Genomic DNA, 576,716 nt, shown 5'->3' with positions numbered 1-576,716 from the left:
TGGACTCTTGCCAGTATTAAGACTTGTGCCATCAATGTGACCAACACCACTGGTATCAGCTGAGAAAGGAACTCATTTGCCACCGCTGCACCAGAAATAGTCTGCTTCCATCACACCCACCACCATAGCTACTAGTTCCAGTCCCTAGCATGCTGTGTCACTGCTCCTACCTCCACCTCTGCAGCTGCAGAGGGACCTAATTGGTTTGTGCTTTGTATCCCATTTCTGCTGTATAGAATCCTGTTTTTCCTGGACGTTTTTTCCTCATGTTAGTTTTTTCCCTGATTCTGATGGTTTCTGCCTTATTCAACTTCTGTCATAGCATCGGTTTAGTGGGAGGTATTGCTTTTCTGCTCAGGGGGAATGTCATGTCATGATTCAATCAAGTGGATGCTCATTTTGCTGTCAGAAGTTGTCTCTGCATTTATCATCAGGGAATAGTTTATCAAAACTCTAATTTCCTCCTCTGTGAGACTGATAAATCTATCATCTGTCTTACTCATTTGCCACCTTTCTGCCCACTCACACAGATTTATAAGATCTTTCCATCCTCATCAGTTTAATTCATTGCCATCTACAAGAATTTGTGTCATTTGCAAATGTAGAAATGTTTTCTTGCACTTTTAATTTATAAAGATATTACATATGGATTATGCTCATTGTGCTCTGCACAAGGATGCTGGGACAAGAGGTCTAACCTGCACTTTGCTTCCCAGAGTCTAGCTGAGTTCACCTGAACCATGCTCCTTTTTATGATTTGCATGAAGACACTGGTCCATTGCTGAGTGAAGGGCCTAGAGTGAAGCATCCACACAGGATGCATCCACACAGGATGCTATTTTTAAATTCACTCTGTTAGTCTGTTAGCCCTGATTATGCAGTTCCTATCTTTGCATTAGTCTAGGCTGGAACCTGAAAGCCTCTAGGCTGTACTTTCCTAGCTTTACCTTTCGTTATTTCTCATAACCAGCAGAAAATAGCCTCAACTCCAACAATGAGTTTTGTTGAATTATGAAAAAAACCTTGAAGCCACAGAAAATAGTTTCTGTACTTGTGTTCCAGATAACTATTGCTGCTTCACAAACTTCACTAAAACTTGGTGGATTAAACAATTATTTTATTAGCACTCATAATTTTGTTGCTTATGAATTTGAGCAAAGCTTAATAGATTCTGCTGCTATCAACAAAGATTACTCATTGATATTCAGTTGGTGGGTAAGTTTGTGTGGAGGGTTCAAAATGACTTTATCAAGGGCTGGGGTTGTAGCTCAACGGTAGAGTGCTTGCCTAGCACATGTGAGACACTGGGTTCAATCCTCAGCACCACATAAAAATAAATAAATAAAATAAAGGTACTGTGTCCATCTACAACTAAATTTTAAAAAATGACTTAATGAAGGTTAATCAAAAGGGAGAATAACCCCAGTGTACCTGACCTATTCAAGTGAGCCCTTAAAGGAGGTCAAAGCTATAGGGAGTGAAAAAAACACTCCCAATCTTTTGCCATGGAAAGGCCACATGGAAAGGAACTCTAGGAGCTGAGAGTGGTCCCTGGGCAGCACCCCGCAAGAAAAATGTCCTACACTGCAAGGAATGGAATTCTTTTAGTGAACTTGGAAGACTATGGGCATCAAATATATTGGTCTGCATCTGATTAGTCCTTTAGTAGAGGACCCAGCTAACCTGTGTTTAGACTTCTAAGTTATGAGACCTGTAAATATTAAATTTGTGTTGTTAAGCTGCTAACATCTGTGATTATTTAGTGGATAATCCTACCTCATACCATAAGTTTGTGATAATTTGGTACATAGCAATAGAAAACCAGTAAAATTACTAAATAACAAAGAAAGTTCTACCTGATACCATAAATAAAATCACATAGTTTGAAGATACATGTAGAAAACAAAAAATTTAAACTTTCAGAAGAAAATGTAAGTGAATATCTTGATGACTTTGTGATGGGATAAAGCACAAGCTTATAAAGAATATGTATGTCTACATTAAAAGATTTCAACTTACGTGAAACAAGTGACACTATAATTTGAGAGAAGGCATATACTGGGAAAAGATACGTGTGATAAAACTTACAGAAAGTTAATATACAACATATGGAAAATAATAAAGATCAATTAAAGACACTGAAGAATAATGAGTAAAGGATATAAAACAAACAGAAGAAATGAAAATGGCCAATAAACATATAAAAGATCCTTACCTTCATCTATAATTAGAGAAATACAAATTAAAACAACAATGAGATTTGCACCTACAATGCAATGAATTTTAAATCTGGCAATACCAGTGAGGTGTGGATGTCAAAAAATGGAATTGTAAATTGGTTGGGCTACTTTAGAGAGTAAATAGTATGAATTATTTTGTTTTTGTGTGTGTGGGGGGTTTCTGCTCTCCTTTGGTCAATTCTTAGTGTTTAATAAAAAAAAAGTCACCACCAATCCGGAAATTTTACCTGTAAATATAAACTCTAGAAAAACACTGCACAAAGCAATAAGGTTTAGAACACAATTGCTTTTAATGGTAAAATTGGAAATTATATACAAGTCAATCAGTAGAAGAATGGGTGAATTATTATAAGGAATTATTCTAACACCCTAAAACCATCATCCACACCAAGATATAAAAGTTTGCTGCTGCCCCAGAAGCTTCTTCTATGTTTTCAATCCAACTCATAACACACCTTCAGTCTCTCATAAGTAACCATTATCTTCACTTACACAGTAATGATTTATTTGCATTAAAAATGTGAAACCCTCTACTGTGATTTAGTCTTGTCCATTAAAAAATGATATATAGTTTTTTAAACTAAAAAGAATCAATAAAAACCAAAAACAATGGGTTTAGTGTCTATATAACAGAGTCTACAGGGAGCTGGCTTGTTTCTTCCACCATGTGAGGTCACATTAAGAAAGTACCATCTATGAATCAGGAAGAGGATCCTTACCAGACACCAAATCTGCAATGCATTGATTTTGCATTTCTCAACCTACAGAACTGTAAGAAACAAATTTTTATTGTTTATTTAAAAAATGATGTTTTCTAAGTCTCTTTTAATCTGCATTGGTGGCTGAATCTAGAGTCTCCAGAGTCAGGTTTGATTCCTCTGCAAGATTATAGAAGGCAGAAAACACGTGGTTGTCTCTCTGTGACAGTCAGACCATTGTTTTAATGGAGGTGACTCAGGAATGGAGGCCACAAAATGGTGATACTCTATTTTTAACATCTCTTTTTCATTTACTAGTTGGAATACTATTATAGTGGAAAATTGAAATTCCAACTGTTCTATCTTTAGCTCATGAGTCCTTTAAAAAATATCCTAGTAGTCATCTGTAGTTTCCTTGCTCTGTTAAGTCAAGAGTTTCCAAGAGCATTCTTGGTCCCCAATAGACTAAACCCTTTCCTTTTTTTTTTTTTTTTTTGTTTATTTATTTATTTTTAACGTTTACATAGGGTAATGATGTTTATTTTTTTCCCTTCCCCCCCACCCCTCCCACCCCTCTTTTCCCTCTATACAGTCCTTCTTTCCTTCATTCTTACCGCTCTCCTTAGCCTAACTCTAAACCTAACCCTAAACCTAATACTAACCCCTCCCAACCCCCATTATATGTCCTCATCCGCTTATCAGCGAGATCATTCGTCCTTTAGTTTTTTGAGATTGGCTTATCTCACTTAGCATGATATTCTCCAATTTCGCCCATTTGCCTACAAATGCCATAATTTTATCATTCTTCATTGCGGAGTAATATTCCATTGTATAAATATGCCACAGTTTCTTTATCCATTCATCAACTGAAGGGCATCTAGGTTGGTTCCACAATCTGGCTATGGTGAATTGAGCAGCTATGAACATTGATGTGGCTGTATCTCTGTAGTATGCTGATTTTAAGTCCTTTGTGTATAGGCCAAGGAGTGGGATAGCTGGGTCAAATGGTGGTTCCATTCCAGGCTTTCTGAGGAATCTCCACACTGCTTTCCAGAGTGGCTGCACTAATTTGCAACCCCACCAGCAATGTACAAGTGTACCTTTTTCACCACATCCTCGCCAACACCTATTGTTGCTTGTATTCTTGATAATCGCCATTCTAATTGGGGTGAGACGAAATCTTAGGGTAGTTTTGATTTGCATTTCCCTTATTACTAGGGATGTTGAACATTTTTTCATATATCTGTTGATTGCTTGTACATCTTCTTCTGTGAAGTGTCTGTTCATTTCCTTAGCCCATTTGTTGATTGGATTATTTGTATTCTTCGTGTAGAGTTTTTTGAGTTCTTTATAGATTCTGGAAATTAGCGCTCTATCTGAAGTATGGTTGGCAAAGATATTCTCCCACTCTGTAGGCTCTCTCTTCACATTTCTGATAGTTTCCTTTGCTGAGAGAAAGCTTTTTAGTTTGAATCTATCCCAGTTGTTGATTCTTGCTTTTATTTCTTGTGCTATGGGAGTCCTGTTAAGGAAGTCTGATCCTAAGCCAACAAGTTGAAGATTTGGACCTACTTTTTCTTCTATAAGATGCAGGGTCTCTGGTCTGATTCCGAGGTCCTTGATCCATTTTGAGTTGAGTTTTGTGTAGGGTGAGAGATAGGGGTTTAATTTCATTCTATTGCATATGGTTTTCCAGTTTTCCCAGCACCATTTGTTGAAGAGGCTATCTTTTCTCCATTGCATATTTTTGGAACCTTTGTCTAGTCTGAGAAAATTGTATTTCTTTGGGTTTGTGTCCATGTCCTCTATTCTGTACCATTGATCTACCTGTCTATTTTGGTACCAATACCATGCCGTTTTTGTTACTATTGCTTTGTAGTAGAGTTGAAGATCTGGTATTGCAATACCCCCTGCCTCACTCTTGCTACTGAGGATTGCTTTAGCTATTCTAGGTTTTTTATTCTTCCAGATGAATTTCATAATTGCTTGCTCTATTTCTGCAAGGTACATCATTGGGATTTTAATTGGAATTGCATTGAATCTGTATAGCACTTTAGGTAGTATAGCCATTTTGACAATATTAATTCTGCCTATCCAGGAACATGGGAGATCTTTCCATCTTCTAAGGTTTTCTTTAATTTCTTTCTTTAGTGTTCTGTAGTTCTCATTGTAGAGGTCTTTCACCTCTTTTGTGAGATTGATTCCCAAGTATTTTATTTTTTTCGATGCTATTGTGAATGGGGTAGTTTTCCTAATTTCTCTTTCTGAAGATTCATCACTTATGTATAAAAATGCATTAGATTTATGACTATTGATCTTGTAACCTGCTACTTTACTGAATTTACTTATGAGTTCTAAAAGTTTTCTGGTGGAATTTCCAGGTTCCTCTAAATATATAATCATGTCATCAGCGAACAGGGATAGTTTGAGTTCTTCTTTTCCTATTCGTATCCCTTTAATTTCTTTGGTTTGTCTGATTGCTCAGGCTAGAGTCTCAAGGATGATGTTGAATAGAAGCGGTGAAAGAGGGCATCCCTGCCTTGTTCCAGTTTTTAGGGGGAACGCTTTCAGTTTTTCACCATTTAGAATGATATTAGCCATGGGCTTAGCGTAGATTGCCTTTATAATGTTTAGGAATGTTCCCACTACCCCAATTTTTTCTAGTGTTTTGAGCATGAAGGGATGTTGTATTTTATCGAATGCTTTTTCTGCATCTATTGAAATAATCATGTGATTCTTAACTTTAAGTCTGTTGATATGGTGAATCACATTTATTGATTTCCGAATGTTGAACCAACCTTGCATCCCTGGGATAAAACCCACTTGATCGTGGTGCACTATCTTTTTAATATATATTTGTATGCGATTTGCTAAAATTTTGTTGAGAATTTTTGCGTCGATATTCATTAAGGATATTGGTCTGAAATTTTCTTTCCTCGATGTGTCTCTGTCTGATTTAGGTATCAGGGTGATATTGGCTTCATAGAACGAGTTTGGGAGGGTTCCCTCCTCTTCTATTTCATGGAATAGTTTGAGGAGTATTGGAATGAGCTCTTCTTTAAAGGTTTTGTAGAACTCGGCTGAGAACCCATCTGGTCCTGGACTTTTCTTTGTTGGTAGGCTTTTGATGACCTCTTCTATTTCATTGCTTGAAATTGGTCTATTTAAATTGTGTATGTCCTCCTCGTTCAGTTTTGGTAATTCATATGTCTCTAGAAATTTGTTGATGTCTTCGAGGTTTTCTTTTTTGTTGGAGTATAGATTTTCGAAATAGCTTCTAATTATGTTTTGTATTTCACTCGTGTCTGTTGTGATGTTTCCTTGTTCATTCCGAATTTTAGTAATTTGAGTTTTCTCCCTCTTTCTCTTTGTTAGTGTGGCTAAGGGTTTATCAATTTTATTTATTTTTTCAAAGAACCAACTATTTATTTTGTTAATTTTTCCAATTGTTTCTTTTGTTTCGATTTCGTTGATTTCGGCTCTGATTTTAACTATTTCCTGTCTTCTACTACTTTTGGTATTGGTCTGCTCTTCTTTTTCTAGCGCTTTGAACTGTAGTGTTAAGTCGTTTATTTGTTGATTTCTACTTCTTTTTTTGAATGCACCCCATGAAATAAATCTTCCTCTAAGTACTGCTTTCATAGTGTCCCAGAGATTTTGATATGATGTGTTTTTGTTCTCGTTTACTTCTAAGAATTTTTTTATTTCCCTCCTGATGTCTTCTGTTATCCATTCATCAAATAATAGTGTATTATTTAGTCTCCAGGTATTGGAGAAGTTTCTGTTTTTTATTCTGTCATTTATTTCTAATTTCAATCCATTATGATCTGATAGAGTACAAGGTAGTATCTCTATCTTCTTGTATTTGCTAACAGTAGCTTTGTGGCATAAAATATGGTCTATTTTAGAGAAGGATCCATGTGCTGCTGAGAAGAAAGTGTATTCGTTCTTTGTTGGATGATATATTCTATATATGTCTGTTAAGTCTAAATTGCTGATTGTGTTGTTGAGATCTGTAGTTTCTTTATTCAATTTTTGTTTGGACGATCTATCCAGTGGTGAGAGAGGTGTGTTAAAATCGCCTAGTATGATTGTGTTGTGGTCTATTTGATTTCTGGAATTGAGAAGGATTTGTTTGACGTACATGGATGAGCCAATGTTTGGGGCATAGATATTTATGATTGTTATGTCTTGCTGATTTATGCTTCCCTTAAGCAGCATGTAATGTCCTTCTTTATCCCTTCTGACTAGTTTTGGTTTGAAGTCCACATTATCTGAGATGAGGATGGATACTCCAGCTTTTTTGCTATGTCCGTGTGCATGGTATGTTTTTCCCCATCCTTTCACCTTTAGTCTATGGGTGTCTCTTTCTATGAGGTGAGTCTCTTGCAGGCAGCATATTGTTGGATTTTTCTTTTTAATCCAATCTGCCAGTCTGTGTCTTTTGATTGATGAATTCAGGCCATTAACATTCAGGGTTATTATTGTGATATGATTTGTATTCCCAGTCAATTGACTCATATTTATTTTTGACATGATTTGGTTTCTCCTTTATTTGGATATTCCTTTAGGCCAGCGCCTCCTGTTGCTGATTTGCATCATTGTTTTTCATCTCTTCCTCATGGAATATTTTGCTGAGAATGTTCTGTAATGCTGGCTTTCTTTTTGTAAATTCCTTTAGCTTTTGTTTATCATGGAAGGATCTTATTTCATCGTCAAATTTGAAGGTAAGTTTTGCTGGGTATAAGATTCTTGGTTGGCATCCGTTTTCTTTCAGGGCTTGGTATATGTTGTTCCAGGCCCTTCTGGCTTTTAGGGTCTGGATTGAAAAATCTGCTGATATTCTTATTGGTTTCCCTCTGAATGTAATTTGATTCTTTTCTCTCGCGGCCTTTAAAATTCTGTCTTTATTTTGTATGTTAGGTATTCTCATAATAATGTGCTTGGTGTGGGTCTGTTGTAATTTTGTATGTTGGGAGTTCTATAAGCCTCTTGTACTTGGTTTTCCATTTCATTCTTCAGATTTGGGAAATTTTCTGTTATTATTTCATTGAATAGATTGTTCATTCCTTTGGTTTGTTTCTCTAAGCCTTCCTCAATCCCAATAATTCTTAAATTTGGCCTTTTCATGATATCCCATAATTCTTGTAGATTCTGTTCATGATTTCTTACCATCTTTTCTGTTTGGCCAACTTTGCTTTCAAGATTAAATAATTTGTCTTCAATGTCTGAGGTTCTGTCTTCCAGGTGTTCTATCCTATTGGTTATGCTTTCTATGGAGTTTTTAACTTGGTTTATTGTTTCCTTCATTTCAAGTATTTCAGTTTGTTTTTTTTTTCAGTATCTCTACTCTTTATTAAAATGATCTCTTGCGTCCCGTATTTGGTCTTTTAACTGTTGATTGGTGCGATCATGTAATGCCTGCATTTGTTCTTTCATCTCCTCCTTCAATGCCTGCATTTGCTCTTTCATCTTGTCATTAGCTTCCCTGATCGTTTTAATTACGTACATTCTGAACTTCCTTTCTGACATTTCTTCTGCTGTGCTGTCATTGGGTTTTATTGATGTAGTATCTAGGTTTGTTTGGGACATTTTCTTCCCTTGTTTTCTCATATTGGTCAGTTGTCAGTGGGACCCTGAGACATTGCAGTTTTCCGCTATTGGCTTATAGTGTCCCGGTAGATTTCCAGTGTATCACCTCCCAGCCTTCAGTAGCCTGATGTCTTGGAGGAATTTGATAAAGCAGCACATCCGAAGAAAACTGCTCCTAGCCCCCTACTGGTTCCACGATTTGGAACTGGCTCTGTGCTGAAATGCTCTCACTGTGGGCCTGCACCGTGCAGCTGGCCGTGTGGGAGGAGCCCACTGCCGGAGTGTGGAAGGCTACCTTGGGAAGACTCTAGCTGCCCTGCCCGGCTCCAATAAGCCATCTCTATCTGGGCCTGCCACCCGGGCCGAGCTTTACCCAGTGGGCAGACTCACCCATGGCTCTATTTCAGTCCGAGTCTCTCAATGCCTCCCCTTCTTAACTCCTGGCCAGGTTCTGGAGCGACTGGGGGTGCAGTCTCCCTCTAGGCTGCCATCTTGGATCGCCCCGTGAAGAGAGCCTGCAGCCGGAGTGGGCAGAGCCGCCTGAAGCGGTCTCTGGCTGCCCTGCCCTGATCCCAGAGGCTGCTTGCGGATCGAGGCTCTCCGTTGGTTTGGGGGCTTGTGGCTGGTTCTATGTAGAAAGTCTCTCACTGGGCGGTCAGCTCCGAGAAACTAGCCTTGAAGGGCACCTCCCACCACAGGGGTCCAGACTACTTGGGGAAGTCTCTGGCTGCCCTATCTGGTCCCTGAATCTGCTTGCGTGCCGGAGTATGCTGCGATGCGCTGGCTCCGGGACTCGGAGCTTGTTCTGGTCAGAAAGGCTCTCACTAGCGGGTCAGTTCCGTTCCCTCCCTTTCCTTAAGAAGTCATTTTTGTTTTTGTATTTTTACAACTTTTTAAAAAAGTTTTGTTGTTGTTTAGTAAGAAATGGCATTTCAAGACTATAATTTGGGGGCTAGAAGTGCTCACTGAATTTTGGTTCACCATTGTTTATAGGCTTTTTCAGTCAATAGGAGTAAGGATATAAATAATATCTTGTGGATGCATCTTGGCATATCCAGTTCAAATTCATGTCTGTCACAGTCTATTTTTCTGGGTGTAAAGTTCTTAGACTTTTTTATTAGGGCATTTTAAATATAGATAACAGAGGCCTTTCATTGCAGATATCTTTTATTGGTTAGATTTATTCCAAAGCATTTTTTTCAGGTTATTATGAACAGAATAGTTTTCCTGATTTCTTTTACAGCACATTCACTATTGGAGTAAAATAAAACTATTGATTTCTAATTGTTGACCTTGTATTCTACTTCTTTGCTGAATTTGTTTATCAACTCTAGACTCTTCTGATGGAATCTTTTTGAGTCCTCTGATGGAATTTTTTTGAGTCTTCTAGATATAGGATCATGCCCTCAGCAATCATTAGACTGACTTTTCTTTCTGTATTTGTATCCCTTTAATTATATTCTCTTGCCTGATTGATCTGGTTAGACTTTAAGAATTATGTTAAATAGGAGTGGTGGGAGTGGGCATTCTTGTCTTGTTCCTGATTTTAGAAGAAATGGTTTCAGTTTTCTGTGTTCAGTATAATGTTGGTTTTGAGTTTGTTATAGATTTATAGATAGCGTTTATAATGCTGAGATAAGTTCCTTCTATCCCTAGTTTCTTCATTGATTTAAAACGTGAATGGGTGCTAGATTTTGTCAAAGGCTTTTTCTGCATCTGTTGAGATGATCATGTGATTGTTGTCCTTGATTCTGAATTACATTTATTGATTTATATTTGTTGAACCAACTGCATCCCTGGGAGGAAACCCACTTGATCATGGTATCTTTCCAATGTGTTTTTTAATGCAGTTTGCTAATATTAAGGATTTTTGCATCTATATTTATCAGGGATATTTGTCTATAGCTCTCTTTCCTTGATGTGTCTTTGTCTGATTTTTGTATCAAGGTTATACTGACTTCAAGAATTAATTGGAGAGTGTTCCCTCCCTTTTTATTTCATGAAATAATTTGAGAAAGACTGCCATTAGTTATTCTTTAAAGGTCTGGTAGACTCAGCCAATATTTCATCTGGTCCTGAACTTTTCTTTGTTGGAAGGCTTTTAATTGATGCTTTAATCTAATTGCTTAATATTGGTCTATTTAGATTTTCTTTACTTTTCTGGTTCAATTTGAACAGGTCTAATATGCCTAGAAATTTCTCAATGTCTTGTAGATTTTCCAATTTATTGGAGTATAACTTTTCAAAATCCTTTCTAATGATCCTCTGGATTTTAGAAGTGTCTGTGATAGCTCCTTTTTCATCTCCAATTTGGTTGATTTGGACTTCTTTCTCTCTCTTTTGGTTAGTTGGGCTAAGAGTTTATCAATCTTGTTTATTTTTTCAAAGAACGAACTCTTTGTTGCACTGATCCTTTGTAATGTTCTAAAATTTTTGATTTCATTAATTTTGGCTCTGATTGTATTTATTTCTTCTATTGACTTTGGAATTGTTTTTTCTTTCTTTTCGGGCCTTGAGGTGTACCATTAGATTATTTATTTTGCTTTCTATGGAGTTTTTAACTTGGTTTATTGTTTCCTTCATTTCAAGGATTTCTGTTTGTTTTTTTTTTTCAGTATCTCTAACTCTTTATTGAAATGATCTCTTGCTTCCCATATTTGCTCTTTTACCTGTTGATTGATGTGATCATTTAATACCTGCATTTGCTTTTTCATCTCCTCCTTCAATGCCTGCATTTGCTCTTTCATCTCCTCGTTTGCTTCCCTGATTGTTTTAATTATGTACATTCTGAACTCCCTTTCTGACATTTCTTCTGCTGTGCTGTGATTGGGTTTATTGATATACTATCTAGGTTTATTTGGGACAATTTCTTCCCTTGTTTTCTCATATTGGTCAGATGTCAGTGGGACTCTGAGATATTGCAGATTTCCTCTATTGGCTTATAGTGTCCCTGTAGATTTCCAGTGTATCACCTCCCAGCCTTCAGTAGCCTGAAGTCTTGGAGGAATTTGATAATGCAGTGCTTCCGAAGAAAGCTGCCCCTAGCCAGCTACTGGTTCCAGGGCTTGGAGCTGGCTCTGTGCGGAAAGGCTCTCACTGGGCGGTCTACTCCGAGAAGCTGGCCGTGAAAGGAGCCTGCCGCTGGAGGGAGCAGGGCTGCTTGGGGAAGTCCCTGGCTGCCCTGTCCTGGTCCCTGAAGCTGCCTGGGGGCCGGAGCTTGCCGCTGGCTGGACTTGGAGCTGGTTCTATGCAGAAAGGCTCTCACTGGGTGGCCTGCTCCGAGAAGCTGGCCGTGTGGGAGTAGCCCACCACCAGAGCGAGCAGGGCTACCTGGGGAAGACTCTGGCTGCCCTGCCCTGTTCTGATAAGCCGCCCCTATCTGGGCCTGCTGCCCAGGTTGAGCTTCACCCTCGGTGGGGGAGACTCACCTGTGGCTCTATTTTAGTCCGAATCTCAATGCCTCCCCTTCTTGAATCCTGGGTTCTGGAGCAACTGGAGATGCAGTCACCCTCTAGTCTGCCATCTTGGATCCTAGATTATTTATTTTGAATCTTTCTAATTTTTTAATATAGGCACTCAACACTGTAAACTTTCCTCTTAGAACTGCCTTCATTCTTACTGTCCCATAGATTTTGATATGTTGTATCTCTATTCACATTTATTTCTAAGAATTTTTTTGAGTTCTTCTCTCATTTGTCCTAGTATCCATTCCTCATTTAAAGAGTATTGTATTTATGTGGTTTCTATAATTTCATTCCATTATGATCTGATAAGATGCATGGGGCTATATAATTTTTTTGCATTTAATAAGACTTACCTTGTGATCTAAAATGTGGTCTATTTTTGGAAAAGGTTCTATGAGCTGCTGAGAAGAAAGTGAATTCAACTGTTTTGAGGTGAAATATTCTATAGATGTCTGTTAGATCTACTTGACTTATAGTACTATTTAGGTTGGAAGTATCTTTATCAATTTTATGTCTGACTTAGCTCTCAATTGATAAAGGATGTGTTGGAATTACCCAGCATTATTGTATGGGGATCCACCTGGGATTTAATGTCTAAAAGTATTTGTTTTATGTAATTAAGTATGCTTAAATTTGGGGCATGAGTATTTGCTATTTTAATATCGTTTCCTTTCCTTTACCTGTATGTAATGACCTTCTTTGTCTCTTCTTCACTTGAAATCGCTTTGTCAAATATGAGAATAGCTCTTCCTGCTTCTTTTCAGACTCCATTTGCATCAAATTCTTTTTTTTCCATCTCTTTACTTTTAGCCCATGGAAGTCTTTGCTTTTGAGATGAGGTTCTTGCAAATAGCATACAGTTGGATCTTGTTTTTTAATTCATTCTACAAATTCTATGTCTTTATATTGGGAAATTGAGACAATCCACGTTCAGTGTTGTTATTGATATTTGCTATTTCCTGACATTTTTCTTTGTTTGTTATATTTAATTCAGTCTTATTTTTCACTTAGTTAACTGCTTTCCTAGAGAGTTTTATTCATTTGGGAGCTTTGGGGCTTGTTTTTGTGTTATTCTATTTGTAGTATATCTCTAAGTATTTTTTGTAGTGCTGGATTTGTGTTTATAAATTATTTTATATTTCTTTTTCAATTCAAAGAGATTGCTTTGTGGAATAAAGAATTCTTAGTTTGCAATTATTTTCTTTCAGAACTTGGAATATCTCATTTCCTTGATTTTTTAGGGTCTAAGTAGAGAAGTTGGAAATGAGGTTTATTGGTTTACCCCTAAATGTGACCTGACCTTTTTCTCTTGTAGAATTTAAAGTTCTCTACTTTTTTTCTATGTTAGGCATTTTTATTATGATGTGTCTTAGAGAGGTTCCTTTTTTGATCTTGTCTATTTGGGGTTCTGTATGCATCTTGTATGTGGATGTCCATCTCATTTCTAAGATAAGGAAATTTTTCAGCTATTATATCACTGAAAATGTTCTTAATGCCATTAGTCTGTCTTCATGGTCCTTTTGATCCCAATGACTCTCAAATTTGCTCTCTTCATGTTGTCCCAGAGTTCTCATATATTATGATTATGACATTTTTTTCATTTATTGCATACTGAATATTCATATGCTTTGTCTTCAAGGGTTAATCTCTCTTTGAGGACTGAAGTTCTATTTTCTATGTAATCTAATCTGTTGGTCATACTTCCAAGTGAATTTTATTTGATTCATATGTCTTATTTCTAGAAGTGCCAATTGATTTTTTTCAGTATCTCTAGTTCTTTATTAAAATGGTCCTTCACCTCCTGTGTTTGCTTAATTCATCACTTAGATCTTTTTTTAGCTCACTGAACATTTAATAATAAGTTTTTTATAGTCTCTGTATAGAATTTCATCCAGTTCTATATCTTCAGGTTCCTTTTTTGGGAGGATTTAATTTGGGGGAGGGATTTTTTTGCCTGTTTCCTCATATTTTCAGAAGTGTTTCCTCAATATTTGTTGAGATGGATTCCTTTTCCTCTTTTACACTTATGTTCTTTGGTATGTAGTTATCTTTTTTGTTTTTCCCAGTAAGTCCTGTGTTGTTGGTATCTTTTAGCTTCACCACCTAGTTTCAAGTTTTAATTCCAACCTTCAGTTCTGCTACATTTGGTACTTCAGAACTACTGATTTAATTCGCTCTTGGATAGCAGCTACCATACTATGGGTTCCTCTAAGCTACATCTTGGGGCCTCTCTCTGTTTCTGCTTTATGAGTAGATGTCCAGGAGTGGGACCTGAGGTCCCCCTCAAGCTGTCCCTACTTGGGACCTGGTCATTGGTTTGGGATTTTTATTTCTCCTATATGTTGAAGTACTGTTAAAATTCAAGTGGAACTAATACATGTATGGAGTGAGGTTTGTTGTCACTTTGATGAGTTGTCAGAGTAGCTTGGCAGTAGAATCTCCACCCTGTGAACTTATAGTGTTCCAATTACTTCCCAGTCCCTCTGAGAAAAAGGGGAGCAAGAACAGCAATTGTGGTAGGGGCCACTATACAGCCTTAAAATAAATGTATGGTGCCTACTATGACCTCTGTAACACTAATTACCACAAAAAGAGGAATGCCAATATGAATATTTAGCATGAGCACCAATGATAAATAGCCATGAATTAGCAGAGTATGTTTTTTAAATGTATAGTTGTAAATATTTTTATTGTTCAGGAAAATTTTTTGATTGTAGCATTTGTTCTGTTTCCTAGCTTTGGCTTTCTTTTTTCTTTTAAAAATTCCACAGAGCTCCCTCTTCTGTGGTGTTCGTATTGTGTTTAACAATATGGCAGCATGTGTTGGCTATGATATATATCCCATGTTGTTTTAGGCTTCTTATCTTCATCTCTTTTGTTCCTGTCTACGTCACTTTTGTCTCCATTGTCTGAAGTATGTCCTCAGTGTGGAACCTTGTCATAGGAGGGCAATCTGGCAAGTTAGTTTTGAGAGTTCTTGATGGCTAGAAAGGTATACCCTTTCGATGCTTCTTAACCATAGACTTTTTGTACTTATGAGTATTGGAGAGAACAAACCCCACTCTGTTTCAGCAACTATTCTCAAATTGGCCCCCTTTATTTTCCACATTATTGCTGTGTGTGTGTGTGAGTGTGTGTGTGCGTGTGTGTGTGTGTGTTTGTGGTTTTCCTGTTGTTAGATCTAGAAGTTGCCCTGTTGCTTTCTTATTTCTCCTCCTTCATGGAAAATTATACCAGGTCTTTAGCTGTTGGAGGTTTGTCCTCATGCTCTCCACTTGGGAAGTGGCCTGAAAGGCACATGCCATATTGGCCTCTTTCCAGGGGACAGGACAGGGTTTTATTCCCTGAGTGGCCTGTTTGGTGTGTCCATCTCCCGACAGAATGCCATATAGGCCTCCTTCCAGGAGACAGGGCCCACAAGATATGACCTTTCATCCAGCATTATTCATTCTTTCTCTCTCTCTTTTTGTTATTTTGCTACTGGGGATTGAAGCCAGGGGCTAGCCACATCCCTAGCCCTTTATATTTTTTATTTTGGGAAAGAGTTGCACTAAGTTGCTTAGACCTCACTAGTTGCTGAGGCTGGCTTCAGTCTCCCAAGCTGCTAGGATTATAGGCGTGTGCCACCATGATCAGCAAGCCTCTACATTTATGAGCAGGTTTTTCTTAATGAATGCACATTTTCATTTTTCTAGGACAAATGCCCAAGTGAAATTTCTGGATCATATGGTAGACGTATTTTTAATTTTAGAAGAAACCGGAAAATTATTTTCCAAAGTGGCTATAACATTTTTCATTTCCTTTAACAATATGAGTGCTCTAACTTCTTATTTCCTCTTAGCATTTGATGTTAACACTTTTTAAAAAATATATCATTTTGACAGTTTTGGAAGTGATATTATACTGTGGTTTTAACTTTCTTTACCTTATAGCTAATGACTTTGAAAATCTGTTCATTTCCATATCTTCCATTTGTATATCTTTCTCAGAAAAACATCTTTCAGGTCTTTTGCTCATTTTCCAAATGAATTGTTTGTTCTTTTAATGCTGAATTTTGAGAGTTCTTTATATATTCTAGACTCTAGTCAATTGTCATATATATAGTTTGTAGATATTTTCCCAAGTCTTTATTTTGTCTTTTCATACCCTTAACAGAATATTTCACAGAGCAAAAGTTTTAAATTCAATGATACATAATTTGTTAACTTTTCCTTTTATGAATTATACTTCAGTTTCAAGCTTTAGAACTCTTGACTTAATTTTTGATCTCAAAGATTTTCTGTACTTTTTTTTCCTAAAAATTTTTTAAAGTTTTACAGTTTCATTTAAGTCTCTGGTTCATTTTTATTTAATTTTTTTATAAAGTATGGTACATAGGTCAAGATTGAGTTTTGAAATGATGAATGTCCAATTGCTCAAGCACCAATTTTCAAAATACTATCTTTCCTGTGTTGAATGTTTTGTATCTAAATTCCATTGGGCATATATATATGTAGGTCTGTTTGTGGATAGTCCATTGTTTCATTGGCCATTGTGTGTGTCTCTCCATCAGTACCAGAGTCAAAAAGGAAGCTCCCTTTTGTCCTGTTCCCCTGGCAACATCTCCTCTGAGGGTGTCCAGGGATCCTTTAGGGAAAGCAGGTGACTGGGTCCAAGTGTAGAATGGGGCCTCTTTCATTCCAGGGCTTCCAATATAGGCCAGAAAATCTTTCTCCCAGTGTTGAGACTTGACACATGGTATTGCTGCCCCTTTCATGCTTCATGATTGTTATAAAAACCCTAGCCCAGGAAAGGGGTGGGGAAATCATCTGCCTCTCATGGTTCTAATAAAATGGGCTTAACTCAGAAACAAATGAAATTGAAAGTCTTATTTTTTATCCTGCAAACAAAATCCTTTCTCTTTCTGGGGTCAATATATGTCTTGCTGCTTTGAGAAAATTATTGGTCAAAGATTTAAGGGGTTCCCCTTCCTTCCTGTTTTAGGGGTCTCTAAGACTAACCCTAGGTTTGGTGACTCACTCACTAAAAGGATTCATAGGGCCCAACTTATAATTGTACTGATGGCCAAGATTTATTATGGTGAAAGGATACAGAGCAAAACTAGTAAATATAAGATGCATGGGCAGAGTCTGGAAAAAACCTGTCCACCACCTCCAAGAGTCCCTATCCAGTCAGTCACATAGGACATACTTAATTCTTCCAATAATGAGTTCTGATAACATGTGCAAGGAAAGTTTTTGCCAGGAAGTCTCATCAGATACTCAGTAACTAAAATTTTTATTGGCTACTGGTCATGGAGGTACATTCTACCTGGCTAGCACCAAAATTCTGGACTCTTGGAAGAAAACCAGTTTTTCAACATGTTATGATTTGTATCTTAAATGTCCCCCAAAGGCCATGTGTCAAAGATTTGGTTGCAAGCCTGTGGAGCTATTCGAAAGTGGTGGAAATTTTAGGAGGCGAAGTTCAATGGAATGAAGTTATATCACTGGGGGTGGGCCCTTGAAGGGAATATTGGGATCCTCGCCCCTCCTCCTCTCCCTTTCTTTGCTTTACAAGAAGGTTTGCACTCCTTTAACTCTAACTGTGGGCTTTCACCTTTCAAACTATGGGCCCATGTAGATCTTTTCTCCATTTATCTCAGATGTTTCATCCACAGCAATGGAAATGTGACTGACATGTGGCATAAACCACGAACAGTTTAGGCCACTCTTGTAATTTGGGGAAAGTTGACTATCATTGCTGAAACGACCCTCTGAGTTCTCAGATGCCAGAAAGGGCCAACCTTATAAGCAATCCTTTCTAAAAACAGGCAGTTTGGAGCCTATTATTGAAATCCCCCCCTTTTTTTGTACAGTCCATTTTCTTGATGAGGGCATTTTATAACAAAATTATTATCAGTAGGGCCCCATGTTACAGGATGAAACCAATCTGCAGTATTAACTTCATTTGAATTCTATGAGTCCTGGATTTAGCCAATTAAAATAAGTCCCATTAACTGTAAAGGTCAATCTTAGAATGACATCTGGCTTTCTCAAGTTTTTGAATTAACCTTTTCTAACTTGATGAAGCAGCAATTCAATCCCCTCATAACTCTGTTTAGTGAGTCAAAACTGACCGGCATGCCTTCTAGGGCCAGGGCAGTCCATGATAGTTTAGGTGCATACCCAAGAACACAATCCCAGGCAGTTCACTTAGAACAGTTAAGTCATCCAGTGAGGACCTATGACAGTTCAACAAGGCAGGTTAACAGGGCCGCAGTGTGGATTCCCACTGTGCGTCCTCTTATCTGAGGGCTTCTTGTACAGTTCATGCAGTTCAGTTAGTCCTTGGTTTTAGAAGGACTGTCCAAAGGCAGTCAGTTATTATCAGTTTTGCTGGTCTATGACATCATTTTATTTGCCTCATGACTATGGACAAAATCTGTCTATAGAATTCTTGGCAAGTATATGGACCACCTCTGCTGTCTCATAGTCAGCTCTGTTAGGTGTGGTCATAGACTCAGCCATCCGTTTGGAGTCCAGACCTCACAGCATGCTGGTATTCAAGAGCAGTCAGGAAAAGCACAGCATGAATGCCCTTTTTCCCCTGCATGTCCCCAGATGCTGGTTTTTTCCCCCTGTTATTATATAATCAATGTGTTTCACTTAGAAATCGAACTTTTACATTTTTTCTTAATCATTTTTTATTCTCATCTGGATCTTTGATCAGTATGGGTTGGGTGCAAGGGGAACAAAGGAATTTACACAGAGAAATATATCAGAAAATATACAATGTATACATATCAGAAAAAGACATCATGTTCAGAAATTTGTTAGGACAAAATTCTGAATTTTCAAAAACGTTCAGAATGTGCTCATAAAACCTCTACCCTTTTTGTTCTGGTCATTTATCCAGAAAGATTAATCTCATTTTGGGGACAGCTGCATTTAATAATCAACTGCTTAACTAAAGAGAGGGTGAGCAAATTAGTCAGGCTGTCAATCTAATGTTGAAAATTTCAAATAATCTGGAAAGCTGAACACAAGTTAAAACTTGTGAGACAACCCTGAGAAGGAGTCAAGAGTCCCACCTGTCAGAAGTGGTTGGAGTGACCCCACATCCTTGGTTGTGCTCTTCCTCAACATGACAGAAACACAAATTGAGACAGAATTCTCATGAATGGATTAGTAGCTGTGATAGTTAATGTTATGTGTTAGTTTGGTCACAGTTTGGTCTAGATTAAATATCATTTCTAGGTGTGTCTCGGAAGGTGATGATAAGGTCAGCAGTTGAATTGGTGGACTCAGTAACATGGATTGCTCTCCCCAGTGTGAGTAGGCATCATCCAATCCACTAAGAACTTGAACTGAACAAAAGGTGGAGGAAGGAGTAATTTGCCTCTTTTTGTTTGCCTCATTGCTTGAACTGGGGCATTTAATCTCATTTTCTCCTGATATTGGATTTGAATTTACACCACTGGTTCCCTGACTGTCATGGATTTGGACTCAGATTGAAATATCCAACACCTGTTTTGGTCCTTCAGGTTGCAAGTGGAAGATCTTGGGATCTCTCAAATTCCATAATTGCATGAGTCAATTCCTCATATTCATATATTCCTTGTCCCTCGTGTGTGTGTGTGTGTGTGTGTGTGTGTGTGTGTGTGCTTGCACATGCTTGTGTGTTGGAACTCTCTGACTTGAGAGTTTCCTGTTCAGTTCAAACTATTCACTTGAGTGCTTGCTTTTAGAAGGATTGCCCAAAGGCAGTCAGTATATTGATTCAATTTCTTTGGAAAACTCTGACTTCTATTGATTCTGTTTTTCTGAAAGACCCTGACTAATACAATGTCCTTTTGGAGGTCAGTAGAGGAGAGATAGAAGAGAAAGGGAGAAGGAGAACAGGAGGGTGAGGGAAAGAACTGGGGAATAAAATCCAAGGGAAGTTATCTAATCTCTTTCTTTAGTAACAAAAACAACCAACAATGATAACAGACAGTTATAATTTTTCCTGGGTCATTGAGAAACAGCCTTCCTCCAATTATTATAAAACTATCACAAAACAGCAAGCATGCATCTCTCTTAAAACAAGTAAAAATTTTGCAAGACATTTTATGCTTTGGTTACTTTACTTCTTACATAAGTATAAATTGTGGCACTGTGCTCTAGGAATAGTGCATAGTTATCAAGCTTATCATTTTTTCAGCTCCAGGAAGGATTTTCATTTGACAAATCACCAAGAATCTCCTTGTTTGAAAATGCAAGCTTTCTCCAAGGTCTCTGGAATATTGGCAGAGAGACTTGCTTCAAACCTGACTGGGCTGCTTAGATGCAGTTTGACCTTGAACAAGTGATAACCTACTTGAATCTCAAATTCTTTATCTATAAAATGTGACACAAATCTCCCAGTGACGGGGTTTTGTTTTGTTTTGGTGCAAAATACTTTCACAGAATAGGGATTTTATTGTGGTATTTTTGTACATGCATATAACATAATTTGATCAGTATACTTCTCAATGCCTCCCAGAATCGTTATAATGAAAACAGCAGTTGTAAAATATTTGGCTCCATATGCAACACAAAATAGAGGCTCCATAAATGTAATATCCTCCTTGCCTTGAAAAAAATGACTGAAGACAGGGATAATAAGTGCCTAGAAGCTTTTTAAAAATAATAGCCTCTACTGGAAACAACCCACAGGAGAGCTCCACGTGACCATCACTGAGTTAAAAAAATTGTGGGATGTTCATGCAATTCATTACTATAGCACATGAAGTATTGTTACTGCAGAAGTGTGGAAAAATCTCACTGACAGAATGTTAGATGACACGCAAGTAATAATGATGTACAATAGCATTGAAAGAAAGTTTGAGTACAAGCAAAATTAATCTAAGGGGTTGGAAGTTAGAAGTGGCGACCTTTTAAAGGGTATGAGGATTGGAAATGGGACAGAGGAAACCTGATACGGACCTGCGTCATGGTTGGTAATACAGGGCATACATAGTAAAATTCATCAAGCGGTGTACTTCAGATTTGTACATTTTACGTGTGTATTATTTATAGTGGTTCACACACATATGTAATTCTTCAATACAAAATCGCTTGCTTTGACATAAGAGCTAGATTTGCTGTTAATATCTATTTGATTTATTAGGAGAATATCCAGCTCTAGAAATGGGATGCCAACAGCTGGCTACCTTGCAAGCTGCAGTCAGACTGTCCTTTGAATGTGGCCCCATTTCAGTGCTGGCCTGGTATATTATGAGAGTCATGCTTCATCATCATTGACAGCTGGAGATGCCATCACATGCCATTGGCAGCAAAGCACAGAGAAAACCAGGCAGTGGACTGTGCTTTCTACCCTTAGGCTGAGAGGCACAAACCCCAGCAATGGGAGGATTAAAAGCCTCTCAATTAAAAAAGACGAGGGGGAGGGGAGTGTGGGCTGCACAATTTATAAATAGACATTGCCCAAGGCTGCCTGATGATGAAGTGGTTGTTAGTAAACCTTTCTCCTTTAAGGATGCCATTATCAGAGACCATTTAAAAATACCAGCTTCGTTTTGTCTTTTGGGGGAGATCCTGGGTTTCAAGTCAGCCCTGTTAGGTGATATTTCTCTCTGTTGGATTTAGGGACAGGACTTCCATGTTTTGAATCATCTTTAAATGGAGCACAAAGATGATGAGGATGATGATGTGTCTTTTGCCAAATGGATGAGCAGCTTCTGGGGTCACAGCTGGAGAGAGGAGGATGACAGAGGACTCCGGGAACACCACCGACCACAAGATGCCAGCTACAGGAAAACCTCCCTGCCCTGCCCAGTGAGTCGTTATCATGGACCCAGGGGAGAGGTGGAATGGGGAGGGGATTTCTCTTAGAGAATTTTTCGAATCTTTATTCATACCCACAAAAATCCCTTTTATCATTTCATCTTGTTATTTAAGTGACCTGATTTTTATCTATTTGGTAATAGTGATCTAAGATATCTTTCACTGCTCTTCAGAGCTCCTGATAAGCCTGACAAAAACCCACTGCGTGACAGAATTCAAGGCAAAGGAAGAGAAACTTGATGTTATAATTAGTCTATGTAACACTGTCAATCAACATGTGATGTCTACTAGTCACTTTGAAAAACAAAAAGTAACTCCCCTATTTGGTGCCATGACCTCTGAGGTGCTGGGGTTCCATGTAACAAATCACTGCCATTGATATATGTGATATACTTTTTCTGGTGGTTTCCATTTGGTTTTCTCACAAGAGCAGGAGCCCAAAACCCCTGTCCTCAGCCCTGTTTTCCCAGGCCTAGGCAGAGAACCAGGTATCTGGTAAATGAGGGGTTAGCAGGGAAGCTGCTTCGAGGGGGTTGGGTGGCCTAGCCAGGTGTGGGCTCAAAACAGGTATCAGAGTGGGCAGGTGTCTCTGCCCTCTGTGGTGCTGTAAGACTCCACAGTAGACACGTACGTCCTCTGCCTCACTGTTACACAGCAATAATACAGTTTCTCTTTCCAAGTCACTTAGAATTCCAGCTCCAGAGACTGCTCCCTAACCCCTGCTTCTGCCATCCCCAGAACCATACATTTAGGGGTAAATTTACTTGATTTAATTTTAGTTTCAGGATTCCAAGATGCATGATGACTGAGTTGTATTAATATGTGCACAGGACCTCTTTTGGTGCCAGTGGTCAATAACTTGGAAATGAGACCTTTTTGAGACCTCCTACCAAACGCATATTTGAGGGCCAAAGGGCAAGTGTCAGCATGTCTTTGTGCTTCCGTTTCCTTAAGTGAAGAATATTGAATTGGGTGCTCTCTGAAAAATCTTCCAGCTTTAACTTTCCCTGATTCTGTTATAAACAATATACTTTCATTTAATGCTTTCATTTAATCTAAATATAATTAAATGTTCCACACCTAGCAAGCTGTCCATAACATGTGAGACAGGAGTATGGAGAGACTTTAGTTTCTAGATGTGAGAACAGGCATAAAGGGAAAAACTATGATTTACTCTTTATCACAACAGTGCCTTATAGCCACAGGAGAAACAAAAATAAAGGAAGAAACATGGTTTACAAAATAAAATGTCTGGAATAAACTTTAGCACCTATCAAATTTTAACTCAGATAATACACCCTATTTAGAGAATTCACTTTAGTTTGCAATATTGTTTGCCTTATGCTCTTAGGAAATAGCAGATTTTGTTTGTATAATGTTTCCAAATAGTGTCCATTAAACATCTTTGCTCATTTATCTTAATATGTTTTGAATATCTGAGTCAACAATGAATTTTATAATTATCAGCCTAACATGTATATGTTTATTTAGTGCGACAAAATATGGAAAAAAATTACAATCTGAATAGAGAAGAGAACATAGAAGCATAGAACACAAATAAGAGGAGACAGAGGTGGTATGCACAAAATCCTGGAAAACAGGGAGTCTGATTCTGCTTTTCCTATCTACAGAATGCTATGCATTTGTAAACTGAATCTGTACTTGGATATTTATCTTTTTGTATCTCTAAATGTGCTTAAATTTTTCTTGTTTTGGAGATCTGAGAAAAATTCAGTTTTCAATTTTTGTGTTTTACTTTGAGCTCAATGAAAAATAACTTGAAAAGAAACAGTTACTTTTCTTTTTTCTTCTGTGGCCATTGCTTCAATCTAAGGTCATTCCCTTTCTAAATATTAATCTATTGATATTATACCTATTAATATCACATTCATAGGAAGCAAAGAGCTTCTCCCTTCTTGCCTGTTTTAAATGTGTTTTCTAATGTGTCTTTATTAGTCTCATGATCAGCATTAATTCATTTAACATATTTATTGAGCCCTCACTATATGCCAGGCATCGTGCCAGATACAATGGGATTATAGGGTAAAAGAAGACATACACGATCCCCAAGCCTGTGTAAGTTTTAATCTAGTGAAAAATACCAATTGACAGAATGAAGTATTGTAACAAGGGGTAAAGTTTAGTCCTTCTCGAAGAACACCATTTTTGTCTGTGATTGTTGATTTAAAGTGAATAAAGAAATCTTGCTTTTTTGTCCTGTTGTCCTAGGTGGACAAAAAATTAATGTGAATTCTCTCTTGGCTATTGAATATATCTGCTTTCCCTCTCTTTCATCACACAAATACAAAACCTAAGTAAACATTTCCATATCATTTATTCATTTTGCTCATTGGAAATGCAGTTTTTTAAAAAATTTTATTGTAAATAAATGGGATACATGTTTCTCTGGTTGTACATGAAGTAAAGGCATACCATTTGTGTAATCATACATTTACATAGGGTAATGGTGTTTGATTCATTCTGTTATTTTTTCCTTTCCCCCACTCCTCCCACCCCTCTTTTCCCTCTATATAGTCCCTCCTTCCTCCACTCTTGCCCCCCTCCCACCCCCCATTATGTGTCATCATCTGCTTATCAGCGAGATCATTCGTCCTTTGGTTTTTTGAGATTGGCTTATCTCACTTAGCATAATATTCTCCAGTTTCATCCATTTGCCTGCAAATGCCATAATTTTGTTATTCTTTATGACTGAGTAATATTCCACTGTGTGTGTGTGTGTGTGTGTGTGTGTGTGTGTGTATATATATACCACAGTTTCTTTATCCATTCATCAATTGAAGGACATCTAGGTTGGTTCCACAATCTGGCTATTGTGAATTGAGCAGCTATGAACATTGATGTGGCTGCATCTCTGTAGTATGCTGATTTTAAGTCCTTTGAATATAGGCCAAGGAGTGGGATAGCTGGGTCAAATGGTCGTTCCATTCCAAGTTTTCTGAGGAATCTCCATACTGGAAATGCAGTTTTAATACCTTAGTCAATTCACCTTTCTAGTCATTGCCTCCTTCAGCTTAACCTGGTTCTTTGAACATTGCTGGTGTAAGGGAGGTTTATGCCAAAAGAAAGAGCTCTTTGAGGAGAAGCTGAGTTCATTGGCCTGGGGCTTGGCAACTTCAAACAGACCCTCTCAGTGCTGCTTTGAGCTCCAGGGTAGTTATAGCCTGTGCTTGCCCACATGGAATAATTTGAGGGGAAACAAAATAAGTCTCTACCTACATTCAAGATTGCTTCTTTTTTTTTTTTAAATTGTACTTCCCCATTTAATAATCTCTCCCTCCACAGTCTCAATTTAAAGCAGTGAAAGATATTTTTAATTTTAATTTTCATCCCTGATTGACCTGAGGTGGCTACACATTCTCATTTCTACAGTATGTCACTATAGGAGTGGTTCCTTTGCAGTTGTTTGCTATAGGGATGAGTTGGCCACTTTAAAGAATTTCTCACAAACCTGGAGAGAGAAGGCATACTATAGCATTTTATACTTGATAGTGAGTGGCTTCTTGTATTCCAGATTAGACTTGTATTTAACTTTTTGCTTTTAAGATACAGGGTCTTGCTGTGTTGCCCAGGCCAACCTTGAACTCCTAGGTTCAAGTATTCCTCCCACCTCAGCCTCCTGAGTATCTGGGACCACAGGCCTGCACCACTGCACATGGATATATTTATATTTAATTTTAACAAAGCACTACTTTAGTCCTTAAGTAACAATGGGATTTCAGCGACATTTCTCTGGGGGAGCTTTTAGATTAATGTTGTATAGACTTTTCTGTCTTTTACAAGGTGCTAATATGGAGGAGCTGGTATAGAACTCTGATAGAGTTAAGAGCAGGACTTGGTAGCCAATGTCCCACATTCTTCATGTACTGGTACCATGACTCTGATAAGCATAAGCAAATTGCTTAACCTCTCTCTGCCTCAAATTCCCCATATTTAAGTGAAATTGATGACAACAGTAGTATGACAATTGTATTGTGAAGATCCAATGAGGAATGTATAGAAAGTGCTCAGGACAGTGCCTGCTACCTCTTATTATTATTAGTCACTGATGTTTAAACTTGAAAAGTTTTTTCCAGTTGCTTTTAGTTAATTACTGCCTAAAGTTCTAGAGTTTTTCATTTTATCTTTCCCTCATTATTGTTTTTAAAATATATTCTTTTACTTTTAATTGACTTAATAATTGAATAGTCTGGGAGTACAGTTCAGTGGTAGAGCATATTCTTATTATGTATGAGGCCCTGGGTTCAATTTCTAGTACCATGAAAAAAATTGTATGAATTTATGGGGTAAGAGTGTGTTATTTTAATACATGCACACAATGTATACTGACCATATAAGATTACGTGACATAAACATTCCCTCAAATGTGTATCATTTCATTGTGTTAGGAACATTAAAGATCCTCTGTACTAGCTATTTTGAAATATAAAATTTAATTGTTGTCAAAGACAGTTATCCTACTGTGCTATTGAACACTGTAAGTTATCCCTCCTATCCGACAGCACGGCCTTCACTATCTTTAATGTTTCTCTTACATTACAATGAGAAGATAGTTGGTGATTTTATATGAAAGGTTTTCATTTGGAACATGCTTCCCAGATTAATATGTTGAAGCCCTAATCCTCAATGTCATGTTTTTAGAGGTGGGGCTTTGGGGAGATACCTAAGGTTAGATGAAATCATGAGGGTTGGGTCCTGATCTGATGGATCGGTGACATTATAAGAAGAGGCACCAGAGAGCTAGGACCAGAGAGCTGGCTGAATGGCTTGTTTACTTCCTCATTATTTCTGTCTATTAATGCACCCATGGCTTCCCATCTTCCCAAACTCATACCTGGTCACCTTTTCATTTTGTACCTCATTTGGTGTCACCCCACCCTTTCAGTGACATGGCATCCCTGGTCTTTCTTTAGTCAGCGCGTCCACCCTACTGCCCAGCACAGGCACTAACCTGGGCGACCCTCCCAGCCACAGCCTCATCCACCCCTTCGCCTCCCAAATCTCTAAGAAAATTGTTGATTCCAAGATGAAGTTCCTCTGTCACACCTGGACAAAATTTGGAGCTGGGGAAGCATGAGGGTGGGAGTTCATGCTCTGCCTGTGTGAGATAAGAACTATTTCAAGGACTTCCTCAAAAAACAAAACAAAACAACAAACAACAACCAGAGAACCTTCATACCCAACATGCTTGGCACATCTCACAGACACACATTTCTGAAACATAGTTTATCTTTAACATTCTTTAACTAAAATTCAGACAAGACACTTACCCTGCAATGGCACCTCCACCAATAAGCTACTGCCTCCCTCCTGGTCTAGAAGACCAATGATGGACTTGGTATCTAAACAACTTACATGAATTTCTCCCTTTTTGCTAATAAAATATTTTCTTACCTTTCTCTTTGGGTGTACCTTTGGCTTGCCATCCTGTGCATTCCAGATTAAAATCCCTGAATGTATAAATTTTTTATACTTGGAGAATGAAGAAGTAAACAAAAATGTTTAAATCACTCTAGCAGAAAGATCAAAGGGAAAACAAGAGGGTGCAGTGACAGAAGCAAGGAAAAAGTGTTTCTAGCAACCCCTATGGGCCACTATGTTGAACACCAGTCAATGATCAAGACAAAGACCGAAAAATGCACAGCATTTGGCAAAATGAAGACCAGTATCCTGATGCAAAAGTTACATAGGGACTTTCTATGTTCTGCTGCTTTTCCACTTGTGATTTTAACATTGTTGTCATTGTGTTATTTGATCTCTGTGTGTGAGATGTACTTATATTCAAGATATTTATTAAACAATAATATAGTCACTGTTTTTTAGTTTTTGTCTAATGCTTAATTTTATGTTGCTTTTGATACACATTAACTTTTTAATATAAATTCTATTTTTTCTTATAACTCTTCCATTTTTCTTTTACTTAGAAATTACACAAACATTCGTTATGGAGTTTTAAATATGTTTATGGCTTAACTAGAAATGTTTAAAAATCATTGGTAGAGTGGCAAGCAATTAAACTGGTCTTGGGTTATCCTATTTAATAGTTTAACCAGTTGATTCTGCTGTTTCATTCTAGGAGAAAAATCTTACTGATCAAGAAAATAAAAATTTCAGTTAAATATTAGATATGTTTATTAGTAGTTAGTTTATGGGCATCCTGTGGCTATGCTAATATTGTACATTCTCTCTTTATTATACAAATTTTAATTATATATCCCCAGTTTCCTATGCTTCCCAGAATGACATCATGTGACCACCAACCTCGAAGGCATTCTCATGAGGATCAGAAATTCCGAAACTGCACTCACATGCGGTATTACAGGAAATGCTCAGTGGATGGATCACTCAAGGAGTCACTGGAATCAAAAGGAAGTTCTCATTCCAAAATTCAGGAGTTTTCAGAGTCCTTTGAACAGCAACTGTGCATTAAAACCAAACGCTCTGTCTCTTTGGTATGTAACAGAGCTAGGGCACATTTAAGCCACCTGGGAAGGAAACCCAGAGGTTTTGTCATCCTCAAGTTGAAGGAGCACAAATTACAGCTTGGTAATCTATGAAAACAATGCCGAGTTTATCATAACTAATTTAAAATTGAGTATTTTATATCAATTTTAAGGAGTATATTATAAAATTTGTTAGTATAAAATTAAAATTTTAAAACATATTCCTTTAAAATTTTTCTGATATAACAATCCACACACTTTTCTAAAGGTAGGTAAAATAAACAATGGGGTTTGCCACTGAATTTTAAAATGTATATAATTATTCTCTAAGGTATTTTCTCTAGCACCCCATTCAAAGGATACCAAAATATAGGAATGTTAAAGTCCCTTATGCAACATGGAGTATTATTTGCATATAACCTCCATATACTTTTTATCCATATACTTTACATTCTGCCATATACTTTAAATTATCTCTAGTTTTCTTATAAAACTGAATACAATGTAAATGCTATGTAAATAGTTGTTATATTGATTAGGGAATAATAACAAGAAAAATAAGGTCTGTACTACATATTCAGTACAGACACCATTTTGTTTTCTGGTTATTTTTTATCCTCAGTTGGTTGGATCCACAGATATTAACCCCACCGATAGGGAGAATTGACCACATCATCTTTTGTTTGGGGACCAAATGAATACTAATATGTTGATTTAAATTTTCACATATCTGAGCATTGAAAAGAGCCAGAAACTGTTTTTGCAGCCTAATCATGTCCAACAATGTTAATTCTTTCACTTCCCCAGTCCAATTTTGTATTTTATTTAGAGACAGGGTCTCACTGAGTCAATTAGTGCCTCATTTTTGCTGAGGCTGGCTTTGAACTTGCGATCCTCCTGCCTCAGCCTCCAGAGCTGCTGGGATTACCTATTTGTTTTTTTTTTAATAGAAGCATACATAGATATCATGACCACATTTATCAAAGTTATTTTTGCACAGTAATTCCTTTCAAAGGAACTCCCTGACCATCAAAATTGAAGAATTTCCCTTTTTTTGGGCTGGGGATGTAGCAAGCTCAGTGTGGAGTGCTTGCAAGCACATGTGGGTCACTGGGTTCCATCCTTAGGATCACATAAAAATAAATGAATAAGGGACTGAGGGTGTGGTTCAGTGATAGAGCACTTGTCTAGCACGTGTGAGGCACTGGGTTCAATCCTCAGCACCACATAAAAATAAATGGATACAAAATAATGGTATTTTGTCCATCTACAACTAAAAAAAAAAAATATATATATATATATATATAAACATAAATGAATAAAAGGATAGAGATATTGTGTCCATCTACAACTAAAATATTTTTAAAAAATCTCCCTTCTTCATAGTTCCCTATCACATATCGCATCACCCTATTGTAGTTACAATTTCATTTATCATCTTTAGCCTTATCATATTTAGCCCGATGGTCTATCTCCCCTCACCACCTCGTTGGAATACCTAGAAGGTAGTCTCTCCATTTAGTACTGTATCTTCTAATCTTACAACAACACTGTGGTGTTCAATAAATCAGTGAAAAAATGTGGACCCCCAAAACCTATCCCATGGGCAACTTATTGGGGAATGCTAACCTGGCTGGATGTTATTTCTCAACACTTTATTTTTCACACAATCCTCATATTAAAATTTAGTGCAAACCCTAATATGAATATAATATAGGGGAATGAACACAGGGAAGTTAGAATCATTCCACGTGCACCCTTGTTTTCCTTATTAAAAAAAAAAACTCTGGGACACTATTAATTTACATTCTTTAGCTTTGGCATGTTGGAGCACAAGAGGCATGATCATGCGCAGGTTGGCATCCTTCTCAGACCAACAGTGATACTCAAGACCCTGTATTCCTTCTCTTTATGACTAAAATCTTCCACAATATGATGATTGGGGTTATGCTGATTTGTTACTAGACACTAAGAACTGCACATCCACTACAGGATCAGGGCTTTTCTCATGTCTGGCTGTTGGGAGGAATGGGAAGGGGCTCAGCATGGAGCTGCTGGTATATCTCTTCCCTTTCCTGACCCTTCTCTTTCAGGGACCTGAGAGCAGAAAGGAGAGAAATGAGAAAGAATGTCTGAGGATGGAGATAAGATCCCGCAAGAAGCTAGAGGACAGAAGGAGCTCAGCCAAGGAAGAACACCAAAAGGCATCCGTGACCCCCCTGGTTGAAAAAGGGTCCAAGTAGTCCTTTATTTCTACATCACCATGACAGATGCCACTGGTTGTTTTGAGCCCAGTTTACCATTTCAGGAGGGCAGGATGGCAGCCGTAAAAGGGCATCCCAGATGCTGAGTGACAGAGGTGGGCGGTTGGAACGGGGGCTCCTCAAGACGACTTGCGTCACCCTCCAACTGCTTGTGGCATCTTACTCAAGTGTAATCTGCTTTCTTGCCTTTTCATGGGAATAAAAGAATAAAAGGTATTTTAATAGAATAAAGTAATTTCTGAAAATGCAAAAGAAGATTTTAACAAGCTACCCACACACCTTCACCAACTCTTCTTCCATGACAACCTTGCAATTCATCTTAAATAAAAGTCATTGGTGTGACTCTTCAGGTTTACTTCCTTTTAGAAGTAATTATGTAAGTATGTCTAATGGCCATCATTTAAGGAAAACTGGTAATTAGCATGCCAAGTGTTACCATGAATGCTTTAATGTATTACCTAAAATAATCTTTTCCACTCTGAAGTGGGACCTTGTGTTAGTCAGGGTTCTCCAGAGAGACAGGATATATCGAGTGAACTATCTGAGATGAATGTATTTGGGGAATTGGCTCACATGATTACAGAGGCTGAGAAGTTCCATGATGGACTGTCTGCGAGCTGGAGAACCAGGGAAGTGAGTACTGTGGCTCAGGCCAGGTCCAAAGGCCTCAGAAACAGGGAAGCTGCTGGTGGAACTTCTCACTTTTTGTGCCAAGGCTGAAGTCATGAGAACCTGTGGACGGGGGGTTGTGCAGGTCTCTGATGCCACGAGCTGGAGAACCTGGAGTTGGTGTCAAAGGGCTTGAGAAGAAGGATGTCCCAGCTACAGAGAAATTGCTTTTCCTTTTCCTGTTTGTTTATCAGGGTCTTCAGCCAATTGGACGGTGCCCACTCACATTGGGTGAGGGCAGATCCTCCTCCCCACTCAGTCCAGTGACTCAAATGCCAATGACCTCCAGAAACACCTGCACAGGTACACCCAGAAGTAATGCTTTGCTGGGATTTGGGTATCCCTCAATCCAGTCAAGTCGACACTAAATATTAACCATCACAGATCTATTCTTCTCTTTATCTTCTGCTTGAGAAAAGTGCAGTATAGAAAAGTTGTGTAGTCTGCAGATGTGGTGGCAAGGTCAGGGCCAGAGCCAGTCTTTCACTTTGATGCCAAAGCTCATGCTCCTCATACAGGACCTCCATTTCTCCTAAGAAGTGGGTGTGACTTAATGTGTGATGTGTATGCGAATGACGAGATGGTAGTGAGAAAAGCAGGAGTGGATAGGTTAAAATTTTGAATACATGAGCGTATTGAAGACTGATTACTTGAGGTCAGTTATGTGCTCTAGGTTTTACTTTATAAGACCATATTCTGTTACCATTCTCCACACCCCCACAAAGAAGGGACAGGAACTCTCATACTTAGCCTGTTTATTCTTTGTCTCGGATCTTCAAATACCCATGGGTAACTCGATTCTCCCATTTTGTAAAGAAGAAAATCTCCCACATATACTACTCATAACTAGTACTGTCATTGATTGCTACTGCAAGACACTAACCTTTACATAGACAGTAGAAAGAAGAGGGAAAGGTAAGAGTCCTAAGAAAAAAATAGTACAAGAAAAGTAAATTACCAATTATCTTGACTGGAATCATTTTGATTTCTATACAAACTGTACCTGCATTCATTCTGGACTGATATTTCCATGTGACCTTTATGCTTTTTCATACATATAATGAAATATGAGTGCAGACTATGATATGGTGACTTTTTCCTGTCCATTGCCACCACTGACTAGGAGGATGGGAGTGGTCCTCCCTGTGCAGAATTCATGGGTAAGAAAGTTGTTTCTCTGCCCTGGCTTTGAGTACTTTGCAGACTAGATAGCCATGTTTCAAATCTGGGGACAGTTTCCTCCTCTACTTTGGTTTCTGAAGAGGTGTGGGGAGAGGTGAAAAGTTAGAGGCTTAGGTGAGTCTCTGGCCCAGTGGATGACTGAGTGAGTCAGTAACCACCTTCTACTCCAACCTGGATACCTGTGGAAAATTCCCATTCGTGAACAACTCATGATTAGGAATTTTACAAATGTTTCATCAAACTGGAATAAAGTCATTTTCAACACACATTCAAGACCATAGTATGTAGAGGCAAGGGGACACCCTGAAAATGAAATGTCTAGTTTTTTTTTTGTCATTTCTATGTCACAAAACACTGCCTTTTACAATCAAAAATTCAGATTAAGAAAAAGAATAAAATTCAAATTCTGTTAGTCTACCTACTTGGAGATAAATGTGGTTAATATCTTGGTGTAAGTTCTTCCAGAATGTCATCTGTGTGTTCACATGTACATACTTCTATATAAAACACTTTTTTACAGTTATGTCTCTTTTTAGTTAATACATGATTAACATCTTCTCAGATCAATGAAATAGTTTATTGAATAATTTCTAAGGCTCCTTTTCAATAGCCTCTGACATCATAAAAACCTTTCCTCATACCAACGAATACCATTCTTTTTATGCAATAGATACCACCTTAGCTATTTTTTTTTTTTTTTTTTTTTTTTTTTGGTGCTGGGAATTGAAAAACATTCTATCTAGGCAAACATTCTCACTGAAGTACAACCTAACCCACCCTGTCAATTTGAAGTCTGCTGCAATGTGATTTTTATCCTTACTCTGTAGAAACTGTTCTCTTCAAAGTCACTCATGACCTCCTAATGGTCAAATTTTGCAAAAACATCACTGTACTTTCCCTGCTTGACTTTCCTTGCTTGACTTTCTGGAAGCATCTGGAAGCATACTTGACTTCGTCTTGAAGTTCTTTCTTTGATTATTGAGGATTATATTCTCCTGGGTTTCCTTGTGCCTCTCTGATCCCTCTCAGTCTTTGGTGAAGGATCCTTATGTCTTAAGTAGTAGTTTTCTTCTGTTCTCTGCCTCGGCATTTGTCTTACTCTCTTCGTTCTCTTTTGTCAATCTCAAAGTTTCCCATGGGATCAGCTACATATGTACTGATGATTCCCATCAAGCCCTCTGGGGTAGATATCTCCTGAGCACTACGCTCATAAATTAACTGTCCCTGGAACATATAATCATTTGTAAGCTTCATGGCATCTCAAACTCATCTTTTAAAAGCAAACTTTTATTTCTTGCTGTGTTAGTCAGATTTCTATCACTGTGACAAAATGTCTGCAATAGACCAACAGAGAGAGGCAAGTATTATTTTAGACTCACCATTTCAGAGGTTTTAGTTCATGGTCTCTTGGCCCTGTCACTTTGGGCTTGTGGGAGGTAAAACATCAGGGTGGGGAGCATGTGGCAGAGCAAACTTCTCACTTTACAGCAGCTGCAAAGTAGAGAAAAAGGAGCAGAGTTGGGGGAGGTCCCAATACACCTTTCATGCACATGCTTCCAGTGACCTACGAAGGCCAACTTAGCCCACTGCCTACGTTTCTACCACCTTCAATAGTACCTCCAGCTGGGGAAATCAAGCCTTTCACACACAAGTTCAGATTCAAAGTATCACACTTGCCCCGACTGTTCTTTATTTTCCCCTGTGCTCCCCATTTTGATGGATGCATCACTTAATGATATCTCAAGTATGCACCTACTTGGGTTTAAAGCTACTTCCACTCCGCTTCTCTGATTCTACATCCAGTTAACCATCACTTCTGCCTATTTTGCATCTAAATGTCACTTGGATTTACCCAGTTCCATCCATTCTCATAGCTACTATGGGATATCAGATCCTTGACATCTCACTTGTTTTTGATGAAAGAAACGATAAATATTTTTATATAACTCAAAATAAATTATTAAAATTAATTTTATCTTTTTTCTTTGATAAAGGAGGCTACTATAAAATTAATAATTACATATGCACCTCACATTTTATTTCTACGAGACAGCAGTGATCTATATATACCCTGGTAACTCTTAATCCTCTTTTTTTAGGTCTCTTGAATTTACTTTTTAGGTTTTATTTACCTTTAAAATGTATTGGAATTTGATAAGTCCAAGGTGTTATTTGGGGTTAATTGGCTTATGAATTTTAAGTAAAGTTTATCCTCCTCCTGCCCTCCCTCCCACCCTTCTTTTTTCCTTCTTTTCTTCTCCAAGTACAAATGTTCTTGCATGTTCATGTCCTCTTCTGTAATGCAGTGTATCTCATGTAAGTTTTATCATATAGTATGACAGTTTCGCAACATGTCTGTCTTCCTATCTAAGCTGTGAATTCTTTTTTTTTTTTTTTTATGTCATTACCCCTGATGTTTAATGCATGGGAATGGGGCAGGTGATTGAATTATGCTGAATTGAAGATAAGGATTGAAGGGGATGATGAGTGAATGTAAGTCTAGCATCTAATTTCTTTAATATGCCACAGAAAATAATTCCCTAAGAATAAAAGTTTGTCGAAGGGCTATTTTGTATTTCACTTATGTGTCTATTCGGTTTATTTCCTCTGTTAAACCATAAGCCTCTTGAGGGCAAGAGACATATATACTCATCTTGGTTTCTTCCCTACCTCTCCAAGGGCACTAACACCAGGGATGACTAGGTATTATTGTCAGGCCTGTAGACACCTGTGAAGTCAGACTGTAGTGCAATGTCAGACAGGCTTGGTTAACTATTTTGAATATCATTCATTCCAACCCTAAAGAGTCTATTCCCTAAACTGATAGTACTTTCTGGTGCATGGTCAACACTTAATAAATACTGGTTGAATGAATAAATAAATGATTCATATGCAGAACATTACCAGGTGCTACTTAAGAATATTTTTTAAATCTCTCAAGAAGAAAAATAAATGTTAAGAACTTTCTCAGGTGGCTCTGTATACCTGGATTCAAATTCATATGGGTTCTAATTTTTTTGTCCTCCTTCTCCCTGTCATGTTTCTATACAACACTTGTTGTGTACACAACAACCAGCAAGTTACACCATCGTGTTCCAAAAGAGATAAAATGTTCAGGATCCATAGATCAATGTACAATAATTAACTTGATTCCTAGTTTTTCTTATCTTCATTTAAAAAACCTCTAAACACCTAATCAGTAAATGATCTTAAATCTACATTGTTCAATCCATTTCTCTGCAAGCAAAAAGGATGAAAAATACTTTGTCCCCCAAGGGGAAGGCATCATAAAAGTCACAGAATTTTATGAATCTACTATTTAATTTAAAACTTTTTGACATTATATACTACCCTCTGCATTTGAATTTCCCCCTTTTTTTTCTTTTTTTTTATTATTGTATACAAATGGTATACATTTTGTTTCTCTATTTGTACATGGAGTCAAGGCATACCATTTGTGTAATCATAAATTTACATAGGGCAATGATGTTTGATTCATTATTTTTTTCCCTTCCTCCCGACCCCTCCCACCACTCTTTTCCCTCTATACAGTCCTTCTTTCCTCCATTCTTACCACCCTCCTTATCCCTACCCCTAAACCTAACCCTAACCCTAACGCTAACCCCTCCCACCCCCCATTATGTGTCATCATCCGCTTATCAGCGAGATCATTCGTCCTTTAGTTTTTTGAGATTGGCTTATCTCACTTAGCATGATATTCTCCAGTTTCATCCATTTGCCTGCAAATGCCATAATTTTATCATTCTTCATTGTGGAGTAATATTCCATTGTATATATGTGCCACAGTTTCTTTATCCATTCATCAACTGAAGGGCATCTAGGTTGGTTCCACAATCTGGCTTGGTGAATTGAGCAGCTATGAACATTGATGTGGCTGTATCTCTGTAGTATGCTGATTTTAAGTCCTTTGTGTATAGGCCAAGGAGTGGGATAGCTGGGTCAAATGGTGGTTCCATTCCAGGCTTTCTGAGGAATCTCCACACTGCTTTCCAGAGTGGCTGCACTAATTTGCAACCCCACCAGCAATGTACAAGTGTACCTTTTTCCCCACATCCTCTCCAACACCTATTGTTGCTTGTGTTCTTGATATTCACCATTCTAATTGGGGTGAGATGGAATCTTAGGGTAGTTTTGATTTGCATTTCTCTTATTACTAGAGATGTTGAACATTTTTTCATATATCTGTTGATTGCTTGTACATCTTCTTCTGTGAAGTGTCTGTTCATTTCCTTAGCCCATTTGTTGATTGGATTATTTGTATTCTTCGTGTAGAGTTTTTTGAGTTCTTTATAGATTCTGGAAATTAGCGCTCTATCTGAAGTATGGTTGGCAAAGATATTCTCCCACTCTGTAGGCTCTCTCTTCACATTACTGAGAGTTTCCTTTGCTGAGAGAAAGCTTTTTAGTTTGAATCTATCCCAGTTGTTGATTCTTGCTTTTATTTCTTGTGCTATGGGAGTCCTGTTAAGGAAGTCTGATCCTAAGCCAACAAGTTGAAGATTTGGACCTACTTTTTCTTCTATAAGATGCAGGGTCTCTGGTCTGATTCCGAGGTCCTTGATCCATTTTGAGTTGAGTTTTGTGTAGGGTGAGAGATAGGAGTTTAATTTCATTCTGTTGCATGTGGTTTTCCAGTTTTCCCAGCACCATTTGTTGAAGAGGCTATCTTTTTTCCATTGCATATTTTTGGACACTTTGTCTAGTCTGAGAAAATTGTATTTCTTTGGGTTTGTGTCCATGTCCTCTATTCTGTACCATTGATCTACCTGTCTATTTTGGTACCAATACCATGCCGTTTTTGTTACTATTGCTTTGTAGTAGAGTTGAAGATCTGGTATTGCGATACCCCCTGCTTCGCTCTTTCTACTGAGGATTGCTTTAGCTATTCTGGGTTTTTTATTCTTCCAGATGAATTTTATAATTGCTTGCTCTATTTCTGTAAGGTACATCACTGGGATTTTAATTGGAATTGCATTGAATCTGTATAGCACTTTTGGTAGTATGGCCATTTTGACAATATTAATTCTTCCTATCCAAGAACATGGGAGATCTTTCCATCTTCTAAGGTTTTCTTTAATTTCTTTCTTTAGTGTTCTGTAGTTCTCATTGTAGAGGTCTTTCACCTCTTTTGTGAGATTGATTCCCAAGTATTTTATTTTTTTCGATGCTATTGTGAATGGGGTAGTTTTCCTAATTTCTCTTTCTGAAGATTCATCACTTATGTATAAAAATGCATTAGATTTATGAGTATTGATCTTGTAACCTGCTACTTTACTGAATTTACTTATGAGTTCTAAAAGTTTTCTGGTGGAATTTCCAGGTTCCTCTAAATATATAATCATGTCATCAGCGAACAGGGATAGTTTGAGTTCTTCTTTTCCTATTCATATCCCTTTAATTTCTTTGGTTTGTCTAATTGCTCTGGCTAGAGTCTTAAGGACAATGTTGAATAGAAGTGGTGAAAGAGGGCATCCCTGCCTTGTTCCAGTTTTTAGGGGGAATGCTTTCAGTTTTTCACCATTTAGAATGATATTGGCCATGGGCTTAGCATAGATGTCCTTTATAATGTTAAGGAATGTTCCCACTACCCCAATTTTTTCTAGTGTTTTGAGCATGAAGGGATGCTGTGTTTTATCGAATGCTTTTTCTGCATCTATTGAAATAATCATGTGATTCTTAACTTTAAGTCTATTGATATAGTGAATGACATTTATTGATTTCTGGATGTTGAACCAACCTTGCATCCCTGGGATAAAACCCACCTGATCGTGGTGCACTATCTTTTTAATATATTTTTGTATGCGATTTACTAAAATTTTGTTGAGAATTTTTGTGTTGATGTTCATTAAGGATATTGTTCTGAAATTTTCTTTCCTCGATGTGTCTCTGTCTGGTTTAGGTATCAGGGTGATATTGGCTTCATAGAACGAGTTTGGGAGGGTTCCCTCCTCTTCTGTTTCATGGAATACTTTGAGGAGTATTGGAATGATCTCTTCTTTAAAGGTTTTGTAGAACTCGGCTGCGAACCCATCTGGTCCCGGACTTTTCTTTGTTGGTAGGCTTTTGATGACCTCTTCTATTTCATTGCTTGAAATTGATTTATTTAAGTTGTGTATGTCCTCCTCATTCAGTTTTTGTAATTCATATGTCTCTAGAAACTTGTTGATGTCTTTGAGGTTTTCTTTTTTGTTGGAGTATAGATTTTCAAAATAGCTTCTAATTATGTTTTGTATTTCACTCGTGTCTGTTGTGATATTTCCTTGTTCATTCTGAATTTTAGTAATTTGAGTTTTCTCCCTCTTTCTCTTTGTTAGTATGGCTAAGGGTTTATCAATTTTGTTTTTTTTTTTCAAAGAACCAAGTATTTATTTTGTTAATTTTTCCGATTGTTTCTTTTGTTTCAATTTCGTTGATTTCGGCTCTGATTTTAACTATTTCCTGTCTTCTACTACTTTTGGTGTTGGTCTGCTCTTCTTTTTCTAGGGCTTTGAGCTGTAGTGTTAACTTGTTTATTTGTTGATTTCTACTTCTTTTGTTGAATGCACCCCATGAAATAAATCTTCCTCTAAGTACTGCTTTCATAGTGTCCCAGAGATTTTGATATGATGTGTTTTTGTTCTCGTTTACTTCTAAGAATTTTTTTATTTCCCTCCTGATGTCTTCTGTTATCCATTCATCATATAATAGTGTATTATTTAATCTCCAGGTATTGGAGAAGTTTCTGGTTTTTATTCTGTCATTTATTTCTAATTTCAATCCATTATGATCTGATAGAGTACAAGGTAGTATCTCTATCTTCTTGTATTTGCTAACAGTAGCTTTGTGGCATAAAATATGGTCTATTTTAGAGAAGGATCCATGTGCTGCTGAGAAGAAAGTGTATTCGTTCTTCATTGGATGGTATATTCTATATATGTCCATTAAGTCTAAATTTTTGATTGTGTTATTGAGATCTATGGTTTCTTTATTCAATTTTTGTTTGGAAGATCTATCCAGTGGTGAGAGAGGTGTGTTAAAATTGCCTAGTATTATTGTGTTGTAGTCTATTTGATTTCTGGAATTGAGAAGGATTTGTTTGATGTGCGTGGATGAGCAATGTTTGGGGCATAGATATTTATGATTGTTATGTCTTGCTGATTTATGCTTCCCTTAAGCAGCATGTAATGTCCTTCTTTATCCCTTCTGACTAGTTTTGGCTTGAAGTCCACATTATCTGAAATGAGGATGGATACTCCAGCTTTTTTGCTGTGTCCGTGTGCATGGTATGTTTTTTCCCATCTTTTCACCTTTAGTCTATGGGTATCTCTTTCTATGAGGTCAGTCTCTTGCAGGCAACATATTGTTGGATTTTTCTTTTTAATCCAATCTGCCAGTCTATGTCTTTTGATTGATGAGTTCAGGCCATTAACATTCAGGGTTATTATTGTGATATGATTTGTATTCCCAGTCATTTGACTCATTTTTGTTTTTTTACATGATTTGGTTTCTCCTTTATTTGGCTATTCCTTTAGGCTAGTTCCTCCCATTGCTGATTTGCATTGTTGTGTTTCATCTCTTCCTTATGGAATATTTTGCTGAGAATGTTCTGTAATGTTGGCTTTTTTTGTGTAAATTCCTTTAGCTTTTGTTTATCATGGAAGGATCTTATTTCGTCGTCAAATCTGAAAGTAAGTTTTGCTGGGTATAAGATTCTTGGTTGGCATCCATTTTCCTTCAGGGCTTGGTAAATGTTGTTCCAGGTTCTTCTAGCTTTTAGGGTCTGGATTGAAAAATCTGCTGATATTCTTATTGGTTTCCCCCTGAATGTAATTTGATTCTTTTCTCTTGCGGCCTTTAAAATTCTGTCTTTATTTTGTATGTTAGGTATTCTCATAATAAAGTGCTTGGTGTGGGTCTGTTGTAATTTTGTATATTTGGAGTCCTATAAGCCTCTTGTACTTGGTTTTCCATTTCGTTCTTCAGATTTGGGAAATTTTCTGATATTATTTCATTGAATAGATTGTTCATTCCTTTGGTTTGTTTCTCTAAGCCTTCCTCAATCTCAATAATTCTTAAATTTGGCCTTTTCATGATATCCCATAATTCTTGAAGATTCTGTTCATGATTTCTTACCATCTTCTCTGTTTGACCAACTTTGTTTTCAATACTAAATATTTTGTTTTCAATGTCTGAGGTTCTGTCTTCCAGGTGTTCTATCCTATTGGTTATGCTTTCTATGGAGTTTTTAACTTGGCTTATTGTTTCCTTCATTTCAAGGATTTCTGTTTGTTTTTTTTTCAGTATCTCTAACTCTTTATTGAAATGATCTCTTGCTTCCCGTATTTGCTCTTTTACCTGTTGATTGATGTGATCATTTAATGCCTGCATTTGCTCTTTCATCTCCTCCTTCAATGCCTGCATTTGCTCTTTCATTCCTCGTTTGCTTCCCTGATTGTTTTAATTATGTACATTCTGAACTCCCTTTCTGACATTTCTTCTGCTGTGCTGTGATTGGGTTTTATTGATATAGTATCTAGGTTTATTTGGGACAATTTCTTCCCTTGTTTTCTCATACTGGTCAGATGTCAGTGGGACTCTGAGATATTGCAGATTTCCTCTATTGGCTTATAGTGTCCCTGTAGATTTCCAGTGTATCACCTCCCAGCCTTCAGTAGCCTGAAGTCTTGGAGGAATTTGATAATGCAGTGCTTCCGAAGAAAGCTGCCCCTAGCCAGCTACTGGTTCCAGGGCTTGGAGCTGGCTCTGTGCGGAAAGGCTCTCACTGGGGGGCCTGTACCGCACAGCTGGCCGTGTGGGAGGAGCCCACCGCTGGAGTGTGCAAGGCTACCTGGGGAAGACTCTAGCTGCCCTGCCCTGCTCTGATAAGCCGCCCCTATCCGTGCCTGCCGCCCTGGCCAAGCTTCATCTGGTGGGGGAGACCCGCCCCGTGGCTCTATTTTAGTCCGAGTCTCTCAATGCCTCCCCTTCTTGAGTCCTGGGTTGTGGAGCGATTGGAGATGCAGTCACCCTCTAGTCCGCCATCTTGGATCACCCCATGGAAAGAGCCTGCGGCTGGAGGGGGCATGGCCGCCTGGAGAAGTCTCTGGCTGCTCTGCCCTGATCCCAGAGGCTGCTTGCGGGTCGAAGCTCTTCATTGGCTCAGGGACTTGTGACTGGCTCTGTGTAGAAAGACTCTCACTGGGCAGTCTGCTCCGAGAAGCTAGCCTTGAAAGGTGCCTCCCGCCGCAGGGGGCTGGGCTGCTTGGGGAAGTTCCTGGCTGCCCTGTCCTGGTCCCTGTAGCCGCTTGCGGCCGGAGCTGGCCGCGCTGGCTCCGGGACTTGGAGCTGGTTCTGATCAGAAAGGCTCTCACTGGGGGGCCTGCTCCGAGAAGCTGGAGAAGCTGGCGGTGTGGGAGGGGCCCACCGCCGGAGTCTAAGCTGTGAAATCTTAAGTGGCAGAGACCACATCTTAATCATGTCTGCATTCCCCAACCCAAAAGGTGTTTATTGCACAGTAGTGACTCAATAGTTTGAAGATATAACTGTAAACAAACAGAGCCCTAAAATTTGAATTCATTCTATTTCAGGCAAGACACTGTCATATATTACTTTTTTTAGAATGAAAAATTGGATCTAGTTAATATTTTATCTTAAAATGTAAGCCATTTTTACTTATAAAATAACTGTTTAATCTCCATTCAAATAATGCAGAAGCATATAAAATAAAAAATGACAGTCCCCCAGAAAAGTCAAGTGTGGGAATTAGGAACTTCAGTTCCACATTAGGGTCACAGCACTGTCGTTACTGTACCCTAGGGGGCAGTCTTAAGCTGATGTTTGGACAGGTAATGAAGTGCTTGCCCAAAGACAAAATTATTATTATTGTTTTCAAATAGAAAGGAGCATTTCATATAGAAATCGTCAGAGGTGGATTAAGCAAATGAAATGTTTGATAATTTTTATGACTTATCAAAGCATTTAATGGTACACATGAAGGAAGATGTCAAACTGGCTATCTCTGTTGGGCACGAAAAGACAAGAACTTAAACTACTGTGCAGTTAGTTGACATTTTATGATAATGGGAAATTTAAGACTGGAAAAGGGAAGGGCTATAAATTCTAATTTTCTGTTTTGGGCCTTTTTTTTTTTTTTTTTTTTCTTTTTACTTAGATGTGTAATGTGCTGACATCCTAACAATTTACAGGGAGGCACATGTCATACAATGGTATGAACACCCAATCATCAGGCTAATGAACTAAAAAGGACCTGACTTTGAACTTTTCAAGCTCCTAACTTTGGATTGTGTTTCTCTGTTTTGGCTGAATTCCTGCTGTAACTTTGGAGCCAGTGATCACGTAATTGCCTGAACACAGTTTTACCCCACCTTCAGGTGTGAATACGTTCACCAATAGTGAACTGCAAAACCTCACTATTTTCCACAGTTTGTGCATACATGTGTGTCCAGCAGCTCTTGGTTGGCTTGGATCCCAGTGACAGTCAAACCTAGCTGGAATAGAATCTGCCTTGGTTCATGATTTCTGAGTCTCTCTCCTAACTACTAATTGCCAGGATTCATTTATTCATTCTCATCAAAGATAGAGCTTTCTTGATTGCCTACAATGTGATAGGGATACAGTAATGAGCAAAATAGTCAAGAGCCCCTGTCTTCAAAAAGTATAGTAAATAAAAATTAAAGAAACATACTGCATAATGTCATGAAGAATGAAAACCATTTAGGAGGATAGAGTTGATGAGAATAGTCGTCTATATGGGGTTTCCAAAAACAAAACAAAACAAAACACTAATGAGAAGACATTTGAACTGAAGTATGAATGAAATGAGGGGGAGGAGTCCCAGGCAGAGATGCAGCAGTGCAAAGCCTGGCTTCCATTTACAAATAAAAAGGTCATGCAGGAAAGGAGTGAGGGACAGGGGTATAGTGGAAAATGAGGTTGGAAAGTGCTAAGGCCAGATCATCTGTAGTGTAGTTGGAGCTCTAAGGTGCATGGGAGCTGTAAGAAGGTGTTGAGCAGGTAAATCATGTTGTCTGACTTAATGGAAGCTTTACAGAAAGCAACATTGCCATCCACTTCAGGCACACTATCATGCTGCTTTTCCAAGTTCCATCTGTTAGCTGTAGCTCTGTGGCTTTGTGGTTAAGAAGAGTTTCTTGAAGTTGGAAGAACAAATAAGTGCCCTGATTCCAGGTTGAGAATATCTTCTTGTCAAACAGCATGGTGCATGAGTAGGGTTGTTGAATGAATGAAAGAATGGATTCACAAAGCAAGAGTTGGGAAGTGGAAAATCAGACACTTTGACTCTACCTGAAGTCCACATGCCCTCACCCTGGGTACTGATGATCAGTAAAGTCATTTCCTAGGTATTATCAGCACCCTGAAGCACAATTTCCTCTCCACTTCACTAACCCATGGATATTTACCGAGACTGGCATGTACTGCAGTGTAATAGATGCTGTGGGGGACACCAGGATAGGTGAGAAACAGTCATTGCCCTCAAGAAGCTTTAATTTTAGTTGGAAAAACAGTCATATACTCAAAAATTGTGCTTAAATTGGCATTTTGACTGAGTCACTAAGATGTAACAAGTGCTGCATACCAAAATCAGAAGTTTTGCACAATGAATGAAAGACCTAAATGACAGAGCTGAAACTATGAAACTCTTGGAAGAGAACATAGAGGAAATGCTCCTGGATGTTGGTCTTAGCAATGGTCTTTGTGGATATCGCACCAGAACAATGGGTTACAAAAGTAAAAATGAAAACAAACAAACATGACTACAATAAATCAAAGAGCTTTTGCTGAACAAAGGAACCAATTAGCAAAATAGAACTGCAGTCTGTGAGTTGAGAAAAAATTATTTGTCAATCATGTATCCAAAAGGGGTTAGCAGCCATATGGAGAGGACCGTGTGGAGGAAGTGAGGGTGTCCTCTTGCCAATAGTCATGGAGGAACCAAGGCTCTCATTCCAAAAGCCTGTGAGGAACCAAATCCTGACAACAGTCAGGTGAACCTGGAAATGAATCCTTCTCCAATTGTGTTTCACAAGCCTCTGCTGTGCCTGAAATCTTGATCGCAGCCTTGTGAGAGCAAAAGAAGACCCAGTTAAGGCAAGCCAGGTCTCCTGACCCACAAAATTGTCAACTGATATATGTATGTGGTTTCAAACTGGAAAAGGACTTAATATCCAAAATTTATTTAAAAACTAATGTAACTAGTAGACAAATGATCCAATTAAAAACATGGGTCAAGGACCCAACTAGATATTCTCCAAAGAAGACATAAAAATGGTCAATATGTGTATAAAAAGGCATTCAACATCATTAATCACTAGGTAAATGCCAATCAAAACCACTACAAGATATCACTTCACACCCTTTAGAATGGCTGTTATCAAAAAGTCAAAAGATAATAAGTGTTATCAGGGGTATGGGGAAAAGGAAACCCTTGTACACTATTGGTAGGAATGTAGATTGGTGTACTCACTGTGGAAAACATGGAGGTTTCCAAAGAAATTGAAAATGAAGTTTCTACATGACCCAGCAATCCCTGCTCTGGGTGCATATCCAAAGGAAATGAAATCAGCACCTTGTAAAGACATGTACATTCCCATGTTCACTGTAGCATTATTCACAGTTGCCCATGTGTAGAAACAATCTGTTGACAGATAAATTGTATTAAGAAATTATGGGAAATATATACAATTGAATATTATTCAGCCTTAAAAAAGATTTTACTGTTTACCACACATGGATAAAACTGGAAGACACTATATTAAGTGAAATAAAGGAGACTGGTTATGGGTTGATTTTAGGTGTCCCCCAAAAGCTCATGTGTGAGACAGTGCAAGAACATTGAGAGGTGAAATGATTGGGTCATAAAAGCCTTGACAAAATCAGTGAATTAATCCCTTGATGAGATAAACTGAGTGGTAACTGCAGGCAGGTAGGTTGTAACTGGAGGAAGTAGGCATTGAGGTCATGAATTTGGGGTATACATTTGTATCTGGCAAGTGGAGATCCCTCTCTCTCTCTGCTTCCTGATCATCATGTAAGCTACTTCCCTCTGCCATTGTCTTCCTCCAAAATGTTCAGCCTCACCTTGAGTCCTGAGGAGTGGAGCCGGCTGTCTATGGACTGACACCTCTGAATCTGTGAGTCCCCAAATAAACTTTTCATCCTCTAAAATTGTTTTCATCAGGTCTTTCAGCCACAGGGGGCAAAAAAAGTCAACTAAAACAGAGACACCATATGAAAAATATTGCAGGATCTCACACATATGTGGAATCTAAGAAAAGAAAAAGTCTAACATAAGGTGTTAGATTTTCATCTGTTTGACAAAACACCTGAGATAAACAACTTTAAAGGAGAAGAAAAATAAATAAATAAAGGAGAAGAGATTTAGTATGGCTCATAGTTTGAGAGTTTTCTTTCAGTCCATGGTCACTTGGCCCTGTGGCTTTGGACCCATGGTGAGGCAAACATCATGGCAGGGAGTGCTGTGGGGGAGCAAGGCTGTTCACCTCATGGTGGCCAGGAAACCAAAAGGAGAGGACAGAGCCAGGGATCCAACAGCTCCTTCAGGTTCACACTCCTAATGACCTCACTTCGTTTTATCAGGCCTACCTCTTAAAGTTTCTACTCCCTCCCAGTAGTGCCATAAACTGATGACTGAAGCTTTCAACACACGAACCTTGGGGGACATTTAATATCCAAACTGTAACACAGAGATAGAAAATAAGACAGTTGTTGCCAGGGGTTGGGAGTGGTGGAGGAAACGGAGAGGGGTTGGTCAGATGATATGAGGCAGATTTGTGGGATGACTGAGTTTAGACAGGTAATGTACGACTTGAGGACTACAGGTAATAAAATGATGCTGTGCTTGGGATTCTTGCTAAATGCGCAGATTTTAGCTGCTTTTGCCACAAAACAAAAAATCAGGAGTGACTGTGAGGTAATGGGTATGCTGAACATCATACTGTGTACCTTAAATACACACAATAGATTTATTTTAAGAAATTAGGAGTGTTGGTATGGAACACAGGAAGGCAGTTTTCTAGGAAGGAAACGTAAACTGACACATAAAACTAGGGAGAGAGGAAAAGGAAAGAAATGGAGCAAACAAAATTTGAAAAAATGTTTATTTTTCCATTAAGGAACAAAATCTAAGATTTCCTTAAAAGATGAGAATTTAATGAATGACATTAAATTAAATTGAGAGTAAAGGATACATAGAGGCGGAAGAAAGCTCCTAGGAACAGCTACTACATGGTTGCTGTGTTTGGGATATGGTATGTGTGAGTCCCACAAACATTCATATGTTGGAAGCCTGGTCCCTAGTGTGGTGATGTGGGAGATGGTAGGAACTTTAAGACGTGGTGATCCAAGGGTGCATGTCTTCAAGTCAGTAGGGAAGCTGCTCTCAGAGAGGACTAATTTAGTTCTCATGTGATCCTTGAGTTCTCTCTCTAACCAGTAGTTATGATTGAGCCTGCCCTGGGAATGAGTCTTTGCCTTCCTGATTGACTATGCGACGTCTCCTCCACATGTACTCTTATCATTTATCACGCAGTTCTTGTTAGAGTCAGGGTCATCCTTTTCTGACTCTCAGCTCCTGAAACTGTGAAACCTCTTTACAAAGCAGTCTGCCACTGGTGTTTCATTATAGCAATGAAAAATGGACTAAAACAATGGTCATATGTAAGTGTCAAATAAAAGATACAGACCACCACTGTTATGGACATGAAATCCCAAGGCTAGATTCACCAAGTTCTCTACCACAGTGCCATCTTTGCATCCATGCATGGAGCATCTTGCTTTCCTCATTGCTAACCTAGCTGCAGAAAGGAACATCTCTTCTACTTCCCTTGTGAACCCAAGCACTATGAATAATGAATAATGAACTTTTACTTAAGAATTTTTGGGGAAGACATAAAAGATAGTTTAGATCGCATCCCTTTAAGCAAATTACATTTTTAAAAAATCCCATTTGACGTGCCTTCTCTTCCAAGTTCATTTTTTTCTATCTAGGTTACTAGGTTCCCACTTTGCCACCACAACCCCCCTTCTCTTAAAGTCTTTCTCTATATATTAACCTAACACCTTGATTTTCTTTTCCGATATTATTTAAAGCAATTTATTTGTGCTCTTATGCTTGTCTTCTCTGTTTATCTTGGTGGTCAGCAAAATAAAATATACTGAAATCAATAGCATTGTAAGGTATAATTCATCTCAACAGGAACTTTGTATTTCTTTTAAAATAATTGTTTAAATTGATAAATAAAAGTTGTATAAATTTATCATGCTAACTTGATGTTTGAAATTATGTATCAATTTCAAACAGCTAAATTAAGCTAATTAACATATGTATTACATCACATATCTATGTTTTTGTGATGAGGACACTTAAAACCTACTCTAAGAAATTTTCAAGAATATGATACATTGCCATTAACTGTAGTCACGATAGACTAGATCTCTTGAACTTATTGTTTCAATCTAACTGCAATTTTGTATCCTTTGATCAACATCTCCCCACCCCACACCTAGTCCCTGGTAACTACCTTTCTAATCAACTTCTATTAATTCACCTTTTTTAGATTCCATATGTGAGATAACACAGAATTTGTCTTTTTTGTACCTGGTTTATTTCACTTAATGTGAAGATCTCTAATTCCATGTTGTCCAAATAATAAGACTTCATTCTTTATTATACCTGAATATGACTATGACTTCATTTTGCATAAAAAAGTATCACATTTTCTTTATCCACTCATCCATTAATGAACACAGATGGTTTCCTTTCTGTGGTTGTTGTGAACAGTGCTGCAGTGAAAACAGGGATGCAGGTATCTCTTTGACATTCTGATTTAATTTCCTTCAAATATATACCTAGTAGTGGGATTGTTGGATCATATGAGTTCTATTTTAATTTTTTAAGGAAGCTCCATACTTTTTTCCATAAGGCTCTATTAATTCTATTAATGTTAGTATAAATTAAGAATGTGAATTGGAAACTTTATATTTCTTGTTCATCTTTGTATCCCCAATATCTGAGCCCCAGCAATCAGTCAATATTTTATGGAATGAATGAACAGAAGGACTTTGGTAAATTTCTATTCTTACAATCTTTGGAATCTTACTCTCTATATCAAGTGGTTTATTAAAATATTTCCTTCAGATTCATATATTTTATCCCCCAAGGGAAGTTCTGGTAGATATAATTTATTTTACATAACCTTAAATGAGAAGAGTCTGGACCAGGGTGGAAAAGGGATTAAGGGAAGATTAGGGACTCCAGGGTAGTACATAAACAATCAAACAATCGTGAAATGATCCAAGCTTGCAGTGTCAAAGCATTCTGGCAGTTGTCATAAGTGCCACATGAGTTAATTTTATTGTCTGTCTCAACTGTTTCAAAGCCTCTTAGCGCTCCTTTTTGTCATTAGTTGTTTCCTACCTCATTGCGCTCCACACATCACATCCTCAGAGATAACTCACAGTAAAAAAGATCATGTAGCTCTCAATGTGAAGACCTTGATGTGCTTCTTATTGGTTGCAGAATTAAATAGACCCCTTCTAGTATGGCATTGAAAACCCTGTTAGGGTTAAGGAGGATGGCAAGAAATGGAGGAAGGAAGGACTGTATAGAGGGAAAAGAGGGGTGGGAGGGGTGAGGGGGAAAAAAAACAGAATGAATCAAACAACATTACCCTATGTAAATTTATGATTACACAAATGGTATGCCTTTACTCCATGTACAGAGAAATGACATGTATCCCATTTGTTTACAATAAAAAAAAAAAAAAGAAAAAAAGAAAATCTTGTCCAACTGTTTTTCGGCCCTTACTGAGAAGTACATTGCTTTTGGACACCTTACATCCTTTCCTCTCTTCTTCCTTCTCGAGTTGTCTACCTTCCTTCACACCATGTTCATTGCTACTGGATAAATTGCCCTCAAGTGTTTTGGTGGAGGGATAGGTACAACAAATGAAATCTTCAAAATTACTGTTGTGTCTCTTTGTTTAGGCTCTCCAGCTGGGATGGGCACTGGCTAGCCACTCATTACAGGGCAATAATAATGCTGTGCAGGCATGAACCTCTTTTACATGACAAAGGAGCCAACCAGGACTCTTCAGGAATCTCTCTTTCATCTCTGAGGCACTTCTGCCACCTGTGATTAGCTAATGTGTGTTTACTGCTCACTGTGTTCTCATAAACAAGTGGCTTTTCTTCTCACCCCTTGGCTCAGAAACACAGTAATATGGTAAGTCATGATTCTCAGAGAAGCACAGGAGCAAATAGAAAAATCCATGAGAAGGAAGGGGCATGAGAGAAATAAAATCAGAGGACTTTTAAAGGTCATTTGATTCAAGACTGCTCAGTCTGAATGCTATTTGAAGCAGGAGCTCCCCTGCAATGTGTCTGCCTGGTGTGTTCCAGCTTTTTCTCCATTGTCTGCGGTCACGTTTTAGTAGTTGACGTTGTTGCTCTCCTGCTACATCCCTCCTCCCTCATAATAAAGGTTCTTTCTCAGCCTTTCTCCAGTGTTCCATCCACTCATTTTCTTTCTCTCAGGTGCCCTGGAGCAGATGTCTAGCTCCTAATGATGTCACCGCAGTTCCTGGAGGAGACTGCTCATTTCTTTCTCTGTCTTGCTGGTCCCCATGGCTCTCCTTAGGTTAATGGCCCCATATCATCGGCCATTCCTCACAAAGCCTCAGTTCCTCAGTCTCATTGCCCTTAATGACTTCCTCTGCATCTCTTGTGGATTTTCTCTTTAATATATGGCATCCAGAGCAAATAAATAAAGCATATAAAAACAAGAGAGAATTTTAAATAATTATATTGGCAAATGTTTTAAAAAATTAATTCTCAGAACTTGGGAGAGTGAGGTGAAATATTAAAAGTACGTATATGTTCAACGATGTTTGAAAGTAATATTTGTATCATGAACATTAAAAATATTATTACCATTAGGATGTAAATTTTCTTAAAGGAATTGATCTAAGAAGTAATAAATATGAGATCAAAGATTTTCATGTAACAATGTTTTTATAGAATTGTTTTATTTAAAAAACCCATTTTAAACAGTTTATTAAAATATAAATGGCATATAATAAACTGCATATATTTAAAATGTCCAATTTGATCCTTTTTTTCTATTCTGGTTATTTTGTAGATATGTTTTTGGAGTACTTAATAAATCTTTCCCTAACCCAAGGTCACAAAAGATTTTCTCTTCTGTTCTACGACTTTTATAGTTCTAGGTTTTATATTTAGGTTTATGATCAATTTTGAGTTTGTTTTTTGTATATATTTCATATTATGGATAAAGGTGAGGCTAAAATTTTTTTCTCTTGTATATGGATATGCAATTGTTCCAACAATTTGTTTAAAACTGTTCTTTCTTTGTTGGACTTTCCTTTTACCTTTCTTGAAGATCATTAAGCTTGCATGTGAACCTATTTCTTGGCTTTCTATTGTGTTCTATTGATCTATTCCATTATTTTGTTTGAAAATATATTTTCCAAAAAGTATAATATGGTAAATGTTGATTGAAAAATTTGAAAGATAACCAAGAAGCAGACAAAAATCACCCAAAACACAACTACCTATACAAAAGCATGGTTAATATTTTTGCAATATTTTTATAGTATTTCTTTTCTAAGTATTTTTGTTATATTTGTTTTCAGAAGTAGCCTTAAATCCCTTGAGAAATTATATAGTAGTAATCTATCATCTTTCCTTCTTTACATATATGTATGTTTATATACATATATACACACATACATAATATAAATACATACACACATAATATATGTATATATAAAATATATAAAAATTTATATAAAATATATAAAATACAAACATAAAGTCTATCCAGGTTAATTTGAGTCACATTTCTTACTGTTAGAAAAAGGAGTTACATAAATGCAAAGAAGACAGTAGTGTGTGTGTGTGTGTGTGTGTGTGTTTATGTGTAAAAGGATTTTAAATTTGCACCTTAGTATTGGATTGAAACAGGACATTTAAAAAATTTTTTTATTTATTCTTTTTAGAATAAATAAAATGGCAGTAGAGTATATTTTGACATATTATACATACATGGAGTATAACTTCCCATTCTTGTGGTTGAACATAATGTGGAGTTACTCTGATCATGTATGAACATAGGAAAGTTAGGCCTGATTCATTCCACTATCTTTCCTATTTCCATCCCTCCTCCCTTCCCTTCAATCCCTTTTGTCTAGTCCAATGAACTTCTATTCTCTGCCCCCTACATTATTGTGTGTTAGCATCTGCATATCAGAGAGAATGTTGACCTCTGGTTTTTGGGGATTGACTTATTTTACTTAGCATGATAGTCTCCAGTTTCATCCATTTACCATCAAATGCCATAATTTCATCTTTCTTTATGGTTGAGTAATACTCCATGGTGAATATATGCCACATTTTCTTTATCCATTCATCTGTTGCAGGGCATGGAAGTTGGTTCCATAGCTTAAGCTATTGTGAATTGAACTGCTATAAACATTGATGTGGCTGCATCACTGTAGTATGCTGATTTTAAGTCCTTTGGGTCTAAACCGAGAAGTGGGATAAACAGGTCAAATGGTCCACTCCAAGTGAAACAGGACATTTTAAATATATACAAATAAATATGTATGCAAATTAATAATTAATGCAGATGCACTTATGTGCATATCTCTATGAGACTATGTGAATATATATTTAAAATTTTCCTTTAACCTATATATAATTGACACCTTGCTTTTTTTTTAGTAATTTAAGTTGTAAGTTGCAAACAAAATGCCTGATTATACCTTGATCCTTCATTGTGTAGTGAAAAACAATGATACTTTTCCTGCATAGACATAATAAAACTATCAAGATCAAGAAATTTACATTATTGAAATATTTTACACACACACACATGCACACTCTATCCATGGAGAGGGACTAGAAGCAATGAAACCTCAATAGGACTGAGCTCACGGTGCTTCCAGATCTTGTTTTCTTAATACTATTTTCCACCGAAAGGAGCCAGGGATACTTGTAGAAATGTCTGACTCCAGGGCTGAGGAAGGGAAATACCAGTTAAGCCTGGAACACCTTCTCATGCCAGCAAGTAAGACAATACTCAAAAAATGATGGGTACACCTCAAAATGACAGAGGAGTCACGTTGATGGTACTCCCACTTGCCAAGTCTGGGACAATTTGAGAATCAACATATATAATTGCAGAATGCTACCCATTATAAAGTAGGAATCCAGGAATTCATATGGACAAATTAAATAAATAAATAAATCAGCAAATAATTTAGAGAGAAGGAAAAGCTAATCTTTCAGTAGAATGCCTATTGACAAATGTAGACATAGATGCGAACTATTTTTCTTACAAGTATTTATTAATGACTTAAGTAGAAGTACATATATGTGTAATTAAAGAAATCTGTGTAATTTATTTCTCAGTAGAAAACCTGGTAGACATCATCTTATTGAGGGATATACAATGATGTTCCCACTAATGGGACGATTAATGTTGCACATCTTCTGATCTGATGCACTGAGTGAAGCGCAACATCCTTTATCTGGTACTGCTGCCCCAAAGGCATAAATCATGAGGACACATCAGGCAAACCTCAACTAAGAGACATTCTACCTGTTGCTGGTCTGAGTGCTTGAAAAATATTTAGGTCATAAAAGGAAGGGAAGGAAATAGTGGGAAACAAGGTCAGAGCAGCAATCGCAGTGCTCTGATTGGCCAGGATGTGTGGGGATGGTCAACAGACAAGTGTGAGGGTCCTGAGATTTTTCCCTACATGTAAATTAATAGGTTAGTCTGTTACAGTGTCATGGATAATAACAAAGAACACGAGTCTCTTAATGAAGATATGAAGGACCAGTTTATTATTCACAGTAATAGTAGTAGAGTATCAGATTTTGCCCGATTCTGGGAATCCCAAATCCTACAGGATGACACAATAGGGCCAGGTGATGCCTGAACTTGTTGTGGGTTCCTGAGCTTAGAAAACCCCAATATTTTATAATGGTTGCAAGAAAATGCTTCAATTTCTTCCCAGGAAGGAGGATTCATTTTTATCATTCAACAAAAAGTCTCTCTCCTATGGAAGGAGACATCATCTCTATATCCCAAAGTTGTTTGCTGTACAAACATGCCTGAGAAGGTAGTATGGAATGAAAGCCATTGGTGTCTCTAATTACAATACAGTGATACCTGCAGAGAATTGTTTCCTAACCAAATCCATGCCTTGCCTCCATACCATCTTTGCTTGGGGCAAAATTTCCCATGAATATTCCACTCCATCAGCCAATCTGATTAATATGACCACAGGGGCTGAAACCACATCTGTTTAATTAAGTCTCACATAGCACTTAATTAAGGCTACCATCAACAGGATTCCAAGCAATAGGAATCCTGCATTACTGACCTCAAAACCATTTCCCTCCCTGACCAGGTTCTGACTCAAAGTAGCTGCACAAATGCCATAAATCATCAGGATCTACCTCATAAAGTCAAGTAACTTTCTCTTTAGATTTCTGTGTTTACCTTTCCACTTGGCACATGACATTAATCTAGATTTGGCAGAATGTATTAGTGATTGTATAGACTCTGTTATGGGGTGCAACTTAAGAACAGATCGATCACCACTGAGAAGTCCAAATTTGAGTCATTTTTAAGCCGTCTGGCTGACTGTCTCACACAATGCCCCAAAAAAATGGTGATTGGGAGAACAACCCCGACCATAGGGTTGCAGGTGTTCTTATACCAAAAATCACATCAATCATAAATGTCTGTTGCTATGATTTGAAATTACAAACTAACATTATGAGATCATCAACAGAGGGGGAATTGAGTCAAAATGACCCTTATGTAGGTACAAACTAAAGAATGGTTGTTAACATCCACACAATCACCATTCACATGGTACGTTGTTCAGGAGCAATAGGAATCAAATGAGAGCAATTTTTCATTACATAAGACTTGTCATTTTGTATCGCTAAACATATCACGCTAAGTAATTGATGATGGGGACAGAGGCAGGATGTTCCCACAGGAGAAGCTTATTTCCTACATAACATGGAGTCTCAGAGCAAAATGGAGTCTGTTTAGTCATTTCTTCCATGGTCTGGCCTATAAAAGTCTCATGGAGCCAGATCTGTCAGCCCATCACAGACGACCTTGGTTTCAAAAGAGAAAGTCCTTCATCCATACAGTTCTGGCCAGTGAGCTGAATCTGACCTGAATGCTTTTGAGGACCCAGAGGTGTCATTAATGATTTTATTTAAAGTAGGGGTAAATCTTGTAACATCTTTTCTAATTGAGTGAGTGGCACTGTAGGAAAAACTACCAGCAGGTTTATGTAAGTAGTGAGTCACTTATGCCTCTGGGAAGTTTCTCCAAGTAACCAAGGACAGTTTCATTTTTAAAACGATCTCTGCCATGGTCTGAGACATACATGATCTGCTGGTTGTGTGTTGAAACAGTTGTAGGTCTTTCATGACTCCTAGGAGGCAGCTCACCATGTTTCTGGGAGAGATGGAGGTTAATGTCTGACTTACACTCAACAGGTGAGGCCTTGGGGATGCACAGAGTACCCCTAGAAAGACCAGGGTCATTGATGATTGTGGGAGTCCTCAGAAGAATCTATATCCGTGGGGGCAGGGTGGGCAACTGACAGTACTTCCAGTGTGGCCTTCTGGCTACTTGGTTCCTAATTAAGTTCAAGTAATAAAAGTTTAACCAGTTTTTGGAAAGACTGCTTGTGGGGTATCCAGTCCAACAGTTCTGTTTGTCCATGCCACTAGCTAAGTAGAATTTGTAAAGTAGTGACAAAGGAGATGAAGAAGACATCTAGAGGTGACAGCAGTAGTTTTCTGTTGGAAGGACAGGAGCAGGGCCGTCCCTCACTGTTTCCAGTGGACTTCTTGGTAAGGTTAAGGGAGATCGCTAACAAATCATGGTGAGAGCTGTAGGACAGAACTATAGTCAGATACAGATAAGATGTTTGAAGCAATTTGAAGAGTGGCATATGGGCATTTTCCTTGTGAAGGAAGGTTCCAGGTGATTATGGAGATCAAAGTATCATTAATGTGCCTCCCTCCTCTGTATATCTCAGGGTGTAAGGTGCCAGGTTGCTGCTCCCCTTTCACCTCTAGAAAACCAGTGTGTTCATAACTCACCTCTCTTCAAGTCATCCCCTCTTCATGCTAATTCTTTTTGTCCAGAGAGTCAGGTGCAAGAGGGACAGCACATCTTAATAAAGTCCACAGAGATCCCTTGTGTCCCCTACTTGAGCTGGCACAGGCTACTGTGAGTGGACTCAGTGAGCAGAGCACTCTGCCAAGTGTTCACTGTGATCTAGGACCATGTCAGTCTACCAGGTCAAGCTGCTACCTGGAAGGTGTGCCACCCCAGATGGCCACTGTTGTCATTAAGGGAATGAGTGAGACCTCATGCCTAAGAATGCTCAGGATGGAATCACAAATTTTGAAAGTACTTCTGAATAATCCTCCACCTCCTTCATCCAGAACATTATCCAGGAAGCAGCAGAGGAATGATCTCTTCCTGGGGAGGGCTCCATTTAGTGATGAAAGTTTACTAAGTTGTGTGGATTGGGAGAAGGTGAGGGAGACAGAGTCAGAATAATATTTTTAAATTGAAATTTTTATTTTGAGGTAATTTTAAATGCACATGTAGTTGGTAGAAATAAAACAAAGAGATCTCATGCTTCCATTACTCAGTTTTTCCTAATGTTAATATTATAGTATAGTATCCCAACAACATCACATGGAAATAGCCAAGCTACAGAACATTTCCTTCATCACAAAAATTCCTCATGTTGTTCTTTTGTGGACCCACACAGTTCCTTCCCACTCCACTCCTTCTAATCCCTGAGAGACACTTATCTGTTCTCCATTTCTTAATGTTTTCCTTCTAGGATCTTACATAAAGAAAATTGCAAAGTATGTATATAAAGCATCCATACTTTCATATTAAATATAATATTAGCTGTAGATATTTTATAGGTGCTGTAAGTTCAGGGGCACAGCTAGTGTGGCCAAATAAAATCGGACAGAAAGCAGCCAAAGCAAGCTTTATTGGAATTCGACTCTCGGGTGAAATTCCCAGCCCCCACAGGGTACGGGTCAGGGTAGGGAGCCAGAGAAAATCGCACATGGCCCCAGCTGCCCAGGGTCTTTATAGGTCGAATGGGCGGGGGTCCTGCAGAGTGACAGGTGAAGGTAAGGGTCAGTGGAGTTTTCCTGCCCGTTTGATTGGTTGCCATGTGGCATGCTGCCCTTTGCTTCAGTTGTTCCACTCTCCGTCATATAGTTGCCTAAATTCTGACCTAACATCCCTGACATTTTGGGTGATGTAGGGCGCCAGAGTCCATCTGGCTACTTCCTGCATGTCAGGGGGCATCATGGGGAAAGAAAGGTTTGGGTTCTAGTTTGGTGGGGAGGCAGTTATAAGAGTGTAGGAGCATCTGGTTGTATGTCAGTCACACTGGCAACCTCACTCATTCAGTTCCAGGCAAACCTGAGAAGACAGGGAGCAATCATTAGCAGAAATCCTATCACAAATAGGGGAAGTAAGGGTAGGGGTCAGCCAGGTGACAAGAGTGGAATTCAGTCATCCTGGCCAGGGGTCATTTGATTCTTCTTACTTCAACCTTTCATTTAGAAGTCTGAGAGTTTTGGCATTTTTTCCATTAGACCGGATTCGTTAATGCAGCAACAACATTCTTCTCTTAGGAAGAGGCATGTTCCCCCCTTGTCTGCCATCAGATCTACTGCTCAACTGTTCTGCAAGGAAATTTGAGCAATAAATGTTATTCATCTTTGCAGGGATGTCAGGGGGCAGCAGATGCCTCTACTGCCTTCTGGAGTTTCTGATCTAGCTTTTGGTTGGCAGTGACTGCATAACCATGTCCTCTTGTTGGTATAATCTGTGTTTAGTAGAGATCTCTATATTTCTGTGACTTAGGGCTAGATAATGATACTAGCAAGCATAGATTAAGCCTACCTATGTAGCTTAGGAGGATCTGTAGGCCTTAAACTGACTAAAAACTCCTGATTTTGGCAGTTTCTCTTGATAGTTACCAGGTACATCTGCCTAAGAATCTCTGTCTTGTAGCTTCCAGTCTTTATTTATTCTAGGGGGGTTAACACAAATGTACATCTTAGGTTGCATTTAACTATTGTTTCTTTTAAATGTCCAAGAATGGATATATTTTGGTTTTAACTGTTTTGCTAGGTGTTTAAGACCAAGCTGGTCAAATTGACCTGTTCCTGTCTGTTAAGAGTTGGCTGAGTTCCCACAGGGGTCACTCGTAGGGAACTTAAGAGCAGCTTCTTAGCTCTGTTAGTGCCATCCATTAGGCAGGGTCTCCTCAATGAGGTGGCTTCCCTTGGAAGCATCAGGGATGTCCCCATTTTCCAATGACCCTCTTCTGCAGCAGGTGCACTGATTGGCTTTTCATCCTCCAGTGGTCTCATTAATCTCCCTGATCAAGAGGTTGTGTGGCCCAGAGTTGCAAAGCTCCTTAGAGAAGTTCTTTTGTTCCCTGGATTCAGGCTGACTTTGAGGGCAAGAGCCAAATACTGGTTTTTCTTGGCCTCTGTATGTAATTCAATTTCTAAGTTTGATCTTAAACATCCTGCAAGTTAGTCTCACCAGTCATAAAGTAAGAGTACTGGGCTTTAATTTCAATGTCTATGACTTTACAGATATTCACTCCCTTTTATCTAATTAGGGTCTACATTATCTGTCCTACAGATAGTGATGCCTTACTATTTCAAGTTAATTTACAGTGTTTGCTCTTGAAGCAGTACTTCTGCAAAAAATTAATCAGACAACAGTTATAGAGTTTACAAGGAAAATACAAAATGGAATCACCAACAGTAAAACATTCAGTTTGTGCAATAGCTATCTTGAATTTTGGCTGAGTTATTCATTATCTCCCCTGTTTGAGATCACAGTAGTCTTTACAACAAACATCAAACTTTTGAACACATCTTTAAATGAGTTAAAGTCTGTCTTATTTTGGAGCCATTCTAACATGCAGCACGGTGGGAGGCAGAGCTTTATCTCAGGTAAGGCGGGGTTCTCCACAAATCTTAGATAAAGTGTTCTAATTCTGAAGCTGATTTTTGCCATTTTTGCTATGACCAGCATGACCAAATTCTCAAGCCCAGTGAAGGGCAAAGAAGGATTAGAAAATAAAGATTTATAAACACAGATTTTGAAGATTAAGCTGAGATCAGATGGAACTCTGTTCTCTGATGGAAATGCAGATCTAAAGAGTTACATCAAAAATCTTTATTTATATATGTCTTATTATTAGGTTAAAGACTATGTAAGCATTATTCTTTATTTTCAGGAAAGTTACAGAGACTAGGACATCTATGTAACTTTTTCAGAGCTGCAAAATGCAATGTTAGGAGCTCTGTGTAGCTCTAAAGAAAGTCCACTGTCCAAAGTTACTGTAAGGTGGGCAGGAATCAGAGAAGGGAGCTGATGAAGCACTGGTTATCTAGCAAAAGAATTCCTTCCTGCCCAAGAGCTGTGTGCCTGAGATCAGTGTCAGAGCTAATAAGACTCCTGCACAGAGTCTCCCCAGGGAGGGTACTGCTACAGCAGTTGGGCATCTTGTGCTCCTGCACAGGAACACTCCCAGGCACAAGGCATGCCACAGCCATGAGGTCAGAGACCCCAATTTCAGTCACTGTTGTCCCATTTTTGCTATTGCGCATTACACTCTTTTTTAAATGTCATTTTAAGAAGTTTATAAAGAATAAAACAACAGACACAATGTCAAGGGTAAATTAGTGTTTTTAAAGGAATCCTTGTCATTTTAACCTATAGATTAAACTTTGGTTTATATCAGCACATTAGTATTTGACCTTAGGAAAAACCTTAAATAGCTTTAAATGATTGTCTCACATACATATAACCAACTTAGTTACGTGCAAACTTGTTGAAATTTACCCTTTACTTACACAGACTTTCTTAGCACTTTCTTTGACCCTTGTATATTTCATCACACAAACTTTCTTACCCAGAAACATTCTTTTCCCTTCTACTGAATACATTCCCATACTTAGAACCTTCTGTTTTTCTTTCCTATCTGGTGACCCCTTTGTAGTGAAAAATCTGCTCTCCTTCCAAATAGCTGAATGTGAGTGAGCAATCAAGAAGGCATTTTTGGAATCTGTGTAAATATTAACCTGTTTGCCTTTGGATAGAATTAGAGCTCTAAATCAGAGCAAAGAGTTTGGCATTTTGGGAAGTGGTCACTTCTGGAAGGCAATTGGCTTCCAGAACTGAGATGGTGGTGACCACTCATAAGTGGCTCTAGGGCATCCATCTGTACCCAGCCCAGAATTGCCATCTACAAAAGTGGTTAGGTCAGGTGAGGGGAGTGGGTAATTGAAGAGGTCTTCATGAGGTGAACATAGGGCCTCCAGCACCTGTGGGAGTGGAAGGGATTTATGGCTTAAGAGGTCCTGTAGTCAATGGGTGGAAAACACAGTTATTGGTTGGAGTAGGGTGAGTTTTATGGCTTCCTTAGTTAATTCAGTTGCTGCAGCCAGTGCCCGGAGACATGGTAGCCACCCACGAGTGGCAGAATCAAGCTGTCTGGAGAGATTTGCCACCAGTCTGTAGGAAGGTCCAGTTGGTTGCACAAGGAGGCCAGTGGCAACACTCTGTAAATTAATTAGATGTTTCCAAGAAACATATTTGAGTAATTTTACACATGTCAAATCCTTATTTTACTGTAAAAACCAAGATATCAGATAGGTATATTGAACACTATTTGTGGTCTCTTTTCTGTTGGAGACGAGTTCTATAAACAAATGATTAATATCAATTAACATTTTTAAACTTGACCACCTGGAGACGTGTGAGGTAAGTCATGATATGTACATGATTTTTGGACACACAATAGACAAAAGGATACACACAACATAAAACAAAGGCCTTGTATTTTTTATAGGTGAGATTTCCATTGCAATGTAACAGATACTCAAAAACTCGAGTTCAATAAAAACAGGACTGATCAAAACATCAATGTTATGAACTCAAAAAATATAGAATTTAAGAAAACAAAACCAAAACCAAAAACAAAACAAGAGTCCTGGAAAAATGGCACTGCTGTTAATTATTACTTTGTTGTAGTTCTGGTAAAAGGCTTTTTTTTTTTTTTTTCTTTTTTTAACCTGTGGGGAGATTCATGTCCATTAGGTGGACTTGGTTGGCAAGATCTTGTGGTGCCTGTTGGATGCAGGGTGGTTAGTCTGGGGTGAGAGTGGAAGAAAGCCCTGTTAAGTGAGATCATAAGTTTAGGAAAGATATCTAAATGCCTTAATATAAGTAGAGAAGTCAGCAGAAAAAGACCCTAAATGTTTCTCAATCTGGGAAAGGTCCTGGAGTGAGAATGGAACTTGGATTTACACAAGGACCTCTGCACCAGCCACCTCTGGAGGAGAAAGAAGCTCTGAGTTAGGCGGTGGAGGTTCTGAGGAGGAACAGGAGGAGGAGTTGCATCCGCAGGAGGAGGGGGTGGGTTTGCAGGAGGAGGACAGGAAGAGGAGGAGGAATTCTGGTCAGAGCATGGAGGGATGGGGTTTGGGACCGCCCAGAGAGGAGAACTTGAGTGGTGGAACAGGTAGAAGAGAGGGCGGGGCAAGCACCAAATTCCAAAAGGAAAAGCTTGTAAGTGGTTGTGTGTGCTCTTTGGTGGCCATCTTGAGATCTAAAACATACTGAGGCCAGGCCACAGTCGAATAAAGAAAACTAGCCATTTACACTTAAGTTTTGGTGGAGTCCCAGTTTAGTAAAATTATGGTAGAGATAGCCCAAAGGAGTTTTGGGGTCCAATGAGCTACTGGTATTTCCCAGTAGCCGTCAAACTTTACCCAGATAGATGTACAGAAGCAAAAATAGGCATCCCAATTTTAACTTGTGTACACTGGAAAAATGGCGGATGGGCCAAAAGCCAAAACCTCTTTCGACTTTCAGGGGTCCAGAAGCGAATAAATGGGGGGTGGGGTGCTAACTGAAGGCTGGGACATTTCCACAGTGACCAGAGCCCAAACGGAAAGGACGGGGGTCTGTGGTGAGTGCAATGGACAGACACTGTGTGGATTGGATGGTAAAGATTGGAAAGGCAAATGGGAAAAACCGCAGGGAACTTACCCTGTCTGTTGCTGGATAAAGGGAAATGGTATGGAGCAGAACTGAGCAGAGCTTAGCAGAACGGAACAGAATCTCCTGGTTCTTCTGAGGGAGGATGTGGATCTCAACCCCAATGATGGGGGAAGCCCAAAAACCCTCCTGGGTCTTGGCACCAAATGTAAGCTGAGAGGCACGGCTAGTGGTCAAATAAAATCAGACAGAAAGCGGCAGAAGCAAGCTTTATTAGAATTTGGCTCTCTAGTGAAATTCCCAGTCCCGGGAGTACAGGTCAGGGTAGGGAGCCAGAGAAAATTGCACATGGCCCCAGCTGCCCAAGGTCTTTATAGGCTGGAATGAGCAGGGGTGCTGTGGAGTGACAGGTGGAGGTAAGGGTCAGTGGAGTCTTCCCACCTGTTTGATTGGTCCCCGTGTGGTGCACTGCCCTTTGCCTCAGTTGCTCCACTCTCCATCATATAGTTGCCCAAATTCCGACCTAACAGGTGCTGTTATCCAAGTTCAGAAGTTCTCTATTCTCATTTTTCTGAGCATTTTTATGGTGATTTATTTTGTCAACTGCTAGTTTTACTTTAATTAATGCATTCCAGTGATAGTTCTCTTTAAGTTGTTACTATCATAGATTGCATTATGTCCCTCCCTCCAGGTCTTGAATTTTTTTTATTTAACCCTCTATTTATTTTTAAAATTATTATTTTTTTATTTTTTAGGGTCTGCATTTTGATTTATTGTACACAAATGAGGTATATCATTTCATTTCTATGGTTGTACACGATGTAGATTCATACCATTCATGTAATCTTACATGTACCTAGGGTAATGATGTCTATTTCAATCCACCCAAAGGACTTAAAATTAGCATACTACAGTAATACAGCCACGTCAATGTTTATAGCAACTCAATTCGCAATAGCATTATGTTTTTAATAGGAAGAATTCTTGTATCACTGGGAACAACCCCATTTGGTCATCGCGGATACTTATTTTTAGGTATTGCTGAATTCTATTTATTATTGTTTTGTTAAGAACTTTGCATCTCTACCTTGTTATAGACTGGTAAGACTTGAAGATATAATTCCACTTGACTTTTTTGGGTGTGGGAGTGAGAGGCGCCACGGTTTTGACTATGGAGCATGGTTGAGGTGAAGTGGTTATTGTATAAAAATTTTGTTTTCTTGGTCTTACTAGGCTGCCTTTTCCTGGTTCTTGGCTATAAAAACAGCAGGCTCTGTTAGAACTCTGTGTGTGTGTGTGTGTGTGTGTGTGTGTGTGTGTGTATCTGTCTGTCTGTCTGTCTTTTGGCATTTCTGAGTCACTGGTTGTGGCAGTCAGCTTTTTGTCACTGTGATAAAATACCCGAGATAAACAACTCATAAGGAGGAAAAATTTATTTTGTTCACCCTTTCAGAGGTTTCTATCCATGACTGGTTTCTCCTGTTGCTTTTGGTCCTGTGGTGAGGAAGAACATTGTTATGGGAGTGCATGGCAGAGGAAACCTGTTCACCTCAGGCAAAGAGAAAGATGGGAATGGGCTTCCTGTTAAGGGTCCCAATATTCCCTCCTTTCTTTTTCTTTTCAGAAAAAGGAAAATTGCACATGGCCCTGGCTGCCCAGGGTCTTTATAGGCCGGAATGGGCAGGGGTCCTGCAGAGTGACAGGTGGAGGTAAGGGTCAGTGGAGTTTTCCTGCCTGTTTGATTGGTCGCCCTGGGTCCTACCTGACCTTAGAGGACAAGGGTCAAAAAACATCGGCTGCATTTTCCTTCATCCTTTTTACTTTCTTGACTTTGGTCTTCAAGTTCTGATTTTAAACATTCAACAAGTCAGTTCATCAGTCTTGAAGTGGGAGTAATGGGTTAAAACTTCAATGCCAATAAATTTACAGGTACCCTTTCCATTTAATTGGGATCAGTATTAGTACTGGGAAACAGCATTATATCCTATCTGTCCTGTAGGTGATGTCTTATTGTCTTAAATCAGCTCAGGTTATTCTGTTAGAAGTAATAGTTCTGCAAAACACTAACAGGCAACAGTTATAAAGTTTTACAAGGAATACAAAATGAACATTAAAGTATCTTTGGTATCTATTTAGCCTCTACAAAGACCCATGTATTTATCAGCTCAATTACATACATGTTTTACATAAAATAAAAAAGCTCTCACAAACCTAAATAAGTTTTACAATTTACCCAAACCTTTACTTAAGTTTTGTATTTATCCCCTTTTTGGGGATCATAGTAATCTTTACAACAACAACAACAAAACTATCTTTTGAATGCAACTTTAAATAAGCTTAATTCTAGCCTACTTTGGAACCATCCTATCATGGAGAAGGATGAGAGAGGCAGAGCCTGAATTCAGGTGAGGCTGGCCTCTTGAAAAATCTTAAAGTGTTTTATATCTGAATCTGATCTTTGCCTCTTTTTTTTTAAAAAAGTATCAACCCACGATGTTCTCATGTGTTGCTTCCTGAATGTATCTGAATAACAGTTAACATAATAATTACATCTAAAACATGAATTAAACAGAAATACTAAGAGGGTTTCTAACTTCCTTTTTGTGGAATAAGTGGCACAATGTTTTTATGTTCCACACTGTCAACCTTTGAACAAATTAGCCTCTCCTTCTTACCTTTCAAAAATTAATTTAAGGGGCTGGGGAGATAGCTCAGTCGATAGAGTGCTTGCCTTGCAAGAACAAGGCCCTGGGTTCGATCCCCAGCACCCCCCAAAAAAATTTAATTTAAATCCCATCCCAGTGTAAAGAGTAACACAAAATTTTATATATAACTTATAACAACAGGTTACCTTTATCTAGTTATAAAACATCAAATGACATGAGTAAATACCAATCAAATTTGTTATTTTCTATATAAATATAAAGGAGACTATTGCTACAGATGATTTTTGTTTGGGAGAACACCAACTTGGTAAAGTGCTCTTTTAAGTTTTACATTTTAAAAGGCTTGTATACTTGAAGAACAATAATGCACCTAATATATCTAAGACATCTGTGCCACAATGACACACGTCCTTATATTAATGATATTCAATCTTTAAAGTAAAATATAGAATCCATAGTGTATGGTAAAAATAATCACAGGTCTGCATGGATTAGCAGTACTAATAAAAATTGAAGGATAGTCTTGAATTTTTTATACATTTAGGAAACAGTGTTAATAACCAAAAATAGACTTAGTCAAAGTAAACAGATATAAGACAGTTCTTCAAATGATAGTGTTACCCTTCTATGTCAGATACAACGTATGAAAGAGAGCACTTATTGGATACCTTGTTGGTAAACCTACATAAACTTTCATTTTACAAACTTTTACATAACAGACAGGAACCAGACAAACATAGTTCTCAGATGTATACATATCTTAAGTCACATATATTTAAGGTGCTAACTATATTGTAATAACTTAAAATAATATTTACTTAACCAGTTATGAAATACTCATTTAAAAGACTTTAAAAATTAGGTATAAACCCTAATTCCTTTAAGACTTAGTTTCTCTAAGTAATAAAACCTACAGAAAAAAAATTATCTTGATAGGCAAGAGTAGATCAATGTTTCAGAATTTGCCTCATAATCAGTACATTAAAATTTGAATGACTTTGTACTAATTATAGCCAATTTAATCATATACAAAAACTTTTTGAGATTTACCTTCCACATACCTTCTGAAACTTACCTAGACATTCTGCAGCTTGTTTACATACTGTTTTATCCTTTCTTTAATCTTCAGTTTTAACACAAGAATATTACTTTACCATACAAAATACTTTCTCATACAGAAACATTTCATTTACATTATAATTTTCTACACTAAAATGTATTTCCATATCTATGAATTTCTTATATCTCTTTTCTAGTTTCAGACTCTTTCTTAAATGCATATTCTGAAATGATTCTTGAATGTTATCTGTGCATTTAATTTCCACAACAAATTTCATCCCAGGTTATCTGTCTTCTTTATCATTATCACAATACTATCAACTTTAAGTGAGTTCCCTATTATCAGTTTTACCCAGAGACTCCTTTTGGGTATTTTATTACACTAGGCATACTGATATTCAGTGGAGGAGGCCCTTTCCATCCTTTGCTTTAGGTGTTCTTGAATATTCTTTTGCAGAGGCTTCCAACAAAACACAGGTTGGCTTTAGTTTCTGTTTTTTTTTTTTTTTTTTTTTCTTTTTCTTTTTCTAGGTGCAGTTGTTTATCCTGCCTGTTTCCCCATGCGATTAGTTTGATGGGATACTGTCATAGCAAGAATTTCTCTGTCCCAGTAATGGATATCTCCTGGCTAAATGGGATATTCTGTCAGATTTTAAAAGGGGAGACCGTTCCTGTCACCAGGTCATAAACTAACAGTTTTGGAACCTACCACTACACCTTTGTGACCAATAGCTTCCACCCCTATGAGTAAAAGGGGCTGGAAGGCAGGAGAGAGGCCAGGTCCTTGTTGCCCATTTTTCTACAGCCCAGGAAGTTTTGAATTTTCTTTCCCCAGCCCAGGGCTGGTGTTCCTGACCCACAGTGAGATGATCTGTAGCTACCTGGGATCAGGATGAGAAACAGTGTAGGGACGGCCAACACTGGATTGAAAGTCTTTAAACTTTTTTTAACCCTTTATTCTGGTGTCCTGCTATCCTCACATACCAGAGGCATCATCAACTTAGTTCCTGAGAGTTCAGACTCCTTATCATGTACCTACATAAATACCTGTACATACAGAATCTCCTCCATATACTTTACCTCTGACAGACCAACTCCAACTACAAGATTATATTATAATCCAGAAAAACCATTCAAAGGTCAGAGTGTATTACAGTAAAACATCTTTTTCTTAGTAGGTGGCCCAGTCTGTCAAGATCTTTCTCAAGTGACTACCTACCGGATCAATGTGCATGCCCCACATCTTTAATGGCCAATAAAAGATATAAACAAGAGATATATAACCAGAGAAGATCCCTAAAACTATGGCAGACAGATTGGAACCTTTAAAACAGCCAGACCTGCACATACAGGATTTCTTCCACTTACTTTACCTTTGACAGATCAACTCCAACTGCAAGATTGTGTAAAAATTCAGAAAGTCATTCAAAGGCCAGACCATTAGAGTAAAACATCATCTTTTCCCTAGATAGGCTTATATATATGAGGTCCTTTAAGCCAAGATCTTTCCCAAGAGACTACCTATAGGATCAAACACAGCACTACCCTTGTCTAATGGGCCAGTAACAGACAGAAAAAAGAAACAGACGACAACCAGAGGAAATGCCTGAACCTAAGGCCAACAAACAGGAACCTAGAACAGACCATTAGGGAGTAAAAATCACTAGTTGTCTTTGTCAAGTCCTGCTTAACCATACCAGCAATACCACAGAGGAAACTGCATTCATTTTCCTCCTTCCCAAAGTGGACCAAGATGGAGTTACATGTACCATTTGGGGAGAGAAGGCAGGAGTTTCCCAGAGCAAAAGGAGTTTCAGCAGCTGCTGGGACAGTCGCTCAATCCCACCCTTTACTCATGGGAATAGCTCTTTAACACAAGGCAAACTCACACATCTCCTAATTCTCCTGCAGTTGGCTCTCAACAAGTTTGCCGGCCACTTGCATTCTTGGCTTGGCATGCCAGATTTGTCCAAGACAGCCAAAGTGGGAACTGCTCTCAGATCCCATCTGGGTTGCCATTTTGATACCAAAATCTCAGTCCTTGTCCATGATGCCAATCCAATAACAAGGACACAGTTTTGAGAAAAGGAAAAAAGAAGTTTTTTCTTTGCAGGAAAGGAGAAACACAGGGGACTTCCTGTCCTTGAAGCTGTGATTCTCCCGATATCCCTTTTAAGCTCACTCTCTTAATGATTGAATTTCCCTACATTAGACCCAAACTCTTAAAGGTTCCACCACATTCCATTAGAGCAAGGTGCTGGGGACCAGACCATCAACACATGGGCCTTTGGGGGATCATTCCAAAACCAAACTCCAGCACCGGCATCTTTACGTTCAAGTTTGGGATGATGACATAGAAATAGAACCCAAGAACTTTTGCCATTATGTTGTTTCTTGGATTCCAAGTTTTCCAGCTGGTCTTCCTTCTTCCAGCAACCTTTCAGAGTCTCCTTACAAGAAAAAAATTTAAAAAATGGAAAGAAAAGAAAAGCCCAGGAGTTTCAGTTGTGCACAGCAGGAGAAATGGGGTAACTTATTTCTACTCCATCTTCCTGCAAGCAGAATGAATCTGTTTTTAGCAGATATTTGAGGGAGATGTTCTAGTACTCAGTAATATCAGATGCTTATTTATGGTAATAAGTGTTGAAGGTTGATCAATAACTGGAGTATTAGGCCATTGTTGAGTAGCTTCCATGATGAAAAGGTGCACCATTGTCAGATAACAAATGATTCAGAAATCTGAGCATAGGACTGAAATTACTTCCAAGGACCTCAGTCAAAGGCTGGTCCTTTGTTGGTTTTCCTGTCACAGGGATTAAGTGCTAGGAAGCCACTTCCACAGTTTGAGCTCCCCTGATTTTGGTGGGGGAGTGGTAGCTTGTAGAGTTTTAATAACATTTTAGTTAGGTTCATAGCAGAGGAAGTGTATGAGTACTCAATCATGGCAGACCTAAGGTGGCCTTCGCATGATCTCTACCTCCTGGCTTTTAGGAACAGCCTGAGAGCAGACTCTGGGAACTAAGGGAAGCTGACATCCAAAAAGAAGGTAGGGACTTAGCCCTATAACTGCAAAAAATAAATTCTGTTCACAACCAGGGTGAGCTTAAAATCAGATTCTTCCCCAGAAGATCCTGCAGGTGAAATTGCCCTTCAGCTGACACCTTGATTACAGCTTGTGAGACCCTGAACAGAAGATCCATTTAAGCCATGCCTGGACTTCTGAACTTATGACCTTTAGAAACTGCAATAATGTGAGTGTGTGTGTGTGTGTGTGTGTGTGTGTGTGTGTATGTTTTATTTAAACTACTGTTTGTGGTACTCTGCTATAGAGCAATAGATGATGAATACAACTAACAGGGCATCATCTTTGTAGTGAAAGCTTTCAACATCAGACAGTGGAGCTGTTCTCAGTAAATTCTGAATCCCACCCTAGTGACAAATGACTAATAAGTTTATTATGTACCTAGAACATAGCAATGTTAACATCTTTGGAGACATTTGAGGCATGCTGGGATAGGTTCTGGGTTTTGATTTCCTCATCTGAAAATGAGAAGATAGCATCTGCTCCATAAGAATTAAATAAGGTATGCAAGTAAAAGCTGTTTTGTGCAAGGCCCAGTACCAACCAAGGTGTGTAGCCCGCGAAGGTGACTCTTGCCTTAACACATCAATGAGATCACGTTTCTAAAACATCCACAAACTATTATGGAAAGCGATTTGCTTTACCTTCTCTCCTTTTGCCCCAAATATTCCTTCAACCATTTCCCTAGAATCAAAGCATTCTTTGGTGCAGTCCTTTCTCAATTCTCACAGAACAAAACAAGATTTCTGGTTTTCCCACACCTACTATATATAACTCAACAACAACAACAAAAATAAACCAAGTCTCTTAAACCATTCCTGCACCTACCCCTGGGATTCACTAAAGAAACAAATTTCTGTTTAATAAGCGTTTCAGTGAAGACGTCCTTGATCCTCATCAAAAGAGTACTACCCTCAAAGAGTAACTTCTCAAACCCTACTGTTCGCTGTTTAGAGAGTGGGGAGCGTGAAGCCCTGAGGCATGGCCTCAAGGCCCTGTGGAGTTTGGGGCAGTCGGATCCCCATCCTCTAATAGAGGCCTTGGCCAGCGCCGGGCGGGCCTTTTTCATTCCTTAAACCGAGAATTTAAACGAACCAGCCTAACTGCCTAAAACGATGAGTATGATAGGGGTCAGGGCAGGGCAAGCTTTCGGGGCCTAGCGACCCTCTTTCGGCCCCTCCGGGAGTCGCCGCCGGCACTGCGGCGGCCGCCAAGTGCCACATCAGCGACCGGAGGCATTTCCAGGTTCCTCCTGAGGATGCAGCGAGCTGGGCCGGCGGGCTGGAGTGGCGGGAGTGGCGGGCCGCTCCGCCAATCGTCGGCAAGTGAGCAGCCCCGGTCACCAATCAGCAGAGGCTTTTGCCAGCCGCGGCAGCCAGGCTGGTGCCCCGCCGGGGAACCAGATGAAGCACATCTGGACAGCTGTGCTGAGAGGCTGTGCGGCCCCTTTGCGGGCCGGACGTCAGTTAGGCACGTCCCCCACGTCCTCTCCTGCTAGCCACTTCTTATTTATTCATTTTTCCTCAAGAAGCAACTAGGGCCCTGAGCTTAAAACTTTTTCTCCCCCCTAATGCGAGACCAGGCCAGATCCCATCCAATACTTAGTTTAATTTTCATGGGGCTCTGGGATCAAAGGAACAGAAACAGCAACATCAAAAGCCCAGCCGCTATCTGATTTTAAACTGGCAAAGTGGGAAAATAAAGTGTTGAGTAAACAGACCAAGTTGGGTAAGTTTTGAATATGTGCTGGTTATCATATTTCTCCTGCTATGGTCTCTATCCTGTCTTTATGCTGTTCTCACCAACCGACTCTTCATTAAGGAGAGAAAAATATCTCCTGCTGGCACAAACTGCACAGTTGTTCGCCTTACTTCTCTTCTTTTTTGCAAACATTTAAGTTTTTTGCTTTGCTCTTTATTTTTTGGGTATGCTTTTATAAAATTTCCTGGGAACAAATATTTGGCATTTTGTTATAAGCCTTTCCAAAGTCGTTGAATGTACTGATATATTAATTTTTCTATTTTATTTCTGTGTATGTTGTTAAAGACTGACTTTTTAAAAATCTATCCTACTCCCTGTTTTGATGGAAGATTAAGAAAATTACCTGGATTATTTGAAATTAATGTAACTTTTGTTCCATTAATATGTATAATATTAAATTATTTAGAACCTGAATCATATAGGCAATTGCTGGATCTTTCACTTAAATTTAAATTTAGTTGTAATTCAAATATGTATCTTTTCTATGTTCTCCTACCCATGTTGAGACACCCAGATTCCTTTATGATGGTTAAAAAAGAAAACCAAATATGTGACAAACCATTCTGTGTGTCCATAACCTTGTGTGTCCAACCTCTAATTCTATCTTAAAATATTCAGAGTGATTAATATATGTGCCTGCTTACAGATAGTTCTGGTCCAATTTTAGGATTTAGTTAGTATGATGGAAAATGTTGAACTAGGTGAGCCGCCCAAGGCCCATTCCATCTGAAACCTCTGAAATTTCCTCTGTTTGAGGAAATGTTTTGAATTTGCGACTTTCGTCATATGCTGTTTACTGTCATGGGTGTTCTGACCATAACTGATTTTTTATTTCTAGCTCAGATAGAAGTAGATGGTGTGAAATATTTAAGTTACAGAGTGTTTTTATTCAGAAAGGCAATGTTTACTAGAGGGTGGAACAACTGAAGTCCTGTTGAGACACCTGGGGTTAGCAGATACATTGTTGCAGAGAAAACTGACTGGTCTGGTTAATTCACAATCTCATAATGTGACCTTGGACAAATTACATGGCCCATCTATGCCTCAGTTTCTTTCTGTAATGTGCTAATAATAATAACACATATGTCAGGGGGTCTCTAGAGTATTGAGTGAGTTAACATATGTAAACATTTAGAATAGACTGGCACTTGGCAAATCTTTACCTTCCTTCCCAGTTTTCCCAGCTGCCATTCTGACCTCTGCATTAGAAACTAGTATTTACCTAGTGCCCACCACTTGCAAGCCAGGTACTGGGTAAGGCTGTAAAGAGGAGTCTTGATTGGGGATTGGGGTAGAATTGATCAAGGGCCTTAGATCTAGAAGGACCTGGGCATGTGGGGAATAAAAGGCTATCTTATTAAAATGGTGGCTTCATGGAAGTGTTGGCATTCCTGGAAAAGGATTTTGCTGAACCGTTTTGATTATGGGTGGGTGAATAGGAAGGTGTCATTGTGAAGCAGCATTACAGGAAGAAGGTGAAGCAGGGGCAAAGACATGATATGGTGGCTGGGAAGTGTAATGCTGACCTGGGGACAATGGGATAATTTGTGGAAGGCTAGCAGGAGGAATGTTGGGTAGTGGGAGAGGTAGCACAGGAAGGCATTAGATTGCCAGATGGCAAAGAGAGTTTTGGGAAGTAGATTAATGGGGGGCATTGAGGTTAATTAGCAGCAGTTACAGGTGTTTCTAAAACCACTCATTTTGGAGGTCCAATCTCTACTGTTTGCCCAGCATTCCCTCCTTATCTGCTGCATGACTTCTGTGACTTCCATTTAGGACCCACAATTTGGGCAGCAGGGCTGGGCAGTGATTCAGGGTCCCGTGTTTTGGACTCATTCTCTGGTGGCTGTCTTAAGCCCTGCTTAAGTGGTATGGTGCTCTGGGCCATTACCCAGGCTGCTTTTTAACAGGCCACACCCTAAATTCTTGCTCTTGCCCATCCTGCTGATGGAATCATTATAAGTATTCACATTCATACCTATAACTTTATAATTTTTAGTTATTGAAATAGATAAGACCTATAATGTGCACCTAAATGGTGGGTTTGGTGTGCTCCTGTCTTTTTTTTTCCTTGAGGGCATGTGCATAGCAGGGAGATGTGCCCTGGTGCTGCTGCTGACCACCTGACTGACCTCAGGTAAGACATTAAACCATATGACCCTTTGTGCCACCATCCATGAAATGTTCACGAAGTTCCCTTTTCTCTTGGATGACCATATCTTCTTTTCCCCACACCCCTGGAACAGTCTGTTCCTTGAGTGGCTATTTGATCCATCCATGACTATTATTTTCTGACCCCTTAATGTATGGCAGACATTGTTCTGATCTCTGGGCATCATCACAACAACCCTGTGAAGGTTAATGCCTATTTGAGGAGACAGAGTCACAGGCAGGTTAAGGTACTTGCCCAAGATTATACAGTGAACAATGACTGGTGCAGATTCAGTATAGCACCAGAGCCGGACCTTAACCATTAGGCTACACTGCCTGAGGTGTACAAGCAGCTATGACTGCTCTTCTTGTTTGTGGTGGTGATTGTTGTGAAGTTCATGGAAGGAAGATCACTGGAGGCAGGGACACATTTGGAGGGACTGAGTTGATAACTACCTGAAGAAGCTAGAATATCAACAGGAGTCTTATCATTGAGGTATGTTTACACAAGAGACAAGAGATATTTCACTTAAAACATTTTTTTTGTAGTTGTAAATGGACAGAATGCCTTTATTTTATTTGTTTATTTTAATGTGGTGCTAAGGATCGAACCCAGTGCCTTACACATACTAGGCAAGCACTCTGCCACTGAGCTTCAGCCCCAGCCCAACACTTCACTTTTTTATTATATGGATCTCATTGCAGACAAGTACTTTGTCTTTTTTATTTTGTTTGAAGAGAACCCACTGTAGTACCTGGGTTTATTATGGTAGAAATTTCAGAATAAATGTCAATTGAATGGCTATCCTCATTTGAAAAAGCATGTGTGACCACAGTATTTTATTTTTTAAAAAATAGAGAAATTGTGAAGTGTCCCAAAACTTGTAGAAAACGGGACAGTGTTTTAGTCAGTGTTTTTGTTGCTGTGACTAAAGGACCCAACCAACACAACTATAAAGGAGGAAGGGTTTATCTGGGGGCTCAGGGTTTCAGAGGTATTAGTCCATAGAAGGCTGGCTCCATTCCTCAGGAATGAGGAATGACAAGGTGAGACAGAACATCATGGCAAAAGAGTGTGGCAGAGGGAAGCAGCTCACATGATGATCAGGAAACAGAAAGAGGGGCCTCCACTTGTCAGATACAAATGTATACCCCAAAGTCAAGCCCCAATTCCCACCTCCTCCAACCATCCCTGCCACTTCAGTTACCTCTCAGTTAATCCCTATCAAGGGATTAATTCACTGATCGGGTTAAGACTCTTATAACCCAATCTTTTCTCCTCTGAACCTTCTTGCACTGTCACACATGAGCTTTTGGGGGACACCTCACATTCAAAGCATTACAGGCAGATATAATAAGAACTCTGTGCTCCCATCTTGGGCATCCTGGTTTTTCATCTTATTTCTGCAGATGCTATGGTTTGGGGATAAGAATTTCTCATGATGAAGGTCACTGTAGGGTTATTTTAAGTGTAAAATTATTAGTCATAGTCTATATTTGACATCATTTGGGGAATTCATTCCTCAAATTACTCATGTATTGGTTCAAATTTATTATTTGGAAATATTTTGACTTGCTGGTTATCTCATTACCTTAATGTAGTCACCCATTCACCATAGTGTAGGATCTAAGCAAGCCCATAGACTTTAGAGTTGAACAATGAGGGTTTGGATCCCAGATCTGATTCTTACTAGTGTGACCTTGAGCAAGTCACTTTCTATAGGAGGCTTTGTTATATGTAAAATGTAAATAACAAAAGACATTCCACAAGATAGTCTATGTAAAACATTTGACATGGTGTCTGGCTTATAGTAAAGTTCATACATGTAAGCAATTCATTTTTTATTATGGTAAAATATACATACATAATATCAAACTTACTGCTTTATCCATTTTTTAGAGGACAGGTTAATGTCATTTCTCTCATTCTTGTACAACCATCACCATCCATATCCTGAACTTTTAAAAAATCTCAAACTGAACACACCACACCCATTAAACAGTAATTCCCCATACCTTCTACTCCATCAACTTCTTGTAACCACCGTTCTACTTTCTGTCTCCATGCATTTGACAACTCTAGGTACTTCATATTTGTGGAATCTTGCAATATATTTGTCCTTTTGTGTCTGACTTACTGCATTTAGCATAATGTCTTCAAGGTTTATTCATTTAGTAGCATGTGTCATATTATTTTCCTTTTAGGGCTGAATAATATTCTATTGTTTGTATTTATCACCTTTTGTTTTTCTGTTTATCCATTGCTGAATGGATTTGGGTTGTTTCCATCTGTGATGGTTGATTTTATGTGTCAACTTGACTAGGGCACCCACTAGTTGGCCAAACATTATTCTGAATGTTTCTGTGGTATTTTTTTAGATGATATTAAGATTAAAATCAGTGGACTCTATATGTGTGGAATATGCTCTCCATAATGTGGGTGAGACTTATCCAATCAATTGAAGGTCTCGAATGAAAAAGACTGATTCCATGGAAGAAGAGATGATTCTTCCTCCGAACTGCCTTTGGACTTGTGACTACAACATCAACTTCCTGGGCCTCTGGCCTGCAGGCCTACCCTATAAGTTTCAGATTAGTCAGCCTCCAGAATTTCACAAATGAATTCCTAAAATCAGTCTCTCTTTAATACTCTAATGTATACGTATGTCTGTGTGTATGTATATATATGTTATATATATGCAATAGGGTAATATACATACACACACACACACACACACACACACACACATATATGTATAAAATTATATATGTGTGTGTTCTGTTGCTCTGGAGAACCCTGATCCTTGATGATCCTTCACTAAGAAGCCATCTTTGGCTACTGTGAAAAATAATGCCATGAACTTGTTATACAAATATTTATTCAAGTCCCCATTTTCCATTACTTTTGATATATACTCAGTGAGATTGGCAGAACATATGAAAATTCTACTTTTAATTTTTTGAGAAACTTTACTGTTTTCCACAGTGGCTACATCGCTTATTTTATGTTACACCAGCAATACACAGGGATCCAATTTTTACATAACCTTGTCGACACTTGTTATGTTCTGATTTTTTATTGATGTTTATTTTTTATATAGTAGCTGTCCTAATGAGTCAAAAGTGGTGTCTCATGGTTTTTATTTACTTTTGCCTAATGATAAGTGATGTTGAGTATCTTATCCTGTGCTTATTGGCTCTTCATATGTGTTCTTTGGATAAATGCCTATGTGTTCAAATATTTGCCCATTATAAAATCAGGTTGCTTTTCTGTTGTTGCATTGTAGAAGTTCTTGATATATTCTTGCTATTACCTTGTCAGGAATATGATGGCAACTATTTTTTTCTCATTATTTGGATTATCTTTTCACTCCTTTTTTTTTTTTTTTTTTGCGGTGCTGGGGTATCTTTTTACTCTTTTGGTAGAATCTTTTGATGTGTTAAACTTTTTCATTTTTATGTGGTTCAATTTATCTATTTTTTCTTTTGTTGCCTGTGTTTTTGATTCCATATATGACTTATTATCACCAAATCCAATGCCATGAAACTTTTCACATGTGTTTTCTTTTAAAGATTTTATAGTTTTAGCTAATTGGTTTAAGTCTTTGATTCATTTTAAGTTAGTTCTTGCATCTAGATATTTCAGCAATTCATTAATAATTTTTATGAATTAATGCTTATCTGTATAGAAATCAATAGCATAGATATAATGATAGTATAAAACATTGATTTGTTCTTGGTTAATGTTTTCTGCTTATGTCTAAATTACTGATTTTTTTTTCCCCATAAAATTACTTATAATTTCTACTCTCTGTAGCTGTTTCCAAGGAAGAAAGATTACTCCTTTAGTGAAAGGACCTGATAGCTCTCTTTTCCTTTTTAAAATATCCTCACCTTTTGGTGGCTTTTAGAGTTAAAATGTGTGTGTGTGTGTGTGTGTGTGTGTGTGTACTGAAAAAAATGAAAACAGATAGTACAGAGTCAAATTAATAGTTTCCCTTTTAAATATCTGCTTTCTTCCTGTTTTTCTGCTTTCCCTGGAGGTAGCCTGTTATAATTTGGATTTGGAATTTCCCAAGAAGACTCATGTTTGTCCTCAGCTTGGCACTATTGGGAGGTGGTGGGAACTTTAACAGGTGGGCCTACAGGGAGACCTTGGGTCACTGGGGGCTTGCCCTTGAAGGATATATTAGGACCCTGACCACTCTTCTTTTTCTCTCACTCAATCATGAGGTGAATATGTCTCCTCCTCCACATGCTCCTGCCATGATGTACTGTGCTACAACAGGCCCAAAACAATAAGGTCAAGCCATCATGGACCAGAACTTTCAGATCTGTGAGCCAAAATAAACCTTCCTCTTCTTAAGTTAGTTTATCTCAGGTATTTGTGACAGTAATGGAAAGTTGATCAATACATATCCTTGGTTCATAGCTTGATATGTGTCCTTCCAGACTTTCTCCAAAAGTTCATTCTCAGGGAGAGATCTAAACATGAATATAATTTAAAAATAAAAGTGACACCGCATTATATACACTGTCCTGACTTTGCCTTTCTTTAAAATATATATATTTTTTGTTGGTTTTTTGTTCTGGGATCCAACCCAGGGCCTTGGACATGCTAGACAGCTGCTCTACCACTGAGTCACAATCCCCAGCACTGCTCCTGTCTGTGAGCCACTGGTTCTTTCCAGTCTCCTCTGGCTCTTAGCGTTCCTGCAAAGGAGACTGACACTATCTCAGTAAAACCTTGGAAGACAGAGGTCCTTTCTCTCATTCACCCACTACCACTTCTGACCAAAGTATGTTCCTCTGGTGCCATCAATAATCCTGAAGTGAAAAAAGGCCTGGAGGCAAATACTTCTTTTCTTCCTTGCTGTCCTGAGCAGAGTTGCTGCCCTCTGTGGAGTCTTTTATTTCTCTCTCAAGAGAAAAAAGAAAATAAAGTGACCAGCAAGTACCAGGTGGCACTTTCCCTGGTGAGGAAGTGGGTAGCATGTCTGCACTACCCATTGTACCTGAAATTTCATAAGGTTCTAAAACAAACACACATTATTTTATTCAATTCCCTTTAATAGAGAGAAAATGGATATTTAGAAAAGTCATATGTGATGCCCAAGAAAACTGATGCTCAAGAGGTAAATTGTGCTACTTATTTAGTTAGAAGGAATATGAAAATGTCTGATTTTAGTTCTCTTTTTATTAAATATCCTTGCTACCTCCAAAAGACATCACAATGCCTTGGAGAAGTCTATAGACTACTACTGTCATATCAACCTCAGATATTTATTTATCACCTGTGGAACTATTTTAAAAACACACCCACCTAAGATTCTCTCATAGAAGGTATGGAGTAAGGCCAAGGCATCTGTGGAAAGCTTCCTAGTTGTCTGATGGGAGGCCTGGGCTGGGAGCCACTGGCTTAGTGGGAGGTGTTTCCCAGCCAAGGGTGATTACCTTTATGGGGTATGTTGGTGTCCTTCATTCCCAACACTTAGAACTGGCCTCAAGCAGCCATTGTCGAAGGAAAGCTCCACCCGAGGTTCTAATTAAGAGACAAATAAATTGGATGGGAACCCCTTCTTATTGGAATGTTAACAGAGATGATCTTTTCATCCTGCAGCCTCATCCCCATGAGAATTCACTTGTTTAAGCCCTAATTTATATGGTGCTCCTATTAACTGCACTGTTTTCAGAACCAAGCTTCCCTCAGTACTGTAGTTATTTCTGGATAGTAAGTTAGGCATTTAGGAAGCATCTGAATTGCCTTAATGACCTAAAATGTATCATGAGTCCATTTTCTGATTTGAGTCAACCCTGAGTTGCCAAATTGACCTTATTCCTTGTATACAGAGATTGTGTCCATCTCTGGCCCATAGTCTACCACCAATTACATTTTTAGTAAAAAGTATTAAGCTTAATTTATATCAAATTTAGTAGAAATGAAATATAAGGAATTTTTTCAACTTCAGATAAATGTCTCTTTAAAACAGTTCTTACCAGATTCCTTTAAAATTAAAACAATATATTAAAATATCAAAATATTGGTATTATAGGTTGAGCATCCCTAATTTGAAAATACAAAATCTGAAACTTTTTAAGTGTGTAAACAGTGCTAAAAATGTTTCACATTTCAGGGCATTTTGGATTTCTGGTTTTCAGATTAGGGATGCTCGATCTGCAAAGTCTATGCAAACATTCCCAAACCTGAAAAACTCAGAAAACTGAAACATTTCTAATCCCAAGCATTTCAGATAAGGGATCCTTAACCTATATTAACTACTCTTACATAATTCAGAAGATGTCCCTCATATCCTAATAGACCTACATTTTAATTTACTATCCTCATACTATACATAAAATAAGAATAAAACTCCAGACATCACTCTGATAGGTCTAAGTATGGATCTTGGGTTTTGTTTTTTAAATATCTTGTTTTCTCTTGATGTTCTTTCAGTTTGAAGACTGAAGCCTCTCTTCAGCTCAGGGAATCTTTTTTTTTTTTTTTTTTTCTGTCTCTCTTCTTATAAGTCAGATGTGTGTTTAGACTAACAATTATGGAAAATGGTTAAAGGCCGATAACAAAAGCCAAAATAGAAAGATATATGGTAGTACAAAGTACATTTAAGGCATCTTTGAAGATCCTGTGTATTTTAATAAATAATGAAAGTGTAAACATTAAAAGTGGTGGTGAGGAAGGAAAAAAATGTAGAAAATGCCAAAATCATTTAGCCAAACCTTGGGGATAAAGGACAGAGTTCAGACAGAGTGAGGAGGGGGAGATGGAATGAGGGAAGTTGGAGTTAGAGGTTGTGGGGGCATCTTACCCTGAAGCAGCTTCCAGAGAGAAGGGACCCCCGTCCAGCTTCTCCATCCTCACTGTTGTCCTCCTACTCTATCCTCGTCTTGTGTTCACTGGGCATGAGGACGAACCACTGAAGAGCAGGATGACTTTGTTTTCTCCTTCCTGCTTTGATGGATTTGGGGATGGGTTGTTTCCACTAGGGGAAAAGAGGGCTGCATCAATACTTTGTCCACCCAGGTGAGTTTAGGAAACTCCCTAGAGACATTAAGCCTGATTTTCCTTGTTGGAAAGTTGGGCCTGTCCTCCTTACTTCTGAGTATCACTGTGGGAGGATTAATGAGGTGATGTATGTAATGGGGTTTTGCCAACTACAATGCAGCCCACAGAGGTCTAGGGTAGACAAACAGAGGCAGAGGTATCACGGTGCACTGGCCTCCTTATCCTGACCTTCCAGATCCTTTTTACTGCTCTTTGTGATCCCAGGAGAATGAAACACCAGTCATTTCTGTGCTTGATCCACTCCCATTCAGCATCCATCACCCACCTGCTTTGCCTGAATTACTGCAGTGGTATCTCAAATTACCTATGGTAAAGGGTAAAGGACCAGTTTGGGTTTTTCCTTCTAGTCTCTTGCAGCCTTTAAAAAAAAAAAAATCCTGCTTAGATTTTTCCTCAATGTCAAATTACTTTAAAAAGTTCAAAATTTTCTGAGCATTTCTCTCAATTTCTGTACTCATCGTAGATGGTAATAATAGTTTGCAGAATAGCCCTGGCCCACATACTGTGGTGTAAATGGTACTGTCTTTTGCATCTCCCTACTTTCATTCTTGTCTCTAAACCAAAGACCACAAAGCAGTGAGAGGTATTCTTTAAAAAATACAAATAAAAGTCATACTATTCCCAAACTCAGCCCCTCCAATGGCTTCCCTTGGTACTTAAGACCAGACATTTACCATGGCCTAAAAGGCCCTCAGTCAGTTGGACCTGCCCATATATCCACCAATTTCCTTTGCCCACTAGCTTTACTTGGTGCTAAAGAAGTGGAGTTATGCTTTTGGTAAAAGTAGGTTCATGTAGAAAACACATAATGTCCTTTCTTCTACTAGACAAGCAAGGACAAGTGCTTCCATCATTGTCTTTCCAACAGTGAGACCTTTTACTGGTTTCAGTAGGAGCAAGATGCCTAAAACCAAGTCTCAGAAAAGATTCAATCAACTCTGTTTTTGCAGTGTAACCTAATGCTCTTCTGACAAACTCTGCCTAAAGTGGCCTGCAGAAGGGCCTCTTGAGGATTTGGCATTGTACTGATCAACACATGCATGTGAAGAAACTGCTAGAAGCTGAGAGACTGGTGTAGAGCTGTTGTGGTTTGAGTATGACTCCCAAAAGTTCATGTGTTGGAAACTTAATCCCAAATTCATGCGTTAATGGCATTCGAAGGTGGGACATATGGGAATTAATTAGGTTTAGATGTGGTCATGAGAGTGGGGCCTCCTTAAAAGCATTTGAGTTTAAGAGAGATCTGAGCTAGCCTGCTTGTACTGTCTTTCCATGGGATGCCCTCTGCAGTGTTACTATGTGGCAAGAAGGCCCTCAGCTTCTTGAGCAGATGCTGGTGCTGTGCTCTTGGACTTCCCAGCCTCTAGAACTGTAAGAAATATATTTCTTTTCTTTATAAATTACCTAGTCTCAAGTATTCAGTTAGAGTAACATAAAATGAATGGAGAGAGTGGGAGAAGAGTACAAAGCCCAGTGTTCACAGGACTGGTAATATTGCTTTTTCTTTCCAGCCAGACTGGAAAACCCATAATTCATGGGATTTGAGGTAAAACAGTCAGGAAGGTCTTGCCTCAGTAATGAGAAATAGCACTAGACTTTACACTGCTCCAAATGTGCCTAACAAATTATAAAAAAGCAGCTCACCAAAGGATCAAACTGTTTCCAAGTTAGTTTAACCTCATCCCAGAACAGAGCTCTAAAATATTAATAGAAATAAAAAAGAGCCAGTGCCCAACAAGGTATAATCCACAATGTCTGGCACTTCAAAATAGTTAAGTGTTTGTGTTTAAATTGGAAATACCCTGTCCCTGACTCTCCTGGTGGTGTTCTTTCACGCACATTTTTGTACCATTAACAAGTCAAAAAGTTTATGCCTTCAGTTTTAACATCTTGAACATAACAAGTCAGAGAATGCCAAACCATGGTCTGTGTTGTTATTTATCTTGGCTTCTGAGACACCAGTTCCCCTTTTATATCTATTATTATTGTAAAAAATACATTTTCCTGTGTTTGATACATTCCCTTTGGATTAGAGCAAGGTGAACCCAAGCTAAGATGTTTGACTAAGTCCATCATGAATCCCAGTGGAGTTCAGGGTAAGGGGTAGTGAAAGTGGTGAGTTAAGTGTGACTGATGTGCTGAGGCCAATGGCTGACTCACAGTCAAGGGTCTTAGAGGGCAGTAAGGGCCAAACCAGGGAGGCAAGGTCTTTGACAGGATTAATGGGACTGGCTAAGCCAAGATCCAGAACCAGAAGACTTTGAAAGTCAATAGAGAACATACAGAAAGTGAAGTAAGCAAAGTCCCAGGAAGACTGTGTCCAGGGAGAAGAATCAGAGTTTGTTTATTATCAGAGGCTGATGACTGGATCAGAAGAATGTCCCAGGATCATGCATGAACTGACTGTTTTGGGGGCTCGTAGCTGAAGTCCACACTTTGGACCTTGCTATCTATTTTTCCTCTGGGATTTGGGCAGTTTTTAATTTGGTTGACAAGACTGTTTCTTTGATTCACTCCCCCCCATTCTTAGATCCAGCCTGACACTGTATCTTCTGAATACTTTTAGACACTTTTATCACCATAACAAACACGTTTTCTTCAGATTGGCTGTTGCTAAGTACAACATTCTTTCCCACTCTGTTTGCACAGACAATGTAGCTTTTATTCATACTACTTATCAATCTTTTGGCAAATGCAAAAATTAGTTTTTAAAAACAATTAACCCAAAGAAAGCTTCTACTTGAAGATGATGACAAGAGATCACTATCATTAGGTGGCTGAAATTTTATTTTCTCTGGGAGATGGGATTGGGACTAAAGGATCAGTCTTTGGTAAAATTGGAATTCCATTTGTCCTTTAAAGGAGTGGTGTCTTAAAAATCACTTTTTCATCTAGGAGGGTTATTTTCTCTCACTAATCTTGGAACACATTACTTCCATTGCAAATGGTATGGAATAGATAACTCAAAATGGGATGTCAGGATGGAGGGTGGATGGTAGTCAGTATTCTCGTGGTCACCATGATGGTCTTCATGGTCAGAGTGGTTCCCTTACAGTATTAAATAATGACAACATCAACACTACACAGTAGACAGTAAGTTCACCACTTTATTATTTTTTTTTACGTCAGCATAGATTAGAGGAGGTTCTATTCTCTGTTTCCCGATGAGGAGGACATAGATACAGGAGAGATTAGAATGTGCAGACTCTCTGTGTCTATCTGATGAATTTAGGACTGCTGTCTATACTGCTGGACATACCTGTAACCATTAGCTCTGTAAGGAAGATTCAAGGAAGGACAGCTTATGCTTTGTGGAAAGGAATGCACTAACTTGATATAATCTACTTTATGTTAATTATGGTTTTAACTTTGGCTTTATATTTATATATGTTTTGTGGTGGTAATGAGTAAGAGGGTGGGGTGAGTGAATGAAACTGCTTCTGTGCCCTGATAAGGTGCTACATTCTAACTGGTTCTCAGATGGGAGTTTGGTTTGTTTGTTTTGGTGGTGGTGAGGGAGAGTTAGATTAACAATGTGAAATCAGTGAAGGCAAAATCAAGAGCGTTTTCCTTTACCTCAGGCCCAGTCTCATTTTCCACTTGACCATGTTCATCTCTTTTCTGTATTTTCATACCATTTCCCCCCAGACGTGTGATTGCCCTTCTGTCAGCAGGTCCTTAATAATAGAAATTACATAAATTCTGAAGAGATACTAATGGATTATTTCCCTTCTTCATTACTGTGGATCTTATATTTGCTTTGGAAATAGAATTTATATACCACCTTGGGGAATTCTTCTTTGGTTTTCCTGAAATTAAGACATCCCCCCCAATTTTATTTTTCATAATGTCTTGAAAGAAGTAGTTTATGAACAGCTAGTAATAGAAAGAAGTCAATTAAAGGGATATTTTGATTTTGAGTTATCCTGAGCTTGGCATGAAATTAATCCTTGGGAAAAAAAAAAAAAAGATCTAGGTACCCATTCTTGCTCCCCAGAGAGCAGCATTGACTCACACTGAGTCTAGTTAAGTCTCTAAATTTTCCTTTTAGTGTCTTATCAATCACAGATTGTGCTGTCGTGGAATACTGCCAGATTTGGGGATGGAATATCATTAATGAAGAACTTGGTTAGACCTGAAAAAGTGCGTTTTCAGGAAGAGCCACAGACTTGAAGGGTGTTATCTTGCCTAGCTGTTTGACACATCATCACCTACTTTTCTATATCTTAATTAACAAAGGACATTTGCAAATTTTCTCCCTTCTACTCTCCACAAACTGAAGTTCATCCTTTTGTATTTTTCCTCCATGGTTCAAGGTATATTTGAGCACATAAACTAATATTCTTTATTATTGGGGGTGTGACTTGAGAAGCAATTCATGGACAGTAGTTCTAAGCTAGAGTGACTAAAAAACAGAATAAGGATGAATGAATATTTTTTCTGGTGATCTATGTCCAATTGGAGAATTGATGAGTAGGTTAGCTTACATTAGCTGAGCATCTTACTGTTATAAAACAGACCATGACCCTGGTGATTGGAGAAAGCAGTTCTTATTTGGCATCCTTATAGGCAAGTCTCTGGTTTAAATGAGTTTCTCTATTGGCCTCCCATTTGAGTTTACATTTTCTAAATATCTTCTGTTTTCTGGTTCGCAACTTCACATTTCATAGGTGCACTCCACACTCACCTTAATTGGTCTCATTTCTTATTGGCTGGTAGGTCCAAATGCTGAAAGGAGCAATAATTCTGAGTCTTCATTCCTGGGATTTCTCAATCTTCATTTGTGCAGCTCAGGTCAGTGGTACCATCTGGGGTATTATCTACCCGCCTTGTGTGTTGGAATGAATGTGAGCTGGTTGACTTGGTAGGTTGGTCCAGGTAAGAGAAGCTAAGTCATTGGTGATGGTGGGGAGCCATTTTCTGTGGGAACCTTATGCTTACACCCTGGACACTGAAGTTGGATGGTTGAATGGTTTTAGGGAGGTGATTAATCAGGATGTAGACATAGTGAGAGTGGAAATAAATGAGAGTGGTTATGACAGTTATGGGGGAAACCCTGCTACTAGAGGCTCCTTAGTGTCTTCTGGTGAGCTGGAAGCTTGACAGGTGGGTTGACAGTCAGACTTGTGTGTCTGACGACATTAATTGCAGGGTGCTATGGGCCAGGTTTCTGTAGGTTGGGTGGAGGTGGAGGCCACTGGCAGTGAGTACAACACCCAAGGAGAAATGTGAGTAGGAGGAAGAGAAGGGATTTCTCTGGGCTGCTGCAAGGCTGATGCTGGTGCAATAGGCTTTTCTTGAGCACTGAGCTGCACCTGCTAGGATTGGGAGCCTCTGAGCAGTATATCTGCTCATGACTCGTGGGGGACATGGGCAAAGGTGAAAGTATGGTAAGTTTTAGTGCAGTACTGTGATTTTTTACTAGTTGCTTTTGGCACACACTCTGACGTGTGTGTGTGTGTGTGTGTGTGTGTGTGTGTGTGTTCCCATTTAAAACTTAACTTAGGGTGTCAAGTTTCAGATTATTGGTTTTTTTTCTGGAAAATATTCAACATTAACTAAGAAACAAAGACACAATTAGTTGCTTCTTTCTTAATTTTACTACCTTAATCCTAAATTTCTTGGCTTACTGAGATCAAATAAGATGAATGACTTAGAATGTAAAATTGGACTGAAACACCCCAAGGATAGTTAACTATTTCTGGAGTAACTTTTGGTAATGCAGAAAGAGAAAAACTTTTGATTCCTGTAGACTGACTTTACTGTATATTTGTAACCTTGTGCAAGCAACTTAATCTCTCTGATCTTTGGTTTCCTCTTTTATAAAATGGATGTAATATAAGCTACAACTCCATCCTCCCTGTTACTCACACCAAAAATTTGAATCATCCTTGACTCCTCTCTTTCTCTCACTTCCCACATCCGACCCATTAGAAAATTCCATTGGCTCCACCTCCCAAATATGCCCCAAATACGCCATTTCACCATTTCCCCTGCTACCACTCTGGTCCAGACCTGGACCATCATGACAGTCCCCACAGGGACTCTGCTTCTGCTCTTGCCCCTTTCAGACTTTCTCAACACAGAAGCCAGTGTTGTCCTGTTGAGGTAGGTCGTGCCCAAGTCCTCACAAGGGCCCACATGGCCTCCAGGAGTTAGCCCCATCACTTCTCCCACCTCCCCTCTCCAGGCTGTCCTCCCTACTGACGACACTGGCCTTCCTGCTTCTCCTTCAAAAGGCCAGGCTCACCTCTACCTTAGGGCCTCTGTACTTGCTGTTCCTACTGCTTGAACATAGACTCCCTCTAAGGCTATGTCTTAATGTTACTTTCTCAATGAGGCCTTCTCACATCATCTTATTTTAAACTGCCTCAATACCCATCCCCTTTTCCCACTTATTTTTCCCTATACTAAATGCCCTTTTTTCTTTACTATTTAATTCCTAGCTTTTATATCTCTTCCTGAAATATAGTGAGTGTAAGATAGATGGATGGATGGATAGGTGCATGGATGAATGAATGGATAGATAAATGGAAAATATGAATAGAAAAGTACCATAGGTGGCAGGCCTTATGCTTCAACTGCCAGGTTCTAATATGTCCCAGAGGGGAAACTGTCACAGAAATCAAGTTTTAAAAAATTCATCACTAAAGACACATAACTGCAACATCTACTCTACCTGTTGCCCATTTAAAAAGAATTTAAAAGTGCTTACAAAGATAGAGGTAGCAACATAAAATAAAGAGAAATGGGAAACTAAGGGACCTGGGTCTCCTGGAAAATGGGGACAGAGGAAAATTGGCTGTAATTTCACCTTGCCCCACCTTATTCTCTACCTTCTACACTGGTCCTACATGATCCTAGCTCTCTTGGAAAAGCCACCAAAGATCCGCCCCTCCCCATTGCTAAATCCAGTGGTCAATTCTGCCCTCATCTTACTTGAGTCACTGGTAGAATTCCACAGTGCTGACCACAGCCTCCTCTCTGAAAAGTATTCTTCCCTTGTTTTTCCCATTCACTGGCCCCTCCTTGGTTTCTGATGTCTCCAAATCTCCAAGCTCCTATGGTTGGGAGTCTGGGGACCTGTTTTAAACCCTTTTCTATCTTCGCTCAGCTCTGGGGGCTCTCATCCTGTTAACAGCTTGAAATGCTGTGCCACATGACAGCTTTCCCCAAACACTTATCTTTATCCCAACTTCTCCCCAAGCTATCGAGTCCTGCAATCAATTGTCCACTCAGCTTCTCCACCCAGGTGTCTAGTACACCTCTCAAACTACAAACTGGTCAAACAGAGCTCCCAACATCCCCAACTAGATAGGCTCTATCACAGTCCTCTCCACCCATGACAACTCCATCCTCCCTGTTACTCACACCAAAAATTTGAATCATCTTTGACTCCTCTCTTTCTCTCATTCCCACATCCGACCCATTAGAAAATTCCATTGGCCCCACCTCCCAAATATGCCCCAAATACGCCATTTCACCATTTCCCCTGCTACCACTCTGGTCCAGACCTGGACCATCATGACAGTCCCCACAGGGACTCTGTTTCTGCTCTTGCCCCTTTCAGACTTTCTCAACACAGAAGCCAGTGTTGTCCTGTTGTGGTACTCAGATGGGGTAATCAGATGGGGTTGTCCTGTTGAGATGAATTCATCTCCAGTGTCTGCTGGGTTCAGGGCCTGTGATTACTTGACTTTCTGTCTGGCAACAGAAATGTAGCCAAACCTTGGTCCGGAGGGAGGTGTTCCCAGCGCATCTCTGAATATGACCTTAGAACTGAAGTCACAGACCTTGAAGGGAAGATGCCCTCAAGTATGAGCATGGTGGGGCTTGTTCTCATCTCCTTATGAGGCCCCAGAATAACTATGTTTTAGCATTTGTCTTGGGACAGACCCAGAGTACAACAAATAGAAATCTTGAAATAAGAAAAATTAGAAGGGTTTAAAAGGAAAACAGCAGAGTGAATGTAGTGATGTGGAAAGGAAGAAAGAAATCAAGACACGCAAAGAAGCTTCCTCAGCTTCAGTACTGCCCTTCTGGGCTATGATTATCGTGGTAAGAATGCAAGGGCTGAACTACATTTTTAAAGTGATTGTGGAATTTGGCATGTATTTTAGGAAGGCTGTTCCCTGGGCTGAGGCCCATTGGTGACTCAGCTGGCTTAGACACAGCTGGCTTTTGTTGGGGCAACAGGAGAGCTCCCCTGCAGCGGTCTGGACACATTTGCAGACAGTGCCTTCTTGTTATTGCCATCCAGTGGGCCTGTTGCTTCCTTCTCATTCCTCTTGTTTGATCAGGCCTTGCCATTTTGAGCCTATGAAAACAATTATTGTTTAGGAGCTCCATATACAGACTGTAGATGTTCCTTTGGGCCGTATTAAGGTGCTAGGAGATGCCAGAGGAAGGACATCTTGGTGGGGTCCCCTCTTCCCTGCCCTTACTGGGTTCTGGAAAGTAAACCTTCTGCTCTGTTATCCATGTGTGGTGTTATGCACTGGGTATCTCTCTGCCTGCAGTGCCAACTTTTGCATAACCACCCTGTCACACCCACCACACACATCCCACAGAGTCTTATCACCAAGAAGGGTCCCTCACTTTCCCTGTTTCAATATAGGAGATGGGAAGCAAGAGGACACAAGGAAAGCAGATTGGGTTCTGAGAGCAACCTCTGCAGTACTAAGATGGTGGCCACATCAAGGTGACACCCTAGTTTTTCTTGGTCCCAGGTACAGTGTGAGTGAGTAAATTTTTCATTAGCTTCATAAATGGAGATGCCTGCTTTCCAGTCATTTTCAATACCCTAAAGAACCACTTTAGTAACTGGGGGCAAGGTTTGGTGAGTGTAGATTTGTCATGGTTGCCTTCTAATTTGGAATTTAGTAGAGTTTAAATTCTTTCTGCCATGTGCTGAGCTCCCCACTGGCAATGTGGTTGGAAGGGGTCCAAATGAAGTCTGCATCTTTGGCTGAGGCGGGATGTGCTGGGGATTAGCTTCAGTTACTCTGTGTCTGCCCTGCCTAGGTGGGACTTGTCTGGATCTCAGAGGCAGCCTCTGTGGCTGGGACAGTGGCAGTGCCAGGTCAGCTCCAGCACGTACACAGTCCCTGCAGCTGCCCACCCCATATCACTCTGTTCCAGCTGGGTCTAGCCTCCTCCTGTCCATTCAGGTTAATGGAAGAGAGCTGCTGTGACATGGGGGGCTGGCCTGGTGCCTCTTGGGGTGGCCAGAGCCTCCCTGCTATATTCAGCTCTTGGACTTTTCCTGTACCTGGTACAGCTGTAAACCTATTTACTATGATTGCAAATATATTTCTGACCAACTCAGTAGTGTGAGGAGAGGTGTTTGTATTTAAATGTTGGTTTGTTGTTTGGGGTTGAAAAGGATTTCTGAGAAAAGTCACCCTTTCCTAAGTCCTTTCTCAGGCAGTATGTGGTTCTGCAGCAATGCACCTGCCCAGCTTTGTCCAATACCAAGTTCAGATCTATGCTTGAGAAGACAAAACAGTAGTAGGAATTTAATGTCGGGGGTGATGGTATCCACCAATCCTTGTCTGACTGTTGCTAGAGCTTTTGGACACATGAGTGTACACACACAAAATTTAGAGTCTCTGACTGAAGCTTTGCACAGGCCACAGCCTCAGTGAACCAATAGTTCCATGCATAAACATCTCTCACTATGGCCCTGGAGGGTGAACGTTTATGTCCATCATACTGTGAGCTAGGGAAAACTAACTTCCTGTGGTTGTGTCTACTTCTTGGTACAGTCAGTCTCTATTTGTTCTGGGGACAAGGAGCAAAAGGGCATTAGCACTTCATGTCTTCTGTCCTCTCCACTCCAGCATAACTAGTCCTCTTGATTCTTGGGCCACATTGTAATGTTTGTCATTACTTCTTCCTATACTACAAACTTCTTATATGTTTCACATTATTTCCACATATTCTGAGCCTCCCAAATTTGTCACATTCTCTTCCATAGCTCAGGACATTTTTCTTTTATTAAAATGATTGGAGGCATCTGATGATGCTCTCTGACGTTGTGACCCACATCTGGACAACTGGCCTGAGTGGGATGCAGATATTACAAAAATATACTTTTGCTTGCTTTCAGTGCTTTGGACAGTATGGTACCTGGTAATTCTTGAATTGAAATAGGGATGTGAGCATACTCATCAGTTCATTCATTCATTCATTTAATTATTTGTGAACCCCATTTAAGAAATCCTGTTACTGGGAATGTAAACTCAAAAGGGCATTGCCCTTTCTTTCCAGGGCTCAAAGTTCAGTGAGACAGACCCTAGATGTAAATAATGACCAAATGCATGAGCAATTCCTCAATAGTTCCTTGGGATCACATAAAAAGGGAAACTTTCATAGTTGGAGTGTAGGTTTGAGGAGGTTCTCTGTCTGAGATGGTATGACCCCTGACTGAAATTTTTCTTCTTTTTTTTTCTCCAACTCATCCTTTTTCTCCTTCTCCCCCTTCTTTGGAATTGAGTTATGAGAGCTTAGCAAGCTTGGGTAATGTCCAGTGCCACTATAAAACTAGGTCCTAGCAAGAGGCAGCAGTAAATGAGAGAAGGATAACTCCAGGAGAGGGAGGAGACCCCCCCCCACCATTATTCTGCGGTGATCAGACCATGCTTTTTGAAGGAATGCGTCTGTGGGATTCAAAACAATGTCTTATAGCATTCCCTGGAATGTGTCACCTGGAGGAGAGAGAGACCTAGATTTGCAGCTGTTTTGACTTGACTTGCAATGGAGGCTTCTTGGCCTCTTGAGTGCAGGAGGCAGGAGAAGGTTGTGTTTTGAACCTTTTTCTTCACTCAAAGTACAATGAGACAAAATGCTATAACAAACCAGCATCTATTGATAAAGATTTTCTAATAATACCAACCTCATCAGAGGTGATGTGATGATTAAATGACAATTTATTAATACATGAAACAATCTAACATAGTATCTATTCAACAGATTTTAGTTTCTTTTCCTTTCTATTGTCTTTCTTTTCTCATTCTTTGCTTTTTTCTCTTCCTATCTCCCTTTTTCATCCCACTCTTTATTTGCTAAGTAATATAAGTCAGGCATCCTGCAAGATCTACATTGTCCAGTATGGTAGACACCAGCCACATGTAGCTATGGAACATTTGAAGTGTGACAAGTCCCGATTGAGATGTTCTATCAGCGTGAAACACACACAAAAGTCACATAGTGAACACTCTGCCTTGTCCCAAACCATTGTTCCCAGGGTTTGCCTTCTGAGGGCAGGAGGCCAGAGACTTCTTGAGTCCTTGGAGGTTATTCCAGTACAAAATCAGTCTTTGATGAGTTTCTGAGGTAGTCTTCAGGTGAGCTCTCTCCTGCAGTGACATTCTTATGAATGACAAAGATTTGATTTTAAATTACTAGTCTGTGTTCTTATTTTCCTCAGCAGTTTGGAAATGATGTTTTAATACTGGTGGGGGAAGCAAAAAGAGGAAATAAAAATTTTCTTTGTAACTTTTTCTATTCATCACATACTTAATTGACAATATTCGGACATATTTGATGAAATAGAATATATTATTAAGCTAGATTTCACCAGTTTCTTCTCACTTTTACAAAAGTGACTAGTAAAAATTTAAGATTATGTACATTACTTCCATTGAACAACAGAGTGCTGGCTGCTGGGAATTCACAGATGAAAAGGAAAAGAGACTTTGGGGACCTTAGAGTTTAGTGGAGACAGTCAGAAAAACAAAAATAAATTTTTAATAATAAATTTAAAAATAAATGGAAAATACAAATTGTAATTAGAAAAGTACACATTATAACACATACTGTGAAAATAAGTTTCCACGGAGAGAAAACAGGAACAGGTAATTTAGACCACCTGGCAGAGGAAGTCCTCTCTGAGGAAGAGCCTGGTGCTGAGCCTTGATGAGGATCTTCCTAAGTGGAGTTTCTAGGTGACAGTGGGGACAGAGCATTTCAGGCAGAGGAAAGAGCCTGCTGGGGATACTCATTGAGTCCATCCAACACCAGGCCTGCGGTCAGCAGTGGGAAGACCTGTGGGGTGACAGACCCAAGGAGGGCCCCTGACTCCTCAGGGCTCGTGCTCTGGTGAGAAGACGGGCAGGAGAGGCAAGCGCCCGAGGGTGTGGGGGTAAGGCTGGTACCAGCCCTGGAGCGCCCTTTCCTCTGTCTTGTCTCCATCTGAGAGCCATCATCAACCATGTGGGTCTCTAGGGTGTGTCTGTTCCTCCTTCCAGGTAGGTAGTCGGTAAGATGCACAGTTGTCCCTCCATTCCCTGTTCTCACCGCCCTCTTCTGACTCAGACTCATCATCTCAGAAATGAGCGTCTGCAATTGTCTTCTAACTGGTTTCCTTGCCTGAAGCTCCTTTCTCCCTGTCAAGTGTTCTGTGCGTGGCTGCCAAGTTAATCGTCCTGAAACACCATTTAGATCACGTAACTTCCTAGCTCCTGAGTTTTAACTAGTGCCTTGCTGTCAGAGAAGCCTTTTTCTGGGAGGTGCTGGATCCCTCTCACTTTTCAGCCTTTAGATTTCCCTTCCTCAGTTTGCAGAGAAGCATGGCCTGCAGCCAGCTTCTTTAGCTGAGATTGAGGAGCCTTTCAAGCCTAACCAGCAAACATCTTGCCATACTTCTGCTCCTGCCCTGTGTTGCCACCCAGGCGAGGCGTGCTGCAATCCCCCCTGTCCTGCAAACACTGAGGGGCACTGTCTCCCAGGGAAGGCAAGAGCACGTTGGCAAGAGCTGTATCTGGAGTTGTGTAACCAGATTTGAATCCAGGTCTGCCATTAAACTAGCTGTGGGAACTCTTTCAGTAAGTTATTTATCTTTTTTGAGCCTTAGTTTCCTTATTTGTTAATACCAGTAGGCTAATCTTAACTTGTAACCTTGAAGTTGGATGGATAAGGTGAGATACTGCACATAAGTCATTTCATAAGTGCCTAGTCCCCATAGTGAGTCCTTATTCCATATCCCTTATTTAAATTAATGGTAAGCCATGATTAAGAGTTGCCTCTGGGGACTTTGGCCCTACTTTCTTTTTGTATCCCTAGTACCAGTTAGCAATCTTCTTATAAGTGGAAATGGGCTGTTGGGCAACTTTAGTGTATCAGTGTATTGTGTTGGTGACCAGAAACACTGGTTAGGTACACTGAATGCTGTTGACTTGGACCTGGATGAAACCTGGAGAGACCATCCTGTGGTGCATCCTGAGGTACCCCAGGCTGTTCAAGCAGGTCCAAAGGAGTTAGTTAAAAAGCTTCTGCTGTTTCGTGTGGAATCTGTTATTTTTCTTGCACAGCGGTTTTCTCCTGTCCATCACACAGTCCTGTAGTTGCTGGTTTTTCACTTGCCTTCAGTTCCTCTTAATTGAATATCTCTTTTGCTTTACTTCTGTCAAGGAGGAACAGTAAAAAAGCCTGAATCTGGAGATACAAGAGATTGTTAGCCTCGTCAGGCTTCTGCTCTTTTCTGTGTACAGTTCGCCATAGGATTAAATGTGTCACATTTGAAAGTGTTAAAAGTCTCACACAGGCTTACCATGATATTATTAGCTGTTTTTTTCCTCACTTTTTTTTTTTTCTGGGACTTGGTGTCAGGATATTGTCATAGGGAGGAAACAACTTGAGTTCTTCTCCTAGGGAATATTCTTTTAAGAGAGTACAGTATTGCTGGTAGACTTATGGCAATTTAGGTATAAAGAACTTTGATATTTTAAATGGTAAAAATATTAAAACAATCTGTCCAAAAATTGATATATATGTTTTTTTAAAAGTCTATTAGTTTTCAATTGCAACAGACTGGTTACAAATTAAACTACAAAGATCAGAGTGTTTCAGAGTCTCCTAAGTGATTATGTAGTCTTTTTCAAACTGTGAAGAGTTGGGTGGAAGCTTTATTTCAAGGTTGAATTTTATAGATGCAGTCACAGGCAGAAAGTATGTTGTTGTGTATAGAATGGCATTTCTCAACATTGTAGATCAATAAATAAAATTATGTTTATGTCATCTGTTTATGTCAGTATCTTACAATAGACACTTAAAATACATGAACATAATCTTAAACTATGCTATGTATGCTTGAGAGGGGGCATCATTTCACATCAGGAATTACTGAACAAGGGCTTTCTCTCTTTGGAAGATGTAGTGCGTAGCATTCAGTTGACAAGAGTAGAATAGAATTCCTCCTGGTCCAGTGTTAGTGAATAATAAATATTTGTAAAGTGAGAATAAATGAATGTCAATTTAAAAAAAAAGTTTCAATAGCCCTGTTATGGAGATTGAAATGCAAATGAATTCCTGTGGTGTTTAGTGCCAGGAAAAGAAAAAAACACCAACAGAAATTCAGAAGTCTTACACACTCAGTACTCAATGTGTATTTTAAAAATATGTTAGATTTCCAGTTTTCCCAGCATCATTTGTTGAAGAGGCTATCTTTTCTCCAGTGAATGTTTTTTGGCACTTGTGTCTAGTATGAGAAAATTGTATTCATTTGGGTTTGTGTCCGTGTCCTCTATTCTGTACCATTGATCTACCTGTCTATTGTGGTACCATGCCATTTTTGTGAAATTAAACCCCTATCTCTCACCCTGCACAAAACTCAACTCAAAATGGATCAAGGATCTCGGAATCAGACCAGAGACCCTGCATCTTATAGAAGATCTTATCTTCAACATGTTGGCTTAGGATCAGACTTCCTCAAAAGGACTCCCGTAGCACAAGAAATAAAAACAAGAATCAACAACTGAGATAGATTCAAACTAAAAAGCTTTCTCTCAGCAAAGGAAACTATCAGCAATGTGAAGAGAGAGCCTACAGAGTGGGAGAAAATCTTTGCCACTCATACTTAAGATACAGCACTAATTTCCAGACTCTATAAAGAACTCAAAAAACTACACCAAGAATACAAATAACCCAATCAACAAATGGGCTAAGGAAATGAACAGACACTTCACAGGAGAAGATCTACAAGCAATCAACAGATAAATGAAAAAATGTTCAACATCTCTAGTAATAAGAGAAATGCAAATCAAAACTACCCTAAGCTTCTATCTCACCCCAATTAGAAAGGCAATTATCAAAATACAAGCAACAATAGGTGTTGGCGAGGATGTGGGGACAATGGTACACTCATACATTGCTGGTGGGGTTGCAAATTAGTGCAGCCACTCTGGAAATCAGTGTGGAGATTCCTCAGAAAGCTTGGAATGGACCCACCATTTGACTCAGCTATCCCACTCCTTGGCCTATACCCAAAGGACTTAAAATCAGCATAGTTCAGAGATGAAGCCACATCAATGTTCATAGCTGCTCAATTCACCATAGCCAGATTGTGGAACCAACCTGGATGCCCCTCAATTGATGAATGGATAAAGAAACTGTGGTATGTATATATATATATATATATATATATATATATATATATATATATATACACAATGGACTATTACTCAGCCATAAGGAATAATAAAATTATGGCATTTGCAGGCAAATGGATAAAATTAGAGAATATCATGCTAAGTGAGATAAGCCAATCTCAAAAAACCAAAGGACGAATGATCTCGCTGATAAGCGGATGATGACACATAATGGGGGGTGAGAGGGAGGCAAGAATGGAGGAAGGAGGGACTGTATAGAGGGAAAAGAGGGGTGGGAGGAGTGGGGGGAAGGAAAAAATAACAGAATGAATCAAACACCATTACCCTATGTAAATGTATGATTACACAAATGGTATGCCTCTACGTCATGTACAAACAGAGACACAAGATGTATCCCATTTGTTTACAATAAAAATAAATTTAAAAAAATATGTTGGAAAAAACTATAAGGTAAATACAGTGCCCATCACACTTGATCACCCTCTTGACAGTCCTCCTTACTCCTGTCACCAAGACCTGGTCCCTTTTTCTTAGTTCTGAACCACTAATGAACCAATGATTCAATTATGGTCATGGGAATCATTAAGAGGTTAGAAGAAGCTTTGGAAATCATCTTGCACCAGTGGTACCAGCTTAAATGTGAGCTAGACCCATTTTAACATCAGGTTTCTAGATACCTCTCATCCTCTCCTGAACTTTGATTGTGGCTATACATTTAGTATCTACTGATTGAGCAAAAAAGACATATCCAGACCAATTCACATGACTTCTTGCAATGGAACAGTAGTCCAGGGATCCTCAACTCACCTAATGGGACCAATGGCATTTGAGACAAAATTCCTAATTGGTTAAGAAACAGCTTGGTTATCAATCAGAAAAGCATAGGATGTTCAAGCAGAGATTTTGATCTATCCAGAAGTCACAATCAAGTCAATCAGGACACTGAGTAAGGAACACTGGGTATTGCTTGAGAAATTTCCATCCTGAGCTGTTGCAATGTTCATTACCCAATGGAAATCCTTTCATGCATTGCCAGGTAAAATACAGAATTCTTAGTGGAATTCAAATGTGAAGTAAACAGCTCATGAAACATATGGTACAGGCTTATGCTAAAAAATTACTTTTTGCTTATGTGAAACTCAAATTTCACAGGGTGTCCTGTGCATTTATTATTGTTGTTAAAGTGGCCACCCTCCCTTCAGATCGCCACAGTGGTACCAAGTGGTGGAGGGCAGGGATTGAAAACATGGATGACATTCCTGTACGATTGTCTACACATCTCACTGACGTATTTCCTGGGGATTTTTCAGATGTCTATCAAAAGCTGTAAGGCTGTTTGTTTAATCTCAGGGAACTTTGCTCTTCTTCATTGATATACAGCTCAACTTGGACAAACCCAAGAGGCAGTTACTGATGTCCTTTATTTCCTGTGTTCATTTTCATCAACTTTAAGGTTTTGTCACAAACTTATATAACTGACTCAGAGGTGGGGGTAGAGTCAAAGGTGGAGATTTCTTGGGGTTGAAGAAGTGACTTTCAGGGTCCTATCAGGAGAGGAAGTAGAAGGCAAGGAACTTTAATTTACCAAATCCCTTGTCTTCCAGTACTGTAGTCAGAGAATTTTCTATGGTGCATGGCAGATTATAAAACTCCAGTTTTTCTTGTCTGAACTTAAACTTTAAAGTGCTTGAAATTTAGGTGTCATTCTCTTTCTCTTTCTAGTTTCTCTCTACCTCTATAGGTTAGTTTCACAAGCAAAGTTCGCATTGAAATAATTTTTTTTCATTTATTTTGTAAATAAATTGGATATGGTAGAATTTTTTTTATTTTGATTAAAAATTGACAAAGTTTTTTCCAAATCAGGCAGAGTACTACAAGAAATTCAAAGAAATGTCCTATTTGAATGAATATTCACTTTGGGAGACACCTAAATGCCAATGGTCTTGACATTCAAGTGCAGGTAATTAGAGAGAGAGAGAGAGAGAGAGAGAGAGAGAGAGAGAGAGAGAGAGAGAGAGAGAGAGAGAGATAGTATTATAACCTGCCATGTTCCATGGAAAATTCTCTGACTACAGTATTGAAAAATAAGGGTTCTGATAAATTAAAGTTTCCTTGCTTCCTATTTCCTTCCCTGATTAGACCCCGAAAGTCACTACTTTAGTCCAAAAAAGCTCCATCTTTGACTGTGCCACCTCACCCATTTAAATGAATTGTTTACATTAAAGTTCTGTGTCACAAGGCAGGCCCATGTTAAAAGAATGACCTTCACAACAGGGTCAGAGATTTTCTTCACAGGAGATTGGAATAAAAGCACTGAAAAACATTTTAAAGGTAGATAATATGTTTTATTCATCTCAGTGCTAAGAGAATTTTCATTACAAATTCATTTGTTTAAAAATAAGTGAAGCTTTATTTAGGCAGATCTGTAGGCAATGGATTCTTTCGGTTTTTCCAAGTCTGAAAACATTTATATTTGTTTTCATTTTTGAAAGATAATTGGGGGAGATATGGAATTCTTGGTGAATTTCTTTGAATTTCAGTTCTTTACAGATCCTGTTATTTTGTCTTCTGATTTGCATCCTTTAAGGCAAAACGTACACTGTCATTCTCAACTTTGTTTCACTGTATGCAATGTGTATTTTCTTTTTCTTTTTTAATTTTTATTTTTACACACTGCATTTTGATTCATTGTACACAAATGGGGTACAACTTTTCATTTCTATGGTTGTGCACAATGTAGATTCACACCATTCACGTAATCATGCATGTACATAGGGTAATACTGTCTCAGTCTACGATCGTTCCTTCCCCCAACCCCTCCCGACCCATTTTTCTCTACACCATCCAAAGTTACTTCATTCTTCTCTTCCCCCCCCCCACAACACTCCCCCGCTTTATGTATCATCATCCATCATCCACTTATCAGAGAAGATATTCAGCCTTTGAATTTTGGGGTTTGGCGTATTTCACTTAGCATGATGTTCTCCAACTCCATCCATTTACCAACAAATGCCACAATTTTATTCTTCTTCTTTAAAGAAGTAATATTCCATTGTGTATATATACCACAGTTTCTTTATCCATTCATCTATTGAAGGGCATCTAGATTGGTTCCACATCAAGCTATTGTGAATTGAGCAGAAAAGCACTGAAAATTAAGCTCCTATTTTTGTGTGAATTTTCTCTCCCATCCAGAGTAGAAATTTTGAAAATTTATTTTATAAAACTCTATGGTAGTGATTGCCAGTGTTTCCACGTTTCTCCCTTTATAACCTCAAATGTTTGAATATAGTGGTGGATATTTGGACTCAGAGGATAAGGAAGGGGAGATTAAAAATGGAGCAATTAATTGTAGACTTTAACAATTAAGAGAAGAAAATAAGGGTTAGAAGGCAGTTGCATAGAAGTTTGAGAAACACTGCTTAATCCCATTCTTGCATACAGGACTCTTAGCTAGTGCCACTCAACTTTAATCAATTCACCATCAAACATTTTTGAGTGCAGGCTTGGAGCTGGACAAGTGAGGAGACCTGGAATAAAAGAGGTTATCTCAACATAGAATGTGGGGAAACACTACAGCAAAGGGATATTCAGGTGGTTTGGAAGTGGAGGGAGTACCATCTAAAGCAGATGGGGAGTTCAAGGCCAAGGGAGGAGTCACCACCATATTCAAGACCAGGCCTTTCAGCTGCAACCACTCCCTGTGAGTCTTAGGGTCACAGCCTTGGATTTCTCAGGACAGCCTCAGTCTGAAATGCTTTTCGATCATCAGATGCCATGTAGAAAGACCAAATCTCTGCTTCTTGTTTCCTCCATCTCTTTTTATCCTTCCCAGCTTTTTCAAAGACAATTTTAAGTAGTATGATGTATTCTTACCCAGTTTCAACAATTACCAACTCACCACCAATTTTGTTTTGTCTATCTTCCTATCCACTTCTCTTTTCCCCCAGATAGTTTTTGTGAGAGTCAGGGCTTTCCTGAGAAATGTAGCAGAGAGAGAAAAGAGAGAGAGAGAGAGAGAGAGAGAGAGAGAGAGAGAGAGAGAGAGAGAGAGGCTGCATATACAGTTCTCAACATGTGATAATTTGACTTGTGAATTTTTGACTTTATACTGTTGCTAACATGATATGCAATCAGTAGAAACTGTACTTCAGACTTTGAATTTTTGCCTTTTCCTGGGTTAGCAATATGCAGCATGATATTCTCTCACCGTGCTGGGCATCAACAGTGAGCCACAGTGCCAAATTTGCCCAGAGATCAAAAGGTGAACAACTGATCTTCTGCACAGTACTATGTTACTAACCTGTGATGTGCTGTAGGTTAGGTGTTGCTTTGGTTTGAATGTGGTTTATCCCCAAGCGTTCATGTGTTAGAAGCTTGGTCTTCTGTGTAGAATATTGGAAACTAGTGGAGCTTTTAAGAATTGGAGCCTGGTGCCAGGTCCTTAGATGACCGGGGATGTGGGGGTCCTCTCTGTCACATCCGCATGGACAAGGAAAGGGTTAACTGCTGGAGGAGGATGTTGGCGGTTTTTCTATTACCTCAATAACTTATCTACTCAATGAACACACAAAAGCAAAAACTCTTTATTAGAGAGGGGGCATGACGGGTCTGGCCATACCAGCTCTGGCCTCTTACAACAACAACTGAGTCTCCCAACTCTCTTATTTATAATACACAGGTAAACGGGGCAAGGACCCAGAGGAGCTTCTTCTGTGATGGAGAGGATTGGGTGGAGTTAGGGGAACCATCCTCTTAGGGGAAAATTCCAGAAGGAGACAGAACCACTCCCACGCAGCGCCACATACTTCCCAGCAGTTCCTAGAAGACAGGCCTCTGCGTCACATGGCTTAACTTAGTCTGATTCGGCTAAATAAGGACGGCTTCCCACATGGGGATGCTGCCCTTGAAATAGATTAACATAGTTTTCATAGGATCCCAATTAGTTTCTGAGAGAGGATTGTTATGAGACTGCCCCTCCCCTCTCTTTGGCTTCCTTTCTGTTCATGTGATCTCCCCATATTGCATGCACTCCCACCATGATGCTATCTCGTGTGCAGTCTTTAGCTGAGGATGAACAAATAGGGCTACCAGATCTTGAACTTTCAGACTCCAAAACTGTGGACCAAATAAACCTCTTTTTTTTATATACATTACTCAGTCTCGGGTATTTTGCCATAGCGATGGCAAACTGACTTATACAGAGAAATGGTACTGAGGAGTGGGATTGTTGCTATACCTATATCTAAAAATGTGGAAGCTGTTTAGGAACTAGGTAGTGGGTAGAGGTTGGAAGACTTTGAAGGAGCAGGCTATAAATAAGCCTGTGCTCTAAGGGGAACTTTAAAGGCAGTTCTGGTGAGGGCTCATTAGATGGTTTCTGTTAGAAATTAGGATACAGTCCACACTTGTTGCACCATACCAAAAAACTTGGCTGTACTGTGTCCATGCCCTTGAGTTTTATGGAAGGCTGAATTTAAGAATGATGGACTGGCTTATCCAGTGAAAGAAATTTCTGAACAGCAAAGCTTTCAGACTGTGACATGTGTGTTACTGGCTGCTTTTAATGAAAATTATCAGTAGACTAAGAAACAAAAGAAATAGATTGGAAAGTTTTGGAAAATTTGCGGCCTGACAAGGAAAAAACAAAGAAAAATCATGTAAAGGTATGACCAAGTAATTCCTTTTTTTTCCACATTACTTTATATTTACGATTTGCAAATTGGCATTTCATCACAGTCTGAATTCACAGATATCTTATATAGATTATATACAGAATTAAGACCAATTTTGTATAAATCAAAATGATTGCTATAATCTTTGCTTTGAGAAAATTTTCTGCACTATTTGCACTAGATTTTTTATTATTGATAAATTCTATCATACTTAAGTTCCACTGCTATTCCTCTTATTATTGATTAAATGCCTATGCATGCAATTTTAGCTAGTTTTCAGTTCTTTATAAAACTAATTTAAATGTGTAGTTTTTTGTTTTTCTATTTGTTCTTTTTAATTATGCATGACAGTAGAGTATAGTTTGACATATTTATACAAACATGGAGTACATCTCATTCTAATTAGGATCCAGTCTCTCTGGTTGTACATCTTGTAGAGATTCACTGTGGTGTATTTATATATGTACATAGGAAAGTTAAGTCAGATTCATTCCACCATCTTTCCTATTCCTGTCTCCCCTCCCTTCTCTTCATTCCCCTTTGTCTAGTACAATGAACTTCTATTCTTTCCCTCACCACCCACCCTGTGCGTGTCAGCATCCTCATATCAGAGAGAACATTTGGCCTTTGTTTTTTTGGAATTGGTTTATTTTGCTTAGCACAATAGTCTCCAAATCCATTCGTTTTATGGGAAATGTCATAAAGTCATTCTTCTTTATGGATCAGTAATATTCCACTGTGTATATGTACCACATTTTCTTTATCCATTCATCTGTTGAAGCGCACCTAGGTTGATTCCATAGCTTAGTTATTGTGAATTGAATTGCTATAAACATTGATGTGGCTGCATCACTGTAGAATGCTGATATTAAGTCCTTTGGGTATATACCATTCCAAGTTTTCTGAGGAATCTCCATACTGCTTTCCAGAGTGATTGCACCAATTTGCAGTCCCACCAGCAATGTATAAGCATACCTTTTCCTCCCATTCTCGCTAACATTTATCGTTACTTATATTCTTGATATTTGCCATTCTGATGAGTGAGATGAAATCTCAGTGTAGTTTTAAATTGCATTTTTCTAATTGCTAGAGTTGTTGAACATTTTTTTTTCATGTATTTGTTGGTCATTTGTTTTTCTTTTTCCATTCCTTTGCCCATTTATTGATTATTTGTTTTAGTAATTTCTTACTAAAGATGAACACAGATGTTAATTGTCAGGGCGGTAAGAAAGAGTCCTGAGACATCTCAGAAATATTCAAGGTCACCCCTTCCCTTCCAGGTTTTGAGGGCTAGAATAACAAGTTTGTTTCATGGACCCAAGAATTACAGCCCTGTGTACTCTTGCTGCTCAAGGCCACTCCAGGGTGCTATTCCCTGCTTTCCAGTGGTGAGACACTCTATGGCTGTAGCCATGGTTCAAGAGGGTGAAAGCATGTGAAAGGGAATGCAAAAAGAAAAGGAAATATGGAGGCAGACCTCATGGACCAGTGATGCTTTATTCAGCACTGGACGGGCACATCTTCTGGGGCAAAATGGCAGCGGGCCACCACAAGGTTCTGTGTTTTATAGCAGAACCAGATCATGGGCGGAGTTAGTGACCTTGGTGGGCCCTTTCGTCGGGGAAAGAGGCGGGGCCAGGCCATGGGAGGAGTTTTGGTGGTGGGATCATTTAGGGAGGGGTGGGAATGCTGGTAGGGGCACAGGAATGTAAGTTCCTTTTGGGCTTATTGTCCGTATCCTTCAGGTCAGACATGGTTTGTGTCAGCAGCAGACCTTGGTGGCATCCGTGTAGTGCTGATTTTGCAAAGGTGTGGAATGCAAGAGTTATGGGATCATGGCGACTTTCCTGAAATTTCAAAGGAAAGTCAGGGAGGCCAGACAGAGGTTTCTTGCAGGGGCAGAGCTGACGGAGAGAGTCCCATTGTGGCAAAGCCTACTGGAGCCATGGGAATGGAGCTGCAGCTGGACCCCAGAAAGGCAGATCAGCAGCGTGTGCAGTGCCAGCCTTGGAAAGGTGTGGACATTAGCATTTAGCCGGAGACAGCGACCACGTGGGATGCGATTAGCAGAGCTGTGGGAGGGGGCTCCCTGAGTGCTTGAGGGCTCACCTCCCGGTGCGGTATGTACAGGGTGTCAGACTTGGAGCTTTGAGATTTAATGTCTGCACTGCTGGATTTAAGTCTTTTTTGGGCTGGTTATTCTCTTCCACTTTGCTGTTTCTTCATTTTGGGATAGAAATGTTTTTCCCATCACTGTATCTTGAAAGTAGATAACTTGTTTTTTAATTTTACGGGTGCACATTTGGGTGGAGTTTCTGGATTTTGGAGTGAAGTTGGAATGAATTGAGATTTGGGAACTATTGGAAATAGAATAACCGTATTTTGCATTTTGAGGACAATGACCTTGAGGGATAGGAGCATAGTGCAATGACTTGGATGTAGTTTCTGTACCACTATTCATATGTTGGAAGCTGGTGGAACTTTTAAGAGGAGGAACCTGGTGCAAGGTCCTTAGGTCACTGGGGGTGCTGCCCTTGAAATGGATTAACATAGTTTTAATGGGATCCAGATTAGTTCCTGAGAGAGGGTTGTAATAAAAGAGTGAGACTGGTCTTTCCCCTCTCTCTGGTTTCCTTTCTCTTTATGTGTTCTCCCCCTATTGCATGTACTCCCACCAGGATGCCATCTCTTATAAAGCCTTTAGCAGAGGGTGAACAATTAGGGCTACAAGATCTTGAACTTTCAGTCCCCAAATCTAGAGGAATAGGAGAAATAACTCCTATAGATTTTTTCTTTACTTATTATTTAAATTTAAATTATTTTGCTATAGCAAAATAATATAGGTTTAAATTATTTTGCTATAGCAATGGGAAACACATTAATGTAGGTGAGTAACTTGCATTTTCGACAACTTAATGACATTTTCAATTCTGATTTTTTGAGGGGGGACGTAAACCTATTGTGATTAAAGGAGCATAGGGGTGTGTGTATGTGTGTGTGTGTGTGTGTGTGTGTGTGTGTGCAGAGCTATACATATATGTCTAGATATTTCTGCCTATCTATTGATATATATGTATTATATATATATATATATATATTCTGCCTATTTCTTGATCTATCTATCTACATATATATTTTAAAATTTATTTTAAGGAATTCTCTCATGCAGCTGTGGAGGCTGAAATATCCTACAGATTGGAATGAAGAAAAGTGTTCATGTTGCAGTCTCAAGTCTAAAGATAGTCTAGAGGGAAAGTTCATTCTCTCTAGAAATCTCAGGTTTTTCTTTTAAGACCACCAACTGATTTCATGATTCTTTCTGTTAATACCACTCTCCCCCTCAGTATGGAGGGTGTTCTGCTTTATGGTAATCCCACATAGAAAAAGTATTTTCATAGCAACATCTAGACTTGTCTTTGACTAAAAACTGAGTCATGATTTAACCAAATTGACACTTAAAATTAACTCTGAAGATTTCTGAAGCTACTTTAAGTCATCACATATTTTCCACTATGATATTTTAGTAATACATATTTCTTTCCAAAATATAAATTCTTTAAACAATGTTAAACATGATTTATACTATTATCTTGTGTAAGAAATTTAAAAATATTTTTAAAATTTTGAATTATTTTTGTTTCATGGACTGGGGATATAGCTCTATTGGTAGTGTGCTTGCCTGGCATGCACATGGCCCTGGGTTCAATCCCCAAGACCATAAAAAAAAAAAAAAAAAAAAAAAACCTGAATTATTTTTGTTTTAATTAAGATACAAATAAAGCCCACACATTGCAATCATAGCTATAACTAAAAAGGCCTCTTTTGGCTTATAGTTTCTTTTCTCTTTTTGTCTTTCTTACAATTTATCCGTTGTGGAAATCATTTTGTCTTGTAGAGATTTTCATCATCATCTGGAGTTTACTGATTGCATTCCCATGAGGTCATTTAATATATTTCTCTGCCCTTACATTTCCTGCAAATTGGTAATTATATAGATAGGTTAGGTCACACACAGATCCAATTTTCTCTGTAAGGACACTCGAGTCACATCTTTTGGATTATCTCTCTTTTGTATGTTTTTTTAAAAATTACCATGCCTGAATTTATTATCTGATTTAGGTTTGTAAAATTTCATATTATATAATTTCTTCTTGTATTTGTTAGTTGAAATAGTTCTAGAAAGAGAATTTTCCCCTCACTAGTCATTTGGGTACAGTTCAAAGTAATTCTTCCTAATTATTTACCCCAGAGTTTCCCAAACCCCTGGGAGCCTGCTGATATGTTCTTCTGTCGTAGGGGATGTCTGCAAGCTTGCTAGTGTAATATCCTATTTCTACTTTTTCATCTCAATGGTGATTAAGCAATAGTATAAGCAAATCTGTATCATCTAGATGAACATCTTGTGTTCTTGGAGTACAGCCAATTATCTCAGTGCTAAAATTTGCATTTGTATTGGGGTCATGATGGTGGCAAGTAGGACTGCTTTAATTTTCAAGATTATTGAATAAAGAAGGTGGGCTTCAGATGCCAGAAAATCTTTCAATGGGTTTTAGTTTGAATAGAGAAATTTGAGTTAATTTGGGGCACATAATAATATGCCTAGTCTGAACCAAAAAGAACATAGACTGTGTGGTCAGTGCCTGCTATGGTTTGTCTGTTCTGAAACACTGAAATTTAATTGCCTTTGTAACAGCAAGGAGAGGTCAAACCTTTAAGAGGTGATTAGGCTATGCCCTCATGAATGATTAATGTGGTTATTGTGGGAGGGGGCTAGGAACTGTGAAGGTGGGTTTGTTATAAGTCCCCCTATCCTCTTGCGAATGCCTGTTTGCCCTTCTGCCACATTATGACACAGCATGATGCCCTCACAAGATGCCACCCCTGTTCTAGGACTGCTTAGCTCAGAAGCATGAGTCATATTAGCCTCTGTTGCTTATAAACTCACCCAATCTTACATATTCTCTTATAATAGCACAAAATGAACTAAGTATCATGCTGCGAAAGGGGATTTATTTTAGCAAAATCTGTCTTCTGTTACTGTTGATTTGGATTAGTTTATTTGATTTGTGTTGGTTTTGCAGTTTTGTTTATATTTAGTCTGTAAATTTGTCTTATTTTTCTTGTTGTCCAAATAAGTACTTGTACTATTTTAAGAAGTTTATAATAAAAGCAATTTAAGTGAATACACTGGTGTGAATTTATTCTCCTTTTAAAAAGGTCTGCCCATGACCAAGTTTGAGAAATGCTGCTTCATCCCATTCCCACTGTCATAGGCTCTTAGCCCCAGTCAGCACCGTTTGTCTGGATAAGGAGTGGCCTCCTGCCCAGGGTATTTGGTGTCTAAGGGTGTCTAAGGGTGTGTACTGAGAAACACCACCCAGAACACTCAAAGGGAGAGCGCTGTGTACGTGGGCTTCCTGCCCGCCCTGACATCTCAGACCACAGGATATGAGGAGCTGCCTTCTTCTGTCTTTTTCCCTAGTGCCTTGTGAGGTATGGTAAATGAAGAATCTTAGGTCATACCTACACATTAAGAGAACAACTCTTCAGAAAGATAAAAAGCAAATTAAAAAAAAAAAAAACAAAAACAGAAAACAAAATACATAGAAAAAGCAAACAAGGGAACAGAAATTTCCTGACACCAAAACCAGAGATATTCTGTTGATTTTTTTTTTTCCTCTTCTCCAATCAATATTACACCAGGATTAGTTATCACCACCCTGGTTTCCAATTCTGCCTATGTTACTTATTGATTTTTTTAAAAGCTGTATTTGAAGGTGAATACACTTCTACACTTTGAGGGTAGACAGAGCTTGATGCCCCATCTGCTCCTGTTTTAAAAACAGGAGGGATTCTAAACCTTTACATGATGATACCTAAGGCAAATATCCAATCCTAAATCCTTGGCCTCTTGGATGTTATAGTAAACTCTAGGTCCCTTTCATTGTTAGTAGTAACATTAAACCAAAACTTGGGTGATTGTTGTGTGAGAGTTTTTGAATGAGAATTGTGCAAACATCGTTTTGAAAAAAAATGCACTTAATCTTGGCTGGACCCACTTTGATACAATAATTAACAACCAAATGTGTTACATTTTAATTTTTCCTAGGAGAAAAGAAAATGTTTGACATTAAGAATGTTTGACCAAAGAGCTCTCAAAGAAACACTTAGACCCGTGTTTCTTCATTGGGAAAGGGAGTGTGATTTTGTGCCCCCAGAGGGGATTTATTAATACCTGTCGATATTTTTGGTTGTCATAACTGGTGGGGGTTAGGAGGATTGATGCTGACAGCATCTAGTAGTCAGAGGCCAGAGGTGTTTTATACATTCTATAATGTACAGAACAGTGCTCCAGGAATTATCTGGTTTGAAATGTCAGTAGTAGTGCTGTTGAGAATTCTGTCCTAGATCAGTGTTTCTCAAACTTTAATGTGCATTTGAAACAGCTGGGAATCTGTTAACATGAGGATACTAATTTGGTAGGTCTGGATGGGGCATGAGATTCTGCATTTCCAAGGAGCTCCTAGTTGGTGCGGATACTGCTAGCACTAGGACTGCCCTTTGAGTATCAGTGTTCTAGAATTCTTGTTTGTTGTCTTTCTTCTTACTCAAAAAGATAAGGCCTATGAGAGCAGCGACTCTATCTATCTCATGTCTTTGTGGCTAGAATGGTAACCGGCACATTGTAGTTGTTTAATGAGTACTTGTTCAAAGCATAGATGGATAGATAGAGGAATGAGGAAATGAACGGAAAAGTGGCCAGGCTACAGCACATCCCACACCTCCCTCTGAAGAACCTTAAAGGCACTACTAAGGAAAATAGAATTCCTTTCAACAAAGGCAGAGATTTGCCAAAAGCCTTTCCCAGATCATGGGAGCTTGTGATCCAGAAATCACAAATGAGATTAAAATGAAAGCCGCAGGAAGCAGGGGGATGGGAGGACTGGAGGGTTGGGTGACTTTTATGTCTATGAGTTCAGAAATTCGGAGGTTGATGGCCCCAGATGGCAGAATCATTTACTTCTTACTCTGGATTCTTTGGGCTCCGTTGATTACCCTCTGTCACTCACCATGCTGCACACAACAGAAATCCAAACCAAGCCAAGTTTTGAAATCTGATCTAGGAGTGCCTTTCCTTCCCAAGGTGACCCCTGACTCTTAGGAGGAATTTGCTTAGAACCCTTACCCACTCTGCTGCCCTTCTGGAAATTCACTGTGCCAGGCAGAAGAGAAAGGGGACAGAAGAGCAGGACGGCGGGAAGGTGGGTAAAGAAGAGGCAAGGCAGGCGAGGTCATGAGAACAGGGCTACAGGACATTCTCTGCAGGTAGGGCAAGGAGAGCCAGAGGCTCATTCCTGTGTAATTGTTGATAGAGCTGTTAGAGCAGCAACTCCCTGTGAGAAGTGATGCAACTGAATGGGCCAACATTGTTGATTCAGGTGTCGTGGTTCCATTTTGGATACATTTAAGTAAGCTATTTGGAGCCACCAGGTACTTATGACTCTGCCCTGAATCAGAGTGAAATCTCTTTCCTTTCTGGGTTGAGAGTGGGTGGCATAATCCTGCATTTGGGAGTCAGGTCTCCATAGAAGAAATTCATCAAGACTGATGAATGTTCTGTGTCTCTACTGGGAACTAAAAGGAGTTAGGCCATAAGGCAAGGTTAACAGAGAATAATAATTATATGTCACTGGAATGGAATGGTTACCGGAGACCTTGGAGGAATCCGCCTTTCTGTACATCTTTAAATAGAAACTATATATTTTTTATTATAAAATGATTTAAGGGCTCTGTTACATCCCTTCTTTGCTCAGAAACATTCATCCCTTTTTTGCTCAGAAACATTCATTATTAACCTGGTATCCAAAGCCCTTTATTATCTGACTCTAAACTACCTTTATAGGTTGGTTTGTTTGTACATTTTTCAGAAAAATTTAAAGCAAAACAAATGAAATGTGAACTAGCTATAAAAGGGAACTTCCACAACTAGATGCAGGATAGCTACATAAAACCTACAGGTAACATCATACTTACTGGTCAGAAACTGCTAACTTCCCACTTAAGACTGGGAACAAGACAAAGATGTCCCTGATCATCATTCCAATTGAACATCTTACCAAAAGTCCTAACTTATGCAATAAGACAAGAAAAGGAAATAGAAAGCATACTGACCAGAAAGGAAGGAATAAAACTCACTGTAATTATAAATGATGTAATTGTCTATGTAGGAAATCCCAAAGGATCAACAACAACAAAATCCCTGGAATTAATAAGTGATTATTGCAAGGTTTTTGAATACAATATTAACATATAAAGGTTAAATGTTTTCCTATATAACAACAGTGAACAATTAAAGCTTGAAATTAAAAACTTGCCATTTATATTACATCTGAAGTGGAGAGATAGTCCATATTTATGGATAGAAAGAGTCATTATTGTTAAAAGTTCAGCTCTTCCCAACTTGATCTGTGAGTTCAATGTAATCCCAAAGTCTCAGCAAATTACCTTGTGGGTGTTGAGAAATTGATCCCAAAGTTTATATTGAAAGGCAAAAGACACAGTATAGCAAACTCAATTTTGAAGGAGAATAAACTGAGTTAGTTAAAGTCTGACACTACCAGACTTTAAAACTTAGTTTAAATGGCATGGTTCATATTCTATTGTGAATAATAACAAATAGATCAATGGAGCAGAATAGAGCCTAGAAATAATTCCATGCAACTATAGACAGTCTAAATTTGTATAAAAGTGAATCAGTAGCAAAAAGACAGTCTTTTCAACAGATGAGCTAGAATGGCTGAGCACCCACTGTGTTAGGAAACCATAGGATATTTGTAGGTATTCACAAGGAGATAGGGATTGGTATGTAATTATGGAGGTCCAGTAGTCCCCTGATATGCTGCCTGCAAGCTTGAGACTCAGGAAAGTTCGTGATATAATTCAGTCTAAGCTGAAAAGTTTGAGAACTAGGCACCTGCTGGTGTGAGCCTGAGTCCATAAACCTGAGATGCAGTCCAAAAGCATGTTATGAGGATGTCTCAAATCAGAAAGAGAATAAATTCACCTGTCCTCCATCTTTTTGTTCTATTTGGGCGCTGAGGGGATTGAATGATATACATAATCCCATCTTCTTAGTTATTAATTCAAATGCTTTTTATGGAAATACCATCACAGATAGTAAAAAAAAAATAAGTTTTACCAGCTATCTGGGCATCCTTTAGCCCAGCCATGTTGACACATAAAATTAACTATCACCCCCACATAAAAAACAAACAAACAGAAATCTAGACATAAACCTTACATATTTCATAAAAATGAACTAAAAATGAATCATAGACCTAAATGTAAAATAAGAAACTATAAAACTTCTAGAAGATAACAAAAGAAATTTAGGTGACCTTGGGTGTGACAGTAAGTTTTAAAATATAAAGGGCACAATTTATGAAAGAAACAATATATAGTATCATCTTTGTTTAAAAAGAAAAAACTTTGTGAAAAGAACAAGAAGTATTTGTGAAAGATAAATCTGATTCAGTACTTATATCTAAAATATTTTAAAAACTCTTGAAACTCAACAGTTAAGAAGATAATCCAATTAAATTAAAAACTGAACAAAAGATCTGAATGTATACTTTACCAAATTGGGTATATAGATGGTATATCAGCATATAAAAAGGTGCTTGACTATCATAAGTCATCAGGAAATTATAAATTAAAAAAACGAGATACTAGTATATACCTCTTAAAAATGCTACAAATCCAAAATACTGACAATATGAAATGGTGGTGAGGATATGAAGCAATAAGAATTATTCATTGCTGGTGGGAATGCAAAATGGTATGGCTAGTTTGGAATTCAGTTAGGCAATTTCTTCCTTTTTTTTTTAATAGACTGCATTTTGATTCATTGTACACAAATGGGGTACAACTTTTTATTTCTATGGTTGTGCACAATGTAGATTCACACCATTCATGTAATCATACATGTACATAGGGTAATGTCTGTCTCAGTCTACTATCTTTCCTTCCCCCACACCCTCCCACCCCATTTCCCTCTAAAGGATCCAAAGTTCCTCCATTCTTCTCTTGCTCCCTCTGCTCCACCACCCCCCGTTATATATCATCATCTGCTTATCAGAGAAAACATTCGACCTTTGGTTTTTTGGGATTGGCTTATTTCACTTAGCATGATATTCTCCAATTTCATCCATTTATCTGCAAATGCCATAATATTATTCTTCTTTATGGTTGAATGATATCTCATTGTGTATATATACTACATTTTCTTTATCCATTCATCAACTGAAGGGCATCTAGGTTGGTTCCACAATCTAGCAATTGTGAATTGAGCAGTTATGAATATTAATGTGGCTGTGTCACTGTATGCTGATATTAAGTCTTTGGGGTGTAAATTGAGGAGTGGAATAGCTGGGTCAAATGGTGGGTCCATTCCAGATTTTCTGAGGAATCTCCATACTGCTTTCCAGAGTGGCTGGAGCAATTTGCAACTCCACAAGCAATGTATGAGTGTGCCTTTTCCCCCACATCCATGTCAACACTTATGCTTGTGTTCTTGATAATAGCCATTCTAATTGGAGTTAGATGAAATCTTAGGGTGGCTTTAATTTGCATTTCTCTAATTACAAGAGATGATAAGCACTTTTTCATATATTTTTTGATCACCTGTATCTTCTGTGAAGTATCTGCCCCAGTTCCTTAGCTCATTTATGGGTTGGGTTTTTTGTATTTTTGGTGTAAAGTTTTTTAAGTTCTTTATAAATTCTGGAGATTAGTGTGTGTGGAAAAGATTTTCTCCCACTCTGCAGGCTCTCTTTTCACATTATTGTTTCCTTTGCTGAGAAAAAACTTTTTAGTTTGAATCTATCCCATTTACTGATTCTTGCTTTTGTTTCTTGTGCTCTGGGGGTCTTGTTAAGGAAATCTGGTCCTCAGCCAACATGATGAAGATTTGGACCTACTTTTTCTTCTCTTTGGTGAAGGGTCTCAGGTCTAATTCCTAAGTCCTTGATCCATTTTGAGTTGAGTTTTGTACAGGGTGAGAGATAGGAGTTTAATTTCATTTTACTGCATATGGATTTCCAGTTTTGCCAGCACCATTTGTTAAAGAGGCTATCTGTCGGGGTTTCGGCCGGACCCCTGGCCCTAGGTGTGGCAAGGCTAAGATGGCGCCTGGCAGTGAGCCAGAGCAGTTAACTTTTGCATAAACAACTGACATTATTTTGAGGAAGTTCCAGGGATTGGCTGAGCTCCCTGATGGACAGTGCAGGTCCACTATATGCCTGCCTTTGCTGCCTGTATATGTTAATGCTCTCCCCTCGTGCGAAAATGCTGATTGGTTACAAGTACTGTATATATTGAAGTGTAAGTTCCTCAAAGGAGGGAACAAAGGAAGAACTGAGAGGATGGGGGTGCGTGCAATAAAAGGGCTGAAAAGAACCAGGTGTCGTGTCTCTCTGCGGGCAGGGAGCGCGACAAGTGGCGCCGAAACCCGGGAGCCAAAGAGCAATAATTTTTCACAGACAAGGGTAAGTTAAGTGGTAAGTAATAAAGTAATAAAATAATAAAGCAATAAAGTAATAAAGTAAGTAAGGCTAGAAAGCCCGGTAACAGAGAAATATTAATAGGCTTTAAGCCCGGTAACAGAGAAATATTAATAGGCTTTAAGCCCGGTAACAGAGAAAAAATTTATAGGCTTTAAGCCCGGTAACAGAGAAATATTAATAGGCTTTAAGCCCGGTAACAGAGAAAAAATTTATAGGCTTTAAGCCCGGTAACAGAGAAATATTAATAGGCTTTAAGCCCGGTAACAGAGAAAAAATTTATAGGCTTTAAGCCCGGTAACAGAGAAATATTAATAGGCTTTAAGCCCGGTAACAGAGAAATATTAATAGGCTTTAAGCCCGGTAACAGAGAAATATTAATAGGCTTTAAGCCCGGTAACAGAGAAATATTAATAGGCTAGAAAGCCCGGTAACAGAGAAATATTAATAGGCTAGAAAGCCCGGTAACAGAGAAATATTAATAGGCTTTAAGCCCGGTAACAGAGAAATATTAATAGGCTAGAAAGCCCGGTAACAGAGAAATATTAATAGGCTAGAAAGCCCGGTAACAGAGAAATATTAATAGGCTTTAAGCCCGGTAACAGAGAAATATTAATAGGCTTTAAGTCCCGGTAACAGAGAAAAAATTAATAGGCTTTAAGCCCGGTAAAAGTTCACAGAAGGCAGGTTCGTTGCCCGGTAAAATTAGTTAGTTTCAATTTATGAAGTGGTACCAAACTGTGTGTGTGGTGTGTTATTTTTGTGTTTGTTGTGTGGCTTGTTTGTGTGCTTGGAGCTCTTAGTGCTGTAAGATTTAATCATAGGAACAGAACTGTCTGGGACTGGAATGTAGCAGCCTCTTAGGGAGTTGTTGGGGAATCACGGACATTGACACCGGTGAAGACTCGAGACCTGTGGGCAATAGTTAAAAAACACTCTTTTGTGGAGCCTCTGACTGAGGGCAGTCAGGTTTTGGAGAAAATATAAGAGAAAAGGTCTAAAACATCAAATAGGGCGTCAATAAGATCAGGGACAAACAAAAATAAAAATGAAAGTGGGTGTAAGGAACAACTTGTTAGAAAGAGGGAAATCAGTTTAGGGGAGGGTCCCCCTAGGCAGAGAGCTCAGCAGCTCCATTCCTTAAAAGTAGTAAAAAATAATGTTTTGTGATTTTCTGCATTCAAACCTAACCTGATTTCTCAACCAGAAAAAAAAGGGTTAAAAAGTCCTGGGTGATCCTCCCTCCCCCTGCCACATTGGAATGTAACTACAGCGTCTCAAGGAGAAAAGGGGGGTAACCTAAAGATAAGAAGAAAAGAAGAAAAAAAGTGTCCGTTTTAAATTCCTGGGCCGCTGCATAAAACTGACTTATTCTTCAGGATTCTTGTTTTGTTTTGTTTTTTCTTTAATGCTGTATTTTTGAGCTCATAATTTTGATCCTGCATACCTAGGTTAATGATTTTTTTTTCTTTTTGATCAGTTCTATTTTTTATTCAACTGAAGTTTTTGAACAGCTGTTTCATTGCAATGAACATTCACCTATAAATTACAAGGCCTTTGATTTTGTGTTATTTGTATGTCGTACTGTCTGGTGTTATGTCTTATCTGCATCAAAACTGAGAGCTCTTAATATTAAAATTTAAAAATGGATCCAAATACTTTTATTCACGTGATTTAAAAGGGTTCAATTTAAATTGGGTAAACTAATAAAAGTAAAATATTTTTAAAAATAACTTACAAGTCTCCAGGTGGTCAAACTAATGAAATGTTAATGTTAAACAATGTCTAATATCAATTGCTTCTAGGACTTTTCTTCAGCAGGAAAGAGGCAACGGATCCTGTTCAGGACACTTGTCTGATATCTTGGTTTTTATAATATAAATAAATTGGAGTTAACATGTATGGGATTACTCAAATGTGTTTGTAGAGACGTCTGGTTTATTTACAAAGTTGAAATGCTAATTGTTAAATAACATCAAGTACTTTTAACTCCTTAAATTACATGGGGTAACATACTTAAACATTATTGGTGTTTTCATAGGTTGGTAAATAAAAAGGGTTTACAATTACTTTATGTCCTCACTAAACTAGAAACAAGGTTACTAAGAGTTATGTCCTAACAAGTGAAATTCTATATACAAAGGGTCCCAAAAGTTTCAACTGTGTTTCAATTAAGAGTACTATAAACAACAAAATATTTAATCTTATTAAAATAGGGTGATTTATCTAAGTTCAGAAATTTCATTAGAGTTGTTTCAGAATGTGAACAAAAAGGGGTCAACAAATAGGGAAGAGAAAATAAAAGGTTCTGGGTTTAAAAATGTATTTAATGAAAAGGAAAAGAAAATGTTTCTGGATAAAAAAGTCTGTGTGTAACAAAGGGCAAGTTTCAACAAGTCTGTGTGTAACTAAGTTGGTGGTGTGTATGTAAAACAGCTAAAGCTATTTAAGGTTTTTCCTAAGGTGAAATACTAATGTTCTGATATAAGCCAAAGTTTAATCTATATGGTAAAATGACATGGTAAAATAACAAAGTTTTCTTAAAAACACCAATTCATTCTTAACTTTGTGTCTCTTAAGTTTTATTCTTTAAAACAATTGTCTTAAAAATAGGGGTTTATACAATTATGGTTAAACAACTGTTAAAGATTGTACTACATTATAAAGTCTAAATTTTTCTTTAAAAACTAAAATTGGTAAGAACCAATTCCTCACTAAAATTAAAATAACTCTAACCACAGATGTACCTTATAACCCACAAAAACAAGGTATTGTTGAACATACACATCTCACCCTCAAAAATGCTCTTTAAAAACAAAAAGGGGGAATAGAGGAGACCTTCAGGTCCCCTAAAGATAAACTTTCTCTTTGTCTCTTTGTTTGGGGTTTTTTAACTCTGGGTAATAAGGGTAACTCGGTGCTTTACTGGAGCTGCGGCTCAGTTTGTGTGTTTCCACGGAATAAACTAACTTACTACCTCTTTTTAGTCTCTTAGGAGGAACAGTTCAACTATGTAATAAACAACTGCTTCTTTCAATTGTACTTTAGATTTGTGCTAAAATGCTTCTAGGTTCCTGCTGGCAGACTTAATGTGTGTTCCTACCTTCCTACCAGTCCCAGTCTCTGTTACAGATGCAAAATTGCCAGTGTTACTATCAAGAAACAGGAGAGAATTTGACATCACAGCGGCTATGGTCACTGCAATAGTGGTTTCTGCAACAGCAGCACTAGCAACTGCCATACCTACAGCAACAGCAGTCAATCACTTGACCGAAAATATAGCTGCAGCCTTACAGACTAAAGAGACCCTAAACCAACATCTAACAGCAGGCATACTCCTTATGAACCAGCGAGTGGACTTACTTCAAGAACAAATGGACATTTTACAGGAACTGTTAAACGTGGAATGTATTTATCATCTGGCGGGACTGTGCGTTACACCTGTAGCTTACCATAACCTTAGCTATGCAGCAAACTTGTCTAGAATCTTGTCTGCTCAGCTACAAACAAACTGGTCTTACGAATTTGATAATCTTACTGCTATTCTTAGATCTCAAATTGTTAGTCTCAATGCTACTAGAGTTAATGTAGCCCCTTTGTCCGAAGTGCTAAGTTGGCTATCCTCCTCTTTCAGTTTTGTAAAACAATGGGCAGGTATGGGAGCCTTTTGTATGTTCATGGTTGTTGCTGTTGTCTTCCTCACCCGCTTTATCATGCACATGCGCCGAGATCAAGTTAGAGATCGTATCATCTTCCATCAGGCCATGGCTGCCCTAGAGGCCGACAGCTCCCCACAAGTGTGGCTCGCGAGGCTGGACCATTGACCAGACGGGTAAGGTAGTAGGTAACGCCGTACCAACCTAAGACAGGAGCTGTAGCATGCTCTACAGTTATCCGATGACGGGTAAGGACGGTAGTTGACCACTCCGCCTAAGACAGGCTTGGTCCCGAGCTTTTCTTTTAAAAGAAAAAAGGGGGAACTGTCGGGGTTTCGGCCGGACCCCTGGCCCTAGGTGTGGCAAGGCTAAGATGGCGCCTGGCAGTGAGCCAGAGCAGTTAACTTTTGCATAAACAACTGACATTATTTTGAGGAAGTTCCAGGGATTGGCTGAGCTCCCTGATGGACAGTGCAGGTCCACTATATGCCTGCCTTTGCTGCCTGTATATGTTAATGCTCTCCCCTCGTGCGAAAATGCTGATTGGTTACAAGTACTGTATATATTGAAGTGTAAGTTCCTCAAAGGAGGGAACAAAGGAAGAACTGAGAGGATGGGGGTGCGCGCAATAAAAGGGCTGAAAAGAACCAGGTGTCGTGTCTCTCTGCGGGCAGGGAGCGCGACAGCTATCTTTTTTCCATTGTATGTTTTTGGCACCTTTGTCTAGTATGAGATAACTGTACTTAAGTGGGTGTGTCTCTGTGTTTTCTATTCTGTACCATTGGTCTGCCTGTCTATTTTGGTGCCAAAACTATGCCGTTTTTGTTACTATTGCTCTATAGTAGAGTTTAAGTTCTGGTATTGTGGTACCTCCTGCATCACTCCTCCTGCCCAGGAATGCCTTGGCTGTTCTGGGTCTTTTGTTCTTCCAGTTGAATTTCATGATTGCTTTCTCTATTTCTGTGAGAAATGTCATTGGGATTTTAATTGGAATTGGCAATTTCTTAACATATCTAAGCATAGTCCTGCTACAGGAGCCAAGTTTGTGCTCCCAGATATTAATCAAATATTCAAGAACTTATATTTATACAAAAGTCTGCACATTAATGTTAACAGCAGCTTTATCACAATTGCCAAAACTTGGAAAGGACCAAGATATCCTTTGGTAGTTGAGTGGTTAAAGAAACTATGTCACATCCATGCAATGAAATATTACTTAGCAATAAAAAGAAATAAGATCTCAAGTCACAAGAAAACATGGAGAAGACAAATGCATATTTCTAAGTTAAAGGAGATAGTCTGAAAAGGCTACAACGTATGATTCTAAATATATACCATTTTCAAAAAGACAAAATTGTAGAGATATTTAAAAAAATCAGTGGTTGCTAGGAGTCCACAGGGAGGGAGGGATAAATAGATGGAACACAGATTTTAATGTATGATATACTTTAATTATGTTTACAAGACTTTACATATTTGCCAAAACTCACAGAATTGTAAAACACAAAGAATGAACCCTGATGTAAATCAGGGATGTTAGTTGTTAATAATGATGCATCAATATTTGTTTATCAATCATAACAAATATATGATACTAATACAACATTTTAATAATTAGGAAAGTATTTTCTAATGAGACTGAACCATTTCTGTTCTCACCTGCAGTATGTAGAGTTCCTGTTGGTCCACATCCTTGTCAATACTTGGTATAGTCATCTTTTTAAATCTAGTCATTCTAGTGAGTGTGTATTGGGATTTATTATATATATATAAATATATATTTATATATATATAATTTTGGTGTATATTATTTTAATTAGAGTTTCCCAGATGACCAGTGATGTCAAGTATCTTTTCATGTGTTTGTTTGCCATTTGTATGCCAAAATTTTGAGGGGCCGGGGCTGTAGCTCAGTGGCAAAGCACTTGCCTAGCACATGCGAGGCACTGGGTTCAATCCTTAGCACTGCATAAAAATAAACAAATAAAATAAAGGCATGCTGTCCCTCTATAGCTTCAAAAAAGATCTTTTTTAAATTGTGAATGTCAATGTTTACATGACTTTACATTTCAAATTTCTCAGTCTTTTCCTTTATTTTTATTTTGCTTTTTGTATCTTGTTTTTAAAAGTTCCTTATCCCAAAGTCATAGAATATTTAAATTTAATTTTCTTCAAAAATGGTTTAAAATTTGATTTTCACTATCAGGTCTTTAGTATGCCTGGAATTTAATTTTTAGACTGGTGTGAGTATGGATCTAGTTTAATTTTTGTCCAAGAATAGAAATGTAATTCTCACTGAGTGTGATTTGTATTGTTATTTTTGTCACATACCAATTTCTCCTGTGTGTATGGGTTCTAGTTGTACTTTCTATTGTCCTCTGCTTTTGTCGGTGCAGTATCACATGAGTTTGTTCATGCTGCTCTTTACATCTGGAATGCTCCTTTTTTAGCTCCACCTTTCAACATCCTACCTGTTACTCAAGGTTCACCTCCAAAGGCCTTTAAAGTCTTTCAGGATCCTGTCATATGCCTTCTCCCTTTGAGCTAAATGAAGGGCCTTAGCACACCTATAACATTTTATTCCTCTACTATAAATATTAGCTTCTCTCTTTGGTATCCTAGTCCCTACTGGGAATTTCTTCTTTGTCCTACCAGATTATAAAGCCCTTACATATTTCTGTGGTATGCAAAATAATGATTCTATACCTTCCCCCATGTCTCAATTCCTGGAATTCATGAATATTATTACCTTACCTGGCAAAAAGAATTTTGCAGGTGTGTGATCAAGCGATGGAGGGATTATCCTGGATTATTTGAGCAGGCTCAGAATGATCACACGGTGCCTTAAAAAGTGGAAAGAACATTCACCAGCGGAGTTCAGAGTCAGGAGAATATGTGACTAAAGAAGAATAGTCAGACACGGAACGTCATTGACTTTGGAAATGGAGGAAGGTGGACTATGAGCTAAGGAATGGAGAGGCCTCTAGAAGCTGGCAGAGGGAGGAAAATGGATTCCCCCCTTAAAGCTTCTTGAAAATAATGTAGTTATGGCTTTGATGGACCAGTACCTTGATTTTAGTGACAGGAGTGTTGAGCAGCTTTTGTGGACACCCTGAAAGCCTAGTGAGAGGAATTGTAAGATAATAAATCCATATTGTTTTAATCTACTTAATTTCTAGTAATTAGTTATAATAACAATAGAAAACTGGTGCATTTGCTTACCATGGAGTCCCCTGTTACTTGAAGCAGATCTTCAGATACATATTAAGTGCTTAATGATTGTTCGTGGACTTGAATTGAGTTATAAAGTAGCATGAATTTGGGAGTTACAGAATAAACTCTTTAAGTTCTTCTCACATTACTAATGATTAGCCTGATGCTCATTGCTAGATTGCTAGTGTGCTGACCTTTGTCAACTATAGCAAATGAAGTCATTATAGACTACTTGACTCAGCAGTACTTGTTGTCAGCCTTGTGCTCTTTGCCTTATGCTACAGTGGTGGTAAATAAATACTGGTTATATGCAAAGCATGACCTTCTTTACAAATGCTGACAGCTTAATATGCAAAACTTCACCTACTTTTCATGTACAGATAGCTCAGTGGTAAAAGGACTAGGAAGTATCTTTTTTCCTGTGGTATGTAACCTATTCGAAGGTATTTGGTTGAGATTGTTTGATGGGGTTATTGGAAAACCTTTTCCAGTCTTTGCCCTTCTTTGAGGGGGAATTGTGTGGGATTTGAAATCAAATATATGAAGATTTTGTAAACCTGGCCCTGATCTTTACAATCTCTATACCAAGAGCAAGTTATTGTCTTAGTCCATTTTTTTGCTACTATAAAAGAATACTAAGAACTGGATAATTTATAAGGAAAAGAAATTTATTTCTCATAGTTCTGGAGGTTGGGAAGCCCAATATCAAGGTGCCAGCATCTGGTGAGGGCCTTCTTGTCAGCCAACATGATGAAAAGCATCCTGTGGCCAAAGAACAGGAGAAATAGGAAGCCAAGGAAGACAAAATTTCTTTTAAATCAACCTCTTCTCTATATAAATGATCCAATCCTGTGATGATGGCCTAAATCCACCATGAGGGTGGAATCCTTATGAACTAATCACCTCTTAACCATTACAGTGACAATTAAATTTCAACATGAGTTTTGGAGGAGGCTTTAAACCATAGCAGTCATCAAATCCCTTGGGTTCTTTTGGGTTTTCTCACATGGGCGAACTCTACACATGTTTGTGGAGCTAATAACACTTCCTTGGGTTGTCTCAAAGATAAAGCAAACAGATGAATGAGAAGTTATTAGCACGTAGTGGGCGTTCATCCAATGCAAGCTTCCTTCACGCCGCAGGTGCATCGCTACTAACAGAAGTTGTCCAGGCTCCTATTTACTTTGAAGAGTTGGTTGCAGGCAGGTGATGCAACTTGACATTTGCTCTTACTTTTTATTTGTTTGTTTTGTTTGTTAAGACACAAGTCTTTAGATGGTCTCACCCTGTTTTATGTGTTCAAGTTTAGAGTTCTGTTTATCATTTTATATGTTTGGTTAAAAGTAGACTGTGCCATAAATGGTTTTGGTTATTGAAAGACAGAGAAGTTGGCAATGGGAACAAGAAGCAGAGATATAAAAGAGATCCAAATAGATACGATAAAATAAAGCCGTGGCACCTATGATGGCTAATCTTCCAACAGAGCCAGATTGTCATTCTGGTACACATTAAATTTACAGAAGACAAATGGTGTTTGGGGTGTGGTGATGGGCAGTCATAATTAAATCTATGTATTGGTGCTATTCTGCTTGTCTCCACACACCATAAGCCTAAACACTCGAGAAAATAAAAGTCAACTGACATATGCTTAGTAAAAAGGTAGACTCCTCAGTTTTCCCCTACTGATACATTCACTAGGTCTGAGGTGGGGCCCAAGAATATGCTTTTTATTAACCTTTCCAGCTATTTTTGATGTTGGTTGTCTGCTAGGCCAGTGTTCTGGGGAGATGAAGCCCTGGCAGGACCTCATCATTTCTTAGCCATTTATTGAGTGGTAAGTAGGTGCAAAGCATTATGGGTAACATAGCTCCTGCTTGCCATGGGCTTAACATTGAAAGGGGGAATAAGACTTGTATGCAGACAGAATAGCAGCTTCTAGCTCTCCAGGTTAGGGTCAGGTTCTTGCTGTTTCCTGTTCCCATTTCTCTCTGCACAAGTCTCACGCTAGTCTAGAATAATTTATGTACTTACCTTTCTAATAGATTGTGTATTCCCTGAAGGTAGTTGTTTTTATTTCTACGAATCTGTACAGTGCCTGCAAAGCAGTTGGTATTCACTACATGTTGAGTTAGTGTGTGAACAAGAGCGAATGGTACACAGTCATCTAAGAGTTCTGAGAGGGAAAAAGCAGGGTGGAGAAGGGAAGGAAATATATGTTCAGAATGTCAGGAACTGAGCATTTGAGACCCTGCCTGAGGCTATGAAATTTCCCACCAACCTTTTCAGCTATTAAATAGGATAAATATGTTTATACTTAATATGTGCATACTGCAGGTAAGTATATATTACCTTTCTCTGGAAGAATCATAGCAACGTTAAGCAGACTAGACAGAATCGCTCAATAGTATTTGGAAAGCTGAGGGTTTGATTCCAGGATGAAATGAAGTTTCTCTTAGAACTTACTGAGTGATTCTTCCTACTCTTTTTAAAAAAAATTTATTCCATAAGATTTGTTTATTTTTAAATGTTGTTTTTAACTGACAAACAATTAGACACATTGATGGGATGCAGTGTGATGTTTTGATACAGGTATACATTGTGTAATAATTAAATCATGGTATAGTATATATTCATCACCTCATACCTTTGTCATTCATTATGATGAGAACATCCAAAATTCTCTCTTCTAGCTATGTTGAAATATATGATGTTGTTAAATTTAATCTCCCTACTGTGTAGAACACCAGAATTTATTCTTCCTAACTGCAACTTTGTACTCATTGATCAATCTCTGCCTAGCCCTCTTCTCTCCCCTCTTCACCTCTGGTTACCACTATTCTACTCTTCACTTCTTTAAGATCAACTTCTTTGGACTCCACATATGTGTGAGATCATATGGTATTTTTCTTTCTGTGTCTAGCTTATTTTACTTATCATAATGTTCTCCAGGTTTATCCATGCTGCAAAAGTCAGGATTTCATCCATTTTACTGTGGAATAGTATTTAACTATGTATATGTACCACATTTTCTCTCTCCAGTCATCTGTTGATGGGTATTCAGATTGATTCCATGTCTTGGCTTTTGTGAATAATGCTATCATAAAAATGAGAGTGCAGTTCTCTCTTTGATATACTGATTTCCCTTCCTTTGGATATATGCTTAGAAGTGGGATTACTGGATTATATAGTATTTCTATTTTTAATTTTTTGAGGAATCTCCATGTGGTTTTTCTTAGTGACTGCATTAATTTACGTCCCCACCAACAGTGTGTAGGAGCTCCCCTTTTTCTATGTTCTTGCCTGCATTTGTTATTTTTAAACATCTTTTGGAAAAGCTGTTCTAATTAGGGCAAAGCAATATGTTGGATAAGAACACAACAATAGAGGGAACAAAAAGACAAAAGTAGGCAAATAGGATTATAACAAGCTAAAAAAACTTCTGCACAGCAAAAGAAACAGAGCGAAGAGACCACCTATAGAATGGGAGAAAATATTTGCAAGTGATGCAACTGAAAAGGGGTTAACATTCAAACTATGTAAGGAACCCAAACAGCTCAAAGAAAAACATGCTAAGTAATCTGATTAAAAATTAGGCAAAAGACATTTCTCAATAGAAGGCATACCAATAGCCAACGGTTATATGAAAAAATGCTCAATGTCACTGCTCATCAGGGAAATGCAAATCAAAACCTGTTCTTTTTTATTATTCAAATAAGATTACTGCATCTTGGCAGTATTATCTTACCTTTAAGGAACACTCTTACCTTTGGGGTACTGGAGTACTGGGTGGGGCTGAGCTGAGGGTAATTGAGAAACCCTCTTGCAAAACTCTCACTCCTGCATTATTTCACTCAGGCCACTCTCCATGGTGTGGTGCTGCCTGTCCATCATCCCCTGGTCACTGTGGGTTCGTCATTAAGGACACTGTTTCAGAACTACCTCATCTCCATATGCCCTTCTCGGATGGAGACTTCTACCCATGTTAGGCATGCCAGTCACCTTAACAACTCTCGTAAAACTTGTACCTTGTTAGTAAGGGACAGGTTTCTCTTTTTCTGGGCTCCTCAGTATATTGCAAGCTTTGTGTATAAGTAGGGGTCATGTCTAGTCTCTAATACAGTCTTGAGCCTGAGTCGCTACTGTGCAATGTAGGCAATGACTAGGGTAGTTTCCAAATGCTTTGAGCTCTATTGTAGAGTTGTAGCAGTTTTGTTCCATTAATTTTTCTCATTCCTATAACTTCAGTTTTGACTCTGACTCAACCTTGACACCTTTGGCAACTTCTTTCTTGAGGCGCTGCATGTTAGAAACTGGTTTATCTTCTTAGGACTTATGGAACATGATCAATTGTTATTGCTCCTGTTAACATTCCATCTGTCTTCTGTCCATCTTGGATGGCCTGAAAGAAAGATAATGTGTTCTGTTGGTTTTGGTTCTCAGAGTTGACTGAGGCTTATGGCCTGGGAGGCAGGATAACAAGGTGAGTCTCACCTGGAACTAGTCTGTGGCACAATGATTGGACAGGGAAGAAGCATGTTCAAAAGGGCGTGTTCCCTGGATTTAAATACATTGTGACATAGTTGAAGATTTATCTACTCAAAGTCACGCTGGAAAAAGGAGAACATTGGTTTAGCCTCAAATTAGGAGGAGGGCCAATCAGCATCGGATTTTCCCTTTGGAGTCTGGAACCATTGTAAATTCTTAGAAGAAGAGAATTGAGTTGGACTTGACATTGAGGAGAGTGTGAAGAAGGTAAGAACAATTTAACTAAGAAAATTCTTTCAAAACAATTCAAATTAGGGAAAGTGCTGGTGTGGAAAGATGGAGAATTAAGGAATTTTAAAGCTGCATATGCCTATATACACTTTACTGTGTCTGAAGCAAACAGTAAAATGAAGTTCAAGTTTGTTTGGAATTACAAATGTGTCTTAAAATATGTCACTGATTAAGACCTAGATATATTTGGTGGGGAGGTAGTGGCTTACTATGAAATTCTAATTTAAGCTTTTTTCTCATTATAGTGTTCATCTTATACTGAAGTATCTATTTGATTGAGATTCTACCAATAAAATTGTTGAACCTCTTTCTCTGGGTTATTTTGAGTTCGCTCCTCTTTTTGTGTATAGACCTGGTCTGTGGTTTGTGTGGCTATAACACCTGAGAATTAACACCTAACACTTAATTTAGATCTTGGAATTTCCCCAATATTATCTTTAAGTGCTAGAGTTTAAAAATATTTCTCTTTTGAGTAGGGAGTGTGTGCGTGCGTGCGTGTGTGTGTGGGGGGGGGGGGCGGGGAGACATGGGTGGTCAGCAAAGGGGCCAATGGGAATATTAGGAACTTTTTTCTTGTCTTCATTCCAGAGGATGATATTTGATATCATAGGAGGGACAGGTTTCTTTGGATGGAGGAGAAATATGATTCTTAGGATGTGCCACATCTAGAGGCCAGTGATTAGATCTTTCAGGTGGGAATCAGGCAGGGAGTCCTGAAGAAGGGTCTTTGTTTCCTACCGTTGGTGTTTCTCCCAGGGTTTCTGCTGGCTGCTTGGCAAGTATGTTCTGCTTTGTGGGTGAAGGAAGAAGTTGTGTTTTTGGTTTTGTTTTTTCAAAGAAGAATGTTCCTACACCAGATTTAGATCTTGTCAAACTCTCCTACTGTACTTAGTTTTAACAAGGACTAAGATGCACCTGTAGTTGATAGTAAATCAGGGAACAAGATTGATGGGTAATGGTAAGAGTGAAGTGATATTTGAAGGTACAGGCAATTTTGTTTCTCTCTATAGTGAAAGTGAAATAAAATGAATGCTGTTTTCATTACCATACCTGGGTCCCTTAGCCAGACAAATATAGCAAGTCTGTTGGGACTTTGACTTTGAGCCTTTTAAACATAGAAAGATTGGGACTACCGTATTGTTTCAGATTAAAAGGCCTGACACACAAAAATTCTGTACTGAAGTAGGAAGGATTCGTTTCTTTTCCCACTGATCACTTCACAGCTTTCTTTAAAAACCATCAGCCACTTCCCATGGCCTCCTCCTTGCCTTCCACTGGGCATGCTGACAGATGTTGGTCCTCCCAGTCTGTGGGGCAGCGGGTGTCTCTTACATGGTCATGGAGTAGGGTTGGGAGGACTGTTTAGTGTAGGGCTGCACATGTAGCAGAGTCCTGGATTATAAAATTGCCTGCTTTCTATGAGATAGGTGGTGTGTTTTACCTGTATATTCAAAGTACTTATTAGGTAATTCTAAACATTTAAAAGCAACAATTTTTATAATCCTGTTTGACATTTACCTTTATTTTTAAATATACTGGGGATCCTCAGGAAATAAAAAAAAAAAGTGATTCAGTTCCCTAACTTCTCAGTGTCCCTAATTACTAGCTATCTAGACTCTTACAAGATTGTCATAGAGGCTAATGAGCAGGACCCACGTTCCATAACCAATCACACAAATAATCCATTAAAGTGAGGGCTGGTTTCCTGAGAAGGTGTAAGAGGGCCCACCCTATTTCGGCGGTCAGGGAGGATTTCCTCGAGCATATGAAGCTGAAGGGACTAGAGGAAGTCAGCTCAGTTTGGCGCAAGGAAGAACTGATGTTAGACTACCAAGGCAATAAGTCTCATAATTAATTAGTTTTTAGGGAAATAGCCTGACTCTGGGAAGATTTTCATATTTTGGTTTTGGGCAGTGTTGTCAACCAAAAATAAGTAACTGACAGAAAGTTCCTGGGTAGATAAGATGATTAGTTCAATTTGGGGTATGTTGAGTATGAGATGGCCTTTGGGACATCAGAGTAGAGACATCGTGTAAATAAAGGATCTTGTATTATAAGAGCAGAATTACTCTAGTTCATTTACAACTTTATAGCATATAAAGGCCCAATGGGAACTAGAAAGAATAGATTTATAGTCTCTGCTTTCAATGAGTTTATTCTCTAATTACAGTAAAGAAGATCACACAGAAGATCTCAGTAACCCTCTAAGGCAAGAGCAGATGAAATGTTATAGGCAGCATGAATGATGGTCAAAAGAAATGCTGGGGAGCGTGTTGCTTTTCTGTATTATCCAAGAAGAGTTGTTCATTTGGTATTACCTTGGTTTTACTCTGGTAGTTTGAGGTGGACTGAGGATAGCACGAACTTATTTGTTTGTACTGTACGTTATTTGCTTTGGAGTAGCGCGTTTTATGAGGTGGGTTCAGCTATTTGTCCAATTTGACAGTAGAAGAAGCTGAGGCACTAAAAAAGTAACTTGACAAAAACTATGTAGTTAGTAAATGATAGAGTTGGTATTTGCATTTACTCAGTCCGAATCTAAAACCTCTGCCCCTCATTTTTCATACAATTCTTTTTACTAAATATATCCCCCTTCATTTATGTTATTTTAAAATGGTATTTTAGGAACTACATAATTTATTTAATTGTTATGCTAATTTTTGACATATATGTTGTTTTTAATTTGGTTATCTTATTTCCAACTATATCTTCAGGATAAATTCCTGTAGGTGTTTCCTGTACAAAGATGTTTAAGGGCCCCCAAATCATTTAAATAAATATTCTTTTCTGGAAAAGCTAAGACAATTTTCAATTCCACAGGGAAGTATTTTTTAATCTCATATGATTGCCTAGACATAAATAAAGAAGTGCATTAGGATAATGAATCAGAGACTGTTAAAGCAGGAACTCCAGATATCATTGAGATCCATCTCCTCCGTTTATTAATTAAGAACTAAGGCTCAGAGAGGTTAAGTAACAATTTTTCTTTAAAGACTCAAGGTTTCAAAAATCAAGAAACCAGTGTGTGAAAGAGACCACTAATGTTCATTAGAGAAAAATTGTAGACAGTTTGACATCATTTCAAATTTTGAACAAAAAGGCCATAGTTTCATATTACTTTCCTTTAAATTTGCTTAAAGAACAACTGTATGGGGAAGTTCATACTAAGTTTTTAAGAAATCCTTTTGAACTTTATGTTAAAAACAACAAAACAGATAAATGGATGGAATTGGAGAATATCATGCTAAGTGAAATAAGTCAATCCCAAAAAACCAAAGGCCAAATGTCTTTCCTGATAAGTGGATGATGATATATAAGGGGAGGGGTGGGTAGGGGGTGAGAGAAGAATGGAGGAACTTTGGATTACAGAGAGGGAAATGAGAGGGAGGGGGTATAAAAAATGCTGGAATGAGACAGACATCATTATCCTATGTACATGTATGATTTCACGAATGGTATGAATCTACATTGTGCACAACCATAGAAACGAAAAGATGTACCCCATTTGCGTACAATGAATCGAATGCAGCCTGTAAAAATTTTTTAAAAATAAAATTGAGAAATAAGTTCTCCCTCCCCCTTTGTGTCTCTGCATATATTCATATATACATATATATTTTTTTCTCTTTCTACATATATATTTACACACACACACATACATATATATATATATATAGTGTAGATATTAACTTTTTTGGGTCACTAAGCAAATAAAATAATACAAAAACGCATACTTATATGCTGCTTTGGGAGATGTTTGATGGAGCTGGCAGAAAATATTTTATAATTATTAGTTTGAAGGGGAAATAAAGCACAAATTAACTATCTCTGTACACAGTTACTTATATTCTTTTTATTTTATAAAAGTATGCTGTACACACTAAGAAAGAGTAGTAGAAGACAGGAAATAGTTAAAATCAGAGCTGAAATCAATGAAACTGAAACAAAAGAAACTATCAAAAAAACTGACAAAATAAAAAGTTGGTTCTTTGAAAAAATAAACAAAATTGATAAACCCTTAGCCACACTAACAAAGGGAAGGAGAGAGAAAACTCAAATTACTAAAATTCGGAATGAACAAGGAAATATCACGACAGACATGGTTGAAATACAAAACATAATTAGAAGCTATTTTGAAAATCTATACTCCAAAAAAATAGAAAATCCGAAAACATCAACAGGTTTCTAGAGACATATGAATTACCTAAACTGAACCAGGAGGACATACACAATTTAAGTAGATCAATTTCAAGCAATGAAATAGAAGTCATCAAAAGCCTACCAACAAAGAAAAGTCTGGGACCAGATGGGTTCTCAGCCAAGTTCTACAAAACCTTTAAAGAAGAGCTCATTCCAATACTCCTCAAAGTATTCCATGAAATAGAAGAGGAGGGAACCCTCCCAAACTCGACATTGTCCTTGAAACTCTAGCCAGAATAATTAGACCAAAGAAATCAAAAGGATACGAATAGGAAAAGAAGAACTCAAACTATCCCTATTTGCTGATGACATGATTATATATTTAGAGGAACTGGGAAATTCCACCAGAAACTTTTAGAACTCATAAGTGAATTCAGTAAAGTAGCAGGATATAAGATCAATGCTCTTAAATCTAATGCATTTTAATTCATAAGTGATGAATCCTCAGAAAGAGAAGTTAGGAAAACTACCCCATTCACAATAGCCTCAAAAAAATAAAATACTTGGGAATTAATCTAACAGAAGAGGTGAAAGACCTCTCCAATGAGAACTACAGAACACTAAAGAAAGAAATCAAAGAAAACCTTAGAAGATGGAAAGATCTCCCATGTTCTTGGATAAGCAGAATTAATATTGTCAAAATGGCCATATTACCAAAAGTGCTATAGATTCAAGGCAATTCCAATTAAAATCCCAATGATGTACCTCACAGAAATAGAGCAATCAATCATGAAATTCATCTGGAAGAATAAGAAACCCAGAATAGCTAAAACAATCCTTAGCAGGAAGAGTGAAGCAGGGGGTATCACAATAGCAGAACTTCAACTATACTACAAAGAAATAATAACAAAAATAGCATGGTATTGGTACCAAAACAGACAGGTAGATCAATGGTACAGAATAGAGGACACAGACACAAACCCTAATGAATACAGTTTTCTCATACTACACAAGGTGCCAAAATCATGCAATGGAGAAAGGATAGCCTCTTCAACAAATGGTGCTGGGAAAACTGGAAATCCATATGCAGCAGAATGAAACTAAACCCTTGTCTTTCACCCTGCCCAAAATTCAACTAAAAATGGATCAAGGACCTCAGAATCAGACCAGAGATCCTGCATCTTATAGAAGAAAAAGTAGGTCCAAATCTTCAACATGTCAGCTTAGGATCAGACTTCCTTAACAGGACTCCCATAGCTTAAGAAATACAAGCAAGAATCAATAACTGGGATAGATTCAAACTAAAAAACTTTCTCTCAGCAAAGGATACTATCAGCAATGTGAAGAGAGAGCCTACAGAGTGGGAGAAAATCTTTGCCACTCATACTTCAGATAGAGCACCAATTTCCAGAATATATAAAGAACTCAAATACAAATAATCCAATCAACAAATGGGCTAAGGTTATGAACAGACACTTCACAGAAGATCTACAAGCAATCAACAGATATATGAAAAAACGTTCAACATCTGTAGTAATAAGAGAAATGCAAATCAAAACTACCCTAAGCTTCTATCTCACCCCAATTAGAATGGCAATTATCAAGAATACAAGCAACAATAGGTGTTGGCGAGGATGTGGAGCAAAAGGTACACTCATACATTGCTGGTGGGGTTGCAAATTAGTGCAGCCACGCTGGAAATCAGTGTGGAGATTCCTTAGAAAACTTGGAATGGAACCACCATTTGACTCAGCTATCCCACTCCTTGGCCTATACCCAAAGGACTTAAAATCAGCATACTACAGTGATTCAGCCACATCAATGTTCATAGCTGCTCAATTCACAATAGCCAGAATGTGGAACCAACCTAGATGCCCCTCAACTGATGAATGGATAAAGAAACTGTGGTATATATATATACAATGGAATATTATTCAGCCATAAAAAATAATAAAATTATGACTTTTGCAGGCAAATGGATAAAATTGGAGAATATCATGCTAAGTCAATCTCAAAAAACCAAAGGACGAATGGTCTCACTGATAAGCGGATGATGACACATAATGGGGGATGGGAGGGAGGCAAGAATGGAGGAAGGAGGGACTGTATAGAGGGAAAAGAAGGGTGGGAGGCATGGGGGGAAGGAAAAAGATAACAGAATGAATCAAACACCATTACCCTATGTAAATGTATGATTACACAAATGCTATGCCTCTACTTCATGTACAAACAGAGAAACAAGTTGTACCCCATTTGTTTACAATTAAAAAAAAGTATGCTGTAGATATCTATAATTATAAAACATAAATTCAAACTTCTTAATCATAAAAAAAACAACAAAACATCTGCTTAATAGTTGTGAAATCTGGGCAAGTCATTTAACTTCTCTAAACCTGTATCTCAACTGAAAATAGGATAATTCCTCATGAGTGAGTATGTCTCAAAAAGTAAGTTTGAGATGGCATGTAAAACACTTGACATGGTGTCTACAATACAATGTAACTGTTCAGTGAGTGCAGGTGTTTATTTTCTCTATGGGCACTGACATCATTGTGGTGGGCTCTACTAGGCTTCCATGATCATCAAAAGTCAGTATACTCTACGGGGACAAAAAATGTTTTGGCCTGGTTCCAGAAATGAAATGTCTATCTTCTGGATGTTCTTATCTTTGTAGGACATGGGGAGTTTCAGTGGTCATGCCCTCCCTGGAACTTTCTTCCTCATCATGGGTCTTTGGTGGAGTACAAAGACTATTCTGAAGTATGTCTGCAAAAAGCACAAGCGGACCTGCTACCTTAGTTCCAAAGCTTTATTCCATCGAGTAGAAATTTTGGAGGGAGTTGTAGTAGTTGGTATGGCTTTAACTGGTGAGTGGATCATTTCTATGTTCTGTTTTCCCCTTCTGGGTATTTTCATATGCAAAGAGAAGCAAAATTAAGAAATCACCAAAATAAATTTGTATTAAAAATATCTCAATACATATTCTAATTATAGTGTCTATCTTACATAATTTGTTAGGTAGGTGATACTTCATGTTCATACAAAGTCCTATTCCTTAATGAATTAGCCAGAGTAGTTAATTTGCCTACCCAGTTAAGGTGAATTGCCCTTATACAATGGATTGGATCCTCTGAAATAATTGTTACAAATTGTTCAGATTTTGGGGAAAAAAAAAACCAAAAACTGCCAGGAACCATTTTACAAATGATACCAAAATAATCAAGTGATTTTGGGAAAGTTTTAATAATAAATTGTAGCCAATAGGCTATAGAGAGGGGTCAGGGCTGAGGAAGACCTTCTTCCCACATTCATCCTTTTTTCTGACTTCCTGAATTGGTGAATGTTAGGGCAGGTAGGTTCTAAGGACCTCCCATTGCCTAGGAAGATTCTGTGAAACATTCCACGGCAGTCTCTCCTCAGTAAAAGGTAAAGCCTCCCATTTTCCCATTAGATTTTTTTGTATGACACCAGGTATTTACTACGGTCATCAAATTAAAGTGCAACTATTTCCAAAGAGAGGAATTTCCCTGTCAAGTTCTATAGATTAACAAATACAGCAGCATCTCTGAGAAAGTTAAACTTATGCAAAACTGACTTAGATTATAAGCTCTATCTGTCTGGGCCTTCTCAGTTATCCTTAATTAAGGGAAAAACTGAATTCTTTAGCATTTTTATTGGGAATCAAAGACAACTCCCTATATTGTGGCAGCTACCCAAAGATGTAGTATCCAGGAAGAAAGTAATTACCCTTTATAAGACTGACCTTGAAAATCCAAACTCCCAAATCATTCAGGATTTACTTTGGTCATTAGACTGGAATAGGTAGTTGAACTAAAATTATCAGCATTGAAGGCCTGAAAAATGACAAATTTATTAAAATTGGTCCAAATCAGCATTCAAGCCTCTAAAATAAGAGTAAAGCACCAGTGCTCAGCTGTTAGGAAATAGCCCCCGAGAAGAATAAATGATGTAAGAAGTCAGTAGATCGGAACAGTCATTGCACATCCTCTTGCATCTTCATGCATGCTGTGGAAAATTAAGGAGAGGGTTGCTAAAACTGCCGTGTTCCTCTTCAGGTATAGCTGGGGAACAGTTTATTCCTGGAGGGCCCTACCTAACCTTATATAAAGAAGGCCAGTGGAACCAACTCCTGGCCTGGCATCACTGCACCATGTATTTCTTCTTTGGGCTGCTGGGTGTGGCCAACATCTTATGTTTCACCGTCAGTTCACTTCCAGTCTCCTTAACCAAGTTAATGTTGTCAAACGGCTTATTCGTGGAGGGTAAGTACGAGTGGTTATTTTTCTATCTTTTTCTCTATTAGTGGGCGATTGTGTGGCCCTTTATAACAATGTATATTTGCTGTCTTATTGCAGTTGCGATTGGTAGGGCCATAATGAGATATTTGGTGTCCTAGGTAGGGTGCCAAACACCTTTGCTCCAGACTTACTTAGTACAACTGGACAAGCACAGCCATTCAAGTGTGCTTTATTCACATTTCACATCTGTCTTAGAAGAATCATCTGTAGCGGTTCCTTATTACCTGGTGGTCCTGGAGATTATTGTTATTTCCACTTTTAACAATGAAAACTGAATTCAGAGTCATGGTACATGAATATCCCAAAAATGGGACAATCAAAAGGCTTCCGCTGTCTACTAATCAGCTTTTAAAATACTGATAAAGTAAATCTGTGCCATAATATAGGTAGAGTTTTAAAAATTCAGTAACATAAAAATTTGAGGTCCTAATTTTGAGAGATTCATGAAAAATAATATGTTTTGTTCAGTAGTTTTTGCAGTTTCCTGTGTGTCTGGGTGGGTGAAAGCCAGTGTTTAATGATTTATTTTCATTTATTACATATAAAAGAAATAGATGGATTATGGAACTACAAGTCCCAAATTATCAGGAGGCAGTCACTTCCTAACTGCTCCCCTTTCTTCCCACATCTGAAGATATGAACTTCTGCCTAATCCTCTGAGAACAGAGCTAAATGAAAGATGGGTGCCAACAACAAGGAGTGTGATTCTTGTTCTCTCCTGTTGTTACTACGTTTGGAGTGAACATCTTTTCCATTTTATTAAAGTAAAATTATTAGGATGAAGCTGGAATCTGTCCATGGTATGAAAAATGTGATTAGAGAAACTTGTCATACCTGGAAGGCCCACCCTGCGATCTGTGCATGTGCTTCCTTCCTCCCTGAGCTGGTTCCTCAGGGTAAGGCTTCAACCTCAGCCTGTTCTTTTCTGTAGTCACTTTAATTACAGCTCTCTGCCCTATCATGTTATTTATCATCATCTTGTGTAGACGGTGCTTTGAAATATAGTTAGTTGAGAATGTCATGGGGTGTTAGAGGAGAGAATAAAGGTTGGGGAAGGGAAAATATTAGATTATGAGGAGGCGGCGATGACTCCAAAAATGCAAGCCTGTGTTCCTGTGAGCAGCAGTGGGGACCTGCTTTTTTGGACAATTGTATGAGTATAGAAACTTCTGTGGGTAGAAAAAGGGAGTGAGACAAGCAGTGGGTGGCATTAGGTTTCATTAACAAAGACAAACTGTCCCCCTTCCTCCCCATTAGCTTTTATCTTCTACAACCACACTCATGGCCGGGAAATGCTGGACATCTTTATGCACCAGCTGCTGTTCTTGGTCAGCTTTTTGACAGGCCTGGTGGCCTTCTTGGAGTTCCTCATACGGAACAATGTGCTTCTGGAGCTCCTTCGGTCAAGCCTCATCCTGCTACAGGGAAGCTGGTTCTGGCAGGTGAGTAGGGGTCTCCAGCTAATATATCCATAGTCTCTGCCTGTAGCTTCTGTTCTTATTTGAGGGGGCAATTTGCTCTAGGCCCTAGAAACTTCCCTCCATTGTGTTGTCCGTAGTGAGAATGTGGGCCTCTGAGAGGTGATGTTCTTCAAACACTTAGTGTCTCTGGTGGGGTCATTGTCAGAGCAACTGGGTAGGAATCTGGGTGTGTGATTCTTCCTCACACACCTGAATATGTGAGAACTCTGAGCTGAAGCTGTTAGTCAGAAGCAGATCATGATGCTAAAACTACTTATAGCCTAATGGGTAGTAAGCTTGAGAAATACATGGGAGGCAGGAAAGAGGAAACTATTACTTATTAAGAAACAACTATAAGTTGGCCATGGTGCTGAATTTTTTTTTTTTTTGCTGAACTTTTATGCATACATTATTTTAGTCTATGTTTACAACAATCTGGAAGGTAGGTATCACTTCTAATTTACTTATAGGAAGATTCAGAGAGACTAAGATACTTTCTCAAGCTCACACTAAAAAGGAGTAAGGATCTGAATCTGGACTTGTCTGACCACAACAAATTCTAGGCTCTTTCTACTTTATGATGTCAACTCCCAAATCATGGTGTGTTGCTGAAAGTATAAATTCCAGTCAGTGAATATGTATTTTGTGGAGTCTCATAAATCATTATCTAATACACATATGTAGATGTAAAAAAAGTCTGGGATGGAAGAAAAATATGGCTTAATTAGAGAAAGCTTCTTAGAAGAGATATTTAGATATTTAGTTACCAGAGAGCAGGGACTTGGCATGATGAAGTTATTTCTGCATGCCATATGATAAATAATAAGAAAGCATTGGGAGGTGAAGACAAGAAATGGTCAAAACAGGGTAGGAAAGATGTGGCATTTCAATATGTTGGGAAGTAGGTAGGCTGTTTCAGCAGAGACAGATAAGGAGGGGATAGATTCAGGGGTTATTTTGAAAAAAATTATTAAAAAAAAACCCATCATGTAATGAAGGTGATAAGTGGTAACTTTAACAGCTTTTATACAGAAGCTGTGTGTTAGATTATTTACTGTCTAGCAGGAACACTCATTGAGTAAATAGAATGTTATATAAAACACTATTGTGCACTCTCTATACCTCTTGATTGAACTTTTTTACTATGTGAATGCATTACATTTTCAAAAATAAGTTTAAAAAAATTTTTAAAGAGATAACATCTGCTTAAGAAGACACAGTGAGTTTATGATCCAGTGTATCTTATCTGCTCTAGACACATAACAATGACATAAAATATTTAAAAATCCTAGAAAATAAAAAGGAAATTTTTAAAAAGAAAGAAAAATAAGAAAGTAAAAAACATTAAACTATAGGGAAGCAAAACAAACAAACACAGAGCAAAGATCCTTGTGGGCCAGATGCAGAACAGAAATGCACAGCTGGAACAGAGCCAAGCTGTAGGCATGTGGGTTCCAGGTTCAGAAAAGACAGTTATGAATTGTTGTTACAGGATGGGAACCGATTCTTGGAAATCCTAAATTGTGTCATTTTATATTCCTAATTTTTTCATCAGATTGATCTCTGTCTCAGAAGTCTGTTAAAGATTTATATGATAGTTATGATCTTGTCAAGTTCTCTTTTTCAGGTTTGCTTCCTTGTAAGGCCATCTTCTGCTTCTCTTTTTCAGTTGAATGATGATCCTCATTCATTTTCAATCTTTCTTGTTTTAAGATAAATACATTTAAGGCTATAAATTTCCCTCTCTATACTTCTATAACTGCCCATTTGCCATTTCCATTTACTTTCCTCTTAACTTATGTTCCTTATGTGTGCATTTGTGTGTGTGGTGTTGGGGATTGAGTCCAGGACCTTCATGCATAGTAAGCACATGCCCTACCACTGAATTATACCTTTAATCCTAGGAGTGTAAAGTTTCCAAACATATTCTTTTTCTTAATATTATTCATTTCTAATATGATTGCTCTGTGGTCAGAAAACATGTTTTCTTTGAGTTATGTTGAGACTTTCTTTGGGATATAGCCTGATGTCAGTGGTTGTAAAAACTCCATGTATTTAAAAAGAAAGTATATTCTTTCTTTGTTGGGTTCAGACTCTACGTTGTATTAATTAGTTTTCTATTACGGTAACAAACTGAGCTGATCAAACTAAAAAGACAAAAGGTTTATTTTGACTCATAGTTTCAGAAGTTGAAGTCCCTGATCAGTTTGGCCCATATGGGCAGGCAGCCCATTATGACGGGAACATGTGGTGGAGCAAAGCTACTCACTTCATGGTTTGAAAATGAAAGAGAAAGAAAGGAAGAGACCAGGGTGCCATAATCCCCCTTGAATATATGCCTCCAATGACATAAGGACCTCACACTACAGCTCAAATCCTAAAGGGTCCATCACCTCCCAGTAGCACTACCCTGGGAGAAAGTCTTTACCACTCAGATCTGTGGGGGACATTTAAGATCCAAATGTACACATATATTTACTAGATCAATTTTGTTAAAGAGTTTAATGTTAAAGTAGATATATTAAGAACAAAAGGGAACTCCAAAGAGAGTTGAAGAAAGGAATTATAAAGACAAGAGCATACTCAGTTAATAACTAATGATTAATTATACTTAAAATCTGATGGAGGAAGCTGTACTATATCTCAACTGAGAATAAATTGGCTTAATCTTCCCCTTTTGAGAGAGGAATGTTTTCATATTTCTTCAAAAGCATTTCTAAGGAGGAGCTATGAGAGTAAAAAAGACTAGACATAAGTCTGTGATCATTTGGAAGTTTTTTCACCCACCAATATGTCTACACCAGTTTCCTGTTAGACCTGGTGGCCAGCTTGGATAATTCTGGAGCCTTAGAGAAAAGTGAAAACACACCGTGAAAAGTGAAAAATGAGATCCCAGTGCAAATACACACACCAATAAAATTGTTGGTTTAGCCATAGAAACTCTCCCACTCTTAGATTCCTCTGAAACAAAAAAATGTCTAGGATGTTTATGGCCAAGACTGTCTTAAGCTAACAATTTTGTGTTGTGATTTGCTTTTCATCATATATTTCTTCTTGCTACTTCTCCAAATATGGCTAATACTAGGAATAAACTATTGTAGATGGATTAGAGAAAATACACACTGGACTCTTAGAACCATACATATAGAGATGTGAACTGAATAAAGCAAATAATGCCCAGATTGAAGGCTGGGGGTATTGCTGAGTGGTAGAAACTTGCCTTATGCATAAGGCCCTGGGCTTAGTCCTCAGTACTGAAAAAATTAAAAATTAAAAATATTTAAAAAATCAGCTCAGATTGTCTACTTTTATTTTTGGTGGACAATATTTTAAACTTTATTTTCTCTTTTTCATTAGCACATAACAGTTGTCCATATTTATAGGGTACAGTGTAACATTTCATTACATGTTTATAATATATACTGATCAAATCAAAGTAAATAGCATTTGCATCTCCTTATCATTTCTTTATGTTTGGAACTTTTGAGCTCCTCTCTTGTAGTTCTTCATATATGATTATATAATATGCAAAGGAGTGGAATTTCTCTCCCAATTTATGAAAACTGGTTTTCTTCCTGAACCAGTTTACATTTAAAATGTTTTTTCAAAAACTTAGACACATTGTGCAATTTCAAAAATAAAATCTTTCACGTCCCTGCATTCCGTGAGTCATGTTTTCCCCATGGCTCTGTATGGGAGAATATTTCAGTAGCTCACTTTGTAACTTGTCCCTCCCAATCTCCTCCTCATCGTCCTTAGAGCCCAGGGACAATCAGGGAATGAGGAAGCTTCCCCTGTTGCCTTCACTTCTTGTTAGTTTGGACAGTTGTTTCCTCTGCATCTTCCAGCTACAATACCACCCTCCCCCACCCCTCTAAAACCAGCCTTGTCTGGTCTTTAAGACAAAAGCTCATTCTGGAATGGCAAAAAGACCCAACTAAGCAATAGTTGTCTGGGGTCTGATACTTTAGATCAAGTACTTGCTTAGGCTTATACTGTTGAAATAAATGATTGGTTAATAAGATTTAAAAAAAATAGGAAATTCATACTCTTAACTATAAAATTTTGGCCCCTGGCATATTGCCCATTAGAGAAGATAATTATTTGTGGTTGAAATGTGATACTAATGGACTAAAACTAATCAGTAACAGGTGTTCGAGAGTGGCATACAAGATATAGCAAAAAAATTACATGTTTTTTTTTCTTAGAATTTTTATGTTAGAAAGCAAATTAGGGCAGCAGATAAAAGTGCAGTGATTGATTTTTACATTTAAAAGAGGATCTAATGAGTTGACTTTGTATTGGCAAATATTTTAAACTCACTTATTTTAATAACTTTTTGGAGTGTATTCTTAAGGATTTATCTATATATAGGATCATATCGTTTGTAAATATAAATAGTTTTACTTCTACCTTTTCAATGGGTATTTTTAATTTTCCCGGCATTATTGTTCTGGCTAGAATACCTAGTACAGTGTTGAATAAAGTGATGAAAGCAGACATCTGTGTATTGTTCCTGATCTTAGGGGGAAAACTTTCAGTTTTTCATCATGAAGTATAATGTTATCCATAGGCATTTATTTATTTTAAAACCTTTTTGTACTCTAATTCTGAAATAGCAGAGTGAAGCGCACAACATACACACCTAGGGCATTTGGGAAGACCACCTATCCCCAGAGAAGATTACTATTTATTTTGTAAATTGATCAGTAAATGTCCTTTTAATTTTTTTTTTCAAAAATATGACTTGGTGGATATGAGCTGTATGTTATTAAAACAGGCAGCTGAGCTTAATTTTTTTTTTCTGTGACAACTCAGGGAGTTATCTTAGTTATTAAGCATTTTGAAATGCACATCTTTGATAATATGGTTGGTTATTTTCATATGGCAATTCTGTTTTAAATTACAGATTGGCTTTGTCCTGTATCCCCCTGGTGGAGGTCCTGCATGGGATCTAATGGATCATGACAACAGTATGTTTCTCACCATATGCTTTTGCTGGCATTATGCATTGGCCTATATCATCATTGGAGTGAATTATGCTTTTGTCACCTGGTAAGTTAGTGAATTTTGTTCATGGAAGTTTCCATTCCTTGGTGTATTATCTGATGGTCAATACTTCACAGTGTTGAACTTAAAATTCAAAGAGGATTTTATTCCTTACCATCCTATAAGACAGGGTAGCATAGCAGGAATTATCAAACACAGAAATTGCCACTTAAAGAATACATGCGTGCTGGTTTAAAGTTGGACTAACTCAGTGGTATCTCTTCTGTGCCACTGACTCATACTCCAGCACTTTACTGTGCCCCCATATCTTTGCATATGCTGTTCCCTCTTCTGAATGGTGTGCCCCATCTGCAGCTAATCCTCCATTTAACCATGTACACACATTTCAACTTTTGTTAGTTTTTCATCTCTATGACCAAAATAGCTGATACAAACAACTTAAAAGAGGAAAGATTGATTATAGCTCATGGTTTCAGAGAATCAAGTCCACGGTTGGCCAACTCCTTTGCTCTGGCCCTGAGGTGAGACAGAACATCCTGGTGGAAAGGCACATCAGAAGAAAACTTCTCAGCTCACGGCAGCTAGAAATCAGAAAGAGAGAGGGGAAGGGGCCAGAAAGAAGGTAAAATCTTCCAGGATATGCCACAGTGATCTACTTCCTTCAGCCAGTCCTACCTTACACTAGTCCTTTCAGCCATCAATGGATCAATCCACTAATGAAGTCAGAGTTCACATGATTCAATCACTTCCAAAAAGCCCCACCTCTGAACACCTGAGATGTTGGGGGACATTCCAGATCCAAACCATAACACACTTGTTAATCTTGGAGCCGTTTTTTTTAAACCAATTTGTATGAGTCCCATTAAATTTGAGTGCTTGGTTAATTTGTCATTGACTAATATTTCTAATAGTTGAGTGATATATTTTTTTTAATAAGAATCCTGATACAACATTCCATGACTGGGGAGGAGAAATATAACAGACTGATAAGAAAACATATTCCTCTCTCTGGTGGTATTGCTTTAGGTCAATTACTTGAACAGTGGATCTCAGTTTTGTTGTTTACAAAGCAGGAATAATAAGAGTACTAAATGAGATCATGTATTTAATTGCTCAAGACATAATATGAATTCAATAATTGTTGTTGTTTTCTTGCTCTTCTTTTTCTCCCCCTTTACCTTCTCCTCCTTCTTTGGTAGTTTAAAAAAAAAAATGAATGAAGTGTAGACTCTAGACCCAGTCCTTGAGGAATTTCAGTCTTGTAGATGGCACTAAATTAGAGAGATGGACGATGAAAAGGCAGTGCAATGAATGGAAACAGTAGAAGAATAAAGCACTGTTAGAGTTCAGGGGAGGCTACTCACCTTCAAACTAAGCTGCAGCTTGGAAGATGAGCCGGAATAAGAAGTGGTAGTCATGGCTCTTCTCTCCAAGGCAGTTGGTGCCAAGCCACAACTGACTTAGCTTACGCCAATTACTAAGCATGAAAGCTCCAGCACCTAATCCTTTGGACTTGAGCACTGATTGAAATATTCTATGCCTGCAGTGTTCTAAATCTAGTGTTCAGTCTAGTAGCCACTAGCTACTAATCACATCAAATAGGGCTAATGCCACATTAATTTTAGTTAATTCAATGATCTATATAGATAGTGGCTAACACATCTCCCAGGTTCTCTGGATTCCTACCATCAGATTCCTAATAGCTGCTTGTAGGCTCGGGGGTGGGGTGGTCTCAGCCTCTGCTGGAACCAGTTTTCCACTCTTCTAGATATGGATCCTAGACAACCCCTTCTGCTGGGTGCTTCTTTGTGCTTTACTGCTGAAGCCACCCTGGCACTGTGGCTATGAAGAATCTATTTCCTTGCCCAGCTCCCAGATGTCAGACAGGCTTTTGGTCAGACCACTTTGACATGTACGTGCCTGGGTGCTGTGTATTCTTTTTTTTTTTGGCGCTGGGGATCAAACCCAGGGCCTTGTGCTTACAAGGCAAGCTCTCTACCAACTGAGCTATCTCCCCAGCCCCCTGGGTGCTGTGTAATTCTGCTTTTTCATTCACCCAAATATGTGATGAGCTCTTTATTAAGGCTGGCTCTGCCACTGAGTGAAACTTGACTTCTTCCTCTGTTGTTCTAGGCTGACATCCGGGCCTCATCTCCTTAGGGGCTGGGCAGCCTCCTGGAACAGTGCCAGAATTCAAGGAAATTCTCTACCTCATGTCAGCTCCCCTCCAGAGCCAAAAGAAGACTACTGTCTCTTCCTGTTTCAAAAACCTTCAGACGCCTACTGAACTTCTTATTCACTTACTATTCTCTGGAAGCCAGAAACTTCATTCTTATTTTTCAACTTCTCCCTTTCCTCACCACATGCCATTCTAATCTTTTTGACCAGACAGTTCCCTCTACCTGGCATATCCACATTAAATGCACATCTCTTCTATGGATGCTTCCGTGGTTCCTCTAGCCCTAGCTCATCTCCCTTTCCTGAGTTTTTACATCAATTTATTCTCCATCAGACATTTTAAAAGTTGGGATCTATCTGGGGATGTTGACTATTAGCTCGTGGATCAGTCAGCTCTCCATCACTGTGACACAATACCTGAAGAAAACAACTTAATGAAGAAAGATTTATTTCAGCTCAAGGTTTCACAGGTTTCAGTCCATGGGCAGCTGGCTTCATTGCTTTTAGGCCTGTGGTGAGATAGCACATCATGATGGAGAACGTGACGGGAGCAAAGCTGCTAATCTCAGGGCAGCTGGGAGACAAAGAGAAGGAGAGGATGGATCAATGGTCCCAATATACCCTTAAAGGGCACACTCCCCAAAACCTACTTCCTCTGACTAGACCTGCCTCCCAAATGTTCCACCACCTTCCAATAGTGCCATCGGCTGGGGGAAAATCTTTAACATGAGCTCTTGGGAGACATTTAAGATCCAAACCATAACATTCTTCCCCAGGACCCCCAAGGCTCATGTCCATCTCACAATGCAACATACCTTTACAGTATTGCAATATCCATTTGTAATATCGGTCTGCAAGAGTCCCCAAAGTCTTAACTGTTCCAGCATTGCTCAAAAGTCCAAATCCAAAGTTCCCTCTGAGAAGCAAGGCAAACTCTTAACTGTGAGCCCCTGTAAAAGTCAAAGTTATATACATCCAATATATCATAGCACAAAGTAAACATTTCCATTCCAAACAGGGGAAATAGAGGCTAGAAAGAAGGGATGAGACCAAATCAAAATGAAAACCCAGCAAGGCAAATATTAAATTCTGTAGTTCCATGTCCAGTATCTGAGGCACATGGTGCTGTGATGTGAGCTTCAAAGGACTTGGACAGTTGTACCCCTATGGCCTTGGTGACTGCAGCCAACATGCCACTGTTGTGGAGTAAATTTGCTCATAGCCTTCAGCCAGCCTTGGCAGGTGCTCCACTTTCCTGGCATCTCTAACTCCATTGCAGCTTCTGTTTCATGCTTATAGCTATATGCATCACCTTCTCAGGGGAAGCCTATATGGATTCTAACTCAACTATCTGTACTCCAGGTCTTCCTTTGAGATTTTGGTGGAAGCCTCTGTGATTCCACAACTTTTGCATTCCCATGCTGAGAAAACCAGCATCATATGGATTATGCCGAAGTGTTCTGCAAGCTCAAGGAGTAGCCAGGTCCACTTGGACCATAGCTGTAGTGGCTTCTGAGTGTCTGAGTGACTGAGCTGGACCATAGCTGTAGTGGCTTCTGAGTGTCTGAGTGACTGAGCACAGTGAAACAAATCCTTGGGAAACAATTTGCTGAATGGCCTTCTGTGCTCAAGGGACCCAGATGCTCCCATCCAGGAGCTTATACTTTAAGTGTAAAGGCTTATACTTTTAAACATTTGAACCTGCAATTGGTACAGTCTCATTGATTCCTGAGGTGCCCTCTTTCCTAGGCATCTTTCCTATTGTCTCAATGCAAAGTAACTGGCTTCTTTTTGATGGTGCTAATCTCTTTAGCAACCACTGCCTCCTTGAGCACAACTTTACACACACTACTTTTCTAGCAAACTGCAAGTTTTTCAAAACTTTCTGTTTTGCTTTATGCTCCCAATTGTCACTATTAATTTGACTAAGTGCATCCATCAGTATCTATGCCACGGTCTGAAGGCTGTGCTGACTTGAAGTTTCCTCTGCCAAATACATTTGTTTATCACCTTGAAACAGCCCCACAAAGTCTCAGCACATGGAGAAAATGTAGACAAGTCCTTTGCCACAATGTAACATGAATGGCTGGGAACCAGGTCTTTACCATATGAGCTCTTGGGGGATTTTTAAGATTCAAACCATAATAACTCATGTGTGTTTGTTTTATCTGCTAGCTAGATTATATCTTCTTGTGGCAAAGAACCTTTTAAAATTCCCATATATCTTTTACACTGGCAAATTATATAGTAGGTGCTCAATAAACATTGTTTTCTAATAGAACTCTTACTCAGAACTACTTAAATATAGGCTATATTTATTTGAAAATTATGTTGCATGTGCAATTTAGTTTGCTGTCATATTGTTGTTGGTAAGATAAAAACAAGAGTTCAATTTTTTTTTGAGCTCTTGTGATATAAACTTTAGCAATAACTTTAAATATATTATTAAGATCCAGGAGTGTCTCTCAATGAGGTCACATGAATGGTTCATTTACTCTTGAATTTCAAGGTAAGGGGCCTTGAAAATCCACTGGTCAGGATGTGATTGTGGAGGTGATTTGGAAGTCATCCACAAGTGATGAAGTGTTAAAACACATATTGGAATTTGTTTGATATAGCATAGAGATCATTATGGAAGCACAACCAGGTTACAGATCCCCAACTCTCTGGAAGATGAACCTATACTTCCCAGCTTTCTAGCCTTATCCAATTCCATGGCTTCACTCTTGATTATAATAGCTCATAAGTGAGAACTATCTGGAATTCTTATTCCATGTTTTACTGTATCTCACATGTAAACATCACTGTTTCACAGAACTATTTCAGGAGACCTTTCTATGTATAAGAGACTATTTCCCATTTACAGACTGGCTTTCCAGGCAATGATTCATTTCGAAGAACAAAATAGAGATGCCCTAATTGTGCTCATGATAGCTTCCTAGAAATGCACCCATTGTCTCAACTCTGCTGTTTCAGATATTAATTGAAGAATATATATGGAAAGATATGAAAGGAAAAGAGCATAGATACCCAGACTTTAGTTCCTGGGCTTTGCACCATTTGAGTAACTAGCAATTTTTTATACTTCCTCATTATTACCCTCTCAACATGTCCCTGGTGCATTTCTGCGTGTGCAAAACCTAGAGCTGCAGCTGGCAGAAAAAACCTGGTAAAAGTGTCTGTGCGTCTCAGCGTGGTGCAGCAAGAGCAGATAAAACCAGAGAAGAGTCAAATTATGATGATTAATTTGTGAGAAGCAGCCACGAATTGTTTTACTTTACACAGGAGTCTTCAGGAAAGAAACTACTCAATTAACTAAATAGTCCATTTCATTTCACATATATTGAAGATGTGCAATGTGGAAATAAGATGTAGTTTTCAAAAAAATGACAGAAATGCTTTCAAGCCTTTGACTTGTCACAGAGAAATGGCCTTTCATGAGAACAGTGGCTTGACGGGTTGAGGAGAGTGGGAGCAACATCAATAGTTATTTAATCAGAGCTAATGATTTCCAGCAGTTCTTCTGGTTCTGGAGTCAACAGATGTTACTAATACTGCCCAGTTATTGTTGTTTGTTGGATGAATTAATGCTGAGTTGGAAGTGACAGAGTAATTAGCCTCTATGAACAGGTGAAAGACAAGGACTCCTGGCAGATTTTCCCAAAGGTCATTGATTTGTCAACTGTGTGTGAAGCCACTATTCCAGAACAGACATTGGTTCAGACTTCCGCTGGGGTCAGGGGAGCAAACAAGATGGAGTTCTGCAATTGTGAAGCTTTAGTGGGATCCAGAGCATAGGGAAAGGCATGACATATTGATAAGATAGGACAGAACTTCATCAGAAGGAGGAAGGCAGAAAACAAGCTTCAAGATGCAAGTAGGCTGTTGGAGTTTTTCATAATAGGAGAATAATTTGGTTTATCAAATTTTCATTTTGCTATGTATTTTGGGAAGTTATGTTTTACTGATGTGGTCACAGTACAATGTTCTTATGATAATCATGCACAGGAAAAGCTCTGCACAGTTTTTAGTAATAGTCTTTTGATTACATTAGAGTAGTGAAGAGCCTGTGGGGCTTTTGCCACTAAGAAGCTTCAGATAATCCAGTGTCAAACCCTGTAATTGCTACTTCCCCCAAACCCACAGTTTAGATTCTCTTAACCTAAGAACATGGTCACAGGGTGAAGAGAACTTCTCTGAACTCAATTAACCATGGACAGGGCCATCACATGCAGTCAAGGAAACTGTGCCCTACACAAAAGCATGTCTCTGAAGGAGCAAGTGGGGGCTGAATTCCAGGCCAGATTTGGCATGGGGCTTGCCGTGGGTGCCAGCCCTAGGGAAGGAGGACGCTTCATCTTTTTTGTAATCACTGAGAGCTGTGGCTTTGATGGACAAGCTCCACTGATCTTGGTTTCATCTGGGGTTGCCACAGAGCATGGATTCTCTTGTTTGTCTTAGAAATGATTGAAATTATCTTCCGATGCCCAATTAAACAATCACTTACTACATTTGAAAGTCACATTTTATCTTTTTACTTACATCCCATTTTAATCTACAAACATGTTCATGTAACTCTGAAGCTAAATAAAAATGATTTGCCTTTTTGGGTTGCTTCCTATTCACACAAATAATCTGGTCATTGTTACGTTACAGATACATGCTGCTCTTGGTTTTTATTTTAAATGTCATCTAATAGAGATGATTTTTTGTTTCCTCAGGCTGGTGAAATCTAGACTTAGGAGGCTCTGCCCCTCAGAAGTTGGACTCCTGAAAAATGTTGAACGAGAACAAGAATCAGAAGAGGAAATGTGATTTTGATGGGCATCTAGTCTATCTAGATAAACCTATTCTCTTTTGCATTGTCTTTGCTCATGGTTTTGTTTCTTGAACTTTTTTTGGAGATCAGCAGGCAGAGAATGACTCTGTAGTTTGTATTTCTAATTTTGTTAAAGTATTTGAGTTTAAATGTTTTATTTTAGCTTTGAAAATACTTTGGGTGATACATTCATTTTGCACAGAATGCTATCCAGGGGCTAGAGTGACTTTTCTCACATGTATCCTTTGATGCCCACACTATGAAATATATTGGTTTTATGTGCCTTATAGACAGGCTCAAGGTTCCTGGTCTTGCTACCATTTCTAACTCATTGAACATGGAATTATAACTGTTTATTGCTGCAATGAGAAATAAATAAATGCATGTACCTCAAATCTTTGTTATTATTATTAAGCTACACCTCACCCTTAGGTGATGCACAAGAGGCTGAATGTCACAGAAATTCGTTTTGGTGTGACATCTCTCTCTGGAGTACTTGAGTTTTCCTGTGGAAAACAGACCAAATGTCCTGTTGAGTTGTGTGATCTTCCCAAGATAAAAGCAATGATCCTCAGTACACGTGGTCACAAAGCTATCAGAAAATGGGAAAAGAGAGTTGTGGTGTTGGCTGTAAGAGTTAAAAGTCATCAAAGAAGAATGAAATTATGGCATTTGCTGGTAAATGGATGGAGCTGGAGAATATCATGCCAACTCCAAAAAAGCCAACTCCAAAAATTCAAAGGACAATGAATGTTTTCTCTGATATGTGATGCTAATTCACAATAAGGGTCAGCGGGGTGGGGGGTGCTAGGGAAGATTAGTTACTTTAGATTAGATAGAGGGGCATGAAGGGGAAGGAGTAGGGGTATGAGAGTAGGAAGGATGGTGGAGTGAAAAGGACATTATTAGCTCATGTACATATATGACTGCATGACCCATGTGAGCCTACAATGTGTATAATCAGAAAACTGAGAAATTATACTCCATTTATGTATGATTTATTAAGATATATAAATGCATTCTATTGTCATATAAAACTAATTAGAAAAAATTTTTAAAGACTTAATCAACAACAACAAAAAAGTCATAACACCACAGAAGGACCACCATGCCACCCCCGTGTTAAAGCAGGTGAGGACTTAAAACAAGGGAAAGGTTGTATAGAATACCTGAGTCAGGAGTCAGGATCCCTTCCCAGCTGTGGACTATGTAGCCCTCAGTGCAGACACGAAGTCCTGTCCTAATTCTAACTCAACCATTAACCTGCCTCCGGGTATCCAGTAATCATCGTGTCCTCTCTAAAGTAAGGGAATTGAATTGATTGCATCACGGACCTTTTTCTGGCTGTCACATTGCACAAATCTCCAGGTGGAAGCATGTGGACAGCTAACTTAACACAGTGTCAGTCAGAAAGTCCAGTCTCTGCCATGACAGAAGAAAGGAGGACGCAGGAATCCCCAGGAGAGGATGACCCAAATGTGGAGGAAAGGAGGCAGTCTTGTGCAAAGCTGGAGCTAAACGTGGGCAATTAAATCCTGAGGCCTCCCCTGGCATTCCAGAGCACTGGCAAGTGCAGAAGCTACCCTGCCTGGCATACATCACAGTGGCCCTGAAGGTGGAGGTGATAGGATTCCTCAGGCCCAAGAACCAGACACATTCATTTTGTTACAAAAGGTTCGGAAAACACAGATGTGGTGCCTAAAGATTTATCTTTAGGAATGCAATAAATCTTAGTGCACTCTGGCATTTGGAAATGCCCACATGCCATTGTCCTCTGGGTATCATGTGCTCTGACCCATGTGTGTCCTAGATCTGAGGGCTCTCTTCCAGTCCAGCAAAATTCTATGACTGGCAAATCTGAGTTTCAAAAGAATGAGTGAGCAGTCAACCACAGTTACTTGAGGTTGGCATCACTGGAATCTACGGCTGAGCAGGTATGATTGAGATTAAGTCTCAGTCAGGCACAGTGGCACAAGACTGTAATCCCAGTGACTTGGGAGGCTGAGGCAGGAGGATCCCTAGTTCAAAACCAGCCTCAACAACTTAATGAGGCTCTAAGTAACCTAGTGAAACCCTGTCTCAGAATAAGAAATAAAAAAAAAAAAAGGCTGGGTATGTGATTCAGTGATTAAGCACCCCAGTTTTCAATCCCTGGTAGAAAAAAAATGTAAGTTTGGAATCTTGATCCTTGATAAGTGTCAATATTCTACAGCCATTATAAAAGAGCAGAAATGTTCATTTCTTAAGTATCTGCAGGCAGAGAATACAAGAAAGATACAACCCAGTGAGTTCTCAGATGAGGAACATTTGATTCAACTTTAAAACGATGGTCTGGGATTGTTTATAGACCTTGCAATAAGTCAAAAATTTTAAGACTTATTGTGTCTTTATGGTTATATTATTAAATTTCTACTTTACAACTACCGTTTTTTGGAATGACAAGAAAAATTAACATATTGAGATTGAGCCCAAATAGGAAAGTCTTCTTCACATTGTGCTTGGGAGTCTTAGATCAATAAGTAGACTCTGTAAAGGTTTTGATTTATAAAGGGTTATATTTATAAATAATTATATAGGTTTTCAAAACCATGACACTGATTTTTATTTTTGGTATCAGGGATTGAACTCAGGGGCACTTAGCCACTGAGTCACATTCCCAGCCCTTTTAAAATATATTTTATTTAGAAACAGAGTTTTACTAAGTTGCTTAGGGCCTCGGTAAGTTGCTGAGGCCGACTTTGAACTCACAATCCTCCTGCTCAGCCTCTCGAGCTGCTGGGATTACTGGCTGTGCCTCCATGCCTGGCCCATGACACATTTTACAGCAAAAATATAAAGTTTTCACATTTAGAACAGGATGAGGAAAATCATCTTCAGGCAATACTGATCAATTCTTGGGTACCGATGAGACCATTCAAAATGGTTTCCATGTACCCAGCAGTGTGCAAGAAACTAGGGACATAATGATACTCAGGCCAGAGTCTCTGTCCTCACCAAACTTACATTCCTATGGGAAAGAAACACAATAGCAAAGTCAGAAAATCTATAATTTGAGATAATAAGTGACATTTAGATCAATAAAGTCGAGGAGGATCAAGAATGGTGGAGTGGGTAATGACACTTTTCCATGGGTGGTCCTTTCCCAGAGGTATTTCTGTGACCACCCTAGGGAAAGTAGCATCCCAGCCCATTCCTCTCCATCATTACATGAAATTATAGTGTTCACATGTTTTCAAAGCCTTTGGCTCTGCTGGGGAAGCCCTCATCAGAGAGCAGGTGGGAATGGGGTGCCCTCCTTTACGTTGATTGCATTTTGTCTCAATTCTTCCGACCTCCTGGGAGCCTGATTCCAGAGGTTTTGCCATACTTCCTTCAGGGGAATCTCAAGCTTCATTGCCATAACCAGAAGAAGAAAGCCTTCCGATAAGTCAGGGCATGATGTCTAGTGTGGTTGTCAGTGCAGCAAGACTGGAGACATTTTCTAAGGCAGATGAAACCCTGCAGATGGAAAGTCACTGGGATGGAATACACACGAGAGCAGGGGGTGGGGCGACTACACAGCAATATCAGCCTTGACTGTTGTCATGATACAGCTCCCAGGGCTTTCAGTGACAACAGACTCCTCCTCTTGGCCAACTGCAATCTCTCATGACAGCTCGTGGTTGACATGGGACGCTGGGACATGACCCTAGGGGCATTCTCCTTGTCATTTCATCACCTTAAGATTCATTGATGAAGGATGTGTGCATTGTATTTTGAATGTAGATTAACAAGGTGCAGTAGGAATCATGGTGTGTTACAGGAACAATGAAAATAAAAAGCTGGGAGGTGAGGAATCCCCCCACCCATGCAGGGAAATGATCAATAAAAAGTATGAAAGAGAAGTTTTGGAGAATACATGCCTGAAATCTATATTCTGTCTAATGTGAAATCCAGATGGAAAACAGTGACAAAACAGAGGGCAAACGTGAAACAGTATGAAAGATTCCCCTTAAATAAATGTCAAAGAAGGGACAGATTTGCATTAAGGTCGGAGAGATGCTTCTGAGATATGTGTATTGAATAAAGTGATTGGGTTTCTGGAAAAAACACTAAAAATTCAAAAGTGAATCCTTCTGTAAACTTTTAAGTTCGACTTTAAAATATTATTATTCTTTATTTTATTTTATTTTTATGCTGTTTGGGATCAAACACATTAAGTTACATCCTTAGCTCTATTGTTCTATTTGCATGTTCAAAAGTTTTTAACACCCAATTTAAGGAAAATTTAATTTTGGAGACAATTTCAAACTTAGATAATTAGATTTCCCTTTAAATTTTTCAAACTGTATTTTAATTAAATGCTTTTGGTATTTTTCTTAAGTACTTAACTGGCTAATTTTCCTAAATTTTTAAGTTGTTTTTACAAATCTAACTTAAAACTTACAAGTAAGTGTGGGAAAAGTAGACTTTTCTGCACTATTTCAATAAGAATCAATTTAGTGGCATTTCATAAACCTACAAGTCTAAATTTATCACTACATCTTTATAAAATGAGCTTATAACAGGTTGTGTCCCAGACTGCCTCACACAGGTCTGTACTTTTCTAAGATGGAGTCGTAATTACCTGTCTTTTCTGCATGTCTTTTCTGTAACTCACACCAGGACATCATGTCACTTGATGGGTTTCATTATTCTTGAGTTCCTAAGAAACAAGTTTATCTCCTTTGAAGTATACAGCCTTCTGAACTTGATGTACTCATGTCTTTCTCCACATTTATTCTTAACTTGTAAGACTATTTAATTTTTACATCTAGTAAGGTGACATCCTAATGAATTTTAGGTCACTCTCTCTTACAGGTAATTCACCCAAGAGCTCTGAGACTGCTCATCGGTAGTTGGCAACCTGTACTGTCTTGAAGCAGGGACCACAGAGAGTGTATTTGAATTGTGGGAGGAAGTAATTCTATGGCTGGAGTATTGTTAACAATGAAAGTGAGAAAGTGCCTTTAGTCTGGGTCCTCATGAACTTGGGCTTTTCTACCTGTTGTCAAATGTACCTAAAGGAGGCAGGGAGCAGTTGAAGGTTTTAAGTAAGATGCTGGAGGTGGGGCCCAAATAATCCCCCATTTGCTGGTATGCAACTGGAGCCAAAATATGTACACACAGGAATGAGCTCATCCAAGTAATTGAGGAAGTCTTGGCAAATTTGAACAGAACAACCCCTCTTCTGCTCAGAAGCAGAGCTGGAGTCCCTTTGCTTCTGAGATCAAGTCTAAGTTAATTAAATTATACTCAGAACTCTGGCAAATTAAAAAAACTTCTTATTGAATGTAATTTGGGTATAGTTAAGCTTTCATATTATATTCCTAACACAACCCTTAACTTGTTCTGTTTCCCAGAATATTTTATTTCCTTTATATATGTTGTATTAACCACCGTCCTTCCCATCTATTCCTCAACTTAATTCTGAAGAATCTTTAAGATCCAGTGGAAAACATTTCTCTTCTTCTACTTCATATTGCTTCTCCTGTCAACAACTGTTACAGTAGGCAGCTTAAAGACAGCATGGATCATAAGCTCTTCAGTACTCTATTTGTAGACAGACCGTCTTCCTTCTCACTACATTATAATTCCCTAAAGAGGACCAGGATGCTTTGGTCTCTGTTGTAGCAACTTGTAGATGTTCGGAGATGGAGGTCCACCAAGGGTGAGAACGTACGATGTCTACCCCAGTGCACTCAGACATCAGAAACCGGGCTCTGAAGGCACAGATCTAATTTTACTTAGGATTGTACAGGACATATAGAGGCACATTATCCAATCAGGTTAACACACTTGTTAAAGCATAACAGAATCAGCCTATACGTCGAGGTAGTGTAAACAAACCAAGTATGCCTAAGCAATTCTGCCCAGCAACGGGTCTGAGACAAAAGACTGGGGCATGGTAAGCTCCAGCACACAGCATGAGGCAAGGCAGCAGCGCTGGCAAGCTCACATCACAGCTTGCTGGGATGCTTCATAAGCAAGGCCTCCCCTCAGGTCCTAACTCAGCCTCAGCGGCTGCAAAGACCTGCATTCCATGGCGAGTCTTTACCATTACCTCAGTTTCTCTGTTCAGACTGTTTGGCTTCCTTAGACCATGGTGTCAGTGACTGCTGTCAGATAAGCTTAAGGAATGTTCCCTACAGCAACTGAGGAAACTCTCTCAACCTGCAGCATTGGAGTTATAGCACAGAAAGAAAAGAGGAAAACCAAAGGAAAAGAGATTATTTACGGGAAAAAAAACGGGTCCTAAGAAGTTGTCTGCAGGAAAGGATCCTGAGACCACAGTTAGTGGACTGAGCAAGATTCTATGGTGAATTAGTGGTCAAACCCATGAAGGGACGTAAGTCTGAGGACACCAGCCAGATGTGAGGGCTCTTTCCACTTCAGAGGTTATTACTGTATAGTGAAAGATTCAGTTCCTTCTAGATGAACCTGCCTTTTTATAAGACTCTGCCATCCTACCCCTCTGAAACAGTGTCCATTCATTGGAAGAGACAACAGCTTCTGTGTAAAATTTTCTGGTGATTTGATTCTGGTCAGAAATCCAGAGGAGAGATTGCCAAGACAGGGATAGCTAGGACACATTAGTCTTCCCAGTCTGTGATACCTCCCCACTTCCTACAGGTCAAGAAATGTCTTTTTTGTTTTATTTCCTTTTGTTTACGGTGAAGGGATTGAACACAGGGCCTCATGTATATCAAGCATGTGTCTACCACTGACCTACATTCCCCAGTCCAAGAAATGTGTCTTAAATTTATTCCATGTCGCATCTATTTACATTGTGGATGACTGGCTGGATACTGAATATACTATAGAATAGGATTAACCACAGGGGAAAAAAAAAAAAAAAGCGAGGCTGCTACCCTCTTGTGGCAGAGCATGGAAACGCAACTCACAAGCAAACAGCTTTACATCCTACATGAGGCTTCCTTTAATCCAAATAACAAGACAAATCACAAAAATAGTTAAAGGTAGAGTACAGTTTTTTTAATCTTAGATTTTGATTTATTGGTACTTTAATCCATTATTATGGGCCCAACTGTGTTCCCCACTCTCCAGATTTGTTTAACTCCTAAATCCCAGTATCTTGTTTGGAAATAGGGTCATTTCAATGTCAGTTAAGATAAAGCCATGCTGGAGTAGGATAGCCCCCAACTCAATATCACAAGTGTCCTTATGAAAAAAAGGAAATTTAAACACACACAGAGAGAACCATGAGACCATGAAAGCCATTATCAGCATGATGTATCTACACGTTAAGGAACACCAAGTATGTCAGCAAACGACCAGAGCTGGGAAAAAGGAACAGAGCAGATCTTTCCCCAGCCTGTTCAGAGGGGACATGGCCCTGCCCATACTATGATCTTGAATTTCAAACCTTTAAAGCTGGGAGGCAATAAATCTCTGCTGTATTTAATCCACTCAGTTTGTGGTATTTTATTATAGCAGCCTTAGAAACCAATATAGTTCTATTTACTTTAACAATAATTTTGAGTTTACAGTTTTAAACTTCAAAATAAGGCATGTATTTGAGCTGGAAAATGGTATGCTGTATTCAATATGGCAAATGACATACCTCCCAACCATAAATTGTATTTGTTGGAAAACCTGCTGGCAACCTGGCTTGATTTTGCATTTATATTATTTTCTTTATCTATCAGTTTAGCAAGTTTCCTCACCCAGTCTTTTTGTCATTACGACATTTATAGGGTAAGTAAATGTTTATATTTTTGAAGTAAATCATTTCTCAACTAGTGATTTCTGTATTATCTTTGGTGTCTGTTATGGTTTAGACATTAGGTGTTCCCCCAAAACTCATGTGTGAGACAATGCAAGAACATTCAGAGGTGAAATGATTGGGTTATCAGATTCTAAACACAATCAGTGTGTCAATTCCCTGACAGGGATTAACTGTGGAGTAACTGTAGGCTGGTAGGGTGTGAGTGGAGGAGGTAGATTCCTGGGGCGTGTGCCTTTGGGGTATGTATTTGGTGACCTGAGCTTAGTTTCTCTTTTCTTTCTGATTATCATGTGAGCTGCTTCCCTTCACCATGATGTTCTGCCTCACCTTGAGCCCCGAGGAATAGAGCTGGCCTTCTATGAACTCAGAACTCTGAAACCATCAGTTGCAAATAAACCTTTCCTCCTCTAAAATTGTTCTTGTCAGGTCTTTGGTCACAGCAGCAAAAATGCTGACTAAAACAACATCAATGTTTTATACACCTGCTCTGTATCTAGATCACAGCTTCTGGAATATCCTTATCATACACCATTATTAAGCTTTCTGGGGATTATGGGCCTTCTTATCGTGGAAAATTTGCATAATGCTCTTTGAAAAATGGTCCTGGTATTACCTATATACAGAGATAGAATCATAGGGTATATCTATGTATCTCTCTATATGATAAGCATATATTCATGCATATAGTGCATATTAGTCTATTTATTATTTATATATACAATAATAGAGAGAGAGAAAGAGAGACTTTAAGGAATTCACTCACACAATTTTGGAGGCTGGCAAGTCCAAAATCTACAGGGTAGGCCAGCAGGCTGGGTAGAGTTGATGATAAAAGTCCAATGTAGTCTGCTAAGAGAATTCTCTCTCTCTTAGGAGAGGTTGTTCTTTTTCTATTGAGGCATTCAACCTATTGGATGAGGTCCATTCAATTTCAGAAATTGCTTTACTGAATGGTTACAGATTTAAATATTCAATGTTAATTTTCATCTTAAAAATACCTTCACAGAAACATCTAGAATAATGTTTGATGAAATATCTGGGTACAATGACCTAGACTAGTTAACACATAAAATTAGCCACGGCAGTCCCAAATGAATCCTGCCTCCCTGAATTTATGCCTTTTTGCAGCCTCCTCCAACACTGAATCGAGGCTGTCTTGTAACTTTCTTGGAGCAATATATTATGGTAGAAGTGACCTGAACAAGTTCTAGTCCTAGATCTTAAGAAGTCTTATTTTCTACTAGTACTTTCTTGAACCCCAGCCTCTAATCTGAATAAGCAAGTCTATTCTGTTGGGGGTCCTTCAAGGAGGAAGATACCCAGGGAAGAGAAGACCCTGAGGTAGAGAAAGACCCAGCCAACTTGGCTTTCTCAGTCATCTTAGCTGAGACTCAAGTCTTCTTGGATCCTCCAGTCTCAGTCAAGTGTCCAGATGACTCAGCTATAAAAAATGTTGAACAGTATCATCTCTAGAGTCCTGACCAAATTACATACTCATGAATCAATAAATAGTGGCTGTTTTAAGTCAGTAGGTTTTGGTGTGAAGTGTTATTCAGCAATAGGTAAGTGATACTTATGCCGAGGATTTCATTAAAACAATTATGATAAATGGAAAGGTTTAGGATCCAGAATATTGTCTCACCAAGGAGTAATGATAGTGCCGTTTTACACATTGAAAAAATCGGCTTATCTTTCCTTAGATCATCATACAACTTGTTACTTCTATTTCAGACTAGTGTTTTACATGGTTATAGTTATCTACTGAAGCTCTTGCTTACTTACTATTAATTCTGGGTTTCCTTTATGCTTGAATTGGGCTTCCTAGGAGAAAAAAAAAAAGAAAATCAAACTATTTTCTATACTACCCCTTTCAACCTAACCACGGCTGATCATTTCTTTGGTTTTTCAATCTCAACTGTACACCTGTGACAACCAGGTGAGATTTGGGCAATAGGAAGTAGAAGAAATAGAAGAGAAAAAGGAGAGAAAGAAAGATCAAAAGAACAAGTTTAGAAAGATTAAAGCAGGAATTGAGGTTCTCTGAAGCAAGATGCAAAAATTAAATTTAAAATTAAAAAAGAATTTGAAAATTTCTTTTCTTTCATTTTGTGGATCACAGACATGTTGGTTGATTCATAGGGACATATTTAGTTTCACAGAGAACAAACTTCCACTAGTGTTAAGTGAGAATTGAGTTACTTTTCATAAAGTGAGGCTGATTTTCCCTGTGAAGCAATCTGCCCTTGAGGTCTGATCTGGAACACAGGGCTGTGCGGAGAGGAGAGGACACCTGAAGAACAGAGGTCTACAGGACAAAGTGGGAAGGTTCAGAGAGGTCAGTGACCTGGTGACTTGCTTTTGGCCGAGAAGATCTTTTATGATCCCTTCCTCCTTGCTGTCCCTTGACCATCATGTAAAGATAGAGGGTAGTAGGACTGTACAGATAACACAAAAAGGCGAATTTAAGAGTTTCTCTGTTACAATAGCTCAGTTTTATCAGCAAAAGGGTAGCGAAGGTCACTGGGCCATTTCTAAAGGAGAAATCCAGGGGTGTTTGGCTAAGGTGTAACAGGAAGGGAAGTTGAGCTTGGTCTTCATCAATGCTGTGGGAAGCATAGGAGGTTTGTGTGTTCTTAACTCTCCACTGGGGTCACAGCACAGGTGGTAGGGAAATAAAGGGGACTTGAAGGATTCCTGATCCTTCTGGGTATAAGCTCATTAAAAATCTTGTTAAATGAATGAATAAGACAAGAAAAAGTGGTTTCACAGATGACTGAAAACACTTCTGATGAATTTAGCACATTTATCTGAATAACTGGTATTCCTTAAGGTGACAAAAATGAATGACAAAAAAAGGCACTTAATCTTTTGCCATTTGTTAATTTGCTACAAAGTGGATTCATTTCTTTTGGGAGAATAACCTTAATGCAGTAGTCACTAAATTTCAGTGGATATCAAATCACTTGGAGGACTTGTTTGAAAGATTGCTGGCCTCAGTCTCAGAGGTACAGATACACTATGTTTCCTATTTTATGTTCTGGTTTATAATCTGTTATGAATATTATGTATTTTTTCCATATTTTATCTGTTCATTCATTGATAGGCACCCAGTTTGGTTCCATTATCTGGCTATTGTGAATTGTGCTGATGTGAACATAGGTGTGCAGTATTACTGTAGTATGCTGACTTTAATTCTTTAGGATAAATACCAAGGAGCAATATAACTGGGTCATATGGTGTTTCCACACCTAGTCTTATGAGGAATCATCATACTGATTTCCTTAGTGGATGGACTAATTTATAATACTAGCCAACAATACCACCACATCCTCTCCAGCATGTATTACTGTTTATGTTCTTTCTTCTTTTTTTTTTTTTTTACTGTTTGTATTCTTGACAACTGCCATTCTAACTGGAGTGAGATGAAATCTTAGTGTAGTTTTGATTTTCATTTCTCTAATTGCTAAAAATGTTGAACATTTTTTTCATTTATTTTTTTTTTGACCATTTATATATCTTCTTTTGAGAAGTATCTGTTTGGTTCATTTGCCCATTTACTAATTGAAGTATTCTAGATATTAATCCTTTGTCAGAAGAGAAGCTAGCAAAGATTTCTCCCTTTCTGTAGGTTCTCTCTTTACATTCTTCTTTCTTATGCAGAGGCATTTTTAAATTGATGTTATCACAATTATTAATTCTGGGTATTATTTTCTGAGTTGTAGGAATTCTATAGAGAAAGTTGTTGTCTGTGCCTACATGTTGGGGTGTTGACCTTACATTTTCTTCTAGGAGTTACATAGTTTCAGGTTTAATTTCTAGGCTTTGATCCATTTTGAGTTGATTTTTGTGCAGAATGAGAAATAAGGATCTAGTCTTATTCTTCTACATGTAGATAATCAGTTTTCCCATTTGTTTAAAAGGCTGTCTTTTCTTCCATATATGTTTTGGGCACCTTTGTCAAGGATCAGATGACTACATCTGTGTGGATTCATCTCTGTGTCTTCTATTCTGAATTATTGGTCTTTGGGTCTATTTTTATGCATACCATTCAGTTTTTGTTACTCTATCTCTGTAGTATAATTTGAAGTCAGGTGTTGTGGTGCCTCCAGCATTGCTTTTTTGGCTGAGAATTTATTTGGCTATTTTGTCTTTTATTCTTCCAAGTGAATGTTAGAACTGTTTTTTTTTTTTGTTTTGTTTTGTTTTTTAGTTGTGTGAAGAATGTCATTTTTTCCCCATTTCCATGTGTTTATATAGTTTCTGTATGGTTTTTTGGTGTTTATTTCTAATTTCATTCCATTATGATCAGATAAGATGAAGAGAATTATACATTGATCCTTTTGTGTTTGCTAAGAGTTGTTTTGTAACCTAAAATGTGGTCTATTTTGGAGGTTCCATGAGCAACTAAGAAGAGTGAATTTGGCTGTTGTTAAATAAAATATCCTATGCCTGTTAAGTCCATTTGATTTATAATAATTTTTAGGTTTGAAGAATCTTTACTGAGTTTATGTCTAAATGACCTATCTATTGGTGAGAGAGATGTGCCAAAATCACCCAGTATTCTTGTACTTGGATCTATTTGAGTCTTTAATACTAGTAGTGTCTGTCTACATAAGCAGGTGCATCAACAGTTGGGGTACAAATACTTACTATCATTGTATCTTCTTGTTGAATTGTTCCCCTTACCAGTGTGAAGTGACTTTTTTCCACGATAGCTCTATGAATCAGCAAAGTGAGTATCTTGCAAACAACATTAGTTGGATCTTGTGTTTTAATCCATCATTCAAGCCTATGTCTTTTATTTGGAGAGTTGAGACCATTTACATTTAATAGAGAGATGTTTATTAATCACTGTCATTTTGATTTATTTCTAAGTCTTAATTTGGTCCTGTTTCTCATTATCTTAGCTACTTTTCAAATGAAATTTGTCCATTTGTGAATTCTTGGGTTTGTTTTCGATATCTTCTCTGTGGAGTATTTCTTTAAGTGCCAGTTTAGTAGTCATAAATTCTTTTAATTTCTGTTTATTTTGGAAGATTTTATGTTCTCTTTCATTCTGAAGGATAACTTTTCTGAATATAGCAATCTTGGTTGACAATTTTTTCCTTTAGGGCTTGGGACACACCATTCCAAGCTCTCCTGGCTTTTAAAGTGCTGAGAAATCAGAAGTAATTCAGATTGGCTTGCCTCTAGATGTGACCTGACATTTTTTTCTTGAGGTTTAAAAAATTCTATTCTTGTTCTGTATATTGAGCATTGTAATTACAATATGTCACAGATAGGTTCTTATTTTTTTTAATCTTATCTATCTGGAGTTTTGAATGCCTCCTGAATCTAGATGCCATCTCATTCATAATTTAGAAGTTTTTTGTTATTTCCCTGAAAAGATTATCCATGTCATTACCCTACATTTCACAACCTTCTTCAATTTCAGTGTTTCTTAAATTTGTTCTATGAATGTTGTCCCAGAGTTCTTGTACATTCTGGTCATGGTTACTTATTTTCTTTGTTTTAATACTATTTAAATGTCCAAAGCTGGCCACCCTGTATTTGAGCTCTGAGATTGTCTTCAGTGTGGTCTACTTAAGACTTTCAACTGAAAATTTAATTTAATTTATTTTGTCTTTTATTTCCAAGATTTCCATTTGGTTCTTTTTCAATATCTCTTTCCCCTAATTATTTTCTCATTTGTATCCTGCACTGATTTAATTCACTCAGTTGTTTTTCTGTGTTCTTTTGGAATTCATTGATAATTTTTATAATCAATCTTTTGAATTGTTTGACATTTCATTCACTTCAATATCTTTGGGATCAGTTGCTGGTGAATCATGAACTTTTTTTTGCTTTTGAAAAAATTACTTTTTAAAATAATGGTAAAATATTAAGGAAGATATCTTTTTATTTTTTATTTTGTTTGCATCTTTTTTATTTTTTTATTTTTTACAGACTGCATTTTGATTCATTGTATACAAATGGGGTACATTTTTTCATTTCTATGGTTGTGCACAATGTAGATTCATATCATTCGTGTAATCATACTTGTACGTAGGGTAAAGATGTCTGTCTCATTTCACCATTTTTTATACCCCTCCTCCCTCTCATTTCCCTCTACATAATCTAAAGTTCCTCCATTCTTCTTTCAGCCCCCACTCCCCTTCCACATTATATATCATCATCCACTTATCAGGGAAAACATTCGGCCTTTGGTTTTTTGGGATTGGTTTATTAACAGGTGTCAGGTTACTTAGACTTTTGTATTTCTTATATCCCTGCATTGGTTTTTAAAAATTTTCTGGATGTATTTTTTTCCACTCTTACACATGAGCCTTTTTAGGGCACAATCTTCTCTTGCCAAAGTGTTCTGAGCTATCAGGTTATAAATTTTCAAAATATTTCCAAATGGGTTTTGTAGCACAGTTTCCCTGCTGGTTCTTTGGTAATGATTAGTGTATTTTGATATAGTGTACATTGTGTCAGAGTTGAGAATTCCACTTTTCCTGTGGGTCTCAAAAGAGTAAGGTCCTCTTCATAGATCTGGCAATTGTATTGTATACAGCAGGATTCATGGGATGCACACTCTGTACCCTCTATAATTGCTCTTCTGTACTTAACAACTCTGTATATTCTAAAGGAGTATGGGTGTGATCTAGATTGTGACTCCCTCATAGCTGTGGTGTCCACAGTCTTGTGACACTTCTCTGGAGGAGTGGATTTCCATGAGTGGGACCTGAGGATCCTCCTAGCTGTTCTTATTTGGATCTTGGTTATTAGTTTTTGGGTTTTGACTCTTCTATTCTTTGTATTAAAATATTGTTGAAGTTTGAGTGTAGTTGATTTATGTGTATAGCAAAGTGCTCTGCCTCTTGCCTGAATTCAGCTAACTCACGAATTTGTAGTATCCCAGTAGATTCCCAATACCTCATAGAAAAGGGGGAAATGAGCAATAGCAACAACAGTTTCAAACAACATATAGCACCAAAACAAATGCCAAGTGTCTGCTATGACATTACAAAAGTAATTACCACAAAAACAGAAATGGTGGGGTAAGCAATTGTCAAAAGCAAGAAGAGTCTTTAGCCATAAACTACATCAAGCATTAAATAGCAATTGTCAACTATGCTATCCATCATACTAATAACTACAAGAACATGAATAATGGGGACAGGAGTTACATAAACCAAATACTTCTAAAAGATAGTAAACATACAGTTCATTAAGAGAAAATAAAATGGGATAGCAAGGTCAAAAAATGTTTAGAATGTCCAAAGTGTGAAAAGAGAGGAAGCAGAAGACATGTAGCAGTGGATGCTGTAAAGAGGGAGAAAAAATAAAACTAGAAAACAAAGTAAATAGAGAGAGAACAAGAGAATTTGACTCTAATAGGGAGAAGAAAGAAGAGAAAGAGAAACAAGGGAAACAAAAAACTCAAAATAAACAAATATTTATATATTATATGTAATTTATATACAAAATCATGTACATATAATTTTTATATATAAAAAAAGAGGGAAAAACTTAATGCCCCACTGTATTTCTTTTCATTTCTTCTTGGGCTGTGTACTGAGAAAGAGAGAGAGAGCGAGAGAGAGAGAGAGAGAGATTAACAACTGGGTTTTTTTATTAAAATATTTTTTTTATTTTTACAGACACATTTTGATTCATTTTACACAAATGGGGTACAACTTTTCATTTCTATGGTTATACACAATGTATATTCACACCATTCATGTAATCATACATATATATAGGGTAATACTGTCTGTTTCATTCTACTATTTTTCCATTCCCACCCCCTCCCACCCCTTTTTCCTCTACACCATCCAAAGTTCCTTCATTCTTCTCTTCCCCCCACTACCCCCCATCGTTATATATTGTCATGCACTTATCAGAGAAAACATTCGGCCTTTGGTTTTTTGGGCTTGGCCTATTTCACTTAGCATGATATTTTCCAGCTTCATGCATTTACCAGCAAATGCCATAATTTTAGTATTCTTTATGGCTGAGTAATAGTCCATTGTGTATATATACACCACGTTTCTTTATCCATTCATCAGTTGAAGGGCATCTAGGTTGGTTCCACAACCTACCTAATGTGAATTGAGCTGCTATGAACATTGATGTGGCTGCATCATTGTAGTATGCTGATTTTAAGTCCTTTAGGTATAAACCTAGGGGTGGGATAGCTGGGTCAAATGGTGGGTTCATTCCAAACTTTCTAAGGAATCTCTATACTGCTTTCCAGAGTGACTGTTCCAATTTGCAACTCCACCAGCAATGTATGAGTGTGCCTTTTTCCCCACATCCACACCACTTATTATTGCTTGTGTTCTTGATAACAGCCATTCTAATTGGGGTTAGATGAAATCTTAGGGTGGTTTTAATTTGCATTTCTCTAATTACTAGGGAAGACGAGCACCTGTATATCTTCTGTGAAGTGTCTGCCCATTTCCTTAGCCCATTTATTGATTGGGTTCTTTGTATTTTGGGTATAAAGTTTTTTAAGTTCTTTATAAACTTTGGAGATGAGTGCTCTGTCTGAAGTGTGTGTGGAAAAGATTTTCTCCCACTCCATAGGCTCTCTTTTCACATTATTGATTATTTCCTGTGCTGAGAAAAGACTTTTTAGTTTGAATCCATCCCAGTTATTGATTCTTGCCTTTACTTCTTGCCATCCCTTCCTTTTTGTGGTGCTTACTGAGCTGCCAGCTGGAGTGGCCTAAAACTGAAGCTGATTGAATAGCTCTCACCTTCCCTTCTCACCAGTGCAAGGTAGGACAGAATGGGAAGTCCGCAGTACTGCCAATTGGAATGTCATCTGGTCATACCAGATGGATAGTTCCCAGGGTGGGGCTGCTGCACTTCTAGTGAGGAGTTTCAATGACTGGGACTTGGCTCTAATCAGACCTTAGGGGCTTTGTTGGGTGGTGTCTGCTCCCGAGAGATTAGATCAACACACCCTCAGGGCCTGGCAGATGCCAGTCTCTGCTGGGTGTCTGGATCTTAGGAATTTCCCAAGAATTCTACTTGCACATTCCACTGCCCAGGAATGTGGTGTTACCAGGCTTAGTCCCGAGTGTATTCATTTCTGTCTGTTCAGTTTCCCGACCCTCTTCAGGTGGTCACATGAGCCATCAGAGTCAAACGGAAAGTGAGCTGTTCTCCCCTCCACATCTCGGACTTGGATCCCTTTGGGTAAAATCTTCTCAGTTTCAGTTTCATTCTACTAGGTGTACCCTAGGCCTTAGGCAGGCACTTGCCAGGACGGTGTGGCAATGTTTGCTACAATCTCCTGGGCTCCTCAGAATGGCTCCAACCTCAACTCTCTGCTTTCCAGTTGAGAAACGCAGAGCACTTTTCAAACACCAGTTCTTTGTGCAGCCTCTGGATCAGCTAAGTTCAGGTTACTTTTCTGTTATAGCAGTTTTTCTGTGCCAAATGTGTCCGTTGTGGTTTTTTCTCTGTGCTCTCCCTCCCCTCTGTAAACCAGTGCTGCTGCAACCAGTGTGGCTCCATTGTGTTCTTTCTTGTTCTTTGTTCAATACACCTGAATTTCTGAGTATCTAAGAGACTCTGACCTTCTGAAATTGAATGTCAGTGAATTCCCCCTTTTACCTACCTGGCCAAGAGGCAGAACTTCCTCTGTTGAATTCAAGCTACAGAGCAACAGGAAATGCAGCCTTTCTCTAATCTGCCATCTTGATTCTTGAATACTCATCTCCTGTTATGAGTATTATTTTTTACACTTATTTATTATGCAATAAATTAATTTATTGCTTTAAAATGTTATGTTTTAAAAATGTTATTATTTTATACTCAAATTATCCTTCATTTTGTCATGAAGAATCACTTTGAGCTAGATTCTGTGTCCATGTGTTATGTTTCCATCATATCTTACTTTCTGCATAAGATATTCCTGGCTTGCCTTGTACTTGCTCTGGCACAGTCCTGGAATTAGTCGTTTTCCCAAGGATCCATGGTCCTTTTAGTAAGATTGTTTGTATAAATCAAGCCCTGGACTCTAGAAGTGCTCGTTTTTCATCAGGTGTCACTGCTTGCCAGCCCTATGAATAGCCAGAGCTAGAGAATACATGTATGCAAATGTGTGGTATATATTACAAACCTGCACAAATATACATTTAAATGTGTAAAATGCATCTTTGAATATATTTCTATTTATATAATTTATATAAATATATATTTATTATATGGAAATACATGTATTATAAATGAAAATGTTACATATAAATATATAATATCCATGATCTGGAGTTCATGTGATACATCTAATTCCAATCCAATACCATAAGCTTTCTTAAAAAATACACAATGGAAATTATTTAGTTCCAGCATTTGAAATAAAGAGTAATACAACACTCCTTTCTTTAAAATATTTTACTTTGCTATAGAAGTCATAACTATTCCTCTTTTGGATAAGTTCTCGAATTCATGCATGTATTTATCTGACTTTCTTTTGGCCTGGAGGATATTGCTTCATTCAGAACAGCATATAGCTTTTCTTTCTCCAAGTTTTTCTTGTCCCGTATTGAAATTCTCACGGAATTCAAGTTTTTTCCCTGACTATATTTGTAACTCCTTTTTAGAGTGAGAAACTTGTCTTCCATTATTGTTACATGCTTACCTGTTTGATGTATGTCCTGTATTGGAACCCATCTCTGCTTTTCACTCCCACCCCCACCTCCACCTCTACCTGTGTGTGGACCCCCTGATCTCCTGCTTGGGCTCTGATCCCCTATTCAATGCTGCCATTCTGTTGGACACCCTTGTCACTAAACCCTAGCTCTGACTTTCCATGCTGAGCAGTTCTCCTGTGCATCTACTCTTTGTCTCTGAAGAATTCCTTCCTCTCCTTGCTCTGGCTCTGATGTATGATTGTTTCCCACCTAGATGATCTCCTGCCCTCCTTGGGCTATGATACTGCATGCCAGCTTCCCCTCCCCATCACAGAGATGCCATCTTCGTTCTAATTGGGGTCTGACATTTCATATTGCTCTTCCCTTTGTAGATGTCTTCCTTGTCCTACCTGGTCTCTGACACCCACTATGGGCTCCCACAATAGACACCTGCCTTGCTCTTCCTTAACTAATGACTTCATGACTAAAATACTCAGGAAGGGAAGATCTCAGCTAGGTTGTTTAAAATATGAAGTAATGGATCAACTGATACCTAGATTCTTAGGTGGTTTGTCTAAAGTTACAGAGCAAATTAATGACAGCATAGGCACAGGCAGCTGTGTGAGGACAGGGACCTTGTCTCTCTGGCTCACTATTTTATCCCCATGCCTATCAAAATGTTTGAGTTGAGTAGGATGAACAAGTAGATAAATTATTTCCTGTTTAGTTTTTTCATTTTTTTTCTATGTCATCTTTGTGTGTGTATAAAAGTTTGTGACCATTTACACATTTGTTTATAACCAATAGTAATTCATACTCTTTTATCAATGTCAATATCTAAGTTTCTGAGCTTAAGAATTTTTTCCATTCCATGAATTTCTAGTTGTCTTAGTCAGACGGGCAGCAGTTTTTAAAAAAATCTATTCATGTGGCTGAGGACATGGAAGCCACTGTGGCATCCCAGGAATCCAGCATTTCCACTGAATGTCTTGGAACCACCACTGCTGATTTCCCTCCAAAACATTTGGAATCCTACAAGAGAAAAATATCATATCATAATCAAACATGAGTCCCTCAAATAGTTCTTTTAGTCACTGTGTTCAGTGAAGAACATTGTTCAGATAATCATGTGGGTCAGTGTTTCCAAAGCATAATCTGAAGAATGACATCTCTGAGAGATTCTGATTGAGAAGACTCAGCAGTCAAATAGCATTAGAAGCTTTGCAATTCATAATGCATATGAGTGTCCTGAAGACTAAGGACACTGTTCTGGAGTGAAGAAATTTTGTGTAACCTAGTGCTGTCCAAATTTCCTTAACCACAGAGCTCCTGTTTAGAGTTATACCTACCTCAGACTCATTTACTTATTTATGCAATGGACAAAAAGATTAAATGTTGTATGTGGCTACCGTATGGAATAAATGAGGCAAAAAAATATATTGTTTTATTTGACTTTTTCACTGCTGTGACCAAAAGGCCTGCCAGAGCAATTAGCAGAGGAAAATTTTATTTTGGAGGCTCACAGTTTCAGAGGTCTCAGTCTATATACAGTCAACCCCATTCCTTGGGGCCTGAGGTGAAGCAGAAATCATGGCAGATGTGTGTGGCAGAGGAAAGCACCTGGAAACATGGCACCAAGAAGGAGAGAGAGAGAGAGAGAGAGAGAGAGAGAGAGAGGCCACTCAATTCTCCAGGTACAAAATGTAAACCCCAAGGCACACCCCCAATGACCCACCTCCTCCAGTTATACCCTACCTGCCTGCAGTCACCATCCAATTAATCCATATCAGGGGTTAATGCATTTATTAAGCAAAGACTTTCATAACCCAATCATTTCACCTTTAAACCTTCTTGCATTGTCTTACAAATGAGCTTTTGGGGGACGCCTCATATCTAAACATACCTAAATCTATGTAATACATACTTGGTATATGTTAGGTGTCCACTAGGTGCTTATTCCCTAAGATTTATTATTTATTGAAAATTGTAATATTTATTATTGAACAGGTAATCATATTTTATTATTATAGTTTAAAAATATGTACAAGGGAAAACTTTAAGTTTTAGAAAGGATATAACATTTTTTAAAGTTTCTCACATTTCAGATTTCCATGAAGAATTTTTTACATACCCTTCCAGACATTTTGTGTGCATAACATGCAGACATATAAGAAAAACTCAGATAATGGACTTACATTCATTTTTTTTTTTTTGTACTTTATCAGTACTTCTAAGTCCTTTCATTTTGTGCTACATTAGTGTGTTTTTCTTTGATTCTGGAGTTGGATAACATTAGAGCCTTACACTCACGTCTCCTAAGGCTGTAAAGTGAGTGTTAAAGAGAATTGGAAAAATATGTAGTTGTTTGGGAGTCAACAAAAAAATCATATTAAATGTAAAACATGTTTTGTGAAACCTTGCTAAATACTTCCTGAAGGAATTAATGGTCTATTATTTTACAGTAACTATATTTTACTATCTTTCACCTTAATAGTTACTACTTTTCAGGTGTCATATCTTGGTATCTCATCCCTAAGAGAATATGAGTTCTTTGAGGAATTGTCCTTGTCTTGTAATGATCCTGATATATTGAAGGCATTTAATAAATGTGGTTTTGATTAGTGGAGGGAGCATCCAGAGCGTCTGTTTCATCCACCATAAACAGAACTCTTAAGAGGTGAGTGCTAATTCATTCATTCATTCATTCCAGGACAGGTAAGGAGTAAGAAGAACTTGGGATCCTGGGCAGCAGAGTCAGAGCTGCCACTACAGAAAGAAATCAGTTTATGGAAACTCAGATGGAATATGAACTGGAGGATGGGCTAGGGGGGCACAATTAAGTCCAAGATAGATGGGTTGTAATTCTGGGCTTTAGTGCTTTGCAAAACTTACCCCTGAGCCAGTATGTCTTCTCACCAACCGTAGCTGTCAATGTGCTTGAAAACCTGCAAGCACTAGAATCACATGTGGCTGTTGCTGTCTGTCCTTTCCTTGACAACATACTTCATTTCCCCAACATATGTTCCCAGGGACATAACATGACTTGAAGCCCCTGCTCCTCCATCTGGGCTGAATTCTCCTAAAATGAAAGCACAGGAAGCTGAGCTGTAGCTGATTACCAGGCTCCACTGCCTTCCTGATTTCCTCTTCTTTTTTGTTCTCTTCCTTCAATCTCTTCCTTGTCTGAATATCTATCCTTTGACCCTCTTAGCTAATCCCTCCCCTTCTTTATTGCCCTGCATTATCTTCCTTTACCCGTAACTACAATCACTTTTTTCATGTTCTCCTTCGGTAAAGGTTGAGGACATTGCAAGTGGAAAAAGTGCACCTTTTATCAGGTGATTTGAACTGCATTCTGCTGGCTTGACCTCAAAATTCCTAAAATTGGAAGACATCTTCCTGATCCATCACTGAAAGGACGAATCGTTTTAATATTTTAGAACAATTTCTCATGAACGTTCTTGGCTCAAGGAGAAGAAAAGGCAGCTGCTCTTCAGCAAGGAGTAGATCTGTGCCTTTACCATGGCTTCCTGCCGTACCTGTGACCTCAGAATGCTGGTAGTCATTGCATGTGGGCTGCTGACGGCCATCATTTTGGGACTGGGCATCTGGAGGACAGTGATAAAGATCCAGAGAGGTAATGTCACCCTGTTTCATTTAACTTGAATAGAGAGGAGGCATGAGTCTCTCCCTGCCACCTGACATAACAGTGCTACAAAGTAACTTGTCCAGGTTAAGACTGCCCACTACACTGACATCATGAAATATAAGTCGAGAGTCAGTGATGGCTAGCAGGCAGGTGGATACGTACAAATACACGCTGTATGTGAATAAGCAGGGTGAAGGGTAACATGGTTGAGTTCGTTTTTATGCTCTTTTAATTCCCAGCTGAATTGATGGAGTAATAATTAAGTCATTAATAATACGTTTGGGTTTAGTTAACTAAATACAGGAAAGGTAAAGAGTTATGAGCACACACTCCTAATCAAACATAGGCAGAATAGAATTTCATTTCAACAAGGACGTTTGGAAATAAACAAGAGTTGTCAGTAAAATGATCTCATAGTTTGCACGCAGGCTTTCCTCTTTCTTCTTTCTATTGTTAGAAAGCAACTAAAAATTAAGATATTAAAAATGATTTTACTGGCTATTCAACCTATAGTTCTTAGTCTTCTGGTGTGTACAGAGCTAATGTGTGAAAGAGGCTCGGGAGGGGCAGCAGTGTGCGAGGCAATGATGTTAAGGAGAGCTCTCAGAGCTCACAGTCCAAATGCAGGTTCCCTTGGGTGGCAGAGGTTCTCCAAAGAGGGACTCAAAGTCAGATATATGGAACACTGCTTTTTAAAAAAAATTTTTTTGCAAAAAAAAAAAAAAAAAACAGAACATTTCTAATGAAACTGAGAAATTAGGGGCAAATAATGCCAGTCGGGAGAGGTAGGAAGAGAGGCCACCTGCCCTCTGAGCAGGTGACTCCTGTAGGAGCACAGTGCATGACTGCAAAGGTCCCCAATGAGGACAAAAGGGGTCAAACACATGTGCTGCAGTCCTCTGGCCCCAAGGAATAATATTAGAGAAAACTGCATTAATAACATTTAAAGAACTAGAATAAGAATTTATCAGTGAAAAAAATGGTAAGATTTAAACTTGGGGAAAAAGTATTCTTGTTTGCTTAAGGTTTGTAAAATAGTTTATTTCAGTCTTAAAAAAAATGTGAACTAGACATGTTTCTCTCTGGTAAGCTTGCTAAATTGTTAAGACATCATTTGAAAAGTAAATATTTAAGAAGACTTCTTTTCCTTTAATTTTGACATCTACTTTACAAGGGAAAATCTTGGTGATTTAAAAAGGACACTGTTAGAATAGAGCTATTAAGGCAAAGACCAAAGTGCAAAAACAATGTAAAGAAGAGTGCAGTGAGGGGGATAGAAAATATATGAAAGCCAAGACTCAGGGGAAGCTGCTTAAAATAAACACAAAATATATCTCTGAGCTTCCTGAGCACTAAGACCCCAGAGGAAGAAGAGAATAATGTTCTACTCTCAGAGTGGAAGCATACACCAGCTCCTCATAAAAGACTAAATTTTCCATTGCCTTTCATTTTCCAATCAAATCTCTATATGAGGACATACCTCAACTTTTGATTAAACCCAGTGGAAAATGGGAGGGTTGTCACTGTTGTTAGAAAAAGATCGAAAGATTGATAAATCTGCTGTTGCTGTTTATTTAGTTCATTTTATTCATTGTGTGTTTTGTTCCATTCCACTTCATTTTTTCCCACTCACTTCCTCCAGTCTACTCCTCTTCTTTCCATCCCATCCCATCCCATTCATCCCATTCTATCCATCCCATCCCATTCCATCCTATCCATCCCATCCACACCATCCTACCATCTCATCTCATATAATTATTGGATATTCTTTTGGTTCCTTTACCTGGGTATAGAAATATATTGTCTTTTGATTTTTTAGGGGGAGAAAGTTCATACATATCTCTGAGAAATTCATGAAAACTATGATTGTCTTATTCAGAAAAAATGCACACAAGTGTGCATGTAAAATTTTGAATAAAGTAATTTTATTGCAGTCAAAATTCATTTTGTTAACATAAACTGAATGTATAAATTATGTCTCATTTTTATTTTTCATTAAAAAGTGATGGCGTCTTTGCAAAAAAATATATATATTTTTAAGTCCTTTCTGCACTAGGTAAATTTCAATGAGAACTAACTCTTAAGTGGCCATAAGTGAATGCCAATATGATGATATGTATGCCATTTATGCCTTTAATCATTGAAAGACCTATAATCTCAAAATTTGTTTCTATATTCTAGGCACTGTGCTAAAAATTTCACATACTTTATCTCATTTAATCTCACAACCACCTTTGAAATTGATATTATGTTCTATGTTAAAAGTGAGGAAATTCAGGCTCAGAATATTTTCATGCTTATATAGCTGGAAAATACTAGGTCTGGATTTGAACCTAGATCATTTTAACTTTAGTATCTGTGGTCTTAAATTCCCTACAGAGAAGACAATTAGTTCATTTTTTCTTCTTGAGACAACAATGGCTGAAAATCCCAATTCACAATAGCATGCAGTAAGCAGCAGAATCAAAGCTGTCTGTTGTTTTGCTAGGCAAAGTCAGGATCTTTGGGACATCAGATTATCTTCAAGTCAAGGAGATCTATATTATTAATGCAGTGTATAGAGTATAGTTTGTAGTCACGCTTCAGTTTTAAGGTTTGCCGAGTCTTCAGTGGTGTCCATAGATTTTTGGCTGCTGAGTAACAGCATGGATTTACCACCATGTACTGGGATGTGCAAAGTGCTTCCTTGAACTTTGCAAAGTTATAGCTGTCTGCATTGATCTTCTAACCAAGAGCAGCAAAAGAGACCACATTCCTAGCAGTATTCATTCCGCTTTTAATGGAAAGATTTCTCACATTCGCATAGACCCAAACATCTATTTGCCATCAAACAAAACAGGAAGGAGCTCAACTCTAATCATTCTGGGTGTTAATTTTCCTTTTTATTTCTTAAAATGAATCATTGCTTTAAATATCAAACACTTCAAGACATAGTCTCTAGGAATATGAGAATAATACAAAAGTATTTTAAAATTCTATTCCTATTTCCTCATTGGATCTCTTGTTAAAAGTGCACAGTTTAAGGCTCTGAGGTTGATAAAGTAGACAGCATTTCATGGGAATAGGTTAAACTTCTTTCAGGATTATTGGAGTAGTCCATCATTTCTACAGGCCACTGATGGAAACATTTAAAAAATGTTTCCACCAAAGTAACATGATGAGATACATTGCCAAGTGTAATACTTTCTCCATCTATGCTCCCAAGTACAAGACTACCTATCCATTTGCAATTTCGCTTGGAAAAAAATTGTTTTTCACAACTATTGATAATGTTTGCAATTTCATCCAAGGAGCTCTAGACCTGAAGTTCTTCTCCAGTGATGTCCATTTACCCAGAACACTCCTCACCAAGAGTTTCACATGAATGGCTCCTTCTTCCATGATTTTGGTCTCAGGTTGAGTGTTACCTCCTTAAAGAGACCTTTCCTACCATGTTATCACCCTTTTGCTCTGTTTTACATACATTTTTGTCATGGATTTTATCCTGGATAACTTCTTACTTACTTGTTTACTGGTTGATTGACTCCCCATTTCTAGAATGAGCACTCCATGAGAAGGAGGGCCTACTTACTAACCTACTTTCCCTACAGCTAGAGTAGGACTTGGATGATAGCTGCCCAAACATGATCAGTGAGTGAATGAACGACTCATGCGATACCCAGAAACTGGGCTTAGTCCATTTGGGCTACTGTAACAATAGAAACTTATTTCTTGGCGCATTATAAACTAGAGAAATTTATTTCTCACAGTTCTAGAGGCTAAGAAGTCGTGAGATCAAGTTATTGGGCGATTTGGTGTATGATAGAGCCTGTTTCCTCATTCAGAGAAAGTGGCTTTTTGCTATATCTTTATGTGGTATCAAAGGAGAATTCTGGTCTGTTCAGCACCTTGATTGCATTAATTACATCCAGGCAAGTTCTACCCTCATGAATAACCATCTTTCAAAGTTTCAATTTCTAATACCTTCATACGAAAAGTTTTTTCAGATGAATTTTGAGGAACAAAAATATTCAGTCCATAGCATGAAATAAGAGTTGTCAACTAGTTAAATTGAGAAATGAAATAACATTACTACTCATTCCTTATAATTTAAAGTATTAAAAGAAATTTAAATTCTGGACTTTTTAAGAAAGGTTTCAGTTTAGTTTTCTTCCTCTACTCCAAGCCATGTGTCACATCACCATTTCTAGGTCTCTTGGTTCATTAAGATCTCTCCACTTGTGTGTGGCCTCTTTTGTTTAACCATATGAGCATCAATCTTGTAGGATGCTTTCATATTGGAGCAAATTTAAGTTTTGCCAGACCTCTGGAATTTTCAAATTGAGTGAGCATGCTCCACAGAAAAATATCCACCTTGTCAGATGTATTTTCAGAATGGACAAGCCTAAGTGATCTGTCTCTGTTGGCTTTGTGCTTCTAATAACAAGAGACTCATAACACAAAAAGCAGCATGGGTTTTGGGTCTCATTACACTTGATGATGAAAGTAAAATGAAAATATAATTAGGCTTTATTCTATTTCTTTCCTTTGACATTTTCCTATTCGAAGTAGGCCTAATGTAAACATAGACAAATGTTCACAATCATAATGGCAGGGGGTGTTTTCTTAACCTCTATTAGTAGAAAATGTCTTACCTTGAAACACACTGGCAGTGCTTTTAGACCTTATTTGACCATATTCTACACTGCTCCTGGCCCAAGAACTTCCTGTTCACTGGTGTCTCATTTCCCCACCTCTCTCCAGATAGTCTAAGCTTTATTCCTTGCCACAGAACGTACCTGTTCCTCAGCCTAACAAGAGATTTCAGTAAGTTGAAATATCCCCAAACTGCAAGGCCAGAATTTATAGCACTAATATTTCTTACACAGTGGAAAATGTGGGTTATCAGAAAAGGTCAAGGAGGTTTTATTGTTTCTTAGAGAATAATCTGTCTGTGGACTTGGCTTTCATTTCACTAGATTTCAGTGCTTCCTGCCTTGCTAAACTCAGTAATAAATCTAACTCCTGGAGGACAGTTGCATTTGGGGTTTAAAAAACACACATTTAGAGAAGTGTATTTTTTGGAAGGAGGAATTTGAGTTTTAGGTCACTGTGGTGTTTCTCAGTCTTAATTCTGCTCTCATAAATCTCACTTCTGCTCCTTTGCCATTCACTTTTCTTGCTTCCTCACATATTCACCCTCTAAATAAGAAACACAGTGGTTTCTATGAAAGGAAAGGGATTCTTGTCTGAAGGATAAATCTTGTTATGTAATTGACCAAGGGGCATGGGTTACTTTAATATCAGAACAGTGATGTCTAGTGCTGATCCCATTTTAAAATTCACTGTCTTAAACTAAAAAACTAGATTTTTGGCTTAGTGATTTCTTCCTGGATTTCCAGGTTTTAGATATTTTCACTTGAAATTCTGGATATGGTCACTATCCATGATGGTCTCTGATGCCTGTTGTTAAAGATCTTTATAGAAAATACTGGTTAAGACTGTGTACTTGAGAGTGGGGGGAAGATTTGAATCCAGACTGCCTCAGTGTAAATCTCAATACTGCCACTTACCAACTGAGTGACTTTGAGCAACTTACTCAACATTTTTGTGCCTCAGTTTTCTGACCTCTTATGGGGTTAATAGTTAAATCCTGCTGCATAGGGCTGCTATAAGGAGTAAATGGCCTGATGCATTTGAATGTTTAATAGGATGCCTAGTATAGTGTAAGCACTCAATAAGTGTTAGCTACAATTCTATAATTTTTGAATTTTTATATCATTCAATACAGAGCATAGTTTTTCCACTTCTGATTATCCCTTGAATAAACACCATTGACTTAAATCAGACCTTTGGATTGAGACTTAAATTATCAAACCAAAAGTACATAGTAGGTTTAATCATTAAGTTCAATTGACTAACTCAAAACAGAAACAGAAAGAGTTGTAAGAATGGCCTTAGCTTCCTGTATTTGCTTTTCAATATGACATTTTCCTATTCGAAGTAGGCCTAATGTAAACATAGACAAATGTTCACAATCATAATGGCAGGGGGTGTTCTCTTAACCTTAGTAGAAAATGTCTTACCTTGAAACACATTGGCAGTGCTTTTAGACCTTATTTGACCATATTCTACACTGCTATATTCTACATGCCACACTATACCAGCAGGGAAAACTTGTTAAAATATTTAACCAGTTTATTGAAATATTTAATCAGAGAGTTAACATTGAACAACTTTCATCTTAAATAAACAGTATACATATTTCATTTGTATATATCTTTCATGGTTTATTCCTTAAAAAATAACTGAATTTTCCTAATTGTTGTCCTCTCATTTAAGGGTTAATTTTATCTTCCACCTACCTATTTTAAGTTCCTGGTCTGGGACAAATGATGGATGGATACCTGGACTTTATACTCCAAAAGATTGATACAGACCCTGGAAATGGTCTCTGGTGGGAATCTCTTTGACTAAGGAAAAAATGTTTTTATTTTCCTACTATTCAAACTATTATTTCTCAAAAACAGAATCTAATTTTGTCTAGTTTAGGAGAAGAAATTCATATTTTCCCTTTTGAATCTTTAATATTATTTTATTCTAGTTTCTCAAGCCACAATAAGTGTATATGTCCCATATATGTTCTGCATTTAATCTTTCAAAATGTGTAATGAAGGTATTGAATGTAGTGTTAGCATTGCTGGAAATATTACAATTTAAAACAAAGTTAGGGGTAAATATCATTATTATCTTACTGGTGTTACAAAAGAAAAAATATAAGCTACTAAATGTGTTCTAGTGTATGAATTATCAAGTAAAATGAAGCTGCTGCTCACTTGGTGTGTAGTAGAGGCAAGAGGAAGCAGGAACAATTTGGTCAGTAGCAAGGAGATCAGTGTCCAGCCCTGCTTGACTACCAACTAATTGCCGCTTTGACACAAATCAGTGAGCTTTCATGTAGAATGAGGAGGGATTGGGCTAACAAATAACTAACATCACTTTCTTGAGTCCACAATTCTAAAAGTAGTTATGAGGTATGAAGCATCCACTTCATCATTCTGAGTCTGATTTCTTTATGTAAGATAGAATCTTAGTGATGCCAGTACTACTTTTGCTATATTTCAAGAGTGATTTAGGAATTTTAGAGGTCAGAGTCTCAAAGTGTGTATGCAAGGTGTTAAACATGCAAAACTGACAGAGGAGTAGATAATCCAGCTTGAACTAGATATTTTCAACCAGAATGCAAATGGAAAAGAAGTCAGTCAGCCAACATTTGTTAGGTGCTTTCTATTCAACTGCATTGTGGCAGGATCTGGAGATACAAGCCATGACCCTCCTTCTAATAGTTTTCAAAATACTCCTGAAGGAATGACTTTTTAGAGCAAAAAGCACAACGAATAGCTGTGGATAGGTCTTCTTCTTGCTTACAGATATTTACAGGTTATGAACAAATATATAATAATTCAAATATATAAGCAGTCTTTCTTTCTTGAATGTCAATGCCAGGTGGCAGAAACAGAAAAAAGCTGATATCGCAGTGGTGGGCAGGCCCTGGCATAAGCCCTAGAGGTCATGACTTCAGTGCATTCACAGGGACAGGAGGCACCTTCCAACTTGGGGGGACCCCAGCTGAAAAAATTATTGAAATCGTGTATTTCAGAAAGAAAGAAGTTGAATCCAGGGAAGGAGTGCAATTCAAGGTATGAGGGCAAGATGAAACTGACAGACTTTTTGGCAAATATAGTCATAGATTGTTTTCTGTTTCAAAAGGCTAATATTGCAGAAGATTTAAAAATAAAGTAATACTAATAGAAATTAAAACAGCAAAATAAAGATTGCGGGACTGGGGAGATAGCTCAGTTGGTAGAGTGCTTGCCTTGTAAGCACAAGGCCCTGGGTTCAATCCCCAGAACGGCAAAAAAAAAAAAAAAAAAAAAAATGCGAATAATACCATTGAAAAAAGTAAAGTAAGGATGAATACAAAATAACAGTAGAAATAACACTCTTAAGAAGTTTAAACCCATTTGCTTAAAGACATATTGTCATATTGGATATCATTGAAGCAAAAATAAAATGTAGTTAATACAGTTTAACAAGGAGCATTGAACATTTAATGACATTGTTGTGTGAAAAGAAAATTATGGTAAAGACAATTTGCAGGCAAATACTAACCAAAACAAAAGAAAATTGAGTTAGCAATATTAATACCAGAAAACAGACTTTATGAATGTTTTTTCTCATATGTGGATGCTAATTCACAATGGGGGGTGCTAGGGAAGAACAGAGTTACTTTAGATAGAGGGGAGTGAAAGGAGGGGAGGGGGTGTGGGGGTAGAAAATATTATTTTATCTTATGTTTTTAGGTCAACAATCCATCTCAGAGTTTTAGAAATAAACTGAGCATATCTGTTTTGTCTGCTTTTAAACACTGTATTTCATGGATGCATTTATCTTTATAGGTATTCCATTCTGTCTTGATTGTTACGACTTTTAGCAAATCATAAAATTTAGTAATGTGAGTCATTCAACTTGTTCTTTTAAAAGTTGTTTTGATTTTTCTAAGTCTTTTACATTTCTAGAAAATTTTAAAATCGGGGCTTGGGTTGTGGCTCAGTGGTAGAGTGCTTGACTAGCATGTGTGGGCACTCAGTTTGATTCTCAGCACCACATATTAATAACTAAATAAAATAAAGGTCCATCAACAACCAATAAAAATATTTTTAAAATTTTTTAAATCATCTTGTTAATTTCTACAGAAAAAAACTTGTTTTTGTACTTCAGTTTTATCAATTTGAGGATAATAGATATCAAAAGAACTAAATCTTTCATCCATACATGTCATATACCTTCATTTATTTAGACATTTAAAAGTTTCTGTCAATAATATGATCTTGTTCATGTTTTGTTAATAATTTTGTGATTTTTATGCTAATTTAAATGACAAATATCTAATAATTTTATTTTCAAATTTTTTGTTGCTAACATGTAGAAATATAATTTTGTGTCATGCATTCCTACTCAACTTATTAATTCTAGTAACTTCTTTTGAGATAACTTAGAATATTCAATGTATCTAATGATCTGTAACAAAAGATGCTTGATTTCTTCCTTTCTGAACTTTATGCCTTTCTTTCTTTCTCTCGCTTATTGAACTGGCTATCATTTTCAGTACAATATTGAATAAAAGTGATTAGCAAAATGATATTGAACTCTTTTTCTGTCAAATTTAGAAGGAAAACCTTTAATATTAAACTAATAAATAGGACGTTAGTGGTAGGTTCTTCATAGGTTATTTCTATCCATTGGAGGAAATTACCATTTATTCTTTGTTTTCTGAGAGACTTTTTAAAAAATGCCCCATCTTTTTGCCCCCTACACTTACCCAGATGATAAGATGGTTTTCCCTCCTTTATCCTGTCATATGGTGAATTAAATTAATAGATTTTCTATTGTTAAATCAACCTTGCATTCCTGAGATAAATTATACTTGGTCTTGATGTATCATCAGTTTTATACATTACTGGATTTGATTTGTTGCTATTTTAAAAAGATTTTTTGTATCTGTGTAAGTTAGGTTTATTGACCTAAAATTTTGTTTTCTCATAATGTCTTTGTCAGATTTTGATATCACATTTTACTGGCATTATGAAATAATTTGGAAAGTTTCGCCCATTCTAAAAAGAACTTAAGATGGAATTATTTCTTTCCTAATTCACTGCTAAAACTATCTGAACAAGTAGTTGGTTGCTATCAGAATTTTCTCCATATCTTTGGGTTTTAGTAGTTCGAATGCAATGTTTTTAAGTGTGGTTTTTCCTTGAATTTATTTCCGTGTATTTACTTGTGATTTGTTGAGCTTCTTGGATCTATAAGCTGAAGTTTTAACCAAATTTGATGAATTTTGGCCACCACTTCTTCAAATATTTTATCTTCCCTCTTCTTTCTCTTCCTGTTTTCTGGGACTCCAATGACATATATGTTAAACTGCTTAACATTTCCCATAAACCCTATGTTCTCTTTAATGTTTTATTTATTTATTTATTTATTTATTTATTTATTTATTTATTTATTTATTTATATTAGGGATTGAACCTAAGAGGCTCTTAACCACTTAGCCACATTCCTAGTCCTTTCTATTTATTTATTTGTTTTAATTTTTAGACAGAGTCTCACTAAGTTATTGAGGCTGACTTTGCACTTCCAATCCTCCTGCCTCAGTCTCCAACTGCTGGGATTATGGGCATGGGCCACCATGACTGTCTCTTTAATTTTTTTAATCTTTTTTTTCTCTGTCTGTGAGGGTAATTTATACACAGAACTTTGACCCTCCTTTCTTTGTCTCTGATCACTTCGATAAATATCTTTTCAATTTCCATTTGCTCTGCTACCAGTTTCCTCTCACACCTTAATATTTTAAGACTGTGATTTTCTGCACTTTCAGCCACTTCTGCCATGTAGACTGGTAATGCCCTTAGTGAAAATACTGTTATAAACTAGGGATATTCTTCCATTTCTGTTTCTTTCTCATTACTGTTCAGAACTTTCAAGCAGGTTTTGTTCTTTTGTTTTTAACTCTGGTCAAGAGTTTAAAGTTGTTATCTGTGGGTATGTCAGTATGGTACCATCTACTCCATGGTTATTGGAACTAGAACTCCACCTCCTGTATTATTAAACTTAATGTGTTCACCATTCACTGTGAAAAAATTACCCAATTAGAGACCTAGTTTCCTCAACTCAAAATAACCAATCATTAGATCCTAATAATCGTATTTCATATGTGAATCAACTTACACGAATCTTCCTCAGAACCACTGCTTTAAATTGGATCTTCGTTTAGCTCGTTTCTTGCCTTCTAGCTTCAGTCACTTCCCATACTGATTGAAGAATCACTCTAGAAAACGTTCCTCATTATGCCACTCCCTTGTGTGAAGACCTCTCTCTATTCCTCCAGGATGAAATTCCTTGTCTTGGTCTGAAGGCCCTTTACAGTTCGGTCTGTGTCCTCCTATTGTTCACACCTAGAACTAATGCTACATGCTAATCTCCTTGCTGTTTCTTTGACACATCAGAACTTTCCATGTTTTTATGATTTTGCCCTTCGTATTGTGCCTACTTGGGTCACCTGGCTTTTCTTGATTTAATCTTAAAATCCAACTCAAACACCACCTCTTCTGGAAAAAGTCCTCCTTGGCTTAGGTTACCTTTGTCCTCAATATCTTTCTTTTTTGTTCCAGTAGTAGTAAGTCTTCATGTTGACTTGTTCAGACTGTCTGTCTGTCTATCTATCTCCCATTCGTATAATTTCCTCTTTCTTAGGGGATTCTAATCTCCTTGGTCAAGGTGCTGTGTCTTGCTAATATGTCTTTTTGGGCCAGGTATAATGGTGCATATCCATAATTCCAGCAACTTGGGAGAACAAGTCTGGAAGATCAGAAGTTTGAGACCAGTTTGGGCAACTTAGTGAGACCTTCTCTCAAAATAAAAATTAAAAGAGCTGGGATTATAGCTCAGTGTACAGTGCTTGCCTAGAAGGTGAAAGGCCCTGAGTTCAGTTCCCAGTGCTATAAAAACAAAGCGTTTGTGGTATCCATAGTGTTGTTAATGTGCTATGCCATTAACATAGACACTTGTGTCTTTCTACAATGTCAAAATTTATTGAATAACAATAAAGTCACAAGCTATACCACTTTCAGCAGTGACAATTCCTCAAATACTCATGGGTCACCTGGAAGTCATAAACCAGGCAATCACAAGTTCTTTTATTCCATTCCAATCTTAATTTCTAATATCTATAACACAGAAGTCATGCATCGTACTTCAAAAATTTTAGCTATTTTATCTAAACTATTAGATATTATATATATATATATATACATATATATATATATATATATATAAATATCCCAACACACACACACACACACACACAAAACAGAAAGACTTAAGAGGCGTTAAGTCAGTTGCAGGGTTTTAGAATGCTGTGCCAAGAATAATAAGCAAAAAGAAACATCAATGCAAATAGTTGAAGAGTCCTCACAGGTGGTCAGCTAAGGGTTTTAAAGAACCAGTTCTGCAGAGTTGTCAAGACAGAGGGCCCAGATGAATGGCAGTTTCAGTTTCAGAATGTCAGCCCAAGGTGTCACCTTGGATTTAGGCTGTGTGTCATTGTTATGAACAGAAGAAACTGCTCTATGTTGAAGCCTGAAGGGGCAGAACTGGAGATTTATCCTCATGGTTATTTTCCCAGGCATGGCCCATGGTGAGGGATCAGGTGACAGGGTAAGGGTGCTGCCATGTCCAGTCTTGATGGGCTCCTCCTTTTATGGGTCTTGGGTGAAGGGATTGCGTCTGGTGAGGGTGATAAGTTTCTGTGTCTGGCATTTCTGATGTGATTTGTGACACCCACATATCCATGTGCTCCTGATTTAATTTGATAAAATGGCATGTATAAATTATTTATCAATTTGTGCCTTATGGTTGTACTGGGAAGATGGTGGTTGTTTACTTCTACAAACAAGGGGTAGAGTCATTCCTCATTGGCACTTGTACTCAAATGGGGTAGGTGATAGCAAACTGCAGCTTTACAAAATGGAGTAATTCAGAGTCAGGCACAGCCTGAATACTACTGTTATATACATCACGGAGTAACACTGAATAGATCATGGCCTACTCTTCACCTAGTTAGAATTCTACATCTTGTGTAGATTCTCAGTGTGTGTGTGTGTGTGTGTGTGTGTGTGTGTGTGTGTGTTTGTTGATGATGATATTACAAAGGATATTTCTCAGTAATGATACTCAAAGTAATGGTTTTACATCCAGAGTTAAAAATCCACAGACCTGAAAGGAGAAACTAATCTTCCTGTTCCCATATTATTCTGTTATTTATTGTTTCTTTAGCAACAGTTACTCCTGAGTCGAGCATCCCTATAGCGTTCTGCAGGAATGGTGGAACCTGGGAAAACGGCAGATGCATTTGTACAGAAGAGTGGAAGGGACTGAGATGTACAATTGGTAAGTTATTTGAGGTAATACTCGGGTGAGGTTTAGGTGATCCTTGTATTAATGAGAACATCAGCAAAACTTCTAGAAACTTCAATTAGCAATTATAATCAATGGACATAATGTCAATTAACAGGTATAATGATGATGGTTTTAAGATGTGCTTAATAACTCAAGAGTCAAAGGCAAGTTTCCCTCTAGTGCTATTTAACTATGTTATCAATACACCTTATCCATTTCTTGACTGTCAATTTACTCTATAAACTTACAGGTGTATTTCCTTCTAATCCAGGGCAACAGGCCATATGTTTCCCTCAGGTCCTTTCAATTGCAGATATACCATGTTACCCTATTTAAAATATCACATTTTTAACATATTTAACTTTTCAGAAATTGAGATGCACCTCCCTATCCACTACCTATATACTTAGATGAAGTTCTTGTCTTTTCTTCCTTTTCCTTGAAGAGTTATTAATTTAGTGGTTTGATTGCCATCAGTAGTGTCTCAGAATTCAAGTTCACAGCTGTTTCTTGATCTAAAGTGTACGTCACACTCTTCACACTTTATGCTGCCTGCTTGGGATCCAAAGCCCTACCCGCCCCCTCCTATCATTTTTTATATTCCCACCCACCTGTATATCTCACACACCTTTTTGCTTTGACCCACATCCCCATGATGGCCTTTGTCACGGTAAGCTGCATATTTTTAATTCTCAAGATTCTAACTCATTTCATATACATCTTCCTTGCCAGTGTATTAGTGCTCACCTTCTACTTCTACCTAGGTATGTATTTTGTACACTGGAACCTGTTATCTAACAGGTTAGTCACTCTAATGGCAGTCACTTAATCAGATAGAAAAGTGTGGAAGTTCCTGGCAGACCAGTGGATTCTCTAAAACATCTATTACTTTTCAAATTACATTATATAGGTTCTGAACTTTGACTTTTATCTAGGTTCAAATTTGAAAAAGAAAAGTTTAATTTCTAATGAAAAAAAATATTTTTCTTTCCATTACAGCTAATTTCTGTGAAAATAGTACCTATATGAGTTTTACTTTTGGCAGAATTCCAGTGGGCAGGTATGGAACTTCTTTGCAAACATGTGACAAGAACACTCTAAATGGTATGTTTTTTTTCCAAAAATTTCCTCTCTTTGGGTATAAGATTCTCTAGCTGAGTCTTACCTATCATCCCTCCAACTAGTATTAAAACCCCGGGAGAGGTATCAAAGAAAGGGCTAGTTCCCTTATATGATATCAATGTTCAAAGTTTGTGGTGGTTCTTCACATAATTGTAATTGTTCTAAAAACCTTAATATGGATCATTTGCTTGAAAATTCCTCTTAATGCTTACTGAATTGAATTTTCCAGCTCTCTGTCTCTTAGAGTTTGATCAGGTGAACATTTTCATTTTGAGTTAGTTTGTATCCATTTAAAAGAATTGGTCTAGATTATAGACTTGTACTATATCCACTTTCAGACTGCAACTTTCCAGGTAGAGAGGTAATAAAGTCTGTTTGTAGTCAGCAGTCCTTCATCTCCTTAATCATTTCAGTTATCCATCTTGGAATGTGATCTAGCTTTGTCATACCTTTCTTGAACATGACAAATTTATTTTAATAGTGGCATTCTGAGTAAAGGAGCAAATAATATTTTTCCCTCTCCAATATGTTCCCTTATAACATCCTGGATGTTGGTGATTGTTTTATTTCAATGTCACATGGGATAATACCTTCTTAGAGTAGCCTTTAGAAATCCATGGATCCCTTTCCCAATAGCTAGTGCCTACTTCATCATATAATTTTCCCTACATGTTTTCCTGTCCCTCGTTTGCATTGAGTTTCATCTTATCAATCTTGCAGATAATCCCACATTTCCAGCAGAACCATATATCCCAAGAATACAGTCAACTGTAGCTCATTTACAAAAATTTTTGATGGGACCACTGTCAGTAACAACCCTGAGGAGAATTTCACATTTTACTTAAACATTTGTGCCTATCAAGGAAAACTAAAAACTAAATAAAATATGTGAATTGTTCTTTCCTATTATTGCTTCTTTACCTTACTTAATCTAAGTGATTGTACAAATCTGAATTTTATTTGCAGAATCCAAATTCTTTTGCTCATATATATTACCATTACTCAAGGATTCCTGATCCTACGCTTCACATAGGTCCTTCTAGCCTCTTGATCAAGAACTCAATAAGTAAAAGGGCACTTTGGTTGCCTTGTCACTTACTACACATACTCTGTGTACCATATTATATTATGTGGTGTGCTTATGGGTACCAGTTGTCTTATTTTTACATGTCTTACATATCTTAAAAATTACATAATGAATTATAAAACAGATACGACCAACAAAGCATAATTGTGTGCTATGTATTAGGAAGAGTAAAAGTGCCAGTAATACATCCATGAATGAAGGCCATCAACATTTGTTTGATATATATCACTTTATTGAGAGAAGAGAATCACCATTTTTCATTGGGTTATTTATTTTTCTTTTCTGAGTAACTATTATGAAAATATGCTTATTATATTTCCCTTTGAATTTCAGATCAAGCTCTTAATATAATTAAAGATACACATCTTTAATTTGCTTTTAGTTTTATATTAAGAATTGCTTCTAATTACTCAATTTTATACAGCAAGTCACTGCAATACATTTCAATGATTTTGGGGTGGGGATATTCATAATTGTAGATCATACTGAAGAAAAGAGGCACTTGATATGTGGTCACTTCAAAGTTATTTACATCCTGAATATATGTTAGAAATTTTCATTATGTCATAGAGGTAGAGACATCATATAACTTAAGAGTGACTCAAACTTCTATCTTAAATGTTATTGAAGTAATCTCTAACTTCAGTGTTTATAGTCGTGCTCCAGGAAGCAGTTGCCCAAAACTGGTCCTGAGGAAAAATTCTGATCAGATGTCCCTTTAATGGTTGTAGCTATAGCAGCTACTTAAGTATGAGCTAAGGACACTGAGGTAGAGAGGCTTAGGTGACAATCCTAAGAAATAAACCAAATCGCCTAGGAAATCCTTAAGAGTTAACAAAACATCTAATAGGTGCTGTGGTACAATAGAAATATGCCTTTTACAAGTTATCCATATTTACATAAAGAAGAAGAGATCAACATATAGTTCAATATATACTGTTTCTGAGCTCTCAGCCATCATATCCAATTCAAAGCCATTTTGTCCCTGATTGTTACAAGATAAATCTTCCTTGCAAACATCAAAGGAAGTAAATAGTCAACTGGTCTTTTGAACTCCAGATTTAAAAATCAAGACAAGTGGTATTTACCTAAAATACTGTTGCAGAAACTTACTTTTTCTGTTGCTATATATTAGATCATCCCAAACTTATTAACCTGAAATAATAACAGTTTAGATTTCTCACAGTTCTGTAGATTGCCTGTGGCAGCTAGAATGTGCCAGAAAGTCTAAAACAGCTTTGCTCACATATATGAGGACATGGGTGCCGGCTCTTGGCTCAAGCACCTCAGTTCTGCTCTACAAGGTCTCTCTCCAGTAGGTCAGATCTACTTCCTTACATGGTAGTCCCAGGACATCATTCTAAGAGGATGAAGGCTGAAACGTTAAGGCTTCTGAAACCTAGGCTCTGGAACTCACACATTTCTACCACATCCTATTGGTCAAAGTAAGTTCTGGTTCAGCCAGGATTCTGGGAGTGGAGGAACAGACTCCACTTTTGGATGGGAGGAGTAGTAGAGTCAGATTGGGATGGAACACATGAACAGGAGCAGCAGTTGCTGTGCATATTTTTACAGATCCTGTCTTTTTTCTTCTTCTTTTTTATTAAAGCTGGCAGTCCAATAGCAACCCGGATGTGCAGTCAGTCTAAATACGGAGAGATAGAATTACAAAATGCCACAATAGGAAACTGCAATGAAAATCTGGAAACCCTAGAAAATCAGGTATGCCATCTGATGGGCAACTAGAAGTTCTGACACTGGGCAAAGTCTTTGTTTTTCAGATAACCCACAGTCAAATCAATGTTTCCAATACTCGTAAATTAGAAATAACAAAGCTAGAAATGAAAATCACTCTTATTTGTTTAAAGTTGACATCTATTTGTGGAAAAGAACAATTGGACTTGTTGCTTTGGCAGATTTCAGCAAATGGTAACCCAGAGCACATTTTAAAAGGACTTATCTTTGTAGACCAGTGACATTTTGACTGAAAATAGATCCCTAACGTTTGTGACCAAAGTGAGCTATTTTGGTGGTCTGCTGGATCAGAATGAATAGGAAAAAATCTATGACCAAAGACTGAGACAGTAAGCTCCAAACCCTGCTGATTGTGGGCTGTGATCATGAGCAGGTGAACGGGAAGTGCATCAGACTAGATATTTTTTTTCATGCAGATTAAATTATTTTGATGAAGGTTGTAGGCAAATGCAACACATGGAAGAGCTAACACTAAGGGCTAAGCAAGGGGAAGAAGAAGAAATGTGCCTTTATTTAGGTCCATTCATATGACAGGCATGTTACATATATCTCATTTAATCCTCATTAAACTTTTGTGAGTTGAATGTTATTTTCATATTACAGACAATTGTAGATAATAGCACTAGCTAATTGACAAGCACTTACTGCATGCCAAACACAGATACTCCTGGACTTATGATTGGGCTTTGTCCTGATATACTCATTGTAAGTTGAAAATATAAACTGCAGATACAATTAGGCCACCTAACTCACCCAACACCATTGTCGAGCACCATGGCACACTGTGGACCTTATTGGCTGTTTATCCTCATCTTGTGGCTGACTGAGAGCTGTGGTTTGCTGCTGCTGCCCAGCATCATGTGAGAATAGTGTCTCACATATCACTATCCTGGGAAAAAAATAAAAAATAAAAATTCAAAGTACAGTTTCCACTGAACATGTACTGTTTTCACACCAATGTAAAGTCAAAATATCACAAGTCAAACCATGGTGAGTTGGGAACTGTACTGTGCTGAACATTTTGCATATATTCCTAGTTTTTAAAAAGCATATTTAACATTATAACACCACAGATAAGTATTAATGTATCCATTTTGCTGAAGAGGAAAATATGGTTCTTAGAGGTGAAATGTTTTGCCCAGTAAGCACAGCCAGAAAGTGCTAGAGTTGCTCTCAATTTTAAAATCCACACTATCCTGCACTGACTCCCTAATCACAAGATTGGCAGGTGTGGGTGGGATGGGGAAGGGAGTTTGGTTGCGTAGGTATCTGTTAATCATACAGAGTATAAGAAAGACCACAGAATTTGAAGTCTGACAAGACAGTGTGTGATTCTTAACTCTGCCATTTTCAAGCTGTGCCTGTGAGCTTTGGGTGAGCTCCTTAACTTCTCTGAACCTTTAAATGGGGATGAGGATGCTCTACTTACAATGTTGTGTGTGGTCTGTTACACATGGTAACACCGCTAAAACATCTAGCAAAGTGCTGACCTCGCACATACGGGGATCTGAGTATTGAATGAGACGGTTATCTGTTTCTGTCTACTGATTGGATATTATTTCTGACTTCCCTGAATGTGAATTGCCTGTGATGTTGGTTTGATTTTTGAAATGATGCTGCCATCTAGTGGAAAATTAAGTCCCCTCCAACACTGACACCAAGCTGCACTAATGACAGTACAGATAAGCACGTTTCAGCCTCAGCACAGAGCCTGGGGCCAGTTGATACCTGGAGAGGTTGTGTAGGTCAGTGCTTTCCAAACTGTGCTGAAAAGTCAGTTTAAAAAAATTTCCAACCCATCACTGACCAATAATTTTGTAAAATACAATAGCAGAAAAATGAAATATAAATACATAAAAAACAAACCCAATTTTTAAATTATTTGTTATTTAATTATTTTATTGTCAGCAGCATAAAATTGTTACATGAATTTCTGATCACTTACTCTCAGGACTTTGTAACAGGTAGTGAACTAGCACAGGTCCTTGGAGATAACTTTGAGTAGTTCTGCTCTTGATAAAGTAGTGTGTTACAGTTAATCAATCCTTGCAAACAGTAAAGACTGAGAAAACCAATGGTCTGCATGTACTGTGTCCTTTGTACAAGGAAAGAAACAAACATGAAAATCTACATGGAGGTGGTGTTCAGGAGATTGAGGCTCAGCCAAATTTCAGCTCGTTTGCCTGCAGTTGCTTGCAAAGTGTTTAGATATAATTGTATAAAGTTAGGATTTTTTTTTTAATTTTGAAAACAGATAGACAACATCACAGTGGACTCTAAGAATATTTCCACTGAAGCCCAGATTTTAACATCTGATGCCAGTAAATTAACTGCTGAGAACATCACTTCTGCTACTAGAGTGGTTGGACAGCTCTTCAATGTATCCAGAAAGGCTGAAGCTGAGGTAAAACTCAAGGCTTTAAAAAAATAAGGGATGGGGATGAGAAAGACATACCAAATTCTACTCCTCATACCGTGATAAAATTTGGGCTTGGTTCATTTTCTTAAGATCATTTTGCAGAATACTCTCAAGGACGCTCAAAAATATTTTAAAAGGGCTCCTTGTTCAAAAATCTTCCTTTGGGATAATCACACTGATCTTTATTATGCTAAATCTTCCAGAAAATCCTGGAACAAACATGTCTCTTTTATTTGATTAATTTGTTTACAAGCTGCATTTGACCTGAACATCCCTCTCTGATTCAAAGTAACTCATGTTCCAGAGAACTCACTCTGGAACATACTCTTAAACCCTGATTTCTTTGTGATAAGCATATTTGCATTTTGGTCTAGGCTTTCTGGAAACTTGAAGCCTAGTTTACATTTGTGGTATCACAACCTGGTAAACTCTGATACCTGAAAATAAGACACATACTCAAATATTTATCAGTTGTTAGAGCTTGAGAATTGATGAGACTGTGCTATAAATCACCAATATGTACTGACCTAGTGCTTGCCCACGGGATATCAGCATAGCTCCTTTCTTCTATTCCCTTTAAGTGTCTTATTTCAAAACAGTTTTTTTTTTTTTAAGTTATACTATACTTTGGAAGGTAGGTGGAATTCAAGTCACAAATTAATAAAAACAGAAAAATATAGAATTTATAGAAAGATTAACTAGTAAAAACAAATAGTAATCAAATGACAATAGATCATCTCTCTGACATACACCTGAGTTTTTTATTGTAAGAAAAATACAAATAATTTTATTAAGTCTGATTGCTTAGATAACTAGTAAGTTATGCTGTTTTCTGGGTTGGCATGTTTTAACAATCAGAGCCCTGCACTCTTCTTATTTTGTTTCTGCTTTTGTATCCAAGCATTTGCCTTTAAGTTCTTAGGAATGGAATAGGGTTCTGTGAAGGATCATGTTAAGAGATCATATTTAGAGACCTAAGTCTCCTAATTCATTATTTAATTTGTATTTTCACATTTCCTTGTCTTGAGTCTTTCTGTCATCTTACATCAGTCAAAAACTAAAACTTTAATTTTGAAAAAAAAATCCTTTAGTATTATCATACTAAAGATGCTACTTGCTACATAATTCATCATCACCAAGGTGATGATAAGGTATGATATGTCTTCTGTGATCATCAGTGCCTTCTCCTTGGCAGGCAAAGAAAGTTGCTGTCACAACAGTGAGTCAACTTCTGGATGCCAGTGAAGATGCTTTTCAAAGAGCTGCTGCTACTGATAATAGTAAATCCTTTACAACGTAAGCACAATTTCAATTTGGAAAGAAAACTTGACAAAGTGCCATTTAGTTTTCTAGGCTGAAGCATGAATAGAGAATGCCTGTTTCTCTCATGGATGCAGCAAACGACCGATTCCTCTGAAATACAGAAAGAGTCATGGCCTAGAGATAGTGACTGGGATGATTTAGATTAGAACTTGTTTCCTTGGCCTGAGTTTATCATGGTCATGGTCAAGGGGTAACCTCCACACATAACAGGATCTCTTCAAACTCTGTTCTCTAGGCACAGAGCTGCAGAGAACAGTCAACTTACATCATTTGCAGGATACACTACCAGCCCCCATCCTATACCTCAGTGTTCTCTTCCAATACCCTGATGTATTTTGATTAAGCTTTATTTAGCTTTCTCAAGGCTATGTTAAAAAAAAGAAGGATCATCCAACTCCACTTGCTTTGTATGTTCTTGATTACTATGTGTTGTATATTTGTACTAAAACTCATGTGCTTTATTCATAAAGGCCCTCACCAGGATTTACTGTGTTTTTGAACCCTTTTTGCATTTAAGTATGCATACTTATTGTAGAAAATTTAAAAATATATTGTTGAACAAATTTTTAAAAAGTATCCTTTATTAACATGTGGCTATGTGTTAAAGATATTTCTCTCTGTGGACATGCATACAAATGTACACACATATACATATATAATTGCATACTACATTGACTTATAACCAGTTTTTGTCACTTCATACCTTATTTTTTTTTTATTGTGAACAAATGGGATACATGTTCTTTCTCTGTTTGTACATAGAGTAAAGGCATACCATTTGTGTAATCATACGTTTACATAGGGTGATGTTGGTTGATTCATTCTGTTATTTTTTCCCCTTCCCCCCACCCCTCCCATCCCTCTTTTCCCTCTATACAGTCCTTCCTTCCCCCATTCTTGCCCCCCTCCCTAACCCTCACTCTAACCCTAAAACTAACCCCTCCCACACCCCATTATGTATCATCATCCACTTATCAGCGAGATCATTCTTCCTTTGGTTTTTTGAGATTGGCTTATCTCACTTAGCATGATATTCTCCAATTTCGTCCATTTGCTTGCAAATGCCATAATTTTATCATTCTTTATGGCTGAGTAATATTCCATTGTATATATATGCCACAGTTTCTTTATCCATTCATCAACTGAAGGGCATCTAGGTTGGTTCCACAATCTGGCTATGGTGAATTGAGCAGCAATGAACATTGATGTGGCTGTATCTCTGTAGTATGCTGATTTTAAGTCCTTTGGGTATAGGCCAAGGAGTGGGATAGCTGGGTCAAATGGTAGTTCCATTCCAAGTTTTTTAAGGAATCTCCATACTGCCTTCCAGAGTGGTTGCACTAATTTGCAGCCCCACCAGCAATGTATGAGTGTACCTTTTTCCCCACATCCTCGCCAACACCTGTTGTTGCTTGTGTTCTTGATAATCGCCATTCTGATTGGGGTGAGATGGAATCTTAGGGTGGTTTTGATTTGCATTTCTTTTATTACTAGAGATGTTGAACATTTTTCCATATGTTTGTTGATTGTTTGTAGGTCTTCTTCTGTGAAGTGTCTGTTCATTTCCTTAGACCATTTGTCGATTGGATTTTTGTAGTCTTGGTGTTGAGTTTTTTGAGTTCTTTATAGATTCTGGAGATTAGTGCTCTATCTGAAGTATGATTGGCAAAGATTTTCTCCCACTCTGTAGGCTCTTTCTTCACATTGCTGATAGTTTCCTTTGCTGAGAGAAAGCTTTTTAGTTTGAATCTATCCCAGTTGTTGATTCTTACTTTTATTTCTTGTGCTATGGGAGTCCTGTTGAGAAAGTCTGGTCCTAAGCCGACATGTTGAAGATCTGGACCTACATTTTCTTCTATAAGATGCAGGGTCTCTGGTCTGATTCCGAGGTCCTTAATCCATTTGAGTTTAGTTTTGTGCACGGTGAGAGATATGGGTTTATTTTCATTTTGTTGCATATGGATTTCCAATTTTCCCAGCACCATTTATTGAAGAGGCTATCTTTTCTCCATTGCATATTTTTGGCCCCTTTGTCTAGTATGAGGAAATTATATTTGTTTGGGTTTGTGTCCGTGTCCTCTATTCTGTACCATTGATCTACCTGTCTATTTTGGTACCAATACCATGCCGTTTTTGTTACTATTGCTTTGTAGTAAAGTTGAAGTTCTGGTATTGCAATACCCCCTGCTTCATTTTTCCTGCGAAGGATTGCTTTAGCAATTCTGGGTTTCTTATTCTTCCAGATGAATTTCATAATTGCTTGCTCTATTTCTGCAAGGTACATCATTGGGATTTTAATTGGAATTGCATTGAATCTGTATAGCACTTTTGGTAGTATGGCCATTTTGACAATATTAATTCTGCCTATCCAGGAACATGGGAGATCTTTCCATCTTCTAAGGTGTTCTTTAATTTCTTTCTTTAGTGTTCTGTAGTTCTCATTGTAGAGGTCTTTCACCTCTTTTGTGAGATTGATTCCCAAGTATTTTATTTTTTTTGAGGCTATTGTGAATGGAGTAGTTTTCCTAACTTCTCTTTCTGAAGATTCATCACTTATGTATAAAAATGCATTGGATTTATGAGCATTGATCTTGTATCCTGCTACTTTACTGAATTCACTTATGAGTTCTAAGAGTTTTCTGGTGGAATTTCCTGGTTCCTCTAAGTATATAATCATATCATCAGCAAATAGGGATAGTTTGAGTTCTTCTTTTCCAATTCGTATCCCTTTAATTTCTTTGGTCTGTCTAATTGCTCTGGCTAGAGTTTTAAGGACGATATTGAATAGGAGTGGTGAGAGAGGGCATCCCTGCCTTGTTCCAGATTTTAGGGGGAATGCTTTCAGTTTTTCACCATTAAGAATAATATTAGCCATGGGCTTAGCATAGATGGCCTTTACAATGTTAAGGAACGTTCCCACTATCCCTATTTTTTCTAGTGTTTTGAGCATGAAGGGATGCTGTATTTTATCAAATGCTTTTTCTGCATCTATTGAAATAATCATGTGATTCTTGACTTTAAGTCTGTTGATATGGTGAATTACATTTATTGATTTCCTGATGTTGAACCAACCTTGCATCCCTGGGATGAAACCCACTTGATCATGATGCACTATCTTTTTAATACATTTTTGTATGCGATTTGCTAAAATTTTGTTGAGAATTTTTGCGTCGATGTTCATTAAGGAAATTGGTCTGAAATTTTCTTTCCTCGATGTGTCTCTGTCTGGTTTAGGTATCAGGGTGATATTGGCTTCGTAGAATGAGTTTGGGAGGGTTCCCTCCTCTTCTATTTCATGGAATACTTTGAAAAGTATTGGAATGAGTTCTTCTTTAAAGGTTTTGTAGAACTCGGCTGAGAAACCATCAGGTCCTGGACTTTTCTTTGTTGGTAGGCTTTTGATGACTTCTTCTATTTCATTACTTGAAATTGGTCTATTTAAATTGTGCATGTCCTCCTCGTTTAGTTTAGGCAATTCATAGGTCTCTAGAAACTTGTTGATATCTTCGAAATTTTCTATTTTGTTGGAATATAGATTTTCAAAATAGCTTCTAATTATGTTTTGTATTTCAGTCGTGTCTGTTGTGATACTTCCTTGTTCATTCCGAATTTTGGTGATTTGGGTTTTCTCTCGTCTTCTCTTTGTTAGTGTGGCTAAAGGTTTATCAATTTTGTTTATTTTTTCGAAGAACCAACTATTTATTTTGTCAATTTTTTGTATTGTTTCTTTCGTTTCAATTTCGTTGATTTCAGCTCTGAGTTTAACTATTTCCTGTCTTCTACTACTTCTGGTGTTGGTCTGTTCTTCTTTTTCTAGGGCTTTGAGCTGTAGTGTTAGTTCATTTATTTTTTGAGTTTTACTTCTTTTATTAAATGCGCTCCATGAAATAAATCTTCCTCTAAGTACGGCTTTCATAGTGTCCCAGAGATTTTGATACGATGTTTCTTTGTTCTCGTTTACCTCTAAGAATTTTTTAATTTCCTTCCTAATATCTTCTGTTATCCATTCCTCATATAATAGCATATTGTTTAATCTCCAGGTGTTGGAGTAATTTCTGTTTTTTGCTCTTTCATTTATTTCTAGTTTCAATCCATTATGGTCTGATAAAATACAAGGAAGTGTCTCTATCTTCTTGTATTTGCTAACAATAGCTTTGTGGCATAATATATGGTCTATTTTAGAGAAGGATCCATGTGCTGCTGAGAAGAAAGTGTATTCACTCTTCGTTGGATGGTATATTCTATAAATGTCTGTTAAGTCTAAATTATTGATTGTGTTATTGAGATCTAAGGTTTCTTTATTCAATTTTTGTTTGGAAGATCTGTCCAGTGGAGAGAGAGGCGTGTTAAAATCACCTAGTATTATTGTATTGTGGTCTATTTGGTTTCTGAGATTGAGAAGGATTTGTTTGACATACATGGGTGAGCCACTGTTTGGGGCATAGATATTTATGATTGTTATGTCTTGCTGATTTATGGTTCCCTTAAGCATTATGAAATGTCCTTCTTTATCCCTTCTGATTAACTTTGGCTTGAAGTCCACTTTATCTGAAATGAGGATGGATACCCCAGCTTTTTTGCTGGGTCCATGTGCATGGTAAGTTTTTTCCCATCCTTTCACCTTTAGTCTTTGGGTATCTCTTTCTAAGAGATGAGTCTCTTGCAGGCAACATATTGTTGGATCTTTCTTTTTTATCCAATCTGCCAGTCTATGTCTTTTGATTGATGAATTCAGGCCGTTAATATTCAGGGTAATTATTGAGATATGATTTGTATTCCCGGTCATTTGACTCATTTTATTCATTTATTTGCTTATTTTTGACACGACTTGGTTCCTCTTTATTTGAGAGTTCCTTTAGGATATCTCCTCCCTTTGCTGATTTGCTTCTTTGTTTTTCATATCTTCTTCATGGAATATTTTGCTGAGAATGTTCTGTAATGCTGGCTTTCTTTTTGTATATTCTTTTAGCTTTTGTTTATCATGGAAGGATTTTATTTCGTTGTCAAATCTGAAGGTAAGTTTTGCTGGGTATAAGATTCTTGGTTGGCATCCATTTTCTTTTAGGGCTTGAAAAATGTTATTCCAGGCCCTTCTAGCTTTTAGGGTCTGGATTGAAAAATCTGCTGATATCCGTATTGGCTTCCCCCTGAATGTAATTTGGTTCTTTTCTCTCACAGCCTTTAAGATTCTGTCTTTATTTTGTATGTTAGGTATTTTCATTATAATGTGCCTTGGTGTGGGTCTGTTGTAATTTTGTGTATTTGGAGTCCTGTAAGCCTCTTGAACTTGATTTTCCATTTCGTTCTTCAGATTTGGGAAATTTTCTGAAATTATCTCATTGAATAGGTTGTTCATTCCTTTGGTTTGTTTCTCTAAGCCTTCCTCAATCCCAATAATTCTCAAATTTGGCCTTTTCATGATATCCCATAGTTCTTGGAGATTCTGTTCATGATTTCTTACCATCTTCTCTGTTTGTTCGACTTTGTTTTCGAGGTTAAATATTTTGTCTTCAATATCTGAGGTTCTGTCTTCCAGGTGTTCTATCCTATTGGTTGTGCTTTCTATGGAGTTCTTAATTTGGTTTATTGTTTCCTTCATTTCAAGGATTTCTGTTTGGTTTTTTTTCAATATCTCTAACTCTTTATTGAAATGGTCTTTTGCTTCCTGTATTTGCTCTTTTAACTGTCTATTGGTACGTTCATTCAATGCCTGCATTTGCTCTTTCATTTCATCGTTTGCTTCCCTTATCATGTTGATTATGTACATTCTGAACTCCCTTTCTGACATTTCTTCTGCCATGCTATCATTGGATTTTATTGATATAACATCCAGATTTGTTTGAGGCATTTTCTTCCCTTGTTTTCTCATATTGTTCAGGTATCAGTGGACTGCAGAGATGTTGCAGATTTCCTCTATTGACTTATAATGTCCCTGAAGATTGCTAGTGTATCCCATCTTATCCTTCAGTAGCCTGAAGTCTTAGAGGAAGTTGATACTTCGGTGTTCCCCTAGGTAGCTGCCTCTCTAGGGGTGGTGGTCTTCAGGTGGGGTATATTCCCTGCTAGAGGGCAGAGGTGCCTCTACTTGTTGACCAATGGTCATCCAAAGGGGAGCTAGACTGCGGGCTAAGGCAATGCCTGTTTGGGCCTGTGTCTCTGGTTTTACTGTCTTTGTGGGAAAACCTCACTCGGCGGGGAAGACCCACCTGGTGGGGAGGTCTCACTAGTCCGTTCCCCTCCTAGAGGTTCCCCTCAGTCCACAACTACCGCCTGTGCAGGGCAGCCTTCCCAAGCAGCGTTTCCAGGGGCCTGGACCTACCTCCTGGGCTTGGGAGCCCTGCCCTTCGCAGATGAGTCTCCTTAGGTGGCCCCTCCTCAGAGAAGCTGCCCACAGTCCTGGAACCTTCGCTCCACCCCTCAGCTGGTCTCTGTGTAGCTCTTTCAAGAAAAGGTGCTTAGATCCCCGGCTTGGACCGTGCTTTGCACCTAATCACCTGGCTATGCGACCCCTCCTCTGAAGAGTCACTTGGAGCCTCGTACATATGCTCCAAGCCCCAGTGACCCGTCACTCGTCTCTTCCTCCAGGCAGGTGTTCTGTGTGGGCGCTTGGAGACCAAGCCACTCACTGCGCACCTCCACCTCCTCAGGACAGCCCCCTCCCCGTTGTTCAGGCAGTTGCTGAATCCAAATAGTTCGCCACCCAACTCTTTCTCTGGCAGCCCCCGGAGCCCTGGCAGATTGGTCCAAAAAACCAAAAAACCAAGCGGTGTGCTGCTCGGCCTCCTCTGCAAGGTTCCCCACTTTCCGAGCTCACTGTTCCAATGAGGGTAGATGTGTCTTGCTGCCTGGGCAGGGCAGCCTTCCCAGGGGCCCAGACCTACCTCCTGGGCCTGGGAGCCTCACCCTTCGTAGACGAGTCTCCTTAGGTTGTCCCTTCTCAGAGACGCTGCCTGAAGTCCTGGAACCTTCACTTCGCCCCTCAGCTTGTCTCTGTGTAGTTCATTCAAGAAAAGGTGCCTAGGTCCCTGGACCGGACCTTGCTATGCACCTAATCGCCTGGCTATGCGACCCGCCCTCTGAGCAGTCACTTGGAGCCTCGTACATATGCTCCAAGCCCCAGTGACCCGTCGCTCGTCTCTTCCTCCAGGTGTGGGCGCTTGGAGACCAAGGCACTCACTGCGTACCTCCACCTCCTCTGGGCAGCCCCCTCCCCGTTGCTCAGGTGGTTGCTGGATCCAAACAACTCGCCGCCCCACTCTTTCTCTGGCAGCCGCTGGAGCCCTGGCAGATCGCTTCAAAACCAAGCGGTGTGTCGCACAACCTCCCTTGCAAAGTTCCCCGCTTTCTGAGTTCACTGCTCCAGCAGGGGAGGTGTGTCTTGCCGCCTGGGCAGGGCAGCCTTCGCAGGCAACGTTCCCAGGGGCCCGGACCTCCCTCCTGGGCTTGAGAGCCTCACCCTTCGCAGACGAGTCTCCTTAGGTTAGAGAATCTGCCCATGGTCCTGGAAACTTCAATCCGCCATTTTTCGCTCCGCTTCGCTGTCCGTTTTTACCGCTCCGGCGGGGGAGGGGCGACCCGCCGAGTCACTCTACTTCACAAAGTTCTCTGCGTTCCAGGGCTACTGCCCCATCGGGGACGCCTCCCCTATGGGAGAAACTCCCCCGGCGGCTTTGAGTTGGTCCCAAGTCACTATCTCCTCTTTTGAATCTTGAGTCCTGGAGCAACATGAAATGCAGCCGCCCTCTAGTCCACCATCTTGAACCTCCACTTCATACCTTATAAACAATTTTTTAAATATAAATACTTCTATTTCTATATCATAATTTTAGATTACCACATTATATGAGTGAAATTTTATCTAATTAGTTCTCAGCTCTTCTGGACATTTAGATTGCTTCAAGTCTTTTAATGTGATAACCATCAACATTCTTGTACATAATCATGATTTGCATGATACATTATTTCCTTAGGTGAAATTTCTGCATGTATTTCTTAGTTTTCTAATGCTTATAACTAGCACCTATTGTTTAGCCCTCAAAGTAGAAAAAAAAAAACAAAAGCATTCAACTAGATTATAATTCTGAAACAAGTGGTAGAGGTCTTAGAAACAAGTCTACTGGTTTGTGACTTCAAATTTCAGTAGGAACCTGAGTCTTTCTTGTTTTTCTTGAAGTCGAAGGAAGTGGCCATGGGGTCAAGGTCTATGTTTACTGAAAAAGGAGGTGAATAAGTCAGAAAGAGCTCCTGCTGATCAAAGCTGAAAGCACATGATGGCAGAGTTTTCCCTAGGGGGCGAGAGGAGGACTGGATGTGGTTGGTGAGAAAACTGAGGAAATAGAAGTTGCGGAAATGACCAAGAATGTCATGATGCCACTGGAAATGCCTTCCTAGCAATAAACAATTACGAATTTTATTGGTTTAAGATATAAAGGAAAGGACTGGGTTTGTGACTTAGTGGTGGAGTGCTTGCCTAGCACGTGTGAGGCACTGGGTTTGAGCCTCAGCACCACATAAAAATAGATAAATAAAATAAAGGTATTGGGTCCATCTACAACTAGAAAAAAATTTTAAAAAGACATAAAGGAGAAAACAATTTTCTGTGATTTATGTGTAATATCCCAGTAGTTTCAAAGGCATTGCTTAGAGGATTTATAAAAACTTAAAAAATGGAACACATTGAAGTATGAAATAGTATATCCATACTTCCTCCTTTTTCTCACTGAGTTTCTATTCCATTTAATTTCTGATCATGCTCTATCAGTTAACCCTCTACTATGTAATCATTTGCATAAGCTCTTGTGGACTCTGATCCTTTTATCGTTCAGTTAGACAAGTCTTTCACTTCACTCCAGCCCTAGGTCAGGTTACCAACCCCTCAGCTTTTCCCAGAACAGAGTCTAGTTCTGTATAGATGATTCAACCAACCATGGAACAAAAATATTCAGGAAAAAAAATTGTGTCTATTTTGAACTTTATAGACTTTTTTCTTGTCATTGTTTCTTAAACAACTATTTATGTAGCACTGGCATTGCATTGTATTAGATATTATAAGTAATTAGAGATGATTTACAGTATACCAGAGGACATGTGTAAATTGCAGGCAAATATTGCACAATTTTATGCAAGGGACTTGAGAAATCTGATTTCAGTATCTGTGTGTGTGTGTGTGGCGGGGAGGGTTGCCCTGGAATGAATCTCCTCAGGAAACTGAAGAATGACTGTACTCTTGATGAGCTGCCAACAATGATCAATTTTTACTCTCCTCTCTTCAAGGGAAGGAAATGAACTGATACTCAGGGCAACCCTTGCTTTCCCAACTCTACCCTCTGGGCCTAGGTCCAGGTGCAGGGTCTGCCGACAGTCGCCAGGCCTCTATCGCCCATCTCACTCTGACTTTATTCTTCTGTCATTAACAGTTTCCTCTTTGTCCCTCAGCTATAGAATTCCCCTTCTAGTCTATTGATTTATAAGAAGAGGTGAAAATAAGAGTAAAAGGAAGACTAGGACAGGAGGTGAGACTCCAGCCCAGCTTCAACTACCTCAGGTGGTCATGGCCCCCCTTTTTCTAGCAGCTGTTCTCCTTTTCCAAATTGGAAGGAGACAGAATGGTAATGTAGGCAGAGATCTGGAGTGCTGGATAGGGTTGCTGCTGGTGGGGCATCATAGTGAAGTTAAGGGACTTAGGGCTTTGCTTCTCCATTTTGAGCTGGTTGCAAAGACTGATCTATAATCGTGGAACTGGGCTGCTGTATCGAAGGTCACACCTGCCCTGTCTGCCTAACTTGAGGGATACAAAACGGTCTCCTCACACTGACCACTTCATCCATTCACATTTCATTTTTCTGTTTGCATTTCTATTTCAGCTAATCTTCTCTGGTTACCCACTGAAGTTATCTTCACCCAAAAGATTACTGCAAAGCAGCCCATGGAATCTTGTGAAACCCCAAGTATAGGATCATAATATAGCTGGGTCTTTTGAACCCTATGAGATAGCTTTGTAGTTCTCAGAAGAAAAGTTTGTGGGTCTGCCCTTATTTTCAACAGGAAGAATCAGCTTTTAATTTTGAATTTGTTTTATTAATTATACATGATAGTAGAATGTATACATGATAGTAGAATGTATTTTGATATATTATATACATACATGGAGTATAACTTCTCATTCTTCTGGTTGTACGTACTGTAGAATTACATTGGTCATGCAGTCATATGTGCACGTAAGATAATAATGTCCAATTCATTCTACTATCTTCTCTATTTTCATTCCCCCTTTCTTCCATTCATTCCCCTTTGTCTAATCCAAAGTACTTCTGTTCTTCCCTAGTCACCCCCCTTATTGTGAATTAGCATCTGCATATCAGAATAAACATTCAGCCTTTGGTTTTGGGGATTGGCTTATTTCACGTAGCATGATATTCTCCAGTTCCATCCATTTACTGGCAAATGCCATCATTTCATTCTTCTTTATGACTGATTAATATTCCATTGTGTATATATACCACATTTTTCATTATCCATTCATCTGTTGAAAGGTATCTAGGTTGGTTCCATAGTTCAGCTATTGTGAATTAAGCTGCTATAAACATTGATGTGGCTGTGTCACTGTATTCCTTTGGGTATAGGCCAAGGAGTGGGATAGATGGATCAAATGGTGGTTCCAAGTTTACTGAGGAATCTCCATACTGCTTTCCATACTGGTTTCACCAATTTGCAGTCCCACAGCAATGTGTGAATGTACCTTTTCCCCCACATCCTCGCCAACATTTATTGTTGCTTGTATTCTTGATAATTGCCATTCTGACTAGAATGAGATGAAATCTCAGTGTAGTTTTAATTTGCATTTCTCTAATTGCTAGAAATATTGAACCTTTTTTCATATGCTTAACTGATTGCATTTCTTCTCCTGTGAAATGTCTGTTCAGTTCCTTTGCCCATTTATTGGTAAATTATTTGTTTTTTTGGTGTTAAGTTTTTTGAGTTCTTTATATATCCTGGAGATTAATGCTCTATCTGAGGTGCAGATGGTAAAGATTTTCTCACATTCCATAGATTCTCTCTTCACTTTCTTGGTCATTTCCTTTGCTGTGAAGAAGCTTTTTAGTTTGATTCCATCTCATTTATTGAGTCTTGATTTTACTTTTTGCACTTTAGGAGTCTTGTTAAGGAAGTCAGTTCCTAAGATGATGTGATATAGATTTGGGCCTACTTTTTCTTCTGTTAGGTGCAGGGTCTCTATTATAATGCTTAAGTCCTTGATCCACTTTGAGTTGATTTTTGTGCAGAGTGAGAGATAAGAATTTAATTTCATTTTGCTACGTATGGAGTTCCAGTTTTCCCAGCACCATGTGTGGGAGAGGCTATCTTTTTTTCCAATGTATGTTTTTGGCACCTTTGTGTAGTATGAGATAGCTGTATTTATGAGGCTTGTCTCTTCTGTACCATTGGTCTACATGTCTGTTTTGGTGCCAATACCATGCCATTTTGTTACTAGAGCTCTGTAGTATAATTTAAGGTCTTATATTGTGATGCCTCCTGCTTCACTTTGCTTACTAAGGATTGCTTTGGCTATTCTGGGTCTCTTATTTTTTCCAAATGAAATTCATGGATGCTTTTTCTACTTCATTTTTTTTTTTTTTTGGAGTTGAGAAAGATGAATAACAAAACAGTTTTATTGCTTATACTTGACAAAGAAAAGATAAACATGGGGAAAAAAAACAGGCAAAATATGTATTCCTTGGGAAAGAGATAAGTCTGCTAGTATGGTAGGAGGGAACGGTCAAGACACAAAGAGTCAACTTCCTGGAGATGCTTTATCCCACTGACTCATTTTCCCAAATCTGTGCTTGCAATCAGTACTTAAGAGCACAAAACAATGCTAAAACATACACACTAAAAACTCCTTCCAACAAAGATTTCACTTGCTCCAAGAAGATTAAGAAGTAGTAATTATAGACTCTTCTTCCCACCTATTAGTTTCCACTTATGCCAAGGATAAAAATATATACCTTGGAACATTGACAACTGAGTACCAAAGTATTAATATTTCAAATAAATATCCCAACCGCTCATAATCCAAGTGTAGGGCACTTCTGGCCAACCATGTGTTTTAAAACCAAGCATTTATTAGAATTCATTCCATAAAAAGAACTAATGTTAGTAGTTAGAACTATAAAGTACCACTTCATGGAATGGCATCATAGTTATATTCTGCTGTTATATCATGAAGTATTTCTCTGTTACTCATGGAAAAAAGCCAGGGAGGTTAACTGAAGCTACTCTAGAACTTATAACCAATTAATGGCAGAACCAAAAGTCTGAGTTTTTAAGTTTTTTACTTAGTTCATAAAGTGACAATAAGGAAGAAAATGACGATATACCACTTGACCTTTTCTCCAGTAAAGAAAAATTCACCTGTGTTCTGCTAGCCTTCTTTCAGTGATATTTGACTTTCTGAAGAAATAACATAGTAGGGATCACAATATGGCAAAGAGAAGTAATGTGGTTTCTCCTTGGTGCTTTAACTCAAAGGCAGACTGGGAAGAAGTAGCTATGTCCCCAAGAAGCCGGTTTCACTTTGGGACTGATTCAACTTCGTTTCAGGGAAAATCAAAAATTCATTAATAGAATTAGAAATGAACAAGAAAGATAGAGGGCTGGGAGGACAGCTCAGGGATAGAGTGCTTGCCTAGCATGTGCAAGACCTTGGGAATGATCCCCCAGACTGGGGGAAAAAAGGGAAGATTTAGACACTTAGATGGCTGTTCCTATCCTGCATCCCCTTCAGAGCATGATTAGCAAACTAATTCCTAATTCTTTCCCATTTGGTAGATCTTTTGACAACTGAAGAAATAATTTTGAACACAAGTCTGTTTAGGCAATATACAGCAATGGAACTAGAACTGGCTATCCAGTTACTGTGTGTTAGGGGTACAGTAAGCATAGCTACAGATTCTGTCCAACTGAGAAAACCCGAAGCTCTCTTTTAACAAGTCTTGTCTTTGGGTCTTAAACATGAAAGAGTTTGTTGTTAAGTCCATTTTCTCATTAAATAAACCAGACCACACTTGTGGGATCCAAAAACCCAAGGATCAAAACACCAAGGCCGAAGACAAGTCAGCTGAATAAACAGAACATAATGTTCACTTTATCAAACCATTCTACTTAATACCGCTTTCCGATCAATCCCTCTTGATCTCAGCCCTCAGTTTCCCCAACTTCAACATTCCAATTGGTATACCCAGGTCATTATTGGATTCAGCGTTCTGGGTTCCTTAATTTGCTATATATGTCCTCTATACTAAATGTGATCATTTGCCAAAAAAGTAATCTCTTCAAGAAACCTTTATAACAGAATACCCAGATTCCCTATTAGCAAGAAAAGGGGATCAAGTTTAACAGGCCAAAAGAGAAGACAGGAGTCTGTCAAAACATACAGATGGCACAAGACAGCTCTGACCTCAGACCCCCTTGCTGAAGAGTCACTGGAAAGACTCCAAGATGTAAGAGCTGTAAATAACCAGACTCAAATGGGAAATACGAATGCTTCCCATTTAACCATTGTCTGAGCTCTCAGCAGGCCTTTCATCTGTAGCCACTTTCCAATTTGTGCTTTGGTTTGTCCTCTCCTGTATTTCATTCTTAGCTACAGGGATACAGACAATTTTATGACTCTTCTTTTTGGCTTACTCAGTGTCTCTTCCTCACTCTCAGAACTGGTGGATGCTGAATCATCTGACTGGGAAGTGTCACTTTCTGCCCCTACAAATAAAGCAATTCTTTTTTAATTTTTTTATTTTTTAAATTTTAAAAAATTTTTTGATTCATTGTACACAAATGGGATACAACTTTCATTTCTCTGGTTGTACACAAAGTAGTCACACCATTTGCATAATCATACATGTGCATAGGGTAATGATATTTGTCTCATTCCATTATCTTTCCCCCCATCTACTCCCCTCCCTTCATTTCCCCTACACAATCTATCCTTCCTCCCTTCTTCCCTTACTCCACCCCTCCAGTATGTATTATCATCCACTTATCAGAGAAATCATTCGGCCTTTGGTTTTTTGGGACTGACTTTTTTCACTTAGCATGATATTCTCAAATTCCATCCATTTACCTGCAAATGCCATAATTTTATTCTTTTTATGACTGAATAATATTCCATTGTGTATATATACCACAGTTTCTTTATCCATTCATCTATTGAAGGGCATCTAGGTTGGTTTCATAATCTAGCTATTGTGAATTGAGCTGCTATAAACATTGATGTGGCTATATCACTGTAGTATGCTTATTTTAAGTCCTTTGGGTATAATCAAAGAGTGGGATAGCTGGATCAAATGGTGGGTCCATTCCAAGTTTTCTAAGGAATCTCCATACTGTTTTCCAGAGTGGCTACACCAATTTGCAACCCCACCAGCAGTGTATGAGTGTATCTTTTTCCCCACATCCTCACCAACACCTATTGTTGCTTATATGCTTGATAATCGCCATTCTAATTGGGGTGAGATGAAATCTTAGGGTAGTTTTAATTTGCATTTTTCTTATTACTAGAGATGTTGAACATTTTTCATATATCTGTTGATTGTTTATCTTCTTCTGTGAAGTGTCCTTAGCCCATTTATTGATTGGATTATTTGTATTCTTGGTGTAAAGTTATTTGAGTTCCTTATAAATTCTGGGGATTAGTACTCTATCTGAAGTATGTGTGGCAAAGATTTTCTCCCATTCACTTCACATTGTTGATTGTTTCCTTTGCTGAGATAAAGCTTTTTAGTTTGAATCTATCCCATTTATTGATTCCTGCTTTTATTTCTTGTGCTTTGGGACTCTTGTTAAGGAAGTCTGGTCCTAAGCCAACATAATGAAGATTCAGTCCTACTTTTTCTTCTATTTGGTGAAGGGTCTCAGGTCTAATTGCTAGATCCTTGATCCATTTTGAGTTGAGTTTTGTGCAGGGTGAGAGATAGGAGTTTAATTTCATTTTACTGCATATGAATTTCCAGTTTTCCCAGCACCATTTGTTGAACAGGCTATCTTTTCTCCATTGTATGTTTTTGGCACCTTTGTCTAGTATGAGATAACTGTACTTATGTGGGTTTGTCTCTGTGTCTTCTTTTCTGTACCATTGGTCTACCTGTATATTTTGGTGCCAATACCATGCCGTTTTTGTTACTATTGCTCTGTATTAGAGTTTAAGATCTGGTATTGTGATACCTTCCTGCTTCACTCTTCCTGCCCAGGTTTGCTTTGACTATTCTGGGTCTTTTATGCTTCCAGATGAATTTCGTGATTGCTTTCTCTTTTTCTATGAGGAATGTCATTGGGATTTTAATTGAAATTGCATTAAATTTGTATAGCACCTTTGGAAGTATGGCCATTTTGATAATATTAATTCTGCTTATCCAAGAATATGGGACATCTTTCCATCTTCTAAGGTCTTCTTTAATTTCTTTCTTTAGTGTTCTGTAGTTCTCATTGTAGAGGTCTTTCACCTCTTTTGTTAGATTAATTCCCAAGTTTTTTTGTTTTTTTTTTTTTGAGGCTATTGTGAATGGGATAGTTTTCCTAATTTCTCTTAAAGAGAATTTATCACTTATGAATAGAAATGCATTAGATTTACGAGTGTTGATTTTATATCCAAAGCAAATTTTTGAGAGACTTTTTCCTAGGTTTTTTTTCTTGAGCTTTTGTGGTTGTTTCCTTTTCCTGGTGCTAGAAGCCCAGGTTTCTTCTGAGAACTCACTTGAGGAATCTGCTGTATACCTGTATATCTGTGACTTCCTTCTTGCTTTTCTTCTGTTTTGTGTGTGTATGTGTGATCTTTTTTTACTGCTTCTTCTTGTGAGATTTCTTTGACATCTTATGTTTGCGGTATTAACGAGTAGATAATTTTACCTGGGGAGATGTTTTTACCCTATTCCTAATATCTTGATCAGTTTGTTTCAAACTCTGTAGGGTACAACTCTTTATAGTCACTGAGACCCAGTCTGTCTGGCATATTAGCCTCATAATCATATAGCTTCTTGTTCCAGGATTTAGCCTTCAGAAAATCATCTTCCAGTGTCCCAGCAATTTCATTCTTTGGCCTCCAGTAGTCTCTCTGACTTTCTTCACCAAAACCATCACTACATGTCTGACTTGAACTGCTGGGTAACATTTTCCTTTTGGTCCCCTGATAAGCATCCTCCATCTGTTTCTCTAGTTCTCTCATTTTCCACATATCTGATTCTTCCTGAACTTTCTTGTGAGCATCTGTATGCTGGATGACATTCCTCAGGAGGACTCTCCCCAGTGGAATCTGCGACATTCTTCAATCCTGTGCTGCAGCCTCGCTCAGCGGGCTGCTTCTTCTATTTCTAGGAAGAATGCCATTGGGCCTTTTAATAGGAATTGCATTAAATCTGTATAGTGCTTTTGGTAGTATGGTCATTCTGACAATGTTAATTTTTCCTCTCCACAAGTATGGGAGATCTTTCCATCTTCTAAGGTCTTCTCCAATTTCTTTCTTTAGTGTTCTGTAGTTCTCATTGTAGAGGTCTTTCACCTCTTTTGTTAGATTGATTCCTAACTATTTTATTTTCAATTTGTCCATGTTCTTACAATAATATAATAACCTGTCTTACGTCCTCTAAATCATGACTTGCCAGATAAAACTGCTGCTCTGACTAGAAAATTCCCATATGAAAGAATCTGATGACTTCTTTTAGTTTGTGGCCAGTCTCTGAATTGGACTGGCTACTTGGGGGCCATGTTGAACCTAATCAGTTTGACAAGAAGGGGAGGGGAAATCATGCGGTAGAAAAAAAATGGCCCAAGAAGTAGCTGTGAGTAGAGCAACTCTGTGAATGTGTTTGTGAACATAGTGAACACTCCCATATATCTAACATGTCTTTTCCTTTATCCTGTGTGTGCCAGAAGGTGCTCCTCCTGATACCCTGAATGTTTCACAGCACTTGTTAGTGGGAACTCAAAAGAAGTTTATTTGGTTGCTCAAATGATGTTCTTAACAGATTGGACTTAGAAATTCCTCCTGGTGAAAGCAGTCCTGGCGTATGATCATTCACCACCAAATGGGAAATACAGAGTGTGAATTGCTGAAAATTCATAAAATGGAGTTATGAAGGGAAAAAATTTGGAACAGGGATTAGCCAGAGTAGAAAAGAACATTGTAAAAACCACAGTGTGTAGTTCATAGTTGAAGCAGAGAGCTCAAGTCTCCAATCTTCTGTGGTTCCATTTGAAATGATCAACTATCAACAACTTAGAAGAGATATTTAGAACCCCAAGGCACTTGGGTGAGAATAGGGAAATGAATAAATGGAAATTGATTCTGACCACCACAGAAACAACTAGAAGTTCATGCTTGGGCAATGCTGGGTAATAGCCCCATTCTTCTGTGTGAAGGGTGGTATTATAATGAAAGACTGTTTCTGCTGGGGACTCGTCAATCTTAAGTTCCAGATTTCTGGATCTATGTCTAAGATACCTTAAATGCAGGCAGTTCACCAGAACATTTTTTAAAGGATATATAACAAAGCAAGACTATTGTGAAGAAAAGCAGTTATTTTTAGGTGATTGTGATCAAGTCATTGTGATCAAGTGCATTCTGTGCTTATGTTTTTTTACTATGATATGAGAGACAACACACATCTGATGTTACAACAATTCTCTAGAATATTAAGTTGCTATGTTTCATTCTGTGCAGGCTTATTGAGCAAATGGAGAGTTATTCCTTGACTTTGGGCAATGAGTCAGTTGTGGAACCTAATATAGCAATACAGACTGTTCATCTAGAAGACTCTTCAGGGTCTACAAGAGTTCGCTTCTCGGTGTTCAAAGGTGAGCTGTTTTTCTCATGTGCTTGTAACAGCAAAGATCATTCTGATGGCAGTTATGATTAATGCTCTGTTTTAAAATTCTACTTTTTTTTTCTTCATAGGATCAAGTGAATCTCTAGTTTCTGGTTCAACATCTGTAGATCCAAATGTGGACAGACTTGATCCAGATGGACGCGTTGAACTTCAGATCTTGCTCAGTTCCCAAAAGAGTAAGTCTTAAACTTTGTTACATTTTTAAAAACACACTCAAGTTTTCATAACTGATAGCTTAAAATCCATGGAGGGAGAAAATGATGTCTCCTTAGTTCCACACTTAGTATTTTGGTTTGAGTATGTTTGTATTCTGATATAGTAATCTCAATTCTAGTATTCTGAGTCACTGAGATGATATATTTTTCCTTTTCAAAAACTTTTTTTGAAGGGTAGCAAAATTGAAATGCTCAGGCCTTGCACACAAATCTGTATTACTACAAAAATCTTGCTGAATTGGTTTTGTTTGACATTTATATGTTTTAAAAATATTCAGTCATAAGCTCTGCCCATATTTACTGGTGGCATGACACTCACAGGCTCAGACTCATCCTGCAGACTTACCCTTACTCGGCATGATTTTCACTCAATAGTATCAGTTTTAGGTTATTTCCTCTACATTCTGCTCTCTATGGTCTCCCTACCATTTTGCTCGGGGCCTTTCAAGAACTAGAAAGGGTTGTAGTCTTCAAAGTCTAATAAATAAATAAAGTGAATAAAAGGCATCTCCAAAAAAAAAAAATTCTAATGCCCCGAAGCACATATTTTAGAAAGAATATATTATTAATAGAACTGAAAAGTGCAAAAGTATTTTTTGTGTATCTGACACACTGAATTACAATTTTGCTTCCATTTGCTTTGGCCGTATGTTTATGAGAGTGGGAACTAAATTTAAGTCTTCTATGCTTTTTGTATTTCTTATTCAAATTTCATGCATACATAAAAGTGAAGAAAATAATGTAAGGGGCACCTGTGTACCTATTGGCAAGGTAAACAGAGTCATCCCTCAGTATCTGTGGGAAATTGGTTCCAGGACTCCCTCAGGATACCGAGATCTGAAATGCTCAAGTTCCTTCTACAGAATGGAGTAGTATTTGCATGTATTCTACACATATCTTCCTGTATGCTTCAAATCATCTCTAGATGACCTAATGCAATGTAAATACTATATACATAGCTGTTGTACTATGGTGTTTAGGGAATGAAGACAAGGAAAAAAATCTGATGCAATTTTAAAGTAGATATTATCTTTCCTTTTTTCCTTGTTTGACAGTTCTTTTTCCATATTTGTATATAATGGTGGGATTTATTATTACATATTTGTACATGAACACAATATAACAAAATAATTTGGCCAGTATCATACCTTAATATTTCCTCTGTAAAATATATAGATTTTCAAATTCATGGTTGGTTGAATCCAAGGATATGGAAGCTTAGATATGCATGGTCAACTGTATTTGCTTCAGATCTTAAAAAAAGAAAAGAGGGTAGAAAAAAGAAAAAGAAAGTTATAATTACTCAGAAGATACAGAAAATAATGACAATAACTTAGACCCAGTTTCTTCTACTATAGTCTCACAAAATGGATCACTTCTTTTTCCTCTTTCCACTTTATTTATTTGTGCATTACAGTTGTACATAATGATGGGATTTTTTTGATACATAATCAAAATACCCACAATATAACAATATAATTTGGCCAATATTACTCCCCAGGACTTCCCCCTTCCTTCTTCTCCTCCCACCCTTGTCCCTTTCCTCTATTGATCCCCTTTTGATTTTCATGAGATCCCTGCTCCCCCAACTTTACTTTTCCTTTTTCCTCTCTAGCTTCCACATATGAGAGAAAACATATGACCCTTGACTTTCTGAGTTGGCTTATTTCACTTAACATAAGGGTCTCAAGTTCCATACATTTTCCTGTTGTGACATAATTTCATTTTTATTTATGATTGAATAAAACTTTATTGTGTATGTATATATATATATATATGTATATATATATATATATATATATATATCACTTTTTCTTTATCCATTCATTCATTTATGAACACCTAAGCTGGTTCTATAGTTTGGCTATTGTGAATTGTGCTGCTATAAACATGGATATGTATGTATCACTATAGTATCATGACTTTAATTCTTTAGTATAAATACTTAGGAGTGGTATAGCTGGGTCATATGTGGTTCCATGCCTAGTCTCTTGAGGAACCAACAATATGAATCACTTTTGACCCCAGAAGTACAGAAGTTTTCCTCCACGCAGCAAGCAAACAAGCAGTTCTGTGATGTTCCCCAATTTAATTCAATCCTGACATGTTCTACCTGAAGATGGATGACTCACAGGTTAAGGGTTCAGTCCCCTTCCCCCTTACAGTGTCAATTGTAAGCCCTGGGTTGTTTTACCAGTGCTTCTGATTAACCAGTTATAAATTGGGGTTCCCATAACCCTATTCTTGGGTTCAATTAATTTGCTTGAACAACTCACAGAACATCAGGAAATACGTTTACTGCTTTATTATAAAGAATATTATAAAGAATATAGATAAAGGGATGCATCGGATGAGGTATGAGGAAGGGATACAGAACTTCTGCTTCCTCTGAGTTGGCAACCCTCCAGGAACCTCCGCTATTTCAAAATATGAAATTTTGCAATATGTTCCACTATTTCATAGCTCTTTTAAACTCATTCTTTTGTGTTGTTATGGAGACTTAATTGCATAGGCATGATTGAAGCATGTGCAACTGTATAGAGCTGTGAATGTCCAGGAGTCTAATCGAATGCTAATAGACTGAGTGGGGAAACCTATGAAGGTCTATCCATTCAGATTCTTTTTGGCTGCTCTGCACAGCATTCTTTCCTTCTGGGTATGGATTAGGACCCTTTCTGAAATGGGGGTCTTATGATCTATCAGATCAGGTAGGTCAGAGAATTTCTTGATGGCCAGCTCCAAGATAGAAAGATGGAGGAAAATTAACATTTCTGTGACTTATCTTGGGAAGAGAAAATTCTAGTTTCTATGACTGTCTTGGGTAGGGAGTCAAGAGCCAGGAATGATGGATGACAACCAAAATGTGTATATCATAATATTACAATAACATATTGCAATTAAGTAAAAACTCAGCCAGCATACTGTGTCTCCTATACCTGACTTCCATAGTAGGTAACCATGCAGTTCAGTAATGACATGGAACTTTGTTTCTTGTTTGCCCTAGAGTTTGTTTATTGTTTTTATTGTCTCTCCCACAGGTACTAATGTGTGTGGTTTTGTAGTATATCAAAACAACAAGCTTTTTCAATCAAAGACTTTTACAGCTAAATCAGATTTTAGTCAAAAAATTATCTCAAGCAAAGTGAATGAAAGTGAGCAAGATCCAACCATTTCTGTTGAAATGGTCTTTAGCCCAAAGGTGAGTTTTCCTGGTAACAAAAATAGAAAATTCAGGCTGCTCTTAGTTACAAAAGCAGGCATAATTTGGGAAAAAAAATCCATAGAAAATCTCTTTGAAAAAATTTTCAAAGTATTAATTTAAATCTTTCTCCCATTCAATATTTTGTCAAATTTGTTAAATGCAAAGTTAAGTAACTTGAATTTTATATTATTTCCCTCCTCAATCTATAATAAAAATGCTAAGTACAGATGTGATTTCTGGTATGATTATCTCTTTTTTTTTTTTTTTTTGTATCTGTCCATTCAGATTCTTCTTGAAAGCATTCTTTCCTTCTGGGTATGAATCAGGAAACTTTCTGAAATGGGGGTCTTGTGATCTATTAGATCAGGTAGATCAGAGAATTGAACCAGGAGTGCTTAACACTGAACCACATCCCCAGTCCTTTTAATTTTTTTATTTTGAGACAGGGTCTCATTAAGTTGCTTAGGGCCTTGCTAAGTTGCTGAGGCTGGCTTTAAACTTGCAATCCTCCTGCCTCAGCCTCTTGAGTCACAGGCATATGCCACTGTGCCTGGCTGTTATGTTATGACTATCTTATCTTGTTAGTTTTTTTTCAATTGATCATTAAAATATCGGTAATTATAATTGTTCTGTCAACTCACAGTACAATCAAAAAGAATACCAACTCCATGCCTATGCCTGTGTTTACTGGAATTTTTTAACAAAGGATTGGGACACGTATGGCTGTTATAAAGACAGGATTGCTGATGGATTCCTGGGCTGCCGCTGCAACCATACCACTAACTTTGCTGTGTTGATGGTAAGGATGTCCGTAGTAATCTCCTTCTAGACAAGAATTTTCCTTATACACAATTCTAGTGTGTACTAATTGGAATTGATTTTGGGTTTTAGCTTATGTAGATTCTCGCCTTAGATTAAATAGAAAAATCAGGGAATGGAGTGATAGGACTAAAGAGAGAAGTGCTAATAAAAGCAAGTAACATATAGCAATGTGGTCTTTTTGTTTGTTTCATATTTTATTACATCAATGGCTTGAAATTTTTTATTGAACTTCAGCAAATATTGGAAATAGAAAAATGAATTCTGCAGAATTTCACAAGTAAATCTTCCAATTTCCATGAACAAATGTTATAATTCAATTATAAGGCTATGAACATTCACCACAATGAATGTGCTGAAATAGAAAACAGGCAAAACGAGACAGAGCAGTGTGGTCTTAAGATAGTCAAATTCAGCATGCAATTTTAATAATGGAAAGTGAGCCCACATGTGAAAGAGGGACTGACAGATTCCGTTCCACTAATCCCCATGTTCTAAAGTATGAAGTTGTTATGGCCAGAAGTAAAGCTGCATAGCTGTGTGTTTGGGGCGGTTTCAATGCATAGCCATATTTGTGCATTTTAAATTAGTCATCCAAAGTGCTTTTCATTGGAATTGTCCAAGTTATAAGTTTTGGCTCGAAGATATAAAAGGAACAGGTCTTGAAATCAATCCATTTGTCTTGTAGTTCTTCTATGTATTCCCCAACCCTTTTAACACCAAAGCTATCATGTGCAAGTAACTGGTAACACTTTGTTCTGGTGTACAGGTGTATATGCATTTCTGAAAATTCTTGGGTGGTTCTTTCAGGATGAAGGACTTAAGTATGTTCAGTTTCCAGAAACTGATTTTTCTGGTGAAACAAAAAATGTTAACTTACATATTTGATGGAATGTTTGGATGTGAAGTGGAATGGGGAGATATGTAGAATGTCTTCCCCTTATTAAGGAGCCACAATGCTATGAATCTCTCAAGAAGAAAGAGGTGCTTTTATCTCCCAATAGCTGTGATGAAGCCATATGTAGGATGGAGATCCAGATTAATTCAGAATCATTATCAAAGAATAGACCCTTGCTGTTTTTTGAGATAACTATAGGTTTTCCATGTTAATGATCAAACCTCTCCTACTTTAATAAATTTTGTTACTTCTTTTCTAGCAACTTATTTTATAAAGGGATCTGCTTTTTCTATCAGAGGATACTAAAGATAGAATTTTAAGTTTTCATTTTCATAAATTCATATCATCGTATCATTGGGTAGCTGAGTAAGTCCCAGGTTGCTATACATATTAAATGACACAAAATATTTCGTCATAATTATCTTTTTCCATTTTTTTGAGGTTAGACTTCAGCTATTTCTTCTCTTTAGTACCTGAGTCTGCCTTAGTGCCTACCACCCACGTTTGTAATTGGTTTTGGATTGTGGGAAAAAAAGAACTGATTAGAATTGCTATCTAATCTAAGATTAAAGTAGATAGGCCCTGAGCAAACAGAAAATTTCTAAGATCTGAAGATCTATAAAGCCTATGATTCTTTGTACATCTACTTAGTAAACTACAAATGATAACATGAAAACTTTGTTTTATTTTTTCAAATAAAGTTTATTTTCTTCCTACAATTGTAATGCATACCAATTGTACAAAGTATAAAATTTTACCTAGCAAATAGAATTTTACAAATATGGAATAATGTATAATAAATTAAAATATAAATTCAAGCATAATCCTGTAATATTAACAAATCCCTATATTTTTTACAAGAGACATAGGTAATATTTATGAGCACATAAAAAAGTTCACTGCTGAGAAGAGATAGGATTCTAAGAGAGTATCATGTGGGGTAGCTTTCAGTAAAAAGGAATATATACTTTTATTATAGTTCTATATTACTTTCATATTTTACAAACAATCATGTTGTTTTTCTAATTTTAACAATTTTAAAAAATCAACAAGTACAGATAAACAAAAAGAATTGGGGCTGGGGATATAGCTCAATTGGTAGACAGCTTACTTTGCAAGCACAAGGCCCTGGGTTCAATCCCCAGCACTGCAAAAAAAAAAAAAAAAAAGGAAATGTATTCATATATATACATATATATGAATACATATATATACATATAAACATACATATATATAAATGCATATATATACATATATATACATATATATATATGATATATATCTATCCTAGCTACCTCTCAGTTACCATTGTTACTACTCCTGCAGATTTCTAAGAGTGCTTACTCATATGGAATATACTTTTCTATGCATATTCACAAATATACTATGATAGATATATTACATGAAAATGAAACCTTTTGAAAAATTAACAGGATTTTATGAACCTCTTTCCATGTTTATGAAAATATTTCTGCAGCTTTAATGCATCAGCTTAGGTGTGTTTGGATTATAGCAATACATAAAAATAGTATAATAGATAGATAATGCAACTCTAGTCAGTTTAGATCTAATCCAAACAACTTTGACTTTAGACATCAAGGGAAAAAAAAAAAAAAATATATATATATATATATATATTTCTTCTAACTGAATTGGCTAGATGATTATTCTCAAGTCTCTACTTCATGTAAGTTATTTAGATGTAATAGGCTAATTTATTTCATTTAAAAATATATTAATATTGCATGGAAAAAGACATATCTGGCAACTCTGATTGTTTTGACCCATTTAACTCTTTGTGATTGACTTCTATTGACATTTTGGGGATGGCTATTTTAAAATATGAGTTGATTTATTTTTCAGACTTTCAAAAAGGATTACAAGTATCCTGAGTCACTAGACATATTATCCAACATTGGATGTGCCCTGTCCATTGCTGGTCTGGCTCTCACAATCATCTTTCAGATTGTCACCAGGTAAGGGGAAAGAAGGTGCGGCTTATCAGGGAAATTGCTAACCAGATGCAATTAACTCTGTGCATATTCTCATCAGAATTCAGTTTCTCTGAACTGGAAGAGAACTCAGAGTTCAACATGCTCATTTTAAGAGGACACTCATACCTGGAGAGGTTAAGGGATACACACACAAATAAATGTATAACTACAAACGTGGCAAGTGCCTTGAAAGAAAATTGCATGCCATATAATTACAAGTTTGTCAGGTAAAATTAATGTGGTACAACAACTCACACACGCCGCACTTCCTTATTGTGGAGTAGAACCATGCCTACTAATTTGCATTGTAAAGGGGAAAAAATCGCTGAACAGCAAGTTTCTTGAAAATAAGGTAATTTAAAAACATACAAAGTTTTCAAATGGTGAAACTATTTGAAGGTTTTGAATTTCATACTTCTTGTCCTTAGATCTAATTTGGAATAATTATAAACATCTCTCCCTCTACCTTAACTCCCTCACTCGGGATTCAATTTTGCATGCCCCTTGTTATTTTTACAATCTATAATGTCTTATAAGCTTATTCACTTGTTTTTTTAACCTGTTTACTGTCTGTTTTCCTCATCGGCATGGAACTGTATGACAGGGATCTCCTCTGGTTTCATCGCTGTTGTTTTTTGCTTTGCTTTGCTTATATCACGGTACCCCTGTGGACGGTACTTGGCCAGTAGTAAAACTGTATCTGAGGAATGGACCTACCGAGAGTTCCTATCTGGGTCTCCTCTCAAACTGCAGATGTCTCAAGATGAACTCATCTTTCCTTCAGAATCCCTTCTCTCCATTCAATTCATTCCCAAGTATTTTGTTAGATGTGTAAAGTCAGATTTTTTTTAAAGTATTGCTATTTTGACTTTTTCATGTTGTTTTATTTTGAAAAGTTAAAAACCTACAGAAAAGTTGAAAGGAAATGTGACCATCCATATAGACGTCGCCTAGATTCACTAATTCTTAATATTTTGCATTATCTTTAAAATTTTTTTTCCTGAATTTTGGAAGTAAGTAAGTTGTGTGCATTGTGGCTGTCATCTCTAAATTCTTCAAGCACATATTTCCTAAGAACAAGGCATTCTCCTCTATAGCATGACACTATTATTCCTACTCAGGAAACTTAACTCCAGAAATTTAATAGTAATATAATATTGGGTAGATACACAATCTGTATTCAAATATTTCTAACAGCCCCAATAATGTCCATGATATCTGACTTTTTCTCAATTTGTTTAGTTGTTGTATCTCTTTAGTCTCCTTGAGCCTAGAATGATTCCTCTGTATTTTTGGTTTGTTTTGCTCTTTCATGACATTGACATTTTTTAAATGCCCTGGTCAGTTATTTTAAAGAATGTACTACAATTTAGGATATGTGTGAAAATTTCCTCATGATTAGATGCAGGTTAAATATTTTTGGCAGGAACATCATGTTATTGGATCTTTTCAGTGTGACACAACAAAAAGTGAATAATATGCATTTGTTCCATTATTGGTTGTGTGTTTAAAGTGGTGACTGACAGATATCTACATTGGCAAGGCTCATTTTCTCCTTTATGATCCATAGGTGATCCATGAGGAGCTACTTAGAGAATGTGTGATGTTCTGTTTCCCAATAATCTTTAACTCGATGATTTTGCTATACATTGATTATCCTTAACAGAACAAATGATTGTATTAGTGGTTGAAAATCTATGATTTTTCTAGTCTGTCATTTTTTCTATGTTAATTTGCTATACTTTTTTGTAAAGCACTTGCTCACCAGAATAGCCAGCTAAGGAGCACTTCTTATGCTGTGTTGTCATATCTCAGTCGGTCTTTAATACTTCCTTATTTCAATCACAGCAAGATGATTTTCTCATCTTCCACTCTTTTGGTTTCACACTGGAACCAGCCATTCTGCCAAAGAGTACAATTGTTTTAAATTCTTATTCTTCACCTTTCTCATTGAATGAGTGTCTTGCCATTCATTTAAAAATTTTTTTAATCAACAGCTTACTGTGTGTCAAACACCATGCCAAAAGCTAAGTATAAAACTAAGAACAAGACAGATAAGCTCCCATTGCCCATGAAGCTTTGATTCTTGAGGGGCAGATAACATTGTACAAATATGTACAAAATAAAAGTTACAAATTGTGGCAAGTGCCTTGAAGGACAATGCCATATAATTATGAATTTGTCAGGTAAAATTAAATGTCTCTTCTTTTGTTTTTCTCCATCACCATAATTGTATTGACAATTATTTTGTCCCATATGGATATCTGGGTATCTGGTTTCTTTGCCTAAAATACCATTCCTTACATTTGCCATCACATTTTTTCTTTCTTAACATTTCCTTGCACAGTTCTTCAACCATAGATACCACTAAAATTCATCAGAAAACAAAAACAAAAATAAAATGACAAAATTTTGTCGATGTTTAAAACTTCAAGTCAAATCATTTTCTCTGCTCATAGACAGGTCCTCATTTATTAATTTTACATAAAATACAGTAGTATTCTATAAGAAGGTCAGACTATTTCAAAATTTCCTGTTCTTCTGTAGGTTATACTTTACTTTCAAAATTAGATAGAATTTAGGAACAAATCTTGCTTCTATATGAAAACATTTTGGGATAGCTTTTGCAGTTTTAATTATTAAACATTTCAAAAAACTTAATGACCTTATGAATCAATGAGGAAATCTCAACTAAAAAGTCAAGAGGATAGATTGGATTATGTTTGAATATAAACTTTTTATTCAGTGTAAAAATCCAAAGACTAAGAGAGGTCACAGTGGAACTTCATAAATTCATACAGGATATATAATGGACAGACATGTTTCCCAAATTCTGGGATATTGAGAATAGAAAGGTTCTTGTAGACGTTAGAAATGTAAGCACAGTAATAAACCTAGGGAAATAGCTATATGAAGGGATTTTGTAGTCTTGAAAATTCAGAAGGCTCTCAGATAGTAGTGAGCAGAGATTTTATAACTTTCACTAGAATAGAACTGCATGCCACAGTCTACTAGCATGCACAGAATTGTATACATATTGTAATATGTCCTTAGAGGGGAAATAGGGATATACTACGTTTAAACAATAAGGAAAACAATAAATGCACAGTAAAGACAATATCATACCTTGCTTTTGAGATCAACTTTATTAAGGGAAATCTTGCCTTCTCCACCAATCTGAAGATGCACACGTGGGCCAGCACAGAACACTTACTTGTCCCACACCACACACATCCCTCCCCAAAGTAGCACACACACAACACATCACTCTCATGCACATACACACACACACACACACACACACACACTGCCTTCTGAAAATTACTGGTAAACAAGGACATCCTACAGACAAAACCAGAAAAAAAAAGAAAAAAAAAAAAAGCCTTTTCTTTTAGAGCAAAGTCATTAGGTAAATATAAGGCAGGAATAAAAGCAGTTTTGAAGCGCATCTGGTTCTGCTACCAGAAATTGTATCCTCAAATGAAGGAACAGTTCTTGGGCATATTTTATAGTAACAGGATTGTTCAGAACATCTTGACCATTTGACAATGAGCAAAAATTTCTCAAAGTAGCGTCCTTGGAACATTAGTCCTTCAGAGACACTTTAGGGAAAGAGGGTTCTGAGAAGTCTTGCAGAAAAAAACATGTGGAATTTTGTTATGTATAAGCCATTCAAAGAACTAGAAATCATCAGTCTATCCAAATTATAAAGAATAGCATATACATCAATAGGCATGGAACAAATTTAAAATATTTTTGCCTAATTTAAAATATTTATGGAAGCCTCACTCTTTAAATGGAAACATAAGCTAAATGTTATATAGTTTTGTTTTAAACCTATCATGTTTATATAAACCTATTTAAAATTATATTTGACTTTATTTTAAAATGCATGAGTTTTTTAAATTAGCTACCCTTAAAAATTCAAGAGACTTTTGTCTGCATGCAAACGACAATGTGTTCATCTATTAATGTGTATTTCTATATTGTGAAGCAGAAAACTCCATTTAGAGTTTTCTATAGATAGCCTTTATGTATGCTTGCAAATCCCTAAAACTAAGTGGTTTAGAACAATAATTTATTATCACTAGTAATTCTATGGTTTGGCTAGTTGACTGGATGATTCTACTGATCTTGCTGGGTCTCCAAGGAGGATGATGGCTGGGGCCAGGTAATCTGGAGGCTCACCTAGGATTCTGGGACAGCTGGATCTTTCTCCCTCTATATGTACTCAGAGAAGTTCCGTGTGGTTTCTTCCATAGGCTGACTTGGCCTTTTCTGGGGTGGCTCAGAATTCCAAGGAGCACAATAGGGAAAGTTCTCAGGATGCTGGGTTATAACTTGTGTAGACCTGTGGCAATTTTGCCTTTGTGGAACCCTTCCTCCATTAAAAAAAAGATTAAAAGTTATATTTTATGATGGCTTTGATATAAGATGGATGTATTAAAATTTTTGGACTTACCTAAAAGTTCTTCTAGTTTGTTACTGGGAATTGAACCCATGGGTGCTTAACCACTGAGCCACATCCCTGGTTCTTTTAAATTTTTTTATTTTGAGACAGGGTCTTGCTAAGTTGCTTAGGGCATCACTAACTTGCTGAGGCTGACCTTGAACTTGTGATCCTCCTGCTTCAGACTCCCAAGTCACTGGGATTATAGATGTGCACCACTGCATCCAACTTTTTTTCTTCTTGTTTTAAAGAAAGTTAAAACTTTGTAATGGGACTTGAAACTATTGTGGATCCTAGGCATTATTGTGCCTAATGGATAAGCTGGTCCCAGCAGGCAGGCTTTCTGTTGTATTCTTGATTTTTTGATGTATTAGTTACATCAAGGTAGAGGGCAGGCCTGGGAGGAATTATACAGGGCATTAAACACTGGGAATTAGGGTTCACTGGGGACCAGTTTTGGAGATTGTTGCTTTTGTTGTAGTTTAGGGTTGAAATGTCCTGGAAAAGTTCATGTATTAAAGACTTGGTTCCTGGCTGCTGGTGCTATTGGTAGGTAGTAGAAGCTTTAGGAAGGAAGGAAGGAAGTAGGTCACAGGGGCATGACCTTGAAGGGTACACTGGGACTCCAGACTCTTCCTTTCTGCTTCCTGGCTGCCATGACGTGAGTAGCTTTACTTCCTTATGCCCTCCCTATTGTGAGGTTCTGCCTCACCACAAGCTTAAAAACAGTAGAGCCCACTGGCCATGGACTGAAATCTCTGAAACTTTGAGCCAAAATAAATCTTTCTTCCTTTTAATTGGTTCCTATCAGGTATTTTGTCACAGTGACAGACAAAAGACTGACAATTTTTTATCATAACATAATTTCAAGAAAGGATGCATTAACCTGTTCCCTATAACTCATTGCTCTATGGGAATGAGGTAAAAACAGACTATGCTTTTCTGAGGCAATTGGGAAGGTAGATTTACCAGCTGGTCTATGAGTTGGATTTACAGTGGGTAATAATATACCTTTACTTCTTCACAATTTCACTGGAGTTTATTTTGTGTAGTTGTATTACTTTCATTTATTCATTCTTATTATTTATTTTAGGAAAGTCAGAAAAACCTCAGTCACCTGGGTGTTGGTCAATCTGTGCACATCAATGTTGATTTTCAACCTGATTTTTGTGTTTGGTATTGAAAACTCCAATAAGAACTTGAAGATAAGTGAGAGCAACACAGATATTGACGTTGAAAACAATGAAATGCTCACAAAGGACACGATTGACATCCCGAATCCTTCATGCACGGTGATTGCTGCCTTACTGCACTATTTTCTGTTAGTCACATTAACCTGGAGTGGACTCAATGCTACACAGCTTTATTTCCTTCTCATCAGGACCATGAAACCTCTTCCTCAACATTTCATTATTTTCATCTCATTAATTGGATGGGGTAAGTGTTTGCATTTCCCCTTATTCAGTGGAATAAGCAATTTTGATGCAATCATTTAATTTAAATAAACACCTTTTGGAGGTCTAATATTTCAAGGCCTTGAGGTAGGGGAGTAGAAAATAGAGCAATTACTAAGAATTCTCTCTCTCCCTCTCCCTCTGTCTAGAGGTTTATGCTCCAGTGAAGAAGGTAGATATGATCAACATAGGTACATCATCAGTTAACGTAAAACAATTTTAACAATATCTATTAATGTATTTGAGATGTAGACCATGAATAATTAATTTCCCAGCTACTTTGAAAGAAATGTTTCAAGAAAGACAGAGTGATTCTTTAAGAATAATTATTTGAAAAGTTTATTGAATTTCCACAAAGAATTGTTTTAGTGATATTCAAATTTCAATTTATTCAAGTGAAAGAGGAATTAAGCCATTTAAGATGGATATTGTGGTAAAGAGCTATGAATAAATCAGAAATAGTATAGAATTGATAGGTGGAGCCAACACTAAAATAGGAAGGAAAGCTCAGAAAAATTATGAATACTGATGACTTACATTTGTGGATCAGTGTATTTTTGTCCACAGTGGAAAGAAAAATGCATCCTGAAGAGGGTCAGATGTATAATTCATTCATGATATTTTGTAATTAATCCCAATAATGGATAAATTATTAATCTTGTGCCTCTCTTTATCACACAGGAGTCCCAGCTATAATAGTAGCTGTAACAGTGGGAATTATTTATTCCCAGAGTGGGAATAATTCAAACTGGGAGTTAGACTACCGGCAAGAGGAAATGTGAGTTTATATATTTTTTAAAATGTCAGTGTTTTCAATAGATGATGACTCCAAGTGTCACTGTACAAATGTATCTCACTTTATAATTGTTATATGGTCAAGTTCTCAAAGAGTACATTATATTTTTAATGAGGCAGCATGGAAATTTTCTATGATAAATTATTTCATAAAGGAAGTAATCAAGTTCTAACCTTGTACATCTGAACTTGCTTATATGAGGTTTACCTTCCTTCATTAGGTATAAAAATCATATGGCACAATAGTTCTGATCCTTAGTAACCCTGTGTCTTAGTTTCCTCATCTAGAAAATGGAAATAATGATTGTAAGGGATCCCACGAAAACCACAGCCGGACACGGGGAATCACATAAGGGAGTTTATTAAGCAAACAAAGTGTCTCCCTGCAGGGTAAGAGAGAAAATGAGAGGAAAAGAAAGGGAACAAGAAAGGGTGTGTGCTAGAGAGAGTGGAAAAGGAGGAGAATAGAGAAAGTGAGTAGGAGAGAGAGAAGCATGAGAGAAAAAGATGGCGGGGTAGCTACCATGAAGCAGTTGAATTCCACCAGGCTAACAGGAGACCAATAACGGAGAAGGATACTTGCAAGCTGACTGATGAACCAATAGCTAGCTAGGATGATCACAGATTGACAAGTGGTTGGGAGACGGAGAAAACGGCTGCACCGGAAAGGGCGGGGAGAACAGCTTTGTACATTACAATGATAATAGTGACTGTTAGCACAAAAAGGTGGTAGGATGCGAACCTCAAAGGTCATCTCAGCTCTTTATTCTGGAGCAGTTTCACACTGGAACAGGGGATGCAGGGATGAAATGACATCTGTGGACCCACTTTTCTGGTGGAAAATGAGCCACCAGATGGGACTGAACAAAGAAAGGGACGGGATTTATATAGGTTATTTTGAGGGGTGGTCTAGTGAACATATCACTTTCTTTGGGCACTCAGGAATTTGAGTTTTGGGGGGTCAGGGATCTGTGGGCAGTGTCTGGAGAGGATTTACCTCGAAGGAGATCAACGTCTCCTAGAGACTGTTATTTTAGGGGTGATAAAATACCTCCTCCCTATCTGCAGGGAGAACATGTGTCTTGGGAGATGAAGGCTGTCAATGCATGGCCTTCTTTGTCACTCCCTTTTCTCAGGCCTCATTATCTTGGGGATTTTTCACTCTCCATATCTATTAGTGACACCTGCTCTGGAGTTACTGTGAGTGGTCAAGCAAGAGTGAAAACATTTAATAACGTGAAGAAACTATCCATATGTTGTATAAACCAATTCTGTTGAGATGCTCATAATGAATATTTTATGGTGATTTATCACACATCACATATTCTTCCCATGACTGCGGTATGAATAATTAACTGTTAAGAGTGTAAGTACCTGGCTGTATGGTGTTTGGTTTTTATGGGGCGGGGGCAGGAAGCTGAGCTGAACTGATTGTCAACTCTTCACATGCATTTCTACTACTGAATGGCAAGAACTCATTAATTTATCCTTCCTTTCCATTTTATTAATCCAACTATTATTATCCTCAGATTCCACCTTAAGTTTCATACTTAAATTCCAACTCATGTTGGAACCGGACTCTGGGAAGTGTTCAAGAACACCCAAGGGGAGGCTCCAGTGTCTGTGACTTACCTGACCACGCTAGAGCAGAGCAGAGGGCTGGTTTTGCCTGGCCCGATCTCATACTCCCAGACACGATTTTCTCTGTTTAAATGGGGTTCAATATCTTTTAGAGTTTTAAAATTTTAATTCCACAACTAGCGATAAGGGATAACATGCAGTTATCCCATAGAGGAGGTAATTCACTTTCAATTGCATTATTAATTTCTAAGACACAGGGCTATACCCACTCCTATTAAAGCTTTCAGGAGAAATCAGCCAATCAAATTAAATTTATTCACACTGGGCTGTAAATAATAAAGAGCAGATCCTTTCCTGAGTACAGTGTTAGATGTTGGGGCACTACTACGTGACTGATGATGGGAGAGGTTAGGAAGAGGAGTGTGTAACCTGTATTCACTCCATCTTCAGCGCTTGTTCCCCACCTTCTACTCTGCACACAGGCTGTCGAGGGTCATATTGCTTCAGGATATGCTGGGAAAGGGGAGGAATTGCTTTGGATTTACCTGAGTTATCCTCCCAGTAGTGACTCTTCAATATTCTGTGCTCTCCTTCCTTGCTCCCAGCTCTGCTGGTCCTGCCTGAGCGCCTGACCAGCTCCCTGACCTACAGCTCTGCACCGCACAGTGAAGGGGTGAATGCAGGGAAGGCCACACTTCCTTTTAACACTCTGCTTCCTACTTCTCTATACCACCACCATATGGGCTCTTTCAGACTTTCCTGAGGGGAAAGGTTGAGGTTAACCATGGAAAATTGTAACATATGGGGGGTAAATTTTCCAAGTGTATGCTGTAAATGTTAAATCAGTTTTTTTTCCCCATGTTCATGACAAAATTTTACACTTCATCTGAGGTTCACCTGTGATGCTGTCTAGATCTCAGGTCCTAAACTTTTTCAGATCAACCTCCATCTTGTGATTCTCCAGTCTCATTTTTAGGAACCCCACTCATAACTATAAGAGTTAGTCTCATTGTAGAATCCATACCCTTTCTTAGCCACCTATTTCTCAAAATCTGAATCATTCAATTCAGAATAACAAAGATGGGGTGCTGTGAGAACAAATTCAGCTTGACTACCTCTTGCTCCAAGTAGTGCAAAGAATAGAGAGGGTGAGGGTCCCCTCCTGATGGACATGGATATCAAAGTGTATGGCTCTTCCAGGACCCCCTTAAGCGTGAGGTTCCTGGGGAGTCTGACAGACTTGTGTACACACCTCCCACACACACACTCACTCCTTCCTCACCACCTACCCCGGCCCCAGTACAAACAGCAATTCTCAAAAACTTGAATTTTCTAAAGTCTAAATAGCTGTTTCACAATTGGCAAGTCTGCCTTTATCTAATAGAGCTGGACTGTCCATTTACTTTCTCTGTCTTTCCTTTTCTCTTAAATTCAGTTTCTCAAGCCTGCCTGGATAAGAAGTAGGTCCATCTTTCTTTTGAAAAATGTTAATGGCCACTTGCTTAGTCACCAGAGGATTCTAGAGATTTGAAAGTATTTCTCAGCAGGATTGTATTAAATTCTTAGCCAAGTGCCTTTGTATTTCTTCTGTGTGTGGGTTTGTGAGGTGGGAGGTGGTAGGATGGTTGTCCTCCAGTCACAGATGAATGAAAGGGAAGCTGGAAGTCCTGAAAAAAAAAATGTTCTCACTCTCACCATTGTATTTAAGAGTGAACCTATTCTATCTGTTAGAGACAGGCATGCCTTTTCATTTTTAAAATTCATTGGAGAGACTTGAGTTTCCTACTAGGTTATTCAGGTTTGAAATGTGATTTCTAATCATGTAAATAATAACATTTTAATACAGAAAATTATAAATCCTTTGGCATATATAATAATGGTGCTGCACTTCTAAGAGAAAGAAAATAAATGTGTGCTAGGCTTCTTCTTGTTACTACCAAACTGCCTATGTGACGCCTCTGTTTGACTCTGTAAGACATCTGCTTGTCTTCCCTCCCAGACCTGCTCATCTCCTCATATTTCCCATCTCATTTAATGGTAATTCCATTTTTCCAGGTGCTCAGGCCAAAAAGTATAGAATCATCCTTAATTCTTCAACCTCCACATCCAATCTATCAATAAAGTCTTTCTTCTTAGTTTTAAATATGCCTGAAATCAGACATTTTCTTGGCATCTGCTTCTGTGGTCCAAGCCACTCAACTTACTGCCATAATTTCCTAGTTTCCTACTTTTGCTCATGCCCTTCTAGCATCCCTATACCTAGAGAAGTAGTTTTGAATCTCAAAACAGGTCATGTGGGCTGGGGAGATAGCTCAGCTGGTAGAGTGCTTGCCTTGCAAGCACAAGGCCCTCAGTTCGATCCCCAGTACTGCAAAAAAAAAAAAAAAAAAAAAAAAAAAGTCTTACAGATCATGCCATTCCTCTCCATCTTACTCAGGGCACAAGAATTTTGCCTGTAAAGCCACATGTGATCTGAATTTTTCCACAAACCCCAATCATGAACTCTATCTCAGCCACATCAGCCTCTGTGTTTCTAAGGCTGTCACCTCAGGGCCTCTACACCTGTTATAACCTCTAGCTGGAACACCCTTCCCTCTCATCTACTTCATGAGTTTTGTTCAAGTATCACTTTTTTTTTTTCCATGCAGCTTTCCCTGACCATTGTATTTAAAATCAAACACTCTACCCTCTCTCTCTATACACACACACACACACACACACACACACACACACACGTATATATGCATATATATATATACATATATGCATCTCCATAGCAATTTCTACTCTTGTTACTCCTTTTATCTAAAGCACTTATTGCTGACATTATATTTCATTTGTTGTTTTACCTATGTCTGCGCACTACAGTATAAACTTAATTAAAGAAGAGGTTTTGTTTTGCTCACTGCAAACCCTTGGTGTCTAAAATAGTGTCTGGTGCATAGTATGTACTCTGTAAATACCTATTAATTAATTATTTCAATAATGCCTTAGCAAAACAAACCCCACAACCTGCATCACCAAAAGACAAAACAAACAACTCACAAAAAAAAAAGAGGTACAATGAAGTTAAATAAATTTCTCGAAGCCTTTCTTAATGTTAATATTTGAAATGTCCATTAATATATTGGAAACTGCTTAAGTAAGATATGGCATATCAAAATGATGGAGTAATATGCAGCTATAAAAATAATGAAGATACTTTTAATATTCAACTATAGAACATCCTCTAAAATAGTTCTTAGAAGCAGGTATTGAATGTAGCTATTTATTTAAAAAAAAAAAAAAAGTGGTCGGGTGTGGTGGCACAGGCCTATAATCCCAGTGGCTCTGGAGGCTCAGGCAGGAGGATTGTGAGTTCAAAACCAGCCTCAGCAAAAACAAGGTGCTAAGCAACTCCGTGAGACTCTGTCTCTAAATAAAACACAAAATAGGACTGGGGATGTGACTCAGTGGTAAAGTGCCCCTGAGTTCAATCTCTGGTAACCACCCCCAACAAAAAAAAAAGAAAGAAAGAAAAGAAAAGAAAAGAAGTGCATTTGTTAATGTATGTAGAGCCTAAATCCGATAGGATACACAAGAAATATTGATTGCAATTGGGTGGCTGAAAATATTGTCCATCTATGTCCATGCGTACCTTTCATATATTGAACTACCTGGATAAACTATATATTCAACAGTAAAATGAAAACAATAACTTGCCTCAAGTCAGAAAGCTCATAAGTGGCAGGGAGTAACTAGGATTGTCTGACTCAAATGTCCTTTTTCTTTCTACTAACCCTCCTTACTGACTCATAGAGAAGCATGATTAGTGAAGTCCATACTTCACTTTTCTAGGGGTTTGAATTTCAAAAGTAATCTCAAACGTATAAGATGCAAAGGGATGTAGACTTTTAGCAGGTATTTCAGTTGAGTGAAGGTCGATCATTTTAATGGAACATGGAACACGTATTTATATTTTTCAAGATTTGCTGAAATAATTTCTTTTTTCTTCTCAGTTGCTGGCTAGCAATTCCAAACAGCAATGACTTTATAAAGAGTCCATTTTTGTGGGCATTCATTATACCTACAACCATTCTCCTCATCAGCAATGTGGTTATATTTATTATAATCACAGTTAAAGTGCTGTGGAAGAATAACCAAGATCTGACAAGGTAAGATTCTCGGTGAGTGGGAGGCTGTCAGGTGAAACTCATCCGCACATAACCAACAGTACTTTACCTCCGTAGTTCCTAGGAGGATAGTTTCTAGGTGTCTCAAATTCTGAGACAAAGGCAGGGGTGTGTGGCATTCAGGAGAGATTTTCTTAAAAACTTTGACTCAGAAAGTATATCTTCTTATCTTCTAAAATCAGTACTGCAATGTGGGAATAGTGCCATTGTATAACACACCGTTGTGTTAGATAAGCCCAACTAAAAACCTAAACCCAAAGACTTCAAGAAAACTTTTTCCCCCAACTCCAAATATTCAAGAAATTTGAATTACTAAAGAAATGAGAGGGTTGTGAGGAGGTACAGCTTCCCACATTTCCATTTTACAAACCAGTACCTGTAGGCTGTAATTTACCAGTATGACTTGAATAACACAATGGCTTTATATTTTTTTAATTAGTTGCAAATATACTTTAAAAAATGGGAGATTTCACTTAAAAATTGTATTTTCTCTTGAAAAAACTGGAATACCTGGCAACACTGAGCCCATATTTCCTGCAGATGGAAACTTTGCTCTCTGGTTTACCAGTTCTGTCCTCGCTGCTCCTCTCTCTCTCTCTCTCTCTCTCTCTCTCTCTCTCTCTCTCTCTCTCTCTCTCTCTCTGTGTGTTCTATTTAGTTGTACAAGACAGCAGAATGCATTTTGATTCATTGTACACAAATGGAGTACAACTTTTCATTTCTCTGGTTGTACACGATGTAGATTTACACCATTCATTTAATCATACATGTACATAGGGGTAATAATATTTATCTCATTCCATCATCTTTCCTTCCCTCTGTGCCCTCCTCTCCCCTCATTTCCCTTTACACAATCCAAAGTTCCTCCATTCTTCCCTTACCCCCTCCAACATCCCACTGCCCAGCCCTGTTATATATCAGCATCCACCTATCAGAGAAAACATTTGACCTTTGGTTTTTGGGGATTGGCTTATCTCACTTAGTATAATATTCTCCAACTCCATCCATTTACCTGCAAATGCCATAATTTTATTCTTCTTTATGCTCTCCTCTCTTTAGCCTTTTTGGTCCTTATAAGCACATTCAGTATTATCTCAAATACGAGACAAGAGCTTTTCAGTTGAAGAGACAAAGAATAGAATATGTCAAACACATACATTCTGCCCCCCACCTCCACAACACCGATTGGCTAGAACGCAGTGCTAATGAAGCTGTGAGTTCAGATTTAATTCTGCAAGACTCCGCTCATCCCAAGTATATTTACTGTACAAACATTTGTAAACTCACAAATGAATTTACTTTGTATGAACAGATGAATGAAAACTACCATCATTTAGTGAGAATACAATCTTAAATATGTGCTTTAGAGGTTAAAGTTCTTTTCTATTTGAATGTTAGTTCATATTGAAGGGAAATGTGGGGAATATACCATCACTGTTAAACATTAAATCTATGTTTTAGTAGCAGTGCCAGAAAAACATTACTGAAGTCTTCTCAGCCTAATTGAAAATTTGATTTTATTTCCTTTATGCAAAGCAATCTTTTATTGTCCACAGACACCAACCAAATTTGTGTTTTAAAATTTTGACTCACCAATAGCTCATGGTTCTTAAATTGGCCTAGTTATATGAAAAGCATGTATAATTTAATTGTTTAACAAATTGTCTTCCTTGTTTCAGTTAACTGCCTAACAAATTCCCCAAAAGTTAATGGCATAGAATGAAAAATATTTATTATTTGTCATAAGTTTTGAGTGTTGGCTGAGTAGTTGTTACATCCTGGCTGACTCAAATGCTGATAAATGATCTAGGATGACTGACTTTCTGGTGATTGGTGGTCTGCGTGTCAGTTATTCAGTTGGAAAATCTCATCTCTGCTCCATTTTGTCTTTCCTCCTCCATTAGACCAACCCAGGATTCTTAACATAGTGGTCTCGGGTTTCCAAAGAGCAGTAGAGGGCATAGCCTAATAAGCTAAATCTTTCAAGTCTCTGCTGTGACATTTGTTGATGTTCCACTGGCCAAAGTAAGTCACATGGCCAAGAGCAGATGCCAGGTATCCAGACTTCCCATGAGAGGGAACATCATTCCACATCTAAATAACTTTTTTTTTTAAATCAATAACAACCCAAGACATAGGAGACACACACACACCCAAAAAGACATAGGAGACACACACACACCCCCAAAATAAAAGAAATCCCTCACTGACCCAATTACTCTAAATTCCATTCTAATGAAAATGTTGATTCTTAGTGAAATTTGCCTGCAGTAATAATTGAGGAACTGTTTCTGCCTGAACTTTTAAACAGGTATTAAGGTATTTTTAAATAAAGCTTGCTAAGTCAGGTTTCTCCAGAGTGACATAGGTCAGCATCATTGATTTTCCAACTAAGAAATAAAAATAGTATTGTTAAATGAAAACTGTAGATGAGTAGCTGAATATGCATGCTAAATAGGGGTAATGAGAACATTGATAAGTAAAAAACACATTTTCTTTCTTGTTATCTTTCACTCAGCACAAAGAAGTTTTCATCCGTAAAGAAGATTCTTAGCACATTGTCTATTGCAGTCATTTTTGGAATTACCTGGATTCTGGCATACTTTATGCTGATTGATGATGATAATGTCAGAATTATCTTCAGTTTCATATTCTTCTTTTTCAACACTACTCAGGTATGGTGTGGACTCATCTGAAAGTACCAGACCATGTAGTAATGGAGCAATGATCACCCTGAACCAGAGTTTCCTTCTCTTAAAACTCCTTGAAGGTCATTGCTTACTCACATTTAAGAGACTCTGATTTCAATGTACTTTGTGGTAGAAGGAAGGAAAGCTCTTTATGACTTACCGTGTCATTTCCTGGGCCAGAAATCATAGAATATAATTGCAATGGGGTCGAGTTGCATTTGTCCCTGTCCCTTTTCTCTGAGTAGAAAATATTGTGTCAAGCAACTGGCTTGGGAAACATCTTTTCTTTTCTCCCACGAAACAGGTTTATGAAGGTCCTTATCATGGTTGGTCTAGACAATGTCAGTAATTGCTGGAGCTTGAATCCCTGTGGAGTTGGCTGAATTTTTCCCTCAATTCTTTTCAATTTATTAAGACTGGTTTTATGAATTAGTGTGCTTGGGCTATCTTGATGAACAAAACATTTGCTTTTGAAAAAAAATGTTTTCTATAGTTGTTGGATGTAAAATTGAAAAACATCAGTGAAGTCAAAGAGTATTAGGAGTATTAAGGAGTTAAAATCTCCACCTATGATGGTGAACTTACCTATTTATTTCCTTGTTTGTATCCCTTTTTGCTTCACATATTTTCAGCAAAAGATTGAACAACACAATTCAAATTCATGCATATACATCTATGAATGTTACTTTTTTTTAGTTGTAGATGGACACAATATCTTTATTTTATTTATTTATTTTATGTGGTATTGAAGATCAAACCCAGTGTCTCACCAATGCTAGTCGAGCACTTTACCACTGAGCCATAACACCAACCCCAGTTGTTATGTTTTTTATGAGCTGGCTCTTTCATTATTTGGATAAAAGGTATTTTTTTCCCAATAGTACTTTTTGTCATGAAGTATACTTTGTTATCCTGCTTTCCTATGATGCATATTGCTTACATGTTATATATATTTTTCATCTACTCACTTTCAACTTCTGTACCTTGTATTTAAAGTATGTATCAGGTGGATAGCATATATCATTTTAATCCATTTTGACAATCTGTCTTTTAATTAGAGTGTTAAGTCCATTTGGCTTTAGTGTTGTCATTGATATAGATTAATTTGTATCTACCATTTCATTATTTTCTGTGACTATTCTATTTTTAATTTCCTGTTCCTCCTTTCCTGCTTACTTTTGAGTAAATTTAACATTATTAGAATTCCATTTCAATTCATATTTCAGTAAATAAGCAATACCTTTTTGCATTTTGGGGATCATTTAGGGATACATTATACATTCTTATGTTTTCATAGTCAAATTAATATTTTACTATTCTCAGTAAAATATAAGAAAGTTGTAATAATATAATTCTGCTTGTCATTCTCCCTTCCCTTTGTTAATAGTTTTCTCATGTATTCTATCTGCATACATTTTAAATGCCACAAAGCAGTGTTATTATTTTTGCTTTAATCAGATGCATATTTTAAAGAAATTGAAGAGGAAAAAGTGCTTTTATTTATATCTATCATTTCCCATGTTCTTTGTTCCTTTCTACAGATGTGAATTTCCCTCTGGTATTGTTCCCTTCTAGTATAAACAACCCTTAAAAATATATTATAATGTATGGTTCCTGGTGACAAATTCTCCATTTCTTTTATCTAGAAATGTCTGATTCTTAAGGATGTTTTCATTGGATATAGAATTTTGGGCAGTTTTTTTTTTTCTTTTAGCATTATGAACAAGTAATTTAACACGCTGCTCCATTTTCTAATGATATATTCTCAGTTATTCATATTATTGGTCTCCTACATATAACATGTTATTTTTCTCTGGTTCCTTTAGGATTATCCCTCTAGTTTTGATGCTTAGTATTTTGTTTTGCATATTTTCCTGATGACTATGATGTGCTTGATATTATTATTTTTTTGAATTTATTCTTCTTGGGATTGCTGAGCTTCTAGAATCTATTAGATTAGATCTCTCACCAGAGTCGAGAAAATGTTCACCATTATTTTTTAAAATAATTTTTCTGCCACATTTTTTTCTCTTTTGTCTTTCTGGGGATCCAATTATTTGTTAGGTCATTTTATATTGCTTTGTAGCTTCCTGAACTTTGCTTGTTTTCCTCATTCTTTCTTCTTGCTGTTCACTAGGTTGGATAATTCTAGTGGTTTATCTTTAAGGTCACTGACTTTTTGTACAGTTAGTTCCAGACTGCTGTTAAGCTTATTCAGTGATTTTTATTTCAGATATTGTACTTTTTAGTTTAAGAATTTTGATCCTTTTTATAGTTTTCTAGTGTTTAACTGTAACTTTTTACTCATGACATTTTCCTTATCATCCTTAAGCATGTTATCATAGTACCTTTAATTCTCTGTTTGTTAAACCTAACTAGGTCATTTCAGTCACTCAGTATCAATTGACTTTTTTCTTTAAAATCTTTTCTTGTTTATTCAGGTTCTAGTATTTTTTGTTTTTGTTTCCTGACCATTATAAATAACAGACTGTAACAAATCTGCATGTTATTATATTCCTACCATGAGTGGATTTAGCAGACAAATAACAGTTGGGCTAAAACTGAAAAGTCAATCTCCCCTTAGCCAGATAGTTAATTCTCTATTTACTCCTTTAGGCTTTAGCTGGATTTCTTAGGGTCTTCCTATGTATACATTGTTCAGGAATCAATAGTAGATTTAGGAAGAGATTATAAACAGACTTTGGAGCTCCCTCTCTCTGTCTACTCCTTTCTTGGATATTATTTCTTACTTTGCAGCTGCTAAAGCTGCTTTCCGGTTACCCTAAACCCTGCTCTCTGTTTCTTCATCCTAGAAAGACTGCATATTTCAACTCCAGGTTTAGTCATCCTGCATGGGGTGAAGAGGGTCTGTCTTCAGGCTAAAAGATATTAAAAACAAGTGACATAAAACAGGAAACCTGAGTGTTGGTCCCTTTTTCTAAGCATTGACTCCCTTTCCAGTTTCAGATTGCTTTGGGTTGTCCTCCAATGTATTCAGGTAGCTTTTCAAAAATATTGTATCCAGAGTTTATAGTTATTATTTGCCAGAGGGCTGACATGATAGTAGCAGAATTCCAAGAGGTTGTTTTGTGGCATAATTTTACATAGGACTGAAGATGCTTTTTTATTCCTCAAGTCTTATCTTAGGGATACGTCTAACTACAAACCTTTTTTTTTTAACATTCCATTCATAAATCCAAATTTGGATTTCTAAACAAATCCAAAAGTTTTTGTATATTTTCCCCCCTTGGAAATTATTCTACAAATAGAAGATTTAGACTAAGGTTTATGGTTGCCTTCTGATTTTCACCACCATAAAATACTTATAAAGATAAACTAAATTGGTAGATAAAAGTATTCTTGTTTGAATTCAAAGAAGTGACATTTTTTAACCTTTGTGTTTGTGTTTTATGTATGAGAAACACTAGAACTTTAAAATGAATAAGAATGTACTATTGAAAGACATCTTGAAACCTGAATTTCTCTTTATGCTCTTTACTCTATGCTTCCTCCCATAACAAATTTTTACTTTTTACTCTGATGAAAAATACTAGGAGGACTTTACTGTCTGTAGTGAAGTCTTATCTCTGAGCCAGCAGAATTCATTATGTTTCCATCTAATGAACCTACCCTGCTCTTAAAGTGGTCACACTACCACAGGGTCATTCATGTGAGCAAACTCTATCACTGAATCACTGGCATGGGGAAAAGAAAGGAGATCCGTTCTGAAATTTCACAGGTTTCCAATGCTGAAAGGAATGGTTTTAATTCCTAAAATCTACATGTTTGATATAACTTTCTGAAAATTTCCCATTTTGATATTTATTGGTGTTACTGTCTACAGTATTTTGTCACTTTTATACTTTTTAAAGGTGATTAATATTTTAGTTATCAAATTATCTTCCATAAAACGCTTACCATTAGCTTTCTCAACAAAGATTGAAATAGGCATGTAAAATTTCCTTTTATTGTTATTTTCTACTAATTTTTCTTTGAATGTTTAGCTGTTATCTATATACAATTCAATGCAGTGCTTTAATATTCCTAGGATTTTGGGATTTGTAAAACTCTAATACACTATTAAGCCAAGAAAATTGACATTAATACAATCCACATAGGTAATTTATTCTATTTGAATTCTAAAATTATCTTCTTATACATACGAGTCTCATCTTCTTGCACATAATATCTGAGTGCAAGAAACATGCATGTAGATGTGCTCAATATCAGGAAGGAGCATATGTCTTTAATATTTCATGATGAAACTGCAGGGTTTGATAATTATTCCATTAATTTCCTGAGAGCTGTAGTCATTACTCAGTAACCACTACTGTGTGAGAATGGTATCATGTTATTTGTTTCTGGCTATGATTAAATACCATTAAGGAGGGAAGTTTTTGATACAAAATGAAAATTGTTGGGAAGGGAAGTAGGTAAATTTGACTTAATCCAAATCATGATCCATCGCTATAGGGGAACCGCTTGGATGTCTGAATCACTGTACCATAATTAATGTTTCTAAGCACTTCATCCTTTTTCCTAAGTAGCCTTCTTCAGTGCCAGCTTGGACTCCTATAGATAATAGGTTTGTGCCTGCCACTGAATTTGAAAATAAAAAGCAGTTCTTTGCTGTTGTCAACACCCAATGGGAACTCCCTAGAAGAGCAATGGTGGGATAAACTTAGTCTCAGATTACCAGTTTACCATAGTCTTGTTTCCTAGAATGAGCGGGGATTAAAGGAAGAATCTGAAAGAAGGGTATTCTCCATGCATAGGGGAGGCAAATGACAGAGCTGAGTTTCATTACAAGATAATAATAACACGTGGAAAACTTGAGGGTGGCGATTTGACAAAGGCACTGGGCTGAAAATTAGGAAACTTAGACTGTCTTCTAGCTTCACCATTAATGATGTGTATGATTTTAGGAAAGCCACACAACCTCTGTGGGTAAATAAGATATAAAATGGGAGGTGGTGGCATGTGTTAAAATCAACACAATATGTCTCAGATGGTTCTGAATATTGCCTACATCAGAACCAATGGAGTGTGTTAAAACACTGATTCTAGGGCTTCACCACTGACTTATTCAATTAGAATCTACAGAGGTTAGAAGTGGGAATCTTCATTTTTAATGAGGAACCCAGGAGATTTTTATGACACTAATGTTAAGGAATGACTGAGTAGCTCACCTACAGAAGGTTCTAGGCTAGACTTATGTAGATGCTTACATTAGACACACACCAAGAGCCACATGAAGATTGTCTCACATCTAGAAGCAGATCTAGGCTCCTTCTAGATTTAGAGTGTTTTAATTCCAATAAACAGTTATGTGCCCTGGATAGTACAAAAGGCACAAATTAATATTTGTGCTAGTGGTAATTAGTTTGATCCACACATTCCGTTTTTTCAAATTGCATTTTTGGAATTTCAGAGAGTCTAACCAGAGAGAATCCCACAGGATGAGGTCTTTATGAACTCTCACAGTCTAGGGTCTTTTTCTGTTATACAACTATACATTTGATATGATCTTTTTTTTTTTTCACTTTAGAATTTAAAATTTGGAAAAAACCAGATGAAATATTATGTCCCACTCTAACAGATGTAGATTCTGAGTTTTCGTGTTAGCTTACCATGTATCAGATGACTCCTGTAAAACTCACTACTCACAGGATATAATTTCTAGAAACAAATCTTGTAAGGGTTGGGGTACTATAGATTATAGTCTGAAAGGTATCTGTGATTATTTATTTTTAATTTGTTTAGAAATAGTTTAATATGAGAATTTGGAAAAATTGTCCATATATCCTTTGCCCAGATTTCCCAAGTGATAATTTCTTGTACGACCACAGTAAATTTTCAAGATCAAGATATTGACATTGGTACAATATTATTAACTCAGCTATAGATATTATTTAATCTGTTACTTCCACAAAGGCAATTAGGAATTAACAAAGTCCTCTTAGAAACTATAATTCACTTTTTTATGGTATCTTTCCATTACAGTTAAAAGCAAGAGGCAGTATCATAAATTGGAAGGAAGAGGGATTTGGAAGCCCAGAATAGAAGAATTTAATTCTAAACTTCACTGATTACTGGTTAGGTAATCTTGGGCAATTTACTTAATTTATAGGAACTTTTTAGTTTCCTTATCTGCAACATGGGAATAGTGAGACTTATTTTATAGGGTTGAATGAGGATTAAATGATAATGTTCAAATGGTGAGAATTAAATGAGAAAAAAAATCAGATACTAATAGACTTCAATAAAGGGCAGTTTAGAAAATATGTCGAAAAGATTACTCAGTCTTTCCTGGGATATCATGTCTTTATATGTAAAGTACAGAAAAGTAACGGATAGAAAGGTTTAAAAATTTGTTTTTGTCCTTAAATGCATCAAATTTCTAGTTCTGTTGCTAAAACTCCTAGAACTTAGAATTGCACACTACTGGAACTGGAGTTAAGTATTCTATTGTTAATCTGACCCCTTCTGCAAATGGTTAGGAAAGGAGCAAAGCTGCACAGCCAGGACATGAACTCAGGTCTTCCACGTCTACCACTCTTACCTGTGTACTTCATATAGGAGAAGGTCATACATGGCAGCTGTAAACTCAATGTGGGGGGCTGCTGCAGATGATGAGAAGGATAGGTGGCTGTGTGAATAGAATCTCTGTCTTCATTTTTCTTTTTCTTTTTTTTTTTTTTTGCCTCAGCACTTACCTAATGTTAAACTTTTATTCTCTCCTTAGGGATTACAAATTTTTTTCCTCTACACCGTTAGAACAAAAATTTTCCAGAATGAAGCTTCCAAAGTGTTGAAATCATTGTCATCATCATTTGGGAGAGTGACGTCACTGCCTTCAGTGACCCCGCTGAGACTACGTGTTCGGGTGTATAACATGCTCAGGTCCCTTCCAGTTCTGCATGAGCACTTTAGGCTGCTGGAGGCCTCTGAAGAAGAAAAGACACTCTCTGAAAGTCACCAAGCGAACTCAAGCATCTAGACCCTGAAACTGTTACCTATTGTGATCTTTTTATCTAACTCATGTGAGTTATCTGTTTCCTTCATTTATTTCCTAGTCCTCCTAGAACGTCTTCGTAGGTATATTTTTTCATGGTTATGAATTATGTAAAACTTGTTTTTCATTGTCATCAGAGATAATGGATTTTGTAGTTTTTATAGCATTCAGTGGACTCTCAATTGATTGAGGCAAATAATTCCACACAGCATTCAAGATGGCCATTGTTCTTTACTTCATTATATGACAAACCTTGACAGAAATGCAGAAACTATAGCAAACTTTTTTTTTCACAAGTTACTAAAAAGAATACGATGAGAAAAATTTACCTACTACAACAAAATAACTCTCGATGAAGTGTAGGGAGTTGCTTGTATACATCATACTTTTGATCTATAAATATTTTAAAGTTGTATGTGTTTGTACTTTTACTTTTTGTACTTTTATTTTCAATGAAGAATTTGGCACCAATTTAACTTCTGGAAATTGGCATTTCTTTTTTCTGTTGAAAAAAAGCATGTTTTGTGACCAGAGAGTTAGGTTTTGTAAGAAATGGCAGTGAGACATATGAGTTGGTTGCTAAACTCTCTGATATTTCCTTCCAGTTCTTAAAATATCTGCCTTTTTATTGATGAAGTGACAAGAGTGATAAAAACCAAAAAGTTCATCACAGTCAGCCCTTATGGCTTTAGAAGATGTAACCGCTCATGGAATTTCAAACACTTGAGTGATAAATGACTTCTTAAACAGAAAGACTCCATTGAGCCTCTGAGGTGGGGAGCACTCCCACTGGGCTTAGGAGATACAGTCTCTGAATTGCTGCTTTCTGTTTTGCCATAAACTAGGCAGCTGCTGTGAGTGACTGAACTAAGGAACTAACATGTCACGTGAGTTTGGCATACCTTCTCACCACTCCCTACAGAACATGCATTTTAGTAGAAAAAATTGTAAATGTCTGTCGGATTCCTAGGTGTGCAAAGCATAAATGAAACTTTATGGAAGAATGGAAAAAAGTAAAGGGAAGAGAATAAAGAAGGAAAGCAGTTCTCAAAGACCAGTATTCTTAGTAATTGGTATAGTACTGTATCTAATTAGGGGATGGGCAGTGGGAAAATTCTAAGATGTGGTCGACTCCAATTCTGTATTCAGATGACAATCTAACTTAAGTAAGTGCTACTTTAAAATGTGACTCCTTCCCCCGCAAAGCACAAAGATCCATTTATTGCCTCAGGGTGGGGTATAATAATTTCCCTTGGTGATTATAGGTTTTTTTTTTTTTTTACATTTTTTTCAGTAACTTTGGGATATAACAACTAAAATTTCTTATATTGTTCCTAAAATAGCTGTTCTATAAATGTGCTCCACAGGCAATTGTAGAGACGAATTAGGTGAACACTGATAGTCTTTTATCCTGAAATCCTACCAACAGAAAATACTTTGGTTTGAAACTTTATCTCATGTACTAGTCAGCAATCTTTTAGTTTAGTGATAGAAATCCAAATTAGGTTAAAGGTCAAAGGGAATTTATTGGCTCAATTAATGTAAAGTCCAAGGACCAAGCTGGTTTTAAGTAGAGCAACTCTGTGTATAGTGTTTCCCTGGGTAGTCCCAATTTGTGTCTGTTGTCCTCATTTAAGTGCTGTTAGCAGCCCCTTTTACTCTCAAGTGTCCTCGTTTGAGACATAAAATATATGATAATACTAACTCTAGTGATAGTTAGATCTAAGAGTTCTGAGATGTGCTAGGCAGGATTCTTTTTCTCCCTCTATTTCCAGACTCCATGCTTTCGTTTGACATTGACATTATTCTCAAATTGGGGTTAAATGGCTAGAAATTGGCTATTGGTTTTCCTAATCCTACAGCCTGAGAGTCACAGAATCTAACAGGAAGAGAGACATATTTTCTCCTAGCACCCACAAATTAAATTTCATTGGAATGATTCTACTTCTAGTTATTACTCTGGCAGGAAAATAGGATGCGCAATATGTAAAACAGGAAATTTAAGGCAGCCACTTGATTCCATGGTGTTTAAAAGGTCAGAGACAAAATGGGAAATGCTACAAAAACCCAGAGATTAGAAAAAGAAGTTAATATTTCTCCCAACCTAGAAAGATAAAGTAAGAAGAGTTTCCAGAGCAAGGGTTGAAACCAGGGCATGTCAGTGACAGGAACTGGACCCAAGTAGAGGCAACTTACTTGTGCCAGGAATAAAACCCTGACTTCCTGCTTCCTCTTGTCCTGCAATCTCCCAGCATGTATTCCACTGGCTACAGCCAGCCAGAAACCAGCAGAGCCCAGAGTCTGTAAAGCTCAAACCCTCTGTGATATAGAGCACCAAAGGGGCAGAGAGAGGAAAGAACCAGACAACAAGTAGACCCAGAAGTGGTGTGTCCTACCTAGGCTGAGTGTCCACTGCCTGTGTTCAGGGAATATTGGTCCAGCCTGGGTCAGACATCTACTGTGAAAAGGGGAAGGGTGAAATGAATTGGTTCACCTACTGTGAAGTAGAGAATGGAAGGTATACCAAGGAAACAATACTTGAAGCAAAGTGTTACTATATCTCCTATAAAATAAAGTATTCTCTGGGAAATGAGCCCCTTTAAGGTTCATCAGTCATTTCACTTGTCTTAGCAGGGTTTTGATGACTTCAGTAGGAAGAGCAAGAAATTATTTGGTGCTTTGGAGTTAAGGCATAAGAAGAGTGGAATACAGGAGTGGAAGGGTGACTTACTTGAAGAAAGTTGCTGGAAAGGGAGACTCAGGGCACTTCAGAACTGATATTGTATATGACCAGCTCCAATTTTCCATGTTTTCTGATTTATTTTGTGTGATAACAGTGTCCTGTTGCCTTTTTGGCTTCGATAGCACATGCAGTGACAGGACAACAAACCATCCTGACCTTTGGATTTCCTTAATTCTGTGTCTTAACCCAGAGTTCAGAGTTAACTCTTCAAGTGTCAGAATCTGGGTTGCCAGACACAAAAATATTCTGCAGGATCTCACCCTCTTCCCCCTTCCCACCCCCATTATCAAAAAGGAAAATTATGCTCAAGTTCCATGTCTTTGCCACATTCCAGAAGACTTGGCATTCTTTGTAAATACTTAAGAAATTTGGGTCAAATGTACCAACTAGATTATACTGATTTGTCAACCACTGGTACTTTCTAGGTCTGTGAAACCCCACCAATGTAATTCTACACTCTTCAGTTCATGGTTCCTCAGATGACGTCCAAGAGAGACAGACATCAGGATAAAGTTCCTTGAAGGTGTGGTGGATGGGATGATTACTGAGAGAGAAAAATACTAAGAGTTTTAAAATGCATTCACATACAACTCAATAGCAAGATTTTTAAAAACCTGATTAACAAATGAGCAAAGAATCTGAATAGACATTTTCCCAAGGAAAACATAATTAACAGATGCATGAAAAGATATCCAACATCACTAATCATCAGAGGAATGCAAATCAAAATCACAATGAAATATAAACTATAAGAATGGTTATGATGAGGGTCTGGGGATATAGCTCAATTGGTAAAGTGCTTGCCTCATGTGTACAAGGCCCTGGGTTCAATCCCTAGCACCATTAAAAAAAAAAAAAAGGTTATTATGAAAAACAGAGGAGATAACAAGTATTGGCAAGGATGTAGAGAAAAGAGCACCCTTGTACATCATTGGTGGGAGTGTAAATTGGTACAGTCATTAGTGAAACAGTACTGATATCCCTCAAAACATTAAAAGAGGAACTACCATATTATCCAGCAATGCCTCTGCTGAGCATATACATAAAGGAAATGAAATCAGCACCTCATAATATATTCCCATATTTGTGTGGCATTACTCTTGATGGTGAAGATATGGAAATAACCTAAGAGTCAGAAGTTGTGGTATATACAGATGCTCCTCAACTCAGGATGCATTCACATCCTGATGAATTCATTGTAAGTACACCTGCTCTACCAAACATCATAGCTTAACCTAGCCTACCTTGAACATGTTCAGGTACATTACATTAAACTTACATTAGCTGACCATTGGGCAAAATCATCTAACACAAAGCTCATTTTATAATTATCATGTATCTCATGCAATTTGTTAATTACTGAAGAAGATGCTGGATAAAATAAGCCAGACCTAGAAATATTCTGCATGATCTCACTTACATGTAAATCTATAAAAACGTCAAACTCATGGTAACAGAGAGTAGAACAGTGTTGGCAGAGGTTGGGTGGTGGAATAAAAGGGGAGTTGTTTGACCAAAGGTATAAGATGAATAAGTTCTGAAGTCCTAATGTGCAGCATGGGGACCATAGTTATTAATGATTTATTAATTACTTGAAATTTTCTGAGAGTAGATATCAAGTGTCCTCAACACAAACACATGCAATGGGTAACTACAAGATGGACAATATGGATATATTTGCTCAATTGCAGTAATCATTTCACAATACATATTTATATAACATATTCCATTGTATACCTTAAATATATATGTAATATATATTTGACAAATACACTTTAATAAAGCTGGGGAGAAAACAATTTTCACAAAGTATATTTTTAAAAAAACCAAAATCCATAATTACTTCCCTGATCATTGTTGTCTATTTTTCTGTATTCTCTATATACTCTTTCTCTGAATATATAAGAATTTTATATAACTGTAATTATAGTAAATGAAATCTTATTCTGATTTTCACTTATTATTGCATAGTTATGCAGTTTTCATATTAATACTTCTCTAATGTGCCATAATAGTTTCCTTCTTATATATTTAGATCACTTCAATATTTAATATTTATAGTGACATTGCAATAAATAACCTGGTACATATATATATATATATATATATTTTTAATTGTTTCCTTAAGATAAATTCTCAGGGTATCAAAGGGTATGAACATTTTTTTAGGCTCCTGAGCATTATCAGTATATTTACTTGAAAACAGTGAAATAATATATAATGTCATCAACATTTGGAGTACCATAAACATTTTTGTATATGCTTTTTTATTTTGGTATGCTTGTTGATATTATTTATATCTTTGTTTATTTATCAATGGAGCAATTATTTTCCCCCATAAATTTGTGTAAGTTCCTACCTATTATAGCTCTTAGTTCTTTAATTATTACTTTTGTTGAAAATATTCACCCTAGTTTATTAATTTCCTTTCTTTTTAGTATAACATACATACTGGATTTAATTTGAAATGTTCAAAAGATTTATAAAGCATTAAACATTTTCAGAGTTTATATGTCCTCACGTAGGCTATTTTTTATTTTGTATTAAGAAATACGTTAAGAACTATGTAGAAACTACCACCCCACAACCTTAGGATTTCCATCTCTCTACTTTATTTTCTTTCTTTTTTTTAATTTTTATTTTTACAGATGCATTTTTAACCACGACACGAATGGGGTACAACTTTTCATTTCTTAGGGTTGTAGAAACTTTTAACATGTAGAATAGTGGTGTCAATATGCCAGGTAAGGCCAAATAGATCACAGAGGACACATTATATCTCTAACCCTTCATTATACCATGCAGTTGGGTGGTGGTCCTTAACAGATTTTTTTAAAAATATATATTCTGTCTCTTTGTGTCCACTCACTTTTCTTAAGAAGTAAACACTAGGGTGAGTGGGGTGCCCGGGTGGGGGGAAGGAAAAAACAACAGAATGAATCCAACACCATTACCCTATGTAAATGTATGATTACACAAATGGTATGCCTCTACTTCATGTACAAACAGAGAAACAAGATGTACCCCATTTGTTTACAATAAAAATAAATTTAAAAAAAGAAGTAAACACTACATTTTGGAGCAGCTTTATTAGCAATTATTAATTAGTAACAATTTTAAAAGGGAAGTTCAAAGTAATGCTACATATGCATAACTTCCTTTACACATGAGTAACCTTTTATAATGTATAATTAAAATTTTTAAAACGTTGCTAAAGAAGGAAAATTAAGGATAGGAGTAAAAAGTATGAAGCTAGGGTCAAGATTAGTACCTAAGAAACCTGCTCTTATAATTTTTTAAAATAAACTGACTGACACCATCTGTGGTATTGTACTTTTGTTAAGATGTGACCACAAATTAAGCTGCAAGTTTCCTAACACCCCACAGAAATATAGAAACAATTGTGAAAGTCATAAATCTCTTAATGACTAAATAAACTCCCCAAAATATCATAGCAAGTCCTTGGAGAATTCTAATTCTGTTATTCTAACACTATGTATAATTGACATAAAGTTTTAAAAAAAAAAATCCATCTGGGTATATTTCCAAATGAGAATGTCAACTATTCTGAATGATAAAAGAGGACAAGATGGGATCCTCTCACATTTGAAAACTCACCATGCTCAGAGCGCCCTTGACGGACAATTTGCTAGTACATACAAGAAAAAGCTGTGTGTAATTAATGCTATTACAAAGTTACAAAATGCTATGTATACACAAACACATACTTCATGCATTACAGGAAACTTCAGTATCACAAGAAGATCACTGAAGGTGGCTTTTGGTTTTTGTCTAATATTGGTTTATATTGGTTTTTCTAATTTGGGCTTCTTTTCTTTTTTGCTTTGGTAGGTGACTTGCCTTTTCCCTCCTTACTTTTAAAGTGAACTATATGATGTATAATTTACATAAAATTAAATGCATCCATTTTAAGGGTATAATTAGATAATTGGGGGGGGGTACTGGGGATTGAACTCAGGGGCACTCACCCATTGAGCCACATCCCCAGCCCTACTTTTTGCATTTTATTTAGAGACAGGGTCTCACTGAATTGCGTAGTATATCGCTTTTGCTGAGGCTGGCTTTGAGCTTGTGGTCCTCCTGAATTGGCCTCCCTAGCCTCTGGGATTACAGGCATGTGCCACCAGGCCCACCTAATTAGATAATTTTTAACAAGTACATATATACCTGTGAAACCCTGCCCCAAACAAGATCAAAAACATTTCTATCACCCCACACCATTCCCTCTTGCCCCCTCCCAGTTAAACCCTTCCTCCAACCCCAGCCCTGGGAATCTATTAATTTCTTTTCTATCACTAGATATTATTTCTTCCTACATTATCCCAGAATATCACATGGATGGCACCATACAGGATATCCTCTTTTGAGTCTGGTTTCTCTCGCTCAGGATTGTGTTTTGGAGATTCTTCCATATTGTTGTGTGTGTCAGTGGTTATTTTTATTGTTAAGTGGTATTCAGTTGTATAGATATATTGTAATTTGTGTAGTATATGGGCATTTGGTCGTTTCCACATTTAACTATTATCAATAAAATTTCTGCAAACATCTTGTACAAATCTTTATGCAGACATGTGTTTTCTTTTCTCTTGAAATAGCTTGTGAAATTACCAGGTCATAGAGTAATTGTATACTTAATTTTAAAAGAAATTGCAAATGGAGGATGTGGGGGAAAAAGTTACACTCATACATTGTTGGTGGGACTGCAGATTGGTGCAACCACTTTGGAAAGCAGTATGGAGATTCCTCAAACTTGGAATGGAAGGACCATTTGACCTAGCTATCCCACTCCTCAGTTTATACCTAAATGACTTAAAATCATCATACTACAGTGATTCAGCCACAACAATATTTATACCAGCTCAATTCATGATAGCAAAACTATGGAACCAACCTAGATGCCCTTCAATAGATGAATGGATAAAGAAAACGTGGTACATAAACACAATGGAATATTACTTAGCCTTAAAGAAGAATGAAATTGTGGAATTTGCAGGTAAATAATGGATGGAACCGGAAATGATCATGGTGAGTGAAAAAAGTCAATGCCAAATAGCCAAACGGTGAATATTTTTTCTGATAAGTGGATGCTGATCCATAGTGGGGGGTGGGTAGGGAAGAATGAAAGAATTTTGAATTCTATAGAGGGGAGTGAGGGAATGGTAGATTAAGACAGGCATTATTACATTATTACCCTATATACATGTATGAAAAAAATTTTTTTAATTAAAAAAAAGAAGTTGCCAAATGGTTTTCCAAAGTGGTTGAACCATTTAGTCCCATCAGAAAGATATGAAAATTTGGAGTTTCTTCCACACTTTAAAGTCCTGATTTGTGAATTACTACAGAAATTAGAAATAGGTTATAAATCCTTTTGCAATCCATTGATTATATTTCTAAAAAATTCTATTGTTTAATATGTTAGCTTTTAATTCTAACAATGAAGAAGGAAAAAAAGCAAACAGAGTGATATGATCTATACTATGCTTTACAAACTATTTCCCAGGGAACTATAGTCCAGTTCTTATCTGTATTTCTCTTCCAGGGGAGTTTTGGTACACGTGGAAGTATGACCTTTATAATTGCCAAACTTTGAGATAAGTTGCTATGAAACCATGTTATAATAATCTACACTTTCTGGACCTTTGCAATAATAGAAAATTGTTTTTATGGCCCAGTACTCTGCAGGCAATAACAAAGCAGAGAAGCACTCTGAACTAGAAGTTTTGGTTCCAGTTACAACTTATGTGATTTGGGGGAAGACATTTGCCTCCCTGGGCAAAAGAGCTGGAGGCTTTGTTTTAGTAAAGGAACAAGTTGAACTAGGTGAACTCTAAATTTCCTAGCGACTAAAATTTTGTGACTCTAAATGTAGGCTAAAATTATTTTTAATTTAAAATATTTTCTCACCTAAATAATACACAAATACTTTGTTTAATAAAACAGACAAAACAACAACATAGTGTTCCAGGTAGGGTTAAAGTACTCTTTGACCATTACCAAATGTATGCCACTCTTTTTCTGCTCCTTCCTCTTCTCCCTAGAGTTAATCCCTGAAATTATCCTTCCAGATTTTAAGAAATATGTATACTCAAAATTATATACCCACGGAAGCTCATAATCTTGTGTACTTGTTGATTTTTATATCAATGGTACAGGGAACTGTGTCAGTGATCCCTAAGACTACTCCAGGTTTGATAGCTGTGACTTATTACAAAAGGATATGAATCAAAACCAGCAAAGGAAAATGTCACATGAGGAGAAGTACAGAGGAAATCAGAGCAAGCTTCTCAGAGCTTCTTCCAGAACCCTTGATTCCTCCAGCAAAATATTGTGATAGAATATGAAATACAGTCTAGCAGAAATGTTGATCAGGAATTTGGTACTCAGGATTGTTATTGGTAGCTGGTCACAAGGACACCTACTGCTTGGCATGTACCAAGATTCCGGATTTCTAGAAAGTAAGTAAGTGTTCAGCATAAACCACATTGTTTGCACAGTTTATTCACAGTGCACTATTCTTACCAAAGAATGGTGGAGACACTCTTAAAACCCAATTTCCTATACACTAGCCACAGGTCAATCTCACAAGCAGTCCTACCGAAGGATAGCAGTTAGGCTGCTATGATAACTTTTCTGCACAGTAACATAAGTTTTGGAAATTTGCTTTTTGCACTCAACAAAATGTTTTTGAGATCTAACATACATGTATATATTTCTTATTTTTTCTACAGTTTTTCTCTTGAAAATAGAACATTGTAGGTATGTGTGTTCTTATGTGCAAGATTTTCTCTGCTATGCTAGATATGGAACTGTCAGATCACAGAACATCTTAGATATTACTGGATATGTCCAAATCACCCTTTAAATAGTTTCTATCAATTTATGTCCCCATAACAAAGTACATCTGTTTTGCCATGTCCTTTATTATTAACTGTTATGAAACTTTAAATTTTATAGAATATATGAAAATAGCTACCCCCTGTGATTTGCACATTTTGAGTGAGTCTCTTCATTAAAATGGCCTTTACTGAATGCCCTGTTGAATTATGCATCAAATGGAGAGACTAAAATTAGGATTACTCGCATAAATACAATAGAGCTACGAGTGCCTCCAAGTACCCAGTTTGATTTTGACTTGGACTCATGATTCCTAGAGTTTGGCTGCCAGATTTCTTAAAAGAGGTGAACAAAGTTACACTTGAGCAAATGAAAAGTTGTGATATCTCTTTATACATCTTGTGGCATTTGTATGTAGCTAGGGCTGCCATAAACTTGGGAGCTTAAATATCAGAAATTTATTTTCTCATCATTCTGGGGGTTGTGAGTCTGAGATCAAGTCAGTAGGTTTGGCTTCTTCTTGTGGCTCTCTCCTTGTCTTGCAGATGGCTGCCTTCTTGTTGTATCCTCACATGGTTTCTTATAAAGATACCAGTTAGATTGGGGCCCAATTCCATGGGCCTTATTTTACTTAATCACCTCTTTAAAGGCCTAATCTGCAAGTTCAGTCACATTCTGATACTAGGTATTAAGGTTTCAACATATGAATTTTGAGGGGGAATACAATTCAACCTGTAACAAGTGTTACTCTTTCAACCTAAATTTGGATAGGTAATTCAACACAGTATTTATAGTACTTATACTAATTACTGAAGGAGAATATGATGAAACACAAGTTTTATCTAACTTGCTTTACCAAGTTCCCATTTCGCATCTAGGCTCAGAAACCCTGATTTTTATTCTTAAGATGTTTTCTCTTTTCCACTTGTGGAATTCTTGGCACACACTTTGAAGGAGAAAGAGCAGATGGTAGGTGAGTTGACTTCCTCATTTACAACTACAGTTTAACTCTTGACACTGCATCAGATGTCAGTGAAAAAGGAAAAGTAACCTTTGAACTACAAAGCCTCCTATCTCTCTTTGGTACTGGCTGGGTCAAAGGTATTTTCTTATGTTCTTTCCCCTTCCTTCATATATTCCTAACTTTTATAGATTACCAATAAATAGTATTTACTGATTTGAGATTATTTTCAGTATTCACTTAAAACTAAATTCACTTGGTTATAAGACAGAAGGCTAGGTAAGTCAAAAGTTCAATTTACATTTCTAAATGTTTAGAAACTTTCTAAGCTCCAAACAAAGAGAAGGCAAGATGTCTGACTAGCAGCACTTTTAAGGTTGGTTAATTACCGAATTCCTGGAACAATATTCTTAATTATATTTTTGAGACTTAGCCCCAATAAATGTGACCATAGAGTTTAGTAAGTGATAATTAATATTAGCCTTTTGGGCTTCACTAATAAAAGACAGCACTAACTAAAATCAGTGTCAATACATACAGTGGGAGAAACCATGTTCTTATAAGGATGTAACTGATTTAATCCAGGTTATCACTTTGTGCTCATTTATCACCTGCTTTTATTAAAGTCTAAGTACAGACATCTGTGTCAGTAACTGTGGGTACATTATAGAACTAGTAACCAGAAAATTCACTCAACAGATATCTATTGACAGAACTATTTACACATAGTAATCAACACTAGATGCTGGGAGTGATACACAAAATAAAATCACTGTCCTCATGTTGGGTTAGGGTGGACAAGAAAGATACAGAACTATGGAAAAATCATATGAGACTTTGCAAGGAACTAAATGGTTTGGTACATGAAGTCAGGGTTTTACTGTAGTGTTTATGATTTTCACCAAGACCACAAATATTTTCATTCAAACCTTCCCCCAAAGGCTGATTACCATGGGTTGTCAATTTATAAGCTAAATATTTGCAAAATCTATCATTCAGCAATCTACATATTAGCATGTAACCAAGAGAAACTTGTATACTAGAGACATATAAGAATGTTGTGCACAGCAGTACATAGCAACAAACTGGAACCAACCTAAATGCAGTTTGATAAAATGGTTTTAATATTTGTAGCATACTCACCCAAAGGAGTATTACTCCTTTGAATGAAAATAAATGAACTCCAGTAACATATTATTGAGTATGAAAGTTATGTTCCAGGAATCCAGACAAATGATACTCTAGTATCTATGAGGAAGTAATACTGAATAACATATTGCTTAAGCATATAAGTCTAGATAGATATGTGATGAAACTAAAAACAAGATTTAAAAAAAAAACCCACGAGTGAATGCTATACACAAAATTCAAAAGGGGCACGTTGGGGAGGCACACATAGGAAGAAATAATTTACTGATACAGTTCTAATCCTTGGGTTGAATGGTGAGTTCCAGTTGTTCATTATGCCTTTTTTTTGTGTGTGTATGGTACTGGGGATCGAACCCAGGGGTGCTTTCCCACTGAGTCACATCCCAGTACTTTTCATTTGTTATTTTCAGACAGGGCCTCACTAAGTTTCTGAGGCTGGCCTCAAACTTACAATTGGCCTGCCTCAGCCTCCTGAGTCACTGGATTACAGGTATGCACTGCTGTGCCCAGCTATTCAATATGCTCTTAATTTTAAAAATGTGACCGTTTAGAGTCAAGAGCAGGAGAGTTATTGAGGTTTTAATGGGCAAATCAGGATGAAACAGACATGAAAATGGGTAGGATATGATTATAGTTTTGGTTATTAAGGTGTTTATAACCTAATGGTAGCAATATGATGCACTCATGATAATTTTGTGTGCTTCCCTAGACAAGCTCTTATGTAACATTTAAAGACAAGCCAAGACCTACACTTCATGCCTAGTCAGCTAGGTATCAGAAGACAAAATCTTTTATAAAATTTAATTATATATATATATACATATATAAATACATATTTATATATTTATTTATTTCTGGGGAATTCTGAGACAAAGCTTTAATGCTGCACAGATGTCCTTCTTGTCTCATGTTACTTAAGTCTCTGATGTGGCTCCCAAATGCTGTTTTTACACTCTTGCTTCTGCTTTGATCTGTGGAATCTCTGCAATTTCTCAATTTTTTGCTTGGGGATGAAGCATGAGGAAACTAAACATAAATATATACAACAAATGACAAAAAAAAAAAAAAAAAAACTTTCAATGGGGCATGGTGTTACACACCTATAATCCCAGTGATTTGGGAGGCTGAGGCAGGAGGATCACAAGTCCAAGGCCAGCCTCAGCAACTTAGCAAGACTAGTCTCAAAATGAATATAAAAAAGACCAGGGGTAAAGCTCCTGTGGGTTCAATCCCCAGGGCTAAAAACAAATAAAAGCAAGCTGCATTTGGAATCAAGGACCCCAGCTCCTCCACAAGGTCATTGTGTGATGTGTGTGCCTCCCTTTTTAGCTTGCAGTTGGTCACAATGTAACAGGGGCCATATTATTTCTTGGTGTCAGGACTTGTGAGGAAATGCCCCTTTACTAGGGATCTAAAGAGAGAAAAATTCTTTACCCTCATTTGAGGCCATGATTCATTTAATCTTTTGTCCCAAGGTCTGACTTAATTTTAGGAAGATTGACACAGTGGTATAATTCACTTTCTTCAGGGACTATTTTACCTCTGCCCACAGGAGTGTAGTTTTACTCACTCCCAAACCATCTCAAAGATAGTAGCATACTATTATGGGGCGGTGGTGCATTTCCCTGAATCTATATGATTCAGTTTTAAATAACAAGCAATGAAGAAACTTCTCTGGAGAAAATGAGGAACTCTATTCCTTCAATAGTCCTTCGTTCCCTAATCCTTGCAAGCAATTTCTCAAAGGGCAAAATACACAACTGTGGAAAACAATTTACATGTGAAAAGCATCCTAAACGCACTTATTTCATTCTCAAAAGAATTTTCAGACTTACAACTGTAAGAAGACACTGTTTACAGTTTTAAAAAGAACATAACTTCTCATTCCAAATTAGAATAACTTGTCATTCTAATTTATTTTATCCCAGTTCGTTTAGGAAAAGCTGGTGAACAACTGGAGACAGGCGGATTCACCTATTTGCTTAGTCACCGCTTTAAAAGGCTAAAGTTGTTTGCACCTTTTAAAACACCTCCCCCACCCCAGCTTTCACCACCTTTTCCCCAAATTTAGGTCAGTCTCAACCACAGCACGTCTTACAGCACACCCAAAACAAATGCTTTAGGTTTAAAAGATAAGGGGGAGGGGAGGCTCAAATGCCTTTTCCAAAAAACTTCTGGAATCCTTAGCTTTAATTTCGCAACCTTTGACTTTCACACACGTAACGACTTGTCCTGTGAACGCCGTCGTTTTCCTGGTATATTGCAAACTCTTCGCGCACCAACTGATTCATTACCCATTTCTACTAGCACAGGGCTTGGCAAAGCGTAGGCGCCCACTAATGAATGAATGAACGGATTTGTAGAAGGGCGGGAAAAGATTAGTATTTTTTTGGTGTGACTAGGAGAACTACAATGGTTACAAAGTAACAACAAAAACCACCCAAATTTGGACCAACGCCCACTTCCAGTGGGTCCCAAAACTAGACCAGAACAGCACACTACGCCCCGCCCACGGTCGACAGACGGGAAATACACGCTGTCAGGAAAACCGGAAGTTCCCAGTGACGCCCCGCGCATGCGTGCATCGGTCAGCTCGCGCTTCCTACAACAGGTCATCCAGTGAGGAAGCCGGGGCACTTGGACAGACGCTGCCGGGTCCTCGCCGGCCCCGCGCCCCTCGCCCCGCGCATGCGTTGTGGGTTGGGCCTCTCGCGCTGAGGCGGGGCGAAAGGACGGATTTTATTTTCTTGCTCCCGCCCCTCTTCTTCCCCCACCTGCCACGTACAAGGCCCGAACTCTCGCTAGGCTTGTTGGGTCTTTGCGATTGGCCGGGGCCCGCGGCAGTCTCCGAGCTAGGTGCGGCGGCCGCGGAGAGCCACCGAGCGGGCCGAGACTTACAGCCTCCCAGTGACGCCCAGAGCCGGTTTGCGGCGGTGGCCTCGCATCGGCCCGCTCACCGGAGACCCACGCAAAGCCGGCGGCCTCTCTAGCTGGTACGGCCGCAGAACCCCGGGGTGCGGCCGCTCTCTCTGAGAAGTCCGGGAGACGCCGAAGCGCTGGAGGTCTTCTCTCGAACCTACCGGCGCGGGGCGGGCGGTCCCCGGGGGCCGTGGGAGAGGGCTGGAGTGAGGGAGGAGGGCCGACGGCCGACTGGGCCGCGAGGGGGAGGGGAGGTCGCGGAGGGGGAGGGGTGGCGGGGTCTCGGTGGCTGGGAAGTGGGCGTAGGGTTCTGGGGGCATTTGGGCCAGAAGTGCCCAGTGCGATTCCGTGTGTCTCCAAGGGGTCGCATTACCGGAGATCGCTGAGAGGGGCTTTGGGAGCCCTGGAGTGGTCGGTGCCCAGCCCGAGGGTCTTGGGAGGATGAGAAGGGTGGGGAGGCACCTGTGGGAATAATTTGATTGGGGGTGACAGAAGAGGAACCTTATTCTTTGTTAGTCCTTATGCGCCGAATGGAGGCCCAGCCTAGTTTTTATAATGATGACAGCTAACTTTTAAGTTTGCTTCTCCAGGTACTTATATATTCCCATTTTGCTTATGAAAGTTCGAGAAGGACTTAAAAGTCACAAAGCTAATAGTGCAAATCTTTATCACTTGTTAACATTGCCTCTGGTCAGGCAGCATTTTAGGCCCCTTACATTCTTTTGGAAAAATCAAGGGTTTATTTGCTTTGGGATTTCTTGATGGAAATTTGTACCCTCAGGAGGTACCTAAAAAACCGCCTCTGAATCAGAGCAGTGGAGGGCTTAGTGAATCCAGTGGTTTGGCCACTGAAGCTAGATTGTAGTGCAAGAGGCAGGCCTTTTATGTGTATTTGGGCATATTAGTTCGTTCCCAGAACTCAAAAAGTGTTCTGGTGAGGTTTTGGACTTTAGTGGTTTGACTCAGTTCTGGTAGAGGGGTTGGGGCAGGAATAAGATAGAAGAAAATGCTGTAGGGATCTTACCAGCAGTTCCAGATCATATTGATCTTTACTATGCTAGAGAAAGAGCACTAGAACTATGCTGTTGTATAAACGGCTGGATGGGATTTTCCTCAGAGAAAAAAATTGCACTCTTGTTAATACTTGTGTATTTGTTCTAAGGTAACTGCAGAAATGGGAACAGCTTTAGGAAAGCAGCTTTGGTTCCTGGCTGCAGGGAATTTACAGTCAATGAGAAACACCAAAAGTGAATTTACTGGCAAACATGGCAGATACAGAGTATATGTGACTCAGTTTTTTAGGTCCTTGGAACTGAGCATTCCCCACTTCCATAAAAAAAAAAAAAAAAATACTCTCTAACATATTTGATGTTGAAATTTTCTCTTAATAGTTTGTCTGATGTGGGGAGTCACTTTTTTAGCTACATAAGGCACACTGTGAAGTTCTGACAGAATTGACCTGATATAGTTTTCTTCTCCAAACTTTCTTTATCAGAACTTTATTTTTCCCCATTCATCTTTTTGAGTAGGGAACAGAAGCAATTCTTTAATTACTTTCTACCCATCAGACATTGTTCTAGGTGCTACCAGGAGTAGATAATACTATCACACTGAAGCTAAGTACTGGTCCCTCTACATTATTACTGGTTTATACATCCTGTAGAAATACATTAATTTATTGCATGATCCTCTCAGCCTATCAATGCAAATAAAATTGAATATTTACCATCCTGCTGAAATGGTCATTTACAGAGCTTGGTACATATTAAGTATTCTGTAAATGTTTTCTTAATGCACAGGACAGGTTTTGCTACAGGTGAGGAACTGGTTTTATGGAGTTTTTCGTTCATCTTCATGAGAAGTTCATTATGATAAAAAGCTAACCATATTCTTGTTTTGTATTAGGACAAGCATGATATCCAGATGGTGGAACCCAGTCTATTTTGTTCTGCACTGACCTTGGAGTGTTATATTTAGTTTTAATGCCCCATTTCATTAAAGATTTATTAATAAAATGTGACTTGGACAGAGGATGGTAAAGGAATCTAGAGTATCCATTTAAGAAATAGATGAAAGGACCAGGAGTTTTATATAAGGGATATTGGGACATTTATATGTAATATTCATGAAACAAATTAGGATTCTTGAACATTTTTTTTTCAACTCTTTGATGGATTTATGAATGGTTTTACACATGAACAGAAAGGACAGAGTAATTGCAGAGAAACATGATAATGTTAAATAATGAATTTAAGAAGAGGGAAACAAAGCTGCCAATAGTAAAACAGGAGGTTGAAATCAAAATGTGGAGGTTGTAGGACAACTTAAACAGCCTTGAGAGATTATTTGTTTGGGGCAAGTACAGGAGTTGATGCCAAGAAAATGCTTAGTGATCTTATTTTAACATGTTCAGGAATATCTTGGCCTTGAGAAAATGAGATATTAACACATTGTTTGCTTCCAAGTATTTTCCTCATGAGTATACAGTAATCACTTATTAGACATACTGACAATATTTTAAATTTAGGGTCACAGTCATTACAGGATAATGATATTGAATAACTTGAAATAACATGAAAATAAAACCTAAGAAATGGGAAAATTATGTAGCAACTAGTGTTTAGTGACTACTTCTCTAATAATGTCTTCTTTCTTAAAGTGTGCAGTCTAATACACCCACTCTGATTAGGGGGTGGGGTGGATTGGAATGGGAACATAGTGGAATATAGTACAATAGTGGATAGTTTTGTTGGAAAACTTAGAATGGTATCGCTCATTTGTCCTTTCTCCTCAAATTCCCAAAATAGAGGGAAATTAGAATACTCATGAGACCTTATTTAAAAGAGAAAAATTTGATTTTCTTTTTCACACATGCTTTTCTCTTCAGGATTAACATTAAAAGTTAAGGCCAATATAATTTTGAAGCCAGTATTTATTTTTCCTTATTTAACATATCTTGAATAATTACTGTGTGCCTAGGTACTCTTTTAGGGTCTGGATATATGCCAAACATATAATTTAGTTCCTACTTTGTAGTGGAAAAGACAATAAAAAGATAATTTTTAATGTCTGAAAGTGGCAATGTGTTGAAAAATAAAGCAGGGAACTAAGATGGGCAGGGGAGCCATTTTTAAATTAGATGGTTAGGGAAGACTTCTGAGGAATAATATTTGATTAGAGATCTGAATCATGAGGGTTATGAAAAGAGTTCAAGGCACGAGTAGCAGGTTGTAAAGAACATAAACCATTGGTGTAGAAGGGGTGTATGAGGGAAAGAGGTACAAAATGAGATTAAAAACTTGGTCAGGGGCCTGGGTTTGTGGCTCAGTGGTAGAGTGCTTGCCTAGTAAGAGTGAGGCACTGGGTTTGATCCCCAGCACCACATAAACGAAATAAAGGTATTGTGTCCATCTACAACTAAAATTAAAAAATTAGAAAAAAAATTAAAAAAAAAAAAAAAACTTGGTCAGGGTCCAGAGGCTAGATCATGACTTTGTAGATTTTGCTTTTTAAGATGGAAATCCTTTGGAAGGTTTTGAGCACACCGATGTTAGATTTTATTTCACAGACTAACTGATCTAAAATGAATCAAAAAATAGATTCAAAATGGGCAAAATGAAAAAGGAGACAGACCGGTTAAGGAGTATTTTGCAATGATTTAGCCAAAAGATGGTGGTGTCTTAGATCAAACCGAGAGCAATGAAGATACTGAATTGGTTGGATTCCAGAGATATTTTTAAAGGTAGTAGTAGTAAGATTTGTTGGCAGTTTGGCTATAAGGTGTGAAAAAAATGAGGAACTAAGACTTTTTTTTATCTTGAATACTGGAAGGAAGGAGTTGTCACTAACAAATGGGGAAAACTAGCTCTATGAAACATGTGAAATGACCAGGAATTCATTTTTAGAATTGTTAAGTTAGAAATGTAAATGGTAATGTTAGATATGCAGTTAAAAATGTGGGTAAAACAATAGGAGACAAAATAATACAACTTATTATATATGTAAAAGTCGTTGCCAGACATTTTAACATGAACATGTTAACAGTGGGATAGGGAATCACTTTTGAAGGTCATAATGTTTTACAGTCTAATAGTATCTCTATTTTCAACTTTTCAGATATGTTCTATTATTTAATCATCAAAATCATTTTTATCAGTCTTTTTCTAGAGTTATATAAGAACATCCTGGAGTCCATCATGAATGGACAGTTGGACCTAAGTGGGAAACTAATTATCAAAGCTCAACTTGGGGAGGATATTCGAAGAATTCCCATTCATAATGAAGATATTACTTATGATGAATTAGTACTAATGATGCAACGAGTTTTCAGAGGAAAGCTTCTAAGTAATGATGAAGTTACAATAAAGTATAAAGATGAAGGTAAGAGTGTTTTTAAAGCAGTTTTTGAAAATAAGTATTATGTGTTCATTTGCTGTTTTTTTAATTGGACTATTCCCCCCCATGATATTTGGCCATTTTCTTTTTATTTGAGGGGATGTTTACATAATTAGTGTAATTCTTTTTGTAAGTTAAAAGTAGCTAAGTTATTTGTTATTAGAAGGGAGTTGAAAATGTTAGAACACTTTCATATGCAGTTCTACAAGTTTTTTTCCCCTCTTTCTGGCCAGTTTTTAAAACCAAATTTCAGCTTATATTTTCCAAAGTGAAAGATATATCAGTATATATTGAATGGAAAAGAATTTCATGGTTAATTAAGTATGGGAAAACTGGTTTCAACAAAGACAAATGTGTTTATTGCAGAAATTTTCAGGTTGTGTAATATGCTGCTGTACATTGTCATTTTGTAGGACACAGTGTTCCCCAACTGATTTAACCACAAAACTATTTTTATGGAGATGGATTTTACATGAGAAATGTTTCATCAAACATGAAGTAGAATTACAGCAGTAGACTATTTATTTATTTCCTATTCTTTAACCAGCCTTCTTGTTAAGATCACTTAAAATTTGTTTTATAGGCATTTCAGTATTTTTTTATTACTGAATTCATTTATAATCTTCATCTTGAGCTCAGCCTTTGGCTGTGCTAGCTGTATCATCCTTTTTGAAATACTCTTATCCCTTACTTTCTCTGACACTGTAATTATTCTGTATTTATCACGAATAGCTGCTGCATTGTGAAGACTGTCTTCAAGTAATGTGAACTGCTATAATAAAAATTTTAAAATCTGAGTGGTTCAACACTGAAGAAATCATGTAGGAATCCAGACTGACAGAAGCTCTGTTATCTTTTATTTTTAAAAAAGCTCTGTTATTTTTAACACACGGCTACAGGCTCACCTTGGGATTGATATCCAGCAGGCAGATGGATGAAGATAGAGTGTGAAGGGATATTACTTGATAGGCTTCAAGGTGATACATAATTTCTGCCCACATTACATTGGCCAGAACCCAGTCACGTGGCTTTGCTGAGATGCGGGTGGAAAATGTTGTCCCTAGCTGAGCAGCCACTTTGTACAACTTGCCCTGTGGAAAGGGAGTGTAAAATCAACTGGTAATCAACTAAACTGGCCTTCTAGTTACAGGTACAATTCTCCCTTCTTGTGATGTATGATCTAAGAGTACCCAAACTAATTTTTGAGAATTACTCATGTTTAGGAACAGTAAAGGAGGAATTTCTTCCTATTTTTTTTTATCTAGTAATCTCATCAACTTAAAATATATAGCTTTCTACCTGTGACTTCCAAATGTGTGCCTTAATTTGATCAGTTATTTTTTTCTTACTTGACTTCACAAATCAGAATTTTTTTCACAAATCAGAATTTTTAAAAATATTTTTTTAGTTGTAGATGAACCTTTTTATATTTATTTATTTATTTATTTTTATGTGTTGCTGAGGTTTGAACTCTGTGCCTCACATTTGCTAGGCAAGCGATCTACCACTGATCTACAGCCCCAGCCCCAACAACTCAAAATTTTAATAGTCTTTTCCTGACCTTACTGACCTTACTAATTGGCTTTCTTTTACCTCCCTATTTTCATTTAAGGTAAGGATCAGCAAGCTTTCCCTATAAAAGATCAGATAATGTAGCTTTGGGGGTCACATAAGGCCTCATCATCACCACCATCTTTTTTTTTTTTTAACTGCCTCTTAAAAAATCTAAAAACCAATCTTGGTTCACAGTCCTGTGAAAACTGGGAGGATCCATTGGGTCAGATTGTAGATTGCTCATTGTTGAAATTTGTCCTCCTTATTTCATTTGTCCTCCTTATCTCATTACCAAATTGTATTTTTTCATTGTGCTTTAAATCTAAATCATTCAGATTTGTGTTTCATAGTCTGTGTTGGGCACTATAGTGTAGGAACTGCTCAAATAAAGATTCTATTAGATATTCTGTTTCTGTTGTGTGATTCAGGAAAGGAAAAAGACAAATGTAGAAAATTTCCTTCTTTTACAGCTATCCTTTATTTTCTTAAAATGTGTTTATGAGTAGAATCACTCATCTATGTGATAGGAATTAGATCTAGTTACAAAGATAATTACAAAAAATTATTACAAAAAATAATTATAATGGTTACAAAAAATAATTATAGAGTGCTCAGTTATAGCTTTTTGCCATCTTAGTACAAAATAAAGCAGCCTAGTCCATTTTAAGGTGCAGAAGAACATCCCTGGAGTGGGCTCTTGGCCTTCACCGGACAAAACTCCTTCCCACCTAACTGTGTGAAGATGCCCTGCACAAGGCCCCTGATCAATTCCTTGTCTGTCCCTGCTTTTCTGTTCTTACTCTCTGTGGGGAACTTTTTTTTTTCTTAGTACTTTGAAAGCTTTTGAAACGTGCAGTTGATATGCTAATTATAGTATTCTTTACCTCTGAGATCTGGGGGATTTCACAGTCTTTAGTATGTGCTATTTTTTTGTATATTTAAATATTTTTGGGGGGAAAGTTGACACTTCATCTTATTATCAAAATGGTCAGTGACGTGAAAGACTACTGTCCATTCACTAACACAATTCTTCAAGAACTCTGAGTTACTGTTATATGTGACTTCTGTCCATTTGTGTCAGTATGTTTATATTTAGAATTAAGATTTGAATCTTGGGAATCCTTATTACTTTGATTTTTGAGAAATATATTTAAAGTTTTCAAAATGGAAGGATTTTGACTAAACCAATAATTCACACTATTGCTACCATAAATTGGTGACTAGTAAAATTTAATACATGTAATGCATTAACTCAGCAACATTTTTTCATGAGGCTATGGTAAATTCTTTGCTTGTAAGAATAATAAGGGAAGTTGATTTAGTATTTTTTAAACAAATACATGTTTCCCAGATGATCCTTTAATGTTTAAGGTTTTTATGAGAGATTGTAATTATGTTTTGTAATGTACATTTTGAATTTAAATTTTCACAGGCCCAACAGTTTACTCCTGTTGCAAATCTGAAATTCATGTGTTTTTTGTTTTTTTTTTTAATTCCAGATGGAGATCTTATAACAATTTTTGATAGTTCTGACCTTTCCTTTGCTATTCAGTGTAGTAGGATACTGAAACTGACATTATTTGGTGAGTGGTAAACTTTCTAATACATATAATATTATATTTTTTATTAAAGGCTTTTTGACTTGTTTTCCTTTTAAAGGGCCAGAATTAAATGACAAGGTATTGGAAAAGAGCGTATATGAATTTTCATTAAAGGAGTGGTTTTAAATTGCTTGAATTTTTCTTATGTTTTAATTCAGTAAGAACAATTTTGAAATCAAATATAACTTAGATATCTCTAACAGAATATTAGAGCTTTAATTTAGCCATGTTGGAATTTTTGAGTTGTTAGATTGTGTTTGAGGACGATTCACAGAAAGTCAGTTTATGTTTTATCTTCTACATCTATTTTGTAACTCTAAATAGTAATGTATGCTGTTTACTTAAGTGTATCAGATTAAAAATAATTGCAGGGTCAAACTTCCTGCGGGTTCTTTAAGAATTTATAATTTTCTCTGTAACAGAGTACGTTTTTACGTATTTTCAGGGCTTAACATATAATATAAGCCTGTTATTTTAGATCTAATTTTTCAAGGATTATTTAAAGACTAAAGATAGTGCTGATAATAACAAATGCAGACTAATTTTAATCTTTTTTTTCTTTTAGATCTTAATAGATTTGCAAGGGGAAATACTTAATGGACAAGATAGAAATGGTTGATTAGAGAGTTAAAGTAGGAACATTATTATTTGAAAAATAGGTGTACACTTTGTTTTTGGATGCTTTATCAGTTAATTTTTCAAATTATGTTACAGTGAACTTTAGTGTTCTATGAGAAATGGGCATGTCCTATTGAATTAAGTTTATCTGTTTCATTTCCATGTAGGAAAAATGAACATGAATCAGATTTTATAATGTTAATAACAAAAACTATTAAAAATTTTTAAAATAAAAGTTCTCTTTTTCATGTTATCAAATGTGAAATACTTAACCACTATTAGCTAAGTATAAGATAGACTAGATAACTAGAACCCCACCCTGTTAGAAGCACTCACATGGTAGATACAAACTGTACCAAGTATATTTTATTGAAATAGGCAACTTAGCTTGTCCAGGAAAGTAAGAGAAATATTCAGGGACAAAAAAATAAATGGAACTAAAAACCAGGGCCTGAATACCAAAAACTGATTCAACTTGGAATATTCTTGGTGGTAATGGTGAAAGTATTAGTTGGCATAATCTAAGACTTTGTCAGTTGGTGTCTCAATAACGTAAGCCCTGGGTCCTATACTCCTGGATCCCATATAACTCCCTCAATGGACTGTATTCTCAAAAATGAATATTATGAAAAATAAATATCTACCTTTATGTAGAAAAGATCAAGGAAGCTTAACATATGCTGGGCTGTCAGGGGTTTGGGAAGTCTCCCTTGAGGATTCATGACCAAGGTTCTTAGGTGGACTGGTTTTAAGTTTAAACTACCTGTATAGTTTGGAATCTCTCAAGCCCAGATTGAAAAAAAAAAAAAAAAAGGCAAAAACAAAGGCATAAATCTTTCTGAAGGGGCATATCAGTCTAAGTCACAGAAGTCACAGATTTCTCAGACAGACTTTAGGATTCAAAATTGTAAGGCACATGAACCAGTCCATGTAAGAAAGAAATAGTGGGCATAACATAAAGCAGAATAAGACGTCTAAACACTTTAGTTAATAGAAGTGACAGTCTATAAAATGTAATAAAACTTACTAAATACATAAAAGAAGGAATAAAAATGTAAGAGCAAGGCACTGTGATAAAAAACAAGTAGATTCCTAAGAACTTAAAGTAACTTTTTAAAAATGAAATGCATTATCTTTGTCATTGAATACTAAGTGCATAGGTTAAACAGCCAATTAGTCATGGTGAAAAAGAGAATTCGGACCAAAAGGAAGTCCAAAGAAGTTATAGAGTGAAGCACAAAAACAAATGTGGAGAATATGAAAGAAGTTGAGAATGAGAAAGTGAAGTATATTTCCATTAAGAGTTTTCAAAAGGAGAGAATGGGGAGAGGGGAGTGGAAATATATGAAGAGGTAGTGATTCTTTAGCCACTTAAAGTTTTCAGGATTACATAAAAGATATAAACATTTTAGATTAAGTAGGCAAAGTGAGTCCTGAGCAAGATAAGTAAAAATAAATCCCTACAAGACATTGTTATGAAACTGGAAAATACATAAAACACAGAAATTGATGTGACTGCATCACTGTAGTATGCTGAATTTAAGTCCTTTGGGTATAAACCACATCAATGTTCATAGCAGCTCAATTCACAATAGCTAGATTATGGAACCAACCTAGATGCCCTTCATTTGACGAATGGATAAAGAAACTGTGGTATATATGCTCAATGGAATATTACCCAGCCATAAAGAAGAATAAAATTATGGCATTTGTTGGCAAATGGATGAAGTTGGAAAATATCATGCCAAGTGAAATAAGCCGAGCCCCAAAAACCAAAGGCTGAATGTTTTCTCTGATAAGTGCATGACAATGTATAATGAGGGGCTGGGGGCGGGGAGAAGAGAAGAATGAAGGAACTTTGGATGGTGTAGAGGAAAATGGGGTGGAAAGGGATGGAGGACAGAAAGATAGTAGAATGAAACAGACAGTATTACCCTATGTATATGTATGAATACATGAATGGTGTGAATCTACATTGTGTACAACCATAGAAATGAAAAGTTGTACCCTATTTCTGTACAATGAATCAAAATGCAGTCTGTAAAAATAAAAAAGATTTTAATAAAAAAAATTAAAAAAACAAGATGATCTGTACAGACTTAAAAAAAAAAAAACAAAGAAATTATTTTAAGACTCTTCAAGAATAAGATTAATGAACTACCAAGCAATTAGACTGTTAGGAAACTTTGCTTCATAGTAATAGCAGAAATTAGAAGACTTCAAATGGTTAAGAATAACTGGAAAAGTAGCATTCCACAGTCTGCTAAACTTCAGGAATGAGGAGAAATAAAAACATTTCAAAAAAAGATAGAATCTACCATTTAGAGGCCATTGTTAGAAGAATTTTTAAAATTAGTTTTCAGTAAGAAGGACATTGAGTTTGGAAAATGGTGAAAACTGCAAGCAGCATTGATTACAAAAAACGGTAATAGTTTAAGGAATGCAAAAACAATACAAGTGTCACATATGGGCAGGGATGTGGGGGAAAAGATACACTCAAACATTGCTAGTGGGACAGCAAATTAGTACAACCACTTGTGAAAGCAGTGTGGAGATTCCTCAGAAAACTTGGAATGGAACCCCATTTTACCCTGTTATCTCACTCCTTTGTATACATCTAAAGGACTTAAAATCAGCATACTACAGTGACACAACCACATCAATGTTTAGAGCAGCTCAGTTCACAGTAGCCAAGCTATGGAATCAACCTAGGTATCCATCAACAGATGAATGGCATATAATACACAATGGAATATTACTTAGCCATAAAGAATGAAATTATGGCATTTGCCGGTAAATGGATGAAACTGAAGACTATCATGCTAAGTGAAAATAAGCCAATCCCCAAAACCAAAGGCTGAATGTTCTCTCTGCTATGTGAATGCTAACACACAATGGGGGTGGGGTTAGAGGGGAATAGTTCACTGAACAAAGAGGAATGAAGAGAACAGAGGTGGAATGGAAATAGGAAAGACAGTAGAAAGAATTGGACATAACTCTTCTATGTTCATATATGAATACAGAACCAGTGACACTCCATATCATATAGAACCACAAGAATGGGATCCTAATTAGATCCTAATACTCCGTGGATGTATAATATGTTAAAACACACTCCACCATCATGTATATCTAGAAAGAACAAATAAAAAAAAAGTGGAAAAATAAATAAATAAAAACATCCTGGCATTTAAAAAAGAAAAAGAAAAGTGGAAGGAAACTCCAAGCATGGTGTCTGCAAGCCAGGAGGAGATACCCTTCAGCTTTAACCCCAGGATGCTCCATGAAGACCCTGGCCTGATCCTTGTTGGGAATCATCATCTTATTCCCTCATCAGGAAAATGGGAATCTTCCAGCCAAATATTCCTCTTATCATGGGCTAACCAAATCCCTGACTCTGGCCAGACTACCGCAAACAGCCACAAGGACACTTTCAGCCTATGGGCTTTAGACCTTTGCCCTTCAGCTACAATGTCTCCTCTTGTTCTTCTACATTCAAACTTTCCAAAGCCAGGGCAAGTCACAGCTTGTCCTTGAGCTTTTCCCCAAAATTTCAGCCTACATTTATCCTTTGCCTTTTATAAATACCATGTTTTGATCTTTTCAGCCAATTTTGTACTTGAATTATAGTATTTAAAAACTTTTATTTGTTGCATATTATTTATTCCCCAGTAATACTAATACTACATAGTTCCTTAAGTCTTTGGTGGAATACTTGATTCAATTTTTTTAATGTTAATTGAGATAATTAGACTTTCTATTTCTTAAAACAACACGCTGAACATTAATTTTATCTGGAAATTGTCCAGGTCATCTGCGTTTTCAAATCGAAACAGTTATTCAGAGTACTCATAACAAATGTTAAATTACTTTCTTTGTAGTTATACCTCTTTTCATTTCTAATATTGCTTATGAGGTTTGCCAATTTTCTTTTCAAAGCTGCTAATCCTGACAATTCTGGTAAGATCTAGGTCAGTGTGCTCTAGACAGAGACCACTAGGAACATCTGTACAGTTGAACAAAGTTGGGTTTATTGACATATTGCAGTAAGGGAGAATGACCACCAGGGAAAACAGTAAGGTGTTCCAGAGTATGTTAGAACTGATTTTTTGGTAGGGTTTGGACTTGTGTTATGTGATCTTGGATAAGGTTCTCTAAGTAGGGCTTTGCTCTGTATTCATGGCCGTGAGGAAGTGGCAGGGATTCTGTGATTATCTTACTACATCTAAATGCAAGGAATGAAGCTTATTAAATCTTGTGTAGAAAGTGGGAGGAATGACTTGAGGCTACGGCTGCAATTGGTAAAGCAGTAGCAGTTACTCATATTGGCCAGATTATGGAGTGGTCTTTATTTATTTTTTTTCTTCTTGATCTTTCATGGTCAGGGTGGTCTTATCTAATGTTGATGTTCTTTGAAAATATTTATGTTCAACAAGGGAACACCACAGCCTACCTTTGAGTGTCATGCCAGCTTCTGGTAGCACAAGGCCTAGTTTACTGTACCAGGCCAGTTTCTGGCTCTTAGAAGCTGCTTTTTTTTTTCTTCTCAGATTGGAGAAAAATCAGTAGCCCCCAGTGAAAGCCAATAATAATTGATATAGTTAGAAGATTGTATTGAATTTCCTTGTAATAGGGAGTATGTGAATTATCTATGGATTGTATTCTGAAAACTTAGACGGGTAGTTTGATATTTGAAACATTTAACACAGAATCTCTCTGAACCTTTATTTCCATATAGGTATCCTTTTTTTTTAATGTATTTTTATTGTAAACAAATGGGATACATGTTGTTTCTGTTTGTACATGGAGTAACAGCATACCATTTGCGTAATCATACATTTACATAAGGTAATGATGTTTGATTCATTCTGTTATTTTTTCCTTCCCCCCCACCCCTCCCACCCCTCTTTTCCCTCTGTACACTCCCTCCTTCCTCCATTCTTGCCCCCCTCCTACCCCCCATTATGTGTCATCATCCGCTTATCAGTGAGATCATTCGTCCTTTGGTTTTTTGAGATTGGCTTATCTCACTTAGCATGATAGTCTCCAACTTCATCCATTTGCCTGCAAATGCCATAATTTTATTATTCATAGCTGAGTAATATTCCATTATGTGTATATCTATATATATATGTATGTGTGTATATATATATATATATATATATGTATGTATGTGTATATATATATATATATATATATCACAGTTTCTTTATCCATTCATCAGTTGAAGGACATCTAGGTTGGTTCCACAGTCTGGCTGTTGTGAATTGAGCAGCTATGAACATTGATGTGGCTGTATCTCTGTAGTATGCTGATTTTAAGTCCTTTGGGTATAGGCCGAGGAGTGGGATAGCTGGGTCAAATGGTGGTTCCATTCCAAGTTTTCTAAGGAATCTCCACACTGCTTTCCAGAGTGGCTGCACTAATTTGCATTCCCACCAGCAATGTATGAGTGTACCTTTTTCCCCACATCCTCTCCAACACGTATTGTTGCTTGTATTCTTGATAATCGCCATTCTAATTGGGGTGAGATGGAATCTTAGTGTAGTTTTGATTTGCATTTCTCATTACTAAAGGATGGGAACATTTTTTCATATGTTTGTTGATTGCTTGTAGATCTTCTGTGAAGCATCTGTTCATATCCTTAGCCCATTTGTTGATTGGGTTATTTGTATTCTTGGTGTAGAGTTTTTTGAGTTCTTTATAGATTCTGGAAATTAGTGCTCTATCTGAAGTATGAGTGGCAAAGATTTTCTCCCACTCTGTAGGCTCTCTCTTTGCATTGCTCATAGTTTCCTTTGCTGAGAGAAAGCTATTTAGTTTGAATCTATCCCAGTTATTTTTTTTTTTTTATCCCAGTTATTGATTCTTGCTTTTATTTCTTGTGCTATGGGGTCCTGTTAAGGAAGTCTGATTCTAAGCCAACAAGTTGAAGATTTGGACCTACTTTTTCTTCTATAAGATGCAGGGTCTCTGGTCTGATTTCAAGTTCCTTGATCCATTGTGACTTGATTTTTGTACAGGTTGAGAGATAGGGGTTTAGTTTCATTCTGTTGCATATGGATTTCCAGTTTTCCCAGCACCATTTGTTGAAGAGGCTATCTTTTCTCCATTGCATATTTTTGGCCCCTTTGTCTAGTATGAGAAAATTGTATTTATTTGGGTTTGTGTCCGTGTCCTCTATTCTGTACCATTGATCTTCCTGTCTATTGTGGTGCCGATACCATGCCGTTTTTGTTACTGTTGCTTTGTAGTATAGTTGAAGTTCTGGTATTGCGATACCCCCTGTTTCATTCTTCCTGCTAAGGATTGCTTTAGCTATTCTGGGTTTCTTATTCTTCCAGATGAATTTCATGATTGCTTGCTCTATTTCTGTAAGGTACATCATTGGGATTTTAATTGGAATTGCATTGAATCTGTATAGCACTTTTGGTAGTATGGCCATTTTGACAATATTAATTCTTCCTATCAAAGAACATGGGAGATCTTTCCATCTTCTAAGGTCTTCCTCAATTTCTTTCTTCAGTGTTTTGAAGTTTTCATTGTAGAGATCTTTTACCTCTTTTGTTAGATTGATTCCCAAGTATTTTATTATTTTTGAGGCTATTGCAAATGGGTTGTTTTCCTCATTTCCCTTTCAGCTGTTGCGTCGCTTGCGTATAAAAATGCTTTAGATTTATGCGTGTTGATTTTATAGCCTGCTATTTTGCTGAATTCATTGATGAGGTCTAGAAGTTTTCTGGAGGAGTTTTTTGGATCCTCTAAATATATAATCATGTCATCAGCAAATAGTGACAGCTTAAGTTCCTCATTTCCTATTCGTATCCCTTTAATTTCTTTAGTCTGCCTAATTGCTCTGGCTAGAGTTTTGAGGACAGTGTTGAATAGAAGTGGTGAAAGAGGACATCCCTGTCTTGTTCCCATTTTTAAAGGGAATAGTTTCAGTTTTTCTCCATTAAGAATGATGTTGGCCAAGGGCTTAGCATAAATAGCCTTTACAATGTTTAGGTATGTTCCTACTATCCCTATTTTTTCTGGTGTTTTGAGCATGAAGGGGTGTTGTATTAGGTATTCTTTTAAAATTAGATGCTTCGGAAGTTTGTGAACATATGTACTAGCAATGCCTAAGACATTGTAGTTAATTTCATTTTTTGAACTCTAGTCTTGATTTTGCATTCAGAGCCTCCTTAGGTATTTTTTATCTTTTTAAAAATAACCTCAGGGACTGGGGATATAACTCAGTTGGTAGAATGCTTGCCTCGCACGCACAGGGCCCAGGGTTCAATCCCTAACATCACAAAATAATAAGAACAACCTCAGTGGTGACAGTTTTTGTTACTATAATGAGGTGTTCAGTTATTTTATCTGCTGTAAATCATTTGAGCAAAATTATCAGTCATTTTGTGTATTAAAATTTATGCATAGAGTAAGATGTTTTTGTATTTCAAGAATATTAAGTAGTGTGAAATATAATTTTGGAATTACATAATTTGTTAAAAGTAGTAATATCAGTAATAACAATTTCTATTAAAATAGAGCTTTCTGTAGCTTACTTAATTTTATTATAGTTGAATTTTTGTAAACCTTTTTGCAATATAGTCATAAGCCATTGGTCTGACATCAAGAAAGGTTGATGCGTGTTTCTTTTTTCAAAAAAACTAAATTATTAACAATGACGTATTCCTTCATTAAAAAAATTTATTCAACTAATGTCAATACATGTGTTTGATTTTGTTTTACTTTTTAAAAAGTAAAAACTCTGTTAGCCATGTGGAATTGTGTTAATAGTACACACTCAATAAATATTTTGTGATGGATTAGTAATTTATAATTTACTTTTTAAAAAGTAAAACAAAATTATTTTTCCTTATTGCATGATCTGTTGATATGCTTGCTCTATAAGATCTTCTGAGTTTAAACAAAATAATGCTTTTATTTCAGTTAATGGCCAGCCAAGACCCCTTGAATCAAGTCAGGTGAAATATCTCCGTCGAGAACTGATAGAACTTCGAAATAAAGTAAATCGCTTATTGGATAGCTTGGAACCACCTGGAGAACCGGGGCCTTCCACCAGTATTCCTGAAAATGGTAAACCATGAATCCATTTTATTCTGATTTGCTGTTTTTGTATTTTTGTATCTTTTTGCACATATTATTTTAAAAATCCTTTTTTTTTTTTTTTTATTAATAGAATGGCATCCTTACTGCACTCTTTCCTGTTCTTGCCTCTGCTTTTGTATGGTATTCATGTCTGTGTTCCCAAATCTGACTGTTCATCAAGATTACCAGGAGGTTGTATTTTACTATGTAGATCACATAGAGCTATAGTGGGTGGGTGAGGGTGCTAGGGATTGGCAGGCCGGGAGTAGTGGTTATGGGTAGGACATGGAATCCCATTTTTTAAGTGCTCGCTGGATGATTCTTTTACAACTAGTCTTAGACTTATGGGTTTATGCCATTGGTCTGTTTTCAGATCCCTTTGATTCATGAACCTTTTTAGTATAGTAGATAATTAATGTTAGGAATTGAAAATCATATCATGAGTTTTATGTAGAATACGAACTAGTTTCAAGTAAAAATAATTTTAGATCAGTGTATTAAAATAATTTATTTATTTTAAGCACAGTTTTTATTTATAAGAAGAAAAAATAGTTTTTACAGATCACAGGGACTATTTATTTTATATTAAGATAAAGCAAGAGTAACCAACAAATTTGGAACTGACAAAGTTTTGGGACCAAAAATATTTTAAAATGTAAACTGAAATTCAAGCATGTTATTACTTGAAAATAGATTTTTGAAAACTACTTTCCTCAATTTCTGCTTGAGATTCTTAGGTATTGCACTTTCAGAAGACTGATTTTTTAAAATAACTTTTTGTGTGTTTGTGATTTTCTTATGTTTATATTATGAAATAGTAATTTGAATGACTGCATATAAGATGAAAAATAGAAAACCATTTCTGTGGAACAGTAGAAAGTAGTTTTGATTCTGAGATTATTCTAGTTTTGGCCTCTGAATAATTTTGGAGTTTTGGTTTTCTCTTTTCTGGGGATTAAACCTTCCTACATGCGAAGCACACACACACTACCACTGAGCTATACCCAGCCACCACCCCCCCTTTTTTTTTTCTTTCTCTCTCTCTCTTTTTTTTTTTTCTAATTAGCGATGCATTTTCTGTTCTTTCCCTCCTCTTCTCTGTTAGCCATGTGGAATTGTGTTAATAGTACACACTCAATAAATATTTTGTGATGGATTAGTAATTTATAATTCCACATCTGTTTTAGAACATATTGGAGAGAGATTTGTTGAAATACTGTTTTGAGATTCTCTTGGCCACTTTTATTGAGAAATCTTTTGTATTTCAGGCCAAAGCAGGCTGCTTATTCTGAACTCTACCTTTCCAAATAAAAAAGTTCCAATTTTGGATCAAAGAGCTAGTGAAAACTTAGACCATTTTCCGAGAATTTATAGATACTTAATATAAAAGTTGCATGTAATTTAAGGGTTTAACCACTTGTTGAATATTATAAAACATATTCAGAATTCAGTCAGTATAGCAGGTACTGCACAGAAATTTCCTACATTGGTAAAAGAATTATACACTTTTTGGTTTATACAAAAACCTTTATCTTCTCACCTGTTTATTGCTACTTTATCTAATATTTTCTTTATCATTTCTTCGTTTCATGATTTTCATGTTATTAACTGCTCACCTATGTTAATGTAAAAGATATCAAAATTGGTTTCTTCCTCTGCATCTTGGAAATTAGACTGTATATTGTTTCTTTATGTGGGCATCTTCCAGGCATTGTGTCCAGCCTGGTTTTTCTGATGATAAGATAATAGAAGAATGATATGATCTGTTTTAGTTTTAGAGATGGATATAATTATTTTTTGTTTTTCCTTTTAGAGTTAGTACTGTTAACTTACCTCTTAGCCACTTGCTTTGATGAAAGGTCATGTCAAAGCTCTGAGAAAATATCCTCAAGAGAATAGCATAAATTAAAAAAAAAAAAAAAACAAAAAAAAACCTACATCAGACACATGAAAGTATAGTACAAAAAACAAAACTGCCAGTCAGCTACCAGTACCATTCAGAGCCTTTTCACTTACCCTTGACAAGAAACATGTGCCATCTGTGGTCTTCAGTGTTCTACCTCTGCAGCGGTTTGGACTTTTGTTTTCCTCTGAGGCAAATGATGTATATAAGCTATGTGAGATACTAGATTGACTTGTTGGTGTAGTTCTTCAGCTAATGAAACAAGTAATAGGTTAGTAGGCATATTGTATGTTTCTAATGGATTTAGTTTGAAATAGGTGAAAAGAGGCATAACTAATAAAAGGTAGTAGTGATGTGAAGGAAAATATTTTAAGACTGACATGTCATGCTCTTGGGATTAGAGATGAGAAAGTGATGAGAAAGGTAGATAATTGGTAGACATTTTAAAGGAGTCCTTACAGCAGATTTCTTCTAACTCCTAGAAATTTAGGACATGTTAGAATAACCTGGAACAGCAGTTATTCTGAATGAAAGCTCTATGCCAGTGTGTGCTGGGTTTGCTTATATTAGACTTAGTAATACTAATTTTTTTCCATAAGGTTAATTTTTATTGATCATGGAATAATTGATGTTCATTTACTTGTTTAGTGACAAAAACTTGATAGTTGTCACCTGTTAAGTGGTTAGTAACATTCTCTTTGACTATTTATGTTATCTTTTTTTTTTTTTTAATGTGACTTGACCTTAGTTCCTATTTGTAAAACATAAGTATTCTTGAATGTCTTTCTTTTGTGGGGGCGTTTAGAGACAGGTTGTCACTGAGTTGCTTAGCGCCTCGATTTTGCTGAGGAGGCTGACTTTGAACTCTAGATCCTCCTGTCTCAGCCTTCCTAGCCGCTGGAATTATAGGTGTGCACTACCATGCCCGGCTACATGTCTTTTCTTTCATAAGGTAGTAGTATAGGTGCTATTGAACACCTTAATGTCCTTAGAAGGAAAGCATGGCTTTAAATTTTAACCTGCTTACAATATTTAGAATTTTATTTTTCTGATTCTTTTTTAAAAAACATTTTATTATGGGAAAAATTTAAATATGTATAAAAGTAGACAAAATTCTCTAATTAATCCCATGGGCCCATATTCACCTTGAACAATTATCAACTCAGTATTGTGTCATTTATATTCCCACTCATTTCTAATCCTGTTGTATTGCTTTGACAAAGATTCCAGACACATCATTTCATCTGTAAATATTTTAATAAGTAATTTAGTAAAAAGTAAAATATTTAAAATAAGTAGCAGAAGTGTTTTATGTGCTGTTTATAGAAGATTGAATGTGAATTCTGGTCAGCTTGTAACTTAATGAAAGAATAGATAATAGAAATAAAACATAAAAGTTGAGATCATAATTTTAGTTAGCTTTTTAATCCTTGTACTAAATAAAGCATTCATTACTATAACTGTTATTTCCTGAGTGCCCAGTATGTATTTGATTACTAAAATATAGGTCCTAGGACTCTTGTGAGAAAGTAAAATTAGTTCTCTGTTTGCTGGGGAGCTTGTATTTTTGTTGTTGTTTTTGTTTTTTGTTTTTTTCACCGAATAATCATTAGGGAAGGATGTACATAATGATTTTTTGGAAAAGTTGTTATTTATCTTGCATCTTTCTTTGCTCTTTTCCTCAGTATTTTAAAAAGAAAAATATAAGTATGAAGAAAACAGTTAAATGATATGTAATTCTGTATTCAGAGATATTTTAGCATTCCAGACAATATTTATGCACAAATATATTTACCTGTCTTATAATTTTAGGCCTTATTGAGAATAGAAAAAATAGAAATAGCTTTGTTCTTCCTTTATTCTTCCTGCAGATACTGTGGATGGTAGAGAAGAAAAGCCTGCTGCTTCTGATTCTTCTGGAAAACAGTCTACTCAGGTTATGGCAGCAAGTATGTCAGCTTTTGATCCTTTGAAAAACCAAGATGAAATCAATAAAAATGTAATGTCAGCGTTTGGTTTAACAGATGATCAGGTTTCAGGTAAGTTAGTTCTTACTTCTCTCTCAACTTCCATCTCCTTCTTTTCTACCCTCTCTTTCGTTGTTTATTGAAGAATCAGTTGGACATGGTGAAGGTATTTAAGAAATGTTTGTATATGCATATACCCCTGAAAAACACTGATTAGATCAAAAAGTAACTATTTCATGATTTTCTTTTGCCCTTTCCCAGTCAGTAGCACCTTTCACCTTAAAGAATAGCTATTGTTTTTTTCAAGTAAATGTATGATAGTTTATACATATAATATTATCAATTTCAGATTTCTTGCAAGATTTAAATTACATTTGATAGGCCTTAATATCTTTTCTGATCTTAAAGAAACTTAAATATAAATTTCTGGTTAAATTGCTTTATGTATGAATAAGTTTTTAACCTTAAAGCAGCATACTATGTTGTGATATATTTCTTGTTTTAAGCATTTTTTCCTGCTTCTTTGTTTTGAGATTCTATTTACCCAGTCACTGGAGAACTTGATGTTGTCCGATGGATCTTTGAAGTTCATTTTTCTTTAGACCTTTTTTTTTTTTATTTTCTACAGATTGGATGTTTTCTGTTTAACTCTCTTCAGGGTCACTGATTCTGTCTTTTCCAATCTGCCATTGACCCTTTCTAGTGAACTTATTTGAATTTTGCTTTCAGTTAGGGAATAGCTATTTGGTCATTTTTATGGTTTGTTTTTTCACTGAAATTCCTTGTTTTTTTAGCCATTAAAACTAAATTTACCTGTAATTCTTTGATATATTTTTAATTATTTAAAATATTAGAAGTAACTGTTTGAAATGTTTTTAACATTCAACATGTGGGTATATTAGGAGTCAGTTTCTATGGACTATTCTTCCTTCCAGTTTAGATTAGATTTTCCTATTTGCATGTCTAATAGTTTTTGGATGAAAACTGGGCATTGTAGTTGGTATATGTTTTAACTTAGAATTGATTTTTTTTTTTTTTGAGGAGCTTTGTTAGCAGAGAGTTAATATTTATGAACTTAAACTACTTGATTTTCCCCCCCATAGTATTCATAACAACTGGTATCTCTGCTGTAAGTGCTGCTTTTTTTTGTTTTTCTTTTTTCTTCTTCTTTTGGGTTATCCCCTTCCTAGCTATGGTCAACTGAGGATCAGAACAGACTTTATGCTTGGTTTAGGTCTTATCCTTTCAGTGACACTCTTGCTTCAGGGATTTCCCCCCAAAATTTCCAGCTACTTGTCCAGCCATGACATTAATAGTGTGTGTGGTTTTCTGCTGTTGGACCTGCAGGGATTAGTTGCAATTCATATCCTTGGTAATTCCATTGGAGTAATCTCTTTTATGGTTTCTACAGCATTTGGTTGATTTTCAGTTATTTCAAATAATTGTTTTCTTCTTTTTTTTTTTTTTTTTTTTTTTTTGGTGGTGCTAGGGATTGAACTCAGGGCCTTGTGCATGCGAGTCAAGCACTCTACCAACTGAGCTATGTCCCCAGCCCTGTTTTCTTCAATTTTGTTTGAGTTTTTAGTTGTTTCTTGTGGGAGGGTTTACCTGGTCAGTTAACTTTGCCATTATCAGTAATTAGAAATACACTATGTAGTCTCTTCATTTTGGGGAACTTTTATGGGATATTCACCAGAGAGAATTGTGTGAAATTCTGAAGAGATAAACGTTTGTTTATGATGCTTGTTTTTGGCAAGACAAATTTTAACTATGGAGACATTTTTAGAGTAACTAATACATGAGTTATTGTTTCAGCTGCTTATTTAAGATTTCAGGAAACTTCACATAGGGGAGTAAACAGTTACATAAGAGGTCAGTCTTGAAAATTTAGAGTTGATTATAGTTTATACTATGCCAGAATAATATGATTGTGATTCATATTATTTGAAGACCACTTTTGGACTTTGTACATTAAATTATAGTAAGAAAAACTGTATACATAGATAACAGCCAGGTGTAGTTCTCTTTTTAAATATTTTTTTTTAGTTGTAAATGGACACAGTACCTTTATTTAATTCATTTTTATGTGGCGCTAAGGCTTGAACCAAGTTCTTCACACATGCTAGGCAGGTGCTCTACCACTGAGCCACAACCCCGGCCCACTTTTGTAGCTCTTTAGGAGTGTTGTAAAAACCTTGGCTGTACCATAGTGAAGGTGTAAATGGAAAAAAGGGATGAGTTATTAAAATTCGTGTACTATAAAATTACACACAGGTGAGGAAAGAGGAGTCAAAGTAATGTATCTTTAGGGTAATAGCACCATGTCTTTTGTAGGAAAATGGTGTGTGTTTATTTATATGTATAAGTAAAATGGTAGGGGAAAAGTCATCCATTGTACTCTGGTAATCATCAGTTTTTCCTGCATTATTACTATTATATGCTAGTTTAGGTTCTCATTAGTACAGGACTGTTAGCTGCCATCTGTGTGCCTAATTATAGTGGTTAAGTTCTAGGAATACATGAATGTAAAAAGTAGAGGTTCATTCTCAGGGTAATTAGTTTGCTAATAATAGCAAGTACTCACATGGAACTTTGAAAGTGGTAATCACTTCTGTAAGCTTTAGCTATATAATCACATATAAGCATTAGCTCTGAACCCTTGTTAACTCATTCTTATAATAATCATAAATGGGAATTAGTATATCTTTTATGCAGATGGTAAAATTGAGGCATAGGAAAATATTAAGTAATAATCACCAGAATTACATAGCTAGAATTGGCCACCCTGGGATTCAAACCTAAGTAATTTGACTCCAAAACCTATGCTTTTAACCACTCTTCTGTGTTGCCAAAACATGAAGAAAAGAAGTAAAACATCATCTGTTGCATACAGAATATACTTTTTGACTGTCACAGTCTTGGTACTGTTGCAGATTCTCTCCATTCACTTCTGTGTTTATTTTTCTGGAAGAATTTGAATGGCTACCTGTGTAGGTTAGAGAGCTAGGCCTTGTAAAGTAGGCAAAAAGAATTAAGAATCAGGAACATGGCCAGAAGAGCTCACAATCTAAGAGGAAAGATGGGAACTGTTAAGAAATGCAAAGTACAAGTTTTTATGGGTCGTAATAAAAGTAAACTATATAGAAATTAATGAGTAGAATAAAGTATGGGTCAATAAGGCTTAAGAGAAGTGTGGAATTATAAGTTGATTTTAAAGAATCTCATGGTTAAGTATGTGAATGTTATTTAAATATATGGGGCACCATGGAGGTAACAGTGATAAGTGAGATAGAAGCCAAAACATTGTTAGATATAATGAGGGATTAGGGAGTGGGAGTAGGTCAGTTAAAAGGGCATGTGAGAAGAGGAATCGTGGGTCCTTGAATAACAAACTAGGGGGGCTTGAACTTAATTTGGGGAAGACCTGTTTAATCAGTGGAAACCTATTAAAGAATGAAAGAATACTTTTGGTTGATCTACAAAATAGACTGCATGGGCAGGGGATATTGGTACTGCAGACAGGAGTTTTGATTTTTTACAGGGGAATTAGATCTCAGGACTATGACATTCCACATGTTAAAGATTCTTAATGGATTGGACCAAAGGAAAAAATAAAGTGCATAGTAATTTAATATAAAAGACTGATTTGTAGTGATATACTTGTTTTATTTATTTTTTTAACAGAACCTTTTAGTTGAACCTTCTGGGGAAAGGCCCTGGATAGGGTACTAAACTGACTTTTCATGACCATCTAGGGCCACCCAGTGCTCCTGCAGAAGACCGTTCAGGAACGCCTGACAGCATTGCTTCCTCCTCTTCAGCAGCTCACCCACCAGGAGTTCAGCCACAACAGCCTCCATATACAGGAGCCCAGGCACAAGCAGGTCAGATTGAAGGTAAAATAGAGTTTAGAACACATGTGTAGGGAGGTACATGTGCAGCTGGAGTGGGCTGTCTCTTGGTTTAGCCAGCTGGAGAATTGAGGTGGGAGCCATTTTGAAGCAGCTGCCTATTGGCTTTCTGTGGGGGAGCCTGAGAGTTCACAAAAAAGCATTGTCAGACCACTGCAGCAGCAGACACCTGCTGTGGGATCCAGGCCGGGAATGCAGAGGGGAGAGAGGCTTGCTTTCCTTTGTTTCTGGAAGCTCATGGGATTAGCCAGGAGAATCCAAAAGTTGGACAGGCAGGCATGTCTAGGTGTTTGATCTTGGAAAGACCATACTCACCAGCAGTGGAATATCTAAGACCAGTGGAAGTTTAGTTTCCCCACCCTACAAATGGAGTTCTCAGGAGGCCCCTGAGACCCAGATATCTAGCAGAGTTTGGCATCTGCTCAGCAATAGGGGATATGAATAGAATCTCTCTGGATACTGCTGGACAAAGTTCCAAAGGATGGTCAGAGATAAAATGTCAACCTCTGGAACTTCGCATTTAGAACTCTGTATCAGTCCTATTCTGGGAGAGCATTGAACTAGTCACTTCAGACAAAATTCCCAGTTGTCAGTACTTCCCAGTCAGTCTTGCCTTAAATTCGTGAGAAGGGAACCTGAGAGCTATTACAACCGGGTTCTGTTCCAGCCCACTCTAGCTGGCAACTTGGTAAAGAAACAGAGATCTGGTTTAACAACCCTCAGCCTTTGTTCTCTCTTGTGGGAAGCATTGGAGAGAAGGGTGCAATAGCATAGGCAATGAACCTTTTTGTCCCTCCCCCATACTTTTCTTTCATTTTTATCATTTTTTCACCCATTTTTATTTTCACTTTGTTTTGATTTTGGAGGGTTAGGGGTTTTAATTGTATTGTTTTGTTTGTTTTTTGTTGTTGTTGTTTATTTTTTGCCTTTTTGTTCCTCTTATTACTCCTTATCTCCTTTCTTTCCTCTCTTAATTACCAGATTCTCTTGTTCCCCCTCCTCTGTCTTATTATGTAGCTATTTTTTACTCTTTCCTTTATAGCTACCACCTGCTACCTCTCTCTCTCTTTCCCTCTGTTCACTTTTTGAATATTTCACACTTTCTTTTGCCTTCCTATCCCATTTTCTTTTTTATTAAGGAACTGTAATTTTACTGTCTTTCAGAACGATTTAGTTTGTGTTTCCTACCATTCATGTTGTTTTGGTTATTAGTACTGTGGTTGGTGTAGTTGATGCCTGTTTAATGCTAGATACAGGTTGTTTCTTGTTGTTGCAGATGTTAAATGCTGACCCCACCATTCTTGTGTGTGTTATAAACATCATAATAAGCACCAGATAATATTTTAATGCTGTACATTATTTGCCACTATTGATGCTATTGCTCGCTTCCCCTTTTTCTAATAGAGGCTGGGAAGTGACTAGGATACTGTAAGCTCACAGAATAGAAACTGCTACTGAGCTATACCCATAACTCTGCCAAGTGACAGTGAAACTCACTCCACACACAAACCATTCCCATTCAAGTTCCAACGGTACTTTTAATATGTAGAATAAGGAGACAAAAACCCTAAACCAATGACCAGGCCCCAAGTCAGAATGACTGAACATCTATCTCCTTATATAACAAAATCAAAGAGGTCCTAAGACAGTGGCTCAGAGGAAACTAGTGTTGCATTTGCTCTCCAAGAGTGGATTAAATCAGCAGTTCTTCAGAAGCAAACTGAACAGTACTAGAGTTTGGAAATTAGCACTTGAATTATGCTGAACCTAGGTGCTGAAGTTATAAGATACCAATAGCACAGAACTTAATACAGAAAAGATAACTATACACCAAAGGAAAGACTCCTAAAAGAAGAAGAAGACTCTTATCTCAATAGATGCTCAGGTTCAAGACCTCTGAAAACATGAAGAAGGTGGCAAACAAGTTTCCCCTACAATTTAGGATTCCCCAATAAAGGGAATGAAAGGAAAACAGATATGGAAATGGTTGAAATTCCAGAGAAAGACTATAAAAATTGATTGTTAAAATGTTTAATGAACTAAAAAAAAAAAGATCTAAGGAATACATTAAGAGCAAATATATTTTAATAAAGAGATTTTGAAAAGAAACCAGTCAGAACTTTTGGAAATGAAAGACACAATGATTCAAATAAGTTCACTTGAAATCATCAACAGATTAGATTGTATAGAAAATAGAACTTCAGGGCTGGGGAGATAGCTCAGTTGGTAAAGTGCTTGCCTTAGAAGCACAGGGCCCTGGGTTCAATTCCCAGCACCACACAAAAAAAGAAAAGAAAATAGAACTTCATGCTTCAAAGATAAGGGTATGTGAATTTGAACACTCAGTATGCAATAAAAGGGAGGGGATAAAAGACCTTGATCAGAGTATTTAAGAACTCTGGCACAATTTCCAGAAACTAACTTAAGAGTTGTTGAAATAGAAGAGGGCATGCAGATAGAAGGCTAATAGCACTAAGAACCTCTCCAGTGAAATAATAGGCAGAAAATTTCCAAACTTTAGGAATGAAAATGAACATGAACTTACAAGAGGCATATAGAATCCCGGATAGACAAGATCAAAAAAGAACCTCTCCAAGAAACTTCATAATCATAATAAAAATGCCAAATATAGAAAATAAGGATAGAATATTAAGAGAAAAACATCACGTTTGCAGATAAAACAATAAGGCTGACTTTTGACTTCTCAACTCAGACTCTAAAATCCAGAAATGAGATAATCCAAGCAGTGAGGAGGAGGAGGAAAAAATACACACACACACACACACACACACATAAAACAGCGACAACAAAAACTGCTGTTGGCGATGTAGATTCATACCATTTGTGGAATCATACATGTACATAGGGTAATGATGTCTGTCTCATTCCATCATTTCTCACACCCGCTCCCTCTTATTTCCCTTTACGTAATCTAAAGTTCCTCCATTCTTCTTTTACCCACCACCCCCCTAACCCCCATTATATATCATCATCCACTTATCAGAGAGAACATTTGCATTCAGCCTTTGGTTTTTTGGGATTGGCTTCTTTGACTTAGCATGATATTCTCCAATTCCATCCATTTATCTGCAAATGCCATAATATTCTTTTTTATGGCTGAATAATATTCCATTGTGTATATATACCACAGTTTCTTTATCCATTCATCTGTTGAAGGGCATCTAGGTTGGTTATACAATCTAGCTATTGTGAATTGAGCTGCTATAAATATCAAAGTATTTCTACCTTTTTAATTGTCTTCTCTTTGGTCACTCGCAGTGTAAATAAGTGTGTGTGTGTGTGTGTGTGTGTGTGTGTGTGTGTGTGTATGTGTGTGTGTATGTGTTATATTAGAAATGCAACAACTGAAAAATAAACATAATCCTGTTAACTTCTTAAAAAAAAACAAAAAAACAAAAAAAAACAACTGCTGTTGGCCAAGATTGCTGTGTCCAGCAAATAGTCTTTCAGATTCAAAGGAGAAATAAAAACTTGACAGAAGGATGAACTTTAATTCATGACCACTAAGCAAGTACTACAGAAAATAAAGAATACTATGCAAAGAAGCTGTAAAATCCCAGAGCTCTCAGTTGGATGTCAGCTGTCTAGAAGAAAAATTAAGTGAATGAAAATTAAGACTGACTTAAATATATAAAACAAACCAAAATGGCAAGAAATAACTGTAATCTCTTCCTTAATAACTAAATATAAATGGTCTTAACCCTCCAATTAAGAGTTGTAGATTGGTAGAATGGATTGCAAGATCCAACTACATGCTTTTTGCAAGAAACTCACTGAATAGGCAAAGACATCCACCGACTGAAAGTAAAAGGGTGGAAAATGATATTCCATTTCTACAGAGTCCAGAAACAAGCAGGAATAGCTATTCTCATATCTTACAAGACAGATTTCATGCAAAAATCAGTCAGAAGAGACAAAGAAAGTTACTAAATCCTGGGAAAGGGAACAGTCCAAGAAGATATAGTAATATGCACGCCTCTTATATTGGTGTACCTAATTATATAAAATGACATTACACCCCAAATAGACCCCAGCACAATAATAGTGGGTGATTTCAACACACTGTAGTGAAGTTGGTTTCATCTCAGGGATGCAAAAGTTTGGCTCAACTTATACAAATCAATAGATTTCATTTATCACATAAATAAATAAAGGACATATCACATGATCATCTGTAGATGCAGAAAATGCCTTTGACAAATTCCAGCATTCACTCGTGTTGAAAACACTGAAGAAAGTAGATACAGAAGGAACTTACCTAAATAACATGAAGGCTATTTATGACAGACACAAAGCCAGTGTCATACTGAACAGAGAAACACTTATAAGCATTTTCTCTAAAATCAGGTACAAGACAAAGATGTCGATTCTCACCACTTCTGTTCAATATAGTTCTTGAATTTTCAGCCAGAGCAATGAGGCAAAAGAAGGAAATTAAAGGATTCAAATAGGAAAAGAAGTCAAACTACCTCTGTTTGCTGATGACATGTTCCTATACTTGGAAGACCCAAAAACCTCCACCAACAAGATTTCTACAGCTGATGAACAAATTCAGAAAAGTACAGGATACAAGATCAACAAACAAAAATCAGTAGCTTCCATGTACTCCAATAATGAATCTGTTGAGAAAGAAATAAAACTTACTTTGATAACAAACTGAAAAAAATTGGGAATTCCAACAAGGTGAAAACTTTTACAGTGAACACAATAGCAGATTTAAGAAAGACACTGAAGATTTCAGAAGGTGGAAGGACCTCCCACATTCATGGATAGGCAGTATTAATATTGTGCAAATAGCCATATTATTAAAAGCAGTTTACAAATTCAATAAAAGACCCTGAATAGCCAAAGCACTTCTGAACAATAAGAGTGAGGCTGGAGGTATCACAATACCTGACTTCAAATTATATTATAGTGCTATATTACCCCAAATTGTGTGGTACTGGCATAATATGAGACATTAAGATCAATGAACTAGAAGACACAGAGTCAAATCCACATAGATACAGTCATCTAATCCTTGAGAGAGGTGTCAGAAACATAATATTGGAGAAAAAGTAGCCTGTTTAACAAATGGTGGTGGGAAAACTGGATATCCATATGTAGAAGAACGAAACTAGAAACCTGTTGCACAAAAATAATCTCAAATTGTATCAAAGATCTAGGAATTGGACCAGAAACATTGAAACTACTAAAAGAAAACGGGCATCATTCCAGCATATTGACAACAGGCATATCAGCTTCCTTAATAAGATTCAAAACTCAAGAAATAAAACCCAAAATTGAATAAGTGGGATGACATCAAACCAAAAAGCTTCTCTACAGCAAAGAAAATAAGAATTTGTAGCATTCACTAGTCAGTGGTGAACCCTGGAGAGGAGAGTGAAATTGGGAAAGGTGACTTCACAATTTATTTTGCATAGTTCTGAGGTATTTTATTCACCCCCCCCAACACTGTGCATAATTTTTCTAACTTACAATATTTAAAAAATAGAGGTAAATGATAACTTTAGCTAATGAGCATAGTAGTTTTGGAGAGCCCTTTATATTTTTGTATAGTTTTCTATTTTATGCTAAAATTACATTGCTATATATTTTAAGTCAAACTTACCTCTAAATGTGTCCATAGATGAGTAATTTAGACTCTCTGACTTTTGATATTCTCTCACTGACCATAGAATGTGAAAATTGAAAAAAAAAAATGAACTAAAGCATGAAAATCAGACTAAATCAGTGGTTTCAAAAGAATGCCTTTCATCTGAAATATAACTTGAAAGCCCAGTATTTAAAACTAATGTAACGGTCATGACTGTGACTGAAAGAGGTTTGAGCTCAGGGTAACAGGTATCAAAACCCTTGGAACCCTCCTTGAAACCCCTAGAACTCTGTGGAACATGCTTAAGTACTTATTGATTGTTGTAGTTAGCTTTTGCATTGATGTGACCAAAATACCTGATAGTTACAATTTAGGGGAGGAAAAATTTTATTTGGAGCACATGGTTTCAGAGGTCTCAGTCCATAGATGGCCAGCTTCATTGCTTTGGGCCCACAGTGAGGCAGAACATCATGGGGGAATGGTGTGACAGAGGGAAGCTGCTCTCCTTTTTGTAGTCAAGAAGCACAGAGTGGGGAGGCAGGGCACAAGGAGGATGCACCCTTTCAGGATATGCCCCCAGTGTTCCATCTATTCCAGTCACACCCAAGTCTGCTTACAGTTACCACCCAGTCCCATTCAAACTAATTAGGTTACAGTTTTCACAATTTAATTATTTCACTTTGGAATATTCCTGCATTAATACAGAAACTTTAGGGGAACACCTCATATTCAAATCATTACAGTGATCTTTAGGTCACCTTCCTGAGATTGTTATTTCTGTGAATGTTAGGCTTTTTGAAACCACACATTCCACTTTAAAACATTAAACACCAGGTGGTGCTCTAACTATTTGTATAAAAGGGTCAGGTCAAGCGGTGGTATGATGTATTTTCAGCACCAGAAGCAAGTGATTGAGGTTATCAATCACATTAAAAAAAAATCATAGCCTTAAATAAACCAACCACTTTTGGAATAGAATAGTATCATTATGTGGTGATACTTTTAGAGTAGTTCACTGAATGAATATCAGTCATTAGGGGATAATAGCTGGCATTTTGCAGATGAATAAGTAGTTTGGGAAGAATTTCTTATTCTGTAAGATTTTTTTTCAAGGAGCCGTAGTTACTGCCTTCCTCTGAGCCAAGATAGAGCTTCCCAAACCAGAAAAAAACTAGAACCAAAGCAGAGGTGGGCTGAAATGGGAGGCAAAAGCAGAGTTTGGATATGATAACAGCTTAACTGCTATATCAGGTGTACTAAAAAGCAGTGTATACTACTGTGAAACAGCATTTAGAAGGATAATTATACCAAATAAGGTTTGCTGTTCACTTAAAAAGGAATGGGACTTAGGGCAGCACTAATAGTATCTCAGATTATTTTATGATGAGGGGTTTCATTGAAAATTTTCACAGGTAAAATTTTAGGAATGTAAAAGTAATATATAGTGAAAATCTCTCCCACCTCTATTCGCAATAAATGACGTTGGGAATAGAGATACCAGATTGACACCATTTGAATGCATTTAATTGCTTTAGAGTGGCATTAAATATATGCCTTGACACAACTGTTAATTTTAGCTTATGTTTAAATATACAGTATAAAAATAGTATTATTAGTATATGGTAACAGTCAAAAGATAAGTAACAGATCTGATTTCTAGATCAGTGCTGTCCCAAAGAATTACAGTAGAAACCACATGTAAGTTAAATTTTTTGTTAGCTAAATTTAAAAAAAAAAAATTTTTTAAGTAAAATTTCAGTAATACATTTTATTTAACCCATTATGTCTAGTATATCAATATGTAAGGACTCATTTAAACATTTATTTTGTATTGCATATTAGAAATCTGGGATGTGACACCAGGTATTCAAATAATATAAAGCAACCACATTTTAGTTGCTCAGCCACAGGTGGCTAGTGGCTATTGCATTGGATAGCATTACTTTAGATAAATAATGAAATGTAGACTATTATTATAATGAGTACTTTTTGATATATGATGAGTCCCTGACATTTCCAGTTATTTAGATGAGCTCCTGGTTATAATTGTGCAGAATTATAAAAGTCTTATTACTTATAATTAATTAACATAAGTCTTTTATATAATAATTTGTAATTTTGAATTTGTAATATTTTCTCCCAAGGATTGTAGTCTTAATATGTTATTTAATAAAAATGCTTAACAAAATAATAGTCATGAGTCACTTAACAATGAGATCTGAGAAATGCATCATTAGGCAATTAGTCCTTGTGTGAACTCCAAGCATGTTCACACAAACTAAGATGGCTGTAACATCACTTGGTGGTATACATGTGAGACCACTCTTTTATATGCAGTTCATCATTGACTAGTGGGTCATTTTGTAGCATGCCACTGTCTTGAATATCATTTAAAGAAAAGAAAAACAAAATGGACAGTCACCCTTCTTTAGATAAAGCCATTGGCTTTGTTACTGGAAGACTGGTATAATTTGGTAGTTGCCAAAATATAAGTGCTAATGAGAAAAGGACTAAAAATCATCAAAGACCAGGAAGTACTACTAATCCAAAATCAAAAGCTCAAAAGGAATATAACTAAAATCTGTGAAATTATATGCCAATGTAATGAAAAGTTATGACTTTAAAAATAGTTTTTTATTATGTAATTTTTGAAACATACAGAATAATTGAAAGCCCATTATGTACTTCAACACTTTACTGATATTTTTAGCACCAAAGTCAAAACTACTAATGTTAATTGTTGCTATGTAACTGTTACCCCAAATGAACATGCTGAAAATAACATCCAGTTTCAGAGTCAGGGATTTTGGAATAGTTTAGCTGAGTAGTTGGGAGTTGAGGATCTCTCATGAAGGTTGTACTCAAGATGACTGCTGGAACTGCAATCATCTGAAGCTTACCCAGAACTGAGGGTTCAGTTCCTCACCACCTTGTGAATCTTTCAGTGGGGTAGTTTGTATAACTCATTTCAGCAGAATGGTAGTAGAAGATGGCTCTTATGATTTGTCCTTGAAAATACCACTGTCTTTTCTGCAATGTTCTCTTGTACAGGTCACCTGTGTTCATTGTGGGAGAGACTACACAAGTGTTATTGCTTGTTTTTCATTTGTGTTTAGATTATGGATTTAAGCTTTCTAATTTCTAAGAATGTAAAGAATACCAAACCATTGTCAAATGCTTTTCTTGTGCAAAAGTCATCAAAGGTCCTCATTGGAGGCTGGCTACTACTTTGTGTAACAATACATTCCCAAAAGTCTCACCTTTACTCTTTCTTCCTGGGTATCATTTACTTAAATCTGTCATTGATTCCTTTTGAAAATATACTGGCTAAGCATAAAACTTAGCTTTTTTTTTTTAACTATTCAAAACATTGCTTCCTATGAACCATACCTACACCATGCTATTTTCACTTAATATATTCTGTAACTCTTTTTCTTTCAAGTATGTAAAGGTGTTTTTTTTTTCAACAGTTAAGTATAACATTCTTAAATTCAGAATGCAGTGACAGAGAAGTTCCCATTTTGTCTTGCATGAAATGGGTTTAAAAGTAATGTTTTGCAAAGATAGTAACAAACCTATGAAATACTTAACTTTACGAGAGATATTTTTCAAAATGGGTTTGTAGTATTTCAGGAGAACATACTAAAAAGAGAAGAAAAGGAAGAAAGAAAAAAGGGAAGAAGGAAAATTTCAAGAGTTATATAGTATATATTGAGAAAATGGTTAAATGCTTTTTGAGTGTGAGTTCTTTAGTGCCATTGATGAAAACAGTTTATTACATGGAGCCTTAATCTCATCTATTTTGATGATGCCTATGTTAATATTTTTATTAAATGGGATAATGTATATAAAACTTTGTAAACTAAAACTTTGGAGATAGGCCTAGATTCCAGTGATGGTTTTAGCTGTTGATAGTTCTATTTGTAGCTATTGACCTCAGGTAAGTTGCTTAATCTTTCTGAAATAGGGATTACTAATGAAGTTATTAATTGTTTTTCATGAATTTAATTCCTATTTGTTTGCATTGTGAAATTAATCATTCTCATTTCTAAGTAGTAGAATTCACTTATATATATACTCTACAAATTTCTACCCTTAAGTTATATTTCTGTTCCTGGTTACCTTCTTCTTTTAGATTCTGGTCACTTCTATTCTAAAATTTAGTTACGAAATATAATCCAGAATTAAGATGGTATCTAAATTTGGTTAACTTCTGTGCTACCTTTTATGCTTTTAGATTAATCTAAACCACTAAGAAAGCATTTAAGAAACTTGTGAAGAGTTTTTGGTGGTTGTTGTACTTCAAAAGACTATTAATAGTCTAATAAAACATACAGCTGCTTGCTAGGAAATAAGTTAGATATAGTCATATCTCATTTAGTGCCACACCCTTGGGCTGAGCAGTCAGTACAGTAATAGTAGGCTCCATTTCTTGGTCTAAGCCTTTAAGTGCTAGCTGCCTACTGAACTTGAATTTGAGTGGCACCAGTAATTTATATACTTTTTTTTTTTTAAGTACTTGTCTCATTTTATCCTTAGTCTTTTTGATTAATAGCGGTTAGTTTGAATATTTTACAAAGACTAAGCCAATGTATGATTTAATGCTGGATATTAACAATGCCAAGTTTTCTTGCTACTCTAGCATTTGATCTAGTTCAGTCCATTAAAATAACTATAAAGAAGTGGAGATGATAAAGACATAAGCAATAATCCTTTCTTGTTTGAAAGATCACAGGTTATAAGTATCTAACAGGTTTCTCTAGAATCACTGTGGTCTACTGGCCCAAATAGAACTCTGTGTCCAAGAACACATTCCCACTGTTAGAGATCTGCCATTGTTAAAAAGTGCAATGAAGAACCATTTAGACTTTATCAGATTCCACATCATTGAAAGAATAGTCAGATATTGCATAGTCATAGAAATCAAGTTGTTGGCTAATTCTAAAGATATCTGAGTTCCAGAATGAAAGTTGTTATTTATTTCCTTGCTACCAAAGGGTTGATTCATATGGTAACAGGATGAAACTAAAAGAGGATAAATATAATACTCTGAGAGAAATTTAGAAGCTTTTTTTTTCTCAGATATTTATTTTATTGATTTTTTGGCTCACTTGATAATTTACTGAATATTGACAGTGCTTATCTGATGGTATTTTGGTTTAAAAACATTTTTCTGGAGTTTGTCAAGTGGTATCCACTAGTATTACATCATGTAATATTTGCTGCCAGTAGTTCTCTGCAGTTTATCCACAGCAAAGCAATCACAAATTCTTCATTCTTCTCCCTCACAGACATTTTGAGAAACAAACACATGGTATGTTATTACTCAGTGTGTTTTATGTATTTGGATGGAGAGAAAATGTAGATGTGTCTTAAAAAATTACTCCCTGCCAAATTAAACCTGCCTCTTTTTCTTATATTTTCTTTTTTTAGGTCAGATGTACCAACAGTACCAGCAACAAGCTGGCTATGGTGCCCAACAGCCTCAGGCTCCTCCTCAGCCACCCCAGCAGTATGGTATTCAGTATTCAGGTGAGCAGGTGTTGAAAGGGAGTTGTTGGCTTATGGTTTTTGGTATATTTCTGTATTCATTTAATTTTTAAGCTCTTCCTCTGATGTACTTGATTTGTAATATTTATGTTGTTATTGTACGAATTAACTATTAGGGGAAATGTTTATTTTAAAATGTATACATAAATGTTTTGTCAGTCAACATTTCAGTTTTTCAGTGGGGCAATAAGACTTAGCAGATGATTCTATAGTTAACTTGTAGTATAAAAAAAATTTTAATACCAAATACTTCTAACATGATCAGTTTATCTCTTAGATGGTGTAGAAATGAAAAAGAAGTGAAAAATATTTCCCCTATTTATGTGTGACACATAATTCAAGTATATCTTAGTATCCACAGGAATATTAACAGTTCCCTAATACATGGAGAGGTAATGTAATTATGTAAGAAACAAATTAAACCACGTAGGTGTTTGTTTCTGTAAGGTGTGTGGGAATACCAGAAAATAGGTCATAAAAATAAAATTATTTCAAATGTAGTTCAGGTAACTTAAAAACATTGTTTAGTTTTTTTTGTTTTCTTTTTTTAAATAGACATCTTGGGTATTTTGTTTTTGTCATACCATCTGTCCACTAAAGATTATCTATTTATGATGAATCTTTTTAATGTAACTTTTGTTATAATAAGGTAATTTTTATATTTATGTCAGAGAGTTTGTAGCTAACTCCTGTTTTAATAGCCGGATTTAAGGATCAAAATTGCAATTAATTATGTAAGTTAAATCTTGTCTAAATTTAAAAAAATTTTTTTTTTAGATGTTGATGGACCTTTATTTTATTCATTTATTCATATGCAGTGCTGAGAGTCAAACACAGTGCCCCCACATGTCAGGCAAGCAATCTACCATTGAGTCACAACCCCAGTCCCAAATCTTGTTTAAATTTTATTTTATGGAGTTTTATATTACCAACTAGAGCAAGGGTCAGCAAACCGCTGTTTGCTTTTGTGAATAAAGTTTTATTAGCTCAATTCACCACCATTTCTGGATTATCATTGCTATTTTGACACTGGAAAAGCAGAGTTGAATAGTTAGAATAGAAACAGGGTGGTCCACAAAGTCTAAAATATTTGCTATCTGACCCTTTATAGGAAAGGGGGCTTTGTTTATTTTTTCTGTAAAGAAATTTGCTGACCCCTGACCTAGACAATAAAATTCTATCATTAATTGGAGCTTGGCATGTTTGATCACATATAGCAATTTTAATTGGATTTTATTTTTTGTGATAATTTAACTTGTGGCTGTGGCTGTTAGTTTTACTTGTATTAAATAGATGTAGTGAATTTATGCTTAGATCATATTAAGGGGAAGGTTATGTTTAGTTTATAGTCATTAAAATTTTAAAGAGCATTCAATTACATAATTTATATAAATAGAATAGTAGAATATCAGAGCTAAAAATATGTGCTTATCATTTAATATAGAGATTTCAACCCTCACTCTGCTTCAGAATCACCTGAAATGCTTCTTGGTGCTTGGTCCCCCTTCTCATAGATTTTGTTTAATTTGTTTGGTGGTGGGATTCAGGCTTCGGTATTTTAAAAACATCACAGGTAAGCATTATATGTCGTCAGCACTAGAGCACCACTGATTTGTCCCACTCACTCTTTTTACAAATGAGGTTTAAGGAGGTTGAGACTTGCAAAAGACATGCAGCCATTTGGTGGGGAGCTGAACCAGAACCAGCTCCCTTGACCTTGCAGTTAAGTACTTCCCTGTGGATTCTGCATTCTCCAGTCTGGACCAGGAGTTGGCAAAAAAAAATTTTTTTTTTTTTCTGTAAAAGGCTAAAGAGTAAATATCTTAGACTTGTGGACCATATGATGCTTTTCTTATTCATTAATTTAAAACAAAATATGATAATCTTCACCAAAAGCTGCTTATTTGGGGAGAGGGGTAGTGGTTAGAGACTAATACATATAGTAGAAGTATTGCCATCTTTTGATTAAAAGGCTATTAGGCTGTTAATGAAATGACATCTTTCACCCTTATGGTTAGTCCCTCTCTTAATCTATAATTAATTGGTCGTTTACTGACTGAGATTTTAGTTGTGAGGATGAAAAGGCAACTTTTCTTTTTTGGTCTCTCAATCTTACAGTAAAGCATGAAGTTCAAAAGTTTGCTGTAGAGGATAGGAGAATTTGTGTGACAAGATTTTATCACACATTTATTTAGTTCAGTATTTAGATGCTACCATGGGTAAAATGCTTTAGATATATGGCTTATTAACTACTAAACTTGTTCTTAATAATTTTAGTCAGGGTCTTAACTCCTAGTAAAACTTACTTTCAGATTATTATCTTTGCATTTCTGATCCCACTAGTCCTATTAACTTGAATTTAATTGAGAATTATGGAAATAGTCAACTTAATACTCTGCTTGGTGGTAACATTGGACCATCTTTGACACTGTTGGTTTGCCACTTTCCCTCTGACCTTTTCCAGTTTTGTTCATGGACTGTGTCTTAAAGGTTTCTTTCATGAGTAAATTTTGAACCCAGGTTCAAGGTGAGTTCAGAATATACTCAAATTGATTCAATCCTTTTTTTTTTTCTTAAATGCAGGGTTGTACATATTTTAATAATTTTCTTATGTATCTGGTATTTAATGCTGACAGGATTCCAGTCAATGGAGAGGTTTCATTGCAAGTAGCTGCAGGTGTGTTTCATGGTAGAGATAAAAGTTTTCAGTGAAGCAAGACTTTGTTTTTAAAATACATCCTAAAACATAATGAATATAGATGTTGATTTTGTGGGGCAATACGGTATGCATTTTGTGTGTTGTGTTGTACTAAGTCAAAATTTTTATTTGTGAGGGCGAAAGCATCAGATACCAAATCTAAAAGATTTTAAAGATTCTGAAAATGGTACTTAGTATTTATTCTTAAGTGGTTCAGATACTCTGGAGTGAATAAACTTTAAACATCTCATTAGCATAGCAGGTTGTATTTGTAGTATCATTTAAAAATATGTTCATTCTCTGCAGTGTATTTTTATTTGGTACTGCGTTAAATAGGCCTTCTCAGAACCTTGTTAATGATGATTTAGCTTTCACATTTTTGATCTTCCTAGAAAGTATGATTATTCCTTAATAAGTTTGAGGATCTACTCTGAACTAGGAAATATGTTAGAGCAGGAATTTGCTCTCAAGAATTATATGGCCTCAGAGCAGTTGTAATAAAAATACATATATAGTGATTTCAGTTTAAGATTAGAGAGTTTTAAAATTGTCTAGAAAAATTTCTCTTTAATAACTGGTCTTAAAAATTTTTTGATGGAATCTACCACTAATTGCATAAGTATTTGTGAACAAGGTTATTAAGCTTTTAATCATTTTGGTCCATAACAGTAAGATTAATTCTCTGGAAAACTTGCATCAAAAGAGAAATAAGATGTATATGTTATTTTACCTTTTCAGCTAGCTATAGTCAGCAGACTGGACCCCAACAACCTCAGCAGTTCCAGGCATACGGCCAGCAACCAACTTCCCAAGCACCGGCTCCTACCTTTTCTGGTCAGCCTCAGCAACTTGCTGCTCAACCACCACAGCAGTACCAGGCGAGCAGTTATCCTCCACAAACTTATACTACCCAAACGTCTCAGCCTACTAATTATACTGTGGCCCCTGCCTCTCAGCCTGGAATGGCTCCAAGCCAACCGGGGGCTTATCAGCCAAGACCAGGTTTTACTACACCTTCTGGAAGTACCATGACCCCTCCTCCAAGTGGGCCTAACCCTTATGCACGTAACCGTCCTCCCTTTGGTCAGGGTTATACCCAACCTGGACCTGGTTATCGATAAGGAGGCCCAGCTGCACTTTTGAATGTGGCTGCTAGCTATTTGCCTCCCAAAAGACTCCAGTACTATTTTATTTTAATTTGTATTGAAGTTCATAAATTTAAAAGGCAGAGCATTTTTTATGATATCATTGTTGCTGTTAATTGAAATTATAATTTGCTAGAACAAAAAAAAGACCAAAATGAAAGTTGTTTTTCTTCCTCCCCTGCTTAAAAATGTAGCAGCTTTCTAGTTATTTTGGAACACTACACTTAAATGTGTGTAAAGTGATTGGCTTTCTAGCTTCCCTTGTCCAGAGGATATTAAAATGCTAGGTTGAGGTTTAGCCATCTTACTTGGCTTTTTACTATTAACATGATGTACTAAAGTAGAGCCCTTTGAAAAAGATGACTAGATATTATGTATAAAATGTAACATTGATAGGTTAATAAAGGTGATTGAATTCATTCATGGTCTTGTATTAATTTAGTCATTAACATATACATAAGAAAAAAAATTTTTTAAACAGAAATCCTTATTGGTGTTTGGTCTTACAGTGAAGTTAAATGAAGTATGAACATTTTTTCAGATTCCCATGGAGAGAAATTGCCCTGGTTTCTTACCCTTTAACAAATATTCATTTGAAACAAACTAAAATAGATGTCACAGAAAGATTGATTAACTTAGGACATGCTCGTAATACACTGCTGTATGGGGGGTGGTTATAGACCCTAATTTACTTCAATTTTTCCTTATGAAAAGTATGTTAGCGATATCCTCTAATGAACCATTTAGAAATAAAAAACTCAGTCTTAAAAAAAACTACATCTCTTTATTGAAGAATTTATACTTGTTTGAAAAATATAGAATGTAGCACTGATAAGATTGAAGCATGTTGAAAAGTAAGCACACAGAAAGGGCATTTCAGAATGAGGGTAATGATGCAGCATTCCCATCCCCAGCATGAAAGAAAGCAATACCTTCTAATGAAAATGTGTTAGATTTTCATTGCAGCTTGAGTTAAACAGTATTACAAAAACACCCTGTGATTCATTCTAGAGGACTAGCATAAATATATAGCAGATAGTCTGTAAAATGGTAGCAATGTCATCATACATAATCTTTTCATGCTCAGACTTCACATACAGTCTCAGCATACAGTTCAAATAAAATCCTAAAAATAGACAATTGCTTAAAAGGAATAATTTGACAGTATATTCAGATACTAACAACTTTCTTTTGAAAGTGTATAATTAGATTTTTCAACTCCATTTTTAGCTGAATGAAATTTACTGATTCAGATGAAATTTTTTTCAATAATTTGCAGATAATTTATGAAAATTATATTAACAGGAAAGTATTCAGAAAATCTTTTCAACTCATAGTAAAAAATGAAGTTTAAATAAATGTGAATAGTACAACCTTTTTCCTTCAGATACAATTTTTCCCCCTAAAGATAATTTGATCCAATAAGTTAAACTAAGTAGAGTTTCATGGAAGTAACTCACCAATAGGAAGCATACACATTAATAAAAGGAAACATTTTTAAAGTATATTATAAGTTTTTTGATGTTAATTTTGTTATAAAAGTATCTCAAAACATCATTACAACAGTGTGATAAATAATATACAAATGATCTTTTAAAATACCATGCATAGGGAGCCAGCTTCCCTAAAAATGTTATTGTTAATGTCAATATCTTGCTTTCTTAAAATGACTTTGTAAAACCTGATAAATATTCTCAGCAATCTTTTCTAATAATAAACATCTAATATTGCTATTAGATTGCAGACTTTTATACATAGTAAACAAAATAGCTTTATAAATGAATGTGACAAATACCATAGTATTTCCAACGATATTTTGTTTTCTGTAATGAACCAGAAGTACTTTGGAGCATGATTGCAGCATCTACCATTTTCCAGGAATTGTAGTCCCACATTCATACCACTGGACGTAAGTGATTTGGGTGTGGCCCCCTATTTCTCCAAATTGAACAGGTTCCTGGCGAACTGCTCTGAAATAACCTAAGGAGGAAAATAGTTTTGTTTAATAGTTGCTATGTTTTATTTTTGTTCTCACTGTGCATAAATTGAAGGATAGCATTGAATGACTGAAAGTTATTTTGGGTGAAGCAAAGTAGTTTAGAAAATGAACAGCAACTGAGGCCCTGGTTTCCTGAAGTACAATGGCTACTTAATAATAGGACCTGAAAAACTGTTGACATTTGCCTTAGTAATTTAGGATGGAATGGTTGGTAGTATCTGAGAGCAGTTTCAACTGCCCATTAATATATTCATATATCTTACTGTCATCTTTTAGTATGTTGGTATTCTTAAGTACCAATTACTGAAAAGTTTAACCAAATGATTGAAAGTATTTAAAAGACCTCCTGGTGCTTTCTGAGTAATTTGGACAATTAATTTACCCACTTCTTCACTGCTTAGACAAGAATTAATTTTCAGTCTGTTTCAATCCATTACATGGCTTGGTGCTAATGTGTCTTTAGCAAGTTACAGAGGCTATTAATTTCTCAACACAATTGTTCTATTTTAATTGTATTCATAAGGCAAATCATACTGGTTTTCATGTATAGTAGCAATAAAATTTTCTTTAAAAAAAATTTGAAAGGAATAAAAAAATAAGGCAGTATGCACAGTATAACAAATGCCATAAAGTTAATCATGAATGATTTAAGTTTGGGGAACACTGATCTCATATAGCTGTTTTTGCAAATATAGGTTTTCTTGGAGTACATTTATTTATGTCTCTAATTTTACTTGGCTCTAAGTTTCTGAGCTGAGAAACAAGTTTCTTTATCTTTTTTCTAGCCAAGTAATTAGAACAGTAGTTCTGTAGAATTCTTTTTAACTTGATCACTTTCTTCAGCTTGGTTTCTTTCTGAGTTAATCTGTAAAGCCCTCTTGTTCATGAGGAGCATCAGAAAGCATACCTTCCTTTGTGGGTAACTGGTCAGAAGTGAGTTGCTGTCCTGTGCGTCCATCTAAAAACGAGTCTACAAACTGGCAGTGATCTTCTCCATGGCCCCTTTGATCACCAATGTTATAAAATTTTCCTGAAGAATCAGAAATTAAAAGAATGAAATCTTGCTTTCTTTGATATGTGACAATTCTGAAATAAATTGTTTGAAAGAATCACCTTCCTGTTCCTGTATGTTTTTCTCCCACTCCTTTATCAGCCTAGTTCAAGCTACCAGAGTCTCCTGATTGAACCAGTGTCCCTATTTTCACTCTTTTCTCCCTCTATTCTTCCTTACCTCTCTTCACAGACTGATTTTTTACAGTGCAAGTGAGATAATATTACTACCCTCCTTAAACCTCTCCAGTGGTCTCCCACTGTACTGAGAATAAAACTTAAAACTCCTTACCCAATTTCAAAGCTCCATGTGTTCAGCCTTGCTTGCCTGATGTTCCCTTTATTGTCTCAGCTACAATAGTGGAACTGACGAGGTGTGTTCTGCATCAGTCTTTGCGTTTTTTCTGTCCTCTATCTTTTGTCCCTAGGCCTTTGTGTGGTTGCTTCCTTCTCATAATACTCTTAGCACAAGTGATACCTTTTCAGAGCTTCCCTAAAACCATTCTAACTAAAGGCACTTCCAGTCCTTGTTGAACCATTCTCTCATCCTTTTAAAAATTATCTTCAAAGCACCTCTATAAAATTCTTATTTTCGTATTTTTGGTCTGTCTGTCCTTACTGAGAGGAGGAAGAAAGATATACTACATGAAAGCAGGACTATGTCTTGTGTGCTGCTTTGCCACCAGCATCTTAGAAGAGTGCCTGGCATGAAGTACATAATCACTAAAGATTTGCTAAGTGAAAAAATACCGTGTCGGTGTCATCCATGCATTATTTGTTAAAATGTTTATGAATATAGAAAATTACAACTACTGGGTATAGAGGATGGAGTTAGAGCCCTTCTGGTATCTTAAAGATGAACTACTCTTTCCATCATTATTGTTAGGCACACTCATTTTATTATCAATATGTTTTTTTATCCTTGAATGACTGTAACAAAGTTTGATGAATATGCTAGTGCCTGTACCTTCAAGTTTGCCTTGATGGCATTGTTTCAAATTGCATTTTCATTATTTACTTCTAAAAAGCATGTCTTTTAAATCCTTGTTTTCTAGTAGTGTGACAACTTCAATAATGTTTTTCTCAGAGGAAAACTAAAGATGCGGAATTACCACCTAATACCTAGAATGCTCCTTGAAAAAGCCATGTTATAGAAAACATTTCCTGAAGGCAAAGGCTCAAAACAGGGCAGGTAGCCCTACTTACCTGTGAGGGAGTCGCTCAAATAAATCTTGTATCTTAGAGAGTTGCATAGCTGCACTCCAACAAATTTTTTATACCATGTTCTTTTGACATACTGTTTGCCCTTACATTCTGAGTAAGAGTCTGAGTTAAAGGGTCTTTCAGTCCAGATGGCATCTCTTCCTGCTGCGTAAGCAAAACATGGTTTGAGTTCAGTATCTTGATTCTTTGGTGCTGAGGAGCTGTCCTAAAAACTTTACAAAAGCAGTCTACAAAGTTCGTTACCAACTTGTTGATACCTGTTTTCTTTGTACTAAATTGGAGCCCAAAATACAAAGATTTAAAAAAGTAAGTCCAAAATATGTTCCTGTCAGTATTAACAGTGAGATAAATCTCAGAACAGTGTGCTTTTGGCATTGAATAACCTCAGCACGGCTAGATGCAGACTGTCTTTGAGGAACAAATTTAGATTTCCTTTTTGCAGAATGTAAAATTTAAACAACGGCTTTAAATGTGATATGTTATTCAAAGTAGAAATGAGGCGGCTTATCATTTTTTAGGGTTTTTTTTGGTGTGTGTGTGGGGGGTAGGGTACTAGGGATTGAAGCCCTGTGCACTTTACCCCTGAGCCACATCCCCAGTCCTTTCTTATTTCTTGATACAGTTCTCACCAAATTGCTAAGGCTTGCCTCAAACTTGTGATCTTCCTGCCTCAGTCTCCCAAATTGCGGGATTTATAGGTGTGTGCCACCATACCTGGCAAGGGTAGCATATTTTGACCTGGTTATTGAACAGAAAATTACAGCTGGCCTGAAATATGCATGAAAGCAATTTTCAAAATATCTGTCTTGCCCCTAGAACATCATAGGCTCTCAAATGTTAACCAACGTATTAGGTAAACATTCACAACTGACAGATCTCCTAAGATGTGTAAGTGGTAAAATAGTGAAATTTTGCCAACCATGTTTGTCAGTTTATAAAAAGCCTGTAGTGTTCCATTGAGACACTTACCAGAAACTGGCTCACTCACTCTCGGGTCCGCTGAGGAGAAACAACAAACAAAAGTCAGCTGTTATTAATGTCAAATCCTAACATTTGAGTGACATGATGAAGATGAATGCTTACAGTTAAGTCTCTTGCTAAAGACTGAATTTGCAAATTTGTTTTGGAAATGGTTCTTGATTGAATCATCTGCGAGATCTTCAGCTGTATTTTTTATATGTGATTTCAGTAGTTGGGAGACTGTTGTTATACCAGCCTTCAATTTCAAAAGCTTCCTTTTAGTTTCACACAAAAGCTACTCATGGTAAAGTCACCAAGATGCCATGAACTACAGTTGCCATAAAGTTCATACAAATAATAATACAGTATGTGCAAATGTGTCTTGTTAAGGAACTGGGGCTCCCGTTGTCTAGGAAATTTCACTAAAAAAATCATGAATTCCCCTTTCTTGATGTACTAATATTTTGATTCTAGGCATACAGGGGAACATTCATTCAGTAGACTTTTGAATATAGATTATGCCTTTATTTTTAATTGATGTGTCTTTCCTTTTTTCTGACATCAAGATAAAAGAGGAAAAGCCTAAGGATACCTTCATCAATTAGTTTTTCTCTATGGATTGTTATTTAGGAATTCAAGAAACTCTTTGAGTATCCAGAGTTTAGCTGGGTTTCAAATGCGCCCCCTATGCAAAACATTGCCCCTTTACACTGTGCCCCTTTATATCCTTGTTGGGAACTACACTCCTTGATGGAATTACCTGATTCAGTACTGAATGCCACTGTGTTGCTGACTGGGCCTTCACCAAGCGGGTTTTTGGGTTTCACCTGGAATTCATAGCTGTGTAGGGAGAAATAAAAATAACATATTGAGGGGTAGGAAAGCAGGATTCTCTTGTTATACTGATATCCCTCCTGGCTCTTTGAAATGACGTTGACAGTGAATGGTAATGCTCTGGAAGTAAGTTGTGGGAAGAATAATGCTTTTAAAATTTACTTTCAAAGTATCTAAGGTTTTGTATAAGAAAAATATTGTTAATAAAAAGATAGTTGTCTTATAAAAATTAGAAATAAATGGGGAGGTTGAGAATAGACATAGGAAAGAAGTATGTGCTGAACCAAAGCTAATTTCAGCACTGAGGAACCTTACTTCCTCTAAAATGTGTCAGCTACTGCTTGGGACAAAGAAGTGTAAAAGTCCTTTTTTATTTCCTATTATAACCCTGGTATAACCTTGAACTTAAGACCATGTTCCTACTGTGGTGTTTGAACTACCTATGTTAGAACCACAAGAGAGGGTGGCAGTGGGGGAAGTTGTTTAAAATACAGATTTCCTATCGCACCCCTGCTACTAAATCTCAGTCGTTCCCGGAGGAATTTACAATGCATTCCTAGTCCTGTACCCACTGACATTTGAGAACTCCTAGACTAAGCTGTGGGCACAGACACCCATGAAAAAGTTTATCTGCAAGCCTGGTTGTAGCTCCTAGGACCTGGGTCTGCCATGGATCACAGGAAGTCAGTGTGCAGAGAAGGGTTGGTAGTGTTGCTCAAATGGAGCAAGCACAGATAGACTTTTTGTCCCTCAGTAAGCCAGCTTCATACTAGCCAGGTTCCTCACCCTTCATTTAAAAAAAAAAAAAAAAAAAAAAATCAAAAAACAAAACATGTCGACTTAGGATTGGACTTCCTCAACAGGACTCCCATAGCACAAGAATAAAAGCAAGAATCAACAACTGGGATAGATTCAAACTAAAATGCTTTCTCTCAGCAAAGGAAACTATCAGCAATGCAAAGAGAGAGCCTACAGAGTGGGAGAAAATCTTTGCCACTCATTGATAGAGCACTAATCTCCAGAATCTATAAAGAACTCAAAAAACTCTACACCAAGAATACAAATAACCCAATCAACAAATGGGCTAAGGAAATGAACAGACACTGCACAGAACAAGATCTACAATCAATAGATATATGAAAAAATGTTCAGCATCTCTAGTAATAAGAGAAATGCAAATCAAAACTACCTAAGATTCTATCTCCCCCAATTAGAATGGCAATTATCAAGAATACAAGCAACAACAGGTGTTGGCGAGGATGTGGGGAAAAAGGTACACTCATACATTATTGGTGGTGCTGCAAATTAGTGCAGCCACTCTGGAAAGCAGTGTGGAGATTCCTTAGAAAACTTGGAATGGAACCACCATTTGACCCAGCTATCCCACTCCTTGGCCTATATCCAAAGGACTTAAAATCAGCATATTACAGAGATACAGCCACATCAATGTTCATAGCTACTCAGTTCACAATAGCCAGATTGTGGAACCAACCTAGATGTCCTTCAATTGATGAATGAATAAACTGGTATATACATACAATGGAATATTACTCAGCCATAAAGAATAATAAAATTATGGCATTTACAGGCAAATGGATGAAATTGGAAAATATCATATTAAGTGAGATAAGCCAATCTCAAAAAACCAAAGGACGAATGATCTCCCTGATCAGTGGATGATGACACGTAGTGGGGGGTGGGAAGGGGGTAAGAATGGAGGAAGGAGGGACTGTATAGAGGGAAAAGAGGGGTAGGGGTGGGGGGGGAGGAAAAAATAACAGAATGAATCAAACACTATTATCCTATGTAAAAGTATGACTACACAAATGGTATGCCTTTACTTCATGTACAGATATATAAGATGTATCCCCTTTGTGTACAATAAAAATAAATTTAAAAAAATCAAAAACCAAAAAAAACCCAATATCCTTTAGAATTGTAAGAACTTTTCTATCCCTAAGAATTATTAAATTGTGCAGTATTTGACAAATTTTATTCATAAGATGCATAGAGAATACTTTGGAAATTTAAATAGTAAAGTGATTTGTCATTTGCCTAAAAGTGATTTCCTTTCAGCAGCAGAATTAGCAGCAGAATAAATAAAAACTAACCTGAGTTAACTGACAGTACTATGTGAGTCCCAGACATACATGATTTTTGGTACAGATGGTACCAAGATAGCAATAAAAAAAGAACTTTCTGAGACTCAAGGAGTCACTTTCTTGATCTCTGTGGTGTTTCATTAGAACAGTTACAATCTAGTGTAAGATTTTAACATTACAACAATGGCAAACACTTTTTTAAATGCTTCCTATGTGTCAGATCCATTAATCATTCTGCATATATAAAGTAATCCAACACAAAAACTCTGTGCAGCTTTATTCTAAATTTTGGCTGAGAATAATGAGGCCCATAACTATTATACAATTACTGTCTTTACTTTTTCCAACTTCAGAACTTTGTGAAATGGGAATTAAAACTTACATTTCCGTTAGGATTTTTAATACGTGAATGCAAATGAGAGCATTTTGATTTCATTTGATGTAAGATATCATTGTCGTTTACCATAAGAAATGCTGACATGAAAACATGTATGCCATTCATACATGTAGTCCATTCATACATGGACTATTTTCCAGAGATTCAAAAACACAGCAAAAGCAAAGTTCATAAAATTGGTGAATTGAAATGGAAGGGAAAGGAAATCACAGGCATCTGGAGTTTGATTCATGTGGAAATGCATTCCACGCTCATTCCAGGCCACTGCCTGCAGTGTTGTGGCTTGGCCAAATCTGATGGCTGAAATCATCCCTGTGTCTTTTTATTTCAGTTATTTACACTTACGCTTCATTTGTAGCATGCCTACAAATATTCATAAGCTACTTTTCCTGGTGTTTGCCAGCCTTTGATGATACTTGACAAGTTGTGAAGAAATAATTTTAAACTGAGTTTAATTAACAACATGAGGACATTTTTTGACTGATTAAATTTTATATAAACATTTTAAATTTAAAATTTAATTATATAAAGTTTGTGATGCCAAACTCTTTCCCCAAAACCACTTTTTGTCATGAGATGAACACATAGATCTTTAACATCTCAAAGAAAATATTGATCATACTTAGGAAATAGTAGAGGATGCTACTTAAAAGTTTTTAGCCAATGAAGTTCTTCGAAATTTAAAAAAGAAATGGAAATTTTAGAAGCTAAACTTGAAAACATTCTAAAAAGAACTAAAAGTCAAAGATACAAAATAAGAGAATATAAGAAAATTGGAGGATTATTCTAGAGAGTTTAGTACTCAACTAGTAGGAATTACTACTAATTTCTATTACTCAATAGTAATTTCTATTACTCAACTAATAGAAAATGGGGAAGGGATAGTAGAAAATTACTGCAGAAATCATATAAGAAATTTCCTAGAACTAAAAGATGTGAGTTTCCATATTGAAAAGGCTGATTCTGTGCCCAGCAAAATGAAAAAAGAAAAGAAAGGATTATTAAAGTGCGTGAGTTGCAAAATTTCAGAGTTCTGAAGGGACTTATCTTTATAAGATAAAAAGTTCTTATCTTTATAAGATCCTAACAACTGAGAACAAAACAGTGGGTTCCATTCAAAGTATTTAGAACCAAAATGATGTTCAACTTCTTAGTAGTAACAGTGGAAGTTAGAAAAAAAAATGAAATAATGCCTTCAAAAATAAATTGAACAACTGATGTAGGATGTCACTGTCATTTACCATAAGAAATGCTGACATGAAAACATGTATGCCATTCATACATGTAGTGAGAGAAGAATGGAGGAACTTTAGATTACCAAGAGGGAGATGAGAAGGAAGTGGGGTATGAAAAATGCTGGAATGAGACAGACATCATTACCCTATGTACATGTATGATTACATGAATGGTATGAATCTACATTGTGCACAAACATAGAAATGAAAAGATGTACCCCATTTGTGTACAATGAATCAAAATGCAGTCTGTAAAAATAAAAAAGAAGTCTTCATTTTATCATGATTCTATCCAACACCAATGATATCAAAGTAAAACATGGACTTTTAAAAGCATGTAAATAAAAAAAAAGTCTTAAATATATTTTCCCAAGATATGTTCCTACAGAAGCCACAAAATGAGGGAGTAAACAAAGGAGGGAGACATGGCTACAGGAATTAGGGGATTCAACATAGGCAAAAGATGATGGCAAGGGATTTGGGAAGAGGTGTTTCCTATAACAAACAACCTGAGAACAAAGAGATGGTGTGTTCGACCATTTCGAGAAATGGTTGGTCTAGAAATAGGAATTTAATTAAGAGAAGAAACAGCTAGAGGAATTTAAAAAAAACACTTGCTTCTTGGAAACAGACTTTAAGAGTAGAAAGGAACTGCCTTTCTAGAATTTGAGTTTTAATACTGTTTTAGACTTGCAGCATGGTCCAGTAGTTAAGTCTATTTTTCATTAAGTAATACAAAATACCTGGGGCAACCTACTTTAAAGAAAATAGGTATATTTTGGCTCATGGTTCTGGAGGTACAAGGTTTAGCAGTCACATCTGTTGATGGCATTTTTGCTTACAGAGTCCTGAGGTGGCACTGAGCATCACATGGTGACGGCCGGGTCATGTGTCTGAATCTCTTTATAAAGCCATGAGGATTCAATCATGGGAGCTTCACCCTGTTCTTATGTAACCCTAACCATTTCCCAAAGGCCTCTGAACACCATTGTCAAATTAAGTTTCCACCCTCTTAATACCTCACCAAGGGGATTAAACTTAAGCATGAGTTCATGGAGACAAACCAGAGTAAAGAAAAAAATGTATGTATATTTCTGGAAAAAATGAAAATTGAAAACATTTATAAAACCTACTGTACCAAAAATGAGTATTTAAATGAATATCTACAAGGAGTGCTGTACCAATGACAAGCCTTCAAGCCTCATTGAGAATAATCCAAGTACATTAACACCCCCTTGCAGGATGCCACGCTGTGCTGTACCTGGGATGGTGTAGATCCTAGCAGAAATAGTCTTTCCATTTATCCCAACCACAAGGTGTTATGGTCCAGTGGTTAAGGGCATGTGTTCTCAAGCCAGAAAGATGTGTTCAAAGCCCACTAATGTGATTTTTAAGGTAAGTTAAACTTTCTAACCTTGTTCTTCATACATAAAAATTAGGATAATACAATTTATGAGGATAATAGTTATTATAACCTCATAAGGATATAAAAATATCTGAGGTTTTTGTGAGAATTCAATGAGGTAATGAATGTAAATGCAAGGTACCTGATACATAATGATTATAATATATATTAGCTAGTGTCTCTAAAGGATTTTGTTTTTAAATAAGAGGTTCCTTTGTTATTGGGGAATTTGACAAACACTGCCACAGAACTCCCAATGTAGAATTCTTTGATGTCAACATACTTACTTTGACTATAAGGGTCCATGACCCTTAGTGAATAAATCTGCCTACATTCAAATAGCTCCATAGGCTAAGAAAGAGAAAAGTTAGATTTCATTGAAGAGTCTAGAAAGCTCTACAACATTATCCTAAATGGCAAAGAGGGTAGAGTTGGAGACCAACAATTTTGAAAGCAACGATGAAAATCAGCATAAGAATTTTAAAATATGCCAGGCGCAGTGGTGCACACCTGTAATCCCAACAACTCGGGAGGCTGAAGGCAGGAGGATCAATCATAAATTCAATGTCAGACTCGGCAATTTAGTGAGGCCCTAAGCAACTTAGCAAGACCTCATCAAAAAATAAAATATAATGTGGGCTGGCGGTATAGCTCAGTTGGTAGAGTGCTTGCCTTGCAAGCACAAGGCCCTGGGTTCAATCCCCAGTACTGCAAAATAAATAAATAAATAAAATATAAAATAAAATAAATACGTCAATTCATTGAAGAGTAAAAATCTAGGATTTTAAACAGTATGATTTGTGGTTCACAAGCTAAATTGTCAGAGATGGGACTATTTACCCTTTAGTATCTAGCCACAGACGAACTTCTCAAACAATGGAATGGAGGTAAAGCCCCAAGGATCTAGCTGGAACAGACACTTCTGTCATTTTCTCTTCCCTTTCCTTCTCTATAACCTTTTCCTTCTATTCTTGCCCAACATATAGAGCTGAACTATAGTTTTCATTGTTTGATGAACTTTTTAGTTACATACTCTCTATTTGTTTAAAAACCTAGTTTAACAAGAGCCACATAAGCCTCAAGCAAACTAATGTTTATATGGAAAGGCCACCGTGTAATAGTTTGGCAAGCTGATTTTACCCCTATTGCAGTCTCAAAATATTACTACCCCATTTAAGGGGTTTCCACCACAGTGAGAGAAATGGGAAAGTGGAATAAGGGAGGAGGGGGAAAAAAATAAAGAGTAAGGCCACTCAGAGGTAGGGAAATGCAGTTAACCAGTTGATGTGATTGTCTCCAGGGACATTGGAGGCATATAGCAAGCATTTCTGGAGACCTGCCACGTGTGAAGTCATTGTGTAGATTTGGGCATACAGGTAAGGAGCAAGGGGGCAGGGCTGCGCAGACACAACACCTGTTATAGCAGCTACTCAAGTCTGAGGCAGAGGATTGTGAATTTGAGGCCGGCCTGGGCAATGTAATGAGACACCACTTCAAAAATAAAATAAAATAAAATAAATCAGGGACAGAAGAGAGAGCAGGGAATCAGCAATCACAGGGAATCATAAAGTAGCTGCCCATTACACCCTCAGGGACATTTCTTGGGTCCTCCATTTCTGTGCGTATTAGAAATTTCAGATTTGGAAATTCCAGCACTTCTAATTCTGTAGTGCTGCCTTGATGTCCGCTCAGCCCCTCCCCAGATACCAAGGAAGTCGAAGTAAATGTAATAAAAATATATATGGTAATGTGAGAGGAAGAATTGCTGTCTTTATAGACTAGTGAAGTTCTATGCTCTGAGAGAACAGGGCTTTGGCCTGATGTAAAGTTGCTAAACTTCTTTAACGAGGAAGAAATAGCTCTTCTGCTGCCTACACCTATAATAAAACTAAATAAAACGTCTGATGTTTTGGCCACTTGTTTTATTTCTATCTACAAAGTCCTTGAGAAGAGATGTTGAAAATACAGAATTTGAAGACCAGAATTTCACAAAAACACTATGAAAAGGGTATAATGGCTATTCCTCATGTCTGTTTCATTCAGCCAGATTTACAGTTGTATAAGGAGTTGCTGCCTCTCTTCTTGCTTACCCTCAGTACCAACATTTTATTAAACCAAACAACATAAACAAGAGTCCCAAACAATCATTGCTGCCACTTTGGTAAGTTTTAGTCTCAGGGACTGTTCTCCAAAATCCTCCTTCACTGACAGAGGCCAAAAAAAAATACTTGAGCAGATGTAGTGAATTTGATTTATCCTAATTATCAGAGCATGTGTTCCATAGGTTAGGAAATTGCTGGATCACATTTATGTCTGGTACACATGCGAAAAATTCTTCAGATTTTCAATAAAGTGAGGGGAGAAGGGAACTTATTGGAACAGAAATGTAGATAAGGACCTTTTTAGGATGCAGTGATTATGTGTCTATTCATATTGGCAAACAGTTCATCAGGCCCATCAATGCATATTATCAAAATGTGTGCTAAAATCAACTCATCCGAAAAAATTGTAGACTGGAGCTAGAGTCAAAAAAAAGTGGTTTACTGAAACTATTATGTAAGAGACTGATCTAGGTTTTAGTTTCACTTTCAGTCCCAGTTCTCTCACCAACTTCTCTCATGGTTTTGGCTACCACAGGATTGTCAGATACAAGAGAATTTAGAGATCAGCCAATCCACACCTTCAGGCTCTGTAAGAATTGGTGCAAGACTTCTTGTTTAAAACATGCTTTATCAGTTCCTCTGTTCACAGAACTGAAAATAATCAGCAGTCTTGCAAAGTGGTTTGCTCTAGACAAGAGGGTCTCCTTCTAATATTTTTCTTTTAGTTCAACAAGAGCCACACATTGCCTAAAGAGAGAGGATTGGTGTTCTTGGATGACTATAAGGAAGGAGAGGAATAAATAAATGGAAAGTAAATATTGGGGAATGGGTTAGATGAATTTAGTTGGCTATCAACATCTACCTTTTATTTTAGGAATGAGAGATGGGTCCTCTAAAGAGAGAGACTGGGGTTTGTCTGTGTTAGCAGATCTCCTTTGCCTCACTTGACTGAATATTATGTGTCCCCTTCCCTGTGCACACTTGTGACCACATCCCACTGAAGCTGCCGGCAGGCATGGTGGGATGTGGTCTCCTTGGGCTGGGGAGACCCTGTGCTGCCTTTGGAGCTGCACCCATGTGTCCCAGGGTGGCCACGAGGCTCTACTCTCTACAGACAGGAACATCTAATACCAGATGTGGAGTTGAACTCTCCTATCAGCAAGACAGCTGCTGGTCCCTTACTGTGAGAAAGTTTTGGAGTTTTTTCTGAATAGATATAAACCTGTCTAAATCATTAAAAACTGGCAGGTTGACTTTCCCTGTGAGAAGGAAAAAGGGAGCATAGTCCATTGTGATTTTGTTTCCAAGACAGTGTGTGACCATTTCACATTTCTGACTACAACCAGTCTACAAATCTTTAATCTTTGCCTTACCCCTCCAGGGTTAAATGTTCTAACACCAAGCTCTACATCCATGCTGGTGTGTAACGATCAGCCAGTAACTATTCTCTGTTTTCAGATGTTACCTTTTCTTGTCAGGTCAAGTGGTGGAATATGCTGCTAAAATAAGTGAATCATATGTATCTGCTGGTAGCACAATGCAGCTATAGAAATTCTTCCAGAAGCTATTGTCTTCCAGTTATTAATTAGGGAATCCCAAAACCCTGAGGGAATTTAACAGCTGTAATTCAATTGCTCCTGTCCAGACACATGCTATTCTCTCTGACACTCTTGTCTCCTGTCACAATCATCTGGTTAGCTCAGCTCTCTTCTACTCATTCTTTAAGCCTGAGCCCAACTGTCACCTCTTCTGGGAAAAGTTTTCTAATTTTCCCAGACTTGGTGAAGTGCCATTCACTCTGGCTCCCACAGCATCTTGGGCATACTTCTCCCAGGGCTCTTGCCACTCGGTAGAGAAAACTTGGTCATTAGCTGCCTTTTGCTCACCTCGAGCCTATGGGCAGGCACCAGGTTTCTTCCTGTTTGTAGCCACAACACCAAGCACAGTGCTACGCACATCATTGGCACTTAATAAATGTTAGCTGGATAGAAAGGCAAACCTTTTACAAACAAATTGGGCATCAAATGTCACTGGAATAACTGTTCTACATTTTGGTGCACTGTGAGAAGTTCTGAGGACAGTCTGATTCAGAAAAGGAACACAATGCACATTTAGAAACTGGACGACTTTCAATGAATGCATTGTATACAGGGTCACTTTTTATTAAGTGGAATAAGAAGCAGAAAACTGAAGAGAAATACCATCCAAGTTTTGTAAGCACAAATCTACCTATTAAAAAGACCAAATTAAATGATGCTTTTTCTCTTTTACTCTTTCTTTAAAATATATTATGGTACAAATAGGCATGTACTCTGTCTCTCTCAATCTTGTCTAAGGAAATAGAACCAAGACCATCAAGTGGTTTTGTATTGAAATATGTGCTTATCTTGGCTGATTTAAATCATTCAAGAAAATTGGTAGTTAGAAAAATTTCCACAGCTCAAAATAGAAAACTTAAGAAAAAATCACATTTGTGGAAGAAATAGTATTTTTGTAATATAGGACTAAAGTTTATACACAGCAAACCATCTATAATGAATTAGATGCTTCTTTTCACAAAAAAGGTAAGATGAATTTTCCTACTACAGAGCAAAAATGGGCTGTCACTATCAATACCCAATTCAACTCAGTGAATTGATGACAGAGAGAGAAGTGAAACTTAGGGGAAAATAAGGAAACTCCTTCTTGAAACTTCCCTACTATATTCCCAGAAATATCTAAGACCCTTGTTTTTTTTTTCAATAATGAAATGAACTGATAAAATATTAGTATTTTAGATTTAAAGAAGAATCACAAAATGATATCTGGTATGAATGTGTAATAAGGGATACCTAGAAAAGTACTTTATCATACAGCAATGTTAAAAATATGCAATTCCACTGTCAAAACTCTATTCTCATTTTATCATGATAAAAGTCCCAGGATCACTGAATCTGAGACCAGTATTGTGTTAAGTTATTTGAAGTATTAACTATTAAAAGCTCTCACCTACATGTTATCACAGGGTCCCCACTTCCTTACCTTCCGTTTTCCACCATGGGAGCCAAATCCTTTCGTGCTTCAAATCTACTTTACATCATGCACAACCCAGTTCATTTCTGACCCAGAGATTTCTCCTTCTATAAACTTTGGTATTTAATACCAACATTTAATATCAATGTCCTTCTATTTTGTTATGCTGCCAAGTGCCCTGATAACTTACAACACCATCTTGTTGGCCCTTGTGCCCCCAACAATACTTGCTTATTTTCAAAACATGACTTCAAAGGTATCTATGTCTTGTTCAAAAAGCTAGAGTGAAATGTAAATTAGAACTTCCCTTATGCTGGAGAAGATGACATCATTCTATGTCATCTTGTGGTTATGATTTCTGCACTCCGAACTCACCTGCAGTAGCACTGGGGCTTACCTTGTGTCTGGTTTCAGATTTTCTACCGTAGAGAAGGTTTGATTTGTAACTTGAATGGACTTGTTCTTCCCACTGAATGACCCATTTTCTCTGGATATAACTTCATATTCTGTAAAAGTGAAAACAAAAACAAAACAAAACAAAAAAAACCTTAGACACTTGCCTTCATATCCCAAATGATTTCATTGTTCTTAAAGTTAACAGCATAATAGAGCCACACACATAAGGGTGAGCAACCAAGATTGTACTTCTAGAGACATATTGATCTTACTCATCAGCAATTTCCAGATGGAGTGGTCACCAGCTGACGAAGGTCCCAAAAGAATTTTGAGAGATGCTTACAGACTATTTCTGCTTTCCCTTTACCAGAGCAGAGGAAGGTCTGGTAACTGGTGAAGACTGATGACCTTCTTGTGGTTGCTTTGGGCATAGAGCCCATGATTCTTTAGGTAAGTCAGAAAGTTTGCCAGTGTCAGGAAGCCCAGTTTGGGGAAAGCTCCGTATCAGGGACTGTGCTTGCCTAGAAACCATGTTCCTCCTCTATGGGGCTCTACAGCAGAATTGGGTTTAGGCCACTAAGGATGTGATACTGCTGCAAAAAGAATTCTTTGAGCTTAAAGCCATATCAACATGTAACTGTTAACCAAATAATAAACTCCTTTCTTAGAGTTCATTATTTGGAACTATAGAATTAGGAGGATTTTGTACCTACTACTTACAAAAGTTATACTCCCTTGATAATTTTCTTTATATTAAAAAAAAAATCCTTAAAGCCTACACATGGATATGCATAAATTTCACTTACATGTTTCTATCAACTTATAAGGACCACCAAAAGAGAAAGACTTTCAGAATAAGAGACTTTAATTTTACAGATTTGTTAGGTGGTTTTCCCTGTTCTCAGTTGGGATTTAGCTTAATGCATGTGATAAGATGACAGAGCTACAAAACAAACTACACCTCCCCACTCAAAATCAGCCCCATGGATATGAAGAAATACGCACGAACAGGGCATCACATAAGGTAGGGAGACAGCAAAAGAGCTGCCAAGTTAGAGGGTTTCTGCTATTGTACTAAGATCAAAGGTATAAGATGAACTCTGGAAATAAAACCAAAACCAGAATAAGCTAGGAAGACCAAAAATCTCCCAATTCAAACTGGGAAGGACTATTAATAGCTTATTTTAAAAACCCAAAAAGGAGGATGACTTTTTCTGAACATTTGCTAAATGATCATCCTTCCGAAAACCCAAAGTTAAAGTTGAAGACAGTGGCCACTGTATCTGGACAACAGCAGAGCAGTTACTGAAGGACTAGTCACTGACTGACTAACACCTTACTCAGACTCCCTTCTGACCCCAATTTATTACCCCATTGGCTATTTTAGCAGAGAGTGGAAAGGGAGGGAGAAGGAGGATGTTAAATTCAAATCAGTCTGTTTTATATCTATATCTCAGAAGGGATATTTGCAGTTGTTAAAATGTAAGTTAAAAAAAAAAAAAGGGTGGGGGGAACCAAATGACTTAAGAAAAGAGACAAACCAAGCCACTTGAGTCTTCCCATCTGCATAATGTCAACAATATCTCTTCATGGTGTTGCTTATGTGGGTTATATTAAGAACAAACGGAAAGTGCCTAATAGTATTTTGCATGATTTTGTTCAACAGGTCATACTTATTATCATTGTTGCTTTTATTGATTCTTATCCCTGAGTTGTGTTTTGAAAATAGGGCCATGAAAATTTTAAAAGATTCCATTCAGAAAGATTCAAATGCTGCTTAGTCATCAAAAAACCAATTTTTAGGAAACTCTACTATTTTTATGAAGTCTAGTTAATTATGCACCAAAGTAATCACCTTCAAAAAACATCTTTGGCTTGGGACATTCCTTGTTAACTGTGTGCTCTCCTCCTTAGTGTTAACCTGGACTTTTGGTAGTTAAACTTCTGGTACACATCTTCTCTAATTTTCATTTGCTTAAAGTTATAAAAGTTTGTTTAACAATATTTTTTCCCCTGGAGATTAGTGTTTTCAAAATGGATTTAAAAGCTTACTTTATAATCAAAGAGATTTAGAATTTCTCTAAGGATTCTAACTTTTGAATTTATACTTGTCTTGTGCTTTGAAAATTTATCTTTCATTTTTGACACTTTAAAGGGATAACTTTTCATATGTCTACCAACTTTAAACTTGCTCCTTCTATTACTCTATTGACAAACATTAACAGTTACGTTTCATATTCAAATTCCATGTTTAATTTTTTCCTCAGGATAAATTGATAATAATGAACATTGTTGTTGTTGTTATTATCATTATTATTATTATTGAAACTAAGGCTCAAAGAGTTACTAGACCATAGCTGACCTGGGATTTAAATCTATATCAGTATGCTCTTGGAATATCACACTGCAGCAAATTATAACTACCCTAATTTGACACTGTACAAGGACCCAAGCTACACCAATTTCTTAATGCACCTTTTTACACTTGAGCGTAGAAGGGATATATAGAGGCAACTAAGTTTGAATATATTCAGTGAAGGGGAATGTGTGCTTGTCAGCTGAAAGATTACTGATAGAACTCAACCCTGGAAATACGGGCTACAGTTCATTTTTTGTTGTTTTATTCAATTCCTTATTGCAAAACCAGTTCTGTGGTTTTGAACTTTTTGAACTGCTGATTTGTAAACAATCATGTTTGAAATAAAGAAGTATTTGATGTAATACTAAAATAAACAAAAAATGGAAATAATAGAGCAGATCATTATGGCAAATGTTCTAATAGTTAAATATGAAGTAGGAGAATGATGGTTAAATATGGACTTATTTCTATTTAGATAATCCTATGGATAAAGAGAAGTGGTCCTTGCTCATGAAATTGTTATAATAAGTCATGTATCTTGTGAAAAAATTCCCAGCAGCCTGTTAACATCTAGAAACATTATAAAAGTAGTCAATTAGATGTATAAAATGTATTCTATTTATAATTCTTAGAAATTATAAATTTACATAATTAAAATATTATTACAGATGAATCAGAAAGGAAAATCCTACAACCTTAGAGTTAAATCAGATATTATCCAAGAAGGTATCTGTTAGATAATTAGATTAACCAATTCTAATTTCGTATTCTACATCTTTAGGGCAAATGAAATTTCAGAGACCATTTGGCTTTAAGGAAACAGCTTCAGACTTTCACAGGACCTCTTTATTATCAAAGTAAAAGGACAGAAAGTTTTAGATGTTTTAATCCATTATAGATACTCAATGCTAATGGACTGATTTTTATGTATTGGGATGGTAGTACCAGCAGGCATGGTCTCAGGTAAACAAGCAGGACTAGGCATGTGGGAGAAACCCATGCCAGGGCTGGTTCTTCCTCCAAGCAAAGGCTAACTTTGCATGAGAAAGGGAAGTGCACATGGTATGGTAGAGAGGGCCAGCTAAGCAAAGATAAGCCACTTACACTGGAAGTTGCTGAGATCACAAGGTTTGGTTAAGGAGAAATAACTGTTGTTTTCCCCTTACATTTTCAAAGCAGGAAATGTTTTCAGCAGATCCTGAATCTCCCACCCTGTGCACTGCTCCTTTCTACTGCTAACAGCTTCTTGTCCCTTCTCCTGGTACCAGGTACCTGCTATTTGCAGTGTTCTCCACTGACTTAGGGTTGGTCTTTATTCCTACTTTTCATCTCATGTTTGACTCCCTGTTCACTATGCAGAATCAAATTGCCATATAAGCAGTTCAAAGAATAGAGTCAGGGGTTTTTATTTTTCACAATCATTTTTAGAGGGATTTGATGACATAGTTGGGAGAATCACAATTTCCTGAGATGAGCACAAAATCACCCAGAAATTGATTTTTAAAATTCGATTTTTCTAAAGACAGTCCTAGGCCAGTTTAGAAGTTGGGTTGATAAAAGGAAATCTAGTTTAAATATCATAAGCAGTGGCAAACTGTGTATTTTCTTGATAGTGAAAAGACCAGCTGTGTTTGTCTTCAAATTGTGAAAGAGGGTTTTGAGAGGAGATGGAAGGAGTACAGCTTAAAGAGATCTTTTATATTAACAGGGAGCCCGCTACAAGGACAAAGGTGGTATTTCCCATCCCATGACACTTTTGACAATGTGTCTTAAGGTCAGCAGAATTCTGCTAGGACTTGCTACTCCTCAGATGGCCTTCCCATGTCAGTTTGGCCCAGGGTACCCTGCTCCAGAGAATTTGTGCTGTCAGAGCTTCCCACTGAGACAGGGGCAAAGGACAGGTAGCTGGTAATCCAAGAAAAGGAAATGGGCTGCTCACAGCTAACCTCTAGATCACCCTTCCCCCACTCACCCAGCTGTTAACATCTCCACCTCCCATGGTGGGAAGGAGTGCATTTTCCAACACAAGTGATTGCCCCCTAGGGCTGCTCTTTCCTGCTTTTGAGCATGTAGGCAGGAAAGAAAAAGAGAGTGGGGTTCTATAAAAAAGCAAGACACACTCCCTCCCAGGGCACCAGCTCTGGGTCCCAGCTTCTCTCTGGAGAAGTCTCCTAGCTCTGTTCTGTCTCTTTAATAAAACTTGCTTTCTATGCTTGCCTCCATGCTTCTCAGGGGTTTAATCTTCCAGAAAACGAGGACCCGATTCTAATTTCCTAGACAAGTATCACCACCTTAGTAACGAGTCCTCAGGCCATGATCTTACCAGTTACTGTGTCATTTAGTGGCTTTTCCCAGTCCAAGATGACAAATGAGGGGCAGCCCTCCACAGTGACCACAGTGAGGTTGGTGGGTGGGTTCTGTGGTGGGCTGGTGGCATTCCCCTCCATGGCTTCCTCCGTGGGGAACCGTTTGACGGAGTCGGTGATGGAGCAGGGCCTGTTGTCTGGCTTTTGGATGTATCGCACGTGAGGACCTAAGAGAAAACTCTGGCATTTTAGTAATTTTGAAACCCAGGAAGGAGATGGAGGTGAGTGCATAATATAATTATCTGCTTGAGGGTATTGAGTCACTTCATTATGAGTAGATGCTTGAAAGCAGTGCTATCGTTGGTTTAAACTTGCAAAAGTCTAAAATCCTGTCTCTGGAATACATGATATGGATGTTGCTGATTTACTTACTAAACAATTTTATACTGTGTTAATATTCAAAATTAATTTGATCTCTATGGGCTTGATTTATACCTCATAATTTATGGGGCATTGAATCTTACCTCAGTAGTGGGGAATAATGAACCTGATATTGAACATAGTTCTGGTCTCATCCAATAAATCTTAAAAGCTAGGCTTAAAAAGATCCAATAGGTGCAAGTAATTTATGCCTCAAAACAAAACTCAAGAATCCTTTAGGAATTATACACACACACACACACACACACACACACACACACACATGTATATATACATATGAGTGTCTATGTGTATATACTCACACACATATATACATACCTCTCTCCATATCTACATATGTATATGTAAACATATATGTAGGTATGTATATATGTGTATGTGTATATATATATGTGTGTATGTATCTATGTGTGTGTATGTATAAGTATGCATATGTATATCTAGCACCCAATAAGGTGCTATTCACTGAAAAATGTTACCCATAATGAGAAGAAAAAATCAATCATTTGAGAGCAATCCAGAACTTGCCAAGATGTTAGAATCATCAGATAAGGACAATAGACAGTTATGATTATGAACCACATGCTCAAAAAGTTAAGACATGGGAAATATAAAAAACACCCACATCAGATCTCTAGAGTTAAACAACTACAAAATATAAGATGCAAACTACATTGGATCAAAATATAAGATGCAAACTACACTGGAATCAACACAATAGGTTACAAAATAAAAGATAGTGAACTTGAAGACATAGCAATATTACTATTCAAAATAAAAAAATGGAGAGAAAGAATTTAAAACAATCAACATCAGTGACTGTGGGTGACTTCAAGTATCTAATGTACATATAATTGGAGTACCAGAGGCAGGTAGAAAGAAAAAATTTTAAGAAATAATGGCCCCAAATATTCCAAATATAGTAACTTATAAACCCATAAATCCAAAAAGCTCATAAAATAAAGCTCATTAGACAAGAAGAGAACTCTACCAATCATTAATTTCTCAAAACCAGTGAAAAGAGAAAAGTATTCAAAGGAGATAGAAAAAAAGCCATGTATAGAATGACAAAGATATAGATTGTGGTCGACTTCTCATTGGGAGGAATGCACAAAAGACAACAGCAGCATCTTCAAATACAGAAAGAAAAAATGTATCATGCAGGATTCAATAACTTGTGAAGTGATCTTGGAAAAATAAAGCAATGTACTTTTCAGAATTATAAAACCTATCAGAATTCATTACAAGCAGAGTCATATTATAAAGTATACTGAAGGAAGTTCGGGAGGAAGGAAAAATAACACCAGGTGGAAATAAGGATCCACCCAAAGGGATAAAGATCATGGAAACTGTAACTAGAGCGACAAATATATAAAACACTTTACTCATTATTTAAATCTCTCTTCAAGATAATTTATTGTTCAAAAAATAAGAATTATTTAGTATAGTGTGAAAGTATAATATATGGCAACAATAGCCTAATGGCCAGGAGGAGAGAAAAGAAGCTGGGTGAGTATAAGGTTCTTATATGTGAAGTTTCTTTTTATTTTGTGGGAAAGTAGATTATGATAAGCTAAAGATGCAGACTGTGAACCCCAAAGCAACAACTAAAATAACAAAAAATGACAGATGTCGCACATCAAAAAGATAAAACAGAGTCATAAAATGCTGAATTTAAAAGCAGGTTAAAAAAGAGGCTAGATGGGATGAAGAGAGAAAAAAAGGCAAGGTGAAGATTATTCCTAACAATATCAAAGATCATATAAGATCACTGTACAAAAATCAATTGTTTTTACATATTAGCAATAAACAATTAGAAATTGAAATTAAAACATGAATTTTATGATTTTCTTTACAATGAAAACTATAAAACATTGGTGAGAGAAATTAAAAGACCTAAGTAAATGGTAGGATATACTATGTTCACTATTTAGTTGTGAATTGTTCCCAAATGACCTATAGATCCAACCTAATTTCAATCAAAATCCAAGCAAACTGTTTTTTAGACAGTGACAAGCTGTTTCTAAAATTCATATGGAAATGAAAAGGATACAGAATCACCAAAGCAGCTTTAAAAAATAACAATGATGGATGACTAGCACAATTTGATTGCAAAATTTATTATAAAACATAGGAATCCAGAAAGTGTTGTATTGGTATAAAGGTAGATAAGTAGATCAATAGAACAGACTAGAGAGACACAGACAGATTCACATACATGTGGGCAATTGATTTTTGACAAAAGTAAAAATACAGTTCAGTAGAGAAAGATGTTATTTCAATAAATAATGCTGTAACAACTATATTCAAAATCAAAAAAATGGACATGAATTCATAGTTTGTATCATATACAAAATCAATACATCATTCACTCAATGTTCATCAGAAATCTAAATGCAAAATTGTAAAACTTCTAGAGGGAAATCATGGGGGCACGACTATTTGTGACCTTTGATTTGCCAATAATTTATTAGATGTAACACCAAAAAAATCCAGATATTAGAAAGATAGTGAAGGAATATTATGAACTTAATGTAAATAGATTTGACAACTTAGATAAAATGGACTAACGGCTTGTGAAAGACACAAGCTATCAAAGTTCACTAAAAAAGAAAAAATACTAAAGAAAATAAATAGCGAGAAGTACTATACCTATTAAAGAAAGTGAATTCCATATAAAAATTGGTAAATAGCTTCATTAATTAAAAAGAGAAGACACATACTGGGAGAAAATATTTGCAATGCACGTATCTGAAAAAGTTCTTGTACCGAAAACATAAATATACTCAAAATTCAATAGGTAGACAATTCCATTTAAAAAGTGGGCAAAAATTTAGATATACCAAAAAAATATAGATGGATGGAAAATAAATGCATAAAACGATGTTCAACATCCTTAGTCATTTAGGGAAAAACAAACCAAAATAAAAATTAGATATCACTACTCACCTATTAAAATAGCTAACACTTAAAAAGTTGATCATACAGGAAAGGATGTGGAAGAATTGGAACCCTCATCACTGCTTACAGAAAGGTAAAACAGTACAACCACTTTGGAAAACAGTTTCACAATCTTAAAATGTTAAATATAAACTCAGATATCATTTTGCTATTCCCTCCCTAAGTATTTGCCCCAAAGGAATGAAAGCACATTTCCATACAAAGACATGTACATGAGTGGTCACAGCAATTTTATCGGTAATGTAAAAAATAAATTAGGAACACTTGAATATCATGAATAGGTTTAAAGAAAAAAATATTTTATATTCATATAATACTTTTTATTATGACTATCAGTAATAAAAAGGGATGGATGACTGGTACACAGAGTAACATGGATGGATCTCCAAATAATTGTGTTCATCCAAATAAGCCAGACAAAAAAAGAGTTCATACTGTATGTTTTCATTTGTATAAAATTCTGTAATGTGCATACTAATCTACCATATATAGCACATTTGTGGTTACCTAGGGACTAGGGATTGACTAGGGACCTAAGGAGGGGGATTACAAAGGAACATGACAAAGGTCTGCAAGTCATGCTGTGTATATTATTTTGATTGTGATAATGGCTTCATGAGTGAATATATATGTTAAAAATGATCAAATTTTACACTTCAGAAAAAAATTACAAAAGAAAATACTGAGATCTATATCATATTATGTCTCTCCTACTGTGATACTTTATTATTTAAAAATACTCACTATGTCCATGGAAAAAGTAAACTTCCCCATCTTTGGTTGAGCTTGGTTATGTGACCTTTTTTGCCCAATGTTTATTGGCAGATAATACATAAAAATAAACTCTAAATATGGCTGTGTATTTGGATGCCACGTCTCTTTGCTTTGTATTGCTGCGAATGGCTTCTCCTGGTTCAATGTTGGTTCCTTATCCTGGTTACCAGAATTAGATCACTGTACCAGACTCCAGCTATACCTGCTTCAGAAAGCAGGTGCACCTTGCTAAGCACATCCTAGGTCAGCAGTCCCTCAGTTGACTTTCAGAGACTTGAAAAATAAATCTTTATTACAGTAAGCTACTAAGATTTTATGATTGTTACATAGCAAAGTCTGACTGATCCTCCCTCCTCAAATAGCCATGTCAAGCTCAAGATGCAGAGCTAAACATACCTTTGAATCTGGGCTTCCCAAGATGATCTGTTTCTCTTGTTGGGCTTGAGCTAAAGTCAGTTGTGTTGCCTAAGAATGAAAATACCAAAAAATTTTGGTGAAAAAGAAGAAAAGCTTCACAATACAATATTTCTTTATGTACAGTCAATATTTCTTCTAGTTAAATTGCTGTATGATTACACGAATGGTATGAATCTACATCGTGTACAACCATAGAAATGAAATGATGTACCCCATTTGTGTACAATGAATTGAAATGCAGTCTGTAAAAAATTAAAAGATAAATTAAAAAAAAGAAAAAAAAATTTCTGTAGCTTTCATTTCTTTTATTATTTTTATACATCTTCACCCACAATAAAAGACTTTTCATTGTGTCCTGCTGTAAAGTGTTCTGGACTATAATAAATAATGAATTAAAAATTACAATCAAGTAGTTAATACTCATTAGTAACTTAAGATATGTGTAGTTAGTAATAACATGAGGTTTAGTAGGAGGATTGTACAGTCTAGGCCATTTTAGGAAATAAACTTGGCAAATTCTATGTCCACTAAGGAAAGGAACATATTCTATAACAATGTATTAAAAGTAAGTATAATTTTAAAATTGAAAATGCCCGAATTGAGGATAAAATTGAGTAAAATAAAAGATCTAGAACTGAGATTTATTCCCTCTCAAAAGTTGAAATGTTTTAGTACCTCATAGCTAAGCATCCAGTGAAAACCGACTGACATACTAACCAAGCTCTTCTCCGGAGGCAGGAACAGTTGGCTGCTTTTTGTCTGTCTCCGGTTTCTCTGAGGGGATTCCAGTAGGTTTGAGTGTTGCTCTCGGGGGTGGAAAAGTTACTCGACCTGATGAGATGATTCCTGTAATGTAGAGCCAAAGTAGTAAGACTTTATAGAAGTATTGCCAAGTCTCCCATTTATTTATTCAATAAATATTTGTTAAGCACTTACCATGTGACTTGGCATTGTTGGCCAGGCTTGGAGAGAAACAAGACCTGGTTCTTGATGGAGGTAGACATGTGAGCCAAGGGTATTGAAATATCATAGATATTGTGAAAGAACTAGATAAGGTCACAGTGGGGGCAAGGAGTGGGAGTGGTTACAGTTATCGAAGGTGTTGGGGAGGGTTGGAATGTTTACACAGAGGATGTGCCAATAAGAGGAGTGTTCAGTAGGCAGGGAGGAGAACTATTCTAGTGAGGTTGTAGGAAGAACATCAGGAAATGACCCAACTTGAAGTTTAACTGGCAGGCATGGGAGATGGCCAGAGAAGAAGGGAAAAAAAAGATTACTAGGATAATGTCCATTATTCTGGCCTGAGTGCCAGAACAGTGATACCCTGAGTTGCTGTATTCAGCAGTGATGCCTCCACTCTAAAAATACTCCTAAATCTCTAAAACTGGACCCATCCCATGGTCCAGGCAAGTCCAAGTGTTTACAGTAGAGAGGAGTTTAGATTGGATTTTATATTTCTTCTGGATAGGAGTCCTTCTCGGGCCATAAGAGTCAAGGGATATGACTGGACCCGAGGGCTCTGGCCCAGCATGGAATCACAGGAGAGTCAGGCAGAGGGGCCTCTGATTCACCCCTAGACACTCATGCTCCTGGTCCTAGAGAGAATGCCTCAACAAGATATCGAGAAAAACCATGGGAAGTCAACTGCAGCCCTCACACACTTTTCAGAGTTAGCAGGAAATGCTGGCAGCAGTTTCACCCTGGTAATGAGAGTGGGACTCAGAGGCCTTGGTGGATCTTGAAAATGGGGACAAATGGCAGGTGCCCTGCAGCAGCCTAAGACTGTGCCTGCAGCCACGTGAGGGAGCCTCAGAGGACTCCCAGACATCTGACGGATTTCCTGGATTCAGGATATGCTTTTCTGTGGTGTTAATCGGGTCAAATCTGCACTACTGCCCTTGTTTGTTGTTTGGCTTCTCAGCGCACCAGTTCCTTTGATCGGACCTGGATGGTGGGGCATGGGAAGCAGTGACCAGAGTTAATCTCAGAAGGGGAAAGTGTTGATGGTTTTCTTTGGGCTTGATGGGCTGTCCCAAAGCTACACTCACTGAGAGGACAGAAGGATTTATGCAGCAGGAATCAAGGCCACTGATTTGCTGCTGAAGACCTGCAGCCTTGCCAGGGGACTCTGCGGGGGCGGACCCTGGGTATTCCATGGGCACACTCAGGCAACACTTTCAGTCTGTGACTCATTCAGTCTGACCTGCAGGCAACTGGCACTCATGTCTCAGCTGCCTCGAATTATAACTAATGAGGAAAACCTGGTATCCTCACGAGGCCATGTCACGAGGCTTTGACTCAGAAAAGCACAAAAAGCATGAATGAGGCCGATTCCTCCTCCAGACACGGGGGATCTAGAGTTCATCTGAACAGTTAGGGGATCTAGAGATCATCGTAGACATCACAAACCTTCCAGTCAGCATGCCCTCCTTTTATCCAGCAAAAAGAGATGTCCGCTCCCTTTCACATAAAACTCTTCTCTGTTTCACTTTCTAAGTTGCTTTCAATACTTTTATCCTAATTCTACATACCAAATATTTAGGAAACAGAGATTTGGGAGGAGAAGGAACCATGAGAAACATGCTATGATTTGCTGTCAGGTCCCAGGAGAAGAGCTCTTAATAGCAATGAGGTAAAGCATTGCTCTGAACTGAATCGATTTTTCACTGATTCTTAATTCCATTCATTTATTCATTCAGTTGTAACTCATCAAATATCCTCTATGTGCTAAGCACTGAATATGGTTTTGACAATTTGGAGAAAACATATCAAGATTTCTGTCATCACAAAGCTCACAGCCTATGCAAACAGGCATAAAACAGGTGTAAAATAATTGCTCTTTGCTGTAATGGAAGAATGTGTCAAGGACACATTGAACAGAGAAAGCAATGTTGAGAATTCTTTGGGGAACTAGAGAAGGGATGTGTGAGTATCCCAGGCCTGTGTGGGTGGGAGGACGGCATTTTCTGTGGAAGAGGAACCTGCACCTATGTGTGGAGGGGAGAAGCAGCTTGACCCCCAAGACACCTCCCTTCCTGGCTGCTTAGTGAGCCTAACTCAGTCACCTGGATGGTTTATGACCACCTCTTCCTGGGCCTGGCATGGGGTTAGTGGATAGGGGAGCTTTCGGTGAGATGTACAGGATTTCAGGAGACAGAATGATAAGTCAATGACAGGTTATCACATTTTCCATTATCTCTGGGGGCTCGGCAACATAGAGCATCTGTCCCCAATAATCCACCTGTTGAAGGGCCTGAGTCAGCTTCTGTCTAGGCTCCAGGCACGCAGACGTCTAAGAGGCAAGCTGGCTCAGACGCAGAGGGGTTGTTTCTTTCACTCCACCCACCCAGAGTCAGGAGGAGACCTCAGAGCTGCAACTTACAACATAAGCAGCCGTCTTCCACGCCAGAGGCTGGACTGGTGCCTGTGCTAGCCACCAGGAAGGGCCATGGTTGGCTAGTAAAACCGAAACCAGGGAGGAAGAAGGAAGGTACAGGATGGCCTACCTGTGCTTCCTGGTTTCCCGGTGACATTATTTGGTGGTAGAGGTTTTCTCCGTGGAGGCACAGGTCTATGTGGTAAGCCTGGGAGGCGAGTCCCTGGGATTGTGGTTGAGAGGTGGTATTACAGACAGAGCTATCACAAGGCTTCATTATACAAAATGACAGTTTTTTTTAAAAAAATAACTTTTGATAAGTAGCAGTTGATGACAAAATAGAATTTATAGAAAAGTGCATCCTCTAAATTAATGCTGGGCATGTACCCAGAGACAATGAAGCACATCAGTATATGTAAAGCACATCCCTTAACTATAGATAAAGATACATAGGTGTATCTACCTTTTGAAAGACTGACAGATATATAGAATTTAACTTCTTTATATTCCTATTTAGACTTAACAAGAAGCATTTTTGAACTTCATTATCCCCACTTACCTTTGATTTTGAGATAATTTCTTATACTATTTTAGCTTTGAATTAGACATATTCTTTCTTCCCTCCTACCCCCCGTGGGTGTTTTACCCTGTTCCCAACTCCAGTATGCAACTATAATTAGACAAATATCTTCAGAACTTCTCAAGAGTTTATACCAAAGTAGCCCTAAGGGCAGAAACAAGAATTCTGTGCCTGTGGAGAGCAAGGTCACTATTAACCACTTGTGGTGGTTGTACACGGCACAAGGACTCTTGGATAAGGCACATGAATGCGAGCTAAAGTTTAACACCCACTCTGCTCACCCACCCAACAGCTCTGGCACTAGGCTGCCAGCCCAGAGGGAGGAAACTTTTCTAACTGGTCTATCATAGGAGCAGCAGAAAGAGGTACCTTTTTGTAATTTGAATAGAGGTATCTATTCTGCACAGGGTTGACCAACTTAAAGTTTTTGGAGCAGTCCACCTGAACCCAAACTTTAATTCTTGTGTTATAGCTTAAAATTTCTTTCTTTGCATTACTTATGTTGGTTTTAAAATCTTCAAGTAAAATTGTCAGTCCAGGAAAATGCCCCATGGCTTTAAGTACTTCCCAGGATACTGGTGGGAGTGGGGTGGGGAGAGAAAAATGGAGAGAAGGAGAAAGGAAGAGAGGACAGAGGAGGAGAAGGAGAAGGAGGGAGAGTGGGATGGAGCATGTGCTTGCTCAGGGAAAGATGGTAGTAGAGACTAGTGTGCAAGACCAAGTCTCATAGAATCCTTTAAAAAAAAAAAAAAGGTAATCTGAATTGCCACCTTCATAATTTACAAAGAGCATACTTCTATATCAGGAACATACATCATTTCAGTCAAAAGAATGTAATGAATCACGCAAGAACAGAACTTTAGTGTGATAAAAACTAGAACTCACAGTGATTGCAGTATTTGTCCATCATGGCCCCAAGAACATTATAGAAAGTACTTGTTAAATTGATACACCTTTATGGTTCTTATTAATATTTAATATGTACATAGAGCACTTTTCATTCCCCCAAAGATAATATTTTGGAGTGTTTTTATAGCAATATGCCCAGGCTGTTAACCTGGCTATGACACACTGTGGGGGGATGATGCTGTTTCTGATGCAACTAATACTACTGCAGTTACTGTCACTGCACGTTTTTAGAGCTGAGCTGCGGTGAGGCAGTCGGTGAGATATTCCTTACCTGGTTTTTTTGTGGAGTGGGTGAGGTCCACTGACACATTTCTACCAGCACCTGATGGTTTGGGTGCTTGCTTGGTCCCTATGATAAGAAAAAATAAGAAGGAGTAAATACATAGCAAAAATGTGCTAAGTCTTCTTCATAGGAACTTGGTAGAGCTGTCAATAGTATTCTTGGCAGAGCAGGGGCCTTGGTGCTTTTGTGCCCATATTTTAATTGGCTTCTACTATCTGCAGAAGGATAAAGATCCCAAGCCCTACATCCATTGATTATATTTTCTCTGTAAAGTTAGCGCTGGATTGGAGATTGTGGTTTTGTCACAACTTTCCATGATATTCATCCTGCACTGCCTTCCTGGGTGGTACTGCTTCTCCAGGCAGAATTTCAGCTTGCCCGCATTTGTGAGTACATTTTGTGGTTGAAAAAAATTTTTTTCATCTAACTCCTCCATGTCCAGTACAAAACCTTTGAATTCCAATATGTTTGGGTTTATACTTAATGAATTAACTTGAAAAATATTCTTTAGTTGACCTTGGCTATTAGGCTGTTGAGGTTCCAAACTACATCTTTAACTTTGGGATTGGTAAATTAGCCCTGGATAGGCCTAGAACTCCAAATTATTATTTGGAAGAAACCAAATTGAAAATGGCTTTGTGTGACTTTTTTCTTTTCTTTTCTTTTCTTTTTTTTTTTTTTTTTTTTTTTTGGTCTCCTAAGTTCCCCAAATGCAATCTAGTAGTTATTATTTGGTCATTCACCTAAATATCCAGACTTGAATTTGGTAACTTCCCTACAACAGAGAGAACCAATGTATATTTCACCTAGTTTTTGTCATTATTATTTTAAAATGTTATAAAATAATCTTCTCTGATTGACTGACAGTTTTCATTAAGAAAGAAGAGAAACAGATATTATTTAGAATCTAAATAGTAAGTATCACTTCAGCTATAATGACTCATCCTAAAAAAGAACCCTACTCTGAGGACCTAACTATAATTTACAGATTAAAAATAAAAACGAGGTCTGGGGTTGTGGCTTAGTGGTAGAGTGCTTGCCTAGCACAAGGGAGGCACTGGGTTCATTCCCCAGCACCACATTAAAAAAAAAAAAAAAAAAAAAAAAAAAAAAAAAAAACAACCTAAATAAACAAAATAAAGATATTGTGTCCATCTATATCTAAAAATTAAAAAAACAAAACAAAACAAAACAAAACATGAAAGTAATATACTAGTTGGTACGTTAGCAATAGCCCCAGTAACAAAGGAATGACAACAGTCCTGTTTCAAGTGCTGTGTTCCAGGGACTGTGTGGGGATATTACTTACTTAATCCCATCCAATGTGCAGGCAGATCCACTGATTCAATATACAACAGAGGCTTTGCTTTCCCAAACTGAGACATTCCCACATTAACTGTGGAATTCAAGGATGAACCTAATCTTGCAATCTCACACTCTCTGCTGCTTGAATAGAGATAATATATAAAATCACAGAGAATGTTTGGATGGAACCATGAATCAAATGTTGCTTATTTGTGGTAGGAAAAAATGTTTCTGAGGGTAATGACTATTTTGTGGCTAACCCCACAGGCATGGTTAACACATGGCTGAATGGTCTTCCCATGCTCCACTGACAGGGGTAATGGGTCAGGGAACTGGCCCATTTGAGTGGTTACTCTGTAAATAGCACAGGGAAATGGAAAATACTTCCATTTGTGCCACCAGGATAACTTGGTTTGATGAGGGTGAAATGAATTTTTATGTACTCCAGAAGGCCATTAGCTTATGTGTGCCTTGAGTGGATTCTTATTCACAGCCATTTTCCAAAGCTTTCTACCCTTGAAAAACAAAGTAGTTTGATCCAATATTGTGCAAGCACCTTAAATATTCATAACCTGATTTGAACCCAAGGCAAGGAGAGATTAAGCAATCTGTGCAGGGATTCACAGGAAGTACTGGGATCCAGAACTACTTACTCCTGGGTCCAAAGCATTTTTCTCACACACTAGGTCCTCCTGTTTCCTTCCTTCTACTTCTCACTCTAAATGAGTTCTGTACTAGAGTTCTGTACTGTCTTGGGTAGGATGAGATGCCACCATACATGAGGGCTAAATGGCCGTGGCTGGCAAGCTTCTGTTATCTAGCTGTGCCCACTAGTTTGTGGGATTCAGAATATAAGTCACCGGCTTTCAACCATCCTTGACCAAGCACATGCAGATTTAACAAGCCATGGCAGTGAGTCCCCAAAGGGGCAAATGAGTTGGAGATTGAGAGTCCCTGAAGAGAATCCAAAATTCTGCTGGGCTACTTTATAAATCAGACAACTGATACAAATTCCCCCAGGTCTCTTTTCAAACCAAAAGAGAAATTGGGCTGGGGATGTAGCTCAGTGGTAGTGTTTGCCTAACATGTATAAGGACATGGTTTTGATTCTCAGCACTGAAGAAAATAGACATTAAAAATAAAAATTGGAAGAAACTAAGACATTTCTTTCTACTTTCTGTACAGGTAAAGAAAGAGGCATCTTACTGTTAGAATCCTTAGGTGTAAGTACTCAAATAAATAGCATATCAGCTGCTAGCTGGACCTTCTCCAGCCTTTGGAAATGGACAGAAGCTTAGGTAGTATGTGAAAGCATTGGAAGGGCCCTCAGGGGGGGAGGGAAGGGTAGCTGTGGGATTCAGTGGAAAGTACTTGGGACAGGAAACTAAGTTCCAGGCCTGGTTAGACCAGTGAACTTCTGTTACCCTGAGTCAGAGGAGAGCAAATGAAGGCCAAAGGCAGGGAGGAAAAGGGAGGAAGCCAGTAAAAGAGATACTGCAGAAAAAGGATCTTCAGGAATTGGCTCTCAATCAGTCTGGCCCAGGCTGTGGCTTGAATTCTTTTTCCCCCAAGCAGGATTAATTGACATGTCTTTTAAAGAGCACATTCTGCTCTGGAAGCACCAAGTCTTGAGACTCAGCATGAGCCCCCAACTGCCACATGGGAGTTCTCCAAAAATCTTGGGATTTACATAGTTCACCACTTAGCAAATTAATTTTTTTGTCCAAAATGAAGTAAGGATATGGGTATTTTTAACCATAGTAACAAAAACTTTGCAAACAAACAACAGACTGGGAATCAATTTTCATATGCATTAGTAACTTCATTCCTTGTGACTGAAAAGGGGTGATATTAATGGATGGTTGGTTTCTGCACCCTTATCCCCAATCTTAGCACCTGGCTAAAATTTCAGGGGCAATGAGCCAGTAGCCTGGAAGATTTAGTCACAGACCAGAAAAACACATTCCTCACCCCAAGGAGTCTGGGTTCTTGTTATAAAGTACACTCTATGTGGGGGCAGTAAAGTGTGGTTTCCTCATCAGGATGTAGAGAAAAGAGTCTGGGGTTCAGGTATTTAACAGTATTTGCCAAATCACATGTGCCAAGATGGCTTCAGAATTATGCTTTGCCTGGCACATAATGGGCCTTCAATAAATTTTGGTTGGAGGGAGACTAGCTAGACAATTTAGCAGCAGTCAATCTTCTGGGAGAAAGGCAGAGAGAGTCCAGCAGGGTAGTGGGTAAACTTTTTCTGCAAAAGGTCAGGCAGTAGATATTTTCACTTTTGTAGGCTATACCATCTCTGTCCCAACTCTCCAACTTAGAAGATTCTAATGTGTGGAACACACCAGCTAAATTGAGATGCCTTTGTAGAAACTTTGAAAAAGGAAAACACTGAAAAAAATGACCCACTTAAAATCTCAACCTCTGCAAGTTATTTTCTAGCCTTTAAGTAAAATCTATACATGTAGGCATGAGAGAAACATAATTCAGGGCAAATATCTGTAATGATGTTATAAAATAAGAAATAAAAATTCAGGCTCAAGAGACCTTAAAACATTCCCAAGACTAATGGAATTATTGAAAGATTTTGAGAAAGATCCCAATAGTCAATGGTCTATAGTCTTTAGGCCTGAAAATTAATCTTTCTTTCTTCCTCTGCCTCTCCTTTTTTATCTTCTCTGTCATCTTCAAAGTATACAACCTTAGGTGACTTAAGACCATGAAGTGTATGTCCTATAGACCCTGAACACATCCTTTATCAACTAACTTTTTAATGTTAAACATCTGAGTTGAAAACTTCAATAAGAAAAACTACAGTAAATGTATGTGAGATGGATAATAATGATAAAATATTCTGGGCAAGATATCATGGACTCCATTGACACAAAAATAGTCTCTCAATAAGAGTGGATTGATTGGGTATGGGGGTACATGCCAGTAATCCCAGTAACTCAGGAGACTAAGTTAGGAGGATTGCAAAGTTCAAGGCCAGCTTTAGCAATCTAGTGAGACCCTCAACAACTTAGTAAGACTCTGTCTCAAAATTAAAAGGAAGAAAGAAAGAAAGAAAGAAAGAACGAATGAACTAGGGGTATAGTTCACTGGTTCAATTCCCAGTACAAGAAAAAAAAAAAAAAAATACTCAAGAGAGGCTAGAAGAGAGTGTGGATGAGATAGTGAAAGTATGTCAGTGAAGGATATCAATACAAACAGGTTCATTTCTATAAACAAGGCAAATAAAAACTATACAGAATCAAAGGAAGGTAGAGTATGGTAAATCTATAAACTGAAGAGAATATATTTTAAAACTTTTTTTTAGATCACCAATTCCTTAACACATTTGCAAACATCTGAGAGCTGTTAAACTTTCCTTTATAATGTATTACATAGATATTCATGGTAATTATGATTTAAAACCTTGATGCCATTTACTTCTTTACTTGCCCTATTGCACTGGCTCAGCACTCCACTATGATATTCAAAAGAAGTGGCAATGTAGAAATCCATGCTGTATTCTTAATCTTAGAATAACATCCAGTCGTTCACCATTAGGTATGATGTTAGATGTTGGCTTCCCATAGATGCCCTCTGTCAGTTTAAGGAAATTAAAAAAAAAATTCTAATTACCAAATTTTCATAATGAATGAATTTTGAACTTTATCTAGTGAGGGTTTTTTTAATCCACTCAATTGATCATATGACTTTTCTCCTTTATTCTATTACTGAATACAGTAGTTTAAATGTTGAGCCAACCTTGCATTTCCAGTAGTAAATCCCATTTGGTCACTATGCATTATTGTGGTAGACATGGAGATGTGCCACTCAGATCTTTATTCAAGGATCTCTCAGCTTAGACTGACCCTGGAGGAGATAACATGTCTATGCTTTCTGCTGACTTTACTCCTTGTAGGTGATCAGCAAGTCCTTCCTTGACAGAGGAACCCAACAGATGGATAATAGAATAGACAACATGTAAAACAAATTTTGGTGGAGATGAAAGAGGAGAAAGGAATATGGAAATAATGAATTCCATTTTCTCTATCTCTGACTACCAGTCCACTTTCTATCAGTGACTAACTTGAAAAGTAATGATTTAAGATATCATCCTTTCAAAGTTATGCAGGACAAGTTCATGAAAGAGAGTTATAGATATTCATATTGTTGATAAGTTAAAATATAAAAATGTTCTGTTTCCCTTCTGAAAGACAACTAGCAGTTTCTTAGTGAGGGTCAATGTTTGATTATACTGAAGGCTAGAGGCTTTCAAGTGTGATCCTAGCAATTGTATTTGTTCTTTCATTTGCTTTCTTCTATTTTTACTTATGCAGCCTCCAAGGAATTATTTAAATAGTAAAGAATTTGTACCTATCATCCTCCCAAAAGAAACTGAGAGATGAGGCCACTTTCTAGTCAAATTGTTTATGTCAATTAAAGAAATTATGTATTGCCTAATCCTATAGTTGGGAAGAATCAAAGGTACAGCTGAGCACAAATTGATATTAGAATGCTTTCTTGCTTTTTATGTTTTATAATACTTATACTTGCCTTATTATTTGAAGAGAAGCAAATTCCTAAAATTCCAGATACCATAATTATCAAAGTACAAAAAACACATTCTAAAGCAAATCTAAATGATTTTTAGACTAAATACCTTTAGGTGTTACATCTCTTTCTCTTTAGGAATCCATCATGGATTGATGAAATACATACATACTAAATATATTATAATTTTTATGCTTTTTTATATAAGCATAAAAGTTATACTATTAAAAAAATGCTTTAAGGGGATGATGTAATCCCATGCAAGGCAGTTAATCACCATCATTTATCCATGGAGTAAGATGGATGTTTAAACTCCCATCATATCAGTATCCTAATTATCTATAATTTGATGCTTGTCCCCACAGATCTGACCAAATTAGGGCTATGTCATTTAGGTTGAATAACTTATAAAAATTAATATGTCTGTAACCAGCAATCAGTTGCTAATTGTGCTGATTAAATGTACTTCTTGTTTAAATTTCATATTCTAGATTGCTAACAGATGCAGGTCTTAAGAAAATTATGATGATAATTGTAAGAAATTATATATTATCTTCAAAACCAAGTAATGATAGTCTGAAAGACCATCCTGTGAATGGAAAGTGTTTTGAAATTAGGGTAACAGCCACTTTTATTATTCTCATTCAATAACTCCTATTTAATCAGGTTCTTTTTAAGAAGTGAGATTGTATATGGCAGCTAATTTAGTGGGCTAAATTTTGAAAAGTGAAAAATTCTTTGATATTTTTAGAGACATTTGAAGTTTTGATTTTGGAATGAATTACACCTTTCAATTCCAGTTTTACGAAGAATTTCCAAAACTAGTCAAAAAGAAATGAAGTGTAAATTCAACTAAATTATAAAAAATGAATAATAACTTTTATTGCTTTGACAGAATCAAAAGGAAATAAATTTGTGATTATTACCTGTTCCCACTCCATTCCTGCTGGGTATCCCACTGGGTTTGGGTCTAATGGGTCTTGTCCTATTCAGAACTACAATAAAGTGGGAAATAAATAGTTTAGATGTCTTTTTATTAAAAGTTTGCTGCCAAGGAAAACAAAACTTCACAGAGAATTGGAAGTCATTTAACCAGGCAATAAAAAATTATGGCTTACCAAAAAATGTTGTTCAGAATATAGAAACCACATTCTGGTATAAAAATCATAGACTTAAATTTGGAAATAGAGTCTTGAATTTGTACTGAGGTGGTTGGTCACTGGGTTTCAATACTTGACTTGAAAATAAACTGGCAAGAGATCTTATAATTCTAAGTGGGAAACACTTACTTTGTTTCACTTATCACATTTGATCCATTCCAAAATAGAACTGAAGAAAATCAGAACTACATATATCTAATGAAAACTCCAAACCTGAAGTATTATATTATTAAGAATTCAATTCATAACTCTAGTTAGTAGTCCTTTTATAGGAGTCTCTAGTACAGATGTTTCACTATAATAGTCCTTGCACATATCCTCTGTTGCACACTAAGATGAAAACATTTAAATTTCTCTCCTGCTCTATAGAAAGCCATAGCACTACAGAACCTTAAGAGGCCATCTACATAATGGTCCAACGAGGAGACTCTAAGAAAGATCACTGAGTACACTGTGCTTACATGAGCAAGCTCTGGAGCCAGATTGCTGACCTCTGAATCCCCTTTCTGGTTCCTTTTAACATCTCAGTTTCTTCGACTATACCTCAAGGGCACATGACAAGCACTTAGCCATTGTCAACCATTATCGTTACTATTTGAATATTTTGTAGTAATGTTCATACAGTTATACATCAACAGCTGTTGTGACACAAAGTCACATAGAAATGTTTACAAAAGATTTCTATGGCCAATTACTTTTAGGAGTTGGAAGATTACAGCCAAAATATGGGGGCTTTCTATACACCAAAGAATTTTTTTTAAATTATTTCTTCTTTCTCTCATATGCCTGGAGGTACACTGGCCAAGATCATTCCTTTGTGAGTTTCGTCAATTAGAACTTTAAGAAGACTCCTTAGAATAGACAAAAAAAAGGACAAAAACCACCAATCGTTGGTCCAATTTATGCTTTAGCATAGGAGCAATTTAAGTGGATCAAGTAGGCCAGTCCATTAAAATCTTCTTCAGCTTCATGGAGGAATATCTTAGAACCTTTGGAGAATTCAGTAAGTTTAAAATATTTCCCAAAATGTACCTATAACTTTATTCCTGGTGTTAAGAATCCATGAGTTTTTTATTTTCTGAAGGAATCAAGTAAAAATATTCTCCTTTTATACTGAGACTAGACCATCTTTTCTGAAGAAAGAAATAACATTTGAAATTGTTATGGAAAATTGAAGGTGTGTGTGATTTATGCACAAATATCAAAATATTTGAAAATTACTTTAATATCAATAAAGTTCCATAGTAGTCTCTAAATCCAAATATGCATGAAAAACTTTCATTAAGTCCTATCACTTCCATGGATTTGTCAGGACCTCTCTACCATTCATAAGGATTAGAATTTTTATATGACCTTTATTGCAGTTTAAGGATATAGCTTCCCTAACCTAGTGAATTTAGCTGTTTCAATCCACTTTATATTTTCCCCAGCTGATGATTCTTTAGGTCATCAGGGAAAGAGAAATAATTTACCTGGTCTGATGTGTGGTTTGTCAGGTATCCTGGGTCTCACAGGAGTAGTGTACAATCTATGTGGTGCTGAAATAGAAAAAACACTTTATATTTAATAACTTACATTTCTAAGTCCACTGGATGGGCACTTATCAGCCCTAGGGACTAACAACTTGTATATTTTTTTGTATGTAAATAGAATGGTCTGAATCTCCAAGTATGCACTATGGACTTCATGCTAAAGGAATATAAAACAAGTGAAAGTATTCATGGTTGGAAATCAACGATGCACATAGACTGAAGAAAGTCATTTGCACTGTGTGTTAAGGATTAGTCATTTTGGTCACATTTTCCTAGAGTATTAATTATACCAGGTTGTTGCTTAACACAATAAACATATAAACCCTCCATCTATCTGTCTGTCCATGTTCCCATGCGTACATCTATGCATGTCTCTCAATAAAGAGTCGCCATGGAACATGATTTTGCCAAAGAAGACAAGAAACTTTAAGGGTTAAAAAAAATTTTTTTTGAATAGGTAAGTAGAGTAGAATAGGAGAATGTGATCTTTTCAAATTGTCTTTGTTCATGAACTCTGAAATGAATAAATGCCGAATGTCATCCACAATGCTGTATGTAGGAATGAGAAAAAAATGATGTCTGGTGTCCCACCCATAAAGGAAAGGTAAGCAAGGAGGGAGAACTTGGGCAAGACTTGAGACCAACACACCACCTCCTTATTCTCTGTCCCTGTTTTGGAGGGCAGGACACCTAATAAAGCCTTACTGAATGAATAAATGGCTGATCATTGTAAGCAGGCACAATGAAGGTCTCTTCCTAAGGTTTTAAAGTGTCTATTCATCCTGTAATTGGTCCATCCCACCAGGGTTCTTCTCTGTTCGCCCCTCACCCCCGACAAGGCAAGCTGCCTCCAGCCACCAACTTCCTTGGTAATGCATTAGCTAAGACTGGAAAAAATTTCTCTTATAAACTATGTATATAGGTTACATCATTTTGATGCTTTTAGTCACATCTTGAGTGGGTATTTATATAACCATAAATCAGCAATGCTTTGCCTACTGAGCTAAAAAAAAATACACCAACAAAATAGGTTATAATATAGCTCATTCATAAGCTTCCAATGTAAAGACTGTGATGAGCAGAATTTTGCCAAACTGCAGGCCAACAACAGCAGAGACATCCTGAAATTCTCTAGCAGCTTGGCTTGGGCCTTCCCAAGGGTAGTGACCAGGATGACAACATGTTCAAAATGTTATAAAGAATTAATTCCCACAGACCTTAAAATGCCTGATGATAATTTGCTAATTATTTTTTCAGTTTTCACCGAGAGTGGTAGAAGTGCCAATATAACCTATTTCAGCTTTTCATATAAATCCCTTTGAACGTTAGATGGTTTTTGCTGAAAAGAAATCCAAGGATCATGGTTCTGTCTCATTCTTCAAAATATATGAATTTTAAAACTTTGGAGAGGAAAGAGATCAGAGCAGAGCACAAAAATAATCAGCTATGGGTCAAAGTTTTTGTTCTGGTTTGTCTATTGTCTTTAATCTAGAACTAACTTTTTAAATAAGAGCTAAATATATAAGTGTAAGTGGTGAGTTACTCCACCAAACACAACATGGCCTCCAGAAAACTGCTCTAGGATTTCAATTTTAAACTAGAAAAAGAAAAAAAAAAAAAAAAGACAGGCAAAGGAACTGTGACAACGTACCTACATAGACATTGCCACATTATTTTGGTGATCTATAATAAAAATAAATAGTGTATACAAAGATGACTTCATATCTAGATATGAAAATCCATTTAAAAAAACATTAAAAACGCTGAAGACAACATCAACATAAACAGTGATTACAGGAGAAGAGTGTGAAGGACTCATGCTGTGACCAGTTACAGGGTGCAGGGAGACAGGAGATAACCTTCCTTGGGTGGGAGAGGATCCAGGGGTGAAAGCGAAGCAATCAGAACTTTCCATAAGGCCTTGGGCTGAGTGGATCCCTACAGTGGGCTGAGGTCAGAAGAGGAAGGAAAAGGAACAGCACCCCGCAGGGAAGCTGTCTCAGTAGACACAGGAGGAGGCTGCCGCAGGAAGAAATGTCAGAGATTCTACTAGTGGGCTCACACTATGGGTACTAGCAGCACCACTGCTGAGGATTGGAGACCACAAAGTCACCTGGTCAAGGGGAATATTCCATCTCTACTGCATGTCTCCTGTTTGTAAGGTGCTCAGGCACATGTTTATGAGATGCCACAGCACACCTTGATTGAAGTTGTCCCTCAACTCCCAAACAGGGTTATTGGGATGGCCCAGGTGTGGATGTTCCTCTTAACCCTGAAGATAGGTTATTTCCAGAAAAGCATGAATCCTGGGGCAGCACAGTTGAAGCTCAAACTAAGAATCCTCAGTACATGATAAAAAAATTAAAATAGAACACCTTATATAAATGTTACAATAATCCACATAATTATATAAGAGCCTGCACAGATACAGAACAAACTGTGAAACTCATATCTAATAAAATATTTTAGAAAGAATTTTATAAAAATTCCACATATATTAGTAATGATGACACAATATTGACATTCCCAAAGTGAAAGCCAAGCACGAAAAGAGCAGGCCTATGGTCTTTTATCCTTGACCCTAAAATCTGTGAAGCTTTCGAAAGCTGAAATGTTTTTCTCATTTGGCAACACAGCCTGAGCTAAATGAGTGTCTTTATTTATCTTGCTTATTGTAAATATTTATATATTTTTGCTGCAAAAATATTGTGCTTGGTTATGAGAATGCAAACATCTATCAAGCATGACATTAAAGAGATCTGCAAAAACAGAAGGGAAAAAACCCACTAAAATCAGGGTGGGATGTGGATGTAATAGAATTGACCATCTGCTGTTAACGGTTAAAGCTGGTAATGGGGATGTGAGCGGGTTACTGTTATATTATGCTTCTGACTCCTGTGTATATTTGTATATAAATAGAAGGTTACTAAATTTAAATTTAATAAATAATGAAAATTTGAGACATAATAAAAAGTTAAACCAAGCAAACAAGTTCTAGAGAATTTAAAGGAACAACCTGCACGCTGGGCAGTCTTTCTTAGTCATATTTGTTTATGACATATTTGTCCCTTTGAAAAAGTACATAGCTTATAATTAGATTTCTTTTATTGTTATCATTTCTTCTTGTTATTTCACACTTCACTCACCAGCTTTCCCCCTCAAATTTGGATTGATAAGGGGTAAAATAAACTTGTTTCTCAACTCCTTATGTAAGTTTGCTTTTGGCTTGCTACCATTTAATAGAGATGGGTAAAAGGGTCATTAAAGCAACAACAACAACATGGTAGCACTGGAAACCCATGAGGGTTATAACCCAAGTAGAACAGAAAAAATACACAAGGGAAAAGACTTCTTAGAGCATGAAGATAAAACAGCTTTTTGTAGGTGAGTTCGTTTCCCCAAGTAGGAAGTCACAGAGAACCTTCTTGGATGTTTCAATACTGTCATCATTAAAAATAAGATTTTCCTTATTAATAGTTTCTTTCCTCACTGTAACTCCAGTGACTCAGAAGGATATGTGTAATTCTTGCTTCTTGGGAGACTGAGGAGGGAGGATTGCAAGTTCAGGGTCAGCCATGGCAACTGAGTGGGATCCTGTCTCAAAATAAAAAGGGGTGGGATGTAGCTCAGTGGCAGAACACCACTGGATTCAATCCCTAGTACTGAAACAAAAATTAAATTCAACGGGCTGACAAGCAGAGGGTACACGAGATTTGTGTATATCAAGCTAACACGATATTTCACAGAAATAAAAATGATCGAATATTTAAAATGTGATTGATTCATTGTTGCTGAACAGTATGTGGTGCACCACAGTGGGAGGGTAAACATTAATGAATTTCAGTAAGTGCTGTATCAAAACCATAAATAAATACCACAGAAAAGTTTCTTTCCTCAGGCCACAATATCGATATGTTTGGTCAAGTGGGGGAGATGGATGAGAGGGAGGAAAAGAGTGATGGGAAGGGAGGAGGGGCCAGGGGAAGATGATAAAGTTTCCTTCTTATTTATTGGCTGTGACACATGAAGGTGAAGCAAGGAAAAACGAGGCACGTGAAGGTTAGGTGAAAAACAAAACAAAACCAAGAGCTTTCATTATTTAGTAACCTGCATCAAGCAGTAAACAACATATTGGAAACAAAGCTTCTGCTAAGAACGTGTCTTCCCTGCATGCAACTGAGATTCAGCTAAGTATTCAGATTTGGTTCATGTCCTTCACCTTTCAAATGAAAAAAGTCAAGTAATTGGCTGTGTTGAGAAAATATCTTCTGAGAAGGAAATTTCATTCTTGATTAAAACACAAGGAAAAGTTACTCTCCAGAGATGGGGAAATAGAATTACCCTGAGTTGTCTTTGCCCATTCAGTTGTTCTTGGAATCTTAGTTGTGAAGAGCTCTTGGGTGGACTGGTCTGTTTCTTCTGGGGAGAAACACAGTAAGATGCCTCGTCTTAAATGGTTATCAGTGACTGTGATGACAGCAACAACAACCCATGCTCTTTTCTGCCCCATGCAATGATGGAAGGGTGAATTCTATTTAATAATATGCCTTAGAATCACAATTCAATGTTAATGGTACATTTTTAATAACTCAAATTTATTTTATTTACTGTGTTGTGTTATTATTCTCATGATTATTTCCAAAAGCTTTTAGCTCAGGATCATTGTTTTATGATCCCAAATGTGACTATTAGATGTAGTTATGTATGAAAGCCTCCACGGTGTATTTATCTTCCTGCTCCACAAATTCCACAAATTATTTAGCTGAACTGGAAAAAAATAGATCATATGAAAAGACATATATTTATACCATAAGAGAATAAACATGCTTCTGTTTTTCCTCATGTGAAAAAGGGAGTGTATGTTTACTGACAAGCAGACACAATTCTGACAAAGTGTGGCACTATTTCTACCCTGGTATTATCTTGAAATTCTTACATCAAGATGACATAACAAATTACATTGTTCACTTTGCCACATACTAGATCCAAGGAAATCCTTGGTGGAAGTAATATACTGCCATCTTTTTTCCTGACCCAGTCTATTCTCTTGAGTCTGCTCACAAGGAAGATACTCATGATAGCTGGCAGGTGATGGTTCCTCCTTCAAGAAACCAAGACACATTACAAAACTAGGGAGTATTTCCTCAGGTGGTTTTTGAAAACTACTTTTTTATGCAAGCATAAGGACAGATGAGTGTTTGATAATAACTAAGATATATTTTCTCATCCAATTTTAATATTTTCTTCAAGATAGACTTATTATAAAATGTGTCCAGTCACTTTCAACAGACACACGTGAAGGATGGATTTACTTGAAAAGGGATGAAGGTTATTGGGGGGATAAGACCACTGGCTGAAACACAGCCATGTAGGATACAGCAAGCCCAGGACAAAGGAACCCAATGCATAGGCTGGGAACTTTTTCTTTTTGGTTCATTTTCAGCCATGACTCAGCAAAAAGGGTTTCCTACACAATGAACATATTTGTTTTGAGCTCTTTGGAAGCACATCGAGCTCACACCACCTGGTTTTCCTATCTCACGCTGTTTCTGCAGGAAACCTGAATGCTTGGTAGAGCAAGTTTAGCTGCCATTCCCACCCTGAGCCTCTTTCCCATCTGTCTTCAACTTGAAAGGACATTTTGAATCTGTGCCTCTTGAACTCTTCTTTCAATTTGAGGATCCAGTGTCAATGTCACCTCCTCAGAGAAGCCTTCCTGATGTGCAGGGTAGTTTGCTCCTTCAGGACGTTGCTCATTTCTCCACCACACTCATTGTCCTGTGTGTGGTGCCAGGAGCTCTAGTGATTAAGAACATTGTTTCCAAGCCTGGCTTTGACACTGGCTGTGTGACCTTGGTCAGATTTTTAAAGGGCTCTGTGCCGCAATTTTCTGATGTGTAAAATAAGGCAAGTGTCCACTACATGTGGATTAAATTTAAAATATACTTTATGTGGGGCTGGGGGGTGTAGCTCAGTGGTAAGAGCACTTGCCTAGCCTATGTGAGGCACTGGGTTCAATTCTCAGCACCAGATATAAATAAATAAAATAAAGGTCCATCGGCAACTAGAAAATGTTTTTAAAAATATGTTACGTGGATTAAATTTTAAAATAGGCATACTGTGTTGGGTGGCACAGAGGGGTCAGTGTTGTCACGAACCCTGGCTTCATACAATAGGGTGAGCTATCTAGGGTAAGAAGTCACATTTAAAAAGTTTTTTTGGAATTTACATTGTTTGAAATTTTGCTTAGCATTCAGAGAAGACTAATTTTCTTCCCAAATAGAGTTCCAAATTTTGAAAAATAAAAAAAGTACAGAATTGCTCCGGGAACATTTTTCTTCTTAGAATATAGTTGTCCCTAGGTATCTTCAGGGGATTGGTTCTAGGACTTACCACTATGAGTGCTCAATCCTTTATATAAAATGATCTAGTATTTATATAACCTATGTACATCCTCCTATATGTTTTCAATCATCTTTAGATTACTTGTAAAACCTACTATAATGTACATGCAATGTAAATAGTTGATATAGTGAATCGTTTAGGGGATAATGACAAGAAACAATTTTTAAAGAATATTTTTGATTCAAGGTTACTTGGATGGGGACTCCATGGATATGAAGGGCTCATTGTACTTGAAATTTTGTCAAGATGCTTGAAATTTTTATATTGAAAATCAGCATGAATAAGAGAAGGACAAACATACAGTTAATGTAAAATTATCAAGTGAGGCTGGTATGTTTTATAATAATAAAAAGAGACTTTCTATTGTTTGGAAACAACCAATAAGCATAGTGTACTTGTGGCTATAAGGACAATTCCTAAAAGGTAGGTCACTCATTAGACTGAAATATCAAAACAAAATTTACCTAGGGTGGTTTGCAGTTCCTCTTGACTAGGACTTGGTGAAATCATAGGTATAAAAGGTATGCCTCGTGTCTCTAAAGGAGCTGCAAAAGAAAAGTACCAATGTCGAAAACTTTTAATTCAAAGTCAGCACCAGTCCAGAATGGCATTATGTGAGATTCCTTCATTTGAAACAGAAAAGGGGAAACATCATATAAGTGATGATGAAGAAAGTATGCACAGAACTCACTGGAACACAGATACAAAATAGTGGAATAATGGTTCTCAGCTGTTTTTCTATCAGGACACATAATAAGTAACATTCTATGCTCAAACCACTCCATGAGGATACCTGGTCAAGATGGGATATGGGTAAGACACAGTTCTGGTCTGTTAGCTGGAGCTCTATCCCTCTATCTCCCACCAAAGTGAGCAGAGTGAATTACAAAATTGTAAGGATAATCTTGTATCTTTTCTAGTTTTATAAGTAAATCACTGGCAATTTTGAATGACATTAATAATAATTTCTCTGCAGCACTTTCCAATTTGTCACAGGCTAGTGTATTGTAACACTACAGCTGAGAACCACTAACCCAGCAGGAACTGTTAACTAGATGGGCACTGTAAGGCAGAATCATGAAGGTAAATGAGGTAGATGAGGATGCACTCAGTGATCAGTCATCTTAAATTGATCTTCAGAGCAAAGTCTTTATATCAGGGAAGCCAAGGCTTCTCTATTTCAGAAAGAGTAGTAACAAAAATGAAATGATGAAATGGGTTGAGAGGAAATGATGTTTCGATTATGATCATTTGAAAGAGACCTGCACTTTTGATGGTAGTAAAGAAAACATTTAGAGTTGGCCATTATGGGAAAACCATTACCTATTGTTGTCTCTGGTGGCTCGATTCTAAAGGTAACAGGTTGTAGAACTATGCCAAAAGCAAATCAAAGAAACATATTTATGAGAGTTCCTACCTGACAAGGTCAGAATCGTCTCTATATTTTCTACATGCATCCATTTAATCATTTGAACATTCTCTAAGAACCATAATATGAGAAAATTCTACTTTCTAGATGCCATCCAGGAAACTTTAAAGATCTCATCACCATCATTTTGTAGGCAATTGTTTTTTTTTTTTTTTTTTACCTAAAAGTACATCCATTGTCATAATATAGCTACATTTAAATTTTTAAAGGAGGTAAAATCAGTTGATTCAGTTCATAATTATGTTTTATAATTTTAGTATGATCTTCTATTCAATTAAAATACTTTCAGTCAGGTGTGGTGACACACACCTGTAATCCCAGTGGCTTGGGAGGCTGAGACAGGAGGATCATGAGTTCAAAGTCAGCCTCAGCAATTTAGTGAGGCCCTAAGCAACTCAGTGAGACACTGTCTCTAAATAAAATATAAAATAGGGCTGGGGGTGTGGCTCAGTGGTTGAGTGCCCTAAAGTTCAATCTTTGGTAACAAAAACAAAACAAAACAAAACAAACAAAACCGAAAAGAAAACCAAAAATCACTTTCAGGGAATATAAACTTACTATGTACTGTTACTTCATTTAACTAGGGGAAAAACCTTTCAGATTATATGATTAAATTTTCTCCAAAGAAATACTTATGTCTGCAATTTTCTCAACTTATTCCATACAGTCATTAAAATATATTTACCACAAGAATAATTTTTGAAAAGATATGCTTTATAATTGAAAATAAAGCAATTAATTTACCAGGTTCACGCTGAGAAACCTCCGGTTCTGGTTTATGGGGAAGGAGTGCATCTTTTGCAACTGAAAGAAAAAGATGATAAAACACTATGTACTTCCTGGAGTGAAGAGAACCCACTTCCCAGAAAGCATGAAGGAAGCAAAAGTACTTTCATGGTTAAGATCAAAGCTGAGGAGATCACCTCCTTCAAAAGGCAAAAATGCCACTGTGTAGAGAAGGGTCTGATGGCAGTAAACAGAAACAAAGTTGGTCACAGTTCACCCTGGAGCCTCCCTTGAGGGAAGAAAAAAAGGAAGAAAAAAAAAAAAAAGGAAATAGCTAATGTAATTAAACAGAATACGAGAAGCTAGGTCTCCTTAGGGGGTTTTCAGAGTTCATTTTCGCCTGGAGAGTTTAGCTGCCATTTGATATTCATGCTCAAATTCCACTGACAGCAATAGAAAATACATTATCTTAGATAAAGTGCATAAATGGCCTTCATATTGAGGAAAACAGCAAGAAAGACAAAAATCTGGAATATCTCAGGGGAGTGCAAAGTTTCATTTTAAATGGCATAAACAGTTATTGTGGGGAGAGAATAAAGCGAAAGGAACTGGTCAGTCACTAGAGGCCAGCACGTGCAAGCTAGTGAACGCTAGCTGCCTCGGTTTGCCTTCCTTAGTGATGGGCTCTTCACGTGTTACGTGTCTTCACGCTTGACATGTGTGCATATGGAAAGCCGAAAAGAGCTCAACAGCAACCTACTCATATCAGTCCCTGATGCCTGGCATATTTTTTGATGCTTGTGCTTTATTTTCCCAAAATAAAATAGATGGGGAACTTGATACCTTATTTCTTATGGAGGCAAATACTAAAATTTGCCTATTGTTCATACTCCATTTCTATGCTGAAATCTTATTCCAAGAGCAAGGTAAAACACTTCTTTGGCTCAGTTTCACCATGAGGAAGCCATCCTTAAGCCCACTCTCTCACTCAGAGGTTTTCCTACTACACTGAAGGTTTCATAAATACCAGTGTCTCTTTGGTAAGCAGTGTAATTTTCTTGAATCTTTCATGATGCTGGAAAAAAAAAAAACTAATGTTCAGGCTAGACCTCTGCCTCAGAAGTAAGACTGAGAAAACTTGAATTATGAGGCAGACAAGCACCACTTTATTTTTAGTGTAGAAATAGACTGCATATTACGGACTTTCTCTTTTTATTGTTTTTGGGAGTAGTTTAACTTGCATGCCACATCTGTTCTTAGTCTAGGCCACTAAGTACCAACTACATTACAGTTGTAGAGTTTGGTAAATTGAACAGAAACTTGACTTTTAAAACTTCTATGAGTTAAAATGTAACCATGAGGAGAATTTGAAAATCTAGATTTTTTTTTGTTGTTGTTTTAAAGAAAATAGGAAACTCCAAAATGACCAGTGGTTCTTGAATTTAGAGAAAATCCACCACAATACTAGATGTTTCACCTTTGCCATGTAGTGTTTTTGGGAATTCAAACAGTAAAATATGAGGAATTTCCAATTGTAAATCAAACTAAATATTTATCTGGAGGTTGAAGGAGAAAGCACTTTGATTTGGCTCTGCAAAATTCATGAACATACAAAGAAGCCCAGAGTTTATAAACAGCCTAATTAATTACAGTACTAGACTATACAAAAAAGAGTTTGGATGAAGAAAGAAAATGCTGAGAAAAGATGTGCTACCAATAAATTCACCATACTGTAAATACATTACTTGCTGCTGCTTTAGTTTACTGAGAAATTTAGGCTAGGGTAATGTGGATTCCAGCTGCTAAAACTGGCACTTTTCTAGAAAGAAAACCATGAGGTGATGATTTAATAAACTGCCACAGCAGACTTTCTAAAGCAGGTGAAATCAGTGGAAAGGAAAGAAGTAGAAATATTTACAGGAAAGGGATATGAATCATTCTTCTACTTGATCCACTGCAGTTCTAAGAAATGCAAGTTATTATTCTTTTCTTTTTCCTATGTGACATTCATCTGCATACTAAATTGAGCAAGAACTCAATCCCCAAACCCTATGTCTTCCATGCTAGGGGACAAGTCATAAATCTAAATAATGATGATAATTTATTTGAGAGGCAGTTTTGATTTCCTTATACTTACCATTATTACATTGTAGACTTAATTATGTTAAGCAACTTACCATTTATATTAACTGGCCAATCAATTGTATTAACTCTCTTTTTAAATAAAGCATAACACTTCAAAGAAAAAGTCAACTAACAGAAGGCAATTATGAGTTCCTTTTTCTTAGCTGTGCATCCTTAGAACTGGTCTGAAAGGAACCAGGATTCCTGTTCTGGGGCCCACTTTCCAAGCATTACCTGTGCTCTTGGGTTACCCTTTCTCCCTTCTCCTCTGAGACTTATTATTTTCCATTATTTCTATTATCTCCTATTTCTCACCATCAGTCCATGTCTCCATTTCTTCCCGAGTTCCTTCCCCTCTACTGATTTAATTGCTCAAACAGTCCAACATCATAAAACCCACACCCCAGAAAACAAAAAGTCATTCGTTGGCTTCCCTTTCAAACTATCCCTCCCACTCTCATTTCTTTAATCAAAGACTTGGTATCTGCCTCTACTTCCTGGACTCTTACTGTCTTCTGTATCCACTATAGTCTGCCTGCCATTCACCAAACTACAACCATGGACCCACTATGGATATGTCTTGCTCATAGTTCTGAAGTCTAAGAAGCTCTGAAAATAGTCTTCAAAAATTTATTCAACAACAAAAAGTGGCTAGAACTGATGTAAGCGCTTACAGTTTTTATGAATCCTGCTTACTGTGACTATTCATACTTCTCACTGCAGACATATCAAAATAATTGTGATCAATGATGTTCATATACTTTCACCTTTTTAAAATCTGAAAATTGCTGAATTCTTAAGCATGCAGACCAAATGATACAAATAATGGCATCCTGGACCTGCACTGTCAGGTCAGTAGCCTCTTCTGACCCCTCAACATCTCATTGTCCTTGTCGGCTACTTTTCCCTTCTTGAGATCCTTTCCTGTCCCAACTTCTCTGGTACTTTTGGATCTTTTTTGACAGCAATATCTAGAAACTCCTCTTTGTCTGCACACTTCTTAAATGTAACTTGTGTACCCAAAGTATTTGACTTCTGACCTCATGTTTTCTCAGCCTACGTGTTCTATTGAATAATGCTAACCAAGATTTAAGACCATAGAGATATAGAAAGGTAATTCCTAAATTCTCATCCCAAATCCTGACTTCCACTTATAAATCCAGAAAAACATTTTTGATAACCAGTTAGACATTCCCACCTGAAAATTCGAATAGCCCTGCATACCTAACAGGTATAAACCCAAGCCTTTGTTCTTCCTTCCATATTCCCCATCTTAATTAATGGTATCACCATTTGCCACTTGCCCCAACTAGAAATAACAGCATCTTCCTTCTCTAATACCATACAGTCATTCCTAGGTCTTACCAATTTCATCTCCAAAAGGCCTTTCAGCATTATTCCCTTTCCTACAATTGCTAGTTCAAATATTCATAATCACCCTTCTAGGTTAGTGTGAAATTTCTTATGTGATTTCTTGTCACCAATCTTTTGCCAGCTTATAGTCCACATTTTAATCACAACTGTCTTTCTAAAACACAGACCCAATTATATCACCTCCATGACCAAAAAAAAAAAAAAAAAAACCAACAAAAGCATGCATACTTTAATGTCAAATGGCCTGTAGAAAAAAATTTAGTCCTCAGCATAGTGTTAAATACACTCAACCATTTGAATATAATTGATGATTCACATCTTTATCTACCACTAATCTCACTCACATGACCAGCAATTTAGTGCTTCTGAACTTCAATAGTTTTGCAGCTGGGCCAAGTGCTTTTGTTACCCTTCTCTTTGATTCCTTACAAATCAATAGCTACCTACCTACTTACCATTTAACAATGGTTTCAAAGCTCTTTTTTCTTGGTGATGCCTTCTCCAGTTCATACATTTAGAATTTATTATTTTATTGTAATTTGCTTCTATCACTATCTCACTAATCATTGAGATTTGCCTTATTTTATACTTATTTGTAGGTATTCCTGTTTTCTCCACTGCAATATTGTGTTGAATGGTAGAGAGCATATCTAATTGTCTTTTTTATCCCTGTTGCCCAAAGTGTAGAACTGGGCATCTAATTATTATTTACTGAATGGAACATGCATTGGTCTATTTTTTGAGTGCAAATCTGGAAAGATGAGCACTTCCCATGAACAGATACTGTACTTTATTAAAAAGCATTTAAAGACTCAAATGGCCTCTCCCCCAAATCTCTAATTCTTCTCCTGGGAGTTGTAAAATAGTAGTAAATTATGGCTTAATGCCATTATTATATGAACACACTCTGTGGAATATAAATAAATAATTTGTTAGTTACACCAGTAGCTCATTTAGTTTAAAGAGGTTTTGAAGAGGAAAAGTGCTGAGTCACTAAAACTTGGAAAAACACTGATATCTAATATGCCACCAGATCCATAGCAAACTGTTGATAACTCCTGATTTAAATTCTGATGAGAGATTATGTCTTGTCTGAAGAAAAATTGATAAAAGAACTATCAAACAAACAAAATTACATAATGCATCCTTCAGGGAACAAAATAAGCTTTAGGAAGAAATGGTAACATCTGTAGAAGATGATGGTACTGACCATGAGGCATTGCAGAATGATAACAGTGTGTGATGTTAAGGAGGTAATTCCTATTCAGCTCATCCCTACTCTTACTTATGTCAAAACAATAATGATGGGAATTATTACCTACTATTGTCTTGGTTTGATCAATTCTAAATGCATTGTTCTCTAAGATTATGTAAGGAAAAAAATTTATAAGGTGAATGTCATGGTCAGGGTTCTCCCTAATACAAATCTGACAATATTTTAAAGTAAGTAATTTAAGAAAATGATTGCTTTACTGAACGCTAACTCAATTATCACTTTAAACAACAGGGCTCAATTTTAGGAAGTATTTATAATTAAACACTCATTCTTTATTAGCTTACACACCAAAAAGGCCTAATTGAAAACATGAAGCTAACTATGAAAATGCCAAAGTTGTAACTGCAAAGAAGAAATTTCCAAAGACAACAGACACTATGAAAATTTGGCACCTTGCCCAAATCTACATTTTCTTCCTAGCTCACTCCCAATGACTGAATTCTACTCAAATTCCTGGTGGCCAGAGATTGATCACAAAGCCAAGAGAGTTCTTCAAGTAGAGGCAAACCCACAAGGAGGACAGAGCTTGGGTAAGCCAGGCATTCCAGATTTAGACTCCAAGTTAAACAGCACCTCTTACTATCAGATAGAATTCTTTGCTCTGAATTCTAAATTATTCCTCCATGGCAGACTGGAGAAAAGTCAGTTTTGTTCTGGTCTGGATATGGAATGTGCGCTGAGTTTGTTGATTACTCAGTAAATGTAGTTTATAATTCAGTTAAGTAGTCAAAAGATTTTAAGGCCTCACTAGGTTAAGCCTGTGGAATCTATAGAATGGAAGAGCTGAATCAGGCATGATGGTACATGCCTGTAATCCCAGCAGCTCAGGAAGCTGAGGAAGGAGAAGGTGGAGTTCAAAGCCAGCCTTAGCAATTTAGGGAGGCCCTAAGCAACTCAGGGAGACCCTGTCTCAAAATGAAATACAAAAAAGGGTTGGGGATGCAGCTTAGTGGTTAAGTGCTCCTGAGTTCAATCCCTGGTACCAATTAAAAAAAAAAAAAATAGAAGGAGAAGGAGGAGGAGGAGAAGAAGAAGAAGAAGAAGAAGAGGAGGAGGAGGAGGAAGGGGAAGGGGAAGGGAAGGGGAAGGGGAGGGGGAGGAGGAGGAAGAGGAGGAGGAGAGGAGGAGGAGCTGTACGGTGAATCCTAGGCTGGTTTCATATTTACTATGGGTCTACAAATTCAAGTTTGTTACTTCTGATATCTCTCAGAATATATTTTGAGATAAACATCATGATAAAGCATAACTCTCTTGATTATGGCATGTTATACATTTTTAGACTTTTATAGAAGAGTACATTTCTCTAAGATATCAATATATATTAATTACAGTTTACCCTCTGATTTTCAAGGTGTGAACTTCAGGACCTGGTAAGCAAGGTACTGGGTTCATTGGGAAGCAAACCTGAGCCTAGATACAATCCCGAAACTGTTGGAGTGCAACACAATCCAGTGCTTATACACTTCTGATTCTCGAGTTAAAAATGACTTGACTGGTTTGTGAGAGTTGTTTAGTGGTCTCCCTAAGGCCACCTTGAAAACTTCATGTAGTTAGCAGTGACGATAAGACCCATGAAATGTCTAGATTCTTGCAGTTCCCACTCTGGATATTCCCACAAGCGTCTCCTCATAAGTAGACATAAGTCCTTCTCAGATGATAGGCAAAAAATAGATTTGTAATTCTTTCTTTTTTGGAGGGCAGCTTCTGGGGCCTGAACCTAAAGGTCTTATATGTGATAAGAAGGTGTTCCCTGAGCTATCTTCCCAGTTCTTCAAATCTTTTTATGATGAGATAAATTTGTTTACCCAGTCTATTTCCCTATAAATCCATAAAGTAGAATTTGACAGAAAACAAAAACAAAAACAAAAACAAATGCTGGGTATAGAAAAATTTATGAACCCAAGTAAAAGGCTAAACATAATTACCTCTATTTATAGAATGCCATGTTATCATTCTTTGTGCAGGAAAAAACCCACAAATTATTTTATCCTTTGGTTTGGTGAAAAATGTGAGCGTAGCATGTTAGAATTGGCAGGTTCTTGGAAAGACATTCTATCCTTGGCATAATTCTCTATCTTCTGATTGCAATAACAGCTTTACTACATGAGCAACTGGACAGCTCTCACAAGATCTCTGAAATATTCAGACCACATATGATACAACACAGCATTTTAGCCTAAGTGAATCTTGACCTCACATCTATCAACTCTCATGTTTTGGGACCGCTGAATGCAGTCGAATGTGCTTGGCTTAAACAGGAAATAAAGCATTTACCAGGTGTAGTGTATGATGCTTCTGGACTTGGTGACAGTTTGGGTTTTGAAGTAGCACGCTGGGTCCCCTTAGGAACTGAAAGAGAGAATTCAGTTCATGAGTTGTTTGATTTCGGCATCTCAGTCACGCTTAACACATAAGGCCTGGCAAGGAATAAGCTGGAACACTGATAAATCAAAAGTACTGTTGACACAGTAGCTAAACAGAAAAGTAAATCGTAAGCTCAGGGAGATGAGATTAGAAATCCAAATACTTTTAGGAAGATGAAGTCTGAGTAATCACAAAATTTGACAAAACTTAAGGGAATGATGAAGAACTTTTTGAACTCTTCATTTCAGAGGAGACAGCAATTAAATAAATGCAAGAGAGCTTTCCCTTTTTGGATAGTTTGCTTGCTTGAGTTCTTAGACTTACTCTCATGTCTTTCATTGAAGGAGAAGTCAGTGAAGTCAGAGTGGAACCCTACAAGCACTGACAAGGGACAAATCACCTCGGGCAACAGCAGAAAGGCAAGTGGACAGTGTGAGGACAGGTGGATTCACTCCATGCACCTGTGTTTCTCAGGCCTTCAGGAAGCTTCAAGTAAACACGTTTGCAAACTACACTTTTCTTTCTACATCTGTTCCTTTGGAATAACAAGGTGCTAATGTAACAGGTACCAGGGAAACATGTCTAATATGTTTATAGTTCACTTTACAATTTCAGAAATGCCTTTATACAGATTATGCCTTTTGGTTCTCATCATCATGCTAGGAGAAAGGAATTAGCTACATTCAAAAGGTAAAGAAATAGACAAGGCTCATATTACTATAAAGTTTCTTCAACTTCTCAAGGATCTTTATAAGGAATTAGCTACATTGAAGAATCTGGCATTGAAGAATCTGACCATATCCTGATTTTCCTACTGTTTACCCTAAGAAAAACTAGGAGCATCCAAAATTTTGATGTTTATATTACCTATAAATATAAAATTAACAATAGTAATGTTATTACTCATGAATGTAGGAATCTAAAAATCAAACTTTATGAACCTCTAAAATATTCTTGGTGATTTGTTCCAAATTTTGAATCCTGCTTTGCCCTCAAATGCCAAATAAAATTTAAATCTCTAATTTATAAACATACTTTACATTGAAATAGCAAGAAAGGTAACATGACCAATTATAGAATTTTATTCTAAAAAAAGCTGTGGATGAATAAAATTGTGTTATACTTTGAATGGTTCACATTGTTAGATGATATTCTTTTTATGCCCAGCATAATTTACATTGGTATTATACATATAAATAGAACATTCTAGAACATTCTGTCACTCAAATGACCTCTTAAAATTTACAAGAGCTGGCCAAAGGCAAGGGAAGAGGTACTAAGATTTGAATATTTGTCTTTAAAATATTTTGTGATATGTATGCAATCATACACACATATTGTTAAAAGACTAAAAATCGAGGATACTACTAGAACCTATGAAGTAAGATTCATATTCTCACTATGGGTAGGAGAGATCTTAATTATACCCACTTTAGAAAAGAATTAATTAGAATGCATTTTTTTCATGATCAGTTTTCCAAATTGTTCCCTTACATTAAGTAACACTGGCAAAGCCAGAAGTATGAAAGTTGCAGCTACTTCCATCAGAGATGCTGATGGTCTGGAAGCTTCCCCAATTGGGACAATTACAGGATACTCTTCTTACAGTTTGGCAGCCCCTGCAGGTTTCAGAGAGTGAATGCATTGAGTCTATGAATCAATCCATTCTCAAGTTGCACATCTTGTCAAGAAAGGTTAGCTAAAGGTCTAAATCAAAATTAAACAAATTTGAAACTTAGAATATAGTATAATAATGGGAAATTAGAGCAAGCTCCTAATTTATACTACATTTTTATAAGTACAGACTTCATATCTCCTTTATTTTTTTTTACTAACCAGGAATTTTTAGCCTGAATGACTTAACTCCCAGTTTTTATTTTTCATTTTTCTCTTGTATTTCAATGTCCATTTCTCCTTTCTTTTAAAATTCTTTTCTATTCTGTATATTCAAATAAAAAGTTGAGAGCTGCTTCTCATATAATTTTAAAATTCATTTTAAAAGTGAGATTTTTAGTTTTCTATCAACAAATTTAATAGACTTGATTATTTCATAACTGTTAATTTTTAAAATTTTAATGTATTTTATCCCTATCCTATTCATTAATATTTATTAGTTCATCACCAATCATTTTAACCAGGACTTTTTATATCTTGCTATTTCAAATGTAGTTATTATTTAAAACTTCTTATTGTTTGGGGGAATGTTATCTTGGTACTTCCATATATTTATGTATCAGTGTATATTATTTTCATAGTAAAGTGTTGATAACTAATTAAAACAACTTTAAAAATGCACTAAAGAAGATAAATTTTAAAGTTATTAGTTAGTTTAAAGAATTTTTCTTTAAAGAAAAATAAATAAATAAATTTTCTCTCAGAATCAGATACCGACCTAAAACTTTACCTTTTCTCCTCCTTCAGTGGAGTATCCAAGATATGATTAAAATACTCATAGTAGAGTCAAGAATTACTACCTGGATCGAGAATAATTTTGATGCTGCTAAATATTTTTCTTTTCCAGATCACTAGGGATAGTGAGGCTTCCTCTCCTGTTATCCTGGGAAGGAGGTGCACCTCAGATATTTTTTGTAGGTAGATCATATATTAATGATAATTTAATTTAGGTGATTGCCTGAGGGAAGTCCATTCAGAGATGGTGGAAGGGTGAGAAGGACAGTCTCAAGGTGGGAGAGGAAAAGGGAATGGACAGGCTACTTTTGCTAAGAAATGCTATTCTTGGTTAGCCCCATCTTAAATAAGGGAACATGAGGGAAGCTTAGGGGATTAAGCTCCCCCAATGATAAACTCTTTGAACAAGCCTAAAAATAAATATCTTTTAGTAGACGCAGATGTGCTTTATAAGGGTTAAAAAACTCAACCTGCTATAATCAAACAGAATAACACTACTCATCTCAAAATTTTCAAGCTAAAATATAAAATATTTACCTGGTTGTGTTTGTGGGATTCTTGGGCGTGGTGATGTTTTTGGCTTGGGAGGAGCACGCGGTGTCTGCCAGGGAGCTACAAGAAAGACATGGTTTTGGAGCTCTGAGCCCTTCAAGAATCATAGTTCCTAAGCCTCTAGGAGTTTAAAGATGTTGGTTGAGCAACTGAAGACCAAAATACATGGCAAGTGCAACTAAGCTCCTAAAGGACTACAGAGTAGAAGAAGACAATATTTTTTAATACAGAAGACAAAACAAAAAGGTACACTAAATGACATCTAAGATATTCAGCTGGCAAAATGGAACTGTAGGGATTTCAGAAATATCTCCTTCAAATACCTATTAAATAGGTTGAAAATAAATGTCATAAAACAAGATTTGATTCTTATTATAAATTTACATCATTTCATCAGAATATCCAGGTGTGTTATTTTATAAGACATGTTTTCTCTAAATAAAAAAATCAAGTTACCAAATTATATTCCAAATATACAGTACATATTAATATCAAGTACTAATGGGGAAAATTATTCTTACTAAACAGAACACAATTTTGTTGGCTATATTGGGGAAGAAAAATTGAATAGCCAAGGTATTTTTGTGTGGAGTGTTATCCCTTTGCTTGATGATTCCTGAGAAGTTTTGGGACATTCAGTGTGAAACCAATTGCTGCTTCATCAAGAAAATTAAAAGTACATCCTGGCAAAGGAAGAGAATTATCACATGCACATAGCGTCTGTGGAAGCATCTTATTTGGTTGAACTAAATGGGTTTGGGATAAAGATAAGAAAAAATATGGTATGACTATCAAGCACGTTCAGGCAGCTTAAGAAAGGTTTGCTGAAAACAAGGGTTATTAGACACTAGAAGTTTCTAAATGAATCTGCAGAGGCTTCTTCTCGTACTAAATCAAAATACACAAGGTATGCAGGAATCTTCTTGCCTGTAGAGAGAAGAACACTAGGACATGTGGGAGATTACTTTGGTTTAGGAGCCTGGTGGTTTAGTTCCCTTTGCTAATCACTGATTTACAGATTCAGGTTCTTCATCAAAACTTACATGAATTTTAAGAGCTTTTCTAATGCTAAAATTCAATGATTTGTTTGTTACAACCTCCTTGCTTGCTGAGGTTTAAACTGATGGGCTATTTGTTCCCCAAAAGATTTATGAAGGATCATGTGAAGAAGGTAAAGGCACATTATGAAGCAATTCTATGAAAAATGATGCAGAATAAGAAACAGTAGTATTACAATTAGATATTTCAAAAATATAAATGATTAGGCTTATTGAGGATAAACTTTGGAAAAGTTAGGTACAGATTCCATTCATGTAGCCAATGTAGAATTCTGGGGGAAAAAATGTTTTTAGACAACATGTATTAGGATGTTACAGAGCACAATGAGTAGAATTAATATCCCTATCTCCCTTGGAAGTAGAATCACATAAAAATAGCTTAACACCAATCAAAACACAAATTTGGGCTTATTGATGATAAACTTCTCTCCATGGAAGCCTGCAGAAATTGAGATTTTTCCTTGGAGGAAGAAGCACACTTAATTTCCCATATTGGTGACTTGTTTTCATTTATCTCTAACTACAACATCAAGCAAACCTTTATGACTGCCAAAGTTAATGGTTTGATTTCAGTTTCTCTTACATGTATCCAGTGAAATGACCAGACCACTGCAGGAAGGAGCGGAAAGAAGTAAGACCCTTGCCTAATGATGAGGTCACTGGCCAGTGCTGTTTCTCTACATGCATTACACCATGAAACCTGTTTTTGGAGGTTCCTTTTAATCTCAAACACAAATTAGATATGTTAAAATACTTTTGACATGACCACAAAATTTATAAAACTAATCAAGATGATAAAATAATTATGCGTGTCATATATATACATACTTAAAAGTAGGATATAAATGTTCTTTCCCAGAAACATTCTTATTTCCTGCATTAAACACTTGAAGACTAGCTAAGAGGTGTTTTTCAGCATTTTGCTAACAAACATACACAACATTGCCATTTGAGAGATTACTGATAGATGGAGAAGTGGCACATCAGACCAGTAGGCTCACCCATCAGAGACTGTGAGTAGGGTAATGAAACCGGGGCTTCTGATGTCCAGAAGAGACGCACATTGTCATGGCAAACACTCACCTCATGCATGAAATACGAAATAGTGTATTTACCAGGTTCAGTCTGAGGCTCATCAGGGCTGGGTGGGATTATAGTTTGGGAAGGCAGAGATGACGTTTCTATGGTAATTGAAGGAAAGTATGCGGGGTTACTATAATGACACATCCTGATTATAGACAACAGATAGAAAAGTAACAGAGTTTTAAAAATAAAATTGAAGTCCGTAGGAAAACAGTATCCCGACTTCTTCATAATTCATTTAGTTTAAAAAAATACTTAGTTGGTGCCAGGTTTCAAAGCACTTTTGAAGTAAACAACATCATTACATTTAAATTCTTCACACTAGGAGCCTACCTCCTCAACAATTCTAGAAAGATATATTAAATAAGAACCATGAAAGGAAAGGTAATAAAAAAAATGTTATGGCACAAGTCAGTCAGGAAGCATAGCATTCTACTTAAACAATGAAGGAAAAAGAATCCAGGATGTAAATGAATGTGATGGAATGAGTGTTAATGGGAAGTCTGCTGCTAGGTAAGAAAGTATAAATGAATCATCATACAAAAAAGCATTGCCTGAAACATTCAACACAATTCCAAACTGGTGAATGCTTAATGCAGGAAAAAAGATGCTTTAGATTCAACCGTTTGGCTGATGTAAGCAGAGAAAGGAGACTAAGGTCTTGATGCAAAATCAAAGAGAAGAGACATTTTTGGACAATGGTTATAAGCAGGAGCACCTAGAAAGAAAATGAACGATGTGACAAAGAATGGTGGTACAACCAATGAGTGAGACTCTGAGGGTCTGGTGATGGTGTGATAAGGACAGAAAGAATATGGGTTAGGTGATTGAGGTTGTCATTACCTAATGTGGTCACAGGAGGTTCAGACACATATGTAATAGACTCCACAACTGTATCAAAACAAAGGAAAACTGTTTTAAAACCTGTAAGATGTTAAGTTATCCTCAAGTATTTCTCCCTTGAATATCAATACACCTCATTCTCAAGAATTTGCATCATAATTTGCAGATAGAACAATGGATTTATGTGGGGGGTGGGTGGGGGGCCATAGGAGGAAATTCTATTTTGTGACCTTAATTCTCTAATGTTTTAACAGTCCTAACTTTCAAATGTTGCTATGCTCCAACTTTTAGATTTTTATTTGCTTTTAGAATGAATAAATTTTAGAAACTTATTTGTTTTCAAAGTCAATTATCACTTTAAGAATCCAAGAATGTTGGAAGCTATAGCTCCTCCGATCTGTTCAGTTGTAGGTCAAGTACCATAGTTAAACATTTATGTTATATGGATGTAACACATTCTAATTAAAAATGTGTTAGACAGATGAACTGTAGCATGAAAGCCTTTACCACCTTTAGGTTTTGATTCCTCTGTCCTGAAAGGTGCTTTGGTTGTGGGATATATATAATCTGTTTCAACTGGTATTGGGAAGAAACAGAATGGCTGGTTAGTGGAGGGCAGCCCAAAGAACCTGTCATAGAACCCTGTGTTTACCTCGAAAACTTGGGTTAGTTATCTTAAGTATATACACTTATGAGGATAACTAGCATTCAAGAAGATTATGAAGATTACTACAATTTAGTAGGACTGAAATGAAGGAAGGAAATGAAGGCAGTGTGCTTTCTGAGAAAACACATATGCACACAGACACACGTGCACACACATCACACCATAACTGGCAGTGTCTCCAGCAATGATTACCTGGAACAAAACAAATAATTTCACTTCTTTACATATTTGTGCTTAAGAGTTCTTATAAGAAAAAGATATAGAATGAGTTCTTAGAAAGCATGGGTACGAATCCTAAAAATTATATGAAAATGAAAATTTGTGCACATATGTACATATTTACATATGTACATGTATTAAAAGAGTGATCAGAATATTAAAAAATTAAATTTTTCATTCAGGGAGAGGAAACCAAACAAGGAAATTGTGAAACTTGCATAGCAGCGGATACTGGCACAATATGCTGTATTTAATGGCTCTCAAGACCCATTGGATGAGCATGACAAGAAGTGAGGAGCAGGTGGCTGTGAAATGTCACAAAGCATGAGGACATCCAAAGATGAATTTTGCAATGAGATGGAAAAGCACACATGCGTGACTTCCCATTGGGGAACATTTTTACCTACGGTCTCCTTTGATGGCTCAGGGCTAAATGTAAGCGATTCCAGAACATCAGAAACTAACAGGAGACACAAAATGGTACAAGTGATCAAGGATGGGTTGTTGTGAACATTAAACAAATTAGTACAAACTAAGTATTATGAAAGGTGCCTTCTACCTGGTGAGTGCTCAGTGTTAATCCTTATGATAACAACAATAGTGATATTAGCATTAACATCAAAGGAAGCTCTAATAACTGAATTTAATTTACAACACAACTATTGTAGGTTACCATTAACAACCATATTTTCAACATGAACACCAAAATGACATTTATCTAATTAAAAGATCTTCAGAAGAGATGAAATTAAAATCCTACAATTGAAAAAATTAGAATATAATTTTTTCAAAAATAAGTGTCAGGGACAAGCAACAGCATTACTGATACAGATTTTAAATTTTTGCTGCAATTCAGAAGGGCAATATGTTTCGAAGGGCTCATATTGTTTGAGGGTAAGTTTTCATTCTTTATTAAACTGAGGACTTTCTCCTCCCTTGATGGTCACAATTGAATTAGCATTCTTTTCAGATGGCAGAACACAAATTCGCTCATGATTAAAGATAACCACAAATTTATAACAGTTGATTAAAAAAAAGATAAGTAATATAATCATTTTTCTAAATGGTTATGGTGACCACTTAATAAGATGTGATTGTTCTCTAAAATGATACAAAACAAACTCAATGAAATGAAGGTATTTTTATGTCACTGAATAATATAATTAATATGAATAAAATGTAATACTAATTTAATACCAATATGTGACCATGGAATAAGCATTGTAAAATATTTAAGGAAAGTTGTGGAATATATAATCTTTTTGCATATGTTATATTTAGAAATATAATTCTTAGAGGATAAGTGTGTACTCTGAAGCTCAATGCATCCAGATAGATAAAATGATCTATTTACCCAGTTGACTTTGTGTCATTTCTAGGCTTGGTGATGTCACTGGTTTCAAAGTAAGAGTCTGTAGTTCAGTGGGAGCTGAAAGAATTGTTGCAAAAACAATTATGAATAACTGTTTCATAGATTTTGGATAGAGGTAGCAATGAATTGAAATACATACACCCTTAGCATTTCAAGATTATGGAGAGCCAAGCAGAATGTATACTATTTAAAGCAGAGATGAGTAAATTGTGGCCCTCCCAAATTCAACCTTCTGCTTGGCCTATGAATCTAGAATGGTTTTTACATTTTTTAAGTCATGGGAAATTAAGAGTGACATTTTATGACATGTGAAAATGATATAAAATTCAAATACAGTTCTGTTGGAACACAGTCATATCATGAACTAAAATGATTCAGGGCAAATTTTGATATTGATTTTGAGTTTAAGTTCTCCAATTGCAACAGTAGAATCAAGGTGTTGTGACAGAATCTGAATGGCCTGCAATGTCTGAAATAGTTAATATCTAACCCTGCACAGAAAAAACAAATTTTTTCTGACTCCTGATTTCAAGTATCATTCTGGAAAAACCAGAGTCTATTTAGAAAAATTACGTTCGTGTGAACTATTAGTCTCATTAGGACCACTATATCTGAATCTTAGTTCCCATAAGGGATTCCTAAGAGCCTCCTATATCTGATTCCATGGTAGTAACTAAATTAACTAAACATTGAGTGTCCTCCAGGAGTGTTTGTTCCGGTTGACCATCCCCCTGACTACCTCTGACAGGTATTAACTTTATTTTTGTTGTCTCCATCCTTGTACCCACTAATCCAAATCCTATAGTTATTTCAAAGCCACAAATGGCAGCCAGCATTAATCTGATTCCCTTAAACTTTTTTCTGTTTTTACCACTCAATTAAAGAAGTTGCTCTCATATAAGCACGTTGCCTATATTTAGAAAACTACATCTAAGAAAACCTTGGGAACTTGTTTACTTCTGTTTAAGAGGTAAAATATGTCCTTACTTTACCTTGCTCCTTTCTCTACTGTACTCAACTATTAATGTGGTGCAAGGGACACAAGGATCAAGGAAATGATTGTTTTAAGCAAAAAAAAAAAAAGTAGCATCATTTAAAAAGCTATGAATGAAAAGGATAAGAGCTGAAAAAGATGCATCCTTTGTCAGAGACAATCCTTAGGCAGGACACAAGATGATGTGAGTTACCATGTTGATCTTCCTCAATCATGAACCTAATGGTCAACCCTGTAATCGCTAAACTGTTATTATTGTGCCTTTTCTCTTCCAAGGCATACAAGCAGGGAGTTTAAGCCACCTCAATATCAATCAGGGGCAAACATCTGGAGGGAATCCTGAAGCCAGAGATAATAGATTTTCCTGATTCCACTAAAAACTTCAAGACATTTGAAGTTTGGAAGGTAGAAGGGGCTTCCCCCCTTTAGACTTTTTAAATTGATGAGAGAAGATTTTAGAATATTATAGAATTTGTAGGTCTAGAATCCATCAACAACATTGTATGTGGACCTGTTTTCTAAAGCATGTTATATTTTCTTGAGTTTACTTCCTAAATTAAAAAAAAAATAAGTTAGCAATCTTTTATTATCACAGATAGTTTCATCAGAGACCAAAATCGCATACAAAGTTCATCTGTTAACTGAAGGAATAAATATTAATATGCATAGATACTTGGGAGGATTCCTACTTAGTAAAGATTAAAAGCCATTGCTAAACTATGGTGGAGCAGAAGAGTGGTCACGCTCACTGATGAGGGAGCATGAATCTGCCAGGGCATAGCTTTATTTTCATTGACAATAAAATAGGGGCACTTCATCTCTTAGAATATTGAGAACAGCACTCATATCTTATGGAAAGTAAGTTACTTAGAAGAAGTTCATGCTACTTCTATAAATCTAAACACCAAAGAGAAGAGGAGTAATTTGGACCTCAGATTTAACACTAATTGTTAAAAATTTTAGTGTTTCATGGAAGATAGATGTCTTTCAATGGATCCAAGGACATCTGCTAAAATTAAGACTCCTGACAACTTATCAAGTATGAAATGGTAGAACAATAGCAGTATCTGGAAGCAGAAGAAATTCTGGCCATGACAGTGATGGTTTTTAGCCAGCAAGAAAAAACATTTTATGAAAGTCACAAAATCATTACCTAATGTTGTTCCTGGAGCCTCAGAACTATGAATATCAGATTCAAAGCCTGGAACAGTAACTGATTAAAATCAACAATATGAATATAAGAAAACTTAAATACACAAGAAAGACTAATGTTTTCTTTCAAAACATTCCAAATGACATTTTAATTTTTAAACTTCAGAATTGATAGAAAGCAAATAGTTGCTTTTTGAAGAGTTGATTACACTGGCTAGAACAGTTCATTGAAGAAGATAGTCACAATCTTTCAATTTGAACTTCTGTCCACATATGGTATTTGGTTCTGATTATAACTTATGTGGATGATTGCTTTTGAAATTAGTTTAGGTTATATGTATGAAAATATATATGAAAGTAATTTGTTGCATTTCTTGGAAATAAAAAAAATAATTACCAGTTTATGTAATCATGCTACAACAAATAGATCATCTGCCTCAATGTAGAAATAGCAAAAATAGCCATTGGTGACTATGCCAATTGTGCTCTAAAATCAACTTTAAAGAGAGACCATTCAAACCAAAGCACTTGAGAGATAAAGCACATGAGTTTTCCAAAGCCATGTTCTTCTGGACAGTTCTGTAGGGGAAGCACCTGTAAACCGTTACCCAAGGCCTTGACAAGGATAGACAACAGTCCTTAGGGAACATGATGACTGTAACTTCCCATCTTGGGTATTGCTTTGGGTTCAATGCTTAAACCAAGGAATTGTAGATTTACCGGGCTTGGTCAGGGATTCTGCAGGACTTGATGTGGTTTTAGGTCTGGGACGTGGACGACGGGTTCGTTGTATTTTAGGAGCTGGAGGAAGAAATTCTGGATTATTCTAGGGCACATAGCTTTGGAAACAAAGTTACAGGTTTGCTAGGATTTGTTTCCTTGAGAGTTAAGGCATATATCTTCTAAGATTAAAATATTTTCTCCTATTTTATTAATTTTTTTATCACTGAAGCTTGAGAGAAAAAAACTCAGGTGTGAAATTAAGTCTAAGAAGGAAGAGACTCATAAGTCGCTAACTTCAGGAATCTAATAGCAAGACCCTGGGTGGTGGGGTCTTAGATTCACACTAAAATTTTTGAATATGCCAAAGAATCTTGCCAAAGAAACCCCTATGGTGCTATAAAAATTGTTATAGTTCAGTCTGTCTAGATAAGATATCTCACTATGTTTGAAATTCAGCTCCAGATGTGAGTGCTGTTTAGACAAAGGTACATGATACAAATTCAAGTAGGATTACAAGGTAGGAAGATATTCTAGGTTCATGCATAGTTTTCAAAAACAATAGGTAGCTTTTTAAAGGAATCTTTAATACTCTTAAGAAGAAGCAATATAGAGCTGAAAGATGGCAGATGAAATGACAATCTTGTAAAGTTGATGACAAATGTGATGACGCTGATAATGGAATGGGTTTGAAGATGAACAAGAAACTGTTGCGGAATACAGAATGTAATTACCCAACGTTGTTTCTGGAGCCTTGGTTCTAAGAGTGACAGGTTCGAGGACTGTAGCAAGAACTGGCCAAAAAATAATAAAATAAACCAAAGAACAATTAACAATTCACTTTAAGGTTAATGTCACAAATTGATTTTTAAAAATTCTTAACAAAGAGAAAAGAGACACTTGTTCCTTATAGATTTTGCCAAACATGGATAGGTGCTTGTTAATCTCATGATACAGTCTTGCAAGATAATAGTGTACACAGCTATCCATCACAATGTGGTCCACAGATGTTTGATTACCTGACCCTTGCTATTGGGTCTATTTGGCAAGCTCGTTACACATTTAAATAATATATGCTCTTCTGATGGCACTGATAAAAAGCATTCATTAGGTTTCTTGTACTTCTGTAGAAGATGAAATGACTGTCTAATGTTTTTGTTTACTATTTATTTATGAGTATAAAAAATTTGTATGTTTGAAAGCATAAAGAACAACACCGAATGTATGATTACACTACTGGTGTGACTCAGCACCATGTACAGCCACAGGAATGAGAAGTTATGCTCCACTTGTGTCAAAATGCATTCCACTGTCATGTATAACTAATTAGAATAATAAAAAAAAGAACGCCACCAAACTGATCTGATCAGAATACAAAGTGGCCCTTGATGCAATAAAAGTTAAGAAATACTATTAAACCTGTTAGAGGAGAATGAGTCAGTCTACCCTATTGTAGAAGCTATCACTTAAATATTCCAAGTTGGGCCCATTAAAAATGTTTGACAATGTACTACAGACATCATTCCTTAAAACAGCAGATCCATAGACTCTAGAATAGTAAAAAGGAATTTGGCAAAGAAATGATATTCCCACAATCGTTGAGGATAAGAAATCTAAATAAGTGATGTAGAGTTTGAAACAGAGCTTCAATCTGTGCTGTTTAAGCAAATGTACACGTTCACAAGATATAATGCTGAGCAGTTACATGGAAGTTTGAAGTCCTGAAATTAGTTCATGCACAGTTATCTTAAATTCAACTAATGATCTGATATAGAGCACAGCATAATTTCAAGAGAAAGACTAATGGGATGATATCAGAGGGTGATGAAATGGTCCTATGATGCAGAAGAACCTGCGATACAATGGTAATGGTATGATAATGGACAAGAAAAGCATAATTGCAGACACAGCATTCTCATTACCCATGATTTCTGGAGCTTCAGTTCTAAGAGTACCAGGTTCAAGATCTGTAGCAGGAACTAATTAAAAGCAAAGAAATAAATATGTATGAAAATCAACAAATTAAACATCACCAGTATAATATTGCTTCAGTAGGTATATGGCAATTAATTTCTGAAATTTAATATTTGTAACCTGGAGATTTGGTTACCTTATAGCCAGGTAAACATTCTTTCAAGAGGTGCTCAGCCACAACTTATACAATCTGCTAAGCATCTCAATAAAATCAGCACGATAATCTCCTAGGTAACTGGCATTTGATTCCAAGTATTGTAGAAATCTGCCCTAGAAACTTCAGACATTTCACCAAAGATGTTCATATTTATCTAACTATTCTGTAATTACTGGCATTTTGGGTAGAAGCTTTAAGAAAATAACATGTCTAAAATAGCATGGGTTCAATAAATAGCTTTTATGTTTGAAAGGAGAAAGTAGCAAATAATAAAGCAAAGTGAATCATAACCATCTTGTTGAGAACTTGTATTTGGAAATAGACTGCGTATTCAAGCAAAGGCACTCAACAAATCAAGATAATGAATATTCACTCAGTGTGTGGTACTCAGTAGAGAAGCTCTCTGCTCTAGTAACAAACATGCAGTACTCTAAAGTAGATGGGAAAGATCACTAATGCTCTGGGAAAAGATCCAACCTTTTGAACCATACCTTCAAGGTTTGCTTAACTGCACTTATAGACCTCTCCAAACAACTACCATCACAACCCAGAAGTAGGATTCCACTTGTTCTAGGAAGCTGTGCCCCACATTGGGCTCCCCACCTCCCTTCTGTCTCTTTTCATCTCCAACACTTTAAAAGCAACTATTTTCCAACTCTTGATTCCTGTTCCTCACAAACTTTTCTTTCTCTAAGTTCATAGGTGCTTATAGCACTCTAAAACCAAGTTAGATTGGCAACTACCATGTGCTGTGAGAAGATGGAACGCTCATTTCTTGAAATAAAAATACTTTGGTTCTATTTAAGACATTTTGGCTTTAAGAGAAGGATGGAATGAAATAAGTAGTAGTAAATGTGATGCATAATAATAGAGAAGATCCTTATGCAGAAAGCTGGAGGAGTTCAGCTGCCACTCACATCTCCTGCTCTGTTTTCTCTTGGAAACGTGACAGTGGCAGCAGCTGTAGGTCACTTTGTGCCTTCCCCAACATAGGCTGTCACTTCCACCAGAGGCACTAACTCTGGTTCCCCAAGAGCTGCTAGGAGGCACCCCCTTAATCAGAAACCCACATTTACCCGGTTTTGTTTGAGGAGCCTTAGGACTTGGTGTGGTTTTAGGTTTGGGACGTGGGCGACGGGTTCGTTTTGATGTTTTGGGAGCTGAGGAAAGAAAACCTTCAGTCATTACAGAGTCTATAGTTCAAAAGTAATAGAATAGCGTAACACATGGCTCTAAGTTTCCTAAAATTTATTTAATTTTTTTCATGTTTTAGGGAATTTGTCTTTTGCAACTATCACCTTTATTATTGCAGCCTGTTTCCTTTTATGATTCAAAGTCCATTAGAGTAAGTCATGAAGAAAATGGAATTGTTAATTCAAGAAGTGAAGAGCAGATGATAGAACTCTGACAGAATAAAAAGTTTGGGAGTCACTGCTAAAAATATCAGAGTGACAATGGTCATCAATTGCAAGGTCTTTAATAGTCGACTAAAATAAGACCACAACCAGACTGTCAAAGAACAAATATCACACAGATAACCAAAATGAACGAATGAATGAATAATTAAGCAAACACAAGAACTTTTAGATCCACAAAGAAACTTTCTGGCATGGTAATAATTGTTGGAGCCAAGAAAATTGCTTTTTAAAATTACCTTTAAACAAAACACTGGTTGAAAACACACAAGATGATGAAACAATTTCAGATGGTTATATGCCCAACAGATGACCTTAATTAGGTTCAGATGAGTCTCTTAAAAACAAGAGGTGACTTGTTTTAAGAGTCAGAGTTTAGAATATTTTGAGAATGAACAGTGTAATGGAATGACAAAAGACAACGGTATAGTCTTACAAAGCAGAAGAAACCAGGGCTGTGATTTTGATGCACCGAGTCTGACAATGAGGAAGGGCACTTACAGAGGACTACAGTGTGTTATTACCTTCTGTTGTCACCCACGTCTCAGTTTTGAGTGTCACAGGTTCAAGATCTGCAGTAGGAACTAGCCAAAATATTGAACAAAATGATTGCTTTGAATGAATGAAAACAAAATATTTTCTTCTAAATGCATCTTTCTAGTATCATATAGTTAGTAGAACTACATAGCAACTTTAAAAAACTGTTACACTAGAAAAGGATATAGTTGATTTCCTAATATTTGACCGTACCTAACTTAGGTGCTTCTTATTTTTCATTCTTTGATTATCTAATAATCCAAAGTGGAATACATAGCTATTGCTGAGAGCTCGTCTTTGGAGAGACTCAGAGGCCTCGTAATGGTGAATTGATTGAGGTATTCCTCCATTCACAGCAAAGAAAGAGCACGCTTTCATGGGGAGAGCAAATCTGCACTGCTGCACCATGCTCTAAGGATCTCCATGGGGCAGAGGCAGAAAGGTGTCCACTTGCACTTGAAGACATGCCCTGCACCAGTATTTCAGTTGCACTCTTCTGGTTGGTCTCCACTTTCGTCTCCTCTTTCTGATTTTATTCCCTCTACCCTTCTGCTTATCCATGTCCTATGGTGATTTCAAGAATCCACCCCTTAATCTTAAATCCCTGTTCACATATTTATGTACCTGCATATCTTATTGGTAGCACCACAAAATCAACCTTGTGTTTGCATAGCCACTGCCTAATGCCATTTTCTATCTTATTTATAAGGGAATGGCTTCTATTCTTAGCTCTCTTTCTGGTTTGAGGACCAAAACACATCTATTTTGGTGTACACCTCAAAATATGCATAGGATTTGGAGGATACCAAAGGCAATCGATGTTTTTTTTTTATTTGAACTGAATATGTCTAAAGATTTATTTTCAAAAGGTAAATGGAAGTATTTAAAATGCACAGAGAGGGAAGACTGCACATAGGAGGCTCAAGGCAATCGGTGGCCCCACAGCTCTCCCCCAGCTGTGGTCCTCTGAATATCTCTACAGCGGAAACTGCTGCTGCCCATGCATTGCATCCTCACTCTCAAAGGGGGTACTCTTCCTCCCAACTACTGAGCTTACTTGAGACCCTACTCAGTCAGGCGGTTGAGACTTTAAACCAGGAATACATGGTTTACCTGGTTTGGACTCAGGTGCTTCAGGAGTTGGCATGGATTTTGGTTTGGGATGTGGATGAGTTATCCATTGTGATGTTTTGGGAGCTGAAGGAAGAAATTTTGGGGTTACTACATACATTATCTATGATTGTGGGAGCTATTCAAGGAGAAAATATGACTCTAGACTTTAAAGCTGGTTAGAGTTAGATATTTGCCTTTTTAGATTTCTGCCTCAAGGGGCAAATAAATACACATGTACTTATAATAAATCTTCTGTTACAGTAAGAAATTCTTTGAAGACAAATTCATCTTTTAATTGAATGAATAAAGACTAGTAACTACAAAGTTTCATAGGGCATCTCGACTGGCACCAAAATGTTTAGGAACGATTGTTAAATTTGAATGGAAAATGAGGGACAATCCCACTAAATCTGTGATTGGATTTTTCAATCTTTGACATATTTTCTATGTAACTATTAAAATAAGAATATAGTATTGCTTAAATAGAAAAAGACAATAAAATCATATACAAATAGAAAAATAAAAGAAAGATTGCAATGTAAACTTGCAATGAATCTTCCGGGTCCTATGAGAGTTGTGAATAGGTTTATCTGTCTGGGGATGAGGGTGGGCAGGCCAAGACCTGTGGTATGTTCAAAGCAGAGCATTAACACAAACACTGCTTCAACAAAACAGAATGACATGACAATTTCAAGGAGGTTACATGGCAAATAAATGATCTAAAGCAGGTTTGTGCACAATGGTTCTCTTAAACACAACATATAATTTAAGAGCCTTCCTAATTTTTAGAAGAATATAATGAATGACCACAAAGAATGATATTGTTATTACCATGTATTCACATTACCTAATGTTGTTTGTGGGGCCTCAGGTTCAAGGGCTATGGCAGGAACTGACCAAAATAACACAATAAACAAAAAAGATTTAAAAATATATAACAGTTATAACAAATTAGAACATTCACATCCAATCTTATAAGCATATGAATTCTTCTAAGGAAAAAAAGAAAAGTAATTAACTTCTTAAGTGAGGGAAAGAATATAAACTTGTTCTTTGAAGACTTAGTCATGTTTGGTCTTAGGCTTAGTTTTTTTAATTTATTTTTTTAGTTATAGGTGGACACCTTTATTTTTACTTATTTATTTTTATGTGGTGCCGAGGATCAAACCCAGTGCCTCGCATGCGCTAGGCAAGCACTCTACCACTGAGCCATAAAATCAGCCCTGGCTTAGTTTTTTAGCCACTTTGAGAATCTTAAAGAGGTCAGCATGAAATTCTTCTAGGTATTTAATGAATTCTTATATGGAAAACTCTTCACTTGAAAATACTTTAATGCATTTACTTAATATATACTTAAATTGTTTACCGACATAATTTCTCTGTACTTCCACTGGAGCTGAACACGAGTACCTACTATATTTAAGTAAACAGAGTTGCAAAATAGAGTTCATATGTTTGAAACATAAAAAAGTTAACTGGCAAAGTGGCCTATATTAACCTTGACAAGAACTCATCTTTGGAAAGAGTCTGAAACCTCTCTCCAAACCATGACATATGAGACAGCAAAATAAGGATAGTCACCAATGTATAGTGCCCAGAAAATCTGTCTGTGTTAAGTCCACAAAAAGCAGAAATTAAAGATTGTAGATGTCTGTATCCTATATAAGTTCCCAAATCAAATCCTCTTTCAACCAGCCTGATGGATCCTTCCAAATGTAGCATCTTCAACAACCTTATTCTGGCCATCTCAAGGTAGTCCATCTGGACCAGCTGCCTTTCTGGCTGACCTCCACATATGTCTAAGCCTTTGGCTTTGGTTCTTTCTTTCCCCTACTGATCCAAATTCTGCAGTGGGTCCAAGGTACAAGTCTATCCAACCTGGATCTTTTCCTTTGCCAGATCATTGCTTTATGTTTGCATCATGCAATGACATCTATAATTCTGTCACTTTAAAAGTAAATCTACAGGTAGCGTATCACCCATAGTTGACGATGTAAGAATAGAAACATGCAAGGGACTTACACGATTTATTTACTTGAACTAAACAATAACTTGAATGCCATTTGATAGTAAGAAATATACTAAATGTGTAATTTGGAAGAATAGTGTCACATAGAAAGAACAAGGTTTTCTGGCACCAGCTGGGTCTCACCCAGTCACATTCTCCTTGCAAACTGGGCAGAGATGTTATTCTGAGGGCTCAAGACCTCACACTCAGGGAGAACAAGAGCTATTACTTCCTGGAATTGGTTGCTTTGAGTCCCCACTGGAACAGGCTGCCAGGGCTCACCCTTAACCCAAGTAATGACAGATTTACCCGGTTTTGTCTGAGGCACTTGAGAGCTTGGTGTGGTTTTGGGCCTGGGTCGTGGACGCCGGGTTCTCTGTGATATTTTGGGTGCTGAAGGAAGAAAAGCCTTATGTCACTCTAGATCTTATAATTCTGGATACTGAGGAGAGGATTTTTCCAAAACTTGTCAGATTTTCTAAATTTCTGACAAAGAAATTGACAAGTTACTTTTGACAAGTTACTCTGTAATTCTTTTTATACCTATGTGTCTTCTTTTTGTCATTGATAGTGCTTTGGAGGAAACTCATACACAGTTGAGTTTCTTACTCAAGGCGTGAAGAATAGTACTAATATTGAGAAAGTCATAGAACTTCCTCACTTGGGGTCAAATGATTGAAAAGGAGTGTTTAATGAAAGGGAAGGAGAAATCAGTGTCACATTAATGAAGAGATGAAGATTTCAAATTTGGGTAATTTCCTATGTGTCAAATTAGTAATAAAATATATCATTACTTAAAGTACCAACAAAGAAACAAACACACCATGCAAAGAATTTTTAAAAATTTTAGAAACTTAAATGTGCAAAGGAGCATTAGAGTAGTTGTTATTGCTGATCAGCCTAGAGAAGAAATAGATCTCAATTTGTTTAAAACCCAGTTTGACTACAGAACATTAGGTGAAGTGCAAGACAACATGACAATTTTAAATGTGCCACATGGAAGATAAAGGTTTGCACTAAGCTTGTGCCAGCTCTCATAAAAACAATAGGAAACTTGTTTTTAAGAGGCTTCAAACTCTTCAGAGCGTAGAAGTGGTTGAATGGCAGCAGAAGATGATGGCTGCCATCTCGAAGGTAGAAAAGCCACGTCACAGGGATGGACATTGAGTGGACTGCACAAGAGCAGCAAAAGCTTGGCAAATGCACAGGTTGTTACCTAGTGTTGTCCCAGGGGTCTCAGTTGTAAAAGTAACAGGTTCAAGGTCTGTAACGGGAACTGAAGCAACAAAATAACATTTGAAAAATGTATGAAGAGCCACAACATACGCTTCAAAATGAGCCTTTTCAGTGTAATACTGCCTCTAGAATGCATGATTTTAGAGTGTCTGGCTGAAGGGTGTTATGGACTGGATTGTGTGTGCCCCCCACATTCATATGCTGAAGCCCTAACCTCCAGTGTCACTATATTTGGAGACAGAACCTTTAAATAGGGAGCCAGAGTTAAATGGGGTTGTAAGTGTGATATTCTAATCCATTCTGACCAATATCCTTTTCAGAAGTCAAGGAGACACCAGGATTACATGCCCATAAACAAAAGGCCTTGTAAGGTCAAAGCAAGAAGGTAGCCTGCCAACAACTTGATCTTGGACTTCTATCCTCCAGAACTGTGAAAAAATTGGCTTCTGTTGTTCAAGCCACCCACTGTGCAGTACTTTGGCATGGCAGACCTACTTAGCTAACTCAAAGTATGATCATTCTGTCCAGGCTGGCCAAACTGTAGGTAGGTCTCCATCTCACAAGATAGTCATCACCTTTGGTTTTGTTTAGCACTAGAGGCAAATGACATTTTTACCCATATTCTTAAATATGTTTCTAACCAGTCTCAAGAAACATGTGAAAAACTAACTCATACTTTCTTGGATGCTAAATAGATAGAATACCTACCAGCTTTAATCAAATTATGACTGAAAAAAAAAAAAGGGTTCTGAAATATCCAAGCAGCCATTATGCAATAATTAAAAATGATTCAACTAGTCTACAGACTAAAAAGATTGACATCTTTCCTATCACTCTGAGTTAGGGGAAAGGTTTTGTGTTGTCTTTTCCAATCATAAATTCCTTGCCAAACCGCAGGGGATAACAGGTTTCTAGGATTCCCTCACTAAGGGATCTGTGAGTTTTTATTTTCAACCAGAGACTGACTCCCAGGCTCCTGAAACCCAGAACCCTTTATTTATCTGGTGACTTCCCAGGCATATGGACTTGGAGTGGTTGTAAGTTTGTGTCCTTTAGGATATTGTTGGAGGTAGAAAGAGATAACCTTTAGTTATTTTAAAACTTAGGTTCTTCAGAGTACAGAGTTTAAAAAATATCTTTGAGTATTACAAAGCTTGATGAATTTTCTCAAGTTTCAGGAAATGTATTTTTTCTAGTACAAAAGTTTTGTCCCTTACTCTATTACTGTATTGTCCTTTAATGTTGAAGATATTTTGGGGGCAAAATTCACATACATAATGAAGTTATTAATTCAGAAAGTCAAGATGGATATTTTTGTTTTTAATCACATCCTTCTAGAGTTCCTTGCCTGGATTAAAATAGTTGAGAATCATTTAAACTTTAGTGGAGAGGAAGAGGAGTCAGATTAACACTAAGGATCAAATTCATTATTTAAACTTATAAACCTTGATCATATTGTGTTATTCAATTCACTAAAACATATTACCCAAATACTAACATATAGGAAAAATAGCCAGAATCAAAGGGAGAAATACAAAGGATTTATAAACTTCTCTATCATAACTTGGTTTGCATAGACCCAGAGCCAGATACTCACTTAATCAGATATGAAATTTACCTTCATAAAGAATTCTGGTTAGCCAAAAACAAAGTGATGGGGAAATGTTTTTAAGTAAGTTACAAGGCAGGATGATATCCCAAACTAAATTCCTGCATGGTTTTCTTACAAACAAAAGGAAATTGTTTTATGCCTATTCAACTCACGTGTAAGGAAAAAGGTATCTAGAGTTACATACAATGAGTTTGACAATGAGCAAAGAAAGCACTTGGTAAAGGTCAGAGAGTGGCATTACCGAATTCTGCTCCTGGGGCCTCTTTTACAGGTGTAATTGGTTCAAAGACTGTGGTAGGAACTGGATGAAAATAACAAGAACAACAACAAAAACCCAATAAAACATTAAAATTTATAAAAATTCAGAACGCTCAATTCAGAGAGAATTCTACCAGGATAACAACATGTTGCAAGCACCAAGAAACACAGTTAACTTGAGTGGAGGGAACACTGTGTCCCTGCTGTCGACGCCAGTTTCTCTCTTAGGAGGGATTGCCATTGATTCTGTATTTAGATAATGGCTATGTAAATTGCTTTGACACTTTTCTCATTCTTTGATGATCTGAATCTAACTAATATACCAAAGCCAACTGCCATGGTTTGAAACTGGTTTGTGTTCCCCAAGGGTCCGCTGTGATTTAAAAGCTTGGTCTCCAGGGTGACACCGTTGGAGCTTAGTTTCAGGTCCTTAGGTCATTGGGGGTGCCAGAAAGTTTGCACCATTCTGTGTAGTTCTGGGACAGCCCCTTGAATTTCTCAAAAGAGGATCATTATACAGCAGAGTGCGGGTGGTACATGCCTGTAATCCCAGTGACTTGGGAGGAGGCTGCGGCAGGAGGATTGAGAGTTCAAAGTCAGCCTCAGCAAAAGAAAGGCACAAAGCAATTCAGTGAGACCCTGTCTCTAAATAAAATACAAAAAAGGGCTGGGGGTGTGACTCAGAGGTAGAGTGTCCCTGAGTTCAATCCCTGGTTACCCCCCCCCACCAAAAAAGAAGAGGATCATTATGAAAGGAACAAGCTTGGCCCCTCCTGAGACATGATCACTCACTCCTTCATAAGCACCTGCCATTGCTGTCTGTGCCAGGAGGTGATGCAGCCAAGAACCAGCCCTCGCCACAACCTAGACTCTGCTGTTTGGACCCTGAGTGCCCAAATCTGTGGGTTAGATAAACCCCTTCTTTACAAGGAGCCTATGCTGAGTATTTTGTTATGATGATGCAAAGCTGACTAATACATAGACCAACCCATCCTATTGGAAACTCATCTCCAGAAAGAACCATGAACTCTGTCCAGTTTGAGTAGTCAGGAGGGCAGGATAAGGTGCAGCCATTGTATAGTACAACGGGACATCCCTCTGTCCAACACCCAGAGAAAGTCCCATGGTGTGGGTTCTTGGATGTAATCCAAACTCAAAATTTCTCCACTGGTCCTATGGGGCCATCTAGCTATCACAATCTGAATGGAATATTTTGACCAATCCCTGGAAAACCGACGGCCTCTGCTGATAAGAAACACTCTGCCTCCCTGGCTCCCATATGTTCCTTTCTCTTCTGAACGTCTACATTATCCTTCCCCCAGGATGATTTTCCCCTAAGAATGACTTTTTTCTGTTTGTAAATGGTTGGGAAGAAAAACAGAAAAAAGAAGAGGACTATGCATCAGACAATGTAACTCCAACAATCTGAAGTATCTTCATTTGCCAATGCTGCCTAGATGATTACGATCACTCATAAGACTTTATAGTTACTAAGAAATAACCTCCCAATGGCACAAATATACATTTGTTCTTGAACTGGTTCAGTGGACTATGCACTTGATATTTACAAGATGAGCAGAATTGAGTGAGAAATTAAATAGGCAAAAGAAAGAAGATTCTAGTCCACAGAGCACAAGTAACTGGGTTCCCACACCATCTCCCCATTCTATTCCTCATCGCCTGGCCTCATCATCTCCACAAGGACAGGCTCAGGTGGTTAGCATTCCTTAACCAGGACCTACACATTTACCCAGTTCTGTCTGAGGTGCTTCAGGACTCCGTGTAGTTTTAGGTTTGGGACGAGGACGGCGTGTTCGTTGAGGTACTTTGGGAGCTGAAGGGAGAAAACCTCAGGTTAATGCAGTGTTTTGGTTTCCAAAAGCTGTGTCCAGGATTATGCTTGTTATCATATCCCGAGTTTCAGGAGATATTTTTGAGTTTGAAACATATGCCCCTATTTTGATAATCTACATCTTTATATCATTTATATTTCTCTGCAAAACAAAAATCATGCAGAAACATGAGTTGATACATCAAGGCTATTTCAAAGGGGGTTCTCATAGAGATTCCTGAATTCAAAAGAGCTCCAAAACATTGCTAAGTTATGGTTGGGGTGACATAGGTTTAGTATGATTTCATACTAATGATTATACTTATAATTTAAATTCACTAGTCTTGGACATCTTTTCTATATTACTCCTTACTGAAACAAGATGTATCATAACCTAAAGTGGTAAAACAAACACAAAATCATGCCCATAATAAAAACAAGTGAATTCAGATCTATAAAAAAACCATCACACTATAATAGCTGTGCCAATTCACTAAACCTAGATGAGACATAGATGTCAACCACCTTCCCTCCCCCTCTACTATTGATTGTATTTGCCACTCAACAGCAAAGAATGTGATTAAAATGTTACATGGGAGCAGAGACACTAATTCAAAGATGGTGCACTGCATATATATATATACCAAACTAAATTCATGCTTGGCTCTCTTAAAGACCAGATACTGTTCTAATAACCTCCAATGTGTTAGGTGATTGAATGACAGGGGATGGTGCAGAAGCCTTGTGAAGGAGGAGAAGCTGTGGTTATGATGGTGCTGAATGGGTAGGAAATGCAGATGCTGAGGAACATGACATGTCATTACCTAGTGTTGTCCCTGGAGCCTTAGTCCTAAGAATAACCGGTTCAAGGATCGTGGCAGGAACTGATCAAAAGTGACAAAAGAAACCAAAGAGACCTTGTGAATGCATGTAATGTTAAAAAAAATATTCATCTTACCAGTAAAAATAAAATTTCTAAGGCTACAAAAATATTAATTTTTAATATTCTGAACTCAAGAGAAAACAAAAGGTTTTTTCGTTAGAGTATTTCTCCAAACTTGGGCACACTCATTTGATTCAGAAGATAACCAGTCATAGCATTTGGACTCTGCTGAGCAGATCCCTGAGGTCAACTTTAAATCTTGCTCTTGGTTAAATATTTGATTTGAACTAACTTGAACACTGATATACTAGAAAATCTGATTAATTTTTAGAAAAATGTGGCAAAGACAACAAGCACTTTTGTAGAAGCTAAAACCAAAACAGCACCGACTTTCTGCTGTAACCAATAATGACAGATGTAATAAACAATTCATATATTTGAACACTGGTATAGAATAGTAGCCCAACTCTATGGTGATTCCCAATAATTCTTGTCTAGGTCTTAACACCTTTTGTGTATTTTCCTCCCCTTGGGTGTATGTTGATTCTGTGGCTTGCTTCTAACAGGAAAAGGCAAAAGTGATTAGAATATGACTCCCTGTGTGTCTACCATGCTGGCACAGGAGAGAGAAAGACAGGGAGGCAGGGTGAGGAGGAGGAGAGACTAAGAGAAGGAAGACAGAATGGATTATAAAAAGGCGTTAACTCCAGGAGAAGAGAATTATTGGGGTCAACCTAGGCTTTGTCCACCACACACACAGTAACATCCAAAGGAAGCTGAGATTACACTAAGTCCTTTGTGAATAAGATGAAGAACGATCTCAGCTTTTGTTACAAGTAGGCTGGTTATCTTCAGTTCTATGAACAGAAAAGCACAGTCCTGTGCTGAAGCAGAAATTACTGAAGCACAGTGGATCAGCTTCAGCCCCTCTGGCTTAATTCATCCCACAGGCCCATTTAACAGGAGAACATCAATAAGTTAACCTGCTGGGGAGCCAGCTTCCACACGTTACCTGTTTGTCTTCCTTTATTCTCTCATCCTTCCATTCATTCAAATTCTGTGATTCATTCCTAATTATCCTCAATATTTTCCTCTTCAAAATGTTTACTCTTCTCCTAGCACGTACCATTTATACCATTCAAAAAATTATGTTATGTTTGCATGAAAATGTTGTCTTATGTTACTTTCTGTTTACAAAGGAACAGCTTTTGTTTCCTACTATGGTGCAAATGAACTGGGAAATAAAACATACCTGTAACTTCTCTTGTATGAGCTGATATGGTTTGGGTGAATTATAAAGGACTTAATACGAGTAGTTGATTTGAACTGTTAATGCTAGCATGCAGATTAATACTATACTGAGCAAGGTTTACCTTTCAGACAAGAACAGAACCAATTCATAAGAAACAGGAACAAGATGGTAATAAAGGAGATGTCCCAAGAAGCATGCATGAAGTATTTAGCCATCTCACACTGTCCTCATTAATCAGTAGCTTCTACTCTGAAGAGATATATAGTGCATGTCCCAATATATCACATGTGCTTAGAATGCAGGGTCCTAACTGGGTAGGCTGCATAGATTCTTAAAACCACACCACATATTTACCCAATCTTTTCAGAGGTACTTCTGCATAGGGCATGATTTTAGTTTTAGGATGTGGATGACAGGTTATTAAAGCTGATGGAAGAAAATTTAGGATGAATCGGGTGCTGATGTTTCCATTAACTGTGATGAGGATGGTATAACATGGCTCTAAGTTTTCTAAAACTTGTCTTAAGAGTTTGAGTTCAGAAAACTCTGTCACTTTGTATTGAAATTTTCTCCTTTAGTATATTAACAGATTTTCTTTGATAATTGAGAATTCTCCAGAGACAGAAATTACACATATGATTATGTTCAAGAAATGAAGATTAGTAACTATCATTATTTTCTTGAAAGTATCTCCAACCCAGAACTAGTTGCAAATCACTGCTCAACTCTAATGGTATGAAGGATGTTCAAATCAACCCTATGTGTTCACTTATAACTTAAGAGGACTAGGTCTAGACAAACTTTTCACCTGCCAATTTACTAGAGTAAATGTATGAAAGTCACTGAAACATCAACAAAGCCAAAAATGAGTATATAAAACCTGAAATATAGAAAGTTGCTTAAAGAACTTTCCTGGTATCATCATCGATACTGCATTAGTGGTTCAATGAGGGGCATATGGGGAATCATATTTGGATATTGGCTCTAACAAGCTGTTAGTATTGTTCAGACTCCAACCCACATGATGCAATTTCAGGATAGGACATGCAGCTGATAACTGCCTTGAATTAAGTCCAGGCTGTTTTTCTATTAAAAAACAAGACAGCCTTCAATACTTTAGGATGAATACTGTCATAGGATGATAATAGAGGGTGGCACCATCATCTACTGAATACCACAGCAAAGTTCAACAGAGAAGAAAAAGCAGTTGCTGAAGATAAAGAAACATTACCTAAAGATGGCCCAGGAGTCACAAGTCCAAAGTCTGGTACAAGGAGTGATCCAAAGCAATTTAAAAAAGAAAATATTAAACACATGAGAAAAAAAACCATCCAATTCTCCTAAAAATGAACTTTACTGCTTGAGCTTTGGTTTTATATCCTTTTTATAAAGGAAGATTTTAAAAATTCTTAAGCGAGGGTCCATAGACATTTGTATATAACATAGTTATATCCTTAGGATCTCTACAAGGTGAAATAGCAATTTTGCTTGTTTCTATATTATCTGATAATGAAAAACCTTTTTTAGAAAACTATTTAGGGATCTATTTAATGCTTATGAGCAAAGAATGTGAACCTATAATTTATAATACTGTAGATTAGAAAACAAAATCCTAGGTCATAATAAATGCAATTGTTGATGTATTTAAACAGATGCAAGTGATGAATATCCAAAGAACCAATGCTCTTGTTTGTTAAGAGATCACTTTGGAAAAAGACCAAGACCTTTGTCAAAACAAAGGCAAGCAAAGAGCTAGATATAGAGGGTCATTAAGTCAATGGAACTTGTTAGTGCATCTCTGTTACCAGGACAGAAAAGACCTGACCCTGAAGGACAGGAGAGTATGCCAGTTGGCTCACATCCAGTCACTAAAGGGGCATTCAAGGTCCTCTTTGAGTGCCCTCTCAAAAGAGCATGGCTGTCCAGCTAAGCAGAACCTGCCTTTCTCATTGTCAGGTTGCACTTCTAACTCCTGTCCTTCTACCATCACCCGAATACAGCATCCTCTTCCCTCTGTTTATATGATTGCTGCCCATCCTGCTAACAATCTACAAATTCTACAAACTTCAAGATTCCAGTTACTCCCCATTATTCACATCAGCCCACGGATTCTTTGCTTCTCTAAGAATTAACTATGTGCTTGATAGTGGATAAAATTTAATAAATATTTGCTTTTTCTCCACATTCCTTATATCTTAACAAGAGCAGCTTCCTTTCTCAACTGGTCATTTGTTATTTCTAAACTATCCCTCACAGATGCTAATGTGAACTTTAATAAAACCTGTGGCTCCTCAAATTAAACATGCTGACTAGACTCCTAACTAGATGAGTTGTACTGAGCCAGAATTAAAAAAGGAAAATGTAACTGAATGTCAGAAAACGAAAATACTCAGGTACCAGGAGTATTAAGCAGCCAGAGCACTGTGCTGGTAGCAGCTGATTTCTGTGACTTGGGTCTTCACCCTTAAGGGTCACGGAGGTAACACTAAGTAGTACGTTCAACTGCCACCACAGTGCCACATCCAAAGGGGTTCCATAGGGACCAGGAACCATATATTATTTACCTGGTTTAGTCTGAGGTATTTTTGGACTTGGAGTGGTTTTTTGTTTGGGACGAGGACGACGAGTTCTTGCTCGCTGTGGTTTTTTTGGAGCTAAAGAAAGGAAACTGGTTATTATAGTCATGACTCCAGAAACTAAAGAAAGAATTACACAGGATTCTAGGATTTCTATAAACTTCCTAGATTTTCTTGAGTCTTGAGAAAAATTTGTCTCTTTGGTTTGGAAGTTTCTTCTGGTCATCTTTATGCAAAAACTTTTTTTTTGGTCTACTGATAATTCTTTTGAGAAACATAAACTATGTAACATTATTTTACTATTCTGAAAACTATGTTGTTAGTCATTGGTATCAGGGTTTTGGACCCAAGTTTACCTGCTTTCAGAAGATTATACTTAGAAATTACATTGTTTAGGCATATAATCCATTAAAAATTATTAGAATAAGCACATTTCTTTTCATAAAAATCATTGGTACATAATAAATATCCAGCATATTCTGAAAGAACAGAAATCCAGATACCCCCAGAATAATAATCGATGCTGAAAGGGCAGGCACTCCTAAAATTCAGCTTTAACAAAGAATACTATTTAAGCAGACACACAGATTCTATAAAGCACTGATAAGCTGGCAATATGAGAGAGAGATTCTTGGCACTTGCTGCTTACAGGCTTATAACCAAGTCATGTATTTTAAGTGCTTTCAAAATGTTGAAACTGAGGACAATAGTTGAATGACAAGAGAGGATGACAAGAAAACCTTATGAGAGAGGAAAAAAACAAAACAAACAAACAAACAAACAAAAAACCCTTGGCCCAGAGAGAGAGAGAGAGAGAGAGAGAGAGAGAGAGAGAGAGAGAGATTATGAGCAGAAAATACTTGTACTAAAGACAGAAAAGGCCATTACCTAATGTTGTCACAGGAGCCTCAGTTTTCAGAATTATAGGTTCAATATCTGTGGTAGTAGCTGAACAAAAGTAATACAATAAACAATGGAGATTAAGAAAAAGAGACAAAGAAAAAATCTTGAAAATGAATCTTCTTAACCTTATCATGTTTGAAAATCATTTCTTAACTCTGGGCAAATATATTTGCTATCTTCAATAACTGACCATACTTTATCTTAAAAACAAGCATACCTTTTGTACTCTGTATAGCTATGAGACCAATGTAAAGTATTTTTCTGGATTTGACTATCTGATTCTAATTATATTAGAAAGCTGACTCTAAGAATATCTCTCAGGTGTCTGACAAGCAATTATAAATAACTCCAGAAATTATTATAAAAGCTTCTGTTGGTATTTGAAAGGTTTGTACCATCATTATTAATTTGTTTTGAGGGATGATGGCTGTGAAAAGAATTAGAAAAATGTTAATCAGTCTATTTACTGAAGCTTTGTGACAATTGTGCAAAGAACAATTTGTGCCTTTTTTCAAAATAAGTATGAAGTTGCTCCTTACTGTTTCCTTATTCATTTATGAATAAATAGGGAACAATTAGAAATAGAGATGATTAAAACAAAAAGTCTAAAAGGTAATAACGCAATTTTTTTTTTTTTATCCAATGAACAGGCTTTTTATACTTCTATATTATTCTGAATGACATAGTTTTGAACTATGGTCCCCACTTTTTGTTAAATCCAGAAAGTTACACATAATACTCAAAACTTCTCATCACCAAAACCCTTTAAGCATTTATACAGAGACTGACTTTCCAGGTGTTTAAGACATCATAGTGCAAAGTTGGCTTAATCCACATCTGAGAGCATAGGAGAGTTGCACAACATTTATAACTGATTACCTTCAAACAAAAACAAAGAATCCCTATTTTGTTTGAAATAGTGTCACAAGATGAATTTATCAATGTAAAGGTTCAGTTTCATTTGAAGAGTATGGAATCAAGGAAGAAAGGGCTTTTACAGAGACAATGACATGTCCCTATAAACACACTGAGGACAAGCTCCAACCAGCGTTTTCCTTGCTCCCCTCCCATAACCAAAAATGGTACACACATACAAGCAGAGAGATTCAGAAATTTCCTCATCTGAAGGGAAGATGGACAGAGCACCCACAAGTGTCAAGTGCTGTAAGCAGCCTGGATAGATGCAGGGGAGTGAGGAAAGAATCGCACTCAGGTGCTACAAGCGGAGCAGGTGTAAGAATGCCTAACAGATGTTAAGGTGGCCTTTCAAAGAGTAAACAATATTGGGAAACCGAGAGGATGAATGTACATGAGGGAATACAGATAATGACAAAAGAGATGAGAGGGGCAAGCTCAGAAAAACATGGGCTGAGAAGGCACTGTTACCTATGGTTGTAGAGGGAGCTTCAGTCTCAACTGTAACAGGCTCAAAGACTGCATCACAAAAGATAAACAGAAGTAAAAAAATATAAGTAATGTTCAGGTACTTGTTGATGTTTAATTCAGAGGATACAGAACCTGGTTTGTTCTAATTTGATACAGAATACCTTCTTGATAGGCTATTTTTTTTTTTTTTTTTTTTTTTGCTAAGATACTCTCTTAGCAAATTAGAATTTTATTCTAATTGGAATCTTTTAGGAGAAAATTTCCATTACAAAACAGTTGGATTTTCAGAACCATTATATAAATATCTTCTTATTTGTTAGAAAAATACTCAGTTATTACTGTTTAAAATGCCAGTAGGGTATTTTAAAGGAAGCCAATCCCTGGCTATCAGGACATTCTTACGCTGTGCACATTAAGGAAGAAAACAGGATCAGTTTCCCATGTGTACTTCCCAAAAGTGCTTACCCAAATCACCTTCAAAAACGTTCCAGACACACAAAAGTCAACGTTCTATACATTACAAGTTCAGAGAATAAGGCCAAAAAATGTTTTAAGAAAATGGAATCCATCCAACAATCAAGTATAAAATCAACCAATTTTCCATACATTGATTTCTTCATTTAGCACTCAAAATATTAGTGTGGCTACTTTGAGAAGATAATGAACAAAGCAATGATTTGGGTTTCTGTGCTTTATGTGATATGTAAATATTTGTAGCAATATTTTCAATAACATTTCCAAAGAAAAAACCTTGTTAAGCTAAAGAATGGAAATTATGTTTACCAGATTTAGTTGGTGAGATGTCTGGTTTTGCTGAGGTTTTGGGTTTAGGAAGTAATTGCTTTGGTGGTTTTGAATCTGAAGAAAAAAGGGTGCTATAATTAGTGCCATAGCTGAGCTGTGAATGTAAAGATTAATGTTATTTACACCAGTTTTCTTATTATAGTTCAAGATGGTGATTACCAGGCTGGATTTGTGGTACATCTGGTCTGCGTGTGGTTTTAGGTCTCTTGGTTGATTTTGGTGCTGAAGAAAAAGGTATTTAAAATTAACATAATGATCATGGCTGTGACTATCAAAACTAAGGATGCATAAGCTGAGCAAAGAGAGAGTATAAATTCAATGAATACATTGAAATCAATTCCTGGGGTGCAAGAGGGGCGGGAAGACTGTCCATTTTAACAACATACTTGCATCATCAGCTTTTCCTGAAAGAAAAAAATCCTCAGGAAATGCTTCAAATGTGTCTCTGAGCAAAAGTAATGAGAATTGTCATAAGGCTTTTTTCCCTATATAAATCATTCCAAAATGGGAAAAAAGTATATTAGTTCTATTTCTTCATTGATAGGTTTATTTGGTATACAAACAGTAAGATAAAAATGAAAAGTTGCTTATTGAGTTCAGAAATACTTGATATTACACATGAGAAATTATGTTGCATGACTATTGATTTCTAGAATTTTTCAAAGTGAAGCAGTGACAAATTGATTGTGGATGCTGACAAGTTACGAACAAATAATTATAGATACCAGTATTAGTCACCAACATTAGTACTAAAAACAGTGAGACTATCTTGGGATTTTTAATGTTTTCAAGGTACAAAGACCACAACTAGTTTTACACTGGACCCTTGACCAAGAACAACCTTTGGTCATCCAAACATCCTCAAAAGCATTTTTCAAATAAACAAAAAAGCTGAAGAAGACATTACTCATGCAGCTTCTTAAGAAAGTCTTACACGTTGAATAAGCAAAGCAATAAAATTATAGCCACAGCACTAGAAAGCATTTTTGCCATTTTTTTCAGTCCAGAATGAGCCCAGAAGTCACACCAGGACACATGTGACTGAAGGAGAAGGTCAGCAGAGAACCAGGAAGTTGTGTCCAAGACCACAGACCTTCCCGAAATGAGCACACCAGATTCTTCTAGAAGAATTCTCCTATCTTCAGGTTCTTCGGACCCAGATAGGAAATGGGAAGCATGGGATGAGCTGTGAAGGGGTGATGGGGTAATGGGGGAGCAGAACTGCAGTCATGCCTGGGGTGGAAGGCAGGAAAAGCAAAAGTGACAACCCGTGACCGCAACCAGAGTGGGTAGAATTACCGATTGTGGGAACCAAGAGCTCCGGCTGTACTGTGGCTGGTTCCAGAGCTACAGAAGCAAAATACCAAGAATACCAGTTATATTAAGAAGTGGAATGGGGAGGAAGGAAACATCACGCCTCTAGTTAGGATGCTCTACCTAAACTGTGTACTTTTTCTGAATGTGATTTCCCACTTATTTTTCCCATTTACCCCTTTTTGCCTATTGCTTTCCCACACCTCATCTGCCACGAATAAGAATCAGATGTAAGATTTTTAAGGTGCCTTACTTTGATAATCCACTTAGACCAGTTTTCTACTGTGTGTGCCTGATAATTACAAATATGAATACTTTATGTAAAATACACAAATATACAAAGAATATAGATGGTTAAATATAAAAATCAATGATTATTGGTTTCTAAAGTCTAGTTACTAGGGTAGGTGGTGGCTACTGAAGCAGAGGCTACTACATGCTACTTTCTATGTTAAATTGGAACCTTAAACACCACATTTACCAGGTTTAGACTTGGGTACATCTGGACTGCGTGTGGTTTTAGGGCGGGGGCGGCGACCTGGTCTTTTGGTCTTTGGTGGAGCTAAAGAAGGAAAATAGCTAGTTAATACAGGAAAGTGACTCTATAAACTGACAATAAATATTACATATATCTTAAAAAGCATATTTAAGCCATTTGATTTATTGTGGATACTTCTGCTTTGTAACTATCATTATTTACTCAAAGTGTTGAATTTTTTTTTTTTTTTGTCAGAGTTGTAAACTCCCTCTTTTTCCATTTTGAGATGGGAAATCTCAAGAACAGTATAGTTTAGAGGAAACAGTCACATAAAAAACAATTGAAGGTATATGTAGCTCAAAAGGAACATGAGAAAGGTTGCTTTGAGAAGCCACTCGGGATAAAAACTAAAATTTATTTGACTTACAATTCAAAAGGAAGTTTTTCACTTAGCATTTTAAAAATACACATATCCGCAATATTCAAAAGACTTTATATTCAGAAATTATTTCAGGGAGGCAACTTAAAAGTGATATATATTTATAAACTACATGTACAGGATTTAAATTTTTTTTCAGGATAGCAGAATGCATAAACAGAAATGGACATTAAAATATTAACCCATGAATATGAGCCTGTCAATAAAGACACCAGCAGTTAGAAAAGAGGAAACAAAGGTCAACCCACTGAATAACTGTATAAGCTTAAGTTCCCAGTGTTCCAGGTCCTCAGACTGCATGAAAAATCATCAAGGAGGAATCAAAATCCAAGAGAAAATATGGGATATGCTTAATATTGAATTTTTAGATTGAATAAATACAAGGGTGAAATTTTGTTCACATAAGTACTTTTTATACTTAAACCAATTTGTGTTTTTAGACAAAATGAATAAAAATGTAGCCAGTCAGTAAAGTTTGGAAAGAGAAATGGAAAAAAAAAGTCAAGATTCTCATTTGAAAGATGTGAATGTAATAAAGTAACCAGCAGCTCATAATATGAAGGAAAATATGGGTAATTGACTAAGATGCTTCCAGAACACAATACACTTCTTCTTCTTCTTCTTTTTCCCCCACTTTCTTTTGAAGAAAAAGAAGCTGTAATGGTTGAGGTTGGGGTGGTTCCCCCCTCCCCCATCTGTGTGTATCTCCTAGTGACACATCAGGGCATTTGTATCTGGAAAGTTCATAATGCTTTTCAAGAAGGTCTGCAAATGCTCGAGTTCTGAAAATAAGAAAAAATGCCTCCCGAAGTGAAAATGCAAATATGCCGCAGGGTAAGAAGCCAGGAGACCTGCTGGAAATAACCAGGTTAGAACAAGCGAAGGATGAATTCCCAGATTATAGAGCCAGGCAACAGAGACTGTGTCAAATTGAAATCAGCATGGCTTCATGGGTGTCTCAGAGCCTGTGTTCAGTTAAGCACAGGCACAAAGTGGATATTCTGGCAAAATGGCTGGAATAAAGATTGAAGGACAATTAAGAAATATTTTAAAAGTAAGTCAAAGCTAAGGGTAAAGTTAAACATGGAAGATGTTAATGAAGATCATTCTTTTTCATTGATTAAAAGAAGCTTCATTACCTTTGGTTGCCTGTGATGGTGGAAGAGTCTGAGGTTCTGGTGCTGCAATAAAAGCAAATCATATCAAAAGCAAGGCTGAAGACCACATCTAAGAAATTCAATGTTCTTTACCACAAAGTGTTCCCTCCTTGGTGAATGACTAGTTTCTCCTGGCTTCTGACAGTGATGTTCACTCATCCCACCTTCTTTCCACAAGTCACAATAAAATAATTGAGAAGTCTCATTTTCATTGCTGATATTCAGTTGTGACCTCACTCCCTGATAGTCTAACAACTGCCCCTGTGACTGAAGAAATACTTATCAAATGGAGATCAGGGTAGCTTCTCAGAGGGGGTCCTGAATTTCCTGTCACCTGCCACTTTATTTCTTGCAGGTTAGCCAGGTTCATCCAATGAAGCAGGAAGAGGTGACACACCCACCAGGCCTGTTCCCATACCTGTGCTTAGTTAATGACCCAGCTTTGCTGGATGTGATATTCTTTCACAAAATATAGGAATTAAACTTATAGCCCAAAAGGGGGAAGGCATGTTCACATGGTACTCCCTATAGTTACTAGTATCGATTGCTGGTAAACAAATTGATTTACTCATGAAACAATCCATTTGGCTTAGCTATAGTTGTCCAAAGGCAGTCTTGGATTTCATGAAATGCTGAATAAATTGAATAATAATATCATTTAACGCTTTTGATAGATAACAGATGCTTGAACTAATAGTAAGTAAATTATACCACATGCTGGATGTGGTTTTGTTATATCACCATATTTGGGCTTTTGAAAAGAACCTATGTCTTCTAATAGTTTTCCTATTATTCTACAGAATAAAAAGAGTCATTTTTTTCAAGAAGGAAATAACAAAGGAATTCAATTTTTGAAATGGAAAAAAATTATTTTTCTTTCTCCTTACAGAAAAAAATTGATTACTATGGCACTCACTGACCATCTTAAAAGAATTTATATCATTCTGCTATTTATATATTTCTCGTAATACAATTATTAGGCATTATCTCTGATATTTCTGGAGAAGAGGGAGTGGCAGGTTTGGGAGAAGTAGTGAAGGAAACTAACTGTAACAATAGTTTTTATATAGCAAGTAAATGGCATTTTAGCATCTGAAATAGAAAATCTATTTATTTATTTATTTTAACAGACTGCATTTGATTCATTGTACACAAATGAGGTACATCATTTCGTTTCTATGGTTGTACATGATGTAGATTCACACCATTCGTGTAATCATACATATACATGGGGTAATGATGCAATGAAATAGAAAATTTAACCACAAGTAATGCGATAATTTTCAACGTTTCCAAAAGCAATGTATAATAGCACAAGGTGCGACTTAAAGGCATCATCATTCATTACCATGTCTGTGGCCAAAAATAATCTTTAAGTGAAAATATAGAAGAGTAAAAATTGAGTGTGAAAGAACAAAATTAAAAGGGCAGCGATTTAAAAAAACACCACCACACACACTCCAGAATTTTTATTTCGTAAGAACTTGTCCAGAAATAGATTTTAATAGATAAATGGCAAAGCTATAGTGATGCATCAGACTGAAGTACACACTAATGTAAATCCTCTGTGTGTGTGAGAAAGAGAGAGAGGAAGAAGAATGAACAAGTCTGAGTGTCTCACATGCTATAGGAAAAGGGGGAAGTCAGTATCAATACATGAAACATAATGGATACAAGAAAGAATCTACATGTGAAAATAGCAAGGGAAAAATTCTTTTTAAAGTTTTTGTTTCTACGTAACTGCCTTCTAAAAGAATAAAAAGTAAATATGATTTGCTACTGGTAGCATCTTTAAGTTCTTGACCAAGACCGATGGGGATGGAACCCAATCAGTTGAGCACCAAGTTCAACTGCATCTAACAGCAGGAAAGTTAATGTTCAGTAAGAACAAGTACATCTTGTGGGAAAAAAAGGTCTTAAGATGTTAGAGATAAAGGTGTAAGATGTTCTATAACAAAGCTGAGTGGCCTGTATATGACCGAACCACAACCTCAGCACAAAACAGAAATATATAACATATTCTTGGATGTGTGACTGGTAAGGAAAATGGTTTGCAATACTATCCACTACATGGGGGAGTTGTGTCACACACCCACCTGTGATGGGAGCTCCTTCCCCTTTTTCCACTCACTGAATGTTACTACCATCTTGAAGATAGATCTGTGAGGGAAATGATTCTTACTGTATGAGGTAGACAAGTCAGGACACGGTTTGTGGCTGTGACTTTGACACATGTACTGGACTGTGCTTAGAAAACAAGTCCAAACCAATGTGGATTTTCACTCTCTAACGTAACTGTCAAGGAAAACCAAAGAAAAGAATCCTGTGTGGAAAATAAAATGGAAAAATGGAGGAGTAGGAGGAGAGTCTGCGGAGGGCAGTGAGTTCCTTAAGTCAAAGCTTTTGGCAGTTTCTGTGCTCTTGTGAACCTTGTCCAGAAACAGAAATCTGCAGAGCTATAAAAGTGGCCTTCCCTAAAATAAAAATTAAAAAGCTAGACCCAAAGCCATGGTTTGCGGAGGTCCAGTTAGTACCCTGTATTAAGACCACACAAGGTCACCTTGAATTCTTGTGTGTAGGTGTGATTCCGAGGTAGTTATGCTTGCTGTGAGAGGAAAAGGTGAATATTCTTAGGTGATTAGAAAGTTTAGAAATCAAAGGAACATAAACATGGTAGCTTCCAAATAAAATGTTCTACTTTAATGGAAATGTCAAATTAAGACTCATCACTCAAGCACCTCAGAATGGTAAGAGCACATCCTTCTACACCCTTCTACCTTGTATTAAGAAATAAATTTCTTCTCAGAAATCTTTTTTTAGAAACCACTGAAATAAATAATGTAACCAATATTTGGAGAAAAATTGATGTTTTTAGATATATCTTATAATAACAGAAATAACATTTATTTAAATTTGGTGACCCAAACATGCAATGATAATATTTCTTGATCTGTGTGGTAGGAGTCCTCTATTCAAAATAATAGTTACTGCCTTACTCTAAAGCCCTCTAAGCATAATTTTTAAATAAAGTATATAAAGTCCTTCTCAGATATAGCTGTCAGAATTCTTTAAATGGCTAGGAGTTTGATTTTATAAGCTGTGCTTTGTTCAAATACCCTTTCCAAATGGATGTTTTTCATTCCATTTCTCTGACTCTGAGATCTCATGCAAGCTCAGTCAACTACCCTTTGCCTAATCCCTGATTTCCTTCAGTCTGACACCTACACCTGGAAATCTAACTGCTTCTTTAAGGGATTTATGAGAATTCTTTTTCTAAGCAGTTACATTTTTCTTCCTTATTGCAAAAATAAATCATGCCTACTTAAGCAGAAAATCTCTTACTTTAATAATCCTACCATGTAAACATGTCCATTAATGGAAATGCAAGCTTATAATCCATTAAACATTATAGTGAGGAATATTTCCCAGTGCTAAGGGTTTAAAATTTAGATGACAATGACAACAAAGTTTTCTATAGAAAATCTTGTAAAAAAAATACAAAAGGGCTGTATAAATTCTGTATGGATAGAAAACATGAAGATTTGATCATTCAATATGTTCTATAATCCTTAAGCAGAAAAACGCCTGCTTTTACTTAGGAGAATCCTGTTCTGCAAAAGAGCCTTCCTTTTTTTTTTTTTTTTTTTTAATTCAGCAAAACAGCCTAAAAATCTCCTGAGAGGTAAACAGAAGCCAGTGTTTAGAAATCAGAAGTCTTAGAAAATAAGAAATTAGAAATCTTTGAGAACAAGAAAAATACAACCTTTTTCTGGTCTTGCAGCTTGAGAAATGAGAAACCCCCAAACAAGGCAGAGTTCTCAGAGGACAGAAACACTCCTCCTTCCAGCTGAAAGGCTATTATTATTTAGTGCAGTCAGAACTCCAGCCAACTTTGGTACTGGAAACTATTTTGTAGTCCTAAACAAGGGGTCCTCCAACCCTCCCATGCCACATTTCTGTTTTCTCTGCACTGGTCATGAACGTAATGACTACTGCTCAGTTCAGAGCAATGCTGTGATAGCAAAGGGGTTGCTTATGAGGAGATTGTTCCACTGCAGTTTTGCACTTTCCATTAAAAAAATATATCAAGGACTAACATACTAATCAGAAGTTCTTGCTTCAAAGAGCTGCATAAAACAAAATTTCAATCCCACTTTGGGAACATATATTAAAAAGTTCAGGGTAAGTACTAGGTTTGATATGTGTCATTTATGGAATGAGAAGAATTTTAGGTTTCAAAGAAATAAACTGTTTATTGGGAATTGGAAAAATAAAATAAAAAAATAATGATCAAATCAATATTTAGGCATTAAAAACCTTAAAATAAAATATATGTTAAGTGGAATGAACCCACCATCTTGGAAGACTTTGGAAATATTCCATTAAAAGAACATTTTGTGTTTCACTCACAGAGAAACACTTAATGGGATACACTGGTAAGTTTCCATCTGGTTTGGAAAAAACGTTTCAAGAGTTAGATATAACACTGCCTCTAAATAGTCACAGTAACTACTCAAAGAAAAGACAATGATTTAACATGTGATTTTAAAAAATTAGTCCAGTTATTTTGCAATTTTAATATTTCTCAGATACATCTAAAGCATCAAACAGCAGGTAGAAAACATACGTTTTCCAAATTAATATTCAAGGAGAATCATAATGCTATGATCTGATGCATAAAGGAATCCCACTAACCCAAAAGTGAAAGGTCCTTCTTCCCATGAATTCTGAACTAGAACTTGAGGGACTTACTCAAAAAACGAAGCACTGTGTTTATGACTCAGTTTCCAAAATAATGACGGGGGGAGGGAGGGTGAACAGGAAGCAGCAGTGGCTCAGCTGCTGGCACAGGGTGATGTCTGAGTTCTGAGTTCAAATCTATCAACTATAGGGCCAGCTATTCACAAATCATAGCCCATGGTGTTGGTGAAGTCTATGAGATATTCAGTGTTCTCCAAATGAGCCATTTAGGATAACTACTGAGGCAGTTCATAAAAGCTGGATACTGGATTTTCCGTGGTGAGATGACAAAACAGATTCACTAAGCACATATCATTATCATCCAGTGTTATCTGTGTAGGTTCAGGGTCTTTAGAAATTTTAAAGGCAATTGTTCCAGGGCTTTTTTTTTTTTTTTTTTTTTTTTTAATGAAGGAAAGAAAAACAGGTTATCCTAGAGATAATGAAATAACCTCCAAGAAGAAGCAGAAAGACTCTTTCAAAATCCTGCCATATTTAGTAGTCAATCTCCAAGTATACAATGGATAAGTCTGGGGAAAGAAAATTTTAAACTTTTATAATGTATAGGTCATATAGAATTGCATTTATATTACAAATGCAAATGGAATTAAGCCAAATCCAGTTTGAGCATGATTCTTAGTATATTATTTAACAAGGAAGAGATAAGCTACTGGAACCACCTGAATTCAGTGCTGCAACATACATTGTTACTCTCCTTCTCCTCCATCCAAATTCCACATATATATTGAGGCCAGTGACTTATACTTTCTTGGAGCTTCTATATAAATAATTTAGACCCTGAAATTTTATCATCTTATGTTGTGCTCTCATTGTTGTATCTTATCAATTTAAGATTATGAGGAACTTAAAAGCTGGAATCATACTCTCCAACTCAAGTCATTTCTCTAGTGTAAAACTGAAAACTTAGTAGGCACCAAAAAATAAATAAACAAATAAATAAATTTAAAAAAAGAGAATTATCAGTCTATCAGACATTAGAATACAGTAGCATACAAAAAGAAAAAGGCACTACTACTTATCTCATTCTCTAATGCTGGTGCAACAGCACTTGTTTCTAGGTTTATTCCCAAATTCACATGTAAAAAATCATATAATTTGCAGTAAAATCTTATTAGAAACATGTGATTTTTATTTTGTATCATTATAATTCAATTATTAATTTCAAATTTATAAATAAAGTATCCTATAGAATCATGCAACTTCTTTTTTATAATAAAGAGATGAACATGATCTATTTAGAATTAAGTATCCTGAAAAATTAAAGAGACATTTATTTACCAGGCTTAGTTCTTGGTGTTTGGGGTCTAGGGCGTCGTTTAGGTGTAGAAGGGATAGATGTAGTTCGCTGGGGAGCTGAAAGAAGAAGATTGAATATAACTTTCAAAAGTGATATTTTCAGGGTCAGATTATTGTCTGTAAGCTTAACAAACTTCTTGAGTGCCAGAGCCATTTTATATTTCTTTGTATTTCTAGAATGCCCAACCTTATGCTTTATACACATTATGTACTAAGTGTTGACCAGGACATCAGGAATTAAAACTCTACAGGAGACCTGAAGATGAATTGTTTAATTAAATGTACTGGAAAGTGAGCACCCTGGAGGCATTTCAGAACACAAGGTACAATAAGAACTCAAAAGGATAACATTGGAAAGCAGGGCAGATGCAAAATAAGATATCTTAGATTTAGAAAATGGAAAGTTCAAAACTTCCATTTGTAGTTCAGTAATATCCTCACCAGGCATTTATGAACTGTATCATTTAAACAATTTCCCATGATAAAATGTGGGTTGTGCTACCTCTCTTACATTTCTTCACATGTCCAGGATGGTAGCACCTACATGGTGCTGTTTACACTTAGACTATTCTGAATGAAATACACTTACATCATATTTAAAGGTGCTCAATATGAGGGAATATACTTTAAAATAATTATCATCTAGAATTCTGCTGCTATTATCTGGTTGACCAAGCTAAAAGAAATAGAAGAAGGAAGTTTTTCTTCAAGATATATAAACATTGAGATTATGGAAATTCTTTGAAGATTATCCTAAGTCTAGCATACTGGGTCACTCATCAATTCTTTGAAGAACTTCATGGTAGAGAATGAAGTGAAATGCTTAGTACTGAAGCTATTTTGAAAAGACCAACATGATGATTGTTTTTTGTCACTTTACCTGTTCCTTCAAAGCACACACTATACAAATGTCATTAGTTACCAGGTGTTGTAGGTTGTATTTCAGGGCTGGTAAAGGTTTCCACTTTTTGAGGAAAAAATGGTGTTTCACCTGCAGCTGAAAGCACAAAAAGCCCATCCCATCAAATATCCAGTTAAAATGAGGTATCTTAAGAGTTTCAACATGCTTTTAGAATGGTACAAGGCACATGCTACACATACACGGGTAAGGATGGAACTGCATGTCATCTTAAAAGCTGATGGATGAAGTTATGATTTAAAGTGGGGGAAAAAGCTAGAATGACAGTTTTTCATAGCTCAGAGTCAGCTCATGGGACTAGGACGATGCAGATCACAAACACACATGATGAGATGACGTGGATGATGAAGACATCCATGCAGGATTCAAAGCTTTTCACAACTTTAAGGATGGGGAAAATACCATCTATCACAGTTCAATGAGAGAAGGAGGAGATGCAAAATACATATACATGTCTACTCCGAAACAAGAAAGAGACAAATGATTAGATGTGATGGGATGAAATGGTCATTCGGAAGAAAGGCATTCACGTGGATTGTGATTTTTTTTTTTTTTTTGGTGGAAAACAAAGCATAATTTTTCTGTTAAAAACGTTACCCAGTGTTGCCCTTGGCTGTTCAAGAGTTCTAGAAGTTTTAGGTGGGACAGAATCCAGAATAGAATCACTTGTTGCTGTTGGAATAAATGTCAACATTTATAAAAGCAGTAGAAGACCACAGGAATAAAATACGAATTCATGAGTAATAAATTATGCCCCGTGAGGAAAACAGCAAGAACACTTGAGGGACTAATGACCAACACTTTGAAACTAGTGATGCACTAGGAGCTGAAGATGAGCCCACTTTAAAAAACATACATACTTTGATACTGACCAAATTATATTATTATATCATGTGCATGTATGAATATGTAACAAATCCCATTATGCACAACTATAATGTATCAATAAAAATATGAAAAAACATACTTTAAATATCAGAAACCATGGAAAAGAAATGTTTTACACATTCAACTTATTTTCATTTGGTTTTTCTAGGTTTTTGCCTTCTATTTTTTAGTTAACTGAACTCACTCTGAACATTCTATTTCATTTCTTTTTGCTATTTAAAATTATTCACCTTTATTAGTCATGATACAACTAATGCTAAGACTACACTTACAGAAAATACCAGGAACACATTTGGCAGAGACCAGACTTACTTTGACTCTCCTACAGTGTCTAGTTATAGTAGGCGCATAATAAACACCTGCCATAAGGAAATTTGGACTAAGTTAAACTAGCTGTAAATGGAGCAGTGAATGCCTAGAACGTCTACAGACAAATGAGTGATGTGATTGTTCTATGGCAGGATTCTCACCTAGGCACTAAGTAAGATTAGGGCAAAATAATTCTTGGTTGTTGGGAAGATGCTCTGTGTGCTAGAGGAGTTGGGTAGCATCCCTGATCTCTGTCCACTAGATGCCAATGGCACTTCTCCCCAGCTGTGACAACCAGCTGTATCTTTAGACATTGCCAATGTCTGGGTGTAGAGGAGAGGTCCCAAATTACCCCCATTTGAGAATCTACAGAAAACTCTCTAAGCCTTTAAAACTTTTAAGGAATAATTCCAGGCAAGAGAGCACTAGGCCTTTCTATTATTTTCCCCCAGTGGCAACCCAATCTATCTACAGCTCCCTCATGTGACAGAACTGATTGACTGATGAACGTAAAGAAACACTCAACGGGAATCTTGGGTAGAGTTCACTTCCTGATATACAGGGCTATTTTCTCCTTGTGGAGCTCTAGAGTGCACTTTTTCACTCTGCAAAAACTAAAAGGGTCAGCCTGCCAAGTGTCGTCCAAACACCTGGGATCCAGAGACATAAGCGAAAGACTGGGTATACCTGTGTGGACCTCTGATCTTTCAGTCTCATCTGAAGTGGTAGGACTTGAGAAAACATCGTAAGTTGCTTTAAAAAAAAAAAAAAAAAGAAAGAAAAAATGAGGTGTTAAGGTTGATTCATTCTGAAAGATTTTGTGATTTATTTTAATGCTGGCTACAGGACAGCTCCATGTAAGTATGAGTGGGTACAGGCATTTAGCTGCTGGCCTTGTCATTACTGGGTTAGCAATTACCACCACTGTGCTACATATTGGCTGCTTTGCTCTGAGCTGCAGGATTTATATAGCAAGCCTTGGCACTGGCTCTGGGGTGATGTGAATACAGAGCTATATGTTTATAATGAAGTGATGCCAACTCTAAATCAAGTGCTGCAAAGAATATAAACATAAATAAAGTCAGATGGCAGCTTAGGGAGAGATTTCTAAACAAGGAAACTGCAGTCACACTGAGGCTATTTGCATAATGTCTACAGCTTAGTCCCTCTGCCTAGTGAAAGTTGCCACCATGATGTCTTACGTGTGGTCAGTACTTTACAGTTTCCACAGTACTTTCTCACACATTGGCTTCTTTAACCCTATTAACATCCCTGAAAAGTATGGGAGGTTGGCATTATCCTCACTTTCTGGATAATAGGGTGTCATCTTCACACTCTAGATGATAAAGAGGAGGCTCACAGAAGCAGACACATGCCAGAATTGTCACGTTCAGTGCATTTTCCACTCCATGGCAGGACCAGGAGCAGCCAGGCTAATATAGGACCAGGACTCATGCGGCACCATCCCTCCTGCCATTTTACTTAGAGGCAGCTTTTGTTTCATGTTCCTTCCTGAGTCATGAGCCCTTCTACAGTCTAGGCAGCTTTACAGATCAAGTTTATACCAAATAAAGAGAGATACATTTAAACATAAAGATTGAATTATTTAAATGCAGGGATAGTTTTCAGGTTCACATGAGTTAAACCTGTAAGTCAAAACAGCATTCGATAAGTTTTTCTTTTTTATGCACAAAGAATTGTCACTATGGAGAGGTAGAGAAAGCAGGATCTAATAAGAGATGGCATTGCTTTCCTTTTCCATTCCAACTGGCTATATAGAAATAAAACAAAAAGGAGGGAATTCATGAGATTTACTCTTTGGGGTTATTTGTAATTCAGTGATAATTTAATGATTCTGAATCACGGCTGGTAGGAACCATAAGAAAGATAACATGAGATGGTGTGATGGTCTGACAACAGAGGACAGCTTGTGCTATCAACATGCAAATGGGGCAGGAAATATATTTGTGATGATGAATCTACTCTTTACAAAGCCTTTAAAAATGGAAAAAATATTGTGAGTTAAAATATGCATATATATCAAGAATACATCTACAACATGGAAAAGTTAAACTAGTTGCAATTTTAAAGGGTCAGAAAAAAATGACTGATCTTTTAAAGGGCAAAAATGGCATAGTCTCTGGTCTTAGACTTTCTTTAATTCAGGTTCAAGTCACAGATTTAGCAACGTTAGCTCCATCTACTACTAAATAAATTGGGAAAAGTTTACCAACTTGTATTTAGCTCTCTTATCCTAGCTAAGAAATTATGGATGGCTTTTTAAATTATGTTACTGTTTTTGAAAAATGCCATTACTGTTTTTATGTTACCCTAACTCCCAAATCTTCCTTCCGTCTAGTGACGTTGGACCAATTTCCTATAGTCCATATTTTAGTTCTAAGAGATGATACTTATTCATCCCTCTATTTATTTTCCATATTTACAATTCTCTACCATTCTGGAAGTTCCAAACCAAGTTGCCAACTTTCCTCAAGTTACTCCCACAAGTCATTTGATGTGGACAGATGCCCTCTCTTCCCATCCTTCAGCAACTCTAGTTCATGTCTGCAAGTTCCCAATCATCAGGAGACTTAAATTCTTGCAGGATCCTTCAGATTCAAAAGACTTAGTGTTTGATATTTCGATTTCTGTAGTTTCTGAGAGTTTAAGAAAAGAATGCTAATGAACACACAAATACCACTCATTCCAAGGTTTATGCTATATGGACAGCTTTGAGAAGCACACCATCTCATCTTTATCGTGAGTTAGTCTTCTGACTCTAAAGTTATATATGTCCAAGGAGAAGACTGTGTTGAAATGGAATTCTCTGAAAATCAATAGCTCTTAATTTCTTTTCAAAACTCAGAAAGGAAAAGAGAGAAACGAAAAAGGAGAGGGAATTTTACCAAAATAGAGGAAAGCTCAGTAGAGTAAAGGGGACTGAGGAAGAGAAAGGAGGGATGGGAAAAGGGAAGAATAGTGGAATAAATCTAACTGAACTTTTCTGTGAACATACATGAACCCCAACATGGTGAATCCCAACATCAAGTGTATCCACAAGACACTAATTTAAAAAAACTATAAATAAATTATAGAAAGTTCAGTAGAGGAGAGGAAAGGGAAGGGAGGAGGGGGTAAGTGCTGGGAAATGCATTAGAGCAAATTTTATTCCATGCTTTTGTGATTATATCACAATGTATCTAATGTTTAGGTAACTAAAAAGAATTTTTAAAAAGGAAAAAAAAAAAAATAAAACCTTTTGTACATGCACACCTATGCCAGAGTAAAATTCACAAAACAGTTAGGCCTAGTTCCTGAAAGTCTACTCCAGCTATCAAATTGATAAACAGTCCAGAGAATGCCACTGAACATTGTTACTTATCACCTATCTGTAGGGGATAAAATGCTATAGCTATTTGAAACGAAGTAGCACCTCTGATCTTGAATTCACAGAACATACATGGGACCAAAAGTTGTTAGAGAAATCTAATGCAACAAAATAGGTAGTTCAATTTAAAGGTTATAAAAAGCAATTAATTTCCCTCAAAAAACAGTAATAACCGGGTACAGTGGTACATGCTTGTGATTCCAGTGACTGGGGACAGAGATGCTGAAGCAGGAGGATAACAAGTTCAAAGCCAGCCTCAGCAATTTAGAGAGGCCCTAAGCAATTTAGCAAGACCCTGTCTCTTAGTAAAAAAATAAAAAAAAAAAAAGAGGGGGGTGGTGCTGAGGATGTGGCTCAGTGGTTAAGTATCACTGGGTTCAATCCCTGCTACCAAAACAAACAAACAAACAAACAGGAATGACTTACCATTATAACTAAATTTTATCTTCAGAATTTTTTCAGAAAAATATGAAAGACCCTGTATCACCATCTTCTCTAGAACTTACTATATTTGTTAATCACATTTTGTTTGTTGTATATTTTTACTTTGAAAAAAACTAATAGATACAAATCCCACCATGAAAACAACCTGGAAATGCGATCACACACAGACAAAACATTTCAAATAATTGAGAATTTATCATTTCATTTAAATTCCCTGAATGTCAATAACTATGTGATATATTTTCCTTTTCAAACATAAATACTTGGGCTGGGGTTGTGGCTAAGTTTTAGAGCACTCGCCTAGCATGTATGAGGCACTGGGTTCAATTCTCAGCACTGCATGTAAGTAAATAAAAGTAAGGGTCCATCAACAACTAAAAAAATATTGAAAAAATAAATTCTTAAACAATAGACATTAAAGTAGAAATTGTCATATTCATTATGCACTCTTGGTTTATTTAATCCAGAGTCTAGTACATGGTGGATCCCCAGTAAAATTAATCTGCAAAACATCCATTGAATTAAACAAATTAATAGTGATTTTGACAGATGGGTAGTTTAAGCACTTTGAAATGAGAATTGACTTTCTGGCTTAGATTGGGGAATGATCATGTTCTTTAATTCTGATACACAATGTGTGCACACAAATCTGTTCCTCTACTACACACATACCTTCCATGGGTTTGTGTGGCCTTACTCTCCATGGAGGCAGGATTCTAAACACATACATGAAGAAGTAATGAAATAACACATAAGTAACTAGAAGAGAAAAACACACCACCACACGGAATTCTCAGTGCTATTTAAATTCACAAATACTGCTTTCTTTGGTTAATGGAAAAACAAAATACCTTTCTGCTTGGCCTTGAAATCTGTTAAAGTATTGTCTGCAAGAAAATGTTTGTGAAATAAAATCAAAGACTGAGGCTATAAATCTTGAAAAGACCACAGTGAATCTGTAAACCATCTGCTATGCTTGATTTCTATTTTCTTGCTCTTAAAGCATTAATACCACTACTCATTCCTACTTTTTCTCCTCTCTAGGGCTTAATCCAGTTGGGTGGGCCAGATCTGTGCTAAGCAACACCTTACAGGGCAGGCAGTAAGATCCAAATACAGAGTTTACTTCTTTTTAAGCGCTCTGAAAAGCAGCATCTGTGGCAAGACTTTCCAACCAGTTATCCACTCTTTGTGCATGCTGATCACTTCACCTTTAAGTCTTTAAATAATTTATAGAGCATAAGTACATGTTGCAATTTCCTTGAGTTCTACAATGTACTGAAAGAATTCAACACAGAAAATCATTAGGGATGACCTCCTAAAGGAAGCTCCCAAAGTGAATTCTAATGAAAAGACCAAGCTGACTATGCTCCCTTCTGATTCCCTGTCAAGCAAAGTCTCTAAAAGATGACTACTTAAAGTTCAAGGGGAAATAACTCAAGGAAAAAGTAGTTTCAGGAATAAGTCTCTGTAAATTTGTCAAGAAATTCAGTTTGGACACTTTTGGGGAAGAAGAGGCAGAAGGGATTTCTAAGAATGAAACACATATATGAAATTATTCTGCACTTGTGATCATTGCTTTTTCATTTGATTTGAAACCCTATTGATATCAATGATAGTCTTTTTAGGGAATGAGTAAATAAATTAAGGAGGCTTAACACAGATGTTACCAAGCCAGGGATAATAAGCTCATTTGCATCACTTCCATCCCTTTGAATCATATAAGGTCTTTGGGAAGTATATACAAGCCCCAGTTGAGAGGTGACAAATACATGGATGGCAATTAGCTGTGTCTCCCACCTCCAGTGCCCATGGAAAACATAGCAGGTTGACCTTGCCATTCTTTTACCCACTGAACCTGTGCAGGTCCTCTGAACCCGCTTTATAGTGATTCACGCTGCTGCTCTAACTGCACAGAGAGTCTCTGTGATATGATTTACCATCCCTGCCACGGGGTCCACAAGACATCAAGCTATTCCTAATGGGTCGTGGAAGCCCCTGTGAGTAATACTGAACCTTTCCTTTCTATTCTCCTTAAATATTGTTATACAAAGTGAAATGAAGTCCGATGAATCATTTGGTATGCTAATATATATTGAACCTTTGAGTCTTTTTTCCTCTTCTACCTTTTCTTTAATTAAATAATTCAATAAAGCACTTACTTTTTTATTATTACAATGATCATATGCAGCAATTCAGAAAGTTTGGGTTGGTCAATTTGGTGGAAGGGATGCAGTCAATGCAAGACTACTTCATATTAAGGAGATGACATTTGGGTACTCCTGTGTACTATGTATTCTATCAAGTGATTCATGCATTATTTCTAAAACTAAACACCTAATGAAAAATTTATTTATTATTTATATATTATTTATAATTTATATACATTATTTATATATTATATATTATTTCCTTTTATAGACAGAGAAACTGAAGTTCTGAGAGATAGTTATTAACAAAGCTCTGTCTTAATCTGCAGCTTGCAGATTAGCAATCATAATCACAGTAAGAATAAACTTCAAGTGGCCAGTCTCTCACGGGTCACTTAATGTTCCCTATCTATCTAGAAGGCATGTAGACCCAGGAAGAACATTTAATTCTCTGTTGTGAAAGCTGTTCTCAAAAATTCAAAGTAAGCCATATGGCACTGTTTTATTTTTAACTTGGAGTGTTTTTTCTGAAAAGACTAGGAAAGAAATGAATGAGTCTAACTTTTGCTCCTCTACCCAGACAGACCTAAGTCCCTCAGGCATCTCTTCAATATAACTGGCAGCTTCAGAAACTTTGGAAGGACCAGTGTGATGCTGTACCCATAACCCTTTGAATTTCTTTGGATTAAATTAATTGCAAATACTAATTATTCCAGTGGATAAATGATTCCACAGCATGTGGATCACATGCATGCAAGTGCACAATTCACCTGGGGGTGGGAGATGAGAGCTCTTCTATTTTTCTTTTTTTTAAAATTTGTTCTTTTTAGGTATACATGACAGTAGAGTACATTTTGACATATCATACATATGAGCACTGTAACTTATTCTAATTAGGATCTCATTCTTGTGGTTGTACATGATGTGGAGTTTCACTGGGGGTTCTATTCATATATGAACATAAAAAAGTCATATCTGATTCATTCTCTGTCTTTCCTGTTCTTATAGGTGAAAGCTTTTCTAAAACTCCCATGACAACACTAAGACTGTAGTGAGTTGATCAACTTCCAATAGAACATAGGACCAATTCTACCGCATCATCAGGTAGATGAACTTTTTCCTGAATAACTGTCACAAGCACTTAAATATTCTAAAATCTAGCTTTCTTTTAGTACAAAATGTATAAATAATTTTATATCCTGGTATACAGAACACATTTTATGATTTCCTTTATGTACTCTATGGAAAATTAGATTTGCCAAGGAAATCACCATCAATCAACCATACTTAAACATACTTCATAGAAGGTTTATACAAAATGCAATTCCAAATAATGAAACTGCACAACACAGATCTAGTGAATGATTGGGGCAAACTGACTGAACATGGAGAAAAGTATATTTAATGATTGCATATATCATATTTCCTGGACTATTCCAAACTTCAAACAGCCTGTTCCACTGTTGCCATAAACTGTTGAAATGACCCAGGGATTTCAATAACCACCATGAAAGTTAGAATTTTCTAAAGTCTTTAATGTCAAAAGACATTTTGAATTTTGGAACACTGACTCTCTTTTTTTGGGTACAGAATGCTAATACCAAAGTAAAATAAATGTTACAATGATAATTCATATATAGCGACTGATCAAGAGAAGAGCTGCCCTGGCATCCAGGGTGGCCTGGCAACCACAGGCAGGCTGTGGCGTCCTCCTGTTGAATGTCAACAATTTCAGAGAACACCAATATTAGATGAGATCACTCTGACTTTGATGGATCAAGGGAAAATCAAGAGTAGGCTGTAATCATGCAGAACACAGAACAGAAATGAAAACATGAACAGAATCCAACCACAAGCCACACCCTGCCTCATTCTCACCAATGTGGGCACCTTGTGCTTCTTTTCCTTTCACTGTTTTAGATCTGTTTCACTCATCTTTTCTTCTAATTAGGAATTACAAAGACACTCATGCACAGGCTTACTCCCAGTCCCGAGCAAAACTGTACTTCCTTGGACCCTTCTGCCAATCACTTAATGCAGGCAAAAATCCTGCAATAAGTCTTTCCCAACATCCTCTAAGAGGTCCTCCAGTTACTCATCAGTTATATGGTCCGTTAACATAATAATTAAATAAGTCTAAATTCAACCCACTCCATGTAGGTTCTACTGGTCGTTGGGTAAAAGGAATTGATAGTAAATATAGAGGCATGATACTGAAAAACAAAATCTATGTTGCTCTAATAATGTCAATAATATCAGCAAAAATATATTTTTTCTCCAAAGGATATACTAAAAATGGGGCCTACTGATTTTGTGAGTCACAATTCAAGCACTATCTCCATCTCTCCATTCTAAAAACAATTGCAAAAGGAAGCTACCTGAGTAACTGGAAAATAAAATAATCATATATGCTGAAACTAAATGGGAAATAGCAACTTAATACATGTACAAATGTACACAAAGTTAATTAAAAGAAACAAGAAAGGCTGAAATGAATGGAAGGACTACATGAATATATCAACTCTTGAAATCACAAATAATGTATATGTGTATTTTTAATTTTAACAGAATTTAGAAAGATGTCACAGAATACTTATACTAGAGTGCAGATGGATGCATTGCACATTAACAGAAAAACAGAAGATACTTCACACAATCATTGTTCTTTATAAGAAACCAGTCTTATGCTGATTTCATGCCTACTGCTCTATTATTGACCACTCCTGATGATTCTTAACCTGCGCCATGTGAAATATTATAGAATACAGCAATTAGGTGGTACATTTCAAAATTGAATGACATACAAGTCACCTGGGGATATTGTTAGATAGCAGATCCTTATTCAATAAACCTAGAGAGAAGCCCACTGTCTTTTAAATAAGTTTACAGGTAATAGAATTTTTGGTCCAATGACCATATTAAGTAGCAGGGATAGACAAGTTAAATGTCAAATGGGCAAGCTGGGAAATTTCTGGGGCTAAAGCACATGCCCTAAAAATGTCTTTTACTAAACTATTGTTGTAGCCAATAACAGGTCCCAACTCACTGCCCACAAGGGCTGAGAATTAATGGCTGTGAGTTCCCTGACAGCCTAAGACTACCCTGCTATGGTGAGGCAGCTGAATAATGAGGCTGCTTCCTGCTGCATTTAATGTTATCCATATTACATTAGGGTAAGTCCAGAGTATTCCTCTTCTGGGACTAAAGGTAAAAAGGGACCTTTCCTTTATTGGGATTTCCCACGTCATCTGTTTTTGTCTATATTTCTGCAATCTTCACTCACTCCCATACATGCTCTCCTTCCTCCCCAGTAGTTGGTCTGCTCAGGCTTTATATACAATTCATGTCCTAGGTTTTAAACTTTCATAAATGGTTTCCTTGAGGTTTTAGTCAGTTTGCTTTTAAAAATATCAGAGAAACCAAAACTAAGTGCTGCTTAAGGAAAACACAAGAGAATGCCATGTCACCTATGTTATAGCCCCAAAGCTAAGAGATGAAAGGGACCTGAGGGTTAGCCCAGGGGACCCAAAAGCATTTGGTTTGGGAGATCTGGCAGCCTGGTGGGATGTGGGAGGCACAGCCAGGGCTGCCATGGTGCTGCAGATAGGCCAAGAGAGATGCTCCCAGGCTAGATGCTGCTCTGTAGCTACAATGAAGTTGGGCTGGTGTAAAGGCTGGTGGAACTAGAGGCTCAAAAAGAGACTCCACTCAGAACCCCCAGATTTTACTGTCAGGTGACAACATTGCTCTTTTTGTACCCACTTAAGCTAATCACATTATAGTGATTAAAGAGTGATTTAAACCAAGGATTAAAAAGACCCAATCTCAGGCTTCTCTGGATTGGTTGGAATCCATGGACATCTTTCAAGTGTGTTGCCACTTGAAAAAACAGGGAAATCATAAAGACACACATACTTAATTTGATGTCATTCGTATCTTTTACTGAGCATTGAGCTCATTACAGTTACTACAAAAAGGATTATTTGACTAAGATCTGTATGTCTGGGGTCTCATTTTTCCATCCTTTTTCAAATCCACTCCCCCACTAGATTCTGGAGGACAACACAAAATGTCAGTGTATTTAACTTAATAAATACATGAACTTCTGACTACGTATGGTTTGCATTCAAAATAAAGTTACAACAGTTAGAAACTCACAAAAATTAAAATTTAAGCAAGTAAAACAAAAAATCATGAAGCAATCACAAAGGGTGTTTTCTTATGATTCTTTTATGCTGAATAGCCTCTTCTTTTTTTTATTTTTTATTTATTTTTATTTTTATTTATTTATTTTTTTTATCTTTTTTTTATTGTAAACAAATGGGATACATGTTTTTTCTCTGTCTGTACATGGCGTAAAGGCATACCATTTGTGTAATCATAAATTTACATAGGGTAATGCTGTTTGATTCATTCTGCCATTTTTTCCCTTCCCCCCCTCCCCTCCCACCCTTCCCCTCCATCTATACAGTCCTTCCTTCCTCCATTCCTGCCCCCCTCCCTAAACCCAACTCCAACCCCAACACTATAGCCTCTTCTTTAGTTGACTGCTAGGCATTAAAGAAAGAACAGGGAAAATTATGATTAACATGAATCTATTTTTTTGGCTGCTTGAACGCAAGAATTCCCAAGAGAAAAAAGCTAAGATCCATAAAAGTAAAGAAAGATAGCCAAGTCACATGGTTAGTAGAAAGCTGGCACAGAAGGCAAGATCTGCTATAAACTCCTACAATGTGCAAACTTTCCTCTCTATCATGGTGTGCTTACAACTTTTAGAACTTGGTATAATATCTTGCACATAGTAAGCTTTCAAATGGTTGTTGAATTATTTTACCAAAAAAGAAACAAATACCTACCTGCAAGGGAAACATTAAGCTCATGTAGTTAAATCAGACATGACTTAACATGATGCACTTACTTTGTTACTACTCTCATGTTGCTAAAGAGATCTCTAGAAAATCAGTGGGGCAATTCATAGTGTCTAGCCAGACATCTAATAAGGTATCCAGAAATTAAAACATGTATCTTTAAAACAAATACAAAACCATTTGGTTTTTATATTGGGAAAAGTGAGATTCATATAAATCTCAAGAATAGATTACAGGTTTTCCATTTGCCACAAAGTATATTGGTAAACAGTTAAGTGACCTACAAAAAATAAAAAGATTAACCATTTTTAAAAGAATGCAATTACCAGTTTGAGGTTGAACAACTTTGTAATCTTCAGATGGTTTAGCTGTAGGTACCATCAGTGGCTTTTCACTTGCAGCTATATTGGAAAGAAATAGAATTTCCTGAGTATTTGTTTTAAAAAGAAAAAGGACAGGAATAGGTTACTGGTATGGTAAAGTGGCTACCAGAAGACTGCAATAAGAAGCTCATACAGATCCCTTCAAAAGTCATTACATATTGAGGAGAAATCAATATATGCCCATCAGTATGTGATCAGTGGCTAGGGAGAGACCAGAACTTCAGATCACACTCAACATTTATAAGCACAGAAAACTAACCAACTGAGTTGCATCAAATTAACAGACTGATAAATTTTACTGAATTGGAAGAAAATCCAATCAACTACGATTTTTCTTTTCTTCTCCTTTCTTTTTTGAAAAAGCAATGAATGATTTGTTTACCTGAGTTAACCAAATTCATTAGTTCACTGAGGTTTGCAGAGATAGGACCCAGTAAATGTGTCCTACAAAATTAAGAAATCCAAGGGCCTCATGCATGCTAGGTAAGTGTTCTGCTACTCAGCTTCATTCCCAGCCCACCACCCACATTCTAAACATCAAATATAAGGTACGTTTATTACCCAAAGTACCCCATGGTTTCTCAAAAGGGAAGGGTGTTTTTGCCTCAGGAAACTCTGGAAGACTTTTTGGAGCTGTAATAAAACATATAGGACAGTTGTGACAGGAGGTGTAAATAACAGAAAGAAAAGACTCAAAATTTCAAGCTTTCAAAATCAATAAACACAAAGGGAAATTATTTCATGTCAAGTGATGAATATTTAGTAGGCTTTCTTACTTTTGTGTTTAAATGTGAGTAACATTATATTTCGTTTTCAATTTTTTTATAGTCAAGCCACTATATCTGAGGTATTTGGGCTGTTCTTTCTGTACTTCTTTCTTTAGCTATGTTTATATGTGCTCTTGGGTATATTTCATTTAATTTTAAACCAATCATCAAAAACATTTGAACTAGAAAATATCTACCTAAGAGCTTTTAAAGGTAGAATTTTGGCAACTATGTGAATATATATATATATATATATATATATATATATATATATATATATATATCCTTCCATCTTTTTAAATATTGCACTCATAAAGAAATTCTAAGCAATTCTAAGAATTACTAAGTAATTCTAAGAAATTCTAAGGCATCTGCAGAAATATCGTATCTACTCTGTTAACAGAGACAATTGAGTAAAAACAACTATACAGAAAATATCAATTTGTTCAATGACATGATTATGAGTGAAAAGAATCAAACATAAAAATATGACCACTAAAGAGGAAAAAAAGGACACCAATGCATTTGTCATAGGGAGGGCCTCCCTAGGATCCTAAATTATATAGATTTTTAGCACATTTAAGGGTTTGGGTGTTGAGGAACTCGTGGTTCTATAAACCATTTGTCTCTTTTTCTTTCCAAGGAGATGAATTTGAAAGCATTAACTTAAGGATGTATATCAAGCATGCATAAAATTTCCAAGGAAATAAATAATAAAACTGCAGTGATTAATCATTTTTACCTAGAGTGCTCAGTGGCAATTCAAACTTAGGCATTAGAATAGTGTGCAATGATTCTGGAGTCCTTTCACTGGGAACTGCAATAAAGAAGAATGCAGTTAGCAACACCTTGATTCAGGATATGATTTTGCTTAACCAGGATCATGCACAGCATGCTTCACGACTCTCATGTGCAAAGAGCAGTTGATGCCTTGCAAGGCAAGAACTGAACTTGCAAACCTGGAAAAGTTACACAGTTGTTAAAATTTAAAGGATATACTTTCAGAAGGTCAACATCACAAGTGCAAAACGAAATACATGCTGCTCCTCTTCTTCAGGGGAAGAGAACAAACAAGCAAGTTAGATTCTCTTGGGAAAAACAGCAAATATGAGTGACATGAAATTCTTATTAAACATCAGGACTCTTTGGAGGATTCTTCCTGAGTTCAGTATGCAAAAGACTTCCAAAAGCCAATTGGAGCAGAAAGCTCAGAGTTAAGACTTGTAGGTTTTTCCCACTGCTCCAAAGTTGGAGTCTGAAAGCTGGTACTTGGTGTATTCAACCCAAGAGACTGCTTTAAAAGGGCATGTGGTTAGCATCTAGCATTCAGCTCTTTTAGAAGATCAGTCACAAGATCAAGGCATACTGTTACCTCTTCGATAGAATTGGTCTAAGAAATAGGAAAGTTACTGCCAAGAAATAGGGTAAGGAGAAAGAGAAGAACAGTAGGGAGAGGGAAGGAGGGAGGGGCAGGCTAAAGCATTGGACTTACTTTTCTATGAATGCTGGGACTTTTTTGCTACAGCCTTTTTTGTTTAAGGGGGAAAAAAAAACTCTTAGAATTACCTAGTGTTGTTTCTGAAACATCTACTTCACTAGACACAGTGGGTTTAATGGGTCTTGGAACTGTTTCAGGAGTCACTGAAAGATTAAAAAAAAAAAAAAAAAAGACAAATTAAGATAAGTGATGAATCAACCAAAGGCCACACGACATCATTTGTTGGCCTTCAGAATTACCAGGCGATATTTATACAACCCATTTCTTTTCAGATCCTAATGTCAAGGACTTCCTGGCTTGCCCCAGGTGCCTGGGCACTCTTTTCCCCACCCGTCCTTTCTGGGCTTGGTCCCCTTTTTTTATGTGCTCTGCAAAAGCACACCATACTGACCTCCCTTAAAGCATTTATCACATTAATTATTATTTTTGTCTGTCTTTAGGTTTAGCGCAGTGCTAAGGATAAACAAGCAGAGACTAGTTTATTAAATAAAGGGGAAAATAAAAGAATGACCTGAGGTTAAAAGATTTGCTTAAGGCCCTTACATTATCAGATTTCTCTCAAATGGCACTCAATTTATGAAGGTTAGAACAGGGTTGAAATTATGACCAGGACTCAAATGCTCAACTGTAGGGCTATTCCAACTGCTAGGTTAAAGGCAATGCATAGCTCAGGTAAATAATTTGGGTGAAATAAGAACCATGGTTACTGAGATCTGGAATGAAATGTGAGCTAGAATTTTGGAGGGTAAGGACATGAAATAAACACAATACTGAATAATAAGTTGTGGTGGTTGCCTGAGTATTTCTAAAGTGGAAAATTCTGAGGAGGATTTGGCAGAGAATTAAGAAATCCGTAGACTCTCATCAGACACTGTGCCAAGAGAAGAAAGTACAACTTGGAAAAACGGGTAGAATCTTTGAGGCAGAGAAGGACTTGGAATAGCCCACTGGGTCATGCCTGTGCTCTTCTGGGTACTGACCAATTGCACTGAAATCAGAACCCATTTATTCCAGTAGTATAAGCAGCTTCTACCTCAGCTCTACGATGGCAGGGATGAAGGTTCACCTCTCTTCTTTAGGTAGGAAACGTACATGCTCTGTCAGAAATATTCCTAATTCAATCTGTTTCTTGATGCTATTTTACTACCACATCAATCATATCTTCTCTGGACCAGCTACAAGTCCAAAAGTTTAGTACAAAGTAACTATCGCTGCTCTTTCAAGTAATTGCAATTTGTGGATTGAAAAATCCACTTCAAACTGGAGTTACTTTGTTAGTGTGGACTGTGAGGAATCCTTGCCCAGAAGTTAGTTTGGATAAGGTGGTATTGCTCTGGCAAATACTGTACTTCAGAGATCCTTAGTGGACTCGATTAGGTAGTTGCATTCAGAGAAGTGGAATGTTTATTAGCAACAGTGATAAACTCTGGGGAATATGCTTACTACATTTACTCTTTAAAGCTTTTTTACTGAACTATTATATATTCTTTACACTAGTTGGTTCATCTCCCAGGTACATTTGTTTCTAAGTGATTCCAGGGTATTTTCCCAGCTATCAAGGTAGAGGTTTGTGAGGATATAAAGCAATTTTGCTATACAGACCACTTGTGAAAAGAAAGTAATGAAAAATGATCTCAGGTTTTCATATGAAAAGAAAGTACTAAAACCATAGTATTACATTTTAGTATAAAAATGTTTCAGTGTCAATGTAACAATTTTCATTTAAAGTGAAAAATACAGCTTATACATTATATAACATTTATATGATTCGATAGTTTATTTCCCAAACACTAGGAACCTAGGACCTCCTATTGTTTTGTGATCAAAATAAATTTCCTACTATTCTTCACTGAAAAAAAAATGGAGGCTTGTATATCATTCACTTTGAAAAACATATATTACTTCTTTTTTCAATGTCAACAGAGGGATCTCATTACCTGTTATGGGTTGTGCTGGAATTTTTTCAACTTCTGGTGTTTTTGATTCAGCAGGTAATGCCAAAGTTTCATTCTTGGCTAAAAAGTAAGAGAACAGATCATTTACCTCACTTCCTTATAGTACAGTGTCCCATAGCACCCTGTTCAAAACACAGTCAAGTAACAAACCAATTAAAAAATTAAATACATATCCCTTTTCAGCAGTCAACTTCATTGTGTATTTCTACCATGAACTAGAATGAGTAGAAGACAACTTTGAAATTGCTTATTAACCCAACTAATTCTGTAAACTCCAAGTTGGTGTTTACACCACCACAATACTTGGATAAGTCTTGTCATTCAGATTCATAGTTTCCTGTATGCATAAATTTGTACTACAAATATTCTTCAAAATTTTATATTTAGGTATGGTTGATTTTTTTTAAATCAATGAATAAAAATTTTCCATTATTATACAAGGTTAAAATGCAACAGACTGTGGCATCAATTTTTGAAAAAACACACAAATAACTGACATGGAAAAATAAGTTATTTGGAAAAAATTGTGTCAAAAAATAAATTACCAGCAGTAAAATATTATTTGAGCCACATGTTAACATAGATCTTTTCTTTTGGTCTCTGAGAATTCAGTGCAAAGAATGGAATTACTTTTCTCATTTTTTTCCCCTCTTCATGCAACTATTTGGGAAACTTCCTTCTAAAATTTGGGTGTTCTTTTTCAAAGAAAGCACATTTCTGAACTAGAATTTTCCAATGATTAAAACATTCTACAATTTTAAAATGTACTTGGGAATAACTCTATTCACTTATTTAGCACATGGAATCAGTGACCCACGTGTAGTATTTTGAACTGGAGTACTGGCATAAAAGAATTCATCCATTTTTTTTAGATAACATGACCATGCCACCTACAGCTGATTAAATAATCAGATAGGATTTTGTTGTTGCTGTGTTTAGAGTCCTAAGGCCAAACAGAACTTGGGTTTCTCAACTTGTGACATTTGAGGCTGGATAGTTTGTGTATTGGGGGGTGCTGTCCTGTTCATTGCAGGGTAGTTAGCGGCTTCTCCGGCCTCTACCCACTGGATTCCAGTAGCACTCTCACCATTGTGATAAATAGAGATGTCTTCAGACATTGCTAGATGCTCCCGAGGGGAATCACCTGTTGGTAAGAACTACCTGTCTAATTTGTTCTCTCAAAGTTTCTTGAATGTGCAAATTCTGTAACCTTCTTCTGTAGTTCACATTACTCTTATGAAGACCATTTTCTTCTTTTTAGTTAATGTGGACACAAAATTATTTACTTTGGATGAACTGAATGACAATTAGAAAGCCATCTCATTGTTTAATCAATCAATGACTTTCTAATTGTCTAATCAGTTTTCCATGTATGATGGAGGTGCTTCCTTCAGAGAGCTGATTATTTTCAGGCAGGATTTGAAGTAGATGTCAAAATGGTAACATACTTGCTCTCATTGTCAAGTGTGTTTTGTAAATTGCACAGCCTGTTTGCACAACAGAAATAGTTTAATATCAATGTTCACACTTGACTAGCAGGACATAGAGAGAAAGAACTGTCTGAAATAACTAAAAAAAATAGACCCAGTATAATTTTATAAAATCTTTTTAAAAATTTCTAAATTACTAACATTTTCCTGATATCTTTGGTAAACAATTCTTGTTTAGAACTGTTTCTGGGATGGTTAGCATATGAAGAAACATTCAGATTACAAATTTTTATTTTTCATGAGGTCTGGTTCTGGTATTTAAAATATGCACTATAGGAAGGTTCCCTTCCTTCCTTTCCTCTTTTCTTCCTTTCCTCCCTTCCTTTCTTCTTCCCTTCCTCCCTTCCCTTCCCCTTCCTTCCTTCCTTCGTTGGTAAAATAAAAATTTCCTTTTCTTTTTTCCACCATCTTCTTTCCTATCAGGATGGTTTTGGCTAATTTTCTCCCTATTTAGTAATATGTTATGTTTTCAGTGATTCTTTGCCTAAGACCTCTCACCATTTTTTTTTCACCTTCAGATCCTAGACTTATGCTCTGAACTCTGAATTGCTTTAACTCCTTATAATTAATACATGCCTTTAGTTTTCAATTACATTAATCCCAAATTAGACTTATTGAAAAAAAAAAGAAAAACTACCTTTCCAAGAGATATTTGTATTTTTTATACTTCATTAATTCCTTATAAAGGCATGTGGTATTTCTGACGTTCCAGATGTCAGAGAAATAGGGAGATAGAGAAGATGTTTACACAGGGGAATCTTTACCTCTCATGTCAACCCATGAGCGTTCATCAACACTATGCACAGTCTCAGCATTAGGAAAATAAAATGCCATCTGAATGTGACCTAAGATTCAGGAAATCCCTTTTCCTCCATTATTCTTCTGTACCTTTTCAGCACAGTTGTTTCCCTCAATATTTGGCAGGCTGTCTTGGCTTTGGCAAACCCTTTGAATATCCCTTGGAGATGAGTGTGTAATACTTGCTTTCTTGTTTATTTCTCTCATTATTCACACCATGTGTTCTTAGAACAAAAGCTATTAGATCTCTTGATGTCCCGTGATGGGCTCTGCTGGAATAGGGATATTATTTTTGGAATTTACTCTCTTAAAAAATACAACTTTTCTGAATTCTGCAGTGATAATTAACTTCAGGAAAGTTTATTTCTCCCTTGGTAGTATAAAAAACTGTTTATACCCACGCTCTTTTTGTAAAAACATTGTTTCTGCACAGCAAAGGAAATGATCCATGAAATGAAGAGGGGCCTATAGATTAGCACACCATGTATCTGATAAGGACTCAGTATCCAAAACACATGAAGAATTCATACAACTCAGTAATGTTCTGTCACACAGTGGAAAAACTATGGCTGACAACAATTTATTGAATATTTCAAAATAATTAGTAGATAGGATTTCTAATGTTCCTAAAGCAATGAAGTACATTGGGGTGATAGATACACCAGTTACCCTGATTTGATCCATGGCACATTAAATACATGAGTTGAAATGTCACACTGTTCCTCATAAATACGAATAATTGTTCTGTGTCAATTAAAAATATTTTAAGAAATAGAAAAAAAAAATCTGATGACAAAATGAGCAAAGACCTGAATAGACTTTTCTCCAAAGACGACATAAAAATGGTCAACGGGAAATGCGATCAACATCACCATTCATTAGGGAAATATAAGTTAAAACCACAAGTTATCATCTCAATCCTATTAGGATGGCTATTATCAAAAAGATAAGAGAAAAATGAGGTAGAGCTAAGGGAACATCTAAATCGTTACAGTCATGGAAAACAGTATGAAACTGATTCAAAAAATTAAAAATAAAGCTATCATTTAAACTAGTCAGCAATCCCTCTAATGGGTATATGCCCAAAGGAAATAAAGTAAACACCTCAGAGCCACATGCACCCCCATTTCTACTGAGGCATTATCCACAGCAACCAATGTTTGGAAACAATCTAAGTATCTATCACAGATGACTGGATCAAGAAACTGGTGGATACACATGGAATTTTTAAAATTCCATTTTTAAAATGGAGGAGATTCTGCTGTTTATGACAACATGAATGAACCTGGAGGACATTATGCTAAGTAAAATAAACCAGACACATAAAGAAAAACTGCATGATCTCATTCATATGGAGTATCTTTAAAAAATTCACATACAGAATAAAATGGCAGATAGCTGGGGTGGGGTTTGGGATAGGAAGTGAGGAAATATAGGATAGAGGGTAAAAGGAGGCAGAGGATGAATAAGTTCAGAAATACAAGACACAACATAAAAGTCTACAGTTATAATATTGCATTATATGCCACAAATTTGTTAAGAAAGTAGGTTTTTGGTGCTATCACATACACAAAAAGGCAACTATGTAAAGGGATGAATGTTAGTTGATGTGACTGTAGTAACTATTTCACTAAATATAGGTATTTCCAAACGTTTTATACAATAAAAGATTAAAGACAAATTTTATGTAGTTTTTTTGAAACATAATCTGTTATGATGATACATTTGATAGGATTTTTCTTGGATATACTGGACATTTTTAAACACGCTGAATATCAGTCTCTTCAGTGCAAAAGAAATTTTTCATATGCTAAGTTTAAGACAGGTATTTCCCCAGAAATCTAGTTTTAAAAGGTATTTCTTATTTTTATTTACACATATATTTGCATTTAATATTTTTATTAAAATAACACTATCCTGAATCATACCAGAAAAACAAAAACAAAAACAAATCCAACATAATTCCCGAAGTTAGAAAAAGCACCAAAGACTAAATTCATATTAAGGTAGCATGTGAAACTTGGCAAAAGAAAAAAAAAAATGAACAGGAAATATCACTGAAGACTAAGGAATAAAACATCATATCTTCTGGTTCAAAAGTGGCACCAGTCATCTAGAAAGTAACTCTTCTCACTTGACCATCCTTCACAAACCCTGGTCTTTGTAGTTTTGGTGAACATATTAGGGACCAAATAAAAATGAGATTGGCTGGGTATTTTTTCTTCTCCTTCCAAAAAGTCCGTCCCAGGCACAAGGTAAAGAATATAGTCTCTGGGCAGAAAACAGATGAATGCAAGAATCCTGGGTGTGTACTTCCAACTACATAAGGTTTTCCTCCTTCTCTTTCCAGGAATTTCTCAAAATTAACACCTGAGAGGAACTTAAAGTTTTACTTTTTAAAACTTTTATCTGGTTGCCTAGCACCGAATGAGCAAAATATGGAAAAAAACCAACTTCCATGTCCTGATAATTCTGCTTATGCAAAATTAAGGGTCTAGATTTTTAAAAACACACGGAGAGACTGAAATTGCTGTGTTTTTGTTTTCATCTAACTTAAGTTGCTTGGCTTTGTATGAACAAAACTGAACATCTCCATGTGGCACGATTCCCCAAAGAAGTATAATTAGAAGAAAATTTCTTTTAGGAAATGCTTTCAGTATTTCCCTATTCAGTATGATGTTGGCTCTGGGTTTGTTATAAATAGCCTTTATTATGTTGAGCTATGCTTCTTCTACACATAGTTTGTTCAGGGATTTTTATCATGAAGGGATGGTGAATTTTATTACATGTTTTCTGCATTTATTGAGATGATAATGTGATTTTTATCCTTGATTCTACTTATGTGATGTGTTATGTTTATCGATTTGCACATGTTCAACCATCTGTGCATCCCTGGAATGAAACCAAATTAAACAAGGTATATGATCTTTTTAATGTGCTGCTGAATTCTATTTGCAAGTATTTTATTGAGATTTTACCTCTATGTTCATCAAAAATATTGATTTATAGTTTTCTTTTTTGTTGATGTTTTTGTGTCCTTGTCAGGTTCTGGTAGCAGGGTAATGCTGGTTTCAAAGAATGAGTTGAGAAGGATTCCTTCCTTTTCTATTTTATGGAATAATTTGAGGAACATTGATGTTAATTATTCTTTAAGATTTTGGTAAAATTCAGCAGTGATACCACCTGGTCCTGGAATTTTCTTTGTTGGGAGACAATATCATTACTTTTCATTTATCTATTTAGATATTATAATTCTTTGTTCAATTTTAATAGGTATAATTATGCATTCAGAAATTTGTCCATTTCTTCTACATTTTCCAAGTGACTGACATATAGTTTTTCAAAATATTGTTTCTTATCCGACTCTGTTTTGTCAATATTGCTTGACTTGTCAAAGAACTGACTCTTGATTTCATCAATCTTTTGTACTGTTTCTTTTAGTCTCCATTTCATTTATTTATGATCTGACCTATGTTATTTCTTCCTACTACTGATTTTGGGTTTGTTCTTTTTTCACTAAGACCTTGAGATTCTTCATTAGGTTATATGAATCTCTCTTTCTTAATGCAGGTATACTCACTATAAAAACTATAAACTTCCTTCTTAGAATTGTTTTTGCTGCACTCGATAGGTTTTGGTACGCTGTACTTCCATTTTTGTTTGATTTAAGATGTTTTTTAATTTCCCCTGTGATTTCCTCAGTGACTTATAATTTATTCCAAAGTATGATGTTCACTTTCCATGTGTTTGTATAATTCATGCAGTTTCTATAGCTGTTGATTGCTAGTTTCATTCTTTACTAGTGAGTAGAGAAGATGCAAGATACTATTTCAACTTCTTTCAATTTGTTAAGACTTGGTTTGTGACCTGATACGTGGTCTATTTTAAGAAAAGTTTCATAAGCTAATGAAAAGAATGTATATTCTGCAGCTATTGAATGGAATATTCTATACGTTGTTAAACCCATTTTATCTATAGTGTAATTCAACTCTGATGTTTCTTTGTTAATTTTTTTGTATGTTCTATCCACTGATAAGCGTGGGGAATTGAAGTCACCCAGAATTATGATATTGGGGCCTATCTTTCCCTTTATGTCTAGTAGGTTTTTGTTTTTTTGGTGCATGTGTGTTTCATATTTTTATAAAAGTGGATGCTTCAACATGTCAATTCATAACCATTGTATCTTATTGATGAATTTTCCCCTATATGTGTGACCTTCTTTATCTCTCTTGCTTGCTTTTGGATTTTATTTTCTATCATTTTATTTTTAGTCTGCATATGTCTTTGCAGGTGAGGTGAGTTTCACATGTTTCACATAAGTAACATATTGTTGGGTTCTTGTTCTCTAGTTCATTTAGTGTCTTTTCATTGGAAAATTAAGATAATTCATATTCAAAGCTATTCAAATTGTGGACTCTCATCTGTCATTTTGTTGACTTTTCTTCTGATTGTTTTAAATATTCTTTATTTCCTCTTATTAATCTTTGAAATTTGATGGCTGATTCTTTCCTATTTCTAATTTGTGTATCTATCCTTCTCATGGGATTTATTCTTTCATGTGCTCTCATGATGGTGATTTTTTTTTTCTTTCTTCTGCATGTAGAATTTCCTTAAGCATCTTCTGTAATTCTGGTGGTCTTAGTTTATACTTATCACATCAGGTCTTTATTCTTCTTCAATTGTGAAGACTAGCCTTGCTGGGAATAGTTAATTTTGGTTGGTAGTTAGAAATTTCAAATTTTAGAACTTGAGACACATCATTCCATGATTTCTTGACCTTTAGATTTTCTTTTGAGTCTTTTAGGGACTAACTAAATGCTGTTAGTCTTAAGGGTTAGCCTTTAAATGTAGCTTGGTTCTTCTGTTATAGATTTAATATTATTTCTTTGTCCTGTACTTTAGGCAATTTAACTATAGCATCATAAAGCAGTTCTTCTTATTCTGATTATGTATATTTGGTATTCTACATGTCTCTTGTACCTGGATGTCCATGTATTTTCTAAGACTTGAAAAATTTTCTATTATTCCTTGAAGAGTTTTTCTACATCATCTGCCTGTAGCTTTTCTCCCCAGGTAGGTCGTTGAGCTGAACATTTGATTTTTTTAAAGGGCTTCTTAGAGACCTTGTATGTTCTTTTCCTTCCTTATTTTTTCTTTATTTTTGTTTGAGTATAACACCTCAAAATACTTGTCTTCAAGCTCTTATATTCTTTCTTCTGCCTGATGTAGCCTATTTTGAGGCTTTCATCTGAGATTTTTATCTGACTTATTGAACTTTTAATTTCTAAGATTTCTCTGTTACTCTTTGTAAAAAAACTCTCTTTCCTGAATTCACCCTCACATCCTTCATTGTCTTCCTTAACTCATTTAACCATTTATCTGTATTCCCTTGTATTTCATTGAGCTTTCTTAGGATTATTATTTTAAAATCCATATCTAGCATTTCATCCACTTAATATTTTGTGAATCTGTTTCTAGAGAGTTATGAACTTTAGGAGGTGTCATGTTAACTTGCTTTTCATATTTCTTGTGTTTTTGAGATTTGCACATCTGTTGGGATGGATATCTCTTCTACTTTTGTATGATGACTTTCTTAATAAGCAATTTTCACTTTGCATCATGTCTTAGGGTATTGGTTTGTTGTACAATATTGAGTTTATTTCCTATTAGACTCCATAATTTAATCTCTCTGTGGTTTCTTTTGGCCATGACTAGCGAGTCTGGATACAGTAAGTACAGTATCAGAATCTGAGGGAAGCCCTCTTTCATAGGTCTTATAAGAGTGAGGGCCCTCTGGCAACGCAAGCAGGTATGGTATATACAGCACAGTATTGGGTGAACCCTGTGGTTATTCCTACAATGAAAATGGAAGCCCCTTATTAAGTAGTTGGGGATTTCCATAGGTACTATTGATATTGGACCTGTTACTTGAAAGCAATTCTGATATTGGTTGCTCCAATTGTGGTGAAGGGGAGGAAGCTTTTATTCTTTGTTTAGATATTGCTACAATTACTGGTGTTTCACAGGGACAGGTATGGGCTGGGATTCCTACTCCCCCTCTCTGGCACCCACACTCAGTCTTATTAACAATGTGTGATCTGATTGGGTGTGGGGGTGATCAGTGCAGAGTACTCTCATATGTGCAGTGTCCATAATGGTTGTATTATTCCTCTCTGCTGTTATTGTGTGGGTCTCTCTCCAGGAGTAAATCTCAGAGCCCCCCTTTTCCTGTTACTGGATGGATGACTGTCAGCTCTTATCTCCCCCGTTCTTTAAGTATCTGTCAAAGTGCCCACTGGAGCTACATATAACTCCTCTCAACTGGTCTGGGAATGTACATCAGTAGCAAAGCACCCCCCAATGGATACAGGGTCCTGGGGCTCAATCCCTGGCACCACCAAAAAATAAATAAATAAATAAATAAATTGATGAAACCAAAAATATAAAAATCTAAAAAATGGAAAAGGGGAAAAATAAATAAAAAATAAAAGGCAGACTGAGAAAACAACTACAAAGGAGAAGCATTAAAACATAAAAAAGGGAAAATTTTTTAAAAATTAAAATAAAATACCCCTTGCCAAGGTGCTTGGATGAAGGTGTTAGGGTGGATGATTGGGACCTATGCTGATCAGAGCTTCTCTTCAGGTCTTCTTAGACTCTGCACCCCCCATGCAATGGCTATGGGTTTTACATGCCCCATTTTTTCAACTGTAGTTGCTGGGTGACTAGCAGGAGTGATTTGTGGCTGACGCTGGAGCACGCTGGCATGGAATACAAAATGTGCCAGGCCAAGATTATCTTCTGTGCTTTTTCACTGCACAATCCACCAGCTGGACAAATACTAGCACTGTGATGTGTCCCCAGACACAGAAGGGACAGTGTCACAGAGATCTGTGTTGGGAGGGAGCAGCAGGATTCAGAATCCATAAGCTCTGTGGCCTTTGACCCTGGACCTCAGACTTGGTTCCTGCGTGAAACCACATGAGACTGTACTCCCTGGACTCAGAAGGCATGTAATCTAAACCACTGATTTTATAGAGAAGCACCTTCTGCATAATGCTATGTGCATTTCCCACACCATAAAACTAAGCAGACCTGGGTCAGAGTTACTCCCCAAGTCAAGGCTAATTCATGAGATGGTCACTTGCTGAAGCCTCTTAATGAAATGACTGCAGGATCCTTGAAGTGGGAAATGCTGGTATTTCTGTCCCCCAGAACAGTATACTCTCAGACAGTAATACTTTTCTTAAGATGGCTCCTGATTACAGCACCCTGAGGATTTCCTGGGAAATACAGTGAACTACTAAAACCAGCTTTTTGAAGATTCTAGTTCTCTTAAGTGTTGAGGCTGCATTCTGTGCTAATGGAGCTCTCTGGGACTTCCTCTTTCACTTATGCCTTGGCTAAGGGGATACTTTCCTTCCACTAGATGTGTTGCTGTTCAGCAGGGTTCTGGTGCACTCTCTCTCTTGCTAGTCTGTTATACAAAATCTCCAGGTTTCACCAGACCTTCATCTCATCATTAAATTCTAGTGCTCTCTCCCAGTCATGTACCTCAACAAGCAGCTACACACCTGTTGTTTTTTTTCAGTCTTATGGAGAAGTAGGTGAGTACTAGATGACTCTATTCCATCATGTTGCCCCTCTTCCATAGTATTTTATTAAAATAAGAGTATTTTGTTATATCTCATTTGTCATTTCTTCACTCTCTTAACTAAAAAAGAGACGGCATTAACTTAATTTCTGCTGCACTGTTGGAAGACTGACTTTTTTCCGTAAGTGCCATGTCTGAAGTTCCAGTATGGGCAGGCACTAGGTTTGTGTAACTCACCATTATAGTTCCCAGGAACTTGCAGTTCAGGCATGGAATAATGCTTAATAAGTATTTGTTGAATGAAAGCTGCCCAAGTTGGGCTTGGACTTCAGTTTCTACATCCATACCACTTCTTAATTCAATTATATATTAAACGCTAATGTTTGCAGGTAGTGCTTAGCTCAGAGAAAACATTTTCCCTTTTATGTCTTGTTCAGTTTATACCACATCATGTTGTTTCTTCCCCATTTGCCAATCCAAGATGTTCTCTAGAAACATTAAGGGTAGTTCTCAAAGTATGGTCCCTGGAAACTTGTTAAAAATGCAAACTCTTAAGGCCTTACCCCAGAACTATTGAATAAGTAACTTAGAGGATGGGTCCTAGCAATCTATATGTTCAGAAGCCCACTAGATGCTTCTGATCCTCAATCAAGTTTGAGATCCTCTTCTATAGGGACAATTCAGAGTCTAATTTGATACTCAAAAAGAGCAACTCGGTCATCCCAGAGACCACCACAATTATTCCTTGGTTCCCCTTTTAGTGGATTTTACTGTTATTTTTTAAAATTATGTTTTGTTTTTTAACACTGAAATCACACCAGTTCTTTCTAGAAGTAGGAAGCAATATCAATCTCAAGTAAATAGTAATTCTGATATATCTGACCTTCATTATTTCTCATTGAATATATCTCGTGGCACCTTGATAACATAGTTTAATGAGTTTAAAAGCATATATAAATACATTTATACAACATCTATAGTTAAATATTTATATTTATGACAGAATGTTATTTGTACAAATATCTCTAACACTCCAACCTCCTTGCTGCTACTTTTTACTTTGCAATCAAACATCTCATTTGCAAGATTCCTTGAATATCCTAAGAATTCCAAGTCAGTACTAGTACACAGTCAATGAAAAGTCCAAATGTAGAATTTTGCTGCTTACCCAATTGTGTCTTGATTGCATCTGAAATCTCAAACATTATGGATGTAGGAAGTTTTACAGTGGTGTCATTAGGACCTGGTATAATAAGGTGAACTGGAAGGAAAATAAATATAAATATGATAGGGGAAGACAATAAATCATGACATAAAATAAAGCTCACAACATCAGGTACTAGAACATGAAGCTTAGCACTTATTTTGGTTAGTCAATTTTGACCCCAAATTTAAAATGTTGGGAGAAAATATGATCATACCTTTTAAATAGTGTTTTTCATATTTAGAACTGAACAACTGAAATCCTCTGGATTTAATCTATAAATTTGAAAATTACAAAATGTCTGCTTAAGATGTGTGGTGAACCAAGATTATTATCAATTATTTAAATATAAATATATGCCAGTATTAGTATATATAAATATATATAAATTTATATATAAATATATGCCAGGACTTCCTGCAAGCTAGGCAAGCATTTTACCATCAAGCTACGTCTCCAACCCAATGATAGTGAAATTTAAAAGAACAGTTCAATATAAGGAAGACTCCCTCATAACTTCAAACAACCCTATGGGCAGGTAGGATGAACACCATCATTTCCACTGGGCATGGGCTAAGGCTACTTCTTGAACACACCATGATAAAGGCAGCATCTCTTGGCTATTAGCCTGGAAGGGACACATGTCAGGGTGGTACACAGGGAAAGAAAATGGATGGACAATTTAACAGACCTACTTGTGGTGCAAAACTCTTTCAGGGCCCTATTATTAAAAGATACTCTAAGCTGCTGATTCTAGACACAGGTTTCAAGGTTGACTCACCTAGTATTGGTCCTCCATAGGGAGTCTTATCTGGGGATTTAGTTGAAGCCTTATGAGTAACATTCTGAATCACTGTTGAAATACAAAAGATAATAGTGCATTGGGGTTAAAAACAGGAGGCAGTAAGGAGCTAATAATGTGAAGCCATCTGTCCTGTGAAAGTCCTAATCCAAGCTTAGCAATTAATAAAAAGCAACTCAGTGAGCTGGCTACACAGGTAATTTAGGATTACCTAAATACCTCTGCCTTTAGGTAACAAAAGGTATTATTCTATCATAAAGTGTTACCTCTAATTATTGAAAAATTTCCTTCCTATCTCCACTCCCTGAAAACTGCCCTTTCCCCAAGTCAATTGAAACTAGCACAAAATGTGACCATGATGAAGAAATGAAAAAGCAGAAACATACATTCTTGAAGCAGAGACTCTAGATAATTTCAGTTCTAACTGAGCCTGTTTTGAAAGTACACATAAGATATTGTGTTTTCTTAAAATGAAGAACTATTTTAAGCCCTCATCTCTTCCATCAAGAAATTTTCTGGAAATAATGGAATCATTTTAATGATGTGAATAACAAAGTAAAAAAAAAAAAAAAAAAAAACCACAATTGGATACTGAAATAGACATAATTCTTAAAACCTGAGCATCTTTACTTTCCCTAAGTGACCACTAAATCACAGTTTTCATTTTAACATCATAATATAAATATTCTATTAATGACTTTCTTCATGCATGATATCTTAATCTTGAATGAAGTTCCACATATTTGTTTTTAAAATTAATACTTGTTAATATATTTGTTTTTAAAATTTAATACTTCTTATGGTTGCTTTGTCTGGGGTTGTCCAAACAGTGTGACTTTTGCAAGGTTTTGCATATTGGTACAAGAGCCCAAATGATCTATTCAGTGCTAATTTACTAGACCATACTAGTTACTTCAAACATTTTCTGAAAAACAGCAATCAAAGAATTTGAGAAAATATGTAATTATCTTAGTGTAAAAGTATATTAAAGCTAGTTCTTACATACCCAGAGCAGACTAATTACCTTGCTTGATGATTGTTATTGGAATCAGTTTCTTTGGGACATAAGCTGGCTGAAAAGAGAGGGAGAAAATCAACTTTCACTTCAATGCTAATAACTTAAACAGTCCTTTCTTGTCTTCAATGACTTCTCTCAGGCAGGTTTAATAGTCACTGGATAGATCTTTAGCACACATATCTGCCTCTATTTTATTGGGCTCACTTGAGTTCCCCCACAATTATCCAAAGGGATTGACAGAAGCAATTTATTTGGAACTCTCATTTAGTTAGAAACTGCAAGGGAAGGAAATGAATTCCTCAGTGTTGAATATAGGTTTATCTTCATTCAATTTGAGAAGTGACTCAGGCAAGTTCTGTCTTTACATTGCCTCTCAAAAAGATGCTAAGCTACATATTATCTTTTAAAGCCCACCAAGATCAATTGTTCAAGCATACCCTGCTGCTGCTGCTGCTGTTACTACAGACACAACAACCTCTATGAGCTGCTAGAACAAAGCCTTTATTGCCTGAGAGGGCAGAACTGTCTCAGATGGTTCTTACTTCAAAGACTGTATTCAACCATCTGCACCTACTTACACACAAGGGACTTCAGAATTAGAAAGGCATGTTACAGGGGACTATGCTTCCTCCTCTCACCCAATTGCCTCAGAGGTTCCACTGGAGGTTTTGATGCCACACAGCGGCTTGAACTAGGTTTATGCTTTAAAGCAGAGTTACTGCTGGACATCATCAGAAACCAGGAATATGACAGATGAGAGCAACATGTAGCCATGCAAAGATCAGAGGTGAGCTGAAAGGTTGTCAAAGTTTTGGATACCTGGTCTAACTTGTGTTCATGATGTAGACACACCATGTTAACAGATCTGTTGACTGTGAACAATGTGTGGATGTGAGATACTGGGCAAAGAGGGGTTTATAGTTATGAGCAAGAGACTTATTTACATGCTATCATTTTAATAAATTATATGCCCATGTTAAAGAAGGGCCATCACACCAACCTATTTTTCTTGAGTTAAGGTTCTCATATTTAAAAAACACAAATGTTTACTATCATCAGGTAATTTTTGCAAAGGGGTATCTGTAGTCATTGACCCAGCAATTTCCTCCTTACCATCTCAGCCTAAGGAATTAATCAAAGATACAATCATTTATGTACAAGAATGTTTATTACCATAATTTAAAACAATCTTATTCTCCAACAATATAGGTTTTATTAAATAAATTATGTGGTTTGATTTTTTACTTTTACTTAAAAAAGTAGAAAATATGAATAAACACAAAAAAGATTATGAATAAACACAAAAAATACAAATATGCATCCACAGTCTGATGCAATTTTATAGCAAATATACAGAAATAAAAGATCAAAAGAAAAGACATCATGGTTGTGCTATTTTTAATAGCAGTTATTTCTTATAAACTGATAGTGACTTTGTTTTGCATACTTTCATCTATTTGCCAGATTCCTTTCAAGGGGAATTACATTTCTAATCAGGCAAAGTTACCTTAATCTACAGTCTGTTCAGCTGCCATATATGCTTCTGTGTGGAAACTTAGCTTGCACACTTCTGGTGAAGAGGGAAATGATTTAAACATAATTTAGACATGATTTTTCCCAGCAAAAGGGAGGAGAATAGTAAGCACAGCCTTCAATGAGAAAGAAAAATACTCTCAGCTTAGAGGTCACACTGGTAGGAAGACCCCTTTCTGCTTCAATATAAGAAAGATTTTTTTTTCAGCATTTGCACACAGATCCTTCTCTGGAGAGGACAGACAGACCTGTGGCATGTTATATTTTTGGGTCCCCCTTAAGAGTAGTCTACCTGGCTCCCCTTTACTGCACTATCTACCTCTTACCTATGAAAACTTTAGGAAAAGTGCTGCAGGTATATGATGGTCTCTACCACATCTGAGAATTTTTTAAAATACTAAAACCATTAGCATTTATTTTTGCCACTTCTATTTTTAGATTTTTTTCATAATTGTATATATATTTAGGATACACAATGTGACATTTTGATAAAAATATACAATGCAGAGTGATTAAATCAAGCTAATAAACTTGTCTACCACTTATCCATCCTTTTTTTGGGGTGAGACATTTGATACTTATCTTAGCAATATTGAATTATATACTATTAGTAATTATGGTCACATGTACATGTTCTGCAGAAAGTGAAGTTTTTCAGAAACACCTAACACATTATAGCAGAGATGCTTACATGTGGCTGTGTTTGTTGCCTTTGAATTGTATTATACCAATTTTTCTTCCCTGTGCTGTAACAATTAATTTAAGACAAACGATTTTTTTTGACAAAGGGAAAATATTTTACTCTTCACATGAATGGAACAAATTCTGCTCTGAGTTCTTACGTGAGTACAGACCAATGTTCTATTAACTTGATGACAAGACTATAGGTACAATTTGTGCTGCCAAAAAGAAAGAAATCATTTAGCTGCAGAATGCAGTTCGTTCTAGACCTATAATTGCTGTTTTATCTAATCTGCAATCCAAAGATCCACCAACACTGGATAGTTACATCTCAATAGGTAGGTTCTTCCCCACACCCTGCCCCACTACTGAGGATTGAACCCAGTTGCACTTTATCACTGAACTGTCATTTTTAGTTTTAATTTTGAGACAGGATGTTGTAAGTTACCAAGGCAGGCCTTAAACTTGAGATTCTCCTTTTCAATCTCCTGTGCAGCAAGAAGTAATGTTTTTAAAGGGCATCAGGAAAGTCCCACTACCTCATACATCTCTGTCAAAGAATATAAAATTCTTATCCAGAAATCCACAAGGTATGAATCCTTTTTATATGTACTTGAAAAAAAAGTTTATGGAAACATCTGTTACCTGGACTCACCAGAAAATGAAATAGTATGATAACTTTTAAGACGACAGTGTTTAAACAATTACTACCCCCTTTTATCTGAGTTTGATGTACAATATTTTTTAAAAGACATCACTTTCCTTGCTGTCTTAAGCTTGTCATGAACATCTATTCATGAGCATCGGAGTCACAGGTACAGGTGGTGTGGGGTTTGGCAGGGGGAAGAGGGAGTGAAAGTTCTGCAGGCTGCCATGTAGTTGGGGCTGTTATGATGCGATAACTTGAATTTGTCCCTCAAAATTCAGGTGATAGAAATGTAATCCCAATGCAGCAGTGGGACCTTTAAGAGGATATTAGGTCACCATTATCTGGGGAGTTGGTTAGTTAATACTGGAATGGGTTCCTGAAAAAAAGAATGAGTCTGGCTCCCTCCAACCCTCAGGCATGCTCTCCTGACCCTCTGCCTTCCATCATGGGATGGAGGCCCTCCTCAGATGCCAGCTCCTTGATCTTGGACTTCACAGTCTCTGAAGTTTTATAATCAATCTCTGTTCTCTATAAATTACTCAGTCTGTAGTATTCTGTTTTGGCAGCACAAAACAGACTGAGTAAGACACATGGCATCAGCATAATACCACTCACCATGGACACCACCCTGGAAGCAATTCTTAAGCAGTTTCTCCTGTTGACTCTCTTTGCTCTGTAGCTTTATGACCCCTAGGCTTACTGTAACCCTCTGTCACTACTTCCTCCCATAGTTCTCATCCTTCCCTTCATTTAGCAAGTATTTTTCAAATGTTACCTGCCAGAAAGTTTGTGTATTTACCTGCCGCCCTATAAGAGATGTGTTGTCTGTTTCTGCTTTTCCAGACACCTTTCCCTTTACAACCTAGGTTCTTATGTTCCTAGAGCAGGATTGTTTATGAGAATTCACTTTTACTGTTTGTCTTGGATGTTGTGACCGAGTATGCAGATGGTGACACTTAATGGGGAAAGAATGCTGAAGTGGTAAAGGGAAATGCCCTTGAGACAAATCTAATGTGCTTTTTTGGTCATGGCTAGAGAAAGTCTATGCGTATTTAGAAACAAACACAATGGCTGCGACCCTCGCATAGAACAGGAAATTTCAACTGACCCTGCAGTATACTAACTTCCTCCTAATATTGTTTTGAAAATTCGGCTTAATAAAATTAATAACATAAGGATGCTATTTTTTGTAGGTGTGTCCATTTGGAGATTTTTGTGGTGTCAAAATATTCATTTTAGATGTAACTATTTTCAGGCCCTGAGAAAGAGGAGCTGTCCACTTTGGGAGGGGCTAAAGGTTGCTCAAAATCAAATATCAGTGACTCAAGAGCCAAACCACATGAGAAGAACTTGGACATGTTAGATTCTGGTTATAATTCATTTTTTAGGACGTTCTAATGAAAGTTATGAAACATACTGATTCGATATAATATCTGGCTGAAATGAATCTAACATTCTACTTCTCAGTCTTCAAATTTCTGGTCAGCAGGAAAGGTATGAGACATATACCTTTGATGATATTGTTGGTCTACATATATATTTTTCAAGTTTCTGCTTGAGACAAGGATTGTTAAGAGTAGAAGGTTACACAATCTTAAAGTGTGGGTAGGATTATAAAGGTAATTCTTTTTATTCGCATGACTCATCTGGTGATACACTTTAAACATTGGCAACACTTACTTTTATCAATAAAAGATATGGCTTTCCTAAAATATGGGTGGATTTGGAACAGAAAAAAAAAAGTAAAAATAAATGTTCTATTTTAGTAGAAAACCCAGGAGATTTTGATTTAATTAAATTTATATTTCAAAATATGCATTTTAAGTGTGCCACTCACTAAAAAATTGATTCTATTTAATGAACTAGTTAGATAACTTTTTAAAAAGAGATAATATATTAAAAATTTAGTCATTTTTTCTATTATTATTTCTTAAAATAAGAAAATCTAATAGTAAACATTTGTTTGTACTTTCATAAAAAAGAATATAATAGACTCTCAAAATGGTAAAAACAGCACAAGTATCATGGTAAGTGTATTTTTCTTTCTTAATTACATGGATCTCAAGTCATACAATTTATGTTACATACAAAAAATATAGCTATGTTTATGCACACACCCTTTCTGATTTTTCTAGAGGTGTAGGCAGGAGTGCTATGGAAAGTATTTAACAATAGATAGGACAAAGGTGGTGACCCACCAGAAGACATCCTGCTACACAACCCTGCCATAGCTCTACTGGGGCTTGCCTTCAGAACACAACTACATACATGAATTACAATGTATAACACAACCAGATGGATAAGATGGGATGTCTTAAATTTTTTTTTCAAAAATTTTAACCTAAATATCATTTATCTTTTAAAAAGGACAGCCTAAAGTTCACATGATTTTTCCCATTTTGAATAACCCTCTTAGGAAGGTTTCAGGGAGTTTTTACTGCTTATTAGGTTTAGGTGTAAGGATGTATAATGAATGAACACATTTTTCAATGTGTCTTTTGCTTGAAACCTTAAAAAGTAAAACATCTGGAATTAATTTTACATCTCTTGAAATACTGCCTTCTAAAATCAGTCTCAGAGAAGACATGGGTGAATATTTGGGCACAGACTTTATCTGGACTGAAATATACCGCTAAAGTATCAGATTGGTTTTCAAAATCAATTCTGTGTGGTCATATAGGATGGTTGAAGGCTGTCCCACATAATTTCTTTTGAACTTTTCCCTGTCTGAGAGCGTCCAAGAGCACAGATGTCAGTTTATTTTTCTGCTGTTTTGAGGATAATCATAAGGAAAGCTTCACAGAGAAACCTTAATATATCTTTTCAATGAATTTGGGTTTTCCTTTGGAAATAACCAAGAGTTTTAAAGTACAGCTCATCAGAGCTGGCTGATTGTGGGTGCTCCACCTCACAGCTTGAAGTGATAAAATGTTTGGCTGTGTGTCAGAGACACAGGAAGTTTCTCCCTAGCCCTTCCTATCATGGCTCTTTATAATGAGGAGAAAAAATTAAGTTACTCCATAGTAAAATGTCAATCAGTTTTCCTAATCTTGCTGAGTAACACACTAAATGAAATATTCTGCCAAAATAAATAAATTTTTTTTAGATATGATAACTGAAAAGAAGGAATGAAAAAAATGACATCATCAAATCACATGAAAGATTGAAAATGACAGCCAAGAAGGTCAGAGATAAGCTATTCTTCCTAGGAAACCATTCACAACAGAAAATGAAGACTGTTCTAGAAGAGGATGAAAGAGCAATTCTATTATACTAATCCACATGTGCAGTATAGCAGATTTATCTTTCCTACACAATACTGATTGGATTTAAGAGAGACAAAATCAAAGAGACCTTAGTGGTATAATTCAATACAGAGTACTAAGTCAATTGGCTATTTAGAAAAAAGACAAAGTCCAATAAATACAAAAACTTTATATACATATTTAATATATATAATAGTTAAATAAAATCCATATAGCTTAGAGTTTAATTATTACAAAATAAAACCATTTATAAAACTAAAAAATGGATGGAAATATACTTATCTGCTCTCTGGAGAGGGAAAGCCTTTCTAATATAACACAACTGAAGATATAACAATGGAAAAGTCTAATAATGTAATTGAGCAAATTTCAAGACTTGCCTTCTTCAAAAATTCCCATAAAATTAATTGATAACAAATGTGTTCTAGATGATATCACAAAGGATCAATGTTCTTTAATCCATAAAGTCTTTAAACCATTCAATAAAAAACCCCATGAAATGTCCAATGAACAAAGAACTGCAATAAAGTTCATTAAATGGAAAACACAAATGTCTAATAAACGAATGAAGAAAGTACTGACTTATCAGCAAACAGAGAAATGGAAATTAAAGTAACCATCTAAAACTATCACACTGGTTAAAGTTTTGGTGATGGAAATACATAATGTTGACAATGAGAGGATTACATGAAGATATACTCTGGTATATTCCTGGCAAGATTGTAAAGTGATACGGACTTTCTGGAAAGAAATTTGACCATATATATTAGGAAGACTTAAAAAGGCTAAAACCCTAAACTAGTAATAGATAATTCTAAGTATCTGTTTTAAGGAAACAATCAGAAATGTGAACAAGGATTCATGATGAGTTCACTATAACGTCATTTAAATCAAAAACAATAAGAAATAACTTGAATGCCTACTAACAGGAAACTAATTAAATAGATGACAATATAGTTATATTATGTAATAAACAGCAATTAAAATCATGTTTATGAAGTACATTTAATGACATGAAATATACTGAAGCCACATTTTGACTAAGTGAAAACAGTAAGATATGTAATTGCATATTTAGAATGATTTTAATTTTGTAATAAAAACATGATTAGAAAACAGAAAAATAAAACTCTGAAGTTTTAGATCCACAGATTACTGAAACAGAATTGAGTGCCCAGAAATAACTACATACATCAACAACAACTGATTCTTGAAAAAGGCATCAAAACATACTTTGGAGAAAGGACAGCCTCTTCAATGGGAAATTTTCAATGGGAAAACTGGATATCCACATGCGTAAGATTGAAACTTGACCCTTATTTCTCACCCTGCATGAAAATCAACTCAAAATGGATCAAAGACCCAGATGTAAGGCCAGAAACTTTGAAATTTCTAGGAGAAAAATATAGAAGAAACACTTTGAGACATCAGTACAGGCAAAAATTTTCTGAATAAGACCCCAAAAACACTGAGAACAAAACAAAAATAGATGGGATTATATCAAACTAAGAAGCTTTTATTCAGCAAAGGAGAAAAACAGTGAAGATACATGCTATAGAATGGAAAAATATATTGCAAATTATTCATCTGACAAAGTATTAATATCAAAAATACAAAAGAAACTTGAAAAATTAAGAGCAAAAATCAAATTATCTGAATATGAAAAAATGATACAAATAGACTTTTTTTTTAATAGAAGAAATTCAAATGGCCAGTGGATTTACCAAAAAAAAAAAAAAAAAAAAAAAAAAGTGCTCAACTTCATCAGTGGTCAGTGAAATGCAAATCAAAACCACAATGAGATATTGTCTCACCCCACTTAGGAATGGCTGTTATTAAGAAGAAAACAATAACAAATATTGGCAAGGATGTGAAGGGAAGGAGAATTATACACTTATAAACTATTAGAGGGGATGTAAATTAATATAACCACTATGGAAAACAGTATAAAGGTTCCTCAAACAACAAAAAATAAAATTACCACGTGATCCAGCTAATCCCACTTTTAGGCATATATCCAAAGAAAATGATATCAGTATGTCAAAGAGACACCTACAGGCCCATGTTTATTGTTGCACTACTCACTATAGCTACTACATAAAATTAATCTAGAGACCCATCAAAAGATGAGTGGATAAGTAAAACATGGTATACATACACAGTAAACTATTATTCAGTCATTAAAAGAATGGTGTCCTATAATTTGCAGCAAAATGGATGAAACCAGAGGACATTAGGTTAAGTGAAGTAAGTCTGACACACAAATACTGGATGGTCTCTCTGATATATAGATGCTGTAAAAAGTCAATCTGAATAAGATTATGCAAATATTAATAACTCCAATTTGATACATATTATATACTTGCCCCGAAATATCACATTGTACCTCATAATATTGTGTAATTATTATATGCTAATCAAAATTTTTTTATAAATTTTAAGGACTTAGAAATGCTAACTTTCCTGTTTGATCATAACCCACTGTACATATGTATGAAATTATCACACTGGACCCCATAAATTTGTACCAAAATAAAATTTTTAAAAACTAAAAAATAATTTAAAAGTTTTAGCATAAATAGTTTTATACTAGTTTTTATAGATTTGTTATGGGTAAATTTGTTAATGCATTTTTCACTGTTTTTACATCCTAAACCTTTAAATATTAAATAGTTAGGAAAACAGCAAAACCTTAAAAAAAAAAAAAAACAAGAAAAAAAGAAAAAAGAAAAAAAAATAGCAAAACCTAGAAGGGAAAAAAAAAAAAAAAACCAACAAAATCTCATGTTAGGCAATGCAGGAATATTCAGAGGTAAATGATTAGATTATGAGAGCTGTAAACTCATCAGTGGATTCATCCATATGAATTGACTACTGGATGGTAATTATAGGCAGGTGGGGGTATGGCTGGAAGAAGTAGGCCAATGAAGGTGTGGCCTAGACCACATACGTCCATGGACCCTTCTTTTCTGTGTCTCCTGGCTGCCATGAGCTGAGAAGTTTTCCTCTGCCATATCTTAGGCATTGCTTAAGCCCAGAGCAATGAAGTCAGCCAACCATGGTTTGAACATCTGAAATCTTGAACTCAAAATAAACTTTTTCTCCGTTAGGTTGTTCTTGTTAAGTATTTTGGTTAGAGCAACACAAAGTTGACCAACACAACATCAAAATAGTTTCCTGGCAATAATAATTTCACAATGAACATGCTTTTCTGCCAATTGAAACCATAGAAACAACTTGTCTTATCAGGATTAATTCTCAGTCCTATTTTATCCTGAACCATTTTCTGTCACTGAAAAGAATCCTCCTTCTAGGCTAGGGATGGTGATCCTGGACTTATCATAGGGGAGGCTCTGGGTTTGATCCCCAGCACCAGACACAAAACAAAATAAAACAAAACAAAACAAAAAGGAGTCCTTCTAAGTATGTACTTTTTTTTTTTCAAATTGGGCTACATGATCAGTAGGGTAGTCTGTGAACTATTTAATTAGACATGAAAAGATAAACATTCAGGCAGATCATGTATACACTGAAGAGCAAATTTTCACTCATGAAGAGAGCTTCTACATGTTCATGCAGCTTCTGCATGTTCTGTAGTTCACAGGCTGGATACTTAAGTACATAGGAAACAAAGCCAGCATCAAACTTTCATCTTCTTACCAAGTACCTCCTAATCCTGTTTGATGACATAATACTTTCACTTTACAACTGGGTATGTGATTTGAAATGAAAATATTGCTATATGGCTGTATCAATGGCTTACAGTATACTAGGTAGTACATAACTGATATGATGCTTCTCAGAGCAAACTTTGAAAAATATTTGCTAAAGTAAGACATAAAAGGATATCTAGTCTGGAGGCAGGAGAGGAAATGCCTACCTCATACACTATACAAACATTTACACCATTGAACAGAAGTTGGGCATGTGTCAAAACCAAACTGAAACTTTTTCACTTTGAAAATGTTGGCTACTTTAAGTAGGAAGTGATGGAAAGTAAAAAGGAAAGATCTCAATTTTAGCAATGTACCTAGAGTGTGGACCAACCAACTCGCTTTTGAAGTATTATATTAAAAAATAATCCATACAATAGAAGAAGCATTCCTAAAAATACCCAGAATATTCAAATAACAGAATGACTATATGGAATTTCAGAATTTTAGAGTTTCAATCAAATTAGAGATGATTTTGAATCATAGTTCTGTTTTCAAGAAAAAGAAGCTAATTCCTAAGCACTTTGCCTATTGCTAATCAGTTAATAATTTTAGTAACTTCTTATAAAACTATTTATTTATTTTAATTAAAATACAATGCAGATATAATTTTTAAACAATTCTTAAACGTGAACTGGTACATACCACTGTGTGGACTTGGTCATATGTACTCTGGATTTTCCCATTCACTTTGTTTTTACCTGACAAAAAAGGTAAAATGACATTATTTTAATTCTTCTTGTTTCTAAACCAGTTCTAGTCCATCATTATGAAGACAACTACTCTCTTGGGTTCTACTCTAACTTGGGCATATTATATTATGTACTCTCCTTTCAAATATTGATTCCAATTAAGTTTTAATGAGAGGATAACTAGAAGAAAAGTGAGGGTTCACCTCCCCCCCAAATATTTTTATAATCACTTCTACTGGTCTATCTTTCCATTCTAAACATTTATACATATTATTGATATTATTTTTTGGCTTAATTGGTGTTCACTGGTCAGCAATTTATGTAAATATACTACGAGGGCCTATGACATCAATGGAGACATCAAATATTTACCACTTATTTTAAAAATCACATTATTAAAAAAGGATTTTGAAATATAAATACTTAAATTCAATGTGTTTGCATTTTCTTAAATAGAAAATGGAACTGAGAACATGGAAATTAACTAATTTTATATTACAGAAAAAAATAATTAAAAATTAGATAATTAGGGGAAAAGGAAAAATATTACAAAAAGTTTACTGAAACAAACAATTCCAGGTACTTACTTCCAACAATAGTCTTGTGATTGAAAATCTTACTCCAAATTCCCCCTTCTACATTGTCTTTTACTCCAAATTCATAAACTGTGTTGGGCTTTAGATTTTCCACAATTGTTTCAGTGGCTGGACAGAGTTGAAAAATCCATTTCTTTTCCTTATCCTTTTCTCTATAGCGAATTGTGTAAAATCTGTTGAACCAAAATATAATACCTTAAAAATCACAGGGAGATTCACAATGTAATTTCAAGTTTCTTTTCTTTTATTTATTGATTTTTATGTGGTGCTGAGGATCAAACCCAGTGCCTCCCACACACTAGGCAAGCTCTACCACTTGCTCTACCACTGAGCAACAACCCCAGCCCAATTTCAAGTTTCTTAATGCATCTCAGACTTCAATCTATTGAGCAGACTATATTTATTATTGGACTGTTCAGGTTTTTTTAAATTTGCAGATTACATGAAAAGAATAGTTCAAGATATGCTTATATTTTTAATTTCAAATTGCAAGTTGGAAGGTGGTCCTTGTAGTAGCATAATTATGGTCTGATCGAATCCATAATTCTCAGTTCTATTATTATTTGCTACTCTACAGAATGAAAGTTGGAGAATATTATTCATTCTTTTTTGATTATACATAGAGAAGAACATAGGTATCATTTTATAAATACTTAATACCATCATTTCATAATTTTATGAGTTTAAGCCTTTTAATTCCAAGGAAAGTATTTTAAAGGTAACAACGTTGAATTTTGTAAGATGAACCTGAGAACACTAAGGTGTATCCAGGACTACATTTTAAGGATGAACTAAGCTTACTGATATAAAAGAGAATTAAGACCAATAGCTAAGTTAAGGGTACAATGAGAAAAATTAATGCAAACTCAAGATTACTGTTATTATGGGGCCTTTGCTTAGAGACTCAGATTTATATCTGTCAAATATACAATCTCCACCATTATTTTTTGCACCATCACTACATCCTGTTTTCATGTTTTCTCACTTGCCACAAACACATCTTTTTAAAAAATTTTTTTCTTAGTTATTGATGGACACAATACCTTCATTTTAATTTTTTTTTAACGTGGTACTGAGAATTGAACCCAGTGCCCCACAAACGCTTCACCATTGAGCTACAACCCCAGCCTACAAACATATCTTAAGTGGTAGAAATTATTAAGCCTCCATTATAAATGTGAAGACTGAGTCTCAGGACAATCACTTAACTTGCCCAGCGTCACCCAGCTAGTGAATTTTGCCACTGGCAGTGGCAGAATCACAACATAAAGAAAAGTTCCTCTGGCTCTACTTTACACAGTCTAAGAGAGGCAGAGCAGAAAAGGGCATTTCGTTACTACTGCACACAGTAATGAGAATGAAGGAAATAGCACGGCATATAGACAGATTACAAATAACATATTGAATGAAAACAGGGAATTGTAGAAAAAGCATATAGTTTCATAACATTCACAGAAATATTAAACCATCACATGAAATGTTACTATTATTATTCTTAGTATTATAAAGAGAGAACAAATACTGGAAGAATCCAATATTTATGATTGTGCTTTGTCTTCCAGGAAGTAGAAGGAGAGAAAAAATGGTATCAGTTAAACTTTATTTGCTTTTTAAAGTAAACATGTTAAGTAAATAAAAGAGCAGTTGGTATATGTGATGATAGAAACAGGCATTTGGTGCATTATTTTAGGTTCTTTCATCTTAATTTTTTTTCTCAAAAATGTAATATGCATGCCTCACTTTCCACCCCACCGAAATTAAATGAATGAAAATTAAGGTTAACTGCTATTATTCCAAGCTTTAGAAAGTCACTCATTTACTCATGCTAAAAAACATTTACTGTGCACCCTGGAAGGCCTAAATTTATTTTGATGTTCTTCAATTTCTCCAGGTAGAAGTTCTTTTTTTAATCTATCCAAACTGGCTTTTTATTAATAGTAAAGTCTATTGACACATACTGCTTGCAAATAGTATAGACACAAAAATTATAAAATAAATCAGCAGATATATAAAGGCAAATGCAAAAATTTACACAATTAGATCATTAAAGGTTTTACATAGCTTTTATACTGTTAATAGTTGTCAAAAACCGATATATTAAGCAAAAAAAGCAAGGTACAAACCAGTAAACATATTACCATTATGTTTTTAAAAGGAAAGACAGTCTCACATCCATAGACAGCTCTGGAAGAATGCTTAAGAAAATGCAGTCAGTGGATGCCTAAAGACTTGGGATCAGGAAATGGGAAGGAAATTCACTTTCACTGAATATCCTTTGGTACTATCAAATTTTTAAAGCTCATATTCAGGTCCGAATTTGTTCACATATTTTGGTTAGTAGTTACATTATAGACTAAAGTCTTAACAAATGGTTTCAACATAAAATTAATTATATACCACAAAGAAATTAAAAAATTTGCAAACATTTCTAGAAATATTTTCATGAAAAGGGTTTACAGGATAAGAAATGAGAAAATCTGATGCAGTACATATGCTATTACAGTATTATTTATAAGAAGAATTTTATTTCCAAGTGTGAAATATTTCCCGGGGTATGTGAAAACTATAAGCTGAGAATGGTGGTTAAACTTAGCCTTTATTTCTTTCCTAAGAAAAAAGTTATGCAAATATCTAGGAGACTTGAAATGAAAATATCTTACAGTAAATTTAATGTCTACTTACAGAGAAACCAAGATTTTTGTCAACCACCAATACACTACTCACCTGCATGTTATTCATGAAAATCTCTTCATACAAGAATAATGAAATGTTTTTATTTGGTGTTCTGAAAAAAATTTACTAAACTGTAAGTCAAGATTTAATTTCTCTAGCCTGGCTTCTCACTTACATCATAAAGATCAAGGTCATGGCACAGATAATGACAATTCCAAATATGAACTGTAGTTGATGTGCTTTCTAGATCGAATATACACCCTATATACTCTTTACACTTATCTCCCTATCCCAACTGAATACTATTACCTACCTCCCACCAAATATGCAGCCTAAATCCAAAAGTAAAAAGGCAGATCACCTGCTTCTTCTCCACCATGCCTTTTCTTAAGTTATTTCAGAAACAGCAAGAAATAAACTGCTTTCTCTATTCACCAGTTTTGAAACACAGAACACAGTTACATCATACCCATCTTTGAGCTTCTGTGCTCTGGAACAAGCACACTTGACAAAAATAGTCAGTGCTCAGAGTGTTAAAATATCCTCAAAAATTAGGTATAATATCTCTAGAAGAAAAGAATTCAAAAACATCGAGTTCCAAATAGTCCCTGAGCACACTGATCATTGCAGCAAGAAGTCTCCAGAGAGGTAATGAGTGAACTGCACATTCTCTCCAACTCAAGGACCACTGCATAGTAGTAGAGATGGTACACAAACCCAGCTAACCAAGAGATGACATCCCCCTTTCAATGTTAAATTTCATATGCTGAAAAAATAATCTAATGTTGGATGTAAATGCAACACATTTGACTAGAGGAGTGGCAGCTGGGTACAACCGCCCTTGCATGGAAGGTTCCAAGCAAAGAACAGCTTCAAGCCTCCTCGTCTGCTTTTTCCAAGAAATCAGTCAATGTTCCACTGTCAACAGGAATTAAACATTGCACTCCATCAGTTCCCTTCTTTGTTCTTATAAGTTTGTGATCCCTGAATTCAGTTAACTGGGTCAAGAGTATGAGAACACTATTGACAAGGAATGCCTCCTAACACTGCTGGTAAAAACCTTGAAACGAAATTCCTACGTATCAAGAGTTACCCTGGTTATCTGGCTGATACTTTATTAGTAGCCTGAAAATCCCCTTTGCATTAGGGGTAAGGCTTTGTGACACTTGAATCAGGGAACTAAGTGGTAGAGATCCAGATTGTTTAACCAAAAGAGAATTCTCATAGGTTTCTTTGGTATAAGAACTATTTGTAAGAATCATAGCCTCTAGGACAGGAGCCCCCTGTGTTTCTCCTTTGCTAGCAAAACAAGAGATCTTCTTTTTCCTTCTTCTCAAAACTGTCCTTGTTATTAACTTGGCATTGGGAACAAGGACTGAACTTTTGGCAACAAATTTGGCAACCCAGGTGGGATCCAAGAGCACCCCCTGCCCCAGCTTTCTTGGGTAGGCCTGGCTCTCCAAGGAACCCCACTTCCATGTTGAGGATGCAAGGTGGCTGGCAAACTTGTTGAGAGCCAACTGTTAGAGAGTTTGGAGATGGTGAGTTTGCCTCTGGGCAAACCCAGGAACTATTCCTGTGAGTAAAGGGAGGGACTGAGGGACCATCCCAGCAGCTGCCAAAACTCCTTTTGCTTTGGAGAACTCCCACCTTCTCTCTCTGAATGATACAGGTCTCCATCATTGTCCACTTTGAGAAAAAGGAAACTGAACTCAGTAAAGTCACAACACCCTGGGCCTTCTGGTAAGTTCCCCAGTGTGAACACCAAGACCCTTGACTCCACACATGTGGTTCCTATTTGTGGGAACATCTGGTCCCTCTTTCTGGGGACATCTGTGGCACCACTGGAGTCATGGTTAAGAGGGACTCAAGGACCTAGGGATGTTTACTTCCTTCTGGTCTGTTCTAGGTTCTCATCTGTTTGTCAGCACTGGGTTTTGGAATTCCCTCTGGTTGTCTCTGTTTTTGTTTTGTTTGTATCTGTTGTCACCGCTCCTTTTAAGACATGGCCAATATTACTTTGATCCTATATGAAGTCTCTTGGGAAAGATCTTGGCTGACCAATTTAAAGGTTCCCATCTGTTGATCATGGTTTTGGGGCTCCTCTCTGGTTGTCTTTGCATTTCTTTTTTGTAAATCTTGCAACTGGAGTTGGTCTGTCAGAGGTAAAGTAAGTTGAAGAAAGAGCCACCTATAGGTATAAGTCTGTCTAAGATAATGTTTTACTGTAATAATCTGGCTTTTAAATAGCTTTCTGGATTACTGTATAATCTTGCAGTTGGAGTTGGTCTGTCGAAGGTAAAGTAAGTGGAAGAAATTTGTACGCATGTCTGTCTGTTGTAAAGTATTCCATCTATCAGTCCTGCTTTTGGCGATCCTCTCTTGTCTATTTTATGTTTGTTTGTTCTGTTACTGTCCCTTTAAGACATGGGCCATGCTGCATTGATCTTACTGGTAGTCTCTTGAGCAGAGAGATCTTGGCCGCATGGGCCACCTATAGGGATAAACCTAAGAGAAAGAGGTTTACTGCAATTCAGTCTGGCCTTTGAATATTTTTTCTTGATTATTATGCAGTTCTGAAGTTGAAGGTAGCCTGTCAAGGGTAAAGAATATGAAAGAGATTCTGTATGTTCAGGCATTTATGTAGTTGAATGATAAGGGATCTGAACAGTCAGGAACTAAGTTGAAGGTGCCAAAGGCAATACCTCTGATGTGCAAGAACAGCAGGACACCAGAAGAAAGGGTTAAAAAGTCAAACCTTTTAGCCCAGTGCTGACACTCCCAGCACTGTTTCTCAGCCTGGCAGTCACAGATCATCTCACTGTGAGTCAAGGACACCAGCTCTAAACTGGGAGAGAAAAAAAAAAATCCCAGATAAGCTGCCTGGACTGTAGAAAAATGGTCAAAGAGAACCTGGCCTCTGCCCACCTTTCAGCCCCTTTTGCCCAAGGAGGGTGGAGGCTGCTGGTCACAAAGGATGTGGCAGTAGGTTCCAGCACTGTCAGTTTATGACCTGGAGACAGGAATAGTCTCCCCTTTTAAGATCTGACAGGTCGCTTCATTCGACCAGGGAATATTCATCCCTGGGGCAAAACAATTCTTGCTATAACAGTATCCCATCAGGTAGGACAAATAACTACACTCAGAAGAGAAAAAGACAGAAACTAAGGTCGACCTGTGTTTTGTCAGCAGCCTCTGCAAAGGGAAACCTAAAGAAAAGGATGGAAAGGGCCTTCTCCATCACATATCAATATGCCTAGTGTAAGAAAAGGTCCAAAAGGAGCCTTTGGATACAATTAACAGGGGGGAACTCCCTTGATGGCATTATGATAACAAAGACAGGTCAGGCTAAAAAATATCCTGTGCTCCAACCCCTTGAATGCAACCCAGGAGGAAAAAAAAATAAGGCACAGTTTTTGTATACGCTGGATTGCCCAACCCTTTCCTGAGATGAAACTTATTGTGTAAATTAAATGCACCAATAACATTCATAAGAACATTTCATAATATGAATTTAAGAAAGGGTTCAAAACTAGAAAAGATAAAAGAAAGTTACAGGTATGAAAATATATATTTAGGACTGGGGCTATGGCTCAGTGGTGGAGTGCTTGCCTCACACATGTGAGGCACTGGGTCTGAACCTCAGCACCACATGAAAATGAATAAAATGAAGATATTGTGTCCATCTACAACTAAAAAAAGTATTTAAAATTATATTTTAGTATGGAAAATTAGAAGGTAAAAGAAATGTTTCTGGATGAAAAAGTATTTTGTCTGGTAAAGTTATATTCTTGTGCTAAAGTCCAAGATGAAAGTACACAAAAAGGTGTAAAGTTGTGAATGTCTAAGTAAGTTGCAGAAGGTTTGTGGTAAGTAAATCTCAGAAAGTTTGTGTTTGTGATTAAATTGGCTATAATTAGCACAGTTAAAGCTATTTAAACCTTAATGTACTGATATAAAGCAAAGTCTGAAACATTGATCTTTTCTTATATATCAGGACAATTTTCTTGTATCTGTCAGGTTTTATTAGGAAAAATACCTGTTTTAAAGTCTTTTAAATAATTACTTTGTAACTGGTTAAACAATTTATTTTAGGTTGTAACAATATAGTTGACACCCTAAGTATACATGACTTGGCATATGTATGCATCTGAGAACTGTATCTATCAATAAGCCTTGTCCAAGTGTTACGTAAAAGTTTATAAAATGGAAGTTTATGTAAATTTATTGGCAAAATAACCAACAAATACTCTCTTTTATACATGGTATCTAACATTGAAGGGCCACACTGCCACTCGAAAACTTGTCTTATATCTGTTTGCTTTGCCTAAGTCCATTTCTGATCATTAACACTGTTTCCTACATGTATGAGATTTAAGGCTATCCTTTCATTTTTGCTAGTACTGCTAAGTTATGTAGTCATGTGATTATTGCTACCATACACTATGGGTTCTAAATTGTACTTTAAAAAAAGTTCAATTTAGAGCCAGGTGTGGTAGTTCACCCCTGTAATCCCAGCAACTCAGGAGGCTGAAGCAGGAGGATTATGAGTTCAAAGTCAGTCGCAGCAACTTAGCGAGGCCCTAAGCAACTCAGCAAGACCCTGTCTCTAAATAAAATATAAAAAAGAGCTAGGGATGTAGCTCAGTGATTAAGCGCCCCCCCATTTCAATCCCTAGTATTAAAAAAAAGTTAAATTTGGTTAAATGTAAAGCTTAGGGGAGAGCATGTTACCAAGTTCTCTAAACTAAAATTATTAGTAACAATAGTCTTGGATTTGCATAGAAATAACAAATTTGGTTGGTATTTATTCATGTCATTTGATGTTTTATAGCTGGATAAAGTAAACTGTTGTCAATAGTCAATAAGTCATATATATATAATTTTGTGTTACTTTTCACACTGGAATAGATATTAAATGAATTTTTGGAAGGTAATGAGGACAGCCTGATCTGTTTAAAGGTGACATTGTAAAACATGAAAGCATTTTGCCACTTTTTCCACAATAAGAAACTTAAAAGCTCTCTCAGCCTTTGTTTGATTCATGTTTTAGATGTAATGTTGTATTGTGTTATTTGTCAAGAGTCCTGCCTTATCTGAGATAAGGCTCTACTTCCCACCTTACTCCATGTTAGAATGGCTCTAAAATAGGCTAGACTTGAGCTCATTAAGAGTTGTGTTCAAAAGATCAAATTTTTTTGTAAAGATTACTGTGATGCCAAAATGAATAGGGGATAGAATACATAACCAAGTAAAGGTTTAAGATTATAAAATCATTTTACTTGGGTCATAGCTATTATACAAACTGAAAAAGTTTTTGCTCTGTTAATTTCATTTGTATTTTCCTTATAAACTTTTAACTGTTGGTGTTTTGCAGAGGAACTGCTTCTAAGAAAAGAACCAGAGTTAATTTGGGATAATAAGCCATCACCTACGGGACAGATAGGAAACAAAACCAACTTCTAGTACTAACACTGACCCCAATTAAATGAAAGGGGTAACTGTAAAATTATAGATATTGAAGTTATAACCTGTTACTCCCACTTTAAGACTAGTGAAACTGGCCTGTCAGATGTTTAAAACCAAAAACTTGGAGACCAAACTCTAGGAAGTAAAAGGGCCAAGGAAAAAGCAGCCAAAATTTTGACTCTTGCCTTCTAAGGTCAGCCAGGATACAGAGAACATCGGGACACTCTCCAGGGCCTGCAACTTTGGTAAGTCACCCATCTGTGATCAGAGAGATCGAGAAGAACCTAGAGAATGGGAAGCCAATCAGTGCACGTTCTGTAAAAAGGAGGGTCATTGGAAAGGGAAATGTCCCTGGTGCTTTCAAGAGAAGCCATGCAATGGTCAGCAAGACCTGACCCTTCCTGGCAGATGGCACCACGGGTAGAGGAAAGTTAAAGGGGCCAAGAGGGTTCACACCCCTCCTCAAGAGTGATCTCTAAGGAAAGTCAGCTGACTCTTAAGAGTAGATAGGAACAAAGTCAGTTTTGACCAATTTGGTCTTAAATACCTGGCAGGAGAGTACAGCCTGAGCATAGTCCTATGTGGACATTTAAAAGGAAAAACAATGTTTTTCTTATTAATGTAACTTAAAATGTGCACTTCTGTTGGTCCTACCAAAATTAAAGTAAAACTAGAGACTATAAAGGAAAGGTTCATCTGTGGGAGTGCCTAATAATAATGATCACAAAGGACTCTAGAGTTGCAAGTTTGTCCTGAGTTAATTTGAGCCTGATCTCCTAGATCTATAAATCTTCCTAACCCCCTACATTGATAAATCTGATCTGTTTTTCACTGATATTATGAGTTACTGCCTCCATGGTTTTCAGATACTGGCTGAAATACTAATTGCTTTGGTGCTAATTGTTTACTTATTTATGTTTTATCATGATCCCTGCCCTATGTATGCCCTATCCAGTCAACTGCCACCTACCATTGTGGAACTTTGGATGTTCTGATGCTGAATACCCTTAACTATCCACATCTCCTCCCCACCCCCAACCTCACATAGAAAACAAGGACTTTGGGTTACTTCCCCCAACTTCGCCCTCTTTCAGCAGGAAGCATCCAGGAGATGTCACTGTCCATTTTTTCATAGAAATGGAATGTAGAAATTGACTGTGGGGAGATGTAACAGTGGTCCATTTTATGTTTTAAACATAGCCCTTGCTACTCTGCCACTGCAACCTATTTTTAAAATGGATGTGTTTCTTTCTCTTCCTCTCTCCCTACTCCTCCCCAATCTCTCCCACTCCCTAATCTCAGGGGAAACAGGATTACCTTTCTTCCCCATTTTAGGCAGATTTATACCCACCATAGGAACGAAGTAATCCAGACTTTGGGGATGGTACCAGAAGATCTCAGAAATGACTCACAAATTAACAAGCGAATTACAACTCCAAAAGAGAACACATGAAATGTAGTCTTTAAATCACCTCTTTAAAAGCCCCCCTGTTCCTGCTGATGGGCAGAATCACAGCCTCTAGGACAGGAGTCCCCTGTGTTTCTCCTTTACTAGCAAAGGAATAAACTTTTTTCCTTTCTCTCAAAAAAATAACTATATGTAGTAGTTTTATACAAGAGCCAGTTATAAAGACACTGCTTTGCATGATCCCACATAAGAGGTGCATTGAGGTGAACAATAGATACTATAAGGTGTATGTTACATGAAGATGACAACTGTCTGATTATTAGCTGGTTCTTGTCTCCTCTTAATATCTGGCTATCCAAATTATAGATTAAGAAGGAGGAGTTTCAAAGAAGAGTCTTATTTAAATTTGTTTATTATCCAACCTACCTGGCCCGGTACACTATGGAAAGTACCCATGGTGGTTTGAAACCTTTCTTCTAAATCTCTCTTAGAACCCAAATCATAAAGCACAATGTGGAACCCAAGGTGTAACTGCAGCATCCATTTATGAAATAATTTCTCATAATTTAATTGTTTAAGTTCAGCAGAAGAGGAAGGAGAAACTTTGATGAACAAGTTATGCAGAGTTGGTTGGTCCAATTTCGCTCATCAGCTTCTGCAGTGTTCTGTCAGAGGTTAAAACTTTTGAACTGCTGTGAGCTTTGAAATATTCTCTACTAAGTTATTTGTTTTCTCCCTTTTCATTTCCTTAGACAGTGTTCCTTTCTAAATAGGAGCCGAACCTACTCTATTCTGAGGTTGAATCTTTTGACTGAAAAGGACTGTGTTAGTGGTCTCTACAAATTCCCATGCAACCCCTTCATCGCCCTCTGAGTTGGACACAGAATATTCACTTTCACTGTCAGAATGAGACCTTGGCACTATTAATCTTTTTCCTAGACTAAAGGGTAGTGTTCATAGACATTCCCTTTTATCATTGTTCTTTGGCTGGACATTGTCTGAAACAGAAAGCCCCTTGCTACTTTGAGGAATGCTCATTGTAATTGCAGGATCATTCTTCAAGCTGAATGAAACACTTTTTCTGGTTGTTTTTGCTAGTTCTGAAGCTAACTCAATCATCTTTTCAGAGTGCTTTCTCTTCTGAAAAAAGAAAAAAAAATATTTATTTCCACCATCTGTAGCAGGGTTATTTTGAACATTTCTTCCCAAAACTTCCACAGAGTTCTGATCCTTTAACACTTCTTAGTCATTTTCCACCAACTCCTATTTTGACTTCTTAATTATTTTCAAGGGGCTTGACTAAAAGCTGAGCTCACTCCTTCTTTAATTTAGTGCCCCCAGTATCTTATTTTCCTTTAATTCCAGTATACTCATCATGGTCAACCTTTTAAGCTACTACATATTCTATAGCTGGAAAATTCAGACAAGTCTCAACTTGCTAGGTCTCAATCCTGTGTGGTACCTGCTGCCTCAGGACTGACCCACACTACTCTGCTGAGTGCCTGCCACAGGAAGAAGACTCCAGGTAGAAGTTCTTAGTAATACAAAACAATTACTCAGAACCTTAGGAGATGACAGCCAGGAATAAACATAACTTGTGGGGCTCAATGTAAAATGAAAAAGTGGACCCATTGTTCAAAAGCTATTAAGGATTTTTAAGACACTGACAGTAGGGTATTAAGACAAACTTTGGCCCTTCTAAGTGAGGGGACCTTGCACCCAGCTTTTGGGCCCTTGGAGCAGCAGGGGGGTTTCAGTTTAATAAGGAGGGAGGGAGAATGCATTTGTATATTCATTCTGCTTTCTTACCAATTACAAAGCACTGAAATTCTTGGAATCCTCCATTACCTTGTTTCTTTCCATTAAAAGCTGCTTTCAGGGCTCTACTCCCCTTTTCCAAAATAGTAGACAGCAGACTGACTGAAGGAGGCTGTTCTAGCCAAAATACTAACTGCTACTGGTAATAAATGTTATAGAATACAAGTCCTTTGTGTCTAGTGAGTCAAAATATCAACAGTGATTTATGAAATGCATTTCTTGACAAGTATGTTACATGAAATTTTTGTTATTTTATCCCTGTCCTGGCTCTTATAAGACTTTAGAGAAACATTGAGAAGCTAAAATCAGACCAGATGGGCTACCACAAGTATGCATTTCTAGTATGAACACATTGCTGAAGACTTAATTGCTCGCATGATCTGGGGCCTTACTGCAAACAGAATTACCAAAGACCAGAGTCTAGGCTTTCCAATAAACTTGATTTCATATTGTCTTCCTATGAATAAGACAAGACAGAAATGTTCTGTGCTTTTTAAAAACCCTAAATTTAACCACATGTTTAAACAAAATTCAGTCTGTACATTTCTTTAATTTCCATCACAAGGCATTTAAAAGGCTCCCTGTACCAAATGGCAGGCAGCCTCACCTTCTTCAGTTGCATTCACCCTCGTCAACATTGCCTGAGTTTGTAATTGTAAAAAGTAGTCATGTTCTAAGTTTTAAAGGAGAGAGTGAATGAGACTGTTTAGTTAAATTAGAAGTAGTGAAGTAAATTTTCCTTGATTTAAAAAAATATGTAGGTCCTATGATAACAAACCATGCTTTATAACCTACTGCACAGAGAGTGCTCCATAAATATTTGTGGAACGAACAGAATGGATATTTAGTTTCTCATTGGGTCATTTAAAAATGAGAACATAAGAACTTTAACTGGCCAAAGTTTCAATCACCAAAAACAAATAACAACAACAACAACAACAACAACAAAAACCTGATTTAGTCATTAGACCTACAATTATACTTTGCGATGTGTCACTGAACAGGGTTCCATTTACCAAAATGTAGCATTCTTACGGGACCAATACAAGCTGAAGTAAAATGTAATCAATGTCTGTGGTGTACATTAGCAGAGGGCTTAATATTTTTTAATTTATTTATTTCATTTTATCCATATAATAAACCCTGAGCAGAACAAGAATTACTGTAGAGGAAGAAGAGAAGCTAAGTACCTAAAATCTGATCATCAGTGAGAGCTGGGCACATGCTGTTTTCTGACTCCTAATACCTTTTGGTCTACCATGGACTCTTTCTCCTCTCTGCTTGGCAGAAGGAAATGAAAAAAGACATAAAATGACCCTGAGTGGAAGATGGTAAAAAGGATTAACATTTAACATAATTCAAGACTCTTTATTGTTTTACCGTGTACTTAACATAACCTATACTCTCAGTCTTCTCACTGTCTGAGGACATTCGACATCAAATATTGTTAGCACCTTTATTTTTTTGTGAATGATTAAACTTGGACACGGCATGAGTCTATTAAAAATACAGACAATATCCAACGAATGTCATCAGATCAGACCTCTGGAAAACCTGTTTCCAACAATTTGGATGTTAAGGACAGAGCATCTCATATCCCATGAAGGGGTAAGAAGTTGGTGGAGATAGTGCCTGCTTCAACTGGCATTAGTCTCAATATGACATTAACTATCACAGTGTTAAAGAATCCACAGCTCCTCAAAATGTAGTAGAAAAGACAGGGAGTGACTTAATCTGGATACTAGTCAATTACATGTTAGTAGCATGACTTTAGGGAAGTATCTTTACTCACTTATACATCAATTTTTTGAGAAGGTGATTTTGACTAAGCAGTATTTGAGATCCTTTGTTTATAAAAATTTATTCCAGCAATATATTGGACATGCTATTTGAATGAAGTACCTGAGACAGAGGAAGAAAATGCAGCTAAATTTATGATGAATTACACCCAGTGGATAAATTGAAGAACATCAAGATAAATTTAGTCCTTCTACACAATACCTAACCTTACTGTATGTCACTTAACCATCTTTTGGGCTTTCTACATTTTTTTCACCAATGCTTACATTTTGATAAGATTAGCTATTACCTTTCCTAAAACATCTATTCCATACATTTTTTTCTTTCTTCATGTCAAAGGACCCTTTCTAACACATTCCATTGTCAATATTCTTGCTCCTTGCTTCACGTATCCAAACTTTTCCCTCACCCCAGGAGCATAGCTGAGATATATTTTGAGATGCATTTTTTAAGAGTCTATGCCTTCCCCCCGACCTGGCAGAAGAGCTGGTAGAGATTCCTCAGAAGATGAATAAAGCTGAACACTGAAGACAGAACCTAGTTTTACTGGCAATGGGAGAATTAGAAACCAGAGGAGAGGATATTACTCAAAGGGCAGGCAAGATATAAAATAGCAAGAAAATGAATCATGTAAAAAACAAAATGAAAAAGAAAGAAATTAAAGTTATATTTCTAAAAAGCATTGATGAGTACCAAGAAAAGGGAATATAAAAATCAAAAGTAAGTTTTCAAATGTGAGAAAAGGGTAAAGTGATGGTAAAATTATTCTTTTAATAGTATAAAAATATGAATTTAGTTTGAGTTTGATGTGCTGATCACTGTTACTTAGTCTTCTAAGGAACATATTCCATGGACAACTGAAAATATAGTCTTAGAATTTTGAAAATGGGTCCTGGTCAGAGTTCAGGTTTGGTACTCATTTACATTTACGCCACTCCTGATCTCTGTAGAACAGAAATAAGTAATTACTGGTAGCTTTTTAGAAAAGCAAACTGTCAGAATCTTCATCAAGCTCACTGAATTAGAATTCGCATTTTAACAGGGTCCACAGAAAGATTTGTGTACTCATTAAAGTTTGAGAAGCAAAGCTTTACAAAGAGCCAAGGCATAGATAAGGGGGATATGAAGATAAGAGAACCAAGGACAGAACATTATTCCATATTTAGTAGGTAATAAGAGTTTGGTGAAGGAGAGAAGGAATGGTTAGAGGAGCAAGAAGAAAAATGTCCAGCAAAGAAAGAATTCAAGATTGAGGGCATAGCCATCAATTCCACAGAAAAGTTAAGACGGGGAATAGCTTAGAAAATTCTATTGGATTTAGCAATGAATTGGTGACCACTAAGAGTTGTTTTTGTGAAATGGTAGAAAGGGAATGGAAGCCAGGAAAAAGGAATATGTGGGTGGTGTAGAAAGCAAGTATGTTAAGAGCAGATAATTTAGAGAAGCTTGAGAATTAAGAGATTGAAAAGTTGCTTGGAAGATATAATGAGATCAACAGATGGTTTTGGTTTGGGGCAGGGAAATCTTGAGTATGTTTGCAAGCAGGAGGCAAGGCACTAATGGCGGGGAAAGAGTGAAAGAGAACACTGAGGAAGCAAAGGCTTGTGGAAAGGGATGGAATCAGGAACACTTTCTGGGGTCAGAGGTGTTTTCCTTGGAAAAAAAGAGAAGTGAGGTAGAGGTAAATGTAAAGTTAGTATGAAGAGAGCATGAAGAAAGAGTAAAATGCTGGTGGATGGTTCAGATTTCCTCAGTGCTGTGGAAGCCAGTATGGACTAGGGCAGGAAAAAAGATTCAGGGAATGTAGACAGGATGCTGCTGCCACTGAAGACTGGTTGGACCAGAATTATTAGTGTGGAAATGGTGAAATGTAAGATCAGGATACAGATATAGATACTTTCAAAAGAAAAATGAATGATATGGGGCCCTTACAAACTGTACAGGATAAAATGTCAAAAGTGAATAAAATCTCAAATTAGGGTAAAGGGAAAATTATGGAACTTCCCAAAGTAACAAAATGATAAATGAGGTTATCAAGAGAAAAAGTTTGAGTTCAATTTTGTCTTGTAGAGTTTGAGGTAATAATGATATGTAAAAGTTAAAATGTTGATATTTCACTGTGTATTTTTTCAGCATGCATTTACTAGGGTCTATAATGTTCCAAACCCTGGTTGGGGACTGGGGTGACAATAGTAGGCAAGATGTACACAGTCCTGCCCTCACAGAGCTTCAATTTACACTACCCCACAAATGGGTAACAGGCATTGGGCTTGATCAAGAGAGAATTCAGACATTGAAAATACCTACTTATTAAAACTTTGGAGAAAAAAATAAAAGGCAAGAAGAGCCTGCTCTGGACCACCCAAAAAGGAAAACCCTCAGTCTACATTACGAGTAAATAAACACAATACAAAAGTGTCAGAATAATGTGAAAATGATTTCTAAACAAGTTATAAGGCTTTAATAAATTGGCAAAGGAGTGAGAACTAAAGCAATCTTGAAAACTTGTAACAAGTTGAAAACATGGGAAGGAAAAAATAAGCTATTAATGGTGACATAAATTTTTGTTAAAAACATTTTATTCTTCATCTGGACCAGTTTGGAAAGATTTCTTTTGGCCTTTGGCATTTTGGGGACCAATGTGTACATGCTTCCATTTAAAGTCCATTAAGAACAAAACCTTACATAAAGCACATCACCTCTCTCCAATGTGGACTCAGAAAAAGACCTCAAACCATGGAAGACTCATATGGAATCCATGCAAATAGGGATAGAAATGTGTCATAAAGATAAAGTGACATTTGTTAATCTCCTGAGCTTCAAACAAAACAAACAGGCATTTTTCTTACTGGAAACTTACTACTCATTTTGATATCAAAATGAACATCCAAAGTCAAAGTATAAAGGAAAAATTTTTCCAATATATCATTTGCATAGAATGAAGGAGGCTGTACAAACCAGTGAGTTGGTTTTTGTAAATCAGAGACTTTACTGAGGGTTCCAGATATTAGAGTTCAGTGGCTTAAAAATGACACTTGGTGTTCCTGTGGCAAGCCAAGAGCATTGAGATTCCAATGGTTTTGTAAGAAGATATTGCTGAAAGAACATTTCAGCTGTGTAATCTTCCAATTTTCCAGAAATAGTCATCCTGTTTAGTTATTATTGCTTATTGTAATCTACTACATTGGTCCGAACTCTAAATAAAAGAAAAATCTGTGTGAACACATGAGGGTAGATATCACCAAGTCTGTTTCTAATTATACTTCTTTACAGTTCTGGTGGATTTATTTGGGTGTTTAAATATGTACAGTATTCCCAACACTTTCAAATAAAGACTACTAATTTTTCTCAAACATGGCAAAGACTCTAAATGTCATCTCTTTATTAACTGCACTAACTTGGGAGAAAAGAGGCTCAGAAAAATGGAATCCACACACATTCCAAATGTTTCTTTAGAGTTGTGACTATTTAATGAATTTCAAAAATGTTAGTCAAAGGGGAACTATCGATCTGGAATATTGTGATTTGATGGGACTGGCTCCATCTATCTGATGAGATGGCAGGGCCACAGGTGTGTGCAGGGGTGAGGGTGAGATGTGCATGTGCTCTGTGTAGCTTGGGCTTAGAGCTGAGTGCCCGTGTCCAATGCCCCTGTCCAGTTTATCATCTGTCCTCACTTCTCTGTACTCCTTGTCTCCCTGGGCTGTCAAACTGTGGCAACCTCCATCCATCAGAACCACTCATCAGATCACTTCTTTCCTGGAAAGGTCTGTAGGACAAAGTGAAATTGAACGAAAGACTTGAATGCAGGGGAGGAAATTATATCCAAACAATGTTGTTCGAGTTTGTCAGGTTACTAAACCTGTTGGAACCGTCTCAAAGATCTATTAAGCAAATTAATGGTTAAAATCAGGTTGCATTTTGACATAAAACTATCAAATTCCCTCCTATTCTTCTTCCCTTCCTCTCTCTTTTTCTTCTTTCCTTTTTCAAAAAGAGATTTTTTTTTTTATATGAAGAGAAGGAAAAAAGCAATCCCAAAATGTTTATTTTCTCAGCACTGGCACCCTGGACTACTCCACTAGCAATTGGAATTATCAAAAGAAAACATGTGCTTTCAAGAGTACATTTTCCAAGCAAAATAAGACATGAACCTAGTGGTGGGTAAAATAAGGAATATTTCAGATTTTTAAATCATCTCAAAATTATTTTTCAAAATATTGGGTTTTGGAAATATCTTCTGTGTGCCTTTTTCCAAGTATTTATCTCTGGAGAACCATGGACATATAAAGAAATAAATTTGATTTTTTTTTTGTCTAGATTTCCTAATCAAAGTCATATGAAAGGTACTTTTGAGAACATATAAACATTTTAAAGGCCTTTCTTTTTAGTTAAGACAAAAATAAATAAAAACTACAAAAAATATACACATGAGAAAAAATAGATGAAAAAGCACTCAATGTCCTCCGTGCAAAGGAAGTACATATCAAAACCATAATGAGCTACTACTACACTGGAATAGATGCAGCAAAAATTGCCAGCAATGCCAAAGGCTGGTGATGATGTGGAGCAACAAGAACCTTGTATATTGCTTGAGGGAGGGAGATGGAAAATCAGACAAAAAATAGTTAACCTAGCAATTCCCATTCTAGGTATTTATCTCTAAAAGAAATTGAAGCATATATCTACAAAAGTCTTATACAGAAATGTTTATAAAATCTATATTCATAAAACCCAAAAGCCAACACAAATCCGGTATCTACCAGCAGGAGAATAGATAGTCTAGAAGATATTGCAGAATGGATAGTCCAGAATAGTCACATAGTACACTACTGTTCAGGAATTTAAAAATGAATGAATGACTGATACCTGCAATATCATGAATAAATCTCGAAAATAGGCTGAATGAAAGAAGATAGGCAAAACCCCCACACTCTCTGATGCCACTTATATGGAATTTTAGGTAGGCAAAACCAATCTACAGTGATTCTCTGATGCCACTTATATGGAATTTTAGGTAGGCAAAACCAATCTACAGTGATAGAATCAAATCAGTGACTGCTTCTTGGAGGGAGGTGATTTCTAGGGTGATAAAATGTACTATTTCTTGATTTTATGAAACACATGGTTTATACACTTATGATTACTCAAACACACACATAAGGTCTGTGCATTTTACTATGTTTAAATTATACCTCAATTATTTTGTTTAAAGAGAGGAATGATAAAACTGCAAATTTAAAAATCGATTTGCATTTAAAACAAAAAATCTTAAATATATTGATTGAAGCTTAAAAATTTGAATGTTGGTCCAATTTCTGAATGTTGAAACTAATGTAGTAAATAATTACAATAAGCAAATGCTGTTTCATAAGCAATTTAGCATCATGGTTCAGTGTTTAGCATTGTGCCGGGTACATGTATATACAGTGCCAAATATACATGCTGGGTGGAAAGATGAATAAATGCCAGTGTTTTTAAAATATACTTAATTTTTATTACTTGTTCTGTCAAAGATGATAGTAGCTTCATCTCTAGCTGTTTTTCCTCCACCTGTATCTCTCTCAGGTATCTCTCCTATCTTCTAAGTCAGTGATTCTAAACTTCAGTGGGCATCAGAATCATCTGAAAGGCTTGTTAAAACACAGGTGACGGAGCCCCACCCTGAGTTTCTGGTTCTGTTAAGTCTGAAAGGGAACCTGTGCTTTGCATTTGTGACAAGTTCCCAAGTGATGATAATGTTGCTTGGTTTGGGGACCATCCTTTGAGGACTACTGCTTCAGGCACTTCTTCAAATCTCAGATCATCCTTTCCCAAGTAACTTTTCAAATTTTTCCTAACTGTCTTTAGCCCCCTCCTCTGAGCTTTATTGCACATATCATTGTTACTGTCTGTTTGCTGTTTGGCTCCTTCGTCCCATGTACTTTCATCTTTGGGGTGAAACAAACATCTATGTGCTTTCTACTCAAGGAGATCATAACTCTCAAGGCTGGGGCCCCTGACTTAAGTATCTGTGTTCCCTTCATACCTACGACAATAGTACAGCTAACAGGTGAGAAGTAAGTGCTAGTTGTCCTGCTATTTATATGTTCTTCTGAAGCATTTTCAAATACCATTAAAAGCAAGTGCTAATTTTCAAATTAAAAAATCCAACATTTTCCATTATGATGAATTACCTGTCATTGGGACAGTGACTTGGCAACGTCCAGTCATGGTGTGGATTAATGAGGAAACCCCAGGACAGGAAGACTGAGCTTGGTGTCAGAGTGCCAACCACCAGCTGGAGAGGTTTGCGAGAACGACTTTTACCTATGAAGATAGTAGGCAAGTTAGTTATGGAAATATTTAGTGTATTTTACATTATGAGTAATATGCATAAAGATGACTTGGCAAGATGATTTAAAAAAGTATAAAAATATCAAATTCCTTTTCTTTTCATACAGTTCATACATATTAATTTTCTCCATGAATTTTAGCATGATCAAAAAAATACCTTTTTATCACATGTATGTGCATGTGTGTGTATATGTGTATATATATATATTTATATACGTATATACAAGCATGTATCTGTATGCATATAAATCATAACCAACTATACTTTTTATTTTCCTGTGAGTCAAAATTCTTTGGTATACTGTTGTAATAAGCATGTATCTACAATGAGTACCTAAATGGAAAAGATACACACATTTTAAATAATATTGGATGGGCAGGAGTAGTACAGGAAGCACGGTTGTCTTGATGGGGATGGGACTAATTGGATTTGGGCAGTGCCAAGAGTTATGCTGATGAACCACTATAGTCCATCCGGTAGGTAGGTATTTGAAACTGCATACTGAGGAGAGAGAGGAAGAAAGGAACTCAACCATGGGACCAATACTGGTTCAATCAGGATAAATAAAATAAAGGAAGCCTAGTAAAACTACACAGAAAGAACATAAGGTACATCTTTCCATTCCCATTTAATCCCTTCTTTTATTTCATGAGACTGTGTTTTATTTGCCATAAGAACTCATATTATCTTATTCTAATGGAGTGGGAGCCAAACAGTAAAATGACCTTATGAATTTTATTAAGGTAGGTAGGAGGGTACTCCTTATCTGAGCCTATTGGTGGTTATCTAAATAAAATGCTTTTGGAAACTGTGAAATGCGTATTGCTTTAAGTTCTGTAGTTGTTAATTTGGTAAGAAATCTTCTGAGTCCAGGATATATATAAACTACTGGTGGCAAACTGCCTTGATAAAGGATAGTTGACTATTTCTTACCAATTCACAAAAATTGTACATATTTATGGGATCCCATGTAATATTTCAGTTCTTCTATATACTGTGTAATATTCTAATAAGGATAACCCTATCTCTTTAAACATTTATCATTTCCTTATGGTGAAAACATTCAACATCTTTTCATTGAGATTTTTTACAATAAACATTATTGGTATTTGTACTTTGGGATCTAGGATGGTAAGATTTGCAGAAGCATCTCTCAACAGTCAATGTACTAAAGGCTTGGTCCTCAGCCTGCCACACTATTGGGAGTTACTAGAACCTTTAAGAGGTAGAACCTGGGGCTGGGGATCTAGCTCAGTTGGTAGAGTGCTTGCCTTGGAAGCACAAGGCCCTAGGTTCAATCCCCAGCACTGGGGAAGAAAAAAAAAAAAAAAGGAGGTAGAATCTACTGGGAGGTCTTTAGGTCCCTGAGGGTATGCTCTTGAAGGGAACTGTGGGACTCCAGTCCCTTCCTTTCTCTCTTTGTCTTCAGGACAGGAGGGTAGCAGTTTTGCTGTCATTCATTCCTGCCTAAGCAATAGGGCCAACTGATAATAGTCTAAAACTGTGAGTCAAAATGATCTCTTTATAAGTTGGTTATCTTAGGTATCTGTTATAATAACAGAAAGCTGAATAACACATATAGTCACCTGTTATGGGTTTAGATATTAGGTATCCCCCAAAGATCATGTGTAAGACAACATAAGAAGGTTTAGAGGTAAAGTGATTGGGTTATGAGAGCTTTAATCTAATCAGCACATTCATCCACTGGGTGATAACTATAAAGCAGGGAGGGTGTGGTGGGAAGAGTTGGGTCATTGGGAGCATAACTTTGTAGTATGCATTTTGTCTCTGATGAGAGGAGTCTCTCCACTTCCTGCTTGCCATGTCCTGAGCTGCTTTACTCCATCACAACCTTCTGTCCTGAGGTTCTGCCTCACTCAGACCCAGAGAAACAGAATTGGCCATCTATGGACTGAGACCTCTGAAATCATGAGCGCAAAATAAACTTTCCTCTTTTAAAATTGTTCTTGTCAGGTCTTTTTATCACAGTGGAGAAAAAGCTGACTACAAACATTGCCCTACTGTGCAACAGAACACAAGAACACTCTCAACTAGGATAGTTCATTTTTTAAAGATGTTTAAAAATAATGTACAAGGATAGTTATCATTTCCTTGGTTGCAAACATGCATTTATCCTTCTAGGTAATTTTTTTCCAGATCTACCTATAATCATACCTATGTGATGGTGATTCAAATGACCCATGTTTGACCTCCAAGGAGATCAGAGAAAATCTTGATTGAGAGTGGAGTCATATATAGGTTGAAAAAGCATATAGATGATTCTGATATTCTTTATCTTACCTCTAAAGTTGATTTTTATTAATGTAATGTAACATGTTTATTTTACACATAAAAGGGAAAGACCAGGGAAGGTTCAACAGTATCCAAAGTCACATCAAAGCAGGGTCAAAACTCAAATTTAAGTCTCCATGATCATTATCTATTTTTCTTTTTACCACACTGGCTTAGTTCACCATATATAAAGAAAATACTACCTAGAGATGGAAGATATAGTTTTCTTTCCCCAAGGTAACCTAAGGCTTGCATGACCATCAAATAGTTATTTAACTAAGTTTAGATCTTAATATAAAAATAATTAAATCATTAGAATTTATGGGGTAGATGTAAATATAAAATGAGTAAAAGTTAATCCATTAGTCATTATATCACTCCCAAATGCAGGTTACAAAAACAAAAAAAAAATGTATTCACTGCCTGAAAGGAAAGGTGGGGTATCATATCCTGAGCAAGATGAAACAATTTCCTGAGTTAGTCACAATGAAGTGAAAAATAATATCTAAGGCCAGTGTCATAGAAACCTCAAAATGAAATGAATTATAAAGTGCTCCTAAGGTGGGATCACTTTCCTGAATTTCTGTGTTTTTTATTTGTAGTATGATATTTGTACCAGGAAACAGTTCAGCGAACACTCAAATGAAAACATATTTCAAGGATATGGAAGAACAAGGAAGAACAGCCATGCTTTTTGATGTTATTGTTCACCATTTTGAAATACTGGGAGTACAATTATTTTAAAGTGTGTGGAAAGCTGCCTGCACAACTTTCAGCAACAAGTCAAAAGAAATGACTGAAATTTCCCTCTAATTTTGAGATAATATAAGAGGCCAGGAATATATTTTATATTTCTTAAAATACTTGACCATTCAATGATGCTCTTAAAAGAAGTGGAAAACAAGGTAAAGGAGGGGAGGGCATTGTGATAACTGATTTCTGGTAACCAGCCCTGGATTGACAGATCTCCTAAATACAGAGTTGCAAAGGGCCCCAGTGTTCAAAATAATTAAATAGCAGAATGCTTTCTTCTGTTTTATCCTTGTAAACAATATAGCAAGAAAACACCACCACCAACAACAAAGATCCTTTTATGGGTGTTATCCAGTGTTCCATAAAAGAAAATAATTATTTGGAAAACATCTCACATAAGAAAGAACAAAGAAAAACTGATGAATTATATAGGGATAGGAAGATGCTATATTAGATGGAAAAAGCATATTACAGCTTCTACCACTTTTTCTTGAAGCAATTCTCTACTTATTTGATCTGAGGAGTCTTAGTAGTTCAATTAGACATTGTACACTTCTAATCTTCCTTTTGTCATGTAGCAAGTGCCTACATATTTATTCATATGTCACCCACTTTCCTGTTTCCAATCCTCCCAGACTCAGGAAGTTAGCTGCTGCTGTCGCTACTGCTTTATGAAAGGAATTCTTCTTCTATGTTTGAACACAAAGAAGAGATTTAGAAGGGAGGGAGGAATAAATAAACCCAAGTTCAAGTCCATTGAACACACATACAAATGAGTTATCCTTTTGAAATGTAAGCAGTCTCCTTGAATAAAGGTTAGAGATAAAACTTTGCCCTTGAAATCTGAAAGGCACCATGGTAGACAAAAATGCTCACATGGAAGACAGAGTCAGGCTAATAGGAACTAGTCCCAGATAAGCATGGACCACAGGACAGGACCTGCCCCTAACCCATTTTATCCTCACTACCGCTCGATCACGCAGCAGAACAGAGATGTGTAGAAGGGTTCAGTATCCCTAACTCCCGACTGCTTGTAAGGGAGGTCGGCACAAGATCCCAAGCAGCTTCTACCACTAGCTGCACAACTTCTCCAACAGGGTCATCTGTGGACTAAGGGAATCCATCTACCTATTCCACACATTCCTAAGACATCTCCAAGGCATTTGGTCTCCACATAGGAAAAAAAAAAAAAAAAGAATAAAAAGTTGTGGTTTAAAGTTAACAAAAGAAAATCAATAAAAATGACTATACCTGAGCATGACTTCTTTTGACTTGGAGGGGGAGCAGGTCGTACAACTATCAGATATTTGGGTTCTGCATCTGGAAGAGAGAACATCATTTATCAGTAAAATCCTTTAAGAACCAGCATCGAGGTAACACACCCACGCCCTGATTCAGCATTCCTGGGAGTCCATGACCCTCCATAACCCCAGCACTAGTGAATGAGAGGACCCAGGAATTCAGAAAGTTGGTACTTCCCAAGACGCCCATTAAGTTTTTAAAATGAAAATTCAATCCAGAGTTTTCAAAGCCAAATGGGCAGGGGCGAGAGAGAGGTGGTTACAAAAAACACGCTTGAGATAGATATTATATCATATCAATGGTCACATTGCCTTCGCTCTGTAAGGAGATTTTAAACAACTCAGATAATGTCCATTCTGTCAGTTCACGCTTCACAGGGGGATAGTCTGATGCTTTAAAATCATAAGGAAAGTCGTACTTGCATATGACATGTGGGTCTCACATATTGAATGGTCTGAAATTTCTTGCTTCCATGGGAACTTGAATATTGATAATGCCCTAATTTGTACTCTGTTTGCAAAACTTCTCATGATATTTTCATATCTAGCCAGACATTTCTAATAAACATTCTTTAAACAAAGTCACAATTTACAGGTTGGTATAATTTCCACATGAAATATGTATCAACGAAATGTGTTAATAAAGAACCTTTTAAACAATATTTAGGTTTTAACAAAATTATGCTAAAGTCATCAGTAAATGCTATCTCAAAAGGGACAAATCATTTATCAAATAATCTTTGTTTTAAAATTGATGCTTCTAAAAAGAATGGTTGGTAAAATATGAATAAACCAAATGTATTTAGGGCACACAAAATCTACTTCATCAGTAGCTCTGTTGGATTAACTGGTTGTTGGGTATTATCTACGATATCTCTTCAGGAACTCTGGACCCTAAAATTGATTCTACACCAAATTCCATTTGGATGCTGTAGTCAACGAGGGTTCACCCCTACTTGCTTAGGCAAATCTCATTCATATCTTCATTTTGTTTTCATTCTGTATTTAAGTATTTCCCCTCTATGAATTGGGACCAGAGGCCTTCTTGCCCAAGGCTGTACAGAACTGACTTCATTTTCAGACTGAGAACCTGGCAACTCAATTGCTTTTAATGACTTGTGCCTTTGTCTTTTCCTGGACACCCTCCAAGGCACCATTTGCTGTAACCTGCTATAATGACTACCAGTGAAGAAAGCAACCCAGGCGACCTTTTGAACTCACCTTCGAACAGTGTTTGTGTATCATATAGCTGTCTCTTGACTACCACACAGATAAAGGAGTGTTCGTTCTATTCTAAAGTCTCATGTGTTTGGAAGTATTTCTTGCTTATTAATGATCAGGTATTAAGAAACTGCCTTGAACTCAGTGCTTTCTACATGCTGGAGACTGTTAAGAACTTCACCTTCATAACTGAATTACTCCTCATGACAATGGTATCACTGAGGGACTGTGGCAGGATGAGCTTCACAGGTTTGCAACACACACCGTCATGGAGCCTGTGCTCATAGAGGCTTGGCTTAATACCTCATTGCCACCATCTTAAAATTCTCAATACTTCTGTTTTTGAACTTGTCTTTTGAAAGTCTGATGAGACCATTGAGCATACACATGAGCAGAGGAGAGAGGAACATGTGTCTATGAATTTCTGCCTCTCTATCTGCACACAAAATTCCAGGTGTTTCACTAGCATAGCATTCCCAAAGACCCACAGTATACAGAATTCAGCAAAACTTGAAGCAGAACAAATAGGACAAACATGCCTTCTCTCTGCCTAAGGAGTCTGGAGGAGCTCACTGAGAGCTCTGACATGCCACACTTTATCCATTTGAGTCAAAATTTGTTTTAAATGGAAAAAGGCAGCCACTCTGGAAAGCAGAATGGAGAATCCTCAGAAAACTTGGAATGGAACCACCATTTGACCCAGCTATCCCACTCCTCGGCCTATACCCAAAGGACTTAAAATCAGCATATTACAGAGATACAGCCACATCAATGTTCATAGCTGCTCAGTTCACAATAGCCAGATTGTGGAACCAACCTAGATGTCCTTCAATTGATGAATGGATAAAGAAACTGTGGTATATATATACAATGGAATATTACTCAGCCATAAAGAATGATAAAATTATGGCATTTGCAGGCAAATGGATGAAATTGGAGAATATCATGCTAAGTGAGATAAGCCAATCTCAAAAAAACAAAGGACGAATGATATCGCTAATAAGTGGATGATGACACATAATGGGGGGTGGGAGGGGTTAGTGTTAGGGTTAGAGTTAGGGTTAGGGAGGGGGGCAAGAATGGAGGAAGGAAGGATTGTATAGAGGGAAAAGAGGGGTGGGGGAGTGGGGGGGAAGGGAAAAAATACCCTATGTAAATTTATGATTACACAAATGGTATGCCTTTATGCCATGTACAAACAGAGAAACAACATGTATCACATTTGTTTGAAACAATGTTGTCCAACAATAAACCGGAATTTTATTTAAAAAAATAAAAAATAAATGGAGAAAGAAGGCAATGGTGTCTAAAGAAACAGATAACCTAGGAATCCTCCCAAATTCCTTCTCACTCCTATTACTTCTCTGTGTTAGCCAACCACTTAGGCTGAAAATTATTAATACAAAAGGAAAGTGAAAGTTCAACTTGGAATTCCTTTTCATTTTCTCCTCATTCATAAATTAGAGAGAGAACACTGGTAGAATGCACATGTAATGAAAATCAAATCAAATGTTGAATTAGTATCGTGCAGTATTTTCACTATTCTGGTAAGAAAGAAATACATATGCATGTGGAAACTAAAAAATAAAAATTGTGCAGAACAGAAATGGAAATTTTGTTGTTTAGTTGTTTTATCTTCTCACGCCTGTATTCCTGATGGAACACAAAGACTCCAATACACATATGTTGGAAATATTTAATGAGCAGTGAGTCTACACATGCACCCAGGTCCTGACATCTGTTCCAATTTGTAATTGGCAATAACAGCCTATGCTTTATGCAAAGTGACTGTGAACATAACAATTATTTTGAAATTGCTCATATCACCATATGTCTTGGATCATAACACTATCTTTGGCTTCTGTATTTGTTTTCCTAGTATTTCAAGACTTTTAAAAATATTTAAGCACAGTTAACTAGTCTGTAACATCGCAAAGGCTTAGTTATTAGGAATGAAAATTTAAGATAAGTGTATTCTACACAAATTTTCATAAATTGACATTTTTATTACATGCCTTCTCTAAATGAAGATGCAATAGCTTTTGGCAAAATTTCTGATAAGGCCACAATGTATATATTTCCAGGCTGCTATGAATCTACAAATATACTTAATTTGCTTAATATTGAAAATGCCCTATGGGAGAGGATAAGACAACTTTCTGTTTGAGGAAATCATCCATTTTATATCCATTTTCCTCTTTGAGGTGCCTCCTCTGTGTACAGAATGTAGTTATCTCTTTCAATCAAAAGACAGATTTTCCTTTACTCTTAGAGAAGATACCAAATCAGAAAGGTATCAATTTCACACCAAGTTTGCAGCTTGGTGTGAGTGAATTTATTTTAATATAGTAGCACCTATACATAATATATTCTACTTAATTATATAACAAAAACATAAGTCCTCCAATAAATAGACACAGGGCATCCAACAATAATTGGGAATAATCTTTTCACCTTGCTCCCTTCCCAATTTCTTTCCTCAGTCCCTGAAGTCATAAGGTGTAAAGAGGCACTTTCTGGGTAAACTAAAGACAGTCGGGCTTGGCAATGTCTTGTTAGAGATCAGATCTGTGGAGACCGTAGGTTTTATTCTGGCAGGAGAGGGAAGAGATTCTCTCCTCTCAGACTATCCTGCTTGAAAGATCTAGGTCCCTTTAAACCTAACCAAGGTCAGATGCCCTTCAAAACCCAGAGAAAAGATTTAAGAGCAAAATGTATTTCACTGTGGCTCTCAGCCTTTTAGTCTGTAAACACTTTTGGGAAGTAATTAGGTTTATTTTTTATGATAAAAAATATGATTGTTCCTATTGTGATTTAGAGGTTTAAAGAGAACATTCCTGCTACATCCCCAGAGAGGGGAAGAGATAGCTCCATGTGGGTCCCAGTGGAAGAGGCTAGAATTGTCTGCAACCCTGATCTCCTTGACTGGCAGGAATGTTGGAAGCTACTGCTTTGGTGTACAGAGATGGGCTCCTTGAGCTGCCTAGCAGAAGACCAGCAAGGAGAACACTGGGCACTGAGCCAGAGGGCTGCCTGTGGGAGGGCCTCCTTTGAGATCTGTACCTGATCAGATGGTGGAGGGTTGGCACACCTGGGGCTCAGTGCAAGAGAGGGGGCTCCAAAGGGAGCCTACCCTGGGGTTCTTCTACTGCATGTGAAAGTCAGACAGACTTCCATTTGGGCTGTACTGGCTCCTTGGGATTTTGAAAAACTGGAAAGAAATGGAGTCCTAATGAAAATTTAATTTCATACTAATTTGGCAGGTGGAAGCCTATTGCTTTGAAGTCTATTCAGAGACATAAAAAGCAACAGAGTCAGGTCTAAAACCCAAATGGCAATTTAGCAATATTGAATATAAAGTCATTTTATGAGAAATGGGATATTAAAAATTCAGAATTTCATATTTCATTGAGTCTAAGACACACTTTTCTCACAGTTCTGAACTTCTCCAACGCAGTTTAAAATTGATGGTCTCTGAGGGGGGCAGTTGCTGCTATTGCCTGACATCTTCTAATAATAAGGTCAAGAAAGTGACAGCTTTAAAACTAGCAGAAGAGGATCAGTGATCTGGAAGAAACCCCAGAGAACTGTTTCTAAAAGGCTACATCATTCTTGCTGGCACAGAAAATGATACTGTATAGAAAGACGAGGAGATTGGTAACTCTATGTCTAAGGGAGCAGAGTTGGACTCTCAGGGTGAAGATAAATCAAAGGCAATTTAAACTTTCCTTTCCTTTGTTTTACTTTTAATATTTAAAAAAATATTTGTTTATAGATGTTGATGGACATTTATTTTATTCATTTGTTTATATGTGGTGCTGAGAATCGAACCCAGTGCCTCACACATGCTAGGCAAGCACTTTACCACTGAGCCACAACCCCAACCCTTAATGCATTTTTTAAGTAATAGATACCTTCTTCCCATATTTCCAAACACAGTTTAACCATGAGAAAAACATCAGATAAAACTAACTTGAAGAATATTCTGCTAAATACCTAATCAGGATCCCTCAAAACTTTCAAGGTCATCAAAAACAAGAAGAGTCTGAGAAATGGACAGTCTTCAGGAAACATGAATATTAAATGTAATGTGGTATCCTGGATGGTATCCTAGACAGAAAAGATGACCTTAGGTGACTACTAAGGAAATCAAATAGAATACAGATGTCTACTAGTGATGTATCATTAGATCATTAGTTGTGATAAATGTAACACTAACATAAGATGTTACTGATGGATGAAATGGGTATAAAGTATACAGAAATTCTCTGCATTATCTTTACAACTTTGTTATAAATCTAAAACTTTTTCTAAAATAAGAGAGATTTGCCAAAATAGAGTAATAGGGAAAAGAGGGATGGGAGGGGTGGGGGGAAGGGAAAAATAACAGAATGAATCAAACACCATTACCCTATGTAAATGTATGATTATACAAATGGTATGCCTCTACTACATGTACAAACAGAGAAACAAGTTGTACCCAATTTGTTTACAATAAAAAAAGAAATATAAGGATTAAAAAAAAGAGTAATAGGTAAGATAAAATTTATACATTGATAAGTTAAAGGATGCTTTTTCAGTAAGGATAAATAAAAGCCTCAAGGGATATGAAAACAGTGTCATTTATTAGCAGCTTTATTCATTCTTAGTTTGATATAAAATTGTGGTATAATTTACAGTTAAAAAAAAGTACTTTAGAAATTGATGAAACAAGTTTAACTATTTTAATTAGAAGTCAGCATAGTTCACCATAAGACCCATAATGTGAATAAAAATCACTCATAAAACTTGAAACAGATCATGTCTGTGAAAATCTCCATAACAGTAATATTATCACTTCTTGTTTGTTCCTGTGTGACCACATGCCATATTTAGCTGTAATACAAACTGAGTGGGTACAATCCAATTTTGAGGATTCTCTCTAGCTCTTAACACTTAGCAGACAGTTTCTATATACTGAGCAGTTTCTCACTAAGTAACTTCTGCTGCAAAACACCCTTGAAAAGTCTCTTTGTATTCTAAGCTCAGATGCAGAGTTTCTCTTGCCTACTTTTTGGGTCTGAGAAAAGGGACCTAACTGTGGCCATGGAGTAGACAAGTGGAGGGAGCTCAGCCTGGCCCCTTGGCTCTGCAGTTCTGCCTCAGCTGCCTGTCTTCCTGCAGACACATGCCCTAGCCTGCTGGTCCATGAGGGAAAGAGGGTGAGGGAAGCTTCCCTGAGAAAGAGTCTAGAAGAGGTGGGCAGGGCTGTGGGGAGTTGGAAGGTTAAAAAACAAAGAGTACAATGCTACTTGTATCTACTCATTTCTTGAAAGGTCACTTACCCAGTATTTCTAAATTTCAGGAGGGTGACCAACCTTGTTCCCCACCCACCCCACCCTTTCTTACATTCTGGTGACAGAGAACTGAGCAATAATAACAAATTGACACCATGACAGCAAATTGGTTTCAGCAATGGGGTACAAATGATTCATATCTGAACTGTAATCCATAACCATCCTAAAGCCCAGTTACTGGAACATGATAACCTCCAACTGTGTTGGTATGACAGCTGTAGCAGTCCACAGGGCAGAATCAACAATAACACAACTAAACCTACCACAAAATATATCGATAATAATTACCTGACCTTAAAGTAACTACATATGCAAAGACCAGAACAGCAGCAATTGATAGTCCCAATCCAAGAACATTGTCGATTCCTTTCTAGGAAGGCAGGTGTTCCTTTAGGAAAAAACAAAACAAAACGAAAAACGCTAATGGGGCATTTCTCTAGAAAATTGTGGAAATATCACGGTCTGCTTGGGCATATACTAAGTTGTAGTTTTGCAAAGTCTCATGGTAGCCAGATGTTCAAGTAGAATACGGAATAGTATAACATTATTGCGGCACTAATTTTACTATGTTTACTGAGTCTATGAATGAAATTTTAGTAATTTTTAATAAACAACTTAGGTTAATAGTACATTGCCCTTTGTTGTACATAAAAAAGAATATCTATAGAATTATAATCACCACAAACTAACATAGGTTCCCCACTTTTTAAAGTATTTCTAAGCTCCTGTGGAAAAAATTGGGGGGCTAAGGATCATCTGGACCTGGTCCACACACGCTCCCAGTTCATTTATTCATTTATGTACCTTTAAGCCTAGAAAAGTTGTAATTGCTTAATAAACATGTTATGAAAGAAAGAAAGAATCTACTCTTCTCTCCCTTATTACCCGGGCCTTAGAATCAAAATGCATGAAGCCTGAGGCTCTGTAGGAAGAATGAAAAAAATAAGTAGGGGTGGGAAATTGCATTATTATCAAAAGCAAATAATATTTTTGAAAGTTCATAAATTTTAATCGAAGTTAGTCTTTGATAAGACTACCAATAGAACTTTTTTGTTGTTGTTACAGTTTTCTTACAAAAAGTTGCATTTTAGTGTGGAATAACAAATCTTTTCCTTCCCTGCCTGAAAAATAGTTGGAAAGGAAATTTTAAAGCGAATCCTACAGTAATTGGTAATTATTTCCATTGAACATTACAAAATCTGCTGAATAATGAGTCCACACCCAGTTTGACAGAACATGCTGTTATGCCCCCTGGCTCAAAGAGAATTCTGACTTCTCTCAGCCTTTAAGATGTAGCCCGCAGGCCCCCGGGATGGGATAACACTGAAGTATAAATTGTCCACAGAAGTTTAGCCAACCACATCACAGCAAGTACAAAAATAAGCAGGAACACCATCACTGACAGGATTCCAGAATGTTCACAGACCTGTTCTAAAGGGAACGTAACAGCTTAGTTGGTCTGTGTGTTGTAAGTGAAGTTGTTCAGAGTCGATGGCAGCACTGAGCAGCAGTCCCTCATCTCCACATCATGGAGTCAGTGAGTGGAGCCTCTCAGTATGAAAAGGGAACTTAGTTTTGATTGGAAGAGAGGGTGTGGGGGTAGGGGCAGCAGGAAGGCAGGCTGGAGGGAAAAAGGGGGGTGTTACGGTTTAGTTATGTGCTGTACCCCAAAAGCTCATGGATTAGGTAATGGAAGAATTTTCAGAGGTGAAATGCTTGGGTTATAAGAGTCTTAACCTAACCTGTGAATTAATCCACTGATATGTATTCACTGGGTAACTGTAGGCAGGTAGGGTGTGACTGAAGAAGGTAAGTCCCTGGGAGTGTGCCTTTGGAGTTTCCATTTTGTCCTCGATGCATGGAGTTCTCTCTTCGCTCCCTGGTGCCATGTCCTGAGCTGCTTTCCTCTGTGATACCCTTCCACCATGATGTTCTGCCTCATCATGGACCCAACGCTATGGAGTTGGCTATCTATGGACTGAGATCTCTGAAACTGTAAGTCTCAAACTTTTTCTCCTTTGTGTTTTCTTCTCAGGTCTTTGAACACAGAGATGGAAGAAGATGACTAAAACGCAGGACTTTTCCTTTCAGCATGCTGCCAAAGCTCCGCTACATTCCTTCACTGCCCTCAGTCTACTAAGGTTGTCTGGAAGAGAAGATGCACGTGCTCTTTTTCCATACAGCAGATCATTTCAAAGATCCATTCCTTTGAAGAAGACATTATTGGAAATTTCTTTCATTCATTGAGTGTTTCAGAGGCAGTGCTATTGAAAACACACACTTCATTCAGGTCCAGCTATGTAATTTGTGGGTCCAATACAAAATCAAAAGATGGGACCCCTATTAAAAAACCTGGGCTTGGTAGCACATACCTGTAATCCCAGCAGTTTGGGAGGTTGAAGCAGGAGGATCACAAGTTCAAGGCCAGCCTGGGAAATTTAGCAAGATCCTGTCTCAAAATAAAAAATAAAAGGGGCTGGGAATGTGGCTCACTGATAGAATGCCACCCTGGGTTCAATCCCCAGTACCACAAAAAAGAAAAAAAAATGCAGAGAAAAAAAAGTACTATTAAAAACACAAAACTTTTTCTTTCTTCCACGGTCTGTCTTAAATTGTCATGGTGTTTATTTGCTAGTTAATACTGTGTTCTGCAGGTGAATACAGACCTTCACTCTATCTCCCCATCCCCCACCCTACTCCAACCCCCACCAGCATGGCACTGTATTAGGGTTTATGATTTGTCCCCAGCAAAACTTGCATTAAGGCTTAATTCCTCAGCATAGGAGTACTGAGAAATGGAGCTTAATGGGAAGTGAATAGGTCATGGGGACTTTATCCCACCAATGGGTTGATCCAGTCTTGTGGGAGTTCTCACTCTCTTGAGACTGGATTAGTTACCTGGAGAGTGTGTGGCTCTATGGTGAGGCTGCTGCCTCCCTCATCTCACACACGCTTGCTCTCTTTTGCATGCACCTGCTCACCATTCCCACATAGGCACCCCCCTTTGGGATCATCTACCATGTTATGATGCAGCATGAGGCTTTCACCAGATGCAGCCACTCAGTCTTAAACTGCCCAACCTTCAGAACAATGGGACAAAAATCAATCACTTTTCTTGATAAATTACCCAGTCTTTTGCAGCAACAGAAAATGGACTAAGACCATCTTCCACCATTGGCAGCCCCAAGATCAAAATGCTTTATCCCCCACCTGCACCTCCAGGGCAGGAAAGTCAATCTCCCCCTCCCACTGATCTGCTACCATGACCAATAAGCCTCAGGGATTGCAAACTCTGCCCTGGGACATGTGTGTGCTCCCTCCAAATCCCCCACTGAAAGCATAGTGGCACTGCCAACTTGTGCAAGAACTGCTGCCACCATGTCCAGCCAGGTGTCACTCCAGGGTGTGCACATTCGAACCCTTCCTGAGTCCTCTGCTGGAGGTGGAGGCTAGTCCAGATTGCCAAGCAGGATTGGGAAGTAGAAGGCTAACCAGACAACAAGGGCGCCAGTCTGGGGGATAAGACAGTTGAGAACAAAAGTAGGGGAGGAGCTGATACAAGAGACCAGACTCCATGTCCTCAGCACATGTGCCATTGTCTCATAGGATCCCCCAAGACAACATGGAAAGCTAAAAGTATTTAAAAATTCAAGATAGCAACAGTATTATATTAAACTCTGCATACAGGTCCTCTGAGGGCACTGGTCACCTGCTCACAAACCAGCACCGACCTGACCCTTTGGCTCCCAGTCTCTGCATACTGGCCACAAGTCTGCTATTCCAGGTAATCTCATTTCCTGAGGTCCTGGCACAGAGTTGGGATCATCTCATTCAGTCACTGTCCCAAATTAACCCTGCTTCACTTTTGCACTCTTGACAAATTCTCACTGACATAAAAAATATTTAATAAATGATTTATCTTACCCACTTGCCCCAACAGACAGTACACATCCTTTCCTAGTTTAGCAGACCTGGTAGATATTAAAATTGTTGGCTTTGTTGCCTTGTATTCTTTTCTTTGCCTGGATTTTATATGTGTACCCCACAGAGAAGTTTAGTGTGGGGTGTTGTCCATTAACTGGTTTAAGGTTTGGCAAGGGCTTGCTTGAAGTAGAGCCCATTCACGCGCACACACACATTTTCCAATGAACTCAGCACTTTGTTAATATTCTCTCTCCAGGAAGGACTATTGAAGACTTGGGGCTTCATTGGGATATTTTTCTTTCAAGTAATAAGCCTAAGTCACATTAGCTCTCAGATGGTATCCAAAGTCGAAATCTTCAAATCAGCAAGGGTGTTTTCTTTCTTTATAAATGTTCTAGCCAGCATACCATGTGCAGATAAGGGGCCAGGAATTATTCCACAAGATGAGTTCAATAATACCAGAATACTGACATGCCATGGGGAAAGCACCAAGTCATGGTGGCCAAAGGAACAGGAGTCAGCCTGCTGCGTGTAGATTTCTTAACCTCTTGGGGATTCTCTGTCTTCATTGGGATGAAGAGGATCATAATAGCGTTTCCTTAACAGGGTGGCGATAAGGATTTAATGACCCATTCCCATAAAGCCCTTGGCCCAGAACATTGTAGGTGCTCAAAAGTATTAAATCATCAGCTGATAGGCTGATGAGACCCTCCACCTGATATCTCTTCACTCAGCTACTATGTGCCCACCTAATGAGGTGAACTTGTGGCTAAACGCCCATGATTTTTTCTTGACAGAAAGTGTTCCCCATGGCAGAAGAAAAGGCTGGGCTATCACTTTGGGACCTGACTGTGAAAGACCTGGTGAAAATGCTAGGAATCCTAGGCTTTGCCCCACATGTAGATTAAGCATGTCGTTTTCCAAGTAAACTGGGATACTGTTGACAGAAAGGGAAGCACCGTTGACAATTACGTCATGACAATGGTGTAAAGCATGACCGTGTCAGATAAACCAGGATAGTTACTTAACCAATAGGGTGGAGTCAACTCCTAAACCCAATTGAATAATTTCTCCCTGGGGATTTCCACTACAGGCCACTAGAGACTTTTTATTTTGTTGACAGGAAAAACTTTTTCCAGAGTCCAGGGATAGCTACCGCAGCTGTAGATACATTGACTCTAATTGTAGAGTATATGGGGAGGGTGAGACTCAACTCTGACCCCAAGAAGCCTACATTCAGTTGGTGAGATGTGACAAGATGAAATCATACATGAACACACTCCAAACAGGGAACAATACAAAACAGAATCTAACTGAATGCTGACCTTCATGGCATGGCACTTGGTATGACTCACATGTGCCAAAGAGCACTGAGTGTCTTGGAAAAGTAAAACATATAAAGGGAAATAATAAAATGCACCATTAGGAAAGCCAATATGACTATGTTCCTTGGATTTAAGAAATATCCCTAAAAATAAATAAAATTCTAAAATCTAAATATTATCTTACATATTTGTTTTCTAGATAACCCTCTAATTAATCCTTTTATTGGCAGCTGTTTGTCCAATTAAGACCCCTTCTCAATAGGCAGACTCTTGCAATGAATCTGGGATAGTATATCTTTTGGGAGCCATTAGCCAATTTGGGGGATACTTTTAAATATAATCAAAAGTGAACTTTAAAAAGTTAGCTATTGCTCTCAGTACATTGTGTAATACATTTTTTAAAAGTGCTTTATATTGAAATTTTATGAATTCGTTTTATTGTATTTCCAAGAAAAGATGGACTTGGAGACAGTTTATCACTTGGTGAGTACAGGCAAACCATGAAAAAACTTGTAGTTGAATCCAGTAGAAAAAATAGAATTTTGAAATGATGTTTTCCTTACTAAAGCATAGGGAAAATGGTTACCTATTATCAACATAGGCCTTTCTGCTAGAAATTCATGGTGAATTGTTTAAGTGATGGCATGCATTTATTTAAAAATATTGATACCCACTAGGCCAATGTCTTTTTAAAAGCCCTTTTGAAGTTTACTTAAGTTCTTTGTGCTTTGGAAGAAAATCAAATGATTCTGATTCCTAATTTTTTTAATGAAAAGTTTGGATTTAACTTGAAAATTTAAATCCAAATTCTTCCCAAATTGTAAGTCCATTTCCAGAGAAATAACTAAGAATTAGATGACATTTTGAAAATAGTTTCAAATAAAAGAAGAATCCATATTAAATGGTACCCACAGATGTTTTAGACTTCCTGAGTCTCAAACTCTCCTCTTTCTCATTCATTCATTTATTTATTGTGTTTCTAAATTCAAGATAACATTGAAGGTTAAAAGCAATACAAGGCCCCTAAGGTCCTTAACTCCAATTAGAGTTTTCTATTTGGGTGGAGTGTGGGGGCAGAAATGACAAAAATAATTAGCAATTTATTGAGCGATGCTAGAACTGGATGTTACAATATACACTGTTTTTCCAGCTACTTGGAAGGCTGAGAGGCAGGGCTACGAGAACCTGGGAGTTTGCAGAGCCTGGGCAGCATAGTGAGACCCCTCTAAAAAGCAGAAAAAAGCAAAAGCATAAAAATAAAAGTAAACAGCAATTCATTAGCATTGATGCTAAAAGAAAATGCCCAGTCTCTAGGATATTCATGGAAAGGGACATAAATACTTTCTGCCTTGGTGAAGCTGGCCTTATGCAGAGCAGATGACATAGCACTTGGCAGATGGGCACCACATAATCAATAGAGATGGTGGCAGAAGGGGCAAACAAGTTTTAGGGGCCCAATAAGTACAGAACACATTTTAATTCATTTAAACTTTTGTGAATTAGGTAGCCATAATATATGACCTTAGAAAATACTTTTTATAGGATATTGTAGAAGCAAAACATCAGGAGTTTTCTATTGTAGAACAGATAAAATTCCCCATGTTTTGAGACTCAATAGAATACAATGGTTCCGAGGTGAGATTCTCAAGCCAGACTTCCTGAGTTTAAACCCCAGACCTACTATTTATGAGCTAGATAACCTTAGGAAGTTTTAACATTTGGAGCATCAGTGTCTTTCTGGGTAAGAGGGAATAAATACCACCACCCTGCATAATGACTCTATCTCATCTGCATTTGGGAATTGCTTCTTATTCCCAGTGAGCAGTTGCCTTGCTCTCCTTCACAATTCCTTGCTAATTCTATTTTTTTTTTTTTTTTTTTTTTGGTACCAGGGATTGAACCCAGGAGCACTTAATCACCAAGCCACATCCCCAATCCTTTTTATATTTTATATTGAGACAGGGTCTGGCTAAAAGTTGCTGAGGCTGGCTTTAAACTTGTAATCCTCCTGACTAGTCTTGCTAATTCTCCAAGGATTCTGCCAGAGAAGAGAGTCCTCAGCTGGTTTCAATGGCACTATATCATTTCCTCCTATTGGTTTATTCTGTTTCTTTTTTTCCTCCAGTTATTTTTTTTCAATATATTTAATTCTCTATATAGTTCCTTCAGTTATTTATCTTCAACCTCTACTTCTAGCAATTTTCTACCAGTAAACCCATGGCCACCTTTCTTATGATATTTATCCTTCAGTATAATAAGTAGCAGCAATCTCCATTATTTATACTTCATTCCACTTCTATAAATGGATAGAGCATGCTGAAACATTTTTTTGACAAAGATAAAAAAGATAGCTAAAATTCTGAGTTGTGATCATAGAAGGAAAAATGTGCATTTGTTTCTGTTTTCTATGCAAATAAAAACTAAGGGTAAAACTTGAAAAGAGTATTACTAATCCACAGGTATAACAATTGCATTAAAATTTATAAGCACATAATTTATATTTATTCATATCTGGATCAATAACTGTAAGTAAACTTTATTCAAAACTTTTTGAAAAGTTTCCCCTGTGAAATAAAAGAAAGTGATAAACTTCAGAACAAGAAACTATTAACCTTTGACCTGAACTTGCTGAAATAAATTTATCATCAGTTAAGAAAACGAAACTGTGTCATTCTCTTATTTTGATTCATGTAAGGCAGGTCCAAATTCTTGCTAGGTTCTTACTGGAAAAATTTTGCTTTGTTAGAATAAGAATAGAAAAGCAAAATCCAGAGATTGAGATTGGGGGAGTGACCATATTCTTCTTTGGAGGCCACAGCTATGGAATTCCAAGAAGTACCTGACAATTCTATTCACCAAAAGCAAATGGCAGCTTTGATACAGTAATCTCCATCTAATTATTAAAAGATAATGACTGTAGGAGAGAGGTTTTGGCCAACCAAACATATTATGTCACAATCTTAGATTTTGCTCATCTTTTGAGAGTTGTCCCTAACAAGAAAGCATACTTGGGGTATGATAGATGAGTATGACTACTTCTCTTCAGTAACCAACAACTCTGCTAAAAGAATCTACTGCTACGATTTTACTGGCAATAACTCCCCATCCCCCAATACATAAGCAAATCAAACCATAGGACACCACTCAGACCAAGATTTTTCAACCTGGCACTAAAATCTTAGAATAGACTAGAACTTCAGTGGAGATTTAGTGCAATCATCATTAGCAATTGAGACAAAGTTCAGAAATGTTTAGGTTAACTATTTCAGCTTATTATAGCAGCAACTGATAACATTTATAAAGCATGCACACTCTGTGCTAGAATCCATGTAGCTGCTTTATTGAATTCATCCACAGTCTTTACAATGGTTCTGAAAGATTATCGTCTATGTTATGTACAACAAAATGAAATTCAAAAAGTTAAATGACTTACCTCAAACTACTGCACAATAACTAATGATGTTCAATTTCAATCTAGGTCTAACTCAAAAGTACTAGATATCTTTCTCCACATCTCTCAGGTATTGGCTAATCTTTTCCAGAACACTGCTGTTCTAGCATTCTGGTCCAGGCCTCTGACAGAGGGTATACAGGGCACTAGTATTTTGTCCTCCTCTTCACTAGCCCTGGAATCAGTCAGAGAAGTCACAGGCAAGATGGTGTCTGGGGAGTGCAGCTGAGAGGCCTACTCTTTGTGCAACTGTGCTCTCAGGGAAATGAGCATGAAAATTAAAACATTTGCCCTTATTAATCCTGTTGGATTCCTAACACCAGACCGGAAGACAAACCTTCAGAATTTGTGGTAGTGGTAAATTTATGATCGAAGTCTTTCCAACTAGAAGAATAGCAAAATAAAATTCTACAACTTCCACTCACAATTGATGGTCTATAAAGTCTTTCCCATGTGATACAGATCTCAGATGTCAATTGAACATCATAAAGTATGAGTCTTAATGTTCAACATTAAAGTGTTCATTTTTTATTTTATTGGACATTTGTAAAATTATCCACAGCTAAAGCAAAAACTTAAAATGTAAACCAGAAGTGAGAACATTCAAGATGAGAGTCAAAAAAAGATTGTGGGGACCTAGAAGACATATTAAATGTGAATCCTGCTTTCTCACATCATTGCAGGACTCTCCTGGCCATTAATATTTTGTCCCAGCAACCTGGGGCAATACTATTTTTTTCTACTGCTCCAATTAGTCCTCTAAATTGTGAAGCCAATTTTTATAGAAATTTCATATGAACATGAACTTTCAAAACAGCAAACGGGAATATTTCATTTTTTATTTTGCATGTAAGACCAATAAGTGACTTGAAAATATCTGTCTACTCTTGATAGATATTAAAATATATCTACAAAGGCTTATGAATGATTATTAGAAATATTAGTCTACAAAGCACTAAATATTGGTTTGAACATTTCTAAATAACCAACAGCTTCTCATTTCCATAGCAAAATGAGATATAATAATGAATACACCCTTCAACATGTGAAAAGTGTCAGGCAATGTGACTTAATATTTGTTTTGACTATCAAAGTTATTATGTTTGGGTACAGTTCAGTGCAGCTGAAAAAAAATGCTACTAACCCATTTCAGAAGGAAGAGTAGGAAGTATAAGTGATGCTTTCTTTCCATAAAACAGAAAATCCTTTGCTCTCACACACAACCTTTAACTAAGAGATTTCAATTCATCACTTTATGATCATGAATTCACTAACTTGTCCACAGGACATCAGTGAAAAATAGAGCTGTTACAAATGAACAGATTCGAGAAGGACGTTAGAATAATCTGGTGCATAAAGACAATTGAATAGAAACACAAATTTCAAATATACAGCTTGTGGCAGACAGGATAACAGCCTCCCAAAGACTGCCCACATCCTAAGGCCCAGAACTTGTGAATGCATGAGGTTACATGACAAAGAAGAATTAAGATCACAGACAGAATTAAGGCTGTCAATCAACTGGCCTTAAATAGGGAGACTATCCTGGATTTGCCAGGTGGGCTCAAGACAATCACAAGGGCCATTAAAGGTAGAAGAGAAAGAGAAGGGGCCAGGATAATGTGATGTGTTATGAGAAGAGCTTGATTTTCAGGTAAAAGTCTTGGGTAAAAGTGGAAAGCAGGCACTTCATGGAAGCTGAAAAAGGCAAAAAGCTTCAGAGCTTCCAGAAGGGAATGCGGCCCTGCCCACACCTGGAATTTAGCTCAATGAGACTCAGATTGGCCTTCTGACCCACATTCACAAGATAATGTATTCTTAATGTTTTCAGTCACCAAGTTTGTGGTAATTTATTACAGCAGCGATAGAAAACTGATATACAGCTGCTTAATCAGTTAAGAGCAATTAAAGCAAATACAATCATGGAAAACTATAAATAATCAATTTTAGCAACCAAAAAATAACACTTAGAATACAAGTCCACTTTTGAAGTAATAAAAGTAGAAGCACAAAGATTCCTTGGCATACAAAATATGAAAGAAAAAAAGAAGTATGTAAGAGGATTGTTTTTCCACTTCCACTAGATTACCAGAATAGGAAGGGGACTAATAAAATGAACAAGGTGATATAAAGGATAGGTAAGAATTTTTAAAATGCCCCTTGGAATAGTGTCCTAAGAGTTCTGGAAACTTTGTCCCTAGAGTTCTTTAAGATACACAGAGATCTATCTGTTATATCTACTCTGCATGACTTAGGTATTTATTTACCTGACAACAGAGTTTAGATTAAACAGTTTCCCAAGACTTCCTACAGTCTAAATATTCTATGAGTCCATTCAAATCTATACCACAAATATTTATTACCTATATACTCAATGTAAATCATTCTGATATGAATAAACAGAAAACACTACATAAACTTTACCTTTAAGAAGCTCACAGTTTAATAGTTCACCAGCATAAATAAACAACCATTGTCAGGCTGGTTAAAGAGAAGAATCACAGGAGATGAATAAGTGATATATTGATATAAACCTATTGATACATAAAAATCAATACTTCTTATTGAGCCTAAACAAACTGTATTATTAGTCATCAGTGGAGGCTACTAGGTCACCAACTGATAGCAATGAGAATTATTTATGCTATTTTCCTAAAAACATACAAAGGAAATGAAAAAGTAGATGAAAGAAGAAAGAAAAATCATCATCAGCTTAAAAAGGCAGAAGGAATGCTAGAATTAGAAAATTGTCATTTAATAACCCTTATGTGAAATACTGGATCTGAGCAATGATCATTGTCAGATACTAAAACCAAAAATAATTTCAAAAATAGAGAAATCAGTCTAGAGCACCTAAACATGCACACCAAACCAACTTAGGGTCAGAAAGTGGGATGGTCAGCCATTATGTACTTTTTCTTGTGAGTCACTAGGAAATACATAGTACCACTTGTAAACTAGTATTTCTCACCCCAAAACCAAACCCAAATCTAAAACAGCCCCCAGATCCAATTATCTTTTCATAGGAAATACAGGGAGAAAGGAGCCAGTTCATAAAAACCAGAATAGGAGCTACCAACTAACAAATGTGGAATTCTATATGCTAAACCACCCAGTTTCTCTAGAAATCAAAAGGAAAGTAGGAAACTTAAGAGACATAATCAAATGAAACATATAGGCTTTGTTTAATCCTGATTCCAATAAGCCAACCCTGAAAAAGACAGTTTTAAGAGAAATTTAAATATGGACTAGGTATAAAATGATTTTATGGAATTTAAAGGCATGACATTATTAAAAATATGTCTTACCAATTAGAGATGCATAATCAAGCATTTTCAGATAAAAATGAAATATCTGATTATGCTTTAAAATACTCCAGCAAAAAAAAATTGTTCTATATATTCTTTTATACATAAAAGATTAACAAAACAGTGGCATGTATTCAAACTGCGTGATGAAACTCGAGGGCTCATCAGAGATGTTCTCTCCTATGTTTGAAATTTTCCATAATAAAAAACTGAAAGGCTGAAAACGATAGTAAATGAATAAAAGGTCCCAAGTTCATTTGATCAGTCTTCATTATTGAAAGTGTAAAAGGTTGGAATAGTCATGCTAGAAATTTTACTTTTCTGCACATACACATGTTCTTCTTAGTAATTTGACTCCTATTACTTTGATTGAATTTATTTCATCTGATCTAGAAAGGAAATTTCCAATTGGCCAAATTCTCAATTTACATATCCAAATAAGAATCTATCATCAGTGAAATGTTACTTCTAGAGCTGAGTGAAAAAAGAAGCCAGAGTTCTACTTCTGTCTGTGTGAAGGTGAGCATATATCTATAGCATGAATATAGTAGAAACATTTGCAAACATTCAAATTCCTTTATGGTTCAAGTGATAAAGATTAGGGTGTTATATTTTTCCAAGGTGCTTAATTCTCACAGGTTTTTTTTATGAAAAAACTAGCAGTTTTGCTATAAAGTGATTATCTTATATAAAATCTAGTCTACATCTTTAACTAACCATATTAACCCTCTTGCCTGTTTTTCAAATCCAACAAAAACTTCTTTGGGAGGACAAAGAGGCTGCAGGACAAAATAGATTAATCTTCAACATTCTCTGCATACATGCGTAGATGCCAGAGTTGATATAAAGTAGTTGAATTTACAGCACTGAACTTCTGAAGTTCACAGAAAGCCTCTTAAGCAATAATCCTAGTAGTGGAACAAAATATAAATCTCAACTTGAATTTTCAAAGCATTCACAACAGAGATCCTCTTTTTTTAAAAAATTATCCTTTAAAGGGATTTTATTTGCAAATAATTTACTTCTGGAGAAGTTTTGAAAGTGACTCACATGCTCAAATTGCATCTGAAGGTGATTAAAATATTTTCAAAGATATATACAATTTTATAATATAAAGAAAACCTTTCATCTTTTTGTCTGAAATACTCTAAATTTTTAAAAATGTAATTTCTTTTCTTTTTAAATGTAGCCTCTTATGAAGAAACACCCAAAAAGTTGTGGTTGTTACCTTCTACCAGAAGCTATAAGGCAAATTAGATTATGTAAATAAATCACATTGCAGAGGATTAACTCAAGTTATTTCTGCTAATTTTTTTTCGTTATGCATTAAGTTATGTGGGAGGAATTACAGGTAAAATGACAATTAAGATTATCATTATTTCTGCATGTAATAAAAATTTTTATGTAAAGTATTTGCTACGGGTTGCAACAATTATGAAGATGATTTGCAATTCTAGCATTTGGTTCAGCCAAGGATATAGAAGAAATGGTTCTTGCCCTCGAGATTTGTGTATCTATTACACCCATTATCTCCCTTCTTTCTGAGCCTGATCCCCAAACACCTTACCAACTACAGCTTCCGCATATTTCCCTTCAGTGGGAAGAGGAAAGTACTGGTTTGGAGATACGTTGCTGCCATATCCCAGGAGAAATCCTTCAAGCTTTACATTTGGGTTTGGACGTAGAAACTTCAAGAGGATGGAATCACTGGTGGTATTGATGTGGACTTTAAGGCTTGGCTTTTTACCTAATGATGGAAACAAACAAACAAAAATTATGTGGCTGTTACCCGTTTTACATTCCACAAAAATTTCTAGCAAGGGTTGGTTGCTGGAGGCATTGTTCTGGGAAAGAATGCTCTCTACTTTGTAAGGCTCAGAGTACGCATGCCTACATGTGCCCAAAATGTAGCCAATTTTGATATCAAAGAAAATGAGCCCAGAGTGGAGGCACACACCTGAAATCCCAACTAGGGAGGCTGAGGCAGGAGAATTCCAAGTTGGAGGCCACCCTGGGCAATGTATCGAGATTTGGGCTCAGAATAAAATTAACAGGGCTGGGGATGTAGCTCAGTGGCAAAGTGCCTCTGGGTTCAATCTCCAGTACCACAAAAATAAGATAATAATTTTTAAAACAGCAATGAGGAAATGGACTTAATACTATATAAAGCAGCTGAGAATAAAAAGTAGTATTGTAGTAATATTGCAGGTAAGTAGAATTTAGGCCTTCTCTTTTGCCTCATAGTGAAAGGACCCAGATTTCCTTATTGGTAAAACTGAATTACTGCCAGGCACAGTGGAGCACTCCTATAATCCCAGCAGCTTGGGAGGCTGAGGCATGAGGATCACAAGTTCAAAGTCAGACTCAGCAACTTAGCGAGACCCTGTCTCAAAATAAAAAATAAAAAGGGCTGAGGATGTGGCTCAGGGGTTGAGTGTCCCTGGGTTCAATTCCTGGTACCACCCCTCCCCTCCCCCCCACAAAAAAAAACCCTGAATTATTAAACTTTGAAAACCTTCAGCCTTCTCTGTGCTGCTTTCCAACATTACAGCCACAAGAATTGGTCATGGATAGAGTTGGAAAGGGAGAGGAGAAGAAAGGTCTCTGGCTTAGCGGTGGCTAAGGTGGTAAAACAGGGAATGCTGGAAGGAAGAGAACGACTAAGGAGAAAGAGGACTAATCCCATTGGGAGCTCACTGTAATGGTAAGACAATTATATGGAGATGTCCAACAGAGAGTTGAGTATCTAAGTGTGATGCTCAGGACTAGGGTGTATCTGGGTATCATTAACTTGTCAATGACAGTTGGACCAACTTTCCCAGAGAGACTGTGAAAAGTGCCAAGAGAGACATTACTTCAATTCTCAAGATATTTTTATTTAACCACTGATGCAACAGGAACAGATAATCACGCTAACCAAAGGTCTTCACCAAACAGTGAGGAAACCACATTGACTTTTGTCTTTGGAGCCGGAGGAACAGGGTTCAAACCCAACTCTGTTATTGTCACTGTAAGATAATGGTTAACTTATCACTCTGGCAACTCCCTGGACATGCTTGAACCTGAGCATCTTGCTCTATAAAGGATGGACAACAGCCACCTCCTTGCTGGGTTATTTACAAAGTGAGGGGAAACAGCACAACCTTAAAGCTGGCATGCAACAGTTGTTCCGTAACTGCTTAGGCATCTATTAGCCACAATTATTTAGCCATTATTCAGAAATCTAAAAAACTTTGTATGTTGTCTTTTTTTCCTAAGTTCATCTCAAACTAATTTGGCAACAAAACACACTCTGAACCATCCTGAATCCATTTTGTCCATCTCTGAGCCTGCTTAGTGTGACTACTGACATGCTTCACAGTGAAAATGTGCTTAGAGAATTGAGGCTTGCTGGGCGAGCACTTGCTACAGAGGTTATATAATATTTGGTCTAATACTTTTCTAAAATGCCTCAAATTTGTGAATTCCAAAACATGCCTGGCCCCAAGGGTTAGGATTGCAAGCTGGAATTATTTTATTATTCACAGATTTATTATTTTGAAAATATCTTGTCTATTGGGAAGTCTGGATTTACCAACTTAACAATTCATATTCTATTTCTCATTCATCAAAGTTTTATGTTGTGTAAATACCAATCACCAAGTCTGTACAACACAAGCTCCCCAAGGTTGTCATACTGAGTTTATTCTGCTTCAACCAAAATCAGTCTGAGTAGCCTTAATAAACATAGGTACATAAAAGGATTCATACTACTATCTAGAACTAAACTTTTAAAATACCCTGAAAAAAAAAAATCTCACTTCACTACAGTATCACCAACTTTATACTTTAAGATCATCATCCCAGTTCTTTATTTAGAATTAGGAAGTTATGGCCCTTGTAACTTACCATACGTTACTTCTCCCATTACAGTATCTCACCATAGCTCCTTTGGTTTTGGCTAGTATGATCTCCTTGCCTTCTGTAGTGTATACATGGTCCTAGCTCTCCACCTTGGCTCACATTGTTCACCCAGGATGAATTCCCTCTATGTTTGGTTTGCCTTCTCTACATCCCTTTACTCATCTGGTTCTTACTTCATTGCTTCTCTCAGTGGTCAGAAAAAATGATTAAGCAAGCTTTTTCCCCCTTTATTCCAAATAAGTTTGTTGGGGGTTTTTCAAATGAAAATTTGAATGAGTATTTAGTGACATTTTACAATTTTTGACAAATTCTCCAATATTTGGGGGCTATATCTATGTGCATCCTATATTAATGTTTAATCTTTAAATGATACTTTTATCTTTCTTTTGAATAATTTTGGTTTAATGGCTCATGTACTGAGCCGAGGCAGATAATGACAGTCATTTTTCAGCACTTATTAATAGTTAGATCTCTGCTGAGTGACTTTAAGTAAAGACAATAGAAAATCATACAATATATTACAAGCCTAACTAATATAACATTTGTAAGTAAAGTAGCATATATGTTACCTAGGAAAGTACAGGAGTATAAGGAAGTAAGAGCATTGGAGAAGTAAGAGTATATGGCAACAGATGTGAGAGGAAATAAAAATTAAAAATAAATGCAAGCATTGTGTAAAAGCAACACTAATTTGCCTTGGGGGAAAGAAACTGCATATTGGCAAAGTGGAATCTTGGCTCTGTGACAAGGGTTTCTAATCCTCTGTTTGCAACAAACACCCTAGGGTATCTCTAAATATTTCAAAGGGTGTTGTGAAATTCTAAAAGAAAAGTCTTTCAAAACAAAATGAGAATTAATCCGCTTTTCATTTTTAAAAGTAAATATATGCCCTGCAGCATTAAAAACAATGAGCATGGCAGAAGTGGTGGGTTTGGAAAAACAGACAAAAGAAATAGCATTGTAACTTCAAAAAACTCTCTGAATCAACCAGAGGGGGCAGGTTGCTGTTGTTGCAGAGCTGTGGTCAGTTTTAGTCAAGTTCTATAAAGAAACAGCCCAAATACATGGTACTTAGTGAAACCAGATTAACTGTCCTGGGCATTCAGTCATCGACCTGTGAGAAAGGAATCACCATTAAAGTACATTCATTAGTAGGAATTTTTTTATATTTGATCTCTCATAAGATTCTTATACTTTTCACAATATTTCAGAACATGTTCTAAATTGTTGATATCAAGTTGGTCAAGATGACAAAATAAATACAGGAGAAAATATTAAAACTCTTTTCTAAAAGTAAAGAATATTTATTAATGTACAAACAATAATTACCTTGGCTTTATATGTCTCCATGCTATTCAACATTAATGAAGAAATTAGAAATATTCTAAATAGCAAGTTTGGGCATAAAGTAAATCAGATATAGAATTAATTTCCTTAGGATACTAAGTGAAATAAAAGCAGTAATACTGATGTCAATAAAATAATGAGTCATTTCAGAATTAAAAGAAGAACCCTATTCTACCTGTAGTATGTAATGTGTTCTGCACACATTATAGTTACAGTCCCAACATGTCCTTGTTCAGTCACTTATTCTATTATACAAATATCAAAATATTCTAAGACACTTAATTAAATCAATTCCCATCAACTCTGATACAGTATATGAAGAACAGATTTAAAAAATTGACACACTGGATTTGATTTGATTTTTAAAATTTTGAAATTTCAAAGAACCAGCAAGAAAAATAAAAGGCAAACAACAGACTGGTAGAAAATATTTGCAAAAGATAAATCTACTGATGGACTTGTATCCAAAGTATATATTATTTCTATTCAATAAAAAAAAAAAACCAAGGGGCAAAAAGATTTGAATGCACTCGAATAGATTCTTCACTAAAGGAGATATGGGGTGAACAAGCAGCATATGAAGAGATTGTCAACATCACAGTCATAAGGTGATTTTCCATCAGGGATCATGTAGCAAATATTTCAGACTTTGCAGTCCAGATGTTCTCTACCACAACGAATCAACTCTGCCACTGAAGTGTAAAAGTGGCTATGGACATCATCCACATGGACATGTCTGTGTTCCAACAAACTACACTTATAAAAATAGGTATTGGTCTGGATTTGTCCCTCAAGTAATAGCTTTACCAACTCCCAATCAATATCAGGGAAACAAAAATTAAAACCACAATGATATACCACAAACACAAGAATGGCTAAAATCAAAAGGACTTACAATAATAAATCTTAGGTATGATTTGAAACTTTCACATATTTTAAGTGTGAATGTTAAATAGTATAGCCACTTACAAAAACTGTTGAGAAATTACCAAAAAGCCATTGATCTTATTTCTAGGTATTTTATCCAGGAGAAATGAAAATATGTCTATACAAAAACTTGTGGCAAATATTCAAAGTAGCATCAACCTGGAGACAAACCCAAATATCCATCAACAACTGAATGGATAAACAAATTATGGTTCATTCATAGGATGTGATATGAATCAGCAACAGAACTGAGCAAACCACTAGTTACATATGCAACAACACGATTGAATCTCTGGCATGCCATCATTCCACTGTGGAATGGACCATGACCATCTATATCTCTATAACCACATTTATATACGGCCTATGAAAAGTCATTTGGGTATCTTGCTATTATAGCTCTGGTAGAAGTAACTTTAACAGTGTCTAATATTATTAGTTATCATTCAACATATTATATATACATATACATACACATGTATCTATGTATAGCGGGGTGTGTGTGTGTGTATGTGTATCATTAAGAAAGTTCTTCTCAGGCATTGACAATGCCTGAATTGACAATACTGTTTCAAATGTATTTTAAACTTTTGGTAGACTGTGGGTTACTCCAATGCCTGTGGTCACCTCAGATATTAAGGAGTCATCAAGATATCCAGCTTAAGTTTTTGTTTTAAGCAGGGCAATCACTACCTAATGAAATATTCAAAAACTTCCAAAAGATTATAGTACATAGCACAGATTGTATATCATTAAACTGTAATGTTGAGATTTGTAAACTACAACTTTAATGTAGAACATGGCATACTTTAACATTTGCCTTAATTTTTAGGGAATCGAAAGGGGATTGCATAATATAGAGTTGGTGCTCAAATGACTCTCCCTGCTCTGGTTCCATATTCCAAGGAAGGGTGTTGAGAAAGAAGAGAAAGAAGAGAAAGAGGAAGGGAGGAAGGGAGGGAGGGAGGGAGAGAGGGAGGGAGGAAACCATATGAAGTTTCAGTAATTTTTCTGTGATATTCACAGAGTGAACTGAGTAGTCAAAGGCAATCAGCAACTATCTTTAGTTCCTGATCCTACAGAGCCTGTAGTCTAAAGCATGACTTTTTCTTATTAACAACATGAAAGTTGGTGATTATTAGTGGAAATTTTCCATAACAGAAAAAAAACATGGTAGCTTCAGTTGAACACCTTGAGGATGAAGATTAAATTTTGCTATAATATTAGATATTATTAAAACTGCTTCTGTTTAGTCCTTGAATGACCTTTGATCAGAAAGAAAGGGGGTTATAGAGATGGGGAAAGTCAGGGCCTATTCTGCAGTGACATGATGCATACCAGAACAAGGTAGGTATGTAGAAGGAATTAAATGGCTTTCATGGTTGTGGTCGTGTTGTGTGTGCCAGTGCAGAATTACAATTAAAAACACAGAGCGGGGCTGGGGAGATAGCTCAGTTGGTAGAGTGCTGGTAGAGTGCTTGCCTTGCCCGCACAAGGCCCTGGGTTCCATCCCCAGTACCACCAAAAAAAAAAAAAAAAAAAAAAAAACCAGAGCAATAGCTAGGCAAATCCTTTCTAAATTCCAAGTGAAGTGATATTGGTCATGGGATGCCCTGTGTGGGCTAGACTCGGACGTAGAACTACAAATACTTTCGATGTTATGCTCCCCAATTTAGAATGAAATTCCTTCTCCATATATTTAAAGCATGGATGTTGAATCAGGTACTTGAAGCAATAGAGGGAAAAAGATTCTGGACATTCAGGAAATAACAGCAAGAAGGCATTCTCACTCATGTTTTATTGTTTGAAAAATCTGAAAACATAAGAAAAAATCCTGATTACAGTGAATAGATACAGCAAGATTTTCACAAATCTAAAGAAAAATGACACCGAATGCAGAGAAAAACTGTAATAAAATCCCATAAAACATAAGAACAGTTGCACCGGTAATTTATTCAGACCGGATCATGTTAGCAAGAAGCACCAACAGTGTCTCAGGACTACCGTAGGCTAGCAGAACAGCACAGTCCTGCTCCAAGCTGCCTTGAACTGAGCATGCCAGTTGAAGGGCATGTTCCCACATGCAATGTGCTCTCAGAGTTCAAGAAAGGGTAATTCCCTGCCTACCTGGAGAGCTCCCCTCATAAAGCCACACCTGGGCAATTCTCATGAAGACAATTTCCAGGAGTACAGGAGTTAACTATTGATTAGGACATTATGGTTATCACATACCCAGAGGATGTTTGCTATTGAATTTAGAAATACCGTTAAGTCTAGAGGGAAAAAATCTTTTCTTCCTAATGGAGTACTTTATATCCATTTGCTCAGCTGTTGGTATAAATGAGCTCCATTTCAACCAAAATAACCCCAGTCTCCACCTTGGTCAGAATTCCCAATGCTCTTATTCCTCAGGCCAATACTTCACCGTCTGGTGACTTTGGATGCCCGAATGAGACAAATTAACTTGCCAATGTTGACATTTCAGCACCATTTGGCAAAGTTAATAGTTTTACCAAAGGAGCAAAAACTTCATTACCTACTTTATAACCCAAGCAACAGCCAAATAGGAAATTTACTTTTCAAAAACTACCTTATAAGTCAGCAGCTTCTCATTCTGAAGAAGACATCTCATCCTGAGACATATACTGTTGTCCTTAAACACAATTCCTTAATCTGATTCTCTAGAACTGCTCTCTGAAGTCTGTATTATGCTAATTTGAGAAGTAAAGAGGTGCAATGGGATGGTAGGAGAGACAATCACATGTAATCAACAACCATATATTTGAAATAAATGCATGGGGGTAGTTTTCAAATGACAAAAAATAAAGTTTAGGTAAAATTTATATTTTCTTTGAGGAATGCAATGGTTTTGAATAATTCTGTTCCCTTCAAAATGCTTCTTGAACTTATTCCCCATTGCAATACTGTAGGGAGATGCAGGGTAATGGGACATGTTTAGGTGCCTCCCATTAGGCGATTAGAATGGACTAATGTCATTACCAGAGATTGAGCTCAGCCTCCCTCTTTCTTTGTTGCCTTCTCACCTTCTTCCACCTGATAGTGTAGCAAGGCAGCCCTGGTCACATACTGGCACCTGATATTAGACTTCCCAGCCTCCAGTGCTGTGAGCCAATAAATTTCTGTTCACTATTAACTATCAATTCTCAGGTATTCTATATATATTTACCCATCTGCTTTTCATTTGATCCATTCATTAATTACTAGGTAATTTGTATTAGTGATATAAATTCAAATATGACTTGTCTGATCACAAAGACTGCATTTCAATAAATTAGGCAGATGAATAAGTCTATTTTTGTGTAATATAATTAGTACAATACAGCTACAGTAGAGAAACTCTAAATCTGATGGAAGGGGTAGAAAGGATGTACACAGAAAATGCCCTTTTAGATTTTTGTTAGTCATAAAAATGGTTTTTATTCCATGAGGATATGTCAGATACAGGCGGGAAAGTGATGGAGAAAATAATGTAGTGTCAAAGCATATTTGTAATACCTTTTCTGTGCCACTTAGAAAAACCTGTGGATTCTTAGTAATTTTTAAAATACACATAAAAGAAAAGAAAGACATCAACAAGCTAACAAAACCTATTGCCCTTGTTTTTCTGTTGATTGTCACGAAAATCCATGGAGGGGATTTGCTTCTATTCTCTTGCTATCCAAAGTAAGAAATAATGGCAACGGGCTCTCCAAATGGAAGGTGGGTGCCAGGATTCTGAAAGTGTGGTCCCCTGATTAGAGAACCAGCATCACTTGGAACTTGTGAGAAGTACAAATTCTTAAAAACCATCTCAGTCCTACTGAATCAAAAACTCTGGGGTGGAGGCAGCAATCTGTATTTAAAAAGCTACTTGAGTAATTCTGATGTACTTTCAAGTTTGAGAACCATTACTGTTTGCAAATTCAATGCATAAAAATGAAACTAAAAAAGCCCAAAGTCATTTGAATGATATATACAGATATGCAATACAATGTGAAGGAAAAAAAAAAAAGACCTCATCCACAACTGTTAAATTTCCAATCATTAGAATTATTAGAATTTTTCATATATTTTAGCCTTTGAACAAATTCTGCGAATTACGATCAACTAGAATTATAATTTCTGGAGACACTTTAGGTAAAATGTTAAAAAATATTTGGCGTTGGGCACAATGGCACACACCTGTAATCCCAACGGCTTGGGAGGCTGAGGCAGGAGGATTGAGAGTTCAAAGCCAGCCTCAGCAAAAGGGAGGCACTAAGCAACTCAGTGAGAACTGGTTTCTAAACAAAATACAAAATAGGTCTGGGGATGTGGCTCACTGGTCAAGTGTCCCTGAGTTAAATCCCTGGGAACAACAACAAAAAAAATTGGACTATTACTGTGACCTTTAAGAATCTATTACATGTCTTTAAATCCAACCAATCTAATTACAGACTTAGAAAAAAAGAAGAGTATTTTTCCAACATTGCAAAAAATTCCAAATATACAGAAAAGTTGAAAACAAATGTGCAGTGCCCATCCATAGAGCCACCACCAAAAGTCAATGATTACTATGGAACTTGCTCTATCACGTTTCTCCATCTCTCCATCCTTCTATCCATCATTAACCCATCTTATTTTTAGTGAATTTCAAAGATACCCTTTAGTACTCTTTAATCCTAAACATTTCAATATGCATATTAGCACAGTTTAATATGTATTTATATTTCTTTTGAGATAAAATTTACATGTAATAAATGTATAAATCCTAACTATATTGATTTTTGTCCAAATGCAATATGTCTATGGAACCCAAATTGATAACAATATTTAGAACATCACATCAACCCAGAAAATCTCCTTATGCACCTTGCCAGTTCACTCCTACCCATCCTCCCAGAAACTATTGTTCTTACTTTTACGACCACAGACTAGTGTTGGGTATTCTAGACTTCAATTAAATAGAATCACAGAGTAGACTGTATTTTTCATAAGACTTTTAGCATGCAAGACAATGTTTTAAAGATTTACCAAATTTATTTTATGCATTGATTGTTTTGTTGTAACTTTCACTGGTAGAGCTTTAAAATCAACATTTTCACATCTTTGAGTTGTCATTCCAGATATTTATCTGCATGTTGTTTACCAGGAAGCAAAACTAAAAACTCTTCCATTTATTATAGACACTTAATGATAACATTTAAGTAAATACAGATAAAACCACATCATGATTTTATTTTCACTGAAGAGCTAAGGAGTGGTCACTGATACTCAAGGTCTCCAACACCTTCCCAATCACCGTCCCACTCACACTGAGAAATCAAGACAGGAGCCAGTCCCTTCTGTCAACAGAGGGTAATGTTAACTTTCTTTTGTTTAAGAATGACTCTCAAAAATATGAAAGTGGGTAAATTTAAATATGTTTCATATGAAAAAAATGCTTGGCCCTACAATTCTCTGAATGATCAGGTTTCAAAAACCAAGCTTAAAAGAAAAAAAAAAGAAAGAAAACCAATTATTCTAGTTAATATCCCTCTATTTGGGTGATTTTCCAAAAGATTGGTGCTCCTTTTTCTTTCCTTCTTTCGATCACTTCAATTCAAGCACACAAGAAGTTCCACTGACCAAGAAGAAGTTGAATTTAATCAAAGTGCTTCTCTATTGGGTAAAGCAGAAAACCTACAATTTCTGCTCATACTGTAAGAAATCCTACCCAGACAAGATTAAACATTTTCATTGTGAAAACACTGCTCCTGGAGGAAACTGAAAATATTCTTGATAAAAATGAAATTTTTGTCATCTTATAAAAAACATCACAAAACTGTCTTAAATAAATCAGACATTTAAAAAAAAATCTCAAAAACATGAGCTGCAACTGAAACACACGACTTCATGTGCCATTGTTTTTCAGACATTTGGTATCTTTATGAATCGTTTGTAATTTGTTTAGTTAATGAATACCCAATGGTGATAATATATATAGCTGCTTATTTTGAGATTTCACTAGTGAGAGTCTCCCAGGAAAAAGGACAAAATGTCATGAGAGCATAACCAGGTGGCCTCTGGTACTAACCCAGAGCAGGCCAAGAGACTTAAGGAGGCTTTAGGAAAGGCTGTGAGTTGTTAACCTCCCAGCAGGGCACTCCCTCTTAATGACATGTTGTGGAAGAAACAGAAGAGGTTCTGGCATAAGCTTCGCTTCTTACTGTGTTTGACCTTATGTCACCTGTCCTTGCTAAGACTCATTTTTCTCCTCTGTAAAATGAACTGGAGATTCTCAAATCAATTCTTGATCTAATTTTCAAGGAGATCTCCTAATATCCAAATAAAATATTGTCTCCTATTAAAATGTGGGAAAATCCAAACAAATCAGAAAATGAATTTTTATGTAAACATTGTAATAATTTCTGGATAATATTTACTTCTCACAGGACTCCAAAATTGTTCTTCAAATATGAAAAAATATTTTCATAGACATATGGAAAGAATGTGTGTGACTGTTACATATAATACATATTATAAAATTTACCCATTTACAGTGTATAGTTTGATTTTTGTAAATTTACCTAACTTGGTAGATTTGTAGAATTTATTACATCTACGCTGTCCATTCTTAGAACCTTTCCATGACTCTAAAAACATTCCCTTGTACCCATTTAAAGTCAATCTCTGCTCCCAAACTTAGCTCCAGGCAACCATGGGTCTACTTTGTTTTTTGGTAATTTAATATAAACTGACTCATACAACATGTAGTCTTTTGAATCTGGCTTCTTTCACTCAGCATAATTTTTATGAGAGTTATCCATCTATATCGTATCACTAGTTCATTCCTTTTTATTGTTGGATAGCATTTCATTTTGTGGATATATAATATTTTCTTCATTCCTTAGCTGATGGATATTTGGGTCATTTCCAGTTTTGGTTATTATGAACATACTATGAAAATTCATGTACAAGTGTTTGTGTGGACATATGTTTCTAGTTTCTTGGATAAATATGTAGGTATAAAATTGCTTGGTCATATGATAGATTTATGCTTAACTTTTTAAGAAACTCTAACTTTTTTGTTTTTCTATTGTTAAGATTGTGAATTCTTCTCTTAAGGACAATTCCAAATTGTGATTATTCAAAAAATGAGTTATATTTTTATTACTGTCACTAAATATAGATTATATAATAAAATTCATCATTTTAAACACATGATGCTATGGTTTAAAGATGTCCCCAAGGTTCATGTGCTGGAAATTCAATCTTTGATGCAACAATGTTGAGAGGTGATTAGGTCATGAATGGATGATGCCATTGTCATGGGACTGAGTTAGTAATTTTAAGAGTGGGTTTGTTATAAAATCAAGTTGAGCCTTCTCTTGCCCTCTCTCCCCATGTGATGCCTTCCACCATGTTTCAAAGAAGGGAGGTGGCCCTGGGCAGGTGCCAATCCCATGCTTCTGGACTTCCCAGCCTCCAGAGCCAGGAGTCAAATAAATTTCTCTTCATTATAAATTACTCCATCTGTGGTATTCTGTTATAGTAGCACAAAGTGAAGACATCAGAACATCTGTCTTTAGTCATTAATGAAGACCACTTTGTTACAATAATTATTTTAAAATACAGTAACTCCAATTTATCCAAAATGTAAGAGAAACTTTTGCAATAGTGATCATTGACATTCTTAGCAATGACTGATGAAGGATAGACTGGTGAGTTGTTTTCTCAATCTCTAGTCATTCGAGTTTTAAGACTATTTTACCTATACTCTTTATGAATATTTATTCACCCCCCTCCCCAATTAACCAATTCTGGAGAGCTTAGCTTTATTATTATTTGTATTTAAAATTTGATAAAAAAAAAAAAGTTCATCCTCGTGAGCCAAATGCTCCAGTTCTGTTCTTCTGATTATGAAAATAAACAGCTATCATAGTGACTTGGGACTTAGTGGGACTGTGATAGTTTGTCATTGTTCCTTTTTCATAGTAAGAATTAAAACATTTTGAATGACTAAAATGTTTTTCAACATTAATAAAATCTTGAAATTTCTGATCACACACATATCTGAAGTGTGTATAGCTCATTGCTAACGTCTGTGACAGTTTGCGATTAATGTAGCATTTGGACTTTTCTAAGTGAGGGAAAGAAAGCCAAAATGACTTGGCATCATTTCCTACCATTCTGACATTATTAAAATTTCCTCATCTTACATGATGGATGTGACCCAAGCTTTAGATTAAGTGCTTAAAATAGAATTTTATAACATTTTTTAAATGTTAGCAAAATCTAACCGAATGAACCAATTTGGAAAAAAAAAAAAAGACTTGACTTTAAATTACAGAAATAAGAAGGAAGGCTGCCTTACAACTTTTTTTTTTAATGTTACAGCTTCTTTTTCTTTTTCTATTTAGAACATAGGAGCTACAATGAATTTTTCCCATTCTATTCAAAACTCCAAACTTGGAAATAAATGAGATTGTGCTTTGACTTTCCATGGGAGAATGTTTCTTAGACAATGAAAATGTGAGTCCCCATGTGGGATGAATTAATATAGATAGTGAGGAAGAGAGGTTAGGAGTCATAATAAGGAACTGAAATAAGCTGAAGTTGAGATAATCAAAACCGTTAGGAAGATGAAGCTATAATGCTATTATGGTTTGTATGTGAGGTGTCCCCCAAAACTCACATGTGAGACGATGCAAGAAGGTTCAGAGGAGAAATGATTGGGTTGTAAGAGTCTTAACCCGATCAGTGAATTAATCCCCTGATAGGGATTAACTGAGTGGTAACTGAAGTGGTAGAGTGAGGCTGGAGGAGGTGGGAATTGGGGCGTGGCTTTGGTGTATATATTTGTATCTGGCAAGTGGAGACTCTTTCTCTGCTTTCTGATCTTCATGTGATCTGCTTCCCTCTGCCACACTTCCACCATGATGTTCTGCCTCACCTTGAACCTTGAGGAATGGAGCTGGCCTTTTATGGACTAAGATCCCTGAAACTGTGAGCCCTCAAATAAACTTTTTCTCCCCTACAATTGTGCTGATGGGTCTTTTCAGTCACAGCGATAAAAAATGGCTGACTAAAACAGATGCTCAGAATAAAAATAGAGTTCAAGGCAGTTTACTGGTAGCAGAAAATAGACTTGACACACAGGAACATGAGAACAAAAATCCAAGATTACACTGTTGAGGTGCCCAGAATTTCCATAGCTCAGTAACTGCCCTGACCTGAGAGACAAGGAATTTAATGCATGGATAGGAATAAGTCAAAGCCTAAATGTGCATAGGGAGAGGGGAGGCAAGAACAGCACTCTGGGGCACAAGGAGGTACAGGAGCAAAGGCTTTGAGGCAAAAGTAGTGGGTACTTTTACAAAAGGTTAGCATGGCTGGGACATAATGGATCAGGGGTATACAATGAAGCTACCAAGGGCAGAGGAGTCAGATCATACAGCGTCCCTGCAGGTCACATTAAAAGACACACCACTGTGTTGTAAACAAACCTAAATTATTTTCCCTAAACACACACACACACCCCAAATTTCTGAGAAATTAATAATATGAAATTTAAATCTGAGGCAATTATAGTCACATGGTAAAAATGTTGCCTCTCGAGCCCTTATAAACAATTTGAATGCTCAGAGCAAGATTTGATTTAAGCAGAAAAACAAATATGCTGTTTTTAAATGAAACACACCAACAATATTTTATAAGTAGATGACAGTTTAAATGGAATTCAATCAATACAGGTCCCTCCTGCAAAGAGAACATGTTATTAAAATCAGTTGTTATTCATTTTAAGCCAAAAACTAAATGAGAATAAGGCATTTGGCATTCAATTGCTATATTGGCATGGGCCCCCTGTTTCCCCTGAGAATTTTGCTACTTAAAAATTACTGAACTCTGTCTTCACCAAGTCACATCATTTCACCATTCATCCCAGGCTAGTAGCACAATTTCCATTCCCTGTACCCTAATAATAATTTGATTTTAAAAAAGAAATATATAAATAATCCACATTTTAATAAGAAATTTAAAAGAGCTAGAAAAGAAAATAATTTAATTATTCATTATTTAAGATCAAGAGAAATATTCCATAAAGATTCTTTATATGTTCTTCCAGACATTTTTTCCTGGGTATAATATATAACAGTTACAAAAAATAGGATTATATTCTAAATGCTGTTTTATGACCTGTATTTTCTTTAACATAAATATTCCTCCCTATCCTTATTTTGAATGACTGCATTATCTTTTAATTAAGTCATAGGAATCTTTCCATAATAGTATATAACCAAATTCTGTATCATCTTGGTGAGTTAGCAAAGTTTAGCAATTATCTCAATCATTTCACAACTTTGATGAAATTTGGTATTGATTTTGGGGATGAGAAACTGTTCTTATAAGATTCAAGACCAGTTTTTCATCACATTTGAGATCTGTTATACTGAATTTACTTTGGCATTGAATAAATTATGTTATTTGTGAGATTAAAGCTAACATTTTCAGCTATGAGAATACTGTTGTTTCCTTATCCTTGAGATTCTTTGTATGATCCTAAAGAAATAGGGCTTTAGAAAGGAAGGATACATAGGGGATGTAATGGCCAAAAACCCTGTGTTCAAATCTCAGATTAAACCCCAAATTGCCTTTGTTGTATGAATGATTCATTTACTGTCTAAATGTCATTTTATCCCTTATAAAACAGGATTCACCCTTGGAATTACTGGGAAGAGTAAATGATAGTTTGTGAAAAGAAGTTTCTAAACTATCAAACTCAGGGGTAGTTATTATTGATATGACCTCAATACATTCTTTATAAGTTGAGCATACTTTAAATTAAGATTTTTTTTTTTATTTAAACCAAAATTTATTTATTTATTTATTTATTTATTTATTTATTTATTTATTTATTTTTTGGCAGTGCTGGGGATCAAACCCAGGGCTTTGTGCTTGCGAGGAGAGCACTCTACCAACTGAGCTATATCCCCAGCCCCCCAAAATTTATTTTATAAACATAAATGTGAATTGTAAAATGTGCAGATTGTAAGCAATACAAAGATACTATCCTGGCACACAGTATCTGGCATAGAAAGGCTATTCAACAAATATGTTTTGAATGAATGAGTGAACACATACAACACTTTTCTCAAGTGTAAAATACTGTGCTAATATAAACAATGTATTTCCTCAAAGAAATTATATAGTATTGGAGTATATAAACTTGTGAGAGTTATTACTCAACATACTCAAAAATTTCTACATAGAGGGATGCATCACACGCAGAGATCATTCAAACACTGACTAATCAGGAATGGGTGGGTCAGTAACAGTACCATAGAAATGGCATCAAAGATGGGTCTTAAAGTTCATGAAGGACTTGTCCAGAGAAGAGGATGGAAATGTCAGATTGAGTAACGATGAGCGTTAGGGTGTTGATATCTGTGCTAATTCATTTCATAAGACATTATATAAGGCATGATATATATATAAATCACTTGGTCAAAACACTCTTTTAATCCACTAATTTAAAATTAATATAAGATCATGAACATTTGATTCCACTTTGCATTCCCATAAAGAAGTCTCTCTTCACCAGGTGCGGTGGCACACACCTGTAATTCCAGTGACTCTGGAGGCTGAGGTAGGAAGATCGTAAACTCAAAGTCAACCTCAGCAAAAGTGAGGCGCTAAGCTACTCACTGAGACCCTGTCTTTAAATAAAATACAAAATAGGGCTGGTAATGTGGCTGCACATCAGTGGTTGAGTGCCCCTGAGTTCAATCCCTGTTACACCCCACCCCCCTAAAAAAAAGTCTCTCTTCTGTGTGAGGAATTATTTCCAGAGGTTATAACCATCAAAAAAACACTTCTCTGGTTTTCTTCCTATTCTAGGTGTCTGATACTAATCATTCAGAGTAAACGTGATGTCCATTTTCACAGACTGAGAGCATGACCAGAAGCTATGACTCTAATCCCAGCATATTAAATGCAACTGAGAATTTGAGGATGTACCCAAGTCCTCGTAAAGAGCAATGGTGAACTATTTCTTAATGTTTATCTACCATCCTGACGGTTCATAAGAGAATAGGTACAAATCTGTTATTTCCCACCCTAATATTAGAATAATTATAATGGTCTTAATAATTCTAAATATATCTGAGGCAAGTCTAATGTTGATTGGAGAAGTCCATGTTTCAGACATCTGAAGTTCTTATTCCTCATGATTTCTCAGTAGCACTGAAAACATTTGCCCGCCCTACTGCAAGAGTTCTCCATGTGCACACGTGTGCATGCATGCCCATATACACACTTAACACACCTCGATTTTACTCTGGGACACATGGCATCCTGGTTCTCACTTTTCTGTGAAATCTCCATCCCTCTCCCTTCCTCCTCTTCCTCCTCTGGGCCTCACCAATTTCTGGCTTTTGCATTTTCACAGAATTAACTTCCTTGTGCTCAAGGTTTCAGTGGTAACCTAACTGCTAACTAGTAAGTTGGAACCTGCACTTCAGTGCTTAATACTCAGCTCCAGTCCTTTGGACCTCTTTAACTAATGACACTGTCTATAATGGCTCCAAAACCCAACCATCACCATCTTCCTCAAAAATAGTGTATGTTTCTACCCTGCCTGGCCTGCCACAGGCCCAGTGCTATACTCGCCCAGCAGAACCATCTTTCAAGTGCTACAAAACCGGCATCCACATGTAAAGATGCTAGTGACTGCTTCACTGTCATCCAGGGTCTTCGAGCAGTAGTTCTTTCATGAAAAGATAAATTTCTAAGAAAATAGTGACTGTCCCTCTTCCACTTTTCCATGCTTAATCATACCCACTTCAGTACAGATCATCACAGAGTCTAATAATTTTATTGTAACAGAAGAGATTCTTAGGGAAAGCAACATATGGATGATGGTTTTATATCATTCAAATGACTTGTGATGGGTTTTAAATAAATCAGTATTTCCCTGCAATTTCCATTTTGCCTTTTTTCTTAGCCCTGTCCAATAAAATCACTGATTTTTTAAACTTATTCCATTTGTTTATATTATTATTGAATAAAATCCCAGATCATCCTATTAGCATTCTAATCGCTCATCCACAATTCATTCCTATAATTTTGACCAAAACTGTCTCTTTTCTGAATTCATTTAAAAACTTTATTTTTTTTTCCTTCCCCCGCACCCCTCTCACCCCTCTTTTCCCTCTATACACCTATTGTTGCTTGTGTTCTTGATAATCGCCATTCTAATCGGGGTGAGATGGAATCTTAGGGTAGTTTTGATTTGCATTTCTCTTATTACTAAAGATGTTGAACATTTTTTCATGTTTGTTGATTACTTGTAGATCTTCTGTGAAGTGTCTATTCATATTCTTAGCCCATTTGTTGATTGGGTTATTTATATTCTTCATGTAGAGTTTTTTGAGTTCTTTATATATAAACTTTATATAAAAACTTTATTCTTAAAATTCAAGAGATCTATTTTACAACATGGAGACTATAGTTTTTAACAATGTATTGTGTACTTGCAAATTACTGAATGGATGTTAAATGTTCTCACCACAAAAAAATGGTACATTTGTGAGGCAGTAAAAACTTGGTGAATCAGCTTGACTTAGTCATTAAATGATGTATACATATTTTAAAATATCATGCAGTATACCATAAGTACATTCAATTTTATCAATTAAAAATAATTAAACAAGAAAACATTTGCATATGTATATGAACACTGCATCATTTATACTAGAAAAAATTAAACTCCCTTTGTATCCTGTATTTTATTTTTTGTGGTGCTGGGGATTGAAACCAGGGCCTCACATGTGCCAGGTGAGTGTGCTACCACTGAGCCATAACCCCAGCCCTAAGTAGGTATTTTAAAATTTAAAAATATTTCCAAGGAGAAATCCATGAGCAAAGCTTTGATGATGTAAAGGCAAAACCATCTTAAATTTAAATTGTAGGTTTATCCTTTACAAAGTCTAAATATACCTTCTATACTATCCTTCCTTGTATTTCTATAAAATCCCTCTTAGCTTCCCTGAGCTGCTTACTTGTTCTTTCTGTATTCATTCTCTCTCTCTTCCCACTTCTAAAACCTCATCCTACATTCTCTGAATATCATGTTTGATTTTTTTCACCTTTCACATGTTTCTCTCAAACCCCCATGCAAGATGTCCTCATCCCCTTCAGGACAAAATGCATCTCTGGGCCCCAAAATTGGTTCTGAGTCTTCTGTGTTTGCACAATATCCAAAATCTATGTCTGAAAAGACCAGCCACGTCTTATCCACCTTTATAATCACCAAACTCATCACCTTTCCAATCCATCCTTCTCACTATTTCCAGGTTAACATTTACAATACTACTTTATTGTTACCTCTTCCCCCTTCCACCCTGAGACTGGACTAAAACAGTGGATGACAACCCCCTAAGGTTCCCAGCATAAAGGTCAAAATAAAGCTACACTTATGGAAAGGCTGACAAAATAATGTTGCATGCACAGGCTGAATCGTGTGTTTGCAAAGTTTAATAAGACAGTGCCACCTCACGCCTCAATGGGGAAGGAAACTAATCTCTTAAGAGCTAACACTAACACAACATAAGAGATATAAGCAAAACATATAAGCAAAAGGAAGAAAAAGATTTTTCAGAGATAGGAAGATTCTCAGAGGAATATTATTTTTGTCCTTTTATTTCCATGTAATTGAAAAGACTACATACAAAGCAGTGCTTGAGATTGATTTAATTAAGAGGAAGCTGAGATTATTCTGCAGAGAAATGTCATGGGGAGGACAGGACCTCAGTTTAGCTTTGGAAATAAGTTAAATAAAAGGCTGGTCCTGGAAAATCATTTCAGATGATAATAATAAAAACAACCACCACCACCACAACAACAACAACAAAAGCAGAAACCCATGTGAAACCGCAAATTTAGAACATGGTCACAAGCACACAGACCACTTTGAAATAGAAAGATCATGTTCATAGATACTTGGAACTTCAGAATTGGAGGAGACTTGAAAATAATTGTATCTGTTCTCTCTCCCTCTCATGATGACACTGGACAGACACACTACGGTCAGCCTGTGGATTAGCTCTCAGAATGAACTGAGTATCTTCCTCCTAAACACTACTTTAACAAAGGCCTATGTACCATGATCCTAGGCACTGTATTTCTCGTATTCATCAGAACATTTTCCTCTCAAGCATGGCATTTAGGAACACACATGTGGTCTCTGTCTTTCAGAGAGAACTCAGTGGTCATCTAAAAGACTTACTGTTATTTGCTAATGTGGCATAAGCAGCCCAAACTTGGAATCAGCAATACGAACAGGAAGCATTAACTTCAGACCAAAAAGGCAACAACTTTAATTTATTTTTTTGGCAAAATTATAAAGAGGAAATAACAGAGTTGGGAATCATGAAATCCTGGAATTGCCCTTTGGATAGAATTTCACTGACTAGCCATTAGTCACAGGGATCACTTCTAATCAATTTAAGGATTATTTTCACTTACATACTTTCCCTAAATTCCCTTCATTAGATTTATTTTTAGAATGGCTATTCCCTGGCTGTCTCTCCTTCATCCTTATCCCTTTCCTCTGTCTTTCACTGTTACAATCTATTAAATAAATGATAAACTGACTGGTTTAAGAAATTACACTTCTTTACAATATGTTTCAGCCAGTCCCTTCAAAAAACATGTGGTATAAGATAAAACAGGATCTAAATAGGTCCACAGACCTTTACATCTAGATGATCTTGGTAGATAATTTGAGCACAAAAATTGCATCTGGGTGGCAAGGGATGTTCATCCACATTAGTATTCATGGGGTGGTGAATGCTTTTCCTCCTTAATCCTATGCCCAACTGAAGTGCTAGAAAATTTGTCATATAAATCTAGAATACAAAAAAGCACATATGGAAAATGACCATTATCAGCTCTCATTATTATCAGAAACAGCACATTTCCACAAGGCCCAGGGCAAAAGTAAATGTGCTCATCAGGCCTTTCATTCTTAAAAAAATTTGTTTTATTTTTTACAGAATCAGCTGGCAAGGGATTGGACAGGGAAATCAAGACATACCCTCCCCTCATAAAATCAGAAAATCATGCCTCTCCTTTATAACCACATAGAGGGTAATCAGCATGAGTGTCATCAGGCAGAAATAATGGTTTTGGTGTTGAAAATCCCAGCTGCTGATTTCTAGCACGAGGGGCTATCTGACCAGTAAAACAACACATTTGGCCCAAGAAGAACACACAGCCCTGTTCGTGAACAGTTCAAGTGCTACACTCATTGCAAGCTAGACACTGTCTCAATAGCATCATTAGGGCAGAGACAGGGCTGGCCTTCTGAAACAATGATGATGGCCTTCACTGTCAAGAATGGCTGTGCTGATCCATATTCCCTTTGTAACAGGTTTATTGTGTAACTCTTTTCCTCCAAATGATAGTGAATTTCCATAATAGATGTTTTACTTTTGTTGTTCATCCTCTTCATAATATTTTAAGTTAGACCGTTCTCCACTTGCATCTTACATCATTCTGACAATATTTTTGTTTTTCTTATTTCAAAGATATCTTCTAAGTAGAATTATATAATAAGTTAATAGTATTAACAATACTTTACAAGTGGAATCTATTACATCTATCAGCAAATCTGTAGGGAAAGTAGGCACCTTCTTTAAAAATCCTTATAGAAAGTCAGTCACTCATTCAAAAAATATTTATTAAGCATCTATAATAAGTGAAGCTCTCATCTACAAGATGGAAAAAAGCAAATGGGAAAAACAAAAATTCACACTGTCATTGAGTTTACATTTTAGATAAAATAGATATAGAGATAATAAGTAAGCCATGGTATGTCAGATGATAGGGCAGATAACATTGCTGTTTCTTGATATCTGATTCGCTTCTTATTCTGAGCACATGAAAAGAGTATATATTTCCATCTCCTTGAAATTAGTTGTGAACCTGTAACTAATTCTTAAACCAGTAGGTTGTACACAAAAGGAACATATGCCACCACCAGGCCAATACATGTTGTTGGTACTAGACTCTTTAACTCTATTCTTTCCCTTCTAAGGAAATAAATTGACCAGATGGAGCCTGGGCCCTGAGTAACCACAACAAACAGAGCTCCCAGTCATATTTAATAAATTGAGCAAAAAGTATATTTTTGTTATTTTTAAGACACTGAGATAAGTGGGGGCTGTTCATTATTGAAGCATATTCTAGCTGACCTGACTAATGCAGATGGTGATGAATGCTGCAGATAAAAGTAAAGCAGGGCAGCACAAAGGAAAGGTCAGGTGCAGAGTCTGACTTAGGTGGAGTAGGTATATAATCTTTTTGATAGAGAAGACAAGAAGACTTCATGTTAGGATGCAGACTTGAAGAATGACAGGAGGATAATCATTCAGATATGTGGGGAAGAACATTCTAGATAGGAGGAATACTGCAAAGCCCAGAGAAAGGAACATGCCTGGCAACCACAGCTGTGGGAGGATGAGGGTGGATGAAATGGTAAGAAGTGAAACAGGAGGTAACTGGGCTAAATTGATAGAACACTGGGAGGATTTGGGCCCTTCACTATGAGGTGAAAGCCAAGAGAAGGTTTTGAGCAGAGGAATGATAATATCTGATTTATAATTTAACAGAATCACTCTGGATTCTGTGTTGAGAATCTGAAAAGCAAAAACAGGAACCAGTTAGGAAATTATGGAAACAATCTAAAATAATGGTAGTTAGACTCCAGATGGAAGAGAATGTGAGAAAAACAGAGACCCAAAAATTCTGGATAGTATTAAAAGTACAAATAGATCTGTGGATGAATCAGGTGAGAGGTAAATTAAGGAAAAGGAGCTACAGACATCTGCAGTGTGAATGGAAAGATGGACTTTTCTTTTACCGATAAGGAAAAACTATTGCCTAAGGTAGTTTGGGGCAGAATATACTTGGGAGCTTGATTCTGGACATGCAAAATCTTAGGCTTCTATTAGAAAACCAAGCAGAGACATTAAGTAGGGAGTTGATTCAATGGGTCTGAAGTTGAGGGGAGTGGTCAGGGCTGGAGACACAATTTTTCAACGTTTAGATGGTTTTTAAATCATAAGACTAGATGAGATCATCAAGGGAGCAAAAGGAGATGAAACGAAAAGATCCAAGGACTCAGCCTCAGACACTCTGGTTTAAGACTTGGTAAAATGACAATGAATAAGCAAATGACACTGAAGAGCAGCCAGTGAGCACACAAGAAAACAGACAAACCAGGAAGCTGAAGCCCAGAGAGGGGTAAGCTCCTCGCCAACAAGAACATGACTGTAACTCTGCTCCTGGACCCCACTGCTCACAACTGAGCCCACAATGCAGGAAATCGTGTGGGAACTCAGTGTCTTCGCTTATTATGATTTGTGAAATTTTTCATTAAATTAGTTCAAATTGGAAAATGTGTTGCTGGTGCTACAAAGATAAATTGATTAGGAAATGAGACAAAGAACAAAGGAGAGAGAATATGAAAGAAACAGAGCAACAGCCAGAATAAGCATTTTCTTTGTGGCCTCACTTCATTTGGAAGAATGTTCTTTGAGGATATGCTTAACCAGAGGGACAAACAATACAGTACTTTTACCCAGGAGGATTTAGTATATGTAAATATCCTCAGATACACACACATATACATTGAATATACATATTTACATATATGTACACACATGTATGTAAATGTGTATGCATAAATATATGTACATAAAATGCACACATGGAAAACTCATGAAGGAAGTACACATACCACAATTCTAAAACAGAACTATGATGTAGAAGTGTTCCCAATATTCTGCAAAACATTGAACTTCTAGTTTCCATTTATGATATAACAAATTGGGAAGACCATCATTTCTAGCTTTATAACAACCAAAAAATAACAAAAACTACCAAATAATTTTAAAATATGCAATGTTTCTAAAACTGGTTTTTAAAAAATTGATGTAGAGAAAATTGAAATCTAAGACAAACATATTCAAAGAGAGAACTCCTGGATGCCACAGAAGCTAGAAAAAGAATTCAACTAAAATTTCAGTGAACTCCTAACACCTGTGTGTATTACCAGGGGAATACAGAACTCCTGGGAGCCAAGGACACAGGAGAATTTGCACCTACTACATGGCTCTTCTCCATGAACTTCGTAGTCACTTACAAGAAAGACTGGAAGCAGCAACAAGTGAGTCCTGTAATAACCTCCCTTGGGGTACAAGCCTGGGGCAGGCAAAGTCATAAACCACCACCCAGAACCATCAGGCTTATCTTTGCTATGAGAATACAAGCCTAATCCCACAGGGAAAGGATAACAACCAGGCTGGTTTTAGAGTATAGGTGAACATGCACTGCATCTGGGAGAAGGGGATAGGAAAATATGCTCCATCACTGGAGAAGAGGCAGGAATACCTCCCAGACCAGGCCACGGGAATCTTCCACTGCGGGTGAGGCAGGATCACTGGGCAGACCCCACTCCTAAAACCCAGGAACAGTGCTCACTTAAGGCTCACTTAAGACTAAGGCTGAATCAGACAACAGAGGGGATCTTTCCATCTCCCCACCAACAGGCTAATAGGCTTTAAATGACAAGTAACAGCAGTCTATTCATTAAGAGCATGGCTGTAATCCTCCTTTGAGGTATAGACCCAAAGCGGAAAGAAAACACTGAGGATAGAAAAGATATGGAGAAATAACCTCCAGTAAATCAGTCCTGACTTTGCAAGGTAATGCTAGAGAAACTTGAAGCCTGTGGGAAGATGAGCAAGGAACCTCGAGGTGACCATGATAACAAACTACAGATCCAGCTCAAATACTAACCCACGGGTCTCAAGCCACCCCAGTGAAGGACTAACAACAAAAGGAAAGGCTAACTTCATCTATACTGTCGCCCATAAGCTGTCAATTTTAAAACAAAGTGAAAAATATATACACGATTACAAAGAAGAAAACACAACATATTGTATAGAGACAAAGTAATCAGTGGAAACAGATTTTGATATGGCACAGATATTGTATCTATCACATGGGAAATTTAAAATAATCATGATAAATATGTTTAAGGCTCTAGTGGAAACCTGGATAGTAGATGATCAAATGATACTTTCAGAAGAGAAAAGTGTAAGAAAGAACAAAATTAAATCTTGGAAATGGAAAAATAAGACATAAAGAAAAAAAATTTTTAAGTAGAGCATAAAAGAAGGATAATAGGAACTAGTTCAACATACATGTAATTGGAAACAGAAGAAAGAATTGGACAGAAGAAATATTTGAAGAGAGAATTAGTTGAAGAATTTTTGTAAATCAATGGTAGATGCCAAACCACATGTCCAAGAAGCTCAGACAACATGAAACAGAATAAATACAAACAATAGCAGCCAACACTAGACATAACATCTTAAACAGCTAAAGACAAAAGACAAAACCTAGAATGCAAAAACGAAGATACATTCACAGCAAAAAGACACTTTACTTACGGAAGAACAAAGACAGATCATGTCAAATGGCAAAAGAAACTTTGCAGATATAATTAAGGTTAGGGAATCTTAAAATAGGGAGATTCTTATGGATTATCTGTGTGGTCCCAATCCAACTGCACAACTCTTAAAAGCAGAGAACTTTCTGTCTGGAAGAAGAAGAAATGAAGCAGAACTGAAGATCAGAGACTTTGAAGCGTGCAAGGAACTCAACCAATGGTTGCTGATTTTGGAGATAAAAGGAAAAGAGTCACATGACAAGAAATGTGCATGGTCTCTAGGAGCTGAGAATGACTTTCCGTCAACAAGGAAAGTGTCTGCAAGCTTAAAAACACGTGGGACACAATTCCAAAAAGAACATGAATGAGTCGGGAAGTGGATTCTCCTTCTGAGCCTCCAGATCAGAGCCCACACCTGCTGAGACACATATTTCAGCCTCTAAGACTGGGAGCAGAGAAACCAGGCTATCCTACTCAGACTTTGACCTGCTGAGCTATAATACATTTATGTTGTTTAAAACGTCTATGTTTGTGGTCCTTTTCTGAGACAGCAACAGAAAACTAGTTCAGTGTCATGCCACTTCAGGCATGCTTTATAAATAGCAAGGCTTGGCAGAGGCAGTCCCCACAGTACCAACTAGGTGAAAGAAGAAATCATCTAGGGCCTAGGCTCAGGCACTGAAAAGTTCTATCCAACCAAACATACATCACCTCCACTGCTCGCCATCACATCTGAATTTCAATTTTGAATCAGAGTCAGTGTGAGAAGTTAATAACAAAAGGAAGATGAGCAAGACATGCTCTCTCCAGGGGCTGAGAGAGACATCACATGTGCTATGGGAAGGGATGGCTCTCTCTGGGTTGGGGTGGGGTTGGCTGCAATAAGCAGTGCTCGAGGGAGTGAGAGAAGAGAAATGGCAGCATGGGTGGGATGCTGGGATACAACAGCTGAAGGCAGAGCCGGTGAGCATGGCGTGTCACTCCAAGTGGGTCCTCATTCCTCTCAAGGGTACGCTCCTCTTTTCTTCAAGACTATGCCAAACTTTGAGCCCTGTCCTCACAGCTGTCCCCTCACTCATCAGACTGTCTCTGCTCAGGAAAACTGAAGCTGCTGGACAAGAACCTTCTCAAGTTCTCACTTCTAAACACACCAACGTGCCGACATCAGCACCATCCCCTTCCTCTCTTCTGCATAATAGCAATTATCTTTCCCCAGATCCAAAGGTACTCTCTTTATCTGTACTCCACATCTTATCCACACCAGTCCCCTTTTCCAGGAAAATTGCACATTCAATCGATTTTTTTCAACTTGTTCTATGACAGTTCAAATGCTCGACTCTCTCTCATCTCAAAAACAACAGCAACACTGTCCTCAGCTGACCTCACGTTCTCTTCCGGTTCCTGCCTCCTGTACTCTCCAGGACCAAACTTCTCAACACTGCCTTTACTCATTGTCTCTACTTCCCTCACCCCTTAGCCTGCTACAGAATTGTTTCTGTGTCAGTTACACAAATGAAGCAGCTCTATGGTCAGCGGAGATGCACTTCACTGGATTCAATAGACATGCCATTTTAACTGTTGGCCACACTTTCCTGCTCAAACATTCTCCTGCTGCTCTGACTGCTCCTTTGTAATCTCAAACTTTTCTACCTGCTCATTAAATATTGGAGGTACTCGGAGACCAATTCTGAAACCTTTTCATGGCTATATTAATTTCTATTTTTTGAACTATCAATTTGTGTATTGATGTTTCCTAAATTCATGAATCTAGTTCACAACTTGTCACTGAGTTCTACAGCCAATTCCTACCAAGACATAAAGACTGACAAAGAATTAGGGTGATTCTTATCTCATAGTAAATTTTTATATCAGTAAGGAACTCCTAATTGCATTACCTAAATTCTATCAGTATAATGCAGTGATCAGAGATAACTTGGGGGAAGAGGCTTCTTACTGGTCATATGCAACTCCCATTCCACCCTTTTCAGTAAGGGTGTAAAGCCAAACCTTGAACATTTGAACTAGCAGAATCACGAGTCTAAGTAAATGCACATTAGGGGTCCTCATTTCCATCCCTCTTTTTCTCAAGTCCTATCTGACTCAAGACGTAAGAGAACCCAAATTCTAAGGACTTTGTGGCAGAATTCTGAGCCATTCAAACCATTAATCACTCTAGTTTCTTTAAATAGCAGGGTTCATGAAAAAAAAGTTTAGTGTCACACTTTCAGCAAATGTCCTTAAAAATTGCCAATTATTGCTGGACAAAATAGAGCCTATTAGTGGGGCTACAGCAGTGATGTGAACACATGGAAAACCTTTATTGTGGATAAAACAAAACAAAACAGGAGAGGAACTATTCAACTTGGCATCAGGAGAAGGGATTTTAGTGAGGAAAGGACTAATTATCATTTGAGTTGATCTAAATATATATATATAAATATATATCATTTATATTTATATATCAAAAGGATTGATATATATCATTGAAAAAAAAGTTTATGCAGAAGCCTCTGTGTGCCAGGCATTATTCTGGGTGCTCTGGAAAACAGAATCAAGGCGTGTTAGTGGTGGAAGGACCTTGGGGACCATAACAGATGAGGTGAACAGAGGCCCAGATTGTTGAATGACTTTGCCAAGATGCCACAGTTAGGACTAAAACAAAGTCCTTGCACTCCACATGCTCAATTTAATGTTTCAGATGATCTTTACAATTGATAAATGCTACCATGACTGTAGGGGAATCTCAAATGTATGAATGCATTCATCTGTCACATCCCTGGATTAGAGAAGGACTTCACCCAAGAACGAAAAGGGGCAAAAACAAAGCTCACGAACCAGGTCCTGTTCTACAGCACGCTTAGTTTTCCTCTTAATTTAATCCTCAGAGAGCTACATGAAAGCAGGATTGGCTTCCTAATCCTGAGAATGCCTCTGTTCCCCAACCTAAAGGGATCACACTGGACTCACAACACTAATTGTTTCCATAGTGCACAGCTGTTATGTGGAAAATAGAGAAGGATGACTTCATGTGTGGACTATGAGTGCCGGCTAGAGATCTGTTATCAATAAACTCAGTCTTTCTAATTTGATCACCTAAAAAAGTGGGTAAGACCTTTATCCATCAGCTTAGCTTTTGCTGACTTCCCTCTGGTGAAATGAAGCAAGGAAGGCAGTGCTATCTCCCAACTTCATGCTCTAAAGGGCAAACAATGGTCCACGGGCCAAATCCAGGGCACCACCTGTTTTTGTAAAAACAGCAGACTTGAGAATGATACATACCATATGTCCCACAGACGTCTAATGTATTTACTGTCAGATCTTTTCAAGAAAAAATTTGCTGCCACCTACTTGAAAGTGAATTGAACAACAAACATAAGAGCACATTTTTTTGCTGTCATAAGGTTGTGTTGCAAATGAGAAGTTAAAATGATTTGCAAAATAGTTTCTTAAACCTTTGAAATTACAGCATGGATTAAATTATAGGAATTTTATGAATACAACATTTAAATATACCTCCCTGATCCATTACACATAAAAAAGATTGGTCTGAGAATGTTGTTATTCTTTTAAGACATAAGGTGTCAGGCTTGGTGGCTTTGTTTTATTGATTATGCCTCTAGAAGTTCATATACTGCATCTCTGTACCCTCAACCATGATGAGCACATTGTTGCATATGCAATGGATTTTAAAGTTCTATAAATTATAAAGCTTTAAAAAATATTGAATATTATTCAAGTATGAGGGATTAACTTTGGAAGGCCCGGTTTTGTTCTTGAATAGCAATGTGATCATAGTTAATCGACTTAATGTTCTTTAACCTCAATTTTCTCATCCTTGAAAGAGATAGCTGAGCTGTATATCTTCTCAGGTTTTGGGCTTTAAACTGACTAGTAAAGGTAAACATCATTTGATTCCCAACAGTTCCAAAGGATGGGTCAAGTTTTTACTGTATTAATATTTCACTAAATCAAATATTTGAGATTATTGATGCTTCCTAGACATGTTAGGCCTATTAACCCTTTGGGGCACCAATATCACAAAGAAAACTAACTGGTGAATATGAAAATAAGTCCAATTTTATAGTGATTTACCCATGTCTCAATGCATTTTTCTGATTTTAATTAATATAAAAATAATTCAGCAGGGCAGAATGATTTCATCCAGCTTGGTATCCAAATTTTACTAAATTAGTCTAGTAAGAGAAATGCCTTGGGCTTGGGATGTAGCTCAGTGGTAGAGTATTGTGCATTGCATGCATGAGGCTGATCCCCAGCACCATAAAATAGAATAAAAAGTTAGAAAAGGAAAAGAGTCTCAATAAACATTTTATGAGAGGTAAAATTTTAATTTACATTTGGTTAATAGCTTGATTAAATTCAGCCTAGTCTTCACAAAAATATATGTTCACACACACATTAGTAGCCCTTAGCTTTTAAAAACTGACTAAAATGAATGAGATTAGGAAGTGGCCATCAGATGATGAACTGGCATGAAAACCGGGCTCTGTGGAGTCCAGCAGGCCTAGGCTGAGCTGCCATGGATGAACTTGGAGAATTCTACTAGAACAATCTGGGCATACCTGACTCATAGTCTGTAAATGACTTGAGTTACTTCCAGCCTTTTATTCTGTTAGTATAACACACAGATATTTGAATCCCAGAATCCTATTAAGAGAAAAAAATCTGGAACAATCTATTTGAGAGATCTCAAATACAATTTGTTGTCCTAAAAGCAATTTAGGCTATCCTTTGAGCTTTTCTTGCAGATGTGGGCCCTATGGGATTTGTTAAACTTTTTCAAACCCCACAGGAGGAGTAAACTAGTCTTGTTTCACCAATGGGGTCACTATTGCCTCATCTTACGTGGATCCAGTCCTTGAAAAAGGGTGGGGAGGTACAGACATGATTTAAGTGATGCAAACGATGAGGCAGGAAAGTCACAGTCCTGGGTCAGAGCCAAGACATCCACATATGCAGCCTGTAATAGACCACAAGTCAATTCCCAAAGTAATCTTCCTTTGTAAGTAAAATACCCTGAGTTTTAGAGACAGGGAAGAGTTTAGATTTTAGAACAAGATCTTCATTTGAAAGCTGACATAACCGAAGCCAAGCAAGGTTAGAAGACTTAAATAGGGCTCTAGAGTTAACCAATGGTGTTGATTTAGAATTAGAACCCTCGGATCCTGCCCAGCAACCCAGACTCATACCAGGCACCCTCTGCTGCCCCATGCAGAGAAAGCAAGAGCCAAGGACTGAAGGGATAGGCTTACCCAATAAACATAGGCTTACAGCAAATCCTTGACTCTGGATTTTATTATAAACCTGAAAAAAATCTGCATCAAATACTAACATAAATAATAAATACCATCATCAGAACAACATTTTCTTCCAAAAGCGTGCATTTGAAAATAAAAGAAAAACACTAGAATCTTCAAATCTCAAGGCATATCTCTGAACAGATAGAAGAGCAAATCTATGTCATCAAAGGGGAAAACAATATGCTTTTTGGAAAAGAATGGATTTTGCTGGAATAGAGTCAGGGTGGAGTAGGAGGAGTCCACATCTGAGAGTGTTAACTCATTTCTGTGAATCATCTGCCAAGAGTCAGAGGAAATCCCCAATAAAATCAGGAGAGACTTTTTTTTTTAAATGTTTCTTTCAAGATTTAAAGGAAAAGATGTTCTTTACTTTTTTTTCTTGTTCATGTAAACTTAGTCTTAATCAAAAAGCTAAATCATAAGCTTTTTTCAAAGAAAATTATTGCATGGCCTTTATTTACAAACTTTATATTACATAACAGGTGACAGCATTTCTTTCAATAGAATATTCCCATGGGGGTACAGATCAAGCCGAATCTTGGCCATTCCTCTGGAGTCTTGCTGCAGCCCCAATTCTATTACAGGCTACCTGCCTGCATGGTCAACTGCCTCTGAAGCTGTTCATATCTATGTTATAAAAAAGGGACAATCTTAACTTCATCCAATTGCCTATAGGGCCTGAGTTACAGAGTAAGCATTTAATAAATATCTGTTGACTGAATTACTGACCAAAGCAAAAATCAGGCTTCTTATTTCTTAACAATGCTCAGTGGTAAAATCAGGAGCATCGCTTTGGCTTTACAAAAGCCAAAGGTTTTTATTCCTGTGAAACACAGAGTGCCCAGCTGGACACCTGGGGGAAAAGTTATAGTTTTTTCCCAAACAAACACACTAAAAAGTATGACAAAGTACATAAAACCAACTCCCAGGTAAGTAGCTACAAAGTAATGTGACAGAGATTTATGAAGCCACACTGGGATTTGGGGTCTTATTCTAGTCTTTTTCAAATATTCAGAAAAACCAAAGAACTTGGAACACAGCAGCTTCGGTTAAATTTACTTGTTCTCACCCACTCTGGAGAGATCCCCAGACTCCTTTTCAAGGCTGAGAGCCCATGAGTTCCTGGTTTATTCTCTCCCTGTTTTAGTCAGTTATTTCGCTGCTGTGAGTAAATGATCTGACCAGCACAATTACAGAGGAGGAAAGGTTTATTTGAGGGTTCACCGTTTCAGAGGTCCATAGAAGGCTAGCTCCATCCCTCTGGGCTTGAGGTGAGATAGATCATGGCGGAAGAGTGTGGCAGAGGGAAGCAGCTTGTATCATGAGGGAGGGAGGAAGGGAGGAAGGGAGGAAGGAAGAGAGAGAGAGACAGAGGGAGGAGGAGGGGGAGGGAGAGGAGAAGGGGGAGAAGGGGAGGGAGAGAAGAGACTCTACTCACCATATACAAAATATAAACCCATAGCCACACCCCAATTCCCACCTCCCCTAGTCACATGCTACCACTTCAGTTAATTCCATCTGGGATTAATTCACTGATTGGGTTAAGACTCTGAGAACCCAATCATTTCTCCTCTGAACCTTCCTGCATTGTCTCAAATGTGAGCTTTTGGGGGATACCTCACATTCAAACCATAACACTCCCCTTCCCAGGGCCATCCCCGGAGGAGAGGAGATCTTTAGTTTGTGCTGAAAACTTTTCTCTGGTCCCACAGCATTTGTTCTCCTATCCTTAGAGTGTGGAGAAGGTGGAAGAACTCAAGTGGGCAAAGTAGGATGGAGAGGGCTGCGAAAGGCACTTATTGGTAACTCTTACTCCATCTCAGTATCACAATGAAACCATCAGGCAGTAGCCCTTACGTGGGCTCAGGACACATGCTCTAACAAGAGTTTTCTCTTTAAATCCTAATTAAAAATGAGTTACTCCGAGGAGTCCATCAAGTAAAGAGATTTTTGAACTGCTTTCTTATCATGGGGTTGAGCAATTTTGGAAGTACTGATACCATTTTCTGGATTCAATATACAGTCTTTTTCTAATAGCCCTCCCAAGTTTCAAGAAAACATTTGTATTTGTCAAGACTGTCGTCTGCAGTGAAGATATTGCTTGGTGGTTTTTTCAGGATCCGTTTGACAGGTAAATAGAATAGGTGATCACTTATTTGATGTGATTTAAGAGAGGAATGACTCTTATGCTTTAACAAATTCTTCCCCTGTGATATACCTGGTGGTTGGAATCTGCCTATTAGAGAAGACAGGCCTGGTTCTTTCAAAGTAAGGCTTTATCTACACAAGCCCTTTAGATAAGAAGCAATTGTTCCAGGGAAATAAGACATTTAGCTGTCACCAACTATTAACCCCTAATTATAAATGAGAAGGTACTTAAATACCTCATTGGATCCCATTAATATATGCAATTAATACCTGTTAATCAAAAATAAGATTTAAAAAGAGAGTCAGCTCTCTCATCAGGACTGAGGCACTGGCGGACATTCTGACAAAGCGTGATGATGGGTTGGTCTGACAGCACAGCCAGTGGAAGGCAAGTCTGGGATGGGCAACATGTCTTTAGGGATTGTCTTAGTCAGATTTTTCTTTGCTGCAACCAAAGGACCTGACAAGAACAATTAGAGGAAGAGAAGTTTATTTGAGGGCTCACGGTTTCAGAGGTCTCTATCCATAGAAAATCAACTCTATTCCTTTGGGCTTGAGGTGAGGCAAAACATCATGGAGGAAGAGTGTGGTGGAGGAAGGGAGCTCAGGACATCATACCAGGAAGCAGACAGAGCTCCTTTCAACAAGGACAAAATATGCATTCCAAAGGCACACCCCAGGGACCCACCTCCTTTAGCTACACCCTACCTGCCTATAGTCACCACCAAGTTAATCTCTGTCCTTGGATTAATGCACTGATTAGGTCAGACCTCTTATAACTCAATCATTTCACCTCTAAGCTTTCTTGGATTGTCTTACACATGAGTTTTGGGAGACACCTACTATCTAAATCATAATAGGGGCCCTAGGGTCCCAGCTCTGGGAAGAAGAACAGTGAGAATATGGGTGGGTCCCAGAAGTAAAATGCACTTCCACTCTTACTCCTGCCACCCATTCTGAATACTCCCTTGTCCCCCGCCTGCATTATTAATAATGCCTTCTTAGGATGTATATCATGCAATAGGAATGAAAGAAACAAGTGCAAAGCTTGATGTTTGATAGATGCTCAGTCAATGTGGATGGAACTTGAATTTCACTCCTCTGCTTATCAAGGTGTTTCTCTTTATCCTAACAAAACCACATTTTAAATAAACAAATTAGGAACAAAGTCATCAAAAATAGATATGAAAGTGGAAATTAAAACAGAAAGGTGGTATGAAGTTTCTTGCCAGTCAAATCAACGTGTACTTTTTCAGTGGAAGAATCACAGAAATGCAGGCTGAGAAGGGTGTGCCTTCCAAAAAGAGGTAGAAAGGAGGGCAACTGGGAATGGAATGTCATCCCTCCCTGGGACACTGGACTCCTATGAAAACGTTTCTTCCGCCTGGTAATTTCACCTCAGTAGCACAATGTGTCTAAAATTCCTTAATTTCATAAGCACATTAAAACAACACCTGTACTCTATTTTAAAAAACGAAGCTCACGTCATGGAAATTTAAGTAAGTGAGAGATAATTATGTGAAAGTGCTTTGCAAATTGAAAAGCAAAATTAAATTTTTATGTGAAAAAAACTTATCCATACTGAAAGGAATCTACAAATAAACCTGTGGTTGCAAATATTTACAAAGCACTTTTAAAATGTAAAAATTACTCTGAGCCAAGGAAAGAAGTGATGGATGACCAGTTAGTTTAAAAATGGTCCTACAGGCATCCACAAATATGCACAAAAACAACCAGGTTCCAACAAGCCTGTACCCACCTTAAAGAAATCGAACAATGAAGTTATTATTTTTGACAGTCAAGGCTCTTCATCCTGATGTTATCTCCATGTTAATGCATATTTTAAAGGTAAATAAACACTTCCAGTAGGCTTTCCAGTTTCCCTAATATGCTTAGGGTGTTTGAGGCCCAGCAGACATGTAAGCACTGACTTCTTTTCCTTCTAATGAATGTTCTAGATTTGGGGGGCTGTGGCTGGGAAACAATAATGACAAGAATCACCATGTCTTTCACATCAACCAGCCTGAGTAGCAAATCCAGTCAGTCGATCCTATTAGCAGATTCCACATTTGCAAATTTTTCTGCTTTTAAAAATTTATAACCAAGTCAATATTCAAAGCACTTTTACTGTTATCTGTGGACATGTGAAAAGCAGAGAAAAACTTGAGTCACTCCATGTGCCCATTCTCAGCTGAGGTTGACCAAGGTGACTCTCTGCCCTCTTTCTCCAGTTGTCAGACTGTATACAAGTGTCCTTCACACAGTATATTTAGAGCTATACTTTTCCCACTCTTGTGCTTTTTGTTGGAGATTTAACTGTTTAAAATGGTCCCTGAGTACAATGCTGACAGGCTACCTAGTGTTTCTAAACTCAAGAGCTACAATGCACCTTGTGGAGAAAAATCTGTGAGGTAAGCTTCATTCAGGCATGAGCAACAAATAGTGTGTCAGTCATGAATTCAATGTTAAATAATCAACAACATATATTAAATAAGGTATCTTCTAGCAGAAACACACATAAGACTAGCACATATACCTATCCATTGATGAAAATATTGTGACCGGAGGCTCACAGGAACCTGGAAGCAATAGTTCAGCATTGGCTAATTTGGTGTTTGCAGTGACTTTATAGAATATAACTACTACAAATAATGAAAATCAACTGTATTATGTTCTGAGTTTTTTAGATGAGAAAACTAAGAGCCAGAGTGATTAAATTATTTCTGCCAGGGCTACTATCCAATTAAAAGTAAAGTAAATACTAAGTCCAGTGATCATTTTTCTTCCTCATGCCTCCTAATCACATTATGGTTATGGATAAAGGGGAGAGCTTTCTTTTCTGTATAATATGGAATGCCCAAATTTGTCTGGCATCTTTCTCCCAGATCAAAGTGTTTAAAGCAGGTTTAAGTTGAGTATTAAAGCCCAAAGAAGAAAAAAATATATGACATTTCAATTTAGGTTGTAGAATTTTGGGTTGTGATGATTTATGAATGGAATGCTCCCTCTGTGCCAGGCAAATGCAATCGATTTCCTTATTTTATCCCATTTGATTAAAAAAAATCAGTGTGGGCTCCAGCAAATTAATTTGCCTATTACCTTTTAGGAAAGATGTGGTTCTAAGAAAATGGATCTCATTTTTTTTTTTTTATAGGAAAGTTGCCTAATGAATATGAGCAAAATCTCTAAGGAATAGAGTTATGGATTCAAAACTTATCTCATTCCCATTAGAATAGCTAAAATTTTAGCTGAGTGCTATGGCACACACCTGTAATCCCATCTGCTTGGGAGACTGAGGCAGGAGGATCACAAGTTCAAAATTAGCTCAGCAACTTAGAAAGACCCTGTCTCAAACTTTAAAAAATTTAAAAAGCTGGGGATGTTGCTCAGTGGTTAAGCACCCTGGGTTCAATCCCTGGTACCAAAAAAAAGAAAGAAAGAAAAGAAAAGAAAGAAAGAAAAAAGAAAAGAAACCTGAAAATATTGACAATATAAAGTTTTGGCAAATGAACAGCACAACTAGAATCTTCATACTTTTCTATAAAAATGCTATAGCCGCTTGGGAAGAGTGTGATATTTCTTATCAAGTTAAATATACAGTTTGCATATGACAAAGTAAGCCCACTCCTAGACATTTACCCAAGGAAATGAAAATATATGTTTATAGGAACACCTATAAGCAAATGTTTAGAGCAGTTTTATTCATGATTGCCTAGAAATAACCTAAATGTCATCAATTAATGACCAGATAAATTGTGGTACAGTCATATAATGGAATCCTACTAAAGTAATTAAAAGAACTAACTACTAATAGCTGACATAACATGAATATATCACAAAAGCATTATGCTAAAAGAAAAAAAAGACAAAAAAGGCTATATGCCATATACTACTATTTTCTTTTCATATACTTCGATTTACAGTGTATTCTGAAAAACATAAAACTATAAGGACATAAATCAGAGCAGTGGTCACCAGGGACTGGAAATAGGGAAAAGGATGAACCACAATGTACAATGGAATGTTCTGGAGTCACAGAAATGTTTTACATCTTGATTAAAACTGACAGACTAAAAAAGTTATCAGATTGGATGAAGTAATTGAGTAGGAAACAGAAAACATTTTTGGCAGTGTGCTTAAATTTGGAAAGAAAGATGAAAAAGTGTCATGTTTTTCCTATTCTTTAGATTAAGCTATAAGTACAGAATATTTACTAATAAACAGAGTAATGTTAAAAAAAAAAAATCATGGTTTGCTCCAGGGTGTGATGTGGGATAATAGGTATCCCAAGAAAGGACAATCTGGAAAACCAAACCTGCCCAAGATGCCATTTGATATATTTGTTCTCTAAGAGACAACAGACAAGTTTTTTGTGGACAACCTAGGCAAGATAGTTCTACTGGAAAAGAAGTTAGTCATTTTTTACATACTGATCCGAAGATTATTTAATCATTCTACATATTAGTAACAGTAAGGGAAATTTTGTAAAGAACATTGTTATAATTCCCTTGTCTTAACAAAAAGAGAAATCAGGATATTGAGAAGGCAAAAAACATGAACATACATAGATAAAAGTCATTAATCATTGGAAGATACTTCCTTATTTTATTAATCTGTAATTCAACTTCAGTAAGCAAGATGACAAAACCAAACCTAAAAGCAGTACACCTCCAATTCTAAAGAGCAAGTCCTAGGAGTAAGTCCCTTAGCAGGGGGCCCCCAGTGCCATCCAGGAGCCAGAGGATGGGTCAGTGAGGATGAAAGGCATGTTTCAAGGACTGAATGGAAAAAGGATTATACGACAGCTGATTTCTAGTCACAGTTGTGATTTTTCCAGTGGCACTTGCCTATTGGGGTGATACTTTCAGACCTGACTCAAATCTTTTGCTTTGATTTGTTTTTTTAATCCACATCATCCTTCACAAATAATCTGTTTCAAAAGCCTGCATGTTTTTCTTGCTTAATTAAGTGTGTTTATTGAGGGTGGATAAAAAGGAGTGGTAGGAAACGAGCTGTTTTTTTTCTACAAAAGCAGCCCGTCCTTGGCATCTCTGATAGGACACTGGGGAAGGTCAAGTCCAACATGCTCTAAATCTAAGCAAAAGCAAGAAGCCACATGGGACTCTGCAACTCCCTGAATGATGAACATATTAGTAAAAAAGACTAGGGACCCAGACTGAGATTTGGTTCTGGATGAAACTACTTCTCCAAATTTATGTCTTGTTATTTTCTTTGTTCATAAGGTCTTATTAACTGATAAGGATCTGTGATCTTTCTTGGTAATAATTTTATAAACAGTGATGTTTTCTGAAGGAAGCAAATAGGGTTGGCTTAAAACAATAATGGTCTCAGTTAATAAAATATACTCTAGGTAGAGTATAGAACTAGAGCCTGTTTAACGTTCTGGATAAGCCCCAGATGCTTACCTGTATCTTTGGCACTACTGTGTATTCCGGTTTAGAGTTAGAAAAATTTGCTCATCCTCTACAGAAAGAGATTCTATAGAAAGAAATTCCCTACATGAAGCTTTTAAAAAATAAAACACTTGTGGAAATGCCATAAAATGTTTGCAGAATGGCAGAAAAGGCCTTATTCAAAGATTTTCCAACTTTCCCATGCAAAATACATTCCTTTTTTCCTATGCCAAATTCAGCTTGATTTGTTCCTTAGCTGTAGCCTTTAGTATATGGGTTTTTTTAAATTTAGTTGTCAATTCCTTTTACTAGGAGATCAACTACGCTGGGACAATACCCATTTTTCTTCTTTATATCTCTATTTTTCCTATTATGTTGGGTACTTATAAAAATGATTTCTATAAAAGATAAGAAATTTCATAATGCCACCCTGGAGACAAAATTCCATGAAGAATGCCAGGCATTCATGGGCCAGTCTTGATGGGCCGTGGGACTGAAGCTGAATCCAAGGAGATGAAAGCTGGGCCTGATCCAGGTTTGTCCCACGAGGCCCATTTGTTCCTCAGGGGAACTCAGTGATGTAGGTCAGCTGCAGGGTGGATCTTGGATCTGGCTCCCTCTAGGCTATCTCGGGCCTAGAGGTCGACTCTCTAAATGATAGCAGAACCAATACAGATCCACGCCCGTGGCCTACAGCTCATCCTGATCTAGCCTCTGGAATGAAGGAGAAGGCCATTTATGAAGTCCGCAGAAGAACTGGTCTTTAAGCTGCTCTAAACTATCACACATTGAGTTTTCTCTAAAGGGATATTTGTTCCTATATTTTTATTATCACTTAACTAGCATTTATGCCCAGTGTTTCATGGTTCTGCAAAGGTAATTGATCCAAAAACTCTCTTCCAGAATTTAGTCTTACTTATTTTTTGCCCATAGGCAACACTATATTTTCAAAACTGTATGCCCATAAAAAAGTTTCTCTACATTGCATTCTATATTTCCTCCACTTAAATAGTCCTTCAGGATCTTTTATTTTTAAGGTAGAAAATACACTCCCTGTAGAGTTAAAAGATTAACCAAAACTTAGTGGCTTGAACAAAAAAGGCACTTATCCACATTTTCTGTGGATCAGGAACTTGGAGGAAGTTGGTTGGGCAGCTGTGCCTCAGAATCTCTCACTAAATTTTGTTAACATATTGGCCAGGGCTGTGTCTGAAGGCTTGACTGGGGTTGGAGGATGCACTTCTAAGATGGCTCACACCTTTGGCTAGCAAGTTTTTGCTGTATATGTAGGAAGTCTCAGTCCATCAACACACAAGCCTGTTCACAGAATTGCTTGAGAGTCTCATGACATGGCAGCTGACTTTCTCCAGATTGGATAAGCCAACAGAAAAAGCAATGTTAAAAGTATAAAATCTTCTACACCCTAGCCTCTGAGGTCACAGATCTTCACTGCACTTATGTGTTCTAATGGATACATGGGCCAGTCTTGATCATAAATATAAGATCATAAGTATGATCTTGTGCAAGATCATAAATATAAGAACATGAATAACAGGAAGTAAGAATAATCAAGGGCCATTTGGACATACTATTTCCACACTTACATTTTTTCAGCCACATCAAAATCAATTACAAAAAATAAATTGTGTTCACATCTTAGTTATAAAGTTTGAGATTTTTCATGAACAATCCCCTAACCCTCTCTTCAGTCTCTGCATATTTTTCTAACCATTTTCTTGACCTACCCTAATTCTCCGAGTAAAAGGCTCTGTCTCAACAGCTGTTAACTTTTATTGGCTCTTAGACTTCTTAAATAGCTTCATGGCCAAAAACCAACACACCTAAAAATGCACAGACCCACAAATACATACGAATTCAAAGGTTTTATGGATGCCCTTAGCTAAGAAAAACTAACTTGAAAGCTACACAAACAACGCTTTCAGCTGGCTGCCAAGTACAAATATCATAGCTAATGCTCACGATAGGCTGATGTCCAATATGAGCTGACAGGCTGGCTAACAGCCTGTGAAATTTAAAATGACAGAAAATTTTTGTGTGAAGTACCAAGTTTATCTTGAAGTTTGTCTTCATTGCCCAACTAGTATTAGGCATTAACTTCAACATGCATACCCAAGTGGAATGACTCCCACTAATATAGCTCATAATGTCACCAAAACCAAGTTTTAAACATTATTCACCACCAAACAAGGTTACATTAAATGAATGCTACCCAGGGCTCCAGCTAGCTAGGGTAAAAGATTCTAAATTTAAAAGGCAGACAGCAAGTTCACCACAAGACCTAGGAGTTACTCTCAAAGACAAACTTTTCCTATAGATGGGTACCACATACTGAACTGCAGAAAGCACAGGTTCTCCAAATTTAAGGTAAAAAACTTCCTAAGTCAGCTAAGTGTATGTTAGTCATTTTCTTCAAACTAGTGCCCCAGTGCTTAACGCTGATTATATTAAAAGATCAGCATTATTTTTCAATATATTGTTAATCTCATCAGAATCATCGGTGGTAGTTATTTAGTATGCAGATTGTTAGAACAATTGAATCTGAGTTGGCTGAATATAGTATAGTGAGGTTGAGTGAGGTAGAACTTTTCATTCTGAAAAGATTCACCGTCAGTGGTTTTCAAAATATGGTGTCAGGATCAGCAGCACTATTATTACGTGGGAACTTGTTATTCTCTGAACACCCATTTCAGATCTACCAAATCAGAAACTGGTAATGAGGCCTAGCATTCTGAGTTGATTTTTTGTTTGTTTTCTAGTACTGGAACTGACCTGAGGGTGCTTTACCACTGATCTACATTCCCAGTCTTTTTAAAATTTTGATTCAGGATCTCATTAGGTTGCCCAGGCTGGCTTGAACTTTAGATCCTCCTGCCTTAGCCTTCTGAGTTGCTGGGATTACAGGCATGTGCCACAGTACCTATGCATTCTAAGTTTTTCAAGCCCGTGGTGATTCTGATGCTTACTACAGCTTGAGCATTCAGCAATTCCATGTTTCTCAATACAAGGATCCCTTATCCTATATGCTTGGAATATTTGCATATACATAATGAGATAACTTGAGAATAAGATACAAGTCAAAACATGAAAATCATTTGTTTCATATACACTTTATACACATAGTCTTAAAGTACATTTACACAATATTTTTGGGACATCTGTATTTTAACTGTAACCCATCACATGAGGTCAGTGGTAGAATTTACCACTTGTGGTATCATGTTGGTGCTAAGTTTCAGATTTGGGAACATTTTGGATTTCAGTGTTTGGAATAGGGATGTTCAAGCTGAGTGTAAGAATCATTTGTTAAAAAGCTGAATTTCAATAAAACGAAATTCAAGGTTTTATTTATTTATTTATTTATTTATTTATTTACTATTCACATATAATTGTGGTCTGCAAGCAGGCTTTGTGGATGTAGGATGTAAGTACAAAAAGGAAGAAGGGTAGATGGAAGAGACCTTAGGCTCAGTAGATAAATGAGATAAATGTTTCTTTCTCTTCCTCCATCCCTCCCTCCCTCTCCCTCTTTTTAAGAAACAAGCACTCACAAAATAAGAAAGTCCCTGGAAAGAGATATCCCTAAAACATCTGTACTCTGCAAATGCTTATCCTTTAATGCCTTTTAAATTGCTTGATAATTTACAGGAAGTTTATTTAGTGTTAATGTCTGTGGTCTCTTTGTGGCGTATCAACGTCCAGCCAGGAAAAGGAATATTTGAAATGGAGGTTTCTGGGACACCACAAAACCCTTGCAGAGGACATTTGAGCCATGGGTTATGACGACTTTGGAAAACACCACGGTAAATACTTGTTGTCTTAATTTTCTGACATAAGTGAAAACAGATGCTTGGGTTGAATGGTCAATTAAGAACAAGTGTTATATAATGCAATTCGACTGACAAATTTAGGGTATTATAAAACTAAATGCATGTTCTTTATAAATAGCTGAGAAAGGCACCTGAAAATATTTGAAAAAGCATTGAGATGTTGGTGAAAAAGTGTGAAAATGGGATTTCTTGCCAAAAATATGTAGAGAAGAAATTTAGGCTAAACTATAGTATGAAATATTATTACATCTCTAAGTGATTCAATGATATATCTGGTTAGTCATTCTGGTGATTCAGTTGTAATATCAATATTTGAGTTGTTCCCAAAACAGAATAATAAAAATGTCACTTGCTTCAGTGTAAGACTGTTCATAAAGGGTTTTGTAATTAGATTATTCTACATAAGAGCAAAATGCTAAATCACTATTATTAATATGTTGATCAAAAATCAATCATATTTGTTGATCAATTGTATTTCTTCTTCTGCAAAGTGTCAATTCAATTCCTTAGTCCATTTATTGACTGGGTTATTTGTTTTGGGAGGTTAAGTCTTTTGAGCTCTTCATATATCCTAGAGATTAATGCTCTGAGGTGCATGTGGTAAAGATTTTCTCTCACTCTGTAGGTACTCTCTTCACATTATTGTTTCCTTTGCTGTAAAAAAGCTTTTTAGTTGGATTCCATTCCATTTATTGATTCTTGATTTTATTTCTTGTGCTTTAGGAGTGTTGTTAAGGAAATCAGTTCCTAAGATGACATGGTGGTGATTTGGACCTACTTTTTCTTCTATTAGGCACAGGGTCTCTGTTCTAGTGTCTAAGTCCTTGATCCACTTTGAGTTGATTTTTGTGCAGGGTGAGAGATAGGGGTTTAATTTCATTTTGCTATATATGAATTTCCAGTTTCCCCAGCACCATTTGTTGAAGAGGCTACCTCTTCTCCAATGTATGTTTTTGGCAACTTTGTCTAGTATAAGATAACTATATTAATTTTAAAATGTTCAACATCTCTAGCAATTAGAGAAATGCAAATCAAAACTACACTGAGATTCCATCTCATTCCAGTCAGAATGGCAATTATCAAGAATACAAGCAATGATACAAGTTGGCAAGGATGTGGAGAAAAGGGTACCCTCATATATTGCCAGTGAAACTGCAAATTGGTGCAGCCACTATGTAAAGCAGTTTTCTGGAGATTCCTCAGAAAACTTGGAATGGAACCACCATTTGACCCAGTTAAACCATTCCTGGGTGTATACCCAAAGGACGTAAATCAGCATATTACAGTGATGCAGGCACATCAATGTTTACAGCAGCTCAATTCACAATAGCTAAGTTATTGTGGAACCAACCTAGGTACCATTCAACAGATGAATGGACAAAGAAATTATGGTATATATGCATAAATGGAATATTACTCAGTCATAAAGGAGAATGAAATTATGGTATTTGCCAATAAATGGATGAAGCTGAGAATATCATGCTAAATGAAATAAGCCAATCCCCCAAAACCAAAGACTGATGAATGTTTTCTCTGATAAGTGGATACTAAATGCACAATAAGGGGGGTAGAGAATAGAGGTACTTTGTATTATACAGAGGGGAGTGAAGGAAGGGGAGAGGATTTGAGGGTAGGAATGACAGTAGAATGAATGGGATACTATTACACTATGTGCATATATGGTTACACAACCAGTGTGGTTCTACATCATGTACAACAAGAATGAGAAGTTATATTCCATTTGTGTATGGGGTGTCAAAATGCATTCTACTATCACTTATAACTAATTAGACCAGATTTAAAAAAAGAAAAAAAATCATATCACACAAAATTTGATTGATTTTTGGATTTTATATCTAAATATATATATATACTTTATATATTTATATAAAGTATATATTATATATTTATATTATATATTTATTAATAGAATGTATTTACATATAATTTATATATATGTTATATATTTATATATTTGTGTCACAAGGAGGACCAGCATAACTTAGCACAGGACGCACATGTTCAAGCACACAACCACCTGGATCTGGAAACATAATTTATACACAGTCTTCTCTTGGCATCCATGAAGAATTGGTTCCAGAATCCTTCACCAATATTGAATCCATGTATGCTCAAGTCCCTAATATAAAATGGCCTGGTATTTGTGTACAACCTATGCACATCCTTCCAAATACTTTAAATTGTCTCTAGATGACTTAACTAGTACAGGGTAAATGTTATTGTAAGTAGTTGTGGATTTTTAGTGAATAATGGTGAAAAAAAAGCCTTCACATGTTCAGTAGAGATGAATTTTTTTTCAGATATATTCAATCCACAGTGTTGAATCCTCATAAGTGGATATATGAGGGCTGATGGGGTATGTATTTTTGTTCAATTATTAATACAGGTTATGGTTGAAAAAGTGTAAATGCCAAGAAAATGTACAAAGTTCCTATGGCAGGTATCAAGGATGGTCTTCCAAGCAGAGGGATCAGAACTTGAAAAGACATGAAAGCAGGAAAGAGGAGGGCTGTAAATGAAGTGAGAGGAAAATTTGGAAGTCATCTGTTGACTACTGCAAAGAAAATGGTGAGCCTGAGAATGGAGATCAAAGAGGGAAGCTGGCATGTTGAAAAGAATTTCAGTGCCTGCAACTGTGATCTGGTTGCCAACTACAGGATCACATTTCCTGGGGACACTTTACACAGAAGCTCAGCTTCATGGAAATGTTGGTTATGAGTCAAATGAAGAGAAACATGGCATCTGAATATAAGATCCAACTCATTGAGCCACGGGAAAACAACCAAATTTTCTCTAAGTTCTTCAAAATATCAAACTACAATAAACAAACCAGGAACAAATACAAAACCAACTTCACACAATGACACTACAATACCTAGCTTTTGTCACATGTATATTGTTGCCAGTCTTCACAGGACATAATAACATATGCTATACTCGAGGCCATTTAAGAATGAACTATGGTGTGAACATACAGTTGTGGTTTGTGCAATCTGATTAGCTCAGAGCTTATTAGATGAATATAAATGAGCTTTTTTTCAAGCTTGCTGATGCCAAGATAAGTGAGAAAGAAAACATGATATTTTTAATCTAATAGAAACTTAGCATGACATAGAAATAATAGTCCTGCCTTGAAAAAGATATAAAGTGTGCATTGTCTTCTAAAGGATGATTCCTGGTGCATCCAAACAGATGGAGAGTCAGCTGTGAGGCAAGAGCATGAGCCAAAGTGGTCAGCAGGAGTGGCTGCGGGTGGAAGCCAGGAGAATACCCTGAGGACTCTTATAGTGTTGAGAGAAGGGGAAAGAGGACAGGAGGAAGTGGGAGGAAGAGGCAGGGCAGAAGAAGGGGGCTAAAGGTTTAGGAAAGAGAAGGATGAGGAACAAAGAAAGGGAGGCAGGAAAAGGGTCCCATCAGGGGACTCATCAGTCACCTGATCAAACTAACCCAATACCTGGGAATCAACCAGACTGTAGCAGGACCTAGCAGAAAGGCAAGTCACACAGAGCTGCCTCCCAGGACCACAACTTGTGCTCCCAAATATTTCACAATAAAAGGCCAATCTGTTCTGAGCAGGACCTTCCAAACCCATGTCGAGAGAGATGGACAAGGGAACAGAGTGGGATGCTGATGGTGAGAATTATGTGTAAAGCATCCACAGTGGCTTGACCCCAACTCCTTAAACTCTATCTCAGGTGTGAGGCTGCCACATCACAGATCCTGACATACTAACCACTGACATCCAGCAAGTAGGTGCTCTCATCCTTCAGCATCTTTTCCAGATGGTGGAGCATCCAGCAGATGTCCTTCTAACTGCCAAAGAAGGCAAAGTACACCTGGTTTCCACATCTCCTCTTACCTTGGTTAAGAAAGTTACTACTGAAACATCCGTTAAAGTCACCCTAATATTATTTATTAGTGGAAGCTCAAAAGAGAACTGATGGTATACCCTTTTTTCAGAGGAAGAATTCTGATGTTCAGTTCACATTTACTTCAGTGGTTTACCAACTAAGCTATATTGCTATCTTTCAATACTCATCTTCTCAATTTAGAATGAAACTATGGATTAGGATAAACCTGAATGAAAGTGCATGTCCATCAACATTTTCCTTCTCATGCTAGTGAAAAAATGAGCAGTTAGGGCAGAATTCTGTAACAGGATCATCAGAGGGTGTTTGAAGAAGAGGAATGGATGGGGTGAATCTTCAGATCATCTGATATTTTGGCCTAAACCAACTGGTTAGGGGTGGTTTAGTCCATCTGGGAAAGTGAAAGGAGAAGGAACTGTCCGCCCTTCGCTGACAGCGTATCTGGAGCAGGACTGAATTCCAGAGTTCTCTGCCAGCAAGACTTTGGCAGCCACCCCAAACTCCTCCTTAAATGACAGAATCTGAGGCTCTCAGAGAAAGAAGGCCTATGAGGTCTTGCATGCCCTCACATGCATGTGCACAGTGTACTCTCAATAGGGCTCGTGGAAAACCAGAATTGTTTTCTTACCAGCCGACAGAATGGAAAAATCAAAGGATGGTATTTAAGGAGAAAGGAAATCTGAAACTTCACCTTGGCATCACATCCAAAGCAAAAGCACCCCAGTTCAGGTCCTCACAAGGTCTGCTCACTGCTCAGAAAACTTTCCCTGTATTGGAGATGCAATGGAATGCATTTCAAAGAGGTTTTAGATTTATAAAATTTGCTGTGTGCTCAAAAACTGTCCTTAAAACAGAAAGAAGAGTATATATGGTAACGTACACAATTAAAGAAACCATTTCCAAAAGAATTCACGTCACCAGGACTTTGCAAAGAAGGAAAATCATTGCATGCTTGCTTCACTCCAATGTTGTACACTGATGGGCTCATGGGGTCTTGTTTTTTCTTACCTGATACATGAATTCATTTATTTATGTATATCAAAGCTAGTGTATGACAACACAGTGGAAAGGCCTAACTCGCAGAAATTCAGTTGTTAAATGAGGATAAAGATTTAAGACATTGATGATTTCACATAAAATAAAATGACTTCTGTGTGGTCAAGTAGAACTGATTTCAAGCTCCTCAAAGGCAGGAAATGTCCTACTCATCTTTGTAATCTTTATTTGATGATTTAAAAATACTACTTTGATGACAAAAAGAATAAATGTAGTAAGTTCAGTTCTGATAAACGGAATCAGTCACAGCTTCTCAGATCTAGCTTCTGAGATTTCGTAAAATTAGAGATTATCTCTTATGTCCTAATACAAAAAACAAATGTTAATCTTAATTGTAAGCATTTTTGTATGTACTTTGAGAAGGAAGTCTGAAAATTTCTGGAATAAGGCAAAAAATAACAATAATAACTTTTAAATTGATAGAAATTAAAACGTAAATAGCAAAATAATTTACTTGCAACTTTTAAATTTTACTCTGTATTCTTCCACGAGGATTTATTTCAAAAATTGTTGATTAGTTATTCTCTAGCCCTGACCATGTTGGAATTACCTGAGAAATGTTTCTAAAATATCTCACCCTGAATCATGGTGGGGCCAGGGGCAGTAGAACATTACCGATATTTTTGAAAACTCAGTTATCCTCATGTGCAGCCAGGGTTAAAAGTATTGCGATGGATGTTACAATATTGGTGAACTTTTGTTAAAAGAAGAAAATGCTAAATTTTCTATCATAGGAAAGGTCTGAATTGGGCAAAACTGTTCTCTACAAGTAATTTCTAAGTTGATCATAAAGTGCTTGAAGTGGGTGGATTTGGTCTGGATTTCTAATGGATGGGCTTTAGATGCAAAATAATTGACTACAGAATGGTAACAAATCTTCTACGGAAGCATTGCATCTTCTACTTCCCTTTTCAGAATTCTGCAGAGAGGAACATTAGCTGTGTTCTGAGAGGGCTTTGAAACTCAGACTAACTCTAAGGATCCCAAACTTCCAGGAAAATATAAATCAGAGTTCTTTTGGGTCAGGAAAATCTACTACATATTATAACAATCTCACTATGGAAGGTTTTTGGTGGGAAATGCAAATAAACATTATGAGCAGTGAACTAAATCCTGATTCAGTCTTGCTACCTACAGAACTTGTCCAGAGTAGCCTGAGACCCTGAAGCCAATCTTCCCTACCACGTGCCTTCCAGACCTTTAAAATCTTTCCAACACAAGAAAAGACTATGGCCTAGAGAAGAGACCAACAGGGTGCTCAAGTATTATTAAACATCCTACAAGATTCTGAGTGTCATGCTGAGGATATTTTCTTTGTAATAAATTTTGTTTTGTTTCCTGAAAGCACGTGGAAGAATTGCTGCTTTATTAACACTAAATAGCATCTGAGAGAAGCCCTTTTAATTTTCTGAATTGCTTCCATCACATCCAGTAACAAAAGTATATTTTCTTTCCCCAAACATAAATTTATCCTCATTGTAATTCCTCAATTTACTCTAAAAGCCACTCCATTCATATTTCTGAAGCGCATTTTTCAGGGACTACATTACCAAGTTCGTAAGTATTAATTGCTTAATATTTGTTCAGATTTTTAAAAATCATTTTTGCTTACATTTTTTTCCTTTCAGAGATGGTGGCATCAATGAAACCAATTCTATTTGGGGGAATTTGCTTTGTATGACCCCCCAACACGGATCAGCCATACTTGATGAACTACAGAGAAAATCAACAAACGAAGTTAGGTGCCGATTGGCCTCTTGCATACAGAGAAGGTGGTTCACATTGGATGCTGAATATTTGCCTTTGCATTCTTAAGATACTTATCTCAATTTTCAGGAATTTCCTAGAATTAACTCCAGTTACGGAGGGAGATAAATAAGCAGTTTGCCTATTGAACATCTGCCAGTAATGGCTGAATTCTGTGGGAAGTTGATGGAGTTGAGTTTTCAGGCTCAAACCAGTGTATTCTCTGGAGTCAGACTTCTTATGTTCATGGTTCCACTATATCACTTAATGATTTCAAGCAGTCATTGAACATTTTGTGGCAAGTAGACTCTAAGATAATCTAAGGGTGCAATTACCTCTCACCATCTTCTAACCAATAGGATATGGCAGAAGAGATGGGCCTTCACTTCTGCAATTAGGCTATATAAGGCTATGATTTCCATCTTGCCTGCAGACTCTTTTGGGCAAGCAACCATAGTAAAAAGCCCATATGACAAAGAATTGAGGTGACCTCTGGTCAATGAAGGCCAGTAATGAAATGAGGCCCTCAGACCAATGACCTTCTAGGAACTGAATTCTTTTACCACAATAGTTTGAAAGAGAATCCTTCCCCAACCAGGACTTCAGATGAGACCCAGCCCTAGAGACCCCCCTGAAGCCTCATGAAAGACCTTGAAGGAGAAGACCCAGTTAAGCCAGGCAGACTCACACCCCACAACAACTCTGACACAATAAATGCATTCTTTTAAGCTGTTAACTTTGTGAAAATTTGTTATGCAAAAAGATAACTAGAACACTGTTTAAGATACTAATACTTTTTTGCAAGTGTGAGGATAAAAAGAGATCATTTATATAAGCACAGCCTTAAGCACCTAACCTGGTATATGGTACTTTGGTTATATTTAATGAAATGTATGTATTTAACACATTGTTTTCCCTATTCATGATTAGATATATTTTTTTTAGCTGATACTATTTATATTTACTATGTGGGGTGTGGGGCGGGCGCTGGGGATTGAACCCAGGACCTCATACATGCTAGGCAATTGCTCTAACCACTAAGCTACATCTATAGCGTTTTTATTTTATATTATTTTATCTTGAGATAGGGTCTCACTAAGTTGCCCAGGATGCCTTGAACTTGCAATCTTCCTGCCTCAATCTCCCAAGTAGCTGATATTATAGTCATGTACCACTACATCCAGTTTATTTTTACTTTTGGTTATTTTTAAACAGATTTGTTTTTATTTCATTATTCTAGCAATGGATCACATTATATTATCCTATTTTTTATTTTTACATTTGTTTTTAGATAAATTTTATTAAATTAACCTCTTTAATGCCTACAGTTACAAATGGCAATCAGGGAACACTTAAGAGGGAATTCTTTCTGAGGATGATGACCCAGGTAAAATGGTTGGTCTCATCTCCTCCAGCGTTGTCCCTTCACTCAAGGTCTCACTTTTGTCTTAGACAAACAATTCGTCAACTCACATAAACCTACCAAAACATTTTCATCTTCTTTGCTACAGCACAGTATTGATGAATTATATTCTCAAGTGTTCAGCTGTGCCCCATTAACTTGAATCAAGAGAAAGGGAGAAGCTAAAATTCCTAAAGATTGCATATCTCATAGCCCAACTGAACAGTTGATAAAGCTAGCGACATACATTTAACCTAGGGAAATTTTATTTTTAAACCTCAGGATGTTTACATTCCTAATTTAAATTTCTTTTATAGCACAGTTGAATCTCATTCAGTTTTACCTAGCAGATGTTCAATAATCAGTGCTCGAATAAGCAAACATACCAATATATCTGCCAAGGAACTTTAGAGCTTTAGAAAAATACTAAAATAATCCCGTGGTTTCCAACTTTTTTCTTTTAGCAGCAGAGCTATTTTTTCTAGCAATACATAAATATATATTATTCAAAAATCAGAACTCCATTCACTAGACTTTGCAGTCCCCACATCAATCTCCCAACTTCCCTGCTTTGGGATGGGAGAGATCTGATGTTCCCCCTCCCTTCACAAGTGTCAACCACCCTTTGGAGACATGAACTCTGCCATTAGAGTGACACATTTTTGTTTCATCAAAATTAAGATTGAGAGGGCTCCATGGAGAGAGAGAGGGCCAGCCCCCAGGTGAGTGGCTGGAAAGTTTACAGAACAAGATGTAAGCGCCTGCCTCTCCAAAGACAACATTCTATTTCCTCTTTGCAAATCTTAAGGACTCCGAACAGAAAGAGACAAGAAAGGCATAGTTGATTGCATCCTGTGGATCCTCGGTCTTGGTTTCCCCTCTCAATACTTCAGTAGTTGCTGACCTCTGACCCAGCAGCCACCCCTCACTTCTCAGCCATCCCCCTTCTTGTCTGAAATTGCATTTGTCCTTCACACCTCTGCTTGAGTGCCTTTCACCATATTTGCCACCTCCAGTCTGGTTTTGATGGTTCTGACTATTCTCAAAATTTATTGTGCTTCACCCAAATTGGAGAAGGATGCCACTCTACTGGAATTATCCCTTTCCACTCCATCTCCTCCATTAACTCCAGTTACCTGAAGACAGGTACCAAGCTTTGTCTCCCCAGTCTCAATGCTCTGCATAGACATGGGGTAGAATTTATAACTTGAATCAATTAATGTATCTTTACATAGATCACAGAACTGATATTACATCAAAATCAAGGGTAGGGTCTTTTGCTACACTGGCTGTGTGATTTGGGGAAAATTACTTAAACACGTGGAGGCACAATCTGATGCTCTATAAAATGGGAGTAATAGGATATCCACTTTACAGGGGGACTTAGTTTAATTAGATTTATCTCATTAAAATATGTAGCTCTAAATTACCACATGGAACACACCTTCAAAAAGATGTTGCCTATGAGAATGAGAATAGTAGTAGTAATAGTAGAAGCTAATGGCAACGATGGTTACATTATATCATCTATTCCTGTGGTTTTTATACCTGAAGTGAGAGATATCTACCCTCTCAGGTAAAACTTGAGACCAAGAGCCAGGTGCCCATTCCCTCTGCCACATGACCAAAGTCACACCCAAAATTCTCAGGCCCCCTGACCATGTGACTACACTTGCAACTCAGATGTTCCTCTGTGGTTTTCCTCACACATGCCTTAAAAGGAAGTGTGACCGACTTGCCTAACAGCATCCTTTACTTTCATGCTGAATACAATCCTCCATACACAGGAGTTTCAGCACAGAGTGTGTCCAGCCTCTGATGTCCAATTATAAGGTTTTGTTGGCTCCTTCACTCCTGAGTGTCCCATGTGGTTTTGTTTTCAAATGTGTGCTGGGGAGAATAACTTCCATGGTGCGAGGTTATGAGAGGACACTGCAGCACAGGGGCTTCTCAAGGTACAAGACAATGTGATTCATCTCAGGGGCCTGAGTGTTGTGATCCAATTCTCCTCCTGAATAACAAGTTCAAGTGGTTCTTACCTGGAGGAGCCACACAGCCTTCCCCATCCCCATGGAAACCCTGATCCTAAGGCAAAGGTGCAGCTTTCCCTGGAGAGTATCTGCCCACATAGGAGGACCACAGTCAGGCTGGAAGGGGATGGATGCTTTGCTCCATTGTCACACAAAACAACATATCACAATCTCACCCCACCTGTCCACCAATGACACACCACCAAGCTATCTCACAAAGATTTATCTTACAGTTAAAAAAAAAAAGATCATATGTTATTCAGTGTGCATTCACTATTGAGCCACCTTTCTACTAGGCAGTAAGAATTTATTGAATGTCAGTTATGTGTAAGACCCTTTACTAAACGCTCTGCATCTCTTAACTCATTTAATCCTAAAATGCTATGAGATAGGTACCATTTTGCCCATTTTACAGATGAGAAAACTGAGACAGCAAAGGTAAGTAACTTGCCAAAGATATAGTCATTAAATGGTGAAGAAGAGAAAAGATAACGTTAATCAGGGTCTCCTTTAAGCTTTCAAAAAATAATCAGGAATCTTCTAAGAGCTTATTTTTTAAAATAAGGTATGTGACCAGACATGCATATAGGCAAATGACATGTAATAGGTGATACCTTATAAATAATCATGCACATATGTGTAAAAATATGTATAATGTTGATATAAAATGTGGCTTTGTCTCAGGAAAATGTGCTAATTAAGATGAACTTTAAACACTGTGTGAGAATCAGTTTTATTCAAGGAAGGATAGCATCCACATACATGGCAGAATGTGATTCCTAAGTTTTGGGTTGGGGACCCTGCTTACCAAGGGAGAAATAGGGAGTAGAATGTGGATTTTGAATCAGAAACCCAGTATCCACTTCTGGCTCTGCCATTAACATGGGAAAAAATCACTAAACTTCCCATTCTTTGGATGCCTTTATTTATAAAATAAAAGTTAGGCTAAGCCAGTGATTTCCAAATATTGGCCTGTGATGAAGTTTTTATCAGTCTGTGGCAAAATAAGTGAAATAAGGACAATGGGCTTGTTTGTGTAGCTAAATTCATTTGTTTTATAAATCTGTTAAAATGGTCTGTTTTTATGAACAATAGCAATCTTAACACATAGTCCTTAACTAACTCTTGGGAAGGTAGAAAAAAAGAAAATTTTTTTTCTTTTCTTTTCTTTTAAATCTTTTTTTAGTCCAGTATTTTCCAAATATGTTCTGGAACAGACAAATCCCTGGTAAGATATCATTACCATCATACTGAAAAAAAGAGGTTTTCAGTTAAATGAGTTTGGGAAACAATGGGTTAAAAAATTGTAAAATACCTACATTTATTGTGATTACCCTACCTCAAAAGACAAAAAGCATCAAAGGCTCCCCAAATTATTGACAAAAAGTAGCTGCCTGTCCACTGTCCCCACCTCCAACATAGGACAGAACACCTATTCCTGGAACACAGTTTGAGAAAGGTGACTTCGGCTAAAAGAGAACGTTCCTTAATAGCTTCCATGATTAAAAGTAGCATTAAAAACAATGAGATGTGCCATTTATTTTATAGTTGTTACAATTTGATGGGGGATTTTCTCAAACTTACAGATTTTTTTAGGTTTACAAGAGAAACCTGGATGAAAACACTTCAGATTAAAGCTCAGTGAAATAGACAAATGTTTTGTGATCATTTTTTATAGCTGTTTATTTTCTTTTTCCTTTATCATTGAAAATAAAGGTAAACTGTATTAAGAAGTCTGTATTTAGTGATTGCAACATAATTAAAGCACCTGGAATTTGCAAATGTTTGCAGTAAACCAAATTTTGGCTATCATCCTTAAACAGTGAATAGAAAGTAAAATAAAAACATCTATAGGTATTGAGACAGAGGAAAAACCCCAAATTCCTCTCAAATAATATGTCCATGTCATTGTTAAATGCTTCGTCAGTATGAACAGTTAATCCTAAATGCTGGTAGCTCATGATTTCAGTTACAGTTTACTATGACCAAGGAACAAAGTTCTTGGTAGAAGAAAAAGATCTGATAGTGTTTGCTTTTCTTTTTTATTTGCATAATTATTTGATCAGAGCTGAGAAGTTTTCCTTAGTCTTTTTATTGCTTTTCACATCATCATGTGAAATACCAACCAGCCAAATGCTTCAGCCTTCACATTCTGGATTCGAGTTTCACTTTACCCAGTGAGAAAAGAGCAGCTTTCAGACAAGATGATCCTGGAGTGAGCCCTTCAGAGAAAGGACCCAGGCAAGATCTTCTGAATATTCTGACACTAACAACTTTTCTGACTCTATACACACTGTTTTTGACAAGCCTATGGTTCTGGGTTACCTCCAATATTTTCCATCATAACTGTACGGTAAATTCCAGCCTGTTTTTCATAATCCTGCTGACTACAGCAGTCTGCAGCCATAAAAAGCCTTCACAGACCTAAAGTTGGCTTCCAAAAGTGCCTCTGCAAAGGAGCAAAAGTACACACAACATTTATGTTCAAAGACAGGAGAGGAAGAAGCCTCTTGTTCTAGTGCTAATGGACTTAGAGCATTGTTTTTAGGGTCTAAATTTAGAAACTTTAATTTTCTTCTAATGGCATTCATAAACAAAATACCAACACTAAAATAAGAGCAGTTCAGTCAGGAGAAGGGGGAGTGTCCTGTCCAACAGATCAAACCCTCTTCCAAACTCCACTGGAGCGAAGTGTCTTCCACTTAGCGTGTGACCGTACTTTGGTCAGACCTGCCTAGACTCCCTGGTCCTCCTGGTTAACAGGTATGCTTGAGGTTTATGCCAAAGATCCCAGGTTTCAGAATTAGCTTTTAAATCTTAAGCTGGTGCTGATTTAGTCTCTGAAGAGGGGGATAAAAACAGCAAATAACTAACAAATTATAATATCCCTTTACGTAATATGTTTCAATACACAAATACCGTGACTTGAAGCTATGCCATTCAAGTTCCCTTGAACATACCCAACCAAGAAGTTGGTTTTCATTTTTGCAATAAAGAGCTGCAATTGAAAAGTAAATAATGGAGAGAGGGGAGTCATAGTTTAAGCAAACCCTTCACACATTTGAACTTTGACTTTCTGCAGCATAAATCTATCCCCCCTCCACATGATAAAGCAGATCATATTTAATATCAACAGTTAAAAACAACTCTCTCTTAAAAATATTTTCAAAACATAAAACATCAGAGCTACTTGCCTTTTGGCAATTTCTGTGCATTTCCCAGGGCAAGTGCAATACTTCCACAGAGAAGTAGACACCCCAAGCTGGAGAGCATGTTGCATTTGCCACCTCGCCCAGGGAGTGATGCTGGTGGGTGCCTCACAACCCTGGAGCTGCATTTAAGTGGATGGTCTCCCAGTGACAGAGGCGGGCGGCTGCACTTAGCTGTGCTGTGGGCTTACTCACAGGGGGTGGAGACAAGATGACATCACACCCTTTCCCTTTCCCACACACTCCAAAAAAAAAAAAAAGGCACAACAGCAAAAACATATCATCATATTTCCCTCTGTGAAGTTGTAACTGTCTCTTCTCTTCCCTCTGTGACATAAAGATTGAAATTATGGCCAATTTATATTTGTAAAAGAAAAAATATTCAGGCAATTTTGAAACATTTGATAAGACTATTTTAAAGAATCTGGAAAAGACACACTTAAGACCATCAGAACATTAAAAATATAAAATGAAACCTTGTTAGAGAGGAAACTGTTTTTAATTATCCAGCAAACCAAACCAATTCTTCTTTGAAATGGCAGTAAACTCATAAAAATATACTTTGGAACTATTCTGCATTTCCAGTATTATGAGAAACATTTAAGAGTAAGTCCTGGGCTATTAGTTATACATTATATATATGTGGACAATCATATATATACATAAATATATACACATACAGACATTCTCTAAGTATGGTTATAGAGACAACACTATTAACAATTGAGTCCCACTCTGAGCCAGGACCAATTTGGTGACTGTGCGGGTACTATTGTGTTATCCCCATTTATCAGTGAGAAAGAGGCTCAAAAAGGTTAATGTCCTGACCAAGCCAGTATACTCCAATAATTAATAATTTAGATAGGCTTCATAATAAAAGATTTTAAACTCAGACCCCACTTACTAGCAAGGTGCCCCTGAACAAACTTCTTTGATAATATTATTGATCCTGATTACATTTCAGTTATTACTTATTTTCAGGCATGCGTCTAATCGATTTATACATATAAAGACATTTATTTCTTAAAATGACCAATGAGGAAAGCACAGTCATTTCTCCCATTTAACAGGTAGAAAAACTGTACATACAGGTGCAATAAAAGGCACCTCCTGTAAGCAACTGAGCCAACAATTTAAGCAAGTCTTTTAACCCAACATTTCCACTCCTAATTGCTAAAATTGAGATTCTAAAATAGGGATGAGAGTACTAACTTCATAAATTTTCTAGTAGGAGTTTTAGAAAGTATTTAGTAGTGCCTGGCATATAGAAAGCAATAAATGACAATAGTAAAGCCCTCAAGTAAGTAGAATACACTCTAACCTGGGTGTAATTACCTCTGAGGTCCATGCATGTGCGCTGTCTCCCTCTACAGCACATGGCCCCAAATACAGGCACACTGTTGGAACGACTGGGGCAATAAACTAATTTAAATATTGCTTATAGTGACTTTTTGGGAAAACAGCTTATTTCACAGGGTTGCTATAGATGAACCAAAACCAGTAAGCAGGAACTGGAATAATTAGTCAAATGAAATGATAAGTAGAAAACTCACCAAAAGAAAACTTGAAGAGACAGCCCTGTCTTCCAAATAAAGTGTGAGAGGCACATTGTTAAAGTCATCTGGAGCTGGCGGGGTCCAAGCTCTCACCATAGGAATGCTCTGGCAGTGGATACGGAAGGGACTGGTTATTTAACAGGTCTTTTTCATCTCTGATTTTCTACTTCAACAGGCAGCTCCCTCAGACCCAAGTTTGGACATTCATCCAGCTGGCCCTGCTGGTTCTGTTTCTATATGCCATGACCATGAAGCTAAGCCAGTGAGGCCACAGTGTTAGCAGGAAGTGACAGGTTTTCTGAGGGAACAATACCAGCAGAAATGTTGACAAGAAGGTTAGATCTTCAAAACACGGTGAGGGGCTGGCGTGAGGGCTGGGAGATGGGTGTGGGCAATCAGTCTCTGTGTGGCCAGAAGACCAATTCCAATCCACAATAGCAGTCTTTATTTGCAGTTTGGAAATGACTAGAAGCTAATTAAATAAAGGCCAATCTGATTATTTTGTCAGAAAGAAAAGTGTTACCTTGGCTGGTAGGACAAATGACCATTCAGTGAAAACGGTAAGAGTATTATTATAGTTCTCCAAAGGCCAGGAGGAGTAATGGCTTAAGGAAGGCCAGTCTCACACAGGACTTTCCACCTTCTCAATTAACAAAAAGTTTTCTGTCAGGTCAGACTTCCCACCTAGACAGGAGGGATACAAATACTCCAAAGGAACTGCAGGTGCCTCGTTATGGGAAGTAAACACTTCAGGGCTTTGGTTATGCAATCATTGAAGGATTTTAGGCTAATTCCAAGGAAGAATTGATCCTCTGGCCATAGGTACATTACAGATGACTACTGTGGAATAATTGGTGCATCCCGTCAGGTTTCTCAGTTCTCACAAGAGAAAGCCAACCTTAGCCCTGTTTAAATGCCTCTTCAGCCAGTGTCATTTATTTGGAAATATGGAAATGCTAAGCTCCAGATACTAGTGAGATTGTAGACTACTGAATTTTGTCACCGACATTTATGAAAAATCTTGTTGAAAGAATACTTAGGAACAACTGATTGAAAAGCACATAAAATATGTACTGTATTTCTTGTGAAGCAGGGACCATGACTCTTCTGTTTATCATGATCCCTGCCTGGAATATAAAACTGCTATAAGTACACAATGAATAAATGTCACAGGAAAAAACACATTCATCACTTCCTCCTACCAGTCTAAAAGTTAGTCCTGGACTGACCCAGAGAAAGCTTGAGTCCAACCTAGAATGTTGTTAGAAGACCATTCTCCCAGGGCCCACATCTTACAAGCAGAGGCATTGATTTCCTGTGGTCCCGACTACCTTTTTAAGAATACTTGTATTGCACATAGCCTTGGAAGATAGAACTTTGTTTGTTGACTCATATAATAACAGCATTCTCTCTTTCTGGGGCAAAGGGAATGGATGATTACTTCCCATCATAAAAGACTGAAGTTCCCCAAGCTCAGTGTTCTTTTGTGATATCACCTATACCTCTCTTGGTCTGTAGGAATTGGGATCCAGAAATGATACAAATACCACTACTCAGACTTCTTACATTGCTCTAATTGTCCTCCGTTTTTGACCCAGAAGACTCGCATCTCAGTTCAGCATCTATGAACTATGAATGTTAGCTTTCACATAGGGTAAAATCACAGAGCCTTCCCAGTTCTTGACAGTAGTTTTGGCCCACTCTAAAATATTTTACTAGATCTTGCTTTAATATAGTGCTTTTGATAAAACACCTACATTCAAATCCACTGTAAGACTCAGCCGTGAAACCCCCTTTTGGCCATATTAAGAGTGCTGCTAGACAATGTTTATTAATTAAATCATATACTTCATTAAAATCCTGGAGAAAACTTTGGACTATTCTTTGTGTCAAAAAAAAAAAAAAAAAAAAAAAGCTATGACTTCTTGTTTCCTGAGCAACTGTATTTATTTTGTGACATTATAACCAGGTTCACTTTCTGTGTAGATTGCTGGAGAACCAGAGCCAATGCATCCCCCACCCATACTAAGCATATAGGTCTTGTGATGTGCATTTTCTGACATCATTCCTGGCTCTATTTTTTCATCCCCACCCTTATTTCTTGCTTATTTTACTTGGAGTCTTAATTTATGTGATTTTATAAGTTGCTTTAATTTGTTTCTGGAACAAGGTATAGTAAAACAGACAAGCCCCATGCACAGGAGTTGTATCAAAAACATGTGTCAAAATGTGAAGTGGGAATATGGGAAACCTGTTCTATACTTCTTTTTCTACAAAACAGACCCAAGTGGAATTTTGATATAATAATCATATGGCATCATTTCTTTACATTATTTTCATCTTTGGGGAAATGGGCGAATTCCGTAAGTCTAGAGGACATTTAGAACCCAGCTCTAAATCAGTGTTATATTCTCAGTCATTTCATGTTTGACTTCTTAAGTGTTCAACATTAATTCCATTATTTCAGAAGAGACTTCCATTATACCATAAATCTTTCAAACTTTGGAAATAAACTCTATAGTCATTTTACCTATCAATCCACATTTTTTAGTCTCTAGTATGTTAAGAACTATGTTAGGGCATTTTTAGAGACTTATATATGTGCAATTAATAATACAAAGGTATGCTGTGGTCTTCTAGGGGATGCTAATAAAAATAATTTTAATATGACTCATATTTGAAATGGGAAACCCAGTGTTCCATGTTTTCAGCCCAAACCTTGTTTCTGTAATTACTGTGTTGAATCAGTCTCATGATCCAATTGGATGAGTATCCTGCTCCAATGAGGGTACATTTGGCCAGAGCATGAACCTCTCTTCCCCAATGGTTTTTATAGCAAGGGAAGTATTGCCCCATAAATGCCTAAGTTATGTGTGTAGGTCATTCTTCAGTCTGTCTAAAAGCATCTTAACCTTTAGTTTTTGGTTTCATTATCTTAATGCAATTAACAGCCTGTGTTTGTAATCTTTTCTATTAATCTAGAAACAAGTTCCATTAAGATCTAGATTGTACATCTTTAAGCTATAAAGTTTGCCTTCTGTCCTAGTCTGTTTTCAGTTGCTACAATGGAATACCTCAGACTGGGTAATTTTAAAAAGAAAAGAAATGTGTTTCTTATATATCTGGAGGTTGAAATGTCTACAGTCAATGGATCCCACATCTGGCAAGGGCCTTCTCCTGCATCAAAATATGGTGAAAGTCATCACATGACAAGAGAGCATGTGATATGGTTTGGATATGAGGTGTCCCCCAGAAGCTCCTGTTAATGCAGGACTATTCAGGACTACCTTTCCCCTCCCTCTTTCTCTCTGTGTCCTGACCACATCCTAAGGAGAGAGCTTCCTTCGACCAGGCCCTTCCCCCATGATGTACTGCTATCTCACCTTGGGTCCTGAGCAGTAGAGTTGATCATTTTGGGACTGGGATCTATGAAATTGTGAACACCAAATAAACTTCTCCTCCTCCAATTTTTCTTGTCAGATACTTTGATGATAGAAATATGGAAGTTAACTAAAACATTTTGTGAAAGAGAGAGGCATGAACTAATTCCTATAACAATTCCACACTCATGATAATTAACCCACTCTCTTGATAACAGCACTAATACATTCATGAGGAAAGAGCTCTCATGACCTAATCACCTCTTCTCAGCCCACCTCCCAACAATGCTGCCATGGGGATTAGGTTTCCAACACATGAACTTTGGAGGACACATTCAAACCTTCCTTGTTTTGTCTAAATGCTGCTGTCTTCATGGAGGTGCTGAGTACCTGCCTGATCTTGTTTAGGTAGAGGGAATATCTTTTATCCTAGCTTCAAAGAATGTAAAAATGAATGGAGTCAAGAGCTGAGTGGGAAATATAAGTTAGTAAACCAGACGAAGGGCTCTGAACAGGAAGATGGGTCAGAGAAGGACCCTGAAAGTTAGAGCACAGCATCAGGGAATGGAGGGCACAGGGATGCAGGTGTAGCAGAGCAGGATGGGGAGGCAGGAGGATGGTGGTCCTGGGAACATGCTCTCAACAGGAGTGTCATTCACTCAGGCTTTTACTACTGTGGCATGTTTTGTGGGAGGGGCCATGTACTTTAAAAGCTGAGATGGGAAGAGTCATGATCATGGTCTCCAAAACGACACAGCCCACACCTTTTTAGTTATTTCATGGAAGGGACTCTTCTCTGAAGACTTCCCGACTTTGCTGCATCTTGTTTGGGGAGTGGGACAATGAGGATTGCAAGCAGAGTTCAGGAATGGAAGGATTTTTTAAGCAAAGGTGAGGTCACATCTTCCTGATAAGATAGACATTGTGGGCTCTTCTGGTTATAACCAAAACTTCACTGAAATAAAGTAAGGAGCAGCATTCCAAAGGGATAGATAAATATTCTAAATCAAACTGAAAATCCACCATGAGGTAAAGGTGAAAGATGTAGTAAATGGTTCTAAACTGAGAAGAATAAAATATTCTTAGAAGGTGACAGCTTACAATAGTTGACTATTTTGAAGATTTAAAATAACAATCACTAACAAGGAGGACAAAAGTGCACAAAATTTTTATTTGTGATGTTCTATGTTTTGACTTTGTGATACATTACTTTCCAATCTCTACCTCTATTTTGATTTAAAAATAATTCTGTGTGGGAGCTGGGGGTGTAGCTTAGAGGGAGAGCATGTGCTTAGCATGTTCAAGGCCCTAGATTCAATGCCCAGCACACCCCCCAACAAAAGTGTTTTGAAGTTATGGAAAAAAATAATAATTTGATGTGAAATTAAGTGTTTTTAAGATTTTGTAAAATCAAGGTTAAGAATTATACCAGATAACAATGTCTCTAATGAGAGAATAAACAGAAATGAGGAAATGAAAATATTCCATTTCCTGAACATTTGTCTATTCAATAATCTAGCTATTAGCCACTTGAAGCTATATAAATTTAAACTAATTAAACTAAATAATTCAGTTTCTTAATCACAGTATCCCATTTCAAGTGCTTAACATACATATACAACTAGTGGCTACCACATTAGACAACATAAACATATTAGAGTTTAATTGTATAGTGTTGATCTTGATCATATCAATTAACTTTAAATTCTTAATGGAGAACAACTAAAATAAATATTTTTTATTTTTTTTATTTTTTAAAGACTGCATTTTGATTCATTGTACACAAATGGGGTACGTCATTTCATTTCTATGACTGTGCACAAAGTAGATTCATACCATTCATGTAATCATACATGTACATAGGGCAATGATGTCTGTCTCATTCTACCATTTTTCATACCTGCCGCCCTCTCATTTCCCTCTATGTAATCTAAAATTCCTCCATTCTTCTCTCATCTGCACCCCCCAACACCCATTATATATCATCATCTACTATCAGGGAAAACATTCAGCATTTGGTTTTTTGGGATTGGTTTACTTCACTTAGCATGATATTCTCCAGTTCCATCCATTTACCTGCAAATACCATAATATTATTCTTCTTTATGGCTGAATAATATTCCATTGTATATATATACCACAGTTTCTTTATCAATTCATCTGTTGAAGGGCATCTAGGTTGGTTCCACAATCTAGCTATTGTGAATTGAGCTGCTATAAACATTAATGTGGCTGTGTTACTATAGTATGCTAATTTTAAGTCTTTTGGGTATGAACCGAGGAGTGGGATAACTGGGTCAAAAGGAGGGTCCTTTCCAAGTTTTCTGAGGATTCTCCATACTGCTTTCCAGAGTGGCTGTACCAATTTTCAACTCCACCAGCAATGTAAAAGTGTATCTTTTTCCCCACATCCACACCAACGTTAATTATTGCTTGTGTTCTTGATAATAGCCATTCTTTTTTTTTTTTTATTGTGAACAAATGAGATACATGTTCTTTCTCTGTTTGTACATAGAGTAAAGGCATACCATTTGTGTAATCATACGTTTACATAGGGTGATGTTGGTTGATTCATTCTGTTATTTTTTCCCCTTCCCCCCACCCCTCCCATCCCTCTTTTCCCTCTATACAGTCCTTCCTTCCACCATTCTTGCCCCCCTCCCTAACCCTCACTCTAACCCTAAAACTAACCCCTCCCACGCCCCATTATGTATCATCATCCACTTATCAGCGAGATCATTCTTCCTTTGGTTTTTTGAGATTGGCTTATCTCACTTAGCATGATATTCTCCAATTTCGTCCATTTGCTTGCAAATGCCATAATTTTATCATTCTTTATGGCTGAGTAATATTCCATTGTATATATATGCCACAGTTTCTTTATCCATTCATCAACTGAAGGGCATCTAGGTTGGTTCCACAATCTGGCTATGGTGAATTGAGCAGCAATGAACATTGATGTGGCTGTATCTCTGTAGTATGCTGATTTTAAGTCCTTTGGGTATAGGCCAAGGAGCGGGATAGCTGGGTCAAATGGTAGTTCCATTCCAAGTTTTCTAAGGAATCTCCATACTGACTTCCAGAGTGGTTGCACTAATTTGCAACCCCACCAGCAATGTATGAGTGTACCTTTTTCCCCACATCCTCGCCAACACCTGTTGTTGCTTGTGTTCTTGATAATCGCCATTCTGATTGGGGTGAGATGGAATCTTAGGGTGGTTTTGATTTGCATTTCTTTTATTACAAGAGATGTTGAACATTTTTCCATATGTTTGTTGATTGTTTGTAGGTCTTCTTCTGTGAAGTGTCTGTTCATTTCCTTAGACCATTTGTCGATTGGGTTATTTGTAGTCTTGTTGTTGAGTTTTTTGAGTTCTTTATAGATTCTGGAGATTAGTGCTCTATCTGAAGTATGATTGGCAAAGATTTTCTCCCACTCTGTAGGCTCTTTCTTCACATTGCTGATAGTTTCCTTTGCTGAGAGAAAGCTTTTTAGTTTGAATCTATCCCAGTTGTTGATTCTTGCTTTTATTTCTTGTGCTATGGGAGTCCTGTTGAGAAAGTCTGGTCCTAAGCCGACATGTTGAAGATCTGGACCTACTTTTTCTTCTATAAGATGCAGGGTCTCTGGTCTGATTCCGAGGTCCTTAATCCATTTTGAGTTTAGTTTTGTGCACAGTGAGAGATACGGGTTTATTTTCATTTTGTTGCATATGGATTTCCAATTTTCCCAGCACCATTTGTTGAAGAGGCTATCTTTTCTCCATTGCATATTTTTGGCCCCTTTGTCTAGTATGAGGAAATTATATTTGTTTGGGTTTGTGTCCGTGTCCTCTATTCTGTACCATTGATCTACCTGTCTATTTTGGTACCAATACCATGCCGTTTTGCTTACTATTGCTTTGTAGTACAGTTGAAGTTCAGGTATTGCAATACCCCCTGCTTCATTTTTCCTGCGAAGGATTGCTTTAGCAATTCTGGGTTTCTTATTCTTCCAGATGAATTTCATGATTGCTTGTTCTACTTCTGTAAGGTACATCGTTGGGATTTTAATTGGAATTGCATTGAATCTGTATAATGCCTTTGGTAGCATGGCCATTTTGACAATATTAATTCTGCCTATCCAGGAACATGGGAGATCTTTCCATCTTCTAAGGTGTTCTTTAATTTCTTTCTTTAGTGTTCTGTAGTTCTCATTGTAGAGGTCTTTCACCTCTTTTGTGAGATTGATTCCCAAGTATTTTATTTTTTTCGAGGCTATTGTGAATGGGGTAGTTTTCCTAATTTCTCTTTCTGAAGATTCATCACTTTTGTATAAAAATGCATTGGATTTATGAGCATTGATCTTGTATCCTGCTACTTTACTGAATTCACTTATGAGTTCTAAGAGTTTTCTGGTGGAATTTCCTGGTTCCTCTAAGTATATAATCATATCATCAGCAAATAGGGATAGTTTGAGTTCTTCTTTTCGAATTCGTATCCCTTTAATTTCTTTGGTCTGTCTAATTGCTCTGGCTAGACTTTCAAGGACGATATTGAATAGGAGTGGTGAGAGAGGGCATCCCTGCCTTGTTCCAGATTTTAGGGGGAATGCTTTCAGTTTTTCACCATTAAGAATAATATTAGCCATGGGCTTAGCATAGATGGCCTTTACAATGTTAAGGAACGTTCCCACTATCCCTATTTTTTCTAGTGTTTTGAGCATGAAGGGGTGCTGTATTTATCAAATGCTTTTTCTGCATCTATTGAAATAATCATGTGATTCTTGACTTTAAGTCTGTTGATATGGTGAATTACATTTATTGATTTCCAGATGTTGAACCAACCTTGCATCCCTGGGATGAAACCCACTTGATCATGATGCACTATCTTTTTAATACGTTTTTGTATGCGATTTGCTAAAATTTTGTTGAGAATTTTTGCGTCGATGTTCATTAAGGATATTGGTCTGAAATTTTCTTTCCTCGATGTGTCTCTGTCTGGTTTAGGTATCAGGGTGATATTGGCTTCGTAGAATGAGTTTGGGAGGGTTCCCTCCTCTTCTATTTCATGGAATACTTTGAAAAGTATTGGAATGAGCTCTTCTTTAAAGGTTTTGTAGAACTTGGCTGAGAAACCATCAGGTCCTGGACTTTTCTTTGTTGGTAGGCTTTTGATGACCTCTTCTATTTCATTACTTGAAATTGGTCTATTTAAATTGTGTATGTCCTCCTCGTTTAGTTTAGGCAATTCATAGGTCTCTAGAAACTTGTTGATATCTTCGAAATTTTCTATTTTGTTGGAGTATAGATTTTCAAAATAGCTTCTAATTATGTTTTGTATTTCAATCGTGTCTGTTGTGATATTTCCTTGTTCATTCTGAATTTTGGTGATTTGGGTTTTCTCTCGTCTTCTCTCTGTTAGTGTGGCTAAAGGTTTATCAATTTTGTTTATTTTTTCGAAGAACCAACTATTTATTTTGTCAATTTTTTGTATTGTTTCTTTCATTTCAATTTCGTTGATTTCAGCTCTCAGTTTAACTATTTCCTGTCTTCTACTACTTTTGGTGTTGGTCTGTTCTTCTTTTTCTAGGGCTTTGAGCTGTAGTGTTAGGTCGTTTATTTTTTGAGTTTTACTTCTTTTATTAAATGCGCTCCATGAAATAAATCTTCCTCTAAGTACCGCTTTCATAGTGTCCCAGAGATTTTGATATGATGTTTCTTTGTTCTCGTTTACCTCTAAGAATTTTTTAATTTCCTTCCTAATATCTTCTGTTATCCATTCCTCACATAATATCATATTGTTTAATCTCCAGGTGTTGGAGTAATTTCTGTTTTTTACTCTTTCATTTATTTCTAGTTTCAATCCATTATGATCTGATAAAATACAAGGAAGTGTCTCTATCTTCTTGTATTTGCTGACATTAGCTTTGTGGCATAATATATGGTCTATTTTAGAGAAGGATCCATGTGCTGCTGAGAAGAAAGTGTATTCACTCTTCGTTGGATGGTATATTCTATAAATGTCTGTTAAGTCTAAATTATTGATTGTGTTATTGAGATCTATGGTTTCTTTGTTCAATTTTTGTTTGGAAGATCTGTCCAGTGGTGAGAGAGGCGTGTTAAAATCACCTAGTATTATTGTATTGTGGTCTATTTGGTTTCTGAGATTGAGAAGGATTTGTTTGACATACATGGGTGAGCCACTGTTTGGGGCATAGATATTTATGATTGTTATGTCTTGCTGATTTATGGTTCCCTTAAGCATTATGAAATGTCCTTCTTTATCCCTTCTGATTAACTTTGGCTTGAAGTCCACTTTATCTGAAATGAGGATGGATACTCCAGCTTTTTTGCTGGTCCATGTGCATGGTAAGTTTTTTCCCATCCTTTCACCTTTAGTCTTTGGGTATCTCTTTCTAAGAGATGAGTCTCTTGCAGGCAACATATTGTTGGATCTTTCTTTTTTATCCAATCTGCCAGTCTATGTCTTTTGATTGATGAATTCAGGCCATTAATATTCAGGGTTATTATTGAGATATGATTTGTATTCCCAGTCATTTGACTCATTTTATTCATTTATTTGCTTATTTTTGACACGACTTGGTTCCTCTTTATTTGAGAGTCGCTTTAGGATATCTCCTCCCTTTGCTGATTTGCTTCTTTGTTTTTCATATCTTCTTCATGGAATATTTTGCTGAGAATGTTCTGTAATGCTGGCTTTCTTTTTGTATATTCTTTTAGCTTTTGTTTATCATGAAAGGATTTTATTTCGTCGTCAAATCTGAAGGTAAGTTTTGCTGGGTATAAGATTCTTGGTTGGCATCCATTTTCTTTTAGGGCTTGAAAAATGTTATTCCAGGCCCTTCTAGCTTTTAAAGTCTGGATTGAAAAATCTGCTGATATCCGTATTGGTTTCCCCCTGAATGTAATTTGGTTCTTTTCTCTCACAGCCTTTAAGATTCTGTCTTTATTTTGTATGTTAGGTATTTTCATTATAATGTGCCTTGGTGTGGGTCTGTTGTAATTTTGTGTATTTGGAGTCTTATAAGCCTCTTGAACTTGATTTTCCATTTCGTTCTTCAGATTTGGGAAATTTTCTGAAATTATCTCATTGAATAGGTTATTCATTCCTTTGGTTTGTTTCTCTGAGCCTTCCTCAATCCCAATAATTCTCAAATTTGGCCTTTTCATGATATCCCATAGTTCTTGGAGATTCTGTTCATGATTTCTTACCATCTTCTCTGTTTGTTCGACTTTGTTTTCGAGGTTAAATATTTTGTCTTCAATATCTGAGGTTCTGTCTTCCAGGTGTTCTATCCTATTGGTTGTGCTTTCTATGGAGTTCTTAATTTGGTTTATTGTTTCCTTCATTTCAAGGATTTCTGTTTGTTTTTTTTTTTTCAATATCTCTAACTCTTTATTGAAATGGTCTTTTGCTTCCTGTATTTGCTCTTTTAACTGTCTATTGGTGCGTTCATTCAATGCCTGCATTTGCTCTTTCATTTCATCGTTTGCTTCCCTTATCATGTTGATTATGTACATTCTGAACTCCCTTTCTGACATTTCTTCTGCCATGCTCTCATTGGATTTTATTGATTTAACATCCAGATTTGTTTGAGGCATTTTCTTCCCTTGTTTTCTCATGTCATTCAGGTGTCAGTGGACTGCAGAGATGTTGCAGATTTCCTCTATTGACTTATAATGTCCCTGAAGATTGCTAGTGTATCCCCTCTTATCCTTCAGTAGCCTGAAGTCTTAGAGGAAGTTGATACTTCGGTGTTCCCCTAGGTAGCTGCCTCTCTAGGGGTGGTGGTCTTCAGGTGGGGTATATTCCCTGCTAGAGGGCAGAGGTGCCTCTACTTGTTGACCAATGGTCATCCAAAGGGGAACTAGACTGCGGGCTGAGGCAATGCCTGTTTGGGCCTGTGTCTCTGGTTTTACCGTCTTTGTGGGAAAACCTCACTCGGCGGGGAAGATCCACCCAGTGGGGAGGTCTCGCTAGTCCGTTCCCCTCCTAGAGGTTCCCCTCAGTCCACAACTACCACCTGGGCAGGGTAGCCTTCCCAGGCAACATTTCCAGGGGCCTGGACCTACCTCCTGGGCCTGGGAGCCCTGCCCTTCGCAGACGAGTCTCCTTAGGTGGCCCCTCCTCAGAGAAGCTGCCCGCAGTTCTGGAACCTTCACTCCGCACTCCGCCCCTCAGCTTGTCTCTGTGTAGTTCATTCAAGAAAAGGTGCCTAGGTCCCTTGACTGGACCGTGCTATGCACCTAATCGCCTGGCTATGCGACCCGCCCTCTGAGCAGTCACTTGGAGCCTCGTACATATGCTCCAAGCCCCAGTGACTCGTCGCTCGTCTCTTCCTCCAGGCAGCCACCCGGTGCTCTGTGTGGGCGCTTGGAGACCAAGCCACTCACTGCGTACCTCCACCTCCTCTGGACAGCCCCCTCCCCGTTGCTCAGGCGGTTGCTGGATCCAAACAACTCGCCGCCCCACTCTTTCTCTGGCAGCCGCTGGAGCCCTGGCAGATACTCCAAAACCAAGCGGTGTGTCGCGCAACCTCCTTTGCAAAGTTCCCCGCTTTCCGAGTTCACTGCTCCAGAGGGGGGAGGTGTGTCTTGCCGCCTGGGCAGGGCAGCCTTCCCAGGCAAAGTTCCCAGGGGCCCGGACCTACCTCCTGGGCCTGGGAGCCTCACCCTTCGCAGACGAGTCTCCTTAGGTTAGAGAAGCTGCCCGCAGTCCTGGAAACTTCAATCCGCCATTTTTTCGCTCCGTTTTTTCACTCCACTTCGCTGTCCGTGTTTACCATGTTTACCGCTGGGGGGGGGCGTCTCGCCGAGTCACTCTACTTCACAAAGTTCTCTGCGTTCTGGGGCTACTGCCCCATCTGGGACGCCTCCCCTATGGGAGAAACTCACCTGGCGGCTTTGAGTTGGTCCCAAGTCACTATCTCCTCTTTTGAATCTTGAGTCCTGGAGCAACATGAAATGCAGCCGCCCTCTAGTCCGCCATCTTGCCCCAGCCCCGATAATAGCCATTCTAATTGGAGTAAGATGAAATCTTAAAGTTGTTTTAATTTGCATTTCTCTAATTACTAGAGATGTTGAACACTTTTTCATATATTTATTAATCACCTGTATGTCTTCTTCTATAAAGTGTATGTCCAGTTCCTTGGACCATTTATTGATTTGGTTCTTTGATTTTTGGCCTAAAGTTTTGTTAATTTTGGAGATAAATAAATTTATAAATTTATAAAATTATAAATTATAAAATTATAAAATTATAAATTTATAAATTTTGGAGATAAATGCTCTAGCCAAAGTGCGTGTGGAAAAGATTTTCTCCCACTCTGTAAGCTCTCTTTTCACATATTGAATGATGCAATAATAACAAAAGACATCAGGGAGGAAATAAAAAAAATTCTTAGAGGTAAACGAGAACAACATATCAAAATCTCTGGGATTCTCTGAAAGAAGTACTAAGAGGAAAGTTCAGTGCATTGAGCTCATACATTAAAGAAATAAAAAGTCAACAACTAAACGACCTAACATTACATCTCAAAGTCCTAGAAAAAGAAGAACAGATCAACACCAAAAATAGTAGAAGACAGGAAATAAAATCAGAGCTGAAATCAAAAAAATTGAAACAAGAGAAACAATTCAAAAAATTGACAAAATAAAAAATTGGTTCTTTGAAAAAATAAACAAATTTGATAATCCCTTAGCAACACTAACAAAGAGAAGGAGAGAGAAAACTCAAATTATTAGAATTCATGATGAATTCTAATAGAAAAGATCATGACAGACACCATTGAAATAGATAACATAATTAGAAGCTACTTTGAAAATCTATACTCCAACAAAATAGAAAATATCAAAGACAATGACAAATTTTTAGAGACAAATGATCCTCCCAAACTGAACTAGGAAGACATATACAATTTTAATAGATCAATTTTAAGCACCAAAATAGAAGAAGCCATCAAAAGCCTACCAACCAAGAAAAGTCCAGGACCAGATGGATTCTTAGCAGAATTCTATAATACCTTTAAAGAAGAACTAATACCAATGCTCCTCAAAGTATTCCAGGAAATAGAAAAGGAGGGAACCCTTCCAAACTCATTCTATGAGGCTAGTATCACTCTGATACCAAAACCAGACAAAGATGCATCAAGGAAAGAAAACTTTAGACCAATATACCTGATGAACATTGATGCAAAAATCCTAAACAAAATTCTGGCAAATCACATACAAAACATATTTAAAAAAGATAGTGAACCATGATCAAGTGGGATTTATCCCAGGGATGCAAGGTTGGTTCACATCTGGAAATCAATAAACGTAATTCATCATATCAATAGACTTACAGTTAAGAATCATGATTAATTCAATAGATGCTGAGAAAGCATTTGATAAAATACAGCACCCCTGCATGCTTAAAACACTAGAAAAAACAGGGATAGTAGGAACATACCTCAACATTGTAAAGGCTATCTATGCTAAGCCCATGGCCAATATCATTCTAAATGGGTAAAAACTGAAAGCATTCACTCTAAAAACTGGAACAAGACAGGGATGTCCTCTTTCACCACTTCTATTCGACATCATCCTTGAAACACTAGCCAGAGCAATTAGACAGACCAAAGAAATTAAAGGGATTCAAATAGGAAAAGAAGAACTCAAACTATCTCTATTTACTGATGACATGATTCTATATTTAGAAGAGCCAAAAATTTTACCACAAAACTTCTAGAACTAATAAATGAATTCAGTAAAGTAGCAGGATATAAAATCAACATGCATAAATCTAATGCATTTCTATTCATAAGTGATGAATCCTCTGAAAGAGAAATTAGGAAAACCACTCCATTCACAATAGCCTCAAAAAAAAAATATTTGGGAATCAGTCTAACAAAGAGGTGAAAGACCTCTATGATAAGAACTACAGAACTCTAAAGAAAGAAATTAAAGAAAAACTTAGAAAATGGAAAGATCTCCCATGTTCTTGGATAGGCAGAATTAATATTGTCAAAATGACCATTCTACCAAAGGCATTATACAGATTCAATGCAATTCCAATTAAAATCCCAATGACATTCCTCATAGAAATAGAGAAAGCAATCGTGAACTTCATCTGTAAGAATAAGAGACCTCGAATAGCCAAAACAATCCTGAGCAGGAAAAGTGAAGCAGGAGGTATCACAATACCAGACCTTAAACGATACTATAGAGCAATAGTAACAAAACAGCATGGTATTGGTACCAAAATAGGCAGACCAATGGTACAGAATAGAAGTCACAGGGACAAACCCACATAAGTACAGTCAACTCATACTAGACAAAGGAGTCAAAAACATACAATGGAGAAAAGATAGCCTGTTCAACAAATGATGTGGGAATACTGGAAATCCATATGCAATAAAATGGAATTAAACTTCTATCTCTCACCCTGCACAAAACTCAACTCAAAATGGATCAAGGACTTAGGAATTAGACCAGAGACTCTGCACCAAAGAGAAGACAAAGTAGGTCCAAATCTTTATCATGTTGGCTTAGGATCAGACTTACTTAACAAGACTCCCAAAGCAAAAGATATCAAAGTAAGAATAAATAAATGGGATAGACTCAAACTAACATGTTTTAAATAATTTAATGAAGAATGGAAGATCAAATGAGTCAATCTCACTTTTGACCCATTTATCTCTCTTTTCCAAAATAAATATACTTGATTAAACTTCAATTGATATAAGAAGTTCTTTTCCAGCTGAAGAAATAACTATCAAGGACAAAGGAATTTCACCTATAATAAATTTTCATTCTTGAAGTGAAGGCAGCCATCCCTTGGAATCTCATCTTGGGTGGCTGGTAAGATTTGTCAAAGTGGCTCCATCATCTTTGGAGGCCAACTGAATAGCCATTCTCCTTGTGCTTCTTCCTTTTTGAGAAAACTGGCTTACCAATGCAGAGGATGGCTTGGGTAGACCATTTGACCCAGTTCTATCTCCTGAAATTTGAGGGGAAGTTTGCAAATACATTTCTTTTTTTTTTTTTTTTTTTTTTGCAAATACATTTCTAGTAATGATTCCTTTAAAAGAAGAAGAAGAAAAAAAAAAGAAAACCAACAAAACTTACATGAAGATAGCTCCCTCCTACCCCCCCTTTTCCTGCTTTGAATATTATTAAATGAAGGAATGCTTACTGGTGTGGCAGCCATCTTGTAGTCATGAGAGAACAATATGGAAAACTACAAAAACACAAGAGTCACCAGGGCCTATATATTACTGATTCTAGGACCAATCCTGGAATGGCTTGCTTACAATCCATGGACTTGTTATAGAGAAGTTGTATAGTAAATAAAGTTATATAGTAAACAAATATACACGATAATTTGTACTTCCTTGTGTTTCAATTTCTTTTACAAACTGGGGTTAGTAATCTCTATCTCATAGGTTTTAGTGAGAATTAGTTTAATACATGTAAAGTGCTTCAAACAGTGCATAGCACTTGGAAAGTACTCAGTGACTATGACTACCTGTGCTTTTGTTATTGTTTTGGTCGGCACAACAGTATCTGAACATTTAAGATTGTGATGATGGTGATAATGATAATAAGGACAAGAACAGTGATTCAGTTAAGTAGTGTTTACACTGTTTCTTGTCCAACACCATATCGGTACCCTATATACATTATCTCATTTAATCCTCAAATAATCTAGTGAAAGTGTTACTGTTATGTCCATTTTAAAAGATAAAAATACTAGAACTCAATAAACAAATAACTTTTCTCAATGTCAGATCTGATCGTGATCTCCTTCATCCTCAATTCTGAGTCTAAAAGCATTGATCACAGAAATTATACTGAAGATTTCATAGTGGGACAGAAGAGGAGCTAATCACATGGCAATGCATCTGTATTGTCAGCTTTCTTGCTGCTGTGACTAAAGGACCCAACCAGAGCAATTTTAGGGGAGGAAAAGTTTATTTGGCAGCTAGTTTCAGAGGTCTCAGTCCCACGGACAGCGGGCTCCATTCCTGGGGGCTCAAGGTGAGGCAGGACATTGTGGAGGAAGAGTTTTGCAGAGGGAAGTAGCTTACATGGTGATCAGAAAGCAGAGAGAGAGAGGTATCCACTTGCAGATACAAATACATACCCCCAATTCTCACCTCCTCCAGCCACACCCTACCACTTTAGTTACTACTCAATTAATCCCATCATGTGATTAATTCATTGATTGGGTTAAGACTCTCACAACCCAGTCATTTCTCCTCTCAAACTTCTCGCATTGTCTCATATGTGAACTTTTGGGGGACACCTCACAAACAAACCATAACAGCATCCCAAACACCCATTTAAATAAGTTACATGCTAGGCGAGCACTCTCCAAAGTGAGCTTATTTCTTCGGCTACTCCCTCATAGCTGATTTAAAATTAGTCTTTTCTATCTTCTCGTTTTCTAAAACCTTCCTCCCAGTTTTTTTTTTTTTCCAGAAGAGTTAACTGGTTTCCTCTTCAATACTTCAAAACCCACTTAGAAAAAAAATTCTAAATGATTTATTATTTCTCTAGCATTCCCTGGTAGCACTCAATTTTTGAATTATTTCCCAAACCATACATTTTCACATTGTCTGATCTTCATTAGGAGTCCTGTGAAAGTTTTTAGATGACAAAGATATGACTCAGACAATTTAAGAGACTTGCCCAAGAAACACTATCAATGGTGTACCTCACAAACTTGAGTATTTCATAATATTTTCCTTCATTTGCTGTATCTACAATTACACTTTGGAGAATTCTTTTTGCTGATGAATAAAAGGATCCCTTAGAGAGGTTACATTGTGAGCCAGTATATAGCAATTATACCTTAGAGTTCATGAATACATTCAGTACAGACAGATTGGAAAATGACCATCTTTTGGGCAGGCAGCAGGTAACCAGGGATTGAACCCAGGGGTGCTTAACCACTGAGCAACATTCCCCACCCCTTTGTAAAATATTTTAGAGTCAGGTTCTCCCTAAATTGCTCAGGGACTTGCTGAGTTGTTGAGGCTGGCTTTGAATCTGCAATCCTCCCGCCTCAGCCTTCGGAGTTGCTGGGATCACAGACATGTGCCAACATGCCCAGCTCACATTGGATGATGAAGCAAGAAAAGAATATGTTCTGGAGAGGAATGAGAAGAAGAAGGAATGGTATGCAGGAATTGGAAACCAGGATTATGCTAAGGGCTTGAGTCATGTCCAGGCTTAGAATTTCCCTAAAGGGCTTTGTAATCTACAGAGGACCTTACTTACCCACCCACATTTCACTTTTTTAAAACCTATCCATTCACCTAATTGTTCATTACTGGATCACTTGTTTTCAATTCTTTTCTCTTCCTTTAGCATCAACCCTAAGAACCACTAGAACTTCAGGGAACAAGAAACCACTGAGCATCCAATTAGCTCCACTTTGAGAACTTCCATGGAACAATACAAACCCCTTGAGGTTCTTCAGCCTGTCATGGTCCCACTCTGCATGGTGAAATCAGTTCCCCTAAGGACACAGGATATGTATCCATAACCTAACAAGATCTGAAATGTAATGGAAGAAGGGATTAAATTCTCCTGAGAATTTCTTTTCAGTTACTATCCCAAGAAAATACTGAGAAAAAGTTTTTCCCCACTTCCCATGTAAAAGTGAAAGGGAATAGCCTTCCTTGAAATTTTATGATTCACCCAAAACATCTGACATTAATTCCAGGAACAAGGCTTGAAACACACAAATGTGTAGAAAGCAACTCTGATAGAGAGTTAATGGGATGAAATATGGCAACTCCTTACTCAATGTATAATAAGTTGTCACTGTCTGAACTGAAAATTGGTGGCCTTCAACTTATGAAATGCCCTATTCCTAGCACCAGTGCTCAGGTAGGATACTAAATCAGATCATCACATAAGATAATGGTGATAGGGTTCTGAATTCTTTCCCAAAGACTGGCATTTCTTATTCCAAATAACCCAGCCATCTGCCAACACAGCATGCACAGTAAGCCCCTTAAACTAGTCTGCAAACCCAGCTGAGACTCCAAGCACCATAAGCCAATAGACTGTGTCATCCAGTCCTGTCACTCAGATTGTCATTCTTGGGCAGATAAAATTCCAAACTCTTCCTAGCCCTAAGTTACATAGACTGAGACATTTCATTCAATTGATCAATATTTATGGAGAACACAGAGCATACCAAACACTCTAAACCGTTGGGCCACAATGGTTTAAAAGGTATCATTCCTAGCTCTAGAGGAAGACCATTAGGGAGTAAAGAAGAGAAATCCAATTGGTTACTAACTAGTGAGGTTAGTGTTACCAATAGCAATGAACACAAGAACATATGGAAACTCAAGAGGGTCTCTATAACCCTACCTATTTTGAGGGAGTACAAGAAAATCTTCCTGAAGGTGCTTGTTTCTGGTAGGTCTTTTAATGGCAAGGGAAGTTATGAGATGAAAAGGCAAGAAAGGCCTTAGCCTCTGCTGTGGTTTGAATATGGCTGGTCTCTGTTATAGTTTCGATATGAGCTGTCTCACAAAAGCTCACGTGTTAGACAATGCGAGAAGGTTCATAGGAGAAATGATTGGGTTGTAAGAGTCTTAACACAATCAGTGAATTAATCTCCTTATAGGGATTAACTGAGTGGTAACTAAAGTGGTAGGGTGTGGCTGGAGGAAGTGGGAATTAGGGCATGGTTTAGGGGTATATATTTGTATCTGGCCAGTAGAGTCAGTCAGTCTCTCTCTCTCTTTCTCTCTCTCTCTCTCTCTCTCTCTCTCTCTTTCTTTTTCCTGCCTGATCATCATGTGCACTACTTCCCTCTGCCACATTCTTCTGCCATGATGTTCGCCTCACCTCAAGAAATGGAGCCAGCCTTCTATGGACTAAGACATCTGAAACCATAAGCCCTCAAATAAAACTGTTCCTCCTCTATCACAGCAGCAAAAAAACTGACTGAAACAGTCTCCATCAACACTCAAATTAGGCTTAATTCCCTAATATAACAGTATTAAAGTGGTTGGGCCTTTAAGAAAGATAATTTGATCTTGGGGGCACCACCTTCAGAAAAGATTAATGTCATCTTGTGGGAATGGGTTAGGACTTGCAGCAGTAGATTAGTTCCTACAAGAGTGGGTTGTTATAAGAGAAGAAGCCTGGAACTTCCTCACTCACCATGTGATCTCTTTTCCATGTTCCTGCTATGTGATGCCATCCACCATGCTGGGACACAGCCAGAGGGCCTTTGCCAGATGCCAGAACCATGATGTTTGGACTTCTTAGCCACCAGAATTTTGAGCCAAATAAATCTGTCTTTATACAGTAGCTAGTCTCAGGTATTTTTTCATAGCAACACAAAATAGACTAAGATAGCCTCTAACAACATTGAACAATGACAGTTTGATTAATCAATAAACCAAAGGTAAAAATGAAAATGTTCTAAAATGGAAAACATACTGGTAAAGGAATGTAGTTTAACTCTAGGAATTAAAACTTACTGTATTAGTTTTCTATGGCTGCCATAAAATAATTACCATAAAATCAGTGACTTACTACAGCACAAATTTAATGTCTTACAATTGTGTAGTTCAGAAGTCTGGTACAAGTCTGGGTGGAGTAAAATCAAGGCATCTGCAGGGCTGCATCTTTTTCTGGAGGCTTTAGGAAAAAATGTGTTTCCTTGACTTTTATAGTTTCCAGAACCTGCATTCCTTGGCTTTGGCCCCCTTCCTCATTCTTCCAAGTCAGCAGCACAGCATCTCTCTGACATTACTTTGATCATTACCTCTCTCCTCTGACTTTGCTTCTGCTCTCTTCCATTGTTAAAGATCCTGATTATCACAATGGGCCTATAAGGTAGTCTATTTTATAGTCAGTTGATCAGCAGATTTAATTCCATCTGCAACCTTAGTTTTCCTTTGCCATGTAACCTGGTACGTTCAAGGTTGGGAGGATTAGAATGGGAAGGTCTTTGTGAAATTTCCCCAAAGAAGTAAAGTTTCTCTTTCCCCTCCATTTTGAACGTTTCCAATGGCAGCACCTCATGCATCCTTGTGAGTTGGCAACCATCTGTACTATACTGACATTTTATTTATTTATTTATTTATTTATGTATTTATTTATTTAAAAAAAGAAGTAAAGTTTCTCCATTACTATGACAGTTCTTCCTTGGCACTGCCTATGGAGGTGGCAGCCATCATTTTGACGTCATTACTGCCCTCAGACCTCTTGTGGAACCCAAAACCATCAAAAAGAGGATCAAGTTCATCCAGCACCTGTTAGACCCATTAGTCAAAGTTAAGCATAACTGGCAGAAACCCAGAGGTACTGACAACTGGGTGCAGAGGCAATTCAAGGGCCAGAACTTGATGTCCAACACTGGTTAAGGGAGCAACAAGAAAACAAAGTATATGCTGCCCGGTGGCTCCTGGAAGTTCCTGGTTCACAATGTCAAGTAGCTGGAAGTGCTGCTGATGTGTAAAGAATCTTACTGTGCTGAGATTTCTTACAATGTTTCCTCTAAGAATCGCAAAGCCATGGTGAAAACAGCAGCCCAACTGACCATCAGTCACCAATTCCAATGCTGAGTTGCACAGTGAAGAAAAGGAATAGATAGGTCATGTGCACTTTTTGTGTGTCCTTAAATAAAACCACAAACTATCAAAAAATTACTATGACAAGATGGTTCTAAGATCATAAGGCAAATGAGGATGTTAAATAGAAACAGTTTAGCCCTGGGAGGTTAAAAGAGCTAAAAAGACAAGGCAATAAAGATAAACGTGGAGTTATTGTTGAAGCATTTTCTAGTCTATTACTTGTTGACTCTGCCTGAGGAAATCTAACATAGCTATTGTGAGTGGACAGGGTGTGTTAAGACACCTCTCCTAGCTATCTTATCATTTTGAATATATAGAGTCTTCCATATTCCTAAGTTTTGCCCAAACAATGAAACCAGTTCATTTATACTAAAACCAAAAGAAAACAAAACAAAAAGCCCTCTTAATACTTCTCTAGCAATAACTGCCAGAGCCCTAAAAATATTCATACCTTTTGACTCATTAATTCACATTGGAAAATAAATGCTGAGATAAAGGTTCAAACATAAAGCTCATCTAAACATTTTGTGTGTGTGTGTAAAGTAAAAATATTTGCAACAGGAGTTATAACTCAGTGGTATAGCATTTGCCTTGCACGTGCAAGGCACTGGATTCAATCCTCAGCACCATATAAAAATAAATAAAGGTATTGTGTCTGCCTACAACTTAAAAATATTTTAAAAAATATTTGCAACAGCATATGAAAACATAAAACATAACAAAAGATTGATTATACAAATTGAGGAACAAACTAATCAGCAAATTAGATTGGTCACTAAGAACCACATAAAATTCTAAGAGAAAAATGCATATTATGAAATGTTATATACTATGTATGTAGTTTTTAAAACTGGAAGAATATAAGCTAAAATAATTTGCCTCCATGTGGTAGAACACTTTTATTCCATCGTCCTATAATTTCAAATTTTTTTGACAAGTAAGTACTTTCTTGTACAAGAGCAATGTGTCCTAAAAATCTTTTCTTATTCCTAATCATTCCATTCATAGCAGTAAGTGGATCCAGAAGGGTTAGATATGAACCTAGCAGTTAATCTGGTCCCCCACTCTTCCCATTCAAATTCACAACACACAGGCCCCATGACAACATGCAGTAGAAGCTCACACATGCAACACAACAAGATTAAAGAAAAGCACCAGCCAGTGATGGGTGTTTACATCAATCACAAAGGCTAAGGCACAATTGGTGTACTATCCTAGAGTTAGATGAGAGTGACTGACTAGATAATACAAGAAAGGGCGGTGCCAAAGTAGGTCTCCTTCAGAGATCAGAAAGCACAGCACCCAGTCTGTCACAGACACTCAATAATTATCTGTCCAAGGAAGAGCTACCATCCATTCCCTTGTTATGTTGCATCACACACAATATGACCACAGGGGCACAATATGACCACAGGGGAAAAAGATCTAGTGGTCATCGACTTCCAACAGTTATGTGGAAAAGCAGCAGAGAGAGAGAAGAGACACTGTAGTACAGTCATTTCTGGAACTTGTGCGTGAGCACATGTGTGTGGCCCCCTCAAATTATTGTTGCCAATAATTTGTCCTCAGCTGCCTCTAATTCAGTAAAAATCCCTAAATCCCACAGCCCTTGTCTGCTCTTTCCTTCCCTGATTTAGTTCTGGCTATCTGTACTGATCACTAGCACCTTAAAACCACTATTTTTCCCAGTTTATATTTTCATCTGCAATATACTTGTGCATATTTGTTTTACATAATAGGTATGTAAATATTTAACTAATTAATGGTGTTTGGAATAATAAAGAGAATATTTCCTTAGATTATTTTTGTCCCCTTCTACTTCATGCACTAAAGGAAGGATGGGATCCAAAAAGAAAAACGTGTTTACTGTAGAATCAGCCCAGGGATGACCATAAAAGGTATAGTTAGGATCCGAATAGACCATTTTGCCATGGGAAGCTCTGGCCTCCCCCTCCTCAGTCCACTAGAAAACCTGATCATTTAGTTTAAGGCCTTGTTTAAATGTGAATTTACTTTGGAAAGAGGCATTTTTAGTTATTTTTAGGCAGTGTGAGTGGACTACTGAGTTTCTTCATGAATTTTTTTTTTTTGGGGGGGGGGGCCTTGCTGGGAATTGAACCCAGGGTCTCATGCATGCTTAGCAAGTGCTCTACCACTGAGCAACACCTCCAGCCCTTCGTAACCCATTTTGAGAGGAGATAAAAAAAATATATATAAAGCTGTCAGCTCAGAAGCCTGGAGAAGTCTGTATCAGGACAGGGAATGGCATGGGGATGGAAGGAGAAGCCATGAAGAAACCCATTGCTGACCTCACCATTTTACTTGTGACTAACTGGTCTGAATCACACTATGCCCACAGTAACATCATTTGTCAAATCAAGAAGTGTGTGTTTTAACATGACCTTCCAACATGGTGTTCCAGAAACCTCAATCCAGCTGGAAAAGGGAACATTCCAGAATATACATCATATGAATCAGGAGAAAATGTGCTTTCCCTCTTTGTCCCTAAAGTGTGAAATCTGAGGCATCTTTAAGAATGATTGCAGAGCACATGATTCTTTGCTCATAAAACATTTTGGAAGAAACTGGGACTATACTTTTGGCTCTTAGTTGCAGATGAAGCAGGAAATGTTAAAATGTGTTGGACTCCTTCACAAAGGCCCTTAGTCTAAAGCTGAATAAGAAGTTCTTTTGGAAAAGATGGGGGATTAACAGGTGTGGACTCTAAGTGTGCATTCTCCTTAGCTGACTCCTCAAGTGTCCCCATGGCTCTATCCTTGGGAGACAGGAAGAGGTGAAACCTTAAGCAGGGTGATGTGCAGATACAAAGATACTTATGTTTGTCAGGAGCAAAAAGGAAACCATGAGTCACTTAGAAAAGAAGGATTAAGTGTTGTAGCAAGTTTTTTTGCTTTTCCTGGAATTCTTATTAAAAAAAAAAATCAGCATTTTTTTTAGAGCAAATACTATTTTTTCAGTTTAGAGATAAAGAATATGTTTATATATGTGCAAAGTTAAGTGATTTTTCCAATTTATATTCCTTCTCCTGCTTTATCAAGAGCAAACAAAATACCTTCTAGCAAATGAATTGCTGCTTTCAAACTTAAAATATGGAAAGCGCTGAGACTCAAAGTTAAATTTTATATTTCTGTATTTTTAGAGGCAGAAATATGCTTCTGTTAAACCTAGTTATAATAGTTCTATACTACGGGAAAATATGTCAGTCTAAAGGAGAAAGTTCTTAATTGGGTTTCCCTTAAGTTTATGAAATTCAACAAATTTTATCCAAAGCATTATACTATCAGCAAAGTATATGGCAGATTGCAGGGGTGGGAGAAGAAAGAAAAAAAATTCTTATCTGCCCTCCAGTTTATAGTATTTCACATTGTTTTTACTGGAAGATACATAGAAATGTGCTTCAGTTCTCATGCAGATGTGCACTGAATGCCTAAAGGAGATTGTGTTACTTCATTGGATTATCAATATATGGATGATGAGGTTGGTAGATATGATTCTGAGCACATAGAAAAGGAATTAAACTACTGCCTATGAAACTAAAGTTACTGTTTGATGTTCATGTTCATCTTCCACCTCACTTAAATGACAATCATATATTCTGGAATCCCTCAGATTGCTCTGATGTTTCCCCTGCTTAGGGTTTTTGTGGGTGTAGGTGATCAGGAAAATGTCTCTCCGGAGGGACTTGATGACTGAAGTGACCATCTCTGTTGAATGATCTCCTTGAGCACCTCCATGACTTGTCCACCTTGTCAGGTTTGCACTCTGGTCAGTAACAGATGAACTTACCCAAACAGACTGGCTATCAAAGCAACAGTTAGAATCAATAGGGGGTTGATTAAGGAAATGGAGGTGGAATCAGTTGCCAGACAGAAGAAGGAAAAGAAGACCCAAGAGACATTTACCAACTGTATCTTTAGACAAACTACTTTAAGAAGTTCAATTCAACGTTGTCTAGGTGAATAATTTTCATATTCTTCCCTCCATACTGATAAAATATCATATTATACAAATTATAGTAATTGTACTTATTATTTGAACATCTGAGTCCCTTCCCTTATCTCCCAGGGAACTGTGAGCCCCATCTGTGTGGGCAAAAACAGTTTTCTCATCTTTGTGTCCTCACTAAGGATGGCCTAGAGAACGGAAACCTTCAATAAATATAATTAGATACTAAAATCAGGAAGTGTTTTAGTCAATTTTTCACAGCTGTGACCAAAAGACTTAAAAACAATTTTAGAGAGGAAAAGTTTACTTAGGGGCTCACAGTTTCAGAGGTCTCAGTCCATAAACTGACTGCTCCATTGCTCGGGACTTGGTGAGACACACATCATGGTGGAAGGATGTGGAAAAGGGAAGCAGTTCAGAACATCACATCAGGAAGCAGAGAGAGAAGCTCCACTGGCCAGATACAAAATACATATCCCAAGACATGCCTACCTCCTCCAGCCACACCCTACTTGCCTTCAGTTATCATTCAGCAGATTAATTCACTGACTGGGATAAGGTAAGGGTGTCATAACCCAATTATTTCACCTCTGAATGTTCTTTTTTTAAAAAAAATTTTTGTAGTTAGAGATGGACAGCATTCCCTTACTTTATTTTTATGTGGTGCTATGGATTGAACCCAGTGTCTGACATGCACCAGACAAGCACTCTGCTACTGACCTACAGCCCCAGTCCATGAGCTACAGCCCCAGCCCCTGAATGTTCGTGCATTGTATCACTCAAGAGTTTTGGGGGAATACATAATATCTAAACCATAACAGGAGAATTACTGGAATTAAGGGCAAAACAAAGTTGGATGAGAATTTGCCCACATTCCTAAAACCATCCAAGGAAGAGAACACTTTATCAATGCACCTACTCCAGGTCTTTAGAAAAAAATATCAAATACCTAGTATCTTGTAGGACTAAAAAAGAAACAAAAGAGACATATAATAATTATAGTCTGCAAATGTTATGAGTTTTCTTGGGAGCCAAGTCACAGAGTTGTTTAAGCAGAGGTAATATAACCAACCAAGCAGAGGTGACAGTATAATAAATGTATTAAATGAATATTGGACCTTCCAGTTCCTTCCAATCCAAGAGTCAATTCTCAATCCCCACAACAGAGCTAGTTTTTTCATTTGACTACATACAATAGCTTGTTGAACACATCCCATAATGACAGTCCGCATTCTAGTGAGAGCTCAAAAAGATTCCTGATAGTTTTGTTTTCTAAGATGATTTTCCCAGCAAGTATTCAAAAAAAAAAAAAAAAACAAAACAAAACAAGTGCTCTATGATATCTGGGCTTGATTTTAAGGCCAACTACATCTTCAATAATTTGTAGGTTTGCTTTGTGGCACCAGTTAGTCTTTTCTAAATTTGATCAGCATTACACGAATTCTATAAGTTTCATAATAACAAACAAACAAGTCAATATTGTTCAAGATGTGCCAGTCCAAGATATTCAAGTCTGGATCTTACTGACCTCTCCACTGTTACTCTTATTTTACCTAATGCACTTTTTATTCTGATGCAAGAGTGACTATTATAGCTGGGCATAGTGGCATATGCAATGGGAGGCTGAGTCAGGAGGATCACAAGTTCAAAGCCAGCTTCAGCAACTCAGTGAGGCCCTAAGCAACTTAGCAAGACCCTGCCTCAAATTAAAAAAATAAAAAAGGATGGAGATGTGGTTTAGTGATTCAGCATCCTTAGATTCAATCCTCTGGTAACCTTCCCACCCCCCAAAGGAGTGACCACCATAAAACAAAACATACCATCAACACCCTACTTCTTAAGATCCCTCAGTGACATCCAAGCTGCCTTTAAATGAAAGTCTATATGGACCTGGATGATCTATACTTCGCCTACCTTTCCACCCCAATACCTGATATATTTCTTCCCTTGATCTATGTTCAGATAGTTAATCAATTTTCAGACCCCCAATTGTGACTTGTGCTCTGTCATCTTCTTCACTTCAGATCAGTGATTCTCCACAGGGAAGACTTTCCACTGCCCACAACCCCAGTGGACATCTGGCAATGTCTAGAAACAATTTTTGTTATTGCAACTCAGAAGATGTTATTGGCATCTAGTGGGTAGAGGCCAGGATGCTGCTAAACATCCTACAACACTGAGCACAGTCCCTCAGATCAAATAATTAACCAACCTAGGTATCAGCAGTGCTATGATTGAGAAGTTCTGTTTTAAATAAAAGAAAGATAGCAAACTGTATGCAGCAAACCTTGAGAGAAATCCTTTTAAAACAGTGGTTCAGGGGCCAAATCTGGTTCACTGCCTAATTTTGTAAATACTGTAAAATTTTATTGGAATACAGTCATGACCATTTGTTAATATATTGTCATTTTATCTATGGCTGCTTTTATCACAGAGATAAATAGTCGCAAAAGAAATCATATGGCCGATAAACCCCAAAATATTTTCTATCTGGTTGTTTACAGAAAAATTTTGGGCTCTACTATAAAATGCCCCTGCTATTCCCCTGATCCTAAGACTACAGAACATGCATATGAGTTGTACATGGGAAAAAATTTTCCCCACTAGCAGCTTATTTCTATTTTAAAGCAGAAACAGTTGTAACTCAGAAATTATCTTCTGAGTGTTCATTTAGTCTTCTGGGAGAAGCATTTCCTGGGAATTAATAATGAGCTTTGCTGGCAAGAGAGGAATCTAAATAGGAGTTTGGGGCTTAGAAGGAGCAGCTGGGTGTGGGAGAAGAGGGGTAAGGAAAGCTGGACAGTCAGATCTTATATTTTCCTCCCTAGCAATCTCTCTGCTCAACACACTCTGAGCACAGTCTGGCATGATTTTTGAGGCAGACAGACCCTGTCACTCCTCAGTTTTGGACACTTGCTGAAATATGAAATGAGAGATGGTAAGGGACAACAAGGCAAATGACTGTTATGAAGAAAATAGCTAATCAATCAAGATTAGGTAATCTCACTCTAGCTCCTCGAAAATGTGAAGTTCTTCGTTGTTAGATCTGCCTCTCACATTAGCAGATCGCTGATAAAATGAGAAGCATGCAGAGGCCACAATGAATAACATAGATCTAGTTCAGATGCACAAAAGGCCAATTCAGTTCTTTTCTTTTTTGTGGGGAAGGTACCGGGAATTGAATTCAGGGCACTCAACAGCTGAGCCACATCCCCAGTCCTATTTTGTATTTTACTTAGAGACAGCATCTTTCAGAGTTGCTTAGCACCTCACTTTTGCTGAGACTGGCTTTGAACTCAAGATCCTCCAACCTCAGCCTCCTGAGCCTCTGGGATCACAGGCATGCGCCACTGTGCCTGGCATGTAAGTTATTTTCTTTTAAAGAAACATCACTTTATTGTGTTTATGGTGAAGAAAATGGGTTCCTTATGGCCACTGAGTTCCCACACACACATACATACCAAACAGTGCTTCTTCCTGTTTTTGATAGTCATAAGGTGGTGGGTTGCATCTCAAAAGCTATAGCAAAGGGAGAGCAGTTTCTGTGACTATCTAAAGGGGATTTTTTTTTTCCTTAGGAACGGAACAGAAGAGGATCTTCCCAGATATCTCTAAACATTATATGTATAAGCAGCCAGAGAGCTAAGGGTTGTAAAATAAGACAGAGGTTGTCCCGAAGCAAAGGCCACTATCAGTGGTGTTATCTACAAGGACACTGCCAGCTTAGATCAGCAACAAGGCAGGGAAACCAAATCCAAGATTCCTATAGAAGTCCAGGTATTTGAAGAGGGAGCCTTTCCTAGAGGGGAAAAAAACTTTACAAAATCATATCAAATAATAATAATTAATATTAATAATAATAGAAATTCTAAATATACTATAGTCATGAAAAAAATTAAATTAATAGTTTAAAATTTCCAGGCTCCCCCCCAGAAAATATTTTTAAGGTGAATTCCATGAAATTTTCAAAGAATGAATCATTCTAAGCTCTTCCAGAGACGAGAAAAAGAGAGGAACACATTGATGCCAAAATGAGAAAGCATTGGGCGAAACAGAATTAAAGGCAAATTTTAGTCAAATGCAAATGCAACAATCCTAGACAAAGTATTAGCACACCAAATGCAGGAGTTAGATGTATAGATAGATACCTTATACAGATATACATAGGTATAAATACAAAACATTATGACTGAGTTGGAATTATCGCAGGAATTCAAAGGTGGTTTAATAGTCTGTAAAAATCTTTCAGAATATTAACAGATTAATGGAGAATACCTTATGATTTCAACTTTGCAGGAGGAAAACAACTCTTTAATACAATTCAACATCAATTCATAATATACAATTTTGTTGGTTTTTCAGCATTTTTCTCAAAATGGAATGAGGAGTCCTAAGGCAGACAACAGAAATGTTGTAAATATCACTTGCAGATTTTGGGTAAAGGAAGGAGCTCCCTAAGAATGGTGCTGACAGAACTGGTTCTACACAAAACAAAATGAAATTGAGCTCTTACTTTACACTGTGCAGGAAAGTCAATCCCAGGGGACTTAAGGAACCATTGTAAACAGCAAAACTTTAAAACTTTGGAAGAAAATATGAGAAAATATTTTTATAACCTCAAAGTAAAAGAGGTCATCTTAATACATAAAAGAACTATCAATGAAAAAGACTAATAAATTCATCCATTTTAAGATGAAGAATGTCTGCTAATCAACAGAACCATAAACAAAGTGAAAAGACAAGTTACAAGCTGTGAGTTAAGTGCAGCACACACAATCAACAAAGGTCAGGAAAACAACATGTAAAAACTCTTATAAACCTATAAGGAAAAGATAAATGACACAGAATAATGAACAGTGGGCTTAGTTATTGCACAGGAGAAATAGACAATAAACATATGACAAATGTCCAACTTCACTGGAATCATTTGCATTTCCTTGCTTACTAATAGGAATGCATTTTACACCTTTAGATAAGCAAAAATTATGATACCTGGCAAAAAAAAATGGCAAAGATGTGGATCAAATGTAACCATTATATATGTGCCAATATATGTGTATATCTTGGTATGATCATTTAGGGAAAGCAATATTCAACAATAATGCTAATTTAACAGTACTGTTGAATATTAGAATACCCTATGACCTAGCAATTCCATGTTCGCCCTCAAAGGAATGTGTAAGTATGTTCACGCTAGCTAAACTTGTAATTTAAAAAAAATGTGAACTCAAAAGTTCATCAATTGGAAATATATTTTGTATAATATGCAACAGTGAATACGAATGCATTACCATGACATTACCAACACAATGGAATTTGGAAAGTTGAATTTCAAAAGCAGGTTATTAAAGACTGTACTGAAAATGATAACAACTTAACAAAACTCAAATAACCATACTCAACAGATCATATTTTAAGGTTATATTCATATGAAAACTGTGGAAGAGGAAAAAGAAAAGGAGGAGGGGGGAAGAAGAGGAAGAATTAGTAGTAATGGTAATAGTAGTAGAAGTAGTATTTTGAAGAACCTAAATTTCAGGATAGAGCTATCAATTCCTGGAACCAAGCAGATGAACAGAGAAAGAACACACATGTATGAGCAACAGTGTTACTAATGCTCTAGTTCTAAATCTGACTGTAAATAGATGGATGCTCATTACTAATTTCCTTCAGAAGTTAATACATATTTTGTATGTATATAAGCATAACAACCATTTTAAAGTAAAATTGCTGAAGTAGAGAAAGTTCAGAAAGAGAATTCAAGGAAAATAAACCTAGCAGAAAACATCTGTGCTGCCACAAGTTTAAGGATGAGATTGTTTCTGCCAATGAGAGCAAGCAGCTTTGCCTCAGTAGTCATCAGCAAATTCATGGTCCAGAGACTGAGGTCTGACAAGGTTGACTTCTTCCTTAGGTATTTATACAAATCACTATTGTAAATGTCTAAATTTAGACCTTGTTACAAAATTGATCAGAAATTAGAAAAAGTAAGTTACAAAGAGGAAACATTTTAGAAAGTCTCTTGCTGTCAAAATAGAAGTGAATGAGGATTTGAAGAGCTATCCTGAATCAATGTGCCTGTCCTTATAGGGACAGGCAGATTCAATCCCTTGTCGGAAGGGGCTATGCAGATTGGAGAAATGTATGTCACTAAGTCACCTTGAAAAAAGAATCTCAAACCTCTCCTCCACTCAGATTCCATGTTCACCAATAAACATTGTCTATAATTTGGTTTTCTTTTACCGAGAAGTTTTTACTAGTACTTTCCTATTCCCTTTAAGAGGATGACAGAATCATGAGCAAGTTTGATCTCTTCATTTTTATTTGTGTATCTGCATGTGTGTTTAAAGCAATCTCTCTCTCTCTCTCCTTCTCGCCCCATTGTGGTTTGGGTGTGAGTTGTTTCCCAAAAGCTCACATGTGAGATTATGCAAGAAGGTTGAGGGGAGAAATTATTGGTCTATAGCCTTAACCTAATCAGTGAATTAATCTCTGATGGGATTAACTGGAGGTAGGTGGGGTGTGGTAGGAGGAAGTGGTTCACTGCAGGTGTGGCTTTGGGGTATATATTTGTATCTGGCCAGTGCAGATACAAATCTGCTTCCTGATCTCTCTCTCTGCTTCCTGATCACCATGTGAGCTGCTTCCCTCTGCCACACTCTTCCGCCATGATGTTCTACCTCACCTCAGCCCCAAGGAATGGAGCCTGCTGTCTATGGATTGATACTTCTGAAACCTTAAGTCTCCAAATAAACTTTTTCTCCTCTATAATTGATTTGGTCTGGGCTTTTAGTCACAGCAGAGAAGAAAGTTGACTAAAACACCCCTCTACCCCTACTCCCCCTCCACACACATATGCAAAAACTAGTTTTATGTGAGTCTGGGTAACAGAAGCCAGCTATCTCTGGCCACCAAGATCATAGGAGGACCACTGCTCCAATGTCCCCTTCGGCCACGTGGCAGTTGTTGCATCTGAGGGAATATGGTAAAAGCTCTTCTCATACATTTTCATTGAATAGCCCTGTATAATGACCATGATGAGTCCTTCTACTCCATAAGGACTAAAGATTTGTATACAACCCATGACAGTGCCTTTTAAATCTTACCTACAACTAAGTGCAGATAAAGAAGTTAGTTTTGAAATCAAAACATTTAATTGACCAAGAGGAAAAGATCCTAAGCTACAACCACCTGTACAATGTCTCTCTCCAGTTGATAATAAGGCTGCTTTAGAGTGAATATTCAGATTGGGCAGCCACCTCGAAATAATACCTTGGTTCCAGCATGGAAAGAGATGTGATGTGGAATAATCTGGAGACAGGAGGTGGCTTTAGCTATCAGCGTCTTCCTAAATCTCACTGAGTTCTCTACCCTGTAGCCGTTAATTGGTGCTGTTCTTAGGAAAACCATGTTATTGGCACAGGATCCACTTCACCATGGACAGAATCTGTGGATCTCAAAGATGTGCTCCTGGTAGGACCTTCCTTTTAATTTCAGAACATTGAACCTCACCAGTAATAGAAAAAAGCATTATAAAATATATCAGACAATGATGCAATAGATCTAGAACTTTTACAATAATATTTGTTTTTATAGAATTAAACATTGTGGTCACTAATACTTGACCCTAGAACACAGAAAGTTTTAAAAGTATACTAGAAGAAATCATTTCATAATGGAGTACACGGTGCAGTTCACTCACTTGGATAGCTGAGGGGAAAGTTTTCATACTGACCCCAAAAGTGATAACCATATTTTGTTTTATTCCCAGCCAAATGCATATTAACTATTTGTTAATCAACTATTTGCAAAGGCAGATAGAAAGAGGTATCAAGAGCACATTCATATGGGCAAAAACTTTCAAAGACAACCAATAAATATTTCAGTCCAACTTGTTATCATAGTACCCTTCAGCTAGGTGGTAGGTTGTTGCAACTGAGAGAATATGTTAAAAGCTCTTCTCACAGGTTTTCTCTGAATAACCCCAGAGTCTCTGAATGATGATACAGAACTGAATGGATCACTATATCTTACTACGTTATTGATTCAATGAACTTGGAAATCGAGTTGGATGCTACACTTGGATATCCAAGTATAATAACAAAGACAATAATAAACTTTCACTAAAAGTCTGAAATGTCTTATTCTATTTGATTTTACAGGCAGAGTAAGAGTGAGAGCAAGAGGGAGAGAGGGGTAGGGAGGGAGTGAAAGAGAAGTTAAGAGCATGACTCCAGTTTACATGAGCAATAAGTATTACTGAGATGTGTGATAACTCCATGATACTCACAGATGATCTTGGTTCCAGTGTGGAACTGTTCATCAACTTCCACCTGGATTTTAAAAGTAAGTCAATGGAAACCTTCAAATCTCAATCTATCAGGAGCTGACTAATTGCATCGCTTCGCCCTCTTTCCCCAGCAATCTACTTTGGAGTACTATTTTTATAGTACTTATCTGTAGATGAATTTTAATTATCCCCACACTCATAGAAGTAACATCTGCTCATTATACCACTGTCCTGTTCCAATCATTATACTTACAATCCATTTCCTGAATGTGAAAGTAATATTCTATTCCCAGAGGAAAGCAAGGGCTATTAATGCCCTTCCTTATTTTCTTATACCAGGAAACCCAGCCAAATGCCAGTTTCTTCCTCCAGGTAAGGCTATAGGATTCAGGAATATAAATTTAAAGTAATGTGTGGCAGAGCTTAAATGAACTGTTACTAACTTAAAGGTGATTTGTTCCAAGTCAGTGCATTCTTGGGATTTCATAAAATACCAGCATTGTACACCACAAAGAACACTGGACTGGAAGTCAGAGACTCAGCTTATAGTTCTGTCTCTGCTGCTATTTATACCCCTGAAGAAGCCACCTAACCACTCCAATCTTACATTTCTGATTTTTAATTTAGTCTCTAAAGATTCTCCCAGCTGTGACCTTATTTGAGTCCTTCCCTCTTGCAGCTCTGTGCTTTCATTAACTAAAACTTGGAAAAGTGCAAGATTCATTTTTGAAGACTTAATGACTATTACAACTTCTGCCAAGTTGGGAATCACCTACAGCTGTTACTCCAGCTTTGGTCCTCTAGGGAGACAGTCAGGAATGTTTCTTAATAAACAGGGCTAGCCCTTGGCTAAGTTGTCAAATAGGTACAACTGGTGTTTCATACACCTCCCCATTTTCCTTTCAGAATACCCTTCATGCTAGGCAATTCTCTTATTATATCCCATGGAACCAGCCTTCAGCAATCAACTAAACCACAGAAAGAAGATGCTGATAAATCTAGGTCAGATTCCTTCCAGAAACTGTAGTGGAACAGAAGATTCTTAGAGAATGGAAGAACCTTACAGTCTGTCCTCCATCTGCCTCTCTTTTACCCTTCTCTTCTACTCTTCCACTTGCTCAGGCCCATTCTTCCTTGCTAGAGCTTATTCTTAGGAACCATTCTGATAGCTTAGACCGAATGACAGACTGTATGATGTAGTTCACATCCAAAGAGTACTTGTATGCATCTGAACAAACTGATGGTACAGCAAAGTAAAAAGAGGAAATCTCATATGTAGATGATTGCTAGCAACATACAACTTCATTGTAAGGAGTGCCTAGAATAAGTCTATGTCCATTCTGAAGTGGAGCTGGAAAGAGGACCAGCATGTATTGCCCTGCATCACAATATGGTTCATCCATTCTCCAGCTCACTCATCTTGCAGGTGTTGGTGCCCTCAGGACATGTCAGGCACTGTACCAGCAGCCAACATGCAATAATAAACAAGATATAGCTCTGATCTGCTGCAAGAAAGGGAGGAAGAGTAAGAAGGTATAATAAGCAAATGCATACAATGTTAGGTAGCGATAAGGGCAACAATAAAAACAGTAAGGAGATTGTGTGTGTGTGTGTGTGTGTGTGTGTGTGTGTGTGTGTGTGTGTTGTGCTCTTTTATATAAGGCATTCTGCAAAAACCTCTAGGAGAGGGATCAGAATAAGGCCTGAGTGCACACGGGAGCAAGACTGTGGGTCCCCAAGAGAAGGGTTTCTAAGCAGAGGTGACAGCAAGCCTGAAGGTCCTAACAGAATCCTTGGCATACGGAAGGAATGGCAAGGGAGCTGGTGCAGGGGCAGCAGAGTAGCCAGGAGTGAGCATGGAAGAAGGTGAGGCCAGAGACACGATAGGACCAGTACACAGGGGTTAGCACACCATGGATGAGACTTGGGCTTTGAATCTGAGAGAGATGGGATGCTCTCAGAGAGTTTGATTAGAATCTTCTTTACCTTAAACAGGATCACTCTGTCACAGAAGAAAAATCGGTGGGAGCCACAAACAGAAATAGGGAGACAGACTAGTTAGGAGGCTGCTCCCAAAGCCAGATGAGAATTCTTTCCCTCAGTACTAGCTGTTAGGAAAACACACCTTCGCATGGCATGCTTCCTCACAAAAACAAATTACTTCTAGTGTCTGATGACCACATTAAGCCCAGCCTGTTTCCCTTTATACTATTATTTTCCTGTATAAAGTACCTTTCAAATGTAAGGACTTAGTCTAGAATCTAGAATAATAAGAGGGATGATGAGATACCTGGATTTTGGATATATTTCAAAGGTAGAGCTGGCAGGATTTGCTGGTGGACTATGGTACCAAAGAGAGATCAACCAAAGATGAAACTGAAGAATTGGGCCAGAGCAACTGGAAGGGGTGGAAGAGAAGGCCAAAAGAGAGGTAGAGGTCTTTTCATTCTCTGAAAATCTTCTGCTTGCACAGTTTTTGGAAAGAACCCAGCCTTAGATTCACCAGCCATCTTTATGTGGATTCATTGACTAATGAAGGCTGGCTTCATGGGATGTAATAAGAGAATTACAGCCAGATGTGGTGGCACACACCTGTAATCCCAATGGCTTGGGAGGTTGAGACAGGAGGATTGCAAGTTCACAGCCAGCCTCAGCAAAAGTGAGGTACTAAGCAACTCAGTGAGACCCTGTCTCTAAATAAAATACAAAATAGGGCTGGGGATGTGGCTCAGTGGTCGAGTACTCCTGAGTTGAATCCCTGGTAACCTCCACCAAAAGAAATGCCTGGCATGAAGGGTATTCTGAAAAACGAAAGGGGAAGGAGTATAAACTGATTTCAATTGTCTGGATTCTAATCAGAGGCCAACAGAACCTAGTTTGTGTAATCTGAAAGAAAAGTGAGTAGAATTCATTAAATCTCCACCAGCAACAAGTACTATGTTAAGATTTTATCAATTTTATCTCAGTAAATCTGAATCTGAATCTGTCTCTGTGAAGATTTACAGAGATACCATAATTATATAGATGAATAAACTGAAACCAGGGATAGTTAAATTAAAAAAAAAAAAAGTCAAACTCAAAGTGAAAGAATTGAGATTCTAAATCCAAAGTACATTCTACCTCTTTGGTTTAGTTTACATTTTAGAAAACATTTTTTACTAGTGTGTTATAGTTATACATAATAAAGGGGTTCACTTGGACATAATCATACATGTATGGAATATAATTTGCTCCACTTTGGACCCCCCCATGCTTCCTCTTTCCTTCCTCTTCTCCCTCCTGGTCTCTCTTCCTTTACTCTATTAGTTTTTCTTCTATTTGTTTATTTTTTAATTGGTGCTTTATAGAAATACATAAAGGCATAAATTCACTGTGGTATATTCTGATACTTCTCAAAAGAAGAAATACAAATGGCCAACAAATCATGATAAAAATGTTCAATATCCCTAGCAATCAAGGAAACGCCAATCAAAACTACATTGAGATTTCATCTCACTCCAGTTAGAATGGCAATCATCAAGAATACAAAAAATAAGTGTTGGCAAGATGTGGGGAAAAGGTACACTCTAATTTGGTGGGACTGCAAATTAGTACAACCACTCTGGAAAGCAATATGGAGATTCCTTTAAAGATTAGGAATGGAACCACCATATGACTCAGCTACCCCACACCTCAGTATTTATCCAAATGAACTAAAATCAGCATACCATAAGTAATACAAGCACATCAATGTTTATAGCGGCACAATTCACAATAGCCGAGTTATGGAACCAGCCCAAGTGCCTGTCAACAGATGAATGAATAAAAACAATGAGGTCTGTATACACAATGGAGTTTTACTCAGACAAAAAGAAGAAAAAAATTATATCATTTGCTGGTAATGGGATGAAACTGGACACATCATGCTAAGCAAAATAAACCAGACTCAGAAAGTCAATTGTGAAATAGTTTTCTCTCATATGCAGAAGTTAGACCAAAAAAAGGTAAAAAATAGGTGGAGGAATCCCTTGAAAATAGAAGGGACATGAGTGGAAGAGAGGAAGGAAGAAGAAGGAAGGATGAGAAAAGAGAGGAACAGTGGAATGAAATTAACCAAAGTTCATTTTATTTCTGTACCAAAGACGTGACATTCACACCATTTATGGGGATAAAAAAGTCAATCATTTTCTCATCACTCATCAGCCCATGACTATTAACTATTGTTTGGCTAAAGATCTTTGAGGACTCATCCTAGGAAGGGTTCTAAAACAGCATTCCTAAATATCAATGCCAGAGCCTCTGAAACTTATTTAAAGTACACAGGGGTTCGGTCACCTCCCACTTAAGAAAACTCAAGCACAAAATGAATGCATAGTTATGTAGTTACTCCCACATAAGTTTAGACACCATTTAAGACTATTATCCCAGATTAGTTTTGTGAAATAATATAAAGAACTCATTTCCAAATATTGTGTAGCAACTTGTAGTTTCTGGGAATAGAAACTGAACTGTTTTCCATTTCTTTAGCCATTTCAGAACCAAGCATTTTCTCAGACAATATTTGGGGTACACCAGGCAGGTGCTGGTGATGAAGCCATGAATGGTAAGCACTGTCCTGTTCTTGTGAAACTTATGGTCTAGTGAGGTAAGCAGACAATTATAAAAGTGTTTAATTACTTTATTATTAAATGCCATTACTAAGTGTAGACTTGATTACTACCAGAACCTGTAACCCTTCCTTGGTCATGGAGGCTTTTCTGAGAAAGTAATGTTGAAGCACAGAGCTAAAGAAAAAAAGAGACATGATTAGGTGGAGGGAGTGGGAAGTGGTGGCTGGGGGCAGTTTCACAGGCAGAGAGAGTAAGATGTAGCAAAGCCCTGAACTGGGAAGGAGCTTGAGGAACTTGAAGAACTAAAAAGGAGGCAGTATGACTGGAATCTGGATCTGGGAAGGGTGAGACTTCTCTCTCACTCTGCAGTCTGCAATGAGGTGAGGCTTCTAAGCAGGAAGAGACCAGGACCTGTGGAGCTAGTGAAGTATTCTGGGGTGAAATCCAAGAGCAATGGTGTTTTAGTCAGTTTTTCTGTCATTGTGACCGAAAGATCTGACAAGAATGTAGAGGAGGAAAACTTTATTTGGCACTCATAGAGTTCCAGAGGTCTCAATCCAAAGATGGTCACCTCCGCTGCTCTGGGCTCTAGGTGAGGCAGAACATCAAGGCTGAAGGGCAAGGCTACCAGGTAGCAGAGAGCAAGTTCCACTCACCAGACACAAAATAAAAACCCCAAAGGCACACCCCCAGTGATCCACTTCCTCCAGCCACATCCTACCTGCCTACAGTTACCACCCAGCTAATTAATTAGTTAATCCACTGATTAGGTTACACTCTCACTCTGAGCATTTCACCTCTGAACTGTCCTATATCATCTCATATTTGAACTTTTGGGGGACACCTCATATCCAACAAATAAATAGAAAGTAAGGAAATGTTTTAGGCAGAGGCAATACATTGAGATTTGCATTTTGAAGGGATCACTTTGGATACCAGTGTGCATATGGCTAAATGGAGTGAGGACTAAGTAAGTATGAATGATGAAGGATGGGGCTAACTAATACAGGGAAAACAGCACATATTCAAAAACCAGGAAGACACTAAGAGTAACAATTTGTAGACAAGTCAATGCATTTAAATATGTTTGTAAGGTAGAATCAACAGTTTGGTGATAAGGAAGAAGGAGGTGTCAACCGTGACTCCCAGGTTTTGGGTAGGTTCATTTTTGCAGATGGTGATATTGTAGCTCATGGCATCCCATGACGAATGTGTTCACGGGATTAACACACCTGGGGGAAGTTTGGAGCGAGCCTGAATTCAGTGTTAGAATTTGATTTGTCCATAAGACATACAGGGGATTTTGAGTGAGCAGTTGGCTGTTTGAGATCTGTATTCAGAGGTGCTATCTGGATTTGAAATTTAAATGTAGAAATAGAGACAATCACTTAGGGAAGGAACATAGAGGATTAATACTATGGAGTCAAGGCAAACTAAAACAGTCAAAGGTCAGGTAGAAAACGAAAGATCTAGCAAGGGATCATCATGGACCTTCATCACATGCTGCTTTTATATTACAGCTCCCCTTGAAAATGCCAGCAGGGTTGTTTACATGGCACCATTAAAGTAGGGCATATCCAGGAAGTCAGCGTAGACAGTGCTTTCAACACTTCCTCTGATAGCAGAGAGAGCCAAGGCAGGTCTCCCATATCAGCCAAAACCAAAATCTGTTTACGTTCCCACCCACAATTACATCAGGCATTGAATTTGATCTTTTCCTATCCCTTCCAAAACATCTTATTTTTTACTATTTCAATCCCAATTTTTACCCTCTATTCCTATTCTTCTTTAATACTACCTGGCTAATTTATATCATATGTTTCTCAAAGTAATTAACATTCTTTAATGTAGCTTATTTCTTTTTCAGCTTAAACATTCTTAAGTTTTATTTTTTATTTTTTAATTTTTTTTTAATTTATTTTTGTTGTACACAAATGGGATACATACTATTTCTCTGTACATGAAGTAAAGGCATACCATTTGTGTAGTCATACTTTTACATAGGATAATAGTGTTTGATTCATTGTTATTTTTCCTTCCCCCACCCCTCTTTTCCCTCTATACAGTCCCTCCTTCCTCCATTCTTGCCCCCCTCACATCCCCCATTATGTGTCATCATCCGCTTATCAGCAAGATCATTCGTCCTTTGGTTTTTTGAGATTGGCTTATCTCATTTAGCATGATATTATCCAATTTCATCCATTTGCCTGCAAATGCCATAATTTTATTATTCTTTATGGCTGAGTAATATTCCAGTGTGTGTGTGTGTGTGTGTGTGTGTGTGTGTGTGTGTATATATATATATATATATATATATATATATATACACACTACAGTTTCTTTATCTATTCATCAATTGAAGGGCATCTAGGTTGGCTCCACAATCTGGCTATTGTGAATTCAGCAGCTATGATCATTGATGTGGCTGCATCTCTGTAGTGTGCTGATGTTGTCCTTTGGGTACAGGTCAAGGAGTGGGATAGCTGGGTCAAATGGTGGTTCCATTCCAAGTTTTCTAAGGAATCTCCACACTGCTTTGCTTATTTTAAATACAGCATTACACATACCTTCCCTAAATTCACTTGTCTAACTTCCCAGAGGAAGCATTTATTTAGTGTTTATATTCCCTGCATATCTCAATACATTTGCCAAATATTTTGACAAATATTTAATATTGTTTTGCATGTTTTAAATGTTCTAAGTGACACTAAACTGTATGATTTTTCAGCGAGACTTTTCTGCCTATCTCTGTGCTGCACACCCATATTCATACTAACAACTCCAGCTGATTCTTTCAACTGCTATATGATGTTGTACTAGGTGACTTTGTCACAGTTTTTCCTCTTCTCCCTTTGAACATTCAGGTTGTTTCCATTTTTTGCTGTTGCTCACAGCTGTTATACTTATTTCCACACATTCCTTCTATGCACATGTGCTACAGTTTGGACCTAGATGGGTCAACTACTGGTCAAAGGGCATACACACCTCTGACTTTACCAAGTTACCCTCCAAAGGGCTACTGGCAATGTTTGAATTCCAATTTTTCTGTATCTTAACATTGGAGATACCACATTTTTTCATTTCTCTCCTCTGATGGGCATAAAATAGTTTCATTATCAGGTTAAGCCATTATTCACATTTAGTTTTTCCTGTGTTGCTATATTTTAAAATACTTCCAGTAGTAGATCTTATTTTCAATAATGTGCATACAATCCATCTCCGTTCCTCCAAAGACTCAGATTTGCTGTGATGTCAAGGTGTGGAGAGCATTCCAGGAGAATATGGGCTTTTGCATCTTCATCAAGTCTTTTAGCTGACTCCCTCACTTTTTGAGAATCTCTGGTTGGGAATAATGAAGAAATGTTCATTCTTAAAAGTATGTGAGGACCTGTACATGCTGTACACTATGTTGGGTATTGGGTACACAGAGATGGGAGTCATAGGCCCTGCTCTCAATGAGAACCCGTGTAGGGGTGAGGGATAGGGATTAAACAAATAGACCAGGATTCCAATAGAATAACCTGGGATGGGACAGCACTGGATGCTAAGGGGCAGCATACCAGAGAACCAACCAGACTGAAGAGGAAGAAGGGCCTTGGAATGAAGACTATATCTGAGTCGGGATTCAATGGATGCGTGGGAACACACCAGTGGGGAGAAAATCATCCATGGTTTTACAACAAAGCAAAGAAGAACATGGAAATTTCAAAGAATGGAAGGTATTTTGAAATATGAAAAGACAAAAGTGAGGGTAGAAAGACAAAAAAAAATCTAATACTAAAAGAGCTCATGCCATGCTCAGGAATTTAGACTTGATCCTACAAGTGGGATGCCTTTGAAGAATGTTTATTTAGCAGGAAAGTGACAGTATTAGGATTTTTCTCCTCAGAAAGATCTCCCTGGTCTTATGTTGTTAGGGATGGGCAAGATCAATGGCAAGGATGCCAACTAGCTTTCTGCAGGTTTGGAAATGCATGGTCCTCCAACCTAACGGCAGTTGGGATAGTGGCAGAAACTACAGAGGTAAATGATGTTCACAGAAATGAGAGATACACCAAAACTGAACCTCTGGTCTGTGGTTGGAGGTGTCTAAGTACTATGGTGCCAAGAAAAATAGGGAATCAAGGAGGAAGAGACTTGGGGGCACAGGGCAAGGGTGGGAGAAAAGTTGATAATTTCAGTTTTGTGTTTATTCAGTTTCAGGCTCACACGGAACAGCCAAGCAGAGACACCTAGAAGGCTGCTGGAATGAGGCTTGGAACGCAGTAGAGAGATCTAAGCTTGAGTTATTTGTAAATTACCAGTTTAAAGACAAAGTCCTAGCGCGAGATGAGATTGCTCAGAAAGAGTGTGGCGGATGGTCAGACTAGAAAGGATGGGCAGAACCCAAAGAAGCACCAAAACAGGAAAAAGAACAAGGTCAAAGAGCCTAAAAGGGAGATAGGAGACCAGCCAGGAGAACAGCGAAGATGCCAGGATGAAGAGGTGTCTGCAAAGAGCCAGAGCCTCAAATAGGAAAGAAAGGCCAGTGACAAATGGCCCAGGAAGCACTAAAACAAGATCTCTGAAATGTGCTGGATGGATTTAGACACTGCATAATTGTTGGTGATCTTGGAAAGAGCAGATCTCTATGAAATGACCAGCATGTGAACTATCTCTGAGTCATAGAGATATGGATATTTAGAGAGTATTTGTACCACCAGTTAAAAAAAAAAAATAAGTGGTTGTTACTTTTAAATAAGGCAAGTTAGTTCATCTCTCTAGGATCTACTTTGTTCAGCTGAAAGAGGAGTGTGTTGCATTAGGTAACCCCAGATGCCACAGAAAATTATTATATATTTTATGCCATATAACTAAAGTTACACTCTGTATTCTTGTAAATGTCTATGAAATGCACCTTGAGGACCTCCTCTTGCTCCAGGGACATCTTCCTCCTTTCTTTCCAAGTCCTCTCCTTGGACATCCACTAACTCCTCACTTCCCTATACCTCACCCTGATTCACCTTTCCTGGAAGTCTTACTAAGTCTAATCCCTCTTTTCCTTCCCTTCAATTTCCTCTTTGTGGAAACTGTGGGTCAGAGACCCTTTATGTAAGAATAACCTTTCGACCATGTCACACATCTTGGACTCTGCACCCGCTAGGAATATTGGGAATGTGCTCCACACAGCAGTGAGCAGACGATCATCCCGAGGTGAGCTCCCTGCGGGCAGGAGTTACGCATGATGAACTCTGGGAAGCCTCCTCTCCCTGGCACCCAGCAGACAATAATCACTCAGCATGTTTATTTTGTAAATGGAGGAAATGTGACTTTTCAATTCTGCCTTGAATCTCAGCAACAATAGGACCAGTACTTGCAACTTTTTTTTCCAAAAAAGGGACTGCAATGCTGTCAGACCCCTGCCTGTGTGCCTGGCACCACAGTTTCTCCCGAGGGATGTGGATTAACACTCTCAGCTACTGCCTGGTTTCACATCCATCCTATCAAGGCAGGTATTGGACTCTACACCAATATTGATATACTCAGTGGCCCTAGAACTTTCGTTTGCCCTAATATTATTGAATTTCAGGACCATCTGTTGCTTACATCAGTCCTGTTTTTATTCCTATCCTGTAAAATTAGAATCCTCTTCCCCCTTTGAAAAGATAACACTCAAACTCTCAGAGCTCTTTGGAATACTTCTCAGGTTCCTCAATTTGTCCTGCAAGGTATGTTGTATTAAACTTTTACATACAATGGAAAGGGATTCCCTACAATGACCATGATCTGTGTGGTAAGTTAGACAGCTTTTCATCACAGTGACAAAGTACTTGACACAAACAACTTAAAAGGAAGGAAGATTTATTTTGGCTCACAGTGTGGGAGGTTTCTGTCTGTGACTGTTTGGCTCCCTTTGGGCCTAAAGAGGCAGGGCGTCATGGAGGAAGGGCATGGCAGAGGAAAGCTGCTCAGTCTATGGTAGCTGGGAAGCAGGGAGAGCAAGAAAAGGATGGGGACCAGATATACTCCTTTATGTCCCCAGTGACACTTCTTCCAGCTAGGCCCCTCCTCCTATAATTTCCATCACCTCTTAATCATGCCATCAGATTGTGAATCCCTCAGTGGATCCTCTGATGAGGTCAGACCCTTCATGATCCAATTACTTCCCCAAATCCTCACCTCTGAACATTGCTGCATTGGGGACCAAGTTTCCAACACATGAGCTTTTGTGGGGTATTCTGAATCCAAACCATAAAAATTTAAAAAAAAAAAGGTCATTTGTGTCTATTCATTCCAGTACTGACTAATGTCAAACTGAATCACGAAAATGCTGTTTTGTACTCTTGTGGCAGATTTTGAGAACAGGAATCATCTCTGTCTGCTTGTACCATTTATTTTTTGTCATCTTTACCAGAATTTCTTCTATTTTACATTATTTTTCTTGACCAAGTTCAGGCCATTCTCTTAAATTTCTTTCTCCTGCAATGCAAAATAATCATTAAACCATTTTTGAAGCAAAACAAATCTGGTAACTTTATAGTGATTTGCCAAGATCTAAAATGACAAATTCTCACCGTATACTTTTCCAAATATTTAAAACTACATTTTTGCTGATATTTTAAATATTTATATCACTGAATTGAGTTTAAATAAACAGACCATTACTGGTATAGCTGCTATACTATAATGTTCTGTAGGATGTAGAAAGTACCACAAAGAGTCTTTTATATCAATGACATACCCCAAGGGAAGTGAAATCAAATGCTTGTTGCCAACATGAGCATAGAAAGGTCCCATTTCCTTTATTATGTTCAAGATCAAGCAAGTGGGCCTGATTGAGTTAGGCATTAGGAAACATGCTGGTCAATGCTGGCGTTCTCTCAAAGTTTGTATTGAATTAAATTCAAGTATCTGTAGTGCTTTAGGGAAAAAAAAATAATATGTCCTGCTTTTAAGAAAGGCAACTTAAAGATAGGATTATAAGGCTTCTTGGATATGTTAATGTTCTTTCCAAAGAACCCTGAAACTTGGTAGTATTGGTAGTACAATATTAAGCAATATTGCACCAACTCTACTGGGACTCTGGAGGATTTTATTTTAAGTGTCAATGACATAAACCAACTTCACCCCTCACGGGTATGTGTGTGACTCTCCTCATAATAAAGCAAGAATAAGGGAAGGAGATATGAACAGAGGATCTGAGAATAAAAGAGGGTATACTGGAGAAGAGAGAGACATGAGTTTACTGAATTCTTTCTATATATCAAACATTGTGCAAGGGTGTATGTGAAGTCTCATTTAACACCTAAAACAATTCTGTTTAAATGTCACTATTCCTTTATTACAAAGAATGAAGTAGACTTGGAGAACTTAAGTAACTTTCCCAAGAATGTGAAGCCAGTAAGGAATTAAACTAGATTAGTAACCTGAGTCTACCTGGCTCTGGCTCATGCTCATTCCACTATTCTGGGGACTAAGGGGGCATGTCACAGAAGAAATCCATAAAGATGTCTGCCTGTTGCACACCCATGTTCAAAGCAGCTTATTCACAAGAGACAAAAGACAGAGGTAATCCATGCATCTATGGATGGATAAGTAGACAAACAAAATGTGGTATATACATGCAAAGAAATATTATTCAGCTTTTAGATGGAAGAAAATTCTGGAACATGCTACAGCATTAATGAAACTTGAGAACATTATGCAAAGTGAAGTAAGTCAGATTCAAAAGACAAATACTGTATAATTGCACTTATATAAGGTACTTAGAGCGAACAGAATCACAGAAACAAAAAGTAGGTTAGTGGATGTCAAGGGCTGGGGGAGGGAGTCATAGTCTAATGGGTGCAAGGTTCCAATTTTGCAAGATGGAAAGAGCTTTCAAGCTCAGTTATAAAACAATGTGAATATACCGAACACCACTGAATGGTACATTTTAAATGATTAAGAAGGTAATTTGCTTATTTGTATGTGTGTGTGTGTATATGGATATATATATTTCATTCCACAACTTTTTTAAAAAAAATTTTTTTAAAAAAAGATCCACCTGAGTTATTTCCTTTGCCTTTACCAATCCTTTCTGTTTGGTATTATATTATGCTCTTTTGAAAGGCAAGACTTGGGGGCTGGGGAGATAGCTTAGTCGGTAGAGTGCTTGCCTTGTAAGCACAAGGCCCTGGGTTCGATCCCCAGCACCCAAAAAAAAAAAAAAAAAAAAAAAAAAAAGGCAAGACTTGGAATCAATAACATGAAGTTTCTACACAGATATATCACTCTATTTTATAATCTGTTCCTAGAGGAAAAAATTCTAAAACTGAGGACCGTGTTTCTCTAAACAGTAAAGGACACAAATTCTTTATTCTTTATTTTTAGTTGTAGATGCACACAAGACCTTTATTTATTTTTTATGTGGTGCTGAGAATCAAACCCAGTGCTTCACACATGCTAGGCAAATGCTCTAACCCTGAGTCACAACCCCAGCCCCACAAATTCTTTAATATCGATGTATAGGATTCCATATGAATTTTATGTTCAGACTCAATTATCTTTTCTAACTCATCTTCTAACCTGAGAATCTGAGCTTTAGAAAGAAAGAGGCCACTACTATTTAGTAGACTTTGAGAGGACTCATTGTGTGCAGCACAATTCCAAGCCCTTCACAAATGTAAGTTCATTTAATCCTCATAGCACTTCAAAGTGATATGATTATTATCCTCATTTAAATGGCAATAAAGAGATTAGATTTGAACTAGAACTGAGGATAGACTGGTAGATAGAAGCAGGATCTATTTGAAGGAGGGTGGCAAGAGGGCTTGAGTCTTACATTTAGACTTTTCATTTTACCTCCAAATGAGGTTACATATAAAGTTACCCAGCAACACCGGCAGGTTTTAAAGAATCATTTATAAGTGATTATTTTCACTTATAGATGAGTGAATTAGGGCACAGAGAGGTTAAGTAACACCCTAGATCACATAGCGAGTAAATGGCAGAGACAAGATTCAACAAAAGCAGCCTCACTCTAGAGTTTATGCTGTGTGGCCTGTCACTTGTTTCGTGTAGGTAGACAGGGTGTGTGTGTGTGTGGGGGGGGTCCCTTGACACTAAATGCACCCACACAATGCACACAGGGTCACAGAATCTTTACAAGTTTAAACTTCATTGTCTTCTTTAAAACCTGCTGGTGTTGCTGAGTAACTTTATATGTAACCTCATTTGGAGGTAAAATGAAAAGTCTAAATGTAAGACTCAAGCCCTCTTGCCACCCTCCTTCAAATAGATCCTGCTTCTATCTGCCAGTCTACCCTCAGTTCTAGTTCAAATCTAACCTCTCTATTGCCATTTGACTCCTGATGAGGCTTCCCAGGATAATGTCCATAAAGTTTTCCTGACTTAGTTTCTCCCTCTCTGGGCACAGCAGTTGAGTTCAGTTTTCCACCATTACCAGGATCCACTGGCAGCTTTCTCTCCATTCAAAGGGTGTGGTCTGTCTGTCAGTCCCAATTCTCCCAGCACTAGTCCACATGGAGCCTCACTTCCCAGAGCCCCCTGCCTCCCGTTTTGCTGAGTACCTGAGGCACACATTCCAGGCCCGTCATTTTTTCCTGGCCCCTCCAATGTCCACAGCACAGGCAAGGAGCACTTTCTGCACATGTGCTGCCCGTGACTCTACGTCATGGCCTGATGCTCAACTAGTTGCCTCAAAGAGATAGGCCAGCTCTGTAACTGTCCTTTATCATTCTAGATTACAAAATCTAAGTATTTAGGGACAGTGATAGGACGAAGGGTAATAAAAAAAGCAAATGAAAAGGAAAACAAATGACCATTTTGTCATTGGTGCCCACTAATTGCAAACAAACCTCAAATAATAAAATCAGATCCTGTTTGGGGTAAAGTAGGGGTTGGCAAAATTTTTCTACATAGACCAGGCAGTAAAGATTTTAGTCTTTCTGGACTACAAAATCTCTTTCACATCTACTCAACTCTGCCATGGTAAGGGAAAAGCAACCATAGATGAATAAATGAATGGATGTGGCTCTTTTCCAGTAAAACTTTATTTATGAAATCAGGCACTGGGCCAGAAGTATAATTTGCAAACCCCTCGGTAAGAGCAGTAGAGTTCTATGTGATATTTTCTAGCTTTAACATGGATTTCCATGAAACCAGAGCCCCTCCTAATTGTTTTAGACTATACTTCCTCAACTCCACACTTCACTCAAAATAAAATTAAACTACACTAAAATAAGCAAAATAAGATAAGTGGTCCCTCACCTCATTTGTCATATGCATTGGGCATAAGAACTCATCTCAGATATGACATTTATTCAACCACTCCAAACTGATAAAATCTGCTAACACACACAGAGCTTCAGTCAGGTGTTTTTTTTTTATTTCCACAAAGAACTCTCTTAAAAAATAATCAGGAAGGATCTCCAGGCCATGTCCCACCAAGTGTAATTTTGAAGACAGAAAAACGAAGCACTGTGCAGGAGTGTCAAAAAGTGACCATGTGAGAAGCACAGAGAGCTGAGGACCTGGTGACAAGCCCTGGTGAAGGCTTCCACAATTTGGGGTATCCTTGACTGCACCACATCATCCTCACACCCTACCCTCATTTTTTTCATTCATTTAGCAAACATTTTGGAGGGCTTTCTGTGGGCCAGACATGTTGCTTGACCCTGGGAATACAATGGTACTGCAAAGATAGAAATACAGAAAGGAAAAAAAAAAAAAACAGACACAGAAAAAAAAAAAAAGCAGCTTCTTCCCCTGCAGAGCTTCTAGTCTGGTGCACGTTGTCCAATCGAATTTTGTGTGATGATGGAGATGTTCATTCTGTGCTGTCCAATATGGTATAAATGAGCTACATATGGCTGCTGAGTGCTTGAAATTTGTCTGTGTGACTAGGAAACCAAATTTATTTTATTTTAATTAATTTATTTACATTTAAATAGCTACCAGTGGCTAGTAGCAGCAGTATTAGACAATGTGGTTTTCAGAAAAAGAAATACCCTAATCAAATAAATGCAATATTGTACCTGTGCTGTGTGCTAAGGAGGATATTAGGTACTGAGTGCTCTGAGAACTAATAGTAGGAAGATTTGAATAGTCCAGAAAGGTTAGGAAAAACTCACCTAAGGAAATGGCAATGGAAAAGAAATCTGAAAGGAGAATAGAGGCCAACTAGAGGGAGTGGGGTGTCACAGAAGGTCATCTAGACTTCAATGAGTAGTAAATGATATTATGTGACTGATCCCAAGGGGCCTATGGAGACATGACCAGACCTTACAAAGCATTACTAGCCATGAAAGGGATTTCAGTGTTTAGCCTAAAGACAATGTTCTAACCAAACAGAGACAGAGAGTTTGGTAGGCATGCATTTGTATTCTGAAAAGCTCACCCTAGGTCACAGTTCATAGAGGGCACCGAAAGATGGCAAGAGGAAGCAGATGGATCAGTAAACAACTGTCTAAATGTAAGGTTCCATGTGACCACTGACCATGTGTGGCTCGAATCCAGACCAGTGTGGATATATATAGAAAGCAAAATTGACAAACCCTGGGAAAAAAAACTGGATATGAGAAATAAAGAAAGAAGGTCCAGTTTTAAGGATGACAGTCCAACC

General features: G+C 37.1%; 5 protein-coding genes, 1 long non-coding RNA gene, 2 other non-coding genes and 2 pseudogenes across 22 annotated transcripts; 5 read left to right on the top strand and 5 right to left on the bottom strand.

Annotated features, from left to right (window-relative positions):
* The first annotated feature begins 21,561 nt into the window (after positions 1–21,561).
* On the top strand, positions 21,562–30,859 carry Lnp1 (leukemia NUP98 fusion partner 1). The gene is made up of 3 exons (XM_047565393.1): positions 21,562–21,794; positions 28,043–28,273; positions 30,358–30,859. Exons 1-3 carry the CDS (start codon positions 21,639–21,641, stop codon positions 30,505–30,507), a joined length of 537 nt encoding a protein of 178 aa, XP_047421349.1. The 5' UTR covers positions 21,562–21,638; the 3' UTR covers positions 30,508–30,859.
* Positions 30,860–42,544: 11,685 nt separating this feature from the next.
* On the bottom strand, positions 42,545–42,646 carry LOC124993861 (small nucleolar RNA U13). The gene has a single exon (XR_007110377.1). It is a non-coding gene; the product is annotated as a small nucleolar RNA U13 (small nucleolar RNA).
* Positions 42,647–56,162: 13,516 nt separating this feature from the next.
* Positions 56,163–79,246, bottom strand: LOC124992362 (uncharacterized). Its single transcript, XR_007110109.1, has 3 exons — positions 79,120–79,246; positions 57,093–57,231; positions 56,163–56,965 (listed from the first exon to the last, which is right to left on the bottom strand). It is a non-coding gene; the product is annotated as an uncharacterized LOC124992362 (long non-coding RNA).
* On the top strand, positions 69,782–145,959 carry Tmem45a (transmembrane protein 45A). 4 transcript variants are annotated; one of them, XM_047563074.1, is made up of 7 exons: positions 69,782–70,111; positions 84,096–84,170; positions 130,461–130,653; positions 131,863–132,069; positions 133,363–133,547; positions 138,475–138,620; positions 145,475–145,959. In XM_047563074.1, the coding sequence occupies exons 2-7, from the start codon at positions 84,102–84,104 to the stop codon at positions 145,566–145,568; spliced, it is 894 nt and encodes a 297-aa protein (XP_047419030.1). In that variant the 5' UTR covers positions 69,782–70,111; positions 84,096–84,101; the 3' UTR covers positions 145,569–145,959. The 4 variants fall into 4 exon arrangements, with proteins under 4 accessions (XP_047419030.1, XP_047419029.1, XP_047419031.1 ...); XM_047563073.1 differs by lacking the exon at positions 145,475–145,959 and adding an exon at positions 140,709–140,971; XM_047563075.1 differs by lacking the exons at positions 84,096–84,170; positions 145,475–145,959 and adding an exon at positions 140,709–140,968.
* Positions 145,960–162,654: 16,695 nt separating this feature from the next.
* On the top strand, positions 162,655–238,956 carry Adgrg7 (adhesion G protein-coupled receptor G7). The gene is made up of 18 exons (XM_047564963.1): positions 162,655–162,740; positions 167,269–167,608; positions 180,497–180,610; positions 181,619–181,723; positions 184,438–184,550; positions 186,838–186,987; positions 188,198–188,298; positions 206,036–206,169; positions 206,270–206,377; positions 209,455–209,615; positions 210,262–210,417; positions 213,199–213,311; positions 218,873–219,216; positions 219,915–220,011; positions 225,608–225,763; positions 228,300–228,456; positions 235,217–235,514; positions 238,655–238,956. Exons 2-17 carry the CDS (start codon positions 167,494–167,496, stop codon positions 235,469–235,471), a joined length of 2,379 nt encoding a protein of 792 aa, XP_047420919.1. The 5' UTR covers positions 162,655–162,740; positions 167,269–167,493; the 3' UTR covers positions 235,472–235,514; positions 238,655–238,956.
* Positions 201,876–204,637, bottom strand: LOC124992785 (uncharacterized protein NKAPD1-like; annotated as a pseudogene).
* A 10,865-nt stretch (positions 238,957–249,821) lies between the features above and the next one.
* On the top strand, positions 249,822–289,594 carry Tfg (trafficking from ER to golgi regulator). 2 transcript variants are annotated; one of them, XM_047564829.1, is made up of 8 exons: positions 249,822–250,190; positions 254,273–254,496; positions 257,565–257,648; positions 266,226–266,372; positions 270,159–270,326; positions 274,010–274,138; positions 285,216–285,314; positions 288,769–289,594. In XM_047564829.1, exons 2-8 carry the CDS (start codon positions 254,313–254,315, stop codon positions 289,149–289,151), a joined length of 1,194 nt encoding a protein of 397 aa, XP_047420785.1. In that variant the 5' UTR covers positions 249,822–250,190; positions 254,273–254,312; the 3' UTR covers positions 289,152–289,594. The 2 variants fall into 2 exon arrangements, with proteins under 2 accessions (XP_047420785.1, XP_047420784.1); XM_047564828.1 differs by having other exon boundaries at positions 274,010–274,150.
* Positions 289,595–289,927: 333 nt separating this feature from the next.
* On the bottom strand, positions 289,928–525,887 carry Abi3bp (ABI family member 3 binding protein). 11 transcript variants are annotated; one of them, XM_047564816.1, is made up of 63 exons: positions 525,720–525,887; positions 470,585–470,764; positions 450,403–450,471; positions 445,946–446,078; positions 426,593–426,774; positions 425,959–426,014; positions 415,478–415,526; positions 414,433–414,504; positions 413,616–413,708; positions 402,548–402,625; positions 400,679–400,753; positions 399,855–399,929; positions 398,907–398,978; positions 398,289–398,363; positions 387,800–387,865; positions 386,513–386,587; positions 385,919–385,993; positions 384,979–385,053; positions 378,922–378,963; positions 377,347–377,427; positions 376,851–376,898; positions 375,711–375,773; positions 375,531–375,605; positions 374,748–374,795; positions 373,347–373,406; positions 372,447–372,536; positions 371,114–371,146; positions 368,572–368,631; positions 367,667–367,750; positions 365,900–365,959; positions 364,027–364,086; positions 363,120–363,203; positions 361,650–361,694; positions 360,803–360,886; positions 359,677–359,736; positions 358,814–358,897; positions 357,529–357,585; positions 356,341–356,400; positions 355,607–355,687; positions 354,888–354,947; positions 352,723–352,797; positions 351,772–351,828; positions 350,483–350,530; positions 349,672–349,737; positions 347,484–347,558; positions 344,448–344,522; positions 337,418–337,477; positions 336,568–336,615; positions 335,709–335,789; positions 333,181–333,258; positions 328,780–328,845; positions 327,074–327,142; positions 320,286–320,363; positions 318,656–318,748; positions 315,867–315,995; positions 315,129–315,197; positions 310,574–310,783; positions 305,893–306,001; positions 295,169–295,248; positions 294,418–294,447; positions 293,431–293,592; positions 292,082–292,204; positions 289,928–291,155 (listed from the first exon to the last, which is right to left on the bottom strand). In XM_047564816.1, exons 1-63 carry the CDS (start codon positions 525,796–525,798, stop codon positions 291,040–291,042), a joined length of 4,995 nt encoding a protein of 1,664 aa, XP_047420772.1. In that variant the 5' UTR covers positions 525,799–525,887; the 3' UTR covers positions 289,928–291,039. The 11 variants fall into 11 exon arrangements, with proteins under 11 accessions (XP_047420772.1, XP_047420777.1, XP_047420773.1 ...); XM_047564821.1 differs by lacking the exon at positions 333,181–333,258; XM_047564817.1 differs by lacking the exon at positions 336,568–336,615.
* Positions 301,023–301,095, top strand: Trnaa-ugc (transfer RNA alanine (anticodon UGC)). The gene has a single exon. It is a non-coding gene; the product is annotated as a tRNA-Ala (tRNA).
* On the bottom strand, positions 430,147–438,607 carry LOC124992783 (origin recognition complex subunit 2-like; annotated as a pseudogene).
* Positions 525,888–576,716: the final 50,829 nt, after the last annotated feature.

The sequence above is a fragment of the Sciurus carolinensis genome, chromosome 9 (assembly GCF_902686445.1).
Source record: "Sciurus carolinensis chromosome 9, mSciCar1.2, whole genome shotgun sequence".
NCBI classification, from domain to species: Eukaryota; Metazoa; Chordata; class Mammalia; order Rodentia; family Sciuridae; genus Sciurus; species Sciurus carolinensis.
The sequence above is the reverse complement of the archived record's forward strand: the minus strand, read 5'-3'. Positions and strand labels throughout refer to the sequence as shown.

Coding starts and splice junctions, on each gene's coding strand:
- Tmem45a (XM_047563073.1), top strand. CDS start 84,102: ATGCTGAAAGGAGCAATAATTCTGAGTCTTCATTCCTGGGATTTCTCA. Junction 130,654..131,862: donor AGTTGGTATGGCTTTAACTG/GTGAGTGGATCA, acceptor GTTCCTCTTCAG/GTATAGCTGGGGAACAGTTT. Junction 132,070..133,362: donor AAACGGCTTATTCGTGGAGG/GTAAGTACGAGT, acceptor CCTCCCCATTAG/CTTTTATCTTCTACAACCAC.
- Tfg (XM_047564828.1), top strand. CDS start 254,313: ATGAATGGACAGTTGGACCTAAGTGGGAAACTAATTATCAAAGCTCAA. Junction 257,649..266,225: donor ACTGAAACTGACATTATTTG/GTGAGTGGTAAA, acceptor CTTTTATTTCAG/TTAATGGCCAGCCAAGACCC. Junction 274,151..285,215: donor ACAAGCAGGTCAGATTGAAG/GTAAAATAGAGT, acceptor TTCTTTTTTTAG/GTCAGATGTACCAACAGTAC.
- Lnp1 (XM_047565393.1), top strand. CDS start 21,639: ATGGAGCACAAAGATGATGAGGATGATGATGTGTCTTTTGCCAAATGG. Junction 21,795..28,042: donor AAACCTCCCTGCCCTGCCCA/GTGAGTCGTTAT, acceptor ATATATCCCCAG/TTTCCTATGCTTCCCAGAAT. Junction 28,274..30,357: donor CCAAACGCTCTGTCTCTTTG/GTATGTAACAGA, acceptor CTTCTCTTTCAG/GGACCTGAGAGCAGAAAGGA.
- Adgrg7 (XM_047564963.1), top strand. CDS start 167,494: ATGGCTTCCTGCCGTACCTGTGACCTCAGAATGCTGGTAGTCATTGCA. Junction 167,609..180,496: donor AGTGATAAAGATCCAGAGAG/GTAATGTCACCC, acceptor TTGTTTCTTTAG/CAACAGTTACTCCTGAGTCG. Junction 186,988..188,197: donor CCAGAAAGGCTGAAGCTGAG/GTAAAACTCAAG, acceptor TCTCCTTGGCAG/GCAAAGAAAGTTGCTGTCAC.
- Abi3bp (XM_047564816.1), bottom strand. CDS start 525,798: ATGCTCTCCAGCTTGGGGTGTCTACTTCTCTGTGGAAGTATTGCACTT. Junction 371,147..372,446: donor AATACCTCAGACTAAACCAG/GTAAATAATATA, acceptor TCCTTGTACCAG/ACTTTGGACTTGTGACTCCT. Junction 368,632..371,113: donor GACTCCTGGGCCATCTTTAG/GTAATGTTTCTT, acceptor ACTTTTGATCAG/TTCCTGCCACGATCCTTGAA.